At 40.8% G+C, this 576,716-nt stretch overlaps 2 protein-coding genes across 5 annotated transcripts; one reads left to right on the top strand and one right to left on the bottom strand.

The window, feature by feature from the left end:
- Positions 1-198,796: 198,796 nt before the first annotated feature.
- On the top strand, positions 198,797-554,424 carry BACH2 (BTB domain and CNC homolog 2). Of its 4 annotated transcripts, XM_047858295.1 has the most exons (7): positions 198,797-199,168; positions 293,906-294,018; positions 401,382-401,530; positions 474,728-474,982; positions 530,977-532,566; positions 543,271-543,477; positions 548,043-554,424. In XM_047858295.1, the coding sequence occupies exons 4-7, from the start codon at positions 474,740-474,742 to the stop codon at positions 548,523-548,525; spliced, it is 2,523 nt and encodes an 840-aa protein (XP_047714251.1). In that variant the 5' UTR covers positions 198,797-199,168; positions 293,906-294,018; positions 401,382-401,530; positions 474,728-474,739; the 3' UTR covers positions 548,526-554,424. The 4 variants fall into 4 exon arrangements, with proteins under 4 accessions (XP_047714251.1, XP_047714252.1, XP_047714253.1 ...); XM_047858296.1 differs by lacking the exons at positions 198,797-199,168; positions 293,906-294,018 and adding an exon at positions 337,734-337,877; XM_047858297.1 differs by lacking the exons at positions 198,797-199,168; positions 293,906-294,018; positions 401,382-401,530 and adding an exon at positions 410,414-410,527.
- Positions 554,425-556,717: 2,293 nt separating this feature from the next.
- GJA10 (gap junction protein alpha 10) lies at positions 556,718-566,688 on the bottom strand. Its single transcript, XM_047858299.1, has 3 exons — positions 565,208-566,688; positions 557,774-557,947; positions 556,718-557,240 (listed from the first exon to the last, which is right to left on the bottom strand). The coding sequence occupies exons 1-2, from the start codon at positions 566,639-566,641 to the stop codon at positions 557,909-557,911; spliced, it is 1,473 nt and encodes a 490-aa protein (XP_047714255.1). The 5' UTR covers positions 566,642-566,688; the 3' UTR covers positions 556,718-557,240; positions 557,774-557,908.
- Between the last annotated feature and the right edge of the window lie 10,028 nt (positions 566,689-576,716).

The raw sequence follows: 576,716 nt of genomic DNA, 5'->3' as shown, positions 1-576,716 counted from the left end.
GTCACCCTCCCTGTTTTTATATTATTTTTGTTTCTCTTCCCTTATATTCATCTGTTTTCACTTTAAGTCCTCATATGAATGAAGTCATATGATATTTGTCTCTCTCTCACTGACTAATTTCACTTAGCATAATACCCTCCAGTTTCATCCAAGTAGTTGCAAATGGCAAGATTTCATTCTTCTTGACTGCCAAGTAATACTCCATTGTATACACACCACATTTTCTTTATCCATTTATCCATCGATGGACATTTGGGCTCTTTCCATACTTTGGCTATTGTTGATAGTGCCTCTGTAAACATTAGGGTGCGTGTGTCCCTTCAAAACAGCCACCTATAGCCCTTGGATAAATACCTAAGAGTGCAATAGCTGGGTCACAGGATAGTTCTATTTTTAATTTTTTGAGGAACCTCCATACTGTTTTCCAGAGTGGCTGCACCAGCTTGCATTCCCACCAACAATGCAAAAGAGATCCTCTTTCTCCACATCCTCGCCAGCATCTGTTGTTGCCTGAGTTGTTAATATTAGCCATTCTGACAGGTGTGTAGGTGGTATCTCATAGTGGTTTTGATTTGTATTTCCCTTATGATGAGTGAAGTTGAGCATTTTTTCATATGTTGGCCATCTGGATGTCTTCTTTGGAGAAGTGTCTATTCATGTCTTTTGCCCATTTCTTCACTGGATTATTTGCTTTTTGGGTGTTGAGTTTGGTAAGTTCTTTATAGATTTGGGATGCTAACCCTTTATCTGATATGGCGTTTGCAAGTATCTTCTCCCATTCTTTCAGTTGCCTTTGAGTTTTGCTGATTGTTTCCTTCACTGTGCAGAAGCTTTTTATTTTGATGAGGTCCCAGTAGTTCATTTTTGCTTTTGTTTCCCTTGCCTCCAGAGACATGTTGAGTAAGATGTTGCTGCAGCCAGAGAGAGAGAGAGAGAGAGAGAGAGAGAAAGAAAGAAAGAGAAAGAAAGAAAAAAGAGAAAAAGAAAGAAAGTTGCTGTGTCCAAGATCAAAGAGGTTTTTGCCTGCTTTCTCCTCGAGTATTGTGATGGCTTGCTGTCTTACATTTAGGTCTTTCATCCATTTTTGAGTTTATTTTTGTGTAGGGTGTAAGAAAGTGGTCCAGGTTCATTCTTCTGCATGTCACTGTCCAGTTTTCCCAGCACCACTTGCTAAAGAGACTGTCTTTATTCTATTGGATATTCTTTCCTGCTTTGTCAAAGACTAGTTGGCCATACGTTTGTGGGTCCATTTCTGGGTTCTCTATTCTGTTCCACTGATCTGAGTGTTCTTGTGCCAGTACCATACTGTCTTGATGATTAGGGCTTTGTAGTATAGCTTGAAGTCCAAGATTGTGATGCCTCCTGTTTTCGTTTTCCTTTTCAAGTTTGCTTTGGCTATTTGGGGTCTTTTCTGGTTCCATACAAATTTTCAGATTACTTTTTCTAGCTCTGTGAAGAATGATGGTGTTATTTTGATAGGGATTGCATTAAATATGTAGATTGCTTTGGGTAATATTGACATTTTAACAATATTTGTTCTTCCTATCCAGGAGCATGGAATCTTTTTTCCATTTTTTTGTGTCTTCTTCAATTTCTTTCATAAGCTTTCTGTAGTTTTCAGTGTATAGATTTTTCACCTCTTTGGTTAGATTTATTCCTAGGTATTTTATGTTTTTTTGTGCAACTGTAAATGAGATCGATTCCTTGATTTCTCTTTCTGTCACTTCATTGTTGGTGTATAGGAATGCAACTGATTTCTGTGGGTTGATTTTGTATCCTGCAACTTTGCTGAATTCATGGATGAATTCTAGAAGTTTTTTGGTGAAATACTATAGAGTATCATGTCATATGCAAAGAGTGAAAGTTTGACCTCCTCCTGGCCGATTAGCATCCTTTTATTTCTTTGTGTTTTCTGATTGCAGAGGCTAAGACTTCCAATACTATGTTGAATAACAGTGGCGAGAGTGGATATCCCTGTCTTGTTCCTGACCTTAGGGGGAAAGCTCTCATTTTTTTCCCATTGAGGATGATATTAGTGTTGGGTCGTTTATATATGGTTTTTATGATCTCGAGGTATGCTCCTTCTATCCCTACTTGAAGGTTTTTATCAAGAAAGGATGCTGTATTTTGTCAAATGCTTTCTCTGCATCTATTGAGAAGATCATATGGTTCTTATCCTTTCTTTTATTGATGTGATGAATCACGTTAATTGTTTTGCAGATATTGAACCAGCCCTGCATCCCAGGTATAAATCCCACTTGGTCATGGTGAATAATTTTTTTAATGTATTGTTGGATCCGGTTGGCTGGTATCTTGTTGAGTATTTTTGCATCCATGTTCATCAGGGAAATTAGTCTATAGTTCTCCTTTTTAGTAGGGTCTCTGGTTTCAGAATCAAGGTAATGCTGGCTTCATAGAAGGAGTTAGGAAGTTTTCCTTCCATTTCTATTTTTTGGAACAGTTTCAAGAGAATAAGAGTTAACTCTTCCTTAAATGTTTGGTAGAATTCCCCTGGAAACCCATCTGGCCCTGGACTCTTGTTTTGGGGGAGATTTTTGATTACTAATTTGATTTCCTTACTGGTTATGGGTCTGTTAAAATTTTCTATTTCTTCCTGTTTCACTTTTGGTAGTGTATATGTTTCTAGGAATTTGTCCATTTCTTCCAGATTGCCCATTTTATTGGCATATAATTGCTCATAATATTGTCTTATTATTGTTTTTACGTCTGCTGTGTTGGTTGTGATCTCTTTCATTCTTGATTTTCTTTATTTGGGTCCTTTCCTTTTTCTTTTTGATCAAACTGGCTAGTGGTGTATCAATTTTGTTAATGCTTTCAAAGAACCAGCTCCTGGTTTCATTGATCTTCCACTGTTTATTTTGGTTTTGGTAGCATTGATTTCGCCTCTAATCTTTATTATTTCCTGTCTTCTGCTGATTTTGGGTTTTATTTGCTTTTTTTTTTCCAGCTCCTTAAGGTGTAAGGTTAGGTTGTGTGTCAGATCTTTCTTCCTTCTTTAGGAAGGCCTGGATTGCTTTATACTTTCCTCTTATGACCACCTTTGCTGCGCCCCAGAGGTTTTGGGTTGTGGTGTTATCATTTTCATTGATTTCCATATACTTTTCAATTTCCTCTTTAACTGCTTTGTTAGCCCATTCATTCTTTAGTAGGATGTTCTTCAGTCTCCAAGTATTTGTTACCTTTCCAAATTTTTTCTTGTGGTTGATTTCTAGTTTCATAGCGTTATGGTCTGAACATATGCATGGTATGTTCTCGATCTTTTTGTACTTACTTAGGGCTGATTTGCGTCCCAGTATATGGTCTATTCTGGAGAACATTCCATGTGCCCTGGAGAAGAATGTATATTCTGCCGCTTTAGGATGAAATGTTCTAAATATATCTGTTAAGTCTATCTGGTCCAGTGTGTCATTCAAAGCCATTGTTTCCTTGTTGATTTTTTGATTAGATGATCTGTCCATTGCTGTGAGTGGAGTGTTGAAGTCTCCTTCTATTATGGTATTACTATCAATGAGTTTCTTTATGTTTGTGATTAATTGATTTATATATTCGGGTGTTCCCACATTTGGCACATAAATGTTTACAATTGTTAGGTCTTCTTGGTGGATAGACCCCTTGATTATGACATAATGCCCTTCTGCGTCTCTTGATACAGTCTTTATTTTAAAGTCTAGATTGTCTGATATAAGTATGGCTACTCTGGCTTTCTTTTGTTGACCATTAGCATGATAGATGGTTCTCCATCCCAGATTTACATTTTTTAAATGTTTTAAATTATACCTCATTTTTAAATTTTTTAATATTAAGGTTAATCCAATCTTTTTTTTTAATGTTTGTTTATTTTTGAGAGAAAGAGAGCGAGCAAGGGAGGTGCAGAAAAAATGGGGGACAGATGATCCTAAGCCAGCTCCATGCTGACAGCAGAGAATATGGTTCAGGGCTCAAAGTCCTGAACCGTGAGATCATGGCCTGAGCCAAAGTTGGAAGCTCAACTGACTGAGCCACCCAGGTGCCTCTATAACACTTTTTTTTTTTTTTTTTTTTTTTTTTTTAGTGTTTATTTATTTTGAGAGAGCATGAGCAACCCCAGGAGTGGCAGAAAGGGAGAGAGCGAATCCCAAGCAGGGTCTGTGCTGTCAGCACAGAGCCCAGTGCAAGCTGGATCCCATGAACTGTAAGACCATGGCCTGAGCTGATATGAAGAGTCGGATGTTTAACCAACTGAGCCACTCTGGATCCCCTTAAATTATAATACTTTTAAAAGTAGTTGTATCAGATGATTATAGGGCTTCATAAAGTGTATTCATAAGCATTTATAGCATATATAAGGTAACCAACCTGAGGAAGGCCTGCAAAGATAATTATTTTTAGATAATCAAGAATATTCTTTTCTTTTTTAATTGATCTTCTGTGATTACCACAGTCTATAAATAGTGATAAAAAGTCTAATAAATGAAGAGGGAAGGAAGGAAAATATTAAAAAAAGCACAGTATAATGAATTGGTCTATAACCATCTAGAAGAGAACAAATTACAACTGGCAGTTTCTCAGAGTACTTCTGCAGCCACATATATAATGAATCATAAATCTCTCTGCACCCCAATAAGGTTTTTGGTTTGAAGCACATGAGGAAAGCGTCAGGATGGTGTATTGTCTCGGGAGAAAGAAATGAAGGCAAATTCATAAATCAATGAGGAATAAATCCCAATCTCTGCCTGCCACTGAGACACTCAGCTTATAGAGTTGTGAGCAGACTCCATCAACAGAATACAGGTGTAGACAAGAAAATTTGCATAGATAAAGCACCTTTGTGCCTATGTGATCAGACTCTGAAACCAGGAACCAAAGGAGCTGGTTCCTTTTCATGAGCACATATCTTTACTAGCAATGAAATGGCCTTTAACTTTGCTTACTCTTCCTTTAAGTGGTAAAGGGGGAGTTTCCTGCTGTCCTTCAAGCCCCGCCAATGGATGATACTTGTCAACCACTTGGGGGTGTGACAAAAGACCAGAGAAAATACTGCAGAGAAATACCTTAGTTTTAAAGGTATTTTCATTTATTCTCACACTTAGGAAGCATCAGATGAGTCTACTTTTTCCTATACTAGCCATGCCAACTATCACGGTTAGAACTACATGCTGCTAACATAAGTGACTATCTTAAAAGCAACAGAATGCTCGTACCCTTCGTGTAGGTTGATATATCGAAAAATACAGGAAATCTGCTTTTACAGTTTTCTTTGCCTAAACAGGCTAGTACCTGAGCCAGTTTTGCTGCCTGAAATGTTTAAACATTGCTATAATTGTTCCTTAAAACTGTTTGGGAGCTGAACAACCTGCCATTTCCCTTAAATAACAACCTGTCACAGTGACAAATGTGTAGGTGGTTGGTCCGCAATGCAAAAGTAGTCTGTTGCAGCCCATGTATGAGCAAGAGGCAGGTTCGTTAAAATGAAAGAATAAAATTTACCCCTACTCAGACACAGTGCTTTGGTTATTTGAGGGGAAATGTTTTATTTTATACTTAAAAATAGTCAAATGGGACTTACAAGTATTAAATATTTGTTCCTTAAAAGATTTCCTTTACCACTTTTCTTCCAAATTCTCTTAGTCTGCTGGCTGTTAGGAATGGGGCATTTTATTATCCATTAAAATGTGACATTTAATCTCATAAGACTGTCCTCTACAAACTGATTTCAAGAAAACGTGGATACACTTAACTTTGGTGAATAGCCACCTTGCTTTTTCATTGATTTTTTTTTTAATATATAAAGAAATGGAGGGAAGAGAACCATAGTAGTGAGAACAAGGTCATACTACTCACTGACATGACAATCTCCAGTTTTTATTATTTGTAATTCCAAGATAGGTATCCTATTCTGTAGGATGTAGTGTAGATGTAATGGTAACAAGTACATTTCTGCTTTCTCCCCTATCAGCATTCATCAGATTGCTCCCAGATGCTAGGAAGGAAGTGCAGTCATCAGATGTGCTTCGCTTTGGAGCCTGAAAATGAGAGGGTTATAGCTGACTGTGTGAAGGAATAGCAATTCCCTGGAGGAAAAAGATCTGGGAGGCAAACCCTGGTGCTGGCCCTGCTTTCCATACACAGGATGGCCTAGACCAGATTTTAAATGCCTTTACCCTCAGTATTATCAATGTTACCTACTCCTTTCTCCACTAGGGCAAATTCCCTTCTTCTAGTACATGGACCCAAGGTGTTGATGATAAGGAAGAATGAATCAAAATATTGGGAGGGGAAATAGAATTGAATGTGTATTTGTAGATTCCTCATTTCCGGAAAGATTCTAAGTCCTCTCGCTTACAGTAATAACAATGTTAACAGAAATTCTTCATAGTCCTTTTAAAAATGTTACCTTGATTTAGGAATCAGTAAATGTTCTGTGAACAGATGTAAAAGTCAGGCTTCCCAATGAAGATCTCTTAAGACTGTAGGGAGAGTCCTGGATTTGGGCCAAATCACTGCTGCTCTGCACAAGGAATGTGCTTGCAAGACCAGCATAATGAAAAGAGTCTGTCTCCGATAAAATGGCAGGGTAGCGTTCCCAGATACGGCATATGACCCCTTGTAAGTCTTGCTGTATTAAACCTGAGGGACGCCAGGAGAAACAGCTGCCTCCAAACATAAGTGGAAATTGAACTTAATACTCTAATCATCATAAATTGTAGTGATTATTTGTGTAAAACCGTAAGTGTGCGCTATGACTAAATGAGTCATTTACAGAATATCCTTTCAGTTATTAACTTGGCATAAATAGTAATCCCTGAAGATTAAGTTGAACACTAATCACTTTGAGCATTCAAGGACCTTTTGTAATCCCGAGTTTCTTATTTACATATGATAATTTCCCTGGTGGTAGCTGAGTAGGGCTGATCGTTGCTATGTAAGCAATAATGTATGACAAGGCAAGCTGGAACAAGGCATGGAGTTTCCCCCTCTTCTCCCAATTCCTCCCCTTCCTTCATTCCCAATTTGAGCTTAATTAAAACTCCTCAGAACTCAGCTCGGCTTAACTAGAGGGCCAAACAAGCCCTGAAATGCTGACGCCTCCTCCATTTCTGCCTGCTGGGTCAGCTCATTAAGGGTCTTGATTGTATAGCACATCCATGGTGGCCTGACCACAGGTTGGGGAGGGGGGTGCGAGCTTCAAGAGCAAAGAAGCAGAATACACCTCAGCAAGTAAATTAACAATTTGCCTGACTTTTTAAATGCATTTTAAAGATGGATTTTAATTTTTTAAGGTAATATGTGCACCTAGTTTCAAAATCAAATTTATCTTCCAGCAAAATGAGCAACTTTTGCCCCACCTCTATCAGTCTATTTACCTTGTTAAAATCCATTTTCAGCTGAGTAGATTTGAAGATCTAATTGGCTTTTTTCAGCAATTCATGAATTGAGCAACATCACATCTAGCAAGTAGAAAGGAGCTTTGAGGAGCTCTACAAAATTTAAGGCTTTTATAGCCAGAAGGGGGTATGGACAAGGAAGTCATTTTTTAAAAAGGGTTATTTCAGGCAACGTCACTTTCCTTTGGGGGAAGGGCAGGAGTCTACCAGGCAGATTAACTCCCTAGTGTTGACCAGGAATTTCTGACAGATTGGTTCCAAATTCCACTCCTGGGAGAGACAACAACCACAGTTAAGTTAGGTATTAACCCATTTAGCTGAAATGGGGCTTAGCACAGGTGACTCCCTTTGGGGTCTGTTTCTTTTTAACAACCCCATGCTTGTAAATAATATGTTTATACTGCTATTTACTTTTGAATTCTGCACACCAAAATTTCGACTTCATATTGTAGTGGAGGATTTAACCAATGTATGCACACCTCTCCCATTTCCCCTACCCTTTCATCCCAATATAGTTAGATCAATTTTGGATCAAATCACTCAGTATTGCATTATGACTATATAACTAGTGTTCACAACTAAGCCAAGTAAGGTCTGACTGTAATTATATTGCCTTTCTCTTAAAACCATTTGTTTCTCCTAGTACTTTTTTTCATTTGTCGATAGATCACTTTTTTTTTTTTTGGTAGTTTTATGGTTTTATTAAATACGACATGCACATAAGCTGTCTGTTCATTTTCTTCGCTGCACAGCCTGGCATAGGGACTGGTGACTCTGAGGGCCAGCTGGGCTGCTCTTTCCACAATGGCTTTGCAGTTCTGGGGGGAGACATGGTGAGCAATCTGCACAGTGAGATTTGTTGCACATCAGCAGCACTTCAAGCTCCCTCACATTATGGACTAGTGTGAGAAGTAGGGGAGATGATTCATTTTCGGAAATACCAAATAAAAGCTGTGCTATCTAATTAACAATAGATTTAACAACCTATTGGAAATATGTATGAACCCCCGGCCACAATGGAGTCCCAAACTCTTAGACACTTCCTTGTTATTTCCCTCTCTGTTTTGCGGGCTTATTTTCATGGGCTTTGCAATAAGCATATGCCAGAGAACAAAGGGAGAAGAGACTGAAAGTCTCTGCATCACCTCCGGGAATGTGCATTTGTTCTAATCAGACTACTTTTTGCCTTATGTGGACATAGATGACATCAGGGTAAGGCTGTAACCTCTGTAGTACTCAGCCAATGAGGAACCAGGAGAGGGACTCAGGCTAAGAAATAAATTGTCTGCTGTAACTGGCCCAAGTGTGCCTGTTAGACACCTGCTCTTGCAAGAATGTTGATTAAAGCCTCACTTCACTGTGCTCTGAGACTCTGCGTCCCTCCTTTGGGTTGATGGGCTTATTTCTAACACTAGGAACTTCCGGAAGCCACTGGGCAACATGTGCTTTGTTTTCCTGTTGCTCCCCTAACCAATGCTGAGCATCAAGATCTGGCCCTTGATTTTTCTGCACACCCTATTGTCCATGCCTCTGGGTTTCCACCAGTTGTGCTTCATTCTGATAGATCAGTCTGACTGGTGCCAGATGAACTTCTTGGTCCTCTTTTTAACAACCTAGTGCTTCACCAGAGGTCTGAGGGCAGCCGTGATACCAAGTAGGAGATGGTTGCCACCTCCACAGGCAATGCCAAGGAAGAGCTAGATTTATCACCTTTTAAAAATGAATGCTCCAACAGATTCATCACCCACACCTATTAATAACTTTTCATATTCTCAAACAGTTGCAAATCTATTTACTCTCTGAAGCCATCATTCTGTAGACACCCAGTACAATTCCCTGAGCTCCCATACAAACTCGGTGCTCTCCAGGCCAGTTCTGAGCTGTCATCCTGTGGCTGTGCTATGTCATCCAGCAACTTCTTTAGAAGAGGCACAAGTGAGGTAAACTTTCTGATTCATGAATATATGTCTATGTCTTTATTCCAGTCTAGCTGCCCAGTGGCCTCTACATTTCTCCCCAAGATATACCCAGTTCTGTAGTATGTTCATCCTAGGAAGGCTGACACCTCCAGGTCAGAAGACCCTATAATGGTCTTCTTGCTCAACTGTTTTCTGGAACATTTTACGCTGGGAGAACTCATCTTTTAGTTACATACTTTTTTTTTTTTAAATTGTTTAATTGTTATATGCTTAGGCCTTTTCTGTCCAAGGACATAGACTGGGTTGAGGGGAAGAAGTCAAAAACTCAACGGCCTGAAATTGACTCTCCTTGGCCCATGAGAGTCTGGCAGTTGTCCAAGACAAAGAATGTAGGGTAGTATTCTCTTGGGCTGCCATCTGTCCAGCTGTTAGTGCCGCACCTCACTGTGGGCTACAAGTTGTGGTGCAAGGCTCACATGTTCTAACACCTGACCCTAAAGAATAAGGATTGGTCAGTCTCAGAGGGACGAACTGTCCATAAGAAATCAACACCATTTTTTCCTAAAAGGAGTCAAAGCAATTTGATATTCTTCTGACAAGGGAGAGGGAAGGGGCATCTAGGGTGCTGCTCAAATTAAGGGGAAATGGAAGGAAGAAAAAGATTTAAAAGGAAGATTTATGTAAAAAAGAATTTCCATCTTTACCAGCCCTCTCCCTTGCCTCTGTGGCGGCTGGAAACGAGAGATTTGCATTTTGAGCTGCCTTTACAGGTTGGGGTGGCTGAGTCACCTACATGGGGCCAGTGGGCAGAAGACTGCTGAGGGGCTCCTGAAAAAGTCTTTTTTCAGACTTCTTTTTTCAGACAGACTTTTGCTTCTATCTGTCCTTCCTGCTTAGGACACTGTGAGGACCTAATACATACATAGAGCCATCATGTGATGATGGTGACAAAAAGCCCACCTGTAAGGGTGATGGAGCAAAGGATGGGAATGACCTTGATGAGCTGCCCCATCAACCCTGAGATCACACTCTCCAGACTTCTTGTTAATTAGTAAATGTCCCGATGCAGCAAGCCACAGCAACTTGGATTTCCAGCCACTTGGAGCAGATAGCATGCCTAACTGATACCACCAGTCAGGGAGAGCCTCTTCCTACTACTGTATCTCTGCCATGATCTTCCATGTGACTTGGCTCAGTCCTGTCCACACACTGGGACTGTGGGCCACTCAGGGACTCAACATAAGGTTTCCCCTTACTGCCCATCTGGCTCTGAGCTTATGCCCTGATAGGATAACAGCTTCCCTTTAGGACTGGAGTCCTGCCTTGATCTTACCGATTGTAGGCCCTAATTCCGTCAACACCACCATCAAATATGTTAGCAACTGATCCAACTCAAGGTGTCCAATTCCCTGCCTATCTGGCATCCAAATATGGTCTCTTGCCAGGTGTTCCATACTGTAGCCCATGATACCCTGCTAGAACTTTCCAAGGTCAGCTGCTTTCCTGAATGGCCAGTTACCTTCTACTGGGCACCAAGCTCCACCTGCCTGGCTGAACCACCTTCCTGACCTTTAGTGGAGTTTGCTGATCCTTCCTTTCTCAATCCTTGCCCAACCCCAAGGAGGTGTCTGGCTCCATGTCTTGTCCCCTGAGTAACACATGTGCCAAGTAGATGACATCTAGGCCATCTACATCCTCTACATGGTTGCTAGTCTGGATTTTAATCCCTTATTCTTAAAAGGGATTCTTATTCTTATAGTCTTTAATCCCATATTTAATTCCCTTTTATTCTTATAGAATTAAAAACTGCTTCTACTTTTTGAGGCAAATGGGGCATAAATGCTCACTAAAGGTTCATAAGAAAGTTGATAGAGTCAAAAAGTAGCAATGGTTCAGTCATGTTGATTTTGCTTAGCTAAAGAAAAAAGCGAAGAAGTATTTTCCATTTTTTAAGTTTTCCTCAGACTGTCTTAGATTTAGCTTAGAATTAGACCTCAGACTGTCTTTAGCTTTTTCTTATCGATTAAGTCTTTAATATGAAAATTAAGTTAAAGCTATGCTATCAAGAATGTTGTTTCTTTTTCTTTCAGTAGGGGATGATTCTTTCAGTCTAGGCATTCAAAAGAATGCTTTTTTTTTTTATCAGTTTGATAAGTGGGAAGTTACCATGACAACCAGACCAAGGTCCCTAAGGCTGTTGTGGCTTTAGAAAGATGTGTTTCGCAGTGGGGTGTATTGCCGGAGTTCACTACCCAGGCAGGTACCTCCAGCCTGTCCCTGCTCTGCACATAAAGCAGAAAGAAGCAGGTGGAGCTGTGCAGACAGGAGGTCTCTCTCAGCCGTTGTAGTATGCACAGCAACTCCTGTTCTGTTTTCCCTTCCTCAGAAGGTATTTGTTGCTGCTGCAAATTCCAGCCACTATTCTGAGTGTATTATAAGCGTTAACTTGTCCAATGTTCACAAAACCTCTAAGGTAGGTACCATTATTATCCCCAGTTCACAGATGAGGGCACAAAAGCATGGGGAGGTGAAATAATTTGCTTGAGGTTTGGTAGCTAGAGCATGGCAGAGGTGGGACTCAGTCAGTATAAGCAGCTTGGGCTCTTAACATTATGCTGAAGTCTGAACATCACTCAGGGATGTAATAGGTGAATGTTTTCAGGAAACGTATAAGGTCCTGAGTAACACTGAAATGAATATATTTTATTTTTATTTTGAGAGAGAGAGAGAGCGTGCATGAGAGGGGGAGGAGCAGAGGAAGAGAGAATTTTTTTTAATATTTATTTTTGAAAGAGAGGAGGGGGAGGGAGGATGGGTGGGGAAGGGGCAGAGAGAGAAGGGGATTGAGGATCCTAAGTGGGCCCTGTGCTGACGGCAGAGAGCCCAATGCAGGGTTCGAACTCATGAACCATGAGATCATGACCTGAGCTGAAATCAGATGCTCAACCAACTGAGGCACCCAGGCACCCCCGGAGACAGAGAATCTTAAGCAGGCTCCATGCCCAGTGCAGAGCCTAACTTGGGGCTTAATCTCATGACCATGAGATCAATATCTAAGCCAAAATCGAGAGTCAGATACTTAACCGAGCCACCCAAGCGCATTGTTTTCTAAAAATTGGATTCTCAAGAGTAAAAACTTGATCAGTACTTGCAAAATGAGGGTGAAATGTCCATTAGAATAATACATCTTTACTTAAAAATAAGTTATTTGTGAATTGCTAGTGTTCAGATTAAAGAGCTAGAAGTGTGAAAAAGGAAGGAAAATATGAAAAATTTTCATACTGAAAAATTTCCTACTGAAAAATATGTCAGCATTTTCGATTCTGTGCTCTGTATGAACAAAAGCAACGGTGAGAGGCTTGTTCACCATTGAGAAGTCTGTGGAACTATGATTAATATTGTATAAGAATGTAGATATTCTGAAAAATGGAAAGAAGCAAGCATTTCAACAAGGGATAGTATCTGTGGGGAGGGTGGGAATGGAGATTTTCAGAGAAAAAAAGGAATGATGTTAACCGAAAACTCAAAGGAGACCTCGAGGGGAGCCATCTTGAGTGCTGACTCCTTTCTCGTGAAAGAATTCATCTATCCTAGTGTATGATGCGAGGCATCAGGACAAATGAGTCTCTGCCTTAAGGCATTCATAAGTTAATGGAAAAAAAACAAAGGGGTAAAATAGGCAACTGCCACCCATTGTGATATGTGCCATCATAGAATTAGGTCAGAGTACTAAAGGGAATTCTGAAGGGGGGGCCCTATATATAGTAGCCTGGGGCCAGAACCACATCTGGAGAGAAGGGATGCCTTGGCTGAATACTGAAGGTTGGAGAGAAGTTGGCCAGGCAAATATTATGGGGAAATGTTTCAGAATAGAAGCACAATGTTCAGTGGCCTCAAGTGAAAGAGACTGTGATACCTCTTTTTTTTTTTTTTTAATGTTTATTTATTTTTAAAAGACAGAGAGAGAACAAGCAGGGGAGGGGCAAAGAGAGAGGGAGACACAGAATCCACAGCAGGCTCCGGGCTCTGAGCCATGGGCACAGAGCCCGATGCAGGCAAGGCTCAAATCCATGAACCATGACATCATGACCTGAGCCACCCAGGCGACCCTTAGACTACAGTACCTCTTGAACTCCTGAGGTTCAAGACCGAGGATCCTTCCTTAGGGCTGGAGCAGAGGCTGTGAGGTGGACAGGGTGAGGTGGGCCAGGGAAACTGAGAAGGGTCAAGGTCATGGTGACAGGTATGTCCCTGGGGGGATATGGACCAATTGGCAGCCCCAGGGAGCCTTCGTCCAAGTCACTGTTGTGCGTGGCATTCTTCCTGCATCCCTGCTTTCCCATTCCCCTGCCATCCATTCCTGCAGAAATCGAAAGTCATAACATGTAGACTACTGTAACTGTCCCTGGCTTAAAACTCTTCAGTAGATTTCCCATGGCATTTACGATAAGATCTGAGACACCTATAGGCCTACAAATCCTTACCTCATCTGGCCACTGTTTTCCCCTTCAGCTCCATCCACACCCACTTCTTGCCAGGGGCATGTTCTCAACAACCTGCTCCCAGCTAACTCTTGCTCAGCTGGGACCTTTAGGTCTCAGCTTAAACTGTGCTTCCTAGGAGAATCCTTCCTTGATCCCAGTAGGCTCCTTTGTTACGTTTTTCTGGGGTTTTGGGGTTTCTTTTGTTTTTTTTTTTTAGGTGGAATTCACCGAACAGAAAATTAACTTTTAAAGTATATAATTCAGTGGCATTTACTACATTCACAGTGTTGTGCAACCACCACCTCTGTCTAGTTTCAAAACATTTTCATCATCCCAAAAGAAAACCCTGTACCATTATCAGTCATTCTCTATTCTTCCCAACTCGTGGCTGCAGGCAACCATCAATCTGTTTTCTGTCTATATGGATTTACCTATTCTCAATATTTCATATAAAAAGAATTGTATGATATGTAATATTTTGTGCCTAGCTTCTGTTCAGCTCCTTTACATGATTAAGTAAATTTCCATTGTATAGATACTACCATGTTTTCTTTCTCCATTCTTCCACTGATGGACACTTGCGTTTCCAATTTTTGGCTATTGTGAATAATGCTGCTACGGACACTTGTATACAAGTATTTGAGTACCTGCTTTCAATTCCTTTGGGTGTATATACCTAGGAGTGGAATTGCTGGTCATATGGTAATTTTATGCTTAACCTTTTGAGAAACTGTTAAACTGTTTCCCTCCATGGTTGTATGGTTTTGCTTTGTTTTTAATAATCCTATTCATCTGCCTATATCCTTTTCTTACCTACCTTACAAACTCTGTAAATGTCCTGACCATATCTGATTTATTTACCAGAAGCTAACAAAGTATGCACTCAAAAATATTTGTCCGCTGAACAAAGAAATGAGTGAATATGACAAAACTGATTCACGGTTTGAACAGATCACTCAGGGTACAGGTGATAGGTGGATTGGAGGGCCAGATGTGTGACAGAAACCAGCAGGGGCTGGCTGCATTGATCAGGAGCCTGATTGGACCCATAGACTCAATGAGAGACCTTCCTCCAAGTTGTCATCACCACCAGAGCATAGCCCAGTGCACTGCATTATACCTGTTCGTTTGCTTGATATCTTCCCCCATTTGCCCGTGAGTTCTTTAAAAAAAAAATTTAATGTTTATTTAATGTTTATTTAAAAAAAAAATTTAATGTTTAATGTCTCTTTTACAGAGAGAGAGAAACAGAGCATGAGCGGGGGAGAGGTAGAGAGAGAGGGAGACACAGAATCTGAAACAGGCTCCAGGCTTCGAGCTGTCAGCACAGAGCCCAACGCAGGGCCTGAACTCATGGACAGCAAGATCATGACCTGAGCATAAGTCAGACACTCAACCGATTGAGCCACCCAGGCACCCCTGTCCATGAGTTTTTTAGGACAGCTACCACCAAGTTTTTCTGCACAGTAGATTCCCAACCAGTGTTTGATAAATGCATAAGTGAATACAAATGCAGAAACAGTAACTGTATGACCTTAGTGAGGCAAGATACATAACTTTTATTTATTTATTTATTTTGAGAGGAAGGGCAGAGAGAGGGAGAGAGAGAAAGGAGGAGAGAGAATCCTAAGCAGGCTCTGTGCTGAACAGAGCCTGATGTGGGGCTCAATCTCACGACTGCTAGATCATGACCTAAGCATCAGAAGCCGAATGCTTAACTGACTAAGCCACCCAGGCGCCCCAAGATACATAACTTACATTTAAGTCTTAGTTTCTTCAGTGGCAAAATGGAGGCAGTGATGGTCTCTGCTTCATAGGATTTCTGTGAAGAGTAAAAGAAATGAAGCCACCAGGGCTCTTGGCACTGGGCTGCCCATGGCAGGCCCTCACTAGTGGCATCATGCACTCTTTATGACTGCAGACATAATTAGAGCAAGTGACCTTCAGGTAAAGGAACAAGATTTCAGCCTAAACGACAGAAAAACATTCTAATGTAAATTTTATGCGAGCAGGACCACATTCATGTTGTTCCCTTTGGTGTCTCCAGTGCCTGACACAGGGCCAAGACAAACTATCCACCAATTGTGTGGTAAGTGAGACTGATCAAAGGTAGAGTGGGCAGCCTATGAGGTGAAGAGCTGTTCATCACTGGAAGTAGACAAAAACTGTCCACCTGTCAGAGATGCCGGAGAGGAAAGCCTACTTTGGCAGGACAACAGTTCAGGTGGCCACAGAGATCCCTTGCAATTCTGGGATCATTTATGTCCTTTGATTATCCTTATGAGACAGCAGACTCCTCCAAGGCATGAGTTGGGAACAGAGTAATACAAATATGTCTGTAGGGGTAGGGGCTATGGAACATAGTACTTTTCTCATCTTTCATGGGCAAATGAAAGCATTTTAAATGCTTCAGAACTGAAAATGATGAAAGAAACTGAAATTTGGAATTTTCTGAGGAGCCTGAGTTTAAGGATGAAGGAAAGCTTCCTAGAAAGTGAGGAGCCCAAATCTCAAAAATATATCTGTACTCCCACAGATATTTGGCTATTCACAGTAACCAAAGCATGGAAACACCTAAATGTCAACAACTGAATGAACAAAGAAAATGTGGAGAGAGAGAAAGGGAAAGAGAGAGAGTGTGTACAATAGAATATTATTTGGCCTTGAAAAAGAAGGAAATTCTGCCATTTGCAACAACATAGATGAACCTGAAGGACATAATGCTAAGCAAAATAAGCCAGACACAAATACTTCATCATCTCATTTACACGTGGAATCTAAAATAGTCAAACTCACAGAAATAGTAGGATGGTTGTTGCCAGGGCCTTAGGGGAGATGGGGAAAATAAAGAGATGTTAGTCAAAAGGTACAACTTTCAGGCAAGATGGGTAAATTCTGGAGATCTAATAATGTACAGCATGGTGACTGTAGTTAAGAATATGTATTGTATACTTAAAACTTGTGAAGAGGCTAGTTCTTAAGAGTTCTTACCACACCCAACACACACAAAAAAAGAAGATGACAACTATGTGATGATAGATATCTTAATTAGCTTGGGGCGCCTGGGTGGCTCAGTCCATTAAGCATCCAACTTCCAGCTCAGGTCATGATCTCATAGCTCCTGAGTTCGAGTCCTGTGTCGGACTCTCTACTGTCAGTGCACAGCCCACTTCTGATCTTTTGTCTCCCTCTCTCTGTGCCCCTCCCTCATTCATTCTCTCTCTCTCTCTCTGTCTCAAAAATAAACATTATTTTATAAAAGGAAAAGACATTATTGATACTTGAAAAAATTAGCTTGATTGTGGTGATCATTTCACAATATACACATGTATTAAAACCTCAAGTTGTATACCTTAAATATATACAATTTTTTTAATTTTTGAATTATGCCTCAAAAAAGTTGGTAAAAAAGCTAGGAGTCTAAGACTCAGATAATTGTGTTTTACTTAATGTACTTCTCTTTAGCAATTGCAAAAACTTTTGTATTTTCCAATTGGAAAATTCTAAATACTATTTTCACTGTGGTAAATACACATGACATGAAGTTTGCCATTTTAACCATTTTACCATTTTTAAACGTACAGTTCAGTAGCATTAAGTACATCTGCATTGTTTTACAACGTTCCATTTCCAGAACTTTTTCATCATCCCAATCTAAATATTTTTAAATATTAATATGTCACCTAAGAACTCTGTTTAGAAGCTGGAGGTAAACTGTTGATTAGCAATTAGCTTTTTTAAAGAAAGGAAAACCAATAGAATGTCATTTTTCCAGTATCATCTCATGAAGTTGCTTTCCTATGAAATAAAGTAGCTGAGTTTCCTGAGTAGAAAAGGTGCTTTCAAGAGATTTTCTGTCTGTAAACTGATTTACATGTCATTTGTTTGAGGGTTCAGAAAGATTAAAAACCATATAGATTTCATGCATAGCAATCACAGTGGTCAATAAACACCCTCAAAACCTTCTATTCCAAGAGTCAATAATTGAAGCTTTCCAAGCATACTATGGTGCTACTACAGAAATGAAAATCACCAGCCTCAGATAATTTGGTTACTTGCTTTATTTGCACCTATTTGAACTACAGTTGCTTTCACAGCAGGAGTGTAATAACTCCACCTGCCCATATCAGAATCTCATAGATAAGACATGAAATCCATTAACAAGACATCATTTTTTGACCACAGAGGTAGTTTCTGTTTCTTCTCCAGCTGACCTTGCAGGGCATCCCCAAGCAGCTCTGTGTGCTGGGCTCCACTGGCGGGCATCAGTGCGGAGGTGGGCCTGGGCCTCACACATCACATAGTCACCCAGGGGCTCCACCAACACAGCCAGCGACAGTTCCTGACGACAATGCACAGCAGGCCCAATCAGACCGATTATAATCAGCTCATATTGCTTTATTTTACTTCCTTCTTTGATAGAAACAGAATCACCAAATTCAAAAGATTCCTGAGCAGCAAAGGTGAATGAAACAAATAGCTAATATCAGACACCATTTCAAAAGCAACTGCCTGGGTAAGCCTGTAATAGAATTTCCCAGTTTACAACTCTGAAGATGAAGAAGGCAAGTTACCATGGAAACAAATACTCCCTTTAAAGAGAGACAGGCTCCTCTCTTAGTCTGAGCTCTTTCCAGAAGGGAGGAGGGGAGAGAAGGGGAAAGGCAGGCCAAGGATCTTCAGCGAGAACAATGAAGTTTTCTTCTCATTATTGAAATACTACCTATGAAATTTGCTTCGAGGGTCAGCTCAAGACTGTTTCATTTTCTTGGCTGTACTATTTAAGAAAAAAACAAAAAACCTCAAGTCAGATATTTTAAGATGTGTAAGCAAAATGACATTGTATTGATCATTTCTTTAATTTTTTTTCTTTATTCAATTAATGACACATGTTGGTGACAAGTGAAAAACAATAGCAATACATGACATAAAAGGCAAAGAGGACTCACTTTTCCTGGTCTCCTTATTCCCAGCACACACTCTCTGAGGTAACACTCTGTTGGCTGTTTTTCTCTGCCTCTGCCTTGTTCATGGATATATACAGTAAAAAGATTATATACAAACAGAAACCCCAATTTAAAAATTGGCAAAGAACTTAAATAGCTATTTCTGCAAAGAAAATATACAAATGACCGGTAAGCGCATGAAAAGATACTCAACATTAATGATTAGGGAAATGAAAATGAAAATAAGATCTCATGGGACGCTCGGGTGGCTCAGTCAGTTAAGCATCCGGCTCCTGATTTCAGCTCAAGTCAGGATTTCAACTGGTGAGTTCAAGCCCCATCGGGCTCTGTGCTGACAGCATAGAGCCTGCTTGGGACTCTCTGTCTCCCTCTCTCTCTGCCCCTCCCCACTCGTACTCTCTCTCTCTCTCAAAAATAAACATTTTAAAAAATGCTTAAAATGAGATCTCACAATAAGATACCACTTTACACCTACTAGGGTGGCTGTTATAAAAAAATAAAAAACAAAATTCCAAAATAGCAAGTATTGTTGAATATGTGGAGAAATTGGAACTATTAGGCACTGCTGGTGGGAATGTAAAACAGTACAGTCACTCTGAAAAACAGTATGGTACTTCCTCAAAAAATGTAAAACAATTACCATATGTTCCCCCAGATTCTGCTTCTGGGTATATAACCAAAAGAGTTGAAAACAGGAATTTGAACAGATATTTGCACACCTACGTTCATAGCAACATTATTTACTATTGCGTTATTTTTTTTTTAATTGAAGTGTAGCTGATACACAATGTTACCTTAGTGTCAGGTGTACAACAGTGATTCCACAAGTCTGTACGTTATGCTACAATGGCATTGTTTACAACACTTGGGTAGAAGCAACCCCAAGTGTCCATTGACAAAGGAGTGGATAAATTGCGGTATACACATACAACGGAGTATTATTCACCCTTAAAAAGAAAGGAACTACTGACACATGCTACAATATGGTTGAACCTGTAAGACATTATGCTAAGCGATGTAAGCCAGTCATAAGAAGACAAATACAGTCATAAGAGGACAAATACTATATGATTCTACTTGTATGAGGTGCCTCAAAGAGTGAAACTAATAGAGACAGAAAGCAGAAGGGCAGTTGCCAGGGGCCAAGGGAGGGTAGGAGGAGGAAGTTAGTGTTAAAATGGGTACAGTTTCAGTTTGGGAAGGTGGAAAAGTTTTGGAGATGAATGGTGATGACGATTACACAACAGTGTGCATATACGTAATGCCATAGAACTGTCCACTTAAAAATGGTTAAAATGATGTGTGTCAATTATATTTTTTAAAAAGTCCAAAAAGTGGTTAAAATAGTAAATTCTGTTATGTTTATTTTAACACAATAACAATTGTTGTAGTTATGTGTCATGTACAGGGGTGTTTTTGTATATATAGTTGACCCTTGGATAACACAGGTTTCAACTATGCTGGTCCACTTATACGTGGATTTTTTTCAGTAAATACAGAACAGCACTATAAATGTATCTTCTCTTCTTATGATTTTCGTTTTTTTTTTTTAGTTTATTTCTTTCTTTTCAGAGAGAGAGAGAGGGAGTGCATGTGCAAGCAGGAGGTGCAAAGAGAGAGAGGGAGAGAGAGAGAATCCCAAACAGGCTGTCACCTCAGAGCCCAACATGGGGCTCTAACTCACAAACCGTGAGATCATAACCTGAACCGAGATCATGAGTCGGACACTTAACTGAGCCACTCAGGCCCCTCTCTTCCTTATGATTTTCTTAATAACATTTTCTTTTCTCTAGCTTATTATAAGAAAATAGTATATAAAATATATATAACATATAAAGTATGTGTTAATCAACTGTCTTATCAGTAAGGTTTCCAGTCATCAGTAGGCTATTAGTAGTTAAGTAGTCAAGTTTTGGGGGAGTCAAAAATTGTATTTGGATTTTCAACTGTGTGGTGGGTAGAGTGGTGCCCCAGCACCCTGCAGTGTTCAAAGGTCAACTGTATAGATGTCTTAGATAGATAGATGATAGATAGATAGATAGATAGATGGATGTACAGGGATTTCATTTTTGCTCTTATTAATTTTACTAAAAGAGAATTATACTACACATATATTCCTTATGTAACAAACCCCAAACCTTAAAGATATAAAGCAATCATTTAAGTCTGCTTAGAATTAGGGAGTGTATGAATCAGGAATTTAACCCAGGCACAGAAGGGACAACCATCTCTTCTCCATGGTGTCTGAGGCCTCTGGAAAGACTCAAAGGCTGGAGCTTGGATCATCTGGAGGCTTCTTCACTTACATGTCTGGCAATTGACAGTCCTCACATGGACTGTCAACTGGAGCATCTCCACATGGGCTGCTTCTTTGAACTTCCTCATAGCATGGAAGCTGAATTCAAGCGGTGGTGTCCCATGAAAGGAGACCAGAGGTATGTGGCATTTTTATAATCTAGCCTCAAAGGTCACATTGGGTCCTACTATATTCAGTTGGTTGAGGCCATTACAAAGATCTGTCCACGTTCAAGGGTAAGGGCTCAATGGTAGGAGTGTTAGGTACTTTGTAAGAGGAGTCTGTGGGAGGGAAGATGTTGTTGTGGCCATCTTTGGCAAACACAGTTTGCCACAACTTTCATTAGTTTGCAGCTTGCTTTTACAGCATTTCAGTGGCATCCCCAAAAGTCAGTAAAGATGTCATTCTTCAGTTTTTCTCACTTATTTATAATTACAAAATTACTCTCAATTCCAAAAGTAATATAAATATAGTAACGAAACTTGGAAAACATGTAAGAGAAATTTATCCACAACCCCCCTCCATCAACCAATCACTGTAATTATTTTTAGTCTTTTTATTCCATAATTTTCTTATAATGTACACAGAGTTTTGTGTTCATTTTTATTTTCCCTTAGCATATAAGCCCCCAAATTCACATCTCAGTACTAAGTTATCTTCTTTATTTTTCTTGTGTGGACAAAGCAAAAATAAGAGTAGGGTACATGACGGGACAAAATCTTCAGCTCAGAACATTTGCTTAGCCTAATCTTACGTAAAACACATTGTGACATATCACAGCAAGGTTTCAAGTCCCCCATCTTCTTTAATGAACAGAAAGCTGAGACACACCAATTCTGGAAAAGTCATGGCTTGAGTGAGTTGTGCCTCAGGCCACAGTTACGTAAGGAGCAAGCTAGTGACTGGCCTGGGTGTGGAATGCCAGCACGCAAGCTTTCACTCACTTTTCTGCTCTGAAAGCTTGGCTTCAGGATTTCAACAAATACATGAATCTAGCATATTAAAGAGTGACAAAGCCCATATCTCCTAAACTATTCCAAACTATCGCTCATTGTCACTGGCCTGCTGTGAGATAAGAAAAATAAAAATAAAAATGCGGTGAGTTTTTCATAAAGCTAAATGTATTCAGGTTTTTAAAAGTTGAGCTTTTTTCTGGGATTTTTAAGTTTATTTATTTTGAGAGAGTAAGAGTGCGAGCAGAGGAGGGGCAGAAAGAGAGGGAGAGAAGGAGAGAGAGAATCCCAAGCAGGCTCCATGCTCAGCCTTACATGGGACTCGATCTCACCACAGCGAGATCACGACCGGAACCGCTATTGGGAGTCACATGCTTAACCAACTGAGCCACCCAGGCGCCCCAGGATCATTTTTTTTTTAATGCCAACATTTATTTTCTTTTATGACATAATTCTGATCATAGATTTTCTTAGCATTTCCGGTCAGCAAAATAAAACTGGCAATTCTAAACTTAGTCACCCTTAAATTTAGTTTCAACTATTTTACTGCTCTGTGACATCCCACCTCTAGGAAACACTGATCTAGTCCAGACTGCCTCCTTACAAAGAACCTTAGAGTGTGATGTATGTGTCAAAAGGGATTACATTCCAAGGTAAGGGAAAGACTGGTTGACATGAGAAAGGGATCCAGAATGCTGAGCTGTGCCTGTGACAGTCCAGTTGTGTGCATCAAACAGGTCAGTTATGCTCAGAGCCTCTTACCTCAGCCATCAAGACCTGTCAATACTGCCACCTTCTCCCTGCAGGGTGAGGAGAGGTGAGAGCCTTAATTGCACAAAGTGCAGAATGCTGTGTCAGTGCTGAGCATCTCATTGTGCTGTGTCCTGTCCTCCTTGGAGCTTTCCTTCACAAAGGCTGCTCAGCAGGTCCTGCAATGGCTGGTGGAAAAATGTGAGGAGAGATCTTCTAACATACCAAGTATTTCCCTGGGAGTTCTTAATTTCAATGAGAAGAATATTCTCTAATTAAAATGCTGCTGCAGATTTTTTTAAAAAACAAATTGCCATCTAATTTCCCTTTGATCTGCTTTTTCCATTTGGGTTGCAAGGTTTAACAGAATTTTCCCCAAATGCTTTGAGTCTGCAGTAATTTTATTCCATTCTTATTAAATTTCAAAGGACAAAATGTGAAGCCACTAGAACAATCTAAGCTTTTTACCACTTCACTTATGCAATAAGCATTTTCAGGGCATTCTACAATGTGCCTAACATTGCGTTAGGTGTTGGAGATACAAAGATGAATAAATACAACTTGGCCCTTGCCCTCACTTGGTTCAGTGTTTCCAGGACATGATCAAGCCATAAACATAACAGTTGTAATGCAATGTGGTGATGATAGAAATACCATCACACAGCCGTCATATAAAATCCCTTGCTGGAGCAAAATGGTGACTCTGGCTGAGCTGACACTTTTTTATTTTATTTTTAAAGATTTTATTTTTAAGTAATCTCTACACCCAACGTGGGGCTCGAACTCACAACCCCAAGACCAAGAGTCACATGTTCCTCTGACTGAGCCAGCCACGCACCGCTGAACTGACACTTTAAATGAAACTTAAAGGAAAACTAAAATTCAGCCAAATGAGGGCATGAAAGCATCCCAGGCAGATGAGACAACATAAGCTTAGGTGCCGGAGTGGGAAATGGCATGGCCCCTGTTGAGTGTGTGCGTTTGTGTAATGTATGTCCATGTATGTGTATGCATCTATGTATATGTGTAAGCCTTTGTGTGTGTGATTGTGTTTCCATGATAGGAAAGGGCTGGGGTAGGTATGGTCTGGGAGACTTAACTGAATGGCATGAGGACAAGCAAGTTAATCTGAAGCAAGGTAGCAGCATCCTGTATTATTTGTGAGTCTTAGAGAAAGATTCAAAGGTTTGCTTTAGACAACCTAGAAAGAAGACAAAACTGACTCCTACACAGATAAGTTTGACTTTAATGCATGTTTTGAACATACCTATTGGATTCTCTGTTAGAAACCAATGCTCTTCCCTGGAATGAAGAATCCACGTTCTCTTGTAGAAATGATTCCCGGGGCCCTTGTCTTCTGGGGTCCAGTCCAGGGCTTCTCAAGCCTTGATATCCACCGAAAAATGGATCACCGGAGATCTTGTTAAGACGCAGATTCTAATTCAGTGGCCCAGGATTCTGCATTTCTAACAAGCTCGCAGGTGATGCCAGTGCTGCTGTCCACGGAGCACACTTTGAGCAGCAAGGTCTAACGCCCTTGTTGCCACAGTCTTGATCACCTGCCCCCTAGACAGACCACAGGGGATTCACTGCCCTCAAATCAGTAGTTAATAGTGCAGAGTCTGCCAGAGGACTGTGTTTGGATCTTCCATGTCCCTGGGACATAGGGTCCCATCTAGCAGGAGTCCGGACCCTCAGGTTTGGCTCCACAGACCTAGAAGTGAAGGGTGGAAGTGGGGCAGAAGGAGGTAGAAATGGTGGTGTGGGGCTGGCACTTGCTCAGAAAATAGGCCCCAAATACCTCCTGTGACAGGAATTAAGATACTAAGGGGCACAGAAAAAGGAAGCAGGAGCTCAGGCAAGGGTCCGGGCAGAGCCTCAGAGTCGGGGGGGAGGGGGTACTTATCACTGACTATGTGCCAGGGACCATATTTAAGCTTTACACAGCTGTCACATTTCATCTTCAGCCAAAGCCTGTGCAAAGCAGACTATAAATCCCTGCTAACAAATGAGGAACTTGAAGTGCAGAGCATTTCACTAAATCACCCAACCTCCCAGTGGGCGCACAGTGAAGCCAGAGTTCACACTCAGGTCTGCATGATCTGAAAGCCCAAGGCCTTCAGGTACCCTACACTGTCCACTGTCCTTTATGATGATGAATGAGATCCAGGCTCTGTGCTTGGGCCAGAGGTATCCTAGGGTAGGGCCTTTTGATACATATATATATTTTACATTTTATTTATTTATTTTGAGAGAGCATGAATGGGGGAGGGGCAGAGAGAGAGGGAAAGAGAGAATCCCAAGCAGGCTCCACACCAGCAGCACAGAGCTCGATGCAGGGATCGATCCCAGGAACCATGCAATCGTGACCTGAGCTGAAACCAAGAGTCAGAGGTTCAACTGACTGAGCTGCCAGGACGCCCCGGTTCTTTTGATGTTTGCTTCCAAAGCAAGTAATGTCAGCCATGAATAAAGGAAGGCCTAGGCCAGGAGGAAGCAGGTCAGAAGCTGGCATCTAAAGGAGACCTAGTATCTGGAATTGGACCACTCTTGGAAAAAGAGTCCTGGCTCTCTTGGTACCTCTGCCTCCATGTAGCCCAGCCAGGGGTAGAAGCCCTCATGATCTTGGCATGTGCACAGGTAGACAAACTGGTTGGTGGGCATCTTCAAGCCATCTTGAATAGAAACTTTGGCAGCAATGGAATATTTACCTGAAAAAAAGGAGACAGAGCACTGAAGGGGAAGACTATAATATGACAAAGGGTCTTGGACACAGTAAGTAATCAATAACTGGAAGCTGCTATTATAATTATTGCTGCTGTTGTGGGAGCTGTTTCTGTGCCTTGCTAGAGAACCAGCCAGTGAGCTACTAGCAACATCCCCAGGGATAATTCAATATAAAATATTCCCAGGAAACTAAAGCCTAAATGAGTCCACCCAAAAGGCCAACAAACCAGCTGAAGCTTCATAAAGTACCCTGGGGAGCCTGCACCTCACCATCACTAATATCGAGATACCAGGATGCTGTTGGCACGTGGTCACCACTCATGCCCACCTGTTCCTCCTTGACCTCATAGTTCAAAAATTGTGATTCTAGATTCCCAGAGCCTTCCTGTAGAATGAGCCTCAGACTGCAGTTGAAAGACCCACTCTTTTCCCTTGCTGACACACTCAGTCTCCTCATGTGTGAAATGGAGATGATCCCCCCTGTGCAGCCTACCACAGGACCAAGCGGGAGGAAGTGTGTGAAAGGAGGTAAAAGACTGCTGAGCCCTACACACGTAGAGGCAATGACATTACTCTGCCGACGTCTTGCCATTGTCTTCTGACTTGGAAACTTATTCTTTATTAAAATCTTATTACTGCATCTTCTGTGTTTCCTCTAAACTGCCTCAGATCCTTTGAGGAACCAGGAAGCGTTTTCTTCCATACATACCTCCATAAAATAAAAGCCTACATGGAACCTAAAAGCAAAATTACATGTATAGATCTAAATGCACCTGTTTGTGTATAGACACATGTATGTATGCACACAGTCACACAGATATTTATACAGATGTATATATAATAATGTAATATATATAATTTGTCCTCTGTACTAAACTCAATGGACCACCTATGAAAGCAGGTGAAGCATTTGCACAATTAGTTTAAAAGATTATTATTTAAAAACAGAAATAGCTTGGAGCAGATGACTGAAAATCATTCCTTGCTGCAACTCAAATGAAGGAAGCTGTCTGATTCTTGGAAATTTAGACATTCTTCTAGTAATTTAGCACAAAAATGGGCCTGGCTCAATCTGCTCTTCACATTTTGGTAATTTAAAAGGACATAACGGAATTTTATTTTAATGGTAATTGCAAACTCATGCAGAAAATGTAAATGCACATTTCATGATTAGCTTACAGCATAAACTATGGCTTCTATTAATGTATTCCAATTTGTAATTCTTTTCACAGTATGAGATTTGAAAGCTGTGATTAAAATTAATTAGGTTAAGTAAAGTTTATCCCCCCTGAGCACTTCTACTGGGAAAAAGCAAGAGGAAAATGTGAACTACATCTGGCTCTGCAGGAAGCTGTGTCTTCACAAGAAGTCGGCTGACTTCTTGTCTCCCCACAGAGGTTGCATGCTGCTTATTTGGCATATCTCAAGCACCATGTATCTCCTCAAGGAGCTAATTGAACCACTAAACTATTCTGTGCTGCCTCACAAAAACCAGACTGTGACTACATCATCTTCAAATAAGGATATAAGGTAGATCCATCCATTGTTTAAACACAATAAGTCTTGGGGGGGGGGGCGGGGAACGTACATCTGGTAAACCTAAGGTAATGCTGGCCACCCAGAATTCAGTACCATAATTGCTATGAAGGAGGTGCCAAATGAGGGAACAATAAAGATAATGACTAATTAACACCTGTACTGAGCTCTGAGCTCTCTGCTTTGCACATTGTCTTAAATATTACCTCAGTTGAGGGGCGCCTGGGTGGCGCAGTCGGTTAAGCGTCCGACTTCAGCCAGGTCACGATCTCACGGTCGGTGAGTTCGAGCCCCGCATCAGGCTCTGGGCTGACGGCTCAGAGCCTGGAGCCTGCTTCCGATTCTGTGTCTCCCTCTCTCTCTGCCCCTCCCCCGTTCATGCTCTGTCTCTCTCTGTCCCAAAAATAAATAAACGTTGAAAAAAAAATAAAAAAAAAATATTACCTCAGTTGATCTCCTCAACAATCCTGACAAGGAATCCTTACTGTTCTTCCATTTCACAGATGAGGATACTGAATGTTAAGTGAGGTGCCCAGGATCAAAAAGTGCTGGAGATTAGACCCAGTTCTAATCCTACACTCTTAAGACTCAGCTCTATAGCTGCACAAAACAAAATAAAACAAAACTTTCAACCTATGTCTGGCCTATGTTTTCACAATAAGTTGAAATTCATTATTATCATATGATAGGAACTAAGGCAAAGGTTAACAGCTCCAGAATGGTGTCACACATCCCAATAAGTAAAGCATAAATTTGGACGGCCAAGACAAAACAAAGTGAAAAACTGACCAGGGACACTCTACTTCTACTTCTTCTTCTTCTGTTTTGTTTGTTTGTTTGTTTGTTTATTTTTTTTATTTTGAGAGAGAGCAAGCAAGAGTGAGCACATTCATGTATGGACAGGGGAGGGGCAGAGAGAGAGAGGGAGAGAGAGAGAGTCCCAAGCGGGTTCCACACTGTCAGGACAGAGCCCAACTCGGGCTCAAACTCAACAGATCATGACCTGAGCCAAAATCAAGAGTCAGGCACTGAACTGAATGAACCACCCAGGTGCCCCAGCAACACTCTACTTCTTATTGAAGACACTGGTGAGAGTTCTCCAGTCTTCCTTTACTGTCCCTTTGCTTGATACCCAGCAACTTGTGCTGCCCCTGGCTCATGTCCTTTGGCACAGTGAAGTCCCAGTTCTAGTCCAAGCCCTGGGAATACAGACACGGACAACATACATCCTGTGTCTGAGCTAGCCTATGTCCTGAGTCATGATAGACCCTCATCTCCTGTGACTCATCCTACCTGGCTCTCCACACTGTCTGCCCTGACTGTATCCAGGGAGGACTAGCTGGTCCTATCTGTTAACTTGTGATGATGTGAATTAACATGCCATCAAGGAAGAAAAAAAAATACCTCTCCCTGGGCATTTTAGTTTTTTTAAAAAACTTTTAAAATATTTATTTATTTATTTTTGAGAGAGACAGAGTGTGAGTCGGGGAGGGCCAGAGACAGAGGGAGACACAGAATCCGAAGCAGGCTCCAGGCTCTGAGCTGTCAGCATAGAGACTGATGCGGGACTCGAACTTATGAACCGTGAGATCATGACCTGAGCCGAGGTTGGATGCTTAACAAACTAAGCCACACAGGCACCCCTCTCCCTGGGTACTTTAAATGACACCTCTTCTAGTGTAGTGAAGAAAGAAGTAGCTTTCAAGGATGGAAAACTGGATTTCACTCATAGTTCTGCCAAGGACCTTGGATGACTAATCTCTTCTATGCCTTTAAAATGGGTGCTTTTTGTCTGCTAGCACTGATAGAAATTTCTGTGATGATGCCAATGTTCTAATTCTGTACTTTAAATAAGGTAGCCACTAGCCCATGTGGCCAATGGCTACTATATTGAACAAAGCAGGCATATGATCTCTTAAGCCTCTTTCCTCTCTAGAGCTCTATATAAAATAAAATCTAAAGGTGGGAACTTCTAGCTCATATGAGAGGAGATTAGTTGGAAAGGTGGGGGAGTAAGTAGGACCTAATAATGACCCTTATATCCTGCAACATGGAAGACCACAAGCTCCTAGAGACTAAAGGCAACACATCTTGCTTTTTAGGTGGACGATGGTGTAAGAAGACTCTTCTATACACAGTGGCGGTTGGGCCCAGTTACATGTTCACGGGTGGCCAGTTCCTACAGTCTATTTCTGGTATGATGTGGGCATGCTGAAATACCAAAAAATGAGCAGGGAGTAGCCTCCAGAACCAAACTAGCCTCTGCTTGCAGAGGCTCCCAATAATCTTGCTCTTCCTTCCTGCTGCCTGTGAGTGAGGAGTTAGTGAGCTCTCCTTATATCTGCCCGCCTATGAGGAGTACAGTGCCTGAAAATATCTTAGCTCTGCTGGCAAATAACATTCTATTAAATCTGTCCAGTAGCAGGACTAAACAAACCTGTGAACTCCTCTTTCCTAAAAATCCATTCAATTCAACAAACAGGGACAGCACTGAACCATGGCTGTGGAAAAATAAGATGTATGAGATATGGCCCCTGACCTGCAGGCAGGTGTGGTCTGGGGGATGACTGCAAATTCACTGTCCTGTGCCATAGGTTAGAGGGAGCAAGCTATCACGGGAAGTTTCTAAACCAGCTTAGATTTTTATATTTGTAAACGTTTCCCTCGTGAGCATATACAACACTTGATAAGTTTCAAAAATTAGCTAAAAGGATGTTTACAGACTATTAACTCTTAGGAAGGCTTTTTGAACCTGTTATTTCAATATATCTCCCAAATTTTGTCTTTTGGGGACTTGGTACATTCTGGGGTAAAACTCTGCTTTCATTGTTGCTGAAGAAAAAACCACCCACAGAGGACAAGGCCATATGAGTATTGTTTGATATTCTTAAGTCCCATACTCTGAAACCAAGGAGTCTCCAAAGATAAAGAATATTTCCCTAAAATTCAGGAATTAAATGAAGGACTGATTTTGTTTACATGATACTTAAATTAAAAAGAACAAACAGCATGTGCTTAGAAGTTAGAGAACATGGTTGGGGGGTTACTGTCCTCCAGGCAAGGAGCAGAATTGACTCCATGTTAAACAGCGAGAGTATACTTGTTCTCAGATGTCACCTCTGCACACAAAAATGTCCATTTCTGTCTTCTAGAACCATAGAAATTGGAGGTAAAGGCGATCTTTTTTTTTTTTTTTTTTTGACATCTATTCATTTTTGAGAGACAGAATGCAAGTGGGGCAGGGTCAGAGAAAAAGTGAGACACAGAATTCTAAGCAGGCTCCAGGCTCTGAGCTGTCAGCACAGAGCCTGAAGTGGGGCTTGAACCCACAAACCGTGAGATCGTGACCTGAGCTGAAGATAGACACTTAAAGACTGAGCCACCCAGGTGCCCCAGAGGTAAAGGTGATCTTGGGGAATATTTTGTCCAGCCTCTCCATTTCATGGCAAGAAAACAAGTTGAGAGATTCACATGGACTCTGAACAGGAACTCCTGGCTCTGCCCTGCCTTCTAATCAAATAGACTAATTCTATTTAATAGAAACCCCTTCCAATAAACCCTTCCCAGAACAGGCAGTACTCAGGGGTGGGAGACACTTCCGCAATCCCTGAACGCTGCTTTTTGGGTCTGGCATTCCCATCTCCCGGTCAGCAGAGCCAGACTGACTTAGGGAAGGAAGTAATGGTTACAGTTTCCAGCTTTGAGGTCAGACATCACATATTCACAACTTCACAGAACTGGCAACTCTGAACAAATTACCTCACGAAGCTTGAGTTTCCTTTTTAAATAATTGAACCAATTCATAATGCTTTTGTGAGGAACAAATGCAGCAGTTAAGCCTTTACAAAGATTAAGCAATCCATAAATGTTAACTGATTTTATATTAATATTATTATCAAGAGGTGACTATTCTGAATTTGTACGATGAATCTGGGGGATTTAGCAATTGGGAGACCCTGGTTCTGACGAGATACGGGGTCTTTGGGGCATTACTTCACCTCTCCCTGCCTCAGCTTCCTTGTGCGATGGGGCCTCACTGATCTCTCACTGATCTCTCAGGATTGCTTTGGGGGTTAAATGATAAAGAGTATGTAAATGAGCCATTAATTCTTGTATCCAGTAGATGCTGGAGAGCTGTTTATCTGTATTTCAGCAAGTCATGGCAAGAGTCCTCTAAGGAGAATCAGAAGATCCTGTGACAGGACAAGAAAGCTAGTGACCTGTGTCTGGGCTTCTCCATCCTGCATGGCCACGCTCTTCTGAGACACCCTGAGGACCGTGTATTTTAGGAGGAGAACTGTGCTTCCTCCTCATACCTTGACAACTTTCCCAGCAAATGTCTTCCTAAACTTCAGTTCATGTGGGGACTTCAGGAAAGGATCTGTCTTGTGTGTCCAGCTTTTCTTATCTAATGCCGCTCATGAGATATAAACTCCCTATGCTTGGGCTACAGCTCTTCCAGAGAAAGGGTCCAGATCCACCCAGACCTGCATGCACTCTAGGGCATAGGAGTGATGATACATTATGTATTAATTTCCCACCCCTTTAGATTATCAATTTTTTGCAAATGCCCTGCAATATGCATGATATATTAATATAGTTACACACACAAATATTCATAGTGAGTGCATGCTGAAAATGAGTTTACAGATGGGGCGGACAATCAAGTAATTTGGGAGATTTCTGCCCTAGAGGTCAGCCAGGGATACAGGATTCACTCACAGCTACAGCCAGCCCCATGGAGAACGAGAGGCAGGGGGACTGAGCCTAGAGGAGCCCTGAAAGGTTTGAAGAATCTCAGATCCTGGGAGGATTTCAGAGATCAAATGGGCTGAGCCAGGCAGAAAGTTGTTCTGAGAATGCCCCCTCCCTTCCAGGTCACACATGAATGCCCAGGCCCAGGCCCCCAGGCTGGGGAAGACAAGCAGAGTCCTTGGTGTCCACTTAGGGGGCCACCACTAATATAAACTCAGTATGTCCTGTCTGTTGCCAACCCACCTCAGAGTGTATGTTGTCCTCTAAATGAAGTGTTGTCCCGGTAAATGGGTGGCTGTGAATGGCAGGGGTAGCTCTTGACTCTTTTTATTGTGAGCTCTTTCCATGAGCACATCCTGGACTGGATCTTTCCCACTTTTTTCGGTTTAATTTTCTGTTTTAGCACTACCAAGGAAGAGGGGTCTCCACTTCCTGGGGAATAAGAGGAGGTTGGCTGGTTGGTTTTACTGAAGGGTGGGGCATGGGCATCGGGGTTTGCAAAGGCAGAATCCAGGTAGTGGGGGAGCAAGCTGTCAGGGGAGAACATCATGCAGTTTATAAAGGGGTGTAAACCTCACAGCCACTAAACCTGGGTATTGTTAATTTCCACTTTTCTGAGAGGAAATAGAAGGTTTAAGCCACTTCTCCAAAGCTATACAATAAGCTAGTGACTCAAATGAGCCTTTAGACTCCCAGGCTGGTCTTTTGGCTCTACCTTGAATCTCATAGTGTTGCAGTGCTTTAGGGGCACGATGGGATCAAATTAAATTAAATTAAATTAGGGGATTAGCTTGCAAAGCTGTGAACAAAATTTCCTTAAGGAAGATGTTAGTTCTTGGTAGTAACTGCCCAGCTGGGTCTGACTGTGGGGTCCAGGTTCCTCCCCAGACCGAGTCTGGCTCTTTTTAGCCACTAGGTGGCAGTACAAGCACAGCCTTCCAGAGGCCAATTTCCATCCACTACTGTGGCAGTGACAAGGGAGGGGTTTCCTAACCAGGCTGGGCTTAGTCAACCCACAACTCCAGTGTCGCAGTATCAGTTTCAGTGTGTTTTGTTATCTGGAGTTTTCTCTGAGCTCTCCAACCTTACCAGAGGCTGCATAGTTTTGCTGGGGAGATACCAGCTGCGGGACTTTCTACTGAATAAAGTACAGTGAATGAGGGAAAAGCTTAACTGGACTCCCCACACTCTGAATACCAAGTTGCTGCCATCCCTGTGAGTAGGCAGAGCTGCCTGGGGTCCTAGGAGGAGACATCCCGGGTCTCCTGCATCCTCAGGCTGCTTAACGTCCCAGTCACTTTCAGTGATGTGACCTGCTACGGAGAAAGGACTGTTCAAAGGGAATCGGAGACTCAGAAGTGGAGATTTACCAGGAGCAAATTTCTTCCAAAACAGTATGTGCAGTATTCACATGCCGAAGAAAGGCATCTTTGGGGGTGAAGCAGCCTGTCTCTAGAAAGGAGCACCCTGCACCGAAATTGATTACATGATTAATATTTGTTAATGCATATTAAGCACACAGTAAGTACTGTATTACACACTTAACACAGATCACCTCATTTAGTCAGACTGTGACTGAGAGGTATACACTATTACTCTCCTGATCTTCAGGACGCTGAGGGTTAGACAGGTGAGGTGATTTGTCCACGCCCTAGAATTAGATCTCTCTGATTGAAAGCCTATACTTTGTCTCACTATATTTGTGTTTAGCACCTCCTTTCACAGTGCATGGTGTCTCATCCTACCTCTGCCACAGAAGAGGGGGCACTCAGATAGGGCCCCATGTTCTATTGCAGAATTCTTTGGTGAGTAAGAGCAAGATGCCAAGATGGAGGGTCTGGGTTGGTGCCGCCCTCACACAGCAACCTGGGACCAGCATGAAGATCCTGCAGGCCTGTCTCAGCAGAAGTTTGCCTAGATGGGCTCATCCTGAAGGCCAGAGAGGCTTGACATTGATCCTCTTTGATCCTGACAAGCAAAGGAAGACCAAAGGAGTCCAGATGATCAGGCAGGTAGCTCAGCAACACAGCCAGCATATGTGAAGGGATTCCTAGGTAGTCGTCTGGATACACGCTTCTTACTTTTATCAAATCTGGTTTGATCAAGTGCAATTGTTGCTTCTCTTTTGTGCCTCTCGATGGAAATCCTTAGGTCTCAGGGTCAATTTGGAGATAAGATAGTGCAGCCCAAGGATCTTGATTTCACTCAAGGAAACAATCCTGGAATTGCAAATTGTCCTCTAGGTTTATTTCCCAAATGCTGTCCATGATGACACTTTCCTTGGTTGGCATCAAAATGAAGACAAAAGGACAATGTGGTCAGTTTTCCGTAAAGCTACATTTGTTAGGTTTAGAGAACAATCCCCAATGTTTAGATTCCATCTTTCCTATTTCTTTATAGTTAAAATGTTTCTCTCAGGAAAGAGTGGAAGTTGATTTATATCTTAACCATGTTCCCTGTAAAAACAAAAACTTGACAAGCCTATGTAGTGTTCCCCTTTTTCTTTTTAAAAAATTCTACAGATTAATATCTGGGAACCCCAGCTCTGGGTAGTTCTCAACCTTCCTTCACCTGAGCACGCAGGGAGTGTTTCAAATACTGCCATCTAGTGGTCATCCTAGCACACACTCACAGACTCTGAGAAGGTAAAGGGTAAGCATGTGAACACATGGGGTGGGTGTGTGTGTTCAATTAGGTGCCGACAAGCGGAGATGTGTTAGCATGGAAAAATGCAGGTTTTGAAAACTGTGTAGAAATATTCGGAGCGAACAGACCTCCTACTCCAAAACCATGTGGGCAGAATTGAAAGCAGGTGCGTGGGATTAGCACTCTGTATTTTTTCCAACTTCCACCAGTGAAAGGGCAGCAGCACAAAAACATTCATGCTCAGGAGTGCTATCAGCTAATAGGACATGAGAAGTTGTAGAGGAAAAGCTTTCAAGACTAAACTTGAACCAAATGTGTTCACAACATAACTCATACCTTTTGAACAACAGAGGCATCTTTTCAAACTCCAGGAAGACCCATCAACCTTTCAAAAATGGGTAAATATGTATTTCTGCAAGAACCCAGTGCCCTTAGGGGAGGGAAGATGTGCGTTTGCAAATACCAGACAGTCTTCATCTTTCGAGTGACCTGCATCTAGACCTGGCCCCACCAGCCACTGGTATATCCCACTTCTGTCCTCTGTGGCCACTGGAGCTTCTGGAGCTCTCTGTCCTCAGCCTCCCATTGACTTCTCCTCCAAACTTCCTGCTTAAATATTAGATAAACTGGACTCCCTTTCATATTGCGAGAGAGAGAGAGAGAGAGAGAAGGGGAAAGGGGAGAAATGCAAAAAGCCCCAAGTTTAAGTTAGACGGATGATGGCTATTGGATCCTTAGAAGGCCTGCATCTGCACAGTCCTTCTGAAACCAGAAGGCCTCCTGTAGAAAAGGCTTTAAACCATATGGTACTCTGTAACTCACCTGAGTTGCTCTGAAATGAGTCAGGGAAATTCAGGTTCTCACACTGGTGCATGAGCAGGCATCTGTAACTTGCTAACAGGTATATTCTGAAGGGTCACATGTGTATCTGCACTATTTGAAATTTGAAATGCATTTACACATAAAACCAATAAGCTACAGTGCTTAGGCTCCCAGCCTGGCTCAGGAAACCCATTTAACCTATTCTGTGGTTCTGAGCTGCACTTCAGACCTCCCTGAAGCCCCCTGAGCTTTCCCTGAGTGGGGCACATGGGTGGGGATGGGGAGGTTCTGCTGAGACTTGATCATTGATTCTTTTAATAATTCTCTAGAAATTCTAGGCACATCAGAAGAGTACCCGGAGGTGGGGGGGGGGGGTGGACTAGAAATAAAGAAATAAATGTGAATATAATTAATCACGTTTGCCAAGGGGAATGTGTTCAAAGAAATCTTCAAGAAGACAGCAGCCAATAGCTAAAGGAGGAAACTGCAAGGATACAGACAGAATTATTAAGGTGCCCTTGCTCTTTCTGGCTCTGGACAACCAGGCTTGCTGTTGCTCCTTTCAGTTTCCTCCTTGACGGTCTGCCTGTCAGGCAGTGCGCTCCAGGACAGCTCTGTGCCCCTTGGGTCTGGCTCATAGTAGGTGTTCAATAAGCATCTGATGGACTGAACTGCCAACAGCAGGCATAATCTATTTCTTCTGTTCATTCTATGTATATAGTAAGTGCCTGCTGTGACGTAGGTGTGTGCTAGGTAATGGGATCAACACAGAGCAGGGGAGATTGGGTTCCTGCTTTTATATGGGCCCACCAAAAATGTCTTCATCCTGACCCCTGCAAGTATGTTGTTACCTTAAATGAAGGAAGGGACTTGGCAGAAGTAACAAAGTGAAGGATCTTAAGATAGGGAGATTATTCTGAATTATCTAGGTGGGCCCAATGTAATCAGAAAGGTCCTTATGAGAGGTCACAGAAATACAGGACCAGGAGCCAAGGAACCTAGGCAACTTTTAGAAGCTGAAAAGGCAGCAAACTGATTCTCCCCCGGAGCCTCCAAGAGGAGCACAGCCCTGCTGACTCATTGAGTTTAGCCTAGTGACACTGATTTCGGACTTCTGACCTCCCACACTGAAAGATAATAAATTTCATTGTGCTTAAAGCCACTCAGCATATAGTAATTTATAACAGCAACAATAGGAAATGCATATAGCTGTATTTAGCTGAATATAGTTGTAGCTTATTAAACATTTTGTATAATGTTTAACAGGCATGAAAAAAGTAATCCTAATAAATTGTGATAATAGAGGGAAGTATAGAGTGTTGTTTAGCTCATTCACCTTATTATCTTTTTAGATTGGCTTAATAATTCATCCTTCTCATTGCCAACCAGAGGACCTGTGTGTGGCTGTACCTTTCTGGAGTAGCAAGAATTCACACTTTGTAGCTTCCGATATCAAATCCTGAAGCCTCAAATGCTTGTAAAAATATTTGGTGGATGAATCCCTTCCTATGACAACAACTTTCACGTAGGAGGAATACTATTCCTTAACTGACACTAAAGTTCAACCTGGTTTTCTGGTCACAGCACCCTTAAAAATAGAGAGGAGATATTTGCATTCCATTTCTCCAGTGGGGAAACTGAGGCAAGGCTCTGATAAAGTTTGCTTTGCCACTCACCACAAGAATAAGAGCTCAAGGGGCTCTGGGATACCTCAGTCGGTAGAACATGTGACTCTTGATCTTGGGGTTGTAAGTTTGACCCAACATTGGGTGTAGAGATTACTTAACAACAAAATCTTCAAAAAAAAAAAAAAAAAAAGAATATGGGCTCAACTCTTTTGACACTTCAACCAAGGGCTTTCCCTTGGCAATTGGTTGCTGTTTCCCAAGGCATTAAGAAAGAGAAAGGCATTAAACACACAGCATGAAGGATATGCTCAGCTTGCTACCAGGAGAGGAGAGGACTTCTGGAGAAAGACTAATAATCAGAACCTATGGAATAAGAAAGCCTCCAGTTTTTAAATTAAAACTTGGGGGAAATTTTGACAACTGGAAGAGTTTCATTTTGAAACTCATTTAACCCAAAAAGTCAAAACGAAACTCCAGGGGCGTGAACCCACAACAATCAAAATAAAAACAAGTTTTCATAAACCCTTTGCAAAGCTAAATATAGATTTTTCAGATAGATCCACTCACCCCCAAATTCATGACTTTAGAACTATTTCAAACATTATTTTAAAAAAGTGTATCAATCAAAAGTAGTTTTGTGTGGGAGGTGGAGTAAAGCTGGGCGTGTATGTATGTATGCATGTGTGTGGAGGGGAGTATTTCTCTGTTTTGCACCCCCCGCCCCCCACCAAACTGTCAAGATGTTTTTAAATACCATTTGTGGTCACCTACACTGGTAATATTTTCTAATTGTGGTCAAAAGAAGCTGACTAAAGGTTTGTGTGTTTGCTCCAAGAGGAAACTGTCAAATATGGGTGCCTTAGCGTGCCTGCAGTCATTTTATTTCTGACCTGGTTTGCAGGTGCATTTGTATGAACCTCTTTCTGTGTGCCGACCAAAGGGAGAGCGGAATTAAAATTGGAAACCTAAATCCTCCAGCTGCAGCAGGAAACACTGCATAAGGCCCTGTCCTTTTTCTGCTTTGCCAACTTCCCCCTGTGCCCGGGAGGAGGAGGAAGAGGGAGGGGGGCTGACAAGTCGGCCGGGAGTCACCTGTGGCCTGAGGGTTACCCCGGAAAGATGGCCTCTCAGGCTCCTCCACGTGTGGTGAGGGCTTTGAACTAGGATGTTTGAACTGCTGAGCAATTTCTTATTAAGACGTGAACACCAGAGTGTCAGCTGGAGCTTTAGGCTTTTATTTGTGGCAGGCTGTTTTCCTGCCACGGTTGTTGTGGTTTACCGTCTACCTGAGTGTTCAAAACTGCTTTGCAGAATCCAGTGGCTTTGCTTCAGATTTGGTACCTCTCATGCTCGCCCAGCCTTGCCCCAGGGACACGTCCTGCTCTGGTTCTCCTCCAAGGCCACATGTGCTCGCAGGGGAGGAGAGTCACCTAGTGGACAGGCACCAACATTATCAGACCTTTAGCATAGTGTGTATTTCCAGGAATGGTAATTTAGGGAAAACCTGAGTTAGGTCTCCAGACCGCTGTGCAAAAGATGATTTCCCAAAACGGACAATGAAAGTCAGTCATAAAACCATGTGGTCCAAGAAAGGAATTGTTAAATCAAAAGGCTTAGAATTTTTTGTCCTATGCCAATGAATTTATGCTAAGGAAAGAATCATAAATGTGTGAAAATTTTACAAAAATTTAAGTCACAAGGATGTTTATTAGGAGCTTATCATAGCAAAAAACCGGAAAAAATCTAAATAGCAAAGAGGTTACTGATTGAATAAATTATGTTATAATCATGTTATGTTGCCAAAATCAATGGCTAACATTTATTGAATGCTTACCATGTTCTAGGCATTGTGCTAATTGCTTTATGTGTGTAAATACATTTTTTTAAGTTTATTTTGAGAGAGAGCGTGAACACAAGTGGGGGAGGGCAGAAAGAAAAGGAAAGAGAATCCCAAGCAGGCTACGCACTGTCAGCGCAGAGCCAGATTCGGGGCTTGATGTCATGAGTAGTGAGATCATGACATGAGCCAAAACCAAGAGTCGGATGCTTAACCGACTCAGCCACTCAGGCACCCCTATTACATTTAATCCTTAAAACACCCCAGGAATTTACACTCAGAAAGGTAAACTTTCTTATCCATGAACATAGTGCTCATATAGTGAGATAGATAGTGGCCCCCTGCAATTCATGTCCACTCAGAACCTCAGAAAGTGACCTTATTTAGAAATAGGGTTTTTGCAGAGGTAATTAATTAAGGATCGCAAGATGAAGTTATACTGGATTCATCAATGACTGGTATCCTTGTGTGAGAAAGGAGAGAGTTTAGACATGTAGAGACACAGGGTAGAAGTCTACATGAACATGGAGGCAGAGACTGGAGGAATCAGCTCTATGAGCCGAGGAATGCCAAGGGTTGCCGGCAGCTGCCAGAAACTAGGAAAGAGAGGTATGAAACAGATTCTCCCTCAGAGCTCCAGAAGGAACCAACCTTGCTTACACTTTGATTTTAGACTTCTGGACTCCTGAACTGTGAGAGAATAAATTTCTATTACCCAGTTTGTGGTAATTTGTTATGGCAGCCACAGGAAATGAATACAGATAGTGAGTAGTACACAGGGGATTTGAACCCAGGCTGACTCCAAGACCAGAGCTCTTCCATTGTGCTATGTAGCCTTTAAAAGCAGGGCTTAAAATTGTATACATAATGTCACATTTGTGTAAGGAATTTGAATATGTGCATGGAAAAGAACTGGAAGAATATACAGCAAAATGCTTATTTCTGGGTAGAAAGAATCCAGATGGATTTTAATTTCCTTCTTTTTGCTTATCTGCTTTTTCTTTTTTCAGCATTGAAGTGCAGTACTTTTCATGGTAAGATACACACTAAAGTATGTAAGAGTAAAGGGGCATCATCGTGTTGCAACTTACTCGCAAATGGTTCAGCCAAAAACTAATAAATATGTATAGATGCAGAGAGAATATGATAGAGCAACTGTGGGAAAATGTTAACCATTGGAGAATCTGGGTAAAGTGTGTATGGGAATTCTTTGCACTATTCTTGCAACTTTTCAGAAATTCTGAAATTATTTCAAAATTTAAAAATTACCCTTCCCCCCAAAAAGAGAGTCCTAACATGGAAGATACTCAAAGCTGAAACAGAAAAAAACTTTATACACATAAATGTCAAGACACTGCCAATTTGTATATTCTAAGAATCAGAAAATTTTGAGGGATAAAAATAAGTATTTGCATTACTGCAAAGATGACTCTCAAAGGAAAAACAAATGCAGAGAGACAGAGACAGAGAGCTAAAGAGATAGAGAAAGAAGTGATAGAAGAAAACAATACCAAAAAGAAGTCCCTGGCCAATGATCACTGTAGGGCAAGGACACAGCTCTCCAGTGCCATTTTTTTGCACATACTTGACATGCAGTGATTTCGGGCTAGCTGACAGGAAGTTGGAAGAGGAGGGATCCCCGACTTGCACGGAAGGAGCGAAGCCCACAGCGCCTTTATAGCCCCCTCAAGTTCTGGTGGCGGTTTTGAGTCACTGGTTACTCATTCCCCAGAGGGTGGACGTTAATGATAACTATACGGATTACATTTTAAAAATAATATGGATCGACAAGCTAGAAAAGGATTTCATAGCCTTTTGAAAATGTGAAATTATTACCAGGCCACTTGATATTTTTGTTTTAAGAGGACAGAAATTTTAAATTTGTGCCAATTTTAAAGCTCACTTCCAACCAACGTCTCTAGTTTACCATCTGGACAAATACAGGGAACAGTATGGCCATAATTTGGACTTATCTGAAAGAAAAGAAAGTCACACTACTAAATTGCATTATTTCAGATGATCCATTTCTCTATCATTAATTTCTTTAAAAATCTGCAACCATTACAAAAAATAACCCAGGTTCACTGGCATGGTTTTACGTGTGTACAAGATATCGTGTCCCCGAGCCAGTTCTCATCCATTTGAAGGCACTGCTTGTTCCTTTCCTTCCAAGGTTGGTGAGGGGCAGGGCTGGAGTGAATGGGCCTTGCTTGGGAGTAGCCTCTCCTCTCCAAATGCACAGATAAATATATGGTTTGGCAAAAGCATATTGAATAGATTTTGTGAGCTCTAATTGAGTCAAAGAATAATAGGTCCATTTTTACTCCATTTTCAAGTTGTTTCACGTTCAACATTCCTTCGTCACAAAGGTTTGCTAATTGTTCCAATTTTCAGTGCCAAGTAATTTGTGCAGAGTAATTCCATAAATGTTTTCATTTCTGGGTTCCTGCGAAGGAATTCTCTTGCACAAAGCCTCTAAGTAGCCACTTGGAGGGAAAGGGTCCCACAGAGAGCATGGGTAGAGGCGGGACTCAGTCCTGCTGTCACGTGCACACACTCTGAATGTCCCTGGAGGTACAGAGTAGCACAATGATGTACTGGCTGCCCAGGATGCCACCCACGGATCATTTAAATAGAATTACCAGCCAGTGGGAGGGTGTCTGGGTAGGAGGTTTGTTGTGTGTATGTATTTTTTTCCTAATATATTTAAAACTAGTTTGAAGTACAAATGGGATGATTCCCTTTTTAGCCTTCCCTTTATGGAAAGAAAAGCAGCTTCTTGGTAAAATTCCAAATCATCAGCCCCACCTCCACTCAAAGTTCTTTGAACCTTTTTCTACCAGTTTTATCAATCCTCTCTGCTCCAAGCCATTATCACAGTGTACAAAGAATGTGTCCTGTTGAGTCCCAAACCGTCCTTTTAAAGTGAAATATCCTGCCAAAGCCTGGCCTGGCTGTGGCATTTTTGACTTCTGTTCTTATTTCCTGGGTGACACCAATAGTGTTTACAAACTTATGCATACAATATGACCTAGTGATGATAAAGAACCCCGAGCCTAAGAGAGTTTTTATTTTATTGTTGAACTTTGTTTATTTATCTATCTACACAACCTCTACACCCAATGTGGGGTTTGAACTCACGACCCTGAGATCAAGAGTCACATGCTTTTCCAACTGAGTCAGGCAGGCACCCCTAAGAGAGTTTTTAAATCATTTAGGTCGGCCAGCATTCACGGTATCTGAGGAATTGGTGACATTGATTAGGATGCTGCATCCATCCTGGACCACCAGACTCAATTCTAAGGGAAAGACTGAAGCCATACACTAATGAGTTTTTATTTGACCCAATGACAAAGCTAAAACATTCCTTCTGGAAATGTTCCTAAAACAGGGCTTTCCTTGTTGAAACGGCTAATGTTTTTGTGAGCTTGGTCAAGACTGTACTTTTATGTTTGAGCTCAGTGCACTTGATTCTATGGACAATCTCGGGTCTGTGTTCTTCTATCCTACCTTATGAAAGAGGTAGGAACCAGGTTCTTGCAATTCTAATAACACGCAACGATTATGTACATTGTGTCTGATGAGTTGTAATTTTTCCATGTCGAGGAGAAGAAATCTAGAGTCAGAAAGATGGTTTTCTTGAAGGTTTACACACTGAGTTCATGATGCTTGAGCCAAAGTTCTGAAGGGCTACTCATTCCTTCGGGCCCTCACATAGCAGTGGAAATTCCTGAACCTACAATCCATGTAACAGTCACCTGATGAGCAAAAATACCTTGGGTGAAGGCTGCTGGCTCCTAAACTCCCATGTGCATAAGAATCAACCAGGGAGGGGCACCTAGGTAGCTCAGTCAGTTAAGCGGCACACTCTTGATTTCAGCTCAGTGCATGATCTCGTGGTTTGTGAGTTCGAGCCCAACATTGAGCTCGGCACTGACAGCCTGCTTGAGATTTTGTCTCTCTCTCCCTTTCTCTCTGCCCCTCCCCTGCTTGTTCTCTCTCTCTCTCTCTCTCTCAAAATAAATAAATAAACTCAAAAAAAAAAAAAAAAAAAAGAATCAACCAGGGAAGGGGCAGTTAAAAACATAGGCTTTGGAACCCCTACACAGGCATCAATTCTGCAGGTGAGGGAGGGTGTGCATTTTAAACAAACACTCTGGGTGATTCCGATGCAAGCAATTTACAATGAGAAACAGTCCTATAGGCCCTAATGGCAAATATTCAGACATTTGCCTTAACTCATAGTCTTTTGTTTTTCAGATTTCCCACTCAAAATTCTATTATTTCAAATATTTTTCCTAATAAACTCCTTTACAACATAAAGAGATACTTAATGTCATTAGTCATTAGGGAAATGCACTTGAAAATTACAATGTGATATTACTACACACCCATTAGAAGAGCCATAATCAAAAAGACTGACAAAACCAAATGTAGATGGAGGACATAAGGAAAATGGAACCCTCAGGTATTGCTGATGGGAATGTAAAATGGTGAAAACCACTTTGGAAACAGTTAGTGGTTTCTTAACAAGTTAAACATATACTTACCATATGATCCAGTAATTCTGTTCCTAGGTATGTACCCAAGAGAAATGAAAATGTATGTCCACACAAAGACTTGTATGACATGAATGAATGCTCATGGCAGCATTATTCATAAACACCATAAACTGGAAACAATCCAATCAATCCAAACATCTACTGGTGAATGGATAAACAAAACGTGATACATAAAACACATGTATATAATCATATATATAATGCGATATGTAATACTATGGAATATTATTCAATATTAAAAAAGAATGAGCTACTGATTCATGGTACAATACAGATGAACCTCAAAAACATCATTGTGAAATGAAATAAGCCAGATACAAAAGACTGCAGATCATATGATTCCATTTAGATAAAATTTCTAGACAGGGCAAATCTATAGAGATGGAAAACAGATCATTAGTTTGCCTGGGGCTGGGAGTAGGAATTGACTGTGGACCAGCAGAAGGGAACATTTTGGCGAGATGGAAATGTTCTAACACTGAATTGGGAAAATGGACACAAAACTCTCTAAAATTACTTTAAAAATCATTAAACTCCATGGGTACAAGGGATGGATTTTAAGGTACGTACTTATACCTCAAAAAAAGGTGTTTAAAGAAACAACAGGCTCTCGAAAATGGCAACAGAATGGTACCTGAGTAAATAAATGAACCGATCAACAATATTTCCAAGTATTTAGGAGAGGACGTTCAAAGAAGCATATATGCACGTGATTAAGCACCTTCTGCGCTTCTTCTCATTAGTAGGTGGTGTTTTCTCCGCAGGCTTCATGGGCTTATCCCCAACTTTCCAGTTGCTCTCAGCTTTTCTCTGCCTTAACCACCACTAGACTCTTCCCTTCAGGCTAGTAGGCAATGCCGGCCTTTTAGCTTTCTTAACAGGCAGAAAGGAGCGTCCACCATTCCCTCTGACTCATCTGCTTTCTTTTCCATGTGGCAGGAGAAGAAAAAAAGAGTTTTCAGCCCCATCATCTGTCTCTGTGTCAGCAATTCAATTGTTCCCTTAGCAACCATCGCTGTTTCTGCCGGCTCTCGGCTCTCCGTACGCTGCCTTCTCAAAGAGCTTAGAGCCACAGAATCTCTTGGTTGGTGCCAGAAGCAGTTTTCTAAAAAGGCCAATATCTCTTCTAGGGCAAACTATTTTTTAAAACAATACTCAAACAAAACATACAGTTTTTAGACAAAAGTGATGATGGGGACAGCTCTGAGAAAACGATGCCTCTTCAGTTCATTTGCCTGAACTGCCTCAGACAGGACTGTGCGTGCAGCCATAGACTCTGCTCTCCTCCTGGCCGGGGGACGTCATGGGTAACAAGGGGAATCAGAGGCCAAGAGGGAGGCTCACACCGGGTGGGAGCAATCCAGTGAACTTCCTTTGCCGACAGAAGGATATAGAGGCATTATTTTTGCATTAGAAACATTTCAGATGCACCATTTTCCATCGGACTCCTCATGGGTGCTTACTCCCCTCAATGTGTTTCTGCATCCAGGTAAAAAACTAAAACCAAGGGTCACTCACAAGTGTGGTTTCCTTTAGTATTCCACCAATTATGTATTTTCCAAAAGGATCTGTAATTTTTTTTCCATAAAAAAGACACGTTTCATATGTTGGCCACTGTGCAAGAAGCAAGGGTGTCTCAGACAGTGGAGATCATGTGAATGCTCTCTCAAGAAAACATGCCCCAAACACACTGAGAAACATTTGGGGTTTTGTCATAGTTCCCTTTCACGGTCCATCCGTCAGAACAGAATCACTCAGCAAGCAAGTTGGGAGTTTCTTCTCTAATTAATAAAACTGAAGAGGTATTTTATCACTGAGAACACAGTGGCTTTTCAGCATTTCAGAACACCTGTACTTTAAGCTGTTGATGCCAAATATTTTTTTTAAGTTTATTTATTTATTTTGAGAGAGAGAGAGGAGAGAAAGAGCATGAGCAGGGGAGGGGCAGAGAGAAGGAGGGAGAGAGAGAATCCCAAGCAGGTTCCATGTTGCCGGTGCAGAGTCCCATGCAGGATCGAACTCAGGAACCGTGAGATTGTGACCTGAGCCCAAACTGAGAGTTGGACGCTTCCTGACTGAGCCACCCACATGCCTTGATGCCAAATATTTTTAATGAACCTCTGCTGAATATTATGTGCACTAGGAGTTGGGTGTATTACTTACAAATTTTGGGACATGCCTTATTTTAATACAGACACATATTTGGGGTTAAACTCCTTTTATTTCAACTTATCCTTTAAATCATTTCTGCTCCTAATTCAGTCAGTTCTTCCTTGATATTAGCCCAAATAAAGGAAATTTTCCTGTATATGAATTATTTTTTTTAAAAACTGTTGAGGGGTGCCTGCATGGCTCAGTCGGTTAAGCGTCTGACTCTTGGTTTTGACTGAGGTCATGATCTCACGTTTTTTTGAGTTCCAGCCCCACGTCAGGCTCTGCATTGACAGTGTGGAGCCTGCTTGGGATTCTCTCTGCCCCTCCCCAGCTCATGCTGTCTCTGTCTCTCTCAAAAAAATAAATAAACTTTAAAAAATATTAAAAAGCTGTTGACACAGGAGCTGTTGACTCATGGGCTTGTAAAAAAGGAGGAAATCCTCTGGTGTTTTATAACCTCAGAAGAGAGAGTCTCATGGTCCGTAAACATGTGCTCCTGCCACTGTGGCTGCTGGGAGTCTCAGTTTTGCGGCATGGATGTCCCTAAACCAGTCCTTCAAGGTGTTTTGAGAGGTTATATTCAGGCCAATCCACTCTCTTAGGGTTTCCCAAAATAATACTAAGTCACCAAGAATGAGAAACTCAGACCCCAAGGTAAGGTTTGGAGTCTACTCAGAAGACCGTAAGGATAAAATTTTCAGGTAATTTAGCAAATATCTTGAGCAAACACTGTCAGCCTTTCCTCACACACAGAAAAAGGACGCTCCATTTAGTTTTCAGTTTAGCCAGGGTAAATTAGGGAGTCATAATGATTTGAGCCTGCCTTGGAGGACCCAGAACGTTTGGTTTTACCATGACAAAGGAAGAATAGAAGTCCTTATTAGTCCTCTCTCCTTAGTGGGAACTGTCACTATGAGTTGCAGGCAGGCAAATGTGCCTAAATCAGTTGTCACTGAGCTGCCGAAGAACCCGGTTTTTCTCTTTAATGGCTGTGGGCACCAGCTTCCTCTCCTGCCAAGAGAGCGGGGTCACGATGAACATCCTCCAAGGTCGCTCCATGGCTACTATATCTGTTTATAGCTACTTTCTTCTGGTAGAAAACTGTGTAATTCCGTGATTTTCAGCGTGTCTACCCCAGCTGCCCAGACCTTCTCTGGGGCCCGTTTTTCCTCTGGGAACCGAGCAGCTTCGCATTCACTGTCCACACATGGCGGTTCTCACGAGCCTTTCTTCTCAGCCCCATCAAAGTCCGAGTCAGGTGTTAAAGGGAAGAAGAAAAATATATACACAGACACGTGCATATTGACATATGCATATATACAAATATGTGTTCTTAGAAAAGAGTCAAAGGACTGAGGTAGCCCAGAGCTTAGTGTTCTGAGTCTCTAAGGTGATTCTCAGCAGGAAGTGACCCTGTCAACTTCCTGCTCTGTCTCGTGGGGCCCATCATACATCCTGTTCCCGGTGGGTGAGGCTTGCCTGCCACAGACTTGCTTTCTAGGCTGGATGACCAAAGAGGGATCTCCTAAATGCAATTTCTATGTCAAGTTATGGGGCAGTTTACCTCAAGAATGGGCGCGTTACCAGATAAACAAACACATGCAGGATCCTTGGTCCCTTAACAAGAGCTACATGTAAACAACCTATATGTCCAGCGAAAATCTGCCCTGAGTTAAAGTCTACAGGACAGTCTAAAGCTACTCTTCTATCAAAGCTGGCCCATTGTTTTACAAAAGATCCTATTAGTCCTAAGGTTTCTGACACTCATTCAGGAAACAGAAACAGGAATCCCCCCCCCCCCCACCACACCCTATGCACTTGTGTCTAGTTTTGTCACATGTTCCTTTCCCTGGCCCATCAAGAACAGGTCAGAGCCAAAATGGTTCCCATGGTAGGTAGAGGGTTCAGACTGTGCCTTGGAGTTGTTTTCTAAAGCAATGAATGGATGGTGATCAAAGTAATACTGACGATCATTGTTGAAAATGGGTTTCTGGGCTATGGGGTGGTGTGCCCAGATGTGTGTGTGTGTGGCGGGGGGGGGGGGGGGGGAATAGAAATGGAGGCAATCAAAACAGGAGAAGGAATATAAAGACCACATTTGTGAATATATATAAATTTATGAATACATGCATACATTAAATTATATTAAAATATTTTAAGAGATTTGGAAAATGCAGAATAGTTCTAGGAAAAAAATAAAACCTATAACTTTACTTCCCAGAGAGAACTCTTACTCACATTACAGTATATTTCACTCTTCTGTTTCTTACATTAATGTAATCTAAGCTTCGGTTTTGTATCCTGTTCTCTTTCCAGTTAGTAGTATTTATCACAGACCATTTTCATGTAGTAGCTAAGAGCCTTAGCCAGGGCTGAGCTCCTTACATCCTTCCAGTAACTGCTGGAGTGATTCGTCATTTATTTTATGACCTATGATGCAGTATCTGGTCTGGATCTGGCTTCAGTGATGGACTCACTCAGTCTTCAGATCCACAGAATTATAGCCCATTAGAACTAGAAGGGACCATGAGTGATCTTGGGAGTCAACCGCCTCATTTCACAGATGAGAAAACTGAGGTCTGAATCAGAGCCAAACACAGGACTGGATCTGCATTTCCCCCTCCTGGTCTATTTCCCTAAGGCCGTGAGCACTAGCATGAAAATGCTTCCCCCTCAGCAAACAGCCTAGCAGAGGATTCAAGGTGGGAAGGGTGTGTAGCCTCTCCAGGATTTCATTTAGTGGTGGTCACAGCCTCCCCCAGCAGGAGAGGCCATGCTGGTGCTCCACGAGGGGTGGCCTGGGGACTGGGAGGATATACAGTGGATACACAGCCCGGCTGTCTCGTACAACCCAGAGAAGACACCCTACTGTTGCAGGGAAAGGGGCCTCAAATGTTGGAGGCACAGCTCTGCCGTTGATCTGCAGAATCAGACCAGTTCTCACCACCTCCTCCACCACCGTCCTGTTCAGAGCCACCTTCTCTCCTGGATTACTGCAGTAGTTCCTTATAGGGGTGCTACCCCCACCCTGCTCACCACACCCCCCACACTGATCTCCTACAACAGTCAGTGAGATCCTTTTAAAACATAATGTTCAAAACCTGCAGTGGCTTTCTATCTTATTTTGAGTAAAAGCCAAAGTTCCTACAATGCCCACAGGGCCCCTCACCACCTATTTGCCTCTCTGTGTTCCTACTTCCCTCTTGGCTCACTGGGTTTCTGCCATTCCGGCCTCCTTGATCTTTCTGAAACTTGTCTTAAAGCCACTGTACTTGCTGTTCCTTCTGCCTGGAAAGCTCTTCCCCACACACAGTCCTCGTTTACATTCTCATCTGCTTTGGGTTTTGGCTCAAACATCACATTCTCGGGGTATGTGGGGAGAGGTGGTTTCCCTGAGAATTTTAAGTGGGAGCTCTAAGAATTAAAAAAAAAAATATTCTTTCTATGTTTTATTTATTTTTGAGAGAGAGAGTATGAGCAAGGGAGGGACAGAGAGAGAGGGAGACACAGAATCTAAAGCAGGCTTCAGGCTCTGAGCTGTCAGCACAGAGTCCAAGGCAGGGATTGAACTCATGAGCTGTGAGATCACGACCTGAGCTGCAGTCGGACGCTTAACTGACTGAGCCACCCAGGCACCCAGGGAGCTCTAAGAATTTTAAATGCTTTCCTTCTAGAAATCCCTGTTCCCCTTATCCTGATTTAATTTTCCCTAGTTCTTTTCACTATGTGACTGACCATATATTCTACTTCTTTTTCATTGTCTGTTTCCTTCCACTAGAGAGCAAGCGCTAGGAAGGCTGGGGTTTTTGTCTGTGTAAGTTGTCAAGGTCCTTTTGTTACAAGTCCTAGAAACCAACTGCAGCTAACTTGAAGGAAAGGGTGGCAATTTACTACAAAGACTCATGAAACCCGAGGATAGGAGGGAAGCCTGGCCTCAAGAAGGGGTTGGAGCTGGGAACCCTGGGTGTCTTAGTTGGTTAAGTGTCCACCTTCGGCTCAGGTCATGATCTCTTGGTTCATGGATATTCGAGCCTGTATCAGGCTCTGTGCTAACAGCTCGGAGACTGGAGCCAGCTTCAGATTCTGTGTCTCCCTCTCTCTCTTTGCCCCTCCCTCACTCATACACGCACGCTCTTGCTCTCTCTCTCTCTCTCTCTCTCTCTCAAAAGTAAATAAACGTTAAAATTTTTTTTTTTTTAAATAAGGGGTTGGAACTCAGTGAGAACACTCTTCTTCTCCTGTTTACCTCTCCCTGTAAGTCTGCTTCTTTCTTCTCTCTGCTGGCTTTTCCTGCTTCTCTAGACCATGTAACAGACCATGATCACCCCTCAGCTCCCATTCATTAGCCAACTAACTACTATTTGTTGGGTACAGTACATGTCAGGCACTGATGTAGGTGCTCAGGCTGCATCAGTAAACAAAGTAGGGCCTTGCTCTCATGGAGTTTACATTCTAGCAGGAAAGACAAAGGACAAAGCATGTTAGATATGAAGAACATGGGGAAAGAAAAGGAGAACCGAGTAAGGGGGTCGGGGGACCTGGGACATGTGAGAGGAAGGCAGGATGCAATTTTGAATTTTCATCACAATAGACTCCGGTGAGGGGATAAAATAAGAGAAAAGGCCTCCAATCACCACAGAGTTAGTCAGAAACCCACTTTTAAATCCACAAAGGAGGGGCGCCTGGGTGGCGCAGTCGGTTAAGCGTCCGACTTCAGCCAGGTCACGATCTCGCGCTCCGTGAGTTCGAGCCCCGCGTCGGGCTCTGGGCTGATGGCTCCGAGCCTGGAGCCTGTTTCCGATTCTGTGTCTCCCTCTCTCTCTGCCCCTCCCCCGTTCATGCTCTGTCTCTCTCTGTCCCAAAAATAAATAAATGTTGAAAAAAAAAAATTTAAATCCACAAAGGAGACATCAAAAGCCAAGGCCAAAAAAACGAGCATGGTTTCTGGAGGCCAACTCCTGAGGATGAAATGGTGAAGTAAAGGTCATCCCCAGAGAAGGGGAAACTACCTTGAGCTGGAAAGACATCTCCAAATACATCTTCCACTGAAGGGATTGAGGAGCCCTCTGTTCACGCCACTGGAGAGCCCATGTAGACTTTACAGTTAAAACAACAATCCCGATCTAATTGAGTTGTTCAGGCAACCTCACCTGTTGGAGGTCTGTGGTAAACCAGTCCCTCCATTCTGGCACATTTGTGGGAAGGCATTGTGCTGCTCATTTCCTGCTGAATTGCCCAAAAACAAGAAGACAGAGATGGTGATATCACAAAGAAACTTGCTGAATGCGAACTGACTGAGAAAATAATGTACCTCATGCCCAACTGTCAGATTTGTTTCTGCCTCCTGGGGAAGGGCTGCCCATTTTTAGGACAAGCAGACCCGTTTCCCTTCTCTACCCTAAGGATTTTCCCCTTGAAAGAGCAAAAAGTCACAAAGAATTAAGGGAGTGAAGGGGAATAAGACAAGAGACACACTAGATGATATAATGGTAGAAGCCATGAGATTCAGGTTATTTCCTTCTGAGGGAGACAAAAATAGACATGGAAAATTTGATAAACCCCAAGTCATCTGCTGCTTTGCAAGAAAAGTCTAAGAGAATTTTAAGCCTGGAGGGCTGCCTCAGAGGACCCTCCTCAGATGTTTACAGCCTTATCTGAATTGTTAGCTTTGGAAAAGGAGACAAGGAATATTTATAAAATTATGAATTTAGAAACCTCAGGGTCCCATTATTAGAACCAAGTAACATAGGAATCTTCTGGAGTCTAAAAGCAGAATGTAGTTCATCTGTGGCTGTGAAATCACAGCAGAGCTCTAGGCTGACTTTGAGTACAGAGATTCCACACCATGCACCCTAATCCACCAGCATTTGTACATGGTGGAGACTGAGTCCCCAATATGTGAGACTTCTTGCCAATGGATGAAGATGCCATAGGTAAGGTAGAGAGATGGCTGAACCAGAGTTTTCTTTGTTTGCCATAGCCAAAAGAAGAATAAGTTGTGCATTTGTGGCTTTTGGTCCCTGGGGGCCTTTTATGGGGGCTGACTGCCTAAGACAAGCCTGACAAGAAAGTGGGTTACCTGACTGAAAGTCCTGATTCTGCCTTGCACCCAACCAAAGAAGCCAGAGGCTATTTGGAGCCCTTGGTAGACAGAAGAGGCATTGTCCCTGGGTTACCTTTGATCATCTGCGCCCTCAGAGTAAGCAACCAATGCATCCTTACAAGCAAAACTGAGTATTTGCAAGACTCAAAATAAAAAAAAAATTTTTTTCTGATTTACCTTTGAGTCTCGAGGGAATTCTAAGCACTGACTAGCCTGTATCTACAGGCTATTATTATAGTTACCTGGGCTTCCATGGTTTGAAATAGATCCCCCAGAGACCTCCTCACCCCCACCAGCCCCCTGATTATTCAAGGGATCACACAGCAAGGACCTCAAAAGTGTCTGAGAGAACCCTAAGGCCATTAGAGACTGGTCTATAAAGCTTGAGAATTTTGGCCTTATAAATCCAGTACAGAAATGTCCCCAGGGGTTTTCTAGAGCAGAAGGAAAGCCTCACAATTACAGCACACCGTTCTTTTTACAGAAAGTTCCATCTAAGGAGCGCCAGAGGTTAGTTTTTCTACTGCATTTTGACACATCTCCTGTAAATCAGACTTGAACAAGGACGGCCCGCTCTGCCTGAAATGGGTCCGTTCCCGGTGCCAGTCTCTCGCAGACGGATCCAAGGGCTGCCAAATGGCCTTGTGGAGCTCCCTGATCATTTTCCCAGAGCACCATTGCTCAGTCGTGGTCTCCCCCAGGGAATCGAGGCTTGGCCCTGCCACTGAAAAGTCCATTTCTCGTTGAGAAGTAACAAGACCATAGCACTTCTTCTTTTCAAATTGCATGGCCCCTGGGTTTCCCAGAGCCCTTGCTGAATTCCTGGAAAGATGGCAACAGGAAGCTGCCAAGCTGAGCCAGACAGCATAGGGAGAAGGTGCTCATGCGAGGCTGGCAGAGTCCCAGGGCCAGCTGGCTGCCCTGGCCCAATTACCAACACCACTCAGGAGACGCGGTCAACATAAGGATGACTTTTTTTTTTTTCACTTGAGTGACTTCAAAGAGTTGTAAGGGGACAGCATGTAGGGACTAGATGCAGCCTGCTATAAAAAGAATGTTTGGTGATTATGAAAAAAATCCATATTCCTTCATGTGTGTGGATCACTCAAGGCCAGATTTGATCCAGGTATGAAGGCACAGTACCTGCATTGGGAAGAGCATAAGCTTTAGAGCCATATGGACTTAAGTTCACGAACTCCATCACTTCTTAGTATGTAGCCTTGGGCAAACCATTTATCCTCTCCAGCCTCAGAGAGCTTGTTTTCTTATCTGTGAAATAGGGACAGGGCGAATATCCTCTTGTAGGGAGGATTACTGTAACCAGACTGAAGGAAAGGTAGAAAACTCAGCTAGCACAATGCCTGCACACAGTAAGTCAGTAAATGATAGTTACAGCTGCTATTGCCATTTTTAATACAAGCAGTGACAGTAAAGGTAATTTTAAAAGCTGAATGATTTGGGGAGGTGTATTAGAAGACTCCTTCCCTGGGGGACCAACTGACTCAATAGGTAGAGCATGTGAATCTTGATCTCGGGTTGTGAGTTCAAGCCCCATGCTGAGTATTGAGCTTACTTAAATTACAAACAACAACAATAAAAAACCGCTCCTTCCCTAATGCCAGGGAAGTTGATAGAATAGCCATATGGATATACAAAATATGGCAGCTGGCATTGGCTGGCCATTCCTATTCCTCTTTCCTCCTTGTTCCTTTACTGTGGAGGCCAGGAAACCTCCTGGCAACAAAAGATTTCCATAAGGCACAGTCCTGGCCAATGAGATGTGAGCAATGATGTTTGTTTGTTTTTTTCCCTGATAAAGACATTGCTAGTGCCACTCTTCCTTTCCTTTCTTTTGCCTTGAATGTGAACGTGATGCTTGGAGCAGAGGCAGCCATACTGTAGCCATGAAGCAACATGCCACGTGGTAATGATGTCTGGAGAGAATAAAAAAAAAAACATTTTTGGTTCTCACTGACATTATTTAGCTCCTGTACCAGTCCTGGGTTACCTTCTTATAGACATCTTTTATAAGAAAAATACCCTTCTATTTGTTTAAGTGACTCAGATGGGTTTTCTGTTGTTTACTGCTGAAAACATTCTTATCTGATAAAGAGTTTTGTGATAAGCTTCTGAAATACCTTGCTCACGTAGCAGAAAGATTCACAGTCACTTTGACTTCCTAATCAACTTCTCAGAAGCATAAGCTTTGTAGGCATTAAAAAATTCTAAATATTTTAACAAAATGGACATATATCTATGAATGTATGACACACACACACACACACACATATTTATATAGTAGCTTATAAAACCTGAGAGGTTTGCTTTAGATGCAATTCTTGACTTTGAGAGTACACATGTACATCACAATCATGGTGGATCTCTTTAAATATGCCCTTGCCTGGAGACAGCCCCTCAGATGAGGTCAGAGCATCACAAAGGTTTAAAGCTACACAGATATCTGTGAGGGAGAGGACCAAGTGAGAACTATGCCAGAACCTTCTTTAGCAGAGACCTAAGCTTAATAAATCCAATCTCTTAGGGGCGCCTGGGTGGCGCAGTTGGTTAAGCGTCCGACTTCAGCCAGGTCACGATCTCGCGCTCCGTGAGTTCGAGCCCCGTGTCGGGCTCTGGGCTGATGGCTCCGAGCCTGGAGCCTGTTTCCGATTCTGTGTCTCCCTCTCTCTCTGCCCCTCCCCCGTTCATGCTCTGTCTCTCTCTGTCCCCAAAATAAATAAACGTTGAAAAAAAAATTTTTTTTAAATAAAAAATAAAAAAAATAAATCCAATCTTTTAGTTACTAACACCTCCAAGAGTCAGACCAGAAAGGTAAAGTAGCCTTTTGAGCAGCATGGCATAGCTCTACTATTTAATTCAATAGAATTATTATACATAAATTTTTAAAAAGTTGTCAGACTCCATAAAACACAGGATTTATGTATGATCCCCTACTGTAAGTTGCACAGACTTCCTCTTTAGTTTTGTCTAATATTTGGTCTGGATAAGCCAGCATTCAACCAGCATAGGGACCAGAAATACCAGAACTACTACATTATGACCTTATTTAAATAACTTGGATGACCATGATAGAAACTCGATAAAATAGGATGGGGTTCATCAGCAAAGTCCCACATATGGACAGACTAGAGCTCCTCTGATGAGAAGACAGTCAGCTAGCTCCTCATCTTTGGAAATGTTGCTATAATGTGATAGAAAGTGCCCACATGGTATGATCACTCACATTGCTGACCCAACATGTCTTCTTTGAATTTGTAATTTTTCAAATTATATGTAGTTTTTTGGCCAGTATTACGTATTTGCTTGAATTTCCTGTATAGATTTTAAATGGCATATTTATATGCATAAATAAATATGCATAAGGTCTTGAGTTTTTTGTTTTTGTTTTTAGCCAACAGCAAAATGTGTGTTTTATCAGCCAAATCTGTTAGCTTTTCAATTAGGCTTCTATTCTAGGAATTGGTGGCAAGTTATTGCTAAATAATCTTAGGTTCCTGGGGTGCCTGGGTGGCTCAGTCGGTTGAGCGTCAGACTTTGGCTCAGGTCATGATCTCACAGCTCGTGAGTTCGAGCCCTACGTCGGGCTCTGTGCTGACAGCTCGGAGCCTGGAGCCTGCTTTGGATTCTGTGCCTCCCCCTCTCTCTGCCCCTAACCCACTCGCATTCTGTCTCTGTCTCTCTCAGAAATAGATAAACATTAAAAAATTAATTAATTAATTAATTAATTAAATAAAATAAATAATCTTAGGTTCCTATCTAGAGTAGTACCGTGTTAATTCTTTAATCAACCACCTTTGAGAAATAACAGCTGGAGTCCACATTATGTAACTGTTGACACAATTTTACAGCAGCCCTTCCTCACACTGCATCTTTAGTTTTCACTAGTAATAATAATGGTAAAACTTTAATGAGCCCTAACAGTATATGTACTGTATTCTTTCTGGGCATTATTTTATTTAATCCTCACTGCAACCCAGTGAGGGAAAGTAATATCATCATGATCATTTTAGAGATGAGTAAACTGAGTTTAGGAAGTTAAACTACTTTGAAGTCACAAAGCCCGAGGCTGGTAGAGCCAGGCTTTGAAACTTGGTAATTTTTAGTATATGTGCTGCCGAAGCGAGCACGAAACTTGGTAATTTTTAAATTAAAAAAAAAAATTGTTATGGGCACCTGGATAAGTCAGTCAGTTGAGTGTCCAACTCTTGATTTTGGCTCAGGTCATGATCTTGTAATCATGAGATAAAGCCCTGCATTAGGCTCTGTGCTGAACATAGGGCCTGCTTGGAATTCTCTCTCTCTCTCTCTCTCTCTCTCTCTCTCTCTCTCTTCTCTCTCCTCTCTCTCTCTCTTCAAAACAATTTGTTATAAACCTAGGTAATTTTTTATACCAAAGCCCACCCTCTTACCCATCATGCTGTGTTAGCATCATTTTTCATCCACACTTATCAACCATATTTTTCTTTGGGCATATTGTAAGAATTTTTAACAATTCTTCTATTATAAATCACCTTCAACAAATCTTTTAGCCATATTTTGCTCCAGCATCAACTTTAAAAATCTTTTCCAAACAGATAAGGCCATGGGTCTGTTGTCATACTTCATTCTATGATCACGCTAGCTGTGAAGTCAGTTCCACAGATGCTGGTGTGATGGAATGAACATAAGTTTTAGAGTCAGATGCTTTGCTTCTGTGACCCAGGCTGGACATTTAATCTCTTTAAGCTACACCATGAACATCTCTAAATGGGAGGTATTCACACTGCCTTCTTGCCCCCCAGGGTTATGCTGATGGCTACTCAAGTCAGTGCAGGTAGGAAGCGCTGTGAGAACTATAGGGACACTTCCATATTTTGCAGCTTTCTTTCAACACAACTCTCCTGACTAGTTTCACTCTAATTCATGGTCACAAGTCTCCAGTGCCCTTTAGCACCACCTGGGAGCTCTGTCACACTCTCCAAGTGTTTGCTCTCCCGTTCTTCTAAGTGACTGTTGTACATCTCTTTTCACACTGTCCCCACCCCAGTGTTAACCGGTGACCTTGCCTCACTTTTCCTCAAGAAAACTGAAGTGACCAGAAGGGCCTCCCTTGTCATGTGAGCACCCGAACTACTGCCCTAAGCCTTCAATGGCTTCCTTCAGATCACCAAGGATCAGGTGTCCCACTATCTTCAAACCAACTGTCCCTCCCCTCCCCCCCCCCCCCCCCCCCCGCCCTGGCTCCCATCCTCCCTCACCCGTGTCAGGGACTTTGTTCCTCCAATTTTTCCTTCTCTTCAGCATCATCCATTTCACTCCCTCTACCAAAGCATGATCTTGTAATTCCCATATTAAAAATATAGATAGAAAAGCAGTCCTCTCTTGGCCCCATATCCCCACACAGCCACAACCCCATTTCTCTGCTCTCCTTAACAGCAATACTTCCTGAAGTAGTTTCTTATGGTCACTGCCTCCATTCCCTCCTCCCATACTCCCTCCTCAGCCCACTTCTGCTGGCTTCCTGTTCTACGGTGCTTCATGTTGTGGAAGCCAATGAGCATCCCTGCCCTCATTATACTCAGCCTCTCAGCAGACATCAACAGGGTCCATCACTCCCTCTTTTTAGGACACCTTCTTCTGACTCTCAACACACTCTCCAGGTTCTGCTTCCCACTTGCCAGTTGCCTTTTGTTCAGCTCTTTCACTAAATGTACTTCATTTTTCTGACCTGCAAGTGTCAGAGTGGCCTAGGTTTGTGCAATGATCCCTTCTCTTCCAGGTCTGCACCCACTCTCTAAATGGTCTCATCCAGTATTAGGGCTTTAAATATCATCCATGCACCTGCCACTGCCTGCACCAACTATTTGGACTATTAAGCACTGCCACACAGATGTCAAAGCAGGCCTCTCAAACTTATGGCCCATCACAGTTCTTGAATTTCCCTTCCAATTCTCCACCAGTCTTCTCTTAGTAAATGGTACCATAATGGTATCACCAATTGGTGTCATTAAAAGGTAACACTTGCTCATGAAAAAAATCTGGAAATTACCCTTGATAACTTTTTTTTGCATCATCCCCACATTCAACCTATCAGCAGAACTTTTTTTTTAATTTTTTTTAATGTTTATTTATTTTTGAGACAGAGAGAGACGGAGCATGAACGGGGGAGGGTCAGAGAGAGAGGGAGATACAGAATCTGAAGCAGGCTCCAGGCTCTGAGCTGTCAACACAGAGCCCGACGCGGGGCTCAAACTCATGGACCGTGAGATCATGACCTGAGCCAAAGTCAGACACTGAGCCACCCAGGCGCCCCTATCAGCATAGCTTCTTAAGTCCACCTGTAAAAAATAGCCTGAATCTATCCATTTCTCCCAATCCCTCTGCTGACACACTTTGGAATCAAGCTGTCCTCACCTCTCTTGTGGAATACTTCAATAGCTTCCTAACTGTTCTCCTTGCTTTGTTCAAATCCTTCTCATGGTTTGGAGATCCCTATACGATCTGGCCTCTTGCCTGCCTCTCAGATCTCACATCCTATCATTTTTTCTCACTTACCCTGCTCAAACCCAGGCCGGGGGGGTCTTTCTGTCCCTAAAACATACCAACCTCATGGTCAACTTATAGCCTGGAAGCTGGTTCTCTACCTGGAATGCTCTTCCCTTCTACTTTGCATATTTGGCTCTTCCTTAACATTCAGTCACTGGCTTCAAGGTCACCTCCTCAAGGAAGCTTTTCCTCACCACCCCATTCTCTTCCTCTCTAATCCCACCCAGTAGTAATTCTTTTTTTTTTTTTCTTCTTAAGTTTATTTATTTACTTTGAGAGAGAGAGCGCACAAGCAGGGCAGGGGCAGAGAGAGAGGGTGAGAGCAAATCCCAAGCAGGCTTCACACTGTCAGCACAGAGCCCAATGTGGGGCTCAAATCCACGAACCATGAGATAAAGACTAGAGCTGAAATCAAGAGTCAGATGCTTAACCAACTGAGCCACCCAGGTGCCCCTCACCCAGTAGTAATTCTACGCAGACCCACTTGCCTCTCCATGCTTTTCTCGTTTATCTTATGCCTCCACTGAGCTGTTAGCCCAAGGGCAGATATTTTGCCACATTCGTATCTGTATCCTTTATGCTTAGGAAGTACTGGCTCAATAAATAGTTGCTGAACAAAGCAGAGTGTTTGTTATGTACTTCAAAAATTATGTATACTACCTTCCATATTAAAATAAGTCTCCTAGCAATAGAGAGATTCTTCCTCTCACCAGTCGCGAGTACTCTTTCCTACATAACTCCAGAGTTTTCTGTCCTGGGAATCATTCTTGTTATATTCTGAGCAATAGATATTTTGTTTCTGTTCCTTTTTTCTAGGGAGCCAAAGCTCATTAAGCCCCTTCCCCATTAGGACCCTTGGGGACCAAGGCAATTACTAAGAGGACAATGGGCATTATGTGCTCCTACACTTCCCAGAAACGATGCCTGCATCTCATAAATGGCAGGGCCTCAGTATGCGGTGATTATTTTTATCCTCATTGTTTTGACACCACTGATGAAATATCTTCCTATGCCAATTGCTAAAAGCCAGGCAATAGCAATAGTTGTCATAAGTTAGGGACCAGAAGAGAAGTTTGATCCTGCTGTCTCCTGCCAACTGTGAGTGGGGTCTCTGATTTGCCATTTGAGTTCTCTGTGGCAGCTGCTTCCCTTTGAATTTAGAGTGACTCTTTCAACTTTGTGAATGAAGCATGGGGCCTGCAGAATCAGAAACCTGGGCCTCCGTCCTGCTGGTAACCAGTCTTCACAATTTCCTGTGTTAGTCACATTCACGAGCTGCGGTGAAACTCTAAGGACAATGTGTTGTAAAAGAGACATGATCTGATCCATAAAATTCATCCCTGTCATCATCTCTCATCCACTCCAGGAAGCCTGTCAATAGGACTGCCCTTCAGAATTGTCCCCAATTGCTTAGGAATATCGTATCTCCCTGTTAAGCCACATAAAGGGAGCTAGCTCCACCAGGGAGGATGGGAGAGATGTGTGCTGGCATAAAAACCAAGTCTCTCCCAGTGTCTGCGATCCCCGAGAGGTCGCGCTGCTTGCTGCAGCTTCGTGGGAGCAGATGTGTGTGGTGAGGGTTGCTGCTCGGAGGTACCACTGGGCAGATGGATTCATTACACCACCTAATGAAAAGCAGTGATTCGCTGTGGCCTGAGGGAAGGCAGGTTAGAGTCATAAAGATGATATAGGGACTTGGACGTGTGTGAATGCAGAGATGTGCAGATGGGAAAATGACAGGATGGTCCAGGTGACAAGACGCTCGTGCTTCTCTCAGAACTGCCAAGAGAGCCCCACCTGCATCAGGTTCACGTCCACACACGCTGCTGCATGGGAGCCAGTGTGACTAGCAGCCTCGAGGTGCCATGTCCGTTGGCAATCACTGGCAATTAAACAAACCCAAATGGAAACAATGGATAGAAATAAACAGTGGACTTAGAAGGGTACAGTGTGGTGGTATCTTGTTTCCTATTAATTACCAGCTGGTGACCTTGGGCATTTTAATTAACCTCTTGAGCCTCAACTTACCCATCTATAAAATGTAGGCAATAATAGGATCTCATATGGTTAACGTGAGAGTTAAATGTTAACATATACAAAAATCCTTAACACCACCAAGGTACGGGGTCAGCCTTCAATAAATGGTAGGTATCATTGCTATTTTTATTTAATCATTAGGCACCTAAATAACCTCCATTGCATCACTGCTGATTTAATTAAATTGAAATCCTTTCTGAAGCTTACATAGCCTTTTGTGAATTGGCCCTGTGTCTCTCAGATCTCGCCCCATATCACTCTTTCTTGACCACCCTGTTTGAACCACAGCAGAAGTCTTTTTGTCCCTGAAACATACCAAATTCACTCTCATCTTAACGTCTTTCTATAGATTAGAAAAATAGGCCTATATGCCATGTTTATTTGCTCAGTAAGGAGTGTAATAGTCAATATAACAAAGACCGAATTCCAAGTACAGGGTCCAAGAGAATATATTGATAGAAGGAAATAAACTTTCCTAATATAGAACATCTTGGATTTCAGTGCCTGCAAGCAGGAAATCAGTTTTATAAAGTTGACAGACCAAGCAAGGTGCTTACGATCTCTTGGACATAGAGAAAACTGTATCTAGATAAGCAGTTGGTTAGCCCTATTGTGCCAATGAGACAATTGAGTTTTAGAGAGGATAACCTTGCAAGAAACAACTTGTAACTAGTGGAGCTGGGTGTGGAACCCATGCCTGGCTTCAAGAGTGCTTCTCTTTAACTATAATCCTCTACTGGCATAGAGATTTTCAACATAGGTTCTCTCATTATTTTGGAGGGACAGCAGATCCTATTCCACCTATGGAAAGAGCTTTCTAACCAGGAGAGGCCATTCAGAAAACTAACACTGAGTCATTATACTTATCCTGAAACATTGGTCTCATACAACTTTCCTCCCCAGAAAAATGGCTTAGAGAACCAACCTGGACTCTGCCCCCACAGGTCCCTTGGCTCTCCTGGCACTGGATCTGCTTCCTGAAAACCCAGTTCCCCTGACCCTCAGCAGCCTCAGGCACTGTGATCCAAATTTCCATCCAGAGTCCCTTCTTCTATCTTTTCTCTCCTCACCTCTTGGCACACACTCTTTCTTCCTTTACCAAAGATCTCCTAGTAGCCATTATATCCCTTGCTACTTAAAGTAGAATTCGTGGCATCCCCCAGAGGCTTGCTAGAAATGCAGAATCTCAAGTCCTCTGCCTTGTGAATCTGAATCTGAATTTTAAAAAGATCTTGAGATGATCCATAGTCCATTAAGGTTTGAGAAACACTGATCTTGCCTATTTCTGGACAAAGCCTCCACCAATTCCAAAGGTAATAAATTAACCCCATTGGGTCTGTCACTCTGACTTCCCAGCCCCTGTACAATCTGAACATCTGCCTCCAAAAGCCCAAATCAGCATTTTACAGTTTCACCTGGCTTCTCTGCTGCTTCTTCCATAAGCCCAATGTTTCAACCCAGAGGCAATTAATTGGATTTTCTGAATGAGAGCAAAAGAGTGATGACAGACCGTCCCTAATAGTACTTAGGGGTGTTACTCACATGTCAATTGATATGAGCCTCAGTCATTATTATTGAGTAATATGGCATAGATAGATATGAATTCAGTACACCGTCCTGTGCTACGGAAGTATAGTGATTTCCATTTAGGAAATAGACACAACAAGCAGGGAGTTGGGTCATAAGCTTATCCTGCCTAGTTCTGATGTCCTCTTGCTAATGATACCTAATTTTGTCCAGCCCTTAAGTTCAGTGGCTGGTACAATAATCCATTTTATTTTATTATTTTTTAAATGTTTATTTAATTAGTATTTTTTTAATGTTTATTTATTTTGAGAGAGAGTGCAAGAGCAAGCACAAGTGGGGGAGGGGCAGAGAGAGAGAGAGAGAGAGAATCTCAAGCATGCTCTGTGCAGTCAGTGCAGCGCCCAATGCAGGGCTCCATCTCATGAACTGTGAGATCATGACCTGAGCTGAGATCCAGGGTCAAACACTTAACTGACGGAGCCACCCAGGCACTCCAAAATAATCTATTTTAAAATTAAGTTAAAAGTATTTGTATTTGCTGTATTTTTTGTATAAATATATTTCCAGGAAGGTTAAATCTATTATTCCAGACTACAATTAGAGGTCATAAGTTTATTTTTTTTCTTAAGTAGGCTTTACACCCACTGTGGAGCCTAACACAGGCCTTGAACTCATGACCATATCAAGACCTGAGCTGAGATCAAGAGTCAGATGCTTAACTGACTGAGTTACCCACGCACCCCAGAGTTCATAAGTTTCTTAATCCTAGACATGTACATGGTCTAGAAGTAATATTAGTAGTTTATAATAACAATAGCAATTACATTGATCAAGGTAACCATTTATTCACAAATACTATGCCAGATATTAAGAGTCAGGTATTATTTGTATGTTTACCTTCCAGAAAACCAACACCTGCAATGAGATGACAGTCATGATTGAACCTCAATAATAGTTCGACCAGTCAAACCACTCTCTGCTCACCCCCTATTACATACATAGGCAGTAATAGTAAATGTGGGTTCACTGCTAGATGGGTTAAAAATAAAATAACTTCGGTCAAATGCAACCACATCAGAGATTTCACACTGAAAAAGTCACTTTTAGAAAAGGAATGTGCTGAAAGGTCAGATGGAAGTTTCCTCTTTCCCACACCCAAGAGCTCAAAGAGTGAATAAATATGTCCCTCTGCTATGGGGGCTAGGCACTTCACAAAGGTGGCTGTGGGCAGGAGTGATCACTCCTCTGATCTACAGAAACTGTGTTAAGAAGAAACGTGAAAGTAAGTGCAAGGATTTGGGGAGGTGGGAGTTAGGTGATTTTCCACCAGCTGAGGTCAAGTGCAGAGGACCTCATTTATTTTCTATATAAATCTCAAGTCAATTTTCTAAAATAGAAAAAAAAAAAGGTGGGGAGAGGGGTTGCTTGAAATGTCCAGGCTTGCTGGATTTTTCTGTTCTCTTTGTTTGCATTATCTGTCCAAGTTAACCTCTCATCACCCAACACAAGGGATGAGAAAAATTAGACAACATTTCTAACACAGCCACTAATTATCAGAAAGTCTGCATTTTTCTGAAGTTCATTCACTTTTCTTCAGTAACTTTGACTTTGTTAATAAAGGTTAGACCATAAAATTGTACTTTGAGGTAAATATTAAACTAGATCAACCCACCGGTGGGCAGCCATTTCTTTCCAGGAAATGAAATGAGTAATTAGAAAAATGTAGAAACATTTTCCACAGTCCTTGCTTCCTGCTCTACCTTTTTTTCTTTCTTGTTTAATTTCCTCATACAAAGTACTTTTTCTGATGCCAGTTCTTAATGAGGAGCCTTATCTCTTGCTCTGAAATAATTGACCAGGTGAAAGGTGTTCTCTGTTTTAATTCTGCTTCTTGAAAACGTTGCTTTTGTCTTTTTCCCTTTTTCTATTCTCTCTTTTAAAGGAGTTGACTGAACATCTCAAATTCGTTATGCTAATGTAGAGTAATAAAAATATGTGTTCAAATTGTTTCATTCTGCCATCTTGAATGTTTCCAAGTGACCATTTATCTATAATTTAATATTAAAAGCTTTAAATATAAGATTAACCTAAATGAGTTCTATGGGGAGAAAAGCATCAGCTTACTCAGAGGAGTCTATTGTATTTTTTATTCCAGCTGAACATTCATTGCCTTCCCCTCTCTTCCACCTCAATTTTTCCTCTACACAAGATGGATATTAACTGTTTGAGGAAACAGACTTAGGTATTTTATTTTGTAGCTTTACACTAACCCAACAATGCAATTTATAGCATTTACAAGGAGCCTTCCATGTTCTAATCAATTGTAGCTCTTCTGCTCTGAGTACCAGCACCAGACATTATATTTCCCATGAGCCTTTGATTAACACAACACCAATGCTCCAAACAGAAACTGAAAAAGCAGCAAAGACATAAAGCTTACTTTTTCCAGCACTGACACCATGCTGGTCTAGCAGTAAGGAACAGAAAGAAATTGCACAGAGAAGTTGCCTATCAACACATGGCTAGTTCTTTGAGACTGATCTGAGTTTTCCACTTGAGGGCTTTTAAGCACTCAGAATGGAATGCAATATCTCAAAGCATTCCAGGCAATGGACTGTGCTCTTAAAGAAGACTGGCCTGGAAGACTTTCCTTTCAAATTAAAGCTGGAGTTGGAGTTCTGTGAGGGTCCATCTCTGTGCTCTGAAAGAACCTTGTCCAAGGTATGTCAAGAGACAAACTTGAAATGGCCAGCAAACATCAAGAGTCACTCTTGCTGGGGGCTTCTGGGTGGCTCAGTCAAACATCCGACTTTAGCCCAGGTCATGACCTCGCGGTTTCTGGGTTCAACAGCTGACAGCTCAGATCCTGGAGCCTGCTTCTGATTCTGTATCTCCCTCTCTTTCTGCCCCTGCCCCACTTGCACTCAATCTCTCTCTCTCTCTCCCCAAAATAAACATTAAAAAATTTTTTTGAAAAGATTCACTCTTGTTATTTCACAATGAAAAATGTTAAAAACCTCAATGTCACACAATATGGAGACAAGAAAAATCCTGACCATAGAAACCAACACATTTACAAAATAATCTGGCCATTCAAAACAAGGTTTTCATGAATTCAGACTTAATCACTGTTTTTTCCGTAATTCAACTCAAAATTATTTTTTCATTTGATTCCGCTTTTCAAAGAACAGTAGGGGACTTTAAAAATTTTCTCTTCAAGCTCTGCATTAAAACAAAGTCATATATTTTACTAAACTACATGTAATCAAGATTATATAAAAAGCTGAAGTGTTGTATCCAGGTTATTATCTGCTTTTGTTTCTGATCCAAGCCTTACTGCCTGTTACCAAGCAGAGGTGGAGAATAGGTATGCTTTCCTTTGTGCTGTGACTGTAGGGTCCTTGGACTTAAGGGTGGGGGGATCAAGACCAGTGAAACATAAGACAGGAAGAAAAGGGAAACTGGGGAAGACAGATGCCCAATCTTAAAGCATATGGCCATACTCAGTGTACAGAACTTATTTTTAGGATAGGGCTTTGAAAGAATAATGAAACCAGTATCACTGCAAGTCAATAGCCACAATCCCTTTATCCATACTAAATCAGATCAATTATCTTCATGAACTCATCACCATTGATTGTTGTTTTTCTCTATTACATGCTCCCCCATCTCCCTCCAAGTCTTCCCACTTCTTCCTTTGCTTCATCTTTTTTTTTCCTATTCTAAGGCCAATACTTAAAACCATACTAACCCTGTACCATTGTTCTATTGCCCTAGTTTGTCTGCCTGCCTCTACACTTTTTTCTTAGCCAATGAATCCTACACCCCATCATTGAGCTATTTTCCTAAAACTCCATTTTTTTATCATGTTAGTTCCATGGATAACAACAGCTTTGGCTTCCTATTATCCATAGGGGAGCTAACTCCCCTCCATCTGGCTCTGCCTTCATTCCTACAACAGAATTCCCCACCACTCCCTCTGAGGGAACAGTCTCTGCCCCCCCCCCACCCCCCCCCCACCCCCCCCACCCCCGGTTTTCCATAAAGACATCTTTCTCTTGTAAGCCTATCAGGTTAAGGTTCTGAGTGATCACCTCTGATAGGTGAGAGGGGAAAAAGACAACAAGTCCCCACAGAGGTGTCAAACTGGTACCTAGAGCTAGGAAAAAGTAGCCACTCATTGAACTTAAGATCATCAGACCTCAGGGGGCCTGGGTGGCTCAGTCAGTTAAGCATCTAACTCTTGATTTTGGCTCAGGTCGTGATATAATGGTGGTAAGTTCAAGCCCCAAGTCATGCCCCACACTAAGTGTGGAGCCTGCTTGGGATTCTCTCTCTCCCTCTCTCTCTCTGCTCCTCACCCACTCACTTACATTCTCTCTCTCTCTCTCTCTCTCTCTCTCACTGTCTCCTTGCTCCGCAAGGACTGAGAGTAGGAGATCCCTACCTCCCAGACTGGAAACAGTAATTCAGCAGGGTGTTCTGTTTGGGTGGAGATTGAAAGCTGAGCCTTCTGTTGGCCAGGGCACAGAGTAGAGTTAGGGCACATCCTCCACTACCCATAGTCTCCAGGAAAGTCAAGTATGATGTTAGCTCAGCTGCCAAACCAGAATCATGGGGTCGGAAGCTAAGCACCACCTTAGGCCATAACTGAATATACATCAGGTAAACTTCAGTCGCACCTCAGGTGCCATGACCTCTGGGAAGCATTCTCTGACCTTACGACCCGTCCAAATGACCTCCACCGAGCTCCCTTAGCATCCCCCATTATCTAAATCTTCACTCACATAAGACAGTTATCTGATTCCCTGCCTGTTTCCTCCATCAGAGAGCTCTGTGAGAGCTCATCACACAATGCCTGGTACGTGGAGCAGTTCAGTGAATGAAACCAAGCAGTTCTGAAAGCAGAAGCCAGGGGAGGAGTGGGTGGATTGGAAGCTTTTCTTACGTATCTTCCCTCTGCAGAGCCCAGCTCTGGATGGCACACAAAAGCGGCACTTGCTGAGTGAGTCAGTGACTGATAGGCTAATGCTGTTTTTCATATTCTAGTGTTCTTTTCATTTCTTTCTCACATTTCATGTGAAAGTCCAACCCTGTTACTACTAGAACTCTAAGAGCTTTATTTTCAAAATTAATCGTTGCAAATTTTCACATGTGCAGCCTTAGTGCAACTATCTTATTGTGCAAACATATTTTAACATCTTATATCATGGTGCATGTGAATTTGGAGTCTTTGCCAAGTTGTCTGCGACTTGATTTCCAGATGGGGCTACAGCAGCACCATACAGCTCCCCTAATTGGATGCACTGCTGGAGAGAGAGAGGGGCTTGCCTTTTTGTGTACACAGTTTCTCTCTGATGCACACGTACTCCAATTCAGAGCACGGCTTCGGCTGCTGGTTGGGGAAATCTGGCCCGCAGGTCTGACTTCAAAAACAGAAAAAAGAGACCTCCCAATTCTGGTTTCTACTTTGGCCTTAACTAGCTCCTATTGTGCTCCATATGGCAGGACATATGTTTCTCACCGCACAAATTTAAAACATCTGAAAATAATATTTTCCCGGTTGTGCAGCCATTAGGGATGAGGTAGCATTTTCTGAGCAAAAGCTTGAGTCAGTGGTGAACCTAAGAGGTGGCATCAAAAGGACAGTGGCCAGCACTCAGCGTGGCTTTCCTCAAATCCAAGAACAACATACAAGTCCACGGGATGGGAAGGGTAGGGGAGCATGGTCAGCCACCACCTCCAGTCCTCCCCACAGGCCCATGGACACATTTTCTGCCCTAACTATGAGCTTCAAAACAAAAGAGAGCAAACCACACATATTATAAAAAATAAAAATAAAATTTAAAACAAAGCCCACCAATATTACTATATATGTATTTTACTAGACTAATCTTTATGATCTTATCTTTGTATTTCATAAAGGATTTTTTTGGCCGTGGAGAGTCTCATGTACATTCTAGAGGAAAAGGCAGAATACCCTTCCTATAAACTACCCTGGATTGGGCTTTTAAAAACCAGATGACAGGCCCAAAATGGAGTTGCTTATGTTCAGCTCCATGTCACCAAACTGAGATTTAACTCAATTACAGTCTCATCTCTGCCAGAACCGGAATCTTAACCAGTCAATCAGGAATTGCCCCATCAGCACCAGTTAGGTAATCTGTGTGATACATCCCTGCCATCCCCTCAAGGAAAGTAACCTTGCAATAACCAGTCTGCCTTTTTGCCAGTATAACCTCCTTATTTCTGTCCCCTTCTGCCTATAAAAGTCTTTCATTGTGTGCAGCTCCTCAGAGTTCCTTTCTCTCCACTAGGTTGGATACTGCCCTGTTCAAATTGGTTTTTGTTCAAATAAACTCTTAAAATTTTTTAATATGCCTCAGTTTATCTTTTATTTAAATTTTTTTTTAACGTTTATTTATTTTTGAGACAGAGAGAGAGAGACAGAGCATGAATGGGGGAGGGTCAGAGAGAGGGAGACACAGAATCCAAAACAAGCTCCAGGCTCTGAGCTGTCAGCACAGAGCCTGATGTGGGGCTCGAACTCATGGACCTCAAAATCATGACCTGAGCTGAAGTCTGTCGCTTAACCGACTGAGCCACCCAGGTGCCCCCTCAGTTTATCTTTTAACAGGCTGCCCCAGGCCTGGCTGCAGCCAGGGGAAACAGCTCAGATGAGAAGGCATTATGGTTTTGTGATGATGTGGTTGTGTAATTCCTTGCGATTCGGGACGTGGAGTTGGTTGGCAAGGAGACCGAAGGCCTCAGGTGGGAGACATTTGAAGATGTGGGGTTATGAAGGGGTAAAATGCAGAGAGAACACTGCTAAATCCCAAGATTGCCCAATTAATAATGGACGCTGAGCCGGCAGTGGCATAAAGCAACCTGTAACAGGCCTGGGGTGAATTCTCTCGGAATTCCCAATATAGGGAGCTCTGCAGAGTCAGCACACAGCCACCCTTGAAAGCCAGTTTCAAGTAAGCCAAGAGAGCTGCCCAGGATCCAAATTGGAAGACAGAAAGAGAATGAGAGAGAGGAGGGAGGAAGGAATGAAGGAAAGGAGGAAAGGAAGAAAGGAAGATGGAAGGAAAGGAGGAAGGGAGAAAGAGAGGGAGGGGGAAGATATGGGGAAGGCCTAAAAAGAAGGTCAAATGCCAAACCAACTTCAGGTACAGAGCAAGGGCACTGTGTCCTCTCTCACCTAAAGTACCACCTGACATTTCAGATCCCTCTCTTCTACTTTAGTTTTCTGAAAATGCCGTATATTTCTCTTACTTCCCTGGTTTTCTTCCTCCTTGACTGGAACATTAACTCCGTGAAGGTAGGGAATAGTATTTATTTTGTTCACTGTGCTATATCATCTAAAGTGTCAGAAAAATTGCTCTTATTCCAGGCTGACTCTCCTGCCTTGAGCTGATGATGAAGGTACAGTCAGGTGTAGGAGAGGTGGCAAAAGAGGGGAACAGGAGACTTCTGGAAGCCTGGACTTGTGAGGAGGCTCCTCCCCCACAAAGGAGGCCGTGGCACCTGGCTCCCACAGCAGCCCTGGCCCTCTGGGCTCTCGGCCAAGCTCAGACTAAACACTGCTCCACATGTGGCCATTCAGTTCTCACAGCAACCCTATGAGGCAAGCACTATTTTCAACTTTATCTTTTATGTAAGATAACTGAGGAACAGAGAGCTAAAGAATTAGGTTGAGCCACATGAAATTGTCATTTGAGTACATAAAAATTATCAATTATCAGCATTATCATACGGTTTAACCTAACTGTGTGCCCAAGATAATAAATTTCTTAAGCAACAGAAATGCAGAATGCAAGTGCACGGCTGTCTGACTCTGGAGCCCAAGTTCAAGGGCAAAGCCATTGCAGGTGGAAGGACACCATGGGGGAAGCCGGGAAGCCGTGTCATTAGATCTCATTAGAATATTCATACAATGAGGCCTAGGAGAGAGGAGAGGATTGGAAATCGCCTGTGAGAGCTATAGCCATATGGTCTTCCCAAAATACCTCCATTTTAAAATGAAAGCTCCTTATTCAGCCTTAAAAAGAAATGAAATTCTGACACATGCTACAACAGGGATGAACCTTGAAGACATTATGCTAAGGAAAACAAGCTAGACATAAAAGGACAAACAGTGTATGATTCCACTTATATGAGGTACCCAGAGCAGTAGACTCCATACAGACAGAAAGTAGAACAGTGGTTGCCAGGGGCTGGGGGGAGACAATGGAAGACGGGGAGTTAGTGTTTAATGGGGACGGAGTTTCAGTTCGGGAAGATAAAAACGTTCTGGAGATGGATGGTGGTGATGGTTGCCCAACAATGTGAATGTAGTTAATGCCACTGAGTTGTTCACTTAAAAATGGTTCCAGTGGGGGCGCCTGGCCGGCTCAGTCGGTGGAGCTTACAACTCTTGATCTTGGGGCTGTGGGTTCGAGCCCCACGTTGGGTGTAAAAATTACTTAAAAATAAAATCTTAAAAAAATAGTTAAAATGTACTTTTTATGTTGTGTGTGTTTCACCACAGTGGGGGAAAGAGAAGGCAAAGACTCTTGCTTCAGTTTGGACCTGCCCAATTATAAGCATCGTTGGATACTTGGATGCTGAAAGACAAAGCCTATTTTTTCCAGTATGTGCCTTTACAACGGAAAGCGTACACGTGTACATAAATCTATCTGCACGTACTATATGCAAATACTACTACTACTACTAGTAATAAAAACAGCTAGCATTTAGTGAGCACTCACCTCTTGACAGACTCCGATTAGATGTTGTATGGGTATTAATGCATTTGAAATCCACCAGAGCCCCACAAGGCAGGTGTTTGATGATCTCTGTTTTGTTTCCAATGCTCTCTGCTATGGCACATATACAGGTGAGAGCGCAGTCACCTTTTTTCCAAATATGAGGGGATTTCCTAGAGAGCTCCAAGAACAAAAGACTATAGTGAAAACTGATTCGAAGCAGAGGCTTGGAACAACCCCTGATTCAGGTCCTCAATAAATTTTTGTCAAGTAAAGAACCACATGACTCCAGAAGAATTCCCCACACACAAGAGGTTTTCTGGTTATATACCTTAATGTTTGTGTCACCAGAGTTTTAAATATGGGGAACTGAAAGGAAAAAAAAAAAAGTATCATGATGAAAATTTCTGCCAAAATGCGTTCTGATATTTTTTACAAAGTGGGAACGTGACTAACTACAGCCTACAAAAGCTGGCTATATTTAGAAATGGACTTTTTTGTTTGTTTGTTTCACCAAAGTGCAGCATCATAAAAAAGGTCGCAGGCTTTCAGATGAAGGAAATTTCATGCGATGGTTTTGTGTCATCTGACTGTTGTTTCTGTGGGTGACATGACCGCCCCCTGGCTACCCTCAGCCCAAGCTCGTTAGAAGCAGGACTCACTATAGTTTGACCACAGGGTATTTTTAGTTCCTTCTGACAGGATTGGAACTGGGTATAGGATAGTCAGCTCACAGTTCTCTCTAATTGTCGCACCTACTGCACAGAAACGGGGGAGAAAAATGATTGAAGCTCCAGTCACAATCCTCCTGGAAAAGGTGGGATGTCTGTCAGCTCTTCAAGAGTGAAGCAGCCTATCTTGCACTTTCAAAGCCCGTTGTTTTGCAAGAAGTCTTAGGTGAAAACAATGAGACAAAAGCATGCTTTGTGAAAGACAATGACATCCATTCAAATGCCTCTCATTATACTCTCCTATTTTGCAGAGCCTTGTATCCAGAATTATCCTGTTCTATTAACTAGTCTGGTATAGTCTCAAAGAAAAAAAAGGGTTTTTTTTTTTCTTAAATGCAGAGTTGGGGGTGGCGAAAAATTAAAGCAAAAAGGCATCTCCTTCAATTCATTCAGTCGCAGTCGCTAGTTGGAAAGATTGTTTCTCGTCACAGTCTCCTCCAGCTCTTTATGGGAGGAGCTCCAATCTTCCCAGAAACACAGATTCCCAAGTGCACGCTTCAGGCTACAATTACATCTCTACAAATGAAGTAGCCCCACAATAGGACACAAAGGGAAATGTTCTTCTCCGTCTTTTCTTTTCCTTTTTTGTACTTGTTGCACAAGGTTACATGATTTGTTGCAAAAGTCCTGGTACCTGGGGAGGAAAACACCTCCTTGGGTCTCTGTTCCACTCTGTTTCTGTCTCCTTCAATATGTTCCTCAGCGATTAATTCCATCAGATCTTAAATATGATGAAGGAAGTCATGCATACCGCTTCCCAAGGAGCTGAGCCCACAATTTATGAGATTTTGTTGGTCAGGACATTTAGACTCTTCATCTGTGGTTCAAGCTTATTGCAGTTCAAGTTCACAGGGCTCAGGGTGTGAGGGAAATGGATGGCAAGAAGGTGATCTCAGGGCAAAGCTGAAACAAGAGGAGAGAATGATGGAGGAACTGGCCAATCTCTGAGTAGGGGTCCTGGGCTGGGGAGAGGAGAGTGATGTTCCAAGGCTTCCTGGGTCAGGGGGCAACCTTTCGGATGCACCTGCAAGTAAAGATCCCATCAGACTGAGGAGCTCTGCATGGAAGGCCCTTTCAAACTGCATTGGCAGGAGCACCTGGCTGGCTCACTTGGTAGAGCATGCAACTCTTCTTTTTTTTAAAGTTTATGTATTTATTTTGAGAGAGACAGAGAGCAAGCAGGCAGAAAGACAGAGAGAGACAGAGGATCTGAAGCAGGCTCTGTCCTGACAGCAGAGAGCTGGATGTGGGGCTCGAACTCATGAACCGCAAGATTATGACCTGAGCTGAAGTCAGATGCTTAACCAACTGAGTCACCCAAGCACCCGAGCATGCAACTCTTGATTTGGCATTGTGAGTTCAAGCGCTCATCGGGCATAGAGATTACTTTTTAAAAAATTGCATTGGCAGGACCAAACAGCATAGCCAATCAACCACAAGAAAACAGGATAATCTACTACTGTGCACCATGAGAAAAGGTCCAAGTCAATGAGGATACCCTGGTCCTGTCCATCATGGGCAATAATTTCCTCTTGTAGTTGCACCTTTTCACTTAAACAGTAAAAGGCTTATATTTATCAATGTAATCACTGTGCCCCTGGTTCCACCAGTCTACAAAAACAAAAGAGGTCATATTTACAATTAGACCTAAATAACAAGGGCTTCAATCTCCCATTGTTTCCAGTCTTTTCCAGAGTAGCTGTCTCTATTTCAGAACTTCTCCAGAGCTCCTTACGTGTATCTATGAACTAGTCTTCATTATCACCCCCTTGTAGCCATAGTAATGCAGACAAAGCCTCCATGCCTGCTGCCACAATCATTGGCCTACTCTGGCAGCCTGCCAGCATTCCGTGGACATAAAGCCAGAAGCCCACCCTTGCTGAGCTCTAGGCTGAAAATCCTAGCAGCCCAATTATAAGGCTTGACCAAGCCACCTGTCTGTTGACCCTCATGCCTGGATGTCACCACCAACACAAACACAGAACCATCCACCTTCACCTACCCCGGGGTGGACCCTTTGACAAATAGCCCAGTGTGGTTCTTGGTGGCAAGAGGTTAGATGCTCCTTCCTGTTATTCTCTCCAAAGATGACCCGCAGCAGGTTGCCTGGGCCCCAGGTATTAGAGCATTTTGACTAATATCACAGCTCTTTCATTTGCCATGTGTGCAGCTATTTTCTTCAAAGCTCTCCCATGGTGACAGGTGGCTCCCTCAGCAGAGTTGCTAGAATCTTTCCCCAGGTCAGCACTTTCCAGCGAAGATGTAGAACCTGAACCTGAGTCCCACTCACCTCTTCCCTATGGTGAGCTTCTTACCAAAGGCCCTATTGTCTTCTTCCTCAAACTTTGATCTGGGACACTTCAGACTACCAGTCATGGTTTTATGTCTTCATTTCTCCTTTGTGGAGCCAAGGAGTAGGCTCCTTACTCCCCATGTAATTACGGAAGGACAGGGCTACATAAAGCCTCAAATACAAATAGCTATGTTGAGGGAGAGATAATGCTTTTAGCATCTGAACCCCAGACACTAAGTTAGGCCATATTATCCTGGAATGAAAACAGACTGAATCAGATGCTCTTTGTGTCCACTCAGACTATGGTTATCAAATGTCGACATCGTTCATTCATCCACTTATTTATCCAACATTTATGGAACACCTACTATGTGCCTGGCACTGCACTAGGCTTTAGAAACACAAAGATGAATAAAACAAGGTACAGGCTGTGGGAAAAGGCTGATACATAAGTTACTGACAATATAATGTTGTGGTATTGTATGTAATAGGGCTATTCCATTCTACGAACAGCAGAAAAGCAGAAGATTCCTTCTGTCTGGTGAAATCACAGCTCCTCAAAGTAGAAGATATTTAGGCTGGGTGTTGAAGGATGAATAGGAGTACATTAGGAAGGGAAGGGTAAGGAATTCCAGAGGGAGTTGTTAATAAACGTTGGCCCAGAGGCATGGAGTTTCATTGCTTACTTGAGGAAGCATTGGAATTAGGTGTGGTTGGGGCATGTGGGCAAAAGAAAGACTGGAATAGCAGGAAATGAAGCTGGTCCAGATACATTGGAGCCACTTATGAAGAGCTTAGTATGCCCTTTTAAGAACCTGTAATTTTGCTCAATCCAGAAATATTCCTTAAGCACCTACTAGATATTTAAGCACTGAGAGTGGAAAGATGACCCCTATTCTTTAGGATGTTAAATCACTTGGGGAGACAAACTTACAGAGACCACTATGATATGATGTGATGACAGAGACAAACACAGGGTGCTGTGGGGCGCACAGACTGGAAGGAGGATTGGCGGGGCATGTCTGAGACAGGCTTCCTGGAAGCATTACTGTTGAACTGATCTTGTTTAAAGAAATAATCTCTATGCCCAACGTGAGGCTCAAACTCCCCACCCTGAGTTCAAGAGTCCCATGCTCCACCGACTGAGCCACCCAGGTGCCCCCACTGCTGAATTAATTTTGACGAATGAGTGAGTATAAGCTAGCAAAGAAAAGGGAGAAAACGCTTTCCAGGCAGATGGAGCAAACACAGTGAGCAGAGGCAAAGGGACACCAAATAGCATCATTTATTGTTTTTATTTATTTCAGAGGAAGAGATGATAGGAAGCAGCACAGTACAATTGGAATATGAAGGGAGAGACTAGGACTAGGAGGAAGTAAGGATGGGGACATAAAGACAAGCTAGGAGACTAAGGACCTGATAGGCCAGTTAAGGCCTATAAACTTTGTCTTGTAGGTAATAGGGAGCCATGGAAAAGTGTAGTGCAGGAGAGTGATAAAGACCAATTTGGTATTTTAGGTCACTCCAGTGCCAGTGTGGGTCAGGACAAATCTGGAGCCAAGGAGATGAGGCTATTGAAATATCCAGGCAAGAGATGCTGACTCTCTAAAGGACAAAGGGAGATGACTTGATTGTTTGCATACATGTCTTCCATTCAGCGAAGTGACACTATTATGCTGAGGGTGACATTTTAGGTTCATATCTGTTGTTAGATCCTATCGCCTGGACAGAAAGAAAATTAGGGCTTTAAGAATCAGTCTAGAACCATATTCATCACAGCATTATTCACAATAGCCAAAGATAAGAATGACCTAAGTGTCCATCAACAGATGAATGGATAAACATAAAGTGGTTTTTACACACAATGGAATATTATTCAGCCTTAACAAGGAAGGAAATTCAAACACATGCTACAACAGGGATGAACCTTGAAGACTTTATGTGAATTGAATAAACCAGACATAAAAGGACAAGCACTGTATGAGTCCACTTATTTGAGGTACATAAAGTAGTCAACTTCATAAAGACAGAAAGTAAAATGGTGGTTGCCAGGGGCTGGGGGAGAGGGGAGAATGGGAAGGTAAGTTTCTAACGGGGACAGAGTTTCAGATGGGGAAGATGACAATTTTCTGGAGATGGATGGTGGTAATGGCTGCACAACACATGTGAGCTTTCATAATGCCACTGCACCTTATACTTAAAATGGTTAAAATAGTAAATTCTATGTTATGTATATTTTACCACAATTTCAAAAAAGAACACTGAAAGAAGATAAGGCTGTGTAATATTTATGGTAGGGATTGATGTTTTCCAAATAACGAAGTAAGAAGTAGATCTGTAGGAACTAGATTCATAGAAATGAAGAAATGTAAGCAATAGAATCATATAGAATTGAGTAGTCCAATCCATGGCAAAACCTTTTTGAAACCAAGAGTGATCTCTGTAATATACCTTGAATTGTGAGATTTACTGACTGTAAAATGTAAATCTTGCACCAATTCTTAAAAAAAAAAAAAGTGTAGACCAGCCAGCCACCTGTTGTGGTAAATAAAGTTTTATTGGCACCCCTCCACACCCACTTGTGTTATGTTTTTTAGCCTGTGGCTTCTTCTACTCCACCACAGCAGAACTGAGACACAGAGACTGTCTAACCTGCAAAAACAAAAATATTTACTATCTGGCCCTCTATAGAAAAAGTTCGCTGAGCCCTGTTCTAAACTTTTGAATATGGAGCGTATTTTGCTAACAGCATGTATCGATGTTCAATTTGTGGTTATTGGTGAGAATGTTCTTGTTCTTAGGACAGGAATGCTGAAGATTTATGGGGAAATGTTCAAACAGTGGGTGATAGATAAACAGATTGACAGACTGATCGAATATGGCAAAAAGGTAACACTTAGTGAATCTTGCTGAAGGGTAGAAAGGTGTTCACTGTATTATTCTTGCAATTCTTCTAAAGTTTGACGTTTGTCAGAATAAAAACAAAAGGAAAAAAAAAACAAATGTACCCTGAGGGCTCAATTCCTTCCAGTCTTCTGCAGCTTCTTGCACACTGGTGATTTTCTGACTTTATATGATTGCAGATTAGAATAAAGTATCCAAATCAAGGATAAGACCATGCCCTCCCTGGCCTGCAAAGGGAGTGTGCCAACCAGTTACAACCCATTAGTGCCTAGATTCTCTTTGGTGTTAATTTTTTTCTCTTTGGATAATTGTATTTTGGACTCTCCACATGCTGTGCAAGCAATGCCAGCAAATCCTCTTGTGGATGAAGCTGTAAAAATAGCAAATAAGCAGCCAATTTCTCTACTCGTATGTCTATAGTCACACAGAAATGGAATAATTCTTCCTGTGTTCTACTTGCCACTTTGAGTCTCTACTTACCCAGTGTTGGACCTGATTTCTCCATTTTTTTGTTTCAAGATCTAAGAGTTGGGCCATAGCTCACAAGTTAATTAGGGATATACAACATGTACCTTGAAAGAGATACGTGAGAACAGTTACCCAGGAAGATACAATTTCATATCCTGACTCAACAATTCCACACCTTGAAATATGTCCTAAAGAAATCTTAAACACACATTTTAAACTGATATGCACAAGGATACATTTCTTTGCAGTTGGTGGTGATGGGGAACAGAAGGTAATCTGAAAATCAATGGGGGAGTGAATGTGCAAAATGTGATAAATGCCCACCATGGAGTGCTCTGCATCCTTAAGAAGCACCATAGATACATGCACAGCAAAAAACCGTACTTCGTAAAACAAATGTGAGAAAGAGTGTGATAGATAGTAACACAATCACATATATGGAAATTAGAAGTACATGCACACAAGACACTAGCACACATTTTATGACAACACTTAAAGCTACACATTAAATACTTTAGAATGGTTGCTGGTGGAAAAGGTGGAAAAGGGGACTGGGATGGAAGGGAATATATGATTAAATCAAACATTTATATATTCTTAAAAAGAGAGAAGGACCTTGCAGCACTGATGTTGATGTTTAAGGAAAACAAAAAATAACTTAGAAGAAGAACAAAGTAGCAATACTCAATATATATGTAATGAGTGCATGAAGCCGAGAAGTAATCAGAGGGGATGGTTTATCAGGAAGTTCCTAGAAAAGGTGACTTTTAGGTATAGTACTTCATCCCTACCCAATACCACCTTCCGGTAAGATTTCTATTAATCCCACGAAATAGCCAGCACCATCATATAAACTAATACTTAATGATAACATTAACTATATTTTGTTTTGTTTTGTTTTTTATAACTAGTTTTCACATCCAGCACGGAGCCCAAGGTGGAGCTTGAACACACGACCTTAAGATCAATACCTGAGCTGAGATCAAGAGTTGGACTCTTAACTGACTGAGCCACCCAAGAGCCCCTACTTACATATTTTAAACATTCAAAATACAGTGCCAAATCCAACCCTAAATAATTTAGATGAATTATTTAATTTAACCTCTACAGAACTCTCACAAGAGAAGAATTATTTCACAGATGGAGAAACTGAGACTTAGAGAGATTAATTAATTTGTCCAAGGTTACATAGCTAGGATGTGGCAGAACAAGATTGTTACCCTTCCCTTACCCCTTCCTGTTTGACTCCAATGGCTGTGCTCTTAGCATCTTTTCTGGTGATGACACACGGCAGACACTCAAAAAATGCCATGACACGTGGCAAACACACACCAAAAATGCTTGCTTCATGACAAGCCACAGAAGTCTTTGAGAGTTTCATTCCAAATTTGGGGCCACGCAAGTAGCAGCCAAACAAAATTCCTGTTAATTGACATGCTTGTGACAACAGGTAGTCGTCCCAGCTCTGGATCTGTTTTGGTTCACTCATTCATTCAACAAATTAAAAAAAAAATTTTTTTAATGTTTATTTTTGAAGGAGAGAGAGACAGAGTGTGAGTTGTGGTGGGGAGGGCAGAGAGAGAGGGACACACAGAATCTGAAACAGGCTCCAGGCTCTGAGCTGTCAGCACAGAGCCCGACGTGGGGCTCAAACTCACGGACCGCGATATCACGACCTGAGCTGAAGTCAGACGCTCAACCAACTGAGCCACCCAGGCGCCCCTCAACAAATTTTAATTTGACTGAGAATCCACAATGTGCCAGGCACCATCCTAAGTGCTGAGCACTCCAGTACATTGTACTGCAGAGACATTGAAAATTGGCATGAAAATGAACAAGAAAAGTTTCTGAAAACTGCTCAGAAATGAACAATTACTGATAAAGTCCTATGAGGAGAATAAAGCAGGGTAATGTGTTGGAACATGTCCGAGGGCTGCGAAATTGGCTGGTCAGGGAAAAACTCTCTGAGGAGGTAATGTTCAAGCTGAGATTTGAATGACAACAATCAACAAGACAATGAGGAAAAAAGTATATGAGGTAAGCTATGACATGATGCCAAGTCCTAAGGCAGGAAGCAGCTTGGCATGTTCAAGGAACAGAGAGAATGGGCTTGTGGTGAAGGGTGGAAAGGAGAAGGAGAGTGGCAAAGATAAGAATGGAGAAAAAGGCAGAGTGTTCTGGACTTTGTAAGCTAGAGTAAGGAGCTGTGATTTCATTCCAATTGTGATGAGAAGCTATTGAAGAGTGCTGGCAAGGGAGTGTTATGATCTGACTTTAATTTTCATAGGACCACTTGGTTCTGGGTGGAGAACAGATTGTCAGGGCAAGAGTGGGAACAGAATAGCAGTTTGAGGGCTTGTTAAGAAGCCCAAGCAGGCTTCTGTTCCGGCTATGAAAGAGTAGCTGGTATTACACTTCTCTTCCGACCAGAAAGAGCTATAAACCCCACGCAAATATGTAGAACAACTCTTTACAGGCATTGGACAACACCGATGAAGAGACACACACAAGGCGCACCTGACATTCACCATGGTTTTCTCCCTAAGGGCATTTTCCAAAGTGGCACACAGAAATGGAACCCAAGTAGCAAACGGTGGTCTCATTGAAAAAAGAAAACAAAGATGGAAATTTGAGGCTGCTAAACTGGCCAGCATTTGAAAGGTAGGGTACTGGAAAGGATAGGGCTCCCACACAAAAAAAGAGCCTTCAAAATTTGGGTAACAATCTTCCATGTTCTTAGTTACCTCTTGTGGTAGTTAATTTTATGTGTCAACTTGGCTGAACCACGGTACCCAGATATTTGGTCAAATACCAGTGTAGATGTAGTTTTGAAGATTTGGGGTGGGGGAGGATGAGGTACACTGGGATTCAGACTTTAAGCAGATTACTCTCCATAATGCGGGTGGGCATCAACCAATCAGTTGAAGGGCTTAAAAGGAAACAGACTGAGATCCCCTAAGGAAGAGGGAGTTCTACCTTTAGACTACCTTCAGACTCGAATTTCAAAATCAACTCCTCCTCCAGCCAGCTGGCCTGCTCTATAGAGTTTGGACTTGCCAGCCCCCAAAATTGCATGAGCGAATTCTTTAAAATCTCTCCCTGGGGGTGCCCGAGTGGCTCAGTCAGTTAAGCATCTGACTCTTGGTTTCAGCTCAGGTCATGATTTTACAGTTCATGGGTTCGGGCACCATGTCTGTTGGGCTCTGTGATGGCAGTGTGGAGTCTGCTTGGGATTCTCTCTCTCCCTCTCTCTGCCCCTCCCCTTCTCATGCTCTCTATCTCTGTCTCCCTCTCTCTCAAAGATAAATAAATAAGCTTAAAAAATAAAATAAAAATGTAAAATCTCTCCTTCTCCCTTTCTGTCTCCCTCTCTCTCTCCCTCTCTCACCCCCTCTTTGCCCCCCCCCCCCCAGACACACACACACACCCTGTTGGTTCTGTTTCTCTGGAGAACACTGACTAATACAGCTCTCAAGCTGTCCACGCACAGGGTGACAGGTATGTAGTAAGTCTAGAGAGCAACTAGTTCATTTGGAACAGAGAGATAAGGAAGTATTAAAGATTTTTCAGGGGCGCCTGGGTGGCGCAGTCGGTTAAGCGTCCGACTTCAGCCAGGTCACGATCTCACGGTCCGGGAGTTCGAGCCCTGCGTCAGGCTCTGGGCTGATGGCTCAGAGCCTGGAGCCTGTTTCCGATTCTGTGTCTCCCTCTCTCTCTGCCCCTCCCCCATTCATGCTCTGTCTCTCTCTGTCCCAAAAATAAATAAACGTTGAAAAAAAAAATAAAGATTTTTCAGATAAAGAATGGAAATAAAAGATTACCATATGGAAACTGTAGGAAGTATAAGGAAACTATAAAGTACAAAGAAAATGAAGCAAATGAAAAATTGAGGAATTATTAACTCTAAATAAAAGAATGAAACTTTCTGAATAACAGTTGCATAGTCACAAAATGGAAACACTAAATATGGATTTAACTAATAATTGTAATTCAAACATATGGGGGGAGAGGAGAGGGTAAAGGGGCTATATGAAAGCTAAAACTCTCATCTACATAGTAAATCAAAAGATAATTAAAAGTATAAAGAGATAGCAATATATATGTATTAGTTAAGGGAAATAATATAGGTAAATATCAAAAGAAATATCTAAAAGTATTTGATGTAGTTGCCTCTGTAGAATGCATGTGGCAGTATTTTGTTATAACCTCTTAGTATTGACTTTTTAAAAAATGTTTATTTATTTATTTTGAGAGAGAGAGAGAGAGAGAGAGAGAGAGAGTGTGTGTGTGTGTGTGTGTGTGTGTGAGCTGGGGAGGGGCAGAGAGACAGGGAGAGAGAATCCCAAGCAGGCTCTGGGCCATCAACACAGAGCCGGACTCGGGGCTCAATCTCATGAACTGTGAGATCATGACCTGAGCTGAAATCAAGAGTCAGACGCTTAAGCAACTTAGCCACGGTTGGTTAATATAAGCACCCCAGTATTATTTGACTTTTTAAATTATACACATGTATTACTTTATTAAAACAAAACACACAACAAAGCTAGTATTCACTCAGCCACAAAGGATCTTGAAAGGTAGAGGAAGATACAACAAATGACTCATGCTTTTAAAAACTTATTCGCAGCTTGAAAGCATCAGAGAAACTCCCTCTTCCTCCTAATTGTATGCACTAAAATTTCAGAGGATTTATTATTCATTCAGTAGAAAACAAAAGGGTTTGAGGCCAATAGCCTAATTTTAAGAGAAGTTGGGAAAATGTGTAAAGCATGTTTGCTTGCTATTTGGATATTTACCAGAGAGAAAGTAGTATATTCACAAAAACTCATGCTTAAAGAATTCTTAATTAGTTCAAACCACTAACTACCAATAGCATTAAATTCAGTGATGGCAGATGAAGGTTAGCAAATGTATGTAGGAAGAAATGATACCCACATAAAATACAGAAATGACAGTATATTAAGATCACTGGTGAAAATCTTGGATTACCTTATAAATGAAAAACAGATTGACTAAAATAAAAATTCAACTTCACCTTTTTAAAAGAAGCATATACAGAGAACATAAGATGATGGAGGAAATTTCCCATGGCTTATGCAACAATTATGTGAAGCCCACTAGGTCTGGTACGCGTCAGATTCTGACATAGATGCATCACCTGCCCTGAACTGTTGTCTTAGCCAAAGCCAGGTGGAGAATTGCAAACTTTCCTATTTTTATTGCTGATATTTACTACTACTCTTGGAATCTCCTAATTCTTCTGGCTCCAACCCCACTGCTATTACTTTCTCCAGTAATACTTAATTACAGCTCTTGATTTAAGGAGATTCTAGAAAATCTGAAGAAAGATGACAAGATTCTAACAGTTTGGTAAATAATTCCTAAGAGGAAAACTAAAAGAGTTTGATCTATTAAGTCAGAAGTAAGATAAGAGAACATTTTTTTCTTCTGTTTATATCTGAACCAGCCAAAGAACATAGATGCATGATCAATGGATATAACACTAGAGGTTACTCATTTTTAATGAATTAACTTTTGCTGCTTTGTCCATGTACTAATTTCCCAGGCTAGGTTCCCAATGACTTCCTAATAAATTAGTCCAAATGAAATCAAACAAATTCTGAAAGGAACCGGTATTCTCTCTCTTAGGATTATCTCTAGGTCTCTAAAGACAGTTGACAGAGCAAAATAATAAGGTTACTTTCAAGATTTAATCTGTACCAACCGGCTCAAATATTATTAGTTTTCAAGTATTACATTTTCCTGAATAAATAATGTGTACTTTCTTGTCAGTGACCTGCTACTAAAACCCATCTTCAAATTTAGCTACACAGGCATGATTTCAAACTAGATGTTTGAATTTCCCCCGTCTTTACTTTTATAAAATTGTTTGACTTTCTTCAGTAGGGCTTTAAAAATCCAGACTCTGTCTCTAAGAAATGAAAGAGTATTGTAGTTCATAGAAATTTAAAGTTTTGTGTAATACAGGCACCATTCATAAAACTATATATGAATTTTAGAACTTAAATTAGATATAAACATTTATCAAAGAAATTGGAAGAGAGGAAGGAATAGGCAGAAGAAACAAATAGGCTAGGGTACAATGACTTGGATAGGGATCGTAGCAGTAGAAATGAAAACTGAGAGGCTTCAGTATCTGTCTTGGAAGCAAATGAGTAATCATGGGTAGGGTAGGAGATGACGGCACTTGAGGCAGGATGGTTCTTTTTTTTTTTTTTTAATTTTTTTTTAACGTTTATTTATTTTTGAGACAGAGAGAGACAGAGCATAAACGGGGGAGGGGCAGAGAGAGGGAGACACAGAATCTGAAACAGGCTCCAGGCTCTGAGCTGTCAGCACAGAGCCTGACGCGGGGCTCAAACTCACGGACCGTGAGATCATGACCTGAGCCAAAGTCGGCCGCTTAACCGACTGAGCCACCCAGGCGCCCCCAGGCAGGATGGTTCTTAAGTTCTTAGCTCAAGTGACTGCAGAGATGAGATGCCATTTACTGGGATGTGTGGACCAGGGTCAGAGGTGAAGATGGGACCATTCTAATTTTGTGGGCATTTTAATTTTGAGCTGCCTAGTGGAATTCCTAATGAAGATGTCAGGGAGGACGCTAGATACATGGCTTTGACATTTCTGGGCAAGGTCACGGTCCGGGTGCAGATTGGGAATCATGAGCACACAGATAGTATTTAAAGTCAGAGGCTCCAGTGAAAATCCCTAGAGACATATAGGGATTATATGTAAATATAGGAGAACTGGGCCCGCGGACCTAACCCTCAGACATGTCATAGTTCAGGGGTTTTACAAAGAAGAGGCAGCAAATGAAACTAAAAAGGTGTGACAGAGAGGAGGAACACCAAGACTAAAAGGATGTCACAGAAACTGAGAAAAGAAACTGACATGAACTGCTAAAAGGTGGGGTAAATGAGAAAAGAAAATGATCTCCTGTTTGGCTATGTGAAGTCAGGAGGTCGTCGGTGACCTTGACTAGAACCTTGACATAAGTCCACGGATTACTGGGGACAGAAGCCTGAATGGACAGTGAGGAAGTGAAAAGTGTGTCTCAAGTCAAATATTTCAGGAAGTTTTGCTGGGAGAGGAAGCCCAGTGGTCTGGTGGTGAGAGGGGATGTTAGCTCAAGAGGTCTGCTTTGCTGCTGCTCTTATTTTTACTTTTCACTATGGAAACTTTCATACTTAACAAATGCAAAACCAGAGGATAATATTCTGTATCTTTATGAACTCACCACTCAACTTTTAAAAGTATCCTTTTTTTTTTTGCTTGTTTTTTATTGCTTATTTCTTCTATTGCCCCCTTTTTCATTTCTTTAAGGTTAAGATGCAATTTATATTTAGTAAAATTCACCCTTTTGGGTATGTAGTTCTATGAGTTTGTATAAATGCATACATCCATATAACCACTCCCCAAATCAAGATATAGAATTGTTCTACCACCCCCAAATTGTCCCTCATCCACTCCTTCCACCCACAGCCCCTGGCAACCTGTCCTGATTCCTGTCACTATAGTTTGCCTTTCCAGAGCATCATTTAAATGGAACCAAAGAGGATACAGCTCGTATGGCTTCTTTCACCAAGCACAATGCACATAAGATTTATTTATGTTGTTGCATATATTAGTAGATTGTTCTATTTTACTGCTGACTAGTATTCCACTGTATGGATGTACCACAGTTTGTTTATCCATTCAACAGTTGAAGGACATTTGGTTTATTGCTAGTTTTTGGCTATGATGTAAATCCTCTGTAAGTATACATGTACAGGTTTTGATGTGAACATAAATTTTCATTTCTCTTGATCAACATGTAGCAGTAGGATTTCTGGGCTTATGGTAAGAATATGCCAAACTATTTTCCAAAGTGTTTACAATTTTGTATCCCACCAGTAATGAATGAGAGTTCTGGTGCTCATTGGTCTCTGCAGCTATTGGCGATGTCATTAAAAACACAAATAAACAATATTGCCCAATTTAATACCTATGTTTGCAGTGGTATCACATTGTAGTTTAATTTTCATTTCCTTAATACTTAATGATGTTGAGCATCTTTTCAAGAGTTTTTTTTTTTTCTAGGTCTTTTTTGGTGAGGCATCTGTTTAAGTCCTTTACCTATCACTCATTTGGTTGGTTGCTTTCTTATTATCAAGTTCTGTGGTTTTTAAAAACTATACTCTGGATACAAGTTCTTTGACAGATATATGTTATGCAAATAATTTCTCCTGATGCGTAGCTTATCTTTTCACTATCTTAATAGTGTCTTTCATAGAGAAGAAGTTTTCAATTTACCAACACTATCTTTTACAAATCCTGCTTTTGGTGTCGTATCAAAAAATAGTTGCCAGGACACCTGGGTGGCTCAGTCAGTTGGGCCTCTGACTCTTGATTTCAGCTCAGGTCATGATCTCAGAGTCATGGGATCAAGCCTTGTGTTGGGCTTCACGCTCAGTGTGGAGTCTGTTTAACTCCCTCTCTCTTTCTCTGCCCTTCTCCCCCACTTGCGCCCTCTCTCTTTCAAAAAACAAAAAAAAAGAAAGTTGACAAACCCAACTCACAAAGATTTCTATGTTTTCTAGGTATTACCTTTGTATCTACAATCCATTTGCAGTACATTTTTGCGTAAGGTGTGTGGTACGGGTCAAGGTTTTTGTTTTTTGTTTTTCCATATGAGGTTCAATTGTTCCAGCAGCATTTGTTGAAAAGACTATGCTTTCTCCATTAAATTTCCTTTGTGCCTTTGTAAAAATAATCAATTGACCATAGATGTGTGTGTCTATTTCTGGTCTCCCTATACTGTTCCCTTGATCATCTATCTAGCCTTCCACCAGTTTGACACTCTCTTAATTACTGCAGCTTTCTACCAAGTTTTGAAATAAAGAAGTATGGATACTCTGTTCTTTTTTTAAAAATTATTTTAGCAACTCCAGTTCCTTGGTCCTTCCATATGGATTTTAGAATCAGCTTGTCAATTAAAAACAGAAAAAGCCTACAGATTATAATGGGGTTTGAGTCAAATCTCTAGCAGCCCTATGACCTACACTTGAAAACTGTTCCTGAGTCATAAGGATGGTGACCCAATGGGCCAGAGCTTTTCTGTGGTGCTTTGGAGATAGTGTCATGTCCTGCATGGTGCCAGGGCACTAGAAGACATGAAGGACTTAAGTGTTCTGGTAGCTGAGTTCACACATAGAAGGTAATGCTCCTAGTGGAAAATTGTACTATGGGTGCTTTCCTTCTACTGTCCAGTGTTGCTCTGGATCACAATTTTGAAAAGGGAACGATGTAAATCAGTCCTGCACGGAAAGGCAATGCTTACTGAGTAGGAACAAAGTAAATAAATTGCCCAAAAAGAAGAGGAAAGGATGAAGACATGGGAAAATGAAGAACTCAGGAATGAAGGAAATAGAAATACATAGGGGAACTTAAATAGGAAACAAAGTGAGAGAAAAAAAGATCAAATCATTGAAACCAACTAAGTTTTTTTGTTTTTTTTTTTTTAATTTTTTTTTCAACGTTTATTTATTTTTGGGACAGAGAGAGACAGAGCATGAACGGGGGAAGGGCAGAGAGAGAGGGAGACACAGAATCGGAAACAGGCTCCAGGCTCTGAGCCATCAGCCCAGAGCCCGACGCGGGGCTCGAACTCACAGACCGCAAGATCGTGACCTGGCTGAAGTCGGACGCTTAACCGACTGCGCCACCCAGGCGCCCCGAAACCAACTAAGTTTGACAAAGGGAAAGTGCAGTAAAGGTAGTGGGAAAAGAAAAATAATACAATCTGTTGTACATTTTTTATTGCTCTGCTTTATATGAAGATTTCCTACCAAAATATTAAACACACACAATCACGAATTGCACGCTGTATATAAAAATAAATAAAATGTACACAGCCTTCAAATAAATGGTCACCATATTTTACTTGTAACTAATAGTGTTCCATGATCAAGGCATATGGAATATTGTATTTAAACACTTTTTGAATGCAAGAAACAACAAATGTTCTTTGACATATGTAGAAGAGATACTAGTGGATTGATTACTCATATAAGTATATGACTTTAACTCTCCACTTTAATTCTTTAGGGACATTAGTACTGTCCTGAATATACTCTTACGTGATGGTGGTAAAATACAAGCTGTTGAAGAATTAATTATAAGAAATTAGAGGGAGTGGGTTATATGGAGTGGTGCCTATTTTTAGCTTCTCAACCCTAAAACTACACATGTGATATTTAAAAATGAATATCAAATACAATTCTCCTGGATGCTTGCCTCAGCTGCTGTCTCACATGTGATCATTTTGGCCACAGCTCTGCTCCCAGCATGTCTTTACGTGACAGTTTTTTCTTCTTAATTTTCAAGCATCACCTACTTCCCCAGGCTCTCTAGACCCCTCTAGGCATATTGTGGTCCAGCCCTTACCTCACAGGCCTATAATTATGTTGTGTGTGGGAAGCAAGATGGAAAGGATGGCAATTGTAGACATATCGGCCAGCAGATGAGTGACAATGTGCCTTCGCTTGCCTTATGCATTGGGAACATCCCTGATGGAGAATAATAAATGAATGAATGAGTGAATAAATGAATGAATGAATGAATAAATAAATAAATAAATAAACAAATAAATACATTTATATACACACACACATACACACACGACCTCTGTCCCATTGTGATCTGTTACACAGGTATCTACTCCCCCACTTTCTAGTGCCTGAAGACAGGTTTAAGCTCAGCACTCAAATGCAACCAGAAGTCATCTCTCTGAAATCTAAGTGAAATGCATCTATTTTTTCTTCTTTCTCCATTTATCAAGCAAGATTATCTGGAAATTTCCAACTGTTTCTATTTATATATCTTTGTCCAGTACTTTATCATTTTGAAGTTTCCCATAATCACCAGGCAACAGCTCAACATAATATTGCTGCAGCTTGAACAGTCCCTGCTAGTAAGATGATGTTGTCACATCAATGATCCTATGACCTTTAGGATTAAGGAATATACAAACACCAACTGTTTCCCTTAGAAACGGTGTTTCCTTCCACCATAAAGAAAAATCTAAAATTCACATATTAAGTGGAAAGTAATGGAAACTCCACTCTAAGCTGAGAGAGAGAAACTACCTTGCATTCGTGTTTATAATGTCTGAAGTTCTCCCTTGAATTTGTCCATAAAACCCTCTGTGACAGCAGTGGATGCACCAGCATGCTTTCTGAAAATAAACTGGTATAATTTCCAGTAAATATGGTAGATTTTGCTGACAAGTTCAGGCCATATTCCTGATAAAAACACCTAAAAGTGCTGGATGAAATACAGCAAAAATGATTTATTTAATGTACAGTTGAATGCAAACTAAAGAAAGGACTATTTCCAGGGGCTGAGAAAGACACAGGCACCAAACCTACAGTGGCAAGAACTGGAGTGTAGAGGACCACGTAGCCAGCAGACCCAGGTGTGGGCCTTCAAGGCTCGAGGCTAATGTTTTAATATCTTTACAGGAACACAAGAGTCAAGCCTCAGATCAACAGCAGGCAAGGTGGAGGAACAGAGAGCCACTTTTCTACAAGTCACGTGTGCAGTAGGACCCTACTGAGCTCCACCTGCAAATGTGAAGAAGCACCTCCTAGGTGCTAGGGGAAGAGAATTACCTGTGAATAGTCAGAAACCTAAGCCATAGGCTGTAGTATCTGAATTTGCAACATCAGCGTGGTATTGGCAAAAACTGGTCCGGGACAGACAAGAATCTTAGGATCTCTGCAGAGGAAGACATGAAGACAGCCCAGCTCAGGTGAGAATTCCACAGAAAAGAACCTGATAGCAGCTTGTTCACAGTACAATATTACACTCATGGAAAGAAACAAAGTGCCATAAGGAAGAGCCAGGCCACGTAGAAACAGGAACTTAAGGTAATACAACAATGTGGAAAGGCCTATAAATAAATATGGGGGTGACTGGGTGGCTCAGTCAGTTAAGCGTCCGACTCTTGATTTCGGCTCAGGTCATGATCTCATGGTTTCGTGAATTCGAGCCCTGCATCGGGCTCTGTGTTGACAGTGAGGAGCCTGCTTGGGATTCTCTCTCTCTTCCTCTCTCTCTGCCTCTCCCCCGCTGATGCTCTCGCTCTCTCTCTCTCTCTCTCAAAAAAAAAATAAACATTTAAAATAAATAAATATGATTAAAATATTTAAATCAGTCTGTGTGTGATATAGAAAGTAAGCAGCATTCACCTGTGATGAACTAAGATGGGATGGATATGGCTGGAAGGGGAAGCACCAGCTGCTGCATGGTCTCAGACATTTGAGAAATATGAAGGATGTCATTATAAGGGCTGTTGCTAAGTACCACTGATTCACTGAAAAGCGAAAATGACAGGCTTAGCTTTATTAACCAACAGCTTAAAGCAAAATGGGAGGGTTAGGGGTCTCCTCAATAGCCTTTAAAGATACTCTTATCCCCTGCATCCAGAGAGCAAATGCAACCCCAAAAAAGGGCACAGGGCTTAAGAGTAGCAGAACTTCAGAGAAGACTGAACTCTCTGCCTAGCCCAATCTCCTACGCCAACATCAGGACCCTGATGGAGCATGAGAGGGATCCTGACAGTTGGGATGAGATATCTGCGTAGGTTTCATTGAAAATCCTGAATCTCTAAGTTCTCCTGAACTCTCTGGAATCATAGAAATATAGATGCCCCCTCCTTCTGCTTTCCTAAAACCTATGCAGAAATCCTCAAATAAAACAGGAGACTTACAAGAGAAAGCTTGCCCTCAGGGATCCTCCCCCACCTCTTTTCTTGGGTCTGTAGTTAGGGTTAAATTTCAGCATAACTAAACTGGGAACAAGGGCTTGCTAAGGGAGGAGAGAGCTGAGCCAAAGCTACTGCAGGACTGGTTCACAAGAATGGCAGGAACTGGGGGAGTATGCAAGGAGAGGATCCTCAGGGTGAAGGATCAAGATGGATGAAACATAAATACGGGAAAGTTTATTGACATGGGGACGTTCTGCCATGACACATTATTTAACACCCTGCTAAGGTCCCCGAGTGACAGCTCTAGCACTTTACTTAGATGCCTCTAAAATCTTAGAAAGAGTGATGACACACATTGAATAAACTGGAGATGCCAGTACTATAGTGGTGAACTGTGGAGAAAGGGCCAAGGGCTCAGAGAAGTAGGCATGCTAGAATGGGTCTGACTCCACCAGCTGGCCACTGTGTGGTGAGTCCAACCTGGAGGACACTCCACATACCAGGGCAAAAAAGAGCACACTGGTGGGGGGTCATCAGCATCACTGAGAAACTCAAGATGAGACGGCCCTCTGTGGCCAGCATGGACATAGAAGATGTCATTGCACAACTTGGCCCCCTGATAGCAATGGAAATGATAGGACCCCAGAAGAGCAGAGGCCAATGGCGACTTCTAACTATCAAAAGCAAGATCAGCATAATTTCCCTAACAGGCAGCAAGAACAGATCCACAGCCAGGGAGCCTCAACTATGGGGACCTACGAAGATGGCTCAAAGAACATGGTATTCCCAGGGGCAACACAGATGGGCGACCAACAAGGGTATATTCAAAAGAGATCGAGAATAGATAAACAGGGGCATCTGGGAGGCTCAGTAGGTTGAGGGTCCAACCCTTGATCTCACAGCTCATGAGTTCAAGCCCCACATCTGGCCCTGCATTGTCAGCGCAAGATGCTCTCTCTCCTCTCTCTCTGCCCCTGCCCCTGACTTGGGAGTGCTTGCTCTCTCTCTCTCTCTCTCTCTCAAAAATAATAAATAAATTTTAAAAAAAGGAATAGATAAGCAGAAAACTAGGGTCAGCCAGCCCCGTGGAAGAACACGATCCCCTTCCCAGTGCCCAGATCAGAACCAGTTCTATGACCCAGCACCCGCTGAATAAAGAAGAGCCAGGTTTCCATAAGGAAGGGCCTTACGCCACTTGGAAAGTATATACTCCAGTGATTCCTCTGTCTTCTCCCATAATATCTATGTTCACTTGAGAGGGTAAACATATATTAGAGAAAGGGGAATACTCAAAGGACCATCATGGCCCTCCTGTTAGACTAGAAGCAAATTGGGGTCAGGTAATAAATGCAGTCCTCACCTGGCTCTCACAGTGGGTTCAGTAGGTGCACAGAAACATCTCATGGTCATTTCCTTGGTTCCCGAATGTTTATTCAGAATGGCCTTCCTTAGAAGTTGGCAGAAATCTCACATTTGTTCTTTGATGCTGAAATTAAGCACTATTAAAAGGTACAAAAATCCAAATAGAAGCCCTGAAACTGTCCATTGGCCAAGATAGTAAATCCAAACAATATCAGCACTGGAGGGGATAACAGATATCGCTGTTGTCCTCAAAAACTTAGAGGATTCAGGGGTACTGACCCTCGTTATATGTCCCCATCTAATTCAACAGTCTGTCCCTGCAAAAACTGACGGATGAAGGCACCCGACAGTGACCTGCTATGACTTAAACAGGCAGTACCATGATTGCAGCTTCTGCACCAAATGCAGTATCATTGCTATAACAGACTAACACGGCCTCAGGTGCATAGTATGAGGTCACTGGTTTGGTATAAAGGAGGGTCAGAAACAGTTTGCACTTGCATGGGATAGACAAGAGTACATATTTACGGCCTTTTCCCAGGGCTGTGTTAACTATTCTGATCTCTGTCATAATAGAGTCTAAAGGTGCTATGTTAGGTGATATGGAAGCTGCCAGCTTTGAAAGCAAGAAAGGGCTCAGCAGCAGGTCCAGGCTGCAGGACAATCAGGCTTGCACCTGGGCGACATGACCTAAAAGATCATTCATTGTTTATAGGTGTCTGTGGCAGAGAAAGACACTGTGTGGAGCCTCAGGCAAGTGCTAACAGGAGACACTCAGGGTTCTGTCGCAAGGCCATGTAGTCTACAGCAGAGACTCATGCACTATTTGAAAAGGAGCTCCTGACGCTACTGGGCTGTGTTGAAACTGGTGTTTGACCATGCAGCTTGAAGCTGGGTAATATCAGACATAATAAGGCCTAAACAATCAGTTGTAACATGGAAATGGTATATCTGGGATCAGGTTCAAGAGGATCCAGGGGCACCTGAGTGGCTTAGTCAGTTACGCGTCTGGCTCTTGATTTTGGCTCAGGTCATGATCCCAAGGTCATGGGATCAAGCCCCATTTGGGCTCTGTGCTGAGTGTGGAGCCTATTTAAGATTCTCTCTCTCTCCCTCTGCTTCTCTCCCACTTGCACATGCTCTCTCTCTCCCTCAAAAGAAAAAAAAATTAAAACGAGGACGCAGAAGTCACAAGTATGTTGCATGGGCAGGTGACCCAGGCCCCTCTGATGCTTTCCTCTGTCACATTTCTACCTCATGGTATCCTTTGGGGAAGGGGTCCTCTATGCAGTTTATAGAGAAGGAATACCCTGAGCTTGATTCATGGTGGATTGGTTTGGTATGTTGGTACAAGCTGAAAATGGAATGCTTCTGTACTGCAGTTCAACTCAGGGTGTCTCAGAAGGACAGTGATGAGGGGGAATCCTTTTTTTAAAATTAATTTTTTAATGTTTTTTCATTTTATTTTTGAGAGAGAGAGAGAGACAGAGCAGAAGCAGGGGAGGGGCAGAAAGAGAGGGAGACACAGAATCAGAAGCAGGCTCCAGCCTCTGAACTGTCAGCACAGAACCCGACACAGGGCTTGAACTCACAAACAGCACAGCAAGGCCATGACCTGAGCCAAACGGAAGCTTAACTGACTGAGCCACCCAGGCACCCCTGAGGAGGAATCCTTCTGATGAATAGATTCAGATAATGTATTTCATTATCTACTTTGTATGGAAAGAGAAGTGACTTAAGATAAAAGTATTTATGGACTCATTGGCAGTGGCAGATGGCTGAGCTGATTAGTCAGGGTCCTGAAAGAAGATGAAAATAATGGCCTGAGGAAGCCTGAGGGGAGACATGTAGATAGGCACAAAGAATGAGATCATCCACTTCTGTTCAAGGAAGAACACCAAAAACAAGAGATAACCAACAAGCTGGAGGAAACATCTGCGAATCCGTATCCCCAAAACCTTTGGAAAATCCTGCTTTGCATCCCAAGGCTGTCAGACATTTGCCTTCCTTCTTCTGGAAGGAGATAAAACACTGGAACTACCATTTCTAGAAGCACTGTATACAAAGCCCTCACTATTTCATTCCAGGATGAATGTAATTCATACAAAATGCAAGCAGAGGAAGACCAAGGGCATGTCATTCTCACAACTCACTCTTTATTCAGAAGTATAGTGTATGCTTACTTCTTTATAATGCTTTTTTTTTTAATAAGTGGGAGGGGCAGAGGAAGGGGGAGAGAGAATCTTAAGCAGACTCCACACTCAGCATGGAGCCTGACGGGGCTCAATCTCACAACCGTGAGATCATGACCTGAGTCAAAATCAAAAGTCGGACACTTAACTGAGCCACCCAGGCGCCCCAATAATGCTTCTATTAAGAAAAGCCCACTTCTCAGTGCCCCTGATAAGGATAGAACAGTTACAATTGGATTTCATCTCTTTCAATCATTCAATACATTCTCCTAAAGAATGTATTTGGACACCTTCGTTAACTATGAAATAGTTGCAAGTTCATGTCTACAGAATGACAAGCTTCCTTTTAGTCCATCTCTTTTATGATGGGGCAGGAGGGGTGGATCTTAACCGTGCAGACTTTTTAAATACAAAAAGAAACTTAAACAGCAGAAGCTGAGAATACAGGGTGTTTAATAGCCATTATGATCTAATATTATCTTGGTTAGAAAACAGAAATGATTTGTTTGAAAACCTTTGGGTTGACTTTTGTCCCTTGTGTTAATTTATACCTCACTGCTTTACCAAAGAACCAACTAACCAATTTGTGTCTGACACAGAGAAGGCCATCATCCCTGTTCTTCCCAAGTAATCCTAAAATGTCCATATAACCAACAAAGTATCACTGCCCAGAGTACTTGAAGATCTCCTACAAAGAAACAGCATAAAGAAAACTCAGAAGAGAAAATTAAAAAAAAAAAAATTCACAGAAGAAGAAAGCCTGAATGGTCAAAACACACAGAAAGAGGTTTTCAACCTTAAACAGTAATCAGAGAAATGCAAATTAAGACAGAGGCAAATGTTAATTACACATTACTAAGTATTGGCAAGGTTGTGAGGGAATGAGAACTCTCATGCAATTCTGGTAGGTGCGTGTGTAACCACTTTGGAGATCAGTTTGGTAACAGCCAGCAAGTTGAAGCTTTATATACCATACATAGACTAACATTTCTAGTCACACTGTTGTCATAGAAGAAAAAATTGGAAGCAACCTAAATGTCCACCAACTGGGGAATAGAAACGTAATTATGATACATTCCTAGATGGAACACTATATAGTGATTTTAAAAATGAACAAACTAGCTCTACAGCATCAAAATAGGTAAATTTTAAAAATGCAATGTTGAGTGAAAACAGCAAAATACTATGTATGAAAACATTTTAAATACCCCAAACAGCACTATATGGTGTGCTGTTTGTGAATCCATACATATGCCATAAATATGAAAGCATGGACAAGAAACAAGAACCAACTTTAAGAGAATGGTTAGCTCCGGAGAGGAAGAAAAAGAAGATTTCAATTTTATCTGTAACTTTTTTTATATTAAAATACATATCTGAAGCAAATATAGCAAAATACTAACAGTTGGGTGATAGAGACTTTTACGATTGTTGAAAATGTTTTGTCATTTAAAAAGTAAAAATTGAATCAATTATAAACATCAAACATCTAATTTAAAAACCATTTCTCTTTCTCTCTCTCTCTCTCTCTCTCTCTCTCTCTCTCTCTCTCACACACACACACACACACACACACACACACACACACACACATGCAAGCGCAGGCACCCACACTTCCAGATTTGCCAACCTAAATCAGCAGGCTAAAGGGTTTCTCAGAGACTCCCCTCAGCATTAAGGATGCTAATTGCTACTCTAGCAGTTACTGGAAGATCAAAGACCCGCCCACAGAGCAGAGCTGCGTTTCATCTTCCACAGACCAAACACTAATACTGCCCATCCCCCACCATCCATCGCCTCCACTCAAGCTGCCACGTTGGACCAATTCCCTTTCCTTTCCCCACATGCTCTCCCCCACCCCTAAAATAGCTCTGTGCCAAAAATAAACACTCAGAAAAATGCTTGTGGAATGAATGGAGAAAGGTAACTTCACTATCATTATGTTTCTCTTCTAATTACCACGGTTTGTCTAAGGATGCACTCGTTTGTTTCTGTGGTAGCGACTCAGAAACCCATCATGGGTACGCTCTTCAGTCTGTCTCCCAGGAGCTGGGGAAAGAATATTACAGCCTTGTCATCCCTCTGTCACCCAAGGCCCTGGACACAAACCACGTGTCACCACCCTATTACTCTGCCCCCAATCCTTGTGTGCTGCTTAAAGTCAATGGGCTTTCACTCAGGAGAGCTCCGCATGTTGCTGGAAAGCAGGGCTATGAGAAAGGTCTCCCTTTCCTGGGGCAAGACATCAGCCTTCTGGGACTGGTACGATAACAGAAGGGGACTTCTGTCATGCATTGCAAAGTGGAGTTGACAAGACCAGGGAGATTCGATCACCCTCATGGTACATTATGTCTGACCTCAAGGAAACGAACAAGGGAGCCCTCGCACTCTAGAAGGTTCCAGCAAAGTTGTCCCAAGTTCCATAAAATGGAAAAATCAGATGAAACTAAGTGGCAGGCCAAGGAGCCCCTCAGAGTGGAGTGAATAGATAGGGAGTCTCAGAGGAGAGGCTCACAAGGAGCCTTGTCAGGGTGCCTATGAATGAGGCATCCCTGGTGCATCAGGACCCCCACCCCCAAAGATGGACACCCTATGCACTGCAATAGGCAGCTTGAGTCTTCAGGAAGACACTGGGCAGGGCCAAAGTAGGTCCCATTCTCATACAGGGGTCACTTCCTCTCTGCCCTCTGGACAAGGGCCTCTTTCCACTCCAACCAAGGCAGTCAGCCACAGCTCTTCTAGCCCCAGACACTAATGGGGAATAGGTGCCTGGCCCCACATTCACATCTGATCCCTGACCCAGGCTCTTGGTGTCAGTTGAGTCCTGTTCTCAGACCAGCCCTTCCTGCCTGCATGAGTCCTGGGGCACAGGTTCGCAGGCCTTCCTCACCATGCTGTTTCCTCACTCTGCTCCTGCCCTATAGAGATTTCAATGTCTTTCTTCCTGCCTGCCTGCCAGCCTTCCTCTTTCTTTCTTTCCTTCTTTCTTTCTCCCTTCCTTCCTCCCTCCCTATGTTTTTTTTTCTTTCTTTCTTTCTCTTTCTTTCTTTCTTTCTTTCTTTCTTTCCTTCTTTCTCCCTTCCTTCCTTCCTCCCTCCTTCCTACTTCTTTCTTTCTTTCTTTCTTCCTTTCTTTCTTTCTTTCTCTTTCTTTCTTTCTTTCTTTCCTTCTCTTCCTTCCTTTCTTTTTATTTTTCTCTTTTCTTTCATAGAAAAGACCAAGTCTCAAAGGAGAAAGAGAGGAAAGAGACTGCTGTTGAGTTCACATGTGAGACCCCCTTAAAGGGAAAGCAAGAGTATAGGAGGCACTCTTCTAGGAGGGATCTGAGTCAGTCCCATTACAGTGACAGCTGTCCCTCATTTATATATTCAGGCAGGCCACCTGAGGGATTGTTGGTTAGAACTAAATAACTTTCAAATTGAACAAAGAAAGTCCCTTTTCCTGAGCCTGGGTGGCTCAGTTGTTTAAGCATCCGACTTTGGCTCAGGTCATGATCTCACGTCTCATGAGTTTGAGCCCCATGTTGGGCTCTGTGCTGACAGCTCAGAGCCTGGAGCCTGCTTCATGTTCCATGTCTCCCTCTCTCTTTGCCCCTCTCCCGCTCATGCTATCTCTCAAAAATAAAAAATAAACATTAAAAAAAAAAAAGAGAAAGTCCCCTTTCCTTAGTTAGCGCTAACCCTCAGACCAAATATGAACTGTTTGACTCTTCGGTGAATATACCATCATGTTTTTGCTCATGCTATATTTAGCTAGGGTGCCCTTCCTTCCTTTACTTTTCTGGCCTTAGTTTATAAAATACCACCCATCCTTTAGGACCCAACATACTACCTCTAACATGAAGCCTTCCTTGATTGCCTCAGTTCTAAGTGATTTTTCTCTTCCGAGTTTACATGGCCATTTCTACTTGCATTATGATTCCTACACATCACACTGTGTGATGTAGCCATTTGTGTGGGTCTTGGGTCACTGTGACTTTCAGGTGACTAAATCCCATGGACATTTTTTGTTATCATCTTACTTGATCTCTTAATAGTATTTAATACTCTTGAATATACTCTCCTTTCTGGAATATTGAACCCTTTGGTATCTGTATACACCTCTGGGGGTTGCCTGCCTGGCTTCTTCTCTGCTTTCTCCAGGTAACAGCACTTTGATTTTTATTTTAAAGAACTTTCCATCCCTGAGGTATGTGTAGAACTGATGCCAACCTCAGATCAGAAGTTGAGCATATAACCTTAAGACATGCCAGCAATAATGATACCCAGTCTTTCTACTGGAACCAATAGAAGAGACATGTTTTCTTTAGCTTAGATAGGATGTAAACCTGAAGCTTCTGCTAGTGACCTAATCAGACCACCACATGGAGTAACCCACTTGGTAAAAATGCTTATTAACAAGAAGGCAAAAATGAGATGGAGAGAGAGGCAGGTTCTCAAGGACCTGTTTGAGCATGTGGATCTGAGCATGTCTGACTAGTTCTGAGTTCAGGTTGTAAGAGCCAACAAATTCTCCTTCTTTTTTAATTTTTTTTTATTTTTTAAGGTTTATTTATTTTTGTGGGAGAGAAAGTGTGCAAGTAAGGGAGGGGCAGAGAGAGAAGAAGACACAGACTCTGAAGCAGGCTCCAGGCTCTGAGCTGTGAGCAAAGAGCCTGATGTGGGGCTTGAACTCACGGACTGCAAGATCATGACCTGAGCCGAAGTCAGATGCTTAACTGACTGAGCCACCCAGGTGCCCTGAGCCAACAAATTCTTCTAATTCTTCATCGTGTTCTTGTTCTGTTCTTCTTCTTCTCCTCCTTTTTATTTTTTGATTTTCGTTTGTTAATTTGCTTTTTGTTTGTTTAAATCAACTGAAGATAGACTTCAGCAACACGCATTTGAAAGAGTTCAAATTCAGCCTCTAAGACACTACACTGTACTCTCACTACACTCTCTTATTTCACTCTCTTCCTCCCTCCTCGTTGTCCCTTCTCAATCACGTTTGCTGACTAATCCTGCTCTACTCAGACTTCAAATGCCATAATCCATCTAAGACTGGTCTTTTCCTCCCTTTACTCTTTCTGTCTCCTGTGGCAATCTCAGCCATACCCACGGCTTTAGTCGCCATGTGATATTTGTAGCTTTAACCCAAGTCTTGCTTAGAGCTCCAAATATATATTCATCAGCCTACTCAGTGTTTCTACTTGAATGTCTCCAAGCCATCGTAGGTTGGCCACATATAGCCTGAATGATGACCTCTTCTCCCCAAATAGCTGTCCTCCTCTGTTCTTATCACAGCAAATAGCACAAGAGAAAAACCTAGGGCCATCTAATCCATTATCCACACTTTACCCAGCTGAGATTTTTTTCTTATTTATTTTTTTAATGTTTATTTTTAAGAGAGAGAGAGAGAGACAGACAGAGCCTAAGCAGGGGAGGGGCAAAGAGACAGGGAAACACAGAATTTGAAGCAGGTTCCAGGATCTGAGCTGTCAGCACAGAGCCTGATGCAGGGCCCAAACCCATGAACCTCAAGATCATGACCTGAGCTGAATTCGGACACTTAGCCAGCTGAGCCACCCAGGCGCCCCACCCAGCTGAGCTTTTAACACAAATAAGATCTGCCCAAATGCTTCCAAGACCATCCCATGGGATATGTCCAAAATCAGAACGTGGATCCCAACACCCCAGTGTTCCTGCCCGCTTCATCTCTAGGCCTCTTCCCCTTCTCCCTGAGCTCCCTCACCTGCCTCTTATCACTTCCTTGAATGGGGCATGCTCGTTCCCCCTGGGCCTTGGCCTTACTCCTCACTTCAACTCCTTCTCTTCACCTAGTTCCCACCAAATCATCTTCAGATCTCAGACAGAAAGCCCAGGAAGCCTTGCCTTACTCCTCCAGACTGCATCAAGCCATGATGTCATACTCTCACAGTACCCAGTAACTGCCCTTCATCATACTCAGTGCCATTGCTTGATTCTTTGATTAATATCTATGTCCCCCATGAAACGAAGCTTCAGGGGGGTAAGGACCATGTTCACTATTCTCATTCATGTTTCCTTAGCACTTAGGCCTGCTATATAATGGGCAGTGGGCATTAATGAATATTTGTAGAATAAAGCAATGAACACTTGATGTTTCCTGCCAAGTGGATAAGCTCTTGTAGACACGAGGGATTCAAGTGGGCAAGCAACACCTGGGCACAACCAGGGAAGAGGGTTGTCCCTGGGACAACCAGGGAAGAGGAAAGAGAATGGACAGGGGAACTTCCAAGGGAAATGGCATCCCAATGTGTAGACAAAAGCCTGGAGAGCAGCAGGGTGAGACCATGCCTAACCACACTGATAAGGGGAAGTAGGATGAGACACTGTCATGGGACAGTGCATTTGTAGATAGCTATTTGCTTGGCTGGGCTGTTTAGTTGAGAATGGAGTGGAAAGTCCCAGGTGATATTTTCTAACACAGATGAATTCTGAGGATAAGCATTTATGATCTAATCAAAGAGCTTCTAACATGTGTGATATGTATCACATATTAAATTAAGATGTGGTGTGGGCTTGTTGTGGATAATTCTGTTATGTAATCTCAAGATGTATGATGTTCATGTCGTCGTGGTGTGTTAAACCTGCAGAAGGAAATGTGACTTAGCACTGTTAGAAAATTAATAAGGCAGGAGCAGAGAAGCATCATTCTCTGTAAACTATCTCTGCCAGGAGACTGTTATGTGTTACAAAACAGTACATGCCACCTGGGCAGAGAAGTTAAGGACAAAAAATGAAAGGTTCATTTAAAACAAATCTAATAAGTATTTATTGGGCTCTTAATTTATGCCACTTCTGCTACTTCCTAAGTCTATGATCTCATTTGACTTCTTTGTGTCTCAGTAAAATTGGGATAATAGCCTTGCCAGGAAGATGAAATAGATAATAATACATTGAAGTTCTTAAAAGCCTTGCTTGGTCCAATATGAGCAATCAGAAAAGTTAACTGTTATTAATTTGTAATGTTTTATTATGACTATATCCTGGGTCCTTTCTAGGAAATGAGGCTCCAGTTGTGAAGAAGACAGACAAGAGAGGACTCTCATGAAGCTTCTATTCCAGTTAAGCTGGAGAGAAATTAGTAAGTAAACCAACAAACAACATCATTTCAAAGAATGATAGATGCAAAGAATGATGGAGGGGAGTGAGTGTTCCTGAGGTCAGAGGTCACAGTCAAAAGGGCAGTCGGAAAGACCTCTTTGAGGAGGTCAAGATGAGCTTGAGACCCAGATAGTGGGAGACATGCAAAGAATCCTAACAAGGGCATTCGAAGCCAGATACACAGCAAGTGTAAAGGCCCAGAGGCAGAACTCAGTGTTAGTTGAAGTATTAGAGGCAGGAAAATGCAGTGTGGCTGGAGCATGGTGAGAGGGGAAGAAAATGATGTGAGATGAGATCAGAGGCGATGAGATGGGAAAAATCATTAGCACTAGGCTGGACTGACAAAGATGCAAATGGTCAGAATCTTGATGGGACATTCCTGCTATAAGGAGACTACAATTCATCAGGGTGTGACCCTGAGGAAAGGCACCAGGAGTCAGGGCTCTGAGAGTAGAGGAAAGACCAGCTGCTGCTGAGGCAGAGACTTACCACACAACCTAGCCTCAGAGCAACCGTGACCTCAAAAAGTCAGGACCTCTCTGTTGGCCATCAATCTCTCTCCCTATTCATTATGGCAAATACAGCTAGTAGCCTAATCAGTGTCCATTCTCTCCTTCCTTGTTGGCAGAAGCTTGAGTTTGTTCATGGCAGCAATAGGCCATCTCCAAATGAAACAGGCATACTCTAACCAATTGAAACGAGCCTGTAAATTGAAGCCTTTGATAAAAGAGGCGCCCAGGACCCCAGCCTTGGGGAAGCTTCCCTCTTGGGTGTGACAACCAAAACTATGTACCTCATTCCCAGCCTGGACACTGAGAACTGAAACTACCCCTTACCGTCCATGTTCACATGACGTTGCTCTGTCACTGTCTTTGTTAGTATGACTGTACTCTTCTAAAGCTATCTCACCTGACTTCACAAAAGAGTCACAGATTCTTCAGTGGAAAGCATCAGCAGTTTTCACCCTAAGGTTCTGTGATTCTTCTCTCAGAATCCTTACTTTGCTGTTTCCACTGATCTTACCTTTAACCAACTTACAATTCTCAATAAATTCTGATGTCACCTTCCCTACTCTGAGACACTTCCCAAGCTCTGTTGAGGTGTGTTTTCCCTTACCAGGGTGAGTAATACATTCTGCTTTGTCTTAGCAAGAGGTTTTGTTGCTAATGTTTAGGAAGCCAGCCTTTCACAGGTCAGTTTGTCGACAGAAACTTTGCCCAGTGTTGTGTATAAGTAACAGACACAAGTTACAGGTCTATTTCAAAAGTTAGATTTCCAAGAAGATCGAAGACACCTGATTTAACGAGTATGGGTGAATATGCCTCAACTTTTGGATATTCCTCTGAAATTTATCCAAATGCCTTTACCAGAAAATTCAATTATAAATCTAGTGCAATTCCCAGTTCTCAATTAGACACCAGATGACTTAAGTCCTTTTTAAAAATACTTTTCCTAAAATCATCAATCATGCAGTCTTTTATCTTTCCTAAATCAGGACAAATTACTACTAACAAATAAAAGATACTACAAAATTAATTCATCTGTATTATTTTCTGTTCTTTTTTCTATTGCTATTAGGATCAGTAAGCATGATAACATCCTAATATTTTTCATCATTTCTACATTTGGATTTCTAGACAATGGTTTATTATTATTATTTATATATAATTATTCTTTAGTTGGTAATTTCATTAAATTGGTTGATTTTATCAGTAGATGGTTCTGTGGTCAATGGACTTGGCCAGTTTTCTGGCAAAACAAAACAAAAGTTTCTTGGCAAAATGAAACAAAGTATCACGGGAAAACAAAAAATTCAAGAGAGAAGTCTTGACAACTGTTTTTGCGATATACAATAAACTCACATCTTTGAGTGATAAGCACTTCCTGTAGATTATATTACCATCAGCACCTTGATGAACCAGGTACTACTTAATGTCCTCTTTACTAAAGAAAACAATGTAAGCACAGAGAAGTTAAATAATACAGTGAAGATCACACAGCCTAGTGAGTGCTAGAATCAGAATTTAAGCCAAGCCCATGTGACACAGCCTCTACAAAGTAATACCTATTAGTGAGAGTGACCTAGCAGTGGCAGAGGAGAATGAGAGAAAGCCAAACAAGCAAGGTCTAGGTGGCCTCTGGGGAGCTGGAGGGTAGGCTGGGAGGCTCATGTTACACATTGCATCAAACTCCAGGCCAAATATGAGGAGCAGAGATAAGGTCTTCCCTTGTTTCCAGCTGTAAGACTTGGGCCAGACCCAGCAGCTGCCGCTTTCTCCTGCAGCGAACTCATATTGGACATTCAGTGTCAAGACTGCCTTGTTAATAATGCAGGCTTGTAACACAAGCAGGATGTCAGCTTTGAGGAGACATCTGCCATCGCCCAGCTCCCCCGGCTGAACACAGGCAGAGGGGAGATGACAGAAGATACCCAAGATGCTAGGTGAGCTGAAGCCAGCAGGTTGCCAAGAGAGTGGGCTGCGGATTCCATCAGGATGTAGTGAAGAATCAAGTCCACGGAGAATACAAAGCTGAGGACATGAGGTTGTGGCAGAAGCCAAGAGACTGCATAGAAATGTCAGTCAGAAATGGGCCACCTCCTGAAATGAACAGAAAGAGAAAGGCAGAATGGTAAAGAGAAGTCAGTAAATACCAGGGAAGGGTCATGAAGAAAACCATGTGAAAACAGATGAGCAGGGATCACAAGAGATGATTCTCTTGGAGGGAGGGGGAGGGCAAACCTGGAGACAAGAGCGATTAGGTGAGAAAAGAAAAGAATCTCCAAGTGAGGTCTGCTAATGCGTAACATGGTTCTGACAGGACACATTCACAAGATTACAGGGGAACACTCCTGAGCCCATATCGGAAATATGATCGGGTGCCTTTGCTCCCAATATCACTGGCCTGAAGACCATGATGATTTTACTCACCACTGTATTTCTAGGACCCAGCACAATGCCTGGGATGTGCTATGTGCTCAATGAATATTTCTCAAATAAAATATTTCTTGAATAAAAAGAGAAGGGAAGGAAAGAAGGAGGGAAAGGGAAGGTGAGACCCAGGGATGGCAAGCTATGTCTGGCTAGCCAAACCGACCATCTTTAGGAAGGGTACATAACAAATGGCCTCCTGCCTCTGCTTGCCTCTCCACCTCCTCTCCCTACACACACACAGCAGTCCCATGCCACCTGCTCACACACAAAGAAGGACTAACAGCTCAGGGTGTGCATAGCAAGGCACTAAGTAGGTTTTGGGGAGCCTGCACCCAACTCCCAATCCTCCTGGGCCATCCAGTGGTACACTAAGTCAGTCTCTGCAGTCTCTATGGTTTTCTACAGCTGCCCGGGAGTTTACCTCTGGGAGTCTTTAAAATACAAGCTGACCAGTGAGCTGGTTTAACACACAATGGTAAGTCCTTCACTGCTCAGTGAACCCAATACCACACTAGGAGCTCAATGGCACCTCCCTCTCTTCAGACAAATACTGCCCCTGCTCCCCACATTGGAACACCCTTGGTATTATGGTCAAGGGGAAGAGGTTGGGGGGCAGAGGTCTGTACCTTATGTTATAGTCAAGATAGGCTCATTTATGCTATGATAACAACCCCAAAAGCCCAGTGACTGAAAATTAAGGTGTATTTCTCACTCATACTACCTATCCATCACCAAGTGGCTGAAGGCTTAACTCTCCATTGTCCTTTCTCTGGTATCCAGGCTAACAGAGCAACCACCATGTATCTGTGGTAGACAAAAAGAAGACTGCAGGCTTGCATTTAGAAACTTTAGTCTGGAAGTCACATACATCCCTTCCATGCATAGTCATTGTCTGGAATCATCACTTGGCTCCATGCAGGTGCAAGGCGTCTGGGAATACAATACTACAAGTGAGGAAGACAGAGAGCTGGAAATAGTGATCTTAGGCTAGAGCTGAGCCTTGGAGGTGTGGCCCAATTAATCCTCAACCTCTTCTACTCAGCAAATTGCTAAGGACTGGGTACCCTCCATTGAGGAAACGTCTGGTGGCACAGCCTAGAAGAATGGAGGTGCTTTTCAGTCAAGTCTGATGCTCAGGGGATCCCTCTTCTATATCCAGGATTCTCACCTGTTCTGCAGTCTTCGCTCTCCTAACACAGGGACAGCCGTAACGAGCATAGTGTCGAGGCAGTCATGAGGTCCTCCTGTAAGCCCAACCAGGGGGAGGATGCTCTTCTCCACAGTGGACTCCCATTAAAGGTCCCGTGAGGGTGGCAAAGCGGCTGCTTTGAGGATTCATTTTCTTTTTTGAAAAAATAATATAAGAGTTTTCTCCCGCCTCACTTTAGGAGTGAAGCAACCTGGTTCATAAGTAAAATGTCAAAACTGCCACTTGTATTACTTGCTACCATGGGTGTAGGGGCAGGAGGCAGGGTGGACAGGGGAGGGGAGGCAGAAAGCAAAGGCAGGTTCTTGAGGAGAGAAACACAAGTGGGCAGAGGGTGAAGGTTGTGGAGAGCAGGGGATTTGGAGAAAGAGAGGGTGAGTGGAGAGACAATATGAGGGAAGAAGATCAGAGATGAGCTGCCATTATCCCATCTTCCTTAATGGCATCTCAGCTCTTTGAAAAACTAATTTGCTATTCAACAACTGTTTTGTTTCTTCTAAAGTGCACCAGAGGGCTTGTGACTGCCTGGGTGGCAGCCACCTGAATCAAGAGGAAGACAAACATGGCCCCTGAGCTGAGGATGCCACCTGTGGGAGAAGCCCATCATGAAAGGAAGCGACAGAGAAAGGCTTCAAAGAGGAGGGCACGAGCTGGCCGACCTTTGGGAATCAGATGTCATACCGGGAGCCGGCCATTTGCACTGACTTCCTATCCTAGGTGAAAGAGAGAGACAGACAGCTGAGGAAAACATAGAGGTAGAGGGTCTTAAAAATATCAAATTAATCTTCATGTAACTTCTTGGTCTACGCTTCAAAATAATTAAACCAGGTGACTTTTGCCAGGTATTGTTATTGCTGCTGTTTTGATTCTTTGCTTGTTCTATGAAAAGCTATGAGTCGCTAGCTACCTGCCCAGGGACTGGAACTCTCTGGAACCTGCATAACCAATAGGGACTGCCGAAATGAGTGGAGAAAGTAGAAACCTCAAAATATCTTCAAAAAAAAAAGAAGATACCCCGTCCTTCCCTTGTCTTCCCTGCCCACACAAAAGCAGGTTCTCCACCTCTACTGCTCCTGACTGGCACTAACGAGGCCACATCTTCCCTACCTACGCTGGGCTCTAGGCTTAGTTAGTGACAGCGATCAGAAATAATCAGGCTCGATCAAGCCCGTGCTGTCCTGGAGAACTGGTAATATATCTGCCGGAGGGCCTCCCTAGTGGCTTTCCCTCTCTGAGCAGGGAGGATATGGGGCAGCTCTTGAAACACGGAGGCACGGGAAAGATGCTGGGCTGTCTGGAGGAGACAGCCAGCGTGTGGTTAGCCTGGAAGGGAGACCGCAGCACAGGGCAGCCCGCAGAGGTGAGGCAGCCGCTGAGGAATCCTCCGTGGCTGTGGAAATCTTGATAAGGTGATGAATGCACCCTGCAGCGGCAGCATCCTGAGGGCGGCCCGCCGGCCCACGGGCCCACGCACCCACGGAAGGCAGGCGAGTGGCACCCTGTCATCACCCCAGTCAGCAGGCATCGGATACATTTAATTACCAGGGCTGCCGAAGCCGATCACACTTTCTCTGCCAGCTTCTGATTTCATGTGTGTTGTCACTTTTATTTTTCTTTTTCATAACTTGACTGAATGGATCTGAAGATGTTCAGAACTGGGTTTTCACCAGCAGGTCTCCAAAACGGATTCCAACATGAGGAATTTCGTTCGTTTGTCTTTTTATTTACTGACAGATACTTGTGGAGTGCCTGCTCTATACCTGACACTGTACTTGGTGGTTGGGGCATTCTCATCTTTGTTTTTCAAGTTGTACCAACTGGAATTTGGACAGTATTTGCCATACTTCTCCATGTTCACCAAGGAGGAGAAGCTGTAATATTTTGACATCGCAGTGGGGCAAACAGGAGATGATCCCTGCCCAGAGGAGGCTGCCTGGATCCTGAGAGCTGAAGAGATTGGTATGCCAGCCCACAGAAGGGATACGCTGCCTTAGAGCTGAGCTTTTGTGCTATTTTTTTATTTTTTATTTTTTATTTTTTTAATTTTTTTTTAACGTTTATTTATTTTTGAGACAGAGAGAGACAGACCATGAATGGGGGAGGGTCAGAGAGAGGGAGACACAGAATCTGAAACAGGCTCCAGGCTCTGAGCTGTCAGCACAGAGCCCGACGCGGGGCTCGAACTCACGGACCGCGAGATCATGACCTGAGCCGAAGTCGGCCGCTTAACTGACTGAGCCACCCAGGCGCCCCTGTGCTATTTTTTTTTTTTAATGAGGTGCATGGTTCTGCCTCTAATCTGGGCCTGGCAATCTCCTCAAATGCCCTCAAGGGAACCCTTCCCTCCCTTGGCCATTCTCTTTCTCTTTAGTTTTGAGGGCTTGTCAGAAGAGAGTTTGTACAGAGAAATACTAGCCATCAGGTTAACCACATCATGAAGGTAAATTATTTAGAATAATTCTCTCTGCAGTTGGGAATCCCAAGTCTGTAGGAGTCCTTTAAAGAATAGGTATTCAGACTCAAGTTAATGTTTTTCACAATAATGAATATAGGATTAGTTAGAAAACTGGCTAGAATGAATATTCCCAAACTCTCGGTCCTCTTGGCCAGAAAAATCTCCCTCTTCTCTGACTGGTAAGAGTAGGAAACCGGCTTTTCAGAAAGATTGCACATCATAAATTCCCAGAGCTAAAAGGTTTTTCCAGTTGGACCCCAGGGCTTCCTGAGATATGTCTCAGGGGCTGCTAGGAATGGGCATTTCTCACTCTTGCTTCACTCAACCAGAAAAGACCCATGGTAATATTCTTTATATATATTAATTTTCCTTTCTTGGGAGGTCTCGTTTGGGGGGGAAAAAAAGGTTCTTATATTAAGAGGGAGAGTGAGAGAGCGAGAGAGAGAGTCCAAATCAGTTTTCGGCAGAGGAGGAGACCAAGGTCCAGGAAGGCCACAAGCCTTACCAGAATCAAAGAGCTTCACAGAGCTGGCACAGGCGTGCAGGTGGCCTTCCCATCGCACGTCCAAAGTTACTGTCTCTGACCAAAGATACCAAGGTCTTTAGTTTTGCTCACATGTGTTTAGGGGGCATGTAATACACTGATCTTTTACTTGCCCTTTGTTTAGCTTCTATTGAATTGCTGTTCAATCTCTACTGCTTTTGCTTTATTTAATAGAAAGATTCTTGAGGGAGAAAGCCCTGGTTAAATATTTTTATCTGGCTGAAGATAAAGACACTCTTGTTATATCAAAGCTTAGGTGATGAACCCCATCTGTCACGTATCTGTTGTCTCCTTGTCGGGTTGGGGGATGTGGAAGAAGGCCGCCTGGGAGAGGCGGCTGCAGCTTGCAATTGTACAACCCCCACCCTCCTCCACAATATATTAGAAGAAGATAACCTTTGTGGGTGGGAAGAGGAGGCAGATGCTTGGGCTAAACCAACACACATAATGACAAAGTCTCATCGAAACAAATTATTTCCTTTTCAGCATTACTTTAGCAGTCAATGTTTCCATTATTGCCCAGCTTTATCTTCCTGTCAGCATAAAAAAATACCATTGTGAGGTAAAATGTGCATGATATCCACAGAAATGCATACTGTCAGGAGGTTTCACTGCCATAAACTTGCCTTCACATTCCCCCCATTTCCTCCTGCTCAGTGCTTACATTCTGGTGCCTGGCAACCCTATGCATGAACACACAGAGGTAGGCAAGAGGTGATAGCCCAGGGGAATCCCCGGCAAAAGGGCAGATCTGCCAAGGACCGTTATCAGATGAGGCGGAGGGGTGTGAGGTGACTCAGACACTGTGAAAAGCATTGTTCATTTATAGTCATACTTCCCTTTATCAGAAAGCATACCCTTGAAATGCTGTGTCTAAACAATCTTCTATAAATCAAGTCCTGTCTTAAATGGGCCAGAGAAGCTTGTGATTCAAATGATTCTTATAAAGTATCCTTTATCTATCAAAGGTTCCATTCATTCATTTATTTGTTCATTCATTCATTCATTCATTCAACAAATATGTTTATTCAGGACTCTGAACAGGGCACTGGGTCGGGCATTGAGAATACGGTGTGTGGGTGGGGGGTAAGACATTTTCTTGTATGTATGGGTTTCAGATCATTACACAACCACTACAAGAGAAATATAAGGGTGCTAATTGATTTTGCTCAAAAATGGATCTTCAAGAATAATTGCTTAGAGCAGACTAGTGACTAAATAGAATCAGGTTCTTGGGACAGCTGCCCCTCTTCCCTGATTCACATACCTGCCATCCATGTCCGCTTGTTCTTCCAGGGCAGGATCTCCTACCTCTTCCCACCAAAATTTTAGTTTTGGTTTCACTTTGATCCAACTCTTTTCTTGTAGCTTATCTGATGTACAATATGATCTGCTCAGCTTGGGTCCCAAGCACATCTTGGAAAACTGTCTTTTGAAGACAGAGCAGAAGATGAGAGCACCTAGTCTGTGAACCAAGATCATTAGAGACATCTCATTAATGCAAAGTCTCTGCCTGTTTATGGTCAGGTACCTATGAGTGAAGAGGGAGCAATCAGCAGAGGGCTGAAAGATCAAGCACCAAGGCTGATCTAGCTACTGCTGCTGAGGAGTATCTGATCTGAGCAGCAGAAACACCAGGGGGCCTAAGATGACACCATCCCTTGAGGGGATCAACCAGCCATTTGGTGTCAAGTTGATTATATCAGATCCCTTCCATCCTGGTGTGGGGGTGGGACAGTAATTTGTCCTTACTGAAACTGAGATATGTTCCAAGTATGGGTGTGCCTTCACTGTCCACAATGCTTTGGCCAGCCCTATGGCCTGAGAGCTCCCAGAGTGGCTGATTTGTTGACATGAAATCACACATCACATCACCTCAGATCTAGGGACCCACTTTACAGCAAGGACGTGCCATGATGGCCTATGACTCAGGATCCATTACACTTTTTATCTACTGCACAGTCTGGAGTTTGCCAGCTTGGTAGTGTCAGAAAGGTCTCTAAAGGGCCCAACTAAGGTGCCAGGTTAGTGATAAAGTCATAGTTCAAGATGCATGGCATACTTTGGATACTTTGAAAACATGGCAGAAGTGGCCACTCTTATCACTTATCTAACTGATCTGATTAGGGAATTTGTTCTTCCTAGTCCTTAAAGGCACAATAACCAGATGCAATCAGAGCTTGACAAAAATGTAACAAGAGGCTCAGATCCTCAGAGAGGAATTTCAGGATTACTCCACTGAGCAAGCAGCCTAGACCAGCAAAACTGCCTTCCAAGGAGGTGAATCTCACTTGTGGCCTCAGGGCAGAATCAGGGACTGTAGCTTGTCCCACTTGCCCTCCTGTTGTAAATCTTTTTTCTAAAGAAATTTAGAAGAAAGCCACGTGACTGTGAGGTGAGCAACCACCTTGAAGAATCAGTGACAGGCTGGAGTGAACTTAATATGGAACATGAGTGGATGTGAGCCATGTAAGAGGTAAACCGTAGCAGAAGCTGTTAGGCCCTCAGCACTGGCTGCCCCTGGTGCACATGCACTGCCTCTTCTTGTGAGCACCTGCTGCTGAGAGCCTGGAATGGACTCAGGGGTGTGCTTGGCCCATGCATAGGGCAGGCCAGAGGTGGTAGAGAATCGATGCACCTGAAACGGGCCTCAGTAAAGTAGAGCAAGTGGTTGATTTGGAAAGGAGCTTGGAGAACATATAACAGAAAAACCGAAACTTGCCTAGTGCCCAGAAAAGACCTTTCTGAGCCCTGAAGGATGTAGAGGAGTCAGCTAGACAAAAGAGGTAAAATAAGGGTATCGATAGCCACATAGGTATGTATGGATGCAAGCCCTAGTACATACAAGGAAATGGGAGGAGTATGGAATGGGAGAGGCAAGAGAAAGGGGCAGGGGTCATACCATGAAGGGTCTTGGGTCCCATGTTTTTGAATCTCAATTATTTCTTAAGAGCAACAGAAATCCACTGAAGCTTTTTTCACAGATGACATGATCTAACTTACATGTTGGGAAATCAGGATATCCATCTGGCATTTGGATATGTAAGTCTGGCCCGGGGATATGATGTGACCAATGATACAGTAACCAAAGCCCACTGGAAAGGGCTGTTCCAAAGAGAATGTAAAAAAATGAGAAGAGAAGAAGGCCCAGGCCTGAGCCCCTGAGCCTACAAAGAAGACAAAGAAAGGTAGCTGGAAAACTACAACAGGATGGCACCTAGGGAACCCTAGGGCAGACAGAATCAAATGCCGGTCAGAGGATATGCAAGAGAGGTCTGATCCATGACTCCTTGCAGAGTAAAATAATAGTCTTTTAGGAAAATAATTAGCCATGTACATCAAGAACCATAACCAAACTCCTGGGAATTTATTCAAGTGGAGAAAAAAAACCTATTTATGCAACTATGATGATATTTTTTATAATGGTAAAAAAAATAGAGAGTAAGAAATCTTTAATGCCTCTAACAGAAAAATGACTCAGTGAATTATAAGACATAAACTTAATGAAATATTTTGCAACCATTAAATATTATAATTATGACTACCATGAAGCAATATTAAAACATATAGGGGCACCTGGTGGCTCAGTCATTTGAGCGTCAGACTCTTGATTTCGGCTCAGGTCATGATCTCATGGTTGGTGAGATCGAGCCCTGCGTAGGGCTCTGTGTTGACAGTGCAGAGCCTGTTTGGAATTCTCCCTCTCCCTCTCTCTGTCCCTCCCTCTGTATGCCCTCTCTCTCAAGATAAATAAATAAATGTTTAAAAAATATATAAAATAGCATTAAATCAAAAAGCAAAACGCAAGAGTCTGTGTAACAATATGCATAAGGATAACATGGAAAGTGTAAAAACTTCAAATGTTAGAAAAAAGGGATTGTGAATCTTTTCAAATTATTCCCAGTATTGCTATTGTACTGTTTATAGACAATTGATTGTAATCAGGAAAAAGAAACATACCATGTAGCAACTTGATAATAGGTAAAAAAAAAAAAAAAAAAAAAAAAAACCACTACAGTGCCAAACAACGTGCAGTCTAAGAATAAGAGAATCTCAGATAAATTTTTCCACTTACAACAGGGTTTTGTGGAAATATTTATTACTTTCTTGGCCCAAGAGGGACAGACACCTTAATATATACTCACTGCTCATCCAAAGAGAATAAATGTCCAAAAAGCCCTTAGCATGAAAAGGATACTTATTTCTTGGAAGCTTTGAAAATAAATAGAAATTCAGTTAAATGCAGCATAATATTCATAATAGATTCCACACACTGTCTCATTTACAGGGAAGGGAGCAAGGGAATTGACATGTTTTGAGTGCCAACATGTGCCAGGAATGCTGCTAGTCACTCATACCAACGCAGGGAGCGTGAGGACCCCTGCATCATCAATTACATTCTCCAGTCAACAAGCATCAAATTCCATGGTCTGTTCCTGCTTTGTTCTCCCCTCTCAGCTCCCCGTGGGGGAATTAAGTGAATTTCAGTGACCATCTGCACAACCGATGCAAGGCTGCCTAACCTAGCAGAGACATGTCTTTGTTTCCCCAACTCACCTAAATTTCAAAGTCAGGGTTATATTGTCACCTCTTCCTTTGTACTGAAACTCCTCCTTTCTCTCATCTTTGAGCTGCCATTATAGTTCTGAAATTCACTCATGCGTGAGCCTATAGCTGAATCTCTGTTGTGTAATGCTCCTTTATTCTCCTATTTAATCTTCTTTTCATCTCACCCACGTAGAGCATTTGAGCTCCATGCCTACTCCAATGTGGCAGAGAGTCGGGCACTCCCTTCTAGTTACTCTAAGGAGGATTCCATTTCATCTTCCTGACAAGCCATATCCTCAGTTTATTCACTTTTCTCATACCTTTATTAGAATGTTTATAGGATGACGTGCTTTTAATTGTTTTCCTCACCCTGAAGATACAGAGAGTAAGTTTCTCTAATGGGCTTTGTAACTTCCATCCTTTATTTTTATTGCTAATGGACTCTCCAGTAATATAAAATGACTGATGAGTGCAGTCAGAGAAAAGCAGAAAAATCAATACCTGTCCAGACTCCATATTAGTTAAAAGCAGGTGAGGAACTGAGGCTGGCAGACAATAGAATTTCCTCTGGCTCCCAAGTATCTGGAAGGAGGAATAACTACCTCAGATGGGCTGTGAAGCTCTCTACAAAGGAGACTTTTTATAAACACAAGGTGTTGGAACCAGAGGAGACTGAGATGGATTGGGTAGTTCTTATAAATCTGTGAGAACTACGCCCAGTAGAGGGCAGTGGTACACACACACACACTGATCCCAGGCATGACTATACTACTGTTGCCTCTCCAGGCTTCTCTCCTCCCCTTCCAATAGACCATGCTGCCCTGACTCTGGCAAAATCAAAAGCACATCCTTGATCAGACATGGTCATTGTTAGCAGAGCCTCAGTAGCTACAGGTTCACATTTGATAAGCTAGGTTTTACATAGCAAATATACTCAGCATTGTGTATGTATCATCTCATTTGGTCTTCTCAACAGCCCTATAATATGGGTACTGTTATTGTCATCATCATCTCCATTTGTAGATGAGGAAAATGAGGTTAACTTGCCCAAGGGCACCCAGCCAGTGGCTAGAGCTGACATTGGAATTGGTTCTAATCTACAACCCAAGAGCTTAGCCATCATGCTATACCAGCGGCAGGCCTTACTATTTGTGCATTCACATGTATTGTTTGTTGTCTTACTCTAGGAAATTTCTTGACAGCAGGGGACATAAGTTACCCCTCCTCCCATCATCTGCAGCTAGCAGAGGGCTTTGCATGTGGTAGGTGACGAATAAGTAAGTCTGACTGATTTATCGTTCAAAAATGCTTTAGCGTGTCTTTGTATGGTACTGTGATGTGTGGAGTAGGTTGAGCATCCTGCCTAGTTTATCTTCATTTACAACCTAAGCAAGCTTACAAGTAAGCAGCAGGGACACAGATGACCCTGTTGAAAACATAGACAAGAAATAAACTTGAACTAAAACCTAACTGGATGCAATATTTACATTATAAATATAAGCCAAGGGCAAAAGTCTAAGATGATTTTCTATGCCTGCTTCTTTAACCTTCCCACTGTGCTCCTCCCGGGTTTCTCGAAACCTTCCATTACAGTCCAAATTAGTGACAACTTTGGATTGTTATCTCCAGAATTTTCCTGGATGCCACCTTTAGGGCAGAGTGAATTTGGGTGGGTTTTTGCACCCAGACTTCCATTCCAAGATTTCAGCCAACTGCACCTCTCCTAGTATGTCTTAGGTTTTAATGCCATTCACCCCAGAACACTCACCTCATCCCCATTCCTTTCAAAGGCAATGAGACTGAATCGCTGCCTATCTATGATTTCTTATCCTTGTAAGACTATACATTTTCGTGTGTCTACATGTCATCCCTTCTATCATCTCTATTACTAGCAGGGCTTTTATGCCAATTAGCTGAGACAGTGCTATAGCCTTAAAAAGTACCTTATGGTTGACTAAGGGAATCATGGATAGAATTAGGACATATTTTTATATGTTAAAGAATTAAAGAGGGGTGCCTGGGTGGCTCAGTTGGTTAAGCATCCAATTCTTGATTTCGGCTCAGGTCATAATCTCACAGTTCATGAGATCAAGCCCTGCGTCAGGCTCTGTTCCATGCTGGCAGCACAAAGCCTGCTTAGAATTCTCTCTCTCCTTCTCTCTCTCCCCCTCCCCCACTCATGCTTGCTCTCTCTCTCAAAATAAGTAAGTTTAAAAAAAAAGAATTAAAGAATGCTATATTGTCATAATGTCTAGAAATAGTAAAGAGTTTAAGAGTAGAGAATTAAATTATGGTTTTTCAAACTGGGGCTCATAGATAATTTCTCAGAGATCCTAGAGTTGTATAGGTGGAATTTTAATGTGTTTTTATTATATTTCATGAAAAATTAATATAAGCATATTTTGGATTATGGTTGCCTCTAAGAGGTAGTAAAGTATAGTGCTTAAAGGCCTGGTTTTGAAATAGACTGCCTAGGTTTACAACCTGGCTTTGCCCCTTACCAGCTGTGTGAGCTTGGAAATTCTCAGTACCTCAGCTTCCTCATCTGTAAAATGAGGCTACTTTATAAAACAGTAATAAGGGCTACATGAATTAAAACATATAAATCACTTGGAACAGTGTTTGTTTTGTGCAGAGTAAGCACTTTATAAATGTCAGTCATTATTTTAATTATTCGCAAGAAATGCCATATGATTTTAAGGTTTGTGTTTGCCTGTGTATTTATAATCACATAGTCCCCAAGTATTACTATTTGAACTTTAGAGCCGAAAGAGACAAGAAGGAGCCTGGACATATAAATGATATGTTCACATCAAGTGAAGTCCAAGTGCTATCACAATATACTATATAATAATGGATTTTTAGGAATTTAGATGGAGAAAAGAGTGGAAGAATTGAGTTACTCCTCAAAGCTCACACTGGTACAGAAATACTGAATTCAAAGGAATGTAAACCATATGGCAAGAGGCATTTTACTGTCAGTGAAACCTCATCTGTCAGTATTAAATTAATGTTATGAATTTAAATTTTCTTTGTTTAGTTTTATTTGTATTTATTTGTAAATCACTTTTTAGAATTATATGAGAGCTTTAAGCATGAGTTTGTATCTCCTTTTTGTTTCACATATTTAAGTAACATTATTTTAGATTAATACTGGGACTCCAGAGGATTTTTTTCTTTGAAGATTTTTCATTGAAAGGATCCTATGTTACTCAAGTTTAAAAGTACTGTACTAATTGCTACAGTCTTTCCCTTTGGTTTGGTTGGTAAACCATCAATGAACCAAGCTCCTTTAGGTCCCAGTTTTGCTCTGCCCCTAACATTGCCTCCTATTCATGTGAAATTTGAAGCATATATATCCCTGCTAATATACCAAGGCCATTCCCCTATTGATATTACTTACTTATTTAATTTCAGAGTCATTTAACTTTTAACATTTGAAGATGTTCCCATTACTTAGAATAGCTTGTCTTACACACTATATATTCATTCAAATGCACAAACTTATACAAACAAAATAGCAAACAGCAGCACTGTAGAGCACAGTCCTAAAGAAATAAAAAACAGTCTACACACCCAGCAGCCTATGCTTTTCAGGAGGAGAATTCAGCTAGGAAGGCCACTATACAAACTTGACCTCCAGCTCTAAGTAATGTGAGTGTTCAGCCAGACTTGAGCTGCCGTAACAAGTCCAAGGTCATGGCTGCTCCAGCTTTCTCTTCATGCCTCACAACTTTGCTCCACTTAGAAGGCCCCAACAATACAAAGCAATGGGGCCACCTCTGTTTTTTAATGTCTTTGTGCTTTTACTAATGCTCCTACCATGTGTGCATACCAAGTGTTCTGGTGCTGCAGAGGAAGGATTGTATTTACAGAGGCCTTGAAGTTTTAATTAACTGGTCTAAATTGTTGAGTAAATGCCTGTGTCCCTAGGGATCAAATCCCAGCTGAATAAGAGGAAAGAAGCTAAGTGCATCGACTGAGACAAATTCCTAGGAGTAATGTCTAATTAGTGGGTCTTTCTTTACCCAAGTAGCAAAGGACTATTGATGTCACTGTAAAATTTAAGAGTTTTCATGAAATCCTGAGGAAGGTAGCTGTGTGCTCAGTCATTTTCAACATGAAGAATACAAGCCAGGAGTGACATTCAAATTAGTTCACAGCTGAGAAGTAAAGGGGGTCAAACAATCAGGCCAGCTTCCCTGAAGGCCCCAGCTGCACAGGTGTTACCCTTCTAGTTGCTACATCACAGGGGTGGTCCAGGTGGTCCCAGAGGAGGGGAAGAGAGGGGTACCCGAGGGACTCAGAACACAGCTATTTATCAGACGATGGAAAAATATTACACTATGTTACAATAACTACAGCTCTACTAATGTGTGCTGGCAAAACATTGACCTGAATTTGACACTTCTTGTGCCCCCCAGCTGTAAGACAGTGACTTGGTGAAGCAAAGAGGCTCATGGGAGGCCTTGGCTTCCAGATTAGGGGTTAAGACACCTGTTCATTCTCCATCCAGACCTAAGGACAGGAGCATCTTTCAACAAGAGGCAGTTTTGACTAACTGATTAAAGGTGAAGAAGGTGACCTCAACACAGGAATGTGCGTCAGAATCTACCCTATTTTGAGGACAAGACCTTTAATTTCTGCTGAAGTGCCATTCTCCAAGACAGACGGTGGGTTTTAAACTACGTTTGAAATGTAGAGTTAGGCTTTCTATGAAGGTTTCTTCTTATATATGAATCAAATTCCAAAGCATTTGCTCTGTGGATTTTTTACACATGCTGTATAGCTAATATTAAGCCAGTCACAAAAATGAATGCTCATTGAATACTGGAGGATGAAAACCAGGGTTTTTCTGGGCTAGTTTAAATTTGCTGCAGGCCTAGAAGCATACTGCTTGTTCACCTCTCTTGCCAACAGCAGCCATTTCAGGTCTGGGTGTAAAGAGAGAAGTAAGTGTGCTTACTTACACCAAGGTAAGTTCCCGAATGAAAGAGAAGTCGGTGCTTTTATGAATGGGAGTCTGGGCGTTCCAGAGATAATTGCTTTTTGATCTGCATGATTGAAGGAAATGATTTCCCTAAACCAACCTTGCAAATAATTCAGTCAGTCAAGGCACACTTCGTTTCCTGTGCCATGGTTCACCCCTCAATTCCACCAGGCTCCTACCCTTCCCACATGGACTCAGCATCATGCACAATACAGCCCATGCCCACTTTCCTACTGATATCAAATAACAAAGGAGAACAAACAAGCTCTCACCAGTGCTGAAGGTGCAAACCAAAATCATCATTACTCCAAATCCCTTGTCACCTATAGAATTTTCAGTCTGGGCAAAGTTATTAAGATTTTTAACGAAATTCTTCAAGTCATGTTATTTAAAGCAGCCATCCAAGCTTGTCATTTAATGGAAACTGTTTGTAGGAAATTGCTAAGACTTCTGATCAAGCAGCCCTTTAACTGGAGGAAGGGAAGTGAAGCAGATTCTCCCCGTCTCCATCTTTCTAGTTCTCTGGGGGAGGTTTATTAAGAATACCACCCTACCCTCCCTATGCCCACTCCCTGGGAGGGAAGGAGGAGAACACAGCTCAAAACTGGTGCTTAGGGGTGCCTGGGTGGCTCAGTTGGTTAAGCTTCCAACTTGATTTCAGCTGAGGTCATGATCTCAGAGTTGTATGAGTTCAAGACCCTCGTGGGACTCTGTGCTGGCAGCACAGAGCCTGCATGGGATTCTCTCTCTTTCCCTCTCTCTCTGCTGCCCCTCCCCCACTTGCTCTCTGTCTCTTTCAAAATAAATAAATAAACTTAAAAGAAAAAAAACAAAAAACTGGTGCCTAAACCTAGGTCTAAGAATAGTCCGGACCAGATATTTCTGGTGACGGTAAGCGTTGATGTTTATGATCTCAAAACAGGTTTAATTGTCTTCTGGAAAATGGGTGGTCTTGTGTTGAAACCCAAGACGAAATTACAGATGTCTCACGCCCTTATCTGGGCGTGGCTTTGCCAAATGTTGAGTGCATGCTAATTAGTAGGTCCTCACCACCCCCCCTTTGTGAAGGTGAGTGAGGGGGCCCACTCAATGGCCCTGGGAGGTGGGGAATGAGAAGCTGGCACTACTGTCTCCCGTGACAGCTAAGGTGTCAGCTGCAAGGGCTCCCTTGAGCACTAAGCTCCAGCAGAGATGTGTGTTTTGACATCCTTTGCTAATGACCTCTGTAAGTTTTTCCTCTGATGGCACTTTGGAAAGGAGAGAGAGAAATAAATGTAAAGTGAATGCCTCTTCTATACTAGGCAGTGGCTTCTTTAATCGTTCCCAAAGCCATTATATTATTTTCCAGATGAGGAAACTGAGACTGAAAGAGATAAGGTCCATTAGGAAAAACAGATGCAGATACAGAGGAAGGGAACCCCCCCTCCCCACACCCCTCACAAAGCAACACCAAAAGTCAAGTCTTAAGGCCCAGGCAATTTATACCAGACTAAAAGCACTGTTTTCCTCATGGCACCAACCACATCCATAGGCTGGCAAATAGAAGGTTGTGGCAGCATCCCAAGACCTCCCCCGCCCTCATCTTTCTCCTGTAGATTTGACTCCTAAAGGGAACCTACGACTGTCAGAGTTCACTCAGAGTCCACGTGGTTTGGCTGTCACCAGTCTTGCTTCTTCCTGACACCTCACCAGGAGACCTCTGTCTTGTCTCTTTTCGCTCCTTAACAACAGAGTCCTTCACCCCATGAAACCCAAGCCCCGGCTGATTACTTGCCTGCATACAACTTTAAGTACTCTCCTCTACAGTCTATAAAGCCAGGACGATAATCTGAACACTTACAACTAAAGATTTTGTGTGGTAACTTGTTAATGGTCTGACAAACATTAACCCCTCTATAAAGGCTGAGATAAATCCCTGTCTTCCCTCTCTGTTCTTTTTTTTTTTTTAAACTCAAGCAAAAATCTTCTTGCCTACTAGAAAGCTGATATTTTCTTTACAGTCACTATAAAATTTAGCAAGTTGGATGCACTGGGGAAAAAAGTAAACTGCATATGTCCCTGCTTCTCTTTTTATCTAACCAACAGTGTAATGTTATTGGGACACAGACGCCTGCTCTGTATAAGTGATTGTCAGATAGAGCTTGGCATCTCTCATCTATCACACTGCCCTCTATGCATTTATAGGGCTTGGAATAATGAAATTTTGGGGGCTGTATATGTTCTTGTTGTCCAAGTTCATTTCACAGCACATTGATTAAAATGGATTTTTAATATGTCGTCCAGGTTAATGTCAGTGAGCAAGTGTGAGGGCCCAGTGAAGGTGTTTCAGTAGATGGGAGACTGGCAAAGTGGTGCCATGTTCCCCTGGGGCTTTCCCTGAGCAATTCCACCCCAAACTTAAAAACACACACTTTTCCATCCAAACCTCACGTGAGTCAAGGCTGTCAGTCATTCCCAACCCAGCAGAGGTTTTTATAAAATGCACAAAGGGTAATTACAGAAAGACTACCCCCACCCCCATGAATTTTCACATGTAATCTTACCCTAGGACTTGAACCCAGGCTCCTACTTCAACTGTTTCCTACCTGACTTAAAACTGGCAAACACAATAGAACATAACTGCTTGGAGGGAGAGAAGGAAGCAGGGGGTGGAGGTGGGAAAGAGGAAGTTCAAACTAGCAAAACCCTGATCTTGAAGATTATTATAAATCCTTGAGTACTGTTGAAACAATTAGATCACTTGATTGGCCTTAACATTCCAAATCCCATAAATTAGCCTGGTGGGTGCCTCATGCTGTTAAGCAATGCCTTACATTGTTCCAACGCCAACATCTGGCTAAAGGAGAATAGACCAATTTTAGTGTTAGCTGTAAGAAATTATACCTATTCCAGTCCTTGTGACAACCTCTATAATAGATATGTGGAAATGTGGCTTTTTGTCACTGACGCTATTTTTAAAAATTACTTTTGCTTTAGACGTAACATAAATAAAATTTTTAAGTTGCGTTTGGTTTCAAAAGTTGTTTTCTTCCTCAAAATTTGGAAGTGGATATTTTCAAATGGTAAATTCATTCAAAATAGTTTTTTGCAAACACTATCTTTTACAAGTTGCAAATGCTAATACTTCTGAAATGCAAATATTCACTCGGCATGAAGTACCATGCTAGCTACCACTATAACACTAAAACAAATAGAGCATATGGCCCTGATTCTTTATAACTCTCCTGAATTATAAAGCCAAATAGACAAAGAAGCACATATATCAATCACTGAATCCATAAAATGAAAAAGATACATGTCAAGTTCATTATTACTTCTCACCTGTATCTCAAGAAAGATAGATGAGAGAGAGAGATACAGAAGACAGAGGGGAAGAAGGAAGAAGAGAAGGCAGGAAAGAGAAAGAAAAATTTAAAAAAATCAGCCACCAGGGTGCCAGAGTGGGGGGCTATGCTGAAGAATGGTTTGCACCGAGGCACCTGTCTCCATCATGACCCCCTGCGTGCTGAGGCAGCAATGGGCTCTCATAAGATGAGACCAAAGATGGTTGATGATGTAAGAATAATCAACCTTAAAATAATGCTAATTATGTGCAGGCACTCTAAATGTATTAATTACTTTAATCCCTTGCAACAACCTTATGAGATTTGAACTCATTTTCAGATGAGGAAATTAAGACAAAAGGAGGATAAGAAACTTGCACAAGGTCATGCCACCAGAAAATGGCAGAGTCAGAATTCCGATGCAGGAATGGCTCCAGGAGTCTATGTGCTTAGCAGTATGCCATACTCCTTTACAAGTACACTAGAACTTGCCATGTTAGTGCTACCCCAGCACACCAGTCACGGGAGAGGCTCTGCCTTTATCCTAAAGACATTGCCACTGGTCAGCCCTTGGGTCACCCCTGTACCTGTGATGCATTCCTTTGACGCTTCAGTGGTGGTCAATTGTTAACTTCTTGAGAGTGGATCTGATTTCTTAGAACAGCCAAAAATTGGAACTATGCATGTTAAATGAGGTGAGCTCTGTATAATAATTTTTTAGATGAAAAACAATGGATGATAGTGAAGTCATGCAACTAGTTTCCTTGTGCAGCCTGGGAATTGCTTTGATAGGACTGAAAGAGGAGATCCATGTATGTTATAGGCAACTGTACATTACCAAAATCTGCATGCAAGTGTCATTTGGATCTTTCTGAGAAGTTTGCCTGTTTTGATCATTTCACAGTCAATTCTAGACTCTGCCACTTCTCACCAGGTCTAAGGAGGCTTTCCACTTAACTATAATATTTATCTTTGGTATAGGCTTTTGTAACTTCAGCTTTCCCACAAAGGCATCTAGAGCATTCTTGTCTTTCCTGATAAGCAGAAAAAATAGTCAGTTTAATGACTCTGTGGGATTGAAACAGGGATCCTGATCTTTTAAACTCTGGTATCCATTTTACCTCTTTCTGGTATGCCAGAAAGAGGTAAAATGATTTCAGTGGCCAGACTTTACAGGCTGTAGTACTCTGGGAATTCCCAAAATCCAGGGAGTCAGTATTGCTGACTCTAGGACTTTAATTGATTAGTTCATGCAGACGTACTTAATGAGGATGAGGGAAACTGACTTACACTAACTATACACATTAGAGATTGATGTATACACAAGAGCAGACATTTATTTATTTGCCATGAGGGAATTTTCCTTCCCATAACCATATAACCTATTGTGACCAAACACAATGTATTTCTCCAGTGTGTTAAAACTCATTTCTTTCTTTCTGGAGTTCAAGAAGGCCCTTGGTCATTTCTCATTACACCGTCACCTCAGACAGTGGATATTACAGTGGATAAGGTTACTAATCCTACATTAGGTTATTTGCACATTATCTTCTATGTTTGGTCAACAATGGACTGGCTATTTCCCAGTCCATCTACAACTCACTTCTTGATTTGGACAACCACACAGAATTTCTCATATGTTCCTTGCTTCGTGTGTTAGAATTCAGTTATATAGTACTAGGTTTAAATAAAAGCAAAATGCTTAACTTCCCCCTCCTCAAACTAATAACAATAACAATAATAGTTGACATGTGTTGAGCTCCTACTATTACCGAGGTTCTGCTATAAGCACTTTGCAGGTATTAATTCACTGAACTCTCATGACTACCCTAAGAGGTAGCTCCTGTATTATCCACAACCTACAGACAAGGAAACTGACCTGAGAAACAACTTTCTCAGAGTCAAAAGGTTAGTAAATGGCAGAGCTAAGATGTAAACGCAGTTTGATGCCCACACTCTTAACCACAACACTAAATTACCTTCTTAGCCTCTGTGCTACTTGGGTGTTATGACTGTCAAAAATGAAAAAAAAAAAAAAAAAAAAGGAAGCAGCTGTTTTTCTCGCTTGTTCTGACTCTAGCTAACTGTTCTTGAGTTTTTTTGCATTTTATCCATGCAGAACAAAGCTATATTTGTAATTATACTCCAGATAAATAAGTATCTTTTTAGCAGGGCTAAAAATTTGAGAAGGTTTAGTTGAAGCTGGTAAAGGATTTAAATTCAATGATGTCCTGAATGGGTATAAAGATCCTTTACTGTGTTATCAAAACCTAAGGATATCCATAGATAGTTCCATTCTGCATTTTCCTAGTTGTTTCCTTGTAGACACTCCCCCGCCCCCCACTTTCTGGGGCTAACAGCACCTGGGCATGAGAACGGGGGGGCATGATGGCTGTGGGCAGGACAAGCAGCTAGATGAGAAAATAGATCATGGAAATGTCGGGCAGCTGTGATTATCGTCCACTTCTGACTAAGAAACCTTAGGGAGCTCATTTAATTGTTCTGCCTTCATTTTTCTTGGAAATGGCATTAGCAGTGTTCATGTCTGCCCACCTTATGAGGGGAGTTTTGAGACTACGGAGGAATGTTTAGAAAAGTGTTTTGCTCTCTTTAGAATGTATAATCCAAATAGAATCCAACTTTGTTGTTATTTTCTGCTGCTGTATACCTGCATGAGACTATTTTTAAGCTAGTTTCTTTTTTTTAATTTTTTTAATGTTTATTTATTTTTGAGAGAGAGAGAGAGAGAGAGAGAGAGCATGAGTGGGAGAGGGGCAGAGGGACAAGGAGGCACAGAATCCAAAACAGGCTCCAGGCTCTGAGCTGTCAGCACAAATCCCTTCGTGGGGTTTGAACCCACGAACCATGAGATCATGACCTGAGCCGAAATCAGGCACTTAACTAACTGAACCACCCAGGCACCCCTAAGCTAGTTTCTTGTAACCTACTTATAGCAGCAGGTAGATTTGGAACGTCTGACCTTTGCACAGCCTTACAAAACATCATGAAACAAAGCAAATGGTCTGAGTTGGTGATAGCTGAGGTGGAGTGGAGAGGACTCAGGGTTTAGAATGCTTGGGTTCAGGTCTTGAAATCAGCCCCTGCCATCCAAGTTGAATGTGATTTAGGAAGTCACTTATCCTCCCAGGGGCTCAGTTTCTTCATCTGTAAAACAGGAGCTCCAGTTGGGAGCTGTGGTGATTACACAGGGGAATGAATATGAAAGGGGTGTCATGGTTACACAAATCTGACTCCCAGTCAACTTGCTCCTGATTTAGAGTTGTCAGTACATCCTACATCCTCTGGTCTGACTCCTCCATTTTACAGGTCAGAAAACAAAGGCTGAGGGAGGTCAGATGACTTCTCTAGGGCCTTGACTCCTAACTCCTGTTCTCACTCCTCTCTACTTGCCCTGGGTTCTGGGTGACTTCTTACAAGACAGGGTGCAGGCCACCTCTGTGGACAAGCAGTTCCTGAAAGGATGGAGGCAGAGCGGGCACCATGTCAGGACACTAGTCAGCTTGCACCCTAAGTGCGTTCTCTGTGTAAAAGAGAAAAGGCTATGCTTCAGACATCAGCCAGAGCTTGGAAGGAAGCTTCATCCATTAAAGTAATCTGTGCACACCTCAGTGAGTAAATACAGTCATCCGTATAGGAACCAGGTAGGAACAAAACAACAGGTGCTTTGAAAGGATTACAAAATGTATTTGTACCAGGGCCATGCAAAAGCCATTTCCAAGCCAACAGGAAGGGCACTTATTATTTTCATTTAACATTTATTAAATAAAGAGTGTTGCAGAGCAGGCTCTCATAATCTGAGCCCCTTTGGCTGTGTGCATAAGCTTTTCAGATACCTGCAATTTCTTCCTCTTACTTACAAAGATGCTTATTGAACTACAAGAGGTAAGTAAACATCAGGAGAGGTCTCACAGGAAACCTGATGAATTGTTCAAGTCTCTCCCTGGTAGAAGGGATCAGACACCTGACCTTCAGTGCATCGCAAAATATTGCAGCAGAAGGAATTAAGCCCTTAAATGTGTGTGCTACTGGTAGGTAGAGAGCAGCAGAAAAGCTTCAGGGCTGGAAGAAACATTATGATGTTGTCTAGATGTCTGGGAATCTCGTTAAAATGCAGATTCTAGTTCAGTCAGTCTGTGGGTGGATGCTGAGATTTTGCATTTCTAACAAGCTCCCAGGTGATGTCGGCTGGAGGGAAAAGAGAATGCTTAACACAATATTCCTCTAATAGCGTCATTTCAGGCCTCCGGGCACGTTGGTGGAAGACCCATCTGGGGGTTCAGCCTTTTCTAGCATCCCACAGTCACTTTTAAATATTCTGACCTTCAGAATATATGTCTTTTGAGTCCTATAACTGAAACTGCCAAAAACAAATATTTGCATGTAATTGTATAGACATTTCAGCCAATTTTCAAGTGCAGAGTTTTAACTGAGTAGGACTGCAATCATCATAGTTAAGCAACTTTGCATTTCCCATGGTACTTAGCACAATGCCTTGCTCAAAGTAAACCCCTGGATAAACACATTTTGACTGAAGGAGAGGGTAAGTAGATACATATTCATATCTCTGAAGGATAGGTGATCGGAAAAACACTATTTTTTATTGGTTGTCATAGAAAAATTACAAAATAAACTGGATAACTCATTATTTTGCCTCAAACCATCAATTGATTTCTTGTAATGAAATTCGGCCTTAAACTTTACTGGGTAGCTCTTTGGATTTAGCTTCTGTTCCACATGGAAAATTTCTGGTGTAGGGGGTTCACACTGCAACCAGTATGTCACCTATGGCCATCAAAACTCTAAAACTCTAAATAGATCTTCACAAGGCATTTGATCATGGGGCGCCTGGGTGGCTCAGTCAGTTGAGCGTCCAACTTCAGCTCGGGTCATGATCTCGCAGTTGGTGGGTTCGAGCCCCACGTCGGGCTCTGTGCTGACAGCTCAGAGCCCAGAGCCTACTTCTGATTCTGTGTCCCTCTCTCTCTCTCTGCTCCTCCCCTGCTCGTGCTCTCTCTCTCTCAAAAATAAATAAACATTAAAAAAAATTTTTAAAGAAACAAGGCACACTGACCCAGTGTGACAGATTACCAACAATACCAACAAATACAAAGATGCACTGACCATCAGAGGGCCATACAATCGATGAATAAATGATACGGAGTTATTTTGATTATGAACACATTTATTTCAATTTTCCTTCTTTCACTGAATATTTGTTATACATTCAGTTCACCCCTTTTTCCAATTGAAGAAATAACATCAACTTAAGATAAAAAACATGTTAAACCACAAATCTTTTTATTAAACACTGAATGAAATGGGTTAGGTGGAACACAACAGAAGATAACCCCAGAGTTTTAAAAATGGAATTGTCTCACATGCAGCTCAGTCGAAAAGATCTCTACACATTTTCCTAATCTCCTTTATTGAGGTGTGATTTAAAGTGTGCAGCTTGATGAGTGTGATAAACATATATGAATTATGACAAATTGCCACTACAACCAAGATGTGGAACATTTGTTTTATTCCCCAAAGTTCCTTCATTCCCTCAGATAGTCAATACCTACCCCACTCCCAAACTTGCCCTTCTGACAATTACTCTGCTTTATGTCACTATGGTTTTGCCATTTCTAGAATTTTACATAAATGAAACCATATAATACATAAACTCTTTTTGTCCAGCTTCTTTCACTTAGCATGTTGCTTTTGAGATCCATCCATGTTGCTGTATCTATCTATCAGTAGTCTGTTCCTTTTTATTGTTGAATAATATTTTTGGAATAATATTGTTTGGAAATGTGTTATCTATTTAGCAGGTGATGGACATTTGTGTTGTTTCTAGTTTGAGACTATTATGAACGATACTTCTTATTTTAAAAAATTTTTAAATGTTTTATTTATTTTTGAGACAGAGAGAGACAGAGCATGAGTCGGGGAAGGGCAGAGAGAGAGGAAGACACAGAATCTGAAGCAGGCTCCAAGCTCTGAGCTGTCAGCACAGAGCCCGAAGTGGGGCTCAAACCCACGAACCGCAAGATCATGACTTAAGCCTAAGTTGGACACTCAACTGACTGAGCCACCCGGCGCCCTTGAACGATACTTCTATGAACACCTGTGTACAGGTCTTTGTGTTGGACATAGCTTTCATATCCCATGGGTTAATACCTAGAAGTGGGTTTGGTGAATCATATGTAAGTGGATACTTAACTTCATAAGAAATTGTCAGACTGCTTTTCTGAAAGTGGCTGTGTCATTTTGCATTTCCACCAGCTATTAATGAGAGTTCTAATTGCTTTACATTTTCACCAGTGTTTGGTATTGTCAGTTCTTTTCATTTGCCACTTCAGTGTATATGTAGTGGTATCTCCTTATTTTAATTTGCATTTTCCTAATGACTAATGATGTCAAATATGTTTTATATCTTATTTAATTCATAATTGTCTACAATGTTTTTAGATTAAAAATGGCCCAATATAAAGATTAATGAACTAAAGCCAAGGAAAGAAAATGTAAGCTCCCACATTTATGCCACAGAGCACAATAAGGGGGGACGATATCCTCAAGAAAGAAAGAAGTTTTATTAAACAGAATTAGGAAAACTGGTTCATGTGAATTTCCATAAGTCTTTATATTTCATAATCTAGCTGGACAAATAGATTTTTTTAACATAGCAGAACAATTTTCAAATGAGAAAGAAAAATCCTCAATTAAACGAGGAAAAAGACACCCCTTAAAATGTTTAAATCATAATAAAAAAATCTCAGCTTTGGGTCTGGCTTTCTATACAAAGTGAATATAGTATGGTGGTTTAGACTGTTGGCTCAAAAGCCAGATAGTCTGGATTCAAATCCTGGCTCTATCATGTATATGCTGGTAAACCAGGTTATTGAGCTCTCTGAATCTAATGTCTTTATGTATAAAATAAAAATAATAATAGCCACCACAGAGGTTTGTTGAGGTAACACATGTGAAATGTTTAGAAAGGTGTCTGGCTGGTGTTAAATGCTCAGTAAATACTAGTCATTGTTATTATTACACAGACACTTAAATAATGATATTGCAATAGGTACACATAAAAACCTCTGAGCTAAAAAATATATACGTTTTCCTCTATAAGTAGACCTTTTAGAAGATCGACACTTGAGAACAATTAAGGTCATCACCAGTTGGAATGAGGTCTATTTTCCATCTCAAAATATGTTTAATGAGGACCTGTTTCTGCAAAATCATCCCAGGAAAAATGCTAGGTGAGTTGTCTTTCTAAAAGGAAGGCTTCACCTCTTCCAGCACCAAGAAAGAAGAGCTGAGGGTATGGCTACCTGAAAACAAACCCATAATTTGATCCTTTTCCACCCAAATAATTGGCCAGTGGCTCCTAAGGAGTTTATTTGTAAGACATTCTGGATAAGAGGCCAATCACTTGCTGGAACAGCAGCTTCTAACCTATAGCTAGATTAAAATAAAAACAAATATATAAAAACAATCATAATTTTTTTAAAGTGCTAATAGTTTGATATTATATTTAAATTAATATTTTACTAATCATTTTAGTATCTACCTACTTGTGAAAATAGTACATATACATGTAGGATAGTTACTTATTAAATCAACTAAAAAGCCTTGGTGACGACCTTTGCAAATCACTCCAAGACCCCCAATGTCTGAAGCTCCCAGATGAGCAGCCTCAATGGCAGATCATATATGCAGATTTTCTCAATATTAGCTCTCCCGAGTAGATTCTCCTATGACGTGTTCAATGATATCCTCTTGCACTAAGATCACAACAATTTCTCTGTTTTGTAACTAACATGTAGAACATATGTACAATTGAGACATCATTGTAAGTGCCTCCAAGCCCAGGAGAGACTGTTCAATTTCTTCAAATACATAAATGGCATCTGTGTTTTTGATTGTGGTTTCTGGGATCTTCCTTATGATTCTATCAGGATCTCTTCTGTAACTGGTCCTGCTTTCCATGTGGAGGCAAAATGAAGAGACAGGTCCTACTTACTCAGTGAAGGCACTCCAAGTCCTGGGCTTTTTTTCCCCCCTGCATAACAAAGATGAGACTTCTTTTCCCTAGAGATCACAGGTGCATCTGTACAGGTTTGCATCCTTTCTGAATGCCTAGGAGCACCTGTGGGTGAGGTGCCACCCATTTCTCTCCTCTTCACAAAATGATGGAAAGCCAGTAACATTAACACAGGCAGTGAATTATACTTAAGCAGCAAAGACCAGCTTGTGGCTCACCTTTTTAGTGAATTCCAAAAATCTGGAGTCATTTGAGTCCAAAGGGGAAACTTGCAAGAAGGTGGGGGGGAGCAGTGAGAAAATAGAAGCAACAAAAATATGCCTTCAGTGTTCTCACTGCTCATTAGACTAGCACTGAACCAGTACTCGTATGGCCTGAATAACTGATACTTTTTATAAGTAACTGAAGAGCTATAAAAAGCTTAACATTTAAGAAAACAACAAACAGCTGTGGCAAATGAGCAAGAAAAATCTAAAGAAAGAGTCTGTCTGGGTGGCAGGAGGTCACACTGCTTCATGAGGAAGTGCGAAAACATCACTAACATTTTGCTACATCAGTGTGTTTTCCTGACTGGTCAAACTACTCTTTCTTTCACCTCAGCCACACTCCCATATCAAACAGAAGGACAAATGCATATCACCAGAATGCTCAGCAATATTCCTGAAAATGGTATTTCGTTTCTATGCCTCTATGTGTTTAGCAGTGGTAAACATGAGGGGTTCCTGATCAACAGAGTGAAAAAACACCCATACATTCAGGCTGAGCCTCACTGCCCTGGGATCCCTGGGCTTAGTTCACATGTGCCTCAAGATGTCACACAGCTGCCCTTCCTTTTAACAGAAAATGCCATTGTAGATACCACAGCTAGCAAGTGGCAGTAGCAGTCCTCCCAACTTCCTCTGGTAATTGTCCATAAACTCAATAATGAGGCAATTACCAGTGGGAGGCAGTATGGTAAAGTAATCAAATTTATGGGCTTGAGGCTCTGAATTCCAATTCCAACACTTAACTGCTGGATGATCTTGAGCAAATTAACCTCTCTGCACCTTAGTTTCCTTAATAGCAGATAGCAAGTCAAACAAAATTATCTTCTCCTTTTTAGGAGTCTTTTTAACAGTCTTTTTAGATAATGCTTTAGGATGACAGCCATCTTTCCTAATTTTCAAGCTTTGGGTAACTTTTCTTAGCAGTGCATAATAAATATTAGTTGGGACAAATAAAGTAAATGAGAAAATGTGGACCCAGATCCAACCATATCAAAAATTACATTAAATATAAGTGTACTAAACATTTTTAATTAAAAGGCAGAGATGGTCAGAATGGATAAAAAGTAAAATCCAACTATACATTAGGCTACATAAGAGATACACTTTAAAGATAAAGATTCAGATAGGTTGAAATGAACTGGATGTGAAAAGATATGCCATGCAAGCATTAAGCATAAGGAGGCTGGAGTGGCTATAGCAATATTAGATAAAGTAGACTTCATTACAAAGAGTTTGCCAGAGGAAAAGAGGGACTTTTCACAATTCAACAGAAAGACATAACAATCACAAATGTATATGCACTCAATAACAGAGCTTAAAATACATGTAGTAAAATAGGCTAACTGAGAAATAGACAGTTCTATATAATCATAGCTGGAGATTTTAATACCCACCCCCAGCAATTGATAGAATAACTAGACCAAAAAAAAAAAAAAACCTCCATTAAAGTGTAGAGGATTTAAATAATATTATCAATAAATATCAGCCATAATTTTCTCTTCCTTTTATTCAGAATTTCAGACACTTGCAAAGCTGCCAGTTCTGGTTCTCCACCCCAGCAAGGATCCGCTGAGGCCATTGTCCCTCCTAGCAGAAGAAGCTTCTGAATGCTACAAGGTGGCTACGTCCTTTTGTTCTTCCTTAGCCTGTTTTATATGAACCAACTCTAAAATCACCAGTCTGTTCCTACAGCCATCCTGCCATCTGCTAGGTTTGATAGCCATTGCTGGAGCTCTCAGAATCTTCCCTAAAATATCTGCCACAGAAGATGCCTAACCATCATATTTCATACATGTTGCCTAAGACAAGACCTCCACATGAGGAGAATACTGGAGGTCATGTGGAATATTAAAATCCTTTGATAGTGTCCATAGCACTATAAAGAATTTATGTTCTGGGGCGTCTGGGTGGCGCAGTCGGTTAAGCGTCCGACTTCAGCCAGGTCACGATCTTGCGGTCCATGGGTTCAAGCCCCGCATCAGGCTCTGGGCTGATGGCTTAGAGCCTGGAGCCTGTTTCCAATTCTGTGTCTCCCTCTCTCTCTGCCCCTCCCCCGTTCATGCTCTGTCTCTCTCTGTCCCAAAAATAAATAAACGTTGAAAAAAAATTAAAAAAAAAATTTATGTTTTGACTCTGCCCCTTATGTGAACTCTAAACAATTATAGTCCTCATTTATCTTTATATCTATTAGCAACTGCTCAGATACAATTGAAGATTGTGTTTGAAGGAAAAAAATAAATGACAAAAAAATTGTCCTTTTGAAGAATGTGAAAGATCAGGTTGCTCCTAAGAAATATGTTCTCCTGCCTCCTTTCTGCCCAAGGCTGTGTAGTACATTGCAGCATTCCATTCCATGGAGTGTCTATGGAATGAGATGTATGTGATCAGAATGCCTTATTATCCTAGGTGAATTGAGCAAAGTCTTCTCCAAATAAGCAATTTCTTTTTCACTCACTTGAAGACATGGACCTCAGGTCCATAATGTTTCAGTTAAAGTCTGCATGCAGGGGCACCCGCGTGGATCAGTTGGTTGAGTGTCTGAATCTTGATATTGGCTCAGGTCATGGTCTTGCTGTTGTGGGACTGAGTCCAGAGTCAGACTCCATGCTGAGAATGGAGCCTGCTTGGGATTCTCTCTCTCTCTGCCCCAACCCTGCTCTTACTCTCTCTCACAATAAATAAATAAATATTAAAAAAAAAAGTCTGTATGTAGAGACATAGAAATTTCCAAGGTAAGGTTTGTGGATTCCATATGTTGGCATCTCCAACCACCATAAGTCTCCTTCCCAGCTTTCCATTCATCCAACAGCCCTTGCCATGCTGAGGCCATTATGGAAGGTAGAAAGTCTAGAGAGTATGGATATGGGGCAGGATAGGACTTTTGCAAAGGTTCTCTTTAAAACTCATGATTTAAGTAGTCCGTTCAGGCACAGAATAGAGCAACAAAGGATCATGACATTAATGGAGGCCTTTTCTGAATAGTTAGGGCTTCTCACCTCAGGATGCCCTACCAACACAGCAGCAGCTCCCAGAAGAAATAACCTACTGCTTTTCAGACCCATTCACCTCTAACCTCACTCACAATTTGGTGTCCTCTCCTTAAAGAACATTCCTAGCACTTCCTCTCCCAAATGACAGTACCCAAAGCCCAGTCAGCTACAGAATATCAGGCCATTGTTAACAAGATCTTTTCCCCCTTCAGGATCCTGTTCACCTGGACTCTTTCCCCATGATATGCCCTGTTAAGAATATAACATTCTCCCCTCCTTCAACACAAAGAATTTTATTCTTTTCTGACCAGAAAGAGAGTCTGTTTCATTCCATGATTAATCTTTTCAATGGTCTGGAAGGGCAAATAGGTGACAGGCACAAGGGGAAAGCACTTCCATGAACACATTTTTTTTTTTTACTGGAACTTGTCGTATTGCAAAGCTCTTCTGCCAGATTCCATTAGGAAATTGCAAGCAGATTCATATATCCAAGTGCTCCTCTCTCTCCTACTCATAAATATATAGACATCACATGGCAGGGAGGGGGAAGAGGCTGACTCTCTCGCATGGCATACTCTTGCACAGCAGACGTGTAGGCAAATGCAAATACTGAACACGGTAGTTCGTGCATATGTGCATATGAATATATATCATGTTATTACTCCTCAGCAATGAGATTCCAAGCTACCAGAGAGGGGAGGGAAAAGTCATAATCAATACAGCTGCACTTTGGAATATCAATTGAAGGCAGACAATGATAAGATGGGAAGGCTGTCCCTAGCAACATGAAAATAAGAGCCAGGACCACCTAAGGATTGATTAGGGACTGGGCCAAATTCCAGCCCTAAACTCATCACAAATTATGCTAAGAGCTCCCTAGGGAAGGCTCCAATTGGCATTTTTGAGCCACACATCCCTTTCTTTTGATACAGACATCAGGACTGCCTAGGAGATGATTGGAGAATAAAAAGCCCAAGCAAAAAATGAATTCGGGAAGGGCTGTTCCCCCATCCAAATGCTTTCAACTTTCCTAAGAAATCCTTCAGCTTCTTTAAAACAAGCCAGTATTATTATTCCACTTGCCATTCAGGTCCCTAATGAAGGGCAAAGCCAGTGTGCAAAAAGGTAAAGAGAATAGTAGATGAAAATGTCAGCAGTCAGGTATGAAGAAGGCTGCAGCATGGCAGAGCCTTACAGCTGGAATTGGGAAGAAACGAACGACAACAAAAAATCTATTTTTAAGGGACCACTCTAAGATATTTTCCTTATTCTTCCAGGAACACTTAGGTCTTGTTTTTTCATAGACAGAGACATATACTTAATCACAAGCATATTGTATGAAAGAAAAATGTATAGACCTTCTAGACCCCAAAATATACAGCAACGGTTCCAATTTTCATTACCAGAAATAACCAGAGGAAATGAGAAGCAGGTGTGGGAAGGCTTCCCTGAGCAATGCCAGTGCTTCATTTTAATTCAGTTGTGTATGGCCTGCCGCTACCTCCTGGACTTGCTGCATGCACACTCAGAGGTCAGGCTATTAAAATCAACCAAATACGCTCAAATTAATTTCTTTTAGACCCGAACCCTACATTGCTTGCCCACGGAACACTTCACTGGCTGACGGCAGAAGGCGCACTAAATCTCTGCAGTAGGAAATATACTTTCTTCTTAGATGATACATGTTTAAGGCATAAGCTTTGGGGGTCTCAGAATTAATCAAAGAGAACTGCTCATATACAGAACATGCAACTACTTTTAGGTGGGTGGTAGAAATCTAAAATATGTTCCATATTTCTTCTGTTGGTAAACTAAACCTTAATGGAGTATGGACTAGGTGGCCTGTTGATATTAATAACTGTTCATATAATGTAAATATCTGATCATGTTTTTTGTTTGAGGACTACCACCTGGAGAAAAGGAAGGTTGAGATAGATCCAAGGATCTACCTTTCTTTTTCCTTATCATTAATAATCCACATTTGCATCTTTTATGTCTTTAGGCAGCTCTTTCAATTCTCTGAAAACAGAACTGACCACAAATTAAAGAGATCATTAGCATCTGCTTTGAAAATATATACCCGAGTCCAATGCCCACAGAGAAAAAATAACAAACAGCTACTTCATTGGACAGGATTCTATGTGAAATAATTGTAGGATAATTCTCTGTTAGTTTCTAACCTAGTGCTGGGATTATCATATACGGCAGTTTCAGTAGAGAAAGAAGGGTCAGGAAATGAGTTTAAGCCTTGGTTCTGCTGCTTCCTGGTTGCTGACCTTTGACAAGTGACTTAATCTCTACAGAACTTGATTTCTTTATCTGTAAAATGAGGGGTTGTGAACTAGATGAATTCCAAGGTCACCTTCTGCTATAAAATTTTATGATTCTGAATCTCTAGCCCTCTTGGAAAAAGCATATCTGGCTGTGCTTGTATGAATTTGCTATACTTAGCACTATAATGAGCTAAAAAGACTTTAAAGTGACAAACTATGACAACTGACAATAAAGGGGTAGCCAGGATCCTAATGAACGAATTTGCTCACAATTCATCGCTATGTAAGGAATAGAGACACAATAGTAGCCTTTAGTTATGGTAGATTGTTTGGGACCAGGCCCCAGCAAGACAAGCTTCCACGAAGAAAGGTTAGAGCCTCAACTTTAGTGCTTTCACTCACCTCCCCAGTGATGTCACCCACAGGATGTCTCAAGAATGCTGGATCTCCCTTACTAAACCTCTAATCCAGCCAGGAGACAGGCTGTTACTTCACATATGAATGTGTAGAGCCCAGGGATGGACAGAAATGAATCCTTACTGAAGGGAAGGGTCATTACATTGGCTGGTCAGGCACTTTCAAAGACAATATGCTCTTCTTTTATGCAGAGATAAAGGGCCTCCCTCTGGAAGTCTGACACCTTCCTAGGAGCTAGAACTCACCCAGAACTCCATTTATTCTTGGATCTATGTTTCTGCTCATCTTGCTCTTTAGCTATGGTGACCCAAATGTCCCTCTCTCCCTTGGCTGTCTATGTTCACCTTCATTTACATGATGGGCTTCTAAGTGTTGGAAACAGCACTGACATAAATGTGCACACTGCTCTCACGGATGTGGGCGGACATGGATGTGCTCACACAGGTGCATGTTCTTCTCTTTTCAAGGATTATTGTAAAAAACATAAGCTTCTTGGCAACCTCAAAACTAAAGTCTTCAAGTTTTAGGTACTAATTTTGTCTTCTATTACAAACTTTGTTAAATTAATATTTCATGTTTTGCACTGTTGTTAGTGGGGGGATATCTGTGTGGGATTTGCATTCATAAATGCAAATGTACTTACCTGGCATTGTACCCAAATGATTTAAAAAACATTTATTTAGCTGAAAGACTCTTTCAGGTTAAGGAATCTCTCTCATTTTAAATAATTACTCCTTATGTATGTGAAATATATTCAAACTTTTTAAAAAAATTTTTTAACATTTTTTTTTTTGAGAAACACAGCATGAGTGGGGAAGGAACAGAGAGAGAGGGAGACAAAGAATCTGAAGCAGGCTCCAGGCTCTGAACTGTCAGCACAGAGCCCAACATGGGGCTTGAACCCACAAAGCATGAGATCATGACATGAGCTGAAGTCAGAGGCTTAACTAACTGAGCCACCCAGGCACCCCTATTTAAACATTTTTAAGATGCTCAACTTTTCTTCTGGGTTTAATAAACAGATTAAGATGAACTACCAAAGAATTTTAAATGAATCCATTATTTTTTAAATAAATTATCTCTGGCTAATAGATAGACAATTGTTATGGATTGGAATTTGTCCCCCTCCTCCAAATTCCTGTGTTGGAATCCACAGTACCTCAGAATGTGATCTTACTTGGAACAGGAACATTGCAGATGTAATTAGTTGAGATGAAGTCATACTGGAGTAGGGCGGGGCCCTAATCTAATATGACTGGTGTCCTTATCCAAAGGGGAAATTTGGAGACAGACACACACAGGGAGGATACCATGGGAAGGTGAAGGCAGGGATCAGGGTGATGTTTCTACAAGCCAAGGAACACCACAGTTTGCCAGCAGATACCAGAAGCTAGGAGAGAAGAGTAGAATAGATTCTCTCTCAGCCCTTAGAAATAACCAACCCTGCCAACAGCTTGACCTTGGACTTCTAGCCTCCAGAGCTGTGAGACAATAAATTGTCTGTTGTTTAAGCCACTGAATTTATAGTACTTTGTTGTATCAGCCCTAGAAAATGAAAACAACAACGACATTTGGGAAGTTTCTCCTCTAGGCTTTTCTTTAAATTACCAAGACCACATGCCTCTAACAATTTGTGTAAGTCTGATATACTCATTCTGCTAACTACACACACACACAGACACACACACACACACACACACACACACACACACACACAATTACGTGACCACGCCCAAACAGACATGTGTCTGGACTTGGCCCCATTGAGAGTGGTTTTTGGGAATGCCCCGGAGAGACCATGCTGTAACAGTAGACGTCAACAGGGATGGTGTTTTCTTACTCTCAGTCTTGAATAAGTAAAAGATGAAGAAAAAAAGCACACTTGCGTATTCACTGGTTTAGGCCCAGTCATGATTTCTTTAAAGACGCTGCCAATAGATTTTAGTCATTCTCTGGCAAAGGTTTCTCTTCAACCGCAAACACTACATAGTTGCTGAATGAGTCACCACCTTGAGTAATCTAATTCCTTGACCAGTACATGCCTGCTGCCTACAGCACACACAGTGTCTCTGGTTGTGCATTTTGTTTTGCTCCATTCTGCGGAAGTTCTTTAATGCTTTCTTAAGGGTGGGGGTGAGGATTCACTATGAATCCTTAGAAAGGATGAATCTTGCTTACTCAGCAGCGTGTGAACTGGCTGGTCATCAAGAACCAAAACGTTAACTTTTAAGAAGCTTTCTCATACCCTGAGCTAAGCTGCATGTGGCATTATTACTGGCCAAGAAGCAATAAATAACAAATTTAAAACCATTTCCCCCCAAAACCAGAAGTCTTTTTTTAAAAAAAAACAATTGAGGGGAAAAACAAAAGGAAAGAGACAGAATGATGCTCCAGGAAGGAGGACAGTAGAGCAGAGCCCCCCTCGCAACCCCCCCCCACACACCCCTCATCCCCTGGGCTCACACAGAGACTAAGCCTGCATCACTGGAAAGGTCGAATACATCGAATTTACTGAACATTCCAGATATTTATTCTTCAGAAAGAATGTAATAAAACTACCACCAAAGGCTACTTTACTATTTCTAGTATTAAAGTTTAAAGCAAATAAACCTCTGAGCTTATTTTTGCATTTTTAAAAAATTGTGCCTTTAAGATAGTCTTCCTATCAATTTATTATAACCACAATATGTTTGGTTCTTTAACCAGGTATTTTTTTTTCTCCAGTGCTGGTAGATTGAAACATTTTGAATATTTGTAACATTTTCTTCTAAGAAGAACTTTTTTAAATTAGTATCTGACCAGCTCTTGAGTTCCTTTCTCTTTCTTATGTTTTCAATCACTTATCTAATTTTTATTCTTCCATGAGTGGGTACCAATACCATGGAGATAGAAATTGGAGAAATAAAACCACCAACAAAATGAAAAGGCAACGTACTGAATGGAGGAAATATTTACAAATCATATATCTGATAAAGGGTTAATATCCAAAATCATTAAAAAATTATATAACTCGATGGAAAAAAAAACCCCCAAACAATCCAATTAAAAATTGGGCAGAGGATCTGAATAAACACACAAATGGCCAACAGGTACATGAAAAGATGCTCAATATCATTAATCACCAGGGAAATGTGAATCAAAGCCACAATGAGATATCACCTCTCACTTGGTAGAATGGCTACTATCAAAAAGACAAGAAGTAACAAATATTGATGAGGATGTGGGAAAAAAAGGTGCACTGTTGATGGGAATGTAAATTGGTATAGCTCCTATACAAAACAGTATGGAGATTCCTCAAAAAATTAAAAAAAGAAATACCATATGATCTGGCAATTACACTTTTGAGTATTTATCCAAAGAAAATGAAAACACTAACTTGAAAAGATACACACACCCTCATGTTGTTTATTGTAGCATTATTTACAATAGCCAAGATATGGAAACAATCTAAGTGCCCATTAATGGATGAATGGCTAAAGAAAATGTGGTATATAAATTTAATATTATTCAGCCATAAAAAAAGAATGAAATCTTGCTATCTGCAACAACATGGATGGGACTTGAGGCATTATGCCAACTGAAACAAGTCAGACAGGGCAAGACAAATACCACAGAATCTCATTTATATGTGGAATCTTAAAGAAAAAAAAAAAAGCTCATAGATTTGAAGAATAGATTAGTAGTTGCCAGAAGCAGAGGTAGAGGGTAGGTGAAACTGGTGAAGATACAAACTTACGGTTATATGATAAATAAGTCATGGGGATGTAATGTATAGCATGGCAACTATAGTTATTAAAACTGTATCCCATGTTTGAAAGTTGCTAAGAGAGTTCTCATCTCACACACACACACACACACACACACACTCTGTGACTGTGTAGTGATGGATGGTAACTAGACTTATGGTGGTGATCATTTCATAATACATACAAATATCGAATTATTGTGTTGTACACCCAAAACTAATATAAAGTTGTATATCAGTTATAGTTCAATAATAATAATAATAATAATAACAATAATAATAATGATAAAGAAATGGAAGAAAAGTTCTTTAAATTCGTTTCAACCATGCTGCCCTATTCCATAACCTTACCAATGAATGAGAGAGACACATCTTAAGCTTCTGTGCTGGCTGGGGATGCTTTTTCAGAACAAGCTGAAGAGTGACTATTTAATGGTATTATTCATAACTTATATTTGCATGCAATACACAACTCTCAAAAAACCCACTTCCTCCTCAAAACAGCCTGGAGGACCAGACTTATTACCATTGAGGAAACAGAAGCCCCCCGGCTATATGGAAGGTGGTGGAGCCAGGGGCTCTTGGCTCAGTTCTCTTTGTTGTCCGTCCTGTGAAGGCTGGAGACAGGATGGGAAGCTGAGCCATCTGCCACCAAGAATTCTCCAGTTAACTTACCATTAGACTTCTCTTTGCTGAGGACAGCAAAGTGAGCCACAAAACTTCTCTGAGCTTCTGTTTTCTCATGTGCAAAATAAGGACAATGCCCCCCAGCCCCATAGGATAAGGTAAGAGTAAAATTAGATGGTGTCAGTGAAGGAGGGTTAAATCATAAAGGGTTATACAAATCCCTCCTTCAGGAGCTATACCACAGAGCGAATAAGAACATGTGTGTGCTGTTTGGCTTCAGGCAAGTTTCTTAATATTTCTAAGGCTCACCTTCCTTATCAGTGAAACAAGGCTGCTACCAGAGCCTTGCCCATGAGATGACTGTTGAACACTAAAGGCGATAATCCATGCTAAGCACTTAGCACACTGGTCGGTGCATGGACACACAAATGTCGTTAGTAAAGCCACTCACATTTGATCCCAGCCCTTTTCTAGCACAAGTATAAGCAGACAAGCAAAATCCAAAGGAGTCCAAGGATTCCATATTATAATCCTGCCTGCCCAGGCTCTTTGCTCTCATGGCAGTTTCAACTCTATACTCTCAAAAGATTTTTCTGGAAGAGTTCCACTTACCCTGAGTTTTGCAAAGTTAACATTTTTGGTCCACAGACAAACATTGAGCATGGTTTGCCCCTTTTATTCCTACTGCACTAGAGTGTAGGATTTGGTTGGAGAATATTTACATTACTTCCTTTCTGATATCCAGGAACAAAACTGACCTACTCCACACCTCAGTGTTCCTCCCAAAAGAGGGGCAGTACCACAGTGCTACTTCAAGAGATATTTGGCCATTATGGAACCAAGTTTTATGAACACACACAAGAACAAATCACTTTAGGGGTGTCTGAGTGGCTCAGTCAGTTGAGCGTCCAACTTCATCTCAGGTCATGATCTTGTGATTCATGGGTTCAAGCCCCACATTGGGCTCTGTGCTGACAGCTCAGAGCCTGAAGCCTGCTTTGGAATCTGTGTCTCCCTCTCTCTCTCTGCCCCTCCACCACCCGCACTGTGTGTGTGTGTGTGTGTGTGTGTGTGTGTGTGTGTGTGTGTCAAAAATACATAAACATAAAAAAAAGAACAAATCACTTTACGTACTAACTAGAAAAAGTCAGCTCTAGTTGTCAGTAAGTAAAGGAATGTAAAAACCAGCAAAATGCCTGACATTTAATTGGCACTTACTGTAAGTTGGGATAGAAGAGAAAAGTAACAAGGTATCTTCCAGATTGGACTAATGTCTGATCATAGCTTTGAAGAATGTTTTAACAGGAAAAGAAGAATAAACACCAGCACAAACTAATCTTAAAATCTCATCAGTCTCTGGTTATGAACACTACTTCTTAATCAGCTAACTGCATTTTTCTATAACTTAGATCATCTCAATTTATATATCTTTGCGTATTGCCTGAGGGTCATATAAATTACACATATCAACACTCACATGAATGGTAACTGTTTACCTATGTTCGGGATGGTTGTGGCATCTGGGCCAGTTCCTCAGACTTGCTTTTAAGGAATGTCCAAACCCTGAGAAGTCCCAGCGACTTTCAGAGAGGAGAAGCACCTGAACTTGGGGAAGATGGATGCAAATGGAGGGGTCCTAAAGTGCTTGACAATGTCTTGTTCCTTAACATTTCAGAAGTAAATTTGTTCATCATTCTCAAACATTTTATTTTCCTCTTACTTCTTTTCTTTCCTCTGGGAGGTCTCGTGGAGTCTGTGATTCAGATCTTGGGCTTGCTACCCATCAGCTTTTATTTTTTTCAGAACTTCGACATTCAAACATGTTACTTGCTATTATATGGGAAATTTATTCAATCAATTAACATTTATTAAGAGGCTGCTGGGGTGCTTGGGTGGCTCAGTTAAGTGTCCGACTTCAGCCCAGGTCATGATCTCATGGCTCATGAGTTCAAGTCCCGCATTGGGGTCTGCACTGACTGCTCAGAGCCTTGAGCCTGCTTCAGATTCTGTGTCTCCTTCTCTTTTTGCCCCTCCCCTGCTCACACTCCATCTCTCAAAAATAAATAAACATTAAAAAAAATTTTTTTAAAAGAGGCTGCTATCCAAAGGGCATTATATTAGGCAGTGAAGCTGATACTGTAAATCCCTAGTCTTCTGCAAACTATATTGAGAGCCACCTGTATGCCAAGCACTGAAGGTGTACATTTGAATAAAGCCAGGCTCTTATGCTCTAACTTACAGACAAGTGAGGGATGTAGGCACATAAATAATACAACACAATGTGAAAAGTGAAGAACTACAGATATATCAGTGAGTTTCCACTTTTTCTGACCCCTCCTGCTGAAACATGTGAACAGATCTGGTGGCAATGTCTAAGAATCTCCTGCAGAATCTGGACAGGAGTTTGAGCACCAGTTCAGCATCACCCAGAGTAGAAGTCCTTCCCAGCAATGGATAGAGATACAACCCAACAGCTAGACACCCTCATCTGCCCATACTTGCACAGAGCCCCCCCCCTTTTTTTTTTTATCCTTTCTCATGAGAACCATAGAATGTTCCTGTGGCTCTGAAAACAAACAAATTAAAAAAACCCCAAGGCTTTCACTGGGGCCTCTCACCCTTCCCTCAATTCTCTCTCTAGTCTAGTTCTTTCTTTCTCTAACCCCTGTCCATGTCCTTCGGTGTGTTTGACTTCCTTCCTCTTCCATTGTTCCAATGTTGTCATCCCCTTATCATGCTGCCCTCCCATGTGATATCTTGTAAACAGCCAGCTCCCTGAAATACACAGCAGTACGTATTTCTTCTGCAATGTAGGTAATTCTGCCGTATAACATTTAAACTAAGACACTATCACAGTTACATTTTGTACTTTTAACTTAATTCTAGATGTAAAATATATTTCCTTTTAAGAATATCAAACAGTAATTTGAAGAAAACCCATAAGGACCCTTTACTTTTGTGTGTGCATGAACCTGACCCAAATGAAACCACGAGGAAAAGAAAACGACATAATTATCAGAACGTCCTCCCTGTTTTAGGGTATATACATTTCTGGAAAAATAAAAAAACAGAGAGTTCAGCAGGCGCTGAGCTAAGCCCAGGGTGTGCTTATGTTTTGTGGCATCCCCCTCAGGTGCTGTGGCTTCGGGTGCTTTGTCTCTAACTGGGAGAGACAAGGACACCATTGTTGCTTTCACCACAGTTCTGGGAACGAAGAATAGCCGCGTTCTTTATTTTTACATCCCAGTATAATCTCTTTATTCAAGGCCAGCATTTCAGAAGGTCTCAATTTGAAATGTGGTTCTTGGAAAACCCCGTCTAGTAATCAAGAAGCAAGCCCAGGGGGCATAGGAGATGGAACCATGCTCATGTAGCTGTGCGGTGCTCTGACCCGTGGCACCAGGTCAGTTGGGGTCCTCTTCTGCTTGAGGCCTGCTTGGAGGCAGTGCTACAGCTCTCAGGGGTTGGGGACGGGCAGACTCTAGGACCTGATGGACAGCAAGCGAGCCCCAGCTCCATCACTCAACTAAAGTGACTTTGGACCAATTACTTAACTTCCCTGTGCCTCAGTTTCCTCCCTGTGAAAAGGGGAAAACAATAGAAACGGACTCATGGGACCCTTGTGGGGGTTAAGTGAGTTAGTATTTACAGAGTTCTTAGAGCTGTGTTAGGCGTGTAGTAAGCAGTGTGTTTACTATTATGACAACCAAGACTTCAGGGGAAATCCAGTAAATGGCAGAATGGTCCCCTTTATCAGACATAAACCACAAAATACCGGCATTCAATATACTGAAATCTCAGAGTCACATAATCCAGATCTGGAAGACAGGTTTGACAAAGGCACAACTCCTTGGGGCACCTGGGTGGCTCAGTCAGTTAAGCGTCTGACTCTTGATTTTGGCTTAGATCATGATCTCAAGGTTTGTGAGTTTGAGCCCCATGTCGGGCTCTGTGCTGACAGTGCAGACCCTACTTGGGATTCGGTCTCTCCCTCTCTGTCCCTCCCCTGCTCACTCGCTCCCTCAAAATAAATACATAAACTTCTTTAAAAAGGTACAATTCCTACTAATTTTGTAACTGACAAAAAAAAAAAACAAAACAGAGGTAACGATACAACACATAGGACTCCACTGAGCTATGTCAAGGCCAAAGACAAATTGACCCAACAGGAATGGGGTTGGGCCACTGCCTTCTCGAACCCACCTTTCAGGACGCCAGTGTGTATGTGCTTCAGAAAATGGCCCCATTGAAACGGACAGACTTTCTCCTCAGATTCCTGGGTTCGGAGAAACCCGCGGTTCACCAAGGCAGTTTGCTCAACTCTAATTAGGAATCTGATTGCTGGTTGGCCTTGCACAAAGGACTTTTAATTAGGGCTGAGAACGCTTAGAAAAATCCACTTGGCAAGTCGACTCCCTCCCTCTATCTCTTTTTTAACATCTTGCCAAGATCATAAGGAAAGGGAGAGCTTAATTACAGTTGGTGTATATATCTTTAAGAAAAAAAATACATTAAGTGCTTTAAAATAGGCTCTCTTGGCTCTGTGATCACAAGGATTTTACTCACTTCTTATCCCTGATTGGTCTCATTCTCAGTTACAGATGAATCAGACACATTTTGAGCAGCTTTAAGATTTGCTTTTCATCCAAAGCCAAGTAGGCAAATGGCAGTGAATTCACAAGCTTTTCCAAATGATCTCATAGGTTCCTCTGGCTCCACTGTGGGGGCCGTTTTCACTCTGCAATGCTGTTATCTTAAGCACCCCCAGCCTGCTTGGGTCCAAAGAGAGGCCATAGCATAGGACCCGGCTAGGCATTCCACTCTCTCAAGGCAAGTTTAAGTCCCTTAGTATGTCCACATGGCAGCCACAAAGTGAAAAAGGAGAATAAAATAAACACACGAAAGACCCTGAGCTCAAACGGTGGGCCTGGGGGAGTGTGGGGTGGGCACAGAGACTTGGAGATGGATCCTGTCCTTAAATCTTTTACTAGACGACGGTCATGTGTCAGTGGATCACTAGAGCCACCCTCCCAGTAAGTCTCCCAGCCTGAACACGGGTGACCCACACTCCCCTTCAGTCCATGTGACCCCAGCCTTGGCAGCCAGTGACTTTTAAATTATTTCTATGAAATATCGGCTAGTACATGGAGTGGCTGAACCCAGTGTGGTAAGTGCTCAAGGCGACTCTGTGAAGCTCAGATCAGCCACTCAGATGCACAAGATTTTCTGACTGAAGTTTGCCTTTTATTACTCCTTTAGTCTCTGCCTTTTTTCCTCAAGTCTTTGTGCCTCTGTGCTAAGGATACCTTTCATCTAATCTCAGGAACCTGAAGCTCTGCCATTGAATTGCATTTCTTCCCTTACTATTTATGTTGATGCAAAAATGAGAAACCAGGTAGAAGCGAAGATGCTGTCACTTATGTCTGAAAGGGATATGTCGATCATCCTTGAGCCCCATCCAGCTCTTTCACACTTTTCAAACGTGATGCTTCTGTGCAGACTCTTGAGTTTGGCTCTGTGGCATTATGCTAAAATGCAGGCACATTGCTCTGTTGAGCTCGTGCAGCTTGTGGGTCAATGGGGATTTTAAAGTCATCGGTCTTTTGACTTAGACAATTGGTGAGGTGTGGCAAAGCCAAGTTGCTTTGAAATTGTTCCCACCACCTGGAAATACATGACAGCTACCTGGGTGCTTTCCGGCACAAACATCTTCCTGAGGTCACTCTGATTCTACAGTAGCTGCCGCCACAAATACATTTAATGATTTTATGGTGACATGTCGTTGGACTAAAAAGTCATTACTATCAAAGAAAATACTGGACGGAGAGCAGCTTTCTAATTGAAGCCAGATAAATTTCCAAGATATTTGGCTGATTTATCACACCATATGCATACCTCCCTTTTGCATTGTTTTCACCCTGTCTTGAGAGAGATCAGACATCTATTAATCACCGTTATGTTTCTCATGCTATTAAAAATAATCCGGTTTATGTGTTACCTTCTTTCCCAACTGCCAAGATGCTCTCCAGAACTTAGCGTTAGCTCTTCTGATGAGCTGGAGAGGGAAATATCATTATCCTTATTTTATAGATGGAGAAATCTGAAGTGCAGGGAGACTGTTTTGCCTAAGGTGAAAGGGTTGTTTTAATCCTAGACTTTTATTTTTATCTCTTCAAATTTCTTCCTGAGGGTGGTAATGAGCTCGGAGGATTCATCAGGACTAAACCTTGTCTGAAGACTTGTTTATAAAATTATTTCAATAAAGTTCACAATCAGATTGGCTGGGGTGGGCCTTCAAACCGAGTGGCTTCCCTAATGAGCACACTCATCAGGGCGGCACAGTCTTGTTACCAGACAGCTTCTCCCACACTTGTCAAGGTGGGGTGGGGGTGAGTGCTGGTGTAAGTTTATTAGTAATAAAGACCAAAGCCCTAGAGCTTTTATATGAGAATCTGGTTTCTTTTTCATTTGTTTAATTATTTTAAAAGTTAGTTTGGAAAATGTTTGTGGAGCAGCTAATAATGTGACTTCAGAGAGGAAGGCTTGGCACATCCCACTCATTAGCTCTGAGGCTGCTTCACCGTTGCACTTCCCTCAGTTAGGTGCTGTCTCCTAATTTCTCTTTCTGTGGTTTGTGCCATTTGCCCCTCTGATTCCAATCTGCCTCTCCTAGTCAAATAACACCTAGTTATTTATACAAAAGACTGAATCTTCAAAGCAAAAAGGAATCCAGAAGGAAGATTTTTGTTGCAGAGCCCAGGGCTTCTGGATACTCATGGGTCTAGGAGCCACCATGGATGATTAGTGATTGGTGGAGTGTGTCTTCCATATATGTGATGTTTTGAAACATAGGTCCTCTGGTTCTTTATGACAGGACAGCACCACTGAAAATAGGAAGACAAACTTTGGACCATTATGGGGGGTAGGCTGTCAAAAGGTCCCTCACTCAAAGGTGGGAAAGTGTTTCTCAGTCCTAAGAATCCACCATTGCCCAAAATGTACCCCTCAGTGATGCACACCAAGTTGACTCAGTTGTTCCTAGGCCTCCATTAAAATAGGGAAGAAGGCAGAGAGAGGGAGGACTCACTATTAACTCTCTTGCCTAATGGAAGCTCAACTAGTTAGAATTATTATAGAGATGTTCTACTTCCTATTTGAAAGCTGCGTTTGGTGCAGGTGGAGAGAAATGTAATTAGTTCCCATTTACTTTTGTTATTTTTTGTAACATTTACAGTTTTCCAATAAAATTTCTGATTTGCAAATGATAAAGCAATAAATGTTTATTTCCAAAAATTTAGATAAAACAAGACAAACCATATTCAGAAGAGAATTACATCATCCATAATTACATCACCCAGATAATAAGTGTGAACCTTTGGCTTAGGCTCTACCAATCATAAATAGACACTTCAATTTTCATTTAGGATTAGTATATACAGAGAGTTTATGCCTTATTTTTTTGCCAGTTGACATTAGTTCTTGAACATTCTTCTATGTCCTCAAGTAGTCTTTGAAAATACGATTTTTAACAACCACATCAATTGCATTGTTTGATGTACTATGATTTACATACCCATTTCCCTAATATTGTACATTAAGGTTGTTCTAATTTGTAGTTGTAAAGAATTGTGTAATGCTCATCCCTTTGTAGCACACTTCTTTATTTTTGGAGAGTCAGACTCCTCAAATGAAACTAATAACTCAAAGCCTATTAACATTTTGAAAATTCTTAGTATCTGTGTTCAACTTGTTTTCTTTTTAAAAAAATTTTTTAAGTTTTAATTTTAATTCCAGTTAGTTAACATACAGTGTTATATTAGTTTCAGATGTACAATATAGAGATTCAGCAGTTCCATACATCACCCGGTACTCATCAGTCCTTAATCTCCATCACCTACTTAACCCCACTTCCCCTCTGGTAAGCAGCAGTTTGTTCTCTATAGTTAAGAGTTTGTTTCTTGATTTGTCCCTCTCTTTCTTATTTTTTATCCCTTTGCTGGTTTCTTTTGTTTCTTAAATTCCACATATGACTGAAATTATGTGATATTTGTTTTTCTCTGACTTATTTTGTTTAGCGTTATACTCTCCAACTCCAACCATGTTGTTGCAAATGTAAAGATTTCATTCTTTTTTATGGCTGAATAATATTCCATTGTATATATATACCACATCTTTATCCATTCATCAGTTGATAGGCACTTGGGCTGTTTCCATAACTTGGCTATTATAGATACTGCTGCTATAAACATAGGAGTGTATGTATCCCTTTGAATTAGTGTTCTTATATTCTTTGGATAAATACCCAGTAGTGTGATTGCTGGATCATAGAATAGTTCTTATTTTTTACTTTTTGAGGAATCTCCATACTGTCTTCTACAGTGGCTGCACCAGTTTGCATTCCCACCAACAGTGTAAAAGGGTTCCTTTTTCTCCACATCCTCACCAACACTTGTTTCTTGTGTTGTTAATTTTAGACATTCTGACAGGTGTGAGGTGATAAGGCACTGTAGTTTTGCATCTCCCTGATGATAAGTAATGATCAGCATCTTTTCATGCATCTGTTGTCCATCTGTGTGTCTTCTTTGGAGAAATGTCTGTTCATGTCTTCTGCCCATTTTTAATTGGACTATTTGTTTTTTGGGTGTTGACTTTTATAAGTTCTATATATATTTTGGATACTAACCCTTGATTGGATATGTCATTTGCAAATATCTTCTCCTATTCTGTAGGTTGCCCTTCAATTTGTTTTTTAAAAGCATTGAATCAATTATATCCTGATTGTTATGTATGACAGTATCCTTTGAACTGAATCTTTGCTACACTATTTTTTTTTTAAATCTTACCAGTTGGATAGATATTTACATCTGTCAATGGCATCTTATTGATATTAATTTGCATTTGTTTGATAACTAGCTATTTTTAATAGCTTAAAATTTATACACCATAAAATCCCATTGTAAGTGCACAATTCAGAGAGTCTTGGTAAATTTATAGAGTTGTGTAACTATGACCAATTTTAAAACAATTTTAGGGCATTTTCCAGTTTTAGAACAGTCCCCATAATGCCCCCAATTCCCTGGAGCCCATTTATAGTCAATTCCTCTTCCCATTCCTGTCCTTAGGCAAACACTGATATGCTTCTGTCTCTATAGATTTGTCTTTTCTGGAGACTTCATAGAAATGGAATTATATGTAGTATTTTGGAAGATTCCAGGAGTGAAATTGCTGGGTCTTCTAGTTTTTTAAATGTCCATCAACTGATGAATAAACAAAATCTGGTAGATCACAAATTTTACTTATGTTCCTGAATGGTTTACATAACATAGAAATCCTGTTTTCTGAAACTTCTAAAGAATTCTTTGGTAAGCTATCTGGACCTGGAGAGTTCTTCAAAGGAGTTTCTTGATAATTTTGTCAATTTCTTCCCAAGGTTATTGATTTTTTCACATGTATAATTTATTTAGTCAATTTTAGCAATTTTCCCTAGAAAATCATTCATTTATCACTATTCTCATGTGTATCGACATACAGTATTATCTTATTCCATTTAAATCTTCTCTGTAATATGTCCATTTCCCTTTTCCATTTCTAATGGTATTTGTATTTCTTCTTTTCCTGGATTTGAATAATAAAAAGTATTTCCAATTTCTTAGCCTTTAAAAATATTTAAGACACTTGTATTAATCAATTATACTTTATCTTCTAATTTATAAACTGTTGTATTTATCTTTCTGATCTATTTCTGCTTGTTTGGATTTTTTTTTTGAGAGAGAGAGAAAGAGAGAGAGAGAAAGAGAGAGAGAGAGATCTGGGGATGGGAACAGGGAGAGGGAGAGAGAGAATCACAAGCATAGAGCTTGATCCCACAACAATGAGATCATGACCTGAGCCCAAATCAAAAGTCCAATGCTTGATCAACTGAGACACCAGGTGCCCTCTGCTTGTTTAGATTTTATTCATCAAGTTGGACTTTCCTCATTTTTTACTCATATGCTTAGTTTCTTTATTTTCATTATTTCTGGTTTACTAATGACAATGGTTAAGGCCCCCAACATACTCCTTTGTACTGATCTGACCACATTTGATGAGCACTTATATATAATATTCTTGATTTTCATTACTTTCTAAATAGTTTGTCATTATGGTTTTGATTTTCTTTTTTTACAACATTCTAATAAAGAGTTTAAAATTTTTTTTAAGTAGGGGCGCCTGGATGGCTCAGTGGGTTAAGTGTCCAACTCTTGATTTCAGCTAAGGTCGTGATCTCATAGTTCATGAGTTCAAGCCCTACATCAGGCTCTGTGCTGATGATGCTGATGGTGCGGAGCCTGCTTGGGATTCTCTCCTCCTCTCTCCTATGTATGCTCTGCCACACGCTTGCTCTCTCTCTCTCCCTCAAAATAAATAAATAAACTTTAAAAAAATGAACCACTTTAAAAAATGTTTTTCTAAGTAATTGAGAGTTTAAATTTGTTTATTCTTATTTAAACTTGTGTAATTTTTTTCTAGTTTTGTTGTATTCTAGATAAAAGTTTTCTTTGTCGTCTTATATATTATTTGTTTTGCTCAGGGTTTCAAATAATAGTTTTTGAGGTTTATTCTTTGTTGTTAGGGAAATAATTCATTATTTGCCTATAAATTGACTTTAAAAATTATAGTATTTCTAACTTCAACATCCTTTTTTGCTCTTTTTTGATGGCCAAAATTTAGGTCTCCTAAAGACAACAGTTTTCCTATTGATTTCTCCTTCTGTCAATTTTTATTTTTTTTCTATTTAATGTTGGGTTTTTATTACTGAGATATTTTCATTCTGCCTTGTGCCTTACATCAACATAAAAATCCTTTATTCCAAAGACTGCTTTATGATAAATTCTACCATGTTACTTTATTACTGCCATTCATGTTTTCTTTTCATTTACATCTGCTTGATAAAGATTTGGCCATGATTTTATTCTTTTAACTATTTAGAGTTAATTTTAACATTTATTGATATTTTTCCTAATTTCCAACTGAATTCATGTTCATGACAGAAATTCTGGCAACTATAGAAAAACACACACATGTAAAATCATCCACTACCCAGTATCCAGAGTTTTCTCTCTTTTCTTCCTTTTCTTTTTTAAATTTTCTTTGATATGTTCAAAGGAAGCCAGAAGTGTCTACACTGGAGCCTACAGGTCACAGACCAACTGAACCAGAAATGGGATCATTTCATAGTCCAGAGCATGGCGAGACAAAGTCATCAGGAAACTAGCTCTCATTTCTGTTTCATTTCTTGAAATTCAGAATTAGCAAATCACACTCCTCCCTTGTCTACCATGGGAGTGAATAAATATAATGATTAGATTGCCAGGGATTCAAAGCAAGAATGGCATGAATCTGCTATGGTCAGAGGAGGAGGAAGCCTGGGCAGCTCTCGAGTCAGGACTTCAGAGAAGGTGATTCCAGTGACTGCCACTGAGAAGCAAAACCTTGGCTTCCCCACAGGCCTGGGGCATGCGTCAGGCTCTGTGTCTGTGTGTGGTGGTGGTGTGGGCGGTGTTGTTTCTGTGTGTATGTTGTTGGGGGTATGTGACGTTGTGTGTTTGTATGTGTGTGCTGTTGTTTGTGTATGTTGTTGTGTGAGTGTGTATGTAGGGGATCACAGCAGTAGAGAGGGTTTGGCAGCAGCCCAGAGGTCCCACTGAGGGAAAGCAGATAGTCAACACAGCTGAGTCCATTTTCTTTTGGAGGTCTGGGAAACTGTAGTCTGAGAGCTGCCTCAAGTCATGTTCTAGCTTCAAAGTAAGGTCCAGAGCTTAACCCAAAATGTGTCCCATGTCAGAAACTTGGGAAATGGGCTCCCCAAGGAAAGGTTAACAGGATTGAACCACTTAACATAAAAGAAGAAAAGATTAAGTGGCTGCTTAATTACTACCATCAAACAATGAAGATTTTTTAAAAAGAGAATGTGCAGTGGTATTCCACTTTCTATAGAAGACAGAAAGGGTGAAATGCAATCTAGTTAAACCAATGGAAAGATCAAGGAGTTTCTTAAACCTCAGATTTATACAACATGGAGCAGTCTACAGGGATTGATTATAGAATTTCCATCTCCAGTGATCTTTGAAGAGAAATAAATTGCCACCCAGAATGCGGGGGCCAGGAACCACTGGAATAGAGCACAGGTATCTGGGTCAGGCAGACCTGGTCTGGAATTCCAACTCTGTACAACCCCTGAAAGATTACTTAACTCTTCTACTCTTAGTTTCCTTACCTATAAAATGGGCATAATGACAACTGTATCACAGATTTTTGTTGGATCAAATCAAATGACAACATATATAAATCTCCTAGGCTGGTACCTGGTACGTAGTAAGTACTCAACAAATGTTAGCTTCCTCCCTCTTTTAAACCACCACTTGATGAGCAGTTCGTCTTGCACATTCTTTGACCACTAAAGAGAATACTAATTTAATCCACCCACTAAAGATTTATTGAGCACTTCCTTTCTGTAAAGCACTAGGGAGGGTATTTGGTGTTTCTTAGCTTCCCAGCATCCATTCACCCTACTTTTGGTATGTCTCCCAGTTTTTACATGTGGGTTTGTCCACCTACCTGCCCTCTTGGTGTGGTTTTGCTGGAGTTTACTATGTGACGCGTGACCTACACACTGCCAATCAAAACATCTTGAGTGCTCTGTCAAAAGTGATGGTTTAGGAAAGGGAACATGACCCAGTCAGGACCAGTGAAGCTCAAGGGATTGTTTTTGAGCTTGCTGGAGAGCCACTCCTCCCTTCTCCCAAGAGCCTGGAAGCCTGGAGCTAGTGCAGCCATCTAACCTCCTCAAAAGCCTGAGAACTAAAATATGTAGAGGAGAGCTGAGTTTAGAAACAGGGAGAAGCCAGCCCAATCCCTGGACTTTTCAGTTGTGTGACCCAATAAATCCCACTTTTTGTGTAAGCCAGTTGAGTTTGGTTTTATGTTGTCGAAAGGATCCAAAGTGATTTAGGCTGTGTAGGACATACAAAACAATAAGACCAAAAAGTTGATAAATTATAAATAAGATGTTTACACAAATAATAATAGTATAGGACAAAGTATTGTATACTGTTTATCCAGGGCTCACTACATGCTGGCCACTGCAAAAATTCTTTGCACATACTGTTTTGTTTAATCCTCAGAACAGTTATTTTTATGGAACTAGCAGCATTTGACTTTGAACTTGAGAGATGGGTAGAAATTGGACAGGCATGAGAGGAGAGTAAAGAGGCTAAGTGGAAAAAGGAACAAATGGAGACAGGAAAATGCAGGGACAGTGAGCAAATAGTTGGCAGTCCCATTCACTGAGACCTAGAGGGCACAAAGGATAGTAGTGGGAAATAAGGCTGGAAAGGCCCATTGAGATCAACTCATTGAATTACAAATACCAACGCAAGTAATTTGTGTTCTTAACAATAAGGTTTTTCAAGCAAAGAAGAGCCCCCAAATTTACTTTCACATAGCTTAGATTTTATCTAGGGAAAAATATTTTTGTAATGCAGGAAAGTGAAAGTCATTTCCAAGGTGAATATAGAAGAGGGGAAATAATTAATGCATAGGTATTCACAATTTTTGCCCATCCTTTTTTACATTTTTTTAAAAATTTTATTTATTGTGAGAGAGAGCACAAGTGAGTGGGAGAGGGCCAGAGAGAGAGAGAGGGGAGAGAGAGAATCCCAAGCAGCCCCTGTGCCTGGCTCAGAGCCCAACATGGGGCTTGATCCCACCACAGTGAGATCATGACCTGAGCCAAAATCAAGAGTTGGATGCACAACCTACTGAACGACTCAGGCATCTTTCCATCCCTGATGTTTATAGAGTGACTTTTCCTTCTGCATCAGCAGCTAGGTGCTCTGAATTGTGCAGAGTCTAGGTCATAGGGAAAACACAACAAAACTTTAAAAACTTGAGAGGGCAAGTCCATCTCTAGAAAGAAGGGTTTGGGTTATGGGCAGGGGAGAGAGACAGTAAGCCTGAGTGTTGAAGCTTGATAGTTGGAATTTGAAGAGAAAGGGAGAGATTCAGGAAGCTGTTCCAATCCACATGAGAGTGGCCAGGAAAGAGGGTTTTTCAAGTGGGATGGTGTGTGCTTTCTTTAAAGAAAAAGCAAAGATGTAAGGCACATTCTTGTAACTACTTTTTCACTTCCAGGTTGCAGAATCTGGAATTTATTATCATTAGGAAGAAGGGCTTGAGTTGGTGAAGACTGGCTGGTGGTGGGGGAAAAGGAGAAGCATTTTGAGTTCAGTTTGAAGGAAGACACAGGATGGATCTGCCCAGGGACTGTGCTGGGAACTAGCCTACCTTCAGAAGAGCTGCCAAAAAAGAGAAAGAAAAGCTAGAATAAAAGGTGTGGGTATGTCAAAATCATGTGATGGATTCCTACAAAATGTTAAGAATTGTCATATGATCTAGCAATTCTGTACTTCAAAGTACAGACCCCAAATATTAGAAGCAGGGATTCAAAACACATACTTGCACACTGGTGTTTATAGTAGCATCATTCACTATAGGCAAAAAGCAGAAACAGCACAAATGACCATCAACAGATGAGTGGATAAACCAAATGTGTTCTATATAAATACATAGGGGCGCCTGGGTGGCTCAGTCGGTTGAGCATCTGACTTCGGCTCAGGTCATGATCTCATAATCTGTGAGTTCGAGTCCCGCGTCGGGCTCTGTGCTGACAGCTCAGAGCTTGAAGCCTGCTTCAGATTCTGTGTCTCCCTCTTTCTCTCTCCTCCCCCACTCATGCTCTCTCTCTTCTCAAAAATAAATTTAAAAAATTAAAAAATAAAATAAAATAAAATAAATAAGCATATAGAACACATAGTTTATATATATAAATAAACACATATAACATAGTTTATATATAGAAATAAATATAAAAATATATAAAATATATGTGTGTGTGTGTGTGTGTGTGTGTGTGTGTGTGTGTGTACGGTGGGATATTTTTCAGCCTTAATAAGGAAGGAACTTCTGATACATGCTACAACATGGATAACCCTTAAAAACATTATGCTGAATGAAATAAGCCAGACACACAAGGACAAATAGTGTATAAGTCCACTTATAATGAGGCACCTAATATAGACCTAATATAGACAAATCCATAGAGACAGAAAGCCTTAAAAAGGTTACCAGGGCTTGAGGGAGAGTTGTTATTTAATGGGTAGAGTTTCTGTTTGGGGTGATGAAAAAGTTCTGGAAAAGGATAACAGTGATGGTTGCGCAGTGCTGTGAATATACTTAATGACACTGAATTGTACACTTAAAGACTGTTAAAATGGCAAATTTTGTGTTATATATGTTTCACCTCAATTTTTCTTATAAATGTTTATTTATTTATTTTGAGGGATGGACAGAGGGAGAGGGAGTGAGAATCCCAAGCAGACACCATGCTGTCAGTGCAGATCCCGACTCGGGGCTCAATCTCACAAACTGTAAGATCATGACCTGAGCCAAAATGAAGAGTCAGACAGTTAACCAACTGAGCCAGCCAGGCGCCCCTCACCTCAGCTTTTAACAAGTCACTTGTGATGTAGCATTATGACACTAGACTTGGGAGTGAACATTTGCATTCTATCCCCAGACACAAGTCTTGATCAGAAGGGAAGACTATCAAATTTTGTTCTAAGAAAACTAGTCGATAGCCATGAGGTAGAGAAGCTTGAACCAATGTCAAGCCCTGGCCTAAGGTGTGAATTTTCAAACCAGTGAGAAGGCGGTAACTGTATACGCCAGACAAAGGGAGGATCAGGGGAATTTTGTGATTATTGGATGGGGAGAGAGGCATTGGGAGAGCCAGGCAGTTTTCATGATTTCAGCCCTTTCTGTCTCACAAAATATTTGCTACAGTGGTTGATTTCTATTTTTTAACAAGCCAAGTATTTTCTTCCTAATATTACCTAAGTTTACTTTTCTCAATTGCTGCCATAAATAGAGCTCATCAACCACAAAGTCTTTAGAAAATTGTCAACCTCAGCCAATAAATAGTACTCAACCATATGGGAAAAAGTGGGCAATCATGACTCAGGCAAAGTGACTCTTTTTTTCTGAATGGAAAAAAACATTCCATATTTTGATCTTGACCAAGAACGTTACTGAATGAAACTCAGATCTGTAAATAATTTTTTCATTACTGTAATGTTTCCTATTGCATAACTATATATTTTGACAAAAAGACATGTCAGACTTTCAGCTGATCAATACGAAAACCACTTTACAACCTGTTTTTCAGGATCTCCTTTCACTTTTTATGTTTCCATAACCCTGCCATTCCAATAATATTTTTATTTCAATTTATTTTAATTCTTTACATAAAATCCAAAATAAAGTAGATACTTATGTAAAAGCCTGAATTCCATGGTTTGTTGTTCCCTTAGATAGAGCTTAGATGTGTATTATTATCCAAGGGACCCTGGTACCTCTTAACTGCAAATGAAGTTAAAGCAATTGACCTGTTTACCCCTCTTGCCCACCCATCATCACATAGTAGCTGAGCAGAGTCTTCGGACACTGGGAAAAGTGGGACGTATGTTTGATAATGAGGAGAAGGTCCAACACAACAAGGCGGGAGCTGAAGGCATCAGTCTGTTGGATGCTGCAGTGAGGGGCTCCCAGAAGTAGAAAGACCGAGAAGAGAGGATGGGTGTGTCAGAACTGGTATGAGGGATGAGGCTTGCTAAAAACCACCTTGGCCTTCATCAGCCCAAGTGTTACATCTGACAGCTGGAGCTGGGTGACAGCTGGAGCTGGGTGATTTTCCTCTCCAAAACATCTATTTACATCCACTGACTCCATGGAACTTAGGGGGCCTTTTAAGAAAAATACTTGAACCTTGTTCACTTCAGGTATATACAGATACATTCATTCCACAAATATTTACCGAGTGTTTCCTACTGTGCCAGACACTGTGCAAAGTCCTGGGGACAGAGCTGTGAAGATAAGAGCCCTGCACCCCAGGTGCTTACAGTCTTAATGGAGGAGACCACAATAGATAGAATAATAAGTAAACAAGACAATTAATGACTGTGATAATGACAACGAAGGGAAAGAAGAAGAGTGAGGAAGTAAATAGAAACTGCAGAAGGCCACTTCAGATAGGGTGTTCAAGGATGTCCTTCGCAGGGGGTGACATCTGAGCCTAATCATCAAGGAGGAGACCGAGCCAGCCAGTCTCCCCTTGGGGGGGTTGGAGGGAGCATCCCAGAGGAACACATGTGTCTGGGAGCACAACTTCAAGATGGAGGACAAAAGGTAGAGTGACTGGAGGTGGTGACTATGACCTAAGATAGGTTTGCTGAGCTGGCAGATAGGTTTGCAGAGCCTTGTAGACCATGTAGGGGTGGTCAGAAGCCACTGGAGAGTTTTAAACAGGAGAATAACATGATTTTATTTACACTTTTAAAAGTTCACTGGCTGCTGTGAGGAGAATAGAGGTAAAAGTGGAAGTTAGGAAGTCACAACGATAACCCAGATAAGTGATGATGGCTACTTAGACGAGGGAAATGGTTCTCAAAGTGGGGTCTCTGAACCCAGCAGAAGCAGCATCACCTGGCAAATCTGTTGGAAATGCAAATTCTGAGGGCCTACCCCAGGCCCACTGAATCAGAAACCCTGGGGGTGGGACCCTTCAATATATGTGTTAACAGCACTTCCAGGTGATTCTTAAAGCACACTGACATTTGAGAACCTCTAGATTAGGGGTATGGAAATAGAAGTGTTATGGACAAAGTTTTCATGTCTCCCTGAAATTCCTATTGAAGCCTGAACCTCCAGTATGGCTGGATTTGGAGATGGGGCCTCTAAGGAAGTGATTAAGGTTAAGTGAAACTTTACGGGCACAGCCCTGATCCGATAGGATTAGTGGTATAAGAAGAGACCTCTCTCGGGGCGCCTGGGTGGCTCAGTCAGTTAAGCGTCCGACTTCGGCTCAGGTCATGATCTCGCGGTTCGTGAGTTCAAGGCCCGCGTCGGGCTCTGTGCTGACAGCTCAGAGCCTGGAGCCTGTTTCAGATTCTGTGTCTCCCTCTCTTTCTCTGACCCTCCCCCGTTCATGCTCTGTCTCTCTCTGTCTCAAAAATAAATAAACATTAAAAAAAATTAAGAAAAAAAAAGAAGAGACCTCTTTCTCCTCTTCCTCCCTCTCTCTCTCTCCACACATGCAAAAAGAAGAGGTCATGAACACTGAGAGAGATGGCAGCTACCTACACCTACACTTCACAAGGAAGCCTATCTTACTAACACCTTGATCTTGGGCTTTCTAGCATCCAGACTGTGAGAAAATTAATTTCTGTTGTTTAAACCAACCCACTCTGTAGCATTTTGTGATGGCAGCCAGAGCAGACTAATACAGATGGGATAAAACCCTAATGTGGAATGGAGGAAGTGACCTGTAGTGGGAATTATTTTGAAGGCAGAACTCAGTAATGCATGGGTGAGCTCACAGGGTCACTATAAAAGCCATAGCCATGGACTCCTTCTCAACCAGCTATAAGAGTAAAGAGGTAACTCAGGGCAACAATGGGCATATCCCCATCTTGGGACTCTTGGAAATATGAGGAATAAGCATAATTTGTCAGCCCAGCGTCTGAACCCCTTTTCTAATTCAGAATATCACCTAGTATGTGTGTCCTACTAGGAGACACAGCCCTGTATCCTACAGAAGTTAAAACAGAACTGGTTTCCCTCTTGTAACTCATTGTAATCCAGGGATCAGGAACAAGACCTACACTCAGGCAATCAAATACCTTCCAGGGACTTGCCTCTAGAAGAATTTAATCATGGCTGTGGCAGTGGAGTCAGGGTTGATTTGGAAGAGTGATAAGGACCCAATGGTAGCATCCCAACCGATGGTGTGACCTTGGCTGAATTATTTTCTTAGCTGGTTTTCCCACCCTTCCAACTCATTTATGAGCAACAAAATATGTTTCCAATAAACTCATTTTCTGCCTAAGTTAACTAGAGTTTTCTGCCAAGCTCCCTGACTAGTCAAGAGAGGAACTCTATTAAAGACTGCACTTGCTATGTATAAATGGAAGCTCAGACCTCTTACTATCTGGGTACTAATTTTAATGTGGTAGCATTTGCATTTACTGGCTGAAGCCAGAGACATGTAGGTTGCCAGTAGCTAAAAGCAATAGGTCCAGTCAGTTTCTTCCCTGAATTTGTGTCTCTTCCTAGAAGTGCACAATCAGCAGGCAACGAAGACTTTAAATAGGAGAAGTTCCATTTTCTTTCTAATATTTTCGAGTCTACCTCTTCATCTTCAAGCCTGCTATCCCATGTCACTAGCGACAATTTAAGGGCCTCTCGGTCATCTCCGGCCTCTGGTCTCCTCCACGGCATGGAGTCATCCTTGAGCACTGCCCTGCTCAAACATCACTAATAAAATATTCAGAATAAATCCAAACTATTTAGTTTGCTATTCAGGTTCTACACAATTTTATTCTTCCCCATTCTTCCTAACTTACCTTCTAGTACTTTCTAACACACATCTTATGCTCAGAATAGGTTGGCCTATTCATTGTACCCTGGACATGCATCATGCATCCCACTCTCCTTCCCTCTGCCTCAATCTAGAATCCTCTCCTCTTCCCTTTCTCTCCAAATCTTTCTCATCCCTCAAGACCCACTTCTGTCTCTACCTCTCATAAAAAATCCTCCTTTAACTTCCCAACACACAATAATTTCTTCCTCTTCTAAATCTTTAAAACCCCTAATGTCTATGCTAGTCATCTGATGCTCATCAGGCACTCTCTGGTCTGACTTGTTTCCTTTTCTTGGGCTTGTGCCTTATCACATCAACCAGATTATAAACCTATTTAGAGCAGACACCACTCTCTGCACAGTGATTCACTGCTGTGATTACTCAACCTTTTGTATATTCTAGACTAGATCATGGAGCATGATACAGAACATGATGGAAACACAGATAAGTGAAGATAAAATAAATAGGTCTCATTGTCTTTCCCATTCATTCTGCATCTCTCTACACCCCATGGATGCCCCCCAATCCAAAATGGCTGCTCCACTGTGAGAAAAGCATGATATGACCTGATAAGTCTTTTCCATATAAGAACTTGCCTGAAGAGACACAGGCACTGTTGTCAGTTAGTGGTGGTTACTGGAGCTTGGAGCTCATGATGTAGAGTTGGACCAGCAGCTGAGTTGGATGAAGTAAACAAGATGAAATGCAGAGGATGCTGGCTTAGATGAGAGGTCAAGAGAGGAGATTTTCAGAGACAGATCGTGCAGCTCCAGGAAATGGAATGAGAGACTTAGCTCCTAATGGCCTTCTGGTTCTCAGGTCCAGTCTTTTGCTAAGCAGGGTCTGGTTGTGTTTCTTATCCATGAGATCCTCCTTTAACATTTCAGTAAATTGGGGCTAGCTTGAGTGGCTTTCTGTTTTTTCGCCTTCAAAGGAACTTTGACTAGAGAAGAGGCAGCATAGGCTGATAATAATTCTCACCCTCCATTCTTCCTATTAATCCCAGGCTCCTACAGGGTCCTGCCCCTTCCCTTCTCCTACGGCTGTCACAGCAAAGCGTGACTACTGAGTTCCTAGCATGGAAAACCAAGAATCAATTGCTCAAATGCTGTCAAAAAGTGACATTCAAGTTTGAGTGACAATGATGTCTTTGGTCCTGTCCTTATCCACTTTTCTATTTTTAGTGCTGTTCCTGCTCTCTGCAATTACAATGCTTAGTGCTTAAGCAGTTGCCAGGAGTTATTTAACAAGTACTTCGCCCTTCTTTGAAGATGATGCTTTGATCCTGAGCTTACATCCTTCTCTCAGTGACAGAGACTTCAGAATGTGCCACTTCACAAAACACCACATCTCTTCTGGTGTTCTCTTTGAATGACGGGCTTGAGCCCATTGACTGATCGTAGAAATTGGAGCTTGTCAGAAAGAAATTTCCCGAAACCCCAGTGTCTTCAGAAATTTACTCTCCATCTATAAAATGGAGCTAACACGACCAAATTCTCAAGGATGCAAAGAAATAAATCAATATAATGGGTGGAAAGTGCTTGGTAAATATCCCAAAGAGTATTATTATTCTAATTGCCAATGCCCATTTATCTCAGATATCTTAATCAAGGTATAAATTTCGTGTACAAAGGACAACTATCCAACACTTAGAGCTGTGTAGGGATGCAGAGGGTTACCCTGGGCCTTCTAAATGATAGCTATCTGGTGGGCATGCTATAGTGGCAACTCATGCATGTATGCATATTTTTATGAAACTTGAATTTTTTATATTAAACAAGGGTAGAAAATATGGAAAGGGTAGGGATTAGGGAAAGAGTTTAAGCAAAGAAGAAAAACATCACCCTTATTAAAGCATTTATGAAAATTTGTATGACCCTTTCTCCAAAGTGTACCTTCATCTTCAGCATGCAGAATATATTGCTGGGGTTTACAGATCAGGTCTCCCAGAAACAGATGTGGGTGCAGAAAGTTGACTGGGGAGCACATTAGGAACCACACCTGTGGGAGAGTGAACAAAGCTGGACTGGGCAGGAGGAGACCTTGGACTGCATTTAGTCACAACAAAAGCCTCAAATGATCCCACAAGGACACTCTTAAGCTGGATGAGCCTGCAGGGTTGTCCCAAGCAAAGCCAGGAGGCAGGGCCTTTGTATCACCACCTGTCAGTCATCAGGTACAGACTGTCCCCAGGAAGTGGTAAAACAGCTCTTTATCCAAAGGCAATTGCTGGGAGGGTTACTACTCAGCTGCAAGCTGTCCACCATCATTCCCAGCAGCTGGGGGAATGAGTGCCTCAGTCCTGAACCAGAGCCTGCATGTAAAGCGTCCATCACACCACATCAGAGTTACCATTATGTTGTTGTTGTTGTTTTTTAATGTGTCAACCAAAGAAATGACTAATAAGGAATTCCATGAAGAAAAAATGCTTTTTACAACAGTATTACAATGGCACACTCTAGGGGAGGGAACATATCCAAAACAAACTGGTATCTCACTAACAGGACCAACAGGAGAAACTGTGGTCAAATGCAAGAAAGCCCCAGACACTACCCTGCCCCACCACCCAAGCCCAACAACACACTACACCACTGACTCCTTAAACCACAGACATTAATCCCTTGTCAGTTATTTAACTCCAAGAGTAGGTCTCAGCCGTAGCACAGTGGAAAGGATTATTTTATTTTTTTCAAGTTTGCCATTCCCTTTAACGCATATACCTGAGAGCTGACAGTATTATTATTTCAAAAAGGCTTATGGCTATTAAAACTGAAATTAAAAGGTATCAGAAACAACTTGGAGAATTAAAAAATCAAAAATAACATCTATAATACTTGCAATTTCTCCCATTAAATGATAGGATGTGCTAAAACTTATCTACACACAATTTTGCAGGATGAAATCCTTTCCAGACTTTCCTATAACTTTTATAGATATTTATTCCTTGGAACACTTTAATAAAACTTAACTGAAATGCATTGCAAAACATCTTGTTCTTTATCAAAACTACGTTTTTCTCACATGCTCAAGGGAAGGGCATTCTCTCTCACCTATGAAATGTGAAAGTGGCACCTCTAATGGTCTCTTTGCCCCATCTTGCTGATTTCCTTAGCTCAGAAATTTATCAGTTCAAGAAGATGTATTCACTTCCTGGTTAATTCAAAGATCATATTCTATGATTTTAGTTCACCCACAATGGACAATGTGTCCAGGTTATTATCTTCTAGGAGGATTACCATTTAAGCTCCTCCTGGAGCTCAAGTCTTCTTTATCCATTAGCTAGGATTTTTATCTGCAACCAGGAAAAAGATGTACATTGTCCTACATTAATAATTTGGCAGGTTATAAACAACCATTGTTCCTTTCTCTTTTTGATGTTCTTCATATATTTTTAAAATGACTTTAACAAGTACTTTGGGAGTCCCTGATCCTTTCCAACTTATCACCATCATACTGTTGATGTGCCTAATTGATAAAGGACGAAACATTTATTTTATTCCTGGGCACGGAACCAGTCCCTATCAGCACTTGGTTTGGACAGATCCTCACCAGCATGGGAGGCTATATAAATTACTGGCTAATAGCATGGATTCTTGAGCTATGTTGCCAGGCTTCAGGTCACACCTCTGTCACTTAGCTTTGGAAAAATCACAACTTCTCTGTGCCTCAGCTTCCCCACTTATAAAATGAGAATATCTGTTCATAGGATTACTGTTAGAATTAATTCAATTAAAAGCAGAACCTCATCCATAAGTGATATATACACATACATGCTAGTACTATTATTGTTACACTATTTTTACCAAAAATCCAACAATGCAAATTTAAAATTGTTACCACTTATACAGCTAAGTTATGGCATTTTTAAAAATAACAGCACAAAATTCATTCTGGCTTAATCATTCTCTTCTGTTTTAATGAGATCATGCTCTATATATTACACTCATAGGCACCAAAAAGATGACACCCAAGCTAATTAAAATATCCCTTCATTTATTCCATGCACATCTCTGAGCAAGGCATTGAATTGGTTGTTGGTACTCCACGTATGATTAATATACGGAGCATCATTCCTGCCAATGTTCTGCAAAAACAGGCCCTTCGTGGAGGTGAATAGTGTCCTTTCCAGTACATTTTCTTATCTCATATTTATTCTCAAGCAATTATTGTTAGCAAATGCCCTTACACCCTGGGCATGAAGCTTCCTTTCAGGTAATTGAGAGCTTAAAAGGGATAGATATTGCATATTAGAGAGCAAAAGGAGATTCCAAAGAAAGGATTTAGCAGATGTGGTAGTATTTTTCTACAAAATCATTGTGATCTTCCTACCAATATCTATTTCTAGGCAAGTGCTATATTAATATGCCACTTTTCACACATCTAACACTAAGGAGAACTAACAGAGTTAGTCTTCCCCTTTCCCTGTCATTCCTTGGATAAAATGGTTTGCTTCACAAAATTACTTGTTTAGTCTTATACCTCACTAGTGTCATCAATAATGTGTATTGGGTATATCACTAATTAAGTCACATCCATTAGTTGCATGTTTATTGTGTGATAAACATCATACTACACAATACATAGGAAATTTTAAAGTACTAAAAAACGTATTAACCAAATTTTAAAATTTAAAAAAAAAATACAAAAGTCATCAGAGCATGTTTGAATTAATTAGGGAAAACTTTAGAGAGGTGAATTTTAAGCCAGAAAAGTTACATACATGTATTGGTGATAGCAGAGAAAGGGCTCTGATATTCAACAAAGCACAGAGGAAGGAATTAGAAAATCCGTAGGGTGATCTTCCCGTCAGAAACCACACACAAACCCCACACACCTCTACCTTTCCAAAACTCATGTTTGTCTGAGGGCAGAGACAAACTGGTCAATAAACTTGACAGATGTTTGTAGAGTATCTGCCACAGGGCTGAACAGGATCCCCCCATTCTGTGATCCCAGATGGGCATGACCTTCTCAAATTTCTCTAGGTGACTGAAGTTGGAGACCAGGAATTCTTGTGAACCACAGTGGAGCTCTACCAGTCAGAGGAGAGTTTGGGGTCCTGGAAATCATCTGTCATTGGCCACTGAGTAGTAAATGGTAATTCCCTAAACTCCTGTTGCCTGGGGAATGTTTCCTAACACAATACAGAAAGTATTTCAAGGCTGGCCCATCCAGAAATCTGATCCAAGTAGTTCCTGAGGGGCATTAAAACTGCCCTCCGGTGGCCACAGTATGGGAAAGAATACAAATGCCAGAGAAACCACACACTAAGAGGGCCCAGGTTAGGAATTTAGAGAGCCAAAGCATCCTGCTCCAGCTCACAATTAAGCAAGCAAAGACCAAGAACTCTCTGGTAGCAACGAGGAGAGTCAAGAAGCAAATGTCCACAAAAACAGGCAGACAAGCCAGAGACAAGAACAACATGGGCATATCTGAATATTGGACAGGAGCAGCGAGGCTTCCAGCAATTCCTGTGTGAGGAGAGACTGAGGCCTGACATAAATATCTGCACCTTTGTGCAATCCTAGGACAGGGCAAAGTCAAGCTTTTTAAACAAATTCTTTGCCCTTCATAAAATTTCTACTTTAAACATCCTTTTAAGGTATCATTATTTATACATAGCTGGGCCCAGTGGTCATTACCTTTAGAGTTAGGTTTCCAGGGTCTGGAGCAAAGCAAAGAAAATGGAGATCCCCCCTTCCCTTTCTCCACCTTTAGGAATTATCCTAAGAGAGTTATTTGCATTTCAGTGTACCACACCACACAGGGGCACATATCTGAAGATGAATCATGTTCCTATATCATTGAAAGACAGACTTTCAAGGACATTCTGTGCAGCTAAACCTTCTCTAATCCTGAACTATGAATCCAGGGCTGTGCCAGCCAATCTGGTGTAGGAAGGAGGAATCCACTTACCTTGATTTGATATTTCTCCAACTTTCCCAACTTGAACTTGATACTCCATTCATCAGGCTCATATATACCACTCACTAAGGACCCAGGACTGCTCTAAGCACTTTATGGATTAACCCATTTAATCCACACAACACTGTCAATTGTATGGCTTCAGCACCCCTCTCCCCCTCCATACACAAAACATCCCTTGCTCTTCATGTGTGTCACTTCTTTATTTGTTTGTGCCTTTTATGTGATTCTGTGTTATACTCTTATTTATGTGTTTGTGTCCTCCCCAGATGGATTATCGGCTCCAATAGGCCAACACTTGTCCAAATGCTATGACTTGTAGGGACTTTGATGTTTGTCCCCTCCCTGGCAAACTGTTGAGGAGGGTGCCACTTGCTGATGCTGTAGATTCCTCTCAGGAGCTTACCCTTCAGGCTTCCTGAGGAAAAAACAGCTTGCTCCCCCTTCCTCTTTTCTGGGGTATCTCGCTACACCATCCCCACCACAGCATATATACTGCTGCTTCCATGCCCCCAGCCCAAGTCAGGTATCTCAGCATTGCTGGGCATACCTGGGAAGACATCATTTTTTTCTGTCAAATTGCAAGACTCTGTGTCCAAGGGCCACAGCTATAGCAATTTCCTCCTACACCCAGGCCTGACTCTGTCACACTTGGCCCTACCGTGGTGGTGGAACTCTTTGTGGAGTGCTTAGTGCAGCACTCTGGCAATTAGGGGCTTGACAAATGCTTTTCCATGATGCTGAAGCTGAGGATCAGAGGGGCAAAATATTCTCTGGAACAAAGGGGCACACTGTGAGTGAATTCACCTCTTATTATGGGCTGTTTGGCCACCAGACCCCTGTGTGCCCAGGATGAAGGGAAACAACAGTATGAACGTGAACACAGGACAGGGTACGCAGAGACTGGGGCCATGGCGCAAAGCCTGTTAGTACCAAAACATAGAAACAATAAGATCCAAAGTTAATAACCAAGTTAGGGAAATATTAACTGACACAAAGAATTTGGAAGTCATAAACTGGCTTCAGAGAAACCCCCATAGATTCCAAGCTCAATAGCAGGTGTATATTCAAAAACACTAATTAGCAGGCAAAATGCAGGTTCATGAAACAAAGTTCTAAAGAAAGCGAAGAAGGCTGGAGAGTTGGTGGGGTGGGGCAGGAGCAAGACAATTTCCCTAGCGAGAATGATGAGAGAATTGCTTGCTCAAGGGCAAATTTTATGGAAAATCATGATCCAGTGCTAACAAAGGGAGAAACCTTTCCAAAGAGTTAATGGAGCAGTTAGAGAAATTCAGGTTCAGTAAATCATGAGGACCGAGAGTATTGATCTGAACATTGTGGTGGGTGAAAATATGGAGCTGAGCTGCTGACCAAACTATATAATAGAACAGTTCTTCAAAAGTGGCTGGGGATTTTAGTTGCTGAGTTGATGCTGGAGTCTTGCCCACAGAGCTCTCCCTCCCAAGCTGGTTCTCTTAAGAAATTCTGCCCACTGTATCCTGGAGGTTAGTCACCTCTCCCATTCACATAACTGTACCCCTCATCTCTGATGATTCCACATCCACAATCTCCAGGCCAACCTCTCATCTGATCTCTGGGGGTATTTCCAAATCTCTGCAGGACATTTCTATGCTGGTGACTCACTATCACAGATACTTAGACACTCATTGTCCCAATGCCCTCACTGCCATAACCAGTGAGAAAACAAAACAAAGCAAGCAAACTAACCACAAAACCATCCAAATTGTGTTCCCTGACCTCCAGCCTTGAACACATGGAGAAACCTGTGATCCCTCCCACATCTTCAGATCCTCTACAATTTGCCAATAACAGTAGCATGTCACCTTGGCCAGTTATTCAACTTTCTCTAATTCTGTTTCCTCCTCTGGAGAATGTGAATAATAAAGATTGACATGAGGACTGAAAAAGCCCAAGTGTGCAAAGTGCTCAGAATGACACCTGACACATAGTTACACACACACTATCATTTTTACCTGCGCTGGCATTACATTAAAATATTTCTTCACTTCTTTCCACTGTAGGTTCCAGCAGCATCACATCAAGGCCCTTATTGCCTCAGGCCACATTAGAATCCCAAACAAATAGAGCTAGGAGACTCCTAAGGGAAATGAAGTACTTAATCTGAGTGCTTTCACTTCTCTGCACTGACTCCTCTTAGCCTTGCGGACACCATAGCCCTCTCCCTGCTCTTCTCCAGCACCAGCATCTCCTTTTCTAAATACTCAGTCCACATCAGTCCTTGTTCAAGAACCTACAGTGGTTCCCTAGGATAAGGCTATCCCTGGGGAGTGTGAGCCCTAGGCAAATGTATTTCGCAGGTCCATATGTGTATCAATAATTTTATTGGAAAATGAACCCATGTTACTGATGAAGATTTAAACTAATGGTATTTATTGCCTGATGTGAACATTCTTATCTTCTTCATCCCCTGTGAACAAGAGTTACTCCAAATCAGCATGTCAGCACCATTCTAGTGGTCCAATGTCATGCAATATTACAAAAGAAATAACTTGCTGCCCAGGGTCAGTGGGAACAAATGCTGACCAAGCTGCTCTCCTGAATTAGGTCCCACTTTGGCTTCAAGAAAATACATAAGCATGAATTCTGGAGCTCCTGTAGATATCTGGTCAACCTCATAGGCTGGCTAGAGAGAAGCACATTGCCCTAAAGGGGAGAAATGAGATCTGACTTGGACACTGAAACCCAAATAGCATTGCAGCTGGGGACTTCAAGTAACGCCATCCAAATCATGAGGACTTCTGTGGTGTGGTGACCCAAGGCAGGGATCTTGCCCACGGTTAAGAGCAGTACTGTCTCATCAGCTGGTTAATAGATTGAGATGCTATGGAAGAGTACCTCAGAGCCACTTTTCATAGCTTTATGAAGACGTCTGGCCGATTGCATTATATGTTAAATAACTAGGAACTTGGATGCATTAAAAATTAATAGAAAATTGTATGAATAATGAATATGTGGCAGTATATAAAATGATCATACATTACCTGCAGTTAGACAATGAATCCTTGAAATGGTATGAGCTATGTGACCCTATAGTCTTTTCACTGGTGGCCTGAGGTGAACAGGAACAAAGGAGAGAGTAAGTAAAATCTGGGTGAAGGGTATTCCACTGTCCGAATTACTTATGCTTATAAAGCATGTGCCTAAGTGTCTATCCCCACTCCTTCACTCTCTGAGACCTGCCACACAGCCCTGAGCCCCTGAGCCTAAATTGCAGGTAATGAGGCTGATCCCAGCCTCCTAGGATTGATAGACCCCTTAGGATGCAAGCAAAGCAGGTTAGGTTAGCCTTCTTGGAGCCATGCCAGCCAGGATTGTGGTTGTGGGAATTTCATTGATCTGGTCTGGGCCACAGAGGGTCAGGTAGAGGGAGAACCAAAAATAAGGCAGTGTAGTACCTACCAACCTCCCACCTCTATCCCTTTTTCCTCCCTCCTCCCCAAGTCTGCCTGGGGACTTCCAAAGAGAAATACTGTAATCCATGACCATCTCCAGCCTCATGAGGTCATTTTCCAAAGGTTTTATAGTTTCTCATGTCTCCTTCTCACTCTGCCAGTATCCAATTACTAGGTTCTCTCTCTCTCTCTCTCTCTCTCTCTCTCTCTCTCTCTCTCACACACACACACACACACACACACACACACACACACACACAGAGTGTTGGCACATTTTGGCTTCTAGAGTTTTAGATAATATGTTGGCTCAACAAGAGAAAAAAAAAAGAGCTTTTCCTGCCAAATTAAAGAGAGGCAGAGCCTGGTAACACAGGTGATGGGGCGAATATTTACAAAGTCTGCCTCCCCACACTGCTTCTTTGATGCAATTCTTTTTTTGCCCTAAAGGAATTTCATGGTAATGAAATCTGTACTCAAAAATCAAGCCTTCCTAACTAGAGATACCTTGGGACTGTTTGTTCTCTGCAGTGTAGTGGTGTGTGGCATGACCCTTTTCTGAGTGTGCATGTGAGGCAGTATGTGTGTTGGGGGAAGGGGGATGTTGCTATCAATGTATGATCTGAGCCTGCTTTGAAAGCTGATCCCAAGGGGTAAAATAAGATATGGCACTAATCTGAGGAGACATTAAAATCTTCTGACCTGTCTTATCTAACAGAATTCTGGTGCTTGTTTTTCATTATAAAGATCTGGGGTAATAACTTTATTTGGTGCTTGCATTCCCCCCCCCCCCGAATTTCTACAGGAAAGTCAAAGACACTGATTTATAAACAGAGGGTTCTTATGTACTATTTTTAGAACAATGCTGTACCAGATTTATAAGGGGGTTGGGGGGAAGAAACTACAGTCACTTTTGAGCAAAGTAGCATTTCACTGCATAATAATGAAGTACTAATTGCTCTTTGTCATCACTTTTTATGCAAATTGCCCTGGAGCATTTGCCCAACATGCATTTTACATTTTAACAAAGAAAGTGGAGTCTTGATAAACAAGAATCGTATACCCAAGCAAAAATAAAAATATCAGCTATAAAATAAAACTGCTTAAGGTGCATTCTCTAAGGATATAAATTTTTCTATTATATCATCCCCCATATTAGATCTATTTGACCAAGAAGATTCCTTCGAATCTGAAGTAACAGTTTATGTGTCAGGCAAATAATAATAATAATAATAATAATAATAATAATAATAATAATAATATTTCTATGCAAAACCTGCATATTTTACTTATCCTACAATTTACAATGGAAGTTTGATGTGAAAATTATGTTCCCAGCAGAATTTAAATAGACCAGGTCAAAATCTAGATTGGCAAAGGAATCATATTGTGTCAAAGCATTTTTCACAGGCACAAATCTCACTATTTTAGAGGTTTCAGTTATTCTAATGGATTCCCATTTTCATAGAGACAGTCATCAGCGTTATCAAAAAAGAAACACAATTTGCATATCATAAATAGGTACAGAGTTTGAAACATACCTTAAGGATGTGTGTGTTCAAATTCTGGTCTGGTGACTGTTACTGGTTCCTATCATACTGACACCAGGCAATAGGGGAGAAAAAAAGAGAAATGTGATTTATAAGTTTTCAGAGACCTTCAGAGAAATCTAAAATTCAAACCTGGCCTTCCAGGTCATTATGAAGATATATTTGTGGAGGAAAGAGGATAGAACATATTTTATTTAACAGTCTGTTAGCTTGATCTATACCATTTAAATATTTAAACATATGGTATGTGGGCCTCCATTTGTACTCTTGCCCCAGGCCCCACAAATGTTAGGGCAAGGTCTGCTTCTCAGAACCACTCCCCCACCTCCAACTCACTAGCTTCAATCAATCTGTACATGTTCATTCTAAAAATGGAATGCAATTGGTTTTAAAGGCAGCTGATGTTGAGGGCCATCACCTATGCTATTCAGTAAATCTACACTTTGCAAATAGAAAAATACAGTGTGTGACAAGGTGCTATTAATGAAGCAATAGATGATTTCTTCTCAAATGCAGAGCGATGAACGGCTGCCTTATTAAATGACCATCGTAGAGTGTTATTTCCCAAGTATGATAATTCCTGGAATAATAATAATCATACCATGAAGCCTATTTAATTCCAGACTTCAAAGCTGTTTACAGCCTTAAAGTTATTAGTCCACAGTCCCTTCCTCTGAGTTGGATCCATAAGGTATTATCCATTCATTTTTTTATAAGCACCTAGGCCCAGACCCAGAAGAATATTGCCTAAGGTCATTGAAGGAGTCAGGGTGCGAGTGGAGTGCGGAATCCCCACTCATAGTCGCAGACCCCCTCCGTTAGACAACCTGATTATGAGATGAAATACTGGTAAACATGAGCTTCTGTGCCCAGGAAATGCACTGTGAAGGGCATAATGAATTACTTATGCTGTGTAGTGTATGTATAAATCATATTAAAGCATGCTGAATAGTACATTATCATGCTTCTATTTTGCATTACAAAAGTAACTAATGTAAGCTGCAAAGTGTACTTTTAATCCATTATTCATTTCTAAAAGTAGTCAGACCACTATTCAAGTACCATAAAAGGCTACCAGGATAAGCAAACCTGCTTTTCAATTTATGAAGATGAAACAGCAAGATTTTAAAATCAATTTTAAATTAGTCAAGCTGTATTTATGAAAACACATCAAATCTGTGCGTTTCTGGTTCAGATGGAGAAATTATTACAAACCCTAATCTCCCCCCCCCCAAAAAGATTATGTGTCTTAAGTCTGGAATCAATATAATTACTTTTATTATGTGTGATTCTCTGATATTATTTGTTTTACCTTACTTTTTAAATGTTTACAATGGGTCAAAACTTATTTTTAGTGTTCTTTCTCATTTGGGTTGAATTATCTACATTCTGATTTTCCACAGCTACTACCTTGCCCCCAAATGTTTCCCCAGCACACAAGCAAATAATTAGGGTAGCCTTATCATCCCTGAGCACCCCATCTGAAAGACCCCTCAAAAGTCTTCCTAGTCAGGGTTCAAAATCCAGAAACCATAAAAGAAAAGATTGATGCAAACTGATACAAAAGCAACATTAGCACAAAATACAACTGACAAACTAAGTAAATATTTGCAATCTAAATCATAGTGGGTCAAGCCCTTCAATGTTGAGTGAGTCTTAACAAATTGAGAGAAGTCCAAAAGCCCAACAGAAACCGAACAAAGGATGTGAACATAAAATTCACCAAGAAAGCAATACAAATGGTTCTTTAACACACCAAAAACCGTGCAATCTCACACACAGAGCAATTCAGATCAAAGCTACATGATGATACCACTTCAAATTGGCAAACATTTCTCAAAGTTTGGTAATATAATTGTTGCCAGGGCTGTGGGGAAACAATCACTTGCATATGCTAGAAGGACTGCAAATTAGAATAAATTTCATGGATGGCAACATGGCAATCCCTATCAAAGTTACTTGCTTGGACCCAGTGATCCCACTTCTGGGACTTCATCCTACAGATCCACACATCTGCACACTGTGAAACAATATATATACAAGGTCACCCACTACAGCATTATTGCAGAAATAGCAAAAATTTGGAAACAACCCAAGAGCATGTGATGGTTAATTTTATGTGTCAGCTTGACTGGGTCACAGAATGCCCAGATACTTAGTCAATCATTATTCTGGGTGTTTCTGTGAGGGTGTTTTTGGGTGAGATTAACATTTAAATTGGCAAACTAAGAGGTGCCTGGGTGGCTCAGTTGGTTAAGCATCCAACTCTTGATCTCAGCTCAGGTCATGATCTCAGGGTCATGAGTTCAGGCCCTGCACTGGGCTCCACACTGGGTGTGAAGGCTATGTTAAAAAAAAATCGGCAGACTGAGTAAAGCAGATTGCCCTCCCTATTGTGCATGGGCCTCATCCAGTTAGTTGAAGGCCTGAAAAGAACAAAAAGGCTGACCCTCCTCAGCCCTCCCCACCTTGCAATAAGAGACAATCAGCTTTTCCCTGCCTTTGAACTGATACTGAAATATCTGCTCTTTCTGGCTCTCAGGCTGCCAGCCTTCAGATTGGAACTACACCATCAGCTCTCCTGGGTCTGCAGCTTGCCAACTTACTCTGCAGATCTTGGGACTTTGTCAGCCTCCAAAATCATATCAGCCAGTTCCTACACACACACACACACACACACACACACACACACACTCTCTCTCTCTCTCTCTCTCTCTCTCTATTGGTTTTGTTTCTCTGGAGAACCCTAATACAATAGAGAATTGGTTAAATAAACCATCATACACATATTAGGGAATAGTACTCAGATATAGAAAAACAAATGGAGATGATCTCTATGATCTCCAGGACATATTAAGTGAGTAACAGTAAGGTGCAAAACAAGACACATCATACGCTAACTATTGAGTGAAAGGAGGGATAAGGATGTATATAAGGATACGTATTTGTAATTGCTTACGTTGAAAAGAAACACAAAAGTGGTAAATAAATTTATTTCTATTGGGGGTCAAAGTGAATCAGGACATATACTTGCAAATGAATACTTTTTCGATCCTTTTGGGTTTTGATTCATATGAATATATTACTTATCAAAAAATAATTTAAATTTACAAATCAATAATAGTGCTTCTTTATCATATCACCCTAATTTACTTCTTTTATTGTACTATTACTGCCTGAGATTTTTCTTGCTTAATTATGGTTTCCTTGTGCCCTGCTCTCTAGAACAGGGGTCAGCAAATTATAGCCCATGGGCCAAATCCAACCCACCTCTTACTTTGTAAATAAAGTTTTACTGGTAAACAGCCCCGTCCAATCATTTATATATTTCTAAGGCTGCTTTTATGGTACAGTGGCAGAGCTGAATAGCTGTGACTGAGACCATATGACCCACAAAGCCTAAAGTATTTACTCTCTGGCCCTTTACAGAAAAAGTTTACTGACTCTTGCTCTAGAATGTGAGCTCCTTCCAAATAAAATGCAAAGGCAGAAAGCTTATTTGGTCTTCACTGTATCCCTCAGAATACTGTCTGGTGCACAGTAGGTGCTCCTCAATTCTGTCACAGGTTGAGTTTCCAGGGAAATGAACTCTGAGATGGAGATTAGCAGGTGGGAGGTTTCTTAGGGAATGTTGCTGGGATCATCGGAGAAACGGGAAGGAGCAGCGTGGGGCAGAAGGAGAAGTCAAGCCTCGGTGTGGTCTCAATGAAATGCCTCACCTGAACTGGCAGGGAGTTCTGAAAATGAGGTGACCCTTCGGAGCTCTCCAAATGAATTGAGAGAGCCAGGCCATTAAACTCCCACTTGGATCTGTCATTGGATGGGAGCCAACCCAGGAAGGAGGTGTGACCTTGAGGGAAGTAGCTATCTTCAGCCAAAACTAATCCTAAATAGTGGTACCCCTAGTGAGGGCTGTCTGCCAATAGTACTCCCAAAAGCTGGGGTAGTAGGTCTTTAAGGGGAAGGAGTGGGGGCCAAACAACATAGCATCCATCACAAGGACTAATTAAATAAATGTGTTTGTATTCATCTGCTCCAGTGGTAATTCCGGTTCATAATACCACTCAGTAGATTTTATTCTCAGAATCTTTCAATATGTTTTAGCTTATATAATTTCAGAAGCAGACTCTGAGACAACCATGGGAGTGTTTGTGTGTGTGTGTGTGTGTGTGTGTGTGTGTGTGTGTGTGATGTAGAACACACCAGTAGAAGAATGGAGAAGTCAGACAGTGAAGGTAAGGCAGTTGAGCCACTGCCCATAGCATCATAGACAAGTGCTACTCAGAGAGGGATTCAGGGAATAGTGCCCATCCAGGAACTGTTTGCCGCTGAGTTTACATTTACAGTTGTTCTCAATTCCATCTCATTCTCATCCTTGGTTTCTGAGCAGAATTAGGTAGAACTGTTTTTCCACTCACTCAAAATCATTATCTTTAACTTAAAGTTAAGAGACAATGCCTGGACGTAAAAGTCAAACTGGTGCCTAAATACTATAGAGCAACTTGATATAAAAATTTCTTCCCTTTGTTCCCTTTTCTTTTAATTTTTTTTTCAACGTTTTTTTATTTATTTTTGGGACAGAGAGAGACAGAGCATGAACGGGGGAGGGTCAGAGAGAGAGGGAGACACAGAATCGGAAACAGGCTCCAGGCTCGGAGCCATCAGCCCAGAGCCCGACGCGGGGCTCGAACTCCCGGACCACGAGATCGTGACCTGGCTGAAGTCGGACGCTTAACCGACTGCGCCACCCAGGCGCCCCTGTTCCCTTTTCTAATAAGGGCACCTAAACACCAGTTTAGATATTATCGAATGCAAGGTGCAGGCTTGCTTTCTCTAACAACTTCTCTGCTCTAGGAGTGGCTGACCATTAGTTTCATTTCCCTTACTCTCCTATCACGATCACCCTGAATCACCTCCAACACAAGGAAAGCTGAGAGAGAAATACCCACCTAGAACACTCAGGAGATTGCAACCAAATGACCATGCTTTTCAATCAAAGGATAGTAATTTTCACATTTTTCTAGGAAGGGTAAACTATTTCCCATCCCAAACTTAAGTTTTCTATCTTTTGAATCTAGAGATTCTGTATTTTAAAACAACAGTTCCTATGGGAACAAAGTATCAATTTCTCTTAGCAACCACTGTAGCTTTTATAGCATTGATAAACTTGGTTTCAACATGAAACTACTTTCACTAGGAGCTTATTGTTACCGTAAAACCAAGCTTACCATAGCATGATTTTAAAAAACCACATTTTAAGCAGGATATAAAATCACATATAAATAGCAATATGTACAAAATAACATATGTACAAAACACAAAAAGACTTCAAAGAAATAAACTAAAATATTAAATTATGTTCTTCATGTCCATACTTTCTCAATTTTTGCTTTGTGCACAAAATAAATATAATGCAAAAAAAAGTAACTCTAAACACAATATAATTTGATTTTAAGTTAGAGATAGAGAATGGAAGTATTATATAAACTCTAAGCTGAGCCTCAGGCTGCTGTCTTCTCACTCTAGCTTCATGACTACGTTACTGGATGGTAGAGCCCAAATCACTTAACCCCTTACCCCTGGTCTGCATGGTCTTCCCATGAAAAATGATGTCTAAGTTTCTTTGGAACCCTAAAATTTAATGATTTTATAATTTTACTTTCCCACCATAATTTTATGTTGTGGGATGGCCCAATCCTGGAGCAGTCTATAGACTCTGAAGAGCATGAAAACCACCAGGGAATAAAAGATAACAAGTATTGGTGAGGATGTGGAGAAAAGAGAACACTTCTGCACTGTTGATGGGAATGTAAGTTGGTGTAACCACGATGAAAAGCAGTATGAGGTTTCCTCAAAAAATTAAAAATAGAATCATCATATAATCCAGTAATTCTACTTCTGGGTATGTATCTGAAGGAAATAAAATCATTACCTGGAAGAGACATCTGCACCTCCCATGTTCATTGCAGCATTATTTACTATAGCCAAGATTTGGCTGGCAAGTCCACTGGCAGATGAATGGATAAAGAAAATGTGATATATATACAGAGACGACCCTTGAATAACACAGGTTTGAGCTGCGAGTCACTCATACATGGATTTTTTTTAAGTACAGTGTTGTAAATGTATTTTCTTTTCCTTATCATTTTCTTAATAACATTTTTTTTCTATCTTACTTTATTTAAAAATTTCCTATCCCAGTAATACACTAAATATACTGTATTTAAAAATATAGTATACAATACACATAACATACAAAATATGTGTTAATCAATTCTTTATGTCATTGGTAAGGCTTCTGGTCAACAGTAGGCTATTTATAGTTAAGTTTCTGGGAAGTCAACAGTTATACATGGATTTTTTATTGCACAGGGGTTTGGTGTCCCTAACTGCAGTATTATTCAAGGGTCAGCTATATATATATATATATATATACAATATATATATGATATATATATATATGATATATGGTATATATCACATATATATCATATACATATATCACTTATGTATACATATATTATATCACATATATGTATATATAATATTAAATCATATATACACATACCATCATAAATATGAATACCATATATATCTATATATAATATACACATATATAATATATCTATATATAATATCTATATATAATATAGATATATATATTATATCAGCTTTCACTGGAAACTTCTTTCTCCCAGTATGAAACTAGGATCCACTGGTAAGCAAAAAAGAAAAACCCTCATAAAGGAGTTGCTTCTTGAAGATAAGCATATTTTAAAAATTCAAAACAGACATGTCTTTACTAGATGTTTATTGTAAAAAGACCACATTTAATTTAATAACCAGAAGAAAGCAGTTCAAGGATTATATGGTGCTGAGTTTTGATCCAGGGTTGGGATGGGAGAAGTGTTCATATCTTGGTGCTTATATTGTTCAACATAGGTTCTCTTTAAATGTATCAGGGGTTTAAGAAAACACAAGGTATGAAAATCAAAATGCATAAAACATAAAGTGGGGCATAATGAAACACATTTCAAATGCATTCTTACCTTTACAAAAAGATTATTTATATAAACTTTGAAATAGGAATGTCCCCTTCAGCATTTGAAATACCATGAGTTTGATAATACTATGTTTCTTGATATGTGTGCTGGTTACATGAGTGTGTTCATATTGTAAAAATTCGTTGAGGTGTGAACTTACGGTTTGTGCCCGTTACAATAAGTATGTTATAATTTAGTACAAACTTTACCTAAAAATTCATTCATTGTAAATAACCCAATGTGTGTACATCGATATAAGTCTGCTATACCTTTCGTAGATGGCATGTTAGAAAACTCTCGAGTGAGGTAAAAAAGGACAGGATAGAACTAGTTTGTATGAGTTCAAATGGGTCCATAGGAAGAAAGAAGGAAGACCAAGTCAAGGTCAAGTGTAACTGAATGTCAACAAAATGGCATGGCCATGTAAGATGGCCATTTTTAGGGTAAAGTCAAATGTCAGAGCTGACCATCTTTATTTAAAGAAGACTAATAAAGATACAGATTTGGGCCATGAAGGTAAAAATAAAAGCAAGGTAATTTCTCTTGCCATGATACTGGAACTCCATTTCCAAGAGAACTGGTGTGAAATCATAGAAGGCAGGATTTGAATATTGAACTGGCCACTTACTCGCTGTAGAATGCTGGGCATACCTAACCCCTCTGAGTTTATTCATCTGTAAAGAAGAGATAATAAAACATACTACTTTGTGGGGTTGTTTTAAAGATTAAGCAAATAATATATATGAAGTACTGGTCTAGTGTTTACCTCAAATAACAGTAATTATTATTGTTCCTACCCCAAGATGTGAACATTTTAAGGAAAAATTGTGTTTCCATTTAGAATTACTTACATTTTTTAAAGGCAAAACTGAATGTTTTGGTCAAAAACCATTTTATTTTTCCATGTTAGCACTAAAATTTTTAATAAAAACATTTTTAGGACCAATCTATGATTTCTATAGGCTGAAAGTATGATTTTGCATTTTTCCCTTCTAGTTTTTGAGAACGATGTGGAACACATAGGCTTCTAAGTAGGTACTGACTGTTGGCGTTTAAGCTCCTGGCAGTTAATATAAACCCTGGATTTACATGGCCTTCAATTTCCTTCACAACAGTTGCCTAGGTAGGATTTATCACCCTTGTCCTGGTGCACACAGGAGGATAGACAAGGTGAAATGTATAGTCAAGCTGGTTAGCCTGTCTTAATGTTAAAATGTTTTTGAGTAAGGACTAGCTTTAATTTTTACACTGAAATCACAGTATGATGATGCTGTGTATAGACAGGGTTGGCCCCAGATCTTAATTTTATTTGTGTATACTTACATAAATATCTAAGAATTTGGGATGTTTTTTCTTTCCTGTAAATTACCTCTACGGTAATCAGCTGCTTTCTGGTTAGCATCAAACAGATCTATATCTATAAAAACTTTGTTAACATAAGCAGAAATCTATGAATACAAAAACCCTTTAAAATAACATTGACGTCCAGATTACCCACAAATGCAAGGAGGTCAAGGGTCGAGCGACACTCTCTTCTTCATTTGCCCTGCTGCTGTGATAGTTGAGACTTGGTGAACCAGAACGAAATTGACAAGGGGCAAACTTGCCATTTCAAGTCTCCCAGATTAAATTGAAGTCTTGTTTTTAATTTCATTTCCTTTTTTATTTAAAAAAAGAACTTGTTATTCACATTTTGAAATTACACTAAAATGTAAGTTAACTGTCCCAGTGCTGCCTCTCCGCCTGATTGCTCACTGGATAAAACACACGTGTATTATCAAAAATAGCCTCGGTGCAGGCAACTCAACACAACCAGTATCGTGGGCTAAGAGGGGCTCTAAGGAATGAAATAACCAGTATCTGGGAATCCCCTATCAGTGCTATGCAAAAAAATCACCAAGATTTTTATACTCAAGTCTGCTGCAGGTGTTAGAAAACAATGGCAGGAGTGTCATCTATATTTGAAGGGGAAAGTATTGGGAGATGGAATTAGTCTTTGATTTGAGCAAAGATTCAATGCTAATAGTTCTCTGGTTGCTAACCTTGACTCTATTATTGCATCTTTGTCATTCTCAGCAAGCCTTTGTGACTCAATTTTGCCATCTATGACACAGAATAATACAAGCATGCTTTATCTTCTGTAATTGCTGTACCCTTGAAAACTTGTGTGAACTGAATTGTGGAAAATAAAATTACAAGCTTTGAATATATTAGGAAAAAATCAATATTTTAAGAAACCTTGAGATGGGTCCTTTTGTCAAGTAAAGAATTCTTTGATACCCTGGGTTTTTTTTTTACATAAATTCAATTTTTAGCTTTATATTCTTTAAAACTAGAACACATTTTTAAAAGGGAAAGTATGGTGATTTTTACAGGCATTAGGTAATGGATTGGGCCCAAGGGTTCCCTACCCCTTGGCCTCTAAAGAGGTTTCTGAATATTCACCTTGTTGCTGTTCAGCTCCACGCTGTGCTGCTGGGAAGAAAGAGTGAGGTGGTCATGGAGGTGTGTGTTCTTGAAACATGACTCTTTAGGCAATTAAAAAAAAACCCACAAAACTTTGTGTTCTTGGGACAATTAAGGGAGTGGGAAGAGACAAGCCAAGAGATGGAAGGTAAGGAGAAGAAGCAAGGCTAGGGTTGGTGAAGGAGTTTACAGCAGAACTGGTAGAGAACTTGACATGTTTGAGAAACTAATAGATGAGTATGATGGAAAGATGGCGAGTGAAGGGAAGAATGATATCAAGTTTGGGAGAAGAGTGAGGGCCAGGTTATGCAAGGCATCGTAGACCATGACAGGATGCTTGAACTGCACTCCAGTCTCAGTGGGAAGCCATTGAGGGGTGTTGAACAGCAGAGTGACATGAAACAATTCACATTTAAGAAAATCATCTTACTGCCATGTGAACATAGACTGGAGGTAGGCATGAGTGGAAGCAAAGAAAACTTTAAGGAGCCACTGCACTTGCAGAGCCCAGGCAGGAGTGTCTATAGCCTGGACTAAGGTGGAAAGAGAGGAAGGGCAGAGAAACACGGATCCAGTATAAATGTTGAGGACAGAATTGTCAAATGTGACTGAAAAGATGAATGCAGGGAAGTGAGGGGGAGGGAGGGATCAAGGATGACTCCTAGTCATTCTGGAATGAATGACTGACTGAGTGCTGTTTGCCATCCTTTATTCCTCTACAGTCTTTTGGATATAATCTCCTTATTCCTATTATTTCAGCTTATTTCCTCTCCAGCTCTAACCTCTGTCCTGAATCCCAGACGCACATTTCCAATCACCCGCTGTACATCAAATGCAAATCTCCTTCCTCTTTTTCTGAATTTCAAAACTTGAGAAATTATATTGTTTTTAAATTTTTACATCCTTCTCTGTTGCTAACAAACATCAAGTCCAAGAACTGAGAGTTTCCCTCTCAAACTATCATTAGTTCTATCCCCTTGTCTTTTCCCATCTCCATTCAGGCCCCTGCCCTTCTGCCTAGACTACTGTAAGAGTCTTCAACCTCGTTCCCTCACCACCTGTCTCTGCTCCTAATCTGTCCTGCACACTGCTTGCTGACCGATCTCTCAAAAGTAAAAAATCCAGTAATTTCACCCCAGGCTCAGAAATTATCAATATTTCCCTACTGATGAAGAAATTAATTGCAAGCATTTATGTTGGCACTCAAGATTCCCTGTCACACACACACTAGCACATTTTAGGAGTACTATCCTCAGAAGGGGTGTGACATTGTGAACCTCGGAAAAGAAAGGCAGAAGGGAATAGGTATTTGGTTGGACACAAGCAGACTGAATATGACACTGTGCCTGGACTGTCCACATAAACTAAGAGCCGCTCCTCTTCGAGAAGGTCTTTCAAAAAACTTAGCTCATATCAGAATTACACATATCCCAGCTCAAGAGAAGTGCCTTGAGGAAACTGTGGTGGACATTGGCTATTTTTTTTATTAAAACTTTTAAAAGTTTATTTATTTATTTTGAGAGACAGAGAGAGGGGAAGAGAGAGAATCTCAAGCAGGCTCTGTGCTGACAGAGCTGTCAGCACAGAGCCCAACATGGGTCTCGATCCCATGAACCGTGAGATCATGACTTGACCCGAAATCAAGAGTCAGATGCTTAACCCACTGAGCCACCCAGGCACCCCAGACATTGGTTGTTTTTGTTTGCCCAACGCCCCTCTTTCTTTCAAGATAGGAATGTGCCAATCATGGTTTTTATCTCCCTTTCCTAAATGATGGGTCCATGGCATGGGTACATGACCCAGGAGGGCTATTTAAATGTTTGATGTATGGACCGTGGAAGAGAGAAAGTGTTGTTGTCCCTCTCTAGAAATGTTGCACAGTAAGGACCAGGTGAGCCTGAAGCTGCTGGTGACCACCTTTCCCTTCACAGCAATAGCACCTGCTTGAGTATGAGAACAGCAAAGTGGAAAACCGAGCTGTGAGAGAGTCAGAAACCATATCATCAGAGTCTGGGCCAGGCAGTGCCCCTGGACTTTCCAGTTACACAAGCCAAATGGAAATTATAAGAATGGTGACAGAGAAGGGAAATGTAAATCATTCCAACCCACTGTTCTCATCATAGTGCATCAATGTTTCATTTTACCTTACCCTGTCTTTGCCTTTGTGGCGTTCCTTCTCCAGAGCCATTCACCTCAGCCCTGCGCCTCTACTCAAGCCAGGAGGGGGCTGTGTTTTCCCTATACCTCTGAGCCTGCAAAAGGAGACCTGTGTAGGCAGCAGTCCTGGCTCCTCTCTGCCCAGCCCAACCATCCCAGCCCTGGAGCTTTGGGATGTTCATGCAGTTATTTTGCTGGCTCTACCCTCCCAGTCATCAAACTACCACCCTCTTGGTGTTCCCCAGTGGATTATTTCAACCCTAAATAGGACCAATTAACTGTAAAGTATTTTGAGTCTTGTTCAAGACAAAATATGGCACCATTACACCACAGAGTTGGATACAAAATGTAGCCTCTAATAACAGAGTGGGGTGCCTAGGTGGCTCAGTTGGTTAGGTGTCTGACTTTTGGTTTTGGCTCAGGTCATGATCTCATGCGTTTGTGGGTTTGAGCCCCACTCTGGGCTCTGCGCTGATGGTGCAGAGCCTGCTTAGGATTCTCTCTCTCTCCCTCTGTTTCTGCTGCTCCCCTGCTCACGCTGTCTCTGTCTCTCTCAAAATAAGTAAATAAACTTAAAGACCCCAATAATATAGTAAAGCAATTTTATTGCATTTGATTATACATTTGGGGCCAGATTCTCTCTGTACCTTCCTCTTTGGGTAAACATAGGAGGCCTCTGGATCAGCACTGACTCAGACTATGACAGTTTTTAGAATACTAAATGTAACACTAGTGGCCTAGTGGCATTAACAAACCTACCAAAATTGCCCATTTTTCTCCATGGAAGTAATTTTAGCAGTGATAGGCTACAAATGAGTAATTTCTGGTAAGCAATTAGCACATATCAAATCAAGCCATTTTTATTCAAGGTTCTATGCCGTTAGTAGAGATATAGCAGAGGTTACCTATTAAAAAGCATCTGTGAAAAACTTCTGCTATTATTATGGAAGCAGTGGACAATATTCAAATGGAGGCAATTCAACCATTTAAATAAGTGTGTTTTTAATCATAAAATGTCACTGTTCTGCAGACCTGTTTTTCCTATTAACATGATGGAGATAATGTTAATGAGATTTAGTTAGTGTTGAAAAGATATCTGCAAATCAATCAACGTGATACATCACATTAATAAAAGAAAGGATAAGAACCACATGATCCTCTCAATAAATGCAGAAAGCATTTGACAAAATACAGCATCCTTTCTTGATAAAATATACCCTCAAGAAAATAGAGCTAGAAGGAACATACCTCAACATCATTAAGGCCATATATGAAAGACCCACAGCTAATATCATCCTCAATGGGGAAAAAAATGAGAGCTTTCCCTGTAAGGTCAGGAACACATCAGGGATGTCTACTCTCACCACTGTTGTTCAACATAGTACCGGAAGTCCTAGCTTCCGCAATCAGACAACAAAAAGAAATAAAAGACATCCAAATTGCCAAGGAAGAAGTCAAACTTTCATTTTTCACAGATGCCATGATACTCTATATGGAAAACTGAAAAGACTCCACCAAAAAACTGCTAGAACTGACCCATGAATTAAGCAAAGTCACAGAATATAAAATCAATATACAGAAACTGGTTGCATTTCTATACACCAATAATGAAGTGGCAGAAAGAGAAATCAAGGAATCAATCCCATTTACACTTGCACCAAAAACCATAAAAATACCTAGGAATAAACCTAACCAAGGAGGCAAAATGTCTGTGCACTGAAAACTATAGAAAGCTTATAAAAGAGATTGAAGAAGACACAAAGAAACAGAAAAACATTCCACGCTCATGGATTGGAAGAACAAATATGGTTAAAATGTTGATATTACCCAAAGCTATCTACCATCTACACATTCAGTGCAATCTCTATCAAAATAACACCAGCATTCTTCGCAGAACTAGAACAAATAACTTAAAATTTGTACGGAACCAGGAAAGACCCTGAATAGCCAAGTAATGTTTGGCTATAATACGAAAACCAAAGCTGGAGACATCACAATTCTGAACTTCAAGTTGTATTACACAAAGCTGTAATCATCAAGACAGAATGGTACTGGCACAAAAACAGACACATAGATCAATGGAACAGAATAGAGAACCCAGAAATGGACCTACAAATGTATGACCAACTAATCTCTGACAAAGTAGGAAAGAATATCTAATGGGGAAAAGAAAGTCCCTTCAGCAAGTGGTGTTGGGGAAACTGGATAGCAACATGTAGAAGAATGAACCTGGGCCACTTTCTTATAACATACACAAAAATAAACTTAAAATGGATGAAAGACATAAATGTAAGACAGGAAACCAGCAAAATCCTGGAGGAGAAAACATTTGACCCCAGCCACAGCAAATTCTTACTAGACATGTCTCCAGAGGCAAGGGAAACAAAAGCAAAAATGAATTATTGGGACCTCATCAAGATAAAAAGCTTCTGCATAGCAAAGGAAACAATCAACAAAACTAAAAAGGCAACTGACAGAATGGAAGAAGATAATTGCAAATGACATATCAGATAAAGGGTTACTATCCAAAATAAAGAACTGATCAAACTCAAACCCTGCCCCCCCAAAAATAATCCAGTGAAGAAATTGGCAAAAGATATGAACAGACCCTTTTCCAAAAAAGACATCCAGATAGCTAATAGACATATGAAAAAATGCCCAACACCACCCATCATCAGGGAAATACAGACCAAAACCACAATGAGATACCACCTCACACCTATCAGAAAGGCTAAAATCAACAACTCAGGAAACAACAGATGTTGGCAAGGATGTGGAGAAAAGGGAACAGTTTTGCACTGTTGATGGGAATGCAAACTGGTGCATCCACTCTGGAAAACATTATGGAGGTTCATGAAAAAATTAAAAAATAGAGCTACCCTATGACCTAGCAATTGCACAACTAGGTATTTATCCAAAGGTACAAAAATGCTGATTTGGAGGGACACATAAACCCATGTTTATAGCAGCACTATCAACAATAGCCAAAGTATGGAAAGAGCCTAAATGTCCATCGACAGATGAATGGATAAAGAAGATGTGGTATAGGGGTGCCTGGGTGGCTCAGTTGGTTACGCATCTGACTTTGGCTCAGGTCATGGTCTTGTAGCTCCATGTCAGGCTATATGCTGACAGCTCCGAGCCTGGAGCCTGCTTCGGATTCTGTGACTCCCTCTCTCTCTGCCCCTTCCCTATTCACACTCTGTCTCTCAAAAAATAAACATTAAAAATAATGTGGCATATATATAATGAAATATTACTTGGCAATCAAAAAGAATGTAATCTTGCCATTTGCAACAATGTGGATGGAACTAGAATGTAGTATGCTAAGTGAAATAAGTCAGACAAAAACAAGTACCATATGATTTCATTCATATGTGGAATTTAAGAAATGAAACAGGTGAACAAGGGAAAATAAGATAAAAACAGAGAGGGAGTCAAACCATAAGAGCCTCTTAAATACAGAGAACAAACTGAGGGTTGCTGGAGGGGTGTTGAGTGGGGGAATGGGCTAATGGGGTGATGCGCATTAGGGAGGGCACATCCTTGTTGGGATCAGCACTGGGTGTTATATATAAGTGATGAATCGCTAAATTCTACTCCTGAAACCATTATCACACTAGATGTTAACTAACTTGGATTTAAAAAAAATTTTTAAAAACAGCAGCTGAATTCTCATTATAAAAGGCATCATAAAAGAACTCAGCAGTATTCTTCTGAAGTTGTGAATCATTACTTCTCTGTGTGAAATTTTATGACACTTAAATCGATATGGGGGTCCTCGATGCAACAAAAAAAATACAGACTTAGATGATAACACAGGATGTCCCCCAAACACTATTGTCCTCTATATTACTTTTCATACCCTGAGAAGAAAAAGAAAAAAAAAAAACACCAGGGTTGAAAGTTTTATTGTGTGTGCTGGGGGGAGTTGGGTCTCAAGTTGATATTTCACAGAACAGCTCATTTTAAAAATATGAATGCATTTGAGGTATTGATTACTGTGTTTACCCACCAATAGCATCTATAAAGAAAGAAGGATCTACACACTGAAGGGGAAGGCCTTGGTGACTATGATTTGTTCCTTGTGACACCTTTCCCCTCTCTCCATCCAGCACCCACCCAACTTGGTAGGTCCCTAGCCCACCCAAGGAAGCCTGTTGCCTGGCTATCAACCAATGCAAAAAGATAAATCAGGTCAATCAGATTTCTTCTCTCACAAATTTGAGCTAAGAAAGACCCTGCAAATAAGAAAATAGGCAATAGGAGCTTAAACTGAAAAGATGTGTATAAAGGTGTCATGAGGAAGAGTCAGAACCTTTAAAAGGGCAACATTTACTCCTGAAACTGTTAGGCAATGGAAGTTATGAGCCTTGGGGGTATCTTGGCTGGGCTCCAAGCTGAGACTCAGACAGGCTTGTATGTGAGGTATCAGGGGCCTCAGAGATCCTCTGCCTGTTCACAGAATGTGCAAGGACCCTTCAATAAACATCTGGCAACATCCCCAAGTTTTCCTGGAGTTGCACATGTTTAAGCATGTCTAACCAGCCAAGGAAGGAGAGACGGAGAATAATGGGGGCTGTATTGCAGGGAGCAACCTCAGAATCCCTTAATGGAAAAAAAAAACAACAACATACAACTCATAACCAATGGAGGAATCCAGTAGGGTGGGCTGGAAGAAGACATGAGAGCTTGTATTGGGAGAGAAGAGTGGTTTTAGGTACAGTCTGAGGCTCTCCTTCACAATCTCCCTTCCCTGGAGGGAAGGTCTATCTACCTCCAGAGGGGTATATATAATACAACTGAAATAGATGCATCATTTGCCATGGTAAACACCCATCCCCAAATTGCCTAGACCAGAGGAGACTAGAAGGAGAAAGCATTTCCCTAGAACAGAGCAGCACACAAGTGCTGAGTAGTGAGTAGTGAGTAGATATCCTATGATATATAGGGATCAGAGCTGGTCAGTTCCACTGCGGAGAAGCTTGGGCATGCCAATGGAAAACCTCAGTGAAGGCTAAAGTGGCATCCAGAGGGCAGAGCCAAGAAACTGTGATGGTTAATTTTATGTGTCAACTTAATTGGGCTGAGGGATGCCCAGGTAACTGGTAAAACATCATTTCTGGGTATGTCTATGAGGGTATTTCTGGAAGAGGGCCTGGATAGAACAGAAACATGCAGGAAGGAGGAATTTTCTCTCTCTCCACAGAGCTGGAGCAGCCATCTTCTCCTGCCCTCAAACATCATATGCCAACTGAATTATACCACTGGCTTTCCCAGTTTTCCAACTCGCAGACAATAGATAGTGGACTTCTCAGCTTCCATATCCATGTGAGTCAATTCCTAGAATAAATCTCCTCATATATATCCTATTGGTTCAGTTTCACTGGAAAACCCTGATGAACACAGAAACTAAATAAGCCACCTCCCCATACATATCCTGAGAAGGGACAGAGTTGAGATTTTGCCACTTGGCAAGTGGTAACTATTAACACAATGAATCCAGGGAAAAATTACTCAAGGAGACTCTGGCTAGCAGGGCAGAGGGGGACATTGGGATTTTCTGAGTTGGCAAAGAAAGCTGGTCAGTAGTGAGGAGAAAGGAGCAGAGACTCTCAGAGGAAAGCAGAGACCACACAGCCCTTGAGAGACTGACCCTGACTATTGACAGCTTTGAAATTCTAGTTTTCAGTTGAGTCCATATGTTTCTTAAAATAACTTCCCCCATGCCTTTCTTGCATTGCCTTGAATAGGTCTCTATTTCTTGCAAGTGAAAAAAAATATGATTAAGCAACAAAATTAAAAGATTCGAGGTAGAAATAACTCTACATTTCTTTGACTTCCAGGAAATCACCAAATTGTTGGCATTTGCCTGTGTGACTGGCACTCTTGCCCTTTCTTTTTTTTTTGTCCTGTATCCCCTCCTTCCCTATCCTTGGGCCTGTCCTGATAATTGGTTCACACTCTTCTTCAGCTGGCATGTGCCATGCTGCTCACTTTCAGTCTGAATCAAGTTTCCTATGGGTCCCAGAGGTGAGAGAAGTATATTTAACCAAGCACTCTCAATGCTCAAGACACTTTGTTGGTTGCTGTCATACTTGTCACCTCATTGGATCTTGGGTAACTACCCAAGTGGAGTTATGAGTAGTTTTATCAATGAAGAAACAGGTTCATCAAAGTTAAATGAGTTGTATAGGAACTTATAGAGCAGAAGTTAGAACACAGGACTTTAGGAGGCCACAGCGGGAGCTAACTGTACCAGGTTGCTTGTAATCTCAGGAGTGGAAGGATCTAGATTGACCATGGATGACTTCCACCCACGTGCTGTGGACTGTGTGTTGTATTACCTGGGGGTGGGAGAGGGAGAGGGAGGTGAAAAAGAGGTAAAAATACTGCAGAGAAGAAATGCATAGGAAGTAGAAGAAAAGGAGAAGCAAAGAAGCAAAAGAAGACTAGCAGATAAGGTGGCAGCTAAGTGGGCAGGCAATGTTCCATAGGGGTGACAGATGAAGTGGAGGATAAGGAAGCCCTTTAAAGAGAATGACAGTCTCATATTGCACCTCCCCACCTTAAAGCTACCCAACAACAGTGCTGATCTGGTCCCCATTCCCCACTCTCACCAAAATAAAAGGCACAACCAAAATTAGAATAAAGTGAGACATCAAATCTAAGAGCCAGTTGAGTCTCGAAAGCATTCTTTGGCATTTTGTCAGCAATAGACTGTGAGTTTCCATTTTTAATTTTGGGAAATTTCATATTGCACAATTTACTATTTCCCCCACAGCTGCCAGTACTATTTGCCATCCATTTGGTATCTGGACCAAACCCAAGCATTTACTGGCAGAGGCTGCTTTCACTGGTTTTGGCAGCATTGCATATTGGTTAGGAGAACAAGCCCTACAGTCAGTCTTCATGAGTTCAAATCCTGCCTCTGATACTTGATGGGGACACGTCTTTAGGAAAATGCTCCACTCCTCTATACCAAGTCTCCCACTCACAGGGAGGTTGTGAAGATATAACAGGGTGGCCACCCCTCTTGATTTGCCTAGGACTGAAGGGCTTCCCAGGATGTTTAACTGTCAGTGCCGAAACTGGGAAAGTCCTGAGCAAACTGGGATGAGTTGGTCACCCAAGAAGAAACTAAAATATTGTGGGTAAAGCACTAAGAAGAGTGAGTGTTCAACAAACATTAGCCATGGATGTGTAAATCTACTGAGAATGTGACTATTGTAATGATCACTGTTTCCCCTGGGGGTCTGGGACTAGGGTCCCAGTCTTTTTTGAAGGGCAAGACCACTTCCATTTCTCCAAAGCTTTGGAATCACTGGGAACAGGGCAAAGATGAGGGTGGTGTGCCTGTGATGACAGTGGTCTGTGCACGCAGGGAAGATGAGCCAGACTCCAGTCTCCTCTTCACTCATGGAATAGTCTCCCTCCCCTTCCCTAAAGACCTCCTCACTCTTCTATGGGTCCACCTGAGCCATGCTGGCCATCTGGCTGGTTGCACTGTGGGTCCATAGACAGAACTTGATCTACTGAGTGAAGACTTCTGATCTTTGGAGTCAGATTTCCCTTCAGGACACCCTGAGTCTCCCCAGGAGTTCCAACTGAAATTCTGAAGAACAAAAGAGCCTTCCTGGCACACCTAATCTGGCATCCTGGGAGGTTGTATTTCTTGCAAATTCCTCAAACATTTTATCCCTCAGGGACTTATGACTTTCCTTACTGCCTATTCTCAGATATAGGGGAAAACAGTTGCAGGGCTTAAGTAATTAGGGATTCTAGACTGTCTAGGTGTAATCATGGGCAGCTTATCCTCTTTAAAACCTCAGTTCCTATATTTGCAAAGTTGAGATAATGATTGCTATGATGTAGCTATGTGCTAAGCAAATGACATACAATATCTTAATTAATATGCACAACAAACCAAAGAAGTATGCACTTCAGGAATCCCATATTATAGGAATCTGAGGCACAGAGAGATGAAGTAATTTGTCTAAAGTCACACAGCTTGCAAGTGACAGAATCAGATTCAAAGGAAGTCTGGCTCCAGAACTCAGACTCTCATCAAAGTATATTCTGACTCTATGCCTACCTTACTGAATTGCTACGAGAAATAAAGTAACACATAAAAAGACCCTTAGCATATGGTAAGCACTAAGTAATTATTAGGTTTTTTTTTAAAGGGAGGATTGAAAAGACAGTCAAAGTAATGGTTCAGCATCAGTATATTCTTCATTCGCATATAAAAACAAACAATCTACTGAATCAGCCTGACACTATTAGAAAAATTTACTAAGTACTTATTGAACATGTACTTAGTGACTACTGCTATACAAAGGGCTTGTGGTACAACTGTGGGCAAAACCAGACACTGCTTCTACATTTCTGAAGCTTCCAGCACAGAAAAAGAGATAAAAATTGAACAAACCATTCCACTCAAAAAAGAAAAAATAAATGAACAATCCGAAAAGGAAATGAAGAAGACAATTCTATTTACAATATCACCAAAAGAATAAAATACTTAGAAATAAGCTTAGCCAAGGAGGCAAAGACTTGTACACTTGAAAACTATAAAATGTTGCTGAAATTAAAGAGTACACAAATAAATGGCAAAGCATTCTATGTTCACGGATTGAAAGACTTCATATTGTTAAGGTGTCAATACTACTTAAAGTGATCTACAGATTTAATTCAATTCCTATCAAAAACCCAATGGTATTTTTTGCAGAAATAGAAAAGTCCATCCTAAAATTCATACAGAATCTCAAGGAACCCTCCAGAGCCAAAACAATCTTGAGAAAGAAGAACAAAGTTGGAGGTCTCACACTTCCTGATTTCAAAAGTAACTACAGAGCTACAGTAACTGAAACAATGTTGTACTATCATGAAGACAGACAGATAGACCAGTGGAATAAAATAGAGAGCCCAGAAATGAACCCTTCTATATATGATCAAATGATTTTTGACAAGGATGTCAACAGAAGTCAATGGGGACACAACAGTCTTTTTAATAAATAGTAAGGAAAACTGGATATCCACGTGCAAAAGAATGATGTTGAATGCTTACCTTACACCGTATATAAAAATTAATTCAAAATTGATTAAAGACCTAAACATGAGGGGTAGAACTACAAATCTCTTAGAAGAAAACATAGAGGAAAGCTCCTTGACATTGGATTTGGCAATGATATCCTGGATATGACACTAGCAGCACAAGTAACAAAAGTTTTTAAAAAATAGATACATTGGACTACATTAAAATTTAAAACTTTTGTGCACCAAAGGACATAATCAACAGAGTGAAAAAGAAAAACGTACAGAATGGGAGAAAATATTTGCAAATCATGTATATGATAAGGGGTTAATATCCAGAATATATAAAGAACTACAACTCAACAACAACAACAACAAAAAACCCCAAATAACCTGATCAAAAAAAGTGGGCAAAGGACTTGAATAGACATTTCTCCAAAAAAAGATATACAAATGCCAACAAGTACGTGAAAAAAAGTGCTCAGCATCAGTAATCATTAGGGAAATGCAAATCAAAACCGCAATGAGTTACCACCTCACACCCATCAGGATGGCTACTATCAAAACACAGAAACAAAAATAAGTGTTGGTAAGGATGTGGAAAAACTGGTACCTAGAATAGTCAAATTCATAGAGACAGAAAGTAGAAGAGTGACTGCCAGAAGCTGAAAGTAAGGGAGATTGGGGAGCCACTGTGCAATGGGTCTAGAGTTTCCATTTTACAAGATGAAAAGGGTTCTGGAGATGGGCTGCACAACAATGAGAACATACTTAACACTACTGAACTGCACACCTAAAAAATGGTTACGATGGTAAATTGTATGCGGTGTGTATTATACTATAGTTTTTAAAATAAATTTTAAAAGGAGCGGGGAATATAATCGTTATGAATGCTGCAAAAGATTTAGGCCCAAGGTTCATTTAAAGTGGATCTGACCTGGGGAGTGGTGAGGGAAGCTTCACTTAGTGGAGAGCAAGGTGAGTAAGATACAATTTTCTGGGGAAGAAAAGAGGCAAAGAAAACAGTATATGCAAAGTCCTTGTGAGGTGAGGGATCTTCATTTACTTGGGATGCTTTTTATTAACTATTGACTAAGTACAAGCGCTTGTTTTTGCCTGGCTATTTCTGCCCTCCCCCCTTTTTGGAGACATAACTTACAAAGATTGCACAAAATCCTTAATGAATCCTCAATAAATTTAGCACCAACACTTTGAATCAAGTAACAGTCAAGAGAGAGATTGTCATGTTTCCTTTCATGCTTTTTTTCCCTTCCCCTGAAGCCAGTGGTGAGGCTGGGAGCTGAGGAGACATCTGCAGGGAGCTGCCCCATGTGGAAGGAGACTGAAGAGATATGACAACTAAGTGTCACCTGTGATTCTGAACGAGATCTCAGGCCAGAAAGCAAAAGAGATATTGTTGGGACTGTTGGTGAGATTTGAATTGGGTCTCTGATCAATGCTAACTTCCTGATTTGGTTGCTATATTGTGATTATGTAGGACAGTGTCGCTACCTTTTGAAAATATGTTCTGAAGCATTCAGGGGTTGATGAACATCCTGTTGAAAACTTTCTTTTAAATATTCAGAATAAGAATAATGATGATGGTGTAAGTAATATATATAGACAGAAGAAAGAGAGAACACAAATGTGTTAAAATATTAACAATTGGGGTATCTGGGTGAGGGTGATATGGGAGTTCTGTGTATTACTCTGGCAACTTTTCCAAAAGTTTGAAATTCAAGACAAGTTACTTTTCAAATGCTTCTTCCATGATTGAAATGAGCCCACAGGTGAGGCAGTAAGCAGCAGAGGTGAGATCATAAATGAAGATACACATTTAATCTATCACTGAATTTGAAAAAGAAAACTTTGAGAGAAAAAAAAATTGGTGTTCATTTAGCTCTCTCCAGAATGAAGTATGCTACCCCGCAAATAACCCACTAGTGGTTATAATAAATTAATAAGCATTCCGATTCAGCACCCGCTTTGGGTAGCATGAATTGGTCATCAAATCTGGGACCACAGGTCCTTTTCTCTGAATCATGGCCCTGCACAAATCCTGAGACACATTATATACCAACCCCCCTCCCTGACACAGCTCTTTTCAGCTTCAGAAAATTGAGGATGGAGGAAACCTACCAAGAGGATCTTGCCTGCAATGACGACAGAACTGGGCAGAGCTGTAAATCCAGAGGGTGATGAAGTGAAACTGGAACACAGCACGCCTCCATGTTTTCATCCGTCTGCAAGATCACCAAAGGCCTGAATCAAGTCTAAGCATGAGTCATTGGGTTTCCACACACACCTACCACCTGAAACACAGTGAACTGAGCTTCTCAGTGTATGGTGCAGTGGGAGATCTATGTAGGAAGCATCTTGGGAAAAAGAAGAGACAGATGAGGCCCCAGTCTCTGCCACTCACAGAGGCACTGTGCCTGATGCATACCCGTGGGGACAGGACTGTTACCAGTGTTCAGGTTGGATGCCCTTGTGTAATTCTATCACATAAACAGGTGGGTTTTTTTAAATAGATTAGAAATGGTAAGTAGGGTCATATATTGTAGGAGGAAATTGCTATAGAGCTAGTGAACTCAATTCTGTGCCCCTCAAAAAATCATTAGGTGGGATGAGAAAAACAATTCAATTTCAACTTCATTTTTGTTAGAATAAAATCATCAAGACTTTCTTTTCACAGTAATTCTAAAATTGTCAGATTACTTCTGTCTACAGCAAAATTTCTTCAAGTTTCTTTGAGCAAAGTTGTGTTGGATGGCCCACCAAATTTTCTCCTCTCTGATCCTTCCTAGCCTTGACATTCAACTCAAATTCCACCTTCTCTGTGAAACCTTTCCTGGCTGCTCAAGCCCTCATAAATTTTTTTTCCCCTCTTAACACCTACAACACTTAAGTTCTTATTAGAATTTAATTACACATGTCTTGAATTTTATAACTTTTATTGGCTTTCTTTATTAGAGAACTAATACATTTATATTAAGAGAAAAAGTTTTTAAAAACCAGTTAGGCACAAAGAAAAACCACTCATAAGCTCTTCATCTTGAGAAAACCACTTTAACACTATGTATATCCTTCCAGACTTTTTTCTATTCAGGCTTAGTTTTTCCACTTCTGGAATCATAATGTTTTGCAAGTTGTTTTTAAAATGTACTAACAAAACACTAAAATGCCAATATACATCCTTTTTCAACATAATTTTTGATGAATCTGTGGTACTCCATTTTATATATGAACCACAAATTATTTAGCCAATTCTCTGCTGTAAGGCATTTAAAATTCTCTATTTTGTTTTTGCTATCATTTATTAAAAAATCTTTCTGTATTTTTTTCATTAGTATAAATGCCATAAAGAAAATTTCTCTGTAAATAATTTTAAGTATTATTAATAAGTAATACATTAAATAATAAAATTAACTATAAAATCATCATATAGTCAATTGTTTAATTTATATCAGTTTCGACTACTTGTCTAGACTTTTTTAAGTTCCTTGAGGATAGAATACAATGTTTTCCAATTTTTCATCTCTCATCAGCACAACAGATATGCATGTTAAAGAATTGCTTTATGTCACTTAAATTTTTAGATAGTAGTTGCCTCAACTCTTTATTGTAGAAGCAGATCTTGGGCTAGTCACTATAGATAATGATGTAAGAACATCCTTTCCTCTTAGGGACTATTTCCAAAGTCCTTCTTAGGAACTGAGGTGATCTTTGGGGGAGATAAAGATGGGACAAATAAGAGGGATGGGTGGTTACAAAGAAAAAAGGCTGCCAGCCAAATTTTCATGGTAACTAGAGTAAAATTTTTGCGTGATCTTACTCTGGAAAATTACAGTGATTTCTAGTTTGGAATACACTAATTATTTTTCAAACTTTGTATGAGATTTTGTACAATGAGAAAGAACTCTTCCTGACAGTGGTATGTCTATATTCCCGTGGTGGCCCTCAAACTTCCTCTGTGCTGCCCAGCAATCCTGCTGTATTGCCTTGCACTTGACCACCCCTCTCCTCCTTCCTCCCCTTCCACACTTTTCCCTCTTCCACCATTAGTTGATCATCTGGCTTCTGAGTCCACTCAGAATCAAGGACAGAATCACTCAGACAGGGATAGCCCACCACCAGAGTCCAGCCTCCCCACACACCCCTATCTGAGCTGCCTTCTCTCCTATTGATAGTAATGAACGGGCCCTACCCGACTCAAGAACTTCCCTCTAGAAGTTATCCCCTCTCTCTGTGCATTAACTGTTTCCCCTCTTGCCTGGATTATTCCCTCCAATGAGCTCTCTTGTCTCTCCCATAGGCCGTACCCATATCCCCATCTTTACTTTCCCAGTCTAGCTCCTCCAAGGAGTGTGGTCCATATCCACTGCCTCTACTTCCTCTCCTTGCACTCTCTCTCCAATCCACTCCAGCCAAGGGTAGTCCCCAGCACTCCCCTCTGTCAAAGACACCAATACCCTCCAGGGTACCAAGTTGAAAAGTCAATGATAGGTTCTCATCTTATTTGACCCATCAGCAGCATTGGCATAACTGATTACTCCCTCATTCTCAAAACATTGTCTTTCATTTGGCTCTATTTCTCTCTCCTTTCCCTCATTGGCTGCTGTTTCTCAGTCACATCGGCCAGATCTTCTTCATCTTCATTCACTGATCTCTAAATGTTGGGAGTGCCCCAGGTCTTAATTCTTAGACCTCTTCTCTTCTCCGCCCACGTTCCCAGATTCTCGACGCTGATGATACACAGATTTCTATCTCTAGTCCAGACCTCTCTCCTGAAGGCTAGGCTCTCATGTCTTATTGCCTACTCAACTTTTCCACATAGATGTCTGATGAGTACCTAAAATGTACTAAATCCAGGGGTGCCTGGGTGGCTCAGTCAGTGAAGCATCCAACTTTGGCTCAGGTCATGATCTCATGGTTCATGAGTTCAAGCCCCACATTGCACTCTCTGCTGATAGCTCAGAGCCTGGAGCCTGCTTCAGATTTTGTGTCTCCCTCTCTCTCTGCCCACCTCCTGCTCATGCTCTGTCTCTTTTTCTCTCCCCAAAATAAATACAAACATTAAAAAAATGTTTTTAATGTACTAAATCCAAACCCAAACACTTGAGCTTTCCCTCCATACCTGTTCCCCCTATAGATTTTCCTATCTCACTAAATGAGTCTCCATTAACCAGGTGTTCATGCCCAAATCCAGAATTTTCTTTGAGTCCTCTTCCTCTCCCATCCCGCAATTGAATCATCAATAAGTCCTGTTTGGCTTACTCTGAATATATCTAGAATCCCATTTACAGTTACCACTGTAGTCCAAATTAACATACCTTTCTCTTAGCCCATCTCAATAGCTTCCTCGTAGTCTCTGCTTCCACACTTGTCCTCCCCTTCTACTTTACAAACAGAATGATCTTTTAGGAGTTGAGGCCAGTCATGTTCTTTCTCTGCAGAAACCCCTAAAAATGTCTTCTCATTTTACCAAACTATAACCCTGCTGGCTATCCCTCTGGCATCATCTCCTGCTATTTTCCTTCCTATTCCTCTGTATCAGGCATTCCTGGCCTCTTTGCTATCCCCGGAGGATGCCAAGTCCACTCAACCTCAGGGCCCTTCCATTTGCTCTTCTCCATATCTGAAAAGCTTTTCCCCAAGAATGCTTCAGAGCTTGCCCCCTCACTTCATTTATATCTCTGCTCAAATGTCCCCTCATCAGGAATGCCTTCCTTGACCCAACCACCACTCCTGAACTCCTTTACCTACTCTATTTGCTCTCACAACACTCTTCACCCCCAGATATTATAACATAATTTGATATTATATAATACTGACTATATTATTGCATATAGTTATATATTTGCATATTATATATCATACACACACACACACACACACACACACACACACACACAGAGGCTCATTGTCTGTCTCCCTCTCCCATCCCCATCTCACCACTAGAATGAGAATTCAACTTCTCAGCTTGTAGAACAGTGCCCGCCACAAAATAGGTGGCTCAAAAATTGTTGAACAGATTACCAAAGCTATTCAAATTTCACCAGTTCTCACAAGTGTCATCTGTGCAGTGTTTCAGCTGTGCTGAAGTTTTATGGGTTAGATACACTTTGAAACATCTGACTTTGAAATAATAAACCTTAGTCATAATTCTCAGGAATTTGCCCAACAAGTAGAACTCAGTTTCTTCTCAACAGAACTTCTTTCACCACATTTGTTCCTCCTGGCTTTGGCATTCTCCCCCTCTAAACATCTTACTCTGTTCTCTCCCACTGGACATTAACTTTGTACTGCTATATCTTATTCAAGGTACCACATTTAAAAATCTGCCTACTGTTCTGCCTAAAGAAAACCGTTATATCTTCTCAGCACCATCAGATCCTCTAATAGGGTGCTGGAGAGCAAGAAAATGAAAAACTTGTGAACTGCTCAATTCTTTCTTCATGTATGTCTTTGCTCATTTTTTTTGTTTGTTTCCTGAATAATTTTTCCTATCTTATTTTATAAAATCAGGGAGATTTACAGAAATAATGTTCACTGACTTCAATAATATGGTACAAAGCTATTATCCCTGGAAATCATATCCTGCTTAGAAATGTATCACAGATGAAGTCCATATTCTGGATCAGTGCACACATGTAATTATACAGAAAAAAAAGTGTATCAGAAAAGGTTGAATGTTGCATACATGGGAAATAAATTGACCTCTATTCCAGTTACTATCATGAATATACAGAAGGAAAAACCTGCATCTGTTTCACATTGTAAATGCCTGAAGCGTCCAGAACAGAACCATAAACTCACGGAATGGCAGCAAACATTCACGATAAGGGTGCTAAAGCCGTCCATGGACTAATCTCTGAGGGAGCACTGTTAAAAGAATGTCCAGTACTAATTTCGTACAATTCTGAATATGTTTCATAGGCTTTAATTCAAGTAACCTACTTCTAACTATTCAAAAGGAAATAACTAACTCCTTACTAGGCTTCAAGCGCCTCCAAGGCAATGGTTTTGTCTTATTCATTGCCACAGAGGCACATGATTTCGGTACTGGACATGACTATAGAGGTCAACTAGTTTGAATTTAATCATTTTGAATGACTAGGTAATACAACCTATCACAGTTTCATTTGGTTTTTTTCATCTTGAATTGCTGTCCTATCTCATACATGAGAATTTCTAACTAAGAAAACTCCAGTGTGAGTCTTTGGCAGGTAGACTAATTGAAATGACCTAATAGCCTTTGTTGTCTCTTTTGTCTCTTGCTTCTGGGACCAGAAGCAAGGTGGCAAGATCAACTTCCAGCAACATCCCTCTCCTCCCCTCCTCCACATCACAGCCGGCAGCCATGGCCTGCTTGAAAAGAAATGAATTTGCATGACCTTCACAAGGATCTTCTCAAGCCTGGCTCTAGAAAAAAATTTCCTGGTGCTATTAAAATGCACAAAGTTATCGCATTGACACTCATACACTTACAGGAATGAGGAATGCAGAAACATCATCATCCACAAGACTAAGGACTGGCCCTGCCAGGGCAGATCAGAGCTCAGTATTTTCTGTCCTTGCCAGAAGGCCAGGCAGGGACCTCAAGAAGCAGGGTGTTTTATCAAAAGAGGCACCAGACCCAAAGTCAGGAGACTGAGAACTGCTCCTAGCTCTTAGGCTTCTCTTCGTCTGAAAACCATAAAGGCTAGCAGAGAAAAACTCCCCGTGTGGTTCTAGACCTACATGAGAGGCTTTGCAATGCTGTTAGAAAAATTAGCCTGGCCTTTTGAGCTTCCTTTGGTCCATCTCTTAGCTTTCCACACAGACGGTCAAAATGAGGGCCTTTTAAAACTCTGCCCTCAATCGAAGGTGGTTCAGAGTAACACTTTGGCTGGTATCACAAGACTCCCAGGGCAATGCTTCACTGCTTCCTCAGCGTATGCCAGTGCCCATTTTACAGGGGGGGATTTATGATCCTTCTCTCAGTAGAGCGAGCCAAAGTTTTATAATATTCATTAAAAATCAGCACCACATGTAATAATATGGAATACTGCCTGTACACAAGGGGGCCAAGTTATAGGTGTTCGGGGAAACGTGGCAGAATTTCTTGGCCTTGGCAGGGGTAAAGTTGCAGGCACCAGCACTGCACTAACACAACCTTCTTTTATTGCAAATGTTCGTTCACTCTAAGTCCTAATTACTTTCTGTAAAATCCTCACCACCATCAAGCTTTCTTCTGACAGGGCAGCCACACGATGGCCTTAAAGTACAGCAGCAACACCCTGGCAGCCTCCAGAGTAAGAGGCAGGGGAGAGGCTGGAACCCAGGAGGAGTTGGGGCTGAAGCTGAAAGCGAGGCTTTCCATTTACACTTAGCAATTGCTCTCGCCCCTTCCAAAACCAAGTCGTGGGGGCTATAGACTCGCTCAGTGGGACGGGCCCAGGCCTTCGGGTGAAGGATTCAATCGCTGTTGGGTCGGAAACTACTCTTCCTCGCCCCACCCCCACTCATGAGGGGGCCAGGTTAGCTTGGTGGGGGCCCGTGGAACATCTTTTCCCTCCCCTCCTGGGAAACGCTAGACAACCCAGGAATCCCAGGTCTCGACGTCTGGCTCCTCTTCCTGGGGGCAGGGCCCTGGGCTCTGCACCCCTCCCCACGTGCCATACCAGCCTTCACCACTCCCCTCCCCCCCACAAGCCCCCAACCCTTGCCTTTCAAGGCCTTTGCGAGTCTCGAACAAGGCCGGACCCGGCCAGGCGCTCAGTCCGGCCGGGAGCACGGGGCTCTCCCCACCGCGCGGCTGCACAAAGCGGGGAGTGCAGCGGCGGCTGAGGCGCGCCCCCTCCCGCGAGCAGGCCGAGCGCGCGCGCCCGCCCCCGCCCCTCGCCCCCCACCCTAGCCCCCGGAGCGCCATTCGCGGAGCGGCTTACGCTAGTCGCCAGGCGTACGGCGCCCCAGCGGCCGGGGAGGTGCGCTGCCCGTCTCCCGTAAAGTTATTGTGAATGGGGAGCGGGTGACGTCAGCGCCGAATGTCAACAATGTAGCGATTGAGAGTGTGGGCGTTCCGGGGAGAGCGCGAGCCGCGCGGCGCGGAGCAAACAGCGCCGAGCCGCCGCCGCCTCAGCAGCAGCAGCAGCAGCGACCGTGCACACCCGGGCTGCGGTCGCAGCAGCGCTAACGTGAGCGCCCGCCGCCGCCCTCTCCACCCCGCCTGCCTGTTCCCGCGGCCGCCGGGCTCTTGCTTTCTCTCCGGCCTCCCCTCGACCCTTCCCCTCCCCCTACCCGGTACACTCGGGGGGCTGGGAACGAGCTGCCATGTGATGCGCGTCTTCTCCGAGAGCTTTCGGTGACCCCCGAACCGCCCACCGCGCCAGCTCCCGGGAGGGGGCTGCAGGCTGGGAAGACACTGGGAAGAGGAGGCGAAAAAGGACGCAAAGTTATCTGGCGAGGTGAGTCCCCGGCCCTGGGTCCCGGGCCCGGCACCGGGTGGGGCGGCGGGGCAAGTTAACGGGGGGAGGGAGCGGGTGCGCGGGGCAGGCGGGGAGGCGTGGGGAAGCGACGCGGGAAGGGAGCCCGGCCGCCCGGCGCGCAGCCGCCCGTCGAGCGCCCTGCCCGCTTTTATGGCATTTTCTAGGAACGGGAAGGGGGTGGGAGCCGAGCCGGCGGACGCGGCGCGGCGAATGTGAGCTCTCTCGCCAGGCTGTTTACGGCAGGCGAGGCGGCATTGTATTTTGCTCGCGTCGACGGGTGTTTTGGAACAGCAGGGGGAGGAGGAGCAGAGGGTAATAAGTCAGGCATGGGGAGGGCGGGCTGGAGGGAGGCGCGCGTCCGCGCAAGCCGGAGCAGCTGTCAGACCCACGGCCCTGCTCTCGGCCCCCAGCCCGCGATCCCCGCGCCAGGCCCGGCGGCCTCCTAGTTGCCGGCGGCGTCCGCGCCTGGGGCTGCTCCGCGGGGACTGCGGCCACCGCGCCTTCGCGCTCAGCTGTCAGTCGCCGCTGGGTAGCTGAGACCTCCGCGACTGGCGCGGCATCAAAGCCCAAGTTTAGGGTCCCGGGAAGAGGCAAGCTGGGAGACTCGCAGCGCAGACCAAGGGAAGCGCGCTGGGTGGAATCCCTCCTATCCAGTGACCGCGTTACGGGAATGCGTCCCTGGGAGCTTGAACCGAGGGGCTCTTGCCTTCAGAGACAGAAACCTTATACCTCCCCCTCCCCAAGATTCTACATGAAATCAAAGTGCAACGCACACACACCCTCTTTTTCCTCCCCACACTTCAGTTTCCAAGCTTCACCTAAGAGAGGAGTTTATCCAGGGGACACCTCCCCACCTCCCCATGCCGAGTCTCCCTGTGGTCGCTTCGTACTCCTCTCACGGGTGGGTGCTTAGTAGCCCAGTGGCGTTGGAGAGGGCGGCGGGCGGCGCTCATGGACTACCCCAGTTGCCCGCGAGAGGGGACTCGAGTGAGCATCTCGTCCACTTCGATCTGGCCGAGAATTTGCAGGAACTCGAACCGTGGGAGGAAGCGGGCAGGGCCGAGTGTATGCACGTGAAAGGGGCCGCGCACCCCTGGCTTCGGGGGTTGTGGACGTGCGGAGAATCCTCAGCACCTTCTCGCGTGTAGGCGAGTTTAACAACTTGGGGGAAGTTCCAGTGTGGGCGCTGTCCCGATGGTTTTGTCTGTGGCCGGAGAAGGCGCGCCTCGCAGCTCTCGCGCCCGGTGACCGTGGTCGCTGCGACCCGTGGCCCCGAGAAATGGGAGGGACGAGGGCGCCCCACCCCCTACTGCGCCGCAGACTCCCCGCGGATCCGCGGGTAGCGAGACGCGGCGTTCCTTGGTTTCCACCTTTGCTGTCTAGTGCTGTAGTCGCACTGTGTGTAAATTTCATCTGTTGCGTGTGTTTAACTAAAAAGGGTAATTACTTTAGATAAAAATCCTTTTCTGCCTAGTGGGAACCTTGGCGGAGATGATGCCTAATGAGATATTTTGCTTTTGTCTGTTTAGAGTAAAATTAGAGATGTTAACTCCGATAACGGTTTTCTCAGATCATTAAAATGTAACATGTAGGAAAGGCATGTCGAGCTGCGAAGGCTCTGGCTGACATGAAAGAAGCTGAGCGTGAAAGGCTGCCACTCTTTCCGTGGAGAGGGCTATTTTGGTAAGGCAGCGGGCGTCTTGCTTAAAATGTGAGATTGCCCCACCCTGGTTCTCTGGCAGCTCCCGAGTAAATGGCATTTTTCATTCTTGCAGGTAGTAATAAACGTGAGTCAAAATGACATCTTGTTAGAATTAGTCTTTAGTCTGTAAGAGAGATTGCTAAATTACAGTGTTGCACTCAGACTGCTCCAGTGAAAGGTCTGTCAGCATTTCCATTATAAATTCAGTTTTTCAGGAGTTTATAATTTCACCACAAAAGTTGTGGTGACTGAAATGTTTTTCCCTTTTAGTGTTCTGGTTTAGAGAATGCATTGATTGCCCAATTCTGTCCTATTTGCTGTTCCTGAAACTTGAATGTCATTCAAAGTGGGGGGGGGGTCCCCAAAATGGAATACACAACCATGGAATAAAAAGTACTTTTGTTAGAACACACTCTAATTTGTGCAGGGCAATATTTTCATTTTGCATTTTGGAAGGCTTTGGGTTTGACATTTGGTAATCATAAGTGTGTTGAGTTAATTCCTCTGGTATCTGTTGCTTCTGCAGGTGGATTGAAATGTCAGTTCATTTTGTATATGCCAGGATTATATGGGAAAACATTCTCTTCACGCATGTGTGTGTCTGAACTCATAGCTAAATTATAAATACCCTTGTTAGTTATTTTTCTGTTCCTTGTAGGTTGCATGTGAGGATCTGCCATAGAGAAGAGGGGGTTAGGCAGAAAGGGAGGGGGGTCATCAGAACAACCCCCCCACCCCCACCCCACCCCAGTTCACTTTTCAGTATTGCTAATGCCTGGGAGGAAGCCATTTATTCCCTTTCTATTGAATCATGCCTTTGACTCAGTATCTTCAGGCAAGTTCTTTCCAGTCACTCACCTCTGGCTGCTGTATGAGGGGCTTAATTATTTGCAAACTGCCTTGAAATCCCTGGATGAAAGGCACTGCATAAGTGCAAAGTATTGTTATTCAGATATGGAATTTAATGATCCATTACAGTTCATCAGGAAATGCACTTTGCAGTGATGGTAGGAAACGTTTCCACCTGATAGATGGTAATAACAACTGCTTAAAAGTGGGTTCAGATTACAGATGAGACAATTAACTCTAGCCATGTGCTCTTCAATTTGTTGCAATTCATTTTGTGATCAAAGTGAGTCACGGAGAGCCAGATGGTCAGGTTCATGTTCAAATCTCTCCTAGGCCGGCCCTTCACTTCTGGGCCCACTGTCTGCACAGCCAACGGGACTTACTCATTAGCGCTTGTGAGCTGTTCCTCAGAATGGTTGATCGGGGCTCCTGTGATGCCAACAATAGGGCTCAGGCCAATCTATATCGTTGGGAGCAGTTTAATTTTATTTGGATTAACTCACGCTTAGTATCTCTGGTATGGATCCAGCCTTAACAAGGGTGGAGAGAGATCCTAGAGGCTCTCTAGCTCAGTGTGCTGGGCTTCACTCCCCTACTTTTTGAGCCTCAGGTTTGGGAGGGGGGGGGGGTATGGTAGCTGGCTTGTTGTTAATGCTGGCTTCATTACTGAATGAATCACAGAATTACATAGAGAAATAAATACCCTTCCTGTTTTGCTGAGGGGGTGTGGTGCAAGACCAGCTTCGTGGGCATGTGTGTGCTCTGTTGTACCCTTCCCCCCCTGCTCAGAAGGATCTCACACTTGGTTGAATCATCTGTTGTTAATCATCTTGAAATTGTTAATAATTCTTGAATTCGGGGCCCTTCATTTTCATTTTTCACTCTCCTGGTGAGGAGGGGGGCATAGTAGGGAAGGGCAACCACTACTTTGTCTTATCTTCTTGTTGACTGTTGCCACACAGGAATAGGTGGGGATACTGGCTTTGTGTTACCATGTCGCCTGGTTTATCCAAGAGAAGCAGGATATCTGCATTTTTGTGTGGAAGCTCTAAATTTAAAATACTAGTTCAAAAAACATTTTTAATTTTTTTTTACATTTATTCATTTTTGAAAGAGAGAGAGAGAGAGAGAGAGAGAGAGAGAGAGAGAGACAGAGCTTGAGTGGGGGAGGAGCAGAGAGAAAGGGAGACACAGAATCCCAAGCAGGGTCCAGGCTCTGAGCTGTCAGCACAGAACTTGATGTGGGGCTCGAACTCACAGACCACGAGATCATGACCTGAACCGAAGTCAGACACTCAACCGACTGAGCCACCCAGGCGCCCCTCAAAAATTGTTTAAATGCTGGATGAGGATGTATGCAATAGCTAGAGCTGGCCTTTCTTCTGCCTTTCTTTTAGGTAACCTTTCTTCTGCCACTGAATGGGCTATAACTTCTTATTGTTTAATATTGCTGTATTTGGCTATTTTCTAAAGGCCTGGCACATAGTAGATGATTTATGAGTCTCCACCAAGTAAATGTCTGTAGCTATCCAGAAAATTGAAAGATATAAGAAAAACAAAACTTGAAATCAAAACTGAATCCCACTCAGGGATTGATAACTTTCTTTCTGATGGAGAATGCAACATGAAGAGCCACATACTTAATATCATGGGTGCCATGGCAATCCTCTGAAGGTAAATAACCCATTCCTTTTGAATAACCTGTCATCTTCTTAGGTGTTATTGACCAGATGGGGTAACTTGGCTATTAAATGCCTGAGGACCTACATGAGAATTTGACATTTGAGAACACCCACTAAAGTAATAGTTGTGATTTATTGAAGGCTCAATATGTGCCAGGAACAGTGTTAACTACTTTCTCTGTACTTGCCTCGATGACTCCTCAAAGCAACCTTGGGAAGTAGGCATTGTGCCCATTCTGCAGAAGAGGAATTTTCTCATTTTATGTTGTAAAGAATTTCACCTGAATGCTGTATGTGTTTTCTGGACTGTCTAAAGGTTATTCCCCATCCTGTATGTACAGTCTAGCCCTGAGTCAATGACTAGGTGTGCACAGGAACCATATTAAACAGAGGACATGGCTCCTACTCTCATGGACAAGGAACATAGAACAGTACCAGATGCAACATATTTGCCAAAATCTGCATTTATACAGCAGACACTGCATCTACCTTCCTGTTCCTCTCTTACTAACTGGATGTTACAGAAGTTCCAGTGACATAGGACCCTAGCAGAGGCACTGGAGGATCAGAAGCCAAGGCTGGTTGTAAAAATTTGCGTTTTGGGGGAAAAGGGCATAAACTTCTGGCACAGCTAGAGCTACATTACGCAAAGCAGCACCAAGACCCTGGGAATCATAGAAAATCGCTCCTGTTTTGTCAGTGAGAGTGTGTGACCTACTCCTGGCCCATCTTTAAATTTTATGTAAATATTTACAGATTGTTCAAGTCCAAAGTGAAACCTGCTGTGAACTAAACATTTTGTAAATTTAGAAAGGTTGCCCAGAATATCCTTTTTTTATTTTTTGGCTTGGAACAACATTTCATAGCAAAGTAGTTTTCTTTGTCAGTTCAGGGTTTTTCCTTTTCCTTTTCTCCCCCGCCCCCTTTTTTTTCTTTCTTATTAATTTAAAATGTTAGTCTACCTAAACCTGAAACCTAATCTTACCATCAGCATGCTGCTTAGCCTCCCTAAAGCTGGAAGTATCCTTAGAATCACCACTCTGTCCTTTTCAAGGACCATTTCTTTTCTAAAGAATATGGAAATTGAACCTTGCCATACCAGTGGCACTACCTCACAAATCAGGCAGGATTTTTGCCTTTGTTTTTCCTTGAGCTATCTTTTCCAAAATAATAAATCTCCCCAATCTGAAAGCATTTCAGGTATGTACTCGTTCATTCTAGTCATTGGAATTACAGCCAAGATGTCTCTCAGTCTTCCCCAGTGACTTCATAATCATCATTTCTCCAGCATATTCCCCTGGTTAACTTCTCTTTTGTTCCTTAGCCTGATAATAAATTGTCCTTTGGTTCTGAGATGGGTCATTTCCTCCCTGACTTTTTTGTTCATCTCCTGAAGGCTGTAGGACACACCGCTGATGCCCCTGAGAACTGGCGCTCGGTTGCTAGCTCCCTCTTGTCTTTGTGTCTGCTTTCATCTTCTCCTTCCCCAAGCATTTAAATCCTCCACTGTCCAATCCTCCTATTCTTCTCGTAATTGTTTTCGTTTGTTCCTGTGTCTGCAGCTAGCGTGTCACAAACTCCAGGTTAGTTTCAGAAGAAATCTATTTGAACTTCCAGGTCCTCCAATTCCAGTCCTGCACTGTTCTTCTCTCTCCCCTGTCATTTTCTGCAGATGCTTCAGGAGTTTCCTCAGGACTTTTCATGAGTCTGACCCAGAAGGCTTAGACTAGAAGTTTCCTTAGTATCCCAGTATCCACACATTAGTGGCAGTTTTAATTTCCTTCCCATTCTGTATTAGAACCTTGGGGTTGCAACAAAATGGGCCAGGTGTTCAGAAGTGCCGTTCTTTAGGGATAGATGCCTCATTCATTCCATAAATAAACATCTACTGAACATCTCTTATGTGGCAGGCGTGGTGTTAGGTGATCATAGTGCTCTTGGTGGAAAGCGGTAAGGGGTCACAGATCCAGTTCTGGTCCCTGCCCTAGTGAAGAATGCCATAGAGATGACATTAATTAGGTAGTATTAATTAGGTAGTAACAGATCACCCACTGCATGTTCTGTAAAGGAAAGGTATTCCATTCCGGGGGGGGGGGGGGTGTAATGGGGGAATGTGACCAGGCTAGGCACTTGGGGAAGCCCTTCCTGAGGAATTATGGAATGAGCTGCCTATCCGAGCCCATCTGAAATTTGGAGCTTGTCATTTCTTCCTAGCCTCCTAATCCTATTAATTCACTACTATCTTTGGCCCTTTGGAGTATTGCATAAACCATGATATAACCCTTGGGGCCATTTTGGCAAATAATGATTCCTGTATACAGAGTCCAGAATTGATTTATTTACCTGTGTCTTTAGAACCTGATAAAAACAGAATTAATCGCCAAGAATACTGTTCATTTCCATAGTTGGAAAACAATGCAAGTTAGCGTTTTTATTTTGAACATATTTAGGGTCATTTTGACAACATTTAAATGATTAGAAGTTACACAGACATTCCTCCCAGTTGGCTGGTAAGTGTCTGACCTAGGCAAGGATCTTCAATGAAAATGTGAGCCCAGCTTCTGTATGAACCCCCTGCCTACCCCAAAGCAAGAAGGTTTCTAGCCTCTGCAGCCCAGGAAGGATTATTTAGACCATTCTTAGCACAATTTGGGAGTTTTGACGGTATCTATTTAAAACAAACTACTATGCTAAAACTCTTTTTCTTTGGATGATAGCTAGCCTGTGTTGGGAGCTTCCTATTTGTGTTATTCATATTAACTCATTTAATCCTTATAACAACCCAGAGCTGGGTGTGATCATTAGAAGCTGAGGCACAGATGTCAACCAGCTAACGAGAGGTAGAGCTGGGATTGGAAACTAGGTATCTGATGCTACAGCCTGTTCTCTTAACTGCCATGCTATTCTGCCCCCCGTCCCCCGCTTTTCATTTTTGCTCTCTAGCAGTTCTCAGAAGTAGAAATATAGGCCAACTCACTCTGAAATATTGGATATTTTGTTGATGTCTATCTGAACGATAAAATTGAAAAAATCATGTGTCAGTGAACTTTAATGAATACATCTTTTGTCTTTCGTATGATTCACTTTCTAATAATTTCATTCCTCAGGTCTAAGTGTCCACTGGGGATCAGAGAGCAGAAGTGGTGACATAAAGAAGAACTAGACAACGTGAATCCCATGGCCCTGTCCCCAGGATTTTCCTGTAGTACAAGCTTCTACCTCTTGTTAAGTGAAGACTTTGTTTTTAGCATTTTTTTAAATGAGGGTAGGAAAGGTGAAGGAAAACTATTCCTATATAGGTAAATGATTCTACTGAGGAGGAAGAATTTCATCCAGAACCAATTCCATTAGAGCTCCTAATTAGAAATATTAGCTACTAGTAACAGATAAAAGCAGGTAACCTTTGCTCTCATTCTCCCCAATTTATTTATTATTTATTTTTTAATTTATTATTAGGAAGAGATTATCTTGCCAGATTAGCATGTTGCAACTCTCAACTGGGGATTTGAATGGTTTTAAAGGACTCAGCGAGGCAGTTGGTTTGGCAGTGACCCTGATTACTCAGGTTTGCAGGGTCACTGTTTGGAATGCTGATTCAGCTTTGCCCTGGGCTGGACATCTAAGTTGGTCTTCCTTAGTCAAGAGGCATTATTCTTGGGAGCTACTAGGACATCAAGCACACATTTGAAGCTCAATTTGGAAAATGATCTAGCATATGAATGTACTGTGCTTATTTTTCAGTATTTAGTTCAAATTTTGGAGATGGCTAAATGAGGAGATGCTTAGTGTGTCACTGTTGGAGGTTTTAAGTGATTAAAAAAATCAAGCAGATGAGTGCATAAAGATTTCTATGCAAACAATGATGAGCTTAAATTAAAGCAGCTGATTTCGTGTAAGAATTACTTGCATTGATTTGTAGAATATCTATATGGGTTCAAGATTCCATATTATGCAAATGAATGAGCCCTGAAGAGTCAAACTATGAAAAAAAAAAAAAAGAAATTAACTATAAAGATATTATTACCCTCTCAGCAAGAGGAAAATGTAGACATACTTAGAGTTAACCCTTACTTTTCATATTATCTCCTTAGTAAGATCAGTGTCAGGGATGATGATCCTTTCTGCAATTGTAAAGCTAAGCAAGGTTTGCGATCAGTTCTTCCTTCCACCGGCCTCATTCCATCCTTCTGCAGTCTTTGCTGTGCTGCGTTTGGCCACCAGTGCCCTTAACTAGTCCCCTTGTTCCCTTTCAAAACCAAGCTCAGAAAGAGATTTTATGAAAACGATTTTACTAGGGTGTAAATAACAGCATACCTAGTACACTTCTTTCTGAATCATCAGCATGTTAATAGGAGACAAAGCCAAAGAAGCAAAATTCTATCACTGGGAATGGTAAGATTTCACACATTTGTAACCTGGTTATGGGAGGACATCTCTGAGTGAAGAGAAGGTGTTTATAAAACCAGTCTTGGACAGAGAATATAGATAAGCAGATTAAAGGATAAAAACCACTGTATTATTAAAAATATAAGGAGGTGATGATTTTTAATGTTTTAATACATTTGTCAGTGAACACCACCTTCCTCTTGACAAACACTGGATCTGATCACATAAACCTGTGTAGCAAGATGGTATGTTATTTGACATTTAAACAGAACTACAAGAGAAAGCCAGTTGGTTTATAATTAGGAATTCTTGTCATTCAGTAGCAGTGAATTCAAAGTATGCTGCTGTCCTTAAATGTTGAATTTTAGGAGGAAAAAAAAGCAGTGGACCCCACTCACCTGCCTCCACACCCTATTTTATTACTAAAAATTGAGTTGATAAATTTATTTAAAAATTGGCATGCCCTATGCTGTTAGCATGGTGATTATAACTGAATGTTTGGAGAAGTTGACTGACTAATGAAACAAGGCTTAGTTTAGACCTGTTACCTGTTAAATACCCAGTTGTGGAGTCTGAACTGCCTTCTGAACTACCCACCCGCCAAGGCAAAGTCCTCCAGCAACCATGCTATGTTGAGTTGATGGCGCCATCTAGTGCCAGTCTGTGGAACTATCCTGCTGGATTCCTTCCTTCGCTGTGGGTCAGATCACTGAGTAGCTGGGTGGAATACTTCACTGTCTAGTGGGGCACCCAATTCCTACCTTTCCTCTGTCTCCCTAGTTTAGTTATGCCTCCATGCCTGCTTTTCTCCATGACTCCATTTCTTTCTGTTCCTCACTCACTAGTATCCCCTTCTTATAGCCATTTTCCCTTCTTTTTTTCCTCTTCCAACTCTTGATCATTTCTTTTGAAGCAAAAAAAAAAAAAAAAATCAGTGCTCACAACTGATAAACATAAAGATTTTTCTAATGATACATTATGCCAAAGTAAGAGAATGCCATGCATTTCAAAGTGAAATTAATCTTTTAAACCATGTTGAAAGAACCAGAGTGAGACAAGATGAAGACCAAAAGTCTTATTTAGAAGACTGTCCCTTATCTTCCTCTAATTAGATGCTTCCTCAAACACAGTCAGTCAAGAGGGTTTTTTTTTTTTTAAGTTTTAATTGGCTTTGGAACAATTATTATAGTATTATTTTCTCTTTTTAAATTTCAATTGAACATCTCACTCGTATTTTACATTTGAAACTGTTTCATGGAATATCCTGGAATGCTAGCTCACTAGCATGGCATTGTCTCCATGGGAAAATGTGTTCTGAGTTCCAAACAGTTTTCCTGTAGATTTTTGGATCCTGTATTAAAAGAGAGAACAGAGATGAAAGACGCGTAGGACAAACCTGAGATGTAATTACTCTAACATTTGTGGGATCTGAATTAGTATACAGGTTTAAGTCTCCCACATCAAACAATAAATTTTAAATTTCCACTTATGTTAAGCATCTTGATATTGTGGGTTTGAAAGTAAGTCCCCTCTGAAAAACAGGAACTGTGCTTGTCTGTTACCAGTTTTTGTGGTCGATATAGCAACTATTTTGATTTTTCAGAAGGGAGGAAAAGCAGTTAAATCCAGTTAAAATTAAAACCAGTTAAAATTAACTGGCTTGTAAGATTTGAATGCAGCTGTTCCACACATCACAACACTGAGAGTGAGTTGTTTGTTTATTACCGCTATTAATTATTATTGGTTGTTGCCACTACTTTTGGGGCAGTGGCATATAGGTTATTTATATTTTTGGTCTAACCTTAGAAAATAGAACTGCAAGGGTAGGGAGGTTCCTGTTTGCTAATTTGCGTGTACCTTGTTTTGATTTTTGCTGGGTAGGTGTGTGCACCTTATGTATGCAAGAGTAATTTAGCATGTCAGCAGTTTCCTACCAGAGACGCTTGCTGACTCATGGAGCTCTTGTGGCACTCAGCTGGCCGCACTGTAAACTGCCCACAGCCCTGGTGCTGCCCTTGGAGAGCACCGGGCCTTTGAGCTTCTGGCAGGCTATTTTCAGATCTGTAGTCACTGCTGATCTGGGTTGCCTCCTTCCAGCAGTCCATCATAGCCTTTTGGTTGCAGGGCAATACTGGGCATATTTCTACCTTTGTAGAGACTGCATAAGAACCGTGGCATTTCTGGGAATCCCTCAGGGAAATGGATTTTTACTTCATTTTAATTTTCTGAGAATCTTTAAGGGGAGAAGGGTGAGGGGATGAGAATAGGGGAAAAGGAATATGCTGTTATTTCTTCCTGAGCACCAGAAGGAACTTTCATAAACCTTTAGCGTAGGTTTTCTTGGTGTAACTGAAACCTGACCTACTTCTCCCTCCGTAAGGAGCATGTGCCTTGAGTGGGGAAGTAGGGGAGTGGGTGCACAGTGGCTAGCCTGACATGGTTTTGTGTGGTGCAAGCCCTTCAGTGATGACAGAGTTTGTTTATATCCGTTGCATGTTATTAAGGTTATACAAAAAAGAAAAGAGAAAGAAAGAAAGAAAGAAAGAAAGAAAGAAAGAAAGAAAAAAGAAAGAAAGAAACCTGACCTCAGGTCATTTTAAATCTGACATGTGTTTTCAAAGATGGTTTCACTGTTTGTTTTTGGAGTTCAGTTCTGCTTATTTTCATCGGAAAGTGTGAAATGTTACCTTTTTTGAGGTTTCTAAATAAACTTCCTTTTTTGTAGACATGAGTTGATCAAGTCACCCTAAACTATCCTGAGAAGGATGAATAACGAGATCAGCTGGGGAAGGAAAGCTTTCACATCCTTAAGGAGTGCTCCTCCTTTTTTTTTTTTTTTTTCAGTCAGTAAGCATTCTGAAGCAGCTCTGACCAGTAATAAAGAAAAAGCCAAGCCACAGCGACTGTGTGTAACATGATGTTGATGGAAGTTCTTGGTTTCCGCTGATACAAATGACTCATCAGTATCAATAGAATTGTGACTTCTAATAATAACGCAGTGCAAGACCTTCACAACATGTGGTTTTAGCCCTAGCTGTTAGTGAAAGGTTGGAAAATATTAGTTTGAGTAGTTTGAGCTTTTTTTTTTTTTTTTTTTTTTTCTGGTCTCATGATTTCACCCAAGTATCAAGTTGTTTTTTGTAGGTGAGATGATCACACTATTGTTTTTTCATGTTAGTGTTTTTAGTTTCGTTATGACCAAGTAGCCAAAGTCAGATCATTTCATCGTTTAGAAATCTGTGTAGTAAGCATCTCCTGTCAGGACTGTGTTTTGAGGGAAACGTGGCTGAAAAGCAAATCCTCCCTGAACAGAGAAAGGAAAAAACGGGTACTGACGACAGTCCACGGAGCTGCTTGCTTCCTACACAGCATCGACTGCGGAGGGCCGTGGTATTGCTGACTAGCCCTATTGCCGTGTGAGTCATTGTTAAAAGATTCCAAGAGGAAGGGTAACAGAAAATGCGAGTCAGAGGAAACAGCAGAGTGGAGAAGGGACAGTTATCGCAGGAGGAAGGGCCTTGCCTCATTTCCATGGTCAAGAAGCTGCCTGGAGACCCTGAGCGTCCCAGGGAGTTTCAGTGTGTGTTTTTGTGTTGCAGCCTCTTGACCTGCGCCTGTACATGTGAACACTCTTGTTTTCCTGTTTAGTTTTGGTTCGTTTGCCTGCAGTTTGGCCAGGCCATTCAGGATCCGTATCTTGGCTCTGTTCCACAGCCGTCTTACCCGAGAGCCTTCCCCTTTTGCATTTTGTAGTGAAGGCAACTGAATTTCTAGAATTTCCAGTTGTTCCCTTCTGAACTTCATCTTTAGGAATGTTCTGTCATTTGTTTCCTAGTTACTCTTGCTACGAGAGCCTTGATCTGGGAAATGAAGGCTTAAGAGGGAAGCACAGAATTAGAATTTTATTAGTTCAAATTTTGGGTCAGTCTTACCTCTTTCATACTTCATTTTAGGCAGATTCGTTTTGGGGGGGTTGTTTTTGTTTTGCTTTTTTGTTTTTTTGTTTTGTCTCCTGCCGTCTTCTCAGCATTTTGGGTTTTTAATACTAATACCTCCCTGTTACTTTTTTTACCCTTGTGCCTTGCTACCCTGTGGAGTTTTCTTTTGGGACTCTTTTTCCTTCTCTCTCGGCAAATGTTTGCATTTCTTTGTCTCTGTGAACACTCACCTCTTCCCACTTTTCTAGATTCCATTTGCTTCTGCCTGCATGCTCACACGCCTTTCTCACACCATTCTTGGACACACAGGCATGCACACACACATACATGATTACATATTTACATGTACACCCACATGTGCAACATGCACCTACCCGATGCTGCTCCCTGACCCTGCTCTCTGGCTCATGGAATCCCCTACGGTGGCCTGGGTGCTGCTGTTGCCATCCATGGCAGCAGCCTGTTTCTGGGAGGGGATGTTCAGGTGGGAAGGAAATCAGAAGGGGATCCAGAACCGGCTTTCTACCTGCGACTGAGAGCACCTCCTGGGGAGGAGGCTGGACTCTGAGGAACCAAAGAAAACTCCAAAGGAGGCCTGAGCTTCAGAAGCCAGACTGGGGATAGGCCAGGCTCAGGGAAATCAGCAAAGGAAGATGAGAGGTTGAGATGGCTGTGCCACCCAGCCTTAAATTGGAGAATCCTGACGGCGTCAGAAATCCATCTGGATGGGGTGGGGTAGCCAAGAGAATGAGGGGAGGAAGAGGCCTAGAACCCACAGTGTGAAAGAGGACTGGAATCTTTGAATTGCCTTCTGGCCATTAAAATGCTTGTGCAGCCTGAGTAGGTCTGTGGGACTGTGGGAACAGGCAGGAGAGCCTATGGTACACACAGTAAGGAGTAGGTCTCCCCCTGCAGCCTCAGGGCTCTCTCCCACTCCCTGAGGGAAGCCTTCCCTGTTGCCCTGTGGAGTGCAGGGACCACCTTCCTTCCCAGGTGCCCCTTCCCTTCCCTTCCCTTCCCTTCCCTTCCCTTCCCTTCCCTTCCCTTCCCTTCCCTCCCCTTCCCTCCCCTCCCCTCCCCTCCCCTCCCCTCCCCTTCCCTTCCTCCCAAAGATCTTTTTTTTTTTGACGTTTATTTATTTTTGAGAGACAGAGTGCGAGTGGATGAGGGGCAGAGAAAGAGGGAGACACAGAATCTGAAGCAGGCTCCAGGCTGTCAGCACAGCCTGATGCGGGGCTTAAACTCATGAACTGTGAGATCATGACCTGAGCTGAAGTCAGACGCTTAACTGACCGAGCCACCCAGGTGCCCCTTTTTTCAAAGATTTTATCACCTTCTGACATCCTATATGTGTTGCTTGCTTGCTTATTATCTCTCTCCCTCACTGTGACATAAGCTCAGGGGTTATTGTCTCCTGTGGTCACTGTGGTATTCCCAGTACCTGGCAAAGTGTTTGGCACTCAAGGTGTTCAATACATATATATTTGTTGAATGAATGAATGAATGGACTCGTTGACTCTCCCTTGTTAAAAATCAGCTGTGGCTTCTTGCAGCCTACAGAAGTCTAAACTCCTCGGTAGAACATTTAAAGCTCCTTATAACCTGTTCCCACCCTCCCATTTCAGATCTCTTTTTCACCAATGTTTCTTCTACATTGAACTTCAGTTAAATGCCCCCTTGAACAATTTATGTCTTTATTTTGTACAGTTTCCTAATGTATGAGTTATCTTTGTTGACCTAGGTTTTTAAAAATTTATCCTAAAATTACTTCTTGGACAAATCAGTACTTATTGAGGATTTGCTCTTTGTGGAGAACTCTGTTAGGCACAGGATATGGTGTGTGGGACGCAATACCAGTATAAAATATGTTCCCTGTCTATAGAGAAGTTGTTTTGGAGATGACACATGTAAACACGAAGCATTTGAGGTATAGTGCATGGCGGTATGTGACCAAGGGCCAGAATGAAGAGTCGAGGTAAGTATGGCAGATATTGGGGGAAAAGAGTGAGGATTGGAGGACTGGGAAGCTTTAAAAGGAGGAGTTGGATCTGTATATGTCCCTAAAGTATTTTGGGATTTTCTGGGATTTTTTTTTTTTATTTCTCCAGTTGGTACCTTCACAACTTTATAGATGTCAGGTTCATCAGCTTTACTGTTGATCATTGTCAGCATGATGTCCCTTTCTTGACCATTCTTAAGATGTAATGAATGGACGTATATGAAGGATTCTAAGTACAGACATTCAAAATTCTCATATGGTAGCACAAAAAGTTTAAAATGTGTGAGAAGTCCTTCCTTTTTATTGTTTGAAAAAAAAATGAATAGAGCTCTGTTCACTAAAACATGAACCCAGACCTTTTGAGAAAGGTGTGAGAATAGGATCCCAAGCTTACCTTGTCTCACAGTCACATCAAGGCAACAACTACATTATGCAACTAACTCTGAAAACGACCTGAAGACTGGCGGAATGTATCTTCCTCAACTAACTGTTGACAGGAGGCCACATCAGAAAGAGTAGGAGGAGTAGAAGTGTGGTTAGGAACCAAACTACAAACAGAACACATTTTCCCATAGAGAAGGGAAAACAAGGGGGATCAAACTCCACACTGGCCACCCCTGACCCTGGGGACCCCCGCTGGAAAGATAAATCCCCTAACATCTGGCTTTGAAAACCAGCAGACTTAATTAACTCTGGAAGAACTGGAGTGTGATGGGAAACTAAGTCCCTGCCCTTCAAGAGCCAGCACGTTAAATAACTCAGCCTGAGACACAGTACAGAAATAGCAGTTTGAAAGTGCCAGGGACATACCTGTAGGAGGTTTATTGACTAATCTCAAAATGTGTGCTGGAGGTACAGGGATCTGTAGGAGATTTCTCTGGAAACAAAAGCACTAGCAGGCATCATTTTTCCTGCCCCTTTTCAACCTAGTTGACTAGACTGACTTGCAGGAGCCAATCCGTTCTAACACTGTCCATCGAACCTGTAGCACCATGAGCCCTAGCCCGGCATTCTCCTGCAGACCTGCCCCACTCACCACAGCTGCTTCGTCAAGCATCCCTCCAAGGTGGCTACAGCATCACCACACCTAGTAGGCAGCCTTGGCTGGGACTGACTCCTGCCCTAGGATGGGGAGAGATAACCCCACGCACCAGCAGGTCCATAGTTCCTGCAACCAGGCCTCTTAGCTGGCCACACAGGGAGCAAACCCTGCCTGTAGCTGTGGCAGAGAGTTTAATTGCAGAGTTAGGTTGAGTGCTGGCTTCTCTGACCAAAGAGCCAACAGCAACCACAGCTGAACCTCTCAACAGACAGGGAGAAAACTCTAGTGTATCAAGAGTAGGCAAAGCAAGTCATTGCAGCCAGCTAGTCTGAAAGCAATTGCAGCTCAGCCACAACACGAGGGAACATGCAGCCCACAAAGGGAACACTTTTAGAGCACCTGGTTCTGGTGATGGGGGCAGGAGTTGTGCTACAGGGCACCACAAGACCTTCTACACAAGGCCACTACTTTCAAGACCAGGAGACAGAGCTGACCCACCTAATACATAGAAACAAACAGAGACAAAATTAAGAGACAAAGGAATGTGTCCCAAAGGAAAAAAGTCAAAGTCACAATAAAAGAGCTAAGTGAAATACAGATAAGCAATGTGCCTCATAAAAAGTTTAAAGTAATCACCATATAGATATTCACTGGACTTGAGAAAAGAGTGGATGAACCCAGAACTTCAACAAAGACATAGAAAATATAGAAAAGAGCCAATTGGAGCTGAAGAATTCAATAACTGAAATGAAAAATTTCTTCAGAGGGACTTAAGAACAGATTAGAGGATGCAGAAGAACAGATCAGTGGTCTGGAAGACAGGGTGGTGGGAAGCAACTAAGATGAACAGCAAAAAGAAAAATAAAAAATGAGAATAGGTTAAGGGAACTCTGTGACATCATCAAGTGCAATAACATTCACATTATAGGGATTCTAGAAGGAGAAGAGAAAGGAAGGGGACAGAAAATTTATTTGAACAAATAATAGCTGAAAACTTCCCTAATCTGGGGAAGGAAACAGACATCTAGGTCCAGGAAGCACAGAGATTCCCTAACGAGATGAATTGAAGGAGGTCCACCTCAAGACACATAATTAAAATGGCAAGAAGTAATGATAAGGAGAGAATCTTAAAAGCAGCAAGAGAAAAGAAAAGTTATATACAAGAGAAACCCTAAAAGGCTCTCAGCTGGTTTTTCCACAGATACTTTGCAGGCCAGAAGGGAGTGGCATTATATTGTCAAAGTGCTGAAAGGAAAAAACCTACAACCAAAAATACTCTACTTGGTAAGGTTATCATTCAGAATTGAAGGAGAGATAGTTTCCCAGACAAAAGCTAAAAGAGTTCATCACCACCACACCAGTCTGACAAGAAATGTTAAAGGGAATTCGTTAAGTGAGGGAAAAAAGGCCATAACTGGAAGTAAGAAAATTATGAAAGGTGAAAGGAAATTATGCATTTGACCGGTGAAAGGAAACATATAGTAAAGGTAGTAGATTAATCACTTATAAAGTCAGTATGGAGATTAAAACATAAAAGTAAAATCAATTTTATCTACAAACATTAGTCAAGGGATACACAAATGAAAAAGATGTAAAATATGACATCATATACATAACCTGGAGGGGGAATAAAAATTTAGTGCTTTTAGAATGCACTTAAATAGTCATCAACATAATATAGACTGCTATACACATAGGATGTTATATATGAACCCAATGGTAACCACGAATCAGAAACCTATAATAGATACACAAAGAATAAAGAAAAGGGAATCCAAGCATAACACTAAAGGAGGCCATCAAACACAAGGAAAGAGCAAGAGAAGAAGAAAGAAACATAGGAAGCCTGGGCGGTTCAGTTGGTTAAGCATCCGACTCTTGATTTCAGCTGAGGTCATGATCTCATGATTGTGAAATCGAGCCCTTTATCAAGCTCCACACTGGGCATGGTGCCTGCTTAAGATTCTCTCTGTTTCTCCCTCTGCCCCTTCCCCCTGCTCACATACACGCTCTCTCTTTCTCTCAAAAAAGAAGAGAAAATAAAGAAACAAAAACAACCAGAAAACAGTGAACAAAATGGCAGTTAATACATACCTATCAGTATTTACTTTAAATGTAAGTGGCCTAAGCACTCCAATCAAAAGACATAGGATAACTGAACAGATAAAAAACAAAACAAAAAAACAAAAAAACAAGACCTAAAGGCAGACTGAAAGTAAAGGAATGGAAACGATATTCCATGCAAATGGAAGAAAAAGAAAAAAGCCAAGGTAGCAGTACAGACAAAAGGACTTTTTTTTTTTCAACGTTTATTTATTTTTGGGACAGAGAGAGACAGAGCATGAACGGGGCAGAGAGCATGAATGGGCAGAGAGAGAGAGGGAGACACAGAATCGGAAACAGGCTCCAGGCTCCGAGCCATCAGCCCAGAGCCTGACGCAGGCTCGAACTCACGGACCGCGAGATCGTGACCTGGCTGAAGTCGGATGCTTAACCGACTGCGCCACCCAGGCGCCCCCAGACAAAAGGACTTTTAAACAAAAACTGTAGCAAGAGACAAAGAAGGGCATTGCATAATGGTAAAGGGATCCATCCAACAAGCAGATATAACAATTGTAAATAACTTATGCACCCAACAAAGAAGCACCTAAATACATAAAGCAGATATTGAAAGACATAAAAGAAAAAATTGACAGTAATACAATAACGGGATTTTAACACCTGAATAAATAGACCATCATCAATGGATAGTTCATTCAGACAGAAAATCAACAAAGAAACAATGGCTTTGAATGACACATTAGATGGACTTAACAGATACATACAGGACATTCTATCCAAAAACAGAATACACATACAAATGCACATGGAACATTCTCCAAGATAGACTACATGTTAGGCACAAAACAAGTCTCAGCAAATTTAAGAAGACTGAAGTCATATCAAGCATCTTTTCTGACCGCAATGGTATAAAACTAGAAATCAATTACAAGAAATAATCTGGAAAAAAACACAAACAGGGGAGACTAAACGACATGCTACTTAACAACAAATGGATCAATGAAGAAATCAAAGAGGAAATTAAAAAAATACATAGAGACAAATGGAAACACAACATCCAAAATCTTTGGGATGCAGCAAAAGCAGTTCTAAGAGGGAAGTTTGTAGTGATACAGGCCTACTTCAGGAAATAAGAAAAATACCAAATGAGCAATCTAACCTTATAACTGAAGGAACTGGAAAAAGAGTGAACAAAGCCCAAGATTAGTAGAAGGAAGGAAATAATAAAGATCAGAGCAGAAATAAATGAAAAAGAAACTAAAAAAAAAAAAAATAAGAAAGATAAATGAAACTAAGAGCTGCTTCTGTGAAAAGATAAGCAAAATTGATAAACCTTTAGACTCATCAAGAAAAAGAGAGGACTCAAATAAGTAAAATCAGAAATGAAGGAGGAAAAATAATAACTGACACCACAGAAATATAAAAAATTATGAGAGAATACTCTAAGAAATTATATGCCAACAAATTGGACAACCTGAAAGAAATGGATAAATTCCTGGAAACATGTAATCTTCCAAAACTGAAAAAGGAAGAAATAGAAAATATGAACAGGCCAATTACTAGTAACAAAATTGAACTGGTATTTAAAAAAAAAAAAAAAAAAAAAAAAACTCCCAACAAATGGAAGTCCAGGATCAGATGCCTTCACAGTTGAATTCTACCAAACATTTAAAGAAGAGTTAATGTCTTTTCTTCTCAAACTCTTCCAAATAATAGAAGAGGAAGGAAACCTTCCAGATTGATTCTACAAGGAAAACATCCAGATTACCCTAATGACCAAAACAAAAGACATAACAAAAAAAGCAAAATTACAGGTTAATATCCCTGATGGACATAGATGCAAAAATCCTCAACAAACGTTGACAAATTGAATTCAACTACACACTAAAAGGATCACTCACCATGATCAAGTGGGATTTATTACCGGGATGCAGAGGTGGTTAATTATTCACATACTAGTCAACGTTAACAAGAGGAAGGCTAAAAACCATGTGATCATCTCAGAAGATGCAGAAAAAGCATTTGACTAAATTCACCATCCATTTATGATAAAAAAACTCTTAATAAAATCGGCTTAGAGGGAGCATACTTCAACAGAGTAAAGGTGATACATGAAAAATCTACAGCTAACAGCATATTTCATGGAGAAAAACTGAAAGTTTTTCCTCTAAGATCAAGACCAAGACAACGATGTCTATTCTCATGACTTTTATTCAACATAGTACTGTAAGTCCTAGCTGCAACAGTCAGACAAAAGAAGAAGAAATAAAAGGTATTCAGATTGGTAAGGAAGAAGTAAAACTGTCATTATTTGCGAATGCTATGACACTATATATAGAAAATACTAGACTCCACCAAAAAATACACTATTAGATAGAATAAATGAGTTCAGTAAGTTGCAGGTACAGAAATGTACAGAAAGGTGTTGTGTTTGTACACAATGATAATAAGGTAGGAGAAAGGGAAATTAAGAAAACTATCCATAACAGTTGCACCAAAAAGAGTAAAATACTTAGGAATAAATTTAATCAAGGAGGTAAAAGACCTATATTCTGAAAACTATACGATATTGGTGAAGGAACTCGAAGACAATATTTCAGCTGTGAAATAGCTGAAGGGCAGTTAAGAGGTACAAGCTTCCGATTATAAAATAAATAAGTCATGGAGATGAAAAGTACAACATAGAGAATGAAGTCAATAATACTGTAGCAATGTTCTTCTGTGACAGATAGGGACTGCACTCATCATGGTGATGATTGAGTACACCTGAAACTAATATAATGTATGTCAATTATACCTAAATTTAAAAAAATGAAGAGTGAAAAAATAAGTTCAAAGAAGTTGATGCTATTTGTGGCACACGTATATGGTACTGGTCCAGCATATGTAAAGAACACATATGAATCAATAAGAAAAACCCAGATAACCCAATTAAAAAAAAATATTGTACATTTATATGCTTAAGCATTTGGCAAAAGAAACCCAGATGGTTAGTTTAATAATTGAACACATGCAAATTAAAATCATAATAACATACCACACACATTCTTTGGATTGGCAGAAGTTTAAAAATCTGACAATACTATGTGTCGACAAGGCTATGGATGAATGGAAGATCTTGTATATAGCTGGTAGGAGTATAACTTGATACAATTACATTGGAAAACAGTTTTTTACCCAACCCGCTCAGCCTGCTAATAACTTATAACCTAGCAGTCTTGGTACTAGGTATATATCTAGGAAAAATGCTTAATCATGCGCTTTAAGAAACACAAGACAAGAATATTAAAAGAAGCGTTGTTTATAAAAGCAAAACTGGAAACAACCCAAATGCCCATCAACATCAGATTGAATCAATACATTTCACTATGTTTATGCACTGGGATACTATTTGACAGTGAGAAATGAGCTAATAACACCACATAGAGGAGAGGATGTACAGAGGCTTTTCTTGATGGCTCAAGTCAAGAATTCTGCCTGGGTTCAAAAGCAGGTTTGGACACTTAAGGTTTTGTGATCTTGGGAAAGATCTTAACCCCAGCCTCCTTTTCTTCACATTAAGGAAAATGATAGTGTCTATCTGATAGGGTTGTTAGGATTAAATGAGTTAATATTTGTGACATGCTCAGGAGAATGATTGGCATGTCATAAGTTCTCTATGTTTGTTAAACAAATAAAAAATGCATCAATGTGGATGAGTTTTACAAATGTAACATTGAATAAAATAAGCAAGTCACAGAAGAATATATACAGTATGATTCGATTTTTGTAAAGTTCAAAAGCATGTAAAGCTAAATACATCATTTAAGGATGCATTTATAGAAGATAAAACTATGAAGAAAATTAAGGGAATGATTGTCACAAAAAAAATCAATATAGCCCTCCAGAGGTGATGGAGTGGGACATGATGGGGAAGGGCTCATTAGGGGCTTCCAAGAGCCTGGAAATGTTTTAGTTTCCAAAATGAATAGTGGACCCAAGGATGTTCTTTTTTATAATTGGTATTTTTAACTGTGTGGTTTTTTTGCATATGTGTATATGTATGACATATTAGTTAATTGTTAAAAGAATTTTGTGAGTTATTAATTTCTTTTTTTTTTTTAATTTCCATCCAAATTAGTTAGCATATAGTGCAACAATGATTTCAGGAGTAGATTCCTTAAAGCCCCTTACCCATTTAGCCCATCCCCCCTCCCACAACCCCTCCAGCAACCCTCTGTTTGTTCTCCATTTTTATGAGTCTCTTCTGTTTTGTCCCCCTCCCTGTTTTTATATTATTTTTGCTTCCCTTCCCTTGTGTTCATCTGTTCTGTGCCTTAAAGTCTTCATATTGCGTGAAGTCATATGATATTTGTCTTTCTCTGACTGACTAATTTCGCTTACCATAATACCCTCTAGTTCCATCCACATTGTTGCAGATGGCAAGATTTCATTCTTTTTGACTGCTGAGTAATACTCCATTGTATATATATACACCACATCTTTATCCATTCATCCATCAATGGACATTTGGGCTCTTTCCATACTTGGCTATTGTTGATAGTGCTGTGAGTTGTTATTTTCTGAAAATATTTCTTATTTGGTCTGTTATTTTAAAATTACCTCAGAGAATGCAAAGGCCAAAGCAACATAATGACATTTAACAGGAATAAATGCAAATTCCTACATTTGGGTTAAAAAGAATAAGTTGTTCAAGTACAGAATTTGTACACCTGCTTGGTACCAGCTTCTCCACAAGATTGCAAGCCACCAGTGCAGTATGGTTCTTTGGTTCCTAATGGAAGATGACATCACCTTGGAACCACATTAAGAGAGCTGTCCTATTTATTTTTATTTTTTTAATGTTTTATTCATTTTTGAGAGAGAGAGAGGAAGAGAGAGGGCAAGCGTGACAGGTTGGAGGGGGAGACACAGAATCCAAAGCAGGCTCCAGGCTCTGAGCTTCAGCACAGAGCCTGATGCAGGGCTCAGACTCACGGACCTCAAGATCATGACCTGAGCCAAAGCTGGATGCTCAACTGATGGAGTCACCCAGGTGCCCTGAGAGCCGTCCTATTTAGATTGGGCAATCCGGTGGTCCTGCTCAACTGTTCTTAGGTCTGGTTGTCCCATGGAATACTATGCCTGGTCCCAAGGGACTATTTTGAGAAAGATGTTGACCACAGCGGGAGGGTCCTCTGTGATCAAGATGTTTACGGATTCAGAAAGTGTTCAGTTCTAACAGTGGCCGAGGAAGTGGGGATGTTTAACATGGAAAAGAGATGTAGGGAGAGAACGGATGTCTTTCATCATTAGGAGAGGAAGCAGATTTCTTTGCTGCTCTCTGCACAAGTCTGATTCCTGAGGTTAGTTTCTAGTTACCAGAGACGCCCAAGCAGCAGAGTCTTGGGGGACCTTCTGTAGGCTTCACTAGAGCCTGGCTACCTGACACGTGGTTTCTGGACCAGCAGCATCAGCATCAGTTGGAGCTTGTTAGAATGCAGAGTCTTACACCCACCCCGTGCCTACTAAATCACAATCTGTGTCACATACACATTAAAGTATAAGAGGCACTGAGCTAAATGTTGGTAAGACCTCTCTTCATAATTCTTAAGATTCAGTGATTTTATTTAGTAAATTGCCTGCTCAACTAAAAAGTACCAGTTTATATGTCACATTATTAATTTAAATGCCTGATTGTAATTAATAATAACTGTACTGTATGTTTGAACGTTGTGAAGAGAGTAGATCCTAAAACTTCTCATCACAAGAAAAACTAAATTTGTAACTGTGTGGTGACAGATATTAACTAAACTTGTTGTAATCATTTCACAATATATACAAATATCAAACCACTATGTTATATACCTGAAACTAATGTTATAAGTTGATTATATCTTAATTTTTAAATGTTTAAAAAATAAAATGCCTAAGTATTTGTATGTGTATAAACTCAAACAAGTATCTGTTGCTGAATTAGTTTCAAGTAGATTTGTCCATTTTTCTACTAAAGAGAGAGTTATGTTGCTTATGTTTTAGGGCAGCTTATAACAATGAACTGTTTTTTTCTTTTTAATATATAGGACTAGATTCTTGCTTTAAAATTCTGTTGATTTCTTCAAGTTTTTTTCCCCCTATATTTATTAAGATTTCCACTAGGTTAAGGTTCTGAATACCTGTTAAGAATACTCAAGGGGGCGCCTGTGTGGCTCAGTCGTTAAGCATCTGACTCTTGATTTCAGCTCAGGTCATGATCTCACGGTTGTGAGATCGAGGTCTGCCTTGGGCTCAGTGCTGAGCATGGAGCCTGCTTGAGATTCTCTCTCTCCATCTCTCTCTGCCCCTTCCCCTCGTACATGCTCGCTCACTTGCTCTCTCAAAATAAATAAATAAATAAAAGAATATCAAAAGAGACATTTAAATAATAAAACTATCTTATAATTCTTTGATTTTATACTTAGCCTACTTTTTGCTTGTATTGTATTCCATATTTTGACCTTATGGGAACCTCCAAAGTCTGAATATTTTATAGTTATTCTCCACGATGCCTCTTGTCTTCAAGAATCTAGATCTGAGATCAGGCAAGTAAAATACTTTTACCTTTTTAAAAAATACTTATTTATTTTTGAGAGAGATAGAGTGCAAGCATGAGTGGGGAAGAGCAGAGAGAGAGGAAGAATGAGAGAATCCCAAGAAGGCTCCACACTGTTAGTGCAAGGCCTGACATGGGGCTTGAACTCACGAACCATGAGATCATGGCCTGAGCCAAGATCAAGAGTCAGATGCTTAACTGACTGAGCCACTCAGGCACCCCTGCTTTTACCTTTTTTTATTTCAAACGACCATGACTAACTTAAGCTTATCTCTTTTTTCCTTAAATATGTTGCTACTTACCCTTTTAACTGCTACAGTTCAGGTGGAATCCATGATTCATTTCATCTTTTCCCCTTAATGTAATTAGTCACTTATTCTTTTGATGTCCATAGTGAAATGAATACTTAACATGATAGTTACAAAATTCCAAAATAAAGAGGTTCATAAATGACTTACAATCAGATATAAAGTATGCCACAGTGTATGGCAAAAATGAATGGAAAAACATGATCTCATGAATCATAAATGTTCTTTAAGGCCCTGTAACCAAGAGTTATTTGGTTTAAGCACATATTTCCCTATCTATTTTCTTTTGGCATATAGGAAAAGGAAACTGTGATAGTTGGATTAGGTAATATTTGGTGTATATATGTTATCTAGATAATATATGACAAATGGCTTTACAAAATGATAAAGCACTATAGACATTTTTAAACATTTTTTTAACATTTTTATTTGTTTTTGAGAGACAGAGATAGACAGATAGAGAGTGAGCAGGGGAGGGGGACAGACAGAGAGGGGGACACAGAATCCAAAGCAGGCTCCAGGCTCTGAGCTGTCAGCACAGAGCTGATATAGGGCTTGAACTCAAAAACTGTGAGATCATGACCTGAACCGAAGCCTGATGCTTAACTGACTGAGCCACCCAGGCGCCCCATGCACTATAGACATTTTAATAACTTTTGTGCATTACAGTTATGTTTTAATTTTTGTTCACCTGGGTTTCCCCTCATTTTATAGGACTGGCTGTTGAAATAAATCTAAATTCCACCTTGGTGAGATTCTTCAAGCTTTGATTTCTTAATCCACAAATAAATGTGAACAAACGTCACCATACTGTACCATATTTGTAACTGGCTGTGAGGTGGAAGGCTGGACTTTTTTCTCCCAGCTTGCTTGCTTGTCTGTTTTGTTCATTTATTCATTCACTGTGAATATATACTGAGCTCTTCCTCTGTGCAAAGCTCTGGGCTGAGTGCTATGAATAAGACAGTCCCAGTGTCCAAAATTCTTTTAATTTATAAGTTTATTTTTAATCATCATAGCACCTTACTGAATTTAATATGGATTGATGTTGAACTTAATAGCTTAAAATACAATTGTTTAAAGTATATTCTTCAATTTTTAAATCTTTTTTTTTTTTCAACATTTATTTATTTTTGGGACAGAGAGAGACAGAGCATGAACGGGGGAGGGGCAGAGAGAGAGGGAGACACAGAATCGGAAACAGGCTCCAGGCTCCGAACCATCAGCCCAGAGCCTGACGCGGGGCTTGAACTCACGGACTGCGAGATCGTGACCTGGCTGAAGTCGGACGCTTAACCGACTGCGCCACCCAGGCGCCCCTATATTCTTCAATTTTTAAGAGCAAGGTTTAGGAAGAGTATTACATATCTCTATAGGGTTTACCTAATCTTAGGTTTTCTCAGAATGGTTCAAAATCGTATATTCTAGTCTAGACTCCAGCCCGTGCTGTCCAATATGGCAGTCACTAGTTACATGTGGCTTTTGAATTTGAAATGTGGCTAGTCCAAATTAACGTTGTGTTCTAATAATTTCTTACATTGGTTGCATGTTGAAATTATAGTATTTTGTATATATAAGGTTAAGTAAAAATACTATTAATTTTCCGTGTTTATTTTTACTTTTTTTAAAAAAAAATGTGGCTCCTAGAACATTTTTAATTACACATGTGGCTCACATTATATTTCTATTTGATATTGCTGGTCTAGACATTAAAGTGTGGAGTGACTGAGAGCTCTCAGAGAAAAAAAAAGATCAGAGCTTAGCAGAGAGTTTTAGAGATGAGAGACCACTGACAGAATCCACTTACTCTAAGAAGAAATCCCAGTCTGCACCTTTGCCCTACTTTCAGAGATGCCTGCTTTCCTGAATCCACAAAAAAGCATTGGTATAGCAAGCATTTATTTAATATCTACAATGTACAGACCATTGAGAGGGATTAAAATAAATATCACACAGGTCTCTGCCTTTAGCAAAAAAATATAGCCTACTGAGGAGCCAAGATATGAACCTGTAACTTGTTAAATCATGCTTTGAGAAGTAAATAGCTATTCAATGCTCCTATCTAAGAACTGTCACAAATGGATGGGAGAGGCACTAAATGGAAAAAGAAAGAAAAGTCACTGTGGCCTGGAGGGATGTCCTACAGGAGGAGTGATTCAACCAGGAGAGGTTTAACTGAAGAGTGGGTAGGATCCCAATGGCAGAGGGAATGGGGGCATAGCCATTTAGGAAGAGGGGTTAGAGTGGGAGCAAGAGGGAAGGATAGGAAAGCATTAGACAGTTGAGAGGTCAGTGAGAAGGAGAGGTAAATCAGAGGATTTAGGAGTATAAGGTGTCTGTCTAAGTAGAATAATTGTTGCATATCTTTAATTGTTAGGAAGTTCTTCAAATAGGAAAATTGGTAATACTATATTGTCAGTTACATTTATACTGACATTTGTATACAACCTTATAACTTAAAAAAATTCATGGATAAGAATAATATCATTTACTATTCAGGCAACAATAATAAACATTTATATATGTTTTTTGCTAAAAATGCACTGTTATGTCATTTGACATTTGCGGATCACTCCATTTTATAGAAGTGAAAGCCAGAAGAAGCGAGATTGCATAATTAATAGTAAAATCTTAAATTCGAATCTAGCTTTTTAGCTCCATTTTACTATGTTGAGCTACTCTAATTTTCACACCTTTAGATCTATTTCTTGAGAGAAGCTAGTTTTGTCTTATTTAACTTAAATTTCAATTATAAATTGGGAAAAGTGCAACTACCGCACACATTCATTATACTGATGAATTTCAGAGTGAATATTGATGGAACTGAGCCCGCAGATTAAGACACAGAACATTACCGATTACCCCAGAAATCTCTCATGCTGCCTTTTACTGACTACCCCACCTGTGGTGACCACTACCCTGACTTTTTAAAAGCATGGATTTGCCTGCCTGCCTTTGAACTTTGTATAAATGAAATCATATGGTATATACTATTTTGTGTCTGGCTTCTTTCATTCAATAATAGGTTTGTGAAATGTTAATGTTGCTGCATATAATGGTCAATTTTTGATTCTCAGTGTTATATAATACTCTACTCTGTGAATGTACCACTGTTTATTCATTGTGTGGCTCTCAGTTTTTCACCATTATGAATAGCACTGCCCTTGAACATTCCAGAACATATCTTTGGATGAACACCCATGTGCACTTCTGTTGGGACGTGTATGTAGGAGTAGAATTAATGAAAGCAGCCTAATTATTAAATTTTCTTGTACATGCAGCACAGATTTGGCTTTGTGATACTCTTGAAGAAAGTAAAAATTTCACTTTTGATACCTCAAATACTATATGAACATAAACATGAAGGCAGCCATTACAAAAGGATCCAAGGTGGAGGAATTTTACTGCCTTAACATTTTTGGAAGGGTGAATGAAGAGGAGATAGCAAACTTTTTCATCTAGATATAATTTGAAAAGGTTAAGATACTGAAATACTGAATTTGTATCACTCAGGTTTCTCTTATGGTTTTTCTCCGAGAGATGTTCTAGCAGATGACAGTAGAAAATAAGATGAGATTATTAGCGGGCCACTGTCATACTAGGATACAATAAGGGAGGAGTAACTGGTGGTGTATTTATTGGGGGATGAGGAAAGGAAGATGGGGGTAAATGATAGGAAATTATCTCCCAAAATCTATAATGAAAGTTCTCAACATTTTACTGAGCTTTCCTCCACCCCTCTTTCTTTTGTTTAGGGTAATCTGCTGGCAGTCTAATTTGCATTCTTGCAAAGAAGGCAATTGTAGCTTTGCTGACCTGTTTTTAGGAATAAATGTTAAGGCAGACATTTATCCAGAAGCATCCTGTGTGAAGGAAGTATATAGTTCTAGGATTTGTCAACACAGAAGACTTCAGTGTCAACCTCTGCAGCTTATTAAAATTGATGATTATTTAAAGATGTGTATTTTATATTTCGACTTAGAAGAGTTGCTGAATTTCAGCAGACTGGACAGAGGGAGAAATGCTCTGTTTCTTTCTGTGCTCTGACTCAGGATGGCCCTAGGCAAGTTACATGGGAAAGGAAAGCATGTGGGTAAATACTCTGATAGTTTCTTTGGCCCCAGTGGACAAAGAATGTTGTTGCTATTATTAATAGCATATTAAACTTACTTTAGAGTAGAGAATATGACATCAACTTAAGACATAGCTCTTACAGACTAAAAGTTTTGTACATGTATTGCTATGGTGGACAACTTTGTTATTATGTAAAGCCCCTCCTTGTTATTGTGATGCCAGATGAAGTGTGAATACTCCCACTTTCTAGTACTGGGTGTATTTTGGATTATGGGTATATGTTTAAAAGTGACACTTTTGTTTAATACCCGTTGATTTCTTTAGGATTTATCAGTTGTGGGTCAGGATTTGAGCTTATTCAAGTTTTCTTCTCACTTTCCAAATTAAATATAAAATGAGAGCATGGGGGGGAATCAAATTATTTTCAAGTCATGTTTGGAGAGCAGGTGTGTTCTCTCATGATTTACAATGCAGGTGCATTTTAATTTAACTGCTTAAAATGGCGATTAAAATGATTCAAGTGGAACAAAGCGAAGTTTTAAAAATGACTTGTAAACTGTTGCTCTTATTTTTTTTTTTTCCCTGTTTTCTCTCCACTTGACTTAAATATGATTTCTGAAGCAGGCTTCTCAAAGAACACTGCTCCAAACAATGAATTGTATTCTTTGAATAAAATTCAGCCCTTCATTTGTAAGACAATACAGTGTCACAGGGCTATAGATCCTCTTTGTCTAACCCCATTCTAAGACGGGGAACAGTCCCTCTTGCTTTTGGACCCAGTGAAATATTTCCATTTGTCATTGAACACTAGGGAGGGGAGAATTCCAGCCCCCACAGTACCCCCAGGGGACCTTGACCCTCTACCAGGGGATTTGCTGTCTCAGCCTTTGAAGTGCCCCAAATATTTGATGTTAAGATTGTGCGCTTGTGTAGCCGGTTATCAGGGTTGTGTGGGTGTGTCGAGAGGAGTCTCCCCTTAGCTCAGCTTCAGGTCTTGGTGACAGAATCTAAATAACACAGGTTACTCATCACAAGTTGAAGATTTTCCCCGACACATTGATGCTTCTGATATAATTTTATACGTTGGCTGATTATGTGTGCGCACTTTGTGGCCGCCAGGATGCAGCTGGAAAGTGTGTGGGGGTGTCTGCTTCCTCTGAGGGTGCTCCAGGTGGTCAAGTGGGGGCGGCCGTGATAAAGGTACAGCACCCACTTCCGTCAGCTTGTCTTATGAGTGCCGTCACCCGCTGCCTGAACGCGAGTCGCACTTCAACCCAATTCTCTCCTTGGGACTTCATCTTTCGCTGCTTCTCATTTGCCTGTTGAAGGTTTATGACTAAGGTTGTGGTTAAAAATTCCCTTTTTAGGTATGAATAATCTTTCAAATTACTTAGTGTTGCTCTTTCTTTCTTTCTTTCTTTCTTTCTTTCTTTCTTCTTTTGCCATGGACTTTCTGGATTTTGTAAAAATGAGTCCTAAGAAAAAAATCTCAATATCATGTAAGAGAGAAAGGTTAAGTGGATAATGTATTCCCTCATTAGAGCAAAAATAAAATCAGTTCATGTTCTTGGCAGATTGAGTATGTTAAAATGCATTTTATGATGGAAGCACTGCCAGTTATTTAGAGCAGATATGGAAAAGTCCATTTCAGAATATTGTCCTAGAATCGCTAGACTTGGAAGGTGTTCATTGATTTGGCCCGCCATTCACCTATGTGTCTTTTTAATGTCTGTATAGCACTGCCTTGCAGCTGGGAGAAACGTGAGCTGCCCTTGGGAGGTGTATAGTCTCACTGGAAGGGAACAAGCATTTATTAATATACCCGATGAGGTGGTAGGAGCTTTCCATGATTTTATTCAATTTTTCAGAAAACCTTATGAATGAGGTTATATTATAACTTTTTCAGAGAAAGAAGCTGAGCCTCAGAGACGTTAAGCACTGATTTAGGGAAAACCATAGTAAGGGATCAGGCCTCTGGCACCAATACCAATATTGTCTCCAGAGGCTGGGCTGCCCCTTATACTTGGTAATTTAGAGAACAGCGTGATTTAGGGACATCCAGTAAGTATTGTAGAATCCAGAGGCAGGAGTGAGGGGTGTAGCTGGGGTAATCAGAGAAAACCCACTGGCTGGGTGGGAGTTGGACCTGAGCCTTGACAATAGGTATAATTTGTATAGAATAGCAAGGAGGAGAAAGGGTCATCCACACAGTACAAGCCGGATGAGGGCAGGGGTGATAATAAAGTGAGAATGGGCACATACTGTGGAGGCCAGTCTGGCTCGGAGCCATCCAAATTTGACAGTAAATGAGCACTTTCTATGCTAGGCACTATTCCACATTTTTCACATCTTTAAAAAAAATTTTTTTTAACGGTTATTCATTTTTTGAGAGAGAGAGACAGAGTGTGAGTGGGGGACGGGCAGAGAGAGAGGGAGACACAGAATCCGAAGCAAGCTCCAGGCTCTAAACTGACGGCACAGAGCCTGAAGTGGGGCTCGAATTCACAAAACGTGAGATCATGACCTGAGCTGAAGTTGGACGCTTAACCGACTGAGCCACCCAGGTGCCCCCATGTTCTTCACATCTTTTAATTAATCCTGTCTTCACAGTTATCCTCTAAGGGAGATATTATTATCAACTCTGTTTTTTGGGATGAAGAGACTGAGGCACCATTAAGTTTGAAGCCCAGCCACCATTCCCCAGAGCCCAAGCTCTTGGTGACTCTGCTGTACTTACCCCTCATTACTAGAGAGGCAGGTGATTTTATGGGGTGATGGTAAGGATTCTTGAATTGCTGGGGACAATGATGGTAGGGTCAAAATGTGGCATCATCTTGGCCAAATTGGAAAGAGGAGACGCAGTTATTCTGAGCTGAATAGGGTCTGGTCAGGTAGCAAGAGACAGAGGTGAGATATAAAGAATGAACAGGACTTGGATGATTGGAATTGAAGAAAGGAGACTCTAAGATTTAGAGCCTGGGTGGCTGGGAAGACAATTCTCCTGTTGAAGAAATGAATGAGGTCAAGAGAGAAGCTTTTTTTTGTCCAGGGCAATAGCAAAGGTGGAAGAAATGTTGAATGGGTTAAATATGCAGCCAAGGCCCCACATGCGAGAAAAATGGTTTGATACAGAGCTGAAAATAAGGGAGAGTAGTCAAAGGCAAAGGATAGGAGAGAACTGATGCCCTGGAGATAGATGATTTCTCAAAGGGAGAGAAACTCAAGGCCTCTAAAAGGGCTCTTGTCAAGCAGAGGAAGGAGGAGGAGGAGCAGGGAACCATGAAGGAAACAGGAGAAGCAGCTAGCCAGGGGAGAGAAGTTAATTAAAAGAGAAAATAAAAAGCTGTTAACAGTGTCAGATGCTGCAAAGAGGTCAAGAGCCACAAAGAGTGAAAAGGGGGTGTAAAATCTGACAAAGGAGAAGACCATTAGTACCCTGTACAGTGGGCTTGGTGCAATGGGAAGGTGAAATCCAGTTGGACTCAAGACTTTGGTGTTGCTGAGTTCCTCCTCAAAGGACTTTTCCTAAGCACTAACCTTCCAGGTAGCTCAGTGCCAAGCAGAGTAGGAGCTTGGTAAATACCACCTTGTTGCCTGATGCTGGATTTTGTTATGCTAATCTGTGTGATCTATTGTGCTGTGTCTTTAGTGCATTCATTCATGTAGCTGTTTCTGACTGTGGAGGTGTTCAGTTGGTCACCATCTACTGAAGACATCATTTGGGGGTCAAAGTGATGAGCCCTTAAAGGAGAGCAGGTGAAACAGGAGACCCTCAGCTTGGAATCATGCTTTAGAAGTTCACCCAGCCCCCTACCACATGCTGCACCCCTCAGTGTGGTGGGTTAATTTATTTCTAAGGCTCTTTTGAGTGCACTGATGGTTACAGGTAATCCAAATGGTGTTATAGCACTGCCACACACACATGACTTCTTTTTGTTTTAGAGCTCCTTTGTCTTTTAAGTCCAGCTGATAGGAAAATAACCTAAGTTGCTTTTTTTTTTTCCCTGACTTCTCAGAAATCCTCAAAATACCAAAATGTGTTATAGATTTTCCAGTGCCTGCTCACCCTTTGGTGAGAAACCAGGATTCCCTTGTCTCAGCACCACAGCTGTGAATTGTAGAGCACTTGATCTGCCACAGTGGCACTCATGGTTATTTACATGTAAGCTGCCAGATGTGGATGGAAGTGCACTTCACTTCAACATTGGTTTAAAATTTTTAGAGAGGAGAGAAGAAATTTGCATTTACAAATGATCGTATTTTTTATTTTAGCTAGAAGCCTGTTTGGTGCTTTATTGTTCTAGCCACTTTTTCTTGGGAACTAAAACATGGTGTGTTCTGATTTTTAAAAAAAAATGTGTCTGTCAGGAACACTTACAAGACATGGTTCCTAGCTGATGGTAAACTCTTTCCCTCCCCCCCCCCCCCCCCCCCCACTGTCATAGAGTACTGGTAAGTGAAACTTCAAACAGAGTCAGCTCAGGAAAGTCAGACCCCCACCTCTACCCCCTCGGGCCCCTGGCTTCTCTTTCTTATTGCCTGTCTTCTCTCATCTTTAGCATCTTGACTCAGAAGTATGAGAGGGGAGAAAAATGAAAGTCAAATTCACATTGTTTTTTATCTACAGCTTTGGCAAAGGTCAAAGTGTCTTTGGTTGAACTTGTGTCAGTTGGTTTCTCAAGTTGTCTGGGATTTTGTTTATTCTCCAGTTTCTTAGTCTTCATTTGTAAATATAATCTAGCAAGAGAACCAGCTGGATCTGTTAGGAATCTGTTCTGATTACCAGAAGGTTTTCTCCTCATCTCTTTAGTATCGTTTTATAAGAGTGTGAATGTATTAACATAGTCCAAAAATGTTTAATAAAATTTAATCTTTCATTATTACAGTTACCTGAATATATCATTATGTTTTATCATCCTGAACATCAGCTTTCATTGTTTAAAATTGTGCTCTTCTGTTTTTTTTTAGAATCATGGGCTGATGATTTTATAAAATACAATGAAAGTGAATTATTAGAGGGGAACCTGGGTGGTTCAGTTGCTTTTGCGTCCTACTTTGGCTCAGGTCATGATCTCACGGTTCATGAGTTCAAGCTCTGAACTCACGGTTGGGCTCTGTGCTGACAGCTTCAGATTCTATGTCTCCCTCTCTCCTCCCACCCCCCATCACATTTTGTCTCTCCCTCTCTCAAAAATAAATAAACATTAAAAATTTTTTTAAGTCAATGAATAGAAAAATGGAATTAAAAAGATAAAAATGGTAGCCTGATTAATTTTTTTAAATTATCAGAGTCAATAGACATAAAATCACTCTGGCAAACGGCTGTAGAAGTCTCTATGTATCAACTCCCAGTTTTGTGTGCTGGGACTGGGGCTGGTGTGCAGGTTCCACTCTGAGTTGCACTGTCTTGGAGAGAATATAGACCATTTCAGGAGGCTGGAGATGAGTCTGTTAACTTCAGTACACCCCCTCAAAGTAGGTTTTTGGGGAACTGTCACCTTCATATTTCTTGCATATATGTTTATCACTCAGAAAAGCCAGGTACAGAAGAAAATCTTGTTTATTTAGACTTTTTCTACTCTTAAACATATCACAGGGCAATACATGATTGTTATGATATTTCAAACAATATAAAGGTGAAAGTTCAATGTCTTTTTCCAAATTTCTCAGATTGTTTCTTCTTATCTCTTATTGTTTCTTTTCTTATTCTTCCTATCTTTATCTTTTCTGTAATATATATAGAAATATATATACATACATATATAAGGTATTTTGTCTCCTATAAAAATGAAATTATAAACAGTTGTCTGCAGCTTATTTTTTTACTTTATATTTTTTTACATTTGTCCTTATCAACAAATATAAATCTAATACCTTTTTTTGGATGTAAATCTAATGCCTTGTATGGTTATAGTTGTACCATAGTTTATTCAATTATCCCTCAGTTGATGGACATCCGGGAACATTCTGGGTTTTTGTCATTCTTAACAACGCTGCAGTTAAAATTTATGTACATATATTCTTACGTATCCACTTTGGTGTTTGAGAGACAGATTCCTAAAAGCTGAGTCAAGGATAATGCCAGGTGACATTCCAAAAAGGTTGCATCAATATAGATTCCCACCAGCGAAAAATAAAGTACCTGGTTGCCTCACTGCAGCTAAGTATTAGGAATCTTTTAAAATTTTCCAACTCTGTTGGATGAAAAGAGAGCCCTAGTTGTTTTAGTTTGAAACCCTGATTACCAGAGAGATTGCAACTCTTTTCAGATGTTTAAGGACCTGCTGGATCTTTCCATTTAATTTTGAGGGAACAAACCACAGTAGATTTAATTTGTTTTGTTTGGTCTTTTAAGTACCAGCTTTTCCGTATATGGTGTACTCAATGATTTGGGTTTATGTTTGTTTTAGTGGGATAGAGAAGATAGGAAGATGACAAGGCTGTAGTGTTGAGTTTTGTTTTCTTAAGATGGCTTAGTTCTCATTTTCTTTCTCTAACATTTTTTTCTTCAAGATCAACTTACAGGAAATCCGTCTGTATTTGCGTGTAATGTAAAAAGAGCCCAGGGTGGGGCATCTTTATGGCTTGGCATACTGTACATCATTATTCAAGACTGCCCAAGAAATGTGTGTTCATATATGTACAAGTTTTTTTATTGAAGTAAATTCACATAACATAAAAATTAATCTCCTTAAAGTATATACTTTAGTGTGCAAGCATCACCTCTGTTTAGTTGCAAAACATTTTCATCAACCCAAAGGAAACCCTGTATGCATTAAGGAGTCCCTATTCCCCCTCATTCCTCATGCCCTGGAAATGACTAATCTTGCTTTTTACTCCTATGGATTTACCTTTTCTGAATATTTCATGTAAGTGGAATCATGTGTAACTTTTTGTGCCTGGCGTCTTTCTTTTTTTTTTTTTTTTTAACATTTATTTGTTTTTGAGACAGAGAGAGAGACAGAGTGCAAGCTGGGGAGGGGCAGAGAGAGAGAGGGAGACACAGAATCCGAAGCAGGCTCCAGGCTCTGAACTGTCAGCACAGAGCCCCACGCGGGGCTTGAACTCATGAACCATGAGATACGACCTGAGCCGAAGTTGGACCCTTAACCGACTGAGCCACCCGGGTGCCCCATGGTGTCTTTCATTTTAGCATAATGTTTTTGAGGCCCATCCACATTGTAGCATGTATTAGTACTTCAGTCCTTCTTATGACTGGATAACATTCCATTGTATGCCACAGATATACCACAATTTGTTTACCCGTTTGTCCATCAGTTGATAGACATTTGGGTAGTTTCCACCTTTTGGCTGTTGTGAATAATCACACATGTAAATTTAGGCTTCAAGTTAGTCATACAGAGGGAGGTATGAAGGACAAGGAGAGTAGCTGAGAAGAGCCTTCGAGTGGGTCTTCTAGAGCTTTCCTCTCTCTTGGGGATTGGTCATTTACAGGATCTTTAGAAAGCTGGGTCAGCCTTGGGGTCAGGTTGGGAGTTTGTGTTCATTTAGCTTTGAGAACTGGATTAAATTGGAACACGAAGTCCCCCCACTCACACATGCTCTGGATGTTAAAAGGAACTTCCTTTCCATTTCTAGGGGATGGTTGCTTGCTTTTCCCCCTTGGCACTCTGCATCCCTCTATCCCTAGTGGGTGCAGTGACTAAGAGGCAATATTCACAGCTATTCCTTCTATGGTGGTTACCTCCTCCTCCAGCATCTGGCTTAGAGCCGTGGAATGTGACCAGAGGGAGGAATTGTGCCCATGTTTCACTTGGCATAAGTGGCTTCAGTTCCCAGATCAGCAATCCTGGTCGAGTTATGTACCTCCCAGTTTTTTCCTCCATAAAATCGGGTTACTGATACTTACACCATAGTGTTGTAGACAGTTAAGTGGGGTAACACCTGAAGAGCACTGTTCAGTGCCACATGGTAGCGTTTGATAAATGTTCAGTTTCCACTCTCAGAGATTCTTCATCCTTTCCTGTCCAGTGCCTATCACATCCCCTACTCCACAGTGCTGCGTTAAGAATGAAACGAGGTAATATGCACAGCAAGGTTCCTAGCACCCTGCCTGCCACATAAGTAGTCACTGTAGATAGATCACCCAAAGTGCTGGATGCAAGGAAATGTTTAAAATGTTTCCTTGTCATAGATGCCAGTGTAACTGCAGTAGGAAAATAGTTCATGTTTTGTCAGATATGAAGCATGCCTTTAGGTAGTCTTTTGTTTCTCTGACCAAATCGCTACTGACTGTAATAGCAAATCTCTTGCAAAAGATTTGCACATAAATATTTGAAAATGCATTTTAGACTCCGCTACAATTTTGAAAACCTTTAAGAATACTTATGACACTTATACATTTTTAAAATTAACAGGTCTAATGTGCAGAATCTATTCCCAGACCCTTACTGATCTCCCAGGCATTTCCCAGGAGTCACTGGTGGGTGCTTGGGAGAGGGTAAGCAAACCAGGATCTCACTGGGAGGTAGAGACCACGAGACCCTGAGGGACCAGCTTTCAGGGCCTTCTGGAGGGAAATGCTTGGACTGTGGATGTGTTCATTATGCCTCTCTACCTCCATCCCAGACTCAAATCACAGCCACTTCCAGGATGTGCAAATTGAATCAATATCATGCCTGTAGAAGACAATCAAATGTGTCTTTTGTCAGTCCTGGTATTTTTTAGCACAAGGTCCCTCAAGTTTTAGACTCGTGATGCTAACCACTTGCATTTACAATTTGAAAAGCTGGAACCTATTAGGTAAAGTCATTCTTTTAAAACGTTTTTTCTTTTTCTTTTGAAAAGTTCAAACCTAGAGGGAAGATGACAATAAGGAACATTTCCATACCCTAAAGTTTGCATTCACCAGTTATTAGTATTTGTTGTTTTATCTCCTTATGTATAGTGTGTTAGGAAAAGGGGTTCATTTTTTAGGAACCATTTGAAAGCAAGTTGCAGACCTCTTGACACTGTACCCCTAAATACTTCAACATCATCTCTGAAATTAAGAACATTTTCCTATATAATCACAGTGCTATTACAAAGTAATATTTTTAAGTGTATTCATTTTGAGAGAGACAGAGAGCGTGCATGCACATGAGAGCAGGGGAGGGGGCAGAGACAGAGAGCCAGAGAGCATCCCAAGCAGGCTCCACACTGTTAGTACAGAGCCCCAACATGGGGCTCAATTCCACAAATCATGAGATCACTATCTGAGCCGAAATCAACAATTGGACTCTTAACCAACTGAGCCACCCAGATACCCCTATTACAAAGTAATTCTTAATTGAAAACTTCAGACAGGGCAAAGAGTAAAAAAGGCAAGAGATTAAACAATGCTGTGATTAAATTTGAAAGGTGTAAGGAGGAGAAATATAGGAAGATAATTAGAAATCCTATTTAGTTTGTTAAAGGATAAATTTTGTACCAATGAACCATCCAACCGATGCACGTTTTCCCCAAATATTTATTTTGTTCAAGTAGGTTCTCCTGGTTCTCCGAAGTCATTGAGTGCTTTGGCCAGGGTTATATGATTTTCAGCCTGTAAATGCATTTTTTTTTTAGTGTCATCAATCTAAAACCTGAGAGGTCACATCTACTAACACTTGTGGTTATGAGCAAGTTTTCAAGGGAATTTTGCTGGTGTCATTGCATTGAGAACATGGGACCTTCAGTTATTACAGTCAAAAATGTTTATTAATGGGTAGTTGGAGTAAACATGGGAGTACTTTCCTGACATTTCACTTAGATTTGAGTAAAAGTGATATATTAGCACCCATTTTGAAGAATAATTTTACTGGCCTGGCCAAATATTAAGATTGATGTCATCACAAGACTTTTTGCAGATTTAGGCTTCAAGAGTTAGCTCCAGGAAAAATGCTACTCTTATAAAGCTGAGCAGCAGGGACTATGTCAAATGGATGGTATATATAAGCATCACTGATTTGTGTATTTTTAAACAAAGATATACATTTTCTTGATACCATTAGCTCATAGAACATTAAATAAATTAAAACCTTTCTTTGGACTGGTTCCCTGAAAACATCTATCTTTGGCAGAATTTAATATTTTAAAAGAATTTTGTTTGGGGATTTATTTTTCAAATTAAAAAAAAGCTATTTTCACTAGGTTTTGGGTTGGAACCATATTAAGCTGTCTCTCTGAAGAAGCACACCATGCATCATTATGTCAAGAATGAGAAAAAGTGTTTCCTTTAACAGCAGTATATGTCGTAGAGATTGTTTGACCCATGATTTTTTATGAAAAGGTCCGTTTTCAGTAAACTCTTGTGTTTTACCAAGTGCATTGAATGTGATAACTGGCCTCCCGCTGATCAGGCTGGAAGGAGATGCATTCCAGAGAGTCTGAAATGGTGTATTTTATCTTTCATTTCCTTTTTCCTTTTACTCTTTTAGTATTCAGTGGCCATGGAGATTCTAATTTTAAATTCTTATTTACATATCAAATTTACAAGTTATGACTTTTAGAATAATTTTTGTACTGTGTTCTGTGAGCAAATTACAACAGCATTTAATGTAAAATGCATGTGTAGTTTCTTGTGTATCAAAGCCATGCTTTTTCTTTGCCTAGCTTAACCATCTCCTGTTTCCAATTTGTTAGAAAGTTCTGTGTGAAATGTGAACTCTGGTTTACACAATTACTAAGAATGAATTCAGTCCCTTGGGATAATAGCCCTTGAGCTATCTTTGCTGCTTGTCTTCTGCAGAGTGTTTGTATCTTTCTCCTCTAATGCCAAGTACTCACTTTTCACATGTAAATTGAAGATGTCACTACTTTAACTTGGCCACCAGTGAGCGCATGTAATGGTGACTGGCATCATAATGGTTTTTGACCACTGAAAATTTTGTTTTTAAGAGACAAATTTTATGGGGCCAAACTCAAGATGGAAGATTAGATTTGTTCATCATTCATTCCTGTAGTCAGCAAACATTCATCAAGTGCCTATTTTGTGTCAATGGTGTTCAAAAAGAAGCAGGATGAAATTGCCTTGGAATCTTGTGTCAGGTGTCATGAACAGGTACTCACCTTACATGAGCTCTTCAATGCTCTGGGGTGGGATTGAGAGGATGGATGGTAAGGGGCCCCACAATTTGATTTGATTATTGAAAATTCAATTTCATTTGATTATTGAAAAATGTATAGTAAATTCCCCGAGTAGGACAAGGATGGTGGAAAGAACTTTCAGGGCAAAAGGTATGTACAAAGCCATCGAAGCATAAAACATGTAACACATTGTGTGAGTTGCAGACAGTTCAGTATGACTAGACTTTGGAGACATAGAGCAGTGGAAAAAGATCAAGCTAAAACATGGATGAGAGCCTAATTATGAAGGATTTTACATACCATTCTAGGGAGATTGACCTTTATCCTGTAGGCAGTGGGGAGCCACTTCTCATGATCAAATTTGTGCTTTAGAAATATTGTCTTATCGCTGTACAGAGATGTGACTGAAGGGGAACAGACTCAGTCAGAGGTCAGAGGATCTGTCACTATGTTCCTACACAAGTTTGTGAGACAAGTGATGGGCCAGTGGCTGTAGGGATCAAGACCAACAAATGATGGTGCTGAGAGCGAGTTAGGAAGTGGAATCCTCACAACATGGTGACTGATTGAATATAGGTAAGGAAATAGAGGAAATAATTGTGGACAACTCCCAGGTTTCAGGTTTGGGTGACTGCTTGAATGATGTCATCAACGAATGGGCACTTCATTAAGTAATGAGAGCCATCAGGTTAATGTGCAAGACAGAACAGAGAGAACTAATGGTAGAAGCCGTAGGAAGTGGACATTTAAGGAGGAGGAAAAGAAAAAGAAGGAATGAACTTCAGGGAGGAAGAAAACCTAAGCATAGGGTATCCCAGGACCCAATGCAAGAGTTTCCAGAAGGAAGGAGTGACAGGAGTGTTAAACACTTCAGAGATGTCAAGAAAGGATTCCAGGATATATCAACTTGTAGGTTCATGTAATCCTAGTAAAGAGCAATTGGTGAGCAAATAAAATTTAAAAATTAGGCAATCCACTTACACCATTCTTGCAAGAAACTTAGATGTGAAGGGAAGGAGAACAATAAGGTCAAGAAACTTTTTTTAATCTTAGCTTTTAAGGTTGAAAATCTTGAGTATGTTTACATAGTAGAGGATAGATAAAATCTGGAAGAGACAAAGAAAAGGGGATCTGAGGATACGTATTAGCTGGAACACATGAAGAGATTAGCTTTGGACCAGAGAAAGAACAACTCTTAGCAGACAGGAGCAAAAGAAGAAAGGCAAGGTGTGGATATTAATTAAAAAAAAAAAAAAAAAAAAAGGAGGGAAAGGAATATAGGATTTGAAAGTTGAAAGTTTGAGCAGTGTAGTGTCCGTGAATATGAACTGCCCAGATCTGTAGCTGGGAACAGCAGGGCCCAACTGCGGCCCCTCTGGAGCCACCTCTGCGTTGGCATTGGCATTAAGGCCACACTTAGCCCCCTGGCTCCTCCCAGTCAGTGACTGAGCACAGTGGGGGCTCCTATTGCTACTTCATTCATGTGGGATGCAGAATCTTTCTAGTGGGCCATGTTGACTTGAGAAATCCCATTGTCTTGACTAGACCTTGCTTGGAACTGTGTTGCAGTCTGAGACTTCTTATCTTTTCCTCCTTCCTTCCCTCTTGTATCCAGAAGTATAGTCTGAAGGACCTATCAGCTTCTCTTGCTCACTCCTCTAATAAATCTTTTGTATTTCTAATCCTGTCTTGGTGCCTACTTCTCAGTAGTCCCAAACTAATGTAAAAAAACATGGTCAGAATTTGTGTATTATTAAGGTAATGCTAGCTGCTGTAAAGATAATCCCTCAAGTCTCAATCATTTAAAACAATAGAAGTTTCTTCCTTATTTGCATAACATTCAAACTGAGTGTTGATGAATGATAGGTGGCATTCCTCCCAGTAGTCCTTCAGGAATCCAGATCACTTCCATTTTGCAGTTTCTTCATTTTCAATGCATGGCTTCCATAGTTCTGTGCTTGTTTGTGTCACATCAAGAGAGAAGGAAAAGGGTGCTTGAGTGACTCCGTTGGTTGAGCTTCCAACTTTTGATTTTGGCTCAGGTCATGATCCCTACCTGAGGGATCATGGGATCAGGGTCATGGGATCGAGTCCTGCTTAGGGCTCTGCACTGAGTCTGCTTAAGATTCTCTCTTTCTCTCTCTCTCTCTCTCTCTCCTTCTCCCTCTGCCCTTCCCTTGCACATGTGCTTGAGTGCTCTCTCTCTCTCTCTTAAAAATAAATAATGAATTTTTTTAAAGAAAGAGAAGGAAAGAACATGGAAGATCACACACAGAAGGTTTTTATGCACCAGGCCTGGAAATTAGCATAATCACTTTTGCTCACAGTTCAGTGGTAGAACTCAGTCATATTTCACCACAGCTGGGAAATGTGCCATGACCTACTTGTGTGCCAGCAAGGGGAGGATATAAGCTTGGTAAAATAGCCTCTGTAGGAAATGGGAGGACCAGCTTAGTAGGGGAACTTGGAGGTACTAAATCCTACAATTATGTGATTTTTCCCCCCTAACAACCTCCACACCACTTCACAGTGACCTGTGAATGAGCTGAGAAAATAGGTTGGGTTAATTCAGAATTTGGAGGTTCTGCTCTTATTTCAAAACTGAATGGTTTTAAAAGAAGAATAGGGCAAGTTTCTATTGGTGAAAGTCTTTTCAAAATTTCCATACATTTTGGATTGATGTGAGAAAGTCCTAGTTACAACATCTGTTACCCCATGGGTTGCTGGCTTTAGGTCCTGCACCTGGACAACCAGCCAGGATTTGCTTCTTCCTTCATGTTGGACCCTTCTGAAGCTGAGCACTCAGAGAGAATGGCTTATAGAGAAAGGAAGATTATTTTTCAGATCCTGTGAAACTACTGATCCTTCAGATGAACCATTTATCTCATAACTTTCTCCAACATGGATAAATTAACTCTGCTTTTAGCTAGTAACCTTCCCTATCTGCTCTTCTGATAGCGTGCGGTATTTTTTGCAATTTTTGCCTTTGCAAATTATGCTCATCTTGTTTCCTCTGCCTGAAGTTGGCTTTCTACTCCATTCCTCCTTTCTTCTCTTTAATTTTTGACAGTCAAAATCCTGGACCTCCTATACTCTCTGGCTCAGTTCAAATGACACCTCCTCCACTGTTTCTTCACATTTACCACAGCTAAACACCTCTTCTTTCCTTGGCCTCCTTGGGTGTTGGTTTCACCATTCGGGTGTCACTTGGATGCCTTGTACATACTTGTGTGTGAGTCTTTCACCTACTAGATTTAAAACTCATTGATGATGGGACTGTGAATTTCTAGTACCACCTACCCCTAGCACAGTGTCTTGGACAGAGTAAAACTTTAATAAGTGTTGAATGAAAATGAATAAAGTTTGCTGACTGTGGAGAGACAATAGTAGAAAGATAGTAATGTTTAGTTTGGAAAATCAGTCTTATATGGCCACAAATCACATGAGGATTATAAAAGTTAAAAAAAAAAACAACCCAAAACCTCAGATAATGTCTTAGAAGGAAGGGAATGATATATAGTGATTTCTTGTAATTCCAATGGAATCAGAGGGATATAGTTTATATTATTATGGGGGCTAAACAAGGGATCTGAAGTCTGTGAAGGATATATCCAGTCATCTGATGTTGAAAAAGTCAATTGATTGGGAACCCACTATTTTTATAAACTTGAGATTTAAAAGTGAGATTTTGGTTGGCTGTGGGGAGTATATGGTATGTTAACGCTCAGGAGACTTGTTTTGAGTTTACAACATTGCAATACCTCCTCAGTCCTTTTAGAATATATGTAAAAATACTTGTGAGGGGAAAATAATGATTTGACAAGAGACTTCTTGATATAGCTAGAATGTTTCATTGTTACTTTTCTATAAATCCCCCAGCAGACTGATTTTTGTTGTTACTATTTTTTTATTGTTTTTGCTGTTTGTAGTTGTTTATTGTAGGATAAAAATATGATAGGAAATATTTCTTAATTATAAAGTACATTATAGGATATAGATGGTCTACATAAGATAATACTCCTTTTCTGCTCTAGGTCCTTTTATTTTCTTAAAACCAAACATACTGTCAGTTCAAAGAGGTGGAGAACAATTAATTAAATCTCCCTTCCTCTACTCAGTTTGCAGGGCATTACACCATTGGGTGGTCCAAGGGACTTATACACATCAGATTATGTTATCACTGCTCCCTAGGTTAGTCCATTTCATTTTATTACCATGATTTAACATATCAGTTTTCTTTATATTTAGTGAATATTTTCAAGTAATTTTGAAAAGATCTAAGAAGAGTCACAGTCAGTTATTTTTTCATGAATAAATTATGCTCTGTACTTAATTGAGTCTGTCTGTAGGGAGCATTTATTTCTATTCACCAACAATTTGCCACGCTCAGCACTAGATATCAAGATTATGGTCTATTGATTTGCTTCTCTGTCTGTATATTTCTAAGATGTCTTATCTTTTTGGTTTCATTTCTGGACCTAGAGTTCTTTTACTTAAGGTCTTTTAGCTGGCTGTGATTTGTTGCCAAATTACCTACACTTAAATTTTTATAAATGGATATACATATTTTGGGGACCATGTTTTTAGGATTATAAATAAGATAAAAGTAAAGATATATTATTGCATTACTGTATTCAAAAGGTCTTTTGGAATAAGAAGTCTTTGTATATTAAGAGCAACTTGTGCCATGATCACTGTTAAAAAATAGTTTGGCGGTGATGTTTTTATTTATTTCTATGTACGCATTGTGTTTGACTACAGAGAAGTCCTTTACGATGACCAGGGCTTCTGTGTGGCTGATTTTAGGTCAAATAGGAAATATATGGTGTAACTACTGTGGTGTTTTCTCTTTCCAGTAGACTTGGACTTATCCGTGAGATATATTAAAAATGCTTTGACATCCTTACTTCAGCTCGGGTAGAGAGGAACCCTACAATACATGATGAAGAAAATCTTTTGTTGCGGCCCAGGCCAATTCTTGGTGCTTGATTTCATGAAGAATGTGACACTTTCCACCATGTAATTACAGACTGTTAGACTGGGCAAGGCCTTATACACCTTCAAGTTCAACATCATCCAATACAGATGCCTTGTCTAAGGGATCCTAATTTCTGTGTGGTAAATGAGTCTAATCATCAATTCTCATGGCTAATCTTCAGTTATTTAGATAAAGACAGAACAGTGACTTCTGTAAGTCTTCTTTTTCCAAGCTGGTTATATTCCATTCCCTTCAGTGTAGTGTAGTGTAGTGTAGTGTGGTATAGTATAGTATAGTATAGTATAATATAGTATAGTATAGTATAGTTCCTTCATCAATCATCCTGGTCTCCCTTTTCTTCACACTCTCCAGGTTATGAGAAGGTGTCTTAAAATGTAGCGAGCAAAATTCAAAGCTATTCTCCATGAGTAGTTTGACTGGAGCCAAGTATAGTGAGACTTCTATTTCCTTGGCCTTGAGAACAGTACCTTTGTTAATGCAGCCCAAGAGGGCATTTGGGCAGCCCTGTCACACTGTCTTTATTGAATCAGGAAGCCACCAGACGCTATGGACTGACTGTGTGGAACCTTACACTGAATCCTAGCAAACTTTACCAAATTCATTTCAGTACATATTTAGCCTTGAGAGAATTTTGGAATCCTGTTTCTGTCATGCCTGTTACTGTGTTTTCGTACCCACATGTCTTCTGGGACTTTGTTTTAATCATTGAAGAAAATGGGCTAATTATAGACCTCTGTCCAGAATGATATCCACTTACTTTTGCTTTAGATAGAATCTAATTGTTGTATCATGTGTGCCTGGGAAAGCTGAATGGTAAAGCCAGAAGAAGGTGTCCTGTCTGTTAGCATTGTCTCCTATACCTTGGTAGACCTAACACTATCGAAGGAAACAAAATGGTTTCCACTGGAGCCTGGTGGGGGCCCGTAGCTGTGAGATGTGGATTACAGACGGGCAGTTGTATGTCTTGGTTTGCCTAGGAGTGTCCCAATTTACTCCTCTGTCCTGGATTAATTGATCATACTCTCGCTCATCAAGTGTCCCATTTAGACAATACAGAATGTATTCGCCCTAAAGCCCTACCTTAGCCGAGTCCTTTTATTAACACATGATATTTTATAACTGCCTCTCTTTGGTTTGGGTCAGAGCCCTTCTCATGTTCCAAGAAATTTTGATTATAGCAGGTGATGTTATAGAGTCTTCATCAAATGTGACTGGAAGGAAGCTGCCTGGCACCAAATTATGCTGATCCTTGTATTCTTAAATAAGGGTCCCTGGCAGTGTGAAAAGCAGTGCCTCACCTTAATTTGGGCTTTTAATACTTGATGTTTGTGTCTGTCCAGGTTGGTACTTCAATTTTGCCACAACATAGTGCTGCTCAGACCATTGTTGAAAGTTTGACGCTAAGCACAAAGTATTTGAACACAGTAGATTCTAAATAGATTATTTTCTTTCTTCCCTCCTTCCTCTTTCTTCCTTCTTCCTGTTCTTCCAAAATCTATGGGCTGTACTTTCTCACCTCTGGAAAAACAGGACAGAGAGTACATCCTGCATCACCACTGTCACCTTCCTACATCAGGACAGATTTACCACGTGTCCTCATACCGCTCTGAATAACTTCTGGAAATTATAGAACAAAACTAACTTTCCATTAGAATCCCAACAATTGTTATGAAGGGCCCTGCCTGGGAAAGTTTTTCTCACATGCTGTGATGTGTATTGCACTGAAGGGAAAGTTGCATCTTCATTAGTTACCCATGACTTAGTCCAGGTGTCACCTTCTAAGTTAGGAAGAGAGAGAGGGCAACCTAGCACAAAATACTCTGGTGACACATTTGGTTTTTAAGGGAGAAAAATTCTGAAACCGAAAGGGTTTTCTTTTTTTATATGACTAGCAAAATAGTGTTGATTAAGACAAGTCAAGCAGGTGCTGGGGATGTGCTAAACTATTTAATGGTTTTCAGAGTACTGAAAGGCTATTTTTAAATGTTTCTATATTATTCTCAGCCAAGCTGCTGGATGAAAAGTACAAAAGGCTAAAAATATTTACAGTTTCAGTAATGTCTGTTTTAAAAGAAACCATCCTGTGTGGTTTTTTTTTTTCCATTTGTAGGAAAAGAATATTATGGCTTAGAGAGAAGTGGTCGAAAGCAGTTTGTTCAATGCTTAAGTTTTTAGGAAAAATAGCTGTCAAAAGAGCAGTAAGTTGGGTTATAAATCATCAAGCTTTTAAAAGCCAAATCAAGAATGAGAACAGGTGATCACAATTACTTTTACTATTACTGTCCTGTTACCACTTTTCATACTATGAACTGTAGTTCCAATTGAGAACGGTATTGCTTTTCAAAATTTTTGTATGGATTTAGGAGACAAGGTGCTGGTGTCAGACTGCTTGGGTTTGTATCTCAGCTTCATCCCATGTATATTTGATCTTGGATATGTTGCTTAAACTCTCTGTGCCTTAGTGTACTCTTCTGGAAAATAGAGAGTGCCTGTCTCCTAAGGTTGTTAAGGTTAAATGAGTTCTGTTCAGAGTAGAACCTAGTGCATGTAACTACTCAGTAAATATTGGCTCTGTCCATTTTTGACTTTTTAAATTTTTAACTTAGTTTAGTTTTTTAATTGTTGTAAAAAACACATAAAATTGACCCTCTTAACCATTTTTAAGTCTATAGTTCTATGATGGTAACTATATTTACATTGTTGTGTGACAGTTTATTATTTTTTTAAAGCTGATTTTCCTTCATAGTCAGTTCCACAGCGCTATAGGCATAACATGAAAATGCACACCATAAGGTAGGAGTTTAGACTGTTCTCTTCGCTGCTGTATCATGAGTGCTGAGAGCCATGCCTGGAGTAGCAAGGGCTCCATTAACGTTTGTTAGATGGATGGATGGATGGGTGGATGGATGGATGGATGGATGGATAAATGGATGGAGAACAGTGAGGCTTCTTTTAACAAAGTAGAGGTGTTTTTGAAAAAGTATTTCTTAAACAAATTACACTTTTTAAAAGTGATCTTAAATATGCATGGAAAATTGACTCTTCATAAAGTAAAGTGATTTTTAAAATAAATGTTTCTTAATTATTTATAAATTCTGATTTTGGCGGGCTCAGCTTTTCTTAAACTGGGAAAAATAGTATACTTAGTATTGACATAGTGAAATGAAAAAGGATATGTTAAATGATTTGTCTAAAATTTGAACAAGATTTACTGTACATTTTCTAGCATTTTTATTCTCTTTCAGATCTGACCACCAGACCTACTTTTTCCTTAGGCATATGTGAGTCATCTTGCTCTTGCTTTCAGAAGTCAAAGATTCAGGTCTAGATCAGTGTTTACCAAAATTGGTGGAACACTACCTTTCCACTGAGAGTAAGCATCACCTTTTTTTTTTTTTCTGGGTCTTTTAAAAGAAGGTCAGCTGAATATTGTCTAGAAATGGCCCAAACTCTGTGGGTGGGGAGAAAGGAAGGAAGAACCTGTCTCTCACTTAAAAACCTACCACATATGAAATAAATTATAGTCTTGCTCTGTGGAGTTTTCATTTAAATGATCAATTCTGTTGGAAAAAATGTAAATTTTTGACAAGGTTTATTTGCTTCCGTATGAAATAGTGTTACTTCTTATTGTTCAACCTTAGATTTTGTTTTTATGACATTAAATATTCCAGTGAACATTCTATTGCATATTTAAGTATTACCATGAGGTCATAGGCACAAAACGTGGCTTACACAGAGGCTCACTTCCTTCTTCCAAGGAATAGGGACCCTGCATTGCCATGAACTTTGCAGTCCTGGTGGGGGGGGGGGGGGGGAGAAGATGTAGGAAACCGTGTCACCTGTCCAGATTTTTATTGGGCCGCATTCCAACACAGTGCCTGGCTGTAACCAAAAGCAAGAGTGCATCTTTCCTTTCAGCTGCTGTTTGGCCAACCCTCACTCTGTTCCCATGGCAGAGAAAATCACCCCATCTTCCAAAAGATGGCATCTTGAGTCATTTCCATGATTATTCTGGCCTGTCACCTGAAAAGTGATGAAGAAAAATGATCTTGCCTAATCACTCTTCCCCATGCCACAAGGCGACTTTACTTCTGAATCAGAGACCATAAATCTTCCGAAAGGTCTCTGTTGCTTCTGAGTTACTAATATTTTTGTATTCCTCTGATAGCAGCAACGTATGTAAAATCTTCCCAATTTTTTGAACTCTCTTTCAACTCCATACCTAAAGAGGAATAAAAAACAAATAAAAGATCAGTTCAATGGTCTGCACTCTGAGGACAGTAATAGTGAAGGAGTCAGCTCACACTACTCCCCACCTACCCTACCCTGGCTTCCTGTCACACAGAGAACCCAGCCTCCTCCGTGGAGCCTACAGGGTTCTGCTGACCCAGCCCCTGCCATGCTCATCAGCTACTCTAACTAGAGAACAGGCTCTTCCTGGTGCTGCTGCTTCTGCCTAAACTGTTCTCCCCAACATTTTTCATTTTGCTAACACTGGCTCATCCTTCAGTCTTATCTTAATATCACTTTCTCAGAAGCCTTCCCTGATCTCCACCCTTAATGAGCAACCCCTAGTTCATATTTTCCCTTCTCCTTACTCTTCTAGCCCTTATTAGAATTTTAGTTACATACTTATCGTTGGGTTTGTTTATTTAATGGTTTTCTGTCCCATTCGACAATAAGCCCCATCAGGATCATGGCTGCTTTGTCTACTCTTTGTAATACCCAGTTAGACCCCTTTGACTGAAGGATAAAGTAGGTGATGGTGAATAGAGAGATATCGGACTGAAAAAGTAGGTGGAGGCTATACTTTAGAGGAATGAAACTTTTCTTGAAGTTCAGAAAAGGATGATTTTAATTACCTTAATGCAGTGATTCTAATATTGTTGTCCAGTAGCCCTTAATAAATTAGTACTTGCCTAAATACATTGCATGACTGATGCACTGTAATAGCCCTCTTCAAATGAGAATTAAAAGTTACATACTTTTAAACGATATCCACATTCTTGTTATAATAGAACACAGGTCAATAATTTATTCATGGTCTTTCATTTCATCTTTATCAAAAAGGAAAAATAGTAAAAACATTTTTATAGTAACCTGACACGTGAAACCTTTTCACACTTGGAATACCAAAAGCTTGACTCTTAATAGGTATCCTAAACTGACAAATATGCCTTTTATGTATATTTAAAGGAAGCTTTTATAGACTTTTAAGGTTAGCTTCCTTTTGAATACTTCTACATGCTATACCTAATAATTTCAGGGTAAATTTTCATTTTCTTGATCAAATTCTTTTTAACTACCACATTGGTGTTCAAGCAGAAGTAGCCTGCTTTATGGAGTTTCTGTGTTCCTAGAAAGTTAGTTATGAAATATGATTTTATAAACCATGTGTTACAAATTGTGGTATACTTGATCATCTTTTACTTAAAATAATCCTTCAGTAAATCCATGTATATCATCTAGTTCATCTTTTACAAATGTGAATTTTAATAAGTACCCATTTTTCTTGACTTGCAGGGTAACCCTGAAAATAGTAAACTAAGTCAATGATTCTTTTTCAATCTGTATTTTTTAAGAGAATGTGTGTTATTTTGTTTCAGGTGAACATGTTAGTTAATATACTGTGCTGCATCAGCCAGTAGGGAGGGGTGGGGGGAGGCAGAGGAACCTTGACACTAACATAACTGATTTTTTCTTTTGTATGAAAACTTGTTGAAGCCTGTCCTAAAGAATTCTGAGCAGAAATTGAAGGGCGAACCTAAGGTTTTTGGAATACTTGGAAGAAATTGTCAGTGGATGACATTAATAGTAAAACTGTGGCGGTATTTAGAGTGGATACTTCATAATAACTTTTAGAAATTGATCATCTCCATTGGCACATTATACATATAAAAGTACAGCAATTCACTCTGCTTTATACCTATTCTGTGAAGATTGTTTAAAGGATAAGAGAGAGCACTTAGTAGAGGCAGAGAAAAACAATAAAACTGAAACCCAGAATTTATGTACATTTAAGATTAATTACAACTTAGTGGCTCCTGGTGCTCACCATTCTAGATTGAGTAGAGGATCCTCTGTTCGTTCTGTTCCAACAATAACCACACAGACTCAACCTACCAATTTATCACTCCAATTTAACTTCTGTCACTTCCTTCCCACTTCTCTTCCCTTGATGGCTTCTTTAGCTGTCATCTGTTCCACCTCTTTGTGCCTCGTTATTCTGTCACTGCCAGCTTCCTGTCATGGAATGAGAATCTGGGCCTGGAGGCCCTTGCAACAGATTCCTGGAGAGCAAGACTTCAGAGATTTTTCTCAATTCTATTTCCACCTTCTAAAAAAATTATTTTTTAATTTTTTAAATGTTTATTTATTTTTGAGAGAGAGAGAGACAGACAGACAGACAGCGTGAGTGGGTGAGGGTCAGAGAAAGAGAGGGAGACACAGAATCTGAAGCAGGCTCCAGGCTCTGAGCAGTCGACACACAGCCCGACGCGAGGCTCAAACCCACAAACCATGAAATCAGGTCATTACCTGAGCCAAAGTCAGACGCTTAACTGACTGAGACACCCAGGTGCCTCCTAAAAAAATTTTTTTAAGCTCTACACTCAACATAGGGCTTGAACTTACGACGCCAAGATCAAGAGTTGCATGCTTTACTGACTGAAGCTAACCAGGCCCCCTACAAAGATTTTTTTTTAATACAAATACTAAAGATTTTTAAAATTTATTTCGAATTCGGATTATTTCTAGTTACCTCATAGCTAGGTCTGAAGTTCATCTGTGTAGGAATGGAGTTAATTAAACAAGCGAATGAAGTAAATGAAGATATGAAGATATATTTTCCTAACTTAAGAGAACAAATTACTTCCATCCAGTTCAGAAATGTCCACTTATCTTTAAAAATGAATTCTATTTGGGGTGCGTGGGTGGCTCAGTTGGTTGGGTGTCCAACTCTTGATTTCGGCTCAGGTTGTGGTCTCACGGTTCGTGAGTTTGCGTCCTGCATAAGGCTTCACACTGTGAATGTGGAGCCTGCTTGGAATTTTCTCTCCTTCTCTCTCTGCCCCTCTCCCTCCCTCTCTCTCTCAAAATAAATAAACTTCAAAAAAAAACTAAAAATAAAAATGAATTATATTTTAAGGAGGAGTTTGCATAGCTTAAGCAATTGTTTTTGGCAGTTTATTAAAAAATAATTGAAATTCACTGTTAAAGCAAAATGTATACAGTAGTCCCCCCTTATCCATGGTTTTCCTTTCCACAGTTTCAGGTACCTGGAAGCAGATGATCCTCCAGACATACTCTATCATCAGAAGGTCAGTAGGAGCCTGACACTACGTCACAGTGCTTATGTCATTCACCTTACTTCGTCTGCTCACGTAGGCATTTTGTCATCTCACATCCTCATAAGGATGAGTACAGCACAATAGGATATTTTGAGAGAGGTAGAGAGAGACCACATTCACATAACTTTTATTACAGTATATAGTTGTAATTATTCTATTTTATTTTTAGTTCTTGTTGTTAATCTCTTACTGTGCCTAGTTTCTATATCAGACTTTTTCATTGGTATCTTATATATAGGAAAAGACATAGTATTCAGTACTATCCGTGGTTTTAGGCATTCACCGGGGGTCTTGGAACATACCCCTGGAGGCTACTCTATTAGGCATTGTTTTATCCTTCATGGTGTTGCTTGTTTAATTTCAGCAGATTAAGGAAGATTACCTGGAGCTGGAAAGACCTATGAGAGTAGATGAGGGCTCAGAGGAGATAGGAATAGCTTCTGTGGAGGAGTCAAATGCAGCAGGTGAACATGGGATGTACCAGACAGTGGTCCCTTAGCACAGGCAGCATTTGTGACGCACAAGCTAGAGCACATACATGGACATGTTTTTATGTGTGTATGTGTGTGCATGTGTATGTGTGTGTGTGTGGGAGGGGTGACCGTATAAACACATGGAGACCCCAGAAGCCAAATACTGGTCTGTCCAAGTAGGCAGCAGCGTCTATCCACAAGAATTTCGGACCAGCCATTATCCAGGGGCTCAGGGTCAGGGCTACAGTTCCTGAGAGGAATATGGGAGAAATCACAGCAGTACCACTGCTTGACTTTTTAGACTGTGAGTTTCTGATTCTGGAAAATGGAAGCAATAATATTAATTACCTTATGGGGTTATGTTGTAAGCTAATAGAAAAGTTATATGTGAAGATCTTAGAATAGCATCTGGTGCATAGTAAGTATTTAGAAAATGTTAGCTGTTACTATAGTTACATGAAAGTAATAAAATGGTATTTCTTTTTAAATGTCCTATAACTGATTGAGTTCTTCAGTTATTTCAATTCAGTGACATTTTACTACATTATAGGTAAATTATTTCTAGAGGTGTTTTTTTGTTTGTTTATTTTGTTTGTTGGGGGTGGGGCACTGTTTCAGTTGTAAATCTGTTAATGACAAAACTAAGGGGTGTCTGCGTGGCTCAGTCCATTGAACATCCAACTCTGGACTTCGGCTCAGGTTATGATCTTAAGGGTTTATGTGCTGACAGCACAGACCCTACTTGGGATTCTCTCTCTCCCCTTCCCTCTGCCCCTCTCTGTTCTCTGTGTGTCAAAAATAAATTTAAAAACTTTAAAAAAAAATTATGGGCAAGAGAACGCAGTAATTACTGTATAATACTAGGGTAGGTGTAGAAATAAGGGATGAACATCATGTACAGACCATAATACTAGTCAGAAAATGTCTCCAGTGGAAAGGTACAGTTTTCTTCTGTTAATGGGACAAAATTTGTGTGATCTAGAACCAAAACAGAAACAAAAACAACAGCTCAACTGTCCAAGTGGTTTCTGCCATCTTGATCATTAAACATTTTCTCCAAAGTCTAAACTACAGTTTGTTATGGTTTCATTGAAAATTACACCAACACAAATTAGTTTAAAAGTCAAATGGAATTATTGACCTCACAAAAATAGTAATTGCCTTCTTAAGAATTGCATAAAATTTAATAACTAATAAGGAATTTTAAGGACAATCTTCATGACTACTTACATTTTTTGAGGCTGCAGAAGTCAAGTAATTTGCCCAAAATCACTGGCTGGAACTCCCAAACTTTTCAGTCAAATTACTTATAAGTTTGATCGTTAAATTAATTGAAAATTAACTGTCCTTCACTTAGGTCACTGTTCTAGGACATTTATTACTGAAACAGTACCCCAACCCCAACAAACAAAACAAAATAAAACAAAAGAAACTAGGAGTGTTTCCTAGTCACATTATATAGATAGAATAAGATACACTTTGGTAGATGGATACTTAAATGTTATAGACAATAGTTTGGCAGTTTCTTACATAGACTTACCATACAGTCCAACAATTGCATTTCTAGATATTTCCCCAAATGAGTGGAAAACTTACATCCACACAAAAACCTGCACATGAATGTTTATAGCAACTTTATTCATAATTGCCAAAAACTGGAAGGACACTAAGAGGTGTCCTTCAGTAGATGAATGGATTAAGTTGTGGCACATCCAGACAATGGAATATTATTCAATGAGCTATCAAGACATGGAGGAACCTTAAAATGCATATTGTTAATGACAGAAGCTAGCCCCAAAAGGCTATATATACTGTATGATTCCAACTACAGGAAAGGCAAAACTATAAAGAAAATAAAAAGAACAGCAGTTGTCTTGGGCACGGTGATAGGTGGAACACAGTGGATTTTTAGGGCAGTGACACCATTCTGTATAATATTATAATAATTAATAATATAATAATATAATGGTGGATAGATGGCAGTATGCATTTGTCAGCCTGTGGAACTGTGTAATACAAAGAGTTAACCCTAATGTAAACTGTGCATTTTAGTTAGTAATAATTTGTCAATATTGATTCATTAATTATAACAAAAGTACCATACTAATGCAATGTTAATAACAGGAGAAACTTACAAGAGGGGTACCTTTCTGCTCAATCTTTCTATGAAAGTAAAACTTCTCTAAAAAAACAAAGTCTACTCATAAAACTACCAAGTAAAGTTTAAAAATAGTTTGTAGTTAGATACAACAGAATCATATCCAAAAGCAAAAAAACAAAAACAAACAAAAAACTCACCAAAAACAAAACACAAAACAAAAAAACCCCTGTGTATAATTTTGGTTAAATAATCTTCCCCTCCCTTGTATCTCTAGTTGTTTTTAAATTTTTTTTTCATTTATCTTACATTTTATCTCATCAACCTGTAGCTAGTAATGGGTGGTTAAAAAAATAAACAGTGAGTTTGGCAATCTCTGTGGCACACGAACATTTCCAGCCGTGAGGGGCAGGTAGACAGCAGGAGAACTGCCCACCCTGTGAGCGACAAGTTCTCTTCTTCCTGCCCACATCATACCCCCTTTTCCTTTCACCCTAGCTTTAGCTTTAGCTGGGTCCCCCCTGGCTTTTGACAGCAGACAGGAACTGAAGGTGAAGGTGGGGCTGGTAACCAGTATGCTTTTAGCATTGTGCTAAATGCTTTATTTCTGTATATCTTTTAAACCTCACAGCAATTCCCATTTTGCAGATGAAGAAAGGAGATCCCAAGAGGAGAGAAAATCCATAGCCACACAGTCTGACTGCAATTGATCAGTAGGTGAACTTGAATGTGTAGGAGTCTCTGTCAACCTGTCCCCGCAACCAGCTGTGGGATAGGTGGGATAGGGAGCCATTTGGAGAGGTGGGTCCCAGTCAGGGTGCCTTTTAAGTGATCGAACAGCAGGACTTGGTTGGTTTTAACTGTGGTCAGTAAAACCACCGCACAGACCAGCAGCTGCCATTGAGAAGTGTCATCTTAGCACTTTTAATCCAGTATTAAGTGATCCATTATTACCACTTTTATTTATAATATATATTATAAATATATATAAATATATAATATATTTAATATAATTTATATTTATAAATATATGTAATATATTTAATATAATTTATTATTATTTTATATATTATATATATATTTGATATATATATATATCAAATGTAATGTCCATTTGCCTTTGGAAGTAACATTATATGATTGTAGTGGGAGTTAGCAGATTTAGCTTCTTAATTATGTTTGGCTGGAGGCGATACTAACATTTGGTTGTCTTCTGTAGCCTGCAAATGTTTGTGATGCCAAAGATAGGGACCTAGTTCCTGGCAGGGTGAAGCTGATGTGGTAGTCAGTGCTCACTCCAACTAATCCACATAGCAGGTAATCTGCATGCTGACGATTAAGAGTTGATTTTGTATAGACCATGGTTTTGAAAGTCAATTTGCTTTCTTATTTTGTGGTGAATATGTAAGACTTTCGTACTACATATCCACTTAATTTGTGATTTTTGTAAGGTTCTATTATAGTGGGCAGTGGGGAACGACTACTTTTTCTTGTGTTCTTTTTCTTTAGTGTGTGTGTGTTCTTTTTTTTTAATATAAGAATTTGTAAGGCAGACAGAGGCAGAGTATTTAAAAAATTCTAACTAAATATTATGGATTTAATCCTAGACCAGAACAAAATATTTTCCGAATGTTTGAAAAATTCATTGTTACATAAATTATATTTAAAATTCATATAGTTTAAATTAAAATTTTTGGATTCAGTTAATTTGCCTCCTTGAAGGATAAAACACTCATTGATCAGAGAATTATTTTATAATCTACAGTTTTTATGAAGGCAAAATAAACTTTGAAAGGATTAGTGTGTTTTAAACTTTTTAATATTTGATAAAAATCATAGTATTAAAAAGCATAATATTTTTCATTTACTCCAAAATATTTTGAATAAACTTCTTTTTGGCCTAGGGTATAACTAGTACAAATAGAACTTTTTTTTAAATGTTTATTTATTTTTGACAGAGAGAGAGAGACAGAGACAGAGCATGAGCGGGCAAGGGGCAGAGAGAGAGGGAGACACAGAATCCGAAGCAGGCTCCAGGCTCTGAGCTGTCAGCACAGAGCCCGACGTGGGGCTTGAACTCACAGACTGTGAGATCATGACCTGAGCCAAAGTCGGACGCTCAACCGACTGAGCCATCCAGGCGCCCCCAAGTAGAACTTTTTAAGGTTAGGAATACTGTGACTTGTAAGATTAATTTTTATGTCTTTATTTTACTTAGCAAATCTGAAATAGTAGTAAAAGTTTGCTCTGGGGCTGATTCACATATTTGTTTTTCTAGTCATCCCACTTCTTGAATAATGATGGTTTGTTTTTTTTTTTTAATTTTTAACTGTCAGATATATGTATATGTGTGTATATGTGTTTGTGTGTGTGTGTGTGTGTGTAGGAACAAACATGTCATTTGATCCTACCACAGATAACCATCATCTCTCAGTCATATAAAGATAAGGTCCATCTCTTAGTCATATAGGTAAGATTTATGTCTTAGTAATATAAAGTGATAGAAACATATGCTTATCTGCAGATTTTGAAATATGTACATCCATACATATATGTAGTTTTTAAATCAAGAAGAGAACTATAAATCATTATATAGAGTCGTTATGTCCCTTTAATGTCTCATCGGGACCTTGCTGTAATTCTAGTGCCAACACCTGGCTCAGGTTCACTCATGACATTTTCAGTTGATCTTTCTCTTGTTTCCTTCCTAGTTGACCTTCAAAACAAAAAGTTCATAGCCTCTTCTCAGATGTTAATGTGATTTACTTCTTATGTCTAGAAATCAGGATTGTTGCTGAATTCATTGTTTCAAAGGGATTGAGCTTCTTGATTTAATGCCAGGATAGTCCCTGCTAGCAGAAAACTGAATCCACCAACCGTTATTTTAAAGATTACTGGGTTTGTAACTCATGGACATCTTAGATCCCAGATTAAGCAATTGTTAGCTTTGTTCCTGGCACCTCCCATACATATTGGGTTATCTATTGATTATAATCCAAGTATCATTACAGCATTGATCAGCAAACACCCCATGGCTTTCAGTCAAAACAATTTAGTGCAGCAACTGACCTGCTGTTTCTTATGCTTTAAAGATAGTATTTGGGTAAGTGGTGGTTACACTTTGCAATTCTGATCTTTATATTACAATGTATATATTTTCTTAATTTTTAAAATAGGAAGTGCAGTGTGTGCTTTATAGGGTTCTAAGGCTCCCAGCAAGTACATTATTAAGTATAAATAAAAAGGAGACACCTGGCGAGCTCTACATATGGCAGTATTACAACTCTTACTTCCTCAGGGAGGAAACATATCATTTCTCACATGATGGGAAAGAGCCATCTTATCGTAAAAAAATGAGATACAAGGATCCATTTAATTAAAAGCAATTTACCAGAGTTGTTGTCTAGTTGGCCTAGAGAACATTAGCACCAATGGTTTGAAAGCTATCATGAGCCTCTCACAAGGAAGACCAACCTGGTTTCCTCAGATTCCTGTCTTTATGCCTTTACCACCCTCACTATAGCTTTTTCCCAGTATGAAACAGTGGAGAGGCAGAGAAAGACTTTGAAAAATCAACTTATTAAGAATGAATTTTTTCTTTATAGACATTAGTCTAAAAGTAGAACTAGTTTAATTTTTTTTAATATTAGGTGGACATCAGCAGTTGTGCTGTTGTAGGTATATGCAAGTTACTCTACAAAATTTAATATTTTATCCAAAGGCACAACTCCAAAAAAGAAACCTACCAATTTGTTTCTATGGTAACCGTTATTGAAATATGTCTAGCCAGTGTGTGTCTTCCTATAATTTTTCTCTGAGAGTTTCAGGGAGTTCACTAAATATACTTTTTCATCAGAGACATAGATGGCATAGATAGGTAGATAGATAGGCAGATAGATACAGAGAGACAAATATGTATATTTTTTCAATGGAGATTTCAGACTGTTGTAAATTTCCCTTAGATTCATACAGAATATAGCTTCAAAATTATGCATGAAAATATTTGGCTAAGAGACAAGTCCATTATTTTATAAATTTAGCTTAAGCTAATAATGGAACCAGGTAAGTTCTGATTTCTAAGAAAGGGATTGATCTTGCTTCCTAAATGTTTTCTGCTATTTATATCTGGAATAGTGGGATTCAGCACATGTTGATTTCTAGAATGACCAGTGTCCCTTTAAAATTCAAATTCATTTGACTGTCCCTACAAGACCCTGCATGGAATGTTTGATGTTCTCCTTTGTCCCTTTTCCACCATTATCTTTGATATTCACCAGGCCATGAGTCTGCCCTGGTGGAGTTCTGACCTGGATTTAATAAACGCCCTTTGTGACTCTTCTTTCTTGTCAAAGGTTGTATGTGGCATGTACAATGGAAATCATAACTTATTTATGTAGAGATCTCAGTATTTCCCAAGAGGTTCATTCAGAAAAGCTGACTACTATGTAACCAGTGATACAGAAGGGGATTCCATTGCATTTGAAACAGTTGGTTTGTTTTGAGAATTTCCCCACCTCTCTCAAGGCTTGTACCATCACAAAATAAACAGATATGGTCAGATATTCTTCTTGTGATGTAAAATGAATGCTCACTGAGAGTATTAATGTTAAGGCTCATGGCATTTATCTAGGTAAATTCAAAGGGAAAACATTTTGGAAGGTAAAGTGGCAGGAAGTAGGTACTAAGGAAATAAAATTACACTCGGTCTGACAATGGGGGAATTTCAATTAGCCCACAAGGATGACAGAGAAGCCGGGATGTCTCTGAGCCTGTTAAATCATGGTTGCTCGTAATAACTTTTAAATGCTTGGGGAGCAGGAATGAATATTTAACTAAAGCACCCTTTTTCTGTGTTTTCAAGTTCTCCTAGACTCCTAGAATAAGGGCGTTGGCACCACTGGGTCATGGAGAATGGTTTTGCAGTTTCACAAATGTCGCTGACGTAGTGCAAACCTATGTAGTCTGCAGGCTTAATCTGTAGTCTCCATTCCTTCAAGAAGTAGCTGATCAGTGGTAAATCCACCATTCTGTCCAGTGGAGCTAAAATAGAATAGCTTCACGGACTACAGTTTCTTCCATTTTGTGAAATCCCAGAATCTTCCTTTCTTGCTCCCTTCTTTGTTCCTTCTGTATTCAGGCTTTGCCATTTCTCTTCCAGAGAAACACAATAACCTCTTTACTGGCCTCCCAGTTTCCACATATGGTGTCCTTGTTCATCTGGCCAACCAGAATGATCTTTCTAAAGGCAAAATTGAATCTTGTCATGACTTTGCTTAAAGTCTTTCCAAGACTTCTCTTCTTAGCAGAACATATTCCTTTGCAAAGCACCTAATATCCCAGAGGGTCTAGGACCTGCGTATCTTTCCAGTTTCCTCCCTTTCTCCCTTTACTCCCTCTGTACTCCAGACAAACCTTTGGTTTCTCAAATGCTTTGTAATGAATGCATTAATTCTTTTTTGGGTTTCACCCTGCAGGCCTGAGCTCTCCTCATGCCTTAGGTACATCTCTGTCCTGATACTTAGTTGACTTACCTTCCTCACTAGACTCTAAGCATTTTTTATTTTATTTTATTTTATTTTACTTTATTTTATTTATTTTGAGAGAGATGGAGATAGCACAAGTGGGGGAGGGGCAAAGAGGGAGGGAGAGGGAGAATCCCAAGCAGGTTCTGCACCATCAGCACAGAGCCTGACGTGGAGCTCAAACTCACAAACCATGAGATCATGATCTGAGCCAAAACCAAGAATCAGACGCTTAACCAGCTGAGCCACTCAGGGGCCCCTAGACTCTAAGAATCCTGAGGACTGTTTGTGTTTATGTATCCAGCTTCCAGTCTAGCATCTGAGGTATAGCTGGTGCTCAATAATAGTTTATTATATGAATGAGTGGGGGAGTAAGTGAGTTAGTGATTTTATCACATTGGAAGCATGGGTGAAGGAGAAGCTGGATTTAATTAGTATGTAAAATAGGCTTGAGTTGAAGTTAATACAGATTTACTTTTTTTTTAATGTTTATTTATTTTTGAGAGAGAGAGAGGGAGCATGAGCAGAGGAGGGGCAGAGTGAGAGGGAGACAGAGAATACAAAGCAGGCTCCACGCTGTCAGTGCAAAGCCCGGTGTAGAGCTTGAACCCATGAACAGTGTGGTCATGACTGGAGCTGAAGTCAGAAGCTCAACTGACTGAGCCACCTGAAGTTAATACAGATTTAAACAAGAGTGAGGCTAGCTGGTTGTTCAGGGTGGGCTTCACAAGGACATGGCCATGGGAGGTAGCATGGGACCACGATCAGTTTTATTAGTTGATTTAGAGAGATGTGACTTGTGAGAATTGACTTATCATTAAATTTATGGCAGGTTAATTCATAACTGAGATGTTCTTGTAATCTGTGACAACAAGAAAGAAGGAAATCAGGCAGCTGACATGGGTTCATTTGCACAGGCCACATCCTCTTGGTCAGTAGGTCCACTCAGGGGGCCAAATATCATAGCTTGCTAAGTTCTAATATGAGTAATTGAATTCTTTCTAATTTTCCATAAGGTATTTTTCTATCAAGCTGGATTATCTAGAAGAATGATTCTTTTCCTAATGAAGGGTATTCCTCTCTAGATCAGTGACTTTCACACAGTCCTTACCAGCTGTCAGAAGAGCTCCACCTTTGTAATAATAATAACTATGATTTACTGAATGTTTACATGTGTCGGGACCTGCTCTAAATGCTTTCTACCTAAACTTGATCCTCACAACCCTGTGACATAGGTACTATTATTAGCCCATTTTACAGACTACAAACCTGAGAACAAGGATGTTAAGCAGTTCATCAGGAGGGACCTTGTGAAGGGAGCTGGAATTTGAACTCGTATGGTCAGACTCCAGCACTTAGGCTGACTCGCCTTTCTAGGCAAGCAGCCAGCATTTCTTGTGTTTGCTTTATGATACTTAAAATTTAATTCTCGTTGCAACTCTTGCAAATAGGATGTATTAACCAAGACTTTTTTGGGTCCAAGCAACAGACTAACTGGAGCAAAAGAGATTTAACTGTGTCCTGTAACTGAGCTGTCTTTGTGTCATGTGACTGGCTACCGTGATGGGTGCCCCAGTTGGTGTGGGGTGGCAGCTCCTCACATGGGAAGTGGAGCCAGTGATGGACAAACAGAAATCACATGAGGAAGCGGAAGTTTAGAGAGGTTAGCTAACTTGCCCAAGGGCACTCAGCTAGTGAATGGCACAGGTGGAATTTGGAACTATGCTGCCTGCCTCCCTAACCATTCTGTGTCCACTTTGATTTGCATGAACCTTTTGGCGACTGCACATCCTTCTGTCACTTCTTTACCTGGTTTTGATGTCATTGACCAAGGTGTCTCTTTCTTTGCTTCATTTTGGTTCTAAGGACACACTGTGGTCACGTTCCATGAACCTGGCTGTTTCCCAAATGTAGTATGCATTGCTTTATTTAATTCTAAATGTTTCTTTTGGTGGGGGGGATAGTTATGTAAACAGTTAAATTCACTAATAATTTTACTACTTTCCACTTCAGAGGGTGAGCTTTTTCTGACCAGGCCCCAAATTCTAGAGAAATCTTTACTGAAGTCCTGTGACTAGACCAGAGCTTTTTCAGGCTAAGGTTTATGCAAAACATTGGCCTTCATGGAAAATTTGGTTCTTGCTCACTTGGGTCTCAGTTTATGGAAACGTTCATCACCTCCAGCAGCAGGTCATAGATACCGTACAGCCATGGAAGGTTAGCTGTGTTCTCCCTGTTGCCTTGCAGTCCTGCTGTGTAGCTCCTTAGCAGGGAGAGTGGTCTTGGGAGAGGGCCTATACTTTGCACTTCTGAATCTGTTTATGAGGAAATGACAGTATTTTCAGCATGTGCACTACCACTGATTGAAGCTCTCTGATCCTTGATGTGTTTATTTTTTACGTGTGTTCATCTCTACATCAAAAACAGAGGAAGCCACAGGAAATTGCTGCCTGTATTTCCAGGAAATGTAACTACCTCATTAACTCCCCAGTCCTCACAGCCCAGAAAAGCCTGGTGCAGAGGCACTGGCATCGCTGAGAAAGTGGTCATAAGGAGCCAGAGAGGGTTCTCATTCTGCCGCTCTACCAGCAAAAGCCTGAAGAAGGCAGGCTTTTCAGACTAACAGGAAAATTCTAAATCTGCTTTTTTTTTTTTTTTAAGCTTACTTATTTTGCGCGCACACGCGTGCGAGAGAATGAATCCCAAGCAGGCTTGGTGCTCAGCACGGTGCCCCAACGCAGGGCTCAGGCCCACGACCACAAGATCATGACCTGAGCCACTATCGAGAGTCAGACGCTCAATCATCTGAGCCACCCAGGTGCCCCTTTTTTTAAATTAATAAATCTGGTTCTTTACTCAGTTTCTGAATGTGTAAATGCTATGTGTTAAGTGAGGTATAATTCCACACCAGACCATTGACCAGTGTTCGCTCTCTCTGCTCAGCTGTGGTACCTGCCACCTGGCCTGCAGGGCTGTGGCCAGCACCCTCTCTGATCATACAGAAATTAAATCATCCTGGGAGGTTTCTCACATTAGCCTGATGATGATGATGATGATGATGATGATGATGGCGATGACGACAGCTAATATTTATTGAGTGTAGACTGTGGTATGCCACACATTTTACTTAGGACCTTATGTGTGTTACTACATTTAATCCCCACATAAACCTCAAGAGGTACTTTTCTTTGTCACCCGAACTTCCAGGTGAGACACCTGAGACTCAGCTTAATGTCTTATTTAGGATCACACATCCAGTAAAAGGTACAAAATTTAAACCCAGACCTATGTAATTCCAGGCCAGCACTAAAAATAGTCAAGTAGATTTTACTGGGAGTGGAGTAGGGCAGGCAGCCTGTGTGCACAGGCAGGATCCATCCAGATAGGCTGAAGACTTATACCCAGGGCTGTGTATCTGCTGTGGTGACACAGTCATGTGGAAAAAAGGATTGGGGGGTAGTCCAGGGAATATTTTACCACAGGGAATTTTTGTGTCTTCTGGGCGCTGGCCAGTATCATAAGTCTCTCCCCCCACCCCCACAAAAGGTGGCTTCTCAGCTCATCATGGTCCAGCTTCCTAGTATATAGCTTTCTTCTCTATTTCAGCTTCTAAATTCAAATTGTGATTAAAACAAGAAATTGATGTTGTTTCAGCTTCTCTGTGAACTGAAACAAATTTTTAAGCGTGAAATCTCCCATCTCACAGATCAAAGAAATGCGCTGGAAGAAAAGCACCCATAAATATTTGAGGCTTAATGAAGGTTATGTATTTAATAACACCCCACATTGTGGCAAAGAAATATTATTTGATTCCAAAGATACACCCTATTTAGGCTGATAACAAAAAGTGGGGGGAAAAAAGGCTAGAAATTAATAAAAGATATCAAGAAGACCATTTCTAGACTTGCTAGAAACAGGCCATAAGTGTGGCTTTACACCTTTTGGCAGCTATTGTGAAGATGGAAAAAGAAGCATAGTGGAAATTGACTTTCAAAACCCAAAAGGAGATAAGTTCTCCTGGAATTTTAGCAGAAATACCATTTGCAACTCTACACAGGTGTTGGTTAGTGTTGCTTTATAGCTCTTGACATGCATCCTCCTGCATTTGCTTATTTTTAGGATTAAAAAACCCCACATTGTGTGATTTATCATATGTCTACCTCTAGATTATTTCAGGAGTGATAATCTGGTTTATGTATTATCTGTGTCTTCATTTCTCTTTCCTTCTCAGCCCGCACGTTCATCTCATTTCTCATCGGCATTTCTGATAAATGATAAGCAGGGGGGAAATAAAAACAACTCTAGCAATCAGTTTTGCTATTTACAGAGGTGATATTAATGCTTTTTTAGCTAATGGGAATTTTAAGAGAGGTCTGCATCAACCTACTAACAGAGCTCCTGACTGTCTTAGAGTTAAACCTGCCTCTGTGTGTGCTTAGGGAACCCACCTGGGCCACAAGGTGAAGGCAGACAAGAAGAGAGACCTGAAGAGGTTAAATTTGACTTGATTATGCTCAAGGTGAAGGTGATTCCTGGTGAACTGATGTAGAATGTGAAAACGGTGGAACCAGTATTCGTTCGCAAGGGCTGCCATAACAAAGTACCACAGACTTGTGTGGCTTAAACAACAAAAATTTATTTTTTCAACCAGTTCTGGAGGCTAGAAGTCCTTGATCAAGGTGTCAGTAAGGTTTCTTCTGAGGGCCTCTCTCCTTGGCTTACTGGTGGCTGAAGATCACATGATCTTCCCTCTGTGTGTGTCTGTGTGCTGAACTCTTCTTATAAGAATACCCAGCATATTTGGGGAGCTTGGGTGGCTCAGACAGTTGAGATCTGACTCCAGCTCAGGTCATGATCTTGTGTTTCATGTGTTCGAGACCCACACTGGGCTCTCTGCTGTCCAGCCCAGAGCTCACTTCAGATCCTCTGTCTCCCTCTTTCTCTGTCCCTCCCGTGCTCATGCAGGCAAGCGCTCTTTCTGTTTCTCTCTCTCTCTCTCTCTCTCTCTCTCTCTCTCTCTCCCTCAAGAATAAATATTAAAAAAAAAATACCCATAATATTGGATTAGGGCCCACCCTAGTGACCTCTTAAACTTAAATGCCTCTTTAAAGGATATATTTCCAAATATAGGCACATTTTGAAGTACTGAGGGTTAGGATTTCAACATAAGAATTTGGGGGGAACACAATTCAGCCCATAACAAAACTGTTGATTAAAACAAGATGTTTGAATTACTTGGATTTTAATGATATGTATTTCTTTTTTCTCCAGTTATAAGGAATTGAAAATCTTGCAAGGCACCCTTGTTGTATCTTTATGTCCTTGGAAGGCTTGGATCACAGGGTGTGTGTGTGTGTGTGTGTGTGTGTGTGTGTGTGTCTGTCTGTCTGTCTGTCTGTCTTTTGGATCAAATATACAGTGTCTATTGAAAGTTTGAAGATACGTGTGTTTCCTCCTGTTTAGAAAATAATAATGTGTAGCTTTCACTAGAGTTATTTTCATTTCCAAGACTCTCTTAAATATTGACTAATCAGGTAAAAATAGGAAGCCTGGCTAAATAGCCTGTCTTCTAAGGCAGCCCAATGGACTTAGAATACACAGTGATTTGCTCAATCTTTGAAAACAGAAGCAACTAGAAATCTTTTATTATTGGCTATAACAGCAAATGACATCTCTTATTATGCTTGGCAGCTGACATACCAAATTGCATTTTAGTTGGTTGTTATACATGAAATAGTAGGATATGAGTAGACTAAAAATGAGAATTTACAGCCCTGGGACATGGGATATCTGACATCTAGGGGTTGCCATGACAACTCATCAGGATGTTGCTTTGTAATCTTTTGGATTAGGTTCTAGCCCAGGGTCACTGGACTGGAATTGGAGGGGGGATTGTGACAGGATGTGGATGTTGTACCTTTACTAAATGGTATTGAATTTGCAGTTTGGTCATGTTGCTAAGGTCACGTAGAAATGACATTGAGGGAATGTTTAAATTCTTCGAAACCTAGACAAGGTCACATTTGTCAGCGAGAATATTCAGATGGAGTGGTCTGAGACTCAGCAGCTGAAAGACAGGATTTCCTGTCCTAGGTTGGTGGATAACAAACATGCAAGTATCCCTTAATATATGCACACCCCTGAGCAGTTATAAGTAAATGAAAATTTAGGAAATTAAACCCTTTTTACAGTTGTCATGTGTTATAATATAGGGACTGAACATCCCCAAGAAAACAATTTGGCCACAAAGCAAACCACAGCTGCTCTCTGGTGTTCCATATGCTCCATCTCAGCCGGAAATGGCCTGCAGGGTGTGCAGTTTGGACCAGGGAAGGGAATTGGGCAGAGTAAGGCAGGAAGTGGTTGGAAAACAGGGCAACACATTCCTCATCTCACGTTGGCTTTGAGTGCTCGTACCACATCTCCTATACATGCTCAGACATGCTCCTTGCCAGGGATGATCAATGGAAGGAACCTGGAAACTAGAGAGCTCTACTCTGAAGTCCGATTCCAGTTCTGCCACTAACAGTGTGATCTGGGACAAAACACATTTCGACTCTGGGTTCCCCTAGGAATGAGGGTGATGAGTTTCCCCTGAATGTCGAGTTCTGCTGTTTACCATCATGTGGGGCAAGGCCAAGTCTCCACATTTCTCTTCTTTGCCATTAGCCCACGTTTCCATCAGTACTTTGAAGCAGAACTACCACTCCATGGTTGGTGGGACCTCCTAACAATTACGAGAGCAAAAGGATTCTTCCCCATCCCCATAATTTTTTAGGTCTTATGGTTGTGGTTTTCCGAAGCAAAGGCTGCCGTATAATGAATAGAGGATGAAATCTTCCTCTCTGCCAGTGCCAGTTTAACCGTGACCACTGTCATCTGCACCAGCCCAGCTAGTTACCTGCTCAGTGTTTCTGTGTGGAGACAGTGCTAAGCAATTTATATACGTCATGCCATTTAATCTCTGTAACAAATACACATGTACATGTGTATATGTGATATGTACAGAATTGAGTGTTTGCTGTGTACTAGGTGTTACACCAAATGCAGTAATCCAGTGAGGTGGATAAATGGATTGTCAGTTAAGCCTCACAACAAATGTGTTATCCATTAACTCCGTTTTTACAAATAAGGAAACTGAGCCATAACTAGTAACTGGTGGAGCAGGGATTTGAGCCCAAGCTGTATGGCCTCAGACTGCTTTTTCATAATCTCTCTGCTGTTGGTTCTCCACATTCCTATGACATAACAGCCACCTAGGGGGCTTTTAAAATATATGGATCCTGGGGTCCCTCTACAGACCAGTCGGAATGTCTGGGGCTGCAGCCTGCATTTGCTATGCTTATAAGCAGCCAGGCTAGAACAGCTCAGATAGAACACTAGGGTTATTTGGTTGGGCAGTTGCCTGTAGCCCCACAGCCAGCAGGTGACCGGCCTAGGCCTTGCACCGAGGCTGCTTTCGGTAAAGCCAAATACCTTGATAGCACACTGGTCTACATTCCAGTCATTAGTGTTGTTAACGGGGCTTGTACCTACCATCATGCCCAGTTTCTCTTTCCTAGTCTAACTCCCAAGGCCACAAGTTCATCTAGATTTTCTAAAAACTGTGTCTTCTTATTTGAACCAAGTAATGATTTCCCACCTAAAAGTATCAAAGTTTACTTTGACTCATCACCATTACCATCTTTAATGTAAGTTCTTGGGCTCTTTCCTCATTGAGCAAAACCTTCACCAGCAGAGTCTAGGACAGTGGTTCCAAAACCTGGATACACGTTGGAATCACCTGGGAGTCTTTAAAAACTGGCTGCCTGGCTCGCACCCCATACACTCTGATTTTGTTAGTATGGGATGTGACCTGGCAATGGGATTAAAAAAAGCGCTGCGGGTGATTCTGACATGCAGCAGAGTTTGAACCCCTGGTTTAAGGACGTGGTCTGTAAGTTCACAGGGGTGCTGACTGTGGACTGAACTCACTTTTCACTTCTCTGACAGTGCCTCACCACCGTCTCCTTTTGCATTTTAGCTAGCATGATCAATTTGTGCTTAATTCCACTCAGTTCATTACCTGACCCAGAATTCTACCTCGACATCAAGTCATGGTTTCTCCCCACGGGTTGTCCTTCTGCTTAGGCACTTGGAGTGATACTGGCGACATGTCGGTGAGATACCTTTGTAAGGTTCCCAGCCTCCCTGGACTCTTAACCTTCACTGTGCGATACGCCTTTTTGTCTTTTTTTAAATTGTTTTGCCTTTTCAAACACTTTTATGATTTCAATACATGTTGCCTTTTTCTTCCAGAAGCAAAATAAGCACCTCTTTCACATAGTGCTTTAATAATAATAAGTCACCTGTGGGTCCTTTGCCCAAACAGCTAAGCATCAGATTGACTATGGGGAGACAACAGCTGACATGTCTGTGATGCTTGACAGTTGATAAAATCTTACAGATAGCAATATGGTGGAAAGTTGGAGGTCACATAGGGAAGAATTGACTCAGGCTGTATCCTCAGAGAGTTTAGAAAAGATTGATTCATTTAACCAATTGGAAAATCGAGTTGGATTGCAAAAGCATATTAAAGTAGAAGGGTCCACTTGTTGGCAAGTTCGCAGATATACTTGATTAATCTAGAAATTCATTGTGCCGTACGTACTAGGTCTTAGACTCAGATTTATCAGGTGAGAGAGATGTTGTTTGGTGGGGGAGACAGGCAATTTGCAAGTGGAACAGCTTTTGGCAAAGGCTGGTAGATAGAGAATGGAGCATTGGTGACCACTGATGTGGTGTGAAAGGTGTGAAAGGTGTAAACTGGGTATGGCAGGTGATGAGGAAGGATTGCTGAGGTAGAGCTAGCTGTGTGAGGTTTAATAGCAAGAACACTTAGGAAGAGCCAAAAACATATGAATAGATATGTATATTAGAAGGAGTAGTGTTTTTCTTTGTGCAGTTGTTGAAATCCAGTTGGTCTGTAATTGTGTTGGTATTATGCATTGCTGAACAAGGCTGGCAGTTTGGGTTGGTTTTTATACTTTTCTTGAGGGCAGAGCTTTTGAAATTAACTTGGCTCCTTTAGGTTTAAAAAGTTCTCCTTCTGATGTCTATGTCTTGCTGCTGTAATCCCCAAGAAAAGAAAAGGAGGTTAGGATGCCTCTCTTTTGAAATGGAAGGGTCAGAGCAGGCAGGGGGCTGTCACGGCTGTTCTCTTTGTTCGGGAATTAGAACATGTGAGCAAATGGTTCCACCCCTCGTTTCGTGAGCTGTTTTCCTCCGATATTTCCTAATTTTTCCCATGACGTTTCAGCCTGTTTCTTCACAAGATTGGAAGGCCTGAAAGACCTCATTGTTTTCCAGGAGCGCGAGCTCGTGCACATTCGCTGATCTGGCCGGCTGGGGTCTGCGTGTGGGTGGGACACGGCTGAGGGATTGTGCCGACTGGAGAATGTATGCAGCTTATTCCTTGTAGTAGCAAACACTTTTTGTTTATCAGGAGTTTCTGGAGTGGCTTTTTCTTCATAGATGGCGCCGTGTTTTTAAAATACTTTTCACAAACTACAGTCTGTCCTGATTGACAGAAATAGGAACGTTCTCTGAGGCTAAGGGAAGTTTCTTAATGGCAAAGCAAATTGAAATTTCACTTCATCCTCAGATAGATGCAAACTTTCGTTCTTGTAATACACACTCCTTGTGGTCTGTCCTGGATTTATATGAGCTCTTGGAGTCGCAACCCTGCATATTCTAGATGGCAAATCCCAATCAGTGCATGCTTTTGAGTGTCCAAAATATTAATTACAGTAGGAGGGGAAAAGCAATAGCAGAGGAACCCCAGCTAAAAGATAGATTTTTTTTTTTTAGTAAAGGACACTGGGATTTCATGTTAATGAGGTTATTTTATGAATGAAGTTTCATAAATCAAGTTAGTGTATTGTCTTAATGTTAACTTCTGAGGAATTAGGATTTGTATTTGATCAACAGTAATATGCCAGTAGAACACACTACATTTATATCTTAAATAATGTTAACATTTTCAGTCAGATTTACAACATTCCCCATCATTTTCAAATGTTCTCGGTGATAGCAGTGACACTGGGACCTAAAGTCAGTGTTGTGAGTTGATTGTACATATCTCATAGCACCATGTTCAGTGAGTCATGTTGGCATTTCCAGTCATGGTGGGAGTATTTACACCATGGAAATCAGCAAACACAACACATGGGAGCTTTCCGCTGTCAGAGCCTGTTTTTCAACATTTAGCAGCGCACCACTGCTCTGGAATTTAGAAGTTAAGGAGTCTTCTCCTGAGGCAAATGATGTAGTGTTTCCACTCAGCACGATAGTCAACACGAACCTTTTAAAATATAAACCAGGCCATGTGGCTCCTCTGCCCCCAAACCCTCCCATGGCTCCCCATTTCACTTGGAGTAGAAGTCTCACTGTGGGAGCCCCCGGGTGGCTCAGTGGGTTGAGTGTCCATCTTTGGCTCAGGTCATGACCTCATGGTTTGTGGGTTCAAGCCCATGTCAGGCTTTGTGCTGACAGAGCGGAGCCTGCTTCAGATTCTCTGTCTCCCTCTCCCTGTGCCCCTCCCCTGCCCATTCTTGCTCTCATTCTCTCTCTTTCTCAAAAATAAATAAACATTTTTAAAATTGGCCTGAAAAGCTGTCTGTGCTCTGACTGCCCTCCACCTCTCTTTCCTCACCTCCACCATTGCTCTCCTGGCACCTGTAACCAGACCCTGATGTCACCCCTGTTTCTATAGAATGTCCTAGGCCTGCTTCTATTCTAGGGCCTTTCTTCTTTTTAGAACAGTGGTCTTTAGACTTAGTGTGCATCAGAATCACCCCAAGAGCTTGTTAAGACAGACTGCTGCTCACCCCTCCTGCATTTCTGAGCCAGTTACAAGTGTTCAGGTGATGCTGATGGTCTTGGGACCACACTTTGAGACCCACTGCTCCAACCCATCTCCTCTTGGTTTAACCCTTACCTCCTTCACTGACCCCCTTTCACCTCCTCACCCACCCTGAGCATCTTATTTAAAGTTGCAAACTTTCTCCTCCATTCTATTTCCATTTTCTTTTTGTTGTACCTATCACTTCATAACAAAAATAACTTACTATGTTTCTTATTTGTGTTTCATGTCCATTCCCCCCCCCCCGTAGACCCTGAATTCCATAAAAGTAGGGGTTTTGTCTATTTTCTTCACCTGTGTATCTCAAATCTTAGAACAGTGCCCGGCACATAGTAGGCACTCAGTAAATGTTGTTGAAAGAATCACTGGGTGAACAACATTGAGAAATGAATAATGTATCTCAGGTTTGGGTCCCAGCTGCTTTAATTCGAACTCACTAGAGAATCTTAAAACAGTTTCTGCGGTATTGTTTCTCAGCTTTATTGCTTTTAGGATAACGAGGGATGGTATCTGTTCTTGGCTAAAGTTTAGGAACGCCCTGATGATTTTTAAGTAGTAGGTGCACCAAATTGTTGCTCTTAGTTTTACATTTTAACCTCAAAGACTATAAGCCAGTAGTCTTCAAACTCTGGTCTACAGAAATTACCTGGGGATACTTGAGGAGCTCTGCAAATGCTTAATTTGCCCTTAATTTTTAATATATTTTAAACAATTTTATAACCATAATAAAAACACATATTTAAGCATGTTACATGTGAAATTTTAACACATTGGGACCACCAAGGCATTGAATTAGACTATCAAGTTAACCTTAAATTAAGCATTTTCTGCTGTTTTGGCTTATATATTTGAACTTCCTATAAATTAGTCATTGATAAGGAAGTTCTGTACCAGTGTTTTTCAGATTCCAGCCCGATCATGAATTGAACAAGGAAATTTCTCTTGTTAAGCATATGTACCACACTCAGTTCCATGCCAGGCAGGAAGTGGGGGTCCCTGTTCTCGGTTGGGTGTAGGTTTCTGTGTGGATTAACGGCCAGTTGTATAATAAGTAAACGAAGCACACATCATTTAATGACATATATTCTGTTATTTATAGGGTTCTTTATATCCAGTCTACATTCTGGATGCTCCTTGACCAATTATTGAAGAAATCAAGTGGTTTTCAGATTATCTTTCGTGTTAAAATTTGAAAGAAAAATATCTTAACTACTGCAATTTTTCAAGCTTTTGGGTTAGTTTGAGCATATCACAGGATTACACAATGAATTGCTAAAGAACTGTATCATTTCCAGCATAACTATCCCTTGCTATTCCAATCTGTTCATTTCCAGAGTATGGATACAGAAATTTGCCAGAGTGAGCTCCAATAGAAAAGGATGCAGTGTTTTTCTTGTCAATTTGGTTTCTAAATTTCAGACAGTAAGTAATAAGAGTAGCAGATAGCAAGACAGTTATCTGAAACTTTGTCTGAATCTGTTTGGTCCCTGAGTTAGTAGAGTAGGGATTACCTGTGAATGTCAGGATTTTCTGAATACTGTGCAACCAAATGCAAACACAGAAGTAAATCATATGCTGCATCAGTTTTAAAAGTCAGTTATTTCTTTTTCTTGCCTAATTGCTATGGGTAGGACTTCCAGTACAATGCTGAATGAAAGTGCCAAGAGAGGACATCCTTGTCTTGTTCCTAGTCTTAGAGGAAAAGCTTTCAGCTTTTCACCATTGAGTATGTTATCTGTGGGCTTACACAGTCTTTATTGTGTTGAGTATGTTTCCTCTGTATCTGCTTTGTTGAGAGTTTTGGTCATAAATAGATGTTGAATTTTATCAAATGCTTTTCTGCATCTATTGAGATGATCATATGATTTTTGTCCTGCATTTTGTTAATGTGTGTCACATTGACTGATTTGTGGATGTTGAACCATTCTTGCATCCCTGGCGTAAACCCCTCCTGATCATAGTATATGATCCTTTTACTGTATTGTTGAATTCAGTTTGCTAATATTTTATTGAGGATTTTTGTGTCTTTGTTCATCAGGGATATTGGCCTATAACATTCTTTGTGTGTGTGTGTCATCCTTGTCTGGTTTTGGTATGAGGGCCTCTTAAAATGTGTTTGGAAGAGTTCCTCCCTCTTTTGTGTTGTAGGAGTGTTTGAGAAGGATTTATATTAATTCTTCTTTGAGTGTTAGGTAAAATTCACCATGAAGCTGTCTAGTCCAAGACTTGTTTTGGGGAGGTTTTTGATTACGGATTCAATTTCCTCGCTAGTAATTGGTCTGTTCGGGTTTTCTGTATCATCATGATTCAGTCTTATTAGGTGGTATGTTTCTAGGAATTTATCCATTTCTTCTACGTTGTCCAATTTGTTGGTGTATAATTGTTCATTGTAGTCTTATGATCATGTATTTCTGTATTATCTGTTATAACATCTCCTCCTCTTTCATTTCTGATTTTATTGAGTGCTCTCTAGCTCTGTTTCTCTGTTGAGTCTCCCTAAAGGTTTGCCAATTTTGTCTGTCTGTTCAAAGAACCATCTTTAGTGGCATTGATCTTTTCTGTTGTCTTTTTAGTGTCTGTTTCATTTATTTCTGCTTAAAACTTCATTATTTCCTTTGTTCTTCTTTTTCTATTTTCTTGAGATGTAATGTTTATTTGAAACATTTATTGTTTCTCAAGGTAGGCATTTATCACTATGAACTTCCCTCTTGGAACTGCTTTTGCTACATCCCATAACTTTTGGTATGATACATTTCCATTTTCATTTGAGGTTATTTTTAAATTTTCTCTTGATTTTGAAAAAAACACATTGGTTGTTCAGTAGTGTGTTGTTTAATCTCCACATATCTGTGAATTTTCCCATTTAATTTCTAGTTTCATTCCATTCTGGCTAGGAAAGATGCTTGATATGATTTCAGTTCTCTTAAATTTATTAATACTTGTTTGTGGCCTAATAAATGATCTGTCTTAGAAAATGTTTCCTATGCACTTGAGAAGAATGTATATTCTTTTGCTTTTGTATGGAATGTTCTGTAAATATCTGTTAAATCCATTTGATCTAACATGTCATTTAAGGTCAGTGTTTCTTTATTGATTTTCTGTTTGGGCGATCTATGTGTTGAGTAAGTAAGGTATGAAGTCCCCTACTATTACTGTATTGATGTCTGTTTCTCCCTTTAGATCTGTTAATATTTGCTTCATATACTTAGGTGCCCCTATGTTGGATACATGTATGTTTACAGATGTTATATCTTCTTGTTGGATTGAGACCTTATGTAACACCTTTTTTGGTCCCATTACAGTCTCTGATTTAAAGTCTATTTTATCTGATATAACTATAGGTACCCCAGTTTTCTTTTGTTTGCCATTTGTATGAAATATCAAAATATCTTTTTTCATCCCTTGATTTTCAGTGCACTCTTCCATCTAAAGAGTGTCTCTTATAGGCAGCCATATAGATGGATCTTGTTTTGTTACCCATTCAGCCACTCTTTGTCTTTTGATTGGATAATTCAGTCTATATACATTTAAGAACATAGTATTAGAAGCCCTAGTCAGAGCAGTCAGGCAAGAAAAATAAATAAGAGTCATCCAAATTAGAAAAGAAGAAGTAAAATTGTCACTATTTGCATGACATAATATTATACATAAAAAATTCTAAACACTCCCCCAAAAAACTGTTAGGACTAACAAAAGAATTCAGTAAAGTTGCAGGATACAAAATTACTACACAAAAATCATTGCATTTCTATACATAACAAACTTTCAGAAAGAGAAACTAAGAAAACAATCTTATTTACATTTGCATCAAGAAGAACAAAGCACCCAGGAATAAATTTAACCAAGGAAGTGAAAGACTTCTATATTGAAAAACTTGAAGACATTAATGAAAAAACTGAAGAAGACACAAATAAATAGAAAGATATTCCATGCTCATGGATTGGAAAAATTAATATTGTTAAAATGTCTAATACTATCCAAAGCAGTATACAGATTCAGTGTAGTCCCTATCAATGTTCCAGAGATATTTTTCACAGAAATAGAACAAAGAATCCTAAAATTTGTTTGGAACCACAAAAGGCCCCAAATAGCCAAAGCAGTCTTGAGAAAGAAGAGCAAAGCTGGAGGCATTCTACTTCCTGATTTCAAGCTATATTACAAAGCTATAGTAATCAAAACAATATGGTATTGGGATAAAAACGGACACATAGATCAGTGGAATAGAATAGAAAGCCCAAAAATAAACCTGTGCATATTTGGTCAATTAATTTATAATAAAGGAGCCATGGATATATAGTGGATAGAGGACTGTCTCTTCAATAAATGCTGCTAGGAAAATGAGAAAACCACATGCAAAAGAATGAAACTGGACCCCCATCTTATACCATACATAAAACTAACTCAAAATGGATTAAAGACTTGAATGAAAGGCCTGAGGCCATAAAACTCCTAGAAGAAAACATAGATGGTATGCTCCTTGACACATGTCTTGATGATTTGTTTTAAGTTTATTTATTTTGAGACAGGGGGGAGAGCATGAGGCGGGGGAGAGGGAGAGAGAATCCCAAGCAGTTTCTGCACTGTCAGTATGGAGCCTGATGCAGTCTTCAATCTCACAAACCACAAGATCATGACCTGAGCCGAGATCAAGAGTCAGATGCTTAACCAACTGAGCCACCCAGGTGCCCTGTGATGATAATTTTTTGAATCTGACATCAAAAGCAAAGGCAAGAAAAGCAAAAATAAATAAGTGGGACTACATTAAACTAAAAAGCTTTGGTACAGCAAAAGACACCATCAACAAAATGAAAAGGCAACCTACTGAAAGGGAGAAAATAATTTGCAAGTCCTATATCTCATAAGGGGCTAATATTCAAGATCTATAAAGAACTCCTACATTTCAATAGCAAAAAAAAAAAAAAAAAAGGAAAAATAATCTTATTAAAAAATGAGCAGAAAATCTGAATAGATATTTTTCCAAAGAAGACATAAGGATAACTAACAGGTACATGAAAAGATGCTCAACATATTAATTAATTAATAGGGAAAATGGAAATCAAAATTACAATGAAATGTCACCTAATACCTGTTAGAATGGCTGTTATCAAAAAGACAAAATAACAAGTGTTGGCTAGGGTGTGGAAAAAAAGGAACCCTTGTATATATACAGTGGATAAGAATGTAAATTGGTGCAACCATTATGGAAAACCAAATGGAGGTTCCTCAAAAAATTAAAAATAGAACTACTGTATCATCTGGCAATTCCACTTTGGGTATTTATCTGAAGAAAACAAAAACTCAAATTTGAAAAGATATATGCACCGCCATGTTCATTGCAGCATTATTTAAAATAGCCAAGATATGAAAACAACCTAAGTATGTATCAACAGATGAATGGACAAAGAAATTATGTATGTATATATATTTATGGAAGCACACGCGTGTGTGTGTGTGTATAAAATATATTTTCAGTGGAATATTATTCAGCCATAAAAAGGAATGAAATCTTGGCATTTACAACAGCATGGATGGACCTCAGGGCATTTTGCTAGGTGAAATAAGTCGGGCAGAGATAGACAAATACCAAATGGTCTCTTATATGTGGAATGTTAAAAAACAAACAAGGAAACTCCTCATAGGTACAGAGAACAGACTGGTGGTTGCAAGAGGTGGGATGGGTAAAATGGGTGAACTGTTTTTTTTTTTTAAAAAAAACTTTTTTTAAGGTATTTAATAAGCCTACCACTATCTGAAAGCCCCTCTCCCTATAACTCTAAAGTTCCACTACTATATTGTAGGAAATAGTTATAAGTTATACTCTATGGAACATTTTGTAGACCTCCTTTCACATCCTACTAATAATACACTTAATACTTCATTGTAGTTTGTTGTCTGTCTCCCACACTATATTTAGCTCCTTGAAAGGAAGAATTGTGTCTCATTCATGCCAGTTGCTGGCATTACCTAGCACATGGTGGGTCCTCAAAACATGTTTATTAAACGACATTGCATTCCACAGCAGAGGGAAGCAAGCTTGAAAGGAACAACACAACCTCGTATTAAATACACAATCGGGAACTTTTTACACTAAGCACAGATTTTAGCACCAAAAAATCTATTTGGTGGTTCCATGATTTCTTCTCCATCATCTCTCATGTACAGTCATTTGTAGTTTTCTGAATTCTTTCTAGAAATGTTTTTTGACTCTGACCCATCCATGCCTTCTTACTGCCATGCCATGCCTGGTCTCAAGTGCCATCCTTCTCTTCATCCTTTGCTTGGACTATGGAAGCAGCCCACAAGCTTCTCCCAGACATAATCTTCTGTCTCCTCCACACTGCTTCCACAGCATCCCCTGCAAGTCTTTTCAGCCCTCACTGCCTGCAGGATAAGGGGGAAACCTGTGCTGTCCAATACAGCATCCACTAGCCACATGTGGGTACTGAGCTCTTAAAATGCAGCTAGTCCAAATTGGGATGTTATAGATATGAAGGCCCTACCCTATTTTAAAGACTTAGGAAAAAAATGTAAAATGTCTCATTAATAATTTTTATATTGATTATGTTGAAGTGGTTATATTTTAGATAAATTGGGCTAAATAATGTAACATCAAAATTAATTTCTCCTATTTCTTTTTATTTTTAAAATATTTTTTAAATGTTTATTTATTTATTTATTTTTGAGGGAAAGAGAGAGTGCGCAAGTAGGGGAGGGGCAGAGAGAGACACACAGAATGTGAAGTGGGTTCCGGGCTCTGCAATATCAGCACAGAGCCCGACGTGGGGCTTGAACTCATGAACCGTGAGATCATGACCTAAGTCAAAGTCGGATGCTTCACCAACTGAGCCAGCCAAGCACCCCTCTTGTTTCTTTTTATTTTTTTAATGTGGATACTAGAATATTTGAAATTATGTGTGTGGTTCATCTTACATTTCTGTTGGTCAGTGCTGGTCTTAACTGTATTATGACATTTAAAGTTTCTTATGACCCAGCCTCCGATACCTCTTCAGCCTTGTATCCCAGCCCTTTCTGACCTCCTCAGAATTTCTCTTAACTCCCAGATCTCACCAGACCTATTTATACTTGTGGGGGGTTTTTTGGTTTTGGTTTTTGTTTTTCATATTCTGTTCCTTCTTCCTGAAATGTCTTTCCCTTTCTTTGATAGCTCTAAAAATCCTACTCAGATTTTTAGGACCTGATTTAAAAGTCCCACGCTGGTGAAGTGATGTCCTATTTCCTCAGACAGAGTTAACTACTTCTTCTCATAGCAGAACCTTGGTGCCTCCATTATTGTACTGACCTTGCTGTTCTGCCATGAGGTATCTTCTTAACCAGGCTTCTCAAGGGAGAATGCTGCACCTCATTTCTGTCCTGACCCCTGAGGGCAGTACCTGGTGTGTATTAGATATATAATCAACATTTATTCAAATGTATGAATTAATTTAATCCTACTGCTGCACGTACTGCTATTTTTACATTTATCCAGCCTTGATCATCAGAACCATTGGCCGTGGAAAAAAATTGGATGTTGAGGTGGATAGCACTGGACCTCTCAGCCATAACCCCAATTTCAGATTTTTATGTTCAACAAAATGGCCTCTTTGTCCTCACTGGTTGACTTATAATAATTCAAAAATTATAAATTTGAATTTATGAAATCTATGGATATTGTACAGACTAAGTATAAAGTGACAGTATAGGGGCACCTGGGTGGCTCAGTCAGTTAAGTGTCCGACTTCAGCTCAGGTCATGATCTCACGGTCCATGAGTTCGAGCCCCGCGTCGGGCTCTGTGCTGACAGCTCAGAGCCTGGAGCTTGTTTCGGATTCTGTGTCTCCCTCTCTCTCTGACCCTCCCCCGTTCATGCTCTGTCTCTCTCTGTCTCAAAAATAAATTAACGTTAAAAAAATTTTTTTTAAATGACAGTATAAATGACACTTTTACTATTTTGTTTATAGGGATTTCATATAAGATTTTTTCAACTGAAGATTCCACTTCTAAACAAGATTGAAAATCAGTGTTCTAATCCTAAATTTCATTTACATTTCCATCCCAAAGGTTTCCTTTTGGTTTTGATGAGGTAATTTCTAGTATCATCTGAGTTCATACAGAGTAAGACTTCTAAGCACTGGCTGCACAGTAGACACAGCTGGGAAGCTTTCAAAAGTATTCATGCTCAGACCCACTCCCAGGGATCCTGCTATAATTGAGCTGGCGGAGGAGGACCTGGACACTAGTATTTATGAAAAGCATAAATATCTTGTAATAAGTGGATTCCACAAGTACTTAAAGAGCCAGGTAAACTATAAAAATGTTGGGGCACCTGGGTGGCTCTGTCAGTCAAGACTCTGACTCTTGATCTCAGCTCAGGTCATGATCTCACAGTTGTGAGATCGAGCCCCGCATCAGGCTCTGCGCTGGGCATGGAGCCTGCTTGGGATTCTTTCTCCCTCTTCCTCTCTCTCCCTCCCTCCCTAAAAAAAAAAAGTATAAAAATGTTGAAGTTTTTAGTTGATTGTTTTTCTTTCCTTTTATTAATGATATTGTGGTAAAGGTAATGTAATGTTATTCTTAGTGTATGATTTTAGGGTCAAAAGCAAAATTTAATTAAACCTAACTTCTGTGGACAATTTTCTAAGTTGCCTGAAATTAATATTTCCCATTTCTGTCATTCTCTAAACCCTACGTGCTGCAGAATTTCCCTGTCCCTTGTTGGTAGAAATAGCTAACAGAAGATCTATTTTAGATCATGTTAAGAGAACTGACAAGGGCAGTGGGTGTAAGGAGATTGCCCAGGTAGTGGCCTCCCTGGCATCCTTGTTAGCATGAGTAAACAGTACTCCCATGACAGAACCTCAATAGCCTTGCCGTGTTGATAAAATCTGATATTCTGCTTAATCACTTTTTAATGATATTGTTCCTTTTGTTCTTGGTATGTGAGAAACTAGCAATTTTTTTAAGGCGTGGGAAAAGATTAACTTCCATTTCCTAATTCAGTAAAATGGGTTGGTAATACACATATAATCCTTGTGGGGACAAGAGGAAAAAATGACCTAATTTCTGTTTATTAAAGGTCTCTTCATACATTTTTAAAAAGTTATAAAGTACCTGAAATCTTGAAAGGAAGAAAATCTGAGGTGAATACTCTGGAGACGTTGTAAGACAATCCTATGAATTCTGATAGCATGTCCCATGTCACTGGTATATGCTATTAAAATGCAGATGGAGGGGTGCCTGGGTGGCTCAGTGGGTTAAGCGTCCAACTTCAGCTCAGGGCATGATCTTGCGGTTCGTGAATTTGAGTCCTGTGCCTGGCTGTGTGCTGACAGCTCAGATTCTGTGTTTCCCTCTTTTTGCCCCTCTCCTGCTCACACTCTGTCTCTCTCTCTCAAAAATATAATAAACATTAAAAAAAATTAAAATGCAGATGTAAATAAGCACAAGTTTTGCAATTCATCAATTTGTTGAAATGGCTGGCTTTTTAGGGGAAAAAAAAGAAAAGAAAAATATACACTTGGGATGGAATCCTTTAGGGCATAAAAAGGAATAGAATCCTCTAGTTAACTTGGTTATTTGCAGTCGGTATGTCATTTGTGTGAGACTGATGTCATGCAGATTGAATGCAGAGGCCAACGTGTGTGTGTGTGTGTGTGTGTGTGTGTGTGTGTGCGCGCGCGCGCGTGCGCACGCGTGTGCTTTAAAGCCCCACTCCCAGAATATGAAGTGAGTGTGAAGGGCGCCACAATAACCCTGGATCTGTCAAGAATGTACCTATTTTTAACAAACTGGATCAAGTGTCAGCACTCAATAGGAGATGAAGAAGGGGGTAGAAACTGTTCTACGGATCCAGCGGATGGTAAACGGCCCTCTGGCATGTTTACAGTACAGCTGTGCTTCCTTAATGGCTCTGCCCCTGCCATGCCAGGTAAAGTTTTCTTTGCACATGATGAATGGCAAAGAATTCTTTAGCAGAGGGAACCAAAGGAGCTGGGAGGAGGAAAAGAGAAGGGAAGAACGGAAAAGAGAGAGAAAAAGAAACACGCAGCTCCAGAGGGAGATAGTCTGTGCTTTGCAGTTGCTTGTGTGGATAGAAACCAGATGGTAAGCTGGAACACCCGCTTGGCTATCTGAGGAGCCAAACATATGGTTAATGGTCGGGAGAAATAGCTTTCAGAGCCAGGGCTTTGCTGACTGCTTCATATTACAGATTGTTACAGTGTGTCATTACATTGCCAACCTAAGTGCTTAATACCCACTGCGGGCGCTGGGCATACACTTACAAGAAGGACTTTTAGCTCTTTGCTGGCTCTGAATGCAGAAGTGACATCATAGGGAGGCTTAAAATGTCTGGTGTTGGGGAGGTAGGGAGAAGAGTAATTCTGTAGTGGAAACATTTTTTTTTTTTTACAAGCCAAGCTTTCACTCCACTGAACCCTACTGTTTTTCTGAGAACCTTTTTATACAAGAATCTTTCTCTCTGTCTGTCTCTCTTGTCTCTGTCTCTCTGTCTGTCTCACACACACAGACACACACACACACACACACACACACACACACACACAAGTTCTGACACAGAAATCTAAAGCACAGGCTATGTGCCCCCACCCCCAACCCCAGTGGACTCGACACCTCCCCCCCTTTCACCTGGAAGCCACATCACCGCACTCACAGGGCCTGCATTTGAAGTTTCTGTTTGGGGAGCTGTAGGCAACAGCAGGCCTGTGTTATCTAAGGAACTGCTGAGCCCATTCATCTGCTTTTCACGGCCCGCTTCCTTTTATTTTTAGCCAAATCCGTCAGGCCTGACAGGCGGGTAATTCGAGCCAGAGAAAGGGCAGAGCTCCAGGTCCTTTCCACAAAGCAATTCTTCTCCTCCCTCCTGGGAGGGCTCCAGACTTGGCCTGCTTCAGGCAGATGGATTTGTTGAGTCATGTGAGATCATTTACACAAAAACACAGTGAGGCAGTGGAAATTAAAAAAAAAAAAAAAAAAAAAAAAAAGAGGGTGGGGGAAGAGGAGGAGGGAAGCCAGGGGGAGTGTGTGCTGCCGTGGCTGCTGGGAGCATAGGAATTCTGCAAGGCAGCTAGACTGAGGAATGCTGTAGATTCATTTGTGTATAAGGTAATGTCTAGTTTACACAGCGGGGTGGAGCCAGGCCGGGGAGGCTCCTCAAACTACTCGCCTGTATTAAAAGAAGAAGGGGGTGTGGGGAAACTTTTTATTTTTCTTTTTAAAGCAACATCCACCAAACAAAGACCACACTGTTGACAGCATTGGGTTCCAGTAGCAGTAAACTACCAACAGAATGGTTTCGAGAAAATGAGTTTGCTCTGTGATGTAATACGAGTTTGCTTTGTCCTGACTCCAGCATGACTGAGGCAGAAGGGGAGGGAGGGGAGGAAAATTGGAACAGGACTCTTGGTTAATGGTTTCCAGAGATTATTTAGCAGCACTCGAGTGGAGGGAGGAAAGTGGTATAATGTGGAGAATTACTTCGAGGTGTACCATAATTGTGGTAGGTAAAATAAAGTCATTACTATGGCCTCCTTGCTCAAGAGGAATTGAGCAATGCTTTTTGAAATGCCACGGAAGGTATCATTTTTCCCTACCACAGTATTCCTTCTCCTGTGGCTTCTGGAACATTAAAAAAAAGCCCAACTCTTGCATCATGGTAAACAGTATTAACAGTTAGTGAATCAGTTTTGTTTACTTTTTATACCACAAGCCTCTAAAACATTCCATTAAAAATTTGTCTTCTGCTCATTCATGAAATAATTCTTCTTCTTCTTCTTCTTCTTCTTCTTCTTCTTCTTCTTCTTCTAATTTGCTTACATGCATTAGCTGTGCTTGGGTGTGGATTTTTCCTTCTCTTGATGGAAAAAAAGAGTTCATGAGAGAATAATGACTGGGTTATCGAAATGTATGTTCTTATACTAGATGTAATGAGACAGTGCTAAGTAGATCAAAAGCAATATTTTGAAACAGGTTCAGAAACTTAGAAATGGGAGAATTTCAAAATATGCACCATGATTACTTTCATTGTGACATGTTTCTGCACATCTGCATTTATTTAGAGCCCTACTATGCACCTGTTTTCCTTAGCCTCCCTAGAATATAGGTCAGCATCACTACTGTTCCTCATACCTTGTTGATATTTTATTTTATTTTTTTATTTTTTAGTGTTTTTATTTATTTTTGAGGGGGAGGAGAGAGAGAGAGAGCATGTGCACAAGTGGGGGAGGGGCAGAGAGAGAGACACACACAGAATCTGAAGCAGGCTCCAGGCTCTGAGCTGTCAGCACAGAGCCGGACGTGGGGCTCGAACTCACGAACCATGAGATCATGACCTGAGCCGAAGTCGAACACTTAATTATCTGAGCCATCCAGGAACACCTCCCCCTCTTGTTGACGTTTTAAAAGTTGAAACGTTCTGCCATTTTTTCCAGCCCTAGATATACTCAGATTATATATATGGTTTTAGCTCATAAATTCCTTCTATTAGTACTTACCATTGACTTAATGATAGTAAGCACTCAGATCACACCTTTACCTAGTATAATCTGATAGTGAAGCTGCTCCAGTGTCTTCCAGGCAGCTCTCATGATCTAACTCTGCACGGGTTAAAGGCAGTTTTCATTTATTTTACTCAAGAGAGAACTGGTGAATTTTTGCGGTTGTTAATTGTGCACATTTTACCTATAGGATATCAACATTAGTGTTATGTGATTAACAGTTGTCAGTATTTTGGATGACCCTGATTTCTTCACTGTGCTATAAATGACAGCATCTAAAGTGAAGACTTAAAAACACAGAGGTGTTGAGATTTTCCTTAGGGCTCTGCATTAACCCTGTAATATCCTTGATATTTTAAAAAAGGATATTTGTCACAGAAATTTAGTTAACATCTTATAACTGAACGTGTATGTATGTTGCTTAGATAAATGTAATCACTGTAAACATCTATATGATCTGGGATTCTGTTTTTATTTTGAAATGGGAGCCTTTTTGTTTACAAGTTCATTAAAAACTAAAAACCATTTCTGTAAGGGGGAAAAAAAAAAGATTTATCATTTAAACCTACCCACGTCCTTGAATGTTCCCTCTACATTAGGGTTTCTCAGTCTCAGCACTGTTGACATTTTGGACTAAATAATTCCTTATTATGGAGGCTGTTTTGTGTATGGTAGTATGTTCAGCAGAATCCCTGGCCTCTACCCACTAGATGCCAGTAGCAGCCTCCCCCCAGTAATGACACAAAAAAAAAAGTCTTCAGGGGACAGAGTCACCCTAGCTCAGAATAAATGCCATATTCTTATTTTGGTTCGGAATTCACTCTTCACCTCATGAGCTGGCCACTCATTTACTTCTGAGATTGAATTCAAGGGTATAAAGTAACATTTTTCCCTCCTGGCATTTATCCTAAAAGTGGGAACCCCAAATTAGGTGAAATTTTCCAAACCTCAAGCAAGGGTGTTTTGAGGGGAAAATTTTCCCCCCAGAAAACCTGGAGTTTTTTCGCACAGAGCAGTCCCTCTCTCAGAATTCTGGCCTTAGCAGGTGGAACCCTTCAAGGCTGCAATGCAGCCACTTTCCCAGAGCTGTTCAAGAGGAAGTGGCCCCACCGACTGAGCCTGGGGATGTTGACATAAGAAGAAAGGGAACTTCTCTGCAGGGACTGGAGTAGAGAGCCTAGGCCACAAGTTCAGTGGCTCTCTGCAGGCTCTCTGCCTTCATATCCAGCCCCAGAAAGAGGGAAAGGCAGCCACAACAGTTCTTTCTCTGGAGCAAAGCAGACATCCTCCCCATCCCCGATGGCTGTGGTCTCAGAAGCTGGAACTCTCGTTAAACAAGGAATGCGGAGCTTTCCACAGGCTAAGGCAGGCATAAATTTCCTCTGTTTGTTTTGTGAGGACTAGTGTCGACTGCTGTAATGAGATCAGAGGATACCCCAGGGATGAGGCCTCCAGGTCGGCTGCTGGAGCTGTTTTCTGTGGCTGTTCTCTTGGCTGCTGTGGAAGAACGCAGTGACTCCACAGACCTCGGTTATGATGTGAGGAGGTCGTGGTGCCCTTGTTTCTTTCCTTGCCATCCTGCCTCTCTGAGGCTACTGAAACATCAGCGTGCAGTCGTCCAATTCTAAATCATGGAAAAGCACATGGGAGGCAGATTCCTTTCCTCCTCACCGAGGACAGACCTGGCTGTGTGCGGAAAGTATGGCCTCATACGGGAAGTGATTGCCTCCTTGGGAAAATGCCTGCACTGCTGATGCTGGCCACTTGTCCCTCTCTCATCACCTGGGCCACCTTTATGCTTTTCCTTACCCAGCGTCACTCTGTTATAGAAGAGTTTGGGTGTGAGTCACAACAATACAGCATAATGCTACAAAGAACACATTTCTGGCTCCAGCCTGAATTATAGCCAAATGGCCATGGAGGGGACCCTAAATACAGCAAAACTGAGTTTAGGGAACTCCAAATTAGATACTTCTGGCAGAATAGTATATACTGAGCTAGTGCAGCCTGACCCACTTCTAGCCCTCTATGCCCACCCCACCCACCCAGAACAATCCCTAGGTGTGTTGGATAAAGTAGAAAATAGCAAGAACTTACAAGGGAAATTCCCATGTGCCAGAAGACATTGATGCCACAGGCCTGTGAGTGATCCTGACCTGGCCATAGGCTCTAGATTCTAGGGGGTGTGGTGTTCGTGCTCATATGGGAACTGTTTGCCAAAGGGGGCAAGAAGAATTCCCCCCAGAGCCCATGTCAGGCTTTGAGTGTGTGTGTTTGGGGCACAGGGATGGGAGATGGAAATCCAGGGTTACACTGTTTGAATAGCTGTGGGGTCTATAGTTCCACCACCTGCATAGTATGGCAACTTCAGTTGTTTTGACAAAGACACTAAACTGGTTTGAAAGCATTGAAAGCTGTAGGGTTGCGGTAGAAGCAAACCTTAGATCCCTCTGGAAAGGTTAACAAGCCAGGACGTGGGACACCCTCACAAAGAACAAGCCGTACTAAGGAGAGGCTGGCATTGGGAAGTACAGAATTAGAGCCTCAAGAAAGCAGAGATTAACAGCGAATCCCTGAGACTGCTTTCAACAAGGGCCCATCCTGCCAAATTCAGTTTTCTTCTGAGGATTAATGAAAATTTCTTCCCAGAGGAACAAGGCATTACACCCAATCTGGCTTACTAAGCAGATGAGTTTCAGTTGTAAACACTAGCCCCCAGGAAGTCAGTCGCCCCTCATTACACTTATCCTCAAGTTATCCTTGAGAATATTTAAATTCCTTCCTTGGAAACCTTTTATTGGCGAGATAGCTGGTCCCCTTGAGCTTCTGTAAAGAGATACCTTTCTAGCAATTTCCCTTGTTCCTTTTCAGTGGGTCATCCTGAAGAAATCCCTTAACTAGGCTTTGTGTTAAATTATTTTAGCTTCTCAGCAAATCACAGGAAATGTGTTTGCCTGAATTGTTAAGCAAACCCCTCAAGGGAGAAGGAAGCTAGGATTGTTTGAAGGTCTCTGGGATTCTTTCAGAGTAAAATCAAAGAAAGACGGGTGGTCAGGCAGGGTTGGTAAACCATCTTAGATGAATACAATTAGGCCTTCTCAGTCCATGGTGGACAAATGGATGGGGGATTGCGTAGAACTCTGGACAGCCACCAAGTACAACCCATGCAGTGACATGCACTATTGGCAAACATGAACTGAGGATGCCAGAATTAAAGCACGATCCTTTGTTTATTAATAGGGTGATGAAATCTCTTATGTTCAGTTTTTTCTGCTGAGGCATGTTGAGGATACCAAAAAGTGCCCTCCTGACCTAAACGTGATGTCATACATCTCGAGAGAAAATTCTTCTTTTTAATACTTAATAACATTAAGTATTTTCTTCTTGATTTGGACCTGGTTTCTTTCTTTTAGTCTCAAAATATTCTGGCCAAATGCGTAGATTATACATATTGACATTAAAGCATCAGGAGAGGATAAGTGGAAATAGGCTCATTTGGTGCCAGATTTAAGGAAGATCTTCCTAAACATTTGTCTTAGTTTGTGCTGCTATAACAGAATACCATGGACTGAGTGGCTTAAGCAACAGTTTATTTCTCACAGTGCTGGAAGCTGGGAAGGTCAAGAGCAAGATGCCAGTCCATGTGGTCTTAGTGAAAGATCTCTTGCAGACAACATTTGACTTCCTGATATGATTTCACATAGCAGGGAGAAGGGGTGAGAGAGAGAGAGAGAGAGAGAGAGAGAGAGAGAGAGAGAGAGAAAGTGTACATGCAAATTCTCTGGTGTCTCTTCTGACAAGAGCACTAATCCCATCATGAGGGCTCCTTGACCTCATCTAAACCTAATTACCTCCCCAAAGCCCTGCCTCTGAGTACCATAACAGTGGGGATTAGGCAATGTATGAATTTGGAGGGGGAGACATGAACATTCAGTCCATAACAACTTCATATAACAACATTATAATTAAATTTTGCATTTACTGAAAGCCTGCTATGTGTAGGGTGGTGAGATAGGTGCTGGCTGTTTGGGCATAAAACAGATAAGTTATCTTCCCTTGAAATACTTAGAATCCAGGAGGTGGTTGAGAGTAAGCACCTGTGTTCAATTACAAGCAGAATGAGGTGGTGCTAAACAGTGGCAGGAAACAGGGATGGGAAAGGGCTTCTCTCTTTTTAACACCATGCATTAGATACTTTATTCAAGTTACTCCTTTTAATCTTTGGAACAATCTTAGGAGGTATAAAGAATTTTCCCCAGTTTTATGAATGAACGAATAAAAACTCAGGCAGGGTTAGTAGCTTGCTGAAATTACATGTGAAGAGTCAGACTAGATACTCAGATGGAGTGACTTGGCTCCCAAGCCATCCCTTGCCCACTCTTCTGCAGGGCTTGCTACGCCCAGTGAAGCCATATCGTACAGCCCTAGAGGGGTCAGGAGACAGATTGGGAGCCTCCAGCCCTGGAATTTAAAAGAAACAATCCCCTGACTTACACAAACAATCCCCTGACTTACATCCCCCTGTACGATGGAAAATATACCTGGATGACCAAATCCAACCCCTATGGGATTTCCAAAATACTAACATAAATTGCAAACATTAAACAAACACATGATTTTACGTAGTCTCTCCATTTTCTGGCTTTCTTGAACATCAGAAGCTGTGGGAACATGTGCCTTGCTCCTACTTTTCTGGAGCCACAGTTGAGCGGCAGACTCTCCAGGCCTCCCCACTCCTCATTGTCTTCTCTGGCCTGACCATTCCTTCATCTTATTCTTTCTTGACTCCTGTAAGCATCTGAATCTGTGTCTCATGGTTTAGGTAGTCACCCAGGCAAGAAGAATAGGCCTTGGGAATTCTTCTATATTGTGCCTTTAATTAAGGTAACCTTAGGGGTGCCTGGGTGGCTCAGTGGGTTCAGCTGTTGTCTCTTGCTTTCAGCTCAGGTCTTGAGCTCATGGTTCATGGGATTGAGCCCCACATCAGGCTCCATGCTGACAGCACAGAGACTGCTTGGGATTCTCTCTCCTTTGGTTTTTGAACCTCTCTTTTTGCCCCTCCCCCACTTGGACTTGCATGCGTGCTCTCTCTCTCAAAATAAATAAACATTTTTAAAAACAGATATTCCTAAATTACTGGGGGACTGAAATTGACCCTTAACAGAGTGGTAGCCCTTAATCTAAACATTAGATATCCTTATGTATGATTTGGTGAAGTGGGGGAAACCCTCAGAAGGTGTGCCAGAGGTAGTCCTCTGAAAGCAACGGACACGCTATCACTTGGTGTTCTTACTGTACCTTGTCTGGCTCTCAGAGCAATATTTTTGTGCTACCAGCAGTGACTCTCTTTACAATTTGTAATGCTCTCATTTCTTCTTCCTTATCACAATTTCTCTCTGAACCATTGGTCATATGCTAGTTGAAATTTCAGAACGTTAATTTTCTTTTTTTTTTTTTAATTAATTTTTTTTTTCAACGTTTATTTATTTTTGGGACAGAGAGAGACAGAGCATGAATGGGGGAGGGGCAGAGAGAGAGACACAGAATCGGAAACAGGCTCCAGGCTCTGAGCCATCAGCCCAGAGCCTGACGCGGGACTCGAACTCCCGGACCGCGAGATCGTGACCTGGCTGAAGTCAGACGCTTAACCGACTGCGCCACCCAGGCGCCCCAGAACGTTAATTTTCAAACTGTATGACCTATCCTTGGGGAAGAAGGCCTCTAATGATGCTTGATGGGAAGACACCCTCATCCTTGGGTTGTTTTCCATGGCATGTTGTGAAGGCAGGGCATGGGGGGCAAGGCAGATTGGCAAACATTGTTCAGTCTCTTGGGGCAAAACCATGTTATGGTGTGTTTGCTACCTAAATGTGAGGGTAGCAAGGATACCAAGGTCCTGAAGAACCAGAGACATGTTTGATGTGACTTTGAGGATGGAGAGAGGCCTGCAAGGAGCTCCTCAGGGAGCTCTGCTCTGATCCCCCTGCCTCTTCAGAAAGAAAGGAAGGAGCCAGCCACTTACAAGGAGTGTGTATATTTGGGGAAGGGGAGAGGGGTCCGTTTGTTGCTTTACCTTTGGATCCATTAATCCCAGCACCGTGCCCCTTATTGTGGAAGAGAAGGATTGGACTGTCTGTAATAAAATGGGCTTAAAATTTATCTAGTCTTGTACAAGGATTCCATCCAATTGAAGGTTGTAAGATTTCACTTCAGAGACATGTAAATTACTCCAACTCGTAAAAACAGGGGTGGAAGGGAATTAGGGATATATCTCTCATCTGTTTGTCTGATTTCCCAAGCTCCTAAGTCCTAGTTTTAGAGAATTTCCTCTACACTTGTCATCTTGCTTTTTCCCCCTTTCTCTCCAAACCCTGTTTGTCTTTCTGTGACTTTGCTTAATCCTTCCTCACAAGTTCTCGGGTCCTCATGCTTGAGCCCTCTGCCTAGGCTGCTGGATTTGGTGGTGGGAGGGGAGGAACAAGAGGCCATTCCACAGACTGACATCAGGGTGCATTATATCTAAAAAACAGCAAGACCATTACCCTTATGAGTGATCTGCTGCTTGCTCCTATGGGCCTGTTTCCCATAGGAGTGCCTGAGCAACGCAGCTTTGAGTTGTATTACAGAAGCCTTCTAGAATGAATGTCTTGGAAGGGGGTGGAGGAGTTGGAGTGGGGAGAAAAGCCCAGCTCATCATACTCCATTCTGTATTGGCAATAAGTATTAGTTGTATTTCCAAAGGCTAAGAAATAGCACTACACACACACACACACACACACACACACACACACGCACACGCACAAATAGCCTTCGACATGTTTAAGAGTGTCAAGAGTAAGAGTAAGTACTCTAAAGAGTACTCTCATTAGAGTAAGGAGACTAGAATAAAATTGGCTTATGCTGTTCCCACCATACCTCTATACCACATTATCAGTGATCCAGGGAAAATAGACTTTTCTCTGTGGTAGGTGGAGGCTGGTGGTAAATAAATAGTGGAGAAACAGGTAAGCCCGGTCTTTACTTGACTCCAGCCCCACTTGCTGACACCCAGAGAAGCCAGAGGATGTGGTGCTGTCACCAGGAGCCTGAACCTCTCCGTCCCTTCTGTTAGTGAGGGCCTGGATGGTGAGGGGCGCTTGGTGAGAGGCTGCATCACTGATCCTGTCTCTAGGTGTCTTTGTTTGCTTACCTGTCCTTTCGTTTTCTTCTCTCTTTGTAGCCTTCACCTTTTCTGTTCATTCTCTCTTTGATCTCTTCTTCTTACCCTGTCTCTACTTTTCTGCTTACTCACACTCCTACCCACCTGGAAAGATGAATTACATTTCATTAACCTTTCCTAAGCCTAAGGTTGACCACAGGCTTTGTTGCCCATTCAGCCAACTTTGTTAGGATCAACAGAGTGGAAGTCCCACGTTAGCTTCTGGGATCGACGTCCTCCAGGCATCCTTTGAAGGTATCTGTATTTGCCTTTTGTTTAGTATCACGGGAATCCAACTTCGAGGATGATTAAAAAGAAACATTGAAAAATAGAATAAAGAAGAAAACTCCCTTAATTCCACCATGGTAACACAGGTATCTTTTCCCCTAATGCTTTATATTTAAGAATCACTCTCCTTTTTTAAGCTGTGGATTTCTCTAAGCTTCTAAATGGAATTGGCTGCAGAACAACCAGGTTTTCTCTGTTTCAAAGAAGATTTAAAGTACTTGATAGAACAAGGCCAGTCTTTTTGGTTGCTGGCCAGAAGTGAACTGACCCAATTTCTAAAACTGTTATCTGTTTGCTGAGGTGTTTTCTGGTGGTGGTGGTGGTGGTGGTGGTGGTGGTGGGGTGTGTGTGTGTGTGTGTGTGTGTGTGTGTGTGTGTGTGTTATTAGGAGAGGTTTATTTTATTTGTGGGCTTTGTACGTATTTTAATTCTGTAGTATCTTGAAATGAAGTCACTTCTAGCCAGAGTCTACTGCCTGTAACAGCATGACTAAGAAGAATTCTTTTTCTTCTCTGAATCTGGTTTCATCATTTAAAAAACTACCACTCAGATCAATATCAGTACTAACTGAGAGTATTAATATAAAAGTGCATTGTACAGTTTTGAGCACTATATAGCTGTAAGATATTCTTAGCAATGTTTTCCTAAAATATTTACAATCCTGGACATTAAAAGATTTTCCTTAAGAAAAAAAAAAAAACCCAAAGGCAGTCTGCAGTGATTATCAACATTGTGTTTAAGATTCTCCATTAAGAGTCCACATCATCCTAGGCTCTGTGAGTGAGAGCAAGGAAAAAAGTCTATTCATAATATTTATTAAGAACTTTCTATGTGACTAATATTTCCCTCAAAGAGTTTTTATTTTGACTTTGTTGTAGAACCAATATACATGAAAATGACATAAGAACACTTGGGGTGGTGGGGTCACAGGGGAGAATCCGTAATTGCTTTAGTGCAGACTGTATACCCAAGCTCTGAGGGAGAGGGGATTGTGGCATGATTGGAGCTGGGTGGAATTTCCTTGGGGAAATTGTGTTCAAGAATCCTTGTCTGTTTGCTATTATCTTCTTGTGCCCACCTTTCCTGTGTTGATACCAATGTGTACATTTGAATGGAATTGTGACATCAGACATCTGTGCAAGGCGTTTGGAAAAGTTTCCCAGTTACGTGCTAGGCTATATAGTTTTTAAAGGTACTGAATTACATTTATTAAAAAGGAAACAGCACGTGTAGAGCTCTACTTTAAAACAGAAATGTGGGGTGCCTGAGTGGCTCAGTTGGCTAAGCATCCAAGACTCTTGATTTCGGTTCAGGTCGTGATCTCATGGTTCAAGAGATCAAGCCCCATGTTGGGCTCTGCACTGACAGTGCAGAGACTGCTTGGGGTTCTCTCTCTCCCTCTCTCTCTGCCTCTCCCCGACTCATGTTCATGTGAGCACTCTCTCCATCTCTCTTTCTCTCTCTCAAAATAAATAAACATTAAAATTTTTTTTTAATAAAACAGAAGGGGCACCTGGGTGGCTTAATCGGTTAAGCATCTTACTTCAGCTCAGGTCTTGATCTCACGGTTCATGGGTTTGAGCCCCGCATCTGCTCCATGCTGACAGCTCAGAGCCTGCAGCCTGTTTCAGATTCTGTGTCTCCCTCTCTCTGTGGTCCTCCCCCACTTGCACTCTGTCTCTCTCTCTCAAAAATAAGTAAACATTAAAAAAAATAAAAATAAATTTATTAGTATCTGCTTCTGGAAACTCAAAGAGTAAAAGTTATATGCATAATTTTCTTTCAGTCATTATAAGATTGGTTAGAATTAGATACTGAATTTTCTTGACTTTGAGGCATCAATTACCCAGGCGTCAGGTACATACAGGGGTGTTTGGATGTCTTTAGGCTATAAAGTCAGAATTGCAGGGTCTCTCCATGTTGTACATCATTGTTAAAATATGTTATTGCTATGACTGAATGTGGTATTTTCTTTGGAATCCCTATGTCTCAAACAGTCAAGGAGTGATTTGTAATTTCCTCTCCCTATCTTCTGATTTGTAAAGGAATCTAATAATATCATGTTCACAGAATAGTAATGTGTGTGGAGTAGGAGTTTATCTTTTGAAAATACAGATTACAAAGCCATTTTCTTAATGGTGAAAGATGTTCACTTAGGAAATATAGCCTTGGACTTCTCTGTGTCCTCGATTCAGCAGACACACCAGGGCCTCATGTCATTCCCCAATAGACAAAGGCTGAGTGCTAAGAACTGAAGGTGATTATGATTAGTGGGATTATGACTTCTGTTTCTTTTCCTATTGAACACTTTCTATATTGTTACTGTATTATTATTAAAAATTGGGGTCACCTGGGTGCCTCAGTGGTTTGAGCCTCCTACTTTTGATTTCACTTCAGGTCATGATCTCATGGTTTGTGAGTTCGAGCCCTGTATCTGGCTCTGTGCTGACAGTGCAGAGTCTGCTTGGGATTCTGTCTCTCTCCCTCTCTCTCTGCCCCTCCTCTGCTTGCTCTCTCTCTCTCTCTCTCTCTCTCTCTCTCAAAATAAAGAAATAAACCTAAAAAATTAAAAAATAAAAATCAAATGTATTTTAAAGCCCTGCAGTTGCCTTTAAACCTGTAATTCTAGTCTTTATGGAAAGTTTCAGATACATAAACACTTCCCAGATGCAGCCAGGAAAAACAACACAGAAATAAGGTGATTACAAGGAACCTTACAATGTTTGTTCTCCTATCAAATTCACCCATAAACATCTTTCAAAGAAAAGGCTACAGGTCTAATTAAGGGGTTGAAGATATGTTCTTTCTTATTTTTCCTTAATATTTGATAAAGTAAGAACCCTGGAGCAGTACAATAACTGTTTTACTCTAAAATGTAATTCAAGTGAATCAAAAAACCTCCCTAAAGAACCAATAGCATGGATAAAAACAGGGACCCTTATTCCATTTGAGGGGATGTTAAATCATCTGGTTCATTTGGCCCATGGGAAACTGACCTCCTGGATTCCCTTATGGTAGGGGCTCTGTGGAAGGTCCTATCTATTAAGCCCTGACCGTAGTACAACCAGTCTTCAGCAAATGCTTGTCTGTTCCTTTATTCCTTGTAGGCAGCAGGGAAGGCATTGAGGTCTGGCAGAAAGTAAGTGCTGCTTACATGCTAGATCCTTTCTCCTCCCAAGGAAGCACATGCCTGAGCTAGAAACTCTTAAATAACTGACCTCTCTGGCTTATTGATCACTATATCCTCAGTACCCTGCACCTAGTAAGTACTGAGAAAATAGTAGTTGAATGAATGTTCTTGTTTCTGTGTATCTGCAGTTACTCTGAGCATATAATACCCAGCTTTTCCTTGGCCACTGGCACGTCCAATATCTGTGACCTTAAGACTTTTGATTTGATTCTCTAGAATCTAGAATTTGATTCTCTGACCTGTGCTGTCCAATATGGTAGTCACTAACCACATGTAGCTATTTACATTTAAATTTAATTAAACTCCCATAAAATTTAAAATTCAGCCCTTGGCTGCACTAGCCACACTTTAAATGCTCACTAGCCACATGTGGCTAGTGGTTACCATAGTGGTACCACAGTACAGGCATGGAGCATTGCCATCATGGCAGAAAGTTCCACTGGACACAGAACTGCTCTGTGTCTTCCTGAGAGCCAGCTGATGGATTTCCTCTTTGTGTTTGCAGTGCAGCTGTCTGCTTCGGGAAGTGAGGTCTACAGCAACGAGGAGAATCTTCCAGAGCTGCCTCGCACTGTGACATGTCTGAGCCCTTGCTCCAGTCCCTGCAACATGAACAAGGTAAGAGATATTTTTGGGAATCAGCCTTTGTGTCTTCTTTACAGTACCCTGATTTTTCTGGGTATGTAATGTCTTCCCATGGTGTGAGGAGGTTGCTTCTCCTGCCACAGATATTCCAGAGGTTGGAGATTTGTGTGATCCCAGCAAGTGGTGTTTATAGGCAGGGTCACAGGAGGTGGTGGCCATGCTGTGGTTGTATAGTCTTACGGATATGTCACTGTGTTTGTCAGAGGCTTCTGGTTGACTGAAATATTGGTTGCTAATATAACTGCCTTGGCATGAATGTTGGAAGATTGAGGCTCTGGAGCCAGACTACCTGGGTTTAAATATCAGCCCTTCCAGATACTAGCTTTGATGGTCTTGGACAAGGGGCTTAATTTCTCTGTGCCTCAATTTCCCCATCTGCCCATCTGTAAAATGCTGATGATAATAGTACCTACCTTGTAGGGTTGTCAGAAGGATGAAATGAATTAATATGTGCACCATATTAACTTAATATAGTACCTATCTACATTATAGCATTTGACAAATATTTACTGTTGTTGTTTTTGATGTTGGGGACACTGTTGTCCCTTAGACATTTCTGCAAGAGAGTCTTAGGTGTATCTACAACATTTCCATTTATTCCTTGTTTGACTCGGCAAGTAGCAAGTGATTACCAGATGGGCCCTGAGGGATGAACAATGAATGGGGCTTGGGTTTTGCCTGTGGCGGGTGACAGGCTTGGGGGGAGTGTGGCTAGTGGTTTTAATTAAATATGTACCAGAAACTCTGGAAGCACAGAAGAAACATCCAACCTTGGGAGATATGGAAGGGACAGCATAGAGGAGGTGACATTTTGAGTCAGATCCTGATTGATAAATGGTCATTTCTTAGACAAAGAAGTAGGGCAGGGCATTCCAGGTAAAGGAAACAGGCTATGTTTAGGCACAGAAGCATATGAGAAAGTCTGGTGTGTTTAGAGAACAAAGAGCTTGGTACAGCAGGATTTCTCCTCAACACTGTTAACCTCAACACTGTTAACATTTGGACTGGGTAATTCTTTATAGTGAGAGGCTGTCTTCCACATTGAAGGATATTCAGTAGCATTCCCTTTCTCCCACTTGAGTTGTGACAACCAAAAAAACCCCACACATTGGCATTGGCCAGTGTCCATCCCTTGGGGGGACACAAATACCCCTGGTTGAGAATCACTGCAGTGGTGGAAGATGGTAGGTATGAGTCCAGAGAAGGAGGTTAAGTGTCCAATTCTGAGAGCCACTGAAGGATCCAAAACAAGGGAGAGACATTTCCAGAGGTCTACAAGAAGAGGTTAATTTATCACATTAGCTATGGGTTGTGATGCAGTTGGACAGCGCTTTTAGACAGTGGCCTTCAAAAGGTATTATGGAGAAAGCCCATTTTATTTGTTGAGATTCTTTTACTAAGAACCCTTTTCAGCGGTAATTTTTCTCATGGCCATTTGTTTAGTCTTCTCAGGGTGGCTGCATAACCCTACTAGAAGAGACCAGAAAATAATAAGCAATTGTTTTTCAGGGATTTTCATTTGGCTGAGTTAAGCCTAAGAGAAGGAAACCTTCCACCCACCACCCACCACCCCCGACCCCCCGCCCCCATTGGCTTAAATACTTACCTTTAAGCAGTTTTTGAGAAGAGAGCTCTTGGAACACTGGAAAGTAGCAGGTATTCCACCCCAAGGTCATGACTGGAGCATGGGGAAGAGAGGGGATTCATCACTGTGGTCTTTGCAAACCTTGGCTTCTATTAGTTAGAGTTCGGTGTACTGAAATGCTAAGACAACTCTTGGGAAATCTCTGATTGGCAGGCACAGCTTGCTATGATGGCCCTGCCCTGAGTTTCTCCAGAGCAGTTCAAGGCCTGATGTCATGGTTTGGCTCTTGATACACAGCTGGGAACCAGACTCCTCAGACATTTCAAGTGTCTCAGTAGGTGTGTCTGTTGTTTTGGGAAGTTATGTTCCGTCTAAGTGGCCCAATGAATGCTTTATTTTATGTTATTTTAATTTAAAGTAGTGATTAAGCATGATGTGTAACCTTCATAGGTCAGCATTTTTCTTATGGGTTTCTTGGCATAAGACAAAGAATAGATTACCCTCTGGGGAGGAAATAGATCTTCTCAGTGTAAGTAAAACCAGACAATCATCTCATCAATTAGGATATGTAAGTTAGAATGCTGGAAATATTTTTGTGGGTGTGATTGATTTTCTAGGTAGATTTGTTCCTAGAAAGTTGGAGACATTTTAATTGTGCACTTTCCACTTACTTGGACATACACTCTAATAACTCTTTTTCCTTCCCAAACCCCTGCTAGCTTACGGGACACTTTAACTGGGGAGGTGTCAGGATGCAGCATGACAGAATATTCTAGGGTCCAGTGTAATTGCTGTGAAGTGACAGGGCAGTTCTGATCACAGTGAGGCATTGACATCTATCTCTCTTTGGGGTTATTTAGAGATGATCTCTCTAGAAAACAACAGGAATTGCCCCCATGGCCATTGGTCAAATGAATTAACCCTTTGTCTGCCTAATATAATCAGGCTAACCTGATAGTGAACTGCTGTCCACCAGGTAGGGCCATCATTACTCATGTTCTTGAACTTCTATGTGTAGCAGAGTCTGGGGACACACCAGGAAGGGGTACACTTCCAGCCCTCAGACAGCTAGCACTGGTGCATCCTAATAAGATTAATACAGAGTGGATAGTGGATACCCCCACATTTATTCACCTTTTTAATGTTATAAACAGGCATTAATAGTTGTACATTTTGGGCTTCATGTTCTAGCCTAACATGTTAGAGGAATTATGGGTGCACAAGTTTTCCCAGGCCACTCACTCTCCCTAGCTCTCATCCAATCTTGAAGACCCATCTTTCCAAGTTCCATATTCTCCATAGATCTTTTTGTAAGAGCTGACTTTCCAATCTTTATATTGACCCAAAACTTTGTAATAAGGATTTAACTTTAAGTTTTGTCAGAAGTTTCTATCCTCTCTACTTTCTCAGGCATTCCCTAGTTGATATGTATAAATACAGCTTTTATAATACAAATGTTTGCTAGTAAGAAGGACTATGTTATTTACATATTATCATGCTGTAAAGAAAGAATTTTAGGGTGTTACTTAAAAAATGATAGCCAAATGGGAGGCAAGTTAGACAGGATGGGATTTTGTAGAGGCAAATTGGGCAGAATGATGTACATTGAGTACATACCACTATCTTAGTTCCCAAAACCACACTAACAGGAAACAGTGTTCTGCTCTTGAAAGATATCTCTTTCTAGCAGCAACCTTGGAATTACAATTTTAAACTCTTTCCCTCATGGTCGTCATTTTCATGAAGGCTTATCACATGCTGTTGTCTGCCTTGAATTTATGAGGACACTCCATCTGATTGAAAATTAATCGATTTTTCCGTTATTATACAGAATGCCCCCCCCACACACACACACATACAGTGAAAATGAATCTTCTTGAGAACTGTTTCTTCCTTCTTATGTTCAAATAAAGCCAGATCTGATTGCTATTGCTTGGACAAATGCCATAGCATCAAATGAAGTTGAGTAGTATCTCTTATCTCTCTTGGTGGGTGGATGCTATTGTTTTGCTTAATATCTACCCAACAGAATTTTTTCTCTGAATATTTTACTGTGCCAAGTTTGAGGCAGTTTCACCTTTACACTCAGATCAATATCTCTACAGTCAACTAAAGAGTAAAAATGAAATTGAGTTTCTGCCTTCGTTTAAAGTTTTTCTTTCTTGGCACCTCCTTAATATGAAGCAGTGAAATTCAGAACTCATCACTCCTGGCTCTCCACCTGGCATACACATGACTCTTGATTAAACATCAGCTCCCCCAACACACCCTTACGGTGTGTATTATGTACCACGCACTGTGCTTGTGAGACATCAGTGAACAAAACAAAGGTCTTTGCCATCCAGAGCTTCTGTTCTGCCCAAAATAAGGAGAGTCATCTTACTTCGGAGGTTTTAACGTTTCAACACACACCTAACATTAAAACTTTTTCCATTTTAAACTTCTTTCACTTGAGCAAGTTGACAGAGCTACTGGATGTGATACAAGGAATTGGTGACTAATAAACATAGAAGAATTTCTCTTCCCCTCTCTAGGACACTCTTGGTGGTATCACCAAATGGCCCATCTATATCGAGTGTATCTCCACCCTTGTTTTTCTGCAGGCAATGGCCAAGTCCCCTTTGTGGAAGACTTTGAAGAAATATTGCACACGTCTGAAACTAGGGACAGGGAAGAAAATGCAAATAAAAATTAAGTCATTCCTCCCTGGAATAAAGGCCTTATTAATTTCTAGTGGTAAAAATTATAAAGGAAGAGAATGTATTTGACTATAGCCTCAAAATTTCTTTCCACCACAAGGCATTCTGAATTACCCTAAAGACAAAAGACATGCCAGAGCAATCTTTACAACATGTACGACACAGAGTTAAATTAGCTAATTTAGTAAGAGTTCTTACAAATTAGTTAAGATAAAGATGAGTGCTCTGATAGAAAAGGGGCAAAGAACAGAAAGATAAAAACCAGTAAATGAAAAAATACAATCAAAAAATAACATAAGAAAATGCTCAACCTCAAAAGTTATCAAAGAAATGCAAACTAAAGCAATGAAGTAGCATTTTCTACCTACACATTGATGAGGATTTGTAAAATGTACTCGGTGAAAGTAGGAATGAGACTCTCGGGCTCTCCCAGACGCAGTGAAAGAACATATTTCTCAAGGGAATTTAGACAATGTGTATCAAAGCCTCAAAAATATACACACCTTCGGCTTAGAAATTCCATTTCTATAACAGTTACCCAAAGACCATTGCCATGGATGTGTGCAAAATTTGAGCTAAGATATTCATCACATATTATGATAATAGTAATTATAAAAGTAACAACTGTGGTACAGCCATACAATAAAAATACCAGGGAGGGATGAAGGAATATTTAATGACATAAAAACATGTTTTAAATAAATTGTGGAGAAGGCAGGTTATATAACAATATGTATAGTTTTATTATTATTTCATTATTTATTTATGTTTATTTACTTTTGAGAGAGAGAGAGAGAAAGAGAGCAGGGGAGGGGCAGAGAGAGAGAGGGACAGAGAGAGAATCCCGAGCAGGCTCTGCCCTGTCAGCACAGAGCTTGATGAAGAGCTTGAACTCACAAACCATGAGATCATGACCTGAGCCAAAACTGAGAGTCAGATGCTTAACCAACTGAGCCACCCAGGCACCCCTCATTATTTCATTTTTAAAAAACATACATGTCTGCCCACAGAAAAGAAAGTTGCAGATACATCATAATATTAAGAGCATTATCTTCTTTTTGCTTGTATGTTCTAAATTTCTTTTGCAATGTACTTTCTTTCATACTAAAAATAATATATAAAAAGACATTAAGTTATATTTAAGATATGAACTTCACTATATTAAAAAAAATTTGATGTTTATTTATGTTTGAGAGAGAGAAAGAGAGAGAGTGAGTATGGGGGAGGGGCACAGAGGAAACACAGAATCCAAAGCAGGTTCCAGGCTCTGAGCCCTCAGCACAGAGCCCAACGTGGGGCTTGAACTCATGGACTGTGAGATCATGACCTGAGCCGAAGTCAAATGCTCAGTTGACTGAACCACCCCAGGTGCCTCAAACTTCATTATATTTTTAAATATTCATGATAAAAAGGCCAAAAGGATATTGCCCAGAAAGTTGGCAATGGTTTTCTCAGAGGGTGGGTACATGGTATGTATTTGTTTTTATTTTTAAAAATATTTTTCTGTATTTTCAACTTTCCCACCATAAGTAGTTGTATATATGATTGTAAGTCAGGAAAAAAAGCAAGGATTTTAAAGGAAATACCACTTTAGTTGTTTTGCATTTGAGGTATGAATGGATGAAGGTATTTAGTGACAGATGAAAAGAGAAAAAGAGAGAGCCCTTGGGAAAAACAGAGGTTTGAACTTGGGAATGATTCTGTTTGACGTATTACCAGAAAGGAGGTTTTTAATGTGCTAATGGTTTGGGGGCAATAGTAAAAAGAGAAATGCTCTAGAAAAAGATATTGTCCTTTGATTCAGTGACTCAAAACTTTTAAATGGCATTACATCATCTTACTCATTATGCGTCATTTCTTCATCCAGCTCTTCAAAAGACTTTGCTGATGTATACAAGTTTAGACCAGTGGTTCTCAAACTATGGTTTGGGAACGCCTGGGGAGCCCATTCACAGGCCACCTGCAAGGTCAAAACTACTTTCATAATAATATTAAGACTTTTTTTTTTTTTTTTGGCCTTTCCACTCTCTTGAGTATACATTCAGTACAGTTTCTCAAGAGGCTACATGGCATGCAATGACATTTATCCCCGTGGTGGCTGTTGAGATGTATGCTTATGTTTTCATGTTCCAAATATCACAGTTTTAATTTTTAATAAGGTGAACATTGATAGAAATAACTGACATAAACAGAAGTTCCTTAAAGTCTGCAGTAATTTTTAAGCATGTCCTGAGATAGGAGTTTGAGACCCAGTAAGCTAGACTGTGCCTATGTCCTGTATTTGGCAGTTTTTGTTCTTTTTTCAAAATATTTTTTATTTATTTTTTGGGAGAGCGCAATTGAGGGAAGGGCAGAGAGAGGGGGACAGAGGATCTGAAGCAGGCTCTGTGCTGGCAGGCTGCCAGCAGCAGGACCAATGTGGGGCTCAAACTCACAAACCATGAGATCATGACCTGAGCCAAAGTTGGATGCTCAACTGACTGAGCCACTCAGGTGCCCCTTGGTAGTTCTTATTCTAAGAAACTGGACCCTGGACTGTGAGCAGTAAGTGCCCTGGACATTATAGCACATCTGTTCTCACCTTCTACATCTTTAAGGAGAAAATGTCCTTAGTCCTTATTTAAAAAAAAAAAAAAAGGCTTTATAGAGTTGATGAGGCTAAATGGAACATTGTTGGCATAAGGCCAGTGTAGCACCTGTGTTACATGTAAGTCAAATTCTGCTAAATGTAGGGTGTATAGAAATGATGAAATTGGACCTCTGTTCTCTTTCATGTGCATCACACTGGCAGATTCAGTGAATTCTTAGGAAGAAAACAGGAATATAATTCCCTTCTTAGAGGTATGGGAGTGCAAACTTCAATATAATGTAGTGGATAGTCGATTGGATATGAAGTAGGAAGTAAGACAAATGTAAAAGAATTAACTGAATATGCTTATGCTTATTTGTTGCTAAAATATTTGCATGTGTATTGTTTGTTTGTGCATGTAAATACAGATAAAACATACATGCTATTTGAGAAATGCTTCCTGTTACACGTAGAATGATCTCTGGATACAGTCATTTCCACCATGGAAGCAACACTGACGTTTTTATGTCAGTACCAAGGCCTCGCCTCCTTTCTCCTTAACAGAAGCACATTTCAGTTGGTCTCCTAGGTGTGCAGCCCCACCTCTGAATTTCAGAGGAGCTCATGGTGGAACAGCGTTCGTGGCCCATTCTCTGAGAAGCAGTCTTCATGGTCCAGGGTATACATTGGGAATCTGAACTTTTCTGTCCAGAGAATTTGAGCACCAGATGAATAATGCTCTGGTGCCTCTGGAAGTCAGCGCCAGCCCTAAGGCCACGCTCACCCACCGCAGGATTCACGTGGATATGACAGTACCTTGACTTGAGGGTGGAGGTGTCAGTGGCCTGACTTAACAGCTCCCAGTCATGTCAGAAAAGATGAAGGAGCATCTGAACAGGTAGGAGGCAAATTAAGGCTTTGGAGTGGAAAGGCTGGACTTCTGGTTTAAGATCATAATGGCCCCACAGCAGGAGAAGAGATATGTTTTGACATGACTGTAATATAATTTCAAATCTGAGAGGACTAGTTTTGAACCATGATAAGCCCATTGAAATGTAGCCATAGTTACTGACCATAAAATAGGTTTCACCTGAAGGAAAGAGGATATTCAATTTCACCTTTTCTTCAGTGGCACTTTACACACATTGTGATCGTTGGTTTTGGGATCTTGTTCATCCCTATTTCTTGAAGATTTAAGGAATAGCGCCTAGGATTTTCTTGAGTATTACAAGTTTTTGCACTCTTAATTGACGAACTGCTCCATGCCAGCCTTCATGTGGAGTTTTAATTAAATGTTGACAGAACTGGTGGGTTCTTGTTCTGCATCACCATAGTGAACTAAGCCCACACAAGCTCACAGCATAATTAGACAGGTCCTTTGGACATGTGATGTGTGCTGGGACCTCTCTTTTTGATGCTGTTGGTGGCCAGGTTCCTGTAACAAAGAGGCCAGTGAATTCTGACCTTTGTGAATCTGTCTTCCAAGTCCTCAACCCTGCCCTTTTTCTCTCAATTAGTAGGTCTTAATGGATACAATTAAGTTACATCCTATTTAGTTAATTGGTGATTGAAACCATAACTATTTAGGTACTTAATCTGTGGCTTGTCCATCCTTAGAATATTAACAAGCAAGTTGAGTTGCCTGATGCTGCGAACATCTCATCTCAAACAATGGTATTGCTGTGTATAAGGCGAAATGCATAACTGAGAGGTTACTTCCAACCCAGCTTATTAATTTCAGTACCTAATACTTCAAATTGTCCTTTTTTCCCTCTCTGTTTTTTTTTTTTTTTGTCATACAGTGGTCTTACAGCACGTAGCTCTTTGCTCATATTCTTTCCAATTCCCTTTTTTGTCTTTTGTCTCTATAACATAAGCCTGACATTTTTTTCTATAAGATGTTTCCAGAGAACATTGTGCTTTTGAATGTATGTGCACCATTGGCTTCATTCTTAAAAACCACATAATGGGTGATAAAATTAATAAATGTGCTAGAGAAGGAGAGATGCCTGTTTAGAGTATATAAAACTACATTATTTTGCAGACATTCCTCAGTTAGTGTTCAGAAGACATACTTCTAGTCTCTCATAAATGGCAATGTTTAGGTTTTAATGAAAAAAATTAGATTTTACTAATCACAGCTTGCTTATATGTTCTTCTAGGTTATTTATTTGATTGTCCTTTTTTTATGGAATAGTTTTGTAACTTCTTACCACCCTCAGATTTTCACAAAATGGCATTATCCTGAGAGGCTAGTCTCCATTAGATATAAATATAAGCACTTGATTAAGATACCCAGCCCTAGCCAAAGAGATAAAGTGTCATCACATGTCACAGTGATCAAGGAGCACCTGTTAATTAGGACAATAGAATCACTGCAATGAGTTTTGCAGGAAAACAAAGGTTGGTTGAAGTTAGCAATATCTGCGTCTTTTGTTTTTTCTGAAATCCATAAACAATTTGTTGTGATAGCTCTAGGCTGGGATTATGGCATTTTGGATGGGGTCTGATTATAGCTAAAAATAGACGTGTGTATTGAAGATCAGAAGAGGAATATTAACAATTGAAATTTTGTGAAAGACGGATGCTGGTTCATTGTAATAATTTCCCCAAAGGCACATTAGTAATGCTGCTAAATACAGACTTTAATAGACTTTAATAGTGTGTACTTTAGAGGCCTGATACACAAAGGAATAATGTATAAAACATTCATTATGGAAAATTGCTACCTTTTTTATTTAATAAGAAATCTGTTGAAACAAAACTATTGCACTGCCTGTGGCATTATGTTCCTGGGTATTAGCAGACTGAAGAATAATTGCTACCATCTTTTTTACATTTTTTTTTACCTATTCTAATCAAGTTGCAATTATATTTACTTATTTGTTCCATGAATGAAAATGGGGATTAAAAAAAAAAGTATTTGCATTGGATGGACGCTTGTTCAAATTGTGGCTCAACCTCCCATTACCTGTGTAATCTTGGGCACGTACTTTACCATCAAATTCCATTTCTTCTCTTGCACACTGGGGATTGCTCTACTTACCTTGGAAGGTCATGGTCAGAGAAGTTAAATGTTGACGTGGTGGAGGCTCCATATAATAGGCATTCAATAAATGGCTTCCTATTATGATTACTTTCTACATCTATTTCTCTTTACATTGCTTGTTTCTATGGATGATAGTTGTTGGGGAGGGGAGAGCAGGAACGGGGCAAGAGTAAGAAAAAGCAATTAAAAAGAAGCCTCGGTAAGCAGCTCCGTCGCCAAGCCTTGCATTGGATTTCAATTTGATTTTAATGTGCTGCTGCTGAGAGCCATGCTGTTGAAAAAGAGAGGAGAGTAAGAAGCAGATGCTCCGGGAAGAACAGTGGGGCATTTATCTCTTTTAATGAGATAACATCATTAGAGTGACAAAGTGCAGTGAATCGATACTCGAAATGGACTGGTGCTATCTTCCCAAAGTGTGCCAATTGTTATACTTCACAGCCTTAGAATCTGCTGAATCACGAATTCTGTCTTCTCTGTTATTGGAGCCACCGACTTTGATCTCACAGAATGGATCCACACCTTAGGGAATCTCCACAAGAGCAGGAACACGGACTAATGGGATAAATGAGAAAAACCCAGGGTGATTTATAAGTTGCCCTGTAATCAGCGAACCTCAGAGAAAAGGAGGTTGGGCTTCTTTTTTTCCCTTTGGCTTTAAATGGCCGTGCATCCTAACTCTTGTCCCCTCCGCCCGCTCTCCTTGCTCTCCGTCTGCTTCTTGGTGTAGTGTCAGAAACACTAATCATGTCAGACTGTGACACTGACAGCCCTGACATTCACAACAAAGAGACAAGAAGGAGAGAGAGAAAGAGAGACCTCGGAGGGGGAAGGTGAGGAAAAGCAGCAGGGGAAGTAGTTTTTCTTGCACATAAAATCCATAGCTGCAAAACCACCAGTGTTCTGGATATATCACATCCAAGGAAAATTAAAGAAGGAGCGAGGTGAATTCTGATGGAGATAAAATTAGGCTGGGAAGATTTTGTGCTACTATATTTTCCCTCTTAGATTTCAGTGTGTAGCCTACATTATAGTTGGCTGTGGCTATGATTTCTTCTCACCAAGAAAAAAAAAAGCTATTAAAATATTCCTTTCCCTTTGCCTACCCCAGTTTTTCTCTTTGAAACAAAGCAAAGTTAAGCACAGATCTTAGCAGGAAATGTATGCTCTCTAAGGTTTTCCATTGACCAGATTCCCATGGTTTAATCTGAACAATAGCTGCTTCAGGAAAGAAGTCATTTGTGAGAGATGTTTTCTGACCATGACAAAGCGGACTCGGGGACTGTTTAGTGTCATCCCCCCACTGCCTTACCTTGGCCTCCCCAGCACCTGTCAGCTGCAGGAAATGCTTACGTTACTGGGCAATTTGGAGGGGGCTGACTATGGCCAGGCCTTCCAAACACCCCTGAGGTTTCTCTCTCCCTCAGGCACTTTTTTCCATTTGGAGTTATTCTGGTGAATGGTCACAGGTCTCTGTCTTGGATCAGTCATGACCTGGAAACCTGCTGCCACAGCTCACATGTGTTTTGAATCCAGATGCTGTGATCTAAATTGAGCTCTGAGCTCAGGCTGAATCATCCTAGCTTTCTGTAAACACAAGAATCCAGCTGCCAGCTCAGCTTTTGAGGCATTTTGAATTAAAACTCTGTCTTAGGTAAGATATCCTTTTACTTTTTCATCACACAAGAAAAAAAAAACATAATCAAAAAATGGAAAATGATGTACTTTGCCATGTTAGTTACCTTATCATAAAGGAAATACAATTTTTGTCTGTATTTGAGGACAAAGGGTCTTGGTTACATAGTGACTTCTCTTCAGATTGATTACAAATAATATTAATTGAAAACTGTGGAAAAAACTGAGCCCTCATTCTTGTCCTTGGTTCCCAAGTAAAACTCTGTACACTTGGGCCACTTGGAAGAAATGCCCCTCTGAATTTATTAAAAAAAAAATTAAGTGAATTATAACATCATTTACACTATGTATAGCAACCTTGACATTGTGATTTATTTAAAATTCTTGAGGCAATTCTACTTCTACTGGCAGAGGAGAGTACATTTGTACCCTGGGGAGGATTTGGGGAAATTACCCCAAAATATCTTCCTGTAAACTCACAATTTTTTTGAAGTTCCTTTTTATCCTAAAAATTTACATGGATTTTATATTCTCTGTGATATGTCCATGGTGGGTTTTTTTTTTCATGTAAAATAACTTTAAAAATTACTTGCAAGTTAAATTACTTAGTTAAATATTATATCAGGTAATTTAGATGTTATAATGAATAAGCCCTCAAAATTCATGGTTTGACACCATGAAAGTTTGCTTTCTTACTAAAGTATCAATCCAGTGTAGGTCCTTATGGTCAGTGCATTGCTTTTATTCAGCAATTATTCAGGAATCCTGAACTCAGACTCCTTCCATCCTCCAGCCTTACCATCTGTATTAGGTTTCTAGAATGCTGTATCTGGGTGCCTTAGATAACAGAAATTTATTGTCTCGCAGTTCTGGAGGCTAGAAGTCCAAGATCGAAGTTGAGGACTGGTTCTTTCTGAGGGCTGAGAGGGAAGGATCTATTCCAGGCCTCTTTCCCTGGCTTGCAGATGGCTGTCTTCTCCCTGTGTCCCTTTGTACCATCTTCCCTCTATTCCTGCCGTGTCCAAATTTCCCCTTTTTATAAGGACACCAGTCATATTGAATTAGGGCTCACCCTATTCCAGTATGACCTCATCTTAACTACTTACACCTATAATGATCCTATTTTTGAATAAGGGCACTTTCTGGTGGTTAGGACTTCAACATATGAATGTGAGGTGGAGGGCACAATTCAACCCATAATGTCATCTATGGAGGCTTTTGATTGTCTGCATCTGGCTGGTGGAAGAGAAAGCACAAAGAAGGAACATTCACTTTTTAATCGCCATAGCCTTGAAGCAACTTGGTGCTTTTCTCTTCATATTCCGTTGGTGAGAACGAGTCACATGACCCCACCTGAATGCAGGGGGCTTGGGGTCTGTGGCTGAGTAGTGACTGGGCTAAGTGGCTCCAGGCACAGGTGTGTGCACATGAGCCATCCCATCATTCTAGGAAAAGATGTCGTCTGTGTCCCATTTCTTCCAGTGCTCTTGAGCATGGCCATCATAGGGCACTGAAAGAGGTTTCAAGAGTATCCAGGTTTGAAAATTCCATTCTGCCATGGCTATGAATGCTTTTCAATTAGTGGTCCAAATAAATGAGTGCCTAAGGCTTACTGTTTTGTTTTCATAAGAATCTAATATATTCTTCAGTGAATTTTATTTACAGTATTAATGGGCACCTTCTTTTCCTTATGAAACTAGTGAAATCCAAATTAATGAGGTTTTACTCTCAGCCAAAAAATTTAACTTGTGGTTAGAATGATTTCCTACATTACAGTAACTTTTTTTTTTTGTTACATGTTCTATTATTACTGAAAAATGATATGCATCCAAGAAGGGGAAAAAAGGATATTGTGAGTGCAGAGGACAGTTATATAACCTGCTGTACCAATCTCAAATGGCTAGACTTTAGTATTTAATTATAAAAGTCTTGTCTCTCCTATCAGGTTAGTCATTATTTCAAAAGTTGAACGTGGGTTTTATAAGTGACTAAGTAATTGCTTTGTATGTTCCTTTTCAATTACAGTAAGAAGTCATGAATTCTCTACATTTAGAACTGCTAAAAATTATTTAGATTTGCCTGTTGAATAGGTTTCTTCTAAAAAAGGACTCAGGAAAAAAATTTCCACTGTAAATTTTTGGCTTCTCAAAGTAATTTGTAAGAAATTTCCCACGAAAAAGATACTGATAGCAATTTGAAAAGGATAAGTAGAATGCAGTCTGAAAACTTGGTAGGTAGTGTGAAAACACATTAAAACCGCTGAAGCATAATATTTAATGTAGGCTTTTAGTCATGAAGTTCCATGTCAAGAAACCATTCTTTTACTGTTTTATTGTTCTGGTACTTTAAAACACTGATGTTATCTAAAGACTTAAATAAACCCAAAAGTGGTACCATAGATTTCCTTTTGGTCAAAAAACATGACCGTGGTACTTTAGTAAAGGTAATCACTTGAATGACGACCTTTTAATTTTTAGTGGTAATGCTTTTTAATATGCCAAAATAAACTAAAACAAGTATCGGAGTCATTTTAAGAATGAATTAAATCCTCACTCATTTAGACATTGTAAATTCAGATTTTGGAGAAGGGTCTAGGATGAAGTGTATCCTTTGTAGATTTTTGACAACTAATCATTATTTTAATTTGTTATAATAGACTATATTATTACTAATTTTCACAGCCAATTTGTAAAACTTGATATTATTCCCACTTTGCAGATGGAGGAACTCAGGTGTTTAAGTAACGAGACCAATATTACACGTCTAGATATAGAAGATCCAGTTTCTGAATTCAGATCTTACTGACTCCAAAACACAGGCACATTTTCATTCTGTCACATAGCCTTGTAGGAGAATATTTGTTGAATTGAATTTGAACAATATTAGATGAATTTGCTAAGCTAAAAGTAAAATGCAACATCCCAGAATGAATGTTTTAGTTTTGGAAAAAAAGCCACTTGCATGTGAACAAACTAATGTAGTAGCTAGAAATTAGCTCCATCTAATCATTAAAGCAGGTCTCTAGAACTTGCTAGCACTTTAGTTAGTAGACTACCGACTTCCTAAATAAATGAGCAGTCTATATATGATTCAGAATACTTCTTAAACATCCATTATGTGACTAACAGAGTTCTTTAGAACTCAAGTTAGGTTCCTGAAAACTAGTTTCTAATTCATGCTCTCACAGTTGCTCCCTCTCTGAATGTGCCACGTTATGCAGGTTTTATTGATTTGCGGAGGCAAACACAGAAAAAGGCAGCCTTGAACCAAGGGTGGGCCTGGCCTGAGGGCAAGATAAAGAAAAGCTGCCTATTTTCTAGTGACAAGCTCAGCTAGAACCCTAAGATAAAAGAAAGGTGTATTCCTCTGAAAACATTTCACCTTTTCACCTTTCCTAGCAACATGATAAGCCTGACTTCTGATGAAAAGGGTGATTTAGAGTTTTGAGGGGTGTCTATATCATTTTCAGTTTCATGCCATTTATGCTGTTCAGAGTTTCTGCTGTGTGACTGTGGCCAAGTCATATCACCTGTTTGAAACAGGTATGTATGAGGAAGCAGAGGGAGTGGACCAGGAGTTGGGTGTCTGTAAAATGCTAAAAATTGAGTCCCATATTTGGCATGCATATACATTTTTTCTGGAGAGAATGGTTCATAGCTTATTATTACATCATATCCTCCAGGGCCTCAGCACACAAAGAAATCTATAGGCCAGATTATCTCTGAAGTCTATAGGGACTGTAGCATTCTGGTTTTCTATAAATTTTATTGTGCACAGGCTATTGTGGACAGTTTGGATGAGAAAATCTGTATTCTGTCTATCTACAATATGACGTGTAAGGGAAACTTGGAGTGTTTTTATTGTAGACTCCTGCTTCTCTATTCTCTAAGATGAACGTTCTGTGCATTGTAAATGTTCAATAAATGTTTGTGGATGCTGACAGAATTCTGTTATTAGCAGAATAGTCGATTAGTTAGAAGTGAGTTACAGTGTTGAATGAACATTTTTTTGTAGTCATCTGCAGTGGTAGTTTAGGGAATCATATAAAATACCACCTTTTTTAGAGCACATGGGTGGCTCAGCCAGTTGAGCGAGCGTCTGAATTCGGCTCTGGTCATGATCTCACAGTTCCTGAGTTGGAGCCCGAGTTGCGTTGGGCTTTCTGCTGTAAGCACAGAGCCCACTTCAGATCCTCTGTCCCCCTCTCTCTCTGTGCTTCCCCCTCCGCCCCAAGCGAGCCTCTGTCCCCTCTCTCTCTGTCCCTCCCCCTCTTTCCCTCTCCCCCATGCGAGTGTGTGCACACATGCTCTCTCAAAAATAAATACGCATTTAAAAAAATAAAAATAAATGAAATAGCACCTTGTTATTTGGAATCTCAGTTGAAATTGTTATGCCCAAAGGATGTGCAGAGTTACTAGAGTGATTCCCACAGTGAGGAAGCAGAGGCCCAGAGGTATGATGCCATACAGTTGCTCCTGCTTCGGGTCTTTTGTGGTCCCACCGAAAAGGTGGTCCCACCACTGAAGGTGGTTACACCTTCAGTGTAAGCACGTTGTCCTCCCAGAGAGCCTTCTCATGTGTCATGGCTCAGCAGATTCACCCGCCTAAAGCAAGAGCCCTATTGCTCAGCGAATAAACAGAGGGGAGAGCAAGAAAAGCACTCTAGCACCTCCTCCTTTGGTGGGGAAGAGAAAGAATTAAAGAGCATCCCTGTCCAGCTGTTCAGTTTGAATCTAAAGGAAGTCCACTTGTGAATGTGACTCATGCATTCACTGTATTGAAACAACACGCTGCTCTCTCCAGAAAATTCCAGTTCCTTTAAAGCAAATAAAAACAGCATTTCTTGGATGCTTAGATATGCCTTTCAAAAAATTAGTGATGTTTACCTACATTACTTCTCTCCAGAAATTGTATTTCATTTTTTTTTTCTGTTGGTGGATTTTAAAAATTTGCATTTCACTCCTTAACATGAATGTCTATGCGTGTTTGTGTGGCAACCATTTACTCTCTCAACTTCTGTTTAAAGTTTAGCTGTGTTTTCTTTGGAAACTTTTTAAAAAGAGAATAATAATGGTAGGCCACAGTAATATTGTTTGTCTTCAAAGTTGCTACGAACAATCACATTAAGATTTATTTTCTGGGCCAGGCCTGCAATTCAAAGTCAAAAGGAGGCCAGATGTTCACAGCGAGGCTGATTTTATTTTGGAAGCTAATTTTATTTTATTTATTTGTTAATTAATGCTAAAAGCATACTCAGAGAGGCTCCTTTTAGTGCCTTTTTTTTTTTTTTTTAATTTTAGGACCACCAATTCTTATTATAGCTATTTAACCTGAAACTTTCATGAGTATAAATCACTTTTTAGAGTTGTCTGGGCTGGATTGGTAGTATGAAGTAACTATCAAATTTTTCAATAGAACAGAAAAAAATATAAAATATTTACTATATTCTTTGAGTTTATTAGGATAGGTTTACAAAGTATCAGTGCCTGTTTTAGTCATGAATGAGTACACAGTATGGCACATAGTTTTCTACAATGTATATTTGTGTATGTATTTTTAATAGATGTAAATATATTAGTGCCCAGGTACCAAATAATGAACACCCTCAAAATTTGAATTTCAAGGAACAGTGGCAGAAAATATCCTCACTTGAAACTGAAACTCTCAAACATCAATATAAAAATGGCTGAGATTAACTATGTGTAAAATTCCCAGAAGGTAATCCACACTGAGACAAGCCCACGGCCTGTCTACTCCTTTTTTCATATCCCATCGACACAAATCAAAATGAATGTAGATAATGTTAACTAAATTTAACATTTTGGAGATTATAACATGCTAATATCAGAAGCACACCCTTAGCTTTGGGTCTGTGTGGCAGCCACCAAAAGAAGTTGGGGGACCTGAAAGTTGTAGAGATATCCCTGATTGTTGCAGACCAATTGGCCACTATGTATTGCCAATACATTTTAAGTCCATAGGTTTGGTGAAATCAACCTAGGATCACTAGGTCCCTTGCCAGCTCTTCTGGACTTAACTTTTCCACAGAGACTCCTGACCTCAGCATTGAGGACTGGGCTCTGCCAGAAACTCCACTGGTCCTCTGTATTACCTTGGCTGAGGCCCTGAGTCTCTCCAGGCTACAGCCTCCTCAGCTTGAACATGTACACAAAGGTACTTCAAAGGTTTGTCATAAGGGTTAAATGAAATCACTAATGTGAAAGTGCCTAGGACAGATTCTGACCCATGGTAGGCTCTCAGTAAATGTTTTAATTAAGTAATAATAATAAACTTGCCCCAATATCACATTCTTCTGGGAAGTTCTGTTTCTCAGCGCAAACTGATAAGTAAGCATTCCAAGTAATCTGTCAGTCTGCCTTTTATGACTTTGGGTAGAATGAACAGTCTTTATGTGAACAGATACAAACTATTTCTTTCATGCAAACCTGAGACCTCAGTGGGCCTGGCCTCCTTATGCCCTGTGAGTTGCAGGAGAAAATCACCAAGAAGAGACTGTCCGAAGCATTATTTGGCTGGCCTCTACCTAATTCCTACAAAATGGATGTTAGTCCTTGTCAGAGTTTGGTAGATTGGGTTGAAGAGTTGTGTGTGTGTGTGTGTGTGTGTGTGTGTGTGTGTGTGTGTGTATGTGTTTAAATAAGACCAAAAAACTAAATATGTGCATGTACCATAGCAAATGAAAGAAATATGAATCCCACTCACAATATATTTTTCAGATGCTGTTAACCGGGTTTATTTTTACTTTGACAGATACTTCCGTTTAGGGGGTGATTTCCACAGGCAGATTGTATTGTGCAATAGAAAATTCGGTAAATTTTGCCTCTAGATTTCCTCCAGATCTCTCAGGTGACCACACCCAAGCCTCAGTTTTGCCATGTTCTTAATAAGAGACATGAGTTATTACTTCAGTGAATGATCTTAGTTTTTCCCTCAGGAGACTTTTGTTGGCAGAATTTGTAATCGTTTTAATAAGACATCGTGCTTAATATAGGGGAAGACCAACTCTGTATATGCAGCAGGCTCAAATTAAAAGTGATGCAATTATATTTATGTCTTACTTTTGATTTCTGACTTCATTAGCTCCCTGAAGTCAACATGTCCTTAGTGGTTAAGAGTTAGTATCCTGGGCATCATCACCTGGGTTCAAATCTCAGCTCTGCTACAGAGGAGCTGTGAGATCTTGGACAACCTCCCTAGCCTCTTCCTAAACCCATCACCTCTACAATACTGATGAAAACACCTACCTCCTGGAGGTTCTTTGAAGATCATGACCATATAAATGTAACATTAAGCATCTGGTGAAAAGTTGACAAATGTTAGCCATTGTGATGGGAATGAGGGAGGGGTGATGCAGAGTTCTCAAAAGTGACTTTTCTGTTTCAAGTTAATAAACACCTGGGATTTCACATTTGCCTGCTTGTCTATTTCATGATAACCTTGAAAGGAACTGACTCATTTGGGCCAAATTTGATACACTGTATTTTAAATTTCTAGTAAGAATATCAACTCCAAATACTGGCAGTCCTTTGTATCTTCTTGCAGCTACTACACTAAAGAAATAAGAAGCTACTATTTTTAGATAGCAAGGTATATCTTGAGAGTGACTTCAGATGTTACAGTAACCTTGCTTATATTTTGGGGGAATCATTAGGAAAGGATTTGAGGGGTCTAGAAAACACTGTCAGTGGAAGCTTCTTCATTGTTTATGGCTCCAGTGTTATACAAGTGGTTTGACTTAGTTCTGTTTGGGTTTGGTTTTGTTTCTTAAGTGGAAAAACTTTTTTGCGTCTCTATTTTATATTAATTCCAGGGGCTGAGTCAGTGCTGAGTACAGTAGTTGAATTAATATTGAAATCAAACTCTAATCCTGAGGATTACATCCATTATGTAACACTGAAGTGGGCTTGAACAGAGAAAATTCCAGTACTGTTTCTCTCTCCACTTTAAATATAGTAGAGGCCAGTCTTCCCTATGAATGTACATGCTGCATAAAAAGTCTTTTTTTTAAGATGTTTTAAATTTGGAGAAAGGATGTATGTTCTTATTCTGCGTTCCTGTCCAGGCATCAGTGACAGTAAGGAATTTTCCAAGCTGGCTACCAGAGTGAATAAGAACCACGTGCATTTGTATAATTATCATAAAAATTATGTTCTATCTGCATTTTTAATTAAGCCAAACACTGCACAGAATTAGATACAGCCTTTGCTCTCTAAGAGTTTAAATGTAAGACAGAAGATACTAATGGGTGTGTACATGAAGACATTCATGTTAATATTTAAGCCTTATGGATGGTTCTATTTTGTACCTTTGCAGCCACTCCCCAACCTAGGCAACCCATTCATGAATTATCCATGTCAAGTCATTCATGAGATATTTTTTTAATTAAATAACTTGTGTTTTTCTATTAGTTTCTGTAACTAATGCAAGTTCATTTAGAAAAAGTAGAAAGTGAATTATAAAGAAATAACAAAAATCACATATAATCCTATCACCTAGAGTAGACTATCCAGTTTATATTTTAGGGGCATTTTTGATGTATCTTTTAAAATGTATCTATATATTTTCCATAACAGAATCTACGTGTGCAGTTTTGCTTTGTGCTATTTTCACTTACCATATCTTTGCATGTTTTCTATTAAATATTTTCTAAAACCTAATTTTAGCAGTATTGTGATTGAGTATAATTTGAAAGTTGAGACTCCAGCTTCTGATGCCCTGAAACAGTCATTTAATGTATAAAAAGTCAGAGGACCAATCTAACTGTTCACAGCCCATCCAGACCTGTTTCCGAAACAGCTATTGTTCACCTAAAGTAGAAACTCACCCGGTTCTGCATATTTCCTCGGGCTGGGTTGTTGTTCCATGTCTGTCTTTCCTCATTGACTTATCAGGCTCCATGCACACATGCACATTTGTTTATAGCAGTCTTCCTGATATGCAGCCACGGCGTGGGTTTTGGAAAACTGCCTAGTTACATACCATTCACACCAGCTGACATTCAGCTTCTGGTAGCTAATTGGATACTCTTAACTCCTTCCATCTCCGAAGAGTTCACCCTATAGTGCCACCAACCACAGATCTAACACACCCACTAATTCTCTGGGTGTTTATATTCATGCACACTTAGGAAAAGAGGCATATTGGCCCAAGCATTGTGAAAGGATTGAGGTCACTTGTAAATATCACCAACTCTGTTTGCCACCCCCTCAGCCACACCATAAACAACTGCTTGAGTCCATATTCCTTCAAGTTTAAAATGATGCTTCTTGAAGCACCTTGGAAGCAGATGGAATCTGAAGGGGTTTCTAAGGAGTGACAGGGACCAATCCCCACCTCCCACCGGATAGATGTGCTCTCTGGGCTGGGGTTCACTCTGTGTGTTAGGAAGAGTTGTTTCAGCATCCCTAAAACCATCCGCTTTAGAAAACCTCATCTGGTCCTTCCACTTTCCCCCAGAAGCCTGCCCTTCTTCATGCCTCTTCTGTTTCTTGTGGAGAATGAGCATCAGAAGAGAAAGCCCAGGCTGGCTAAGTAGTAGCGAGGGAATACGAAGAGGCAGATGGAGGGAGGTTATGCAAAGTAGTAAGATTGCATATGAATATTGGATGAGGTTCAGAATCTTTCCATTATCTCTGCAAACACTCACCTTTTTTTTTTCCAGAAAAGATTTTTACTCCCTTACATCAAACAACCTTCCTTATGCAGGAATCAAAAGAGGAAATACTCACAATAACAGCATACCAGGAAGGGGGGAGCCCGGATACAGAGGAGATGTTAAAGTGACATTCGTTCTATTTACAAATATCTCCACTGAGCATGTTTCAGTGGTTAATCAGAGCTTTTTTGCCTGGCACTTGCTAAAATGATATCATTATCTTGCTTGCTGTTTCAGCAGTTCCAGGAATACCTTGCCTGTGGGTCAGGGTACTTGGTTTCATATAAACAACTCATAGGAGCCCTTTATAATTTCAAAAAGACAGGTAAAACGAGAAGCAATAGCTATACAAGTAACATGGAGGGGGAAAAAAAGAAATTGGCAACATTCCTCTCCTAACACAGACACTGAGGGAAGGCGTTTTCTGCCACCTCTCATGATTAAATAGGTTTTTTTTTCCCCTCCAAATACACTGAATTAGTTTCTCAGGAGACTAAGGCAACTTTGCAACTCCTGTGGGAGACCATGAGGTACAGGCTTAATTGCTTCATGGATGATGTGAAGTCCTGGAATGAAAACTAGCCATCACTCATTAACTGGTTCAGCTTAGTAAACCTTGACAGCTAGCAGAATTCAGCCAAACATCCTTGATTACGGGCAGCTCACAGAGCCCCAGGAGTTGGTCAGGATAAATTGCAGAGTAGAATGAGTTAACTTCAGTACATCAGTTTCCTCTGTTTGAACTTATCCTTCTCAGACCTAAGGACGACTGAAAATGGGTTAACCACATGCTTTTCCTGCTTTCAGTGGTGGCAGTAGGAACAGATAAATGACCATTTTCTTAACTGGGTACTGTTCATGTTTATTGACAAGAATTATTACATTCTGTTAAAACTTTTTGGCTCGCTTAAGTCTATTGAAATAAGACATAGAGGTATTATTAGGATGTTCGCGTGTCACAGATCTTGTTTCTTACAGGGTCATACAGTGAGCATTTTTTGATATGGACATGTAATCAAGTCACAAACTCCACGAAAAATGATCTACTGCGAAATCAGTATCAATGTAAACATACATCAGGGTAATTGATTTGCTGTTTGCTTCATACCACAGATCAGATAATGTGTCTGAAAGCAAATGCATTCGAAATATTTGAAAATGTATTCTCAAAGTGTTTGAAAAGTAAAATGTCCCCCATTATTATTTCTGTATATAATCTCACACTTGGGGGAGCGCCTGGCTGGCTCAGTTGGTAGAGCATGTGACTGTTGATCTTGGGGTTGTAAGCTTGAGCCCCACGTTTGGGTGCAGAGATTACTTAAAGCCAACATTTGAAAGGATTTTTGGAACTTTGGGTAGCTTATCCTGCTGTTCCTGAGTTGGGAAGAGGCAAGGATGAAGATATACCTGTATGAGTTGTATCATCTTCCCTAGTAAAGATTTAGTTAGATATTATTTAAAGGCAAGATTCTTGGCCTTGTACATAGAAGTTTACATGTTGATTTGCCTGTGTCTTGGACCTATTATTCGTTCACCTTGTGAATTAATAAACTCCCAGTCTCACGGTTCCACGGAACCGATGTTTTATTGAAGGCCTTCGATATGCCAAACTCCATGTTCACCAAGCACTAGGGCAAGGTGAGGTTGAGAAATGGTATAGAGATAAATAAGACACTGTACTCCTGGGAGTCCAATGGGAAGGTCAGCCTCTAACATCACAATCAAAGCAGAGGTAAGAAGTGCTGAGAGATGCCTATCCTAACCAGTGTGGGTGTGAAGAGGTGAAGCGGGTTCTGCCTAGGAAGTGCAGGAAAACCTTGATGCAGGAAGTGGCACTTGAGCTACATCTTGAAGGAAGACTGCAGAGGAGTTTCCCAGGCAGAGAAAAAGAGGAAGGGGCTTCCAGGGAGAGGGACCCATGTGTGACAGGCCTAGAGGGGGGAAGTGCATTGCTTGCTCAGAGATGGTCAACATGTTTCCACCTCTAATTTATTTAAGACAGGAAAAAAAAAAAAGGTGTCTTTGACTCAAGGATGAACAGATCAATAAGAATTTCATAGCAGTGGTGATTAAAACTATGTATCTATGAAACAGAGGGCTGCTATCAGCGTCAACCAAAAGACTTGTAACTAAGCTCTGTCTACAGCATCAATCATGCTGTACTAGAAATGAGAAGTTTGAAGGAAAAACAGTTGTTTTGAAAAGAGCTCCAGACGTCCACGAGTAATGGTCTGGAACCCCATCTTTTTGTTAGTTTGTTTTTTAAAAGAGAGCGAGAGAGATCACAGGAGGAACAGAGGGAGAGAGAGAGAATCTTAAGCAGGCTCTGTACTCAGCACAGAGTCCGATGTGGGGCTCTGTCCCACCACCCTGGGATCATGACCCAAGCTGAAATCAAGAGTCAGATGCTTGACTGAGTCAGATGCTCAGTCAAGTGACTGAGCCACTCAGATGCCCCTGCAGCCCCATCTTAAAGCTGCCAGTCACAGGGCTGGTGAATCTTGCCAGTGTGATCCACAGTCATGGTAGTTCAGAGTGTACTCACCCTGTTAGCCGTTTGGGTTAAAGTGGTTCAAAGCCCAGGCTCATGGTCAGAGAGACTTAGATACAAGTTCAGGCTCTCCTCCTGTTTACTTAGTGTGGGACTTGGGGCAAATTTCTTCCCTTTAAAAATAAAAAGTGTAATTTTACATATCTCTGTAATACAAATGATTATCTGCAAGTGCCTAAGTGTAAAGATAGCATATACTGTATACTTTTTACTTCCCTTTTTTTTTTTTAACTTTTCTTTCTTTCTTTTCTTTTTTTTTTTTTTTTTTTTGCCTGGATCACTCTCATTTTTTCCCCCTTTTTTCCACTTTAACTGCCTGGGTAGTCTTCCATATTTTTTCCCATTTTTGTATAATCACCTATAAAAATGTACAATCATAGAAACACACAGCACACGTGTGAGAGTGGGGGTGGGGTGGGGAAGATTGTTATTTTGTTTTATAAAAATGAAAACATGTTATATGGGCATTCTCACAGCATCACTGCAGTTTTAATAACTTCAGAATTGTAATTGCTATACACTTACAAAAGAAACACTTGAATAATTATATTTATTTTACACTTACTTACTTTTGTAAATTCTGAATAGCACATTTTATTCTTAATTTTTTTGTGCACAGCAGCTTCTGTTATGTTGAATTTTAGTAAGAAACATCGACATTTTGAAATTATAAATGATTAATCTCTCAAATGTTGTTTTTGTAAATATATAGCATTTATGCTTCTGAAATTGCTGAAGTTTAAAAATGCACCAAGATGTTTGGGACTCCTTGTTACATTTCTTTTTATATCTTGCATTCCTTAAAAAAAATCCTTGTTGAAATCTCTTCATTCCACTGATAAAGCTCTAATTCATTCTTTTTAGTGGCTGCATAATTTTCTATATTATAATTTATTTCATAGGTTATAGATGAATGTTTACCTTGGTCCCCACCCCACCCCCCTTTTGCCATTGTCAACACCGTAGCCATAAATGTCATTGTACATGTCCTTGCAAATAAGTACTGGTAATTCTTAGCACTGGTTCCCAGGAAGGGAACTGCAGGATTAAAAACTCAATGTAATTTTAATTTTAATGTATGTGTCTGTAAATGGCGTTAGTTTTTTTGTTTTTTTTTAATGCCTTAGGTTGTACACTTAGAGTACAGTTGATCCTTGAACAGCATGGGGCACCAGCTCCTCCCCCATGCAGTCAGAACTCTATATGTAACTTTTGACGCCCCAAAAACTTAACTACCAATAGCCTACTGTTAACTGGAAACTGTACCAATAATATAAGTAGTTGATGAACACATATTTTGTATGTTATATGTATTATATACTGCATTCTTACAATAAAGTAAGCCAGAGAAAAGAAAATGTTATTAAGAAAATCATAGGGGCGCCTGGGTGGCTCAGTCAGTTAAGCGTCCGACTTCAGCTCAGGTCACGATCTCGTGGTTCATGAGTTTGAGCCCCGTGTTGGGCTCTGTGCTGACAGCTCAGAGCCTGGAGCCTGCTTCGGAATCTGTGACTCCCCACCCCCCCCTCCTGTCCCCTCCCCAGCTCATGCTCTGTCTCTGTCTCTCAAAAAATAAATAAACATTAAAAAAAAAAATCTGTGCAAAAGTGGACCCACACAGTTCAAACCTGTGTTGCTCAAGGGTCAACTATATTTGAAAACTCACATGCATTATCTTATGTGATACTCACAATGACCTTTGAGGTACATAGAGTACATATTATTGTTCCCACTTTACTGATAAGAAAATAGAGGCACAGAGAAGCTGAATGGTTTCTGATAGTTACCCAGGTAGAAAGTTCTTGACTATAGTCTAGAACCAAGTCCCATCCTGAAGAAGAGCCTTACAGCTTTTCTGTACCTAAATTTTGGTTTTGATAGATGAGTTAGATGAAAATCTTCTAAATTGATTGAATTATGAAAAGGACACATACCTTTGGTTAGTTATGCCACCAGGAGAGGGCAGTAGTTGAAATACATTTATTTCCTAAATATTTGCACCCCCAGGCCCTTTTAAGGGACATACTTTTAGTTAGTTAGTTAGTTAGTTAGTTAGTTAGTTTGACATTTGTAATGTCTTGATTTTAGTTTGGGGTTACTTGTTTGATCATTGAAATCTTTATTAAGATTTGATGGTTACATTTCATCAATGATCAGTTTCGCCTGATACTTAAAAAAAAAAAAAATTAAAAGCACACAATAGAGTGACTTCAAAGGTTGTGAAAGAATGAACATTGTTTCCTTGTGCCCTTAAAGAACTTCTTCTCTGTTAGAATCCTGACGGCTCAAAATCCAGTTTCACAAGCTTAACTATGATTCCGGGCAGGTCACATAGCACTCCGTTTCCTTATCTGTAAAATAAGGGCGAATATACCTACTTCCTAAGGCTATATTAGGGGGTTATAAATGTGCCCTCCTTATCATAGCACAGAGCTCAGAGCAAGGCTTGGAACATGCATGTGCATGTGTGGTCCAGTCCCCATATGGAGCCTGGCTGACCCTGCTTATAGAAACATATTAGAGTTTAGCAATGTCTCCCACGAACACGAGGGGTGGGATGTGTTTTTGTTCATAGCTTTCGTCTATACTGTTGCCAAAATGCCAATCAGCTGCTCTGCATTTTGTGCCCAAATCAAGCATTGATACAGTGCAACTCCTTAAGTAAAAGTGAAATTATAGGAGGGCTCACGGCATTTATAGGTACCATTTTTTTTTTGAGTGACAAGTGTATAAACCACAGTGAATACTTTTGTTCCTGCAAGGGTTTGATTGAGAGGAACAGCAAAAAGAATTTTTGGTTTCTCTTCCTCCAAGTGAACATTGGTTTCTTAGCTGTCTTTTTTAGGAGATGGGAAGGAGTGGTTACTTAAAACCAATAGTGTGTGTAAATAGGAGGACAAGAGTAGTTAGTTTTTACTAACTATATAGCTCATAGACAAGCCACAGAAATGTGGCTCAGGAGACATCTGTGAACAAACAGATTTTTTCCCTTCAAAAATGCTAAGAATCTTTTTGTTTCTAGCAGGAACAGCTGTAGAACTTAGCTATTTGTAACACGATGTCTGAGTGAGGGATGATGCTTAGATGTAGTGTATTAATATCCAACATGTCATTGCAGGTAATAGTAAGGTGGCAAGGTAAGTGGAATGAAACCAGGAAATTCAGTTACAGCTGACATTTCATCCTCTTCGAGGTTTGTGAAAAGGCCACAGCTAACTTTGCATTTCCCCAGGAAGGAGGGTGGAGGTTCTACTGGTATCACACCCAGCACAGTATTTAAACACAGGGCTGTTCATTTTCTCTTCGGCGAAGAGTGGTTACAGAAAGTGTGTCTTTGGTTGACTTAGTGCTGGTATACTACTATTCTGGTCCACGGCACTTGTGGAAAGGGAGAGTACAGGCGCCTGGTGTGGCCTGAGAACAAGAGCGAACATTTCCTGACCCTACCCAAAATGGCTTCTGGCATTCTTTCTTCAGAAACAGTTTTTCGAAAAAGTAAGAGGTGTTTCGAGGCCTGTGTGACTAGAAAGAGTACCTAGATTTATAACCCAGAAGACTTTCTCATCAGCTTTAGAGTATTGTAACAATGTCATGTCAAATCTGTTACGGGTGGAATCCCCCCCTGTGAGGAAAGTGTGGTCCAGAGAAAGCCTAGGATAGCTGAGTCACACTTAATCAGTGGGAGAACCAGAGAGTCCTGGGGTTCTGATGCCTCCTCCAGTATTCTGCATAACCTTTACAGCCTCTAGCTCAGGGCGTAAGTTGCGTGAGATCTCATATGACCTGTTTCACATTTTATGCATTGCATCTCAACCAGAGTTACAAGATGTTAATGGAGGCAGTGGCGCCCAAGAGACCCAAATTCTAATTGGAATCCCACCACTTACTAACTGGAAGATCCTGGTGATGTAAACCCTAAGTCTCAGTTTACGTGTTTGCTCAAAAAAGGATGGTAATAGATAGTTCATTGAATTGTTGTGGGAAGTCAGTGTGGTAACATGTGAAAAGTTTGGTGCAGAGTCTAGCATACAATAGATGATAGCTCTTTATGGGCCAGGTGCTGTGCTGTGCACACAGGAGACTTCAAGGAAAATAAGGTACCATCCCTGTACTCATGTAGCTTGCAGTGTAGTTAGCAAGACAGACATAAATAAATACAGATGAATAAAGCAGTGTGTGTTCAGTGAAATGATAGCAATGAGGTACATAAGGAGTGCAGACTAGAGTGATTTGGGAAGCCTTCAGAATAGAGATGTCTCACAGATTTTTGAAGGTGAATAATAATTTTCAGGCTGGCAGGAATTTTTCAAGAAAAGAACATACAGCATGCTAACGTATAGACCCATGAAATAATATTTTAACATTAACATGTGAATACTGACGTAGACTTGCAATTGGTTTACAATGCTGTGGTGTAAAGTACATACAAAGAAAAGCCAGATGGGGGGCCATCTTCTAAGTGGCTTGGAAGCTATTTGATGTGAGTGTAGGTCAATACTGAAAGGTTTCTAAGCTGGGAAATAATGTAATATTTATGTTCTGTAAAGATTGCTCAGTGGACAGGTGGAAGAAGTATTGGAGGAGGGGGAGCATGAGGACTGGTATAATTAATGAGAGCATTGAGTCTGGCTTGGGTGACTGGATCCTGCCACCCAAGACTGATTTGGGGGAGGGGATGGGTTAAATGGGTGCTGGGCATTAAGGAGAGCACTTGTTGGGATAAGCACTTATATGTAAGTGATGAATCACTAAATTCTACTCCCGAAACCATTATTACACTATATGTTAACTAACCCAGATTTAAATAATATTTTAAAACCCTGTTTTGGAAGGGTAGGTAATGAATGCCATTTGAGATATTTTGTGTAGGGTATCCAGATAGCTGGGTCATCAATATTATTTTAATTATATTGGCAACTTTTTTTATGAGAAAGGAAAATGTTTTCAACTTTTTCAGACACTGATCAGCTCATTCTTTTTGCCTGAGCAAAATTTCTCTTTGCAAGAATTAACTTCTAAACAAAGAGATTAGGTCTTTTCCACTGAAAAGTTGTTTTTTAATGTAAGAACTCAACCCTTTTGGGCATTTCTTACTGAATGTTCTTTCCTTATCATTTGTTCCTTTGTTGTTTTTTGTTTTGTCTAATACAGACACTTATGAAAACACAGTGATTTTGCTTATGTACCTTTAAAACCTATCAAGAGAATGGTGGTCACTTCACAATATATATATCAAACCTTACGTTGTGTACTTGCAACTAATATAATGTTGTATGTCAATTATACCTTAGTTAAAATTAAAAACAAACTAAAATAGCCAATCCAGAAAATAAAAACCCTACCAAGAGAGCTTCTTATGACTTCAGTGTATGAGGAAAATCGTTATATGAATGAGGACTCTAAACTTTCCTATAATGAGTAAGAAAAAGTAATAAATATTAATTTTAAAATTTAGCTATAGGAAAATTGTTTCCTAAATGCTTACGTTTTCCTGAAATAGTATCACAATACTTTACACATTTTGACAGAGTTTGCTCAGGTTCATTTACTTCTTTAAATTAAGAAGTATACCATTTGGGGGGCGCCTGGGTGGCTCAGTCGGTTAAGCGGCCAACTTCGGCTCAGGTCATGATCTCACAGTTTGTGAGTTCAAGCCCCGCGTCGGGCTCTGTGCTGACAGCTCAGAGCCTGGAGCCTGCTTCAGATTCTGTGTCTCCCTCTCTCTCTGACCCTCCCCCGTTCATGCTCTGTCTCTCTCTGTCTCAAAAATAAATAAACGTTAAAAAAATTTTAAAAAAATAAGAAGTATACCGTTTGGGGCGCCTAGGTTGCTCCGACGGTTAAGCATCCCAGCTCTTGATTTCGGCTCAGGTCATGATCTCACAGTTCGTGAGACAGAGCCCCACGTAGGGCTGTGCGCTGACAGCACGGATCCTACTTGGAATTCTCTCCCTCTGTCTCTGCCCCTCCCCTGCTCGCGCATGTCTGTGCTTTCGCTCTCACTCTCTCTCTCTCTCAAAATAAATAAATAAACTTAAAAAAAAAATAAGTACCCCATCCATACAGAAGGGAATATATAGCTTGTTGATTTTTTGTTTTTTGTTTTTCTTATTGGTACATTTTAAACAATAAAGTGAAGGAGACATCCACATTTCTTCTACTTCTCTCAAGAACATCATCACTACTATTTAGGCTTATATGTATCTCTCTCCTAGATCACATTCTTCTCTTCTCAACCACTTTCTTAGATTTTGAGACAACCACTATCTTGCCTTTCCCAAGTTTTACTACATATGAATATACCCTAAACAATATACGTACTATTTTAACCTTTACATAAATGGAATTATACTGATTATCTTGTGACTTGCTCCTGCCAAAATATTATGTTCTCAGATTCGTCCACATTGATGTGTATAACTTAATTCATTCATTTTTATTATTGTATCATATTTTTGTACTTATTATATGACAATTTATTTAGCCATTTCACTGTTAAAGTGCCGAGTTTTATCATGTATATGGTAACCTTATTGGCTTCCTTATTAATAAAAATAATTTGTAGATTCCTTAGGGTTTTCTACCTAGATTTATATCATCAATAAGAAATGATAGCTTTGAGGGTTTTTTTCCTTTCCAATCTATGTAATGTTAGATTTTATTTTATTGAATACCTAGCTAGAATCTTCACTGTTAAGTAAAAGTGATAATAGCAAATTTTACCTTTTCACGGACCTTACAGGCAATTACTCAAAAGTTTGTCCTTGCGTATGTTTGCTAAAGGATTGTTTTGTGATTTCCTACCCAACTGAAGAAGTTTCTTTCTATTCCTTGTTTACTAAGAGTTTTAATCATGAATAGTTGTTACATTTTATTGAATGTTTTTTCTGCATCTCAAGATAGTCACGTGTTTTCTACTTCTTTAATTTGCTAATGTGAAGAATAACTGATACTGAAAAAACCTTGCATTATGGGAATAACTCAAACTTAGACATCTTATTCTTGTTTATAAATTTCTGGATTTCAATTGCTAATATTTTGTTCAAGATTTTTGCATTTTTATTTACAAATAAAATTGTCCTCTGTTTAGTTTTTTATCACAATTCTGCGAATTTTAAGTTTAATGTGTTTTGAAGATGTCGTGAGGCATATATTATTATATCTTCCTGGTGAATTAAATATATTTATTAATATGTCATGACCCATTTAATGTCTTTGCCCAAAATTAATTTTGTATGGGTTTAATTTAGCTAAACCAGATTTCTGGGTTCGTATTTGCCTACCGTTTTTCTCCAACTTGCTTTTTCCATGGACACAAAAGGTTTTAGTTTTGTCTTTTGTAAATCACATAACTGGATTCCTATTACCTATGTTAAGATATAATTTATATACAATAAAAACTCACACATTTTAAGTGTACAGTTTGATGAATTTTGATAAGTGTATATAGTCATGAAACCACCACCACAATAAAGATATAGATCATTTCCATCACACCAGAAAGTTGCTCATGCCCTTTTGCAGTCAGGTTCTTTCCCTCATGTCTGGCCCCAAGAAACCACTGAGCTGCTTTTATCACTACAGTATTATCTCCTCTAGAATGTCATATAAATGGGATCATACAGTAGGTAGTCTTTGGTATTTCTCTTCTTTCATTTAGCGTCATGCTTTTGAGATTCATCCATGTTGTAACATGTATCAATATTTGATTCTTTTTTATTTTTGAGTATCATTCTATGATATGGATATACCACAGTTTGTTTCACCATTCACCAGTTGATGGAGATTTTAGTTTTTCAATTTGGGGCTAATTATGAATAGGGCTGCTATGAGCATTCATATTCAAGTGCTTATGTGAACATGTTTTCTGTTTTTTAATTCAATCAGACAGTCTTTGTCTTTTAACTAGAAAATGTAGTACATTTCTATTGTTTAGTAGGTTGCATCAGTCACATTTGCATTTTCAGTCAAACAAAAAATAATAATGCATTTGTATTCATTTTGACCATCTTTTTGCTTTCTTTTTGTCCTACTTTTTCTGTGCTCTGTTTTTTCTTTATTGCTCTAATTTGGGTTGAATGAGATTTGCTTTGTTTTTGTTTTTATAATTCCATATTATTTCTCCTTCTAGTTTGGCAGTTGTACACACTGTTCTCTTTCAGTGCTTACCCTGGAGATGTGAGCATCCCATTTAACTTAATGAAGGCTTATACTATGCAGTATCTTCCTCTTCTCCCAAACCACTCAGGAATCTTAGACTTCTTTAATTCTAATCATTCTTTTTTAACCTAATATACATTGTTATCCAGTTTCCAGTTTTATCTCATTTTTATATTAGATGTTATTACAGTTTGTATACAGTCAGGATTTGTTTTATACAGTCCATATTTATTTCAGTTTAGTCATATGTTTACTATTTGCTCACCATTCCCTCTTTCCCTCAGATCTCTTGCTTTTCTCTGAAGTATGTCATTTAGAAGTTCTCATAGTGAATGCTCTTTGGAAAGAAACTTATTTTTTGTTAGCCAAAAATGCCTTTATTTGCCTTTTTTGTGAAAGGTAGTTTTGCTAAGTATACAGTTCCATGTTTAGTATTATTTTATGTCTGTGTTGTAAATATATCTTCCCCAGATTTTTCTTCTTCTATTGAGAAATCAGCTTTCAATCTAATTATCACGCACTTGTAGGTACTTGGTAATCTGCTGTTTCCTCTGGCTGTTCTGAAGATCTTTTTTGATGATGGTGTTCTGGAGTTTTTACCAGGCACTATTTGGGTGAGAATTTTTTTTTATCACCCTTGGGATTCCTTTGGCTTCCTGAATTTAATGATTGCTAGTTCTAGAAAGTCTAAATTATAATCATTTTTTTTTTGTTTTTCAGGCAAAGTTTATTTTATTATCATTCATTGAGGTATAGTTGACATACAATATTATATTCATTTCAGATATGAAATAAGTATAATCACTTCTAACGCTGCCTTTCCCTCATTCTCTGTATTTTCCTTCATACTCTGTGCTCCATAACTTTTCATCTTTTTTTCATATCTTCATCTTTTTTCAATCTCTGTACAAGATTGCATTTAATTTCTTTTTATCTGTCTACCAAATCATGAACTCTTTTTCAGCTGTATCTAATTTGGTATTGGACTCACCCATTGAATATCTAATTATGGTTGTTATATTTCATTTCTAGAAGTTATTTTTGGTTCTTTCCCAAATCTGCCTAGTTATTTTTCTTATGTTATTTCTTTTTTCATATTTTAAGATCCCGTCTTTGTTTAAACATATTAAACATATCTGTTTTATATTCTGTATCTTATACATCCAACATCTATAACTTTCGAGGGCTTGACTCTGCAGTTTGTTTCTTACTCTTGTTCATGACAGCTTTCTTGTTTGTGTGTTTTGTGATTTTTTTATTGTGAACTTGATTACTTGGAACTCCACGTATGAAAATCCTTTGACACTTGGACTTAAAGTTCATTATTCTAGAGAGCCTTTGCATTTGCTTCTGTCATGTGTTCGAGGGCACTGTCTCTCTACGACTTTCCTACCCTAAATGTTTGTGTTTAAGAAAGTACATAGAAGTTCTGATCCCAAACAGTACAAGACCAGGCTTGGAATTTTCTTTTTTTAATTAATTAATAAATTAACTAATTTGTATATTTATTTATAGAGAGAGAGAGAAAGAGAGAAAACGAACAGGGGCGGGGCAGAGAGAGAGGGAGAGACAGAATCCCAAGTAGGCTCCACACTGTCAGCATAGAGCCTGAGGCTCAAACCCACAAAACCTGAGATCATGACCTAAGCCAAAACCAAGCGTCGGATGCTTAACCACCTGAGCCACCCTGGCACCCCTTGGCGTAGAATTTTTTGAGGAAACTTTTTTCTTTGTCCTTCCATTCCCATCACTAAGGCTTATCCTTTCTTCTGTTCCTGGCAGATATTTTTTTTTTAACTTAACCACTGAGGATTTTTACCTTTCAAGGGTGTGAGCATTAGGCTTGTCTCCTGTCCCATAGACTTTTTGTCTCTTAAAACCCCCACCAAGGATTGGCTTATGTCTCCAGAGTACGTATCTTCCTAGCTTCTAGTCTTCTTATCATTTTTGACCTTTAGCAATTACTATTACTTTCTCAAAGTTTAGCTGTGATTTTTAAAAAATGTTTTTAATTCACCTCAGCATTTTTAGGTATTCTACGTGCACTTGCCATACTTTGACAATCAAAACGTCTCTTTACTTGAAAGTTAAAATGTTTCCCACAGGAAAGCAATAAAAAATTGGTTAAATCCTTGTAATTTGTGGATTTTACTGTAATCAAAGGTTGACTTTGATTTTCACCTACACAAAAAAGCAGTAGTTGTTTTCCATAAACATTAATGTTCATTTAAAAATATTTTTCTCATCTGTGGCCCTCTAAAATGGAGTTATAAAAGGTCTTTAAGAACTAGTCACTCATTCACTTACTTTTTAGTAACTGCTTGTTGAGCGCCGACATTTTGCCAGACTATTTTGGGTGGTGGAGATAGATCAGTGATTGAAATAGACAAAAATTCCTACTCTTGTTGAGCTTACATTCTTGTTGGAGGGCAGAGACCATTAACAAGATAAATAGGCAAAGTATATGGTATGTTATAATGTGGCAAGTACTGTAGGGAGTAATTAGACAAGTAAAGGATTGGAAGATCCTATTCTTCTTCATTTTTTAACAAATATATTTAAGACTCTTGGGGGCATTACAATTAAAGTTCATGCAGATAGTTACTTCAAATATCCTACTACTGCAGCATTGTTAATTCTAACTTAAATTTGTAAAGGTTAAGTTGAAATTGACATATACATTTGTAGACATTGCTAGATTGAAAAAATAAATGGTTTTTAATAATTCCATGGGCATTTCTATAGTAACAAAGTAAATGATTAGAAAATATTGACCACAATAAAACTTCAACACCAAACTTTAAAAATCCTCAGGTTTTAACAATAGCTTGAAATTAGAAAATTTTCCTGAGGCTCAGAGGTGGCTCAGTCAGTTGGGTGTCTAACTTCAACTCAAGTCTTTATTTCACAGTTAGTGGTTTCAAGCCCGTGTCAGGCTCTGTGCTGACAGCTCGGAGCCTAGAGCCTGCTTCAAATTCTGTGTCTCCCTCTTTCTGCTTCCCACCTCAAAAATAAACAAATATTTAAAACAATTTAAACGAGAAAATGTTCCTTTGTCTCCACCAACCCCCACAAGGGGTAAAACAGACAAAACACCAACAACTAACTACAAAGAAAGCTAAATATCTGTTATACTACTCTGTTGGTTCTTAAAGTCCCAATTGGTGAAGTTATAAAAGGCCATTCATTTCGTTAGTGCCAAAACTGACAGACTGGGCAGAAATAACCAGAAGGGAACAAAGAGAGTAGTAGAGACCTTTAAAGACAGTGGCAGGGGATACCAGGGTGAATATCAGCAGGCACTGTGTTAAAAGGAACACCATTAATCCAGAGACTGAAGCCCTGCAGACCAAGAGCAAAGGACCATTTGCAGCTCAGTTCCCACAATGGCGTGACCATGCTGTGTTATAGGCACATCAGCTGAGGGACAGAGAGTCTATTGTTAAACAATTGTAGTGACTACCCACAGGAAGTAGGGTGAATGTCTGGGTCAGTGTCCTGACACCGGTGACTTCATCAGTCCTATCTGTGCAAGTATCAAGGAAGGATTCAGAATAGTAAGAGTTATTGCAGAAAGTTATTCAGGAGTGAGTTTTCTATCATTAAAGCATCATCCAAGATTTTCTTGCTTTTTTTTAAGGTCTTGTTATACCTGTCATGTAGTTTTTTTTTTAATTGAGGTAATATTAGTATACAAGAAATTAGTTTCAAATGTGCAATATAATAATTCAATTTTTGTATATAAAGTAATCACCACAATAAGTCTAGTCACCATTGTTGCCATGTAACTGACTCCCTTCACCCATTTCACCTACCCCACCACCTCTTTCCCTCACCAATCTGTTCCCTGTATCTATGAGTTTTGTTTTGTTTGTTCCTTTGTTTTGTTTTTTAGAGGGGGCGCCTGGCTAGCTCAGTCAGTAGAGAGTGTGACTCGATCTCAGAGTCAGGAGTTCAAGCTCCACATTGGGCATAGAACCTACTAAAAAAAGAAAGAAAGAGAGAGAAACCGGGTTTAGATTCCACATATAAGTGAAATCATATATTTGTCTTTCTCTATCTGACTTATTTCACTTAGCATAATGCTCTCAAGGTCTATCCATGTGGTCTCAAATAGCAAGATTTACTTCTTTTTATGGCTGAGTAACATTCCATTGTATATATATACCACACGTTTATCCATTCATCTATCAAGGGACACTTAGGTTATTTCCAATCAATACTTTCAATTTTTAATGTTGTTTATGCCCAGACTTTTCTAAGAGTAAAAAATTGAGGAGAATAGAATATCCATCCTTTTTTTTTTAGAACAGAAAGCTTTCACAGCAAGAAGACAGCTGTCTGTGAACCAGGAAGGGCTCTTCATCAGATACCTAATCAGCTGGGGCCTTGATCTTGGACTTTTTAGCCTCCAGAATAGTAAGAGATAAATGTTTGTGTTTAAGCCAAAGGGGGGAAAAAACTTCTGAAAATATATCAATCCTTTTAATGGTTTTTCTCATTGCAAAAAGTAACAGATGTTTATTGGGAAAAGGTTCAGAAAATCTTTTTTTAAAAAAAATCACCCGTAACCCGAGAGAAAGCAGCTGTTAATATTGTTATATATCTGCAGTTCCCAAGCTGCATGCCAAGGTGCTCTGGGGCACCACAGCAAACTCATGAGGTTGCTGCAGGTTATTTTGCATCAAAGGAAATGCATCTGTCCAATACCATTGGAGGTAATTCATAGTTTCAACATTAAAGATCATACTGCATTCCTTCTGGTGACATCATATCTTTGCAAAAGTGAATTTTCAATGGTTGCTAACTTTTTAATGGTAAAAAGTGAGTACCATGTGAAAACCAAATGAAACAGGAAATGAGGGAAATGGTATTCAACGTGATTCCAAGATCTGAAGTTGTGCATGGCTCAATAGGTGCACACATTCTATTAATAAGTTATTAGAAGGTTATTTAAAAAGGAAAAAAAATACTCTTCTTTTAACTTATGTGTGTTATTTTTTTCAAATAGCTACTAAGTCATTAAGACATAAATACTTAAGTTGTTTGGACCTAACTACTTAACAGACAGCACTGTTAGATATTTATTTTGGTCTGGAGGCACTATCAAAAAAATTACTGAGACTCTACTAGCTTCCAGAATAGTTTGGGAATCTCTAATATATATCCCTCCAGAATTTTTCCTATGTATACCATATGTATTTGTGAAATCTTTTATTTTTCACTTAACAATATATGGTGGAAATCTTTGTTTCAATTAATGTAGGTCGCATTGTTATATTAAAATCTTAATGGCAGAATAGTCTCCTGTTGCTTGACTCTTATTATTTTATTAAGCAATACACTAGGTTTCTAGAAGCTTAGCAAAATGGTTTTTTTTTATTTTTTTAATCTTAATTTTTGAGAGAGAGAGAGCAAAAGCGGGGGAGGGGCAGAAAGAGAGGGAGACAGATGATCCGAAGTGGGCTCTGAGCTGACAGCAGAGAGCCCATGGGGCTCAAATTCATGAACTATGAGATCATGACCTAAGCTGAAGTCGGACTCTTAACCGACTGACGTACCGAGGCATCTCAAAACTTTATTTTTATAATCAATGGTACTGTCAACCTCTTTGCGCATGTCCTTTGTTTACATATCCAAAGTTTACATGTTGTTTATATGATTTCCTTAGGCTAGATTCCTAGAAAACAATTTGCTGAGGGAAATAATTTGTACTTTCTTATGCTTTGATATCCAGAGAGAGAGCACTCCAAATTGCTCTTTCAAAGGGATTGTGCCAATTTTTTTCTACCAACAGGTTTTGTTTTTTGTTTTTTTGGTTTTTTTGTTTTGTTTTGTTTTGTTTTCTTTCCAGCAAAAAGAAGTGAAGCATTGGAGAACTCCCAACCATGGGAACTCAGATTTGTGAACTGGTCAAGGGTGTTCCTCTTCCCCAACCGTTGAAGAAACCATTGAGTAACTGAAAGTGCCCGTGAGAAAGCTGGGGAAGGCCATACCCGCCCACAGCTCTTGAGTGCCACTATAGGCTGAAGCTCCAGCCAAAGTCATAGGCAGCCAATAACAACATCCAAGCAGATGTCCACCTAAAGAACAGAAAAACCATTTGTCAGGAAACCTCTTTAGACTTTGTTTCACTAAGTAGCTTTTCCAAACAACACCGTACACCCCCAGAAAGTCATACTGCACTGCATAGCTTACACCCTACCTCTGTGAGGAGAGGCAAATGATCAGAATAGAAGTTGATATCAGGAATTTTTTTTGAGAGGACAGATTTGGGGGTCAAATGGAATCCTTCCTGTTCCATGGTCCTCAGCACATATATTTTCATCTACAACCACATATGTATTACATTTGAAGAACTATATTCAACTTCTACATATGGGCTGGTATTTTCAATCCTAAGTTATCAAGAAAAAAAGGTATATCATGCACTTAGTTCTGATGTTGGATGCACAAAGATATGTGGTACATTTTGGAAATACTTCTATTTTAGGAAAACTCTGGAACCCATCAGCTCTCTGGGAAACTAAGCTGCATGGAAAGGCTCATTCCTGAGTTACCATGAATGTCTGTGATTTTTTGTAATTTCACATCATGGTAATGTGTATACTGTTTCTGAATGTATTACCTTTTTTTAAATGCAGATACCTTTAATCTTGATAAATAAAATTTTTAAACAATTCAATTTTATAATTTTATAAACATTCTTATTAAAATAGCACTCTAGGGGCACCCAGGTGGCTCACTCAATTGAGCCTCTGACTCTTGATTCTGGCTCAGGTCATGATCTCAGGATCGTGGGATCGAGCTCCACATCGGGCTCTTCATTGGGCTCTCTCTCTCTCTCTCTCTCTCTCAAATAAAATAGCCCTCTAGATTAAAGCTGTTTGAAAAGGTAGTGCTTAGATAGCTGATTCTCAAAGGTGACTGGATTTTTCTACGCATTCACACTTTACTCTTCAAAATTGAAGTAAAGATTAGTGAGACAAGATGTTAAGCAGGATGATCCTGCTTAAAGCAGAAAATCTCAGAAATTTTGTTTTAGAAATATTAAATCTGTATTGTAAATACTTATCACTTCATTGCCTTTACCTGTTGCCTTGAAAATATAGCACCAAAAAGCCACTTTTACTTATACCAGAAGTCAAAAGGCTGCTGTGGTATGTTTATCAAACAGCTACAGCATGGAGACCCTTCCCTTCTCTTGTAGATGGAGAATATCTATTGGAAGTCCCCATGTGACTCTCCACTGCCACCAGATACTTCCTTTTTAGTCCCCACTGGAGAATTCTCCCAAAGCCCAGGGTGTTGTATATATGTCACCTTGAAAGAAATTGAACTGAAGAAAAGATCACATTTTCATACAAATAATTACTTATCTGGCTTGAACTTTTTTTTAATCCCAGACTTTCATTGCAGGTATTTTGGGAATACAGCCCCTCAAAAATACTTATTTTGTTTCCTCCCAGTTAGGACCATCCCATTGTCAAAGGGCTGTGTGATAATTTGGCCTTTTCTGGCAAAAGTCTGAGAGCAGAAATCCTTCTCTAAGGACCAATAGTGGTTTTGATTCAAGACTCCAGCTTAGAGGTTATCTCCGTGAGGTACCTTTGTCTCAAGACCAAGTCTGAAGAACAGTAATCTGGCTGGAAATCAGGTGGCCTTTTTGGAATGCTGCACAGAAGCTTCTGATAAAGAGGTGGTCTTAGGTATACTGATACTATGTTTTTTAAGTCTGCAGTATGAAACTCCCATTTAATTTATTTTTAGCTTGAGTCTACTCTGCTAGTAAAAATAAGGCTATTTTTGTAAGTGCTACTTCAAGTACTTACATCCACGTTTTAAAAGAATTCACAGAAAACAGTCCATAGTGATAACTGGGTGCAATGCCCAGCTTGTTACAGAATTGTGTTTTAAATAAATCTTCTTATGATGGCTACATTTCAGCTGTACCACAGGGTTCAGCTCACATGATACTTCCTCCCACCACACACATACAAACGGGCTCATCATCCCTTACTTAAAGCACTTGACTTATTTAATTTGTGTACTTGTCCAGTGTGTGTATTCCAACTGTCCTTTATGCATTGTCTGCAGCACTCAATAAATATCTATGATGATGGGTTCCCTTAAGAGGCAACGGATTGCTCTTTTAGGGAGTTGTGTGTTTCTATGGCAACTCCCTTTCTAAAACTTTGAATTTTATCCACATATATTTTACAGATACCCAAAACAAGCTTATGTTTAATTTAGAGAAGCTTTGAGTTTTGAAGAAGAGGAAACCATAGCTCATCAGCAGATGTCAAGAGCATGTACACTTTGTTTGAAGGCTCGTTGAAAAAAATTTGATTCTTTTTGTGCCGGACACTTTAACCAAAGACCAATGTTCCATTCAGATAACCTTTTATTGTCAATTTTTCATGCTTTTTAGGGTAAAAGTCATAAATATATAATGCAATTTGGTAAAACTAGAAAGGAACAAGGTAGGCACTGTGTGTGTCTCCACCTCTCTCCCCTTCCCAGCTTTGTGCATTATGATGTTGCTAGCTCACTGAATTAAATTTGCTTTCACCATCCATTTCCTTTTCTCTCTGTCTCTACAGCATGCATAGGTTCTCAGTCACAGCTACATCTGATCTGGAGAAAATAAGCTGTGTCCTTATTTTGAAAGGAAGACCGTCTCCATGGTTCACTGCCTTGTGTGTGTTAGTAGTCGAGATTCCAGAGGAGACATGGGCTGTATTCCTGAAGGATAAAATACATGTATAAGGACTGTTTCCTAAGTTTGTAGATGATTCAGACAAAGTAATTTGTGTAGTCTGTGAAGGTCTGTGTGTATGAGTTTTACTTGGCTTTTAGTTGTGTTTTTAGGGTGTTTTGTTTTATTTACTTATTGATTTATTTTTTTACTTTTATGTATTTTCACTCTTTTTTCTTTCTTTCAAAAACACAGACTCCGTTTTCTTAAAACCAAATCAACTGTGTGGCTGGTGGTGTTTTGCATTTTCCCACACGTGTTAATTGTTCTGTGGCTTATTTTGTTTACCATTTTTAAAGATCTGATTTGCCATGGTCCATGCCTTTCATTCTCCTCGACCACGTAGCTGATTTCCAGTGGGAAGAGACTGCCTTTTCACCGGATAATTAGTTATCTCATTTCAAAAGGGCCAACTTTCTCTGAGATGGCTTTGTCACACTTTAAATGTCTGCTTTGGAGGATGCGAATCCTTTCGGTTACATGCTCATCCATGTGGTAGAAGAAATGCATGGTTAGTCACCTTGGAAATCCTCAAGTGTTTGAAGGGCAAAAGATGGTTAATTAGAGCATTTATATTCAGCTATTGAGAGATTATGAGTTAGTTTGTAGTGATAAGAAACCAGTTTAAGAGGTAATATTTTTTTGCCCCGTAAGGAAGTGGTAGTGTTGTTTATTCCTAAAGCATATTCTCATTTGCTGAGAGAGGACTCTGTGCACTTTACCTTGAGTAATTTCTGTGTAATCTCTTGCTAAGTAAGCAGGCACACCCCAAAAAGCACAGAAGCACACTGAATATTGCAGTCTCACTCTTGTTACCTCCCCAGAATATAGAGCGAGTTAACACCCAAAGGTGTGAGGCCGGGCCTGGGGTAAGATTGCCTCCTCAGGGTCCCTCCTTTCACTGTGCTTCTGAGCCTTCCGCACCCCCCAGCTCAAGCACCCTATCTTGTTACTGTACACAAGGAACCCCCATGCAGGTCCCTGATCCCATTCGACCCTACCTGAGAGTCACAGCCTTCCTCCACATACTTTTCCCAGCTTGGCCTCTTCAATTATTTCCTTCCTTTTCCAATCAGTTACAACTGTGTGGCTTCATCTTTCAACTCAGGTTCCAGGTCTCCCATGCCTTGCCTCCCCACCCCTGTGCCCAGCCTTTCTTCCTATGGGATACTTTTATGTGAAGTGACTAGAAGTATTCATTTTGAAAGGACAGGGAATGGCCATTTAATATTCTCAGAGCATCTGGGTAGTAGGACATTTTAGAGCCCTGTTTTGTGTCAAACTTGATGTGAACAAAAAGTCTAAGATTTTGAAAGTTTAAAAATATGAATTTGTTGGGGCGCCTGGGTAGCTCAGTCGGTTGAGCGTCCGACTTCGGCTTAGGTCGTGATCTCGTGGTTGATGAGTTCGAGCCCCGCGTCGGGCTCTGTGCTGACAGCTTGGAGCCTGGAGCCTGCTTCGGATTCTGTGTCTCCCTCTCTCTCTGCCCCTCCCCTACTCATGCTCTGTCTCTCTCTGTCTCAAAAATAAATATAAACATTAAAAAGATTTTTTAAAATAAAAATATGAATTTTTGGGGTGCCTGGGTGGCTCAGTTGGTTAAGCATCTAACTCTTGATTTCGGCTCAGGTCATGATCTCACGGTTTGTGGGATCAAGCCCCGTGTAGGGCTCTACGCTGATGTTGTGGGGCCTGCCTGGGATTCTTTCTCTTCTGTTCTCTTTGTCCCTCCTCCCCTTCTCACTCTCGCTCTCTCTCTCAAAATAAATCAACTTTTTAAAAATATGAATTTGTTAACATTTTCTTCCATTGTATGTAACTCATATAGTCTGGCTCCTGTGAACCTTTTCAGCATCATCTTGCTCCAAACTCACCCTCTGTCTGTTCTCCATCTGGGGATGGTTTTTGAATGTGCCATATTCACTCCTTCCACTTGGCCACTCCATTTGTTCCCTCTGCCTGAAATGTTTCTCCATCCCCTATCCCAACAGCTCCAGTTTCCCTTCTTCAGGGACTCCTCCTCTCCCCCTCATTAACCTAGGTCCCCCGATTATGCTTTCATTGGCATCATGTACCTTTTCAGGATAACACTACTGCTGTTGTTGTTTTGTCTTTATTTTCATGTGTATTTCATTAATGTTTGTCTCACCAATTAGTCTCTAAACTCCTATGGGCAAGTAGTTCCTTTTTTCCATGTTTCCAGTGACCAGTGCAGGAATGGACACATAGTAGGTTTTTAGTGAATATTGTTGAGTGACCTTCTACAGATATCTCTGGGGCCCACCCAGTGGCCATTAGCCCCTTTCTTTCTAGCACAACCCTGACTTGGTTGAAGTATTTACTTTCCTCCAGCTGCTTTAGGGCAGCTGGCCCAGGCCCCAACTCCAGTTCTTGATCCAGGGGGTAAATTTTTGGTTACTCTAACCAAATCAAAATAGACAGAAAGATGGAAAGAACCTGGGTGCCTAATGATGTTGCTGAGGTGCTATAAATAAACCAGTCCTGGGACAGTTCTACCTCCTTGCAACTCTGTTGTGTGAGATAATAAATCCTCTTATTTGTTTAGGTCAATTCAGTTTTCTTTTCCTGAAAATATTCTAATACAGAATGTCTTGAGTAAATGAACAGATGAATAAATGAACGACTTCAACTCACGTCTTCACCAGTCCCTTTGTAATTGAATTTTCGTTCTCCTCATTTCTATAAAGCATTGGGCTGCTCGTAGAGATGCTAACCAGTTTTGAACGCAATGCTGAAATCCCAAATAACTCCTCTATGCTTTGAGAATTGAGAACCTAAATGCCTCATACTCTGAACTTGAACTCACATTCTTCTTCACCTCTCACCTTTTGGCTCCGCACTCTGTTCATAACTTTTTGGGCAAGCTCTTCTCTGAGGAGGTTGAGAGTCAGATTAAGTCATACCCAGCAGTTTCCTGTTTGTGAGCCTTGAAGCTCTTGAAGACTGCGGGCAGGTTTGACAGAACCTGTAGGTGTTTTCAGACGCTGAGCTGATTCATCCCCTTTGGTTGCTAATTCTCCCCAGCTACCATACCATCTCTTCTCTCTGGATACTGCACAGTTTCTCTTTGTGTGGGGATAGGATTCTCAAGACCTGCCCACTCCATGCATTCTGTGTCTTTTCTACGTTTTGGTGAGTTGTGTTTTAGACCCCTCCTCCATGGGTATGGAATAGTTTCTATACAGGAGGGGAGTTTTGTTTGTTTCTTAATATTTTTTGTTGTTGTGTTTTTGGTTTTTTGCTAAGGTAGAGCTTTGAATAATCCCTGTAAATCTAGGCTACATGTCTGCTACCTTTCTTTTTCATAGACCCCCACCATAACCTAAGAAATACAGGGTCTTAAATAAATACCACCTGAAGTTCCTATCTGTTTGGTAGCAGAGACTTTGGCGTTCTCTCATTATTTACTTGATCTCCTGGCACTTTGGCAGTGAAGACCAAGCAATCACTCATTTCTGTAAAATGCTCCCCTGGTAATAAAACACAGGAGGTGGGCAGCTAGTTAAGCAATCTTTGAGAGTAATACTTTTAGCCATGCCATGTGGAAAAAGTACTGAATTTGTACATGCTTTCTTAAACCGAGCAACAAATGGTCCACTTTGGTAGTGGGCAAGTACACTCTCCAAGGTTCAGAAAATAATCTTGACTGCCTCAAAATAGAGGGAGATACTGTGAAAGTATTACTTATGCCCAGTCAAGTGCCATAAAAAAACAAAAAGTATTAATATTATAAAGCCACCAGGCCACCTGGGTGGCTCAGTTAGTTAAGTGTCTGACTCGATCTCAGCTCAGGTCATGATTTCATGGTTTGTGAGTTCAAGCCCCGCATTGGCTCTGCACTGATGGTGTGGAGCCTGCTTGGGATTCTGTCTCTCCCTCTCTCTGCTCCCCTGCTCACTCACTCTCTGTCTCTTTCTCAAAAAAAAAAAAAAAAAAAAAATATATATATATATATATATATATCTACCAAAGACAAACCCTGTGAGTTATCTTTTCCCACTGCTCAGTACTTACCTCAGTTTCCCTCTATATACCCAAAGATATGCAGGAGCATGTCATAGCTTGGCCCCAAGTGTGCTGGGGTCACTTCCCCCTGGAATCTTTAGAGTGAATCACCTCCTTCTTCTGATAGCAGAATACCCCCACTAACCTCTGAATTTGAATTTTTTTAATTTTGGTGATTTCTATTGAAAAATATATGTTCTTCGTAGTTACTGATGAGGCAGCTTCATTGTCATCTGAGAAAAAGGGCTTCATACAGTATTTACAATTCATGCACGTCTTGTTCTTGTTCTGATTCGTCAGCCAGCATTTTTGCACACCCACTGTGTGCCACACATCGTTCTGGGTGCATAGAATACATCTATGAGCAACATTACAAAAATTCCTGCCCTCTTAGAGCTTATATCCTGTTGGAGAACAGAAAGTAAGCACTAAACAAATAAACAAATTATAGTATGTTAGAAGATGAAAATTGCAAAAGAAAAAAAAAGAAGATGAGAATTGCTTTAAAAAGAAGAAAAAAGTAGAGCAAAATAAGAGGAATGTCTGTTTCACAATGGAGAAAGTTTGCAGGTTTACATTAGGTGGTCAGAGCAGGCCTCCTCTATTTCTAGTGTCTTGTTGTTTTTGTTGTTGTTGTTACAGTGTTGTAATGATTTAATATTGCAAATGAATCATCTGCATAAATTAAAGATTGCTGAAGTGAGAGCAGTTCAGCCGAAGGCTAAATCTAAGTGCTAAATGCTCGAGAAAGCACAGCCAGGTGCACTAGCCCCTGTCTGGCAGTCTCAGGTTATCTATTCTTAGTTTAGTTTCCTTTTCCAAAAATAGCATTTATTTTATATAGTTTTCAAATGGAGCATATCTCTGACACCTACTGCCATGTGTTTATAGTTAAATATAACTAGCTGTCTTTCTTGTAAGACCAAGAGGTTCATCCAAAATGTTTCCCTTTAAAAGTTCTAAGAGGGCTCCCCTGGTTGGCTTTCTGGCCACTAACAATGATGGATTTTGCAACCCTCCTGGTCCAGCCATGTGGAAAAAACCAACATTGTGGGTAATTTTCCCCTTTAAACACATGTTTTGTGTTTTGGTGGTGGTTGTTTGGGGCTTTTGTGTCTCAGGCATGGAGTTTATTATATCCATATAAGTTACAGATCACAGAGAACCCTTCCCAGAATAGCATTGTGTGTGATCTCCTTGTGCACTGCCCCCTTCCTCACGTCTGCTGTGCATCTGAAGTGTGGATGAGCCTCCTCCAAATTCGGGACTTTTGTATGTATGTGCCCTCTCCCTGGCCGCTCATCTGACCTCCCCTTTCCTGCATGCTGCCTTTGTTTTCTCCCTGAAGTAGCTGAGCCTTGAGAGGGGCTGGCATGGCTCTTCCCATCGTCTGAGCCTGTCGACTACAGACTCTCAGTGGGTCTCTCTCCATAGGCAGAACCATGTCAAAATAACACTTGTTTCACCTCCTGTCCAGAACTGACTAGGACAGTGCTAGTCAAAAGGTGGACTGGAACCATCAGACTGAATACATTCTGAGCATTGGCAGATGTCCTTTTGTTCTTTGCCTATCATTCCCCATCACTCACTAGATTTAAAATGTGGTGATCCTGGGGCGCCTGGGTGGCTCAGTCGGTTGAGCGTCCGACTTCGGCTCAAGTCATGATCTCACAGTTCGTGGGTTCGAGCCCCGCATCGGGCTCTGTGCTGACAGCTCACAGCCTGGAGCCTATTTCAGATTCTGTGTCTCCCTCTCTCTCTGCCCCTCCCCTGTTCACGCTCTGTCTCTGTCTCAAGAATAAATAAACATTAGAAAAATTTAAAAAAATAAAATAAAATAAAAATAAAATAAAATGTGGTGATCCATAGGAACAAGGCTAGGGCACTTGGAGAGACAGTCCTCCCCGAGGGGACAGGCAGCCCTGGCTCAGTGCAAAGTCTTTGGCTCTGAAACTGCCACTCATTATTCTGAATTGTGTGGTGCATTTGTCATTTCCTAGGATAAGATGACTTTGAGAAAGTCACATACTCTCATTAGGCCTATTTCCTCATTTGTAAAGGGAGATTAGTCTCCATATGACCTTCAACATGGCTTCCACCTCTGATGTTCTTAAAGACATGATTGACTGCCCTTCTCCTAAAAGTTGGTCCTTTTGACATGGTTGGGCTCTTCCACTTCTATACCTTTTATCCTTATCTAATTGTTCCCCATGAGTTCATTTTATCCATTTCACTGTTACTCATTCTCTGTATGCTTTGTAACTCACATTCTCCCAACTTGTAGCACGTTTCTGCCACTGGAACCTTTGATTGTACCCTGCAAATAACTCTGGTTATTTCCTTCCGCACTCCCACCTGAAATACTGCTTTTGTATTGGTATCTCTGAGTGATGAGGTGAGCTGTTGGGAAAAACATGTTGTAGCCCAAAGTCTCTATTTTAAAAGAGACAGGGACACCTGGGTGGCTCAGTTGAGTAAGCATCAGACTCTTGATATATCGAGTAAGGTTGTGATCTTGTGGTTGTGGGATTGAGCCCCACGTAGGGCTCTGTGCTGACAGTGTGGAACCTGCTTAGGATTCTCCATCTCCCTCTCTCTCTGCCCCTCCCCCACTCACTCATGTATTCTCTCCCTCTCTCTCTCTCTCTCTCAAAATAAATAAATAAACTAAAAAAAATTAAAAATAAAGCAGAGAATGGAATTATGTGTTATTTTTAGGCGATATGGCCTCTGATGACCACAGTCAAAATAGATCAATATCCAAGCAGTAAAAAAGGCAATATATGTGAATTTGCTCATAATATGAATCCTAACACAAAAGCAGTGGCAACATTTTAAACATAAATTGCATAGTCTGTACCATGATTTTTTCAAAAGTTGTCAACCTTGAAGAGGAAAATATACTCCACTGGTTAAGAAAGGATTGTACTCTAGGGGCGCCTGGGTGGCTCAGTCGGTTAAGCGTCCGGCTTTGGCTCAGGTCATGATCTCACAGTCCGTGAGTTCAAGCCCCGCGTCAGGCTCTGTGCTGACTGCTCAGAGCCTGGAGCCTGTTTCAGATTCTGTGTCTTCCTCTCTCTGTGACCCTCCCCCATTCATGCTCTGTCTCTCTCTGTCTCAAAAATAAATAAACGTTAAAAAAATTAAAAAAAAAAAAGAAAGGATTGTACTCTAAATTCTATAACATAAAGGGAGTGTTAGTTTTCATTTGCTCAGTGCCTTGTGCCTGGGAATTTTAAAATGATAGATTCACCTGTGGTATAATAATAAAGTTATACAATAAGAATATCAGCATAGAGAAGATTGGTATAAATACATTAAAGCACCTGGATTTTAAAGATAAATCCTGTGTCAGGTTGCTAGTCACTTAATTGCCATAATCTAAAGTTTATCTATTAGTAGTTCTTTTCTAATTGTTGTCAGTATGCTAAACATTGTTCTTTATATATACAGTATAATTTACTTCAGGACAATAGAATGAGGATTCATAATCAAAGACATGAACCAGGTACCAAAGAAGTGACTTCTGGTTCTAGTCCCTCATTCCTCATGTGACTTTGGGGCAAATGATTTTTACCTCTAAGATTCTTTTCCAATTAAATAGAATAGTCCTAATTCTAAGTACCTACTCTTAAATAACCTTAAGTTGTAGGAATCAAATATCCCTACTGCTTATTTATTTGAATATAACTTACCCAACAAGATCTTATGTAATTTATTTTGAAGAATATATACTTAGAATTAGGATTATTCTATTTAATTGGAAAAGAATCTTTATCTTAGAGGTAAAAATGGCTTGCCCCAAAGTCACATGTGGAACGAGGGACTAGAACCAGAAGTCACTTCTTTGGTACCTGATTCATGTCTTTGATTATAAATTGATACTAGGATTTTATATGAATGCCCATACTACAGAAATTTATACTATTTTATATATACCCTTAATAAACATACCTGTCATTCAGAGAACATTGAAACCAATCCCTCCATCTTTATATGGGAGCTTATTTAATGATGTATGCATTGATGAGGTTCCAACTTATTTTTAAAGACTTCCAAGAAGGAAAATTTCATTACTTCCCTCAATAATCCACGTTAGTGTTTAATTAGATTTGATGCCAGAACACTCTTGTCTAACTTAAATCTCTCCTGCTGTAGCTTATGTCTATTTTTTCTCACTCTGCTTACGATATTAAAAGCAACTAATCACCATTATTCATAATAACATTCGTAAAGTCCTCCATATATTTGAAATGTGAGTACTGTAACTGACAGTAAGCATAACTCTCAAATATCGGTATAATTTAAAATAGAGAAGAGGGACTAGCTTATAATAACTGTAGATGACACAGTAGTATTTAGTTTTGATGAATGAATAATACTGTTAACTAATGTGACTTCAGCAGACTAAATGAAAAGCATTCATCTATTAACTCATTCACTTAAATATTTATTAGGTAGGCATCTACTTTGTGATATTGCCTATGTTCAGAAGCACAAAAAACGGATACATCATAGAGTTGAGAAAATTTTGATGCACGAGATTTTTAAAAAGTAGAACTTATTAGGTATATTTCTCAGAAATGTGAAGACAGAATAGCCTAATCTTTTTTAAAAAAATTTTTTTTTTAATTTTTTTTTCAACGTTTATTTATTTTTGGGACAGAGAGAGACAGAGCATGAATGGGGGAGGGGCAGAGAGAGAGGGAGACACAGAATCAGAAGCAGGCTCCAGGCTCTGAGCCATCAGCCCAGAGCCCGACGCGGGGCTCGAACTCACAGACCGCGAGATCGTGACCTGGCTGAAGTCGGACGCTTAACCGACTGCGCCACCCAGGCGCCCCTAAAAAAAATTTTTAATGATGATTTATTTTTGAGAGAGAGAGACAGAAACAGAGTGTGAGCAGGGGAGGGGCAGAGAGTGAGGGAGATGCAGAATCTGAAACAGGCTCCAGGCTCTGAGCTGTCCGCACAGAGACCGACACAGGACTCTAACTCATGAACCGCAAGATCATGACCTGAGGTGAAGTGGGACGCTTAACCGATTGAGCCACCCATGCTCTCCTAGAATAGCCTAATCTTAAAGAGATAACTCTGTGTCCCATCTAATGACTGTGGTATTTATAACCATATCTGGAGGTGAGGCTGAAAAAAAAATAGTCTAATTATTTGAATATTGCTGTTTATTTTTACAGCTGCCCTGTTACCAAAATCTGTAATAGGCATCAAAATTCTACAGTGCATGGTCCCTAAACCCTTCACCTGGAAGCCCCTTCATTTTGGTGTTCATGTTGAAGAGGTACCTGTGTCTTCCTGTGTGTACTTGAACATGTGTGAGCATCATCCAGCATAGGACTATAAGAGGTTTATCACTAGAAATAAATTAGAGTCGTGCAGCATGAAAATGATATGCCTGGGAATGCAGAACACAGGGTTACCTTCTGCCTCTTTTCTTTATCATAGACAGCAGGGGCAGAAAGGAGAAAGATTTATTCTGAAGCCATTTGATGCTGACCAAGCAATTTATAACAGATGAAATGCTGATGTATTGCTGCAGAGAAAATAATGGGTGTTCTTGCTAAAATGCCATTAGTAACTTTATTGTGTAAAGTGCAAATTATGTTCAGCAATTTTTTAGTCCCCTTCGGAGGTGAAGTTGAAGTAATTCAGTGTAGGCTTTGAGCAGGAAAAGGACAAAGTAATTAGCAAGTCATAAAAGAATTAATTCACCAAGGTTGGCTGATATTTGAATTCTCTGAACTATAAAGATGTAGAAAAAATTGCATTTAAGAAATACAGGATGACATAAGTATTTGTTTAAAACAGAAGGACTCTAAGAAAGCTGAAATTGGAGCACTGTGTAGAATTCAGAGTACACCCTCTGTTGGTGCCCACTGTATGTACAAGACATTGTGCTAGTCACCAAAGGGAAAATAAAACTGAAAAACATGGTCCCTGCCCTTAGGGCCCTTACTGTCTGATGACAGGAATAAGGTAACTCCAAACTAATTAAAATACATAATCAGGGGCACCTGGGTGGCTCAGTCAGTTGAGTGTCCGACTCTTGGTTTCGGCTCAGGTCATGATCTCATAGTTCATGAGTTTAAGCCCTGCATTGGGCTCTGCGCAGCGAGGAACAGCCTGCTTGGGATTCTCTGTCTCCCTCTCTCTCTGCCTGTCCCCTGCTTACTCTCTATCTCTCTCTCAAAACAAATAAATAAAATTTGAAAAATATTTTAAAAATAAATAAAATGAAATAAAATACATAACCAGAATGGGTCAGAATATCCCCCCCGGTGATTGTGCACAGTGAAGATGCTAAGGCTTGCCCATTCCAGCAAGACCTGGGGTCCTCCACTGACCAGCTTTGGCTCACAGATTCCCCACTGGCATAGCCAAACCTTTCTTGGCACTGTGCTGTACTCTGAAATGCTTCCCACCCTGTCCCCCTTCCTTCTTCCTCTCCTCCACAGGGCTGGACCTACATCTCAGTCTACAGGCTCTCCTGGCCCAGTCTTGCTCCCTTCTTCAAGAAACGTCTTGCATATCTAATCCTGTGTTAGCATCTGCTTCTCAGCGGACTTGCACCAACGTCGTGGCCATAGTTATTGGTAGTGTTAGATATTAAATAAGGGTAAGTTTAGAAGGAAAAATTGCAACCATATTGTAGGCAACTTTGAAAACAGCTTTGAAGAATTTGACCTTAATTCAGGGGACTTCATTGAGGGTTTATCTGCTACAAAATAACTTTTAATTATTTGATCCTGCCGATGATGGAGAAGGATAGTTGAAACAAGGAGACCAGTTAGGAGGGTATAGCAATTGTCCAATAAAAACCTACATGAGTATCGCGTCTGTGATGACAGACTCTGCCGTGAGTATGAGAGACACTGCACAGAAAAGTTCTGATGATTTGGATACAGTGGGAGAGAGAGGAATCAGAGATCGTTTAATCACTGCGTGCCTCAGTTTCATCATCTGTGATATGGGGACAGTAATAAGTCATGTCACTCGCGGAATCATTGTGAGTAGTAAATGAGCTAGTACATTCAAAAAATTTAGACAGTGCCTGGCTCATAAGAACTCAGTTAAGTGTTTCTGAATTTGTTTGCCCATTGCTCTGTGGCAGCCTTGTTCAGTAGCACTTTCTGCAGTTGTGGAAATGTTTTATGTCTGTGCCATCTAATACAGTAGCTGCTAATGATATGAGGCTATCGAGCACCTGTAGTGTGGCTAGTGTGACTGAGAAACTAAATTTTTAGCTTCATTTAATTTAAATTTGAATAGTCACGTGTGGCTAGTAGCTACCATTTAGAAGTATCACCCAAGGCTAAAAGTACTAAATAATTAACATGCAAGGGGTTGCAAAATTATATTCTTTTAATAAAAAAAAAAAGACTGTTACTAATATGACTTACTTTTAACTAAGCCTGTAGGCTTGGTTATCGATCACTGTGGTCAGGGATAACTGTGGAGAAGCCTGTCCTAATAAAACCCTTCTGAGATGATCAAAGTAATAAGACAAGGATGAGAAGACCTAATGTTTTCACTCACCCTGCATTGAGGAAAGTACTTTAGGGCTTGAAAGAGAGTGATCATGTCCTGGTTTCTGTGAGTAGCTGGTAGGTGGACAAGATCTCCCATTTAATGGAATCTGTACTGTCTGCTGTCCATTTCCCAGGCCAAAAGAGGGAAGGTACTGCAGTGCCTGCTGATATGTTCTCCTCCAAATAATAGCCAGGCTAGCACTGCTGTTATATAAGGTCACTGTTAGTGCTGCAACTGCAGACTCCTGGTAGTTCAAGGACAGCACAATGGGAACTCTGAGGGGTGTATTGGAAGGAAAGGAGCACAGTTTTCTTGATATCTGTAAAAGCAGGATTAAAAGACATTCAGGTGCCTATATGTCCAGAAATAGGAATTTTGAAATACCACTCTTTCTCTCCACTCCATTGCCATGGCTCAGGGGGAGGTGGCCTTCTGAGTTTCATGAATATATCACTTTGAATGGTTAGTTTGTTCTGGGCTTGCTGTGGGCATCCCCCATGTTATTGACTCAGCCAGTTGAGATTTTGATGCCATTGAAACTCCCACTGCCTCAGTTAATAAGTAGCACGAATCGAGGTCTTTCTCTCAGGAGATAAAATAAAGGAGACAATGAGTGGCACAGTAAAATGAGGAAGGACTTGGGAATCCATCCTCAGAGCAAATAATAGCTCTGTTAGTTGCTACATCCATGGCCAATGCAAGTTATTTTAACTTCAGTGTCCTGATCTATGAAATGGGAGTGCTGGCATTTTCTGAGTTAGAGGATTACATGAGTTAACATGAGCCTTTTACATGGAGGTGCTGGGAAAATGTTAGTCCCCTACTCTTTACCATATCTCCTCATTTCTTTAAGTTCCCATTCATTATTGTTCCAAAACCAAGCATCCCTTGGGACTCTCAACTCTCTTGAACAGCCGCCACTCCCAAATCAAACGTGCTTATCGCTTCTTTGTACTTACCTACTCAGACCTGTTGGAGCAGTCGTCAGCCGGCTGTTTTCTTTCTCTTGCTGTGACTGCCTTAATTCCTTTCCTGAGTGTTTCTGAGGTCAGAACCTTCCTGTTCTATATGTATGTTTGGTTTCTCAACTGTCAAGTTAAGAGAGTGACTCAGGGAGCTCAAGGCCCTGATAGCCCTGGCATTTGATAGGATTCTATACACAAGACCATCCCCGATTTTGTTCCTTAAAAAAAAATTTTATTGCTTTTTCTCTTTATCAGAAATTACTATATTTTTATTAAAGATATTTTCAAAAAGAAGCATATAATAAAAAATGACAGCGCTCATAATATTACCATCCCTACTGTGTGCATCCTGAATGTATCTTCCAATCCTCAGTGTGTGTGTGTGTGTGTGTGTGTGTGTGTGTGTGTGTGTAAAAAACAATTATTACACTTCTACTTTTTGGTAAACATCCTTCTTAAATGGCATAATTTCCTGAATATTTTCCTATCCTTAAATATCCCTCTACAGCATCATTTCACATGTCTGTCTAGAAGGCCACATATGGACGTATTCTGGTTTATCACTGGACATCGAGATTGTTTCTGCTTTTTTCCACTAGTATAAACAAAGCAGAAGATTATAAAGAGAGCAGAAAATGGCATCCTCACACACATAACTTTTCACACATCCTTGAAATGGAATTACCAGATCAAAAGGCATGAACATTTTTTAAGTTTTTGGTACCATATTGTCAAACTATTCTTCAAAAAGGATGGATCTATTTATCTCCTCCCCTCAGGCACGGTACATGAGGCTTTGACCACCTGGTTCTTAATCAGACCAGTAGTCCTACTTGAGGGGAGAAATGAGAAGAAAAGAGAAAAAAATGGCACTTTTTTTCTACTCATGTGCGCATCCGGTTCCAATTTTCCTGTGTTTTTAAACTCTCCTTGAAATAGGGTGTCTCCCTGGCTCATGTGGGATTCCTGTTATTTATTGGCTATGTTAGCTTCCTCTGCCTCGTCTAAATTACCATCTTTAAATCAATGTACTGTTTCTTTGAAGTGTTGACCCTCTGGGAAGAGCCTTTTTGCACTTCTGCCTCATCAACCTGGAGAATCTCATCTGTGTCTCTCTCTCTCTCTTTAATCTCAACTCATTTTGCAACAATATTTTCTCTTTTCTCGGTTATTGGCCTTTTGATTTAATGCTTTAATTTGGTACATAGGTTCTTTGTATCACTGTTCTGGATAATTCATGCTATTCTACATGGAATATTTCATAAAATTTTTTTGAAATACTGTTTTGTGAACGATGTCTCACAGACTCAAAGGATTAACCATTATACTTATTTTGCAGAAATGAAAAGATAAAAAGCTGAGCACTTGTGATAACTACACGGCTTGATTCTGATCATTCCAAGTGCTCAGAAGAAAATTGCCCATTCTCTTCCCCAACCGGATGAGGACAAGCATGATTGATATTTTTTCAAATCAACTGTCTGGACATAGGTTGTTGCTTCAGTAGGTTGATCATGCCACATTTCATGATTCTTTTTAGGGCTGTGAATACATATGCTCCTTAGCGGAGGAGTCTGTGGGTCTGTGGCAAGAGTCTTGCAGATACGCGCATGCTCCCTCTGGACAACGAAACTGCAGTTAGAGCACAGGATCCAGGACACCAGGGAGCAGCTGAAGGGAGAAAGGAGCGGCTCTCTTCGTGTCCTGTTTCAGCAGCTTGTGGGGAGGCTTATGGTATAGTGATGTGACAAGCTGTGAACAGCAGATCAGAGAAAAATGTGAGGTAATTTAATTGAGGAGCTTGGTGAGAGGACAGCTGAAGAGCAGAGAGCAGGGACGTGGCCGAGAAAGGGCATCTGAGGGATGGGATAAATTATGAAATAGCATTCTGAGGACAGTGTGAAAAGGGTGCTTCCTCATTTCTCTGGCAGTTTGGGTCAATTTCCTATCCTCACATGCTTTGCAAAAAGGGAAATAATTTATTTTTATTACTGCCCATTCTTGTTATGGCAATTTTTAATATCACATAAAGCACGCCACCCATTTCTATGTAAGGGACTAACTTCCTCTTTTTTCGGGGTTTGGTATTTACTATTTCTGCCGTATTCTACCCTTTCGGGAAAAATTCTTTTTTTGTTGTTGTTTTTTGTTTCTTTTTCTTTTAAAGGCACAGTTGAAATGTGAGCCTGGGAGCAAGCTTATGGTGTGTTTGCTTTGACTTCTATCTTCTGATATCAGCCCCTTTTTATTTCTTCTACTGTCATTGCCTTTGAATTCTGAAATTTTTACATCTTCATTCTCAAACCACTTTTTTGAACTCATTTTATACATCCTTCCTTTTTGGTCACTCTCAGATTATGAGACAGGTGGTAAATGTAACATGATCCAGTCTTCTGGTAAATCTCAATGCACTATCTATCCCGGGTGCTTAAAAAACAACAAAAGAACTCAAAAATGATTTCCCTGGAAATATGAAGGTGTTTAATTGTTCAAGTTGAAATAATTCATCTGCTAATTTTTCTGTTTTCTATTTCTTTCTGTGTTGAGACCACTTGCCTCTTTAAGTATGTATGACCATCGAGTTTAGAACAGGGTTTAGGAAGTGTGGACCATCAGCTTTGGATCATGGGGTAGTTAGAGCCGTTTTAGACACTTCTGTCTTTATATCTCATTCTAGAAGACTGTCACGCCCTTGCAATGACAGATTCAGTGCCTCAGTATAAAACCATCAACTTTAGTCCTTGATGGCAGATACCATTGGAAAACAAGGATCACCTCCCCCCACCCACACAGAGTCATGATGTGGATCAGTGTACTATGATTGGGAGTTGAACGTGGTGTTACAGGCATCACTTCTGTGTTTCTGTGGGTCTTCCTTGGTCATTCATACACAGTGATAGGAGAATATTGTTTCCATCACAGTAAAATTTAACCCCAAATTCACTCTCCCTAAATTGAATCTTTAAAAAAAAAAAATCCTTTACCTTTCAACTTTTTGGAATTCTCCTTCTCCTTCTGTGTACATAAGTCTTATTCAGGTATAATTTGTTCCTGATTCTACAACTGAAAATTTGTTGGAGGTCAAAGAGAACAGGTCACAAAATGGTTTAGCCACTTGCTCAAGAACTTTGTCATTTTCCACCTATTTCTCCCCAGCAACCTTCTACACTCCCTTTTTTTCTTCTTGCTTAAACCCAACTGTTTTGCCTCTCTATGCAAATCCATTGACTCCTTTTGGAAGATGATATCCCTCTTGGGGTTGTCGTCCCTTACAGCTGAGTGGATCAAAAGGTCCAGATTAATCAGAGGGAGACTTAATGATGAAGTCATATATTTTAATATGAATGATTTTATTTAAAGTCCTGGCACATCAGTCATATTTAGGAGAATGTCATTCCCTGCTGTTTTTAAAGGATATACCTACAGAAAGGGACCCTCTAGGCACCTTCAAAAAACCTTGTCAAGCATGTTTCCATCATTCTGAGGGAGGTCTGATTGTGTTTTTAAGTGTCTTGCATGTGAGTTTTTTGTGTGAACTAGTTTTGTAAAAAACTGACTGCGTGCTAGTTTTTAAACACCTTTTCTTTCCACTCCCCAGCCTCCACATCTTCCTAAGTTTATCTCCTAATGCTTTCTATCACCCAAGCACTTAAACAAGATTGCAGACATTTTCGTCTAAGCTAGTAGCTGTTAATTACCTATCTTTGTCTGTGTTTTAGCACTTAATACTATTTTGACAGGGGTTGCATACTCTGTCTTTCTGGAATTTTTAAAGTGCTCTTATGAGTAATTTGAGAAATTCCAAGTATAGATTAGATGAGCTGTTCTTTCCCTTGCTGCCTTTTTTATTTTATGTTAGAAACATTTAAAGAGGACCCACTATGTGTCAGGCAGCATGCTCTTGTCACTCCCACATGCATCATCTGATTTAATCTCTTCTTCCCCTGAATCTGCACCTTGAATCATCACTGTAACCTCAGTGTGCGTTGGGTTTGGGATGGGGAGTAGGGGACAGTTGAGGGAGCAGTGGAGAGAGGTCGTGATCTCTGGATGGTATGCTCCTTTTATGGGGGATTCAGTCTACAAGAGTGTTCCTACTCTCATCTTTATTTGTAGGTTGGTAAGAACCCTGGTTGGTTATTGGCTTTAAAATCAAGGATGATGGCTCTCTGGGAAGTTTCAACATGAGTTTGTTTCTGTTTCTTTTCAAAAGCCTGTGTTTGCTCACCTGCATTGTAGGTGAATAGAAGACTCAACTCACCAAATGGAGCATGTCAGAGAGGATTCCTGATTTATTTATGCTTGCTTCTAGAGAATTTGTAAGAAATTTGGTTTTATTGCTTTCCTCCAGGAGTTTACTCACCTAGTCAGGATTTAAATATCTCAGGCCTGTCATTCCAGAACAGTGGTGTCCCCTTAACCTGAGGAGTGAATGAAACCTGCCCCAGGTGCAGCAGGCCCAGCCAGGATCTCCCTTTCCTGGCCAGCACTGCTTTCTCCCTTTGGGGTCAGACCCATGTTTGCTAGCAGCTGGCTGTGCCTTATTTACCTCAGGGATAATAGTGTTTCACTTTCAGCTCTTCTTTTGGCACCCAAACTCTCATTTTTCTCTCCCTCCTTCCCTTCCTACCTACCTACCTACCTGCCTTCCTCCATTCCATTCCTTCAACAAACATTTATTGAGTGCCTACTGAATACTCACACTGTACAAAGTCCCAGGAATCCAGAACTAAATACATAGACCTTTCTTTGTGTTGTACACAAGTAACAAATGGGGTTTTTACAAAAGGCAAACCATAGGCATAATTTTTTTAATGAAGGGGAAAATATTATCTTTAGAGGAACCATCTCCATATTTCCAAAGAGAACAGTTGCTCACGAAGTAGTTACAGGTGAGTATTTTCTAGCATGAAGATTTGAGGAGAAAACATTCATCGATCCAATGTTTAATAAATGCTTACAGTGCCAAGCTCTTTGCTAGACACAAAATATATAAAGCTAGAGAAGACAGGGTCCCTTTCTGTAAAGACTCACATTGTACAGAGGAAACAGTTCTGTAAAGTGTATATTAAAGCCATAGCATGTCACCGGGGGCATGCTGAGGAGTGAGAGATTATGAGCATTGGGAAGGGTGAGGACCGAGGTTTTATTCACTGTTGTATCCAAAGTTCCTGAGACAGTGCCTGACACATAGTATCTTCTTAGTAAGTATTAGTTAATCAGCCAATGGTGTTAGCCTTCAGTCAGGGTGTATTAAAGGGAGTGACATTTCAGCTGTTTAATAAAGGATAAAAAAAAAAAAAAAGGTCTAGGATAAGCACGTTCCAGACAGAGTATGAGCAAAGGGAGAAAATGTGGAAGTCCCAGGGGGGCTCACAGGAACAGCATCAGGATGCTGCAGAGGGAAGTGTTGGACAGGTGATTCTAGAAAGCACAAATGGGGCCACACTGTGAAAGAATTGAAGGCTTTGGCCTTTTTCCTGTTGGTCAGAGGGGCAGGGAGACTGCATTCGTTTTTGAGCTGTGAAATTACATCAGGTCTGGGTTTAGAAGGGCCCTCTGGCCGCCCTGCCCTGCATAGGATGTCCTCTCGAGTAGGGAGAAACTTGGGAAAGGGAGCCTAGGAGACAGTTGAGGAGGGTCCAACCACAGGGTCGGTGTGGGAAGAAAACTGAAAGGAACTGCTGGCATAGTTCGTGTCCAGGATGAGGCTGGGAGGAGGCAGGATGACTGCCACTTTTAGAAAAGTCACACTCCCCCATTTACTAGCTGTTCAGACTTTTACAACTCACTTCATTTCCCAGTGCTTCAGTTTCTGCCTCTGTAAAACAGACACTGTTGTATGTACTGAGCAGGATTGTTGTGACAATTGACTGAGATAATCATGGTCTAAGCACTTGGTGTGGCTCCTGGCATGTAATGATGACCAACATTTATCAAACTCCTACCAAGTGCTTTACACGTACTTACTACTTAGGACTCACAGAAACCTAACGAAATAGATATAGTTACCCCACAGATGAGGAAACTGAGCCACAGAGAGAGTAAGTAAGTTTCCCAAGGTAGCATACCTGATGGTGGGGAGAGGTGGGATGTGAGCCGGGCAGGCAGGCTCCAGAGGCTGCATGCTTAACTGCAGGTTACACTGCCTCTACGTGCTACGGCTATTACCCTTCCTTGTACCCTCTCAGTTTCTGAGATGAGCCAGTCCCTTGCCATCAGAACTTTGTGGGGAGTAGGAGAGGAGAGGAGGGGTGACCTTCTTGATTGTCTTTCTTCACATTAAACTGACCTGTCCCTGTCACTGACTCATTCCCTGTGGACTGTCTCCAGGCATGGAAACGAATCTGATAAATGAATCTGCTGGGGGGGGGGGGGGGGGGGAGGAATAGTAGATAAATGAGTTACCTTTCTAGAAAACACGTCTACATTTTAACTAACTTGCAGCTAGCTAGCTGTCACTCTAAGGAGTGACAAATTTCAGGCCAATAGGGAATTGTTTTTGAGCTGAACTCACACCCCATGGCTGGCTTAGCCTGTCTCTGCTCATGCCCTGTGTGTTATTTATATAGTGTCTTCCTTTGCTTCTTTTTTATTCTTTTTTTCGGGGGGGGGGGGGGTGGAGGGGAGGGGTGGGTAAGCGCCTGGGTGGCTCAGTTGGTTGAGTGTCTGACTTCAGCTCAGGTCATGATCTCACAGCTCATGGGTTCAAGCCCCGTGTTGGGCTCTGTGCTGACAGCTCAGAGCCTGGAGCGTGCTTCAGATTCTGTGTTTTCCTCTTTCTCTGCCCCTCCCCTGCTCATGCTCTTTCTCTCTCTCAAAAATAAAATAAAAACAAAAAAATTATTCTTTTTTTTTTTAAGTTTTTATTTATTTTTGAAAGAGACAGAGTGAGCAGAGGAGGAGCATAGAGAGGGAGAGAGAGAATCCCAAGCAGACTCCGTGCTGTTAGCATGGAGCCCAATGTGGGGCTCGAACCCACAAACCATGAGATCATGACCTGAGCCGAAACCAAGAGTTGGATGCTTAACTGACTGAGCCACCCAGGCACTCCAACTTCTTTTTTATTCTTAATACTATTTTCTAATTATGACAGTTATTCTCATTCATCAAAGAAACTTTAGAAAATAAAGGGAAGTAAACAGAAGAGAGTTTAAATCTCCTGGAGTAATCTCCTTATCAGCAGTAACCACTGCAGACATTATTATGGAAATTGTCCTTCTGGTCTCTTTTTCTCTATGTATACATGAAATACATTTGAATATAAGGCAAGAAAGAGCTTTCATTGGGCCACATATTATCCATTATAAAAATGGGTGTCATCTTATGATCAAACCCATACAAGTTTTCTCCAGTTATAGACATTCTCTCTATGATTTTATTTTGAACAACAAAGTATAATTTGGACAAAGATTCATTATGCTGAAATCACCTCAGTCAGTGTAAATTTTAGGTCCTTGTAGAAGTCATCTGATGGAATTGCTCTAAAAATAGGTGGTGAAGTTCAACAGAAATTTTGCCATTCTCCCTAAAAGCATGACCTCACAGCCTGGTTTGGATGCCATCAAGAACAAGTCTTTTTAAAGAGCACTTTTAAAAGTAACACAGTAAGTAGTTACATAGTGAAGATCACGTACAGATCAAATCATAACACCATCTTTCCTAATATGATGCAAATGGTTATTTCTCACTGGGGATCAACTTCCCAGTGACAGCATCACACGCAAAGTCAGATACTGTCGCAATCACAGGTGTTATGTGACTCAAAAGGGAGTCTAACAATAATGAGGACATTGGACATAAAAGTGAAACATCTGGATGACATTTTCTTCATAAAATATGATTCCAAAAAATTTACACATCGATCTATTACTTTGCATGAATATAAGTTGAAATACAAATATGGAGTGAAAGTTTATAAACTCAAGTCAGCAAAACTTTGATATTTTTGTTTTTGTATTCTCATTAGTAAAATAGGAGATCTTTTACTTGGGGCTACCTTAATTCAGACATGCCTGTAATATACATACTTTGGTTTTTAAATAGAAAACAGGATCACACTGTATGTTTTGTTTTGTAACTGTTTTTTTGTTTTTTTTTTTACTTTATGGCTTTTCTGTGACAATTTTCTTAACCATGTCATTTGCGATTGCTCCATTAGAATGAATGGACCAGCATTTATTTAACTGGTCCTCTTTTATTAGATATTAAAGAGGGTTTTTTCCCACCTACTATTATAAATAACTTTGATGAATGTCTGCATAGATAAGTCTCTGGGTATATCCATGGCTATTTTTCTTAAGTTAAATTTCCAGAAATAGATTTGCTGGATCAGAGCCTTTTAGAATTTTAAGGTATTTAATGTAAATTTCCAGATTGTACCAATCAGTAATACTTTTCATCACATCTTAGGGAATTACTCCATTATTGTCCCCTTGTGACAGTGTCTTAATTAATTCTGAGTAACTCTTTAGCAAGATTATTTTATTGCTGTCCAAGATGTTTGTTCTGTCTCTCTCCTTCCTCATGATCCATGCCACTGGATTAGTATTAAATACAGGTCAGAGGGTTTATGTCTATTGCATTGTCCAAACCTGTTGATTAAAAATTTTTGCTACTATTGGGCTCAGTGAGGTGTCTCTGCAGCACCGTGGGATATATTACCCCTTCCCTGTGAATGACATTAAGTCATTTGAAGATTCCACTGAGTCTTATGACGTAGAGAGTCATATAATTTTTCTTAAATGCAGTAGAATACTATTACTTCACTACAGTAGTGCTTTTTATCTTTCTATCTGCTGTATGTTGCTAATCTTCATATTATGTAGCCTCAGAAAATAAGGAAGCTTGCAAAGCCTTCATTTTGTCAGAGAAGCTGATTATTCGCCACCAGAAAGCCATCTCCTTGCTCACCAATTAACACAATCCCTTTTATAGTTGATTTGCTAGCCAAAAAAGCCACATTGCTGCTAGCTAAAAAGCATGTTCCCCAGCCTCCCTGACCATGTGGCTACATTATAGCCAATGAGATGTACAGAGGAGTGTGTGTGTGTGTGTGTGTGTGTGTGTGTGTGTGTGCTTCTAGGAAGTCTTAAAAGGGATGAGCTACACCCTTCTTCATCCCTTTCTCCATCTTATTCCCTGGAACATAAGTGTGAGGGCTGGAGCACCAATACCATTTTGGACTTAGAGGAGGGGTACCACCTGATAAGACCGATAGAAAGCTGAAAAGAGCATGGGTCCTGATGAATAAGAAACATCCATACAGTCCTCGACTGCTTGCCCTGAGCTTCTTTAATAGGAAAGAGAAATAAACTTGTTTTATTTCTTGTTTGGGGGATCTCTATCACCTGGAGTCTGATTGAAGCCTGTCTAAAACAATGATCTTACCAATCTTATGGCCTCCTATCTTCCTGTTCTGTTTCCTACATGATTTGCTTTTTCCCCATCTCATTAACTGAAAGCGATTCCTTGACAAATTCAGAGGATCCCCACCAGTGTGAAAGTAAGGCAAGTGATGTTCATGTGGAACATAAGGACATCATCAGAACACTGCGTTACACAACCACATTTCCCATGTTTCCTTACAAATACTAGTTGAGGCCTGTTGGCTTCTTGAGCATTCCCTTCCTTCCCCCTCTTTCTCCCAGGGAAAAAAAAAAGGAGTAATGATCATACACAGAACTAACAGCAAGTTCTGCTCTGTCAGAAAGCAGGTCAGGCAGCAGCATCCTGGAGCATGAGGCAGCAGTTAGTAACTGAGCCCCACACAATACGCCTGAGCATCTTCACGGGACCTGTCACTGTGGATGTCAGTAAGTGCAGGCTGCATTTCTCCACCCTCACCCTCACGTTTCTTTCTTATAGCACTTCTGCATATTTGTTAGGTTTATCCAGCTCTTTCACCGCACAGTTCAAGGCACACAGCATTTTTTAAAAATATACTTTACTGTCAAATTGGCTTACATACAACGCCCAATGCTCATCCCAACAAGTGCCTTCCTCAATGCCGATAACTCATTTTCCCCTTTCCCCCACTCCCCCATGCACCCTCAGTTTGTTCTCTGTATTTAAGAGTCTCTTATGGTTTGCCTCCCTCCATCTCTGTTTGTATCTATCTTTCTCCATCCCTTCCCCCAAGGTCTTCTGTTAAGTTTCTCAAGATTCACATATGAGTGAAAACATTTGAATCTGTCCTTCTCTGACTGACTTATTTCATTCAGCTTAATATCTTCCAGTTCCATCCACGTTGCTGCAAATGGCATGATTTCATTCTTTCTCATTGCCCAGTAGTATTCCATTGTATGTATAACCACATCTTCTTTATCCATTCATCAGTCGATGGACATTTCGGCTCTCCATGATTTTGGCTATTGTTGAAAGTGCTGCTGTAAGCATTGGGGTACATGTGCCCCTATGAATCAGCACTCCCGTATCCTTTGGGTAAATTCCTAGCAGTTTTATTGCTGGGTCAGAGGGTAGATCTATTGTTAGTTTTTTGAGAAACCTCCACACTGTTTTCCAGAGCAGCTGCACCAGTTTGCATTCCCACCAACAGTGCAAGAGGCACACAGCATTTTACACGAAACATTAAGTATTATAAAACTTAATTATGAGAAACTTGGCAAGGAATATATAAGAGGACAGAGAGAAAAAACAGAAAGGGTGGAGAAAAGTTATAAGATCAGATGACTCCAGATCTCAACCATGGACATATAGAATAAATGTAAACAGACTTTACCTGGTGACTAGCAATAAAGGCCTTTGGTGCCTCTTTTTCAGTGAAGTCACCTTAAAAGCGGATGGGGATGTAGAGTTGACATATCCTGTTGATTCACCTCATTAAAGTGTGTGTAGGGAAAGCTGGTGGAGCAGAAAGCATATTCCTTCAAAATCTGAAACTGGCCCCCAGGTTCATCCTACTTGAAGTTGGCAGGGTTTATTTCACCCCACCATTCTTCCCACCCTTGCTTTTTAAAAAAAATTTCCTGTTTATTTATTTATTTTGACAGAGAGGGCAGGGGAGGGGCAGAGAGAGAAGGATAGAGAATCCCCAGCAGGCTCCACACTGTCAGCTCAGAGCCCAGCGTGGAACTCGAACTCATGAACTGTGAGATCATGACTTGAGCCAAAATCAAGAGTCAGACGCTTCACCTACTGACCCACCCAGGCGGTCCCCCACCCTTGCTTTCTTATTGTTAAAACATGTGGTGTATCAATTAATACAGACATTGAAGTGGGATATAGGTATTGTGTTTACTATGTCCTACTTCAGCTTGTATGTTTCACTTCCTGATAGAGCTGTTCAGGGTTATTATTTAGTGGCAAGGACTTGTTGGAGCTAGAGGGGTGAGCCTAGAAATGTTTTCTTAGTTTAATATGTTCTAGCTACTAGGAAGTGTCCTTTAGTGTATTTAATGAATTCATCTAAATTATTCATATTGGCATATAGTCTCCAAGCTATGGTAGTGATTTTTCAAGGATTTTCAAGGTAAAGACTTCTATAGATCTTTTTCCCCTACCCATTATTATACTTGTTTGTATGTCCCTGGTGACTTAAACTGACTCTCACCACCCTGTTCATGTCCGTGTTTCTCTCATTTGTCTCTTTGATTAAATCTAGAATGAGCCTTTGATTATGAGAAAGCATATCCTGGGCTTCATTGCATATGTATATATGCAGTATGAGTAGACATCGTAACATCATAGATATTAGGGCTGGAGAATCTGAGAAGTCATCACCACCTCTTACATTTTATAGTCACCTCTCAGGGAGATGACTACACAGAATAAATTTAAGCCTAGACCCATTTGCCCTTCCCACTGTGCTACACTTCCTGGATTTGCAAGACAGCAGCCAAGCTTATTAGAAATCTGGGCATCAAGTCTTTCCTGGTTTAGAACTGTCTTGGAATAAATCATCCTGATCGGGAAGAGCACCAGAGAATTATAGAATCCCACAGGCTTCTCAAAGATAATTCTCTTTAAACTGTTCTCGGTAAAAGCCACATTAAAATGTCCAACAAATCATAGAAAAATGAGCTCATGGAGTAGCGTTTAACCACAAACTTGAATAAAAATCTGTTTGTCCAGAGACAGAACTATGTAGGAGATATTTTCAAAAGTGTGGCAAGTAGTAAAAATTGGGAGAAGAGACTGGAGCCTGCTTTGGTTCTCATTGTTTTTCTGGAAAAGAGCAAAGAAATGGTTTAGATGAAGTTCTACTTACCCCACCCTGATTTCCAACTTTTTCAGAATTTGTTCTTTGAAGTTCAAGCTACCAGATTGGTGGCATCTTTAAACAGTTGAAAGCCATCATGTTTCACTCAGACACACATGCTTCTCCTCACTCCAGCAATAACATCTGAACGTTCTGCTGAGGTATTTGCAAGGAGTCGGGTTCACCTCTGAGACAGCATATAGTTTAGAGACAGCCGCACTGCATCATTTACTTCACTTGCCTTGCAGTGGAAGAATTGAATGGCATGTTAGTGTGAGTATTCCTTAGGTGATACTATGTCTTGGGTTTAAAGACGGCACGTGGAGGCCAGACAGGCCCAGTCTTTGTTCAGCCTGTGGCACATTGTTCTCTTCGTGGCCTCATTCACGCAGATATTTTGCGTGTCGCACCGCACGAGGTTCCCAGGGTGCCTGGGCACACAGAAAGGGCCTCACTTTCAGAATGCGTTTAGTCACTCTGCAAGTTCCTTTTTAAAATGGGAATCTGGTCGAGGTTTTTGCATATTTGTCAGCTCTGTTCATAAGGCCAAGTCTTTCTCACACACTGGTTTCCTTATATCCTGTTTCTTTGTAGGACACTTAAAAAATATAATAACAGGGGCGCCTGGGTGGCTCAGTAGGTTAAGCGTCCGACTTCAGCTCAGGTCATGATCTCACGGTTTGTGGGTTCGAACCCGGAGTCAGGCTCTGTGCTGACAGCTCAGCTCCTGGAGCCTGTTTCAGATTCTGTGTCTCCCTCTCTCTGCCCCTCCCCCGCAACGAGCACTCTGTCTCCGTCTCTCCAAAAAAAAAAAAAAAAAAAAGATAAAAATATATATATAATAACATCCTTAGTGCTCATTTCTTGGTAGGGCCTGGCTGTGGAGTTCACATTTAGCGGCCTCTTTCTTCTGCTGTTTGTTGCTCCTGTAGAACTAAGTTTGTTACTTTGTTTAAAAAAACACAAATCTTAATTTCTAGATTTTTATAATAGACTAACTAGCCTTAGTAATACTGTCCACTATTCTGCTAATTATTATAAGCTTTGCTTAATTTTACCATGGATGTCCCGTCTCATTCCTACTTATTAGCCATCTTCTGTAACATCTATATAGAGAGGAGGGAAGGAGTGGGTCAGAGAAGGAACATTTCTAGGGTGCATTCTATGTATAAGGCATTTTATACATTGAATCCTTATCAGAACAAACAAATGGGGTAAGATTGCCATCCCCATTTTGCATATGTGACAGTTGAGGCCAAGAAGAGTTAAATGACTTGTCAAAGTTACTACCACTATTACTGTGGTTGTGATCAGGATTTGAAACCAGATCTGTCTGACTCCAAAGCCAGGCTCTTTCCGCACAGCCACATAACAGTGCACATAACCCTTACCTCCTTTAACAGTCCTATTTATCTGCAGTAGAACTAACCCTGAAAGAGGAAGAAGGAAGGAAGGAAGGAAGGAAGGAAGGAAGGAAGGAAGGAAGGAAGGAAAGAGAGAAAGAAAGAGAAGGAAGAAAAGAGAGAGGGAGGGAGAGAGAGAGAGAAAGTAAGGGAGGAAGAAGAGTAGGTATCTCTGGAAGTGAAGAAGCACAGCCTTAGCAACAGCAGAAATGTATTGTGGAGTTACAGCCTGGGGTTGGGATTATGCTCACAGGACCTGACTGGTCACAGGAAAGGAGGCCCCTCTTTAAGAGTGATGGCTGTGGAAGAGTCGTCTTGGAGAAATCAAGAAGCTTGGGCGAAGTGATGGGAGAGAAGAGAAGCAATAGAGCAGTGGAAGGCAAGGAGCAGCCAGGCTGGAAGTTGGGAAGGGTCTGTGGGCAGTAGTAAAGATGAGAAGCGCTAATGCAGGGGCTCAGACACCAGGGGCAGTGGAAGATGTGGGAACCTGTCCTGAGGCTGTGCATCATCAGTGCTCCACTGGCCATGAATCCTCAATCGGCACATAAATGCTTAACTGAGTGAGGGACTAAATGGGAGGAGGGTTGATGTGAGAGAATACAAGGCTTCTGGTAATTTTGATCACAGCATTGAACCCTCTGTTTTAAAGATGGTGACCAGAATTCTGATCAACATCAAACATTCTGTAAAACTTGGGGGACATTTGTAGCCCAGGATCATTGGTGCAGAAGTGGCATCATTTTCTGAACTCCTGTTGTAGATTCCCTAGATGCGTGGGTAGAGGTGACAGGAGGGAGCAGAGCTTCCGTGTTTATGAAGAAGAAGGCAGAGATTCTGTTTTATTTGGTTGTGTTGGGTTGAAGGACAATGACAGCAATGATAAAGAAAAGTTTTGTAGGATGAGAAAACTACTTTGAAGGAAGACAAGTCTGCTTTCGTAGACTTTATTCCTTAATTTCATTCTCATTTTTGGAAAAAGGTGGATGCAGCATGCCACCTTAGAGGCAATAGTGTTATAACACCATGCTCTCCATTGGGAAAGGAGACAAGTGATTCAGAAATAAAGATGCTGTTGAAATTATTCTCAAGGTGTAAATCTCTAGACACATTTCATACCATCTGTTCTGTGTCTGTATCTACCAAATATCCCGATAACTAACTATTAGAAATCCAAGGTCCCAAGTCTCCACGGGGCTCTCCCAACTAGGCTGATGGGAAGGAATTGGCCCACCCTTTTCCTCTCCCTCCAGGGCCTTGACCAAAAAAAACACCAGTTCTTTGCACAAGGCTTCGATTCCATCAGGGTGCACAGCTCCCACTTTAGACATAAACACCAACTCATCCAGCAACCCATTCCCACTCCTTTTTGTTAAGAAAATCTGGACTCTGTGACATAAAATACTTCACTCTGGAGGCCACCATTCTGGAGATGGTTGCCATTCCCATATTCTCCCATGCACTGCCTATCCTGCTGCATAATATTGCTGTCCCAGAGAAATGGGACCTCAGAGCCCTGACCACTTGCAGTGTACATCCTGTGATCCCAGCTCCACCAATTGTTCCAGGTTTACTCTTGTCTCATTGAACCCCATCAACTGGAAAAGAGTCCTCCCTCTCCATCCTTTTGTGAAAGAACTGCTCTCATCTCTCTCCATGCCCAGACTGATAGTAACCCCAAACAGGGCAGTGATGTGCATCATAAGAAAAAAATGTTGTACAGTGTGAAATATTTCTAAATAAAAATAGGTTAAGAAGTGAAGGCATGTATTTAAAGCATTTGGCGGGGGGGGGGGGATTCATTTCTGTAGAGGAATTATTTTATTTCTTCCTCTCTCTCCCTTACATCCTGAAATATCTCAACCCCAGAGTTATTACCAAGTTTAACATAGGTGAGGGTATTTGGCAGTGATGCAGATTTGCTGACAGCAGTTGCACTTAATTTAGGGTTGATTCAATTCTGTTGTGTCATCCACCCAGAAGGGGCCAGTTACGTCTCTGCTGAGTTCATTCTTGCATTTCATTTAGGTTCCCTTCCTGATTTCTCCTTAGGACATAGATAAAAAGAAGTCCTTATTTTTGCAATTGCTACATGGGTTGTGAAGTAGGAGGAGGAGAAGGACAAAGGGTGGGGTGGGCAGAGGTGATACAAAGAAGTAGAAAACAGTCTTCTGGGAGCCATGATAAGTCTAATTGAAGAGACAAATTAACCGATTTATGTTTGAATAGCAGTAAAAGCAATAAATATTATAAAAGAGGTCACAGGGAGGTACAGGGCTTATCATCAAGTGAGCATTCTAGATCCAGGGCCACAAGTTCTCCTGGAGTGGCCAGAGCTATCTTCCTAGATATGTAATGTGCTTTACTTGGGCCACAGTGCATAGCCAGACAGAAGGAAAAAGGGGCATTTTAGAAGGGAAAAGTTGTGTGCAAAGGCATGAGTGTGGGTGCAGGGAGGTTGTGCAGGGCAGAAATGGAGAATAGAATTGGTGAAGCAGGTTGATAACCAAGTTGTTGAGGGCCATGAATACAAGCTGAGTTCTTTTCTTTTTCTTTCTTTCTTTCTTTCTTTCTTTCTTTTTTTTTTTTTTTCCAACGTTTATTTATTTTTGGGACAGAGAGAGACAGAGCATGAACAGGGGAGGGGCAGAGAGAGAGGGACACACAGAATCGGAAACAGGCTCCAGGCTCTGAGCCATCAGCCCAGAGCCCAACGCGGGGCTCGAACTCACTGACCGCGAGATCGTGACCTGGCTGAAGTCGGACACTTAACCGACTGCGCCACCCAGGCACCCCTCTTTCTTTCTTTCTTAAGAGAGAGACAGCAAGGGAGGGGCAGAGAGAGAGAGGGAGAGAGAGAATCCCAAGCAGGCTTTGTGCTGTCAGTGCAGAGCCTGATGTAGGGCCCAATCTCACGACCGTGACCAGCTCATGACCTGAGCTGAAATCAAGAGTCGAACACTCAACTCACCGAGCCACCCATGCTCCCTTACAAGCTGAGTTTTTAACATGCCCCCTATAAGCCTTGGAAGGCCATTGCTATGAATTGGTGGTGATGTCCTTGACAGCTTGGTGAGGGCAGAAACCAAAGGCACAACATCGTCAGGAAGTTCTTGTGATGGTGTAGCTATGGGTAGAGGGGGCCTGGAGGAGGACCCTGAACAAAAATGGTGACAGTAGGAATAGAGAATAGCGATAAAGTCTAGGCACATATCAAATGAGTAATCGGGGAGACTTTGGTGAGTACTGAATATGAATACTGATAGTGTCAGGACTGAACAAAAGAAATAGAAATCAGAGAAGACCCAAGGGCTCTAAGCCTGGACACCCAAGAGAATGGTTGGTGGACATAGGAAGGTAAAAAGTATGGCTAGAATATAACCCAGGCTTGTTCTAATGCTTCCATTAGATTTGCTAGAAAAAAATGATGCAGGGGTCCTGACCAGCTCTATTGCATACTGGAGGAATAATGTTCTGCCTTAGGCCAAAATAGACAAAGACAAAGACCCACAAAGCAGTATACATACCTGTCCACCCATTGCTTACAACTGGAAGTCACAGCCACTTGGCAGAAGTGTGTAGTTTACCCTCTTTGACTGGGTGAGATGTCTAGGATTTAAACAACTTCGTCTTTTAACACCTACCATTCTGTTGCCTCCATTCTTGCTGCTGAGTTGTGGTAGCACGTTTTCACTTACTTTTTATTAGCCAGAAATGTGCCTAGATATTGTCTAAATGAAACAACCCTGGATGTGATCATGTCATGATCAGCAAGGGGAACAGCCCTCTTGACCTCCTGGCAAGAATGTGTAATGCCAAGGAGAAGCAGGCTCTGAAGCTCTATTTCCATTTAATTTAGGAAAGCAGTCACTTTCGTCGGCTGGTGTAAGAATAATGAGCTTTATTTTTTAGTTGTGAACGAAGGCAGCTTGCTCTGTGTCCATGGACTTGGCGTTCTCTTTTGTGTGGCAGCTGGCCCACTGACCTCATCATTTGGGTTCCCTGTTCTTGTAGTGGAACCAACACCACAAAAGCGAAATGCTGTATTTTCCACAGACTCACGCTACATGTGATTATTTGTTTACAATGACATAATGCTTTAAACTTTAGTTCAACCCTCCCAAAAATGGTCACGAATGTGGTGGTTTGAAGGGTGAGCTCATGTGTAGAAAAAGGATTGAGACTCTCCATAACAAAGGGTTAGATTAATAACCACAGACAGCCCTTATGGAGCTCACCTATCTATTCAAAAGTATTCACTGAGATGGAGGCCATTAGAAGAAGAAAGTTTGTTACCCTGATGGATGCCCCTGGGTCTCAGCAGGTTGGTGTCTTTGAAATACTTTGGGAGAAGCTACTGCATTTTGGAATTGTTACAAAATGAGGAGTCAACTGCACAAAGGTGACCCTTTCTTTTGAACCCAGTCTGCAGTGTACAAAGGCGTACGTGCAATCACCAGTAAGAAAATGGCACCCCATATTCTAGTTCAGCTGCTGACACACAGGTCTTGAAGCAGGCTGTGAATGTGGAAAGGGTCACCTACCCTGAATTCACTGAACGTTACCGTTTGTCATACATTACAGAATCCATCTTCATATGTTGTTTTTAGGGTCAAACTTCATTATTACTGGTAAATGCCAGCATAATATAGCCTGCTTCCACTCCTTTTTCCCCAGTCATCATCCTGAGAAACTTCTGGATTTGTGAGGTCACGCTAGCTGGCACCTACATGAAGGTCGATCTTCTGTTCTCAGGAACTGTTCTTCCTATTAAAAGACTACATTAACAGTAATAAATAACATTTAACAGTTTATGCTTCCGAAAACAGTTTTCATGTGTATTACCTTATTCAAGACTCACAAATAACTCTGTGAACCAGGTAGTATCGGATTAATTTTATAGAGGGGAAAACTAACGTCAGCGACTTACCCTAGGTCATAGGCGGGGCCGGGATTCTAACCGGATCCACCTGCATTCTAATTCCATGTTCTTCTTCCTCCACCACATTCACACGAGAAAAGCCTTTTGCATCTTCAGTGTGGCCTGTCGTTCTCTTACTGTTCCACTGTGGTAAACCGGGGGTGTTGGCCTGTGCTGGTTGTTTGCAGTAGATGGTTTACATTGGGAGGAAACCACTGAAGGCAATAGAAGGGCACTTACTCCAGACTCAGTTGGCTTTCAATTCCAGTTCTGCCATTTTTTGTTAGCTGTTAAACCTGAAGCAAGTTACCTAACCTCTTTAAGCCTCAGTTACCACCTAGGTAAATGGGAACAACAAAGCACTCATTCTCAGGCTTATTGAGTATTAGATGAGACCACATATATAAAAGCACATAATATGATTCCCAACACAAGGGAAAGGCTCCGTCAATGTTAGTGCTGTATCACTATCGCCATCATTGGCAGGACCAGTGCTTACTGATACATGGCTTTCTTGGTCAGGTTGAGTCTCCTGCAGGCTGCAGCTGAACACCTGAATACTGGGCTCAGGGCTATGCAGGTAAAGCAGACTTTCTGAATCCCAGATTTTAAGGGCATTCCACTATCCCTTAGTGCCTCGGTGTTCAAAGCCTACTCATTGCCTCTCATTCTACCAACTCACAGTGCACTCTGATAAACTCTTAGCACCTTGTGAGGTTGACTACCCCATAGCACCAGTCATTTGTATTTGAATTCTGTCCTCTAACACCAAAAGAAAGGGGAGTTTAGTGATGAATAAGGAAGGAGAGGGAGGGGAAATTATGGGCCAGGGAAGGGGTGAGGGCAAAACCAGAAAAGCTCTTCCAGCACCTGTGGGATCCTGGCCAATGTGAGTGAAGATGGGGGGGGGGGGGGGGGGCGGGGGGGCTCATGTGAAGAAGTCCATGGGAAGTCAGAGAATTTGCCTGATTCACAGTTTTCCTCCAAAGCACTATACTATGAGCACTATACTATTTTCAATAGTTACTTAAATATAGCCTTCCAAAAGAAAGCTCTTGCACTGCCCAGTTGTGACATGAATGGCAAATTCTGATCCTGGGAAGCACAGCTACAATGTTAAATAGTAATCTTCACTTTCCAAGGAATGTGGCTTTCATGGAGGGGACACTCTGCTTAATAGGAAATCTCTGAACACAACACCTTCTCTACCCAGCAATCCAGTACAGAGCTGAGCTGAGTCAGTGAGTTTGTAGAACCTTTTTAAGAGAAGGCCAAATATTTGCTATCCCACCTGGCTTCTTTTTTTTTTTACCCTAATTATCTCAAGTGACGTGGGATCATTAAATAACATTGCATCCTTTCTGACTTTTTAGTATAAATCATTTCAGAGCAAGCAAGTCATATCATCCTAGCTTCCCTGAAGCCATAGTAAGTAAAGGGTTGCTGTTTTAAAAGGAATAAGGAGATGAATTATTTGTGTCTTGTGAAAGCTGTTAGACTAGCAACGTTTTTGCTCCTGAGGAGGTATACAAACAGCTCTACCCCAGTTCCCACCCTGGCGCCTGAGGCTTGCCCTAGAGGGAAGTACTCTTGAAGGAAAAACAACCACTGTGACCAGTTGTAGCTGAGGCTGGGTGAGAAGCTCACCACCTCACTTCCCCTCAAAACCGGGATCCGCATTCTTCTCACGCCCAAATCCATGAACCCCAGAACCGGAAATCTCACCTGCAGGATGGCATTCACGATCTCAGACACGTTTCTTGTTCTCTCTTAAGAGCAACTTTGATGTGTATGGGCTGGAAAAGAGGGAAAGTGTGTTACTTTTTTTATCTAAGAACTTATAACTGTGTCAACACATAAGACAGTCTGTCAAAGCTTTCTGCTGGTGTTGCTGCTGTGAATTAATTTTGAGCATCACTTGTAAGCAGTAAACACTTTTGCAGTGTGAACAACTCTTTGTACAGTAGGAGTTGTCAACAGCTTGCTGTCCCCACTCTAAGGGGGGAACGAAACAGAAGATGCCTCCTCCCTGACAAGTCAGGTTGGCTGAGGTATGAGGAATTTGCTGCCACACCCATTTTGTGATTTTTGCCTTTTCTCTGGACCACTCCACTGTGAGCTTTTCAGTCAGACGGGATGTGATGGCTTTAATGTGTTTGTGCATCTAAACCACCAGGCATTTGGCTACTTCTTACTATTTTAGATTTGGTTCTAGAAGGTGTGGTCCTTGTCAATTCTAAAGAAGATATCACCATTAAAAGCAAGACACAAAGACACTCCACACATGTGCCAAACACACCGACGTGAGATACTTCTTTTACTCCTATTATTTCTTTTACTACTTTCTTTACATTTTATTACTGTGAGGTTGAATATCCAATTGAATTTTATTCACACAATTAAAACAGCCACTCGCTTCACTCAGGTTGAGATACACATGCACAACTGATGCTTGAACAACATGGGTTTGAATTGCAGGGGTCCACTTACACATGTCTTGGGGTTTTTTTAATACATACAGTACAGTACTGTAAGTGTATTTTCTCTTCCTTATGATTTTCATAATAATGTTTTCTTTCCTCTAGCTTTACTCTACTGTAAGAGTATAGCATATAATATACAAAATGTGTGCTCATTGACTATTTGTGTTATCGGTAAGGCTTCCCGTCAACAGGAGGCTGTTAGTAATTAAGTTTTGGGGAAGTCAGAAGTTACACATGGATTTTCGACTCTATGGGGGGGTCAGTGTCCTTCACCCCCATGTTGTTCAAGGGAAACTGTGTATATATCTATCTATATAGATAAATCGTTAGGTTCATTTTCACCTTTTTGTTTCTTTTTGCTTAAAGGTCTCCATTCTTTTTCCTCTGCATCCGTGTCCAAATATCAAAGTCTATACCTCTCCACACCTGCTGCAGACCCAAGGCCTCCCCTCCCTGCTGTTTGGTATCTGACTGTAGCACTGAGGATTATTTTACGACATTGTAACAATGCGCTTCCTTGACTCTGACCCACATTTTTAAAGATGGGTTCCAGAGTTTCCTGTCCCTTTAAAACCTGTAAGAATCTATTGTACATAACATTCCCATTCCAGCAGCTACTGAAATCTATTTTAGCCTGCACGTTCCCCAAGGTTTGTGTGCTTTGTATGTTTACGTAGGACCTGCTCTAAAAGGTCGTGCTTATCTTTTTATCCTAAAATTCCTTTCTTCAGACTTTATAATGAGGCCCACTTGTAACATCCTGAAGTGTGTTGAATAAGACTTTGTTCAGCCTGTTCACACCCCACACGCTGAAAAACAGAGGCTGGAGACTTTCTCTCTCCCTTGTCTTCATCATTTCTCTGCAGGCCTCCCTCCTCGGCACCTGGTACAGTGCTCTTGCTCTAGGTGGAAAATGCCCAGTAGATGAAGGTGACTGATTTGTCTCCATTCACAGATGAAGTTGTAGCAACAGAGGAAGGCAGGGGTGGATGTGGTGGGTTGTCAGCCCTTCAGCATTATCCTCAGTTTGAAAGAGATTTCCAAGGGTCCTATGAGAAGAGCCTGCCACTACTTAGGTAAAGAGGGTCTACACGCCGGGTATTGAGCCCGTGAAGGATGCCTCAGTGTCAGACCACGTCTGGGGTTACTCAGGAAGTGTGAGGACAACATGCATCCTGCAGAATGAGGCATGGGAAACATGTGGTACCGAAGTCCAGCCAGTATACTGTGGCTGACCCCCATTTCTTCAGTTGGTTCTGAGCAGTGAACCAGTTTTATACCCAGTGAAATGAATTCAACTGTTCTCTCCTAAAAAGTGAACATTGGGGGAGGGTTGTTCTCTTTCAGAGGCAAACACACTGTTTGTCCTGCCTGCCTGGGAGGGAGGTTAGCTCTACCCTGCCTGATGGTAAAAGAGATACTAGAAAGGAATCCATATCATGCCGGACTCCAAAGAGTTAACTAATGATGTTTTTAAAATGGGAATCATCACGAAATGTATGTAACATAAAAGGCAAATGCAAAATACTTAAATGACAGGTGGCATCAGCTGAAAAGGATGTGGGGGCTGATCCCAGAACTGCCATCATCACAGCTGCATTAATTTGCCTAATCACTGGATTGCTTTAACCAGTGTCTATAAATAAACACACAAACTAATCTTTTGATTATCCTTTTTTATGGCACATTTTCTTCTCCCTTCCTTATTTTTTTCTTCTTCATCTTTTCATTGTGATTAAACTGTATTTCTAAACTATGTAATTCTGCAGATTCTTCCATAACTGTTATTTTAAACCACCAGAATTACTCTGGACAGTTCACAAAGGGAGAAAGACAGATGGCCAATAAACGTATGAAAAGATATTCAGCTTTTTGATAGGTTTTAGAAAAATGCAGGAAAAAAAATATCACTGAGTTGTCATGTTTAACTATCAGATACGCAAAGGTTAGAATTATTGGGAAAGCTCCTGTGTTGGGAAGGGTGTCAGGAAGCCAGCATTGATGTGTAGTCTGTGGATGCAGTATTGTGGGAAGGCATCCTGGAATTATGAATATGCACATCATCTGACTTGTGAAATACACATCTAGGGATTTACCCAAAAATAATAATGACAAAACAGAAAGGTATATTCTCAAGGATTCTTATGTCAGTGATGTTTGCAATAGTGAAAAAAAAAAAGGTGGATAGAAATGATCATCGAGAGGGGACTGATTATATAAATTCTGGTACATAAAGGAGCACCATGTATCCGTTAAGAAAGATCCATATAGCTCTCTACATTGCCAAGGACAGATGTTTACAGCTGCTTCCTGTGTGAAAAAAGCAAGTTACAGAACAAGGAACGTAGTATGTTTTGAGTTATATTAAACCAGTGTTTGTCAAATGCTTACATGCAAATGCAGATTACTACTCAGGAGGACCTGGGTAGGATCTGAGATCCTGAACCGTTAGCTGTTTCCCCAGTATTGCCAATATTGCTCGTCCATGGGCCGAAGTTTCAGATGCAGGGTTGAACTGTCTACATACACCTGTGTGCAAATAAATATGCTCAGAATAAATGCATGGAATGTTCCACAACATGATGAATCTGGATGATTTTGTTTTCATCTTTGTGCTTTTCTGTATATCATGCATCTATATCAGCTTTATATAAGCAATAGGACTGGCTTTTAAGTAATAACTATCCTGTTAAAAACATGTCTTTTTAAAAGAAGTTGACTTCAGATTAACTTCTCAAACTTTTAAGGGAGAGGCAGACCACCTAGGACTGTCATTTTTAAGGAGGATGGATCATCAGAATCACATGAAACACTTTTGAAAAACACAGGTTCTTGGGCGTGATCCACAGAGATTCTGATTCAACCACCCTTAAGTGGAGAAATCAGCATTTTGGGGGGTAAAATTCCCCCCAAATTGTGACACAAACTAGGTTTGGGCCCTGATCCAGCCTTCAGATTCTTATACATCAGATTTGGGGCCCATGTGTGCATTTAGAAGAGGTTTCTACCTTCTCTCCTGCTCCGTTCTTCTCTCAGAATCATCGTGCTTTAGGGGCTAGGGGATGATACTGGTTTGCACACATAAGACTTCTGTTTTCAGTAGATGTTTCTTGAAGTTTTCCTCCAGTCTCCTGATATGCTGTTCTACCCAGCCTTATGTATTTTCCTAGGGCTACTGTAAAAACTCACCACAAACTTGGTGAATAAACAGAAGTTTCTTCTCTCACAGTTCTGGAAACCAGAAGACTAAAATTAAGGTGTCCCACTTTTCTCTAAGGCTTTAGGGGAGATTCCCTCCTTGCCTTTTCTAGCTTCTGAGAAGGCTCTGGGGCTTGCATGGTGTGTGACTGCATACCCTCCAACTCAGCCTCCATTGTCACCTGGATGCCTCTTCTGTGTCTGCTCTTGTCTCTTATAAAGATACTTGTCCTTGGATTTAGGGTCCACCCTATTAATTTGGGATGATTTAATCTCAGGATCCTCAACATAATCATTATCTTCAAAGACCCTTCTTCTAAATAAGGTCACATTCACCTGGGAGGTAGAAATAAGATGTATCTTCTCTGGGGACCACAGTTCAACTCACTACTCCTTTAGGAAGTTCAACAACCATTTTGAAGTTAAGCAGAACATTCTTGATTGGGTATTTTATTTTGTTCTGAGGTTGAGTTTTTTATTTTAGTTCCCTTTTTTAGGTATAGCTCTAGGAAGTTCTTCCATGAAAAAAATTGAACGGTTGCCATAGGCAGTCAGTGTCTACACTAGCAGTGCAGCTGCACTGTGGAGCTCAGGATTTGGTTCTGGAGGGTCCCCTTCTTGTCTAGCAGTCTTCCAGCCATCAGAGGGCCTGGGAGAGCCAAGCAAACCCAACATTCTCTCCGATCACATTCATACTTCTTGCCTGTGCACTGGTGGATGTGTGATCTAACATTCATTCTTTACCCAGACTTTTCTGGGATGCAGAAATTAGATATGTTTACTGAGGAATAAAACTAATGGTAAGGGAGGGTGCCTGGGTGGCTCAGTCAGTTAAAATGTCCCAACTTTGGCTCAGGTCATGATCTCATGGCTCCTGAGTTTGAGCCCTGCATCAGGCTCTATGCTGACAGATCACAGTCTGGAGCCTGCTTCAGATTCCGTGTCTCCCTCTCTCTCTGCCCCTCCCTCATTCACAGTCTGTCTCCCTCTCTCTCAAAAATAAACATTAAAAAAACAAAACTAATGGCTAAGTAGAAATTTTAGGGAAGTATCACCATAAGTCTAATGGCTGTGTTTGACTGGCCTTTGAACAGGGTCAGGGCCAGTCTTCCCCATCCTAGCCCGCAGGGAGAAAGATAAAGTAAAGGCTAACATGAGCCTAGCCATGCCATCCCATCTTACTGCTTTCAAGCAGTCTCTTCCTGTAAACCTTTTTTTGGTTGTAGCTATTGTTCTGGGAAGGGAGGGTGAAGTGTGTCTGATACCGAGACTGACACAAACCTATCTTTCTTGGTGTTTGACTGACTCGATTCTTGTTCAGTACATGCTACAGGTTTCTCACAGTGTCTTTTCATTTGAGGAGGAGGTTTCTCAAAATTGCTTGGCCAGTGTCTGGTCATGCACAACCCCTGGGCATCCCCAGTGAAATGCTTTGAGTCACAGTTTCTTTAGGGTCCAGGCAGAGATGTGCATTTGGCCCATGATGTGCTTTGCCTGGACTTGTGTCATTTCCCAAAACATACAGGAGGAGAACCAGATTAATTAAAGGAAATCTCATTCACTCATAGTAGGGTTCTGCTGCCCTGGAATCAACCTATACATTAGAAAGGTCCAGCTTTTATTACTTGGGAGATTCATGTTAATTAAATCCCAATTAACCCAGTTTTACAAATAAGTAGGTATCCTCATACCAGAAATTGAGGCACAAGGCAAAATAACTATGTAAGCAACTTATATGTGAATGAAAACATTTGACTTTCTTTCCTTCCCTTAAAATACATAAAGGCTGTTTGCTCCAGGATATGTGTGTATATATATATATATATACATATATATACACACACACACACACACACACGTATACATATATATAGAGAGAGATGCATACATACATACATATATATGTATGTTTTTTAATTAAATAATATTTTAATTAAATAAGCAGTGAATGACTGTTGAGGAAAGTTAGACAATTAAATATCAGAAAAAAGAAGAAACTCCATATTCCTAGAGATTCCCAGGGGCCATGGCTGGTTGTACAGTCTCTCTTAGCTAACTTGACTGGGACCAGATATTTTCTGGTTAATTGAAAAATCAGTTAAAGAAACATTTTTTAAAAAGATACTGCATATTCTAAATCTAAATAATGTATTTAATGTAAAGCTACAAATGCAGTTATTTGCCAATAATTTGATGTGAGCTCAAGGCCCTTTCTTAGAGTTTGGGTCTGTTGGTTGTAATTCTCTGTCATCTTTCATACACATACTTGAATGATTTCCATTTTCAGTGTCTTTAAATTGAAAGAAGTTTTTAAGATACTTGCAACACAGTCTGAGTGCAAAACCACTTAAAATTTTTATTATTTCCCCAATCTTTCATAGTCGTCTTATTCATATCTAATTCAATAACAAATTTCCTTCAGCAACTCGCTCCTTAAGTGCCTTTTATTTCACTAAATTTTCAGATAAATAACTTTATTTTTATTTCAACACTCCTATTTCATTGGCCAACATGATATTTAATTAAATTATGTAATTATCATAACAAATGCAGCTGGCATTAACAGTTTAAGCGTGCAGTTCCCTGGATGCAGGTTCATCAGTTAAGAGACTTTCTACAGGTTATATTCTGAACCCCTCCAAGAACTCATCAGTAAAAACCACTTCTAAAAGCAAGTAGTTTTTAAATGACTTAAAGGGTCCTGCCAAACGTAGGGACCCACTTAGGGATATTAAGATCTTCACCAAGACTCAAGATATTTGAAGGAGGCTTATAGTTATGGAAATACTTGGCTCCTTCTGAAGGGCCAATAAATACATCAATGAAGATATTGTGAAATAGGCAATCTTTGCTCTGAGAAAACTGAACTTAAGAGAATTGGTTTCCCTAATAGTTTATTCTGATAAGGCAGTGTTCTTTTCTCTTAATTTTAAATATGTACAATATAATAAGTACTCACAGGGGCGCCTGGGTGGCTCAGTTGGTTAAGTGTCCGACTTTGGCTCAGGTCATGATCTCACAGTTCGTGGGTTCGGGCCCCGCATCGGGTTCTGTGCTGACAGCTCAGAGCCTGCAGCCTGCTTCAAATTCTGTGTCTCCCCCTCTCTCTGCCCCTCCCCCAGTCACAGACTGTCTCTCAAAAATAAATAAATGTAATTTTTTAAAAAATAAAATAAATAAGTGCTCACAGAGTTTGATCCTTACTGAGGTAGAGAAAGCAGGTATTTCTTTTCTTGTTCTGTGAATAAAGAGACAGAACCAAAGACTGTCCACTCCATGCAAATGGTACCCACCATGGACTTTCTATAGTGATGTTTGGTTTAAATTCCTTGCCATCTTTGTGGTCCTCTCCCCACCCTATTTATTTTTTTTTATTTAAAAAATATGTTTTTAACATTTATTTATTTTTTGAGAGACAGAGAGAGGCAGAGAATAAGCAGAGGAGGGGCAGAGAGAGAGGAAGACACAGAATTCAAAGCAGGCTGCAGGCTCCGAGCTGTCAGCACAGAGCCCAACACGGGTCCTGAACTCACAAACTGCGAGATCATGACCTGAGCGAAAGTCGGACATTCAACCGACTGAACCACCCAGGTGCCCCTGTCCCCCCACCCTATTTTTAAGGTGCTGGTGAGGTCTTACTGAATGAGCTCTATGCAGGGCTTATTTTTCTTGTTTCACTGGCATCCCCAATACCTGGAATAGGTAAATGAATGAATGAGAGAGATAGGTCACATAGCTTGCAAAAGGTACAGTTGTGGTTAGAGTCAGGTGTTCTGACTCTTTATCTTGTATCTTTCTATTACATCAGCATCTCCTAGTGTTTTGCTAGCTTTCATGGGTCTGTAATGTTCCCAGACCTGAACAAGACTTACTTATCTAGTCATAGAGTGTGACAAATAATATAAACCAAGATGAGCAACTCCCTGATTTTGACAGACTTAGTGTTTCAGTGATAGGCAAATCATATATATTATCTCTCACACACACACACACACACACACACACACACACACACACATCTGGGCATTTTTATTTTGGGTCTTCAAAATTATCTGGAAATGTCCAAGTTAGTAGTTTCCTTTTTAAGGTGAATGAGCATTATATTTTGAGAGATTGCTTTTGCCAGTAACTAAGAACTATTAAATATATGTTTTATTTAAAACATTTTACTCACCAAGAATCTTCAGTAAATGTTAATTACATCTTTCTAATAATTTTTGCAGTTATTGGATAATATCAAATTCTGAATATGTTCAATAAATAATTGCCTTTTCATCTGCTGGGTAATATTATATATTTTTAGAAGGTTGTTCTGCAGCTGTTCATCTATTCTGTATATCCAAATTTCAGGCTTTTTAATTTAAATTGATGGCTCAGTAAGCCTACATCACAAATCCAGTGGTAGGCTGGACTATCATTAAGCATGTTTATAATGTGTACCATATTTTAAATGAATTTTGGAGGTTAATTTGCTTAAGTTGATTTTTGATGTGTGTGGATTATTCTTATTTATATTCTTCATTAAGTCTTCATATTTTAGTTGTTGATTGAAACTAACATAATTAAGTAAAGGCAGTAAGGGCTGGGCCCATAGGAGACCCTGGAAGGATCTTGACTTAATCACCACCATTAGATATAGCTGCATCTGCATTACAGGTACGAATTCAGTTTCCACAACATGTCAGTTAAAGTTCTCAAATGTCGTATGGATATGCAAGCTTACAAGTGTCACATAAAGTCTTACACGTAAATAAAGTTTTCACATTTTGTATGCAGTCATGTCACATGTTTGTACAAAGGAAAATGATTCACGCGTTAGTTCATTTGTTCATTAATTCCATAATTGTTATTGAATACCTGTTGTGTCTTAAGTAACATTTTAGGTGCTAGGGCACAGTGATGGACTGGAGATCATAGTCCTTGCCCTTGAGGAGCTTACAGTTGCTGGAGGAGACACATAAATGAGCAGTCATCACAGAAATGACAAAGTCTGTGATTGCTGAAGTGTATAATATACTGTAGCATTACAGAAGAGGTACACCTAACCCAGACAGAGAGGACTGGCAAAGGTTCCCAGAGGAAGTGCTCTCTAATCTTATACCCAAAGAGTGAGTTTTCCAGGTGAAGGGGGCAGGAAGAGGAGGAAATGACTGCGTGAATGCTGAAGAACCAATGCCTGATGCTTTCAAAGAACTGAAGTTCAGGACACCTAGGGCATAGGTGGGGTAAGAAGGACTGGTGAAAGATGGGGCTGGAGACGGAGTGGCATCCTGATCATGAGCAGCCTTGGCGCCATATTCAATCTTTATCCTAAAATTGGTGGGAAGCCAGGAAGTGACATGATCAGGTTTCCATGTTGAAAGATTACCTACATTGTAGAAGATAGCCCAGAGAGGAAAAGACTGGTGGCAGGGAGACTAGTTTAGGGACTGGTGAGAAACAGTGAGAGCTTGGACTCTTACCTTGCTTCATCTGCAGAAATGGAGTCAAGATGTCAAACATTCATAGAGTGATAATGTCATCAATGACTTACCTGGGAAGGCAGAGTATTCCTAGTCACAGCTTGTTATTTCTCTTACATGTACATGATGTTTTGCAATCTGGAGAGGGCTTTCCTGCATAGCATCATACCACCCATTGTTCCTCACGCATGCTTGCACCCATTCAGCAGATATTAATTAATCACCTGCTGTATTCCAGGTACTGCCCTACGTGGCATACAGGAATATAGTGAAGTGTAAGAAACAAGACTCGTGCTCTTGTGGAGATTCACATTGTTTCAGGAATATAAATTATAAACCAGAAATCCTATTAATAAACAAAATAATTTCAGAGAGTGGAGCACCTGAGTGGCTCAGTCAGTTAAGCATCCAACTCTTGATTTTAGCTCAGGTCATGATCTTATGGTTCATGAGATTGAGCCCCACATTGGGCTCTGTGCTGACAGCATGGAGCCTGCTTGGGATTCTCTGTCTCCCTCTCTGTCCCTCCCTTGCTCATGCGCTCTCTCTCTCTCTCCTCTCTCTCTCTAAAAATAAATAAATAAACATTAAAAAATAATTTCAGAGACGCCTGGGTGGCTCAGTCAGTTAAGCATCCGACTTCAGCTCAGGTCATGATCTCACAGTTTGTGAGTTCGAGCCCTGCATCGGCCTCTGTGCTGACAGTTCAGAGCCTGGAGCCTGCTTCGGATTCTTTGTCTCCTTCTATCTCTGCCCCTCCCCCACTTGTGCTCTGTCTCTTTCTGTCTCTCAAAAATAAATAAACGTAAAAAAATTTTTTTAAATAATTTCAGAGAGCGAAGAATGAAGGTAGTAAAATGGAGCATTGTGAGGAAGAAGGTGATGTATAGGGAAGCATATACAGAAAGGTCTGTCAGGTAGTACTTGACATGGAGCTAAGACCTGAATGGAAAGAAGAACCTTACCATGCTAAGACCTGGGAGAAAGGTCTTCTAGGCTGAGGCAAAAAAAAATGCAAAAGTGCCAAAGCAGACAGTATATGGATTGAGGAATGGCCCACAAGCTAAAGTGTCTGGAGAAGGGAAAGGAAAAAGAATGGATACAAATGAGGAAGAGGCCAGGCCAGGGCCCAGAAGACCAGAGTAAGGACCTCAGAGTCTATGCTCAGAACAGTACGAAGTCTAAAGGAAAGGTTTCAAGCAACAGAGTGAGGTAGGGAGGGTAGTAACAAGAACTTTCTTTTGGCCATGTTGTGTTTGAGATGCACCTTGGTTATATAGTTCAAATGCTGCGTGGGTAACTGGATATGGAAATCAAGGAAGAGGTGAGAGCAAGAATATAATAAATTTGGGAGCCCTCTGCATATAGGTTACAAAAGCCATAGGCCTGGGAGTGAGGGTAGTTAAAGAAGAGGTAAAGTCCAAGGTAAGAAGCCTGGAACACAGGAACATTTAGAGGGGGAGCCAGCCAAGGAGCCTGGGAAGGAGTCGCAGATGAGGCAGGTGAGAAGCCAAGACAATGTGATGCCACTTGACGTCATGGGAAGAAGTCATTTCATGGAGGAAGTAGACAGCTGCGTCAAATGATGCTGAGAAGTCACGTAAGATGAGAAGAGACAGTTGAGCATAGAGTTGGGAAGGTGGAATAACTGGTAACCTCTATACAAGCAGTTTCTCTGAAATAACACAGAACCTACTTGCAACAGGTTAAGGAGAGAGTGAGAAATGAGAAAATAACAGCAGCAAGTCTAGACAACCCCTTTGAGTGTCTTCTTTTGAAACAGAGGCAGAGAAAGGAAGTAGTATCTGGAGAGGTCAGTGAATCAAAGAGGGATTTTAAAATGGATAGATATTAGGGGGCGCCTGGGTGGCTCAGTCAGTTGAGCATCTGACTCTTGATCTCCACTCAGGTCATGATCCCAGGGTCATGGGATCGAGCCCCATATCAGGCTCCACATGTGGAGTCGGCTTGAGAATCTCCCTCTCTCCCTCTGCCCCCTCCCCCACTTGCACTCTTTCTGTAAAATAAAATAAAATGGGAGTTATTGAACAGGTTTGCAAGCCAATGGCCCAGGAGAGAGAGAGAGAGAGAGAGAGAGAGAGAGAGAGGAATCGATGTCACAAGGAGAGTAAGGATAAATGCAGGAACAAATTCCTTAGGTGAAGAGGAGAGGATAGGATCCAGAGTGCAAGAATAGTGATGGATTCCTGATAGGAGGAAGAGTAAACAGGAAGCTCAAGAATGGGGCAAATCATCCCTATGTCCTTAATACAAAGGTTAGCAATAGAACACAGTCAAAACTGAAGACATTTCTTGGTGGGTGGGGGGGGCCTCTGAGACCAGAAGGGTCTAGGTTCTACATTTCTTTGGGGATTTTTTTTGCACTGATTTGTTTTTTGTTTTTTCCCCACTCATCTGGAGAAATGGCAGACATTATCTGTTGCCCCAGCCTATGTATTGCTAACAGCCAGGCCGTGGATTGGATTGGCCTCCTCTCTCTGATCTCCAGTAGTCAGGCTGTCTCCCAAAAGCCTGGGGGCATGGTGGGGATTGGACAGAGAGTACTTTGTGATTTCTTGGTGATTTATTTTCAGTAATAAGCCATAGGACTGTACCCCAGTGTCCACCCATCTAATTGGACACCTCAACCTTTCCTTGTTATTCCAGTTATAAGAGGAAACATCTCTGGAGTTTAAAGGTCTCCTTTTTTTTTTTTTTTTTTTTTTTTTGAGACTGCAGGAATTAGCAGCTGGAGCAAGTAAGCTGGTCAGGGCTCTATTCCATCCCAAGCAAATGCTGTCCATCTTCCTAGGACGGTATTTTAAATATTATTATTGTTAATGATAATGAGTATCAATCATTCCCTCCAGTATCTCAGGTTAGTGATACATGACTAACTCTGTGTCATCTCAAGACATCCCCCAGGTGAGGGGGTAGTTTCAGAAAAAAAGGAAGTGAACTGTGTCTGGTTTCATTATGAGGCTGGAACTTGTGTCAGTCCTCACGCCCCATGGGCAGGACACTGCATAGCAGAAATCTTGATCTGTATGGTAGGACTAAGAATTTGATAGATAACCCTGTCTGCCCCTCACTATTAAAATTATGCTATATTTGAGGTCATATTTTGATGGGTAAGTTGGCAAATGTATTGCTGTCTGTTCTGTGGTGGTAAATTTAAATGCTTATTTTTCAATTTAGAGCTTCCTTTTTCTAAGGACAGTGGCCCAAGACAATGATAGAGAACTTGAAATCATATCCCAAGTGAAATTTGAAGGAACTGGAAACAATTACCCAGAAAAAAAGACTTGGGGTGAAAAGAAATGGAGCCAGGAGCACCTAGGTGGTTAAGTGTCCAAATCTTGATTTCAGCTTAGGTCATGATCTTATAGTCTGTGCAAAAAATCGAGCCCCATGTCAGGCTCTGCACTGCCTGCTTGAGATTCTCTCTGTTCCTCTCCCTTTGCCCCTCCCCTGCTTGCATGTACATGTGCACTTGCTCTCTCTCTCTCTCTCTTTCTCTCTCTCTCTCTTAAAAAAAAAAGAAAGAAAGAAATGGAATCATCGTTGCTTCCTAACACATGTATGAGTGTTATCCTTCCTCTCACTTCTCTAGAGGGCAGACCAGTGTTTCTAGGCTATCGGGAGACATATTTGCCTAAGAGAGAACTCTCTAATGATATATGTAATGATAATTGTGCATATACTTCTCCAAAATTGACTTGGCTGCTTAGGAGACAGTACCTTTCTTCTCACTGAAGGTCAGAATCAGAATCAACCACTTGGTGGTCAAGTCCTTCAGGGTGGGTTGTATTAGACAACCCCGAAATGCCTCTCATCCTGCTGTGGTATTTGTAGGTATTTCCTTCATGGAGAGTAATGGAGTAGCTTTTCATTAATCATCTACTTGATTAAAATAATGAGCTATTAAAGTCAAATAAGATGAGGTGGCCACTTCTCCAGAGCTTCTGCTGTTGGTACCTGAGGATAATTTTATGGGACAAATATCTTTGAAACAGTCTAATGTTCCTGAAACTTTAGCTTCAAAATGTGAAAAGGTCAGTCCTTATCCGGAGGAAGAACAGAGAAATGTGCTGACCACACACCAGGACCAGTAAGCCTCTGTCCTGTCTTCTCTCCTCGGAAGATCTGTTGCTTTCGTGGGGAGCTTTGGAGAGAACAGGTAGTGCAAGGTTGATGCAAGAAGTTTATTAACACCAGCAGAAAGTGTTGGTGCAATCTATGGTTATAAGGCATGATAAATCTTAATTCCTTTGTGGCTCAGAGCCCCAAATTTTGGAATTTAAAATCTAGAAATGAGACCTTTTGAAGCAGATTTTGATTACTAAAACCAGGAAACTTGCCCCATCCTTCACTTTTCTTCTTGTTCAGTTGGTAACAGTAGAATTGCCACCCCCATCAACAGATAAAAGGACTGAAAAACAGGAAGCAACATGAAATGGTTTTAAATTACTTCGGGAAACTCCTGAAAGTGGGTGTAACATGTGTGGGCCTTTAAAATGAATCATGTTTATGCATTTGATGTGTAGCTACTTAATTATTTTTTACAGATCATCCTAACGTTTTTTTCCTGGCTACATTTGATTCTTCCTTGACATGTCTAACTGCTGTTGGTTTGGTTCCCACTGGTACCACAGAGTTGTTCAAACTAGCCACTGATAAATGTGTCACAAAGTATGTATGAAATAAAGAAATCACAAGAGATGAAAAACAAAACTTAATTTTTAAAAAAATGTGATTTGCTTAGGTAGCCCACAGCAAGACCCTGATGTATTTGGCTGCAGAGCAGCTAGATCGGAAAAGATTTGGCTAACCTCTTTCAGTACAGTCTCCTCAAAACAACAGTGAAGGAAACCTTTTTGTGTCAACACCTTGATATTCTAAAAGCCCCTTGAAGCCACCTCCACTTCCTCACCCAGAGGGTCAGTCAGTGTCTGCAGTACAGGTGTGTATAATCCACAAGTGCCCACCTATGATTTGCAGACTGCACAGCCCAGACCTTGATGGCCCCCAGGGAGACCTGGCCCTAACATTTGTGTGGCTAGGAACAAGGAAAGGCACAAATGAAACGCATGTGCCATATGTCTAAACATGAAAATAGGATAAATTGGGCTAACTAGATGCATGAAGTATATTCTGTCCATCTACCTTGATGCTATGATCTTTCAGAAGGCTAGGTCTGAATTTAGAATTCTTCAGCTCCCTGGAGTTCCAAGCTAGAACATTGTAGTGTAGGGAGAGCCTGTGAACACCCTATCCCTTCTTTCCTGCCCCTTCTCCTCCCACTCCCCCACTCTGTCCCACTGTCCCACACTGCAGGGACCTCAGTGCATGCACGTGGATGGCCCAGCCTAGACTCTAAGGGCGAGAGTTGGCACGTCCTCCAAGAGAAGCATCATGGCATGGCCGGTGCATGTGCAGCATTGACATTTCAGTAGACCATTTTGCCAATTTTGCCTGAATCTTCATGTTCAGCCTCTGTTCCTGTTCCATTCTGCATGCCCCATCTCTCCACAAACATCCAGGTGTCTAATTTGGGACCTGAATTTAAAAACTGCTTTTAGTGCCCATCACTCAACCCCTTCTTTTGCCCTCTCCAGAAAAAGTCATCTTCTTAATAAAATTGTGAGGGATTGTAACATTTTGGAAGGAATGATATCACAGGACCCTTGATCTCTGAAGATCACAAATCAAAAAGCCTGTGGTGTGTGTGGTCCCTCCCTTGCCACTTTCTCAGTCATTGACCAGGCCCCTTAACTTCTCTATATCTCCTATCCTCATCCATAAAAATGGAGAATAATTAATACTTGTTTCTGACTACTTCAAATGGATGTTTTCAGGATAAATTTCTAAGTATATATATGAAGGGCAATCAAAATATCCCATCAAGCCCCCTTTTAGTAGAACTTCATTTAACAATCCAAGAGCTTTTTTATTTAACCAATAAATATGATTCAGATTTCCCTAAGTTGACAGAAAAGCACGAAATCTGTTTCTAACAGATGTTCCCCATGATCCCCCAAATGTAAACATGTTTGCAAGACGATAGTGAGACAACCTGTTTACACAAGGAAGTACTTAAAAAAGCAAACACAAAAGCATCACCCAGAGCAGTCATTGTGATCAAAGTGCCGTCAATTATTAGGGTGTAAAGGGAACTGATGACTCAACTTAGCACCACCGCGGTCTCCAGATTTCAGTTTCGTAACAGAGTTTCTTTTCAGGAATATTCTTCATTTACACACAAATCCGATTTTCTTTCTAAATGTTTCTCGATTTTTGTCAAACCGAAATACCAGGATCCCTTCAAAAGATGACTCCGATACCCAGATTATGCTCAGAGGAGCATCATACGGACACGTTTTGCCTTGGAGAGCTGGGGCTTTTACGGGCTGGGATCTTGGTGCCTGAGAGGAGGAACAAGGTCTTCTACACAGCAGCTCCTGGCTCTCTTACACCTCCCCACTCAGTCAGACGTTGCATAGAAATTCTCAGACTGCGTAGTGGTAGAAAATAACTTTCTGAATCAATCAAAGTGTGATATTTTGATCCTTTCACATACCTGGGTATTCTGGGCAAATGCATACTTAAATCAGTGAATCATGGATCAAGATGCTAAGTAGGTCTCTGAATGCTGGTTGGCTGGAAATCAATTTTTAAACCTGAAGCAAATATAGTCGAATAAAAAATATATATTAATTTGTGTCACGTTTAGTAGTTTTTGTGTGAGTAACCACCACTGTCCCTCCAAGAAATGTACATAGGGAGTCTGTCCTGAGGTAGAAGGGTGTAGGTAGGAAGTATCTACATGAAAACCCATAAGAGGTCTCTGCTGATAGGTAGGTTCTTTTATAAGGTTCCTTCGAAACCCCTTTAGGATGTGGTTTCCCATTGACACAAAACTTTAAACTTTATTACTTTGAGAATGGTGAGGCTAGACCCTGTAGCATCCTTACCTAATGATGCCCACTAAAAAGACCTAATGGGATAGACTGAGAACCTGACTTGTCTTTATAACAACCCTTTGTGGAAAATAGGCTTATGTTTCACAGTGTATACTGGAGCCCTAGGAATTTATCTCCTAAATTATTGTATGGTCTGTCAGAGAATAGGAGTGCCACTAAGACTATGACCCAGAAGCAGGAGCATCACCCAGTGCCAAGGGAGGAGGGACTACTAGCATTGACTTCTTTTTGCAGTGCAATTTAAGGGTCAAATTTATAGGCTGAGATCTACCTGTGCTTTGGAATACTTAAAAATATTTAAGACTCCAGTCCACAAAAAGAGAGAAACATAACTAACAAACAGGGTTGCAGGATAGAAGGTCAATATACAAAAATCAATTTTATTTCTGTACACTAATAATGAAACACTGAAAATGAAATTAAGAACAATTCCATTTGCAATTGCACCCGAAACAATGAAATATTCAGGAATAAATTTAACAAAAGAAGTGCAAGACTTATACACAAAACTACAGAATGCTATGGGAAGAAATTAAGAACTAAATAAATGGAAAGACATCCAATGTTCATAGATCAGAAGACATAATATTTTTAGAATGGCAATACTACGCAAACTGATCAACATGCATATTCAATGTAATCCCTATCAAAATCCCAGCTAGCTTTTTTTTGTGGAAATTGACAGGATAATTTAAAAATCCATATGGAAATGCAAGGAGCCAAATTAGCTTGAAACAGTCTTGAAAACAAAGTTTGAGAACTCACTCTGTGATTTCAAAATCCTACAAACTTACAGTAATCAAGACAATGTAGTCATAGGACAATGGAATAGAATTAAGAGTCTAGAAATAAATCCTTATGTTTGTGGTCAAAGTTGTTCAACCAGGGTGCCAGGAATATTTGATAGGGAAAGAATAGTCTTTTCAATAAAAGGTGCTGGGACAACTGGATATTCACATGCAAAAGGATGAAATTGGACCCCTACCGTACACTATACACAAAAATTAATTCAAGGGGCACCTGAGAGGCTCAGTTGGTTAAGCATCTGACTCTTGGTTTCTGCTCAGGTCGAGATCTCATGATCGTGGGATCGAGCCCTGCATTGGGCTCTGCGCTGACAACATGAGGCTGCTTGGGATCCTCTCTCTCTGTCTCTCTCTCTCTCTGTCTCTCTCTCTCTCATTCTGCCCCTCCCCCACTTGTGCGCGCTCTCTCGCTCTCTCTCTCTCTCTCTCTCAAAAATGAATAAACATAAATATTTTTAAATTTTTAACTCAAAATAGATAATAAAACTAAATGTAAGAGTTCTTACTAAATGTGAACTAGATGTAAAACTCTCAGAAGAAAATAGGAATAAATCTTTGTAACCTTGTATTAGACAAAGTGTTTTTAGATGTGACACCAAAAACACAAAAGAAAAAAGGAAAAAGGAAAAATAGATAAATTGAGCTTTGTAAAATTAAAAACTGCTGTGTTTCAAAAGAAACCATTAAGAGGGGTGCCTGGATGGTTCAGTCAGTTAAGTATCCAACCCCTGATTTCCGCTCAGGTCATGAAATCATGATTCATGAGATGGAGCCCCACATCAGGCTCCACACTGACAGCATAGAGCCTACTTGGGATTCTCTCTGTCCCTCTGTCTCTGTCCCTTCCCCTTCTCGTGTGTTCTCTCTCTCTCTCTCTCTCTCTCTGTCTCAATATAAACAAACTTTTAAAAAATTAAGAAAATGAAAAAGTAATCCACAAAATGGGAAAAGATATTTGCAAGTTGTATGTTGGATCAATGATTGGTATCACAATATATAAAGAATTCTTACAATTTAACAGTCAAAAGACAACCCAATTAAATAATGGGCAAAGGATTAAAAGCATTTCTCCAGCAAATACATACAAATAACTGACAAGTGCATGAAAGGGTGCTTAATATCATAGTCACTAGGGAAATGCAAATCAAAACCACAATGAGATTCCACTTTACCCTCACTATGATAGCTAAAGACAGGAAGATAGTAATAAGTGTTGGTGAGAATGTGGAGAAAGCTGAACCATTGTCAGTTGCTGGTGAGATTGGAACATGGTGCAGCCATTTTGAAAAGCAGTTTAGTAGTTCCTCAAAATGTTAAATATAAAGTTACCACATGACCCAATGTATTGGATTGGCCAGGGTTCTCCAGAGGAGCAGAACCAATAGGAGATATATATATATATATATATATATATATATATACACATATATATATATATAGTATATGTATATATAGATTTTTTTGGTTTAAATTCAAGTTAGTTAACATACAGTGTAGTATTAGTTTCAGGAGTAGAACCCAGTGATTTCATCACTTACATATAACACCGACTGCTCATCCCAACAAGTGCCCTCCTTAATGCCTATCACCATTTAGTCCATCCCCCTCCCCCCAGCCACCTACCCTCCAGCAACCCTCAGTTTATTCTCTGTATTTAAGAGGCTCTTATGGTTTGCCTCCCTCTCTGTTTTTATATTATTTTTCCTTCCTTTCCTCTGTGTTCATCTGTTTGGTTTCTTAAATTCCACATATGAGTGAAATTGTATGTTATTTGTCTTTGACTGACTTATGCTTTGCATAATACCCGATAGTTCCATCCACATTGTTGCAAATGGCAATATTTCATTCCTTTTGATCACTGAGTAATATTCCATTGTGTGTGTGTGTGTGTGTGTGTGTGTGTGTGTGTGTGTGTATATATATATATATATATATACACACACATATATATATATACACACACACACACCACATCTTCTTTATCCATTCATTAGTCAATGGACATTGACTATATATATACATATATATACACACATATATATATATACACACACACACACCACATCTTCTTTATCCATTCATTGGTCAATGGACATTTGGGGTCTTACCATAAGGCTATTGTTGATAGTCCTACTATAAACACTGGGGTGCGTGTACCCCTTCCAATTGGCATTTTTGTATCCTTTGGGTATCCTGTGGGCATTCTGTATCCTTTGCACTACCTAGTAGTGCAATTGCTGAGTTGTAGAGTAGTTCTATTTTTAACTTTTTAAGGAAACTCCATACTGTTCTCCAGAGTGACTGCACCAGTTTGCATTTTACCAACAGTGCAAAAGTGTTCCCCTTTCTCTGCATCCTCACCGACATCTGTTGTTTCCTGAGCTGTTAATTTTAGCCCTTCTGACAGGTGTGAGGTAGTATCTCATTGTGGTTTTGATTTCTATCTCCCTGATGATGAGTGATGTTGAGCAACTTTTCATGTGTCTGTTACAGAAAGATTTATTTTAAGGAATCGCCTCACAGTTGCGGAGACTGGAAAGTCCAAAGTTCAGAGGTAGCCTGGCAGGCTGAAGACCTAGGAGAGAGCTGATGTTGTAGAGCAAGTCCAAAGGCAGTCAACTGTCAGAATTCCCTCTTCCTTGGGAGAGGTCAGGCCAGTCTTTTTTCTTAAGGCCTTCAATTGATTGGATAAAGCCTACCCACCTTATGGAGGAGAATTTGCTTTACTCAAATCTAATGATTTAAATATTAATATCATCTTAAAAATACCTTCCCAGCAACATTAAGATACATTTGACTAATATCTGGGTACCGTTGCCTAGACAAATTGATCCATTAAATTAGACATCACATAAAGGTATATATCCAAGAGAATTCAAAACATATGTCCACACATATCAACTGTACTTAAGTGCTCATACCAGCTCAAGAGTGGAAACAACTTGTATGTCCACCAACTGATAAGTGAATAAACAAAATATGATATATACATACAATGGATTATTATTCAGCCATAAAAAGGAATGAAATATTGAAACACACTACAACATGGATGAACTTTGAAAACATTACACTAAGTGAAAGAAGCCAGATAGAAAAAGCCATATAGTATCTGGTTCCATTTATGTAAAATGTGCAGAATGAGCAAATCCATAGAAACAGAAAGTATATAAGTGGTTGCCAAGGGCTGAGGGGAAGGGGAAATGAAGAATGAATAACTGTGAATGGGATGGGGTTTCTTTTTGGGATGATGGAAATGCTTTGAAATTAGTCAGTGGTGATGGTTACACAACTCTGTAAATATACTACATACCATTGAATTATACACTTTAAAATTATGAACTCTGTGGTGCATGAATTATATTGCAATAAACCTGTTAAAAAGATACTTAAGACTCCAAGCATATGTGGTCCCAGCTACCTAATAGATAGCAGCAGGGGTTGCTTCTGTAATGCAGAATGGGAGCCACCTGGGTGCTCAGTCAGTTAAGCATCTTGGCTTCAGCTCAGGTCATGATCTCACGGTTCGTGAGTTCAAGCCCTGTGTCAGTCTCTGTGCTGATAGCTGAGAGCCTGGCACCTACTTCAGATTCTGTGTGTGTCTCTCTCTCTCTACCTCTCCCCTGCTCATGCAGAGTCTCTCTGTCTCTCTGTCTCTCTCTCTCTGTCTCTCTCTGAAAAAATAAGAAACATTAAATAAATTAGTTAATTAATTTAAAAAATGCAGAATATATGCTGAATCCCATAAATGAAAAGCTAGAGAGGGGAGATGGGAACCACCATTTTCTAGGCACCTCTGTGTCTCAGGAACTGTGTGTGTGTGTGTGTGTGTGTGTGTGTATACACATCAGCTCATTCAATCGTAGTTAAAAATAAAAAAAAGTCTTACAAGTTGGTATTATCATCCTTATTATTTTATATTGGGAAATTGAGCCTTTTTTAAAATTAGTGGCCAAAGTCAGTCAGCTAGCAAGTTGGGATTGGACTCAGGTCTGTCTGACTTCAGGCTTATTCTCCTCCTACTGCACCATACTGCTGCCAATGAAGAAACCCTGTCCCTGACTGGACAGACCACATGGCCTGCTGCTTAGCGTGGTGGTCACATTGTTCCCAAGGGTTGAAGGTATGAAAGGCTGAAGGATGCTTTTGGAGAAAAAGCAAAGGAATTAAATACAAAACAGACATTGTTACATTAATGGTAAAGATTGTCACGTTAATCCTCTGGGATGCTCCAGGGACCCAGTACAGACAGAGGCCTGGAGACAAAGTGAATTCTTTTTTGGAGCTCATTTACAGTGGGGGATTTTTGCCTAGGGTCTGTAGGCTCATAGGAGATCCTTTGACTCCTTCCCAGTTTGTGGAAATATTTTGTATATATGCATCTTTTTATGGGGAGAAAGTCATCGGTTTGTTAAAGGACCTATGACAGGAGTAGGTTTTAAAAAATTAGTTTAGATGTTTCTCTTAAAGTGCCAGGCTAATTTTCTGGCTGTGCAATAGATTGTGTTAAATGGTCTGGCACTCCTAATTTTTGGAATAAAAATGAATTCTTAGTGAATGATCTCACTGCCTGCAGTGCTGTCTGATTCCATCCTGGCATTTGATAGAACTTGTTAGGGGATTAGGTAAGACAGGATGTTGGTACATTTGAGGTCATTAAACCAAGAAGGGAAGAGGGGAAAAAAAAAAAGAAGTCTTGCTAAATATATTGTGGAGTTGAACTAAATGCTGAATAGCTAAGGGACTTTCTTTGTGCTCTGTGCCAACACTTTTAAACCCTGCTTAGAAGCAGACTGGAGTGGCGGAGACAGCTCCATCTAGATGCAGCACATTGGTAAATGCCTATCTTTCCAAGAAATACTGTTTTACTTGTCCTTTTATGGAGGAAGCATGGAAGGCTGTGATTTCCTGGGTTGCATAACATTTTTGTGAGCAGATACAGCTAGTAGAGAACCTAGAGAAACAACAGGCTACCTTTTCACCCGGAGGCCAGCATTCTCACAGTTCTGATTGCAAGACTGGGAGAATCATGGAGATATGCCACAGAGAGCCTACTATATACGAAAGGTTTTGTTGGATGAAATATAACCCCCAAAGCTTATTTTCTACTTGTCTTTTCCTTCAGTCTTGTTTTGGGGCATTCATCCATCTCATTTTGAATTTACTATTCAAAAAATACACTTAAAAATGTATTGGATGAGGGGCACCTGGGTGGCTCAGTTGGTTAAGCGTCCGACTCTTGATTTCAGCTCAGGTCATGATCTCATTGTTCATGAGATCAAGCCCCGTGTAGGGCTCTATCTGACAGTGCAGAGCCTGCTTGGATTCTCTCTCTCCCTCTCTCTCTGCCCCTCCCCCACTTTCTGTCTCAGATAAATAAACATTAAAAATTGTTTTCATGTATTGGATGAGTAATGGTGATGGTTGCACAGCAAAATTAATGTACTTCATTCCACTGAACTATACACAAAGATGGGTAAAATGGTAACTTTAAAAAAAAATTATTTATTTACATTCAAATAAATTAACATACAGTGTAATCTTGGATTCAGGAGTAGAACCCAAATTCATCACTTACATATAACACCCAGTGCTCATCCCAACAAGTGCCTTCCTTAATGCCCATCACCCATTTAGCCCATCCCCCCCCAGCCACCTCCCTCCAGCAACCCTCAGTTTGTTCTCTGCATTTAAGAGGCTCTTATGGTTTGCTTCCTGCTCTGTTTTTATCTTATTTTTCCTTCCTTTCCCCTGTGTTCATCTGTTTTTTTTTTCTTAAATTCCACATACAAGGGAAATCATGTATTTGCCTTTCTCTGACTGACTCACTGCACTTAGCATATAATACACTCTAGTTCTGTCCATGGTGTTGGAGATGGCAAGATTTCAACGTTTTTGATCGCTGAGTAGTGTTCCATTGTATACATTATATACCACATCTTTTTTTTTTAAGTTTATTTTGAGAGAGAGAGAGAGAGAGAGAAAGAGAGAGAAAACAAGTGGGGGAAAGCCAGAAAGAGAGGGAGAGAGAGGGAATCCCAAGCAGGCTCCACACTGACAGCATAGAACCTGATGTGGGGCTCAAACTCACGAACCATGAGATCATGACCTGAGCCGAGACCAAGAGTCGAACGCTTAACCGACTGAACTCCCTAAGTGCCCCCTACCATATCTTCTTTATCCATTTGTCAGTTGATGGACATTTGGGCTGTTTCCATAATTTGGCTATTGTTTATAGTGCTGCTATAAACATTGGGGTGCATGTGCCCCTTCAAATCAGCATTTTTGTATCCTTTGGATAAATACCTAGTAGTACAATTGCCGGGTCGTAGGGTAGTTCTGTTTTTATAAATGATAACTCTTATGTTTTGTGTATTTTGCTATAATAAAAACATGTACTGGATGATACAGAGGGAAAAGCCATTCACCTTTGAGATGGGAATTCCAAGTATCTTTATGTGATAAATATTAACCCCTTTCCTCTGTGTGATATGAGCATGTAAGTAATCAGTGAAAGCTTATGTGGGGTGAAAATGCTCACTGAAGCACTGTGTGGTCCCAACTGTGACACTCACTCACTGGCTGTGGGACCTGGGACATGTACCCAAAGCAGATGGTAAGTCCTCAGTAAATGCTGCTTTCTCCTTCCCAGCCTCTCCTCACACCACAGTGTCCTCATCAGTAAAAGGAGGAGGTTGAACTCACTGGTCTCCAAGGTCCTTTCAGCCCTGCTGATCCATGCTTTATGAAAAAACAGAAACAAAAATAGGTCTGCAGAACAGCATCCAGTCTGTACAGATAACTGCAGTCCCCTGTGTATAGGCATAGCAGCTTCTGCAGCATCTGACTTCTGCTGGCCTCTGCTCACTATTTTATCTTTTCCTCAGCCTGCAGAGAATCATCCATAAGCTTAGAAGAAGAAAAGATTGAGGTGGCCCAAGACAGAGGGCTGGGATGAGGGGCCTGGCAGTGGGTGTCAGGCTGGGTGCAGTGCCTACACCACAACAAGACCAGAGTTGGCTCCAATGGTGCCATGTGGTTATGGGTGCCATGGGATGCTGAGCCACGGCCCCAGATTCACTGAAGGGTATGTGACCACAGCGAGATTAAGCACAGTGATTTTTATATAAAGCATGTGGTGGCAGGAACATAGAGACTATAGATCCAGAGAGAGAAGCTAAGTTTGTCATGTGAGGAAAAGGCAGCAGGTAGCAGAGCCTGTGTGGCTGAGGAAGAGTCTTATGTGAGGGTATGGGATGGCAGCTGGAGGGGAGGGTAAGGGCAGGTTTGTGGCCAGAGTCTCCAGTCATGGTTCAGGCTAGAAGCAGGTGAGATCTGGCTATAATAAATCAAAGCATAGGTACGGCTATATGCTGAGTCTTGGGAGTCCTCCTAACACATCACCCAATCTGGGGTGATCCTGGGGACTTTCAGTGCCAAGAGGGAATTGAAAACAGAGAAGCCACTTACCATCACAGTAGGAGTGGGCCAGGTGAGAAATGACGGTGTTGGCAGTAGAGACGGAGAGGGGTGGACAGATTAGAGATAGAAGTTGAAGGTAGAATCCACAGCACTTGCTGATAGATTAGATGTTAAGAAGTGAGAGGAAGAGAGGAAAATCAAAGGTAACTCCTAGGTTTTTAGCTGGAACAACTGGGTCACTGGTATTGCCTTTTCCTAGAATGGTTAATCACACCCCTCTTGAACAACATATGCCTCGCCTGTCTTCAAGGCCGATGGCCAAACTTGTTGTGACCCTCACATCCGCAGTGAGCTCTGTGTGGACCTCACCAGCCTCACTTGGGGACAGCCCACCAGCACCTTGCCTTGTGTAAGACCTTCCTGGCACCGACACCTGTGCAGCTTGGGAGTCAGGGGGCACCTGCCCTTGACAGATGAGGCCAGCAGGCATTTACAGCTCCCAAAAGGGGTAGGACTCTGTAGGCTTTTCTGGCTGATAGAAGAAGCACAGGCAGAGCCAAAGTTCTCAGACAAGGGAAAGGAGGCAGATAGCCCAGACCAAACCTGGTCCCAGTATCAAACCTGGGAGAAGTCGAGGCACTATTGATGCCCATCCAAGTTCTCAGGAAACTGCCCTTCACTAAGTTGAGAAGCAGGCTCAACATGCATACCCATCTGCATTCTTGCAGATGAACTTAATCATTGACTGTGTGATTTCATGGATGATCTTTGACATAAGGAGGGAAAATATAGTACTTGAGCCCTAAATGGTACATTGTAGCCTGCTTCAGGCCTTCTCAGCTTGGGTATTGCCAGGGATAGTCATGCTCTTCTGAGACTGAGACCCAGAGTGAGATTCCTCATACAGTGTTTTCACCGCCATGTCCCATGACTGAGGACGGGTATCCAATGATTTAACTCAGCTTTAGAGAATGATCTGGGTCATTTTTTAATAAGCTACCTGGTAGTACTTTTATTTAAAGAAACTGCAGTAGAAAAAAAATTATTTAATTTTAATTAATTCCAATTTAATTCTAATGTGTGAAATGTAACTAACAAGTTAATTAATTCTTTTTATACAAATAATCAGATTATGGTAGGACCCACAGCTTTATCAGGTTACTTTGACATTTTACTGGTAGCATGTGGGAAATTGATAATGTTTCCTTTGGGAAGAAGGATATAATCTCCCCAAATTATAGTGGATGATGGTGTTGTAGAGGAAGGGAGGAGCCTTTAGAGTCAGGTGGACACAGATTCACATTGCATGTCATCCCCTCCAGTAGTGTGACCTTAGCCAAGACATTTATCCTGTCTGAGCCATGGTCCTTTCATCCAACAGATGAGTTAGTAATACCTGCAAAATTCCTAGTGTAGTTCCCAGCACACAGAAGTTCTCAGCAAATGGAACTTTATTATTATTATTATTATTATTATTATTATTTTAATGTTTATTTATTCTTGGGGGGGGAGAATGTGAGTGCGGGAGGGGCAGAGAGGGAGGGAGACACAGAATCCAAAGCAGTCTCCAGGCTCTGAGCTGTCAGCACAGAGACTGAAGCAGGGCCGGAACCCATGAACCACAAGATCATGACCTGAGTAGAAGTCAGACACCTAACCCACTGAGCCATCCAGGAGCCCCTATTATTATTATTATTATTATTATTATTATTATTACTAATAATAATAATAAATAGATGACAGTACTTTTTTATAATATAAAGTCCACAGAAACCCCAAAATTATTTCAGGTGAAAATTTGGACAGTCCACTGTATTTTGGGAACTTAAACTCATCTTGAATATCAAAGAAGTGAACTTTCTAGTTATAATTCTCCAACTAGAATAACTTGGTCCCAGCATCTGAAATATGTAAGTGGAAACTTTCAGAGACGTTTTCATCTTAATTTTCTCCATCCTGTCTGAAATGGCTGCGTCTTTCTGGGTTGTAACAAGAAAAAAAAGAAAAAAAAGCACATTTCCTTGCATCACCTTCCCATGCCAGTAGAGCAAAACACAAAAGCCACAAGATCTATGATTGAAAGGTCTTCTGCTTTATACAAGTGACTATTTAAATTGCTTGAAATGTAGATTTTTTAAAAATTCATCTCTGTAGTTTCCAAAAATTAACCCCTTTCTTTTTAAGCCCCTCTGGCCATAAAATGGTGTGTGACTACTCCACTTAGTGTTTCTGAGTATGAATAAGGATGCCAGAACCACTCTCAGTTTACATGTTTAATGCTAATGCTGTCACCAAATTTTTACTAGTATTGTGTACAGCATAGGACCAGTGGAACATTTGCAATTTGACTTTTTCTAGCCTCTGATAGTCTCTAAATGAAATTTGTGCTTTGGAACTAAGTTTTGAACTCTTGTTTTGTTTTCTGACCACCGTAATTTATCTTTGTACTCAATCCAGAGAGAAAAAGTGATGGGAGTGTGCTTTGTGTGTGTGTGTGGATGTGTAAGAGTCATTTATTAGCCCCTCAAATCAGTAGTCCAACTTTGGGCAGGGCACCAGAGTGGCATTTTAAAGTTAGGAGGTCAGATTGCCTCGATGGTATCATCCAAGTACGACACCACTGGGATACTGAGCAAAACCGAATTATTTAGCTCAGTGAATATTTAGCTCAGCTGAATATCTATCACTCAGCTCAGCAAGTGATAATACTGTGGAGAGAATCAATTTAAAAACACTGTATCCGAGGGTATGATGACTTTGTCCTTTTAAACTTAAGCAAACCTGGATTCAGGTTCAAACAAGAACATAAACCAATTCTAAATGCTTTGTTTGTTTTTTTTTTCTTTGTATCATTCAAAATTTCCGTAAGGCAAGAAGAGGTGGTTAGCAAAGAATTGACAACAGGAGGACAGGGGAGGCAGTATTGGAAATTGGAAAAGCACGAAACCAAACAACTTTTATGTTTCTTAGAAATTATGTTGTTGGTATTAGATTTGTGATAAAATAGATATGTAGATAAAAATACCTCCACCTGTAATTTCCTGGGGAAAAGCAAATAGGGTTTTGTTCATTACATCCCATTAAAACCACTAGGAAAATCTTAGCTGAGAGTTGAATTGTAGAGACAAAGATGCAATCAGCCTTACTTATACAAGAGGTACCTTCTAGAAACCCTGATCATTTCACTGCTAATTGGTATCAGCGTTCCTTTGCCCACTGCTTGCGGCTCTAGATCCACTTGTGCTTTTATGACTGTTGCTGTAATTAAAGACCATTTACTTTTTCTTAGGCTTAAGAATGCAGGTCCCACTGACTTTTGCTTTTAAGTGGATTTATGTTTGTGCAAGAGGGAATTACATACAGAAAATTTCCCATATCTGGGATATGTGACTTTACTTGTAAGTGAATGAACAGTAATCATTCAGATATCTCTTTTTAAACTTTCCCCAGCTTCTCTAACAGTAAATATGAAGAAATGAAAAAGCCGTGCTTTCGTGCTTAGTGTAGCATTACCATATCTACTCACCCACCTTTTCCTAAGCAGAGTCCTGTGAACCACTTCAAGGTTTTGTGAGGTCTTCAGAAATCAGTCTAGCTAAGAGATGCCACAAGGGCAGGAAGTGTCCATGGCTCTCATTCACCATTGTTTTAAAACACTTAACTGGTGCCCAGCGCCCAGCAGGAGGTCAGTAAAAACTTCTTGAATGGGTGTCGTCCTGTGGGCTTCTGGGGTCTGAAGTGTATCCAAAAAACTAGTATGTAAGGCAGCCTAAAGCTGCACTGTCCAATAAAGTGACCACTAATAGCATGTGGCTATTTAAATTTAATTTAAATGCATTAAAATTAAAATCCAGTTCCTCATGGATTAAAATCCAGTTGTACCATGTGCATTTACTGAGTATTAATATGTGGCTGGTGGCTGCCATATTGAACAGCACAGATATTGAACATAACAGAAAGTTGTATTAGTGCTTCTAGAATATTATTAGTAGAGGCCTAAGTTAGTGGCTCCAATCTTTTTAAAGTGAAATTCCCACGTGACCATGATGTGCACTCATAATACAAAAAAATAGCCGTTTCGCATCTCTCCCCCTCCCCCCAACACTGTAGGAATCCAGAGGTGGCTATCTCTTTGAAACTGAAAGCCAAACAAAAGTGGGGCTGTTAGCAAGACTGACCATTCGGGTGGTATATACCTATTTGTCTACACTACTTGTTAGTGTGTGAAATATCTGTACTGGTTAATAAACAGCTGCTGGCAAGCATGTATTGAATACCTACTGTATGCTAGTCCCTGGGCTATTCTGGACGAAGAGGCACAGTCCTGGCCTCCTGGAGCACATGGTCTCATGGGGAGAGCTCAGATGGCAAAAGGTAATAAAACTAACATATAAATAACTAATAACAATGCAATGTGTTCAGTGCCTTGGTTGGGATATGGAATACTGTGAAAATCATAAGAGAGAAATCTGTAATTGGAGAGTTTGTAAGAAGGAATGCAGGCTGGAGGAGGGCTGGCAAGATGCCCTTTTCAATAATAATAAAAATAGGTACTGTTCTACAGTTTAAAAAAAACTGTTCATAATAGAGAAATAAAGCCTATTTTTAGAAATGGAAAAAATAAGTAAATAAAAATAAAAATTTATTTAGAAGCCGTCCCCACCCCCAAATCAATCAATCAATCAATCAATCAATCAGAGCTGCTGTTTCAAGCTCCTCCAGTACTCCCAAGAGACGCTGGCCATTCACCTAGGATCCCCCAACCTCCCCTTAATCTAGTGAAATGAGTTTGCTGATGTCAGTCCCATCCCTGCGAGTGGGAGACTCCTCAAAAACCCCCACCCCAGCTCCAGAGGCCTCAGATTGGTGGGCGCTGCACTTGGCCTCCAGGAGAGACTTGCTCCCAAATAATTATTAGGGCTGTCTTTCACTGCCATGGCCAAGTCCCAGATCACAGAACCATTGGCCTCAAGAAGACCTTAAAATCATCTCATCCTATGCATTCATTGTTACTAAAGAAGCAAGTCACGGAGTCACCCAGGTATTTTGTGGCCAATTTGTAGATAAAACCTGAGAGTCTCCTAACTTGGTACTTTTTTATTTTTTGCCTTATCTTCCACCTGTCAGTTTCCTTAACCATGAAATGGGGGTGGATGTCTTTATGCCTCACAGAGTTGCCAATAAAAAGAATAATGATATTGTGTCCTATAGTTTGCAAAAACCCTTTTGTATACATTCTCATTTAATCTATTTAATTCTCACAAGAACCCGTGAAAGATGTTAGGCTCAGAGGCAGTGAATGGCCTCCCCAAGGTAACAAAGCTGCTGTGATCCCAGAGGTCTCAGTCCCGTAGGCTTGGGAAACTATACGCTCTTGTAAATGTAAGATAACATAACCACATGGTATTACTAGTTTTTAGTTTGTGGTATTTTGCAGTTCAAGATTTAGTGACATTGAAAGTGATAACTTTGTTCAAGCAACGCATTTTTTTTACTTTGATAACATGCCAGTTGCACAGACTTTGGTTCAGCATTAAAACAGAAGTGGGCTGCTTCGAAGTATATTTTTAAAACGAGAGAATCCAAATTTGTAATTAGCTTCAGAAATGCTGGTTGTGCAGTTTGAGTATATAAAGAGCTTCTGGTAATCATTTCTGTTATTAGTGGTAGCTTATTTTATTTTTTGTATTTTCCCCCAAGCAATTAGGCATTTTGGAAAAAACAAAGTATGTTCTTTGAGGGGTCATTTCCTCTTACTGCTTTATTTTTCACACCTTATAGTCCTGGCATACTTAGAAAATTAGCCACATATATGACTGGCAAAGAAAAATCATTTTGGAGCCACTCTACTTACTTGACACCTAATTGTCAGGAGAATGTTATTTAAATTATAAAGAGAAGCCACAGTGAAGGAAATGATTCACTTCTTGATACATCTTTTGTCTTTTGATTTTTTGATAATTTTTAAGAAACATCCCTTACTTTTAGAGAAGATTATTGAGAAGATCAATTCAACTCACTCCCAAAATAAAATCGTATCTTTTGCCTTTCTTTTTCTTTCTTTCTTTCTTTCTTTCTTTCTTTCTTTCTTTCTTTCTTTCTTTTTCTTTCTTTCTTTCTTTCTCTTTCTTCCTTCCTTCCTTCCTTCCTTCCTTCCTTCCTTCCTCTCTCTCTCTCCCTCTCTCTGAACCCTAGCCATTTTACAGTATATACTGTATTCTACTCTACAGAAATTGACTTTATAGACAAGGAAAAGAGTGGTGTTATTTCATTCCATATAACAAAGAAGTATCACTTCAATTTTTTTTTTTTACTAGCATATGAAAAGTGTGGTATTCTCTACACCAATTATCCTGTAAGATAAAAGGAAAAGAGAAAGAAAAATTATTAGACAAAACTATAAATGAAAAGGAACTTGGGGTTGTGAGCCCTGACTTTATCATTACCAATTTATATACCACATTTGGGAAGTCACATTTGGGAAGAATGTATCTGTGTGGTTGTTTTTTGAAGTATATATCCTGTGTGTATCCTCATGTCTTTTCTGTGTATACACTGTTTTGTGTTATACAACAGACTCCCAACTCTCTGTGGTACTCTAAGAGATACGGCCTCCCTCCTGTAAGTATAGGACCTTCAAAGCATTTATTATTATCTAGAGTTTTCTTGGATTTTATTTGTGTCATTTCCTCTGCTTTGTGTAGATGCTAGAGAGGGTGCTAACAACAACAAAAAAGGGTAAAGGCAAAGTCTGTGGTTTATAACCAGACTTGGAGCCGTGGCAATAAGACACTAGACTTGAATAGCTCTTTGAAATCCCAAACTTCTAACTGCTCCAAACTTATTAGAGTGGAACAGTGATTGATGAGTGAGCACATACTTTCAAATTTTGCAGCTACCAGTTTTAATACCAGTGCACACTGAACGAGGTAACGCACACAAGGTGCCCAGCACCAGAGTTGACACATCTTAAGCACTCACAAGGGTTAGCCATTATTATTAGCTTGTCTGATTTCACTTTGTCTTCACATCTCTTCCTGTTCTCTGATAGCCATGCTGAGTAGCAGCAAAATGTCCAAGAAATACAAAAACGCCAAAAGGAAGGGAAACACAAGTCCTCAGTAGCCTGGAAGCAGAATTTATCAGCCCACAAATAATTAGCAAATGACTGTCTGTCTTCTCATGATAATGTGTGAATTATTTCCATACCACTTTCAAACTTAGGACCCCATGGACAAGTGACAGCTCCTCCATTGCCCAGATCTGACTCAGTCTGGTCTAATGAGGTTCCAGTTGATGGTAAACTCACATTAATCCCATTTCTCTTTTGTTATGTGAGAGACTATGAGCTATTCACTATCTTCTGTGTAAGAAAAACAAAAATAAAATCTCCTAAGTATGATTATCATTGATTAGAGCTTTGTTAAGATGTATGAGATGCAAGTGTATTTTTTCCTTGCCTATGATAATGTGGGTAATTAAACAAATTAACCAGGCACTCATGCTGTGTTAGGAGTGTAAATTGGTATGGCTTTTCTGGAAAATCATCAAGACCCTTAAAGTTTACACCAGTTGACCCAATAATTCTTGTTCTCAGATCCACCTAAGAAAGTATTCAGAAATTCAGACAATCTGATACTCAAATATGTCCCTCGAAGTGTTATTTCCATTAACAACAACGAAAAATGTAATTCCAAAAATGAAATCATTAAAAAAAAAAACCTTTTCTAAGTGGGATATAATATTACATAGACATTGAAAAGCAAGTTTTTGAAGTGTTTTTAATTACTCGGGGAAACGCTCACATTTGTGTAACACTGAATGAAAAGTAGAAACAAAACTCTTGAGTTTTTTGTGTATCTGAAAAGAATACTGGTCTGCAAGCTTTTATCCCCAATTCTGAATCCAAAAGCATTCAAAAATCAAAAGGGTTTTTTTGTAACTTCTTTGGTAGAAAAACCTGGCCTGAACCAATGTGAGATTCTGTTTTATCCACCTTAATAGGAATAAGCATTGGTTTTGCTACAAAAATATTACAAAATATGTCAGATTATGGGGTGCTGCTCCAGACCCTGATGGAATATTATGTGATAAATCATAGTTGCATCAAAATAGTTTTTAGAAATGAACAATTCTGAATTCAGGAACATATTCTGAAGTTCAGGAGTTTCGGTCAAGGGGTTATGGAATTATACAACAGAATATCATTAGTGATTTATCAGGTCCAGGGCTACAGTTGATCCTTTTTTTTCCTTTATTTTATTTTATTTTATTTTAATTCCAGTTAGTTGAAATATAGTTATCTTAGTTTCAGGTGTACAATATAGTGATTCAACACTTCCATATATCACTGGTTGCTCATCACGGCAAGTGCACTCCTTGATCCCCATCACCTATTTCCCCACCCTCCTCCCACCTACCTTCCCTCTCCTTTATTCATAGTAGTTAAAAGTCTGTTTTTTGGTATTTTTTCTTTATGCTTTTCTAATGTTCTGCAATCAGCTGGTATCATTTTGGCATTAGAAAAATGTTTTAAAAATAATCATATTTAGGGGCACCTGGGTGGCTCAGTCAGTTAAGCGTCTGACTCTTGATTTGGGCTCAGGTCATGATCCCAGAGTCATGGGATCAAGCCCCACATCAGGCTCCATGCTGAGCATGGAACCTGCTTAAAATTCTCTCTCTCTTCCCTCTCCCTCTGTCCCTCTTCCTCGCTTATGCTCTCTCTCTAAAAAAAATTTTTTAATAAATATAAATTTTAAATATTATGTGAATAAACATATTTAAGGCATCAGAGAATCATCTCATCTCAGAATTCCCGAATGTATCCTTTGTTCCTGTATCTTCCTGTTATTGCAGCTGCATGTGTCTTTTAAACCAAGGTGTTCTCATTCGTTGAAAGAAAACATTCATGAGATTGGACATGGGTCTCCTAACTGCTTTTGGGTTCAAAGAGCTCCCAGTGAGGGATGCTTACCCACAGGAAATATTCACCAAACAGGGCTTCCCCGTGGGTTGAGCTCAAGTATTATTACTATGGACCATTTTATCATGTTCTTTTTATGTGGAGTAGTCAAAAGGCAAACAGCCAGAGCCATAGCAAGTCAGATTCTGTCATAAAAGCGAGGGACACGGTGTGGCAGGATAGCAGGAGGGGAGGGAGAAATGTTAACCTGCGAGGTTTACTCTGCTAATGGACAGCTCTTCCCCCCTCCCCATTCAGGTGGACACTCAGTGACCTGTCACAAGGTTGCCCTGCAAAGCTTTGGGGTCCATGTCTGAATGGATTGCTGTAGCCTTCTCATCTCTCCCTTCGCCCAGTTCCCTGCATCCTAAGACTCGAAGCCAGCACAGAGCCTGGAAAAATTACATGTAAGTTGTGACTGAGGTTTCTTTCCTGGAACCAAACAATGGTAAGAATTTTCTTAGATGATAATAACAAGTAGCCTAAACCCACATGGGTTACTTTTCTTTTAACAAAGTATCTCGAAAATGATAACTGAGGAAGGGAGCAGGGATTAGAATCTTCATATTGGTGCCTCCTTAATGCACTGGGTCTTTAACTTGCACCAGAATCACCTGGAGGGCTTGTTAAGGTACAACTTCCTGGGCCTCATGCCCAGAATTTCTGATTCAGTAGATTTGGGGTAGGCTGGGAAGTTGCTGTTCAAACAAGTTTCCAGGTGATGCTGAAGCGAGTGGTCCAGGGACTCCGCTTTGAGAATCACTGCTTTAATTCACGTGTAACTGAAAGGATGAACAATAAAGGGAGAAAAATATATTAAATATTCACTCTTAAATGTCACTAAATTAAGATATTTAGTGCTTTACTTAACATATTGACTCATGTCTCAAGAAAAGACATTGTGGGCGCCTGGGTGTCTCAATCAGTTAAGCATCTGACTTCAGTTCAAGTCATGATCTTATGGTTCGTGCGTTCAAGCCCGACATTGGGCTCTGTGTGTGGAGAGCTTGGAGCCTGGAGCTGCTTCAGATTTTGTGTGTGTCTCTCTCTCTGCCCTCCCCCCCCCCCACAAATAAATAAACATTAAAATTTTTTTTAAAAAAAGAGAGAGAGAAGGTCTTCTTAGGACCATCACATTTGAAAGTCCAGCCAAGTAAATGCTGTTATTCTGTACCAGCTTTAGAGTCAATAATACTGGTCATTCTTTGTCCTTGGAGTGCAACAAGGGTCTCAACTGTGCTGTTTTTAGGCTAAAATGACAGCTACAGTCTTTTTGCAGGTATGCTTATCACGTCTTAGATACACTCAAAAGGGAAGTCTTTTTTGCCCCAGATTGACAAATGTATTGCTGCTTTTCAAAGTGAATCATCATACTGTTATCTTTCTTCTCATACACTTACATGGGACTCAATTTACAAAACACATGTGGGAAGGGAGACACATCTCTAATAAATAGTCCAGGTCATCAAGTTCAGGTTCTTGTGGGGTTCTAAGTTCTCAGGACTGACATATTTTGAGGATCAGCATTTTGAGGATCAGCATTGGCTTTGGAACATGCCAATCACCTCTCCACTGAGGACAAGAACAATTTATTCCATGTTAATAGAAAAAAGTGGAAGATTTTGGCTCAACAAATGCACATTTGGATATATGTGAGCATACATGCAAATGTACATATGTGCCTATGAATATATATGCATTTGTATATTTCTAGCTTTCATTGTAAGAATTTTAAACATTTTTTCTTTTGTTTCATTGAGTCGGTGTGAGGATAAAAATAGTGTGAGTGATGCTGTCCAGGAAATGTATGAGAAATTTCTGGGCATTTTAAATCTGTGGATAAGCATTGTGATTTATAACATTTTACTTGGATATGGTAAATGTTCATTCAGAGGAGCACTTAGAACACACAGTTCTTTTATTAGAACTCTCAAAAATTGAGAATAATCACTGTTCATAAAGCGGTTCTGAAGCAGACAGAATGACGGAGCTTATCTATTGCCTAACCATTAGCAGAGCCAGAGATCCTGGAGGTACATGTAAGTGCATGTATTTAAACTAAAAACCACAGGATCAGAAAAATAAGGCAAAAAGGTGATAGATGATGAAAGACTTCTGTAAGGACTTAATCTAGAGCTGCCTTCTCGGGGCTGCCCAAAGGGTAACACGGATGGTAAGAAGGCTGATAGAGTTGTAAGTGATATAATTATGTCTTCTGACTCCACCCTCACAAACTGTAACATCTCTGTCACGCACTGATTAGTTATTCTGCACAGCATCCTTGGAAGCAAGCTTTTCAGTTTACGAAGCATCTCCACCATGATATGGAAGAAGTAGGTTGGATCAAATGCTCCTTAATCTCCTTCCTCCTTTGGCATCTGTGAGTGTCCACGTTTACACATCAGGTTTTCCTGTACGATCACCTTTGATGTCAGTCAGTTTCATGGCCTGGGGAGGGAAGAAGGCTGCTCCAACACCTCAGGTGACTCGCCTCAGGTGACTCAGTGCTTGAAGCTCCTGCCAGATCTGACACAGCGTGCCTAAATCACTCCCTGCAGCCTGGGGTGAAGCCCTCAGGTCACCGAGTTGTCTAGAGCGTCTCTGTAAAAGTGCCGTGCATGTGTGGGGACAAGGAGTATGGGAACCCTCTCTCCTTTCCACTCAGTTTTGCTGTAAACCTAAATCTGCATTAAAAAATAATTTATTTGTTAATTAAAAAAAAACTAAATACCAAACAGTATGACAGTTCTTAAAAAAAAAATTGAACATGGAATTACCATATGATCCAGCAATTCCACCTTTGGATATATACCTAAAAGAGCTGAAAGCAGACTTGGACAGGGGCACCTGAGTGGCTCAGTCGGTTCAGTGTCTGACCCTTAATCTTGGCTCCGGTCATGATCTCATGGTTCATGGGATCAACCATGGGATCCCATGGCCCATGGTTCATGGGATCATGGTTCATGGGAATTCTCTCTCTGCCTCTTCCCCACTCCTTCTCTGTCTCTCTCTCATTCTCTCTCTCTCTTTGTCTCTCTCTTTCTCTTTCTCTTAATATAAATAAATAAACTGAAAACAGAGACTTGGACATATGTTTATGCATTCATGTTCCTACAGCATTATTCACAATAGCCAAAAAGTGGAAGCAACCCAAATGTCCACCAGCAAATGAGTGGATAAGGAAAATGTGCTATATACACACAATGGACTATCATTCAGTCCTAAAAAGATATGAAATTCTGGCACATGCTACAACAGAGATGAACTTTAAAGATACTAAGTGAGATAAGCCGGACACAAAAGGACGAGTACCGAATGATCCCACTTATATGAGGTACCTAGAGTTGTCAAACTTAGAGCCAGAAGATAGAATGATGGATGTCAGGGTTTGAGAATAGAGGGGAACAGGGAGTTAGCATTAAATGGGTAGTTTCACTTTGGGAAAATGAAAAAGTTCTGGAGATGGATAGTGGCAATGATAGTACAACAATGTGAATGAACTTAATGCTACTGAATTATACTCTTTAAAATGGTAAATGCTATATATATTTCATCCCAGTAACAATTAATTAATGATTTTTTAAATGTATTTATTTTGAGAGAGAGAAAGTGTGAGCAGGGAAGGGACAGACAGAGAGAGTGTGTCGGGGCGGTGGGGGGGCAGAGAGGAGAATCTCAAGCAGGCTCCTCACTGTCACGAGCAGGAGGGGGCAGAGAGAGGGAGGGAGGCAGAGGATCCGAAGCAAGCTCTGCACTCTCAGCACAGAGCCCGATGCAGGGCTTGAACTCATGAACCTTGACATCATGACCCGAGCTCAAGTCGGACACCTAGCTAATTAATGATTTTAGGCGCCCCAGTTAATTAATGATTTTTTAACTGAATTTTGGAGCTCACTTGCCTTCCAAGAATGCTGTGCAGAATAACTAAATGGACCTGTTACAGTTTGTGAGGGTGGAGTAAGAATAGATGGCTGTGTCCCTCATACCTTCCTCAGCCCCGTCACTTTCCCTGGCACCCTTTGGGCAAGGATAAGGGATCTGCAGAACATATACTTCACTCTTAGGGATGGGTTTCCCCTCAGGGCAAGGACACATTTGTCAGAAACTGCCAGGGAAATTTGCCATAAACGACTATAATCTCTACCAAATGTCATTGACAAATGCAGGAAAGCTCTTCCACTGTGATGGAGGGAATGTGTACCCACCTGTGCTCCTATAGTGGGGCTGCTCCAGTTCACCTGAATTGTGTGTTCATGAATGAGTCTAAGTACAGTGCACCATAATGCACAGGCTTATGGCCCTCCGTGCATAGCTGTGACACATAACAGGTCTTCATCAGTAGAGGTGGACATTGGGGCACAAACCAGAGAATATGGACTTGATTATGGTATAGCCACTGATTGAAGCCTAGTAGAAAAAAGGAAAAGCTGTAGAAGAAAATTAATAGCAAATAATTCTCCTGCAATGGAGCCTCAAATTATTATAATGCCTATTTTACATACTCCAAATGAAGTCTCATTTACCCCTCATCACCAAATCACTGTAATACCCATAAATCACAGATCAATTTAGTGAGTCCTGCAGTTCTATGGGGAATATGCAGGACTGAACTTACTAGGTTAGTCCATTAGAGCCCTACTTTGGGGGGATTTTGCTTTTTATTCTATGTTTCTTGAAAGCTGGACTTGGAGAACAATTAGCAAATTCTCATGGGGCCCAGTAGCCGTGTTTTCTTCAGACTTCTTGTACTACCTTCAGACCCTGCCCTTGGGTCTGACCAGGGCTTATAATTCCTGAAGAGCAGTGAGTAAAGACCCACAGTTCCAAAAAGCTCAGGAACCTCTGTCTGAAATTTTCCCACTTCTTCTTAAGGATGGAGGAAGAAATAATCGGGATAATCAGGATTATGTGTGTGTGCATGCACATGCATGCATTATATATTGTATACATATACATACATATGTAGGTATTTGGCTTCAGGGAAATGTATAACCAATAAAGTCATCAAAGTTAAAGTACAATATGTATAAATCAGTCCCATTGTTCCTACCCTGACTTTCCAAACCTGCTTAGAAATGAACTCTCTAGGTGTTGGAGAGAGGATAAAGGTGATGGAGGACAGGGCAAAATAACAAAGGTTTCAGCTGCTAAGATATCAGAAACTGGAATTGAAGGTTTTTATAGAAAAGAAAATCCAGGGCAGTAAGTCTGAGAGAGAAAAGTCAGTGCTCATTCATCCTTGACATCCACATGCGGCTGCCTGCTCCCTAAGCTTGAGTTGAAATGACATGGATATAGGATTAAATCAAAATAAATTCAGCCCCATGAGTTCAGAGATCATAATTTTTAGATGGACACACTGACACGGTTTTTCCCCAGAGAAGACCAGGAAACCAAGTCGCCCAGATGGAATGATATAAGATAGAGAATACTAACAAAGATAGACCCTTGGGGACTCTCCTTGTAGGCTCTCATGTCTCCTAGGAATCAGATTACCTCGTTCCAGACACTGAACTCATGTTTAGTGATGGCTTAGCTACCTGGAACCCAACAAACCAGAATCCTGAATTCACTAACCTTCATACTTCCCCACCCCCACTCAAACCCCTCCCGCACCCCCCACCCTACCTACTGCACACATCCCACTTCCCTTTTTCAGAAATAGAGATTCAGAAAACAAGATAGCTTCGGTTTTGTAAAGATGGAGAATAAACCCTGGAGGATATCTGTAACTGATGACACTGACCTGCTGAATCATTGAAAATGGTTAAATGTTTTATAATTAAGAAAAGAAACTGCTTTTGAAAGATTTTCAACAAAAAGCATTTTCTAGCTGTCAATTAACCAGAAAATTGAAACAAACAAGAAAATCTTCTTATCCTCAATTAGTCCAGTTAAAGAGGTTTTATTAGACTTATTTTCATGCCTTAATTAATAATCCAAAACTGTTGATTTACAAATATATATATATATATATATATATATATATATATGCCGTGTTTATTCTTCTTGAAAAACTCCAAGGTTTAGCTTTTACCACCTTTCCAGTGCCAGAGTTTAAATTTCAGATATTCTCCTTATGTTCATTATTTGGAACCCTTTAAAGTTTGGAAGCACTTTAAAAGTGGTAATATTAATGATATTAAGAGTAATTTATAAAATAATTTTATGAACATGTATATTTCATTCTTATAGTCATTGGGAACCCATTGGCATAGTTTTTTTTGTTTTTGTTTTGTTTTGTTTTGTTTGAGAGAGAGACAGCATGAGCAGGGCAGGGGCAGAGAGAAAGGGAGAGGGAGAGAATCCCAAGCAGGCTCCTCACTGTCAGCATAAAGCCCAATGCAGGGCTTGAACACACAAACCGCAGATCATGACCTGACCCAAAACCAAGAGTCGGACACTTAACTGACTGATCCACCCAGGTGCCCCAGCATTAACAGTTTTGAAGCCAATTCTTTTGTGTTTTTTTAGAAAGATTGTATGATGCACTTATTTGTAGCATTTGGTGTTAGGATTATGTTCTGCTCAAAGCATCATCAAAATTAATTTTTATTCTCTGCATATACACTAGTGGTACATACAGATAGGGGTAGTGTTACCAGCATGGTAGTATACATTAATATGTAAATCAGAAATTTCACATGGTATTCTCTGTGAATCTCCAAAGAAACTCAACCATGCATATTATGAAGCTACTTTACCAAGTGGTTATCAGTTGTAGCACAAATAGTTTATCAACTAATTCTAATCATTTCCAATCTGTTGCTTTTTAGAAATTATTTGTGTGCTCTCTTTTGACTATACCTTTCATTGGCAAAGTGACACCTGTCTGTGAGCTGTGATTTAACCCAGGTGGTGGCACCACACTCTTACAAGGACACCTGCCCACCCCCATTGATCATTGTGAGGGCCCTGGCATCTGCAGCTGGAGAGTGTGCAAATCATGGATCATGATGAGAAAGAGCAGTATTTGCAAAGTTCTGGAGAGTAGGAGGATTTTTAGAGTCCCTGTAGAGCTTAACTAGAAACTGTAATCTATTGTTTCTAGTAGATTTTTCCTGTATTTCATGTCTGACTTGTCGCCAGGCCAGATTATTATACTGGGTTCCGTGTATCAAGTATTTTTAATTACTACGAAGAGCAGAATCAGAGAATAATTGTTTCCTTTTGTTAAAACCTGAGTAGCTTTATTTTCCTGATTGTGAAAGTAATATGTTTCTTGTACAAAATTTATAAAACAACAAAGAAGAAAATAAATTACCTGTAATCCAGCTACCCAGAATAAAACCTGAATATTAACTCATACTTTTGTGTATTTTTCCAGACTCTTTTGAATTAATCAAATAATTCCAAATTTACAAGCAGTATTCTGGACTGGTTACATCCCACAAATTTGGTGGAGCTTAGGAATGATGACTTTAGCTATCATTTTCTAGGATAATGATCTCCTCGTTTCTTATTTTTTTCTCACAAATAACATTAATCAACTCTTACAAGAACGGATACCTATGTAGATACACCATTATCTTTATCAAGTGGAAATCAGTATTAACTTTTTTTTTTTTAATTTCTGCATCTTGTCAATGAAAAGGACTATTGAGAGGCCCTTAAGATCCTAATGGGCCTCTGGAATCATAAGAGAACGATTTAATTATATGTAAAATGGTATTAGTGTTAGATCAACTAACTGTATTCTAGTTATTTAAGAAATCTGTTATCAGTACACAATATAGCAATTTGCCAGAAATGGGAAACGTTGCTTAGCCATATCCCCAGCCATAATCCAAACGGTATGTTCTATAGTAAAATTCTGATTTTATACCTGATGGTACCAAAATGTGATTCAAATATATCCTTTCTTGTGCTGTGAACCAGAGCTTTTCCTTCAACGTTGAATCCTTTATCCCCCTTCAAAGAGACTTCTCTTCAAATTCCTCTGGTGTGGTGTTATAGTTCCTGGGATTGTCTTGATAGCTCTGTGCTTCCCTTTGGGAAATGCTAGGACTTTGGGTCAGGGTGAATCCTAACATGTAGCAAAGGTGAGGAAGGATCTTAAGCACTAAAAGAAAACCCTGATTAAAAAAAAATTAAGGGGATTGGGGTGCCTTGGGGAGCTCAGTCAGTTGAGATGACTCTTGATTTCGATTGGGTCATGATCCCAGGGTCATGGGATGGAGCCCAGCGTCAGGATCCATCCTGAGAGTGGAGCCTGCTTGAGAGTCTCTTTGTCCCTCTCCTTGTGTCCCTCCCCCACTCATGCTCACTCGCTCACTCTCTCTCTCTCTCTCTCTCTCAATAAAAATTTTAAAATGAATCGCTTTCTAAAAAAATTAAGGGGATTGTTAGATTCATCTGAAAAATGTTGTAGGAATGTTTTCTACAAGCCTTATGTCAGTAGAATAAGAAGTCTATAGTAAGAAGCTGCTAGAAAAGATCTTGTTTTAAAAGAATGATCTGTATTTGGTCTGGTCATGACTAGGTCTTATCCCTTATACAAGACTTAAGTTCTTTGAAAGCAGATTCTTCTAGGTTCTTCTCTCTGCATCCCTTCACCATCCTTCGTGTCCTTGTTTATAATCGGGACTCCGTATGTATTGAATTAATATATCTGTGGCTCGTGACTGAAAGATGAATGAATGTGCTCAATTCACGTACTACATTATGCCTTCTTGCTACAGAAGTCGAGGGGTGCTTTGATAAATATCTGCGATTGTTGAATGCCCAAGGTGGCTACAGGTGTGGGGAAGTGGTATAGAGTACTTTGATCCTCCTCAGGAGAAGGAGATGCTAATGTGGATAATAAGAATTTGCTTCTTTGTCTTCAGTTTCGGTTTGACCGCTTTGCTTCACTGAGTCACACAGCACTCGCTCTTCGGTGATGGACATATCATTTAAGCCTGAGACTGTCCCTTGGACTGTTTATGACATTGTATCTGAATTTCCCATTACATTAACAGCCAGCATTTGTCATAAAACTTCAAGAACACGTTAAAAGTTATTTGGTTTGTAGTTGACATTGAGATTAACTTTCTCTAACCTAAACCAGTGAAAACCAAAATGCTCCTCACCACATAAAAGTTTTGCTTTCGCTGTGTTCAGACCCCTCCCACCTTCTCAGAGCACAGTCATTTGGAGCCTAGTTTGGGGGCGGTGTGGTTGTATCTCCGTGGTGTATGACCCACTTTTTCGTAACACTTAATTACCCGTGTTTTTACAGCACTAGTCAGAAGGTCTGACGAGAGTGGACTATAACCCAAAAAAGATTTTCTGATACACCTCATCAGGGCTGCTCTTGTACCGTGCGTTATCGGAAGAAGGTGTTAGCTCTGCAGGGCATGTGTTAACTACCAGAGGATGACGGAACATTTCCTCTAGTTTCTGGATAATGAGCAAGCACACAGGTAAAGAAAGATGCCTTTCTCAGAGTTGCCTCCTTTCGCGTCTTAATTATTTTGTTGAATTGACTTTTAAATATTGATCACTACCTGCGTATGTTTGCTGTTGAGATTTGCAGAGGGCTCAGAAGAACAAGCATTTTAATTGCTACCCTGGGATCTTAATCGTTTAACTTTTCATTAAAAGTCTAAGGAGAGAGTCATCGAAAATAGACTCTCATCTCTATCCTCTCTACGCCCCTAGAAAACATCCTCTTCGTCAATGTGTTTTTGTTGTTTGCTCTCAAAGTGTCTGTCTCTCAGTATCAGCTGCTTGGCGGGTGTGGCAGCCGTGTGAGTTAATGCTTGGTGAGCTGCCTGAGATGCGGTGGGGACTGTGGACAGGGCAGGCAGGGAGGGGAATGCACAACAGGGAAGGGAGATGGCAAGGAGGTAACCGCCTCGGTGAACATTGTCCAACTGCAAACTAAAGGCAGACTGGGGAGCAGCAATATTGACCTCACTTGGGTAAGATCCTTTCTGACAGCCTGCTGTGCTTTAGCAACATTTATGTTTCGGATACCACTTTCGTTCATTTGAGGAGCTTTTAAGACGTTGGCATTGTCTCAGAACAAAATGTTGTAGGTATCACCTTCCTGAATATACAGAAATGTTTTTGGGTGCATTTCTTTGCTGAAGGTTGGTTGACATGCGGCTCGCAGCAGGTTGGTGCCCGTGCCTTGCGGATCACACCTGCCTGTGTGCTGAATGGCATACCAACGTGGAGTCTCGGAAAATGCCCATAGATAAGTCAATGTTGTTTTCCCTGAAAGTCCTGATACAGAAAAAGAGTGAAAGTACCAACACTAACTGGAAAAAATGTCACACGTTTTAGCCTCTTTGCATCCCTTGTTAGGACAAACCCTGCGTTGGGTTTTTTACATTTGTGAACTTGTGCGGTAGGTGGAGCAGTGTGGGTGGCCCAGAAAAAGTAGCGGTTAGAATAAGATTTTCCATTTATTGCCCTTTGTGCATGGCTAAAAATAAGATTCATACAAATCAGAATATGTAGTGCAAGCACAATCACTCTGTTAATTCTGATGACTGGCTTGCCCACATCTTTGCATCTGTCTGGTAAGTGGTGCGTTGGGAAATAAATGTGACTCTGTTTAAGCAGCAAGAGGCAGCCAGGTTTTTGCGCTGTTTGTCTACATGTGCTAGTTTATCAGCATTTTCCCCTTCTGAAGGAAGAAAGACTCGACTCATACATAAACAAATTGTGTCGATGGAAGGCTGAAAGAAGTGATAGAATCCTTGAATCTTTTTTTAAAAAGTAATTGCCTTGTTTGAAATGCTCTTTTAAAACATCATCTTTTTGACTCATTGTTAGAAAGTTGTTTCTTGAAGACTCGCAGCACGGGAAGGGGAGGATTTCTTAGTGGTGTGGCCAAGAGATTAGCAAAGCCTCTTGTTTGTGGACTGATGGGGTCGGTGGGGAGGGAGGACCAGGATGAGTGTGTGCTGCTCTGGAGGACCCTCCTTGGACACAGATGTTGGAGGAGCAGTTAACCAAGTAGAAACTCCCCTTTATCTGACTGCTGAGTCTACTGCAACCACAGTCAGTGATAACGTGCCAGTTTGTGGCTAGAAGAAACACCAAAGAGAGGTGGCGTCAGCGTTCACAGGGAAATTTGTACCTTGGTGATCCCAGTGATGGTGCTGTCCCCATTCCACTGGCTGAGTGGCTGTGGCATTTCCAGAGAACGAGAATGTCTGCAAGTGTTTTGAGCCTTTCAGTTTGATGTAATTTGCGAAACGAGATGAGTCAAGAGGGCAGTCATTCCAGAAGCGTCTGGAAATTGAAGACTCCAGATCACATTCCTCACTGGCATCTCCAACTGAGGCAGATAGGGTGAGGCATGGTGGTTAAAGCAAGGCAAGAGCTTTGGGAGAAAGAGGACTCAGGACCAAATCTTAACTTAGCTACTTGCTGACCTTGATCTGTTTATTTAACCTTTCCTAAGCCTGGATGTCTTTATTTGAAAAAAGGAACAGGGATAGTACCTACCTCATAGGGTGGTTGTGCAGATTAAATGAAACACCATATATGAAGTACAAAACCAGCACTCATTAAAAGGATGGAGTTGTTACTCTTCTTTGTGCCGTTGTAAAATATGAACGTGCTGGAGAATTTCGGGGCATTTGGGGGTTCCCCTGGATGCCTGGGGTACAGATTTTGGAATTAAATGGACACACGATCAGCCTCTTGTCCAGTGTTTCTCAAACAGAAAGCTACAGGTCATTTACAGAGTAGTTTGGTTCTTCACAGGTTACCGATGCCATCTGGGGGATCATTTCTTTATTTTGCCGTTAAATCAGCACAATGTAAGCCTCTCTTTCCTTTTAAGGTTGGTACTGTGTTGAGCATATTCAGTTATTTTTACCTTCTCCCTATGTTTTTTGTTTAAGCATGGATATTTCAGCTCTAACATCTGTGCATGTTAAATTGTAGTACCTGCTGATGTACATTATGAAAGAGAGAGCGCTGTTTTAATCAAGTGCAGTTTTATTTATTTTATTTAATTTTTTAAATTTTTTTAATGTTTATTTATTGTTGAGAGACAAAGCATGAGCATGGGAGGGGAAGTGAGAGGGAGAGACACAGAATCCGAAGCAGGATCCAGGCTCTGAGCTGTCAGCACAGAGCCTGATGCGGGGCTCGAACTCACAAACGGCAAGATCATGACCTGAAGTCAAACACTCAACCGACTGAGCCATCCAGGCGCCCCAATCAAGTGCAGTTTTAAATATTTCAGGTGGGACTGGGCGAACCTTCAGGAGCAGTTAGCTTCCATGGTGGTGTAATTCTCTACAGAAAATATTGTATCTGTTATAATTCTGATTACCGGTCAGTCCTAGAGATGACCAGATACTGACAGGCAGAAAACAATTACTGTCACTTCTTTCACTTTATTATTTTTAATAAGTTATTTACTGTTTAATGGAATGTATGCCTGCCCTTCTCAGAGTCTTTCTGCCCACGAAAATTTTCCATTAAAAAAATAAATACATTGGGACACATGACTGACTCAGTCAGTAGAGCATGCAACTCTTGATCTCAGGGTCATGAGTTCAAGCCCCACGCTGGATGTAGATCTTAGTTATTTTTTTTAAGTAAATATACTGTATATTTCTTCATAGAATCATAATTGTGTAGGCATCACTTAATTTCTTTGGTTAACCTTTAGTATTAGATGCTAAGAGTTGGCAACAGACTCTTCCTTCAGCGTCCTCCATGACCTTCATGGGATGCAGTTTTTTTCATTTACCAAATTAAAAAAGAAATTTGACTGTACCTTGACTTTGCCTCACCTGGGACCTGACAAGAAGTGATAAATGAGATCAATAAGCTAAGGAATTAAAACATGGTCCTGATATAAACAGTGCCAGCTAGGTTTTAATTGATGTATTTTGCTAGTTGGTTGTTCTTGTTGTTGTTGTTGTTCTTCTTCTTCTTCTTTTTTTTTTTCCTCCACATTTTTTTTTTATGGTCTGTCCTGTCATTCCATTCACAAATACAACTTCTGGCTTGTAATTTCCATATCAACATTATCGTTGTGGCTTCTGGGTTTTTAATGTTAGTACCCAACAGACTGGGGTGGAGATGTTTCTCAGGTCAACTCCACCAGTAAGATCTGTCTTTTATTAGAATGGTACCCAGCTTCTTACAGTGTATCCAGACAATGCTGCTTTTTAAAGTTTTTCTGTTGGATGGAATGGAAGAATGCTTTTTAGGCAGAGCAAATCATTCAGGGTAACTTAACAAAGTTCTTGGCATTGCAGGCATAGCTTTAGTCCCCTCCATGAACACATACATACACTCCCCATTATCTTTTCCTGCCATATTGTACTTTGCCAGAGACTGACGTTTCTGTGAAGACCATAGACAAGAGAAGGTGATAAGTTAGGCTTTGACTGTGATTTCCTCCCACACCTTCATAAGAAGTGACAGAGACTCTGAAATCCGTCCCATTGATATACCGTGTGCTTCTTCCTGGATAACAGCCAGTTTTAACCTATCCTTCATGTGCAATTTGAGGGTACTGGCGGGGCTGAGCTCATTATTCCTTTGGTTGAATAATGTAAAGCATTTGCAATGGAGATTTACTCTAATGATGTATTTTAAGTGCATGTCCGCATTGCCAGTTTAATGCACTCAGTCATGGAATGCTTTAGAGTTTATTGCTAATGGATGAATCCTCAGGAAAATCGGAATTTTCAATAAGATTGACATTTGGAGTGAGAAATATAAATCTAATGAGAGCATTTTAACCAAGGTTTGTAATTAGGGCTGAATGGAGTAAATTTGTACGTGCATACTACAGAAGGGCACAGCAGAAGGTGAAATTGCACGCTCTGCTCTGAATGAGGGATGAAGGCTGATGTATCAGTGTCAGGCCACGACACTGTGGAGTATAAATGACACTGTCACCAAGTGCCGCACAGGCTACCAGGGGAATTCCACTCCAGTAAATTACATTACTTAGACAGACCTGACGGCATTGTGTCGGAATGAGAGAGGGGAAGAGAAGGCTGTCAGCATCCAGTGGAAGATATTACAGTACAACTGGCTGCAGGGATGGAAATCACTGGTCTCCATTCTACCTGGATATTTTGTATTCATCTTTGTTAATTAGTTTACAGAAGTTACAAATGTGTTCATGTAAAAGCACATCGCATTTACCTGGGGTGTAGGTTATGTGGTCAATCACAAGGGAATAACTGTAAGTTAATTTGTATAAATTGGTTAGTGTGAGACTCTCTTTCTTGTTATTTGTACCTGGGTGCATTAGATATTCAATATAAGCTTGCCTTTCTTTTCTTTTAGTGAGGATTCAGCATACATTGTTACCAGGTAATCATCATTCTCTCTGTAACATTATTTCTTTTCAAACCCTGCTTTAATAAGAACATATGTTTCTTTAATCCTCTCCTAACACTGTTTCCTCTCATCACCTTCCCTCCCTAAGGGAGACAAAGTGTACTGGCGCATAGCATTTCGTTTTGTGAAAGAGCTCAGAGTTAAGAACAGTCGATTCCTAGAGTGCAGTTTGTGGAGAAAAACTATTTTTTCACTTCTATTTTCTTTCATCCCCCTGCAGTGAAGTGAGGCCACCCCTTTTTTTGGCCCATCTGCCAGGCTATCTCTAGGGAAGTATTAGGAGGAGAAAATAAGAGCATTGATTGTACTGCTGCCTTCGGAGTCATTGAAGATGTGCTCGTCACCTTTGTCTGGTTTGACCTCCAGTGCCAGTTCTTGAAAAACCCAATTACAAGGTACTCTGGAATTAACAGGGTCACTTCTTAACCAGAAAGTAAGTGTCTTCTCCTCAATGGATAGAGATTTGGAACAACATCCAATCTGGCTTTCTTAAATATGCTATACTTTGTCCTTAGTGAAATGAACCTGATAAGCATCTCTGATCATGTGTTAGCAGGAAGAACACATCGTTTTCTGCAGAATGTATCTGTAAGACTTCCAAATGACAGGTTTTAAGCAATCCTTCAGAAATAGGACACAAATAGGTAACAGTGACAATAATAATACCTTAGACTTGATTTTTATTCTTTCCGAAATATACTCTATCCATATCTATCATCTGTGTGATTTAGTCTTTATTTGGTAGCCATAGTTACAGTCTTATTTTATTCATCCGAGCATAAAACTTAGAACCAAGGTACTTGGGAAACTAGTTTTGAGGGTGGATAGGAAAAACCTAAGTTAACAATAAGATGGTTCTGTTTTATGTAAGGTACCATCTTACATAAAAATGTTAGTTGATGATTCTAAAATAAAAACTCAGTGTAAAAAGCATGATATAAAATGTCTTAGTGCCATGTGCTATCCTCAGCATACAGACTGTGCTTATAGACTTTGCTTTATTTACTAAAGCTGTACAAAGTCTAGGACTCTGCTGTATGGGAAATGAGAGTCTATCCCTAAATAAACTCACTAGAATTTGTTCCTTTTTTCTTAAGTTTATTTTGATGGTAGTATATGCCTTATATCGCATATTTTCTTTTTATCCATGACATCGATTGGGAACTCACAAGTGTTTTGTTGTTTGCCACAGTAGTACACATGCAACATATTTCTTTGTCCTGGCCTCTTGGTGCAGCGTGCTCCCAAACTACATCTTTGAGTTTTTCTGAACTGAATCCTGATGGAAGAAATGTAACAGCATCTAGAATGGAACTAGTTTAGATGCTTCTCCATCCTATAGAGGTTCCTTTGTTCCTGCCTACCTACCCATGTCTGACTATATTCTCTTCTTTTTCCTACATCAAAATTGGAAAGGGAGAAGGGGGAGCTCCTTAGGAGATATAGGTCTGTGGAGAATTGTGAGTACTCATTCAGAAGCTATTCTTAGTTCTGAGAAATATAATGAACTTGTGCTTTGAGTCCTGGTGAATCTCCCATTAACAATGCCACTGTCATCACCACTTCTCTGCCTGATTACATTTTCCCCAAAGACTACTGGTTATTTTTTTCCCCTAACATTCTGAATGGAGTGTCTTTTGAGTGAAACACACCTTGGAAGGAATTGGGTCTGGTTACCCAGCAGACCTGCCTCTTTAATAGTTCGTTGGGTGATTCTTAGTTGTCTTTTTAAGTGCTTCTAGTTTACATTACCTTCAAGTCTGCTATGTAGAAGAAACTGCCCTGTAGACCTTGATTTACTTGTCAGAAGTCACCCCATTTACATTAGCGCTTCGCTTCCATTATCATTATGGTGTTTCCAAATGACAACCACTGCCACATACAGCCGTGTTCCCCGAGTTCCCAGTGCTGCAGAAAAAGAGACTTTTGTTCTGACTTGATGAGGAAAAAAAAAAAAGGCAAACAACAACACCAGTTCTACCACCAGAGATCCTATAAAGACGTGTTCAAATGAACAATAAGGTCGTTTGTTCACATATGACATCAGGATATAAGAATTTAAACAATAAGACCCCTTGTGAAATGTGGCAAAATATGCACCACAAACGTTGTGAGTTTCTCTGTCTCGTGGAAGGCAGTTTTTACATGGGCTTCAAAAAAACCCATTAACCTATAAACTACCCTTTAAAAAAAGAAAAGAAAATCACTTGTCTCACTATAACATTAAAGCAATTTCTGTTCTAAGGAAAGCTAAAATGCATTCATTTATATAAAGTGCATGCACTATAACTTATTTTTAAAAAAATACAGTACTCTATTAGGAAATGCAGTGCCTCTTCCCCCCTTCACCTGAAATAGGAAATCCATCATTTTTTTATTTTAAAGTATTTTTTTTTCAACGTTTATTTATTTTTGGGACAGAGAGAGACAGAGCATGAATGGGGGAGGGGCAGAGAGAGAGGGAGACACAGAATCGGAAGCAGGCTCCAGGCTCTGAGCCATCAGCCCAGAGCCTGACGCGGGGCTCGAACTCACGGACCGCGAGATCGTGACCTGGCTGAAGTCGGACGCTTAACCGACTGCGCCACCCAGGCGCCCCAGGAAATCCATCATTTTGTCAAGACACCTCTTCCTTTGAATAATATTTATTTCTTCAAAATGAAAAAAAAATCCTTTAAATGACTTAGATTCCTGATGAAGTTTTAAGGCTTGATAACAATTCTCAAATCCTTTGACACTGGTGGAGCATGAGGAGGAAAGAAGACTGCTTTAAATTGCAATTTTAATTGAATTTACTTTTATTTGAACCCTATCCTTTTTTGCTTTGAGCCTTAAAGGAAGGTTTAGTATATTTGCAAAACCCCAATAGGACTATGGCAGAAAGACGCAGAGATCTCCGTGACAGCTTGGATCGGGATCTCTGACAGTACCTCAGAACGATTCCTACTTTGATGCTGGTGGTTAAAATGTGACCTTCCAGGATAACGGGGAAGGGAGTAGCACGAATTAACTGGTCAAAGGTGCTCCATTGAGCTGGCTTACTATTAAACTGTAAAGACTTTCAAGTATTTGCAGATGGATGTATGTACAGCATCCTTGCAGAATCCTCTTAATTGAAGAAATGTTTCATCTCTATCTCTGTTGACAGAAAAGATTGCCTACTGATAATTGCTTTGCTTAAGTGTCTGATAATATGCCAGGAATGAGAGCATTCTGTGTTGGGTCATCTTTAATTATGCATGTACCACCTGTCAGCTCTAACTCAGCACCAGATTAGATCCTCATGGAGTCAGTACAGGGAGGGTTGGGAGGAAGCTGAGGTGATCTCTTTTAGAAGTAACAAAAATAGATAGTAGTAAACATGGCTTATAACCTGCAGTTTTGTTTTGTGTGTGTGTTTTTTTTAAGAGAACCTCATCTTCATTGTTCTGGACCAGGCATAAGCTATTGGTACATCTAAAAAATGTTTGAAACCTTGCCCAAGCTACCTCAAGTAAAGATAAATCACTGCAAGAGAAGATGGTAGCCCCATCTGTTGCATTTCCTTTTTGCTCCTTCTCGTCATTGTAAATGAGCCAGGGAAAAGCTCAGAAACATTTTTTATAAGCTATGTGAGGACAGGAAATATGTTAACGATGTTAGATTTCATACATTTCAGGGGTTTTTTCAGTAGTTGGTTGGCTTTTTTTAGAAGGACAAATGTGGGTTGGAAATAATGCTTGTTACCCTCTGTCAGCTTTTGATAGTTTTATTCTCACTTTTCAGGGCTGTTTGGGACTTTCTGGTGGGATGTTTAGGGTTCTTTATGAAAGGTTCTGTTCTCTCTTCTATGGATTTGTGAGAGGTGTTTCTCTTTGTTCACCTGTCAGAGGTTTAAGGGGAGCCTTGAGTTACTGTACACTTTCCAGAGGAGGGGCTGGAGGACCGAGAGGCTGAAGGCAGAGAAGGAACAAGCAGAAGGAAATAGCAGGTGGGAGAGTTACCACGTCTTGAGTTTCTTGAATTCCCCTGCCAAGGTGAGGTTCCTCGCCTGTCTGCGTTCCAGCCTGAGAAAACAGCCTTGGTAAGAGTTTGTGAATAATAACCTTCGAAACAAGACTTTAGAGATCCTTAAATGCCTTATTTCAAACATGGCTGGCTAGAGGCACTGAAGAGAAAGACAGGTCAGCTGATAAAGGGGCAAAGAGCTCTGACCCCCGTGCAGGTCTCCCCGAGCCCCATAGTCCACCTCACAGCTCTGAAGGAACCTTGGCTGCCTTTGAATACTTGAGGCGCCATTTGCTTTTCTACCCCAATCAAACAGTCCACTGATGTAGAAGTACCGTCTCTGAGGGGCGCCTGGGTGGCTCAGTTGGCTAGCGTCCAACTTCGGCTCAGGTCGTGATCTCGAGGTTCCTGGGTTCAAGCCCTGCGTCAGGCTCTGTGCTGACAGCTCGGAGCCTGGAGCCTGCTTTGGATTCTGTGTCTCCCTCTGTCTCTCTGCCCCTCCCCTGTTCCCGCTCTGTCTCTCTCTCTCTCTCTCTCTCTCTCTCTCTCTCTCTCAAAAATGAATAAAAATTTTAAAAATTTTAAAAATAAAAAGAAGTACCGCCTCTGAAAAGAAGAGCAGGCTCAAAATACTTATGACCATACCATTGCCAGTGCTTAGGCTATTTCACGCTCACTTTATACTCGTGGTACACAGGTGTTATACGAAGAATTTTGAACTCCATACAAAGGATACTTCTTAAAACAAGAGAACATAGTTTATCCTAGGCCTTGACAGAAAAGAACATCTGAGAGGGAAGCGAAGCCAGAGAAAAATTGAAAAAAAGAGGAACGGCGAGGCGGGGGAGGGGAGCAGTGCTGCCGTGTTCTCTCATGCCAGCTCATCTTTGCAAAATCTTTTCCATCTACCTGGAAAGCTCTTCCACTCTCTCCACCTGGTTAACTCTTACTTTGAGTCGTTCCAGCATCCTCTCCAAGAGCTTTCTTTGCTTCCTTCAGGCTGCATTAGCTGCTCCTTCTCTGCGATTCCACAGGACAGTCCCCACCTCCTTCACAGCACTCATCATGCCTTACTGCAAGAGATTGTTTATGTATCTTTCTTCCCAACAAAGCGGTTGCTGAAAAAGCTAACATTCTCCTAATTGTGACAGTAAAAGTCACATGCGCAGTGAAAGAGTAGTAATGATTTCATTGGACTCCATAATCCTTAGAGCACATTAACTGTGTTTTAAACCATTTTAGTAGTATCTGTGGCAAGGGAAACAGACAAACTTGAGTATACTTCATGAACAGGGATCGGGAATGGAAAGGGCATCAGAGAGAGTGTCTTATAACCAGTTTGTGAAGGAACCGAGGAAGGTTAGACTAGAGAAGAGGAAAAGAAGGGGAGACATAACAGCTGTGTTTAAAGACTTTGTCACTCTAGAAAAAGCAGAACCAAAAGGTAGAAGTTATAGAGAAAGAGACTTGGATTCAGAACAGTAATTTTCTTGTGGCTAGAACTAGCTGGCAGTGGAACCAGTAGCCCCATTGGGTAGCAGCGAACCCCCTCATTATTAGAATGAGAATCATTATCTTTTAGGGCCATATTTGGGGGCTGCTATAAACAAGATTGCTGTACTGTCCGGGAGCATAAACCAAATAACCGTTCCATTGTGGGGGGTTGTTTGTTTTTTTCTTTTTTATTGGAGTATATTTGGCACACGATATTATGTTAGTTTCAGGTGTATCACACAGTGATTCAACTTCTCTATACATTATTCTATGCTCACCACAAGTGTAGCTACCATCTGCCACCATATAACACTATTAAAATATCATTGACTATATTCCCTGTGCTGTGTCTTTTATTCCTGTGACTTATTCATTCCATAATTGGAATCCTGTATCTCCCACCCTCCTTCCCTCTGGCAGTCATCAGTTTGTTCTCTGTATTTATAGATCTGATTCTGCTTTTTGTTTGTTTGCTTTAATGTTTATTTTTGAGAGAGGAAGAGAGTTCAAGCAGGGGAAGGGCAGAGAGAGAAAGGGACAGAGGACCTGAAGTGGGCCCCGTGCTGACAGCAGTGAGTCCAGTGTGGGGCTCGAAATCACAAACCACTAGATCATGACCTGAGCCGAAGTCGGATGCTTGACCGATGCTTGAACCACCTAGGTGCCTCTGTTTTGGTCTTTAGATGCCACACTTGAGTGAAGTCATATGGAATTTGCCTTTCTCAGTCTGATTTATTTCACTTAGCCTAATACCCTCTAGGTCCGTCTGTGTTGTCGCAAATGGCAAGATCACATCCCTTTTATTGCTGTGTAATACTCCATTAAATGTATATACCACATCTTCCTTACCTGTTTGTCTCTCAGTGGACACTTAGGTTGCGATTGTATCTTGGCGATTGTACATAATGCTGCAATAAACATAGGGGTGCACATGTCTTTTTGAATGAGTGCTTTGGATTTCTTTGGGTAAATACTCAGTAGTTGACTTATTACATCATATAACCATATGGTTATTTTTAAGGCTCAGAGTCCCCATTCCATGCAGAGTCACAGGATGACCGTGGGACATCAGCCCAACCTCCATGTGGTACCTTGTTGGTCTGGTGCTCAGCCTACACAGACTCACAAGTTACAGGCTGAAATTGGCGATGGAGTGTGGTTCAGGGAACTGGCTACTTCCTTAGGAAGTCCATATGGTAAAATAGAAGGGGCACTAGATTGTGTCCCAGCTCACATGCATCCTGGCCTCTTGCTAGCTGTGAGTGTGAGTGACTCCCTCAAAGCCTCAAAGTCTCCATTTCTTGCCATACAAAACAAAGAATGTTCATTTCACAATGTTGTCTTAAGGCTTAAGTTAGATAAAGGAGTCCTCCATGGACAGCAACGTGCTGTCCACAGGTGGGTACTTGTCCAGAGCCTCAGCTCCATGACTGACAACCTGTGAACTCAGTGTTGTCCCCAGCACAATGGGCATAACTGCCTTCCTTGCAGGGTTGCTGTGAGCAGGATGTCTAAGTGTAAAAGCACAGCACCTGCCACAGAGGAGGCGTTCCTGATGGTCAGCCTCATTTTACCCTCTGGAGCTGGGAGACTCGGAAAAGGACATCCCACCTCACCCACCTCTGCTGCTCAGGTCCTCGGAAGGTTCTCTTTGACCTGCCTCTGAGACTCAACCCAGTGCTCATAACCTCTCCTGTTGCCCTGTCATCTCAGCATGGAGCCACCTTCTCTAATTTTTCTTGTTCTTCCTTCCTCTTCTACTTCCATATCTTCCCAAGACTCTTTTATTCTTTTTCACATCTAATTTCCCTTTCTGTCTTTTTTTTTCTGCATTCTGGATGGGATTGTTTTAATAAGCACAAAGTTTAAAGTATTATTTTCTGCAATTTTTTGTTTAAGAGGTTTTATATAGCTGGGGGTAGGGGGGTGGGTGAGGCCTGTTTCATTTTCTTCTGAATTTGCTTAAGGTTATTTTTTTTAATGTTAACATTTTCCCATCCCTCCATCCCTTGGGCTTGTAGTCATTAATTTGCCAGACATACAGCAGCTGAGTGTCTTTATGACGTTGCCAGAGTTAGGAGAGTGTCGTTCACAGGGAACCTAACCCATATATTAACTCAGACAGAGCAAATTGCTAAATAAAGAGCTCCAGAATGCCAATTTGATTCTCTTGTTCCCAACCTTTCCCGTTGAAAGGGGTTGCTGAAACAGAAAAAGCAATGGGCAGGGGAGGGGAACCTTCCACCATTCTACGGAGTCAGAAAGTAGAACACTGCTGTCCACATTCAGACAATTCCTTCATCCATCTATCCATCCATCCATCCATCTGTCCTGCCATCCACTAAATGCTCAGGAAATAGGTGCTTGTCTGAAACCCAGCATAAGGTCCTGGGAAGACAGTAGGTGAGTGCTAGAATCCCTGCCCTCAGCCTTCCTTCTCTATCCTCTGCTATTTGAGCCACTAGACTAGTGGCTCATTTCATCTGCATTTCTGTATTCCCCGAAGTCCTCACAGGATCTAGTGCAATAATGCGCGAATGACAGTAAAAGCTGCAAGATGGAGGAAGAGAAAGAAGGAAGGAAGGAAAATAGCCAAAGAAGAAAGGAAATTGTATTATATGTAGTGCCAGGGGTGTAAATTGGTACATGCTATAAGTGCAATTTAATGATTACAGTGAGCATCCAGGGAAACATCACTACATATGGAAATTTGAATACACTTTACAGGGAAGTGATGCTAATTATCCTCATCTATGTAGAAGTCAAAATGTAAGCTACACATTCTCTAGGCACATCCCTTAGAACACACCTTTCTTCTGATTTTTCTCCCTTTAAGCTACATTGCTTGTTATTTAGCACAAAAGTGCGACTTTACCCCTCTAGTCATTTCTAATTTTTAAATCAGAAAACTGAATTATTTCCTTTCCAAGGAAAGTAAAAAAAAAAAAAAAAAAGACAATCTATTTCCCCCCCCCCATCTCTTGCTGATCATAGTGTTGGGGGGGGGGGGGGTGCCTTGACCCGGTGGGAAGAGGATTGCTCTTGTTCTCAAGTCAACCAGTGGCAGCCGATTGATGTACTCCTTTCCATTGACTTCCGGGTGTTCGTGGGAGGGGCAGGAGGAGAAATACCTGCCTTGTGTGCACCCCGGGGTTGTCCTTACAATCAAGTGAGAAGAGATGTATACAAAAGCACTTTGAAAATGAAGGTGCTAGATATGTAAGGAATTTCATTATGAAATATAACAATGTCAGTTATATTTCACAGTATATTTATGTATTTCTAAAATCTTAGCCCAACACTTGAGGTCATTTGCTGTCTGCGATTTAGTCAACTGCCAGATTCCATTTATTTTTTTTAAATTTTTTTAACGTTTATTTATTTTTGAGAAAGAGACAGAGCATGAACGGGGGAGGGTCAGAGAGAGAGGGAGACACAGAATCTGAAACAGGCTCCAGGCTCTGAGCGGTCAGCACAGAGCCCGACACGGGGTTTGAACTCATGGACCGCGAGATCATGACCTGAACTGAAGTCGGATGCTTAACCGACTGAGCCACCCAAGAGCCCCTGCCAGATTCCATTTAAAAGAAACTTGCAACATCCTAAAAGAGAAATAATTTCCTCCTTTTTTTCCTGAAAGTCCTCTGGACCTTTGTCTTGTCCACAAATATATGTAATTTTTTCATAAACCAATGCAAAGATATTTGAGCTTTAAACTCCCATTCCTCTAACTTTGTATAAGACTTTGTTCCTGTCTTCACTGCCCATGCAGGGTTGTGTAAAGCTCAATCCCTACCAGCAGAGTTCACAGTCCAGCAGAAGATATAAGACATACATAAATAGCTATGACACAGGTAGCAGGTGCCAATTTATTTCATAGGTAGAGCTGGGAGGAAGCGCATATCTGGTGGAGATAACTAACCTGTTAAGCAGGATAAGGAGAAAAGAAAAAGCAAGACACATTTGAGAATCCTAGATTTGTCTTACCATGTATCTTATATTTGTCTTATCCCTCTTGTTATATTGCAGGATCCTTGAAGACAGGGACTTTCAGTTCATCACTGCTATATTCAGTGGTGCCTGGTGTGTTTATAAATTGTAGATCTTAGTGAATGTTTGCTTGAGCAAGTGTGTTCTGTATTGTGTCGTGCTTAATTTCAATCTCAAAGTCAGTATTCCCATTTTTAAGCTCATTACCTTGATTCTGTATATAAATGGCTATTTTGGAACTTTTCAGAATTTTTTTTTTAACTCCGCAGAAGAAAACAAACAAATGATGACCTCGGGAACATAGTCTTACATTCTAGAACATAGAATAAGGAAAGTTTTGTTTACGTTTGGAGTGCAAACCAAATACAGAGAGTTCAAAAAGCTCTCCCTGCAATAGGAAAAGTGACTTCTGGAGCTCCTGTTTGTGTGTGCAGTTGGGTTTCTCTTTTAGCAGGTTCAATTAGATCATATAAACTCTTTTTACCTAGCAACCTACATGATACAGTGATTTAGCCACTAACATTATATTTATTGCTAGATTTGCTGGATTCCCACATTCTTTACTAGAATTTATACTAGAATTTATAAGCTCCACGAGTGAAGAATTATTTGTTAAATTCTCTCCTGTGTCCTTGGGGCCTCAAACTATGCTTGGCATGTCATAGGTGCTTAATAATTATTTGCTGATTGAATGATCGAGTGTGTCAAGCCTTATGGTAGACTCTGAGGACTAGAATGGTGAGTAAGGGGCAGTCTTTGCCCCAGGAACTCCATAATCTAATGAGGAAGACAACACACGAAGCCAATCATTAGTATAGAATGTCGAAAAGCAATGATAAAAATACGCAAAGAATTTATTTTCTAATATTTAAGTGTTGTTGTTATCACCTTGAGACAAGAAGTATCAAAGAACAATCAGCTTTTGTCACCGTCCTTTCCTTTTGTTTGATAAACCTTTATCCTAAATTGTCAAACTTCTTGGGAGGTGGAGACCCACGATAAGCTCCAGGATGCAATCTATGCTCAAAGTTGCATAGAGAATAGACATGCACATCAGACTTCCAAGTCAAAGCCACCTGCCGTGTAAAGACAGACACTCCTGGTTTGAAATTGTTCTTTCCAGCATCCGTCCTAGTCCAGCCTCCTTTGCAGTTACTCTTAGTCTCTCTTCTCTGTTGAAGTTTGGTGTTCCATAGCTGCCTACAGTTTTAGCTACCATGTAAATGCTGAGAACTCGACTATGTCTTATTCCAGGCTCCACTTCCCTCTGGAGTGGTGCTGGATACGAAACTGCCTTGCCAGACATTCTGAAAGGATCTTATGTTCAGTCTGTCCAGACTGGAGCTTGTAATTTCACCCTCCTTTTCCCTCTGTCAAGAACAATCCCTCCATATCCACCCATCAGACTTCCCCTACATGTTCTGCATCCAAGGAGTCTCCTCAACTGCCCATACTGCCTTGAACTTCTGTGAACCATGTCCTTCATGGTCCCCTGCTTCAGTCCAGCACCAGCCAACCCAACCATCTTGTCTCCAGCCTTTCCCACTCCCTTTCATCTATTCCACATGAAGCCAGAGATATTCTTCTAAATCACAGATAGGAACCAATATATTAGAAACTTTTTTTAATTTTAATTTTTATTTATGAAAATTTTTTAATGTTTATTTATTTTTGAGAGAGACAGAGACAGAATGCAAGTGGGTTAGGGACAGAGAAAGAGGGAGACACAGAATCTGAAACAGGCTCCAGGCTCTGAGCTGTCAGCACAGAGCCCAATGCGGGGCTCAAACTCAGTAGCTGTGAGATCATGACCTGAGACGAAGTGGGACACTCAACCGACTGAGCCACCCAGGCGCCCCTAGAAACTCTTTAACATAGCCGGTAACGTCTTTTGGTTTCTCTAGTTTCATCTCCTGCCACGCCACTCCGTCTTCATTTCTATGTTCCAGGGGTCTAGCATATCACATGGGTTCCATGCATGTTTACTGAATGAACCAGTCAAGCCAGAGCTGAGACGAGGAAAGGGCACTTAGGTAAGAAACCTAACAAGTGAAGACAGAGGTAGGAATCTGTGTAATGTGTTCAAGAGAGACCAGTGGCTCAGAGGATTTTGACTGGAGACCAGAGGCTATAGATGGACACTTGCACACCTTGATTTGAGGTTTCTCTATGTACCCTGTGGTTTCACACTCTCATGCCTTTGCCACTCTCTTGGACCCTCTCCATCTCATCCATCTGACACCTGGCAGGCCACCTCCTGTATGAGGTCGCCACTAACCTAACCTCCCTGCAGATGGTCTTTCAAGGCTGAAAGTGCAGTGATTTAGCCACTCACCTTGTACTTACTCTGGGCTTAATAGGTCCATTCTTTACTGGAATGTGGAAACTTCACTGATGCATAAATATTTGCGTTATTCTCTGATGAACCCCCAGTGTGCCACCACTGTGTCCGCACCTCATGTCCAGTCATTTATCACACTCTATGGAAATGATTTGTGTGTGTCTGTTGCCCCCCAACCCTGACCCCAGATGGGAGACAAGGGACCATGTCTTATGCATGTGTGTATACCCACTCTTTGAAACAGTGTATGGCACGTGGCAAACAAAACTCGGTGGAGGTTTGGCTGAATGAATAAGCAGATCATCCTATCAGTCCGTGTTCACGGTTCATAATGAACTTCAGCTCTGCCTTCTCCCTGCCCACCCACACTGTTCCCCAGGCATGATCAGTTCTTTCTCTATAGCCTTTTACACATGCCCCCCCATTGCTCTTGCCACCCCCTACAATGGGCATGCATTACCTCATGTCTGTCCTTGGATTTGTCTCTCACCCCCATGCCACTCCGCATGCTGTCCTTGGTTTAATCTGTCTCACATGTCACTTTGATCACATCATTTGTCTAGTTGCAATCCTTCAGCAGCACCTCATTATGTACGGGAATGATGTCCAAATCCTCACCCGGGCATTCAGGCCACTCCACTACCTGACTAACATTTACAGCCTCACTTCACACCTCTCAAGCCAAGCTAAATTCCATTGCATTCCACAGATGGGCTTTACCTTTCATCTGTGTTCTTTCCACATGTCGCTCTCTTTTCCTGGAAAGAACATCCCCTTCCCCTACTTGTCAAAATCATAGTCATTTTTTACTACCAAACAAAATGCTATTCTCACTCTCAAATTCAGAGTGACTGTTCCAGCACAGAGTGATTTTCCTTTCTCTACACTATTATAACGCTTGGTCTCTACCACTCATGTGCTCCCTACTTCATGTTGCTTTTATCGGACTTAGGGTTCATGTGAGTGCCTACTCTGTTCGAGGCACGGTACCATGCAGTCATCTGCCCTTTTTATAATTCTGCTTTTTATTTCTAACTGTATAATTCTACAAAATTTCTAATTTTATAATTCTACTCCAGCCAACAATGTGCATGATTTGTCCAAAGTCACATAGCTAGTAAGTAAGGATGGAGCCAGGCTTTGAACCCCTAGTCTGCGTTACTGCAAAGCCTGGACACTGCCCACTCTAACAGCAGCCTGACTCATAACAGGGGTTGTCTTATGCTTCCCCTCAAGTAGGGAGAGGTCCTGTGTTACACGTAGCTTGGTTCCAGGACAGCCTAGATCTACTGAGTTTCTCCACGTGCTCATGATATGTACCTTAATACATATAAATTAAATGTGGTGTGAACAAATGCCTGAGATGTCCCCTTTTTCTGTTACTGTTTATACTGAGGCATATGCTCCATTTGGTGAATATTCATCATGGAATCACACAGGCTTACTGTCCCCACTGACTTCTGGACTAGTGTATTTTCTCACTCCTGGTTCTCCTTGCCTAGACTCCACCATATTCTCTGCCACCAAATTAATCTTCATAAATATCAACTTGGTCACCTTGCTCCAGTGACCTTTGGTTTAAACCTCCATGCCTGGCTTTCAGGGTCCTTTACTTTGCCTTGTCCTCCCTGCCCCGATTCCAGAATCATGTGTCCATCTGTACCTTCTGCTTCCCCTCAGTCTAAATCCTCTCTTTGCACCACTGATTTTCTCTCTGGAACAGAGCACATAGACTCCTGCCTCTCCCTCGAGTTGTGAGGTTTGGTTTTCGACATAAAGGCCCTTCCTCCTCCCCAGTTCTGAGTTTATTTGTTTGCTCAGTAAGTGTACATTGAGCCTGGCTGTGAACCAAGCACTGCACTAGGCTCTGGGAACATAGAAAATAAGGGGGCGCCTGGATGGCTAATTCAGTTAAGTGTCTGAGTCTTGGTTTTGCCTCAGGTCATGATCTCACAGGTTGTGACTTTGAGCCCCATTTTGGGCTCTGTACTGACAGTGTGAAGCCTGCTTGGCATTCTCTCTCTCCCTCTCTCTGCCCTTCCCCTGACTGTTCTCTCTCTCTCTCTCTCTCTCTCTCTCTCTCCCTCTCCCTACCTCTCCCCCATCTCTGTCTCTCTCAAAATAAATAAATAAACATTAAAAAAAGAAAATAGAAAATAAGGCACATTATGCCCTCAAGGGGACCTCAGTCTGTTGAAGTATACAGACACAAAAGCAAACAGCACAAAGACAGTCAGTGACAGAGAAACACAACTGTTTGGGAAGCTGGGCACATTCTACCCATCCATTAAGATCTACCCAAGTCTATTTGCTGTCCAAAATTAATTTGCCTCTTTCATAAGCCTTTATAATACTAATTACCCTGCAACACTCACTTTGACATTTACTCAACATCCTGCCTTATATTGTTATTGAAGTGTGTCCTGCAAATGGGTTCTATTTCCACAGGTGGATTTGAAGCGCCTTAAAACAATGTTTTTATACCAGCTTTTTCAGTTAGCATTTGCTGTATAGCAAAGTGCCCCCCAAACATGGTGACTTAAAACAATAAACATATGGGGCGCCTGGGTGGCGCAGTCGGCTAAGCGTCTGACATCAGCCAGGTCACGATCTCGCGGTCCGTGAGTTCGAGCCCCGCGTCAGGCTCTGGGCTGATGGCTCGGAGCCTGGAGCCTGTTTCCGATTCTGTGTCTCCCTCTCTCTCTTCCCCTCCCCCGTTCATGCTCTGTCTCTCTCTGTCCCAAAAATAAAAAAAAATAAAAAAATAAAAAAACAATAAACATTTATGATTTCTCACAATTCTGTGAATTGACTTGGTGGTACTTCTGGTCCAGACTGGCTTGATTGGGGCTGAATAATCTAAGATAGAAGTAGGCAAAAACTATAGCCCACAGGTCTGCTACTACTTTTGTAAATAGGTTTTATTAGAACACACCCACCCCCCATATTGTCTGTGGCTGCTTCTGCACCACACATTGAGTAGTTGTAACAAAAGATCATATGATCTGCAAACCTAAAATATTTACTTTCTGGTCCTTTGTGTAAAGGTTTGCCAAAACTGCTCTAAGATGGCCTCACTTACATGTCCAGTGGTTGGCAGGCTGGTTTGTCTAGGGAGGCCTCACCTGCAATACTCATTTCTGTTTTATGTGGTCTCTCATTATCCAGGAGGCTAGTCTGAAATTCTTTATCTGGTGGTGTCAGGATTCCAACAAGTAGCAAGAGAGGCCAAGCTTCAGTACATAAGCATTTTTCAATTCTGCTTGCATCATATTTTCTAATGTCCCTTTGGTAAAATTAAATCCCCTAGCCAAGCCCAGAGTCAGGGTGGGGGGCAGAGGGGACTACCCAGGAGCCTGTATTAAAGGAACAAATTATTTCAGCCATTTTGGGAAAATAGTCCACCAACCCAGCTCATTCCTCCCCAGCCACCACCCCCTTCACCTCTGTCTCCAGTGTTCAACATTGAGCATATATGGTGGATACTCAGTACGTGGTTTTGTGGAATTGAATTAAACTCATAAATTGAATTTTGAAGGAAGGGGTACATCTGATAGTTATGGTGTAACTGTTGTGTGCCAGGTACTGCCATAGGCCCTGCCATACAATGATGAACAAAACATGCAGTTCCTGTCCTCGAGGGTCATGCAGCCAAACATCGATTCTGTGTGTCCTTCTGTCCAGTGTGAAATGGATGCTCTTTTAGATTCTTTCTAAGGGTCTTAAGTGTGTAATTATGACCAATCCTTTCATTGTCCCCTTTCTGCCTCTGCTACCCATGCACTATCTGGACTTTGCAAACATACACCTGGACTAATTTAAGATGCCCCTGCTTCCAGCCTCTTCCTCTCCCTTCTCCCTAAGCATTACCAACCAACTGGTGTTCCTAATGCCCCACTTCTATCAGTTTGCTCCTTGCTCCAAAGCCTTGTCCATTCATCAAATAGAGCTTAGACTCGAATATCCTTAGGAAGCACTGTGCCTAAACCCCTTCTTGTCTAGACCCCTTGCCCTTCTCTGAGTATACACAGAGTGTCCTTGTGTCTGTTCCCAAATGTGCCTTTTGAGATACTACTCATCTGTCAAAGCCAGATGTAGTTGCCACCTCCTCCCTGCTGCTTTCCTGATTACCCCTATTGAAAGTTATTTCCTCCTTTGCACTCACAGGGTACCGAGCTTGGAATGCATCTTAAATGGTACATTTCCCATACTGTCTGGCATTGATTTGCCCCTCTCATGCATCACATCCCTACTTGTGATTAAAGATCAGGTCTTACTTATTTTCATTTCCCCCTGAATGCCTTGCACAGAGGAGACTTTTAGCAAAATCTTGTTTTATGAGTAAATGAATAACTGACATTTAGGTATCACTTTTACCATTTTCAGACTCTTATTTGCCATATCTCTAAGAGGCCATTGATTTAAGTGTATTTAAGTGATTTAAGGCCATTGATTTTATATACCACTAAGAAAGAAATAAATACCAATTAAATTTTAATAGACTATCAATTTTAAGATATATCCTAATTTCTGAAACATTATTAGATGGGAAAATATACATCATAGAATCAGTGAAACACAAAATATTAAATCCAATTTATATAGATATAGGTATCCAACTAGACATTCATAAAACACCTAATGGTGCCAGGTATGAGAATCTCACAACAGTCATATAAGAGAGGGAAGATGGGTTGCATTATTCCTATTTTACAGAGGAAAAAATTAAAGTTCAAAGAGGCTACAATCCTTTTTCACAGTGAAATAACTATAAATAAGAGAGCCAAATCTTATGGCTGAGACATAGCTACTTTCCTAAAATCACCTGTGGATATCAAAACACTTTAGTCAGCTAGCTCTAAGTCTAATTATCAAGGTGGGCCTTTTTCTTTCTTTTCAAAATTATATGCACATCAGTTGGCCTTTCAATTTGTTTTTCCCAGCTGTATTGTTTTATCATGTTACCCTAGGAACATCCTGTTGCTTGACATAACATAATGTAATGTAATGTGATATTTCATGCTGCTTAGCAAAAATTAGAATGATTGTTGGATGCTTATATTTTCTTGGGTAGTAATTAGCAGGCAGACTCTCTCTCACACACACCCATAGGAGTTTCTCAACCATCCATTAGCCTCAAAAGAGTAGAAAGCTTTCCTGCCCAACACTTCACCTAATTAATTACTTCATCTGAATACTTCCTTTTGGATTTTAAGAAGCACTCTCTGGAATATATACAGTTAAGAGACAAAGCTTTTTTTTTTGGCAAGTTCAATAATTATTATACTTTAGAAAGAATTGGTGTGTGCAGTTTTTGACTTATGTAGGTATCAAGCTTATTTTTAAGAACAGGTGAACAGTGCTAAAAACTCTCTCCTATATATGTCTGGTTGTATTTTTGTTTTATTCAAATTGCTAGGGAAAAGAAGAAAAATGGAAGTGGAAGAGTCTCCCCAGATCAGCAGGAACTGGAATGTGTTCAAGCTTGGCAGAGTCAATTCAGCCTTTCATCTGTCCAAGGGAGACGTGTTGAAATCCCCCCACTGTTCTCAGGATTACTCAGACTTTATTTGAGTAGCTTGTTGATTTCTGGTCACAGCACTTTTAAAAAAGCAGTTGGAGAGAGGGAAAAATGTTGGGGAGACTAGCCAAATAATACAAAATAAGATCTATGAAGGAAAATTAAGAGGAAAAGATTGTTTAGCTTGGAGAAGAAAAAGTGAAGTTAATTTCTGTCTTCAGATACTTAAGGGGTTTTTTTGGTGAAAAAAAATAACAGTTCAGCTATACTCTATGCCCACTAAGCACAAAACAAGAGGAAATTTACTTTTATTTCTGTTGGATACATTACATGGTGACAAAGTTCTAGAAGTGTTCGCCAGGGATATTACAGTGAGGTGTCCATTCCAAGACCTTTAGGATTCACTTGCCTGGAGTGGATAGGAGACTAAACTAGGAAATCTCTCAAGGCTCCTTCAGTATTGTGATTGAGTTAATCTCCCACTTTCATAAATACCCCAAACAACTTTTGGATTATGATAGTCAGACATGTTGTATAGTTTCTAACACTAGTTGCTGTGACATGGGTAAATTTGAAGTTAGGATGTAGTACCCCTTATGAGAACTTGACTGTAATTAGGATTAAACAGTCCCCAAGTCCTTATATAATATAGGTGTCCTAGCCTTTCTGTCTTGTTGGTTTTGTATATGACTCATGCCACACACATATTCCACATCACAGCTTAAAAGACTTTCAGGCATTTGGCCTTTTCAAGAATGTTGCTCCTGAAAATATTCCTTCTCTCCCATATAATTAGTTTCCCCCTTTGTACTCAATCTTTTCATTGGGATGTAAAATATTTAATATCACCCAATGAAAAAACCTTCTTTGCCACACCCTTCTCTAGCCTCTACCCTACTTTACTGCTCCCATTCGCACAAAATGTCTTGAACTTTTTATCTGTAGGCATTAGTTATCTCTGCTCCCTCATTTAACCCTACTGCTTCTCCAAAAATGTTCATATCAAAGCCACCAACATCCTTGTTGCCTCATCTTCCTCAGCTTCTCAGCAGCATCCAACACAGTCAACCACTCACTTTTCCTAAAACCCACTGTTTTTTAGGCCAACATGACAGCACCATTTTTTGGATTGTTGTTCTTGTTTTCAGTCACCACTGCTGTCTTCTTTTCTGTTAAGTGTCTGAATTGGCATGCCCTGAGGCACAATCCTTAACTTCATGTTTTCTATGTCTGTACTTTCGCTTGCTGCCTCATGTGCTCCCAGTAGTTCATGGTACTGACTCCTCAGTTTATATCTCCAGCTCTGATCTCTCCCCTGAATATCAGGCTCATATATCCAGTGGTATACTTGATGTATCCATTGGGATGCTTGATAATCGTTTCAAAATTAACATATCAAAAGCAGAACTTGAGTTCCATTTTTTTCACATTTTAAGATTTTACATATTCTCAAAGATCATCAAATAAAGAAATAAACCCATGAGTAGAAGTCAGCATAAGCAACAAATAATACACTGATTACCCCTTCCCCACCAAGGACTTTAGGTGTGTGAATTATCAGATTAAAAAAAAAAAAGTCTACCTCTATATTTAAAAAACATCTTTTAAAATAGAATACAAAAATACCAGCAACAGTGGGCTATCAAAATCATCAGACACTTCTGAAAAAGAAATGAAATGAAAAAAAATTAATTGACAAAAATTAAATCAAAAAAATTAGTGGATATGCTCATTTATAATTGATAAATTCATGAACTGGAAAATCAAACTGAAGTAGTTTCATACAATAGAGTACAAATGATAAGGAGATGGAAGTGTAAGGAAGAGAACTTAATAATATAGAATGTAGAACAAGAAGGCCTGGCATATGCTGATTTAGGGTCACAAAGGGAAAGAATATACAGGATGGGGGTGAGACAATAAAATATGGCTGAGAATTTTCCAAATAAGATGAAAAATGCGGGTCTACAGACTTAGGATGAAGTATGTACTAAGCAGACAAATGCAAAGACATACATAACCTTTTACAATGAAGTAAGACTGCACATCACTGAAGACAACATTCTCTTAAAAGGAGCCATAGAGAAAACACAGATCATACCCTCTATGTTATAATAATTAGACTGACAGCAGACTTCTCTATGGTGACAATTGAAGCCAGGAAGAGTGAAATGATATTTTTAAGGGTCTGAGAATGATAAAATGCATTCGGGAAAAGTAACTTTCAAAAATGAGAATGAAATACTGTTTTCATAAGAGAAAAAACCTAAAAGTTTACTACTAGTAGTCTTACACTGAAGGAACTTCAAAGGATATATTTCAGAAAGAAGGACAAGGATAGCAAAAGAAAAGTCTAAAATACAGAAAGAAATGATAAAAGAAATTGGTAAACTTGTAGATAAATCTAAACAAATATTGATGGTTTAAAACAATAATGTCTAACATAGAGGAAAAGATAAATTAAAATACTGGGTAAAAATCCATGTGTGCAAGGAAGGAAATATCAGAGTTTTGCAATATAAGGTCCTTTTATTGTTCTGAAGGAGATTACAATACTAATTTTAGAGTTCAAGTGAAACTACTAAAAGAAGAGAAACAGTATGTAATTTCCAAGCCCCTTTTAAAAAGTCAAGCAAGAATAGGGGCGCCTGGGTGGCGCAGTCGGTTAAGCGTCCGACTTCAGCCAGGTCACGATCTCGCAGTCCATGAGTTCGAGCCCCGCGTCAGGCTCTGGGCTGATGGCTCGGAGCCTGGAGCCTGTTTCCGATTCTGTGTCTCCCTCTCTCTCTGCCCCTCCCCCGTTCATGCTCTGTCTCTCTCTGTCCCAAAAATAAATAAACATTGAAAAAAAAATTTTTTTTTAAAAGTCAAGCAAGAATAAAAACAAAAATAAAGCATAGGAAAAGCAGGATAAATAGCAAAAGTTAGATCATCAGAACAAATGCAACTATATTAGCAATCACAATCTATGTAAAGGGCCTAATCTTTCTTGCTAAAAGACAGATAGAGTAAAATTAAAATTTTTAAAAAATAATAGTAATTTAGCTATACAGTGTTAGAAAAGACACCCCTAACATGGAAAAACAAAGACAAGGGATAAAAAAATATATTTCAGCAAATACTAATCAAAAGGTAGTTAAGGTAGCTTTATTGATATCAAGCAAAATACACTTTAAGACCAAAAACATTTAGGATAGAGAGAGTGAACATGTGGATAAAATTTTAATTTGTTGAAAAAGTATAACATTTCTAAAACAGCCTCAAAATATACAAAACAAAAATTGATAAAACTATAGAGAAACTTCACATATTTTTCCCAAGTTGTTGCTTGGACAAAGAGATAACAAATAGTAAAAATACAGACAACGTAGACATCAAAATTAAATAGCTTGATTCATGGACATAAGGAACCTTGCACTAAGCATTTAAAATATATGTATTATTCACAAGAGTTATAAAAACTGACCTTATACTAAGCCACAAAACAAGTCTCACCATATTTCCAAGAATAACTAATAATGGCCACATTCTATGATCATAGTACAATTAAACTAGAAGTCAATAACTAAAAGATTAAACCCCCCAAATTTCCCCTTATATTTGGAAATTTGAAAACATTTCTAAATAACTCATTGATCAAAGATATCATAATGGAAATTTTTAAATACTTAGAATTGAATGAAAATTAAAATAGTACATATCAAAACTTGTGGGATGCAGTGAAGATTGTACTTAGAGGAAAATTTGTAGCCTCAAATGTTTTACCAAAAGAGAAAAAAGTGAAAATTAGTAAGCTAACTTTGAGAAGGTAGAAAAAGACAAAGGAAGGACAAAGGAAGAGAGGAGGAATAAATAGAACAGAAATTAATTAAATTGAAAATAAAAATACCATATAGGGGATCAACAGAGCCAGAGTTGGTTCTATGAATGGGGTTCAGAGTTTTGAAAAAAGTATATAGTAAATATTTTTGGCTCTGTGAGCAATATAGTCTCTGTCACTCAACTTTGCCATTGTAGCACAAAATGAATGGATGTAGCTCTGTTCCAATAAAATTTTATTTACAAAACTAGTGGCCAGCCAATTTTAGCCTAGGGATCATAATTTGCTGACCACTGGCCTAATGAGAAGACTGATGTAAAAAAAATTTGAGAAAGTTCAGCAAAGTGGCTGGATATAAGATCACTATACAAAAATTAGTTGCCTTTTTATATAACAGTAACACAGAAAAAAATCACTTTTTTAAAAGTTACTTACAATAACAAAAAATTTAAAGTGCCTAAGAATAAATCTAATAAAATTTGTGTAAAACCTAAAGAAATTACAACTATGTTGTTTAATCTGCCTCGTGCCTAGATGAATAGGTTTTCAAAATTTTGGTCTCAGACCTCTTAATACTCAAAAAAATTACTGAGAATACTAAGGAGCTTTTGTTTATTTGGGTTTTATCAATCTATATTTACTGTATTAAAAGTTAAAATTGAACATTTAAAGAATTAATTTAAAATAATGAGCATACTACATGTTAATATAAAAAACACATTTATGAAAAATCTATATCTTTCAAGACAAAAAAATAGAAGAATGGCATTGTTTTACATTTTTCCAAATCTCTTTGTTGTCTATCATAATAGAAAATACTTGGATTCTAATATCTGTTTCGGTATTTAATCTGTTGTAATATGTTGTTTTGGTTAAATTAGATGAAGAAAATTTCAGCTTCATACAGATTTGTAGTTGGGAAAGTATTTAATAGCCTTTTCAAATAATTGTGGATACTCTTCTTTGACCCTACATCAGAATTGATACATGGTGACTTCCTACAGGTTAGTTGAAAAACAGAATCTAAAACCAAATCAATGGACCCATACTCTATTACATTAAAATTTATTGGTCTACTTTGCATATTGAATGGATCTGTTACGAAAGCATGATTTTTTAAGACCGTGATTGGTTATTTGGAAAATATTGGTTAACAGAGTTTTTACAGATCTTCAAAATGGTAACACATTTTATTTTGCAATGTCCAAAAAAATCACAGCTTAATATTACCAATCTCATCAGAACAGTTTTTCGGTTTTGGGAAGCTGTCAAGTTCACAGTAGCAAATACACACTTTCTAAAAATCTGATTTTTAAAACCTTGCATTGTATCATTAGCAATAAATTCTACCAGTGGTTTTCCTTGAAGTGACAGCTCACTTCTTTTCATTTTCAAGAAAATATCTGCCAGATACCTAAATCTGAATAACCGTAGTTTGTCAGGCATTCTTTCGAGTAAAAATGGTGTTCTATGAAAGTGGCTTGTTCAACTTGCAACTTAGATAACCCCACAAATATTTTTCCGTGAGACAACAATCATACCTCAGTATGCAGTAAATGTATTTTATGCACATTTGTCACCCAGTGTTAACATGATATGTACTCAAATGTTGGGATTTAATGTAAATTTAATACAAGTAATAATTCTTACTGCTTGATCAATACATTCTTGAGTGAAACTGATATTTTATTTTACTGTGAGTGTGATAGTGAAAACTAGTACAGTTAGTGCCACGGCCTTGTTTCATGCTGAAGCACCAGCAGTTTTACCAACCATTATATTTGCACCATTAGCTCCAATGCCAACCTGTGAAAAAAACAAGTAACATCTTAATATTATGACCTCATTGACTTTCTGAAAGGGTCTTGGTATCTCTTAGGTTTCTGTAGACCACACTTGAGATCAGTTACCACAGACCTTCATGTGGCTCTCTCCTTCGTGTCATTCAGATCATAGTTTAAATGCCATGACCTCAGAAAGAACTGTCCTGCATAGCCCCTAGGGACTCCCTAACATATCACCCTATTTGGCTTTTCTCATAGCACTGTCATTACTTGATAATTTATTATCTATTTATGTGTTTAGTATCTGTCTCCCCCAACTGGATATAAGACTTGAGAATGCAGGGAACTTGTCTGTCATGTTCAGTACAACTATATCTCCAAGACCTAAAATAGTACTTGGAAAATAAGTACTCAGTAAATGTTTGAGGAGTTATTGAATCAAGTTGAGATGGTGCACAGGGAGTTGGGATTCTCATCATTTCCCACTCAGATGGGCTCATGGCTGTCAACAGCTATTTTGTACTCACTCTAGATTCTATGGATAATAACAGAAGGAACTTTTGAGTGTTGCATTTTACATGTTTTTAACATAGTCCTCACAAGCACCCTGAAAGCTAAGTATTATTTATCCCTTTTTACCAAAAAAAAAAAAAAAAAAAAATCAATAAAAACTATTGCAAACCTAAAGATATGGTAAGTGTTAGAGCCAAAACTTGAATTCATATCCATCTTCCTGCCAGGTGAAACAGTAACTCAATGGATGCACATTGATACATAATCATAATTCTTGCTCAGAGTGCCAAGGTTTCAAGAATTGGCTGCCAAATGATGAGGCAGTAGTCATTCAGAAAGTGTGTTTGTTAGAGGGAATTTTTAAAATAATTAAAATTGAAACTCTGAAGTTATAACAAATGAGCGTCAGATTTTCAAAATTAACTTATTTGCACATTTTAGAAATGTTTACCTCAATCTTCAATTCCCAAGAAACCATTGAATTTCTTCAGTCTTTTGCCCAGAAGTTCTTAGGATCTTTCATAGGAACTGTAACAATGGCAAATGAGCATGAAGTTTTCAAGTTACATTCGCACTGAACATCTCTCCTTTACCTGGTTCCTGGCTGGAACGAGGGTCCAATAATAGGTGATAACATGGATGTCAGCACAGAGACTTAGGCCTGAACCTAGCTCAGCCATTATAACTACTTCATAGATTATGCCACAGAGAAGCTATGACCAGATTTTAGGGGTTACACAGAATCAACAATAGAACATGGAATACAAGTCAGCCCTCTTACTATCTAGACAGATGCTCTGTTTGCTTCAAGTTTTATGTGAAATCTTTAATACCAAGAAGAGATTTACCAACAGACTTTCAAGGGAGGTCCTAGAATCGCTCATTAGACACCATACAGAACCTTTGACAGTCAGTTCCCTAGGATTGTGTTTGCTAGCCCTGAGACCTGTAACTAAAAAAATAAAGTGGGGTGCCAGTGTTTTATCCAAGTTCTGTTTTTAAAATGGTTAGTGAGAACTCAGGGCCAGCTTTCCTGCAGGGTTTAATGGTGTGACTCTATATAGTAGGCACTCAAAGGGCCTTTCTTTTCTGCCTGTGTTTAAGTCCACAGTTATCTATCACCTTAATTCACATTCAGTGAGAATATGAATACTCCTGACAAGTTTAGGAGAGATTTGAAGTCACTCACAACTTTCCAAAAAGCAATTAAACTCTAAACACAAAAAGGTGCACACTGAGGAAACTATAGTGAGAAGAACAGAGAGGAGGGGGAAGTGATTTTGGAAAATGGGAGTGGGGGCAGGGGAAGATATGTCAGCAAAGGAGCACAGACATCCAGGAGACAGAAGGAGGAAAGGGGGGGTGTCTTAGGAAAAGCCTTTGCCTTATCTGAGTCTTTTGTAGGGTGGACTGTGGATGTGCCAATGTGGTTCTAGCTGACATGGGGTTCTCACCAGCAATGGGAAGGGAACTGGCCTGTCCAACACAAAACAGCTACACTGCAGACCTCTCCCACTGCCCCAACCTGGAACTTCCTCAAGGCACCTAGAGGATAATAATCATAGAACTACTTTGGTTAGTTGGTCAAGACTTGGGCTTGGCTTCTGCTAACGATTTGCTTGGCCTTGAGGATATGCTTTAGCTTCACTCTTCCCTTCATTCTTGCAATTAGGTATGAAAACCAGTCAGATAATTGTTCTGTTGAGGTTTTTAACCCAAATTCCCTAGAGGACTGTCTCACCCTTATGTACATCCCCACCAGCAACACAAACCTATTTCAGACTACACATGTTCCTCCCACTGCCAATGTGTACCCACCATGGAGTCACTACTGTAGTGTGTATCATATATTTCTTCTCTCTCCGTAGTATCTACTTCTCCTGGGACTTTAATCCATTGTAGAGTTCTTGTTCATCTTTTTTTTTTTTTTTTCATCTTTAACATGTGTTGGAATCTTTGCCAGGACTTAAGGAGTCTCTAGCTTCTGAAGTAGAAGCAGCAAGCCATAAAACTGTAGGGCTGACCCCAGGCTGGCAACGTACACGTTATGGTACAGACCATCTCTGCCTGGGGATGCAAAATGGTCAGGGTCATAGTCTCATATTAACATTAAAAGGCTTAGTTACCTGATACTCAGATTTTCTTGATTACCATTAATAATCATGCCTGCGGGGCGCCTGGGTGGCGCAGTCGGTTAAGCGTCCGACTTCAGCCAGGTCACGATCTCGCGGTCCGTGAGTTCGAGCCCCGCGTCGGGCTCTGGGCTGATGGCTCGGAGCCTGGAGCCTGTTTCCGATTCTGTGTCTCCCTGTCTCTCTGCCCCTCCCCCGTTCATGCTCTGTCTCTCTCCGAAAAATAAATAAACGTTGAAAAAAAAAAATTAAAAAAAAAAAAATAATCATGCCTGAGCTCAGTTGTGAAAGATTCTAATTCCCCTGCTCCGTCCGTTTCTGAACGCCCATAAAGGTGATCTTTTTCACAAACTCATTGCTATAGTTCAGGAGAAAAAACATCCATAATAGCCTGTTGAACCTACTTTCTAGAAGCCTCCTCTGTGGTACCTTCTCTGTTGATATCACTCATAGGGCCACTCGGAAAAGTCTGATGCTTTTTTTTTCTACATTGCTCCTTAGAAGTTTGAATATACCTACTATATCTTCATATCCATCTTTGTATACCTAGCACCAAGCTTAGGAGGGAAAATATAGTTAGACATCCACAAATATTAGTTGACTCTTCTTTGCAAATTTTAGTTGCTCTTTCCTCATTCTCTTAACTCCTAGTTTGTCATTTAGAGTTCAGCTCAGAGATTGTCACTGCCGGGAAGGGTCCCATCTGTCCTTGATAGCATGCTGAAATACCCCTGCAGCATCCCTTATGGCATAGTATCTATTTGCCTGATTAACCGCTATGTTCTACACTCCAGAGGCTATTTGTGTTTATGACCTAGCTCCTACCTAAGTGACTGGCATGTGGTAGACAATCACTAAATATTTCCTGGTTTCATAAATCACAACCTTTCTATCTTTCCAAAGTTCCACACAACTTTTCTCTTCTTTGAGTATTTTAGTTTGTCTGTTTCAAGACACCCAGAAATCAACACAGTGATTTATGTAGTTTGCGTAGGTAAGAGTAGACGGCTGGCTTTCACTAGCAGTTAGCAATAATTCTAGAACAATGCTTTATCTCTTTGGGATGTGGATAGGATACTTGAGAAGGCACAAGCAATAAGATTTCATGTTGGGTCTTTATTTCCTATTTTGAGGATTACACTGAGGAATAGCTGTAATCACAGTGGAGTAGGGGAGCAAATATGAGCAATGTGTTGATAATTTTTAAGTGAGAATAGCCTGGAATACCATGGGAGTGAATGGAGATCAAAAAAAGGTCAAAAGAAGCTGGAGCCTTAAATGACAATTTTTAATGCCTTGTGATTAAAAAGCAAAATAACAAGAGATAGACACAACTGTGTACTTAGAAGGAAATATTGATCTTAGGAAGTATGCAAAAGAGGTTTTTCACAGTGGATATCTCTTACATTATTATCCTTTTGTAGTGTTTTTAAATGTGATTTTATTCCCATGAGCCTGAGAAGCTATTGGTATTGGGTAATATGATATTTGAAGTAACCAGAAGAACTTGGTGGACCCACTGACCTGCTTTTGACTTCTGAGAAATACAACTTAACTATCTCAAATTCCACAAAACCTGTCCTGGGTTTATGGCAAAGATTACTTTATCTGAATTGTGGAAGGTTGCCTGCCTGTGTCATCAGTGGGAACAACATGTTACACATGAAAGATGTCTACAGATGTTAGATTTGCGATCTTTTCCCTCCTTTCTAATTTGAAACACATTGTGTACATATGTAAATCTCTTCTTTTTCCAGAAAGACTCACCCTCATGGATTGCAGCCCACACCTCATGCTTTAGTAGGGCGCTCTCCCAGAGAGATGCTTAGTTCCCAAACAGCCTGAAGGTTGACACACCTTATCCACATGCTGCACGATGGAAACTTGCTCCAGGGAGTCCTATGATCCACTAACCATCAAATAATTTGAGATCCAGGCTCCTCTGAGAGTCCAAGGGAAAAATCTGAATTGGCCACCTAGACAGAAAAATTCATTCTGTGCACTGTCATCCCTCTATATATTCTTTCTTCATCCAAACTCTATACAGATTATATGAACCTGTTAACATCTTCCTTCCTGCACATAAACTTGCTTATTCATTCCTTCAACCCACACGAGCTTTCTTCTTGGGTGATCTCACCCAGTACTGTGGCTTTTAAATACTGTCTCCAATGCCTCCCAAATTTATATTTCTAGAATCAACCCTGCTTTGACTCTCAAGTTCTCTATTCAGCTGCTTATTTGGTAGCTTCAAAGCCTGTCTAATAAGGCTGTCCTCGTACTTAGCCCATCCCAAAGCAACCCTTCTTCTCCCCTCATCCCCCCCCCCAAACCTCATTCTCCCCTGAAGTTTCCCATCTCGGTAGATGACACCCCTATTCATCTGGTTACTTAGGCTGAAATCCTCAAAGCCATCCTTAACACATTCTCTCACATCCCACATCCAATCCATTTGCAAGGTCCATCAGTTCTACCTTCCACATGTGTCAAATCCAGCTACTTGTCACCGCCTCTTCTGCTCCCTCCCTAGTCGAATCCATTGTCATTGCTCACCTAGATGCTGAGAGCCTTTCAACTTGCTTCCAGTCTGACCCCACAACATCCCATTTTCCGCATAGAAATCAAAGTCCCCTTTTAAAACTGTAAGTCAGATCCTTGCCTGCTGTGGCTTTCCGTAGTACTTAGATTAAAACCCAGACACCCACTCTGAACTGCAGAGCCTCACTATCCCGACTACTTCAGCAGCCTTCTGTGGCCACTACCCTCCAGGCAGTCTAGATTTTTGGCTAGCTGTTTACCAGGAATGCTCTCTCCCAGATTTTATTTAGAGTCTGCTTAAATGAGACCTCCCATTTCTGCACTGTCTAAAACAGGACCTTTGTTTTCAATTCTCACCCTTCAGTTGTCTTCCTCTGTCTTATTTTTTTTTCTCTATTGCACATTTTATTACATATCTACTTGATTGTGTATTGCCGTATCCCCCAATAGAACGTAAGCTCCTTGACAGCACAGCTTTGCTGGGCTCATTGCTGCAACCTCAGGCACCTAGAATAGTGCATAACATCGCGTACTGTACATGGTAGGCACTCAGTCAGCACTGACTGAGTGAATTAAAACAGCAGCCAACTTGGTTTCAGGCATTATGCTACAGGAAAAGAAAAAGGAAAAAAAGAGCATGGCTTCTGCCATTGAAGGACTTGTCCCAGGTAGCAGAGACAGATGCATGAACAAATCTGTGATTGTGATATGGCTGGGGTGCTGGGGAAGCTCAAGCAAGAATCTCCTGTGCCTGCAGGAGTCAGGAAGGTAACTGGAGGAACTGACATTGGAGATTAGTCTTGAAGGATGAGCAGGTGTTTGCCAGATAGGGAAGAGAGGGAAGGACACTTCATGTGTGGAAACAACATATAAAACAGCATGGAGCTGTCGACAAAGATCTTGAATATGGCCAACTTGTGGGAGACACATATGAGATGAGTTCAGATAGATGAGCTGCCAAGAAACAATAATTAATTTTAATCCTAGCCCCCAAATGTCATCCTCTGGAGTTTTCCCCTTCAGTAAATAACACATCCAGTTCATGTCATTGCTTATAGTGAAATTCTCACTCATCGATAATTCTTTTCATTCTCTCACACTCCACATCCAGTCCGTTAGCAAATCCCATCAGCTCTACCTTCCAATTATATGCTGAATCCAGCTTCTAGTCACCATCCCCTCCACTCCCTCCCTAGTTCAGACCATCATCATTGCTCACCTAGACAACTACAGAAGCCTCCCAATAAGCCTCCCTGCTTCTCTTCTGACCCCACGATGACCCATGTTCCTACAAAACCCAACATTGTCATTGTGAAAGCTTTGAAGTTAAAACTGGAAGAGCAACTTAGGTCATTATCAATAAAATGGGTTCTTATTAAAGAGTATTAATACATGCTTTGAGTAGTGGAATGAAATTATCTTAATATCAAAGTCTGTATCTTCTTTATATTTGTATGCCTTGTCTGAATGGTTCTGTGGCATTATGGTACGTGATGATGTGTTCATGTGTGGGGTTTTTCCCTTAACAATGGAAAGACAGAGAACCCTTCATGTGCATCTGTGTTCTCAGTATCCAGCGCCGTGGCTGGCATTGGTCAATACACCGTGCATGTCCATGAAAGAATTATTCTTCACATTACTACAGACTCACTGCTGGGTTCCTTTAATGATCCTACCACCTTTTATAAAATGATGAATTTCCTAAAATTTTTTTTTATATACAGTGGTTAGGTAAACATCTATTACCTAAAACCAACCTGATCGAAGTAAGTTACTCTTACAGTATCCAAGAGATGCAGCTAAAGCAATGGTCAGAAGAAAGTCATGGCCCACAAGTCCTTATTTTGGTAAATAATAAAAACATTAAGTAGATGAATTAAGCATCCAATTCAAAAAGTTAGGAAAAGAACAATAAAACCTAAGAAAAACAGCAGGAAGGAAATAAAATTAAAGCATGAATTCAAAAACTGGAAAATAAGTTAATAAATGCAAAAATCATATTATTTGAAAACAACAGAATAGAGGAAACTTGGGCCAACTTGATTAGTAAAAACAGGGGAAATAAAATAAGGTGAATGTAAGGTATATATATATTTTTTCATAATTGAAGTATTTTTATTTTATGTACAATGAGTTGGCATTAAGGTAGGTTATCATGGATATCCACAGTGAAGGTAAGTAATTTACATCCAAGTTAGTTAGCATATAGTGCAATAATGATTTCAGGAGTAGATTCCAGGGATTCATCCACAATGTATAACACCCAGTGCTCATCCCAACAAGTGTCTTCCTTAATGGCCCTTACCCATTTAGCCCATCCCCCCACCCCTAGCAACCCTCAGTTCTGTGTATTTAAGAGTCTATTATGTTTTGTCTCCCTCCATGTTTTTATATTATTTTTGCTTCCCTACCCTTATGTTCATCTGTTTGTATCTTAAATTCCTCATATGAGTGAAGTCACATGATCATTGTCTTTCTCTAATATTGCTTAGCATAGTACTCTCTAGTTCTATCCACACAGTTGGAAATGCAAGATTTCATTTTTTTTTTTATTGCCGAGTAATACTCCATTGCATATATATACCACATCTTCTTTATCCATTCATCCATCAGTGGACATTTGGGCTCTTTCCATACTTTGGCTATTGTCGATAGCACTGCTATAAACATTGAGATGCATGTGCCCCTTCGAAACAGCACACCTAGGGGCGCCTGGGTGGCTCCGTTGGTTAGGCAACCTGCTTCGGCTCAGGTCATGATCTCGCAGTTTGTGAGCTCAAGCCCCCGTCGGGCTCTGGGCTGACAGCTCAGGGCCTGGAGTCTGTTTCAGATTCTGTGTCTACCCCTCTCTGCCCCCCTCCCTCCCCCCGCTCATGCTCTGTGTCTCTCTGTCTCTCAATAATAAATAAACGTTAAAAAGAAAAGAAAAGAAACAGCACACCTGTATCCCTTGAATAAATACCTAGTAGTGCAATTTTGCTGGGTTGTAGGGTAGTTCTATTTTTAATTTTTTGAGGAACCTCCATACTGTTTCCCAGAGTGCCTGCACCAATTTGCATTCCCACAGGTAGTGGAAAAGAGATGAATATAAGGTATATTTAAAAGGAACAATGAAATCTGTTTCATTAAACTTTTTACAAATAAATTTGAAAACCCAGATGAAAAGCATAATATAATTTGCCCACCCTGACTTCCAAAGAGAAGGAAAATCCATCAGAACAACTACCATAGAGGACTACTAATGTTACATTCTTTTATTTTATTTTATTTTATTTTATTTTATTTTATTTTATTTTATTTAAGTTTCTTTAGTTTTGACAGAGACAGAGTGCAAGCATGAGCTGGGGAGGGGCAGAGAGAGAGGCGGACACAGAATCTGAAGCAGGCTCCAGGCTCCAAGCTGTCAGCACAGAGCCTGACATGGGGCTCGAGCTCACGAACTGTGAGATCATGACCTGGGCCAAAGTCGGACGCTTAACCGACTGAGCCATCCAGGTGCCCCCTAATGTTACATTCTAAATAAAATATTAGTAAACAGGGTCTAGCAGCATTTTGAAAGAACAATGTGCCCATGACTTAATGAAGTTTGTTCCAGCAGTGCAAGAAAGTTACAGTATTGAGAAATCTATTAATATAATTTACCATTTTTTAAAATTTAATAGATCTTTATAGAAAACTAATTTGGGGGTGCCTGTGCAGCTCAGTCAGTTAAGCATCCTACTCTTGATTTCAGCTCGGGTCAATGTCTCACAGTTTGTGAGCTTGATCCCAGTGTCAGGAACCTGCTTGGGATTCTCTCTCTCCTTCTCTCTCTCTCTGCCCCTCCCCTACCCTTCCCACCTCTCACTTGCTGTCTCAAAATAAAACATTAAAAAAAACTCATTTGAGCATCTTCATAAATGCTGCAAAGATATTGATGTAATTCAATATCAATTTTTCATTAAAAAACACTTTATAAATTAGGAAGTGATGGATACCTCCTTAACATGATAAAAATAAGAATTTCACCAAGAATTGTCATGTTTGATAGGGAAATACTTAGAAGCCATATTATGTCAGAAAGAATGAAGACAAGGGTATTCATTGTTATAACTGTTCTTTCTTTACTTTAAAAAAAAATCTAATTGGCTTTATTAAATGATTCATGAATCAGGCAGCATGCCATCCAGCAAGTAGAAGGGAGCCCCCTCAGGGCACCTGGGTGGCTCAGTGGTTAAACATCCCACTTCCATCTAGGTCATGATCTCGCTGTTCCCAAGTTCAAGTTCTGTGCTGACATCTCAGAGCCTGGAGCCTGCTTCAGATCTGTGTCTCCCTCTCTCTCTCTGCTCCTCTTCCACTCACTCACTCTCTCTCAAAAATAAATAAACATTAAAAAAAATTGTCAAAGAAGGGAGCTCTCTCATTATAACTGTTCTTTAACATTGTTTATTGTTCTGAATGCGCTGGCCAATGCAGTACAAGAGAAAGAAGCTAGAAGCATAAAAAGTCAAAAGGAAAAGGTTGAACTAATGTTTATATTAATTTGCAGATGATATAATTGTATAGTTGTATGTGTATTTCTATGAATCAACTGGAAAGTTATTATAAACAATAACAACTCAATAAGGTGGTTGAGTACCAATTTATTATGTAAAAATGAACAGTATTCATATACACTATCAACAGCTAGTTAGAAGATATAATGCAAGAAAAATCTTATTTACAGTAGCAAAAAAAAATGGAAAATACAAATGTAAATGTAAATATATATGTAAATATATCATATATGAATATAGGAATTTAACTTCAAGAATCTGTAAGATATAAATATTTATTTATATAAATGAATGAAACTTCTTTAGTTCCCTGAGATGCAAAAGAAAAAGGATATAAATAAATAGAAAGGCAGTCTGTGTTCTTGGATAGAAAATCTCAGCATCAGAAATTTAACATGATCCCAATAAAAATACCAACAGAATGGTTTGTAACCAAAAAATCTGATGCTGAAGTTTATGTGAAAAAATTATTTTTAATCAAGAATAGTCAAAAATGAAAAAAGAAAACAATGAGAGAAAGTTGCCTTTTAAATATTAAAACATATTTCAAATATATTTATGTATTTGAATTAGGGTATTAATAGTTCAATGACACAGTGTAATACAAGAATAATTTTAAATACATTTGCAATTTTACTTTACAATAAGCATCTCAGATCAGTGTGATAAAACTAGATTGTTGAATAAATAGTGCTGGTATAACTAAATAGCTGTCTGGAAAAATTAAGTTTATTGATATGGATATATTGATATATTTTACACTAAGATAAATTCTAAATACATCAAAGGCTTAAATTAAAAAAAATTAGAATTGCTAAAAGAATTTAGGGGGAATTTTTTTTTTTTTTTTTTTTTTAAATTTTTTTTTTAACATTTATTTATTTTTGAGACAGAGAGAGACAGAGCATGAACGGGGGAGGGGCAGAGAGAGAGGGAGACACAGAATCAGAAACAGGCTCCAGGCTCTGAGCCATCAGCCCAGAGCCCGACGCGGGGCTCGAACTCACGGACCGCGAGATCGTGACCTGGCTGAAGTCGGACGCTTAACCGACTGCGCCACCCAGGCGCCCCTAGGGGGAATTTTTTATATCCATGAGTGAAAGTATGATACAAAATCAGGAAGTCATAAAAGGAAAGCCACAAAATGATTTCAATTACTTAAAGTCAGAATTTTTCTGAGAGACAGCCACCACCATAACAAAGGCAAAAGACAAGTGACAAACTAGGAAACATATTTTGCAACTGATATAAGAGAAAGGACTGATCTCCCTAATATGTAAAGAGTTTCTACAAGGCACTAAGAAAAAAGACCAACAATGCAATAGAAAAAAAGAAGGTTATTAATAGTTTACAGAAGAGGAAATATAAATAGCTGTCTATTAACATATGAAACATAACCAGCTTCATTTATAAAAAGGAAAAATAAATTAAAACTATAATGAAATGCTATTTTGAAGATTTTTAAGTTTGATCACATAATCTATTAGCAAGACTATGCATAAAAGGTACTCTTGTACTTCACTAGTAGGAGTTCAAATTAGTACAGTCTCAATGGAGAACAGTTTGGCAATATAAAATTTCAAAAGCTTATATCTTTTGATGCATCAGTTCTTCTTTGGGCAAAACATATGGATGTGCTCATCATGTGAAAAATTACAAAGTTACACATTGCAACCTTCTTTACAATAATACAAGATTGAAAATAACCCAAATGGCTATCAACAGAGAATTGCTTGTGTGTGTGTGTATGTGTGTGTTTCATATACTATATCGTTATAGTCAAATACTGTGTAACTACAAAACAGGATGAGAAAGCTTTTATGTGTTAGTATGGTTTATTACCCAAGATGTATTTTTTTTTTAATTTAAATTCTAGTTAGTATACAGCAATATTGGTTTCGGGAGTAGAACTCAGTGATTCATCACTTACATATAACACCCAGTGCTCATCAGAACAAGTGCCCTCCTTAATACCTATCACCCACCCAAGATGTATTTTAAAGTGAAAGGTGCATGATATTAGTATAGTATGTTAAGTTTTGTGCAAAAAGGAAAGGAGAGAAAGATTTATCTATAAATGCATCTATCTTTGCTTTAAGAGGTATAAAATCCCTCTAGAAGGGTACACAAGAAATATTAGTTGCCTTTTGGAAATGGAATCATGTGACTGGGATGCAGTGCTGGGGAGATTTTTAAGACTTCCGCTGTATACCATTTGTATTTTTTGAAATTTGAACCAACCAACAAAATTTTTAATTGTGTTTTTAAATTTGTCTTCAGAAGAAACCAGTTTCACACAACATGGGTGAATCCTACCAGCATAATATTAAGGAAAAAAACCAGATATACCTAAATATAAATACACACACACAGTATATGTGCATATCTAAATTTCAAAAGGAGATAAAACTAATGGTGAAGGAAATTAGAATGGTGGTTGTCTTGGTGGGGATAATGACTGAGGTGAGGCATGAGGGAGACTTTTGGGTTGCTCGTAATATTCTTGATTTGGGTGGTGGCTATATGAGTATTTTCACTTGGAAAAATTCATTGATCTGTACTCTTATGGTTGGTGTACTTTTCTGCATGTAAATTATATTTCAATTTTTAAAAAGTATCGAAAAGAAAAAAATTCCATAGGGTTGTATTCATTTCCTAGAGCTGCCGTTTGACAAAGTACCACAAACTGGGGGGCTTAAAACACCAGAAATTTCTTGTCTCACAGTTCTGGACTCTGCAAGTTCAAACTCAAGGTGTCAGTAGGGTCGTACTCCCCCTGAAACATATAGGGAAGAATCCTTCCTTGCCTCTTCCTAGCTTCTGGTGGCAGCCATTAATCCTTGGCATTTGTTGGCTTGTAGATGCATCACTCTGATCTCTGCCTCCATCTCCACCTAGGGTCTTCACATGGAGTTCCTTTTATAAAGACAACAGTCATGTTGGATTAGGGCTCCCTCTACTCCAGTATGACCTCATCGTAACTAATTACACATGCAATGACCCTATTTCCAAATAAAGTCACACTCTCAGGTACCCAGAGGTTAGGAATTCAGCACATCTTTTTGGAGGGTAGGGGCACACAATCAACCTATAACAAAGATTCATGGAGAATATGTAGAATATTAAGAGTTGCTGTAGAAGGATGTTTTAGTCCCGTTTTAGTGACTGATGTGTGATGTGTGCCATTTCTGAGATCTTACCAAAAAAAATAGCCCAGTATGGTGTCTACCAATTGTGTCATCTCCTTAGCAATAATTCAGTTACTAGAAAATAAGGGCCTAATACACTGACTACCCGTAGTTAGATTAAAAGAAAATAAACAAGGAGCTTTTTGGCTCCTTTGGTAGCCTCCTCCACGATTTTACAGTTCCATAAAACTAGGGGCTGTGTCTTTATAGGATACAGCTTGGCGCACTGTGACCATTCATCTTCATCATAGAGCAATAATGTTGGTCTAAAGATGGGCTTTTGTAAAAAGCCTCCTCATTTTTCAGATTTACTCCAAGGATCCTGCAAAGCCTTCATTTTTCACTGGGCATGGATGGGTTTTATTTCTCTGTCAAAGAGTCAGCAAGTTTCCAAATGAGTAACAGACACTGGGTGTGGTGTGTGGCTTCCCTTTTGGTTGTGCATCCAAATTGCCCTTGAGGTATAATTAATCCCACAATTCTCACCACCATTGAAATGATTTTTCTAATTTAATGAAATAACTATTTTGTTGTCACTGGCTTCCAGTGTGCATGGCTTGTTGTATGTGTTCAATAAGTGTTTGTCGAGTGAAGGAAGAAAAATAGAACAACACTGAACCATTTAACTGTCAAATGAAGCCTTCAATAACAATTTCAAAATTCAGTCATTCTAAGGCAGGCAAAATTAGTCTATGTTGAAAAACTTAGTAGAACAGTGATTGACTTTGGCAGAGGAAATTGGCTGGGATGGGGAATATTTCTGGGGTGATGGTTATCTTCTATAGGTTGATGAGGTTCAGAATATATAGGTATCCATTTATTAAACTCAGTAGATGTCCAGTTAAGATTTGTACATTTCATTGTGTTAAATTTTACATCAAAAGAAAAAAAAACTAGAAACAAATCTTGAACTCTAGCAAATGATATGCCTGTTAGAGTTTAGGGGAAAGTGTGCTGATGTCTGCAATTCATTTTGATGTGCATTGAAAAATAAGATGAATTAGACAGATAGATAGAGATGGATATAGATAGATGTGTAATGAGATAAGCATAGCAAAATATTAATTATATAATCTAGATGTTAGGTATTAGGTGTTCACTATAAAATTCTTTAAACTTTTCTGTTAAGTTTGAAAGTTTTCATAATGAGATGTTAGAAAATTCAAAACCCAAAACCATACACGACCTTGCACATGTGGGACCAAAGTCTACTTGCCATTTTTATTCCTGTCACAAACTTGAATGTCTACTACTTAAAACAGGGAACAGTATCACCTGCTAGGGGGTCTCCTGGTGAATCCAACAACGGATTCATAGGAATATACAGGGAGCCTGTTTTATTGTCCTTTTGGGAGTAAGGCTTTGAAAAGGAAATAGTTGAAAAAGGGCAAAGGACATTTACATTTCAATGTGGCATCATACAATATGATCTTGTGCCAGCCGCCTACACGTGGCCCAGGAAGAAAGCTGATTAGGCTCCTTTAAAAACAATGCCTTGTTTTATAATTGTGCTCATGACGCAAAGGAAATCCATTTATTTTTACTTGAAGAAAGATATGAAGAACTACAATTCTATGAATTCTCTTAGAATTACTCTTCCTCTACCCACCCCCACCCAATATCATAATTATCTCCCTTGTGGAAAGTAAATGTAAATAAATGCATTTAATTTAGGAACAAAAATTGTCTTCTAAGTGCTTACCCATACCCCTCCTCATCTATTATATGTTCCTTAATACGATATAGTAGAAACCTGGAAGTCAGAAACACTTGCATTCTCGTTTTTGTTACTCTAAATGGTTCTGTGCTCTTGACATTATTGATTTTAAATTCTTTGAGCCTAAATTTCCACAATTGTAAAGTGAACAGATTCAATCAGATGATCTACAAATCCCTTCTAGCATTGGAATGAAACTTTGCTTGTTTTACCCTATATCATCACTTTGGGGCCAGCTTTAATGAAATCTTGAATCCAGACAAACTCTAAATAGAGGAAGGGACCCCCAATCCCAACAAAACACACAAAAGACTTTGCTAGAAGCTCATTTAGATAATAGCTTAAGATTTTAGCCCCAGTGAATTTTCTATCTGTTTCTCCGTATTAGTTGGACATGAAACTAGTTGAATACTTAAGACACTCAGGAGAGGAAAGCTACAATGTCTTAGAGGGCATCTCATCCAAAAATATCAAAAAAATGCAAAGAAGAAAGTGATTTTTCTATTTGTGGAACAGTGTGTTTTGTTTACTTGGGCTTATCCCCAGGTGAAAATATCATTTAAATACTGATCATAGGAGGAGACTAGCAATTGCTAGCCAGGTGTTTTTCCCAAGAAATTAAAGCAGAACGGAGTAAGTATTCCTATAGGAATGAGTCTATTTTCATTCTCAGGGTATAATAGAATTCAAAGGCAAGAGTAGTTTGGTGTGTCACAATATATAAACAACCCAAAGAGGGCAATTGGATAAACTTTGTATCTCCTCCTGCACTATTTACTCAACTGTATTGTCAAAGACAGAAACTCAACTTCCATTATGTGGGTCTCTTGGCAGATCTAATTACCTGAGGGGTAATTATACAGATATAAATATGTGTGCTCATAGTCAAGCCAGATATGAGTTATATACCAAATGTAGTTGTTCATGTTATATCTTTTCTATAGATTATGTTTCTATGTTTGCATATTTTGGCACATACACCTACATATTTTCTCCTTTCAGTTAGCTATAAACCGAATATGAGTTGTGGGGCTACTTACATAATGAAAGACGCTAATTACCAAGGACTTGACTTTACTAATGTACTTAGGTTGGAGATGTTTTAGGTGAGAAGAGCATGGGCAAGCCATCTGATTTGGTCCATTATTATATTTTCAATTATCTTTGATGCTCAAAGAGAGACATTAATATAGCTGAGGATGACATAGCAAATTACCACAGCTCTCTAACCTTTTAAATTGCTAACACTGTTGTAATCTGTAATTATAGAAATCAGTGTGAGAATTGTGGCACTGCATAATTATCTTTCCTGATACTTTATTGCTGAATGAATTATTAATCAGAATCAGTCTTGTATAGTATTTGCAGCAACTCAGAAGAATAATATATAATTAAATTTCATTATTCCTATTTTTGTGCTAATGTTTTATGATGTTGTAATTGATAATTAATTGGCCCAAAACTCACACAATACTTGGGAGTTTCAGGTGGCTGAAAAATGTTCAGTGTGCTGAGTTCATTAACCAAGTAATGATCATTCTGTAAAGACAGTGGAGTCTAGTCCAATCTGTATGAGAAAGCTTTTGAAATTGTTATATTAATCATTAAGCCTTTCATGTTTCCTTAAAAGAAGGCAATAACTGTGAGCACATATGAATAATTAAGAAATCTTAATAGATTTCAAAAATCTGGTCAATTTTAAGTAATCAGATGTTGGTTATGAATATCAGGTTAATACACTAGATACAGTTCATGTGTTTTCCTGTGTATCAATTTCCATTCTAATTAAACAAGCAGCAGTCTTCATATAACCACAATTTCAAAATGAGAATAACAGGGCTACAGCCTGAAAAGCCATTTTCTTCTACCTTTGATGAGCATAACCCATAGTGTACAAAGTCTTTATAGGCAAAGTCTGGCCTAATCTTCTTTTCCAATTGTCCAAAAAACTAACTGATTTTCCTCCTCACAGACACACCGAATTTAAAATCTGAAAGGATTATGAACTTTTCCTTGACTGGCATTCTAACTAAGAATTCCTGGTGTGAGTCTCTTTTGGTATCCTTTGCAACCTAGGTAACCAGCCAAAGCTCAGAATCCAAGAATGTCTTTCACTCAGCCTGAGTTCTATTGAAAAGGAACATTGTCAGGCATTTTATGTGAACTTCTGCTGAGCCACTTTATTTTGTTTTTTAAAGAAGGTGATGCTTTTTTTTTTTTCAAAGTGTCTCCTTTAGAAACATATGGTTTGTTTTTATTTTTTTAAACAGGTGAACATCTTTCTTTCCAAAGAATTTTGAAGGATTGTGATACGGAACTTTATAATACATATGCTGTATTTTAATCAGTGCTTTTCTAAGCTGATCAGAAAAACATCCACAGGGGACTGTTCCTGGGGATTGCTGTGTATCTCCACTTTTCCTAGGAAAATCATGAGTAGTTTATTTTTACATTGGTTTGCATTGGCACGAATGTCTTATAATTCTAAATTCTAAATTATTAAAGAGGACTTTGTTATCACACCACTGTAAGTAGAATTAAGGCCTGTTTCTGTAGTTTCCAAGGGAGAGTTGCTTGTCTGACTTTGAAATGAACATCAGAAACCTCCTCTTCCCATCTTCTCTCAATCCCAAGCCCTCCAGAACTGTGTATGGTTCCAGACCAACAGAAGCCTGGGCAACAGTCACACTCTGAAAAACATGGTCGTCCTGAGGATGCCATCAAGGGTCCTGTGCGGCCATAATCTCCCCAAGGCTTGGAGGCTTAGGTACTGCTGAAAGGGAAGGCATGACTGGCTTGGCAGTTTGAGGTGGGAGGCTGTGAACTTGCAGAAAATCAGAGCCATCTTTCAGAAGTGGGAGCAAGGAGGCTGTTACCAGGATAGAACAGCTAAATTATACTCTGTACAAATCTATACTGTACAGAACAACAGAGAAAGAATAGGTCTCACTGTTCGTGAATGGTTAGGCCCAGAAAGCTTTGGAAATAAAGTACACTTAAGACCTTTCCACTGAGAAACTCTGCAGATGTTAGCTTTTCCTTCAGTCTATCAGTCCAATCTTTCCCTATAGCTTTTGTACCTTCCCATTATCTGAGTTGCGTGTCTTGGAGGCTACATCATTAGTTTCCTCTAACATTAGCGTTGCTCACAATAGACTGAGTTTTCTGTGGATAAATGGATAGGCAAGGCAACCTGGAAGCCCAGAAAGACCAGGCAGCTCCAGAGTGTATAGAAAGATGTGCGAAAAAATAGGTTCGAAGGAGACCTCAGCAGAAATAAAAGTAACATAAAGCAGGGGAGGAAGAACAAAAAGTATAGGCAGGAATCTGGGCTTCGGATTTAAGTAGGGTGGTCCAGGAGGCCTTCCTGAGAAGGTAACATCTGAGCAAAGACCCGAGGGAGGTCAGGAAGTGAGCCATCACGTTGAAATCACATGACAGTCTCATAGGAGGCATGTCTTACCTTCCTTGCACATATAAGGAGATGGAGAAGGAAGTGAGTACATAAGTAAGACTTAAGTAGTCCTCTCTGTAGTTCTTGGAAGTGGCAGGGCAGACATTCCAGGTTTGTAGGGCTGCCTTGGATCAGCTGCCGTGGAGGTTAAACTGTAGATTTCCAGCCCCACCCCAGTTACCCTAAATCCATGCAGTTTGAGAACTGTTGTAATTCCAAGAGCTAGGAAGGCAGCAGAGAGAGTCTGAGTTATGTGGGCAGGACTGAAAGCAGGAGATACTGATGTGAAAGGACAAGCCATTATCAGTCTGGGAGTGAAAGGTGAATGGAAATAGTTGGCATGGTAATAAAGAAGAGCTAATTTTATATAACATTTACTGCATGTTGAATGAGTGAATTAATGAATTCGTGAACAATCATGTGGAGTGTTTTACTCCTCACAGCCTATGAAACAGATGCTCTTTATCATACCCTTTTCATACAAATCAGGAAACTGAGGCACAAAAAAGTTTAGTGTCTTGCCAGAGGGTTTTTTCTTTCATTTTTATTTAAATTCTAGTTAGTTAACATACAGTGCAATATTGGTTTCAGGAGTAGGATTCAGTGATTCATCACTTACATACAACACCCAGCACTCACGGTAACAAGTACCTTCCTTAATACCCATCGCCCATCTAACCCATCCCGCACCCACCCCCCTCCATCAACCCTCAGTTTGTTCTCAATGGTTAAGAGTCTCTTGTGATTTGTTTCTCTTTCTCTCTCTCTTTTTTTCCCCTTCCCATGTGTTCATCTGTTTTGTTTCTTAAATACCACATGAGTGAAATCATATGATATTTGTCTTTGACTGACTTATTTTGCTTAGAATAATACACACTATTCCATCCACATTGTTGCAAATGGCAAGATTTCATTCTTTTTGACCACCGAGTAATATTCCATTGTGTGTGTCTGTGTGTGTGTGAGTCTGTGTACCACATTTTCTTTATTCATTTGTCAGTTGATGAATATTTGTGCTCTTTCCATAGTTTGGCTGTTGTTGATAACACTGCTATAAACACTGGGGTGCGTGTGCCCTTCAAATCAGCATTTTAGTATCCTTTACGTAAATACCTACTGGTTCAGCTACTGGGTTGTAGGATAGTTCTATCTTTAACTTTTTGAGGAACCTCCATACTATTTTCCAGAGTGGCTGCACCAGTTTGCATTTTACCAGCAGTGCAAAAGTGTTCCCCTTTCTCCGCATCCTTGCCAACACCTGTTGTTTCTTGTGTTGTTAATTTTACCATTCTGTCTGGTGTGAGGTGGTATCTCTTCATGGTTTTGATTTGTATTTCCTTGATGATGAGTGATGTTGAGCACCTTTTCATGTGTCTGTTGGCCATCTGGATGTCTTCTTTGGAAAAATGTCTATTCATGTCTTCTGCCCATTTCTTTACTGGATGATTTGGTTTTTGGGTGTTGAATTTGGGAAGATTTTGGATGGTCACTGCTTATCTGATATGTCATTTGCAAATATCTTCTCCCATTCTGTAGGCAACATTTTGTTGATTGTTGTCCTTTGCTGTGCAGAAGCTTTTCATCTCGATGAAGTCCCAGTAATTCACTTTTGCTTTTTTTTTCCTTCCCTCTGGCAGCATGTCTAGTAAGAAGTTGCTCCAGCCGAGGTCAAAGAGGTTGCTGCCTGTTTTCTCCTCTAGGATTTTGATGGTTTTCTGTCTCACATTTAGGTCTTTCATCCACTTTGAATTTATTGTTGTGTATGGTGTAAGAAAGTGGTCCAGTTTCATCCTTCTGCATGTGGCTGCCCAGTTTTTCCAGCACCAGTTGTTGAAGAGACTGTCTTTTTCCCATTGCCAGAGGTTTTCCAGAGGTGAGTGGCAGAGTCAGGATTCAAAGCCAGACAGCCTGCTCCACAGCCCGCATTCTCAACCATTCCACTATACTCTCTCCAAAAACCGGTATTTAGTGAGTGCTTACTATACTCCAAGAATTGTTCTAGGCACTTGGCATATTTGTGCTTTAAATTATTTACTCCTCATGACAACAGAATTGCGGATGAGGAATCCTTACTGAGAGCTGACACAATTTGTCTGAGGGGGTGTAGCAGTCAGTATTCAGATACCAGCAGACGGACTCTGGAGACTGGTTTGTCACCACTACATCACACAGCATCTCATGATGGAGGAAGAGTTTGATTTGGATGAAACATCAGCAAAAGGTAGCAGAGAGAGAAAACAGAAGAAGCCTGTAATAAAAGGTGGATTATTCAAAGCACGCACTTTTAGCAAATATAAAGGGATAGAATCTTTTGGAAGTGTTATTAGACAAGAATCAGTCCAAGTCCCCCATCTGCCAGATGCTTTCTCTTGGCATGAAAGAGAAATATATCAGGGTTAAGTGCCCATAAGAGCAGACATTCTTGATATAATTATGTGTAGAATTAGTCAAATGGTGGTGAGGATAATTCCTGATGCAAGCAAAGTACTTTGTACTTCTCTGAGAGCTCTCAGATCTATTGCCTTGTTTGACCTTCACGGTCATTGTGGGAGGTTACAGAGGGAAGGCTGCAGTGGTATCATGGCTGAAGACCAGAAAGCACCAGATCCCACACATTGACCTATTATTTTCTCATAGGCCATGGATGGAAGTCAAGCAAATTGGCCTTTCCCCAAGTTTAAGCAGAAAAATCTGGCAAACGAAGATGTGCCTCATTCCTCATGCAGTCAGGTTTGCCTCAATATAAGAACCCCTCAGCCTGTGCAGAATTACAGATTTACATAATGTACAAAGAAATTAATTTTCCTCTCATAATAGCTTTTATTTGTGGAGCGTTTACTATAAAACAAAGGCTGTCCTAAAAACCTTGTATCCTCAGCTCATCTAATCCTCACAGCTATTTTGCACATGGAAAAAACAAGGATTGCAGAATCTAATTAATGTACCCAAAGCCCTACAGCTAGGAATGGGAAGAGCAGGACTCAAAAGGAGGCCCCTCTGCTGAGGGATAAAAGGAGAAATGGGAAACTGGTGCGCTACAGAGTCAAGAAAGTGCTGAGGAGTCTCTTCCCACCTGGTGATTCTGGGGGCTTCTCTGTGCTTGTCTACTACCACCTGGCTAAAGGGCTGGCCCTTGTCAAACCCCTTCCTGGCCATGTGGAGAGAAGGTATTTTCTCCCCCGTTGCAGTGCAGTTTTGACTGTTTATAATGAGTGAGTTAGAAAACAGTCTCTTCTTCAGTACACTTTGCTTTATCTGAAGCATATCCTGTGGGGTACAAGTGGTGTGTGTGACTGGTGGTGGTGTAAGCCTGTAATAGGACTTCTATTTTGAACAGCATATTCGATGTCCTGAAGCATTTGTGTCCCTGCCTTTTGGTAACAATAATCATCACTCTGAGATGCTGCCAAGGGCAAGACAGGGACTTGGAAGGCTCCAAGCACTCCTTTCCCCCCATCTCTCTCCTCTGAACTCCTGCCTTTTCCTCAGACTCCCTGGAGAACATTTCACCTGTGTGTTAATATTCCAACTCCATTCAGTCTCCTGCATTGTGACAGATGGTTCAAGTGCTTTTATTACCAGGTGTGGAATTTAACAAACTGCGGACCAGTGGTCTTAGTCTCATGGTTTTAATCATTTTTAAATGGAAAAAAATAGGAGTAAGGGTGTTGAGGCTTCAGTGAAAACTCACAAACCTTTCCCAAAGCACTTCCCCAAATCACCCTTGAGCCAGAGGACTCCTCTGCCCTGATTAGATGCTGCCTGCCATGAGTGCTGAGTTTTGATTGTTTTAGTTACCAGGTGAACCATCTTGCAATCTAAACTTTGTCCATTCCAGCCTGCATCCCTGCAGAGATGATATTTCAGAACAGAATCATGTTGTCCAAGAGACCCTAATACGTGAAAGAAACAAGTTTCCTTTTATTAAGAACCTTTAATGTGAAATCTGTATTTCTGCTAAGGCTTGGAAACTAACTTCTGTTTTCTTTCCCACCCATAAACAGTGTGCCCACATAGGAAGTGGGACAAGCATTGATAAAGATCACAGGGAAGAACAGCCACATAACCATAGATCCCCTTCAGGTACAGGCAGACACAAACCTCATCTGGACTTGACCCCCTTGAGAAAGAGTTACAGTTGAAAATCCAGTCTCTAGCATTATGACTCCTCTTCAGATGAATTTACCTTTGGCAGGTTGCACTTGTTAGAACCTACCAGCAATAAACTAGCCCAGAAAATATGCTGGGAACTCTGGCATCGCTAATATGGTTTCTTGACTTCGTGTGGACACCCAGGCCGAGCGTGGGCACTGACCTGGTGGGTAAACTTCTGGCAGTATTACACAGTACCTTTTGAAGCTAATTCAAGGAGCATTTTTTTTTACTTATAACACTTAGATGTTCTCTTCTTTCTTTTCTCCTTTCTTCCCCCTTCCTTTCCTGCTTCCCTCTGCCACTCCCTTTTCTTCCCCCCACCCTTCATCAGATTGGAAGTCCACGAATTACTGAGTTCAGTTTTTGACAGTCTTAGTTTTGACAGTAATGCTGAAGTTGGAATCAGACAGACTTGCAGTCTCCCCTCTTTTCTGCATTTGACTATCTGTTGTCTTTTCTTAGTCTTTGATTCTCTGTTGCGAGTTTTGACTTGGTTCTTATCTAAGACAGAATAATTTCTGTCAGTTCTGGGAACTCCCCTCCCACCCGATGGAGAAGTTTTGGGGAGGGGATGTGCACCCTGTGTTGAACTGTGCACTGGGTACAAATCTGCAGTGCCTTCTATTAAAATGTAAAATGATCCGTTGAGTCATCCTCCCTCTGGTTTGACTCAGATGCTTTATGGCGTACTTTGCATGTCATTTCTCTCTAATGATTTCCCCATGGAGAAGGGTGTCTGATAGAATCCAGGCAGACTGAAGATTGCTCTGAGTCAAATGGATCTTTTATTCTTTTAGTATTAACCCTTATCTCTTAGTTTCCCATCCTTGCTTTTTCCCTGAAGGAACCTAATGAAGTAAATAGGTTCCACCACCCTTATTTAGCCTCCTAATCACTGTTCATAATTTCTTCTCACATTAGCAGCATGAAGCTCTAGGGTAATATTCTCTGGCTAGAAGGGGAGGGAAGGGGATACTGGGAGAGAATATTTCACACAGATGCCCTGATAAAGAAAAATGTAGAAACGAAATGACTTCTCTCTGTCCTCTACCTCCTAATAAGGCAAGAAGCAAATGCTAATAGGAAGCAGAGATTGATGTATGAGAAATGAATATAAATGGAGAACATAGATACAAAGAAGTAGTATAAGAGACAAACTGGAAGTGACAAGATAGAAAAGAAAACTAGTCAAGGGTAGAAAAGGACCTACCCCAGCAGAATAAATGGGGGCTTTGGCTACACCCTTAGCTGGGGGACTATCTCAAAAGAACCAAAAACAAGCATCAAGATATAGAAAAGAGGAGCAGGGTAGATGATCACAGGGCCGCGTATCCAAATCTGCCAGTCCTTAATTCCACACTTTCTGCCTGCTCGTTCTTCTCCCTAACTATACACACACCCCCATCATGGCCAGCCTCCACTAACAATAATTGGCGTATCTTGGACAGCCTGGCATGGAGTCCTTCTCACCCACTGATTCCAAAGCATGTAATTTCTTTCATCTACTTTTGGAGATGACACTATATGTACTATGTTATTGTTAAACCCAAACTGTAGCTTTCCCTGAGGCCCTAAACAGTGTTCTCTCACGTGACATCACTGGGTGGAGACTCAGGAGGAGTTGATGAACCACCCCCCACCCTTGATTCCATAGCCATATATCTAAGACAGCCTCTGAGAACCTGTCCTGCACATCGCATTATTGGGCAAGTCTTCCTCTCTGCTTCATGACTCCCAGAAGTTACGCGATGGCATTTCTCCCTTCCAGCCAGCTGTGTTATTTTGACCATCTCTAGCTTCTCAAAAATAGCCTTCTCAAGAACTGTAGTTAGAGAAGCTCATGTTTGAAGTTTTTCCAAAAGTTTTTGTACTTTTATAGAACCATAGAAATTAGAACTAGAAATACTTTGCAGGTCACCTAGTCCATTTCCTCATTTTATAGATAAGGACATGGAAGTGCATTGATGTGATTTGGTTTTCACAAGAGAAGATGAAACATAAGATCTCTGAAAAGAGTCCTGTTCGAAAGCAAAAGCCAACCTCAGATTTCTCACCTTCTCCTGAAGGGCCTCATCCCCACATTTGGCCCATTTTTGCAGATTTTATGTGTTTTCATTTGAAGCCCAAAGCCCACCCTAGGGCTTTCATGATTAAGTGGTAGAACGTGAGGCAGGTAACTTGAACTGTTAATCCTTTCCTACGATCTTTAATTTGGAGTGGGGTTTTCTTTTTTACTTACAAAATATAATGTAGATATGGAAAAGTGCATTAGACAAATGCATAATTTAACACAAAGTGAATGCATATCAAAGTCAAGAGATAGAACATTATGACAGCCCCCTGAGCCCCTCCCCCCAGTACCACTGTCCAATTATAACTCTCTCCCCACAAATGGAACTTCTGTTCTGAGTCTTTCCTTTATAGTTTTACCACGTACATATGTATACCTAGATATTTAAGTTTTGCTCATTTTTGAACTTGATATAAATGGAACCCAATTGTGTATATTATTTTGTGTGTTGCTTCTCCAGCTCAGTCTTCAACATTAGATTAGTGAGATTCATCCATGTTGTTGCATGTGGCTCTAACTTGCTTTGTGTCTTTCCATTATATGAATATATGAATATACCTCAGTGTATTTGTTCATTCAGCTACTGACAGACATCATACTGTTTCCAGTTGGGAGCAATGCTGAAGAACGCTGCTGTGAACACTCTTATACAAAGTTCCTGTCACAGACGTGCAGGAGTGTCTCAGGCGTAACCTGGAAATGGAAATACTGGGTCATAATCAGTGCATATGTATGAGAGTCCCTGTTGTTTTACATCTTCACAAACACTTGAAATTGCCAGACTTTGTAATTCTTTCCAGTTTGGTGGATGTGTAAAATATCTTTAATTCTTTATTACCTTTATGTTAATACATACAGCCTTCCAATACTTCTTCTAGCCCAGCCTCTGTATCATACCTTGCTTCTCCATATAGTTCACATTTAAATATAGACGTGCAAGTAGTTGTCACTGTTTTATTACTAGATATTTAGAAAGCTTGGGTTATTTTTTATTTTGGTCTGTTTTTTAAAAATGAGTGAAACAACAACATCATCAACAAAAATCACTCCAAAATTGGGGCTTATAACTGTCCCTAAACTCTTTATGTTTTTTGGTTTCTTTTTTTTTTTTTTTTTCAGCTGTACAGTAAAAACCATTGTCACAAACTATGTCAGTAAATTGAACTTCCTCCTGAAAGGTCAAAGAAGATGGAAGTTTATGTTGAAGTACAAAAACCATTCAGAGCTATTAAGGATTTGATGATACAATTGCAAGTGCTTCCTTCTAACAGCAGCCTTAAATTTCAGTTCCCTTGGCACTGACGAGCACACACGCAGATGGAGTGTTTGAGTAAATAAAGAACACAGAACGTTTTAGCTGCTCAATGTCAGGCCCTTACTTTAGCTATCTAAGGCATTAGAGACATTAAATGACAGGCACTCCAGTTTTCCATTATAAAATACTGAAATTGGATTGCTTTCCACTTTAAGTAAGAAGTTTGAGTCTTGATGAGATTGAAAAGTGTTTCCAGTCCAAAAGCAATAACTTAGTAATTTTAATGGCACTACGCACTCTAAAATTTCTATAGACTTGATAACTTTCTTTTATAAAAACTAACCCTTATAGTTTCATTGTAAACAACTTTTTTTAAAAAAAAAGCATGCTTGATAAGAGCAGGAATTTAGTCAGCAATTACTAAATAGTTTAGTGTTTGATTCACAAAAGTATTTATTTAGTGCCCTGTTTCTATGGGAAATGTGGTTGGAATTTCAAGTGAAATGGTTTGTAATTCGGTCTTTTTCATTACCTGCAAGGTGTATTCATTTCTTTTCATCTGAGCCATTTTAGACATGACAGGTTGTCTGAAAAACCTAACATACTACTTTTTTGTGAATTTTAGCTTTTCAGATTTCCCACTGTAGGTTTTTTTTCTTCTTGGTTTTTCAATTTATACTTTTAACCTTCAGAACTAAGTGTTAGATGTTTTGATTTCTGAATATGAACCAATAATGAATGAAGACTGAATGAGTAAGTGAATAAGCAAGTCTGTATTCATTAATATTACATCGTTGACTGATGAGAGCTGTGGTCTGTGTAGTTTTTTGAGGGAATGAGCATATTATGATAAAATAATAGTAATTAACTTTTACTGCTGAACCATATGATAAGATGATTGGGGTATATGTGTATGTACATGTGCAGCTGGGTTTTTTGGCCTACAGAAAGAAGAATGAGATCCAGCCAAAACCCAAATCAGAACCTTTGGAAAGCTTCCTTACAATCTGATTTCAGCTAATGTCTACACACTTTAACACATTGTCTAATGCTTAGTGTAAAGACTGGCTGTCAGACTCCTACATGCTATTCTGGGCTCAGTTACTCACTACAAAGTATTTCATTCTTAGATCCCATGGGTCCTGCTGTAGATTTCAGGATTTGCTGCATTGGGGGCAGGGGGATGTTTTTTAATTAATATTAGCAAGGCAAGTGAAAAAAAAAAAAGAAACTCAGTGGGATATAATGCAGGGATAGGAGAAACAGAATTCAGGTTGGTATTGGTGAGTCAAAAACAAATTGGAGGGAGTTCCTAGAAGAGCACCCATGATAACTGGAGGATGAGAAAGGCTGACTGATTTCTAAAAGAAGAAGAAACAGTATGTTCCATTATGCTTGAAGAGGGGCCAACAGTGAGGGGTGTGATAAGATCCAATAGGAATGTAAAGGCCAAGAGGAAGAGAGTGGTGCTGGCATAGCATAAGGAAGGATTATCCAGGAATAATGTAATAAAAGCATGAAAATCCTCAGACAGGTTAAAGTCTAGCAACAGCTTCCTGGGAATGATAGATTTTAGATTATACCATTTAACGAACAGATCTAATCTGTTTTAAGTGTCTTAAAACTCTCTGGAAGGTTTAACCCAAAAAGCAGTTCATGTTCATAGCGTCTTCATTGACTCGGGGAGCATAAATTGCTACAACCCCTTTATTTTCCCAAACCTGCCCTATTAGCAGGATATTGAGTCATTTCATGAGCCCCCTCTGCCTTAAAGCCAGAAAGAAACCATCTTGCTTGTGAAACGGAATCTGAGAGTCCACTCACTGCCTTGGCTTCACCACTATTTAGGACTTCTCCCCACCTAGTAGGGTAGACCCTTACCCAGTGCTGCTCTATAGCAGTCAGGCCCCCACTCGGACCTCAGTGAAACTGCACTTTGGGTTCCCAGGTGACATATTCTTTTAGTTTATACTCCGTTACTCAGCCATGGTTCCCAGAATAAACCTATGGGCTAAGATGTCCAGAACTGAAAGAGCTAATAGCATCAGCTCTACATGTTGCACTAAATGTCTTCCTAGATTTGGATTCTCCATTTCTGAAAGGTAATTTCACCTCAAGGGACTTGTTCTCCTCCATTTACTCAGGGATATCATGGTGTATCCAGTCAGACCTTCCTAACTTGGAACCTGTGAGAGCAGGGGTTGGGATTATGGTTCCTTCTCTCCAAAAAGGCATTGTTTTTTCCTTGCATATTGTCTACCCCATTCCCTGTAACCACCTCTTCAGAGGTAGGTTTTTTTTTTTTAAGCCATGCAACATCAACAACAATAAAAGAAGGTATATAAATGGTCTTTATAAGGTCAAAGAAAGCTAGCTTCTCTCAACTACAATAACAGTGACCCACTTTGTGTGACCAATACAGTATTTTATAGACTCTAAGACTCCTAGAATTGTAGATATGTAAGAACTTTGCTGACCCTCTAGTTCAGATTTTTCATTTTACAAATATGGAAGCAGGTCCAGAGAAATTTAGACAGTTTATCCAGAATCCACAAAGCTGGTCGGTGCCAGAGCCAGATGAAAAGACCTGGATCCCTGGTATATTCCTCTTTCCACTGCACTTCACTTTCATTTCTCTTTGGATTTTCTTTCATTTTGTGTAGACTTTGAATCCTTTATAGCAAGCTTCTGGCTTCTTGGTGTTAAGTGCATTAATATCAATTACACAACAAATGGATTGGAAAAATGAACTATCTCTTATAAATCTCCTCCTTCTTATGAATTGAGTATAACATTTACATTGTAGAACATTAATTTTTCCACCTAGTTTTGAATACTGCCTGCTATATGTAAACCATTGTGATTTAAATGAGTAAATAAATAAACAAATTTCCACAGACTGATTGAGAAAACTGAATGCGATTGGAAAAAGAGTAATAATTTGAGAACTAAGAATGGAGAAAATAAAGCAGACTTGAGACCCTATATGGGAGATAAGAAAATCCTGGAAGCATTTCATGTAAAAGAAGCCAGGATAGGAAATATTTGTCTTCTTACTAAAAAAAGAATTTAGGAGCAATTAACTAGTCATAAAGACAAAAGCCATGTAAATTCAGGTTTATTCCGTGGCTTAATGGTCATTGTAACTGAATTGTCTCATTTAAAATGCTATTCTCGGGGTGCCTGGGTGGCTCAGTTGGTTAAGTGTCCGACTCTTGATATCAGCTCAGGTCATGATCTTGTGGTAGTGAGATCCAGCCCTGCACAGGCTCCACACTGAGCATGAAGCCTGCTTGGGATTCTCTCCCTCTCCCTTTCTCTGCCCCTCCCTCCTTGCATGCACATGCTCACTCTCTCTCTCGCTTGCTCTCTCAAAATAAATAAACATTTAAAAATAATAATAAATAAAATGCTGTGCTTATTGCACAAAAAATGATTCCAGAAAATAAAGCTTACAGATAGTTCATCTTTTATTATAATACAAAGAACTAAAATTTCTTTTTTGCAGAAATATTTTTGTAGGTATTACAAATCCTCATTTATAGTAAGTGAAGTTTACACTGTATGTTTAGCAATGTGATAAATTATTATCTGTAACATATTTGGTGTACCTATAACATAAAGACTAAATCAAGGATTTTTACTTCCAGCCAAGAGGGAATAACAGATACCAGATTTTCTAAATTTACTCCCACCTGAAGCAACTATAAAAACATAAAATATATCAAACAATGCTTTTCAAGACATTGGACACAAAGCAACAAAGGACATTGATCTCTAAAAGAAGGAAAATAAGCTGAGCCCAGCTTACTGTTTTGAGAGTGTTTCCAGACAATGACAGGGGAAAGAGAAACCAAAGAAGATCTTGACTGACTCCTGAGCTAAGGAGACAGAACTAATAGTCTGGAGAGAGTGTGGTGGCTATACTTTGGAAAGCAGAGTAGCAAAGAAGAGAGAGCTTCACAGAGAGAAAACTTCAGAGATCTGCAGAGGGTTTCCTTAAATATTCTGCAGAGTACTCATTAGCATATGTGTGTTAGAAAAATACCAAAAATGGGAAAACAGTCACCTAAAACAATTAGAAGGAACAGTACTCAGAGCTCACAGAGGATCAGGAATAATACACATTCCTATCAGCCAGACTAGAAAACCCATAATTCAAGGGGTTGAGTCCAAGGACAAAGTTTAAGAATGTTAATAAGAACACACAAACATCAAGCATCCAACAAGGTAAAATCCACAATGTCTGGCGTTCAGTCAAAACTGTCCAGGCATGCACAAAAGCAGGGAAATATGACTAATAATGAAGAGAAATATCAATCAATCAGAACTAAACCAGAACTGACACAGATGTTGGAATTAACAGAATTAGTTATTATAACAGTATTCCAAATGTTCAAAAAGTTAGAGGAGTAATTGGATATCTTTTTTTAAACATTTTTATTTATTTTTGAGAGAGCGCAAGCCGGGGAGGGGCAGAGAGAGGGGAGGGGGACAGAGGATCTGAAGTGGGCTGTGCTGTGACAGCAGCAAGCCTGATGTGGGGCTTGAACTCACGAATCCTGAGTACGACCTGAGCTGAAGTTGGACACTGAACTGACTGAGCCACCCAGGTGCCCCATGAGTGATTAAATATCTTAAGTAGAGATATGGGAGATCTAAAAAAGACCCATACTGAATTTTTAGAGATGACAACCACAGTTTTCAGAGATGAAAATTACTGTGAAAGGAATACACTTTAAATATAAAGACACAAATAGGTTAAAAAGATAAGAAGGGAGAAAGACATAGTATGCTATCACTAATCAGAAAAAGCTGAAATGACTATATTAATATCAGACAAATTAGATTTCAAAGCAAATAATATTTCTAGGAATTAAAAGGTCATTTTGTGGTAGAGGAATAAATACATCAAGAGAAAATAAAAACTCTAGTCATGTGTGCATCTAATAACAGGATTTTAAGTTTCATGAAGCAAAAACTGATAGGCACATACGCAATTATAGTTAGATATTTCAGTGCCTCTTCTCAATATCTTGATAGAACCCATGGACAGAAAATTAGCAAAGGTAGAGAAGATTTGAACAATACATATCATACAATTTTACTTAGTTGACATTTACAGAACACTCCAGACAACAGCAGAACACACATTTTTTTCCAAATACATATGGAATATTTACCAAGATAGACCATATTCTGGGATATAAAACAAGTGTCCATAAGTTAAAAGAATTGAAGTCATTCAAAGTTTGTTCTCTGACCACAAGGGAATTAAATCAGAAAACAGGGGCCCCTGGGTGGCTCAGTCGGTTAAGCGTCCGACTTCAGCCCGGGTCACGATCTCGCGGTCTGTGAGTTTGAGCCCCGCATCGGGCTCTGGGCTGATGGCTCAGGGCCTGGAGCCTGCTTCCGATTCTGTGTCTCCCTCTCTCTCTGCCCCTCCCCCGTTCATGCTCTGTCTCTCTCTGTCTCAAAAATAAATGTTAAAAAAAATTTTTTTAATAAATAAATAAATAAATCAGAAAACAGTATGAGAAAGATATCTTAAATCTCCTTCAAACATTTGGAAACCTAAATAACATTTTCAAATAATGTATACATCAAGGAAGAAATCAAAAGGAAAATTAGAAGGCTTTTAAAATTAATGAATATAAAAACATTTCAAAATTTGTGAGATGCTGCTAAAGCATTACTTAGAGTGAAATGTATAGCACTAAAGCTTTTATTAGAAAAGATGAAAGATCTCAGATTAATTATCTCAACTTCCACCTTTGGAAACTAGGAAAAGAAAAGCAAATTAATGGTTAATGAATCTTTGACAAAGAAGGCAAGAATATGCAATGGGAAAAAGTCTCTTCAATAGATGGTATTGGGAAAACTGAACAGCTACATGCAAAAGAATGAAACTGGACCACTTCCTTACACCATACACAAAAATAAACTCAAAATGGATTAAGGACCTCAATTTGAGACGTGAAACCATAAAAATCCTAGAAAAGAGCACAGGCAGTAATTTCTCTGACATCAGCCTTAGCAACATTTTTCTAGATATATCTCCTGAGGCAAGGGAAACAAAAGCAAAAATAATCTATTGGGACTAATCCAAATAAAAGACTTCTGCACAGGAAAAGAAACAGTCAACAACACTAAAAGACAATCTACTGAATAAGAGATATTTTCAAATGACTTATCTGATAAAGGCTTAGTATCTGAAATATATAAAGAACTTATAAAACTCAACGCCCAAAAAACAAATAATCTGATTTAAAAATGGGCCAAAGACACGAACAGACATTTATTGAAAAACATCCAGATAGCCAACAGACATGAAAAGATGCTCAACATCACTCATCATCAGGGAAATGCAAATCAAAACTACAATGGAATAACACCTCACATCGGTCAGAGTGGCTAAAATCAAAAACACAAGAAACAGCAAGTGTTAGGGAGGATGTGGGGAAAAAAAAAAACCCTAATGTACTACTGGTGGGGATGCAAACTGGTATAGCCACTGTGGAAAACAGTATGGAGGTTAGTAAAAAATTTAAAAATACAATTATCATATGGTCCAGTAATTCCACTACTGGGTATTTACTGAAAGAATACTAAAACACTAATTCAAAAGGATATGTGCCCCCCTATGTTTATTGCAGCACTATTTACAATAGCCAAATTATGGAAGCAGCCCAAGTGTCCATTGACAGATGAATGGATAAAGAAGATGTGGTGTGTGTGTGTGATGAAATACTACTCAACCATAAAAAAAAAAATGAAACCTTTCCATTTGCAACAACATGGATGGATCTAGAGAGTATAATGCTAAGTGACATAAGTCAGAGAAAGAAATACCATATGATTTCACTCATATGTGTAATTTAAGAAACAAAACAAATGAATAAAATAAAAAAGAGACAAACCAAAAAACAGATGCCTAACTATAGAGAACAAACTGATGGTTATCAGAGGGGGAATGGGTGAGACAGGTAAAGAGGATTAAGAGTACACTTATCATGATGAGCACTGAGTAATGTATAGAATTGTTGAATAACTATATTTTATACCTGAAACTAATGTAACAGTGTATGTTAACTATACTGGAATTAAAATAAAATTTAAAAAATAATAAATGTAATATAAATAGAAGAGCAAATTAAATCCTAAAGTAAGCAGAAGAAATGATACAACAATGAGAGGAGAAATCAATGTTAGAGAAAACAGAACAATAAAGAAAATCAACTTAACAAAAAACTAGTTCCTTGAATATTGATTCAGTGTATGAACCTCTAGCTGAACTGATCAGAAAAGAAAGGTGACACAAATTCCCAATATCAGAAATGTGAGCATCAATATAGATTCTGATATTAAAAGGAAAATAATGAAATATTATGTACAACTTTTTGATAATGAATATGACAATTTTTTTAATTGAATTTGTAGTTAAAATTCCAGGTCAAGGTGACTTCACAGGTAAATTCTGCCAAATATTTAAGGAAGAAATGATACCAATTCTACAAGAACTCTTCTAGAAAATTAAAGAGGAAGAAATACTTTCCAACTCATTTTGTGAGACCAGCATTACCCTGATTAAAAATATATATGAGAAACCAATACTACACTGTATGTTAACTAAGTTGAATTTAAATAAATTAATTTTTTAAGAAAAAATATATATATGCAAACTACAGATTAATATCCTACTGAGCATAGATGCAAAAATGCTTAGCAAAATGTTAGAAAAATGAATCCAACAATGTATAGCAAGACAAGTACATTAGGGTCAAGTGGAGTTTATTTTAGAGATGTAAGATTGATTTAATACTCAAATCAATCATATTGTTCATATTAACATCTTAAGAAAAACTATGTGATTACTTCAATACATGCAGAAAACACAGTTAACAAAATCCACCATCCATTCCTGATCTTTTTTTTTTAATTTCCAGCAAACTAGGAATTGAAAGAAACTTCCTTAACTTAATAGGGGCGTCTGTGAAGCACCTATAGTTACCATCAAAAATAACAGTGAAAGGACAAAGTGTTCCCCTAACATCAGCAAGGATGTTTGCTCTTACTGCTTCTATTCAACATTGCACTAGAGGTTTTAGACAATGCAGTAAGGCAAGAAAAAGACGTTGAAATCATTCACATTGGAAAGGAAGTAAAATGTCTTCATTCACAGATAACATAATTTTCTATGTAGAAAATCTATGTTATGTACCAAAAAAAAAAAAAAAAGAAAGAAAGAAGCCTATGAGAATTAATAAGTTAGGCAAAGCTGCAGGATATAAGATCAATACACAAAAATCATTTGCATTACTCTATACTAGCAATGAAAAATCATGAATTTAAACTAAAAAGCAAAACTATTTGTAATTGCATTAAAAATATTAGGTATAGGGGTACCTGGGTGGCTCAGTCAGTTAAGCGTCTGACTTCAGCTCAGGTCATGATCTCACATCGGACTCTGTGCTGACAGCTCAGAGCCTGGAGCCTGCTTCAGATTCTGTGTCTCTGTCTCTCTCTGCCCCTCCCCTACTCATGCTCTGTCTCTCTCTATCTCTCAAAAATAAATAAAACATTTAAAAAATTAAAAATATATATATATATATATTAGGTATAAATTAGGTACAGAAGATGTGACCTTGGTTTAAGCCAAGTTTTTTTTTTTAAGATATGACACCAAAGCATGATCCATAAAAGAAAAATTGCTTGATTGGTCTTCTTCAGATGAAGACTTTCTGCTCTTTGAAACACACTATTCAGAGAAAGAAAAGACAAGCTACAGGCTTGGAGAAAGTACTTTCAAATCACATATCTGATAAAGGACTTGTATCCAGAATATATAATGAATGCTCAAAACTCAGTAACAAGGAAACAACCCAATAGAAAATGGGTAAATAATCTGAATAGACATCTCTCCAGAGGAGGTAAATTGATGACAAATAAGCACATGAAAGATGCTCAGCAAATTAAAACCACAAAGAGATATAACAGAATACTTATTAGAATGGCCAAAATTAGAAAGACTGAGTATAACAAGTGGCGACAAGGATGGAACTCTCATACTCTGCTGTTGAAATGCAAAATGATACAACCACTGTATAAAACAGGGACAGTCACTTTTTAATAGACTTACAGGAGCATCTGGGTGGCTCATTGGGTTAAGCAACTGACTTCGGCTCAGGTCATAATCTCTCGGTTTGTGAGTTTGAGCCCTGCATTGGTCTCTGTGCTGTCAGCATGGAGCCTGTTTCTGATCCTCTGACCCCCACCCTTTCTCTCTGCCTCACCCCTGCTCATTGTCTCTCAAATTAAATAAATAAACTTAAAAAAAAGTTAGAGTGACATATACCAAATGATCCATCCATTTTACCCCTAGGAATTTACACAAGAGAAATGAAAGCATGTTCATAAAAAGATTTATACACTAACTCAGAGCAGCTTTGTTTGTAATAGCCCCAAACTGGAAACATCCAAATTTCTGCCAGTAGATGAATGGATAAAAAATTGTGCTGTATCCATACGATGGAATGCTACTCAGCAATAAAGGAACAAATGTTTGATGCATGCAGCAACATGGATGAATTGCAAAATAACTATGCTGAGTCAAAGAAGCCAGACATAAAAGAATATAAGCTGTATGATTCCATTTATATAAGATACAGAAAATGCAAACTAATATATAGTGTCAAAAAGCAAAACTGTTGTTTCAAGGGGGTGGACCACAGAGAGGTGGGAGGGAGGGACTATTCAGGGGCATAAAGAGACTTTTTGGTCGTGAAGGCTATGTTCCCTCTCTTGATCGTGATTAATGGTTTCACGGTTGTGGCTATATGCCAAACTTATCAAACCACCCACTATAAATACATGTAGTTTATTGTGTGTTAAAGTTATTAAAATAAGAATGAAGCCAAAAAGAAAGTAAAACTTTATTGGAATCCATACTAGTAGAAGACATTACTGAAAAACTATGTTATGCGAATTAGCTACAGATACTATTGTTTAAAGTGCATCAGTGGACACTTCTTACAGCAAAGAACCCTTTTGTAAAAGTAATCTTCACTGTGGAATACGTCTTTCTTGTGACTCTTAATGTGGTATATTGTGTTTCCTTCATCAGGATGAATATCCAGTCTGCTGGGATAATGACACACAATTCTTTTCAAGAGATTTTCATGCGCAACAGTAGCATGACGTTCGCTCTGCTTTGTCTTAAAGTGGCAGAGGGCAATTGCAATAGCTGGCCATATCTACACTTTGGAACACATACAGTTTACCTCACTTGTTAAATTGTGTCTTGTGATCAGATACCTATTCTGCTTGGCATCTTAGCCAAATATCAACCTAGGAGCTTACATGTACTTCATCAAGAGAGCATTGCAGATACTTTAAAATGATTCATTTCCCCTTAACACAAAGCTCAATTAATACTTGAATTGGGACTATGCATATGTGGAAGTTCCTCTCCGGTTGGCTAACAAAATCAAAACTACCAAGTTTTAGAGTGCATATGTGTTTTAAATGTTTGGGGTGTTTTATTAAGAGACTTGGCTTTGTTTTCCATAAAGTAAAAGGATCCAGTAAGTGGAAAGTATAAAAGTCAGCTGTTGAATGTGACTTTCCAGATATGTTTTGTGAGCTCCTTATGCTGATCATGAATATGCTAATGGACAATTCTCCCTTTTGCCTAGCTCATGGCAGTGAGACACAGGAACCATGATGTTCTTCTCACCTTCTGTATCCAACTCAGGTAGCTATGCTGACCCAGCCTTTCTTTCTTTCAGGGTGTGAACGGCATGTCTGTGGATGAGAAGCCTGACTCCCCCATGTATGTGTATGAGTCCACAGTCCACTGCACCAACATCCTCCTGGGCCTCAATGACCAACGGAAAAAGGATATTCTCTGTGACGTGACTCTGATCGTGGAAAGGAAGGAGTTCCGGGCCCACCGGGCTGTGCTGGCCGCATGCAGTGAATACTTCTGGCAGGCGCTGGTTGGACAGACGAAAAATGACTTGGTGGTCAGCTTGCCTGAGGAGGTATAGTAGTTTGCTTTGTTTGTGCGGCTGCTCGTGGAGGCTTACTGACTTGTAGACAGTTGTCTAAGTAGGAGCTAGAAGGTGGACCCTGGCCCACATTCCTGCCCAAGGGCTTGATGTCCAAGTCACCAACACTGTTAGGTTTGTGGCGTAGCCAGTTTCTATGTGATGCATTTAAAATCTCAGAGGCATGAATCGGAGCAGAGTGTCTTTCTTGAAGGGAACTGAATGTCACAGTCATTCATAGTTTCTAGTTCACTTACTCTTCAGGTTTTGAGTAGTATAGCCAAAGTTTGTTACAGTCCTGGATGTGCGATCTGAGTCACTGGGACTTGTGGCTATGATTTTTCTCTTTCAGATGGTTGAAGGAGCACTTGATTTCCCTTGAGAGTAAAAGAATGAAAGTATTCACAGCGCATTCCTTGCTTGGGGGAAAAGTTAAAGGAGTCAGTAATTTTCACAGTTAATATAGTAGGATTCTAAGAAGTGTAAACTTGCTTTTCTCACCATTGTTGAAAATACCCTACTCATGTTTCTTAATTACTTCAGTGAGCACAGTTATGTCTGTACTTTAGGGACACTAGTAGCTGGACTCATTCTGTTAAGAGTTGACATTCATTCAGCTGGACAGCCTAAGCTGGACGAACTCAAAAGATGGGCTTCATAATGACAGAATATTAAATTGGTCACCCTTCAAACTGTGGATACAATTCCTCTATTTCTATAGTCTTTTTTTTTTTAATTTTTTTTGTGGGAGTAATTTGGACATAGTCCAACTGATTCCCCCTGTTGTTTTTTTTTTGATTCCCCCTGTTGTTGTTTTTTTTATGTTTATTTGTTTTTGAGAGAGAGGGAGAGAGAGCACACGCACACATGCGCAAGTGGAGGAGGGGCAGAGAGAGAGAAAGAGACAGAGAATCCAAAGCAGGCTCCATGCTGTCAGTGCACAGCATGACGTGGGGCTTGAACCCACAAACAATGAGATCATGACCTGAGCCGAAGTTGGTCACTCAACCAGCTGAGCCACCCAAGGACCCCCCTTCATTTACATGGGACGAAGGGTAACACTGAGCAGCCTTACACTTTGTGTTCAGGTCCAGAATCTTTCCTTGTGCATCTACACAGTGTGTAACACTAGGGCCAGGCTGTGCACTGCACAATTTCCCAAGGTACAACTCAAATCCACAGCGTATGCGAACAGAGCTCCAGGGTTGCGCAGTGACCCACAGCAACTCATCAGCTTTTCACAGCAACTCTGAAAGAAGCCAGAGACCCTATGACCCTGATGTGAGGTGCTAATGAGTAAAACTAGCATTAAATCCCAGGGCTCACAAATCCAAATGCCTCCAGAGGCCTGGAAAATAATATAAATAAATAAAAGCAGGTTGTGTATAAGACACTAGGAAGCAGTGGAGCAAGCACCTGCTCCACAGAAAGGCATCCAAATTCAACATAAGAAACAAATATGCAAACAAGTCATGGAGGCTTGGAGGGGAGGGTGGTCACCAGATCCAGTCCCTTGTTAAACATCTGCTGTTAACCCTGCAGAGCAGGAGAGTGGCCAGCTAATAGCAAGGATTGCACAAGCGCTCAACATTTTCACATTAGTATTCTTTTTTATGTACCCACATGAAAGGCTCCAGTATCACTCTTCACACCCCTAAGAAATCTTAAGTAGAAAGATCCCAATACTAGAAGCAAAAGGACAAATTGGTAATTGGGACTGGTGTAGGGAGGGAAGTTTATGTACCAAGTAATGGAGGAAGGCCAAGGAATGGTGTGATCCTGAGCTGGAGTTTCCTCATCCAGGTCATTTGGGTGAACACTTAACCTGTCATTAGGTGAGACGATAAACATAAAATTTCTCAGCATGGTCTCTATCCCATAGTAGGCATTCATCAAATGTCAGACTCTTTTTTCTCTAGATGGGCACCAAGAATGCCTTGCAATTTATTCCAACTCTGGACTTCCTGCAAATATTTGGGAAACTTCCAGTTATCCAGAATGGTCTTGGGGAGAAGGTGTGGCTTATAGTTTATTTATTATCTGTATCTTTTTGAGAGCTACTTCATTTATGTTTTTTACTGATTTTCAAAAAAAGGTTATATTAAAGGGGCACCTGGGTGGCTCAGTCAGTTGAGTGTCCGACTTCGGCTCAGGTCATGATCTCACGGTCCGTGAGTTTGAGCCCCACGTCGGGCTCTGTGCTAACAGCTCAGAGCCTGGAGCCTGCTTCAGATTCTGTGTCTCCCTCTCTCTCTGACCCTCCCCCGTTCATGCTCTGTCTCTCCCTGTCTCAAAAATAAATAAACGTTAAAAAAATTTTTTTAAAGAAAAAGGTTATATTAAAATATATTTATAAATGAAAATCATATTTTATGTAATTTAGTCTCTCTTCATTGACAGCCCCATCTCGAGACTTCCTTGACTGTGCCCAAAAGCCCTGGCCTGCCCCTGGTTAGCTGTGGGATCCTGATCCAGTCACTTAACCTCTCTGAGCTCCGGTTTCTACCTATAAAAACTCCTCACACTCTGAAATCCTTGAGTTATTTATCATATTACAATAACAAGACAGTAAAATTTAAAGGAAATCAGGATATAAATGCATATGGCATAACTAAGTTTCTTTAGATCAAATCCCTGATAATCACTTATTTCCTTGGTATTAGGGACTCTTTAAAGCAAGAGGTACATTATATAGACATCACACAAAAATCTGCTGTTTGGCCTTTTTGATTGTTTGTATTCCAGCTAAGTGGGAATTTGCTATGTGTTGATTTTCTTTCTTCTTAGTCATGAAAATGATCACTGTTTCTACATTATCTGCATTTCCAAACCATTAAAACCTTCTGGTTGCTCATGTACCTGAAACCTTCAGATATAACTAGATTTTTTTTTCCTTCCTATGAAACATGGATTCATATTGTCAGTAACCCAGCTTTGAGTATCTTGCTGATAGGGCAGGCAAGCCAGCCACAGTTGGCATTTTCCTTTGTGGGTCTATAATTGTTCCTAACGCCTCCTTCCAAAAGAGCCCGCTCCCTCTGCTCAGAGCACCCTCCTGTGGCCCCAAGTGCTAAGCATTGTTTTTCTTCCCTATGTGCACACTGAAATGTCCTTGCAGGCTCTATAGTCATTGTCCACTTGGTTCAGTGAATGACTTTAGAATTTGAATTAAGTAGCGAATAAGCAAACATTCCAAACATTACCTTGGAAAGTAGTTGCTTGGAACTAATTGGCATTTGGTTCATATAACGTAAGAAAAAACATTTGAGGGGCACCTGGGTGGCTCAGTCAGTTAAACATCCAACTTCGTCTCAAGTCATGATCTCATGGTTCGTGGGTTCGTGCCCCACATCAGGCTCTGTGCTGACAGCTCAGAGCGTGGAGCCTGCTTCAGATTCTGCGACTCTTTCTCTCTCTGCCCCTCCTGCTCATGCTCTGTCTCTTTCTGTCAAAAGTAAATAAACACTAAAAAAATTTTTTTTTGTTAGCTCCTTGGAAATTTTTAAACCTCATCATAATCCTGTCCCCAAGTTCAAATCAACTTCTGGTCTGTCCCAGCCTTGTTCACACTCGGCCCACCTTACACTTCCTGACCAGCCAGCCTCTGTGCTTCTCAGGGACCCCTCATGGCCATGCCTGAAAGCTCTTTTTTGGACTACAAAACTTCCAGATACATACTGCTGCCCCTCCCTCTCCTCTACATGGTCAGTCTAGGTCAAAGCCAGCTCTGGTCTCTGGTTGTCCAGTTGTGCAGTTCTACCCCAAAAACGTGACTCCTGATGGGCAATGTGATTACCAGCAAATTAGAGCCACTCACAGTGCCCAGTATAGCCTCTAAAATAAAACGGTGAGAAACAAAAATAGAGGTCTCCTTCTGGAAGTCAAGAAGTAATTGAAATGTCTTGCTCTTCTCTTTTTCTTTTCTGTTTTTTTTTTTTTTTTCTAAAAATGGAATGACAGATAGTCCCTAGAGTTTACATGACTTGAGTGTTGGCTCCCTTTTGAAAAACACACCCAAGAATGTGTATCAGCAAATAGTAGAACATAAGGCATTGTACTTAGTACTTTAGTTAAATAATAAAACAGATCATTTAATTTATAATTAGTAAGTGTATTTTGTGCTTACAGATGAAGAGAAAGTGGTCGATGTGCCAAGCATTGCAAGGCCATTACTCCACTGCTCATTAGTATTAAAGCTGGCTCAACAAACACCTCCTTAGCTGTAGTCCTGGAGACCATTTTGGGCTGGATGCCAACCATGCTGGATGGCATCACAGTCATGAAGTTCAGTCTTATGGCATGTCAAGTACAGAGGGCAGGGATGGGGTGTGCTTCCTGGGAAGACATGGAACCCACTGTGGGTTTGCATATCAACCCTGCCCTTATGGGGCTGCTTGGCTCCCTCCCAGAATGCCAGAGGAAGAGCGGCTGTTAAGAGGTTATTGCCAAGGTCTATTATCAAAAAGTCAAAAGGTAACAAGTATGGGTGAGGATGTGGAGAAAAGAGAACCCTTTTGCACTGCTGGTGGAAATGTAAATTGGTGCAGCCACTGTGGAAGATAGGATGGAGTTTCCTCAAAACACTAAAAATAGAACTACAATGTGATCCAGCAATCCCACTTTTGGATATATATCTTAAAGAAATATAATCACTATCTCGAGGAGATATCTGCACTCCCATGTTCACTGCAGCATTATTCACAACAGTCAAGATGTGAAAACAACTTGTCTATTGACAGATGACTGGATAAAGAGAAGGTGGTATGCATGTGTCTTATTCAGTCTCAAAAAGGAAAGAAATCCTGCTGTTTGCCACAACATGAGTAAACCTGGAGGACATTATGCTAAGTGAAAGCCAGACATAGAAAGACAAATATTGCAGGATCTCACTATATGTGGCATCTAAAAAAAAAAAAAAAGTCAAAGGATAGTTAACAGAGAGTAAATGGTGGTTATCAGAAGCTTGGGGAGGTGGGAGGGAAAAAGTGGAAATATTGATCAAACGGTACAGACTTTCAGTTATAAGATGAGTAAGTTCTGGAAACCTAATATATAGCATGGTGACCAGTTAATAATAATGTATTATATAATTGAAATTTGCTAAGATAATAGATCTCAATTGTTCTCACTACACACATACACACACACAAATGATAAGCATGCGAGGTGACAGATATGTTAATTAGCTTGATTATGGTGATCATTTCACAGTGTGTATGTGTGTGTATAAATGTCACATTATATACCTTAAGTATATATAATTTTTATTTGTAAAAAAATAAATAAATATTTTTAAAACAAGGGGAGGAAAAAAGGTTATTGCCAAAACGCCACCACTTTTCTTTGGGTTTACTACCCATGGTGTTTTTCACTCTCTAGAGAAGAGGAAAGGTTCATGCAGAGAATAGCTATTGGGTAGGGGTCAGTATGCCCTTTCAGGCAGACCATATGCTTTCCTAGGTATAAGTATATCTCAGACTTTGGTTCATTCACTTTCCATCTCTGTCTTTTGCCTTCTCTCTCTTTCACTTCTCTCTCTCTCTCTCTCTCTCTCTCTCTCTGTCTCTCTCTCTCTCTCTCTCAGTCTCTCTCTCTTCCCCCCCCCCCCCCATCTCCCTCCCTCTCAACATTTTAGGGCAGATCTCATTTTTTTCAGGGCTAAACAAAAAGGAAAACTGACCCAGAAGGATTCTGAAGCAAAGGTATTTGTTGTTAAGTCTTAACCACAGGGCACAATAAAGAATGTTCTTGCAGTAGTATTGCCTAGTACAGAGAACAATAAGGAAACTATGGAATCTTCTTGTCTGAAAGTTTTTAGAGGAGATGAAAGCTGTTAATGTATCTGGGATGGCTTAGGTCCAGTCTTTTAAAGAAGCAATAAGATAGTCATGATTATCTTTGGACAGTCTTTTCAGTGTGTAATACTACAGAAAGTATTTAACACTATAGCACAGGATGTCAACAGCATTCTTAGTCTGACTGTAACTTTGGGGGAGGTGAGAATTGATGGGAAACAGTAATTGAGGTATGTGACCAGGATAAGAAGAATAAAACACTCACCCACCCCAGAGCACGGAGCCAGCCCTATAGCCTCACCCCATTCACTACCTGGACAAACCTCTGAAGAAGAGTAATAGGAAAAGTTTTAGATTTAAGCAACATCAGCCCTGAGGATCTGGAAAAACCACAGTCTGAACCTTTTCACTAACTTCATGTAAGGTCTTTACCAAACCAGTCAGCCTCTTTGGACTTCTGTTTCCACACTCATCTTTTCATTCATTGAACAAATATTTATCAGGGCCCTATTATTTACCAGGAAGCACTGTTCTAGCTATTGAGTAAACTTAGTGAACAAAACTGAGTTTATATTCCAGTGAGGGAGAAGGAAAAAAGACGGAAAATAAGTAAATATAATATGTACTTGGGTAGATACTATTAAGGAAAATAAAACAGAAGGATGTTAAGGAGTGTCAGAGCACTGCAATTTTAAATATAGTGGCCAACAATGACATTGCAATAGCATTGCATTACGACAGATGGTAGCCACACTTGTGGTGAACGTAGTATAGTGTATGAACTTGTTGAATCATCATGTTGTACACCTGAAACTAATGTAACATTGTGTGTCAACTATACTCAATAAGTAGATAGATAAATAGGTAGGTGGGTAAGTAGACAGATAGATAGATAGATAGATAGATAGATAGATAGATAGATAAAGATGGTCAAAAAAGGAATTTTTTAGAGGGGATGACTTTGAGTAAAGACTTGAAGGAGGTGAGAGAGCCAGCCATGCTGACATCTGGGTGATCTAGACAGAAGGAATAGCAAGGGAAGGGCCCAGAGGCTGGAATGGGCTTGGCATGATTTACATAAAGTAACAGAATAAGCAAGTGGTAGAGTGGAAGGAGGCCTGTCCAGTAACAGTGCCAGGCTGTGCACCTCTTAGATACATCACCTTTTCTTGGAATGAGTTGGGAGGCCATTGGAGGGTTTCACAGGAGATCACCCTGACTGCTATATGAATATAGATTAAAAGAGAGGGCAAAGGCAAAAGCAAGATGCTAAGGCAACAACCCAGGCACAACACATTGGCTTAAATCAGACTGATACTAGTAGTGATGATCCATGTCAGATCCTGGTGATATTTTTAAGGAAGAGATAATGGGATTCCCTTAGAGAATGGATATAGGATGGAAAGAAAAGAAAGGAGTTAAAGATAACTCCAAGGTTTGGGGTTTGAACTGTTGAAAGAATGGAGTTGCCATTAACTGGAATTGGTGAAGACTGGAAGGAGTAGGTTTCAAGTGGTAGGAATGGGAATAGGAGTTCTGTTCCATACACATTAAGTTTGAGATGTGTGTTAACATCAAAGTAGAGATGTCTAGTATACGGTAGGATATCATGGTTGGAATTCATGGGACAACTCCAGCCTAGACATAGAAGTTTTAATACGAGATTATTGGTGATATTGAAAGCCACAAGACAAAATACAATCACCAAGGGAACCAGTGTAGATAGGGAAGGAAAAACAAAGACGTACCAGGATTGAGCCTTGGGGCTTTCTAGAATCAAGAAGTCAGAGAGAGAAAGAGGAGTCAGCATAGTAGACCAGAAGGAATAAGCATTAAGATAGAAGGAAAAGCAGACATATATAGTATGCTGGAAGCCAGATAAAGAAAGCATTTCAAGGAGGAGAGAGTAATCAACTTTGTCAAATGATGCCAATAGTCAGCTAAGATGAAGGCTGAAAATTGACCACCTAGCAGTCTGGAAGCCATTTATGATTTCATTGAGCATTTTGAGGGAACAGAGGGATCAAAATCCAATGTGATTATGTTCTGAAGAGAATTGGAAGAGAGGAATTTGAAAAAGCTAGTGCAGGCTACATTTTTTAGGCCTTTCTAGTTATAGGGAGCAGAGAAATGGGCCAGCAGCTGGAGGTAAATGGTGTCGAAGGCTTTATTTGGGGTGTGTGTGTGTGTGTGTGTGTGTGTTTTAAGTAGGAAGGAATCCCAGCATGTTTGCACTCTGCGGTAAAGATGATCAGTCAATTTTCCTTTCTTTCCCGGATGCATAGGAAGACCAAATTTACAATCAGGAGTGCTATGTAACTACATGCAGCGAAAGAAATATGAGTAGAAGTCATGGGTGCCTTCTGGTCTGAGACAGTTAAAAGTAGGTATGAGTTCTTCATGTTCTTTCCCATCCATTTAACTGGTGTCAAAGAACTCTAAGAACGCCAAGATGTTGGAACTGCAGCCCAGATCCCTGAGTCACTGTTGGAGAAGATCCATCTGACTCAAATCAGACTCTGACGTGAATGAGAAATAAACCCTTATGTTAAGTCATTAAGATTTGGTGTTTGTTTCCTCAGCAGAGCCTAGCCCATCCTAATTAATATTTGGGCTGATGGGAATGTTGCAAAAGAGAGAAAACTTAATAATAAAGGCCAATTGCTAAACAGATGCCCTTAGGTACTTTAAAGAGGATGGGAGCTACCGACCAAGTGGGCAGACTCAACTTAGCAAGGCACATCCTTACCTGAAAATGATGAAGTTGAACTGAATGATCTCTGAAGTCTGACAGAATACATCCTACTAGTCAGAAAGAGAGGAGAGATGTTTGGATTGAAAGGTAGAGAAAGGCCATGGGAGTCACACCAGTCGGGAAAAGGAAGAACCGTAGAATTTCACCAAGAGGAACGAGCTCACTTCTCATACTCACCTTCATGAATTCTCGGACTTTTCAGAAATGATATTACAACAGTTCACAGAAGATGACAGTTAAGAGCTGTAGAACCCCAGGGCTGTTTGATAGCCTGGAACACAAGCAAATCGCAGAAGATTCAGATTATTGCTCTCCGTTTCAGAAGGTCTTGGGATTTTTAAAAAAACAGTTGCATTTCATGACCTCGATTTCAACATGAGTTTGTAGGGAGTAATGATACTGGTTACCAGCTTGACTTGTGGGGCTGCTGTTCAGATTAATGAAATGTGGTATGTTACACTTCTTGGAAGGATGGTGCTATATAAACAGGAGGTGTTGTTATTCCCATAAAAGGAAAGCAGAGTCTTCTCTGATGAAATGGCTCTTACCTCAGAATCCTCATTAAAAGCTGTGGTGCAATTTTCCAAGTTGCGTTAGTGAGACTTGGCAGCAGATGAAAAAAAAAAGCAAATAAATAATAAGTCAAAATATTCCAGGTAACTACTTGCTGGCAAGTAAGAAGTTTTCAAGTCCCAGAATCATGCTGATAATTTTGAAATGCCTGAAGGCAGAACTTATTTATAGTAACGTAAAGGTGACTTCCAGCCCTGAAATCTGGGCCTCAGTCTCAAATGGGGGTGTAATAAAGCAAAGCCATGAAAAGAAGAGCTAATACTATTGTGATTCCATCTCCAAAGGCTGCTCAATGGTGCTGATACAGAGGGAGGGAAATCTGGTGTGAAAATAGCCACAGCAATAGCTAATTTTAAAACTGAAATGCATAAGCTGTTTCCAAACCTCTTACATTTTTTAAATCCTGAGGCCAGTAAGTCCTATTTAAAGAAACTTAGCAGAATCGTGCTCCTATTTTGGCATAGTAGAAGGAGTTGAGTTGACAAAAACTAAGACATATTTAAAAATTATTTTTAAGTGACCTGATTTCAAAGCCAGTTTAAGGATTCTTTTCACTCTACCTATTTATTGCTATATGAGATGACCGCAGTAGTTAACATTTTTTAATGGATTCAAACAAAGCCTCTGACAGTAAAGTTGTTTGCATTACATTTTATAAAATTGTTACCCGCATACCTATTCGTTTTAAAACTCTTCTGTATATATGAATTAAATGTCCCTTACGATTCTTTCTTTCCCCTATTATGGAGTCTCTTAGCTATTTCAATTAAAATTAATAATAGCTTTAAAGACAAAGTTCAGAGCTGTAAAGTTCCTCACTTGATCAGTAATCATAACTATTATTTTGTCATATTTAATCATAGAACCTGAGCCTTTAACAGGGTTCTTAATTAAACTTTTAATTCATGATAAGAAGTTAAATAGCACTTGGGAGAGTTTTTAAAAATTATTTCCACTTCCCATCCAGATTACCAAAAAAAAAAAAAAAGTGTGCTAGAGAAACACAATGGCAGTCAGCCAAGGGTATTGTAGGTCATGCCAACATGAGCTGGCAGCAGGCCATTGTCCAATTAGCATGGCTTCATCGTTGCAGAGTAAATCACTCTTGAGGAGATGGTTGAGTCACTCATGATGTAGTGGTACTTCACTTGAGCCAGTTCTTCTTAGAATAGGTTTCTTGTTCACTGTTATTACCTGCCCTGCTTTGCCAATAAAAGCACAGGACCATTTAGGCTGAAAGCCGAACGGAAGAGAAACATCGATTATGTATCTTGTTTCTCTTTGCTTCCTGAAAACTGAGATTGCAATTAAAACAGTGAAATCATGGTGTGTTTTTTAAATGAGTTACAAGAAAATATAGTTTCTATACCAAAATACTCAGAGTTGGGATCCAAGAGTCAGTTTTTATTCTGTCTTTTCTTTGGCAGCTTTAACACTTGGCACAAATTGGAGGATATCAGTAAAGTTACCTAATAATCTTAATGGATTCACATTCCATTCAAAAACTTGGAATGTCACCAAACTGCTTCAGGTTGCAGCTGTATTGTTGGGGTGTCCGTGACATTTCTGTTGGGTGTGCAGTTGTACAAGCAGACGCTTTTGAAAGACACCCTTCTTAGGGTGAGAACACCTGGATTCTTGGTTGGACACGCTGTAAACCAGGACATTGATTCAGGAATTTCTTAATAAAATGGATCAGATCCAGGCATTGGAGTGGTGTGTGGATGTCAATAGAAAAAAGCTGCCCTTAGAAGCACAAAGAAAGTGAAATAAAATTGTTGGCAGTAATCAGTTAATACCTTATGTTTACATTCTTGTTTGTTTTGGTTTTTAACCAAATCACAGGCTAGATGGAGGGTTGGGTTGTTTTTGCTTTCAAGAGTGGAGCAGCTAAATAATGGCACTTTTGGTTTCCTGATATTTCAGAAGTGTTCTTTTTCCTATTAACTTGGTGCATATAGTAAAATTTATCACTTTGACATAGACTCCTAAAATATGTTGACAGTCTCTCTAACCGACATTGGCACCAACTCCAAGCTAGCTGATGATTCAGTGAGCTTTACTGTCTGAGATGGACTTCTGTGTGCAGCCTGGCAAAGACTGTGTGTGAAAAAGTTAATGCATTCAGCACCCTGGGTGGGACGGAGCCAGGCCTCCAACGTGAGCACATTTTTTGACTGACTGGCAGCAAAAAGAAATACCGGCAGCTGTTCTCAAGCAAGCCAAAAAGTTGGCCCAGGGGTTAAAAAAAAAAAAAAAAAAAAAAAATGCTGGGATTTAGCCAACAAAAGATTCCTGTGTTTAGAAGAAAATCAAAGGAAGGATACAGAAGGTCACAATTACAGTTGAAGTAACAACTATTTCATTTCATCTTCTGCTTTCTAAAGGAGAGTATTAAATATTATTGCTACTCATTTTTTCTGATTCATTATTTCTGAGTCTTCATTCTTGTTCTATAGATTTCTCTTTTAATTCTTTATTTGCAAAAGCAGATGACAAGTTAGTCTTCCTAAAGACAGTGTAGAGGTGATACCATTCACGGAGGTGGCACCAGCAGCCAGAACGGAGTAGGGCAGAGCGGGTTTCTGGGAGCAGCGGCCACACACATGTTCGCTGGGCCATGTTAAGTGACATGGATTGCAGTGGAATTACGTGTGCAAAGTCACTTCAGAGATCTGTCCAGAGAGGCCTCTGACACCCCCCAACGTATCTATTACTTTTGTCTTATTAGTTACAAAAAGAGAAGGCTAGGGAGAACAGACAAGTTACTAAAAGACAGGATGCTTAAGGGTCTTGCCTCGTGCCCAGTAAGTAGCACGAGGGCCGTTTTCATGTCTGCACAGCCCTTCTTCCTTCCAAGTAGACACCGTAGACTGTGTGAGAATTTTCTTTCTCCCTAAAGAAGCTGTAGTAGCCCAGGAATTGAACTGTGACCTACGACAGGAAGGCAGGAAGATCAGGAATGTAGAACACCAGGATTTAGGGTAAGAGCTTCAGAGTTTGGGGAAACCGGTAGGGTACTAAAAGATGCTTGAAGCACACATTTTGTAACTCTGCAGATTTTGGGGGTGAGTTAAATCCATCAGATTTACAAGATGCTCATAGAGAGAACTGCGATGACCTTTCAAAGTTCTGTTTAACAAAGGATCTTCGTGCCACCTAAAGGCTGTTACAGTAAATGTTGACCAGATGTTCTCACTCACAGAACAGAAGAAATAGTATCCCTGCTACATGTGAGGGATTTCAGCTATATTAAAGGACAGCGTAAGATGCAAGACACTGGAATAAGGTACAAAGAAATACAGAATTACCTTCAGAGGAGTTGGGGTGTGTTTGTGTGGTGTGTTTAAAGCAGATATTCAAAACGACAGGGTGGCTTAAGTAAAACGGTTCATAGAAGCAGAGAAGGGAACACATGACCCTTTCATAGGCCGCTTCTTTGGGGGCTTAAGTTAAAAATGTTAAGCAAGATCATTTCCTTCAAAGAGCTTTAATATAGTTGAAGAATCAAGATAAAACCATAGAAATCAGGGGCGCCTGGGTGGCTCAGTCAGTTAAGCATCTGACTCTTGATTTTGGCTCAGGTTGTGATCTCATGGTTGTGAGATTGAGCCCCATGTCAGGCACTGTGCCGGGCACGGAGCCTGCTTAAGATTCTCTCTCTCTCCCTCTGCCTCTCCACTACTCATGCACACACACACACTCTCTCTCTCAAAAATTTTTTTTATTTTATTTTTTTTTAATTTACATCCAAATTAGTTAGCATATAGTGCAACAATGATTTCAGGGGTAGATTCCTTAATGCCTCTTACCCGTTTAGCCCATCCCCCTTCCCACAACCCCTCCAGTAACCCTCTGTTTGTTCTCCATATTTAAGAGTCTCTTATGTTTTGTCCCCCTCCCTGTTTTTATATTATTTTTGCTTCCCTTCCCTTATGTTCATCTGTTTTGTATCTTAAAGTCCTCATATGAGTGAAGTCATACGATATTTGTCTTTCTCTGACTAATTTCGCTTAGCATAATACCCTCTAGTTCCATCCATGTAGTTGCAAATGGAAAATTTTTTTTTAATTAAAATTTTTAGGGGCACCTGGGTGGCTCACTCGGTTGAGCATCCAACCTCAGCTCAGGTCATGATCTCGCTGTCTGGTCCATGAGTTCAAGTCCCACATCGGGCTCTGTGCTGATGGCTCAGAGCCTGGAGCCTGCTTCAGATTCTGTGTCTCCCTCTCTCTCTGCCCCTCCACCACTCACACTCTGTCTCTCAAAAATAAATAAACATTAGATAGATAGATAGATAGATAGATAATAAAAGTGCCAGTGCTGTCCCCCAGGCTTTCTGGTCCCTTCTGTCCAGCTCAGGGATCTGCATTCTCCTAAGAAACTAAAGTCCTTAACTTGGGCTGAACAAACTTATGCTCATGGTCTCAATGGTTAAATGAAAATCAACCAAATCAATAAATAAAAAGAGTTGATTTCTTCTCATTCTTTCTTATTAAAAGTTTAAGACCTTTTTTCATATTTAAATTTACCTTGATCATTGAAACCTACCGATGCCCTCGCCTTCCTGTCTGTGTTTTAGAGTGACATCTCTGGAAATTACTAGCGTTATCTTAAATGGAAATAGCTCAGATGTTTTCCAAGTCTCTAACCCTAGCATCCCCAGAAAGAGAAGGAAAGTCTCACCATGTAGTTAAATCTTGAGCAGCTCTGAAAGAAGGAGAGGATGTGGGGAGTGTCTCCTCTCCTTTCCTGTCAGCTGGTGTACAAGTACTGAAACTGAAGAAAAGGAGAGTCTTTTCATAGGCATTTTCCAACATGTATAAGTATCTATAAAGGTATCCTTTGGGAGGTCACTCAATAACCTTAGTATTTACATCAGGCTCTGGTTGTACACAGATTATGTCCAGGTAGTTGCTTCTTCCAGGATATGTCAAAATGTTTGGAGATAAGGACATGTCTTTATATTAATCAGACGGATGATGACGTTTTGCAAAACCAATCAGTAAAAGGCTTCTTTCATCTTCAACTGGGCTTTATTAAAATTAAGAACACATCACGAAGTCACCGCCTGACCCTGAGAAGGCTAGGCCCCTGGGTGCCCCTAGAACCTCCACTGTTTTCATTCCTCTCCACATTTCCCTTGTGTCAGGGGGGCTGCTCACGGGGGCCCAGCAGCAATAAGATAGTTCCCTTCCCCACGTCAAGCCCAAAATCTGGAAGAATACAACTGATACGTGTATGATTGAAACTTCAGAAGAGTGAGTCAGAATAGAAAGTGATGCTCTAATGGATCTGCACCTGGAAGGCTCACACTGGTGTTTAAAACAACTTTTACCTAACAGGCAAACTGATACCTACTCTGTGGCCAACAGAATGCTGGTCCTTCCCTACTTCCTCCTCAGAGACCTCCAGAAATGTCTCTTTTTTAAAGTTTTTTTTTAAGTGATTTTTTTCTTAAATCAATCTTTAGTTTGTTTACATGGGAGGTCTATAGTAATTAACTCTTCTTATTTTGAATATTTATTTATTTGAGAGAGAGAGAGAGAGAGAGAGAGCGAGCACAAGTGGGGGAGGTGCAGTGAGAGAGTGGGAGACACAGAATCTGAAGCAAGCTCCAGGCTCTGAGCTGTCAGCACAGAGACCAACGCAGGGCTTGAACACATGAACCTGAGATCATGACCTGAGCCAAAATCAGACACTTAACCGACTGAGCCACCCAGGTGCCCCAGTGTTTGACTCTTCTAATACCCATGTATTAGCTCAGGCTGCCATAACAAAATACCACAGATTGGGTGGCTTAAACAGAAGTTTATTTTCTCACAGTTCTGGAGGCTGGAGGCTCGTAGGAGGCCACCTTCTCACTGTATCCTCATGTGGCCTTTCCTCTGTGCGCAGAGAGAAAGCACTGGTGTCCCTTCTTATAAGGACACCATTTTTATGAGATCAAGTCCTCACCTTATGACATCATTTAACCTTAATTATCTCCTTAAAGACCCCATCTCCGAATACAGTCACATTAGGGATTAGGCCTTCAAACTGTGGATTTGGTGGAGGATGTAATTCAGTCCTTAACAATCCACTAAAAAATGATGGATTTGTACAAATACAAAACAACACACACACAAGATTATCCACAGGTGTACAACCACATAACCACGTACTAGGCAGTCATGAGAAAGAAAAAAAGAAGACCTCCATGAACTGATAAGGAGTAATTTCCAGAATATATTTTAGAAACCAAAATAAGATGCAAAAGAGAACATACAGTACATATAGAATTATTCCTTTTGTACAAGAAAAAAATGGAAAATAAGAATATGTATTTATAATGTACAGAAGTGTATGTATAACTCAGAAGTATATACACACATACACACTTGCATATTTTGTGAAAAGAAGAAGAAAAGAAAAATAAGGAATTATGAAAAAGGTAACCTATAGGAAGGGGGTGAAAACAGAGTAAAAGTTTTGGGATGGAAAGACTCTCTGAGTGTGTATTTTTATTTGATATTGACTTTTGAACCATTTAAATGTTTTACATAGTTGGGGTACCTGGGTGACTCAGTTGGTTAAACATCCAACTTGAGCTCAGGTCATGATCTCTCCATTTGTGGGTTTGAGCTCCATGTCAGGCTCTGTGCTGACAGCTCAGAACCTGGAGCCTACATTTGGATTCTGTGTCTCCCCCTCTCTCTCTGCCCCTCCCCCACTCGTGCTCGCTCTCTCTCTCTCAAAAATAAATAAACATTAAAAAATCCCCCCAAAAATAAATGTTTTACATAGTCAAAAAATTTAAATTTAGACAAAAAGATGAAAAGCTGCAAACCTAAAAATTTTAAAGAAATAGAAAAAATGAACTCACTGTATATTAAATTGGTTAGTTAACCACATAGACTAAAAGAATAAGTTATATTAAGTTTTACATCTGGTCCTATGACTAGACATTCTCTGTGGGACATTCTTCAAGACAGTTGGACTGAACTTTTTAAAAACACCACTGTCACAATAGACAAAAATGATGAGGGACTGTCCCAGATGAATGCAATATGTGACCTTTGGCTCCCAAATTGGAAAAAAAAATATCTGTAAAGGACATCCTTGGGGCAATTTAGAGACCCTGAATATAGACAGACTGCAATATTAGTTTATAATGTTGTATCAACGTTACTTTTCTTGGGTAGGAAAATGGTACTTTTGTTATGTAGAATATTCTTATTCTCAAGAAATATATGCTGAACTATCTAGAGGTGAAATGTCATGATTTATTTTCAAATGGTTCTAGAAAGAGATGTGTGTGTGTGTACACATTGATAGATAGTACAGAGAAGAGAGCACACAAATCTAGCAAAATTAAACAGTTGGTGGATTCATGCTAATGGTATATGGATGTACATTTCTTTCATTTTTTTCTGTAGATTGAAATTTTCAAATTAAAAAATTCAGGGCAAACAAACAATGGATTTGAATTGATTTTGTCATGAAAGTGCTCCCTTCATTTAGGAAGCATTCACTGAGCACCTGCTCTGTGCCACGCCCTGTTCTTAGTGCTGGGGATATAGCAAAGGATAGGACAGAGTAAGTTGGAGCTCTCGTGGACCTACGTTTTAGCAGGGAAGACAAATAAGAAAACAAGATAACTTTAGAATGTAGTAAGTGCTAGAAGCAAAACAAAGAGGGTGATAAGATAGACAGCCATCAAGGGAAAGGTGGCATTAGGTAACGATGGCCAGGGAAGACTTCCCCAAGAAGGGGGCCTTTGAGCTGAGACCTTAATAGCCAGAAGGAGCCATCCATTTGTTCAGCAGATTTGCATTGAGCATTGTGTATACAGGAGAAACCCCTCTGCCGTCATAAAGTTTATGTTCCCTTTAGGGTTTACATACAGTAAACAAGAATATGTAAGTTGGTGATCAGTGTTCAGGGTAAAATAAAGCAAGGAGGGGATAGTTAATGAGGACAGGAGTTGAAATTTTAGATATAGTTGTTCAGAAAGGCCTCGTCAAGCAAGCACCACACAGAGACCAGGGCGAGAGCTGGGGTTGGGAAGAGACAGATCACGTAGCATCTGACGGGACACTTAAGTGACTGGCTTTGATTCAGTGAATTGGGAATGTTTTGGAGGATTTTGGCTAGAACAGTGATGTAGTCCGGCTTATCTTTCTAAAGGATGGCTCCAGGTGCTGGGTTTGAGAATAGGCCTGCCAACGGAGGAGGGCAGAGGAAGGGATACTTGTTAAGCATCTCCTGAAATAATCCAAGCAAGAGGTGCTCTATCCAAGAACGTAGCAGGGAGGGAATGCAAAAGTTTGGATTCTGACTCTATTTTAAAGGCAAAACTGCCAGAATTTCCCACTAACTGATTGGAAGTGGGATATGAGAGAAAGAAAAGGATCCAAGATGACTGAGGTTTTTGGCCGCAAGAACCAGGATAGGAGTTGCCTGGAACTGAGGTGCGAAGCAAAGTCTGTCCGAGGAGCAGGTTTAGGAGAGGAAACAAGGCTTTGGGTGGGTGGATGGCAAGATCAGGGGACGATCGGCAGTCAGGTGGAGGAAAAAGGCAAAAACTTAAAGATCTGCTGAGAATTTCACAGCAGGCCTGTGCAAGGATAATTATGATTGCCTTGTGTAAATCTTTTCAGAGAATTTCTTTTTGTTTACAAATACACCTAACTGGCAAGTTGAGCTGTCAGTTCAGACAAAAGGGTTAACTCCCAGTTCATTCTGTCTTCTGACTCTAAGAGTCTAGCTCCCATGTGAAGCCGCTGTAGGAGGCCTCCCCAGTGCTGGGCGCTGGATGGCAGTTTTGGTGGGAAAAGGAGGAATTTGTGCTGAAGATGTGGCCCTAGTCACAGTGACATATGAGGCAACAGTGTGGGAGCCGCCCTGCAAGTTTCAGCCGGAGTGTAACAGTGGTTCCCAGACATTTTTTGCCAATGACCCCTTCAACATGTGACCAGATTTCACAGACTGCCTTTCAGTTTGAACCCAAATTTCCCTTCCTTCTCTGCCCTACGCCTGTGTCCGTGAGGGATGCACATTCTAAGCATATTTCGTTCCTCAAGAGCAGGCTCTGGCAGCTTTGAAACTATTCATTCACATTCCATTGCCTCTTCTGCTCTCCCGCCAAGATTCCAACAGAGGCTGCTCTTAAAATAAGGAGGCCTTATTTATTCAGATTCTTCCTCCTCCGGGAAGATGCTGAGGGCTTTTTATGAGACTTCTTCAAAACTTGCTGAAGTTCTGTGGACTTCAGAAAGTATACTGAAAACGGGGACTCCAATAACTTGGGCCCTCAGTAGACACTCATTGGGAGGGAGGATAGGCCTTCGCGCCCACCCTGCCTGGACCCTCTCTCCACAGCCAGAGTACACACCACCAGCTGTGGACCAGCCCCAGAGAACAGTCCAGGACACTGACCTTTCTGGCCAACACCAGAAACAGAGGGGAGGTGTATTTGCCCTTTCCCTCTCATTCTTCATGCCTTTTCTTCCCACCTCCCTAGGTTTCTTGCAAAAGCCATATTAGTGGAATAAGCCAGTCACAAAAAGACAAACACTGTATGAGTCCATGTATATGACGTATCTAAAATAGTCAAGTTCAAAGAATAGAATGGTGGTTACCAGGGCCTGGGAAAGAGAGGGGAAAGAGGAATCGTTTAATGGTTATGGAGTTTCAGATATCAAGATTAAAAAGTCCTGGAGGTCTGTTTCACAACGATATGAATATACTTACCACTGCCGAACTATACACTTGAAAATGATCACTATGGTAAATTTTATGGTACGTGTTTTTTTACCACAATTTAAATTTTTTTTTTTAATTTGAGAGAGAGAGAGAGAGAGAGAGTGTGTGTGTGTGTGTGTGTGTGCAAGCAAGGGAGAGGCAGAGAGAGAGATTGAGAGGGAAGGAGAGAATCTCAAGCAGGTTCCATGCTCAGCCCAGAGCCTGACGCAGGGTTCAATCCCGCAACCCTGGGATCATGACCTGAGCTGAAATCGAGAGTTGGACACCAACTCAACCAACTCTGCCACCCAGGGACCCCTACCACAATTTTTAAAAGCCACATTAACAGCATTACTTCCATGGAGGAAAAATATATAAGTTCTAAAACTCGAATGCCTTAGGACATAGCAAACAAGCAGAGTCCATGGAGTAAAGGTTTTTATGTTATAACCATAGATGTTTCTATTACCCACCTCCCTATGATTCTGCAAGATGCACACACATATCGTGTGTATGTCTGTGTGTCTATGTGTAAGCCCTCCAGCATTTTGTAGACATTTATTAGTTACTTCAAGGGGTTCATCCACACGATGGACCTAATACTATTATGCATTTTAAAGAAAGACCAAGGAGGGGCGCCTGGGTGGCTCAGTTGGTTAAGCGTCCGACTTCGGCTCAGGTCATGATCTCACAGTCCGTGAGTTCGAGCCCCGCGTCGGGCTCTGTGCTGACAGCTCAGAGCCTGGAGCCTGTTTCAGATTCTGTGTCTCCCTCTCTCTCTGACCCTCCCCCGTTCATCCTCTGTCTCTCTCTGTCTCAAAAATAAAAAAATAAAACACTTAAAAAAAAAAGAAGACCAAGGAGTAGGATGAAATACTTAGGCTCATGTAATGGATTACCGGAAAATCCAGGATGCCTATGTCTGCCTCAGGCCTGGTCCCGGAATCTCTCTTTATCTCAGGCAACCCTCCCGCTCTGGCCAGGATTAAAGAGCATGGATTTCATGAAGCAGTAGGTAGCAAGATGAGTAGAGAGAGTGGCCTCTTGAAAACAACAGTTAAGGTTCTAATCCCAGCTCCTACACCAACCAGTTTAGCCCCATGCAAGTCCCTAAACCTCTGAGCCTGGCTCCTGGGGATAATATAACTGCTCTGCAGGGTGGGAGTGAGTACCTTGCACATGGCACATGGGTCTCCCATTTGTGGTCATCCTTACCATTCATGACAGGAAAAAGATTTCAGAATCACCCTTGAGTTACCCAGCATCCCACTGGGTAGTCCTCTGCTAGGCTTAATGTCAAGCAGCAGTCCAGGACAGCTCTAGTTGGCACAGATTTCTATTCCAGCTCCTACTGTTACTTCAAATACAATTGTCTCTTGGTCCAAAACTCACTGAAATTCAGCCTCTTTTATGGTTCATACACACTTGGGCCCCTTTTCTAACCACTTATTGAATTGTATAATTCCCTGGGTCTTATAGAGTCTGGCCCCCATGGGTTCCTCAGTCTGTGTCAGAAGGTTATTTTTGGATCTTACGATTCACTTCAATCCTTTTGGGGGAAAAATGTATGATATTATTTGAAAATGTAACTTGCTTTGAGTTAAAGATTTCTGAAAGAGCATGATCATCTTAGCATCCAAGGCTTTCTTCCTGATCTATCTTAATAGAACTTAGAGGGGCAGCCTCTGTATCAGCATGGCCATCTGTGATCAAAGGCCAGTGTCAAGAGAAGGTCCCTCCACTGCCAACTCCACAACAGGAAGCCCTAGTTCAATTGTTCGCCTCAACTTTGTGTCTAAAGTTTGAGTTAGAATCATTAATTAGATAGCAAGGTCACAGACCTGGGAGAACTACCCAAAAAATTCCAACCCAGATTAGAGCCCTAAGCATTGGCACAGGAAACAGACAGGTAAGCAGGCGCTAGAATGGGTGATCTCCAGGAACCTGGTTGGTCTCATCATTGCATGAGCATCTCTTTTGTCTTTGCCTCAGGTTGCTGGTAAAGAGCTATGTTCTCTTGTAAGTTCTGACCATTCTTGATAAATTAGAGATATCTACTATGAGTTTCAACCATAAGTGAATCACAGTACTTATTGCCATGTTGTAGAATATATCCTTTACCATCATCTCACTTCTTTCATTGCCTGGTGTCCTCCATCTCTTCTACTTGGGGTCATATCTTCTGGTTTCTTTCCCCTAATTAGCAAAGATTTCAGGATTACCTGGTTCGGTACTAAAACCTGTCCCAGAGATTATGAGGGAGGAAAGGCTTCGGGCTATTTTCTCCTGCCATTTTAGGGTGTATAGAATGGCAGGGTGTGTACAACTTTTATGGTATTATTAAATGGCTGTTATTATGTCAAACCCAGGAAAATACAAGATGGGGCATGCTGCTATTCATTCAAACAAAATTGTAGGTCCATGTGACTGATTACACTTGCTCCTCTGACAGGTCTAAATAGAAAGAGCTTACTTATTCAGCAAGGGAAAATCATACCTGGAAATAATGCCTGAAACTCAGACTGCTAAGTCTGCATTTATTTAATTTCAAGGTTCTGCAACTATACACTTGAATTTTTGTTGAATAGGTATGATGGCTTCTGAAAACTTACATACTTAGGAAATCACTGACTTCTTTATTTTTTTTAATAGTGCCTTCCATTATATTCTGTCAAGACTCCCTGTGTTCTCTGCAAATTGTTCATGATCTCAGCAGACTGGTTGGACTAGGCCAGCATTCCAAACTAAAGTAGATTGAAGGATATGCATTCATTGACTTATAGGAGAGTTGGGGAAGTTCAAAAAAGCTTTGTTTGCTTTGCCAACTCACAAGTCCATATATTTTGGCAGTGGTATCCAGAGTAAATGAATTTACTATCAACCTTGTCTTTCTTCCTTGTCAATTTTCTTAATGTTTATTTATTTATTTTGAGAGAGAGAGCTCAAGACTGTGAGCAGAGGAGGGGCAGAGAGAGAGGGAGAGGAGAGAATCCCAAGCAGGCTACGCACTGACAGCACAGAGTCTGACATGGGCTCAGTCTCACAAACCGTGAGATCATGACCTGAGCCAAAATCAAAAGTCAGACGCTTAACCAACCGAGCCACCCAAGCACCTTTCTTTGTTAATTTTTGTATGAAATATTTAAGGAATACTAAGAACCATACTCCTCTTGATTATCATGGGGGGGGGGGGGAGGGGGAGGGGGAGCGGGGAATGAGGACTGCCAAGGATTAAAGGTTAAAAAATAAGCCATGTTAAAAGTCATCTAACCCAATTCCCATCCAATTTGGAATCCTGTTATGATAATGACATAGGTAGCTCTCCAGTCTCTGCTGGAACACTTTCAGCAATCGGGAGCTCACCACCACTCAAGAGCTGCTTCCATTTTGTACATCTGTGATTACTAGAAAAGTCTCCTTCCTTTTTAGCAGAAATCTACCTCCCTTACATTTTTATTTGTGATCTTATTTATGTCCTCTGGAATTAAAGAGGAAAAAATCTATCTTTTCTCCTCATAATAGCCCATTAGCTCTCCAAAGAGAGCTTTGGGGCACCTGGGTAGCTCAGTGGGTTAAGCATCCAACTCTTGATTTTGGCTCAGATCATGATCTCACAGTTCGTGAGTTCAAGCTCCACATTAGGCTCTGTGCTGACAGTGTGGAGCCTGCTTGGGATTCTCTACCTCCCTCTGTCTCTGCCCCTCCCCTGCTTGGTCTCTCTCTTTCTCTCACTCAAAACAAATAAACATTTTTCTAAACAATTTTTAAAAAGATAGCTCTTATGTGGGTCCCATAAATCTTGCTTTCTCAGAATTTAATAGCTTAGCTCCATATATCACTTGGATTCAGTGCTCATCATGATCCTTGTTGGTCAGGCCTGCTCTTAACATACAGCACCAAGACTAAATACTAGAGTCTCGCTGTAATCTGAACAGTATAGAGTAAAGCTATAACCCTGTCAATGCATTATACATCTCTTGATGTAGCCCAAGTGGCGTTTGTGCCACTGTCCTGACTCACCCAGTTAAGCCAGCACCTTTCCATCCTGTCCTTACAAAGTTGACTTTTTTAATCCCAGTGCAGGATTTGATTCTATTTTTGCTAAAGTGAATGTTTATACTTTATCCTATAACATCAACTTGTGGTTTTTATTTGGGATCTTGATTCTCTCTCTTGAAGTATCTTACCAGCTTGCCACCAACATCTTTTCCAAGTCAGATATAGAAACTTAAACATAACAGAGCAGACAACAGAAGCTTGGGTCACATAGCCACCCTTTCCTTCAGGTTGAAGTTGACATTGATCCATCACCGAGCTATTGATCACTTAATTTTACTATCTTCCAGACCCCATTTTTTCATATTATTCAAAGAATGACCTAAGAGATATAAGCTGCCTTGCTGAAATCCTGGGATTCTCTTTCTACTGCATTCTCTGAGCAGTAATCCTATCAAAACCAGAAGTGAAGTTATTCTAGCATGACTTGTTCCTAATGAAGCTTGAATCATCTGCCACCTTCCTGTCTCGGATCTGAGTGGGTGATGGTTTGCCAAGCCCAGAAAGATCAAGTACACAGTTCAAAGGGAAGTGCTGTTCAGAGACTTAGTTTTACTCACAAAGAGTATCAAAACTTTCAGAGAGCAGGTAGAAAGATTTAAGAGTGCCACATGCACATCTGAATTGAATGACAGGGAAATGTCAGGGAAAAGACTCCTCCATTATGCATATACATTATAAAAATGAAAAGAAAACCATGGGGCACCTGGCTGGCTCAGTGGGTGGAGCACGCAACTCTTAATCTCAGGGTTGTGAGTTCAAGCCCCACGTTGGGTATAAAGATTACTTAAAAAGTGTTTTTTTAATGTTTACTTATTTTTGAGAGAGACAGAGACAGAACATGAGTGAGGGAGGGGCAGAGAGAGAAGGAGACACAGAATCCAAAGCAGGCTCCAGAGTCTGAACTTCAGAACAGAGCCCAATGCAGGATTCGAACTCATGAACCAGGAGATCATGACCTGAGCTGAAGTCAGACACTTAACTGACTGAGCCACCCAGGCACCCCAAAAATAAAATCTTTTTTAAAAAAAGAAAAGAAAAGAAAAGAAAAGAAAAGAAAACCAAAAAAAAATAATAATAATGGTATTGTGACTACAATTCTTGGGAAAATGGCTGATAAGATTGAGATATGATTGAAAAACATAAATGGAGGCAGGATGTTAGGAAAAAAAAAAAAAAACTTTGAGTCCCTAAAGCCCACAGTGCTACAAATCTCTATCAAAGAGAGAACGTGTTGAATGGAAAGGTGGTAGGGAGGCAACACCATCCAGGCTAGGAATCAAGGGCAAAGAGAAATATGCCTAGAATGACTCCTTGACCATAGAATGGGTTTGTAAATCCCACAGAATGAAACACAGGTTAAAAACACACCAAGGGGTGCCTGGGTGGCTCAGTCAGTTGGGCGTCCAACTCGGTTTTGGCTCAGTTCATGGTCTCATGGTTCATGAGTTCAAGCCCCACGTTGGGTTCTGCGCTGGTGGTGCGGAGCCTGCTTGGGATTCTCCATCTCCTTCTCTCTGACCTCCCCTGCTCTCTCTCTCTCTCAAAATAAATAAATAAACTTTAACACACACACACACACACACACACACACACACACACAGACACTAAGAAGGAACAGCCTCACAAAACTCCCCCAGTACATGGCCCAGACGTTAACGCTCAAGAAGCTGAGTTCAGTTCACTTCCAACATCAGTCTTCCTTACTTTGTTTTTTCCATTTTCCTGTTTTAGTCTTTCTCAGATACCAGGTTCCTGAGAAAGCCCTTACAAGTCCTGCTATATGAGGACGGGGATTTGTAGGCAACAGTCCATGGCCCTCAACCCTCTAGCTTCTTCACTGTTTTCAGAGAGCTGTACTTCAGTTCCTCAAGCTCCTTCTTTCCAGCACCAGAAATTATTGAAACCTGGAAAATACTGCTGTGGAGTTATTTTTGGCTCCCTTCCTTCCAGCCCTGTGCCTGCCTGCTCATCGACAACCATTAACAGCTGTTAGAAGGGGCTTTCAATTGCCTGGCTTCTTGCTGAAGTGCTTTAACACCAGTTTTCTAAGAGCTCAGCTACACTGTAGAGGTGAGAGAAAAATGGCAGAAGAGTTACATAAAATCTCCTTCATTTGGGGAGTCAGGTTTTTCTCCCTTTTTTTTTTTTTTCAGGAAAAATAAGTCTCTGCCACAAGCTGTAGAGGCGCTGCCTAGCTGAGTCCCTGTAGGGTCCAATTCAGGTGATCTTATGCGGCGGCCCCAGAGGCAGCCCTGTGCCATTTTCAGGGACACAGCCAAGCAGTTCCGAAGTCTATGCATCCTTGCGGTGAGAATTTTAGCATTCCCGCCCTCACTGAGCTGCTGCCACCTCACTACAGCATCTGAAGTTCTGGACTAGACAGAGAGGAGGTAGCCTGTCACCACAGAGGCTGGAAAATGACAACAGGACCCCCTGAGGCCACCCACAAACTTGTACCCTGTCAGCCTCTTCCAGGAGCTTGAGGAACTAAAGCCTCATTAGTGCCAATGAGGCTGCCCGGGTGGCCCCCTCCTCAGTTGTTTACTTTCCTACAAACAACTGATAACAACAATAGACATTTGGAAAGTTCTGTGCTCCTTGTAAATGTTAGCCCATTGATTCTCACTAGCCTCAAAAAGGATAATGATGTTGTTGCTGATCAGTGATTAACACTTCACGTCTACCAACATTTTACCACCTTTTGCTCCTTCACTCTAGAGCACCCATGCCCCCCCCCCCCAACCAAGGGGAGTGTCACACAGTCCTAGTCCCATGTTTCAGACTGGAAAGTAGGAGAAGCCATGTCCAAATCTCTTCTAGCTCAGTACTTAGCCAGAATAATTGTTGAATCTCCTAATCCAAGTATTTCCCAAAATAGGATACATGGAGCACAACGTGGAAGTGAAATGATCTGAAGTGGTATAGAGCTTTTTCCAGAATCATTGTGTTTGTTTTAATAAGTATTAGAAAAGGTATAACCTGACATTACACAGGCAATCTTGCTTAGGACAGGTTTCTTTTTAAGCTAAATTTATTTAAGGAAGACAGGGAGTTGCATTAGAGAAAATACTAAAAATTGTGACAGTGGGTCACAAGTGTCTGTAGTTTAGGAAACACTTCATATTTCAGTACTTTTTCTGTCCACAAGCCCTGTCTGTCTTCTGCAGTTTTTACCCAAAGAAAGCCACAATGGCATCTTATTGGAAACACGGGGTCATGCCTATTTTCTTTTTGCATTAGAACAAGCTTTTTGTATTAAGTACATTTAGATGAAAACAGTGTTTGTGTGTGTTTCTTTGAATCAACATTCTTGGTTATCTGATTTGTGTATTCTAAAATACCCTAGCTCTCTGGCTTGGGTTCCTAAGCATCTATGCTGCCTCCTCACCTATTTCTGTAGCCCTCCTTATGGTGAGGATAGAGGATAATGCTCTACCTGACTACTGTTTTGTGTTGCAGAATGTCTTCAAGACTAGCTAAGATGATTTACACTTCTGTGTCAGTATTCTGTAACCACATACCTCTGCCTTCTTTCCTTCTCATGTTTCAGCTCAGTGAAGTTGTAAAGAAGGTCTATTTATTTGGCTGTTGTGGATATCCTTATAATTTAGATGTTCTTCCAAAGAATGGATATGGAGGACAATAGGTTTTATATCAATAACCTGATTTTCTGTTGCTAAAATTGTGGGAGAAAGAGAGGACATATGACATGAGATCAGTTGAACCCAAATTATAAAGAGCCTGAATGCCATGTGAGAGGGGCTTGGGTTTTATTCTGCAAGAAACAGGGCGATAAAGTGATTGTCATTGGGAAGATTAATCAGGTGACAATACAAAGGAAGAATTCAAGGAGAAAGAGACAATGACCAGGTTGTTACAATGGTCTAAGCAAGAAGTAATAAGGCCATGAAATAAGGCATGTCTGTTGGAAAAGAAAGATAGAGGTTCCTTTTGAAGACTGAAGAATGACAGAAAAGATCTAAAATTGTATCATAATTTTCAAACATCATTGACTTAATTGTTTCTTATGTAATTCTTCTAGATCAGTGCTGTTCCATAACATTTTCTGTGATGATAAAAATGTTTTACTGCACTGTCCAATATGGTAGCCACTAGCCACATGTGGCTGTTGAGCACTTTCAATGTGGCCAGTGTGACTAATTAAACTGAATTTTTAAATTTAATTTCATTTCAGCTAATTTTAATGTAAATAGTCACATGTGACTAGTGACTATCATATTGGACTAACCAATATGGTATAGGACTAGAATACAAGTGCCAAGTATCATGCCACGTTTGCCATTCTCTCTCTAGAGCCTAACATTGTCTGGCACATAGTAGGTACTTAATAAACATTTATTAAATGAGTGAATAAAATGAGACCTTATAAAACAGAGGCAAAGATTATGTCCTGTTCAAATCAATATACTCCTTTATGGAGAATTTTGGTCCCCCCTTAAAGGAGAAGGATGGAGATTTCCCATACGCATCTAGAATATTTTCCAAATGTTTAAACTGAAGCTCTCAGCATGTACAAGTGGACCAAGATCAAACCAAAAGGTTAGATGAAAGTCAGCCATGTGGTGGGAATATCTAAGCCCAAGGCCTGTTCTGTTGGCCCCTGACTTCTTGGTCTTCATTTCTGGCTATTGTAGAATTGTACAATACCCGTGCTTGAAATATTTACATATTTCAATGCAAATGGGCAATGATCAAAATTTTTAAAATATATTTTATGAGGAATGATAAAAAGAAAATGTGTTGGAGCTGCTTTGTTAAAATGGCTGTAGGAATACAGGGAGATCCACACATGATCTGGAGTGGAGGGACTCAGGACTTAAACCCCATGACCTTGGGCAAGTTGCTTAAGCTCTTCAAACCACAGTTACATAGAAAATGAGAATGAGAATCATAACACTTCACTTACCAAGTTGTTGGGAGGAAGAAATGATATGGCAATAGGAAAATTCGTGGTTCATAATCCATAAAATTCCATTCAGATGTTTATTATAATTCACACAGACTGGAGTTATATCTGAGTATGTGTCTGGAAGACACAGTTATATTAAAATAGAATTCTGATATGTGCCTTCCAGAAAAAGAAAAATAAGAAGTCATCAAATTCTAGCCACCTACATCCAAAACGAAACCTAAACAATCCAAAAAAGACTTCTATCTCTAACATTAAAAAAACAAAACAGGGGCACCTAGGTGGCTCAGTCAGTTGAGTGTCCGACTTCGGCTCAGGTCATGATCTCACGATTCGTGAGTTAGAGCCCCACGTTGGGCTCTGTGCTGAGAGCTCAGAGCCTGGAACCTGCTTCGGATTCTGTGTCTCCCTGTCTCTCTGCCCCTCCTTCTCTCTCTCTCTCTCTCTCTCTCTCTCTCTCTCTCTCTCTCTCTCTCAAAAATGAATAAACATTAAAAAAATAAAAACAAAATTCAAAACAAAACAAAAAAGCCTCTGGAAAAGCTGATACTACAACCTCCTTGTAGTAGCTTGTTATGATTCAGTAGTGCTTATTTCCAGGAAGTTCTTTATCTTTCCACCCTGTCTCTGCCCTTTTGGATGCAGTGGCCACCTCCTCTTCCCCATTTGCCCAGGACCACTTCCCACTTGCCCCTCTAGCCCTGCATACACTTCTCCCATCTCCCTGCTCTATGCTTCCATCACCTGCCTCTGGCCCCTGTCTTAGCAATAAATTAGACTCTTTTTCTCCTTGAGCTGACCTTGTCAAACATAACTTCTGCAGCACCTGGAGTCATATAGTAAGAAACATCTACATCAGCTCAAGTCCCCCAGGACTACCACTTTCCCTCCATCACCCCCATTTCCTTTTCCCCACTCTCCGTGATTACAGCAAAGAGTTGGTCACCATTCCATGCATGCTGACCATCCACAGATGTAGAGCTTTGTATAACCCTATCAAATAACATCACGTTGACTTAGGCTCTTCCTGGAGGTAACAACTGCTTACAGGAAAGTCAAAACTTGGCCTGCGTGTCATGATTTCATGCCGTTCCTCAGAACCAGGATTTGTAAAGAGAGTCCTGTTGAAAATAGTTATTAAGTTGCCACTGGAATTATTTTCTCATAGTACATAAAGCCCATTTCTTTAAGGCTTTTGTAAATATGACTGTTTTTCTGAGCTTTTTATCATTTTTTCCCTAGATTTTAATATACTTATTAAAATAAAGGGCCATAACTGTATACAATCCAAATAACTGTTCATCAATTCCAGGAATCTAAGCATCAGTTTTCAAGCTTTGCCATCTTAGTCCCCAACATTCCTCCCCACTGGGAACATGTTCTCTTTCTAACCATATTTAAAGACAGGAATCACTAGAAATCCTACTGGTTTTCATGATAAATAAGCTTAAATAATTATTTCCATCTTACATTTGGGTTATTTCTTTTTTCCTTCCAAAATATTAGCATCTATAAGACTAACGAGAACTTACACCACTTGTCATCTTTAAACTTGAATTCTGATTCAAACATCTCTTTATGGCTAGTACATAAAGATTAAGCCCACTCTAACCCCAGCCATTAGTAAAAATACTAAAACTTAAGCTCTCCTTATAGTGTTGCTAGCTGTCAGCTAGTCAATAGTATGACAACTGATTGTATTGATAAAAGGGTAAAAGGGTAAGCATGCTCAAATTATACAAAAGACAAACATTGAAAATAATATGTTTAAAAATCCTATTATATCAAGAAAAAAAAGTTATACAGACTTTACAAAAAAGAAAAAGCAGCAGTATAAGTCCAAGACTCAACACCTTCCAGCAGAAGCCAGCAGGGTTCTGTAAATGTCCTGTTAGGTGATTGTTACATCCAAGGTCTGGGTTCTCAGGCAAGTGTCCTCAGGGCTAAAAAGCAGTAAAGAGAAACCACACCCTGCCCTTCTTTTCCTTCTGGACAGTTACCAATCAGATTAGGTATCGGTACCGTGGTAGTAAGGGTTAGCCCCTGTGGGCTAGTCATGTTCCCAGATCTGCCACTATGAACAGCCTAAACTGGTGATTATAATCATAATAGTAGATCAGCTTAGGGTACTTATAAGGCAGTTGTATCTAAAGTACTGCATTTGTCCAAACATAACCCCGTGTTCATATGTAGAGCCAGGTGTGCTTTTCACTTTTCATTTTACCAAGGCCAGTATGGGGTGGAAGTCCTCCCCTGAAATACTCAGGGTTTTTTTTTTTTTAATATGCAAGTTATATGACTATGAGAAGAATCTTCACTTCACGTTCGCACTGCTTGAAACATTTCCATTGTCTCATGCATTGGTCCGTGTAAATGCAGGTTGTATTTTTGGTGGACCATTGTCCGAGGAACAAAGGCTAGGACGGGCAGTTTGGGTAAATTGCATTCCAAAATTTTCTTAAGAAATGAGTTGTTTCAAATTAGAATGTATTTTTTTCTAGAAATAGGTTATAAATCATGATTTGTTTCCTAAATCAGCTCCCAAATCTCACATCTGCATCGCCTTTCTTTTTTTTTTTTTAATTTATTCAGTGAACAGATATTTATCATCATGCAAAGAGAGAAGGAAATTAATTCTTTAGGAATAAGTGAAGGGCTATTAAAGTACAAGGGAAGAGTAAATCATTCTAGGGATTTCAAGAAGTGGGAAAAGGCCATCTTGGGTTTAGTGTCCCCCACCCCTGCCATTATATGCCTGTAGCACCTTCTCTATATCTCTGTCACAGCACCTTTGGCATTGTATTGCAATTGAATTATTTTTTGTCTGTCTTCTCATCTTGACAGTAAGATCCTTGTGCAAGATTTCTGTCTGGTGGTGGTGATATCTTCAGTCTGCAAATTGACCATCTAGAACAATGCCAGCATGATAGCCATTTGATTAATGTTTGTCAAATAAATGAAGGGCATCCTTCAGAAAAGTTCTAGAGGCAGGAAAATGTGTGGTGTGTATTAGATGGGAATAGGAGGGAAGAATGTGACAGAGTCTGGATGCCAGCAGAGAGGATACAGTTGGATTGTAGTTCTGGTGTACTTTCTGTCAGCCACACCTAAGTTCTATTCATTTTATATTTTTATGGGAAGATATTTTTTGGAGTTCCAGCCAAGGAACCCATCTTCTCGCAGTATTAAGGATGCATCAGCTTCCTCCAGGGAGGGATAGAGATCTCTATCGATTGGTCTTAACGAGCCAGTGGATCTATCTCTACCAACTGCCATGGGTGTTCACTATTGGAGAACAAAGGGCAGTTTCTCCTATGAGCCTTAATGAGGACTTGCCTGCCATTCACTTCTAAGTGCAGCTTATTCACAAAGTAGGAGCTGTTTATAAGTCAGGGACAGCATGTGTTTCATAAAAACATTTCCAGTATTAGGTTCTCTTTATTTCTACCACTTGTACAAACATGCATGGAAGTTTTTGCTTATCTTTTCTTTGCATTATCAATTTTTCCTTCCCCTCCTCCCTTTTAAAAAAAGTCTTAAGTTAATGTTCTTATGTTTATTTTGCATTTTTTTTAACACTAACACAATCCAGCCAGTAAATTTCACAGTAGCACTTGCCCCAGCTGACGGCAAAGAGCCTTGAATGAGGGCTCAGACAGCCTTCTCTGGCAAGCTGAAGAGTTCGCTCTCTGGGCTTCAGTTTTGCCACTATAATTATGAGCGAGAAGCCTATGGTTAATTACAGTGCATGAATGGAAGATATTCCTGGACTTATTTGCATTCATTACTTGCTGGTCATTTCTCTGTTGAGGTCTCCATGCTTGTTTTTACAGAGCTTTTTGGCAGTGTGTCTGCACTTGGTGTGTGAATTTTTATGATCTGTTGCATGTTATTCGTGCAATTTCCTGCCCTGTAATGGTATCAGTTTTCCAGACGCAGAGGAATACAGACTAAAACCCAGGAGCCTGCATTAGCATAAAATGTCCCAGTTCTGTCAGTTTGATTAATTTGTCTCTTTGTCTCCACTCTATATGATAAGTGCTATTAATGGTTGCAACACTTCATATGTCAAAGTCTTTCTTCCTAATGACTTGAAAATGTGGTTTATTTCCCCCCTTTTTGTATTATTTTCCTCATTTAGCATTCCACTCAAGTATAGATTTATGCCATGCTCTTTCATTATCTTACTGGTTGCAGCACTGGAGTGATTACATATGGTGTAGAGTATGCGTAAAGATGTGATCCCAGGGGCAGCAGCTGCTGATGCAAGCTGAAAATAGATCCAGCATACGCTCAGCACTTTTCCCAGAGGCCTTTTATTTATTAGTAACAGTCTTGGTACAGGACAGCTTGGATCCTCATTTAGCAAGATGACTTTTTGCCTTTCCGAACACTGCAGTGACTTTGCTCTATTTACTGACACTGCTGTGTAATTATTTTTGTAACCGCCCTGTGTCTCAGCATTGACTTAACCTAACATAAATTGTAATATGATCTCGATATATAATGAACTCAAGAAGCGACAGGCTCCATTTGAAGTAATGGGGCTTGACAGATCTAAGGTTTAAATTAAATAATCCTATTTGTAAGACAGCATTTGTACATGGAACACTGCTTTAAAATGAATTTCTATTCTTCTCTAGTGCTTCTTACACCGTTTTTGGTATTCTTCCTTTCAAAAGGACTTTTTCTAGAAAGAAGTGCATTGCAGAGCCAAGGGCCCTTTCATAAGGAAAGAATAAAATGAAATTTTTTTACCCATTTCAATCCCTGAACTGGAACTAGCACCATTAATGATTTGAGATGGGTAGTTATTAATCCAAGCTGGCAAATCCAAATAGCTCAGACTCTTCTATCAGCACAAAACATCTGTGATGTAAGTACAGTAGCAGAATTTAGGATTAAGATAATAGCTAACCTTCTGCACATGTTTTAGGTTCAGATAGGTACTTTTTTATATAAATTTGGGAAGTCCTAATAACAAGTATATGTATTTATTTTCTGAATAAATCTAAGCAGAACCCTTATTTTGTGATATCCTTCTTCTCTTAGAGAGGTGTACTTTAAACAGGATAAGGAGGAAGTTCATTGTGTATATTAGCAGATAGCATCAAGATAGTGATTCGTCACTGTGTGATAAAATTTTCCAAATTGCGAAAATGAAAAAATCATAACACTAAAAGTTTATAGGCAAATTACAATCTAAGAGTATTACTTATTGGCAGGACTTAGTCATATGATAAGGAAGCCTTGAAGAAAAAATGAATTTATAAATAGAGAGCATACCTCTTTATGGTAAAGTAGCAAATAAGGGAGGCAAGTTTGTAAATTTCCTTTTTCTTAGTTTGTGTGTAATTTTACCTGCTCTGAACCAAGAAGCCATCAGAGAAGAAGAGGGTGGGTGATTCCCTCCTTAAATTTGTTGTTGCCCTGAGATAGTGCCATGGGTTCTGTTTGGTAACAAAGATTCTATTCCATAATCTAATGAAAGTTACATGGGGTTAAACACATAATTTCCTGCTGGGTCAGGTTAAAAATTAAAACAGCGATTCATGTTAAGGAAATTAAGTGTGGAAAAAAAAGAAATAAAGTTGATTGTTTCATTTTAGTGGGTATATGACCCATAATGTTGTTGAAAGTGCAGTAATCCAAACCATTCCTCAAATAAGCAAACCAAGGAGCATTTCAGCTGAGAAGAGACCCCCCCCCCTTTTCCTGCCCACATGCACAATTGCATGAGAAAGCGTTAGACCATAGCATTTTATCAGCTTGATCATCGTGGTTCATATATTCTTTCAAGTTTGTTTGGGAATTTAGACTGCTAATAGCCTGTGCTGTGTAATGAGAGCAGAGCCTGCACCCTGCCCTAAAGATGCCCTCGGTAGGAACGGAATGGGAGACAAGTGGGAGCTTGCCCGCGGCTAATGTGCCTGCTTTCTTACTCTTCTTATTTTGTCTTCCTTTCTTTCCCTCCTGTCCTGCTTCCCGCTCTCACATACAAAGAGCACCCAAGCTTGTTCTCCAGGCTCATCCCTAATTACCTCCGTTGTGACACAGTAACGTTGGAGCCGATTTCATTCTCTGTCTAGTGGCCTCAGAACAGTGGGTGATCTTGCTTGCTATAGGAGAAGTGATACTCAGGCATGACAGGATGAATTAAGGATGGGGGCCTAAGTATTAACTCTTAATTCCCTAGCTCTTGGGGTTTTAAATTAGATTCAGTGTCATTATAAGTGGGAGAATGTGAGCTTTTTGTATGTGTGTGTGTCTGTCGCTGAAACCATGTTTGATCAATTGAATTGACCTTGTTTTTCTTGTGAAACACATCAACCGTATTATGAAACAGGCAGCCCAAATAAAGAAAAACATTTCACATATCTTGTCAAATATTTCATTGGGACCTCTGAAAGCTGGTATTTCCCTTCTGCCACCAGATCTGAAATGAGAACAAAAGCACTTCATTTTTGATAAGTGGGACTTTGTTTTTCTCTGAAACCTTTTCATTTCCAAGATGTCTTATGAGAGTTATCACAGTTTGGGCTAAGTTTCCCAGTAAATGATGTGGACTCTGAAGGGGGCTCTCAGAGTCAATTACTTAGCAAATGGTTTGTAAACCAAAGACTAAAGGAAGAAATATGCTATCAGATAGGGGCCAAGCAAAGAACGAAGGGAGAAACCAAATTTATTGAACACCGGTTTTATACCAAGTAAATATGAAAATAATTTGAGCAAAATAACAAAGATCTTAGGATCAGAGAAACAAAAAAGATCAATGGACTTCCAGAGTTGGGTTTTTTTTTTTTTTTTCCCATGGAACACTGTGTTCCATTATAAACACTTGCAGAAGTATCTGAATAGAAGACAGAAAAAGGGAAAAGACAAAAGGGCAGGGGATGAAGTTCTTAAAGGCTGTCTAAAGAAGTAATAATAAAGTGGAAGGATTTCAGCCACTAAGGACAGAACTGAATCAAGTCAAGTTAAATACCAAGATAGTTGCTTGCAAGTAGAAATATAATATTCATTTTTGCTCCTGAATTCTGTTAGCAATTTCTGCCTCTTCAAAATCTTTTGAAAATAGAGAAGTCTGCATCTGAAGCTTTGCTTGGCTCTCAGTCAAAGGTCTGCCTCACCCAGAAAACATCATCAGGAAGCCCAAAATCAATGGAATTTTTTTCAATGGATAACACAAGCCAATTTTGAGCCTGATTTAAAATTCACTGTATAAATTCATCCTGGCTTGCTACAGCTATGAGTGTACTCTGTTTTCTGTTGCTGACTCTTCCAGTAAAACATACATCCACTCTACTTTCCACACTTCAGATTTCAAGAGGAAGAGAGCTATTTGAAGGCCTCCTCTCAAAACTGACTTATTGGGCCCTGTAGAACCTGCTTCAGAAGCTACCATGAGTATAGATGTGTATGTGCTTACTTTTTGAAAAATGATCTTTGATCCAAGAAAATTATAGCGTTTGTGTTTATAGGCATGCAATTATGCACTGGGCTTTCTTAAGGTACTATTATAAACAAGCTGGAGCTCCTATCCCTCTAGTTTTGGTTATACTTGGTGCTACTAAAAAGATACATATGCTTCATTAAGCTCAGATTTATTAGCAAGGCCAGCAGGTGATAATGGAACAGTAATTTTTGCATATCAACTTTGACTTGGTGCCCTTAATTGGCAGCAAGGAGAAATATTAAAAGATCTTGCTAACACAGCATGATGCATGGGAAGTAAGAACATCAAGGGAGTTTTTTCTTCTGTGATATATTGGGAATCATAAAACCTTGGTCTTAAAATTCATCTGACCCAGCACTAAAGAAATGGGCTATATTTTATCTTTTGTATAGCCCTCGTGTCTAATACAGTGATGCTGATGGTGGTTTAAAAAAATAACCTTTATTGAGCATTCACTATGTGCCAGGCACTGCTCTATGCACTTTTTTACATGTTTAACTCATTGACCCTATGGAATTGCTATTATTATGATTAATTTCTCTGTATGATGAAGAAACTGAAGCAAGAGACCTTAATTAACATGTCCCAAGGTCAGCTCCTAAGTCAAGGAGCCTGGATAGAAGCCTAGGCAGCCTGACTCCAGGGTCCATATTCTTTTTTTTTTTTTTTTTTTTTTTTTTTTTTTTTTTTTTAAGACATTTATTCTCTCACAGTTCTGGAGGCTATAGGGTAGTCTTAATCCTTTGCCTCAGAAAACTCATTAAAGATGCAGGCGTCTGTGTTTTTAGCAGGTGGAAAACTGAGGCCCAGGTGACACACCAGTCTGCTGTAGATTGGAGACAGCCAGTGTCTCCATCTCTTTTTTTTTTAATGTTTATTTAGTTTTGAGAGACAGAGAGAGCACAAATGGGAGAGGGCCAGAGAGGGAGACACAGAATGAGAAGCAGCCCCCAAGCTCTGAGCTATCAGCACAGAGCCCGATGTGGGGCTCAAACCCACGAACTTGACATCACGACCTGAGCCAAAGTCAGAGGCTTAACCAACTGAGCCACCCAGGTGCCCGAGTATCTCCGTCTCTTGTCTATAGTTTTCCTATACCACACGGAAGTCACCAAGAGCCTAACAATAGAAATTTGCCTGTATGCAAGAAATAACGAAAAAGATGCTGGAAAAAAATTGAAATATAAAATGATAGCAAAGAGAAAATACTTGAAATGTAAATAAATTTTTGTTCTTCTCTCTTCCCCTTGATGATTCTTCAATTCATGCCACTTGATCAAATAAACATCTTAATATCTAGATCATCTTGACTTACATAGGACTTGCCTTTGTCTGGGGCCTCTGTTTTGAGGCATAAGGTGTTTAAGAAACTGGCTATAAAGACTTTATAATAAGCCAGTATGGGGGCACCTGGATGGCTCAGTCGGTTAAGCATCTGACTTCGGCTCAGGTCATGATCTCGCGATTTGTGAGTTCAAGCCCCATGTTGGGCTCTGTGCTGACAGCTGGGAGCCTGGAGCCTGCTTCGGAATCTGTGTCTCCCTCTCTCTCTGCCCCTCCCCTGCTCATGCTCTGTCTCTGTCTCTTAAAAAATAAACATTAAAAATTTTTTTTATGATAACTCAGTATGGTAACAGAATAATGGCCCTCCAAAGATGTCCATGTCCTGATCCCCCAAAACTTGTATGTTACCTTACATGACAAAGGGGAGTTTGCACAAATGATTAAGTTAAGGATCTTGAGATGGGGAGATTATCCCGGATTATCAGTTGGGTACAATGTAATCACAAGATTGCTTATAGGAGGACAAGAGGAGGGTCAGAGTCAAAAAGTCTACTCTGAAGTTTGAGGTCCACTCAGGGGGTGATGGAAGAAGTTTCTGGAGGCCCAGGTAGAAATCCTTGCCACAGAAATGGTTGGTTGCTCCACAATTAGTATAAAAATCAATGAACAGGTGGTGGGAGGAAAGTTGCTTTTTCTCCATCTCTGACAAGCTATTTTCAGCAAGTCTTCTCATTGTATTAGTTCATCTGTCTTCCATTCATCTTTCTTTTAAAATGAAAAGAACTCCTCACATTCTGTGGGAACTTCCACCTCTTTCTCACTGCCAGGCCAGAATGATTTATTGGGCAAGTTTGCTGTTCTTAAAAATCCGACATCATGCGGTGGGTAAAACAACTGCCTGTCATCAATGATTGTGTTCCCTTAAAGAAAGCTCCAGGCTACAGAATTCTGATGCACTTCCTCCTTAATAAGTTATGACTCTGAATCCCAAACTATGTTGGTTTCTCCTCTGAATCTTTACATAATTCCTATCATAACAGTCATGTGGTAAGGTGTCCCCAATGGACAACTAGAACCCTCCTTTCACCAATATCCAAGCTATGGCTTTGGTTGATTGGTTGGTTGGTTGGTTAGAAGCAGGGTGGCCCTTCGTATATGATTCTTAGTCTTGAGTTGACCTGTGCTCTCACATATCGGCAGCTAATCCCCCTAACAGTCTCTCTAATCTGTCTCCACCTCCCTTCCGCCGCCACTACCCACATTCAGGCCACAGCTGGATGCCTGGACCTCTGTGACTAACATGCCCCCTGCCCAGGTTGTCCCCAGATGTGGCTAGAGTAATTTCCCCAGTACTCCTGCTTGGCAGACTCCAATGGCTCTCCATTGCCAACCAGCCTCCTCAGTGTGACATAGACCAGCTTTCCTGCCTGCCCCCCTGCTCACCTCTCTAGTGTCACTGGAGTCACCCAGCACCCCACTACAGCTGGACTCCTGCCTCACTGCTCTGCATGCTGGATTCTCTCATGTGTCTTTGCATCTTCCTTTTCTTCCACGTGCAACACCAGTTCCCACCAAATACCTGGCTAATCCTCACTTGGGCTTCAGCTTATATCTTACTTGCTCAGAGTTCGATTCCCCTTCTGCCAGCACCTGTACTTGCTCTGTTGCAGCTCTTATGCTGTGCGGGAATTACCTGTTGACTTGTCTCTGTCCCATCAGCCTAGAACGTCTCAGACTAGGCACCCTTTCTTCCTTATTCACTGTTTTACCTTCCCAGCACCTAAGACTCCATAGAACCATGGGAGGTGGTCAATATGTGTTTGTTAAGGGAATAAAGTGAGCTGTACCCTACATTGCAAAGATGGTCACCAGCAGCATCCTGTATAGTGAATTCCCTGGGGCGGGGGCGGGGGGGAATGCCTGGTCTCACTACCTTGTACTGGGTGACACAGACTCCAAACTTAACCCAGCTAAGTACTGCAATGTAACTGAGATTAACTGGTCTCTACATGAGGTTGCACACTTGCCATTTTGATGCACTTGCTCCCATATCACTGTGTGGTGAAGGTGAACTAAAATGACTAGGGAAGGTAGCTAAATAAATAAAGTGTTATTAACTGCTGACAGACTTAGCCGTTCATAAAGTAATGTTATGATCGAAGACAACAAGAACAAATCTAATGGCCTTTTAGGTCGGCATTCAATATAATCAGCTAAAGATTTCTTCTATGTGATGAACAAATAAGAGGTCTCAAATCCCCCCACTTCTTACCTCTAAAAAGTATACCATTCAGATTCTGCATATATTTTTTGAGGCAATTTGCTTCTCCTTGCCTTGCTGTCTTTCTGTGACTTGCCCTGCAATCCAGATATATAAATATCTTGTGTTCTTGTGCTCCCTCTCCTGGTCTTTTCTGTCTTTCAGCAAGACCATGTTCCTAGAATTGGGCATCCCCCCAGGTGGGGGCTTGGCATGTTAACAAAGAAGCTAACCAGCACTGCAGGGCTTGTTGTAAGATCCACGGGGGACCAGAAACAGAGTCACTTCTTTGTTGTTTGCAGTCCAGCTTGACTAAGTGAAAAAGCGCCATACTGGCACAGAAGACAAACGTGCCTGGCATCCTTTTTTGAGAAATGAAATGCTCTCCAGAAAAAAAAAAAAAAAACATAATAAAAAGCACTTGATAGTACATTTTTGAAAATATTCCTCCCTGGAGATGTACAGATGCATGTAGGATGTGCCCTATCAGTGAACAGTGCTAATTACCTAATTATCTGGTCAGGTGCAATAAAAACCCTTTTGACATGCTGTTCCTTCCATAAGCCAGATACAGTGTTCTGGTATCTGCTCTGTGACCATGGTGAGGGGCACACCGTATTCTCTACCCACCCAGAGTAAGAACGTAGAAGGTCTTCACAGCTGGCTGAGGTGGTGCTTCACATCAGGGGCACAGGGCTGGGAACAGGGCAGTGCAAGGTCCTGCCACAGAGCTCACAGGACGACACTCCAGACTTTACCTGGCCTCCTTGGCTCCTAGCATCCCCTGGAGCTACCTTTGAACTCTGACCCTGCCCACATCTTTCTGTCGTTGCAATTGCTTCTTAGGCACTTCATAATTTTACCCATTTACCTTTTTTTTTTTTTTTCCCATTTGACTTTCTAAAATAGCTTCCCTGCTAAATATGTCATTTCTCCTACTTTAGTGTAAAAGAGGATTTTGCTTTTGCTTTTTCTCAAGCCGATCTAGAAGAGCACACACCCCCAAATCTTAAATTTCTGTTATTTTAACTTAGTATGCCAAGGAAGAGCCAGTTTTGCTCAACCACTGAACACATCCAGCCTTCATTTTCAAACCAGCTTCCAGTCTTGTTTCCTCTGTCCTGCCACTCCTGCAGCGATGGTGTCTGTGTCCTCTCCTGAAGCCCCACTGTTGTGTTCTACAGTTTTCTCCTGTGTACTGTCGGCCTCTTCCCGATGGATTATTTCTTTTTCTACCATGGTGCTCCCTTTTATGAGGTGCTTTTGAAGTTTCACTAGATGGAGTGGAGGGCACCGGTTTCTCTTGGGTAGGGAAGAGTGTTAAATCCTAGGCGCTCCTTTCCTAGAAGGCCATGGGGCTGTTTTTGACAGGAGCACAGTATTTGGAGGGCAAAGGTTGACTGACTCACATGGGTCTCGTGCTCTCCCATCTTCCAGCCTGCTCCCATCCAATCTTAGTGCCCTTTGACAGCCCATGCACACCCCTCTTCTCTCAAAGCCTGTGGCACAAGAGTTTCAACAGTGTAGAGTTTAGCATTTAATTGTTCTCTAGTCGTGGATAATACATTGTGAGCTTCTCCAAGGTACAACTATCCTTTTTTGCTTCTTTGAAGTTCATGTCAGCACCCAACATAGCAAATGCTCAAGTAAACATTTTTGGATTGATTATTTAGTGGCATTTTGGTTGTTCAAGATGCCTAGTATATACACGGAACTACTCATGGCCCCAGCACTTCTCTGCGATCTGATGATTTCCTATTAATTAACCTTTTTTGAATAGTATACCATCTGATTGACATGAAAATGTGAATTTTTGTTAATCCTTCTTTGTAATATTGTTGCCTTCTAGAAAAAGTAACCAACTTGGGGTGCCGGGGTGGCTCAGTTGGTTAAGTGTCTGACTTTGGCTCAGGTCATGATCTCGCAGTTTGTGAGTTCAAGCCCCACATCGGGTTCTGTGCTGACAGCTCAGAGCCGAGAGCCTGCTTCAGATTCTGTGTCTCCTTCTCTCTCTCTTTTCCTCCCCCACTTGTGCTCTGTCTCTCTCTGTCAATAAAAAAATAAATAAAATGTTAAAAAAATAATTTTTTAAAACAGAAAAAAAGTAACCAACTCATCTTCATAATGCAGATATTTAACAAATTTTATTAGAGTACATGTAGATGATATATGGAAAGTATAAGACAGTACTTCACTTACAGGAATTTCTTTTTTTTATATTTAAATTTTTCTTTTACTTTTATTCATTTTTGAGAGGCAGAGAGAGACAGAGCATGAACAGAGGGAGACACAGAATCCAAAACAGGCTCCAGGTACTGAGCTGTCACCACAGAGCCTGATGCAGGGCTCAAACTCATGAACTGCGAGATCATGACCTGAACCAAAGTCACTCAACCTATTGAGCCACCCAGGTGCCCCTCTTTTTTTTTCTTTTTTTTTTTTTTTTTGGTGATTGGTCATATGGATCCTTTATTTTTTCTTATTTGCTTTTTTTTTTTTTTAAGTAGGCTCCATGCCCAATGTGAGGATTGACCTCACAACCCTGAGATTAAGAGTCATATGCTCTACCAACTAAGCCAGCCAGGTGCCCTGACTTTCAGGGATTTCTAATCAAGATAGGCACAATGGAACATTTAGATAACAATGCAAAATAGCACTTGTGTGATGAAATGCCAGGACTGGTTATCTATAATCAACAGCTATTATCCAAGTTGGGGGGAATGGGGTCCAGTTAAATTGCCACCTCCTTTGTAAGGGTTTGTCCTGGCCATTACATTCCGTATTGATGGACAGCCCCACCTCTGTCCTTCACAGCTATCATAGGTACAGTTGGAACTGGCAAAACAAAGTGAAGAATGCATCCGGTGAGCATAGCCTGAGCACATGCTAGACGGCAAGAGAAAGGCTGGCATTCTGGCTCAAGAAGACAACTGGAAATGAGACTGGAAGGGGACTCAGTCTGGGAAAAATCTGGAAACCAGACAGAAGAGAATAAAGTTTGCTCTCTAAAGCAGGGGGTTGCTGTTTAAAACAAAGTCCCTGTCAGGAACATTCTCCCAAAGACTCTTCAGCCTCCCTCCCTATGATTGATGATTCAGAGGGATCTTGGAGGTGCCGGGGACGGGAGAGATCGTATCAACAGAGAGGAGAGGTTTTTTTTTTTTCCTTTTGCTTTGAGTCTCAGTATTTTTAACACAATGGTCACCTAGAGATTCTTAAGCCCTTGTCTCCTACACTTGGTAAGGAAAGAAATGACAATGCCGTCCAGACACCTGCTAGCTTAGTTGGGGTTTTCAAAGCAACACCACTCTGTAATGTGCTGTGGATGGGCTGTAATTATGCAAGGAAACCAAAGGGCTTGTTTTCTATTAGGGTTTGTTAGGTTTCTGACTTCCAGCTTCAGTGACTGAACTTCCATCAAAATACTGGCACACCCCCGGGTACTGTAGATGCCTTAACTCACTTCTTTAAACGTATACTTCAGGAGTAGTTTGATTAGCCCAAACCAAGAACACCTGGTGTGGAGACGTGGGTATTTGTCAAAACCCAAAAGTTCCTTTTTAAGAGCGTTTGGCTATCTTTATTCATAGTAGGAAAGGTGTTTTCCTAGTTAGGAGATGTAAGTAAGGAGGTCTTTCATAACAGCTCCAAGCCACATTCAAAATAGATGTCCCAGAACAGACTCCTCCATGGTGCACATTCTAGGTGCAACTATGACTTAGTTCCTTTTCTCACCATCCCCCAAGGTAGCATGAAAAGTGTGTTTCGGCCCCACAGAAACTGGACACGACCGACCAGACGCTATGGGAACTTTCTGCCTCACCTGCTTCAGCAGCAGCGCTGCCAGAAATGACACCATTGTCAAAAACAGGACCATCCCTTCGTGCCCAATCGTCTGAAGTCCCAGACACGCTGCTCTTCTCAGCAAAGGCCTGCTCCCTGTCCTCTTTGATGTCATTTGCCAACCCGGCAACCTAGTGTCCCAGGGAAGACAGGGCAAGAGGCTAACACATCAGGCAAAACATGCACCGTGGCCACAGAGATGGACCGAATTGGTTCCCTCTTCATTCTCTTCCCTGATGGCAGGAATCACGTATAGAAAAGATCTGAATCTGAGGGGATGGAGGGGAGGTGGCTGAGTGACAAACCTGACTTCAGGCTCCTATGCAGGAGTGTGGGTGTTGTGTCGTACAGTCTCTGCAGCCCGGACAGCTACAGAGCTGCGCTTTCTATCTGCTAGTCCCATAGCTCCAGGGCAGTCACTGTCCAATTCCCATATGGGGGTTTGTGTTGATGGCCACTGGTTAAATGCTCCCAGAGCACAGATGGTGCCTGCATTGCATCAGCATTAACTCTTCTCCATTGGCAGAGCCCATTGTAGAAACAGGAGAAGGGAGGAAAAATCAGTGCACAGTCCCTTTGGCGGAAAGTCTGGTTTCCATATATGCATTAGCCCTGACGTATGCATTAACCCTGAGCCTCAGTTAACCCAGTCAGTGTGTCTCAGCTTCTGTTATATGGTGGTTAGTTAAAAAGGACTTAGATGGGGGCGCCCACGTGGCTCAGTTGGTTGAGCGTCTGACTCCGGCTCCAGTCATGATCTCACGGTCCGTGAGTTCGAGCCCCACGTCGGACCCTGTGCTGACAGCTCAGAGCCTGGAGCCTGCTTTGGATTCTGTGTCTCCCTCTCTCCCCGCCCCTCCCCCGCTCGTGCTCTGTGTGTGTCTCTCTCTCTCTCTCTCTGTCAAAAATAAACATTAAAAAAAAATTTTTTTTAAAGACTTAGATGAAGGAAACTAAAGATTGTAGAAATACTATTACTGTTGTTGTATAAACCATGCCCATAAGGCAAAATCCACAGCTTTGTCCCTTCTGTAAGCCACAGTAACACCCCCTTCCGTTGCAAAGGCAGTGAAGAAGGTCAATGAGAAAATGATATACATCTTTTAGAATTTTTAATGTTTGTGTCTCAAAAGCCCTTCAAGTATATGATTTCTTCAGCATGTCCTGGTTTATTCCTGTTTTGCAAATGAAAGGGGGGAAATGGCAGCAGAGTGTCTCATGTTGTCAGGATCAAATTACCTTCCTCACTCAAGATCAGTGGTCCTCTCTTGTTGGCACTGGGTCCTCATGGCTACCGGAGTATTCATGGGGTATAAACCCACTTGTGCCAGTAGTCAAGTAACAAATAACATTTTCCATAAGAAGCGTGTGATCTGTCACTATTTCAGTTTTGATTTCAGATGGAAAATATGACTTCAGTTTTTGAAGAAAAAAAAAATCCCTAACTGGGGTTGACAGATGTCTTCAAATATGTGATGGATTGTCATGTGAAGGAAGGACTCAAACCGTCTGCTTGCCCTGGTGGGCATTACTAGGATTAGCTCAGTTCAGTTCAACTAATAGTTATAAAGCACCTGCAGTGCCCAAGGCTGCTCAGAGAAGGAGGGAGAGAAGGTGCTCAGAGAAGGAGGGAGATGAATATCCTGCTAAACTTGTGACATCAATTATTGCAGAAACAAGGAGGTTTGACATTGATGTGAAAGTGTGAAGTATCTGGTGAATCACTGGATAAACCAAGGAGAAGGGGAAGACAGAAGAAATACTTAAAGTCTCCAATGTCTATGCATCAATGGGTGAAGCAGAAGTAATTAAAAAATTGAATTGGAGATTACTGCCAGGGTGGTAAATAGAATGTCTTAGTAACCTAATGAGCAAAAGGATATCACATTGACATAGGGCTGTGAGAAGGAACTCCATGTTTATAAAATTAGAGCAAAGGAGAAGCATGATGCAGAACTTCAACTATATGAATAGTTACCAGAATTCTCTTCTAAGAAGAGAATACTGAGTACTTATTGATTTGCCATATTGGCGGTCTCACCTTCCAGTGGATAGAGAGTACAAGAGTAGAATTGCTATTTTGGTCCAATACTGACCAACTAAAAGGAATTGATGGGAGCACATATGAGAGGATCCATAAAAGAAAGAGATATGATCTTAGAGAACATGATAGTCAAAGAGTACATTTTGCACTGTCTGAAATATTTCAAGACCTTTCCTTTATTACAAAAGGAAAACCCAACATGAAATTTGCGATCTTAACCATTTTTAAGTGAACTCTACTAAAGTCCATCAAACATTCACCTTACTTAAAAAAATGTTCACACTGCTATGAAACACATCTCCAGAACTCTTGTCATCTTGCATATCTGAAACTCTGTACCCATTAAACAATAATCACCCCTTTTCTCCTTGACCCCAGCCCCTGGTAACCACCATTCTATTTTCTGTATCTATGAATTTTACTACGTTAGATAACCTTGTATAAGTGGAATCATACAGTATTTGTCTTTTTGTGACTGGCTTATTGCACTTAGCATAATGACTTCAACATTTATCCATGCTATAGTATGTGACAGGCTTTCTTTCCTTTTTAAAACTGCAATATTCCATTGTATTTGTATACCATATTTTGGTTTTCTGTTCATCCCCTGATGGGCATGTGGGTTTAAACTGACAAGGAAAATAATTGTATGTTTCTGTTTAGAATAAGAAGGCAAGGAAAACAACAGCTGCTCCATGGAGCTCACAATTTTACTCTTGAGGATGGTAAAGGGTCTAGTAGAGTTACCTCCATATTGTGTTTCAAGGAGAATGTCTATGAGATGGAAAAGTAAGAAAAACTTGAAGAAGTAAATGTAAACCCCAGGTAGATGAATATTAAGAAAACACCCAAGGGACACCTGGGTGGCTCAGTTGGTTGAGTGTCTGACTCTTGATTTTGGCTCAGGTCATGATCTCACAGTTTGTGGGTTCGAGCCCCATGTCAGCCTCTGCACTGACAGTGCAGAGCCTGCTTGGGATTCTCTCCCCTCTCTCTCTGCCTCTCCCCCACTCACTATGCCTGTCTCTTTCTCTCAAAAATAAATAGTCTGCTTCGAAAGGAAGAAAGAAAGAAAGAAAGACCCACACTCCCAATGTGGATGAAGTAAAACTACATCAGACGTGAGAGAAAAAAAAATCAGACATGATATGGTACAGCTTGTTATGGTCAAAGTCTTTGAAGAATTGCAGAACCTAGAAAAGCATCAGAAGTCTAGAGATCAGAAAATGACATAATTTTTAAAAAGGGGAAGAAAGTGGATCTTTAAAGAATTGAGCAATTTGTATCAAGAATAATTTATCTGGACAATAAATCTGAATATCTAGACAAGTATATACTCTTGGGTCAAAAAAATCAATTTTGCAACATTAAGATGGACACAGGTTTTATACTGAAAAAAAAGCTCAGAGATGTTCATTGAGAGCACCATAAGTAATAAGTGACAATGAAATCTTAGCATTCCTTGGAAATAGGATCTGAACTGAGGGAGGTAATAGTTCTGTCCTCTTTACCAGTGACTGGAGTATTTACTCAGTCCAGATACTCTGCTGGGGATGTGGTCAAACTCAAGATGGTCCAAAGGAGAGCAGTGAGGAGGGTATCAGGGCTCATAACTGGTTAGATTTCCAGGATGGGAATTTTGGCTTAATATGAGGAACCATTAGAAGGCTCTGATGAGGGACTAAACCTCTCACCATTGGAAGACTTAAAAAAGGTTTTGTGTTTTTTGGTTGAAGATTGAGTGGCTGATGGTTGGTTTGAAATCACTAGAAGGGTTGAGGAGGTAAAACCAAACCCTGACTCAAGAAAATTCTGGTCAAGGAAGGTCATTGGTTTCTTGAATGGGGAAAAGGTCATTTTAAATGGAAATTAGGTAATTTTTTTAAAATCTCCTTTCAAAAAATGATTTTCTGTTGGAGGCGGTTTTTCAAATGAAACTATAAACCTAGATGCAAGTTTTGCTACTTTATTACCAGTGAGTGGGATGCTTTTCACTTTCATTTTACACTGAAAAATGTAAAAAGATACTATTTTATACCTATTTTAGGATCTATACTTATACTGAAATTCAATTTTTTGTAAATTATTCCATGAACTTCATTATGTAATCTTTCAGAAGGGAGATTTCCTGTTTTCATTGTATACTTTTAGAGTAAGTATGAATACAGTACCTTATATTTGTATCACGTGTAAATTTTGCTTGTCACTTACCTGAGAAATATATCCATGCATACCTGAATGAGAAAATAATTAAGGCCTCACATGAAGGAGGTGAGAAGAAAGGATGAACCACCCAGCTGAAATGAAGGTTCCACAGGGTCAAGGTGTTGCCAGTTCTAAGAAAAGATAGTGATGAATATTTGTTTCCCCTTCTCTGTTCATCAACTCTAAGATAACCAAAGAAATACCTAAAGGGCAGTTTTAGCTGTTACGTAGTCCCATGATGATTCTGAGCTGACTGACACAGATAGGGGACATACCACTTTCTCTCTAAACATCAGTTTTATCAGTTGCCTTTCTAATTTGGAACCCAGCTTTGGTGCCACATGGATCCTCATGAGAAAGGCATTCCTGCATTGATATCTTCCAGATTCCAAGGACTGATACTGAGCCTGCTAGTTTTATCAAATTCCTATGTGATAAAAGGGCTTCCTAGAATTTACTGAGTTTCACTGGGCAAGAGAGGAACATAGCAATTTTCTTCATTCTTCAAGAGAAATCTAGGCCCTGAATCTGAATAACGTGAATGACAATAGAACCAAGTGTGAGAATCACCCTTCTTCATAGCCCAGGCAGTACCACTAAGTTGTCCAGATTCCTTTGAATAAGCTACATACAACTGAATTACAAAATTTACAACAATGTCTTTCCATTTGAAATACCATTTCTTTTCTAGTTCACTTCAGAGAAACAGCAACAGATAGGAAAGGAGCATGAGAGTTGAACTCTCTAATCAGAATACTTGAGTTCAACTCTGGCCGACCAGCTGTGTGACTTTGGGAAAATCCCTTCACCTTTCTGGGCTTTCTGGGCTTCACCTTTTTTGGCTTCCTTGTCTGTAAAGTGGATGAGGATTGAGTCAGGGAAACAGAAACCATGCCAGGTGTTTCAAACAGAGGGGATATAAAACAAGGAATTGGTTACACAGGTGTTGGAAAACTGGAAGAACAGAAAGGGGAAGAGAATTAACTCAGTGATTAATGATTATAGGAAGCAGCTACCACTCCTAGGGCCAGAGGGGATAAAAGAGACCTAGAAGCCTGGAGAAGCACCTGATACCTCAGGAGCTGCACCTGTGGAGGAGACGGCCCTTATCCAAAACTCCTGCAGGGAGTCCAGGAGGCAGCCTCCCCAGTACTCACCACCAAGGAAGGAAAGAGAACAAGAAATAGAAGGAACCACAGCTTCTTTCATCCCACCTTCTGACATCCCACCAGTGCCCCCTATTGACAGAGTCCAATAATAAGTCAACCAGCCAAAGAAGCCTAAAAAACATAGCATTACAGAGGGGAACATAAAAAGAGTTGGCATGAGGCTGAGGGACAATAGTAAATAAGCAGTGTATGAGTTTATAATGTCAGACTAAAAGTAAACTGAATCATAGAAGTCAAAGTTAGTAGTTGATCAGAAATATTTATATTTTCCTGTTTGTATTAAAGTAATATTACTTTAATATACAGATGGAGATGGGGCACCTGGGTGGCTCAGTCAGTTAAGCAACCGACTCTTGATCTCAGCTCAGGTCATGATCTCATGGTTTGCTAGTTCAAGCCCCGCATCAGGCTATACACTGTCAGTGTGGAGCCTCCTTGGGATTCACTCTCTCCCTGTCTCTGTCCTTCCCCTGCTCTCTCTCTCTCTCTCTCTCTCAAAATAAACTTTTTTTAAAAATGCATAGATGGAGATAGATCGATGGATGGATAGATAAATAGATACATAGATTTAGTTCTGAGCTGAGCAATTTCTGAATAACTTTCATGAAAGTTTTTCTAATTAAAAGTTTATGTTTAGGAAAAACTATAAGATATATGTTTCTGCAAACCCTTGTGACAGCAGTAGTTCTAGTGAAAATGCAGGTAATTGTAGGATCCTTCCTCAAGAGTTCCCAGGAATTAATTTCAGGAAGTCTGTGTGAACACACTCAAGTTTGAGATCATAACTCTCAATGATGGGGACTCATAGAGTCTCATATGAGAGGACTCAAGTCAGGTCTTTGTTCACTGAACCTACCTGACTTCCCCTTTTCTAAAAAAAAAAAAAAAAAACAATCAAAAAGTACCTTAGTAGGCTGACCATGCATTTCAGTCCAAGATATCTATGATCCTGCCAGTGACAGCTGACCCCAGTAGGCATGCCGGCTAGCCTTTGGAGTTTAACTCAGGTAGAGTTCCACTGTTTGGATACCATCCCCTCCCTCCCCAGCCCCCCCCCCCCCCCCCCCCGTGAAATCAGGAGCCTATTTCAACTGCAGGGGACAGGGTGTGTGTGTGTGTGTGTGTGTGTGTGTGTGTGTGTGTGTGTGTGTTGACAGGGCCGTATTCATGGGCACACAAGCTGTGCAATTGCAAAGGGCCCTATGCTCAGGAGGACCCTATACTGTTCCTGAAAATCATGATGTAGCCAGTTTGGGTGGTGGAGTGGAGGAGGGCAGTTGTGAACAGAGACCCAAGAAAGGCCTCACAGATAAAGTGGCATTGGAGGAGGAGCCGGAAGGAGATGATGGAGCGAGCCATGCCATTCTTTGATTTACTCTGATAAACTGACGCTCAGCCTTCAACATTTGAGGCAAAGGCACCTTTTCCAGGAAGGCTTACACTGATGCCTTTAGCAGTTTCTGCCGCCAGCTTGGTCTTCCCTGAGCACCCTTTAAATACTTGCTGTTGCATACTTAAATTACATTGTGACATTTGTATTAAACATCTTTCTCCTTGGTCACCCTCTTAGCTCCTTGGAGAAAGCAACTGTTTTTATTCATTTTTGTAATAAGAGCAACAATAATAGTTGTTAATGCCAGACCCTGTCCCAGAGGGGTTTTATTGCAAAACAGGAACTGTTGGTATCCCTGTGTTCCAGTTGGAGAAACTGAAGAACAGAAAGGTTAAGTAACCAGCCCAAGTTACCCAGCTGGTACATAGTAGAGCTAGGATTTGAATCCCAGAAAGCTGGTTCCTTCAGGGCTCACACAGTACACAGTGAGTGCCCAGTAATGGTTGGTGAATGAATGATTGAATGAAAAACTTAACAAAAAATAGGAAGTGAATAAATGATCAAGTAGAGAACCTCAGAGGCAGATTTACAAATAGGAGAGGAATTTTATGTTGTGGCTACAGACCCAAAAATCAAGCCTGCAGAGGAGAGAAAAGACACTTTATTTTATGCTTTTAAGCCACATTTACTAGCACAGATAATTACTTTCTTTAGAGAAAAAAAACAATTATGTACTTGTAAATCAACTTAAATGTTTATTTGTGTGTGTGTTGTTCCTTTAGGAATGGAAACAAGATTGCTTTCTTTGGCTCTGTCTTTAGCTACATTAATACTAAAATGACCAGAAGCTTTGTTGAAAGAGTGGAGTTAATTAATTTAACAAATACATCCAGAATATAGTATGCTTGTATAGCATGCTGCTTTGGGGAGAAAAGTATGATAATATGGATATTGATTATAAAAAATTAAGATTAGAAGTAAGTGATGCCTCATCACTAAATCAGTCTTCATCCTGCACCATGGTATCAGTGCAGTGTGGGGGTAGAAAGGAAGAGGAGTTGTCACCAGTGTTGTTGGTTTCGTTGTTGTTGTTGTTGAAGTAGGCTCCGTGCACAGCATGGAGCCCAACACGGGGCTTGAACTCATGACCCTGAGATCAAGACCTGAGCTGAGTTGAAGAGTCAGACACTTAACTGACTGAGCCACCCAGGCACCCCACCAGTGTTGTTTTCTTTCACAAGTGCCTTGCTGTGAGAGATCCAGCCTCATCAGGGAAGTATACATGGTGTTGCTGAAGGTAAAAGATTCCGTGTTTTGTGAGACTGTCATCAAGCAGCCTTGAGAGAAAACAGTCCTGAGATCTCCGCAGCCTGCGGCAAATGAGCTCAGTGCCCTAACAGTGTGTATATACTGCCAGAACCAACTGAAAAGACCTTGAACACATGGCTTAAGTACAGAATGCTGGTCCAAGCCTCGTTAAAACTCCCAAACCCCGTTTTCCATATACACCTGAAGCCCAACTGCCGGATCCCTGTAGTAATCCAGAGCAGTGAAACTTACATGTTTCTGTTCAGGAGCTCTGTCCAGCAGCAGTCAGGGTGCATCCTGAGAGCGAGCTCTACAAGCAGCGCCCAGACGTGCCTGTGCCAGCTGAGTTGCCATCAGCTCCTCCTCCTTTCATCAGTAGCATAGAGAGGACTCATCAGAACCCATGGGAACAAAAGGTCAAGGGTCATAGTTTCAGTGGGTCACATTTTCAACACATTATTCTCCTGTGGACTCACACCAGGCACAGGAGTTTGGTAGTGTGACCTTGTTTCAAAGGCTCAGAGGTCAATGCCACTTGCCTTGTGTGTGCCAGCCGCTGGAGAAGGTCATCACCTGCTTGGGAGCAACCAGAGGACAAAAGGGTATCACTTCCTGACCTCTTGTACGTCTTAGTTCTACATGGCACATTCCATTCTTCCCCTAATGTGTGACCCAGTGTCATCTATACTGGACTGTACATTATGGGACCAGGCAGTTACATACTTAAGTGTGGTAGAAAAAGACTCTTCAAAACAATCCAACCAAAATATTTCATTCAGAATGCAAGACTGTTATCCCAGGTGTCCGTAATATTGTATTTTGCACTTGTTTATCATTCCTTTAGGCCGTTCCCGACCAGTGAATTTTAGCCTAGATGTGTCTGCTTCCCTGAGAGCAGTGGAACACAGTCCATTACCATCAGTGAAATGGAACTGGTTTGCTATTTCTAGTCACTTCATTCCGCTTTAACTTTATGATCATTACCTTTTTAAATAACATTTTTATGGGTCATTAGTTTTGTGTGTGATTCTCCACTTCCCACCCTTTCTTATTTTTTCCCATTATCAGAGCCTTACTCATTAAAAACAGAAAGTAAATCACAACACAGACTTGTGATCACAGTTTCATAGACACACAGCTTTACATTGGTACCTGGATATTTTGCTTTCTGAGTACAGTGAGTGAGTTTAGACGACTCCTGAAAATGGGAAGACGGTGCAAGCTACCGATGATGGAGGCTAAAAGCAGTATTTAGAAAGCCTCTGCGTGTTTAGCACTGGCCTGCACGTGTGATGAGCACTTGCTTTCTGTTTTGTGTGTCTAGAGTTATTGCAGCTGGCCTGAAGTGACCAGAGATGGGCTCCTGGGACAGACACCAGGCATTTGGAAGGTACCCATTGTATCAAAGCAACTTATATTTTAAAAATTTTTTGTTTAATGTTTATTTATTACTTTGAGAGAGAGAGAAAGAGTGCAAGCAGGGGAGGGGCAGAGAGAGAGACAGACAGACAGAATCTGAAGCAGGCTCCAGACTCTGAGCTGTCAGTGCAGAGCCTGACGCGGGGCTCAGACTCACAGATTGTGAGATCATGACCTGACCCATGCAGTCAGACACTTAACCGACTGAGCCACCCAGGCACCCCTATCAAAGCAACTCTTGACCGAGAATGGATATAGGGCAATTTCATTGCATTCCAGGTGTCCTGCTTATGAGTGTTCAGGGGATCCCCACAGACCTCAGCAGTCACCTTCTCTCCTTAACTGGTCGGGATTTCTCAATTGACAAGTAATCATGTAATCTTGTGATAGTCTTTCCATTTGTTAACTGATGTTGTTACATAGTAATCAACTTTCCATTGTCAAGGTATGTCTACAAAGCTAAACTGTAGGTTTCTTAAGCACAGGGCCTAGTCTTGTACTTACCAATATTCCTCATAGCACTTGGGTTGGAATCCCAGCTCTGTGACCTTGAACAAATTCCTTCACCTCTCTGCTTCTCAGTTTCCTTGTCTACAAAATAGAGGCAGCCATGCCTGCCTTGCAGGGCATTATGAGAACCCTAGCCTGCTGCTGGACACTAGGAGGTACTTGGTACATGGTAACTCTGACTCACCAGACAAAGCCTTGCACACAGAAGCTGAGTAAAATTCAGCAAAATTAAATATGACAAAGCAAGATTTAAACTTGTGGGGGAGGAGCTAGTTACAGACTCTTGAAATTTCATGCTGAGGACACCATTTCCTCTGACCTTGAACTTAAATGACAGTTTACAATCCTGTTTTCAATCATGACCTTTTGTGACTGTATGATGATCATTTCAAGCTCATCATGTCTCCTAAGACCAAAAGGATCAGCCATCTGATTTGGGATGTGGAGACTGTTCATTGGCATCCTCAGTCCCATGCATACATTTAAGCATCAGCTTGTCCCTGCATGGAGAGGCTTTCTCCAGCTCCTTGTAGCCATGTGGCAGGTGGTGATACCGGGACTCATCTAATGATCCCCAGGGGTGTTCCTGGTTTCTCTAGGAATTGTCTTTAAAAGCATCCATAGTGGGGGACAGTGGCAGGACTTACTGAAACCAATGGCATGAAAATAAAAAAGAAATGGCAATAAGGGAGAAGGACTATATAAAAAATATAAATGATACTGATGTGAGTTTCCCTATTTTGCATATTCTGAGCACATCTACCAAAACTTGAGACGTGTATTATCCATTCAGCAACTGGCACATTCCCTGGGAGCAGAGCAGAAAATGCTGCCTTATGAAGGGGCCAACTCTGCCTTGATCATGCCATTCTTCTCTTTGTGGTGAAGTCCTGTTACAGTGAAGAAATGGGTCATGTGACATTCATCGCCTCCTTTGGTTACTTTTAAATATGTACTTCCTTGCCTTGCACTCCCTTTGAAAGGTTCCTGGAGGAAATATAGTAGGTACGTTTGCTGAGTCTATTACCATGTCAGCTTAGTAGGACACAAAGGTAGGTCAGAGAAGCTCCTTCTCAATAGTAGTACTAGGAGATAGGACAAATAAGGACTGTTGCCTACCTTTGATCGGCTGGTTGGTGTGGTTTATTGGTTCACACAGTGTCTTGCTCCAAAAGTAATTTGAGACAACACTCAGCACAGTCTGCACTCTTACCTTCTGTACCTGTAATTGTATGTTAGGGGCCCAGCTAGACTTATGACATTCCGGTAATATACAAGCTTTTACCAGGTGTTTACTATGTTAGACACCCTAATTAGATGCAGAGTTATTAAGAGAAATGAAACAATCCCTGATCTGAAGGAGCTTGCTGTCTTATGGTAGAAACAGACCCAATAAAGTATAATAAAAGTGAGATGGCAATGATTGTCCTTGTGGAACTATAATGTGGGTCTAGCGGTCATGTGTTGTTGTTGGTGGTGGTGGTGGTGGTGGTGTGTGTGTGTGTGTGTGTGTGTGTGTGTGTATTCACCAAATATCTTGGACTCATCTGACAGATTTTTTTTTAATTTGGAATTTTATTTCAAGTCCTTCAAAACTATTAATAATTAAGTTCTCAGGGTGCCTGGGTGGCTCAGTTTGTTAAGCATCCAACTTTGGCTCAGGTCATAATCTCAGGATTCGTGAGTTGGAGCCCCACGTCAGTCTCTGTGCTGACAGCTGGAGCCTGAAGTCTGCTTCAGATTCTGTGTCTTCCTCCCTCTCTCTGCCTCTCTCCTCCTTGCATTGTCTCCCTCTCTCTCTTAAAAATAAATATTAAAAAAAATTTTTTTAATAAAAAAATTAAATCCCATTCAGTTATGTATCTAAGAAATTTCCCTTACTGGAAAGAATGCAGCATATAAAAATCAGTGCTGCCCTGGACAACCCAGGACATCTCCTCACTCTGGCAATGGGGCTGAGAGGCTCATATCACTTGTTCTAAGACGTTGGAGATTGCTCCCAGAGAAGCTGATGTCCAAGTTGAATATTGAACAAGGGACTGAGTCCTCACCAGAGTTTTGGCTCTGTGTGCTGCAGTGAGTTCAGTACACGTGGAAGTCAGCTACAGAACTTGCCAATTCAACTTGCTCTGCACTTATTCCCTTAGCAGAAATCTTTCAATCACTGTTACTACGGCTTCCAGCAAGGACCCCATGATTACTGTGTCCATTTGACTTGTACACATGATCCGTAGACCTGCCTCTCCTTGCTATGGGGTCAGCAGCACTTGCAGGAACCTAGAAGATGCATGTAGGTTTCCCATGTAGGGTGAGAAAGCCTTCCCTGAACACCAGCGAGTTTGACCCACTTCCATCTGAAAAAACAGGTTGCCTTAGGCTGTGTGTTTCTAATTGTTAAAGTCAATCTCTGTGATGGGTGTGTGTGCATACGCAAAACTGTGCGTAAATAGCACATTTTCAATCTATAAAGTGTAAAGAAATGAGGAGCACCTGACAGTAGGCTGAGCCTCTGAAGATTTGTGGGGAAAGAAGACAGCTGCATGGCAAAGCGGCTGCTTATGATTAGGAAAGGAATAGCCCGTGTCCTGGGCCACTCAGCAAACTTCAACCATATAAATGACAGCTGATTTGTTTAGCTCTGTAACCCCCATTCTTTATGGGCCAGGAGTTGAGTTCTTGTTGAGAACACCACTTCAGATTGTCATTATCTCTGCTATCATTGCAAGATCAGGTATGACATGATGACTGAAAAGTCCCAGCCAGAAACCGTGATGAATGAGAAAGACAGAAATTGCTTTAATGCCACTTTGTAACTTTTTAAGTGAGGGAACACTGTTCTTCACCCCCTGTAGACTTTCGGTTTTTAACAGGCCATATTGCCAGTTTTGCAGTTGACAAGGAAAGTCTGTTGCTGTCTTTGGCTCAAGTGATCAGCAAGTGTCACAGCACTCCTTATGTAGAATGGCTCTCCACAGCACTGACAGGGAGGGAAATTAATAGGCTTCCCATTGTTACCGTGCATTTTTGCCAGGATATTTCATTAGCGTAAACACTGAACCCCTTGTCATCTTGTTTAGCCACTTGACCCTGGTGATTTTCAATTCTGTGTGCCAGGTGATGAAGTGGAGCCCAGGCGTGCACGAGACAGGCACTAATTATTGGAAGCAGAATCATTGCTGACCCAGTACGAGATTAACTGCTCCTTTGCAGTCTTTATTCTGGGACATTAGCACTGTCTGGTTATCTTGCTTCAGTTGAGGGATTCGGGACAATAGCGGTGCTGATGGTAACGTCGGCAATTTCCCTGTTTGTTTTGCAGGTCACGGCCAGGGGCTTCGGGCCGCTGTTACAGTTTGCCTACACCGCCAAGCTATTACTCAGCAGAGAAAACATCCGCGAGGTCATCCGCTGCGCCGAGTTCCTGCGCATGCATAACCTGGAGGACTCCTGCTTCAGCTTCCTGCAGACCCAGCTCCTGAACAGCGAGGATGGCCTGTTCGTGTGCCGAAAGGACGCTGCGTGCCCCCGCGCGCACGAGGACCGTGAGAACTCCGCGGGGGAGGAGGAGGAGGAAGAGGAGGAGACGATGGACTCGGACACGGCCAAGGTGGCTTGCCCCAGGGACCAGATGCTTCCAGACCCCATCAGCTTTGAGGCCGCTGCCATCCCAGTAGCAGAGAAGGAAGAAGCTTTGCTGCCCGAGTCCGATGTGCCGCCCGACAGCAAGGAGAGCTCCGAGAAGGACGCGTTAAGGCAGTACCCCAGATACAAGAAATACCAGCTTGCATGTACCAAGAATGTCTATAATGCATCATCACACAGTACCTCAGGTTTTGCAAGCACATTCAGTGAAGATAACTCTGGCAACAGCCTCAAGCCGGGGCTTGCCATGGGGCAGATTAAAAGTGAGCCGCCCAGTGAAGAGAACGAGGAAGAGAGCATCGCGCTCTGCCTGTCCGGAGATGAGCCTGACATCAAGGACAGAGCGGGGGACGTCGAAATGGACCGGAAACAGCCCAGCCCTGCCCCCGCCCCCGCCCCCCCTGCCGGGGCCACCTGCCTGGAGAGATCCGGGAGTGTGTCCTCCCCCTCCTGCTTAAGGTCTCTGTTCATAACAAAAAGTGTGGAGTTGTCTGGCCTGCCCGGTACCTCTCAGCAGCACTTTGCCAGGAGTTCAGCGTGCCCTTTTGACAAGGGGATCACTCAGGGTGACCTTAAAACTGACTACACCCCTTTCCCGGGGAGTTACGGACAGCCCCACCTGGGCCAGAAGGACGTGTCCAACTTCACCATGGGGTCGCCCCTCAAGGGGCCTGGGTTGGAGGCTCTCTGTAAACAGGAAGGAGAGCTGGACCGGAGAAGTGTGATCTTCTCCTCGAGCGCTTGTGACCAAGTGAGCACTGCGGTGCATTCATATTCTGGGGTAAGCAGTTTGGACAAAGACCTCTCTGAGCCGGTGCCAAAGGGTCTGTGGGTGGGGGCTGGCCAGTCCCTCCCCAGCTCACAGGCCTACTCCCACGGTGGGCTGATGGCTGACCATTTGCCAGGAAGGATACGGCCCAACACTAGCTGCCCGGTGCCAATCAAAGTCTGCCCTCGCTCGCCCCCCTTGGAGACCAGGACCAGGACCTCCAGCTCGTGCTCTTCCTATTCCTACGCAGAGGACGGGAGTGGGGGCTCACCCTGCAGCCTCCCTCTCTGTGAGTTCTCCTCCTCGCCCTGTTCCCAGGGAGCCAGATTCCTTGCCACAGAACATCAGGAACCAGGCCTGATGGGAGATGGAATGTACAACCAAGTCCGACCCCAAATTAAATGTGAGCAGTCTTATGGAACCAACTCCAGCGACGAATCCGGATCGTTCTCGGAAGCAGACAGTGAGTCGTGTCCTGTGCAGGACAGGGGCCAGGAGGTAGGGAACCCGCATAAATTCAAGCATGTGGTCCACTCTTGCGGTCCTTTACCTGGACTCTACCTGCTGCCCCACCACTCCCAGATTAAAGGTCCCAGTAAAGGGACTGCCTCCCCCATCCACAGAGGCAGGATGCTTCAGAGTCATTCCAAATTAACCACTTTTGTCCTAGAAGGCACTTGAAATTTGATGTAGATCTCAGTACTCAACAAACAGAGGCAAGCTGCTCAGAAAAAAAAAAATGTTAAGTGTAATGCATGAAAGCTTGAGATATTCAGATCTCCCCCTTCCACCTCCCTTTCTCCTTCTCCATCTGCTTTGAAAGGATACCCTAGTCCTCAGCCTCATCTTCGTCCTGCACCCCATCAGTGTGAAAGAAAATATAGAATCGCTTTCAAAACTGATTGACACTAGACAGACCCTCAGTAACAGGTGCTCTCCCGGCACCCTTTATGTTTTCCTTGTCAACAGGAGACCCTGGGACCATCCCTTGTCCACTGGTGAGCAGCGGACAGCTCACCATCCATCCTGGTCCCAGGGTCCCCGCAGAAGCACCCTAGTCAGTCACACATAACTGAGTAACATACCCTTTCCCGAACTCCCCACAAATGACGAGAAGTCATATTGAGGAGTAGTGGAGTTGAGGACCCGTCTCTGCCCACCCGGAAAACAGAGTGCTTCATAGATAAAAATTCCCAAGGCTCCATCCGTCTTACCAATGCTGGAGGATGGAGCAGGAACAACACCAGCCACATCGTAGGCAAGACTCACGTGGCTAAGGAGAGAAAAGAATAGACACCCCGTACGTTCCCCTTTCCCGCCGTAACCTGAGAGGCCCCTGAAAAGGTCTGAGGGAGCCCGTGTCATGATCTAGCAATGTCTGGCTGATTGACAAGGAACCAACCTGAGACTGCCACCCGGGTCTCAGACCTGCCTCGGGAGCAGCAGCGTGAGCAAACCCAGTGAGAAGTCCCGCTTCAGAGCTGCTTATCTGAAAGCCACAGGAGGAAATGAAGCATGGTCCTCATTAGGCCAGTGCCCTCGGTTCGCGTCTGCGCTCCCTGGATAGGAGCCCCTAGTAGAGCAGGGATGTTAACCCAACCAGACAGCAGAAATGCCACACGGGGTGAGGGGCCTTTTCACAGAGCCACGTGCGGCTTATTCAGCCTCTGCGAGATTGGCAAGGAGCACATGAGGTTTTAGTTAGGGCATGTTTTGAAAATAGATCCCAAAGCTCCCTGTGCCAACTGCAGAGATGCCCTGTGGTCACTTCCTCGTCCTGCTAGCTAGCCTGGTCCCTGCTCTTCTGTTACTGCCTGGGAAAAATGGAGAAAGACAGAAACATACTGAAAGGATTTAATTTTGCTAAAAATTAGAAAAGAAATGTAGATGGGAACTCTTCCTGTCTGAATGCACCTATCCCCTCAGGTTTGGGGTGGAGGATTGTGCCTGTGCCCCTGACCTGAGAGGACTGAGTTCCTGTGAAAACAGGGAAACCTTATGCTCTCTCTTCCCTCACTCATTTCTTTCTCTGATCATAACCGAGGTGAGGTTTTCTTTTTTTCCCCTGACATTGTTCATAAATGCCCCTGCTGCAGAAGCCTGGTCACTGGGTCCAGTTCATCAGCAGAATGATTTATCTTGCCAAGGATTGGTGTCTCGAGAAAAGGACAAATGTCTTTGTCTTTGACGCTCCCTCAAGGGGAGCCCCACCGTGAAGCTAAAAGGGTTATGTTGTCCTGACATTTGCATATGTTCTAGGAACTGTCAGTTTCTGATAATCTCCTTTTGTCTCTCTCATGTCCCAAAAGAGAGTTTAAAGTCACTTCTTCAAATCAAATGCCACCAACAAGAGCACATGTATTTTTCCTGTGTGTTTGGGCCACATCGCTTGTCTGCCTTTAGAACTTCTCAGCTCTAAATGAATCAATCAAAAGGATGATTCATTCAACCTATAAAAATATTATGAACAGGATTAGTGTCCCCTTGAAAAATACCACCGCTAGGGGTGCTTGGGTGGCTCAGTTGGTTAAGTGTCTGATTCTTGATCTCAGCTCAGGTCATGATCTCATGGTTCACGAGATCAAGCCCTGCCTGGATCTGTGCCCTGCCAGTGTGGAGCCTGCTTGGGATTCTCTCTCTCCCCGTCTCTCTCTCTGCCTCACCCCTGTTCATGCTCTATCCTCTCTCTCAAAATAAATAAACTTTATTTTAAAAAAAGAAAAATACCACTGCCTTAAAAATATTTTTATTTTTACTTGTCCAAAAAATAATAATAGATTATTTGCATTTCTCAACACTGAAAGAAAAAACCTTTACCAAAACTGCCATTTCAGGAATCACATCTAGTCCCTCTCAGAAGGGCATTTTAGACAGGGTTGTTAGAGTACAGCTAAAGTTTTTCCCAATTTGACATTTTGGTTTTCCTAGAATAGAGATTAGGTCTCAGGGACTCAGCAGGACTGCGTCTCTTTGAGTTAATAACTAGCTTCCAGGAGTTACTTTGACCCCAGTGGAAGTGTGTTCCCCAGTAATAACATTGAAGGTAAATCTGTCATACGCAATGTGGATTGTAACTGGTTTTCCTGAACTGAACTGATCCAGAAGAGGCCAACATCTATTGGTCTGATTTTGCCCTGATCTGCTCTGGTGAGATGTCCAGGTGACTTCTCTTCTAGTTGAGCCCCAAGGAGACACCTCAGTCAGAAACCAAACAAAGAGTTCTCACCTCCGGCCAGCCACCTGTCCAGTGCTTCAATCTGACGGGCCAGGCTCCTTCCCAGCCTCTCTTCCTTCACCTCTGCAAGGAGCCAAAAATGATAGATCAGAAGAAAAGTATTACCACTCCTTATAACCTGTAAGGTGTTCTAGTTATGCCGTCTCATCGACACGGACTTCTCTCATCCTTTCTGTCTCCAGCTTTGAAGAAAGCTCAAATTAGCACAACATTGTCCTTTCTCAACCACCATCTTTTAAAATTACTTTCTTTTTTGAAATAATCAAACACAGCATGCCCAGGCCCTAACATACCAAATTTAACAGGCTTTCTCTGTGCCTATAACAGGATACAAACACATATTCCTGTCTCTAGGGGTTTTATTTTAATGGCATTTACTGTATAATTACTCAGCAACTTGCTTTTCTCACAGAGCTATCTACTATGTATGCGCCTCTACGTCAGTCACATAGGGTTAAAACATACTTCTTTAATATCCATGGGCCCCATAAATCACAATTTATTCAGCTGTCAGCTACCAACAGACAGTCCAGTGCATCAGTTGTTTCCATTTTTTTCCCTTCTTATAAACATTGCTGCAATAAACATTTTTGTGAACATATTTAGTAGTGGTGCTTTTATTTTTGTCGGTTAGAATCCCATAAGTGGTTAAAGGTTGTGCTTTATTTGTGAAATACTACCTAACTACTTCCCCAGAAGGTTGTAGCAATTCACATATCTTTCAGCAATTTATGAATATCCTTTTCCCCCTGTTCTTGCCAGTACTGGCTGTTACCAGTCCTTTTAATTTTTGCCGATCTGATTGGCAAAAAATGATCGCTAATGAGGTTGACCTCTTCTCTTCTGGGTATGTGCCATTTATATTTCCCTTCCTGTGACTTGCCGGTTCACACATTTGCCCATTTTTCTCTCGTGGTGTTCGTCGTTAAACCAATTTATAGGATCCCTAATCCCTAATACAGGAATATTAACCTTTTATTAGACATGCTTCCCATATTTTCTCCTACTCTTTCTTTCTATTTTTATGGCAATTCTTTTTGCGTATAGAAAATTTTGAGTTTCACGTAATCAAGTTCTCAATCTCTTTCTTTATGACTTTTGGGTGTGCTATATTAAAAAGTCAGTTTGGGAATTTTTTTTCTTATTTCCTATGATGAAAAAATGAACAGGTCATATTTAAAAATGTAACCAAACAATATGTATAACAAGCTCCTAGTTTGCTTCATGAATCTACATAGTATTAAAAAGGCAGTATAGGGGCACCTGGGTGGTTCAGTCGGTTAAGCATCTGACTCTTGATTTCTGCCCAGGTCAAGATTTCCTGGTGGTGAGATGGAGCCCCGCAGGGAGCCTGCTTCAGATTCTGTCTCACCCCCTCCCTTTCCCCCTTCTATGCTTATGCTCTTGCTCTCTCTCAAAACAAAAAGGCAGTGTAGAGAACAAGAAAAACTAGGAGGCAAAGTTGGGGAGGAGTATAAGGAACGTTTTATTTCTATGTATTTCTATAATGTTTAAATTGTATTTATGTATATCTCACACCAGGCCATTATTTTAATTGAGCTACAAGTCACACACCATCAAATCTACCCTGTTAAAATGAACAATTCAGGGATTTTTAATGATTCACGAAGGCTTGTGACCATCATCGCTGTAATTCCAGGACATTTTCATCACCCCAAAAAGAAACACTATACCCATTAGCAGACACTCGTCATTGTCCTCCCTTTAACCCCAGGCAACCACTAATCTGCCTTCTATCTCTGTAGATTTGCCTCTTCTGAATATAACAATGGGATCTTACACTATGTGGCCTTTTGTGTCTGACTTCTTTCACTGAACATAACGTTTTCGAGGTTCATTCTTGCCATTGATGTACCAGTAGGTACATCATGTATCAGGGCTTTGTTCGTTTTTACTGCTGAATAATAATCTACTCTGTGGATATACCACACTTTGTTGATCTATTGATCAACGTTGGACATTTGGGATTGTTTCCACTTTTCGGCCATTATCAATAATGCTACTGTGAGCATTGGTGTACAAGTTTTTTGCAGACGTATATTTTCACTTCTCTTCATTATGTACCTAGCAGTAGAATTGCTAAATCATACAATAACTACATGTTTAACCTTCTGAGGAACTACCAGACTGTCTTTCAACGTAAATGCACTATTTTACATTTCCGCCAACAGTGTATGAAGGCTCCTATTTCTCCACACTTTCAGCAGCACTTGGTTATTGTCCATCTTCTTTATTATAGCCCTTCTAGTGGATGTGAAATGGTATCTTGTTTTGGTTCACAGGTTCATTTTTAAAATTTGAATATTATGGAAAAGCCACAAGCATTTTCCAGGTAGTAGCCTTCTTCGTGAGCTGGGTTTATACCACACACATGTCTAATTACTTGTAAGTTTTGGTAAGGAAGCACTGGAAAGGCAATTTAGTTGCGTAGCCAAAAGTTTTTATTGGTTGGACTTGCTTTATCAACATGTTTCATTTCAAGAGGGATAAAAGCGTGTGAGAGTTGAATGTGTGTACATTTGTTTTCATGCAGTTTGCGGGGCAGGGAAAAATCGTGTGTGACACGTAGTAGAATGGAAGACCTGTATCTGACACTGACATTTCTACCCACATGCCAACTTCCAGACGTATGTTGTATGTAAAATTTTTACAGTCATTCTTGTGGTTCATTGATTCAGGCATCTTTTTTTAAATGCCTGTGATTGGTCTGCTTAATTAAAAGAAACCTTGCTAGGCAGCATAGAAGTCAGCTGTATCTCTAATTAAAACGATGTTTTTGTGTTGTCTAGAAAGATGTTCCTAGCATCTGGAATTGCACAGCATACTCTATGTCTGGAAGAAGAAACCATGTGACAAAGGAAGATAGGGCTAGTAAACAGAATTAATAATACCTCATATTTGTCAGGCGACTCAGACTTTTCAAAGCACTTTCTCCATGTATTATCCAATTTGATTCTTCATAGCAATCCTATAAGCTAAGTAGGGCATGTATTATCTTCCTGTCACTCACAGCTCCTCAAAGAACTTTAGGACAGAGAGAATGAAAGGCTCGCCTGAGGTCACACAGCTAATTAATTGCAGTACAACTAAATCCCAGGTGTCCTGCCTTTGTTCTGGAAACTGGACCATGAGAATAGAGGGTGGAAGGACAATTGTTCAGGAAACATTTCTTAGCCGAGAGGGGAGACTCTGTCACTGGCGTCTGCCTAGCATGGATCTGGTTGTCCCCCTGCCAACAGCACTGAATCATCCATCAGCCCAATGGGCATCTTGCCTCCTCCCCTGACGGTGTACAGAGATCTGAGGGTCTTGTAAGAGCGTAGGTGTTAAAGGCTTTGAGCCTCGGGGTACTGTTAGTATTATCCGACTCCTGCAGCTTGTATTTCCAACATCTGGTAGTAAAACCAAGAAAGGAGATAGGAAAAAAGATTCACAAACCAGCTGTGGCTGGGATCTCTAGAGGAAATGCTTGTTTTCAGCTTTTCCCACAACCTTCTCGTCTCTGTCCTGCCTCTCCAGTAGTTCCCATGAGCACCCAGCAGCTCCAGGACAGGGAAATGTGCTGAGAGGCATGGTGAGATGAGGTGGTTGTGGTCTGCCTGCAACCCTGTAATAAAGATGCAGGGAAAACAGAGATCACAGGGCAGTCCCCGGGAGCAAGACAGTCACTGTTTGCAGGTGGGATTTCTTTTCTCCTCTTTTGTCCCATATTTGAATTTTCTGCAAGAAGTTATATTTCTTATGTAATTTTTAATGGTATTTTTGTTTAAATGGGAGCAAGGGGATGGTGGTTTGGGCCACAGAATGGGGTGGTTGTCGGTACAAAGAAAAGAGAAGCAGTTGATTTCTGTTGGGCGAGAGGAGGCGCTGGGACCGCAGGGCCCTAGCTCCCCTGCTCAGGCCCTGGAGGAGGAGGATTTAGGTTTTATTTACCATCTAGATGTCATAGCTTTTTCCCACATTTGCCGGCCCCTGGGGCCAGAGGTCCCTCAGCACACTGCAGCACGCCATTTCACTGACATCTCAAGAACTGGAGCCCCCAGAAGGTCTGACTGCACTCTGGTCACTGCTTAGCAGTCCAGTGCAGGGGTTGGGCTGGGAATTCCTCCATCCTGTCCCTCTGCTTGTGCTCCAGAGGGCAGAGAGGACTGAGTAGCAAATCAGCAGAAGCAGACTGATGCAAGCCGTAGCACGGGCCCGTGCTGCCCTGTTGGGCCCTTGGTTCGCTGACTCAGTGACCGCCCCTGACTTTCAGAGTCTCTCCTGAGAACCACAGTGCGGGTAGGAGGTGGAGATGGGCAGCACCTATGAGAAATCAGTACCCAGAGTCCCATGGGCCCCTCCCCTTCTGTGCAGCCTGCTTAGCCTCAGATGTCTGATATGCTTAGCCTCCTGTGTGTGCAATAGGCTGAAAATAAGTGCAGGCCAGCGAGCATTCAGACAAGTGGCAGTGGGAGCTGGCAGGACATTTCCTCTTGTTAGGGTGGGTGTTATGCACTGTTTCAGAGGGTCCAGTGAATGACAATGAAACTGTTGCTGAGAAGTAAAATAAAATCCTGGAAGAATAAGTGTGTGGAGGGACAGTAAATAAGATGTTAAGCCCTATCGGGCCTATTTGGGTCATAAGAATTTGCCAGAAGAAAGGGAGAAGGGCCTCTGCCCTCTCGAAGTGTCTGAACCTTCGAAGCCCATGTGGTACTAGCTGACTTTTGAGCCCTACTCAGGGAGTGTTTGGTGCGTGCACGCTTGAGAGTGGAATATATTCTCCCAACTCCATAAGGGGATGTGGCTGCTCTTTATCCCCAGGGAAGATGCCCGTTGGCTTGGAACTTACTTCCTACTCCAAAAGTAACAAATATCAGTGGCAAAGTTACCACTGCGCCTTCCCAAAATGCTTGGGGACCTCCCTCTTGGGAGACAGCGCAAGATCTCCCTTGCTTGAGGGGTAACAGAGCCTTTTAAAAAGAAACAAGGTGGTCGGGTTTGGGTTTTGGCTTTTTGTTTGTTTGTTTTTTGTTTTTCCACGTGGAAGAAGGTCTATCGCTATTTTCTTTTCCTTTGACCTGTTTAAAAAGCAGCCGGAGTTGCAACAGCTCCGCTGAAACTATAGGACCTTTTGCTTCAAGGACTTTGAAACGAGCATTGTTGATTTTCCCTTTTCCTGTCAACCTCTGTCCCGTTTCCCTGGTGTTTTACATTTGTTGTCTGGATGATTTTAAATACAGTAGCTCTTAGTCTAGAAGGCCTTTGACGTTCCCTGTGGCCTGAGCTGTAGGTACGTATTCTTTCTGGAAATAAGTAAGTAAACAGGATTTAGAGCAGAAGCAGACCGGCTTTGGTGTCAGCAGAGGGGGGACTCCATGAGGCCCCGAAGCACGGCAGCCTCTGCTGTGCAAACAAGGCTTCTGCCTGGTGTGGAAACATCCGTGTCCCCACCAAGCAGACCCCAGTGTGAGTCAGGCACTGTCCAGGATTGGAGTGTCTGTTTGTTATCCAAAGGATATAAAAGGAAATCAAACATTCTTCGTATCATGATAAGCCCTGTGCAAACACAACCCATGGACAAAGCCCTTTCCCTGGCTGCCTGCCTTTCCGCAGTCAGAGCAGGGCTGGGCTGAAAGTGGTGTAATGTGAGCTGTTGCGATTTTGCTTTCTTGGGCCCAAATTTTACAGGTGTCATGGGACACAGAGTTCACCATGCGAAAGTTGAATCAGGACCCCATCGGGAGCCCTCAGCAAATGCCACGTCCGGCAGGCTCAGGGTTCTGAAGCAGCCTGACAAAGCAGTTGTATCCAGCCACAGAAAAGTCATGTAGTGTGACCGCCTTTGTGCATGGGGATTAACTAGCCATAAATGCCAGCATCTAGACTCATCTTCCGGCATCTGATGCAATCAAAGAAAAGGCCTGAGCTCAGAATCAAGGATCTCCGTGTCACTTCCCTGAACAACACAGATATAACACTGCAGCTCCTGAATATTAACGAGGGGTTGGTTTCTTCAACCTAAACTACTTTGATCAATTAAACCCTGACCCTCCTGTTTTTCTGGTGACTCAAGTTCACTCGAGACTGTTCCACCTTCTAGAGCTGTGCCGTCCAGCACAGTAGCCACACGCCACACGTGGCTATCGAGCCCTAGAGATGTGCCGAGTTCTGAATTGTGTTAAGTGCAAAATATGCCTCCAGTTTTGAAAATTTAGTGCCAAAAAAGTGAAATATCTCAATTATGTTTATATTAATTACATGTTGAATATATTTTGGGCCTGTTGGGCTTAATTCAACATACTATTAAAATTAATTTCTGATGTTTCTTTTTACTTCCTTTAATGTGGCTACTGGAAATGGAAAAATCACATCTCTTGTTTGCACTGGACAGCGCAGGGCTGGCCCTTTGAAGAAAGTTTAGGTTTATAGCGCCATCTGCTGGTCCACCTAAAGCAGACGCTAACGTGAACAAGAATTAAGTGAATCTGAGCCGGAGGAGATACTTGGTCTCTTGGTCAAGCAACATGCAACCTTCCTTTTCTGAAACAGGACCGGAAATGAACCCTAACATCCCTGCACCATCAGTAAGAATCTTGGAAAGGGTAGTGATAAGCTGCTGGAAGATTCAAGCCTGTGCATTTAACAGAATATAAGGAGGACACAGATCCATTCCTCCAGAGACTCATGTCCTCTCCTTGTATAATGCTTATTTGCCTTTGTTTGTCAAGAGTTTAGAAGTTGGAATCTTGCTACTGACAGTATCTGCATCAGTTATCTGCGTAACAAACCACCCCCAGACTCCTTGGCTTAAATCATTTAGCTTCTCTCACTGTTTTCGTGGGTCAGGAACTCACGAGTGGCCCATCTGAGCACTTCTAATTTGGGATACCTCATGAGGCTGAAGTCTGTGGCCGGGGCTTCCATATCTGAAGGTTCCTGTGGGCCTAGAGAAATCACATCCTGGGTGGTTCACCCACGTGACCGACAAGGCAATGCTGGTTGTTGGCTGGAGACCTCCATTCTTCTCCACATGGGCCTGGGCCCTCCACAGGGTGGCTTGAGAGTCTTTTAGGCATGGCAGCTGGTTTCCTCCGGAGAAAGCAGTCTAAGAAGCCTAGGAGGAAGCCGCAGCTCCTTTTATGACCTAGCCTCAAGCCACACACTGTTACTCCGGCTGCATTGTGGTGATCAAGAGGCAGGAACACGCATCCCGCCTCTTGATAGAGGAAGGTCAACATGCTGTGAAAGAGAATGTGAGATGGAATGACCATTAAATTTTTGGAAAATGGCCAAAGGGCCCAAATTGGTATAGCCTTGGGCAGCTCAAAAGCATTCCCCACTTTAAAATGAGGAAATTGAGACTCAGAGAAGTAAGGTAACTAGCCTGAGGTCTCATGGCTGGTAGAAAGACTAAAGCCCAGGTTTGAACTCTAGTCCACCAGGGTGGAGCCCATCTGAGTTCCCTTGCTGTACCTCCTTATGCTGTTATAACCGAAAAACCACACTGGTTGTTTCATCTTCCCAGCATCTTTGACGTGTGTGATGCTGTCCTCGTTCAAATGTTTTAGATAATTCCTTCAATGATATCTGTCTGTAAATTGTTATTTTACTGAGCTGAGGCTCAATGGAAGTAGGTTTCAACTAACTGTAGAGTCTTTCGTAAAATTGCTGTAGCAGTGAAAAAGTACACATTTTCCAGTATCTTTCGTGCTGTTTGTTTCAAGAACCTCAGGAACAATAACCACATTATAATTTGTGTATTCACGTGCTGTTTGACTCTAAATATTACATCTTACTTATATTTGAAACAAGAAAGAATTAATCACTGCTTACTTTGAGTAGTTTCCATACTATTTGGTCCTCTTAAAAAGGAGGTTTGACCATTTTTTTGATGTTCCGCCAGCTGGAATTCAAACTAAAATACAGTTACCATAATCATATTCTGCTGTTCTCGGTTTCAGGTCAAACTTCCCTTTCCTGTAGATCAAATCACAGATCTTCCAAGGAATGATTTCCAGATGATGATTAAGATGCACAAGCTAACCTCAGAACAGTTAGAGTTCATTCACGACGTCCGACGGCGCAGCAAGAACCGCATCGCGGCCCAGCGCTGCCGCAAGAGGAAACTGGACTGTATTCAGAATTTAGAATGTGAAATCCGCAAATTGGTGAGTTGACCCGTTCGCTGCTATCAGCAACCCGGAGTGACCAGGACTGATGCAGAATTGCAGAAGTGAAGGCTGGAGAACTGGAGAGAAGGATCACAATTTGGGGAAGTTTGGGTTTATTTTTAAGCAAGTTTCTCAACAAAAAAGAATAGCTTTCTATCTGCAGTTGTGTGTGTCTGTGCAGAGCTATAATCATGTTTCAGTACTTTATGTCCTTCAGTAATACACATAGAGGTAGTCCTTTCTTTTTTCCATTCAGCATGGACTGGTCACTAACATTTATTGCATGCATGTGTGGGCCAGGTATTATTCTCAACTATTTTTGTCAATGATCATATTTAATCTTCACATCAACCCAATGACTTAGGTGCTATTTTATGTCCAGTTACAGAGGAGGAGAGGGGCGCAGAGAAGTGTGCTCACTCTCCACTATGTGGCAGAACTTGAACACAAACCCAGTTGTCTGATTCCAAATCTAGACACCACTGCTTTCTCCTGCCTCGCACAGAAGAGTGTAGAATCCAGACAGGACACCACATGATCTCCTGAAGCCCCTCGCAGTCCCAGGATCCTTGATTTTGTGATTCTGCCTCCAAGTGGCTGGCACCTCTTCCCTGTGCCTGAGACTATTTTATCTCAGGGAACAAGCTCCCATCTCCCAGGCTCCCCTCACTGGGAGCTCTGTGCCCCCTTCTCCTTTGTAAGCAAGCTTAAGCTTCAGGAGGTAACTCCAGGTGGCCTCTGGCTCCTTACTGTAGCTTTGAAGGCAACCAGTGCAACCTCATTTAGCTGGACCTTTCAGCTGGCCAAATACTGGAAACATCTTAGGTACTGTGCCTGTGTCAAGCTAAGGAAGAGAGAGACCACATGATGTGGTTATGATCTAAGTGTGGATCCTCAGACTATATACACAGTAATCCTCTGTCTCATGGTAAGCCACTGTCCCAATGAGAACCTCAGAACAAGATAAGACATTTGAAACGCATAAATAAATATTGACCTGTTATCAAGGACTTGAGGGTATTTTTTCTCTCTTTTTTAAATTAACGCCCAGGGTGCCTGGGTGGCTTAGTCAGTTAAGCATCCGACTGTTGGTTTTGGCTGAGGTCATTATCTCACAGTTCATGAATTCAAGCCCCTCGTCAGGCTCCACGCTGACCATGTGGAACCTACGTGGGATTCTCTCTCTGTCTCTCTGCCCCTCCCCCACTATTGTGCACATTCTCTTTCTCTCAAATAAAATTTTTTTAATGTTTTATTTATTTTTGAGAGAGAGACAGAGCAGAGTGGGGGAGGGGCGGGGATAGAGGGAGACACAGAATCTGAAGCAGGCTCCAGGTTCTGAGCTGTCAGACAAGAGCCTGACGTGGGGCTCGAATTTGCAAACCATGAGATCATGACCTGAGCCGAAGTCAGACACTTAACCGACTGAGCCAGCCAGGTGCCCCTCAAATAAATAAATAAACTTTAAAAATAAAATAAAATAAAATAAAAAATAAATTAACTCCCACCAAGCAGGGGAAATTTACTCATGTGCAGTGGTTAAGTCACCTACAAAATAAAGCTCAAGCTTCTTAGCAAGACATTGGTGCTTTCCAAGGTTCAGTCTGTAGCTATCTCCAGCATCACCTTCCACTCCTATTCTTGAACTTGACCCCTAATAAAATCAAGCTGTTCGCACTTCCTGCCATCTATGTTCGTACTTCGTGTTTGTGCCTCTGCTGTCTCCCCTCTACCTTGGACATTTCTCGACCATTTTCTTCTGTAATTTCATCCTTCATCCTTTGAGACTCACATTACTGCCACGTGTCTAGGAAACCCCTTCCCTGAGTCCCAGCTGAGGCTGGGCACTCACCCCTGGAGCCCTGATCTGACCTCTGGCTTCATGCTTATCACTGCAGTCTTGCGTCGTCTGTGTGTGTCTGTCTCCCCAGCCCCCCACCCTAGGTGGTAGGTTCCTCACAACAAGGACAGTGACTGGATCACCTCTCAGTCTCCAGTGCAGGCCTGGTGAAGCCTTCAGGAAATGTCTATTGCCCTGAAATTTCTTTGAAATTGTGACCAGATTGTGGAATTATGAATTCCTTCTTTCTTTCAAACTTTTCTTGAATGTTGCTTTAACAACAACAAAAATTTGTATTTAAGCCACATAAGGGGGCAAGACATTGTTGGTGGTGAATATGGGTCTTCTGAAAGCCTACTGGGCTTAGGGAGGGACCCAGGCAAGGCTGAGCCTGCTCAGTACAACTTATCAGGACATTGGGCATATGTCCATGATCATTCAGCCCTGTGTCTCATCACCCATGTTTGAGAAACACCTGATTTTTGTAATTAGAGTTCTGTCCTTCCATGTACTTGTGTAATACTGAACAAACAATAAAGTCTAAGCCACACACCAGGCAGATACCTAAAGCCCTTTGCTTAATACTGTTCAGTTGAAAAATGGAGAGGGCACCTCCTACTTCTCCTCCCACTTTTTTGGCAACTTCTTAAATGATATGCTACATTTTGCTGCCGCATGAGAGTTTCTTGTGCTCATCACTGTATATCTGTGACTTAGAGCTTCACGCTTGTAACCAGGGCCTTGATTTATACTGCCTTTCCTGCGAAGAGCCAAAACACGGTCACAGCAGCATTTCATTTTCTTCCCCTTAAAAGTGGCCCAGAACATTTTGCAGATTAGTAGGGAGTTGGTGGCTTGGCCAATATGATGTGGCAGGATCGAGACTGAGACACTCCTCCTGGGGCTGGGTGGTGTTGCCTCCCACTTTGCAGACCTCCAGGTCTTCCTGGCTGTCCGGGTTGCACAGCCACAAATGTAAGATATTTTCCACGAAGAGACTTCCTGGATGTTCTGTTTCCTATCCGGCACCCTCTAACTGCGGGGTCGTGCCTGCTCACCTAGTCTGGGCGGCAGGTACGGCACTGGCAGGCAGGGGCAGGCCAGTCTGCCCTGCCAGTCTCCCGCACACACACACCCACTCCCCACCGCCATGCTGCCTCCGGCACGCCACTCAGCTTTTGCAAACTTGCATAATGTATTTCTCTCAACTTGCACTGGTACATCTGTTTATTTTTCATTTTTAAAACATGTTTTCTTGATAAATTTATAAATATTTTAGCAGGTGCCCTTTCCCCGTGTAAATCTCTGTCTCCTATACACATGCCCACGCTGCCTGCCAGATTGCATTCATGCTACAGCACGTACAGCTCCCATGTCGGAGCCCCCGTGTTGTATGTTTGCTTCTCTCCCCTGCTTTCTCTCTCTCTCTCTCATTCCCCCCCCCCTCCCGCGCCTTCCATTTTCTCTCCCATCTGGTGGTGATGTCCAGTTTCCTCATCTCTTTCACTGTGTGTGCCTCCTGGAACCTTTGCATCTTCTCTCCTCACGCAGATAGTTCGGGTGAAACTTTAACCAGTCTCCCCTCTGGTGGCAAAATTCATCTCTCTGATGGGATGATGAATTTTAGTAACACAAGAGCTTGTGTGGGATTTTCTTTGAGGACAGCATCTCAGAACCATGGGCTAGTCTGCTAGGGCTCAGTCACCACGCCTCTGTCTGCCCTTCCCATGTCACAGTCCCCACCTGTACTAAAGAGGATCTGTTGTGTTCAGTCTGTATGCTGCAAAGGCCAGAAGGCCCGTTGTTTGATGGAACTGTATGAAATTGCCAATGGTTGATTTTCGTTGTTGATTTTCGTTGATTTTTCATCAGTTTTTTTTTTTTTTATGAGACTTTCCTTTTTAGAGAAGTTTTTGGTTCACAGCACAATTGAATGCTCCTGCCCCCTGCCCCTATACACTCATCACCACCAGCCCCCCTTATCAACATCTCCCACCAGAGTAGTGCATTTGTTACAATTGAGGAACCTATTTTGACACATCATAATCACCCAAGTCCATAATTTACATCAGGACTCATTCTTGGTGTTGTATATTCTATAGATTGGGACAGATGTATCCACCATGACTATATCATTGAGTAAATTCACTGCCCTAAAAATCCTCTGTGCTTCACCTGTTCATCCTTCTCCCTCCCCCAGCCCCTGGCAACCACTGGCCTTTTTACCATCTCCATAGCTTTGCCTTCTTCCAAAATGTCATAAAGTTGGAAGTGGCCCATTTCTGACCTTCAGAAATGGCAAACCTAACACATTTGGGGGAAATTTTTTTTAACTCCAAAGTTTGGGGCTGAGGGTTTTCCAAATGATTCTCTAAAAACCCCCAAATCCAGGAAACCAGAACTTTGACTCCCTGTAGTTTTCTGGTTGGTGGTGATTTTGCTGGCCACTTGGACAGACCCCAGAGAGGGATGAAGAGCTGCCACAGGGAAGGTGTGAGGCTTTCCAGCACATCTGGACATCTGGATAGGCTGCTCCGATAGGACACTTGAGCCCGGGCTCCTTAAATATACATTTTGTAGGTGCCTAGGTCCTGGCCTAGCCATTCACGAGTTACACTGCAATGCCAAATGCAAAAATAAAAGTTGGAAAACCCCCAGAAACCGGGCTTCTGTCCTCCCGTTCAGGCTTGATCAGGCCCCCTCTCTTCTCTCTGCTGTCCAGGTGTGTGAGAAAGAGAAGCTGTTGTCAGAGAGGAACCAGCTGAAAGCCTGCATGGGGGAGCTGCTGGACAACTTCTCCTGCCTTTCCCAGGAAGTGTGCCGCGACATCCAGAGCCCCGAGCAGATCCAGGCCCTGCACCGGTACTGCCCCGTCCTCAGACCCGTGGGCCTCCCCGCAGCCTCCAGTATTAACCCTGCGCCCTTGAGCGTGGAGCAGAACCTGGCCGCCTCCCAGTGCGCGGTGGGGGAAAGCGCCCCCTGCTGCCTGGAGCCGGGAGCGGCTCCCCCCGGGCCCCCCTGGGTGCCCGGCAACACCTCGGAAAACTGTACTTCCGGGAGGAGGCCGGAAGGCGCTGACCCCGGAACCTTCTCGGAGAGAGGGCCTCCTCTTGAATCCAGGAGCCAGACGGTGACCGTGGATTTCTGCCAGGAAATGACTGATAAGTGTACGACCGACGAACAGCCCAGGAAAGATTACACCTAGTGACGCGGCCTGCCTCCCAGTTCTCACGCCTCTCCCACCCAGGTGTTCTCCGGTCAGCCTGTGGTGCTGCTCATCTGTTGTCTGGAAGAACCGAGAAGGAATTTGGTGCACACTACAGCGTTCTTAGCAGCAATACTGTTTCTGAGTATTCCCTCCTCTCTTCAAGCGGGAGTGATATACAGTTCCCTTCACAATGGTGCTACCCCTTGCTCAGGCGAGGAAAGACGGGCGGTGCTGACGCTGCCTGTCTGTGGGTTAATTTCAGTCTCAACAGGGATAGACTAGAACACCTCTAGGACCCAACCACGGATTTTTTTTCTCAGTGGCCCATGTCACAAACCCTATCTCAGGAATTTCTTCTGAATGTTCAATTTTTTTCATTGAAGACAGCTTCTATACACATCAAAGTTTTATAGCTAGACTGTACATATTATATATAATATATATATATAAGATATATATATATCCATATGCAAAAGTCCTGCATGCCTCAATTTTCTCATCCTAAAACTGGAAAACTTCATTTCTCATTTATAAACAGGTTCCAACATTCCTCTTCTTTTGTCTCCGATGCTAGAACTAGTTTGGTAACTGTTAACATGGTCATTTTTCTTGCTTCACAGTTCAATTTCAATTTGTACTTATTTATGGAACAGAATTCAATGTTGGAAACTTCTTTTGAGGTTTTATTTCAGACCCTTTTTTTGTTTGTTTGGTTTGCTTTGGGCACCGTCAGATGGTGTCATCTGAGTGTTGTGGGTTGTTTTTTTGTTTTTGTTTTTCTTGCAGATACTGTACAGTCATGGTCAACTTTGCCACTTGCACTGAGTTTTGGGTCAAACCTATTTTCTTAAATGAAGTTGTTAACTTCGGTATAACTCGAGTATACTGTATATTCTTTGCTTTTAGTTTAAAAGTAAGACATTTTAGCTAATTAAAAAGCACTCAGGTGATAATTATGTAGGAAAAATAATCTTGCCAAATAATGAATTCATCCTAGGATGTGTAGACAATAATCTGCTTGAATATTTTTATATTTCACCTCCTCCCCACCTTTCCCAGAAGCAAAGTTTAAATGCAGAGAGTTCAGAGTTGATGCTGGATGTTCAGACTCCTAAGTGGGGAGAGAGTTTGGACGTCCACTCAAAAGTGCATCCAAACAGCAGGAACCCATGATTTTGTACCAGAACTCAGCAGGCATTGGCTCCTAAAAATCAAGTTAGAACTATTTTCTCACCCAGGGGGCAAGTCCCATTCATTTCAACCCATCCTCAGGCCCCTGCCTGCCCGTGAAAGTGCAGTGCAGGAGGAATTTCTTGGAAGGATTTGTCTGATCAGCCACCCCACTCCCTTGCCCAGGCCCCAGCTCCCAGGACATATCGCCTGAGTGGGTTTGAATCACAGCGCCAGGCGTCCTGGGTTAATGCAGTTCACCCAGAGTAGGAGAGAGCAGGGCACATGTAAGCCTGGGGTCTGTCCCTAATACAGGCAAAAGCATTTCTTTCTCCCTCCCTTCTCCAAATGCTTTGAGTTGAATTCTGAGGTTTTTCTGCTCGTCTCTTGTCCAAAGGCAGATTTCATTCTGAGGCTTTGGATACAGTATGGCCAAGGAGCCCTCCCTATCCCCTTCCCCCACCACACACACACCTACCCTCACCTGATGATAATTTTCTTCTCTTGCTGCAAAACTGGTTGGCTTGCAACCCACAGAGAGCAGCTTCCCTTGGCTCTGGGGGCGTGCTGGCCCCTGGCCACGTTTACAGGAAGATGTGCCCAAGACCCTGCCGCCAGCCTAAGAGGAGGAGGAATCCGCTCCCTCCCTCCGGTCGGCCCTCCAGCCTGGCTGCAGGTAGAGTCCTGAAAGGTTTGATGTGGGGATGGGGTGGTGGGCAGTGGGGACTAGATGGTTGACTTTGTTTCTTTATTTGTGCCATTGTTTGGACAATATTAAAGCTGCATGTAAAAGGGGAAATTAGTATATGACGTAGGCGAAAAGTGAAATCATAGTAACATATGTTTTAGTATTATTAACTCTTTTCTGTACAAATATTAGCGCTAAATGTTTAAATATGTATGAATGCCAGAAATTTGTTGGTTCATGCGGTAGGATAAAAAAAAAAAAAAAAGGCTTTTCTTTTAAAATAGTTCCGCTTTTAAAACCTGCCTCTGGGTTTTTGTTTTTTCTCATGTGCGTGTGTATGTGTGTGTGCTAGTCTGAGTCAGATTTTGGTAAAGCTCAGCGTTGGAGCTGCCATTTTTATTATGGTTGTTGGAATTTCTTGGCCTAGTGGAACGGTTCTGTGCTTCACCGTGGGGTTTGCCTTTGTGGAAAACTGGTGACAGCTGGAATTTAAATTCAATGTGAATCATGTGATACATCACAGGTGATATACATCCACAGGTGTTAATGGTGGAGGAGTCAGCCAACAGTATTGTTTAACTCTCGTGTTGCCTTTTTTAAGTGACCTCCTCTTCTTTTGAAAAAAGAATGTTTTCTGCTAGTATCATAACCAGGTCCAAACAAGCTCGCTGGCATGACTTACCCTGGCGACAACTCATGTGCAACTGGTAGTCTTGACCACATTCCATCAGTCTCCCCGCTGTCTGTTGTTTGGTCCGCACACACACACCTGTGCCACGGCCATTTCCAGGTGGGGAGGGGTCTCCTTATTTCCCTCCACCCTAACTCAGCCCACATCCTCCTTCCACCCACCCCCGCCTCGCTTTTCTCCCCCTTCCCCAATCAAACCCCTACAATGGGACTGGTTAAAAACACTGCTTGGAAAACTGTCTTTCCATTTCTTAGAGATTTTTAACAGGTTGTTATGATTTTGTTCACTATGTACCATAAACAGTGACTGGCTTTGTGCAATTGTCTATGTGACTCGTCTTGTCTTTTACTACCCTGAACCATGTGTTCATCCAAATTGTTTCTGGGTTGATTCAAAGGGAGGACTAGTTGGGAACCAGAATCCAAATTGCCTCAAGTGGAGTTTTAAGAACCAACCTGTCTCCTTTCCCTGGGATCCCTTAGTGAGGCCCATGTCTTTTATGAAAAAGAAAAGCAAGTTAATAGCAAAGAACAGTGTTTGCACAGCATGGTGGCATTTAATTGTGCTTTTAAGGGTCCTTCCTTACAAAAATAAAGGACCCTGCTGCCATGGCCTGCTTAGGAGGATCCCTGCCACAGCCGAGTTGGGTCTCCAAAAACGTAGGCGTGAGCCATTGGGGCAGGAACAGTGGAGGTGGCCCTGTGGCTGGTTAACATCCGCCTGGATCTAGTCCTCCCCTTGGATCCACCTTTGTTCTACTTGTGTGTCCAGACAACCTCACTTCATTCAGGTTGGTCAGGCTTTGGGCAGGTGAGTGCTTTGCTGTATGTGTTTGTTTCTCTGCGTTATCTGGGGGTGCCTTGAATAAAATCAAACTTCATTACATACTGATTCTGGAACAAAACAGTTGCGAAAACAAAACAAAAGAGCTGTCAAACTTACTAGGCCATCCTGCTATTTCTATTCCGGGTTCCCTACCAATGACTCAGGCGTCAGAGGTGATGCTGCAGTATAAAACATTATTTTGTATATTGTACAAGTAATTTATTAACTGTCTTTCTAAAAGTATGCTGCTTTTAAGATGCACTATGACTTTGGATTTAATCCTTGTATTGCTTTCCTGAGGAAGTAAAAAAAAAAAAAAGGTTAGTGATTAGAATGCCAGCTGCCACTTCTCCTTAAAAAGGAGGCCAGGGACCAGCTCTAGGACTTGCATGACAGAACCGCCAGACATCGAGTGGGCACAATGTGAAGTTCAAAGCTATTATCAAGAGGTCTAGGAGCGCCTGGCTGGCTCAGTCAGTAAAGCATGCGACTCTTGATCTCGGGGTTGTAAGTTTAAGCCCATGTTGGGTGTAGAGATTACTTAAAAATAAAATCTTCTGAGAAAAAAAAAGATCTATACCTACACTTTCTCTTTTAATATTTTACGATTGCCATTAAAGAAGAAACAAAGGTGTATAAAGTATACACCTTTTAAGAAACTGCAAAGTCCCGTCCCTATGGGCCGCTCCACACCCTGTGGTAGCAGAACCCTCTCAGAGCGAGTAAGGCCTGCGAAGCGCTTTCAGACCCCACTTAGCTGGACCTCTACATTACACCCCATTTAAACTAGCAGCTGCTTAATAAATGACTTCAATCTGCTCCCCTACCGCTTACAGTCTTGAAGGAGTTGCAGACCTGGAAGGGAGCAAGAATCAAGTTTTGTCCTCAAATTACTGTAAATAGACTGAGGGACAGAATTTTTTTTTTTTTTTTTTTTTTTTTTTTTTTTTAAGGAATAAAGCTGTTCACTCTATCATGAGTTAGTATCTCTTCCCAAAATTGAGGATCTTGTTGTAGGTGCAGTTTTTGGTGAGTCAGTCCACAGTGCCGTGCCCTATGTGGAGTTGGTTTTCGTGCAGGAAGTCTGTGTGCATAGAGGCAATCTGTGTTCAAGCTGTATGTTTCCAGTACCGCCCGAGCCATCTCCTGACCCAAGCATCAAGGACTGATGCTGTAGAATAGAATATATTTGTGCACAAATAGTGTGTGCAGATAGTATTTGTACATAGAAAGGACCTATTGTGGCAAATTGAGGATAAATTATTCAACTGACGGTGCAAACACATTTCTTGCGAAGAAAAGGAAGTGTATAGTATTTTCCTACACTCCACCCTGGGAGGTGATATTTATATCCAGTGAATATCCACGCATTTTAATCATAATATGAAAATGACGCTGCCGTTCTGTGAAGAATACCCCTTGGTTGCAGAGGCCCCACTTTGTAGCTTTGGTTTGATGTTGTGACATGGTGCATGCGTCTCGCTATCAAGCAATGGCTAAACAACTCTGACTTTCACTTCATTCCAGTTTACTGACCTCAGATAAAACAGTGGCCCTCCTTAGAAGCAGAAGTGCACCAAGACCATCCATTCAGTGCCAAGTGTTCCTGGGGGGTTAACGGACACGTAGATGAGGAAAGAGGGAAGGGACTTGGACAAAGAGGGTTTTTCCTACCAATGATGCTAAGTGTCCTACCAAAACATGTCTGCAGGCAGAGGGGTGACCTCCACCTGGTCCTAACGATGCATTGGGTGCGTGTGAATGCTGGGATGCCGTCATTCACACTCTGACACAAGAGACCCGCCACTTCTAGTGAGTGAACAGGAACCTTCCAAATGCACTTGGGAACTTTGGGCTCTGGTTAGACACAGCCGTTCAAGGCAAGCACCACCTTTGCTTGTGAGGCCAAAAGGGCCTGGGAGAATTTGTTCCAGAACCAGTCTGATACAAGTGCACCTCTAATATATGCCTTACAAACTCCAGAGGCCATATTCAAAACAGGGTCTTCTCAGTGTATGCAAGGGGCCACAGCCCTTCTTCTCTTCCTCCCCAGGTCGAACAATACGGACAGTTTCACACATATCTACCTGTATAACCCTCTGTACCTCTCATAACTGCTCAACGACTGTAACAGGTTACATCAGGTGTTTTTCTACATACTTTTTACACAGATTCTATGCGATTAATGTAACTTAATTCAATGCATCATTTTATTGTACTAGTTCTTAGGCTTGTCTTTTTTTTTCTAAGTGATTGTGGTTTTTGTTGTGGTTTTTACTGTAAAAATGAAATGGCTGTTGATGCTTATTCTCTGTAACTAAGAATTTTTACCTTTTTTGGGGAAAAAAAAGCATTGCTATGAACTAATGAATTGAAACTTCATTTACTCATTGTAAATACACTATTGTGCAAAAAAAAAATTTCACTCAGTTGAATTGCTAGTGTTAACTGAATTTTGTCTCGACACCATTTCTGTTGATGAAATAAAGACATATCATTATGCATTGTAGGCTGGCTTTCTCTGCCCCTGAACCCTGTTACAGATCACAGGGCTGGAGGCCTTAGGCAATCTTTTCTCCCAGAGAAGCCATGTGACTTCGTCTAGTTTGGACCTTTACCTGCTACCTGATTAATATGATTAGAAATCTAAAACATGTGATACTGCTAAAGTGACTCCTCAGATCCCCAGTGCCTGTGAGAGTAGATAATAGGCATTAAATGCAATTTCCTGGTTTTGATGTTGTGGGTAGCTATGCAAAATGTCACCACTGGAGGGAGGCTGGGTGAAGGGTATTGTTTCCTACAAGGGCATGTGAATCTACAAGGATCTCAAAATAATAGGTTTAATTTAAAAGAAAAAGCTAAATGAAAGTCAGCCAAGAGAAAGGGGCATTAAACCAACACCAAGATACAATGATTAGCAAGACAGGGAGTTTAGAATTGTGGTTAAGGGAGTAAATACATTACAACTAGAAAAGTATATCTGATCATTTTGAATCTTGGATTTTGATATAAACAGAAAGCAAGGTATTGAATGGAGGGCAGGCCAGATGACCATGAGCGACGCTGGCCTCACGTGTTCTGGCTAAGCTGTCAGGCCATAAATAATACGTTCTCATGATGTCTGAAGAGCGCCGTGCTGCTGAGATCTGAGCTTCAGGAAGTACATGGCCTTGCCCCATCCACCAGATGGGAAAACTGAAATTTAAGGTTACTGAATTCTACTCCCTGGGCACCCTACTGAGACAAGGAGGAAGGGATTCCAGGGAGCATATAATGGGGTTAGCAAATGTGTGCTGTTCTGAAAACAACACAGTTATAACATTTTAGGTGTGAAAGGTAAAATATAGTTATTTGCATGAAGACATGAAGTTATTTAATCCATTCTAGAAAAAGCAGGTGAATCTTTGTCTCAAAATTTGGTTAAGAAAACCTGGTCATTAAGCGGCGCCTGGATGTCTCCGTCGGTTAAGCCTCCGACTCTTGATTTCAGCTCAGGTCATGATCTCATGGTTCTTGAGATCAAACCCCATGTCGGGATTCACTGTGACAGCATGGAGCCTGCTTGGGATTCTCTCTCCCTCTCTCTCTGCCTCTCCCCCACATCTAAAAATAAATAAATAAATAAACTTAAAACATGGTCATTTAGAACTGATGGCCACTTGCACCTTTGACCCTGATGTTTGCACTTGTGGCAGGAATGACCATCATAGTTGGAAATAGAATTAAAAAGCTATTGTGTGTTGCAGAAGGGGAGCATTTAAACACCATCCTGCCCCAAATGGGCAACAGCCATTATTTCCTTTCCTTTGAATGTGCACCTTTGAAGGGATTCATATCTACTTCCAGGGTACAATGAGGATTCTCAGATTGGCTACCCCTATACCAGTCCCTGCCAACAGTTTTGTTGTATCTGTTTGTAAATAACTAGGCTCTTCTTTCAAACAGTTCTACTTCTCCAGACCGTCACCCCTACCCCCTCAATTAGGATGCACTAGCAAGACTGTACTTGATGTTTGACATCAGCTTGTGATAGTGCCCAGAGTGGGATGGGTTTCCAATTCTCCCCATTGAGCAGCTTTGCTTTCCTGGTATAAATGAATGTGATACTTCTTGGTGTCAAAGAATCAAGGCCCAGAGAGATGGAAAAAGCCACTCATCCCACATCCCATGATGCAAGTGTCTTTCCTTTCATTTGATTCAAGAACACGATACCTTCTGTTTTCACCACCTCTGACTCCTACAGATCCCAGCATATATCTGCCACTGGCCTGCTCAGTCAGCCAAAAAAAGCCATTGCTGGTTCTTCATGGCTAGATTTTATTCTTCCCCTTTGAAGACCAGTGCATCCCTGAGGCAGTGATCCTCATCCTAAAGCAATAGATGCAAACCGTCAGAGACACACCAGCATTTACTGGTAGCATTACATTTTACACTGGTCCTTTAACTTTTTTTTTTTTTTTCTAAGTGGGCTTCATGCCCAACGTGGAGCCCAACTTGGGGCTTGAACTCATGACCCTGAGATCAAGACCTGAGCTGAGATCAAGAGTCAGATGCTTAACCAACTGAGCCACCCAGGTAGGTGCCCCTTTTTTTAAACCTCTATTTGTGCTGAACAGTTGATGACATTATAAAGGCTTCTGAGGGTAAAGGAAATTTAAATCAAAGAAAAAAAGTGCTGCCCTACAGACTCTTCTGAAAGAATCTCTCATAATAAACCTATTGACAGGACATGACAGAACACTAGTGAATAAGGAATAGACTGGAGAGTTTAAAGCGATGGGTACTATATTGTCTTTGGCATCTATACATAAACATACATTCATTCAACCAACACTACGCTGCATGCTGGGCATCCGAGACTTAAAATGCACAGGCCTTATCCTTGTAGCTTTCACAGGTTAGTTGGTCAGACGGATGTGCAAATAAATCATTGCCCGGGGGCTGCTGATTGTTATGGACAAGAGAGAGAACACGACTTCACAGCTTCCTGGAAGGAGTCCAGGCCTCGGAACAGCTGGACCTGGATCTGGGTTTCAATTCAGCTGCACTGCATGCACTTTAGCTGTGTGACCTTTAGCTGTGGGGCAAGTTACTTAGTCTCTTTGAGCCTTCTCTGGTTTATAAAATGGGGGCAAACAATAACTTTGCACAGTTGTAGATAAAACAGGTATAGATAATGTGTCTTAAGCACCTGGAATATGGTATGCCCCTTAATGGCACCCACTTGGACTTGGCCCCAGCATCATTTTCATCCACCTGGTCTTCACTGGCTCTTCTACCAACTCACTGTGGAACAGATCATGCCTCTTCATATCTCCACGCCTCATTTCCACTTCTGCAAAGTATGGGGACAGAGAAGACTCAGAAGCCATTTGGGCTAGAAACACAGACCAGCCCCATCCAATGCTGGGCTCCCTTCTGCAATATCCCAGGCAGTTACCCAATGTATTAGGGTTCTCCAGAGAGACAGAACCAATAGTCTAATCTGTCTATCTAGTCTGTCTATCTATCTATCTATCTATCCATCCATCCATCCATCCATCCATCCATCCAATGGTCCCAACTGCCACTGCTATGCCACTGCAGAGCTGGGGTGCTCTCTGCAGTGAGCAGGTCAACAAGCCCTATGAGGCTGCTGGATGGGGGAAGGATAGCCGCTCCTCAATCCTTCTCCCCTCAGAGTGGCAGCAGCTTTTACCCCTGGATTTTCTCTCAGGGTGCACACTTCCTCCCTGCCTAATCCTGCCAGAGATCAGACCTGCCTCAGGTAGTGAGGCCAAGTGGGGCAGTAAGAGGTTGATCCCAGCCCCATCAGGGAAGGGAGGTCTCCTGTGGAGGTGGGCCCAGGTGGGAGCACCCTGTACACACCCATCGCCTGGCAGGTGTCTCTGTGGAGGGGATGGTTCCCACAATTCTTCTTGCAGTTTGAGCTAACAAAGGTGCAACTTTTCTCCTGCAGATGCTGGTTGGTCCTTGGTCCATTTTTCTGGCCCCAAGCATGAATTATTTTTTCATAATAGATGAAAGTTCTAGAAGCATGTTCTGAAAGAGAGAGGAAACAAGACAAATAAAACTAAATAGACTCAAAGGGCTTGTAAAAGTCAGTCCTGACAACCCACCTGGGACCCTGTATATGTCACAGATACCAGGGATCCAATCAAACCCTGTTGCAGAAGACAATTCTAGGTTGACCCAGAGATGAATGCCCATGTAAGAGCTTCTATTCCCAGAAACCTCTGATCCCACCTGCCATCTTCTTATTCTTCTCCGGTTGTTGTTTTTATCCAAAATCCAGGTCTAAAACTCTAAGCCAACCTTTTCCAAAGCTCCATCTTTGCCCCTTTTACAATTAGCCAGATTTTTTACTTTGTAAAATGTGGAAAGTGATCCATTGTGGCATATTCTATTTTGCAGTAATCTATCCTTGATCCTAAAAATATGCTACACTTAGGCTCCCTTGTGCAGAAAGAGCAAGAAGTAGCAACAAAGTATAGAAGACGGAACTTGGGTTGAGTCAGACAGGCTTAGGATAAAATTCCAGGTCATTCACTCATCCAGTAAATATTAATTTATGTCCCTGCTATGTACGAAGGACTATGCTTCATCACATCCTAATTGTATGACTTTGGGCAAGTCATCTATTTCTGTATCCATAAAATGGAAATAGTTACAGAAAGGAAGCCCACGGCAGTGTCTAGACCACCATCAGGCTCTTAATGAAGTGTGTATCTTTCCTCCTCTTCTTTAGATGCTTTGTTGATTGTTCTATAAAACTTCTCAGCCAGGGGCGCCTGGGTGGCTCAGTCGGTTAAGCTTCCGACTTTGGCTCAGATCACGATCTCACGGTCCATGAGTTCGAGCCCTGTGTCAGACTCTGCTGACAGCTCAGAGCCTGGAGCCTGCTTCAGATTCTGTGTCTTCCTCTCTGCCCCTCCCCTACTCATGCTCTGTCTCTCTCTGTATCTCAAAACTGAATAAATGTTTTTTAAAAAAATTTTTTAAACTTCTCAGCCAAAGGGCTCAATAAATTAGTACAGTTCATCCTCAAAACATCCATCCAATAATCCTTGTTAATGCTGAGTCAAAAAAAAAAGACCTTCTCTCTCTTTTTTAATGTTTATTTATTTTGAGAGACAGAGCATGAGCAGGGGAGGGGCAGAGAGATGGAAAGAGAGAATCCCATGCAGGCTCCATGCTCAGTGTGGAGCCTGACTCAGGGCTTGAGTTCATAACCACAAGATCATGACCTGAGCCGAAATCAAGAGTCAGATGCTTAACTGACTTAGCCACCCTAGCACCTCAAGACCTTCTGAAATGACACAAAGAACCTAGAAGTAATAGAGATTTTAGATTTAATATAATATTAAAAATTCAAAGATGCTATAAACAGGGATAAGAGACCAGGAGACTGGGAGAAAATCTTTCTATATACATACAAAGAGTTAACATAATATCATATAAGAGCTCCTAAAAATCAGAAGAAAAACAAGTATCCCAACAGAAAAGATAGGAAAGGATCATTCTTGGTAGAAATACAGATGACCAGGGGCGCCTGGATGGCTCAGTTGGTTAAGCGTCCGACTTCGGCTCAGGTCATGATCTCACCCTCTGTGAGTTCAAGCCCCATGTCGGGCTCTGTGCTCATAACTCAGAGCCCAGAGCCTGTTTCAGATTCTGTGTCTCCCTCTCTCTGACCCTCCCCCCTTCAAACTCTGTCTTTCTCTGTCTCACAAACAAATAAACATTTAAAAAAAAAAAAAAAAAGAAATACAGATGACCAATAAACATGAACAACCTGACCGGTAATTACAGATGTAAATTAAAATGAAGGGGAACATGTCTAGTTCATCAAATTGCAGGGGTGGGGGGGGGGGAGATAATGGCTGGTATGAACAAGAATGTGGGAAAAGAGGTACCAATGTACTGATAAGAAAATAAATTGGTGTGGTCCTTCCTAAGCAAAAATTTTCAGCATCTATCAAAATATAAAACATGTATGCCCATTAAAACCAACAATTCCACTTAAAGATATATGTATGAAACATTCACTGCAACATTGTGTGCAGGAGAAAAAAAAGTTAGAATGGCTAACTGGCCATCAAGTGTCTTATGGCTCATTAATACCATACAAAAGCATGAAGTGATGTAAAACTGAGGTAGTTCTGGGGCACCTGAGTGGCTCAGTCAGTTAAGAATCTGACTTTGGCTCAGGTCATGATCTCATGGTTCATGGGTTTGAGCCCCACATTGGGCCCTGCACTGATGGCTCAGAGCCTGCTTCAGATTCTCTGTCTCCCTCTCTCTGTCCCTCCCCTACTCATGCTGTCTCTCACACAAATAAATAAGCATTAAAAAAAAAAAAAAAACTGAGGCATTTCCACAAATCCTGACATGGGAAGATCCCTGTGATGTATCATCAACTGAGAAAAAGCAAATTGCAAAGACATCTCCACATCTCTACATGATCACATCTATATTTTAAAAATTAACATATATGTGTGGACATATATTTGTCCTCAAAGATGGATTATGAATACCTTGAGAAAGGTAGGGGTGTGTTCCCAAGCTGTTCACAGCAGTTGCCTTTAGGGAGAAGTGAGAACTGAATCTAGATGAGAAGAGATGAATCCTCACATGGTCAGGTTCCTATTTTATTCTCTATGTTCTTTTATATTGCTTTAATTTCTTTCAATGAGCATGTATTACTTTAATTTGAAATACAACAAGTAAGAAAAAAACTGTTCTTCCATGCAAACCATAAATGATGGTACCCCTGGTCTGAGCCACATGCCTCTTTCACCTGGGTCATTGTGTAAGCCTCTAGCTGGCCTCCCTGATTGTACTCTTACCCCTTGTCTTAGTCTATTCAGGCTTCTATAACAAAATACTGTAGACAGGGTGGATTATTTATTTCCCACAGCTTTGGAGGCTGGGAAGCCCAAGATAAAGGTACTGACAGATTCACTATCTCATAAAAACCCATTTCCTGGTTCATAGATAGCTGTCTTTTTTCTGTGTCCTCACATAGCAGATAGGATAAGGAACTCTCTGTGGCCCCTTTGATAAGGGCACTAATCCTAATCACGAAGGCTTTACCTTCATGACCTAATCACCTCCCAAAGACCCCACCTCCAAATACCATCATATTGGTGATTAAGTCTCAACATATGAATTGGGGGGGGCGGGGGCACAAACATTCAGACCATAGCAGCCCTATAATAGACTCTCCAGAAAGTGTGTTTTTTAAAATGTATGTGTCAGATCACCACCACCCCTCTGCCATCCAACCCAGATTCCTTTCTGTGGCCTATAAAGCCCCATATATCAGCTCCTGACTGTTTCAACCTCACCCTTATCTCTCCCCTCCTTGATAATGGCCCAAGAGAACTCTGCAGGGCCTTGGCACAGCTGGCTCCATCAGTCATGCCAAGTCTTGAGGCGGGTGGTGCATCCCAGGCAGAAAGACCAAGAAGTGCAAGCATCCTCAGCTTTTGAAGCTACAAAAGGAGAGCACTCTTTATCACTTGAATGCCCCGAAAATTGGAAAACTTCACAGGACAACCTTCTTCCTAATGCCAAAACCTCCCTCCTCTATAGCCATGGTTCTGAACTCTGGCTGCACACTGGAATCATCTAGGAGCTTAAAAAAAATACTGGTGTCCAGGCTCCATCAGCAGAGATTCTTATGGGGGAAAATTTCAAAGCTTCCCTAGTGATTTTATGTGGAACTCAGCAAGAGATTTACTGCTCCATTGCATCTCTGCATTCAACAATGAGGAAACATCTCGTTTTCAGAGGGTAGCATGGGTTCCTAAAACTCAGCCAGCCCTCCTCCCCAGGCTCACTTGGCCAGACCGGAAGTCTGCTTTCCATGCCCAGCTAAATCTATCCTCCAAAAACCAACCTTGACCAAAATTATTTAGCAATCAATGAGCTTGGACTTGAAGAAACTGTGGGGTTGGGTGAAAGTAAGGGAAATGTCAGAGCATAAAATCATGGCTCCTCCAAGTGACTTTTGTAACCTTCTAAAATAGAATGCATTTCTATTGCTGGACAATTCCCTCTATGGGACACATCATAAGTGACAAAGCAACTATGGTCCTACCAGAAGTCATTTCGCTCTGAAATGTCAAAATGCATCTGACTGAGCCCTAAAAATTCTGCCATGTAGGACCTAAGACAGTGTAGAAAGCAGTTTACAGTCCATGTTTTGACCCTAGATGATTATAATCCTGTTTGCTGCACTAATTTCTAATTAAAGATCTCTCTGTTGGCAAGAAGCATGATGTGTCAGCCACAGTGCTCTGGAGTTGACAGCTGTGGCCTCAATCCCCAAGTCTTCCTGCCACTTGGGAAGTGAAGTCTCCTGTCAACCCTGTAAGAGGTCTGGGGGAAAGTTACCATAAGTAGTAAAGCTCTGTGTCCAAAGACATTATTTGTAATTCCCAGAAACATTAAAAAAAAAAAATAAACTAAAAGGGAAGAAAGTGGAAGACAAAAAAAGAAAGGGGCCTATCATCTTCATCATCTTTTCTCCAAACTCACAAAAATGGCTGGCCTCTCCCAAAAGATAATCTGAGAGATTAAGAAAATCTGTCTCTACTAAACACTACCGTGTCTCCCTCAATTCTCTGACAAAACAAATGCTCCTCTTACATGGAAGCAGGTACAAGAGAGGGAAAATGATTAAAACTGTCTTGCTGACTTCACAAATGTAGGTAAGAAGCACGAGTCACTGGCAAGGTTACTCTAAAATAGTGGTTTTCAACACTGGCTGCACATTTCAATCACCATGAGAGTTTAAAAAATACTAATCCTAGGGGCACCTGGCTGGCTCAGTCAGTAGAGCATGTGACTCTTGATCTTGGAATCAGTGTTTATATATATATATATATATATATATATATACACACACACACACATATATATACATATACACACACACACACATACATACACACACATATATATGCATATACAGTACAACCTTGGTTTGCAAGCATAATTCATTCCAGAAACAAGCTTGTACTCCAAAGCACTTGTATATCAAAGTGAATTTCAAGAACCATTGGTTCAGTTGTGATCATGTGACATTCAGCATCACACACTACTCATATTGCAAGACATCACTTGTTTATCAAGTTAAAATTTATTGGAAATGTTTGCTCATCTTGTGGAACACTCACAGAACAAGTTACTCGCAATCCAAGCTCTTACTGTATACAGTTTACATATGTATACACACATATATATGTATATAGTTCACATATATATATACATACATACATAAATACTGATCCTGCATCCCCCCCACCCCAGAGATTTTGGGTTAAATGGAATTGGATGGGTCCTGGGCATGACAATTTTTTAAAGCTCCCAGATGACTGTAACTCGTGGCCAGGGCTGAGAACCCTGCTGTAGTTTGTTATGGGGTTCCAAGTAGCCACACTCTGATCTTAAACATAGTCTCCTGGGGGCGCCTGGGTGGCTCAGTCGGTTAAGCATCTGACTTCAGCTCAGGTCATGATCTCATGGTCCATGAGTTCGGTTAAGCGTCTGACTTCAGCTCAGGTCACGATCTTATGGTCCGTGAGTTCAAGCCCCACCTCGGGCTCTGTGCTGACAGCTCAGAGCCTGGAGCCCGTTTCAGATTCTGTGTCTCCCTCTCTCTCTGCCCCTCCCCTGTTCATGCTCTGTCTCTGTCTCAAAAATAAACGTTAAAAAAAAAAAAATTAAACATAGTCTCCTGAATAGATGGCCGGTCACTGCCAAGAAATGAATATCAGTTTGAAAGAAGTATTATAGGAAAACTCTGAGTAGGATGATGCCTCCTCAAAGCCTCAAGATATGGCTTTAGTGTGGTAAAAATATCTCTAAACTCACAGGATATATGAAATTGGGATAGAGATTCAATCATCATAGATTTAATCATTATCATTAACAGGAAAAAGCAAGTGTATAAGTTCAACCAAGTGAGCTCAACTAGGGGGATTTCTTTCTAATGGAAAAAAGCTATTAAGGGGTGCTTGGGTGGCTGAGTCAGTTAAGTGCCTGACTTTGTCTCAGGTCATGATCTCACAGTCCGTGAGTTCAGGCCCCACATTGGGCTCTGTGCTGACAGCTCAGAGCCTGGAGCCTGCTTTGGATTCTGTCTTCCTCTCTTTGCCCCTCCCCTGCTCACTCGCTCGCTTGCTCTTGCTCTCTCTCTCTCAAAAATAAACATTAAAAAAAAAAACTTTTAAAGCTATTAGGAGCAGTGGATAAAGCAAATGTCATTTTTTCTTTTTCCAGAACTGAGAAGAGTCCACAGTAAATATCCATTATGTCTTAACAATGGCCAGGAAATGCTTATTCCACACTGGCTTTTCAGAGAACAGAATTAAAATCAATACTATATTGATTTTAGTCTTTGTGAAATATATCACCAAATATTCGTATATGACCTTTAAATGCCAGAGCTATTAAAACAATGGAGCACACCCTCCTTCTTTAGCAAGACAAGGGCTGCTGAAGGTTACAAATGCTCTCTTTTGATCCATTTTCCACACTGTGATAGAAAGAGCTTTCTAAAATGTAATGCTGATCCCTTAACTCCTCTGCTGCACACCCTCTATGGGTTCTCCATTGCCTTCCCACAAGGCCTCCATGACCCTTCTCCACCCTTCCCTCTCCATAGCCTTCCTACCACTCAGTGCTCCAGCCACATGTAGCTCCCCAGACATCCCTGCTGTGTCACACCTCTCAGCCTTTGTCTATGCTGCTCCCTGTACTGAGATGTCCTTCTTTCATGCACCCCAGTCCTCCTAGTTCTGGAGAAATTCACTACATCTTTCAAGACTCAATTCAAAAACAATAAAAAAAAAAAAGACTCAATTCAAAAGTAACTTCAACAATGAAGCTTTTCCTGACCCATTCATAAAGAATTGTCCACTCCTTCCTTTGCCTGCACACTCCTTCTAACATGGCACCTTACACTTGATCACATTTATGTTTACCTGTATGACTTCCCCATCTAGACTCTGAGCCCTTTGATGGGAGAGACAGTATTTTATCCATTTATAAACCCAGCTCTTGCAAGACTGAATGATATAAAGTAAGTGTTCAGTAACTTTATTTCATGAACTGAATTTAACTGAATGTACTGAATGACTGGATTCAACTCTCTATAAATTAACCTCCCTCACCTCCTCTCCCTCTCTCTCAACACACACGTATACACACCAGGAAATTGGAAAGGGACGACTAAGAAGCAGCCAGAGTGGAACATCTCTTGTAATAGTTCTATGATCAGTCCTTACTTACCATTGATGTTCTATACCCAGTGGCAGAAGGCAGAAGCGAGGGACTATTTTCCCGGTGCAGAAGATCCAAGCAAGAGCTGTTCTGAGAACTGAGGCTTCTTGAGTCACTGTGCAACTGTCCCTTTTCAGACAGCAATCTGGACAGAAAGCTGGCCTTGCGACTATCCAGGTGAGATCTGTCTGTCCAGACCCCACTCTCTCTCATGCTGCCATCGCTGTCTCTACAGTGACTGTGCAACTCTGTAAGAGGCTCTCCTGAGGGTCGTAGATCCTGGGACTGCTCCCAGGTTCCTATTGCATAGGATGGGCAATGTCTAGGAGCCATCTCTGTACCTAGCCAGGACTGGGACTTTACATTTTCTAGGCCAAATGAATGGCCTGGTTGCTGTCCCTGGTGCTGAATTCGAGCACTGTCATCCCAGGGACATGGGCTGTGGACATGGAGCTGTCCGCTGTGCTGATCCTTCTCAGTCCACTCTTTTTTAATACAGCAAGGGTCTAATTCAAGTTGCCTGGGCTGTAGGCTTTCACATGTGGTTTTAGACTTCAGCACATTGACTTGAAAGACTTGCTGTTGATTGTTGGCTTGAAGTAAAGAGATTCTTTTAGGCAAGGGAGAGCAAATCATACAAGGCTGGGCCACCGAATATTTTTTCAAATGGAATGGAGTGCCACTTTCATCCTCAATGTCCTCATTGCTGGATTTCTCATAAAGTGCCCTCATGATTTTCCTGATTCCCAGATGAGATATTTCCAGTACATTAAGGAACAAAGAGATGGCTGCAATGCTGTGCATAAAGAGCATGAAAATTGTCTTCTCTGTGGGCCTGGATACAAAGCAATCCACTGCATTAGGGCAAGGAGATTGAGTGCATTTGTAAAGGGGGTGCATTTGAAACCCATAGAGAACATACTGGCCTATCATGAACCCTACTTCTAGCACGGATCTCGTTAAGATGTGTAAGACATAAGTACGCAGCAGACATCCTTTCAGAGGGACTTTATGGATTCTCTTCTCCTCCAATCTCTTCAGCTCTCTATCTATCCTTTGTTGCTCCTCCAATTCAAGCTCTGGATTCTCCATCCGGACTCTAAGGTGTGACTTTTTCCTCTGCCTCTCCTTTTCAAAGGCCCTGAGTCTATAAAGTGCATGGCCCATATACACCAGAGAAGGAGAAGACACAAAGATTATCTGTAAAACCCAGAACCTGATCAAAGAGATAGGGAAAGCATCATCATAACAGATATTGTTGCAACCTGGCTGCTGGGTGTTGCAGGCAAATGCTGACTGTTCATCATCCCAGACATCTTCAGCAGCCACACCCAGTACCAGCATTCGGAAAATGAAGAGAATGGTCAGCCAGATTTTCCCCACTATAGTTGAGTGGGAGTGAACTTCCTCTAGGATGTCACCCAGTAAATTCCAATCCCCCATGGTAAGAGATTAATGTCTGAAACATACAGAAAGTACTGAAGTTAATAGCACCCATGGATATAATGTATAAAGACAGGCTCATTAATAAAGCAGGTTCTTTTTTCACGTCAGAAAAGCTATGAAGCATTTTCCAGCCCTAATTATTTATGGCCCATGCTTGATGAAATAGGATACTTCCAAGGAATATGATTTGGGAAGAAAAAAAAAAAAAACTATCCTTTCCTTCTCTCTGACACAAAGTTGACTCATTCCATATATGCGATGGCCCTCATATTTGTATAATGCATTCCATCTCAAGTTTTGTTCATTTCTCTGCCCAGATGAGAGGCCCCATTAACCAGACATCCTACATGATCTTACATGAGTCTCAACTTTTCCAAGAAGTTTTCCCTTGCCATCCCAAGTCAGAGTGGTTTTTCCCATTCCTAAATGCTCACACTATTTTTTATACCACTCATTTGGCACTGTGCCTAAAATGAGTTTTGTGAAGGCTGTGCCTTACATCCCTCATCTTGTACACTCTTTGCAGATAGGGACACATTCTATAGCATTTTGTTCTTTGCACACAGAAGGTATCAATAAATAATAGTGGGTTGAATCATCTTTCCATTTTAAAACTCGGTTCCTTGACCTTATCACTGGAATAATCATCACACATACAACAAAAAAAAGTAAATCCTCATTATGTATTATATTATCCATGCTCCCACTGCAAGAAAACAAATCAGCCAAATATACCCTCTGGAACTGGCACAGGATAGCAGTAAAGATTAAGCAGACACAGAGACAGTACCAGACATTTGATTACATCCACAACGCCACATCTGGAACAGCATGTTTTCATGAAAGCTTTGCTAACTTAGAAGAAAAGTGAATATAAACTGCTTTTCTAGCAAGCTTGGATCCAGGAAAGAATTAAAGCAGAGCTGACATGAATAGGTTATTTGGTTTACCCTAAAAAAAAAAATGTTTTTCAAAGTTCAATGAGATTAAAAAGTTAGATTAAAGGCTTCTAAGATGTAGAAGACTTCCCAATATGAAAGATATGAAGAAAAAACAGGAAAAGTGTTATTAAGTTAAAAACCAATAATGAAAGAATTTTCTCTTCCATAATTCACCCATTCAATAATATTTACTAAATCTTACTATCATCTAGGCATTGTCCTAGATGCCAGGGAATTCAACAGTGAACAAGATATACCTGGTCCAGCCCTCACAGTATTTGGTCAGTAAGGAATCTAACATAAAATGAACAAATCGTGAAAAGATTGGATGAATATCAACTCAAAAATACAAGAGATGGGGCGCCTGGGTGGCTCAGTCAGCTAAGGATCCACCTCTGATTTCAACCCAGGTCATAATATCATAGTTATGAGATCAAGCCCCACATCATTGGGCTCTGAGCTGTGTGTGGAGCCTGCTTGAGATTCTCTCTCTCCTTCTCCCTTTGCCCCTCCCCTGCTTGTGCTGTCTCTCTCTTTAAACACACACACACAACATGGAATCATTACATTTTCCCAACGTATCTCCCAAAAAAAATAAATTCCAAGTGGAATAAAGTATTAAATGTAAAAATGCCAACCATAGGGGTGCCTGTGTGTCTGGCTCATTTGGTTAAGCACCCAACTCTTGGTTTAGGTTCAGGTCATGATCTCACAGTTCATGGGATCGAGCCCTGCATCGGGCACAGACAGCACAGAGCTGGCTTGGGATACTCTCTCCCTCTCTCTGCCCCTACCCAACTCTCTCATCTCTCTGTCTCTCTCAAAATAAACATTAAAAAAATTTTTTTAAGTTAACCATATAAGTATTATAATAAAATATGAAAGAATGTTTTAGAATCTTGAAATAGAGGAAGTTTTTTTTAAGCACATCAATGCCAGAAATTATCATTGGAAAAAATTTTTAGATTTTACTGAGCAAAACTGAATGGCAGGACTGGAGCTGTCCCAGAAGGCATTTGGGTCTAGAAGACAATAAAAACAACAACAAAAAATACAAACTAAATATAAACATTTGTGAATAATCACTGAATAGGTAGAGAGGAGATCACTCAGGGACAAGAAAAAGTGAGCCAATGACAAAACCCTGAAAAATAACATAGGAGAATACGTCTACAAATAAAATACAAATAAAATGAATACAAATAAAGTAAAAGTGAGAAATGGCCAAAGAAAGTTGGGGGGCAGGGGGAGATTATGAAAACAGAGAACCATCACTGAAACCAAAGGATAGAGTTTCAAGGAGAGACACAATGCCAAATACACATACACATACTCCTATTTATATGAATTAAATGTGGGATATACCATGCTCAGGGATTGGAAAGCTCAGTATTTGTAAAGCTGTCAGTTCTCCCCAAATGAACTGATTGATAGATTCAATGTGAGATTTTATATCAGATTAAAATAAAATCCTATAAATGTACATATATATGTATGCACATGTATATGGTGTGTGTGTATATATATATATGTATATATACATATGTGTGTGTATATGGTAGATATATGTAGAAATATACACACATATATATATATGACTTTGGACTATATGACTATATGACTACGGAGACTTTATGACTTTGAAAAAAATACAGGGCACACACCAGGAAGTTAATACAGGTTATTGGAGGTCTCTAGGAAGTGATGACAGTGGAGGGGGGTAGGGGAAAAAAAAAGGAAAAAGAATAAAGACTCTTCTTCTAAGCAAGTATGACTAATTTTTTATCCAAAGTAAACATTTATATAAATTTACCTGTATATGCATACATATATATAAATTTTTTAAATAAAATATAAATAGTAGATACCTCTCTGAATTTGGGAGGGGTATTAATGAGACTTATTTTACTCTATATGCTTGCGAATTGCTTGAAATTCAAAATTAAGAAGGTAGTTACATATACTACTTGTAAATAAAATATTAGATTTAAAAATTTTGGACTTATGCCTTATTAGCTGAAGCAACAATTTACTAAGTTCTATCCTCTCTTAAAGAGTTCAGGTGCTTTCTCATTATTCCTTTAAAAATCTACAGACATTATTCTTTTTTTCAAAAAATTTTAAATGTTTATTTTTGAGACAGAGCGGGAGTGGGGGAGGGGCAGAGAGAGAGACAGAATCCGAAGCAGGCTCCAGGCTCCAAGCTGTCAGCACAGAGCCCAACATGGGGCTTGAACCCACAACTGCAAGATCACGACCCGAGCTGAAGTCGGACACTCAACTGACTGAACCACCCAGGCGCCACTAGACATTATTCTTTATTAAAAATTAATTCCTGAGGAGCCTGGGTGGCTCAGTCAGTTGAACATCCGACTCTTGATTTCAGCTCAGGTCATAATCCCAGGGTCGGGGGATTGAGCCCCATGTCAGGCTCTGCACTGAGCATGGACCCTGCTTAAGATTCTCTTTCCCTCTGCCCCTCTCCCCCACTCGTGCACTCTCTTTCTCTCTCTAAAATAAAAAATAAAGATAAAAAATAATAATTCCTTTAGCACTTAAAAAAATATCTAGAGCTTCTATTTTATATAAAAACACTGAAATGGGAAAGTTAACTCAATTTGTTAAATTATCCTCTACTTGGCAGTCCTAACCTATTTAATGTTTCTATTGCCGGTATCCCTTTAAAACTTGGGAATTATTATCTTTAAATAACAAGTAAAGGAAAACTGCTCCAACATGGAAAACAGGAATACAATCATGCATATTGACATGCAAGAGCAAAATCCTTTAGACAAATATTCCTGTTTCCCAAAAGTAACTACTTTTTATCAATAATGAAAACAGGTCCTAGAAATATTCTTGAGTTTTATTATCAAATACTAATTTAGCATCTCCCATGTAAAAACTGGTGCTCCTTTCCTGAATTTTATTTCAGATCTTATCTTTCTATCCCCACAGGGATTTCCTATATTTCTCACAAACAAGGAAGTCCACATATTTACCACTTACCTTATAGGTGGTCAAAAATAATAGTAACTGCTCACAGAACCTTAAAGTTGGACCATGAGTGGCTAATTAGTGAAAAACTGCTGCTGGTTGCAGATATAAAGCGTCTAATCAGCTGGGTGTGGGGCAGGATCCAGAATGAGCACAGTAGTTTTGATCAATGGAGTCTAACCTAGTTCTCTCTAGAGGTCAAAATGTCCTCTGGGGCTTTGCAATTCTCTCGTGATATTTTCCTTTAATTGACCCCAAGCCTGAGCCCCTCCTGGTATATCATATTTACAAATGAAAAGTGAAACAAATGAGAATCTTCCTATCTTTTTTGTGGATGATTTGAGTTTTGGGTGCATTTCTTCCAACCGATTGGGAATCCATGTCATAGATCAATGGGTCACGTCCAATTTCATTCAACAGCTGCCTGGGATGAGTCTTGCCTCATGAAATGTGAACAAGTAAAAATGGAGTGACAATCAAGCCCAAAGTGTTCTTGCAAATCATGCTAGGCTGCAAGTAGTAACATCTCAAAAAGAGATCAATAAACCAGAGAGGGGGCTGTACATGTCTGTAGATTACGCGTGCTACCAATACTCTATTAGGCTGAAACAGGCAGCTCAGGATATCCCCACCGCCCCCCCCCCCAACCAACTCCAAGTGGATAATCTGAAAGCCTTAGAAAGCTCTGTCAGATTTTTTGGAGAAAGTATTTGAATTCCAGAGAGCTCAAATAACTTGCCCAATGTGGACAGAGACTAGGTCTCCTAATTCCCAGTCTTACATAACATCTACATTAGTCACATCTCAAGTACAGTCTTACTGCCATCTTAGAAGGGGTGACAGCAAGGGTGTTACTAGAACCCAATGGTGACTTCAAATCACAGCTCCTATGCACATTTCTGAGCCTGCTCTTTTCTGCTTAAATTTTGAAAGTATATAAAACTATTTAGGGTGGCTGGGTGGCTCAGTTGGTTAAGCATCCAACTTCAGCTCAGGTCATGATCTCACAGTTCGTGAGTTTGAGACCGACATCGGGCTGTCTGCTGCCAGCACACAGCCCACTTTGGATATACTGTCCTTCCCTCTCTCTGCCCCTCCCCCACTTGTGTGCTTGCTCTCTCAAAAATAAACATTTTTTAAAAACTATTAATAGTTCCTATCATCTGCCTATTCTATTTTCACATATTTAGTTTTTAAAAAAGGATAATAAAGGCTAAACAGGTGAGGAGCTCAAATTTCCACTATATCACACACTAGCCTCAAGTACAAATTGCCAGAATTAACTAGAGGCAAAAACATATGATGTATTAATATATGTGTTTGTATAGTACTGGGCACACTGTCCCAAAAAGCCCTTGACATTTAATTCTAAAATTCACCTGAAGACTAATGAATGTAATACCTTTAATGCATTTTGTCAGAGTCAAACATTAAAATCATACATTATGCATTGAGTAATTCAGAATGGTACGCAAGAAACTCCTATTAGTTGCCTCAAGGGAGGTAACTGAGTGACTGGGGAACAGGTGGAATGAATACTTTTACACTGAATCATCTGAACAGCAAATGCATTACCTAACTCAAGATAATAATGTTTAAACCAGAAAGTGAGGTTTAAAAAAAAAAAAAGCCCACAACCCTATGTTGATGTATTTAAAAATCTCCTGCAGGGGCACTTGGGTGGCTCAGTCAGTTAAGTGTCTGACCTTTGCTTTCCGACTCAGGTCATGATCTCAAATTTGGTGAGTTGGAAGCCCACATGGGGCTCTGTGCTGACAGCGCAAAGCATGCTTGGGATTCTTTCTCTTCCTCTCTCTCTGCCCCTCCTCCACTCACTCTCTCAAAAATAAATTTTAAAATAAACTTAAAAAAAATAAAAATAAACTTTTCCCTGATAAAACAATCTGATCATTCTTGAAGAGTTTTAGCAAGCAGAGGATTGGCACAAAGTCGGCAACTCTCCCATATCCTCATAGTAATAATGTGAAATGTCCCCATGAGGTAATACTGCCCTGCACTGCTGCTGGGGGGGAGGAGCTCTACGCACTGCCTCATCCCCACCAGCCCAATGGCTCAGCAGGAATTAGCACACTAAAGGATGAGAATCAGTGCCATAGAGAACAAGTTTTGTTTTGTTTTTTCAAGTTCCAACTTTCTCTCTCACCAAAAGAGATGTTGAATCTATGAAGTCACTGGCAGGCCCAAGACACACTCAGAGAAACAGAAGGGAAAAGGAAGTTTAGAAAGAACAAACGTAACAGGATGGAGGAAGGCGCACCTGGAATGAGAGCTCCACTAGCTACCGCCTCCGTGCTAGTCAATGGTATCAATACTTTCCATGTCACTGCACTCACAGCTGGTGATATACACTCCCTAGGGCCACGAGGGGTTGTTGGTTTTCTGTAAGTGGCTGTAAAACATTAGAACTGGGAAGGCTGACATAATATCAGTGAACAGAAATTCCGAGTCATAGAGGGTAGCAGCAGCAGAAGAGGAAAGCTCATTTGTGTCAAGTCCGCATCTGCTGAGATTCAGAGGAACTTACAATAAGAAAATAAGAGATTCCCAGAAGAAAGTGTGAGAAATTATAGGAACTGGGTTAACCTATCAGGTTCCTAGCAGAGAATTTGGTGTTCCTCAGATAAAAGGTATTACCATGCCAAAAGATAACCACACCAATTACAGAAAAACAGAACTGCAAAATAAAAGGTCGAGGTGAGTGATTTTCAAAACACCGTAGGGGCTCCTGGCTGGCTCAGTAGGCAGAGCATGCAACTCTCAGTCTCGGGCCTATGCGTTCAAGTCCCGCATTGCGTGTGGAGATTACTTAAAAAATAAAATCTTTTTAAAAAAGTAAAATAAAGGTAGTTCTAAGAAGCATGAAATTAAATCCCACCTTCCACTTGGAAAAACATTCTACGACAGTGTCAACCTCACATTAATGAATATATGAAATTCATAGCTGACTGTCTCATATTTAGGAGACACCACAGCTTAATAAACATAGTAGTTCACTCTCACCACTTTCAGCAAGTCCTCTCCCAATCCCAGGATGTGTGCTTGTGAACATAATTTAACCTACTACCCTGGCCTTCAATTATATATCCTTATGGGAATTTGTTCTACAGATTTACCTGCACATGTATAAAATGATGTGTACAAAGTGATTCATTACAGTACTGCTGCATTTGCAGAAGATAGGAAATGCCAGAATGTCCATCAATAGGGAAATGGTTAAACACAATAAACTCTCATTTATTATTATTCTCCCACCCCCACTGCCCACAAGGGGTAATCCCTCCAGCAACCCTTTGTTCTCTATATTTAAGAGTCTCTTATGTTTTGTCCCCCTCCCTGTTTTTATATTATTTTTGCTTCCCTTCCCTTATGTTCATCTGTTTTGTATCTTAAAGTCCTCATATAATATTTGTCTTTCTCTAATTTCACTTAGCATAATATCTTCTAGTTCCATGCATGTAGTTGCAAATGGCAAGATTTCATTCTTTTTGATTACTGAGTAATACTGAAGTAAATATATATCACATCTTCTTTATCCATTCATCCATCGACGAACATTTGGGCTCTTTCCATACTGTGGCTATTGTAGATAGTGCCGCTAAACATTGGGGTGAATGTGCCCCTTCGAAACAGCCTATCTGTATCCCTTGGATAAATACCTAGTGGTGCAACTGCTGGGTCATATGGTAGTTCTATTTTTAATTTTTTGAGGAACTACTATACTGTTTTCCAAGGTGGCTGCACCAGTTTGTATTCCCACCAGCAGTGCAAAAGAGATCCTCTTTCTCCGCATCCTTGCCAACATCTGTTGCCTGAGTTGTTAAATGTTAGCCACTCTGACAGGTGTGAGGTGGTATCTCATTGTGGTTTTGGTTTGTATTTCTCTGATGATGAGTGATGTTGAGCATTTTTTCATGTGTTGGTTGGCCATCTGGATGTCTTCTTTGGAGAAGTATCTGTTCATGTCTTTTGCCCATTTCTTCACTGGATTATTTGTGTTTTGGATGTTGAGTTTGGTAAGTTCTTTATAGATTTCGGATACTAACCCTTTATCTGATATGTCATTTGCAAATATTTTCTCCCATTCCGTTGGGTGCCTTTTAGTTTTGCTGATTGTTTCCTTTGCTGTGCAAAAGCTTTCTATTTTGATGAGGTCCCAATTCTTATTTTTGCTTTTGTTTCCCTTGCCTCCAGAGACGTGTTAAGAAGTTGCTGTGGCCAAGGTCAAGGAGGTCTTTGCCTGCTTTCTCCTGGAGGATTTTGATGGCTTCCTGTCTTACATTTAGGCCTTTCATACATTTTGTGTTTATTTTTGTGTATTGTGTAAGAAAGTGGTCCAGGTTCATTTTTCTGCATATCGCTGTCCAGTTTTCCCAGCACCATTTGCTGAAGAGACTGTCTTTATTCCATTGGATATTCTTTCCTGCTTTGTCAAAGATTAGTTGGCCATATGTTTGTGGGTCCATGTCTGGGTTCTCTATTCTGTTCCATTGATCTGAGTGCCTGTTTTTGTGCCAAACCTTCTTGATTTTTAAACCACATAAATGTATTATCTAGACAAAAATTTTGATTAAATATATGTAATTTACCCACAAGAAGCTAAGTCTATGCCTTCCCCAACTCTTCTCTGCCTCAGTGTCCTTCAAGGATCAGATCATATAGCACTTCCTCTATGTTGCCCCAACTTGTTCCTTGTAACACTAGTATACCACTTCTCACAGTTAGTTGGGTGTTTGTCTTCCCGGGAAGCTGAACTCCTTCAGAGGAAGAATGATTCATCTTTTTATCACCAGCTCCTATCACAATGTCAGGACTTAGGCACCTCAAGATACATTTAATTTTTAAAATATACCTCAACTGCATTGAATCAAATCAGTCATAATCCTTGTATCAAGGCACACACACTGCCTTTATTCTTCCATGGAAGAAATCTTTTAAAGTTTTTATTTGTTTGTTTGAGAGTGAGAAAGAGAGAGAGAGAGAGTGCACGAGCCAGGAAGAGAGGCAGAGGGAGAGAATCCCAAGCAGGCTCCATACTCAACAGAGCCCATGTGGGGCTTGATGCCATGACCTTGGGATCATGACCTAAGCCGAAATCAAGAGTCAGATGCTCAACTGACTGAGCCACCTAGGCACCCCAAAATTTATTTTCTAATAATAGAGTCAATATCCATGAACCCATACCAAACTGAGAACTAGAACACTGACACTAAATTATATTTCTCTAGATGCTATCCCTTCCCTTTGCCTCTTTGAATCTAGACATAGAGCTTACAGCCTTCACAAAAATTAACTCGAAATGGATCACAGACAATACACTTGTCACCATCTTATCTGAAGGCTATATTAATTTTCCTCCTCTGCCATAAACTAGGCCACAAAATCTAGTCTAGTCTTGACATCTCCCAGAACTTTAGACTGGGCCACAATATTAATCTGATTGGATCTGATGACAGAGCGGTAGCAAATATGGTAGATGCTTTAGTAATAAGACATGCAAGCCACAGGGCAGGATATAAACTCCCCCCACCCCAAAATTAAGGTGCCTGCCACCTCAGTGGTTTCTGGAGGTCCAGCCTTTACAAAGTGAAAGATAAGTTGCTGTCCTTTGCACTAAAATAAGCACACACACACACACACACACACACACACACACACAAAACCCCACAATGCTTGATAAGCTTTTATGAATTCTAGAGGCCACTTGATGTGTTACTTGGCCCACTAAATGATCAACCTGTAAAGCTGTCAGCTTTCACTGGGGAACAAAGAAAAGGCTCTGCAACAAGTTCAGGTTGTAGTACAAAAGTCGTGCAAGATGCCAGCAAATCAGATGATACTCAAAGAGATGATAGCTAATATGTTGCATGAAGTCTCTGGTAAGCCTCAATGAAACAATCAGAGTGCATACCTCCAGGGTTTTATAGCAAAGCTATGCCTTGTGAGAGACTGAATGCCTGACCATGGGAAAGCAAGTGACCAGGTGACTCAAGCTGCCCAGAATTAATTGGGTGTTATCTGAACCACCCAACCAAAAAGTACTAAATGCAGCATTCATCAATGAAGATGAAAAAAAGCAGGCTGAGGCAGGTCTGAAAGATACAAGTGACATAAGC

This window comes from Prionailurus viverrinus, chromosome B2 (assembly GCF_022837055.1).
Source record: "Prionailurus viverrinus isolate Anna chromosome B2, UM_Priviv_1.0, whole genome shotgun sequence".
Classification (NCBI taxonomy): domain Eukaryota; kingdom Metazoa; phylum Chordata; class Mammalia; order Carnivora; family Felidae; genus Prionailurus; species Prionailurus viverrinus.
The sequence above is the reverse complement of the archived record's forward strand: the minus strand, read 5'-3'. Positions and strand labels throughout refer to the sequence as shown.

Bases quoted from the DNA above. Each gene is read 5' to 3' on its own strand.
- BACH2 (XM_047858295.1), top strand. From the start codon at position 474,740: ATGTCTGTGGATGAGAAGCCTGACTCCCCCATGTATGTGTATGAGTCC. The intron at 532,567-543,270 runs GTAGGGAACCCG...TCTCGGTTTCAG, and splicing joins TGCAGGACAGGGGCCAGGAG to GTCAAACTTCCCTTTCCTGT. The intron at 543,478-548,042 runs GTGAGTTGACCC...TCTGCTGTCCAG, and splicing joins AATGTGAAATCCGCAAATTG to GTGTGTGAGAAAGAGAAGCT.
- GJA10 (XM_047858299.1), bottom strand. From the start codon at position 566,641: ATGGGGGATTGGAATTTACTGGGTGACATCCTAGAGGAAGTTCACTCC. The intron at 557,948-565,207 runs GTAAGTAAGGAC...TCTCTCTTTCAG, and splicing joins CTGGGTATAGAACATCAATG to AACATGCTTCTAGAACTTTC.